The sequence below is a fragment of the Ambystoma mexicanum genome, chromosome 4p, assembly GCF_040938575.1.
Source record: "Ambystoma mexicanum isolate Mex_15411 chromosome 4p, UKY_AmexF1_1, whole genome shotgun sequence".
Taxonomy (NCBI): domain Eukaryota; kingdom Metazoa; phylum Chordata; class Amphibia; order Caudata; family Ambystomatidae; genus Ambystoma; species Ambystoma mexicanum.
This window is the reverse complement of record NC_090927.1, coordinates 1,260,010,443-1,260,585,178: the sequence shown is the minus strand read 5'-3', so window position 1 is coordinate 1,260,585,178 and position 574,736 is coordinate 1,260,010,443. Positions and strand designations below refer to the sequence as shown.

Here is a 574,736-nt window from a genome sequence, read left to right as displayed (position 1 = left end):
CTACCAATTCCACAGGGGTGCAGTCGATGGCACCAACACAATTGGGCATGCCTGCCAGTGCATGGAAGCCTACTTTGGTTTCGGCTAGCTCCTGGGCAGTCCGTGGTAGGGATATGTGGGTGCTTGCGTGTTTTAGGAGGGCATCCAGCACTTGGTTCAGCATGCGTGAGAATAGTGGTTGTGAAATGCCATGCAGCTGGCCCACTGTGTGTTGGTAGGTGCCTGTGGCCAGGAAGTGTAGCACAGACACCACCTTTAGTAGTGGGGGGATGGCAGTGCGTATTTGTATGTGGCTGGCAATGTCATTCTGTATCATGTCCACTATGGTGGTGATGGTGTCACGGTCCAACAGGTACAGGGTGTGGATCTGCTCAGGGGTTAGGTTGAATGGGCTGGGCCTGGTGCGAGGGATTGGTGGCTGCCTACGAGGCGCTGGTGGCTGCGCTGGTGGTAATTGCTGGCCCTGTCTCACCCTCCTTCTCCTCCTGCGTCTCCTCTGTGCTGCCTGTTCTTGCTGCTGCTGTAGTTGTTGTTGTTGTTGCTGTTGTTGCTGTAGTTGTAGCAGTATAGGCATGTCCTCCTGCGCCATGATTGCAAATGCTAGTGGTAGCATTTTGGTGTAGGAAGGGGTGTGGTGTGTAGGTGTGCTCCTTTTGTACTGGGCCACTCTACATTGCCTACACCTGTGGGGGGGTTGTGGTATGTGGGTGTGCTCAGTTCATACTGGCACAGCCTCCTTTGACTCCACCTGTGGGGATTGTGTGCACCTGTGGCAGCTGCCTTGTATCTTGGTTGCTGTTTGCGGGTGGTCCGCGATGCCTGTTTTACCGGCATCATGCAGCCCGTTATTACCGGGTTCGCAATGTCAGTATTTGCATGTTTGCGTGGGTTGTAATTGGCACCTATTACCGGCATGCCGGTATTTCCTGCCCGAAGAGGCGCATGTACGCGCCTGTGCCGCTATTTGTGGCACATTAAATAACAGTGCCGTTAATACCAGGTTTGTGGGTCAGAATGCTACGGAACGTTAAATGATGCCGGTACATACCGGCATCATTTTTCCCTTACCGGCATACCTCGTAATGAGGCCCTTGGAGTTTGACTGTTTGTCTTAAGTACACAAGCTGCTAGTCCTTACTTTAAATGATATGCCATTTATAACGCGCCTATACACAAGTGTTTCAAGGCGCGAGACATATATTGTTATGAAAAATTCCAAAGAACTACAATTTAAAAAAAATGGTTGTGGTTGTTTCGTAAAAAAATTAGCAATGCAGTTTTTTCAAAATGGAAAACCAGGTAACTGTATAAGCAAATGTATGTATGTTTTATTTGTAGTTGTTAATATCTTAATATATATTAAGTTTACAAAGTTTGTTGCAGTGTGATTCCAGTCACGTGCGTATAAGTATTGGTGCAGCGTTATTACAGTATACATGCCCACAATGTTTGTATATCAAAATATATGTTTTGTACGTTTGGCATGCGCATATGTATAGTATTTTGTACAGTACGTATGTGCTTGTAAAGCAAATTATGTAGTATGTTTCGCATGCTCGTCTGTGTATTATGTAGTATCTTTCATTACGCATGTGCTTGAAAAATAATTTCTCCATGTGCGTATGGTGATTAAAAGCGCTTTACTGTTTCTTTAAATGTAGGTAAAAACCATGGTATTAATTGGTGACTCGTGGGTTATTTGGCTGGAACATTATGTGAGAGAGTGCTGACTGTTTCACCATTTGTAAATATGAATGTGGAATGGCATGGCTATCGCAGTGAAAAATTGAGAAACGTGTGTATTATAACAGTGGGAAAAAAACTGATTTAATTTTAACATGGAGGAAATTATTTGGGATACCAAAGGGTAACTGAATTATGTTTTGACATTAAACCTGACTTGGTAATCCTAACAGGTTTGTTTCCAGGAATGCTTAGCAGCAAATAGTATTTGGATGTGTGGAAGAGTGAATCGTCGTACAATAAATCATGCTCGAATAAATGTGAATAGATGTACATTTTTTAGTTGCAATGGTCTACATTATATTTTCCACTGCAACATAAAAAGTCAAAATGACAGTATGTTTAGGGTGACTGGAGTACATGTAAGTAATAAGGGCAATAGTTTATTTATTGCCAATATTGTTGAAGGCCTACATTATGTATTGCAGTAATGGGCTGCTTTATCTTTGCTTCTATAGCATGGTTATTTCTTTTGTTATTAAATTATGTATTTGCTTGATTTAGTGTATGGTGTATGTTGTAATGTGTAACACAGTGGGGGTGAGTACGTATGTTGTGTGTATTTCTGTGCTTTAGTGTATGTTGTAACTTGTACGCAGCACGGGTGAGTCCATAAATTGTGTGGTCATGATAATGTTGGCTGCATATTGTTGCTTGAATTATGTATTTATTTTCTTTAGTGCATGTTATAATGTGTTCATATTGGCGACGAGTGCGTATGCTGTGTGTGGTTATGGTGGCTACGTTTGTATTTCTTTGCTTTGGTATATGTTGTATTGTGTACGCAGTGGGGGTGAGTGCGCATGTGGTGTGTGATTTGGCTGCTGTGCGTATGGTTGGCTTGGTTGCTGAGGGTATGGTTGGTGTGTACTTTGTTCATCATTGCACATGCGTCATATACAGATATTGTTGCTTGAATTATTTATTTCCTTGCTTTAGTGTCTGCTGCAGGGGTGTTGCTAGGGGGGGGGCTCAGGGGGATATAGCCCCTGATCTTTTGGTTGTAGCCCCGGATAGAATCTCAGGAGCTACAGCTAAAAGACTAGCTAGCCCCCAGTCCCGACAGTTCCGACATCAGCTTAGCCCCGGGTCTTTTCCAGACCTAGCAACTCCCCTGGTTTCTCTGCGTATGATTGGCATGTATTTTGAACTTTGTATTTTTGAAAACGTCATTGCGCATATGTCATATATTGATAAATCATAAATCATTAATATCGCAAAATTGTCAGATGGATTTTCAAATTATTTGTCAGTGCACCAATTCTAGATGAAATCTAGGCATTTGCGAAATATTGTGACAATCGAAGCAGCCAATTATTAGATATATGGACTGAGTTTTATTTTTTTTTCGTCTATTGGAAAATGCCATGTTAAAAGCTGTTCAAACATTTTTTAAACTATAAAGCCATTAATGCACACTTCTGAAGTTTTTCATGCACTGGCCTTGAAATATTACTCATATTTTCTGATTTGTTCGCAAGGATTCAGAAGTTATTAAGAAAAGTCATTTTCTGAGCCTCCATAGGAACTTTGTCTTAATCTTAACTATGCCTTGCGCTAGCGAGAAGACATCATTTCAATTCATCACTCATGCACAAATGAAGGAATGATTGCCTGAACATAATACACTATGCATTGCACCCAGAGAGCAAGGAATGCAATATTCAATCACACATTCACGCATTTTCATTGACCTGCTACTTACATAGACACAGCGAAACGAAATACAGTTTGCACTGCACAACACACATAAACATCACCGAACAAGTGATGGATCAGTTCAAAATCAGTGACATCTGCCGTGCCACACCCAGAGCGACTGCTTCCACAGATACATGATCAGAATATAGGTTTGTCGTTGATCTGCGCGGAACACTTATATGCCAAGTTCTGTGTATATGTAGTGGGTGATCATGGGGGCTTGGTGCCTCCCCATGCTGCAGATGGTGGGCCCAAGGTGTTATGGGGAGGATCACCTGATATCCCACATGTCACATGGAAAGAAATGGCATTACTGTCTCTTTCTATTAAAGAGACCCAAATCCTATACAGGCAAATTAGTTTGAATAGTATTGGTGGTACATTGTTTCCCCTATCCTCAAGAATTAGCCATAAGCGCATTCGGGGAATTGATACAGTTACAGTTGCTCTCACTTTAAGAAACACATAACATGTAAGAAGGTCACTGACAATGCATAAATACATTCATGTCATGAGTTCCTGTGACATAGGGGTGGCAACCACATCATGTAGTGCATAATACATTTTCTCCCAATATCTTTAACAGTCTGCTCATACACTGGGGACACTGATTCTTTCTTTACGACTCGCTAAGCATGCCCACGTGGTCATCAGCGACATTTTGCAATCTTCAGGTCTACTTACAAAGCAAGCTCATGGAGACACCCGAAACATGAAACATGTTGCCTTCTCCGCATTCAGTCACCCCGTGAGAATGCCAAATTCAAATTTGCTTCTTCGTCCTTACCAGCACTACTCAATATCTTGAACACTAGGGCACCGGCAGGCACACACAGATAACACCCATATGAAAAGTGAAATCCAAAATGGCAGTGCCAGTCTTTTAAAGGATCGGTCCACCCTCAAGAAACGCACATGGACATCTTACAACTAGGCCTGTCTCACGTCTACTCTCACAGTTGCAAAGCCTTTCCCTAAGCATGGGCAAAGCCGAGGTAAACCAATGAAGCAGGTGGCTGTTTGGAAACAGAGTGGGGGGCAAGGGATTGGAGGGAGCTGGAGTGTGGGAAGAGGTTGGAGACTAAGAGGAGAATGGAAAGCAAGAGGAGAAGGAAAAAGTGTTGAGTTAGAGTAAAAAAAGCTGGGAAATGCGGGATGCAAAAGGAGAACATGAGGAGGTGGCAGAAGGAAAACTCCAGGTTGGTTGATTGGATAGAAGCAGCGTGTTGGGAAAACTGAAATATAACGTGACTGAATAACAGTGAATCCTCAAATTCAGCCCCCCCAACACTCACTAAAAGGCCTTAAATTTGTTAACGTGAAATGTTAAAAGACATACATGGCAGTTGTACAGTGTAATAAAAACACCACATTCTGTAATTCTTAAAAAATTACAATTGACCTGTATCAAAATGCGATGCACCCACAGACAGTTCACCTAATTATCACTGCTATGCTATTTTAAGACAAGTCACAATTGATCACTGTATTAAAAAACAAACCAAAACATGGCAAGCAATAACCACATTAAATTAAGTGTGGCATTTTAAAAGACCCTGTTACTCTCAAAAGAGGAAGAGAAAATCCACCACAGGCGACCAGAGTATTACAATTTATACTGAGAAATCCCACTCCCCTTCAACAAAAGAGAATTCTTACAGTCACCCCCATATATTGCATTGTCCCTTTCCTGGCCCTTAGGTTTTGTGCAGGAGTGACTGAGCGGGCCGGACTCCATTTAGGGGCTAGGGGGCACCATAGAGAGGATCCCTTGGCCGCCCCAAGACAGAACTTCCACAACTCTCATATGGCGGGACATCAAGGGATTTGAGCCACTGCGCAATTGATAGCTCATCAGTTCTGGTGGGCCGACATGTCCTCCTGCATCCAAACGTAAAGCAATGCATGCCCTGTCTATGCACAAGTTAAAACCAGCCACCAGCGACCCTTCAGTCTTCTTCGTCCCCCGAGCATATAATCACCACAGACTTTATAGTGGACTTTCCCAAGTCTAATAGGATGACATGCATCCAGGTGGTGGTTGATTGCGTCAGCAAATGGTCAAATATTATACCACACATGCAGGTGCCTACTACAGCCCAGATTTCCTCTGCTTTTTTTCAAAACATTTACAAGCTCTATGGTTTGCCATAAAACATCATCTCGGATACAGGTCCTCAATCAGTTCCTTGCTTCTGGTAAAGTGTGTGCTAGCATCCCGGAATCAAGCTAGCGCTCAGTTCTGGATACCATCCCCAAAGCAATGGCCAAACCAAACAAACTTATTAAATCATAGAACAATATTTTTTGTGTTTTGCCAACGCTGTCCAGACCAACTGGTACAGGAATCTCATCACAGTTGAAATACCCTACAACTCAATAAAAATATACACTTTTGGGGGAAAAGTCCCTTCTTCTGCACATACAGGTTTCATCCCAAGCTCTTCACTGGTCTATCTCCCAGGACCCGCTCTGTTCCTTCGGCTGATAATCTAGTACGCAAATTACATGACATGCATCAACCGATGGAATGCCTACTTCAAAAACAAATAATAAAACAAAAGCAACAAGCAGAAAAACGTCATCTTGAACCCATCTTGATAGGGTATGGTTTTTCACACAGAACCTACCATTGGAAAATCTGCCAACCAAATTAGCCCCTCAATATATGGGGCCTTTTGTTATCACACAACACTTGTAATCGGTTTCTTTTCATTTGGCCCTGCCAAGGACCTGATAGATCCACCTGGTGCTCCGTGTATCCTTATTATAACCGTTGACACTCGACCCTTACAACAGGCAATCTAAAGCACCTGGACCACTGTTATTGGTGGGTTATCCCAAATATGAGGTTCAGGAAATCTTCGATTCCCAGATTCCTTTGTGACCTCCTATTCTTTTGTGGATTAGAAGAGCTATTCTGGTTGTGACCACTCTTGGAAACCAGCTTTACACTTCAATGTGCCTGCTTTGATCCATTCTTTCTTTTCCCGTTTTCCTTGGAAGCCTGGGAATTCGGCCTGTTCTGGAGAAGGCAGTGTGTCCCGCTGCCACCAGCGCAACATGTGTCCTGGAGGCATTCGGGATGCCAGGCCTTACCTGAAAGGGGTGATCAGTGGCTGGTGTATCGGAGATGGAAGCGTAATCCTGGGCCACGATGGAGACAATTGGCCTGCATGAAGGTCTGACGAAGTGGGACGCTGTGATGGATGGGCACCGCCATGTTGAAACCACTGCATAGGTTCAGAGAACTGCTCGCAGCTTTACGCACATGCACGGTTCGGAAACCTTTCAGGGTCTCCAAGGCAACCTGCATTCTGAAAGTTGGGTCCTGTCCACCCTCTTTCACACGTTTAGTCAGGAAATTATTACATCCGAGCACTCCTTTACTTGTTCCCCTTTGGTTCATGAGCCCTGTTTCTCTTAACCTGGTTTCCTTCCTCTTTGCTTTTCTCCCGTCCACTCCTCTATCTGATGCTTCTTATTCTTGCCTGCGCCCAGTTCTCTGGCCCTCTTACCTCCTCCTACATGTGCATTGGCCTCTGTCTACTTCCTCCCATCTCCAGCTTCGTGGTTCCTGAATCCATCCTCCAGCTCTGTGGCTCCCATCTTCCAATTAACATTCTTGCGGCCATTCCATCTGCCACCTAGTCCAGTCATTGACCAGCCTGATTTTTAGAAACTCCATCAGCACCTCCCTTAAGTGCTTGCACTTTCTTAGCACCACGTTAATAGGGAGGTGCAACATTTGTAGTGCAAGGGGCTCACTCTCCTTCTATCCTGGTGTTCTATTCAGGGTTGGTGAACTGTGAGTTTCTTGTAACACATAGCAGATCCCAGGAGTGGGAGCTGATACAACCATTGTGGACCTCCAAGAATCTCCCAGGCCACGACATTCAGGTACATTTCGCAGATGAGACATCCAGCTTCACAAATACTAACAAAATAGTAGTTCTTGAAGATAGATGACAGGGGATATTGGTATCACTCACTGCCAGCAGGATATATTTTATCTTGGTATGATTTGCGAATTTATATAGACATTAGCTAATTTGGTTTTAAGGATCTCATTTTCTTAGGACCTATTCAGTTAACATAATTTAAAGGTAAGGAATCATTTATTTTTTCCTCTTACTGGTTTCATGAATAACCTGTATAATATAGAAATATGAAGTCAAGTGTTCAACAAATTCATTGCAATTTGGGAATCTGGTATTAATATTGGTGTATTTGTTGCTAGGATTGAGGAATTGAGAAAATATCAGACGCTGACTCGATATTTGATACTGAGCGAACACAGAAAATGAGCAACGAACGTTGTGTCATCCGTTAAAAAGATGCAATACCGAAATTAAGGTTTGTGATTCAGGTGTTTTTTTTTATTAAGCAGTAATGACAGGAGTGTTCAAAAATTGTGTTGGCATTCAGATTTTTGTCAACATTTAGAGTGTCATAATGGGGATGGACGTTAAAACTTTGTTGCAACAGTATTATGATTTCCAGTTGATATTCTGCAATACTAGAGGAGTGTCAGATGAATAGCAATGCTGATGCATGCCTCTTAAATTGAGACCACAATATTGTAGTGTGAAGTAACTATGGTTAATCAGACAGCACCTAATGAGCTGTACATATACATTTGTCTGAATTAGGCTATGCTTCCAAGTGGTTTTGTTTTGAATGTTTTCTGTTTTGTTCATACTGTTCTATGTATAGGTATTTGGAGGCACCAAAGAATTGAGTATTAGTTATTGGATAAAGGAATTCAGCGTCAAGCAACGATTTGTGAATGTGTGCTATCATCACATTTACTTATTTCACTATGACCAATGCCCTGATGAAGAGCTAAGAGGCGGAAACACATGTAGGCAACTGGTTTCCTTTTTTGTGTTATACTGTTACAATTGAGAGTAATTTTTCGCAAATCTTTCACAGTGTATTAAGACACTTCTGGAAACATTTCCAGTCAATAGTTGTTTTGTTACACTTAATAATACTTTGATAACAATTAATTTGTGAATCTAAATGGCAGGGTGTGGTTTCGCTATTCCATCGGATATGGTCAGACAAAAGAGTTCCCTGTCCTCCAGATTGCAGTTGAAGTTGGTCTTGCTTAAACCTCAGAAATCCAGACCATCTGCCCATTCTCAGAAACTGGCCTATTTCAAAATACATGGATGGATAGGGCCATGCATGGCTTTGGAACTTCCATAAAATCCTTCCAAAAAAGACACAGTGTTCGTAGGGAACAATGAGCCTCTCGAGGTGAACTTGATATGAGAGGGCCCAGAGTGAGGAAGGAAGACGCTTGAACATTAGATGAGTTACTAGATACTATGGAACTAGATAGCTGTGCTGATATTCGTTCAGTGTTTGAATAAGGATCATTTGGTTAGGCCTCTGGATAACACTAGTGTAGTTTAGGGTTTGTATGGACTGGATCCAGGGCCGGAGGTGTGCTTGTCTGTGACTCCATTGGAGAGGCCATTGTGTGTCTGACTAGACAGATGGATTCAGAAAGGGTCTAAACACTGGGGAGACCTAGGTGCAGCCCTCGAATATCTTGTTAGGAGAGGAAGTACAGTTGGTGTCATCACAGTTGTTAAAATCCTCTGTTTTGTATTGTCTGAAAAAGCTGCATTGCGCACCTCTTTCGGTGATGCTTTGGCCCAATGTTTTGAATGAACAAAATCTCTTGTGATGCAGTTTCTCATTTAAACACTGGGTGTCTCCTTGCTTTTTTTTTTGATTGGTGCCCAAGCAGCCTTGCCTTCAAGTGCCGGCTGCAGGTGCAATGCAAGTGGGAGGAGAGAGTGACCTAGTCATCCTTTCAAGCACGCAGGTGTTCAGACGGCCAGCACTCTGATTGATGGAAGTGGCAGCAGCTCTGAGTTATGGCTGCCTTGGCCCATGCAATATATTTTGGAGCAAGATTTTGAGACTGCTGCTATGATATGATAAGGCATTTATAACGCACCTATACACAAGTGCTCACCAATCACCTGGGCAAGCGCTTTATAATTGGGTGGCCCAGAACAATTGGTTGCCGTCCTCGATGCCCCCACTGTTCTCACTTATCTTTATTTTATGTTTACATACTTTTATGGAGAACTCACATTGGGCAATAATGTCACAGGAACCCATTACTGCACGGTATGTTCATGTAGTGCGCATGCTCACTTCTGTGTTGGAGCCAGGATTTGGCAGTGCACCTCTGGTCTTCGGAAAAGAGGGCAGATACTGTATGTAGGAAGATACTGTATGGATTTTTTAGGCAGTGTACTGTAAAGCAACTGTGCTGTATTGTGGAAAGGCCCACTTCCCACTGAAACTGTAATGCTGTAAGCGTATCTCTCTGCACATCTGTACTCATTCCAAAAGGACAACTATTGTAAAACACATGTACAAGAGAGCAATATATTTGCAAGCATGTCCCATTGGGGCAGGCCATGTGTCTGAGCCAGCATCCCCACCTCCATGTGGCATTCAATTTGACCTCAACAAAGTGGCCAGTCTCCCAACGCCCAACCCCATCTTTCTGAGTTCACACTTGATCTTCCCAAAGCTTTTCACTCTTGCCAAGGTGTCGCAAGCTAATACCGGGGGCTACGGCAGGTAGCTCAGCAGCAACGCGCTCGCATTGAAAGCAAGACGACACGGAGCAACACAGGTTCGATCCCCGGGTCTTCGCTTAGAAACCTCTGGGTATTAAGTGCGTTATAAATAACCTATCATAACATATCATAGGGTGAGGGGAGGAGAAGCTGTGCACTCTTGTAATTTTATAAAGCGCACGCCATGCTCAATTGGGGAGTGTTTACATTACAAATATCATAACATATATAAGTACATCAAAAGTCAATAAAACATATCAGGACAACACTCAACACAAAGTATTCCTCTGCCATTGTTAATGCTTTTTATTGCAGGCACGTTACAGATGTAAGACAGTACAACAATAGACACTGCACAATTCATGGCAGTGTACTGTATTCTGCAACATGTGCTGCAGAGCAGGTGATGATGCTCAGTGCGGCCCGATAGCATATTGGGTATTACTGTAAAAAGAGCTTCTGGGTGTTTCTAGCATTCTCTCAAAGAATTATCCCAGTGGCTCTTATTGACAGCTGAAGCATCTTCACATGCTGTAAAACACCCTGGTCAGAAATTGGACACTGCAGCATCCCCACAAAGGTACTAAAGACCTACAGTATGATTGGGAGAAATCATACAAGATTATTAGCCTTCCAAGACTACTGGATGGGGTTTCACTTGCATTCAACATCCTTCCAGTAATCCCACACCCCCTCAGCACCACCTTTCTACCTCAGACTAGCACAGGCGGATTCCCGGAGCTAAGCCCACACCCCCTCAGCACCACCTTTCTACCTCTGACTAGCACAGGCGGATTCCCGGAGCTAAACCCACACCCCCTCAGCACCACCTTTCTACCTCAGACTAGCACAGGCGGATTCCCGGAGCTAAGCCCACACCCCCTCAGCACCACCTTTCTACCTCAGACTAGCACAGGCGGATTCCCGCCAGAGCTAAGCCCACACCCCCTCAGCACCACCGTTCTACCTCAGACTAGCACAGGCGGATTCCCAGAGCTAAGCCCACACCCCCGCAGCACCACCTTTCTACCTCAGACTAGCACATGCGGATTCCCGCTGGAGCTAAGCCCACACCCCCTCAGCACCACCTTTCTACCTCAGACTAGCACAGGCGGATTCCCGGAGCTAACCCACACCCCCTCAGCACCACCTTTCTACCTCAGACTAGCACAGGCGGATTCCCGCCGGAGCTAAGCCCACACCCCCTCAGCACCACCTTTCTACCTCAGACTAGCACATGCGGATTCCCGGAGCTAAGCCCACACCCCCTCAGCACCACCTTTCTACCTCAAATTAGCACAGGCGGATTCCCGGAGCTAAGCCCACACCCCCTCAGCACCACCTTTCTACCTCAGACTAGCACAGGCGGATTCCCGGAGCTAAGCCCACACCCCCTCAGCACCACCTTTCTACCTCAGACTAGCACAGGCGGATTCCCGCCGGAGCTAAGCCCAAACCCCCTCAGCACCACCTTTCTACCTCAGACTAGCACAGGCGGATTCCCGGAGCTAAGCCCACACCCCCTCAGCACCACCTTTCTACCTCAGCCTAGCACAGGCGGATTCCCGGAGCTAACCCACACCCCCTCAGCACCACCTTTCTACCTCAGACTAACACAGGCGGATTCCCGCCGGAACTAAGCCCACACCCCCTCAGCACCACCTTTCTACCTCAGACTAGCACATGCGGATTCCCGGAGCTAAGCCCACACCCCCTCAGCACCACCTTTCTACCTCAGACTAGCACAGGCGGATTCCCGGAGCTAAGCCCACACCCCCTCAGCACCACCTTTCTACCTCAGCCTAACACAGGCGGATTCCCGGAGCTATGCCCACACCCCCTCAGCACCACCTTTCTACCTCAGACTTGCACAAGCGGATTCCCGGAGCTAAACCCACACCCCCTGAGCACCACCTTTCTACCTCAGACTAGCACAGGCGGATTCCCGGAGCTAACCCACACCCCCACAGCACCACCATTCTACCTCAGACTAGCACAGGCGGATTCCCGCCGGAGCTAAGCCCACAGCCCCTCAGCACCACCTTTCTACCTCAGACTAGCACATGCGGATTCCCGGAGCTAAGCCCACACCCCCTCAGCACCACCTTTCTACCTCAGACTAGCACAGGCGGATTCCCGGAGCTAAGCCCACACCCCCTCAGCACCACCTTTCTACCTCAGACTAGCACAGGCGGATTCCCGGAGCTAAGCCCACACCCCCTCAGCACCACCTTTCTACCTCAGCCTAGCACAGGCGGATTCCCGGAGCTAAGCCCACACCCCCTCAGCACCACCTTTCTACCTCAGACTAGCACAGGCGGATTCCCGGAGCTAAGCCCACACCCCCTCAGCACCACCTTTCTACCTCAGACTAGCACAGGCGGATTCCCGGAGCTAAGCCCACACCCCCTCAGCACCACCTTTCTACCTCAGCCTAGCACAGGCGGATTCCCGGAGCTAAGCCCACACCCCCTTAGCACCACCTTTCTACCTCAGATTAGCACAGGCGGATTCCCGGAGCTAAGCCCACACCCCCTCAGCAATACCTTTCTACCTCAGACTAGCACAGGCAGATTCCCGGAGCTAGGGTGCCTAACAACCAAAGTCCTTCTGCTATAGTACCGCACTGTAGGCTCATGCATTGGAATGTGATGCATTAATCGAGCGGCCCATTAGCCCTCCCACCTATCATAACAGAGACAATGCGCCCAATGCCGAGCAACACAACAGCCTCTCGACCAGAGCTCAGACAACTCACATGATGTAGACAATACTTCACAAGAGTTCCTCCACTTTAGTAGCCAAACTATGTGGTAGTGTGAATATACACTTCATTCTTGCAGTGTGGCTCGGTAAGGAGTTAAATAAAGACAGTCAACACAACCCATCAATTTCCAAGCTGTGTGCAACAAATGGTATGTGATAGATTACGCCTAGCGAGATCACAGAGCATAGTGTATCAGGTGTAAGCCATGTACAATACTTTGGACAGTTGTAGATCAGCATTGCTTGGTGATTCAAGGTCAAGCACAACTCCCCTTGCTACTGATTGCAGTTCATACATGTTGGGGACACAGAAGCTTTTTGTTTTCCAATACATCACGACAGACATCCCTCTCCTCCCCACCCCCACCCAACATATGGGAAATACCATCATTCTGGTTCGGCCCATTATTGGTGGAACCCACATCAAAGGAGCTACTTTTACAAATAACAGTATAACGGGAGCCTGAAGAGGAGAGAGCAGTCAACTGATCACCATGTGATACATTTTAAGAAAAGACAATGCAGATTACAACTGTATATCCTAGACACTAACTTTTTAAAAAAATGTTTTTTATTGTTCAATTGGTCTAAAAAATAGAAACCTTAGCACACATAATATCAGCAATATTTATAACCATACAAAAACATAAAAACCTATCTTTATATACAATTTATACTAATACACATTTTTACTTAAAACAAATTCTCTTAATATAAACCCAATCCAATACATTAAAAGAATTCCCTCCGCACTTACTAAGCCACAGACACAACTACTAGAGGGCAACCTGAAACATCTGTGCCCACAACTGGTCCCCCTTTATAGTATCGATATCATGTACAAGCTTACTATAACCTCTTATATATTTATCCTTAAAAACAGGGCACACAGTGAGTACATGTTTCGAGGTTTCAACACTCAATTTACATAAATGACATTTCCCCAATTCATATGCAGTGTTCTTCCACGCCCCAGCATTCTCCATAGTGTGCAAAGCGTTCAAACATAGTCCGATTATAAAATTGCACAACTGCCTATTATTTGTTTTTAATAAAAAACGGTTCAGGAAAAGGGAATGATTGTGTTGCATATATTAGGAATGTATGTAATTTTCCCAAATTACATATCAAAAAACAATAGTCCGAAGCTGCTGCTTTCTGTTTAAGCAACTTAAGATGATACCCTAAACTACCATTCAGTTCTATAGCAAAATTAATATACTCATGAGCTTTCTCAACCTCATTATTAAAATGTTACAATACTTTAGAGATTTCTTTCCTAATCTTTCCAAACAATGAGAACAAGGTAGATTTATCTTTTTCAAACACATTGTTTTTAGATATAAGGAGCTGCGAGCCATCCTCCAAAACTTTAAAATAGACACAAGTCCCAGGGCACAATTTATGGCCTCTAAAGGTGTAGAATTGGGAAGGCCCAAACACGGTAAATAGATTTTACCTTCCAGTCCTCTTATCCACTTCTTTCTCCAGAAAGGATTAATTATATATTTAATATGCAAGTAATGCATTCATACAGAACACAAGAGCTCAGTATGAATGCCTTTTGCCCAAGAACACATGATTATGCAACACAGGAATTTTATCACCCACCCATTGATACTGTAACTGCTTTCCTATACATACTGTATGACGATACTGCCACTGCTGGACTCAACCCCTACAATATGTTTGAAAAGGTGTCACATTGTATTTTCTACTTTAAAAAAAAATTATTATTATAAGTGTTTTGGCTTAAATTAAGCCTTTTACAAGGTATTCAAACATCTCAATCATATGCATGTTATACGCCATTCATTGTCACTTCGGTAAGTTTAAATCATTAGTAATATAATGTATAAGCAATTTGACCAATCGTCAACAGGAATTTACATTTGTAGCTTCAGTTCATCTAAAAATCTTATTGTGGTTATATTTAACGAAATTAGCTCAGCGTTGATTATCATATTCCACATTTGCGTTTGATCAAAGTTTCTGTAATCGTAAACATTTTTTAAAATAGTGGTCTTTGCGTAGTTCACCCAATCCCTTGCACTGGTTCAATAAATGTGTTTCTATGTTATCTTCATCTTCACAAAAACTACATTTTACTGGTAAGTGTAGATTTATTGGGCGTCGAGCAAACAAAGATTTGGTGGGCCATAAATCAAATCTTAATCTCATTTTTTGGGCGTGATATCGAGGATCAGGAAATATTTTTAGATATTTCGGTAGTTGACCTTTTTTTTTCAATGGTAAGTTAGGCACCTTGCAAATCTTGTGAGCTCTGCATTGTGTCAATGTGATGGACCTGTCGTAGTCCCATAGTTTTCTTTTAGCACTATCAGGATTCACTATAAGCAATTCCCTTGATATATTTGCATTTTCCATTAACATTTTTCTATTTTCTTTCCAGCTTGCTATGTATTTCCATTTTTCAGCCATTAAAAATTCCAATACTATGGGAATTAGAGTCCTATTGTGTACTTTTGACATTAGGCATTTCCTGAACAATGAGAGCATATTCCACCAGACTATTCCATTGGTGATGTTAATCAAAGTTCATATCTTTTGATCGTGATGGGAAAGCTATTCGTTACAGGGAGCTGTGCTTTCCAATATTGGTCTTCTATATAATCCAAAGCCGGTTCATAACAAGGTCATTTTGATTCAGCTCCATAGATCACAGTCTGGTTTACTTTATGCTTGTCATATATGAGCAAAGGAATAATCGAAACGTTTCTGCATTTAGCCTGGATCATCTTGCATTGTGAGGAGAGTGATTTCGTTTTGGTTTGTCTTTCAAGTTTATACGGTATATCGAGTTTGTTGTTGTCAATATTGACTCCAAGGTATTTGTATTCAGACACAGTAATGAGAGGTACTTTACTTAAAGACCATGTCAATCCAGAACATTTGGTAGATCCTTTTTTACTTTATATTCTCATGATATTTGTTTTTCTAATGTTTATATCTAACCTTTTTGAGTTAGCATCATTTTGTAGTGTTAGTAGTTGTCACTGTTTACCGAAGGGTGTGTGGTCGATGAGTATTAAATCGTCAGCATAAAGAAGGTATGATATCATGTGCTTCCCTAATTTAGGAGGATAAGAGTTACATTTCTTTAGGTGTGAGCCTATGTCGCTTATATAGAAATTAAAAAGTGTAGCAACAAGTATGCACCCTTGCTTTAGGCCACAAGACGTTGCTATGGGTCGTGATAGGAAGCCTCTCTCATCCAGCTTGATTCTGATCATGGTGTTTGTATAGAATTGCTTTATCATGTTTAATATATAGCTTGGGTATGCTGCATTACTTAGTTTCTCCCATAAGTTTATTCGAGATACAGAGTCAAAAGCCTGATACAGAATCCACTATAAATAGCATTTGTGGACTTCAGTCTGCTTGCGTGCTCTTTTAAGGCAGACATATTCTACTTTTGTTTTTGGCTTTTTCTCCAAATTATGACTTTTGGGAGAGTATATGGCAGAGTTTGGTTACTTCACTGAAAACATCAGTTTGCCAGTATCCACATGTGCCACGTAATTAGCATGTGAAAGACTAATGTGGGCCCATCTTGGTCTCAAAATTCTGTGCTGCATGAGCTTGCTCACTGTTGCCAAAACTTCACTGCGCCTTCGGTTTTGACTTCAGAGAATTGCTCTAGATGTACACTGGCAGCTTCTACGGCAGGTGCACTCTAAATACCTAAAGCAAATTAGGGTTTGACAACCTGAAACTCGGTGCCCCCATCTCTCGAAGTGTACATGAGCCACAGCCCAGAAGCCATAGGCATCAGAGCCTACAAGGCTGTCCAAGATTACCTGCAAGATCATGGTTCTAGACATAGAACTTGGTAATTTGAAATTTACTGTAAGTGGATGTACTGTATGTCTCCCTCTTTTTCCCCTTTCTCTCCTCTCAGTTTCTCACACTGCAATCGGATATCTAACATGCTTGTCAATTCTTTTTGCAGAAACACCTGCTTTCTTGCTGGACACCTTTGGAGAAGGCGGTCTTGGACTCAACCCTTAAGGGGGACTTGTAGGTACAGATGGTATGCAAGCTCTCGCACAGTGGGACATTGGAAGACTTCCTATGATAGACGTCATAGGGTGTGGTGTGCGGGAAAATTTGGAATTGAAAATTGTATGTACTCCCCTAGCATACTGCTGCATTATACTATTGAGTAGGCACTGCAAACTGCCATGTTTAAACACTGTTTTTTGCCTGCATGAGGAGAGGCTTTAGGTTTTAATGCGCATGACCTTGTGATGAAGACCCTTCGCCTAGAGTGTAGTTATGCTGGCCTTCACATCTCTTGCTTTTGACGTATTTCTCTTTTGACATATATAAGCATGTTTTATGCCCCTGCTTTCTTGGGAAAAGATAGCGTTAGCAGATAGAAATCATCCTACTGTAAGTGCACTCGCCTCCCTCAGACCGTGTGTTAGCCTTTGAGGAGTATATTTAGCTCAACTAAATGTATCACTTTATACTGTCCTCCCTAATAACAGTCTTAACATGTAAGAACTCAGCTGGTATCAAAGACTTGTATATGGGGCTTTTCTCCCTGCTTGTAACATTGCTTCAGTATGATTCCCTTCCCTTGCTGACCTCCCATTCCATTGAAATGCATGTGTTCCTTTGGGTACAAGAGAATAGTGCATGGGGGAAGAGGGGTCTCACTTGCGTCAGAGTCTTGTACTGTCGTTGGTGTGTGCTGTCCTTTTGCTTGCTTTTTACTAGTAAATTGTTCACCAGTCCACCGGAATAGTCATTGGTCACTTTTCCATCACAATGGCAAGTGCCGAAAATGACCCATCACCAGAACCATCCTGGCATTAGAATGAACACAGAACTCATGACATGATTAATTGATCAGAATGAAATGCTAATTGTCCAAAACAAGCAGGCAGCAGGCTCAGAGCCTCAGCAGCAGACTACATAATGTCAGTACACACATTATGTATAACAACAGACACTCATTCCTTTGCATCAGGCAGCCATGCTGGGGCCCCCCACCAGGTGGGCGCATGGGGCACATGCACCTTTTGCCCTCTGGTGTCGGACCATTTCACGAGTTATTGTATTTTTCTGTACAATGTGTCTCACTGTTTCTTATATTTATTTTAGGATCACTCAAGCTATCCCTGAACACCATCAAGCAATGGGAAAGTGCCCTGATGCTGAATGATGAAGGGGAAGCCCTGGAGCATGACGTGTCAGAGGACTGCCATGGGGATTCTGCTAAAGGTACAAGGCAGTGCTGTTGTGAACGACAAAAGACTTTATAGGGGGCCAAAAAGAGTGATAAAAGTAGGGAACCAATACTGTATGCAATGTTTGAGGATGGTAAAAGGGGGAGTAAAGGGAACACTAAGAATTGATGGTGTTCTTTCACATGGTGCAGCTAGCACTGTGCTCCATCCCCTAACCCCCCTCTCTCGTCTCCCCGAAACGCCCACAATGCCTGGATTGGCTAATAGATACCCACTAGACGGGAATCACACATATTATCGGAGACTCCCTCGATGTGCACCAGATCCCCCAAGGCCCTTTCATTTACCGATCCATCCAGAGACGCATGTCCCAGGAGGTAAGCTCCTCTATTGTCTAACTCGAGTGCCACCTTGTGCTTGGGTAACCATCTTTTTGCATGGTGCAGCCAGCACTGCGGTCCTTTGTCTGACCGTCCTCTTCCTGCAAGACCCACAGTGCCTGGATTGGCCGACATGATATCCACATGAGCAGAATCGGCATACTGCAATGGACGCTCCCAGGGCAGCCTTGTAGCAGGCTAAGGGGCAAATGGCAGCTCCCACTGCCCATTTGCCGTGGGCGCCATCTACTGCTACAGACAGGTAGGTTGACAGGAATTGGGAGCACAGCCAGTGCTGCACTTCCTAAATCCTGGCACTACCTTATTACCACCATGCGATTCTTACCACTGTTTGAAATATCGCTCCGCGCCAGAGCTAGCCAATGTATTGCATTTAGATGAATTTTGAGGCTCGCCAATGTATTAGATTTAGATGAATTTTGAGGCTAACCAATGTATTACATCACACGCATCTGCTACCATGCACTACTCTATGAGACATTGCACAACACCTCTGCCATTTAGAATGCAGCTACACCCCACAATACAAATTCGGTCTAGCTGCCCACATAAATGTCTCCAGGCTACCTCTCTTCAACCTTCCACATGCCTGCTCGACATGGGTGACTTGCAGGGACTTGGCCACCCCTACCTGCTACCTATCTTCATATTGGCTAAAATGCACATACACATTCTATAACTTTCTTACGAATATCCCATACCTGGACTTCTATCCACAAAAGACGTTCAACCTACAGCACATTGGGACCATACCAATGGTGAAAGGCGCTATACAAATGCAAATGACATTACATTACATGTACATGGAGTGAAGTAAAGAATGCCCAATAACAGAACAAAGCATACGGTATCCAGAGAGGTTAATGACTGATACGACTGGTAACGGCTGAAGCATTTGAAATTCTGTGAATAGGGGATTTAGTTGTAACTCAGTGAATGTTAACTAAACACTGGCCAGAACCTCTACAGTACGGCTACTTTTGTCCTTTTCGTTTAAAAAATATTGTCACAACTACAATGTACTAATAGAAAAAAGGAAACGTTGCTCACTGTAGAGACTACAATACTCCTAGTCTCCTTTCCTCCAGATGGTATGGGCACCCTCCACCCCAGTGGATGGAAGGCTTTTGCACCACCACAAAAATGTGCATTACCCCATAACATTTGTAGTACACGAGGGTGCTGCCATGGACATTCTACACCAGCGCTGCCCTTTGGTGCAACACCTCAGTCCTCTTTTCCTTGGTTCTGTACTGCCTTTTCCCTCAAAAACATTTTCTTCTATTCACTAAAGAACAGGATTTCCAGGTTGTGCAAGATCTTCTCCTTGTCTCCCCCGAAGCATCTTAGGCATTTGTGGATCCGAAGACCAAGTCGGACTAGTTAATATTTTTCCAGAGCACCCCAGCAGAGGAACTCCATCCCAGGGAGTTCCTCGGCTGGGAGGGGTCCAGTGGCTGCTCCCACCACAGTCTGTTCCGAGGTCTTAAAGGCAACTCTGCCAGAACCAGCTCTTCTGGGGTCTCACAGCTCTAGTACTAGGCACATGTCTGAGAGGCGTACAAGCTCTAATATTGGGTTTAAGCCTGTGGGTGTGCCTTTACACCTAAAAACTTCCAGGTCTAGGCCTGAGGTTTCTAACCCTCTCAGAGTATGCTCTGAGATCAATAAGGACACTGAGTGTCCTTCAAGGCAATGGAGTCAGCGTATTCCTTCAATTCTAGTCAGTGTGAGCTCTGTCAAAATAGTCACGAGGTGCTCCAGTTTCTTTGCGTGTACAGCGGATGCTGAGCCGCCTCCTTCTGGCGGATCCCCTCCCTCAGAGGTGGCAACTCAATTTACCGGCAGCTTCAGGGTCAACCATCTATTACGGTCAAATTCAATGTAGGCACACATTCTCCCCCCGGGTCAAGTGGTCACTCGGTCAGGTGGTGTGGTGCACCTTAAAACCGTCTTCATCAAGTTCTCCCACGTACTTACTGGTACACATGTATCAATACAGGCAGGATCCCTGGGTTTTGCCCTCCCCTACTTGGATGCCAATTTCAGCTATGCAGCATCACTCTCCAGAGCCCTTGCAAGCAGCATGTGGCGAGGATTTATTTTGACAAATTTGTGGGGCTAATGAGATCTTCACAAAAGGCCAACATTTTAAAGGATCTATTTGAGAGGTAGTGCCTCGGCATCTGCAGCCTCAGTCGGCTGCACTGCAAGTTCCTGTGCCTCTGGCACCCCTCAGAAGCCTGTTTATCTTCCACAAGATCACTGACCACGTCACAACTCCTGCAGCTCCTAGCTCACCAGACCCGGCACTGCCTTTGGACGGGGCAGACCCAGGTTCAGCTCCTTTGGGGGCACGTTGCCTCCCATAACCATCATGCCTATTCGGAAGAACACAGAAAAAGAGGATAAGGGTGATAACCCATCACCTGCCAAATCTTTCCATGACAAAATGGATGAATTGGTGGAGTTCATAGGGGTCCCGCTTCCCCACCAGATAAACCCAGAGGCAGAGTTCCTTGCTGAAATGTAGGCACTTCGGGCATCTAACCACTCAGGAATCCCTTTGCAAACGGACTTTTTAGCCCTAGCCAAGAAAATCTGGCAGAAACCTCATTCAACTCAGCTGAACAACAAAAGGTTGGATGCAAGATTCAGGCTTCTGGAAGGGGAAATCATGCTCTTGTCCTTTCACCCACAGTCTTATTCCTTGGTGGTGGCTGCGGCTTCACTTTACAACAAGCCAGTCTTGGCGGCCTCTTTCACATCCTCCTCTTCACCATCTAGTTCTACCTAAGGAAGGCAAAGTCCTGGATTCTGCAAATGTAGAACTGCACTTAAAATAGGCTAATGCAGGTGCTCTCATCTCGGTAGAAAATAAAAGGTTTTGAAGGGAGATAGCAAATGTATTCCCAGAACTACAGCTGGACGGACAGGCAACAGCATACCACTTACTCTTCCCACTCCCTCAGTGCCAGCTGCTGAATCTAATATACAATGATGGTCCAAGGCTCCCCAAGCAGGCATATTCGCTCGGCATTCAAAGCACTGGCATCACCTGTTCCAAGATCCCTGGCTCCTTTCTGTGGCTTCTGCAGGCTTCTGGCTCCCTCTGAATCCCCAGCATCCTGCATCTTCTTCACGTCTGCAGACAGGCTCTTTAGCATTGCTCAGGGAAGTTGTGCATCTTCTACAAGCTCAAGCAGTCAAATCTGTTCCCCTATCAGACAGGGGAAACACGTTCTATGCAAGAATCTTTGCAGATCCAAAAAAAGAACCAGGCGGGCCAGCAGGTAGTGCTGATCCTTTCCTTCCCAAAATCTATACACCCCATAGGACATTTCAACATGGTGACACTGGCTCAGATTGTGGAGTGTCTCTGTTCTGGGGGATTGGATGTGTGCACTATACCTGAAGGAAGCTTATTTGCACATTCCAATATGGCAACCTCATCATCCGTTTCTCTACTTCTCTATTCTAATAAGGCACTTCCAATACAAAGTCCTGGCTTTCAACCTCAACTGTACTCCTTGAGTGTTTATAAAGATAATTAACTTGATTGCGTCCCTACTGAGGAGCAACAGCAGACACCTTTATCCTTAACTGGACAATAAATTAACCATGGCCTGCTCGACAGTGGAAGCATTGATGACGCTCTTCGATCTGGGTGTTTTCGGTGAAACCAACCAACCAACCGCATCCCAGTTATTAACCTTCATTAGAAGAGTGTACCCGAGCCCAGAAGGATGCAGATTTGTTCTTCAAGCCCTTTACCATTTTCTGAACAGGCAGATAACATCAGTGTGGTGGTTTCAGCATCTGTCAGGGCTGCTGGCAACTTGTATCCAAACAGTTCCCCAGACCAGTCTCAGGATGCGGCTCATTCAACTTTGCCTAGCTGCATCATGGGACCAGGAAAATAGGTCCCAATCAGACAAATTGACTCTGAACGATACCTCTTGTACTATAGCTTGATTACTGACTTCCTCAAATTAAAAGAGGTATACACTTTATTGTACTATGTTGAGAAAAAGAGCTGTGACCAATACCTTATTGTGCAGTCTGTGCACCACATTTGTCCAGCAACACATTTGCAGCTCCTGTCACAGATGCAAAAGGGCATTGTGTCCTTGTTGAAGGACAGCTCTACAAAGCACAAAACACTGTCTGTCACCCCAAGTGGATACAACTGAGTACTGTATCTCAGTCTCTTCAGGTGCAACAAGGTGGAGAGGTTCTGACATTTTTGCCACAAGCCGATCAGCAATAGGAAAACATTAAATAAATCAGCCAGAGGTCAATTGATGATACAAGGAGTCCCGTCCAAGGTCAACGTGGCCACAAAATATCGGGAGAAAGTACAAATCTCAATGGGACCAGTTGTAATAGCTACTAATGCCTTAGTTCAAGATGGATGGAAAGTGTGCAGGCAACATTTACCAGATTACAGTTAACAGACTATATGACAAAGATTGCCTTAACAGTACTTGAGATTTGGTAAAAGATCTGAAGAGAAATGCCATCCCAGTAAAATATTGAGTGTTAACCCATAATGATACCTGCCCACATTTCGTCGTGCAGATGAAGAGCTGAGGAAAGTAATTTCTGCTTTATTGTAAAATGCATGGATAACAATGTAGAGGTAGCTGGAGGAAATGACCTAACATATTGACAAATTATGATAGCAGTGACTATGGAATTGTTACCCAAGGGCTGGGGTCTGTTACAAATGCCCCGGTTTCTTGTGCTTACAACACAGGTGGTAGCTTTGCATCATAATATTGATGCCCCGTATCCTAGGCCAGGCTCTGTTTCTGTCACCAATCGTTAGGTAGCTATGTCTCAGATATGACCCAGAAGAGGTGAACACCATGACGCTGAAAGTGATCTGCCATGGGCCTATGACAGTGGGAGGGAAAGAGGAGGGTTGAGGGGTGTCAGGAGTTTTTAACTGGAGGGTAGACCCAGTACGAAACCAGGCCTGAATATAGGAGCAGGTTATCATATAATTCTAACTTTCCTTGCTTGTTTTCTGAAACCATCTAATTACCTTTGATTTATGACTTCCTAATCCCTACCAAAAGACTAATAATAATTTAAGACAAAAAAGTAGATTAAGAAACCTACGTAGAGTTCCTCCGGAGGCTTTTGAACAAATTACGACTCCTATGATAACTAATCTCACCCAAACTAATGATTTAAGCATTATGACCCATAATTATATGGATATTATTGCAGCAGCCATTGATAAACATGCCCCAGTGGTAATTAAGGCAATTAAAACCCGCCAAAGCCTGGAATAAATCCTGGTTTCCACTAGATATTATTAATTGTTGGAAAAACAAGAGAATGCAGGAGAGGACCTGGAGGAAAAATTCTTGTCTCTTCACTCATGTTAAATACAAAGCCGCTGCCCTGCACCATAAAAAGGCCATTTTGTTAGCCAAAAAGGAAAGTTTTAACTTTAGAATATCAGAGGAAAAATATGATAAGAAAGAACTTTCTTTAATCCTTAAAGAACTTGAGGGAAAAACAACTTCTAATGCTGCTTTGCAATTCAGCAATAATTGGTGTTAGAGAATACAAGCTGGCTTCTCCACCAAGATCAAATCACATCAGGATTCTATTAATGCTTGGCACTTAGATCTTGCTGATAACAATGTAGGGGGGTGGTTTGCCTGTTGTCTGCGCTCAAAACACAATTACAGTCACAATTGCAGGTACATTTTAATTATCGAACAGCCTAACTGTTCGATAATTAAAATGTACCCGCAATTGTGACTGTAATTGTGTTTTGTGCGCAGGCAACAGGCAAATTACCCCCCTACATAACTTACTCACTGTAGGCAACTTTGGCAGGTTGCCCACACATTGCCTCAATCTGCAGCCCAACAATTGCACTAAATACCTGTCAGGGCGCCACCTTCTCAATTGTCCCTCTCTGCCAAAACTTGTTGATAACAATGCTCTTATTTCTACTGATCATGATCTGTCTACTTCTAATTTCCTCAAGGTGTCTGCCTCTGTTCCTATCTTTTCACTCAACCCCATTACAAATGCTGTTCTTGGCGACATCATTTCAGGGCTGAAACCCACCACCTGCCCGTGTGATGTCGGCCCAGGTAATATAATTTAGGACACTATTCCCTTAGTTTTGCAGATCATTAATACCTCCTTCCTTGAAGCTGTGGTTCCTCAATGACTTAAGGAGGTCTGGATCCTCCTATTATTAAGAAGATACACTTGACCCCAAGGCCATTGGGAATTATCGCCCTATCACTACTGTGCCCTTCTTGTTAAAGGTCATTGACAGGGCTGTGCACCTTCAATTTCAAAAGCATATTTGTGACAACAATCTATTGGGTGAACATCAGTCTGGCTTTTGTGCTGTGCACGGAACGGAGACTGCAATGTTAAATCTAAGAGACAATTTGGTTGAGATTCTCGAGAGGGGCAACGTCCCTCTACTGGTGCTGCTTGACCTCTCTGCAGCTTTTAACCTGGTAGACCACTCCTTGCTTTTGGAGCAATTCTGCAGTCTCACTAACTGCTCTCAGCAAACAGTGAAATTGGTGTTATCTTTCCTTAGTCAAAGATCAGCAAAAGTTGCCACCGGGAGGTTTCAATCACAGCCTGAAACATTAATACGTGGCGTACCACAAGGCGCATGCCTCTCGCCTACTCTCTTCAACATACATATATACGTCCTTTGTTTGATATGCTTGAAATAGATGTGAAATATACAAATTACGCTGATGATGCTCAGCTTGTGTTTGAGCTCTCTGGCAATTACGACTCTGATAGTGCAAAGGTTAACGGAGTCTACGACTCCATCCAAATTTGGATTGTCAAAAACTTTCTTGCCTTAAACAATGAAAAAACTGAGCTGATTCTTGATGGCTAATCGGCTGAAAAAGAAGGACACAAGATAAAGCCGCCCGAGAATCGCCAACTGTACTATACAAATTTGCTCTCAGGTCAAGACACTGGAGTTCTCCTGGATTCTGGCCTCAACATGCAGAAACATGTTCTTTAGATGAAAGACTCATGCGCCTATGTCGGCAAACTATTGCATCAAATTAGACCATATCTCTCCACCTCTAATCTTGCATCTGTCGCCTCTGCTTTAGTGAATTCCTGCATCGATTATTGTAACAGTCTGCTGATTGGCACATCCAAAGTAACTAGACCACTTCAAGTGGCACAAAATGGTACAGTAAGAGCCATCTTTGGAAGAAACAATAGAGACCATATAACCGAAGCACGAAGATCTCTGCATTGGTTACCGGTGTGTCACCGTATTAAACAAAGTCCTCACCCTTGCTCACAAATGTGTTTCAGATAAGGCCCCTGAATACCTTCAAAAACAAGTACACAAGGCTCTAGAACCAAGAAACCTACTCTCATCGGTACCAATAAGCTCGTCATTTCTAGACATAAGTTGAAAAGCTTTGGAGGAACAAGCTTCAGCGTATGTGCTCCTATACTTTGGAATTCTATTCCTCAGCGCATCAGCAAACTACCTTGTCTTTATAATTTCAAAAAGGCAGTTAAAATACATCTTCTTAATTCTAAAGACTAATGGGTACCCCTCCTCGCCTTCTGTATTTTCTCCATCTGACCTGCTGCACGGTCTGTTATTTGTTCTTTGTGCACACCGAGGCCTACGGGCATGTTGCGCTCTATAAGAGCAAAAAAAAACTAAAACTTATTAATAGAGATTATGTTTTGTATTTTGAATTAAGTATCATGTAAGTAAGTAGCATTTCTCTTGTGCCGGGCAAAAGGGGTTTACAAAAATGATTGTTATATGCAGTCTATTTTCATATACAGTACATTTCCTAGCCTGTTTATTTCATTTTTCCCCGCATCAAAAAACATATTTGCATTTTGGTGTATGCACCATGGTTCTTTAAAACAACAAGCAAATTCAACATTGTAATAAATCACTGTGAATCTTTAAAATGGTGTTTAATTAGGTTTTATTGAAACAAAGAATTTAATTATGCCTCGACAATTCCTTTATTTGGTGATATGGGAATAATTCAAGAATGTGTGGCAGAAATGGGAAAATCTCCTTATTTGGTTGCAGCAAGTTTATCACACCAGTTAATCATGACTGTACATAACATTACAACAAACATCATATAAGATACCATATCACATGTAATGAATTTGTGTGAAGACTGAATCAGCAATTATGTCAATAACAAAGAATTACATTGCCCATAAAATCATATGCTACAGTTCTTTTCATATGCTCTGCCTCATCTTACTTCAGCTTCCTTTACTACTAGCATCATGGATGAGTGCAATTTTGTTTCGTCCTTGAACATGTATAAATATACTATTTATTCTTCCTTCATCTGTTTTCTTATATAATACTATGGTTTCATAATTGAACAGTGTTTCTCCCTTACAGGCCAAGCTGTCAGCACTTGTGTTGAACCCTTCAGTAAAGGTAAAATGTGCACCTGTTGGTCCAGGCTTCGTCAACCTATCAGAGGATCACCACAGGCATCTCTGGGCCTTCCATTACCTTCATATCCCTCTGGCCCCCCTCGGCCCACTGCACTCATGAGGCTGTGTGAGCAAGATAGACGGTACATGGTCAGCAGCTTGACCTTTGGATCACGCTCCTCCATCCTATCTACAGTAGTGGATACGTCTTTAGCTATCACTGCATGTCCATGTGCGTACTTAACAGGGGGCTGCTTACAGAGATTTATGGTTTTTGGGGTGATTTGTAAGAATCAGATGTTTGCCGAAAGGCTTCTTTGCCCTATAGAGGTTTTAAAGATCAGTTGCAGGTTTGGTTTACACGCCAGGTCTTCAGCTACCTACTGAACATTAAATGATTTTGTTAATTTCTCAGGAAAGTGGACAAGGAATTCCAGATGTTGCAGGTGACAACACATTGTTAACTTCAATTCCCACTTTCCTATATTTAGAAAAGACCCATGATTTGTTACACTGGGAAGAATGTTGTCTGGTAGAAATGTTAAGGTGCAGACTGCTACTTAGCACTGTTGGCTTAGTGCAACAGTTGGCACTATAGGTAAGACATAATAATAAATAATAATAATAATAATAATAATAATTAGGCTTTTATATAGCGATACAAACCCTCAGGTATCTGAGCGCTGCTTATTATTACCCACGGTGTGTGGTGCTCATTTATCGACCTCGGAAGGATGAAAGGCTGAGTTTGGCCCCGCCGGGATTCGAACCTGCGTTAACAGGCTCTGCACGGGTGTCAAAGCGGGCGCTCTACTCGCTGTGCCACTTGATCGGCATAAGCGTGATTCGCATCAGCAAATGGTTGTTTAGTTGAGGCGAAATAGATGACACATGAGTAAACTTGTAAAGACTCAACAAGAGCTTGGCAGCTGCATTCTGGACAAACCGTAAGCAAGTCATTAATGTAGCAGTCATTCCCAGGTAAATACTACACCAAAAGCCCATTACCAACCATTTGCTGCAAGAACTCTGTGGAAGAAGGAAAGTAGAGGCAGGCGTTTCCTGAGACTTCTAAAATGAAGGAGGAAGGGTGTCAGGACAGCCAACACCTAAGGTACCAAGGACAGTTCTGTGTACATAATGAAACCCAGATTACATAAGACTGACAGTGAGGAAGAACAAAGCCCAAAAGATTCTGGTCTAAACAAGGAATTCCATGGGTCAGCCAAAGCATTAGTAGCTAGTACATCCCTTTTGCTTTTCTTGGAATAATATTCAATGTAATTTTGAACATGAATGCATTTAGCGATACGAGACATTCCCTAATTTTAACTTTGGTAAGGTCCCAATTCCCTAAAGGTTTTACATAAATATGTGTATTGTCTGCATAGTTCAAGAAGAAAAATCTGTTGGGATTAGTTATTTTGGCCAATGGCTGAATACATAGGTTAAAAAGAAGCAGCAACAAAGACGAGCCCAGTGGGACATCGGAGGGCAAATGTCTGATTTTTCTCTATTTGAAAAAGGTTTGATCCATTTGAGCACTGCGCCACAAAAGCAAAATGGCTTCAATTGCCCCAGGAAGAGATGATGGTCGTTGGTGTTGAAGGCAGCTGAAAGACAAAAGAAATCAGGCATCCGGCAGCCATACAACTCCTCCCAAAGCTGAATGAAACACTTACTGCATATGGTCCAAAAGATCCCTCCTTCCCATAAGCATTTGGAGCAGATGTATGATCACATGGGAAAGATGTTGAGCGGTTTGCCAAGGACGGGAGTTGGGAGAGCCACCTAATGTTAACCACATTGGTTACAATGAGTGTTTTTCAAGATGTTGAACAACCACTTTTCCAAGGAACTGGTATCAAACAAGAGTTCAAGAAAGAGGTTAACAAATTGAGAACGACATTGCCGAATAATGGTAACCTGTCTTTAACATTCTTAAATGGAGTGGTGTCCTGTGGCGGACCACAAGTTCTGTAAAAGTCTTTAAAATTGGGCCTGTACTCAAGCTGCAGTCCGATCCAACCCATTTTGTCTAAAAACAAGCAGGACAGATTTTCTGTTAAGTCTCAAAACTTTAGTGGTGGCTAATGCTTGTTGTGTACCAATAACTTTTATAATGGAGAATAGCTCCTTTGATATATTACTGTAGATGCATTATCTATTTTGACTGTGCCATAGGAATCACAAGTTTATACCTGTGCATCTGTCTTCAAAGAAGATGTTTACCTTGAGTAACATAGGAGCATCTCCAACTCCTTTCTAAATTCCTAGTGGTTCTCTGCAAAGTCACAATATCTTGAATGAAGCATGTAGGTTATCTAGCCCTAGATTTACAACTGTTCAATATAATAGGAGTAATCAAATCTACTAGGGTTGTAACTGAGATGAGAGGATGCTTACAGGGTCAGTGAAACTATAGGTAGGTTTCAAAATGTAATCTAGCTTGGCATTGATAACTTCTGGAATGACAAATGTCCATGCCCTGGATAGGACAGCAAGTTAGATCTGACTGCTGCTTCCAGCAGTGGCCCAATGTCAGGAATACAAAATCTACATCAAGGTTATCAGACCAGATGAAAGACACTGGGGCAGCTACTGTAATTATAACGCCAGAGATGAGAATGTGATCCAGAGTATGGCCGGTCTGATGTGCAGGTGGAAAATCTAATGTTAAATTATCATTATTGTGCTCTGAATGCAAAATCTGTTTGTACAAAAAAAGAGAATCCACCAACACCTGAATCCAGAAGCCACATTAGTGGGGCATAATGCTGTGAAATGACCCAAATAAGGCAAGGAAATTGCCCGGTTCGGAGTGTCCACGCATCCGCAAATAAGTGGTTAATGGAATGAGCAATCCGAATGATGTTCTAGAAGGGAAACACTGAAGAAATGGTTAAAAGAAAACAAATAATAAAACAATAATGAAATAGTGACTATCATATGATTGGAAAATGCAACAATTAATATAAGCCCTTTTATGGGGCAGCTTATATATTATTTTGAAAGATGAGTGTCAAAAACCAGGATGACTAATATGATTTGGTGATAATTTCAGATTAATACATGAATTAAAAAACTTTAGCACATCTCTGTGGCAGATTCAGTGAAATGCGCCAAATCAGGCAACATGGGAAATGGGTCAATGCTCGTAAACTTTCCGAGCCGGCTTCCGGCTGGACACAGGGCAAGATCTCTGGGGCCTCACCATGGAGGAGAACCACTGGTCTCTCGGAAATCATGGATATCACCAGAAGTTGGAGTTAGTTACTTTGGCTTAAGGCCCTTCCAGGTGGCAGGTTGTGTTTGTTTCACCTCCACAACAATATGGAGAGCTGTAAGGTTCTTGAAAATTGAGCAGAGACCATGGATGGGTTTGTTATTATACCTGAACCACTTGGCATGGCCTTTCTTGGCTTTATTCCGCCTCCAGATACAGATTTATGTTTCATGCTATGTCCTTGGAGGTGGGCAAACAAATGCATATCGTGGTGGTGCTCAGGGCCACGTATCAACTATGCATGCCTTTGCCCCTATACAGGAGCAGTAGAGGCATTGCACATCACTGCAGCGCAAAATCTGTACGCCTAAGCAGTGCTCTGCTCATCAAATGACATCACAATGCCAAAACGTCCATCTATGTATTGACGGCCGACAGCAGACAAAAAGGTGTAAAGACACTAGTCTCTAAGAGATTATTAATGACACCAGAGCAAGTAGCTAGACTATCGGGTTCAAGGTATTCAAGGCCCACAAATGCCAAATTCACAGATTTCACTGCCTGCCTGGAAGGGGAAATAGTAATCGGGGAGCCCACTCCCCGTCTCACATATAAGATCCTTAGGCAATTGACTCAACAACAAGTAATGCGAACCACTCTTCAAAAGACATTCTCGGCTAGAGGTAGATAAAACAGGCTGGAAACCCATAAACAACCAGGAGTTTTTAAACTCTATGTCAGAGAGCGTTGCCAGGGAACACTCTTCCTTTGCCCTGAATGCATACCCTAACTAAAATGACTGGAGAAAAAGTGGATAAACCCTATTTTGTGGAAATTTGAATATAGAGTGAAAAAGGCCATCCTATTTATGTTTAGGTCAATAATTCACTTTCATCTTGAACACAAAGTAAAACATAAGTAGAATATTGATGTCCAAGTGTTCTATTCCCCCCTCATCATGACAAATGGTGTTAAAAATAGGATGGAATAGGGCTTGTAGCATAATTTCTAACCCATCGTCCAAAAGAAGGATAATCTGAAAGGAACAAGTTCAGATGCATCCAAGGGTGAACTCAGATCACGCCCCAGTACAGGCCCGGGTTTGGGTATGTGGTCTCCCAAAGCCACCGCAATGGCATTGGAAGATGCAAGACTCACTATTTCAGGATGGAGTAATCAAAGAGGAAATATCCAATGCACTCACTTGTTACTTTGGGGAAAACACCTCGGTGGGATGCTCGGAAGGGGCACATAAAAGGGACCAATCTGTGAAGACAGGTAGAGAGCTCAAAAAGGCAAAAGCCGCACTGGGAATGCATCTGCAAGACAAATCCACCAGAGCACTGGCATACACCAAATAGTTCTACTACATAAACAGCAGTAAGGCGTATAGGCTAATAGTATACAAATTAAAAAAGGTCCGCAACTGAAATTGATAGGATCGGCAACCCCAGAGTCCATCCAACGTGGCGGTAGGATCAGCGAATGCACATACCGAGTGTCAGCAGTGAGTTGCTCGATCTTAAAATGCAGTAGGGGGGCACCATCATCGAACCAGAAAGTGGAATATTGTGCCTGGGCGGCTATGCAGTATTTTTCAAAACTGGGGGCAGATAAGCCACCCTGGTTGTAAGGTCTGGTCAGCGTGTCCCATTTTAGCCGCACCGCTCCTGCATGCCACATGAAGTTGTTAATCACACCTTTCAGTGTCTTAAATAGCTCAATGCCTGACCACATTGGGACATTCGAAAAGTAATATAGGAACTTAGGTAAAAAGACCAGTTTCAGTCCCGCCACTTGCCCCGCAACATTGAGGGGTTCCATGTAACAATGTCGCCACAAAAATCTCACCATGCAAAAATATCACCGAAAAATGGCCGTTTTCTGTGGCAACATTATTGCATGGAACATGCGGGGGACACCCCAACAACCCCCAAACTTTTTTTTTTTTGCCCATGTCACCCAAATAATATCGCCACAACATTTTCCCAGCGATATTATTTACGGCGACCATATATATGGGGATATTATTGCCTGATACCCATTGCGGGGGAGTTTCGTCCAGCCATGCAATTTTTGCAGGAGTTGGGGCAGTACACACCATAGTTACACTCATATAGCGAGGCCCGCTGTCATGTCACAGTAACATATAGGCATTTGGTCCCCAGGGGTGACCAAGCGAATCCCATAAGGTCCCGGGGAGTCGCCTTAGCATCTATCAATGGGAATAGCTCGAATTTAGCACAGTTTCCCTTAAGGCCATACATGCTGCCGAAGGTTGAGGACATCATGAAGGATTGGTGGCATTTGCAAATCTGGGTCGCACACACACAGTAACGAGTTATCTGCATATAGCGAGATGATCTCAGGTGTGCCAGAAAGTCTGATCCCACTGTGCGCTTTCCTGTAACAGATCAGGTCAGCTAGGGGTTCCATCACAATCGCGAATATCAAAGGCGAAAGCGGGCAGCCCTGCCGAGTCCCGCTACAGATAGAAATGAGAGCCGAGAGTAGCCCATTCGTGCTGACCCTGGTCACAGTGAGTGTATATAGCAAACGTACCCAAGAGATGAAGCAAGCACCGAAGTTACACTTCTTAAGCACGGCTCACAGAAATTGGCAGTACACAGAGTCAAAGGCCTTCTGGATATCAAGTGTAGCCGCAACCACCTGCGCCCCTGGGTCCACCTGAGCTAGGATATTGAAGAGGTGTCTCAAGTTTAGTGCTGTGGATCGGCTGTTAATGAAGCCCGCTTGATCAGGGTGGACCAAATGTGTCATGGACGGGGCAAGCTGGAGGGCCAGTACTTTAGAAAATATTTTCACGTCTGAATTGATGAGTGAAAGGGGACGATAGGAACTGTACTGCGCCGCAAGCTTATCAGGTTTAAATAATACTGGGATTACTGTTTCCCGTAATGTAGGAGGAAGCACCCCCAGGGCACAAGATTCCTCCAATAGGGCAGCCAGTTGGGCAACAAGGCCGGATCCGAAGTGTTTGAAAAATGTGATGGTTAAACCATCAGGGCCAGGAGCCCTACCAGAGGGGAGTGCGTCTCAATAGCTCGGGATATTTCCTCACATGACATTGGACAGGCTAGTGTTTCCCTAGCTTTATTGGACAGCACAGAGAACGGCAGGCCGTCATCGGGGGCGGCCGTTGCATCATTATTTACGTAAAGCGATGCGTAAAAGGAGTGTAACACCCGGTTCACCTCCGATATCGAGTGGACTAGCTTTCCAGACACATCTGCCAGAAATGGAATGTGGTGGCTACTTCCCTCCTGCCGCACGACCCTGGCCAGCAGTCTACCAGGGCGTTCCCCCTTCTCCGTATTTCCTTGACAATCCGGGATTTTCCAAGAAATTCTGCTCTCTGTCAGCATGGTTCCTGAATTTATCAAGCTCATTTCTAATTAGGCCAAGCGTAGCAACTGCGGGGGCTGCCATGTATTGCATTTCGAGTCGACTATGGGTGAACTCGCTCTCTTGGATATCGAGGCGTATTGCTCTAACCAACCAAGATGCTTTAGTTAGGGCCATGCCACGGATATAAGCCTTGAAGGCGTCCCATAGGGTTGCGGGTGTGCTGACCGAGCCAGTGTTGGTCTCAAAGTACTCCTGGAGGCATTTCCCCATCTCCACTTCAAACACTGGGTCAGCCAGTGCCTTGAGTCTCCATGGACGTCTCGTCTCAATTGTCACCCGCAAAGTGAGTGACAGTGTGACCGGGGAGTGGTCAGAGAAGGTTCTAAGCAGTATACTGGCATCTTCGATGCAACGGACCAGGGTGTCGGATATCAGCCATGTGTCGATGCGAGAGTACGAATCGTGTACTGTAGAGTGAAAGGAGTACATGCGGGTTGATGGGTGCAACAGTCTCCAGGCATCTACCATTCCCAGTCTGGTCTGGCCTTCTATTATTGCACGTCCTGCTCTGGATAGTGGCTGGGCTTTACTCCCAGATCTGTCGAGGATAATATTCCTAATAGTTTTACAAAGGTAGCGGGCGCCCCTCTCTCGCAAGAACAGACATGATAACCTGTTCAGTGGTTATTAACCACTTGAGAGTTCGCAGCCACTTCTTTTACTCACTGTGCCTTTCACAGATGGGAAATATCCATTTGCATATCAGTCTTTGTCCTGCCCAGGGGCAGTCCAGCACCGAAATACAATGGCAATTCCAATCTGAACGAGAGTACCACCAGCAACCCCATACACGTGTTTCACCCTTGTTGGGGATCATCAGTGAGGTGAAGCTGATGCCTCTCTAAGCACAGTGAGAGGGAGACCACGTCTGGTTGCCCCCAGGAGACCTAGGGTTACCAATCCCAGGTTCCTTAAAAAATAGTTTTACAAAGGTAGCGGGCGCCCCTCTCTCGCAAGAACAGACATGATAACCTGTAATAATATTCCTAATAGTGTTGAAATCTCCGCCAAACAGAATGGGCACTAGGGGGTACAGTGCCAATAGGTCTGTAATCTGGGAATAAAATTATGGGTCATCAATATTTGGTCCGTATAGGTTCATTAACACTATTTCCTGGCCCATCAGTACCCCATGTGTCAGAACGTACTGCCCAAGTGGCTCTATGTGTGAAGACTTGTGTGCAATTGGTATCGCTTTATGAATAAGGTTCATGACTCCCTGACATTGAGTGGAATATACAGTGTAGTAACGTTGTGCACCCCAGTTCTTATCAAATTTGTCACAGCCCATTGCCAATGCGTGTGTTACCTGTAAGAATAAAACACAGGCCTTTTGTCGTTCAATATATAAAATTGGAGTTTATGCATTTTCACAGGATTACCCAATCCCCACACATTTAAGCACATACATAGCAATGACTTAGCCACCAACCGATCTGCGCACAAGGTGGATCATGAGCCATGTGTGGGCAAAAAGCAAGCACTTCACTAGACTAACGCAGGAGGGATACTGCCGTCCCCTAAACTTAACCCAAATGTCAAGCACATTTTGTTTAACTCCCCACAAAATTCCAACCCCATCCCCGCCCCTTTCCCAATCAGAGGAATGAACACCGAACTCCCATAAACCCAACAATCTTGGCAGACTTGTATGGGGGGCTGCTCACCCGCTGCAGTCCAGCCTTCAGCACGACAAAATCTACCGTATATAAAACAATGTTTGCATGCACATTACAAGTCGACAGGAACTAAGTGGCAGCAGTGAGACTTGTCAGGTAAATTTCTGAAAGTGAATTCAATACAATGAGTAAAATAACATTAAAAAAACAGGGACGAGCACCTGAGACTCGTGCGCGAGCATTGTTGGCAAGAATTATCCCAGGAAGTGGTCATTCAGCAATGTCATGGCCTCCTCAGGTACTGTGAAGAAGTATAACTTCCCAGAGTGTTTGATCCTTAGCTTGGCTGTGTACAACATGGCATATTTGACTTCCAAGTCACAGAGCCTCTTCTTTGCGGCCAAAAAGGATTTCCGCTCCTGTTGTACCGCAACCGAAAAATTACGATACAGATGGAACCTGCTGAAGCCTAACAATAACTCCCCTTTGGCCCTGGTAGCCCTCAACAGAGCATCCCTGTCTCGATAGTTAAGGACCCGGGCCATTATTGGATGGGGAGGAGCCCCAGGCTTAGGTTTGGGAGTCAGCAAACGGTGGACGCACTCAATTGCAAATTGCAGCGAGAGTTTTGGGCCATCCAGCAAGGTTAGAAGTGTATGTTCAATGAAGTCTTCTATGGAGCCCTCAATATAGCTTTCTGGTATAACTATAATTCGTAGGTTGTTGCACCTCGAACAGGATTCCAGGTCTTCATTCTTCTTACTGATGGACTGCACTTGCTCAGAGAGTGAGGTTACATCAGCCCTTAGTGCCGTGATGTCATCCTCCGCTGTCCCCACACTGGCTTCCACCTCAGTGACGCAGTGTCAATTTTATTCATGCATGAGTTTAAAGCACTGATTGTGCCTCTCATGTCGTCGAGCTTGGAGTGTATGGCCGTGAATCCTTCTCGCATATAGTCCATCATGCGTTGGAGCTCACTGGGCTCCCTGGCGCCAGCAGTTCTCCGCCATCGACCTCAGCTCCTTCCTGGATCTTAGGTGCAGCCTTGGTATAGATGTTTATTGAGCTCTGTTTCTTTCCCCCACCCTTGGCCATGACGATGCAGCAAGAGGGGTTACAAGGGCTATGTGGCGGGCCGTGCAACTGAAGGGTCAGCGCTGGGGCCTATCCCTACTGTGTTGATGCGTCACACCTCAGCCTCAAACGTCCAAATCCAGGTTTCAATGGGTGGCGCAAGGAAAGTCGATGAGTATATCACCAAGAACCCATATCCCAACCAGATCCATCAGAAGTGAGCCGCAATACAAGGACCCGGCCCACTATAGCACACAAAGAGGGTTGGAACAGTGACGTGTTGGGCCTCTGCCCACAACAGTTTGAATATCAAATAAGCAAAGTAAACTCAGGGAAGCCGGGGGGCAGCAAGCCTGCACAAGCCTACACACACCGCGCACCTTGATAACCCATCACTTAGTTTAATCAATGTTGTGCAGGCCCAAGGATAGCCCAGCGGGGCAGCCAGCGGCAGTGTGCGCCCACCCCAGTCCCCAACTGTGAAACTAAACATTGCACCAAGGTCCCTTAAATGTGCACGCAATCCCAAGTAATGACTGAGTCAAGGCACCACTGCACTGGCAGCACAGAGGTCGGGGGACCATTAATCATCCGCATACACTCACCAAAGGGCACAGAATGAGGGGACGCACACGGCCGGTGCGTGTCACCCATAGCGACAGGATCATGAGACTGGATACATCAGGGGCCCGACTGCTGGTTAGGCCGAGGAAGAGCCAGGAGCAGGGACGTAGCAGTAGTCAAGGCAGGTACTGCGTCCTCTGGCAGTCGATGTGCGTTCTCTGCAGATCGGTAACTTGACGTCGGGGAGTGAGGGATGTTTTGCCATCAGGGGGGGGGCAGTCTCCACAGTAACACGCACCCTCAATACTGGGTGCTGCAAGACAGGAGGGCCCGGGCCGCAGCACCCGCAAATCAGTAGGAGACCCGCAGAAGCGACAGCAGCGGCAGTCGAGCAGCAAATTCGGTCCATAGGGGACCCCAGGCAGGGAGCCAGCCATTGGCGTACAGCTGAAGGTATGGGGATCAAGCGCCAGCAACCAAGAACACCCACTGTTTGGACCAGCGCAAGTCTGCGAATAATCTTGCCAGTGAAGGGCTGGCAGAGCAGATCTTCCCGCTGCGCTGGCGATGTGTCACAAGAGACCCGGAAGCAGTTCAGATCACTCCATGGGGCACAAACTTCACCGGCCAAGTCTGTGGCATTCCGCTGACCAGTTAGCAATTTTCACCACAATGTGCACGCTAGAGGTAGAGTTTTATGTCATGCAAGGGTCCCGGGCTGCAAAGCCTCCGAATCAAGTGGCCATCTTTGTCACGCGCAACAGTGCCCCCAACCTCGCTACGCTTTTTAACTCTTTCTTGGCCACAGGGAGCATCACACCATCCATGGTGGAATCCCTCACAATACTCATCCCCAAACCAGACAAAGACCCAGAGGATTGGGCATCCTATCGGTCATAATACTAATGAATAACGATGCAAAGATCTTCTCCAAAATCCTGCCAACCAGAGTCGCTAGGGCCCTCTCCGACCTAATTCATCCAGACCAAACAGTATTCATCCGTTGTCGCACTACCCATGATAACATCAGGCGCACCCTAAACCTGGTCGAAAGTGCCTCAAGAATAAAAATAGAAATGGCTGTGATCCCACTCGGCACCCACAAAGCATTTGACCTATTAGATTGGGGTTACATACAGAAGACACTAACCCGCTTTTGGTTTGGCCCAAAGTTTATTAAATGGGTCATAGCCAACTATCAGCATCCCTCCACCTCACTGAGAATCAACAGGATATGATCCCCTAAGCACCATATCTCTCGAGACACTTGCCAGGGCTGCCCCCTATTTCCCCTAATATTCGCTTTCTCTATGCAACCATTTAAAACTAGAATCAGGGAGAATGCACAAATACAAGGGCTACAGCTGGGTGAGAATCAGTATAAGGTCTCCATGTATGCCGATGATGTACTCCTCTCCCTAACACAGATTGAGAGCTCTCTGGAAGCCGTTTGGCTGGAGGCCTCAGCATTTGGGGAGGCCTCAGGCTTCAGGGTTAATCACGGGAAGTCGGGGGCCTTGGAAATAAACATTACCCAGGAGTGCATTATCCCCATCCCCTGGGCCAAATCAAAAATCTCCTACTTGGGGGTCAACATACCAAACAGAACTGAGAGAGTATACCAGGCCATCTTCCCCCAGCTGCTCTGAAACCGATTAAGGACCTGGAGCGTTGGCACAAACAAGAGGTATCATGGCTGGGGAGAATTGTAGCACTGAAAATGAACTTGGTCCCAAGGTTGCTGTACCAGTGCTTAGCGCTACCGGTAACCATACACCCAGGAGAGCTCCAAATGTTACAAAAGGGTGTCTTGAATTATGTATGAGGCAGGCAAAGCCACGAATTGTTAAAAAAAAAAAAGGGTAATGCTCAGAGGGGCGGCTGCGGGAAGCCTTGGGGTCCCACACGTCTCTAGATATAGTTTGGCGGCACAATTATCACACACCTTGATATGGCAGGCCAATACCAACCAACCCTGGTCGAAACAAATAGAAGAACATTGGTGTGCGTCCCCTCTATCCACCTTACCACACCTCATGACATCTCGCAGTGCCCTGGGCACCGGGGCGCTAACGGCCACTAGACACACAGTCCAGTGCTGGGAAAGGGCGGCAAGCCGATGGGGCCATAGGGGATCATTGGGGCCACTCACCTGAGTATGGAATAACCGAGACTTCATTCCCGGGTTCAAATAAGCGGGTTTCAACAAATGGCGCTAGGGGGATTTGAGGCAAATTAAGGACTTCTACATCAACAGGACACCACTCTCCTTCGAAGAAAGCAAAACTAAATTTCAAATCTCAGAAACCGAAAGATTACGCTAGGCCCAACTCAGGCACTGGATGTCACAACACAACATTAGAACGCCAGGGAGCAGAGAACTTAACCCGCTGGAACACACATTAACATCAGCGGCCGAGGGGGAAAAGATTGTCTCTATACAATCTCCTAGAGAAAGGTGACCCCAACAAGGAGGAGACCTATATGCTCAAATAGGAAAGGGACCTAGGGAGAGAACTGGAAGAATGGGGGCGTATCTGGACCTGTATGCACAAAACCTCAAAATGTGTTACAAATAAGGAGGGTGCTGTGAAAGTATGTTATATGTGTTATCTCACCACAGAAATCCTGAACAAATGCAACCCGAGCAGTCCCCACTTTGTTGGAGAGGATATACAGTAACAGGATCACTATTCCATCTTTTATGGTCTTGCCCAAAGTCAATGCTATTTTGGAGGGAGTTTTTAAACCAAATTAAGCTAATCACGAGATTGACAATACCATGGGATTGTGTTAATGGGCGACACAGGCGGTGGGACGTTCCTTCCCACTCACGGGACACTTGGCAGACTTGATTACCCACCTTCTCACCACAGCTAAAATCACTAGCCCCCGGCTATGGAAGCAACCTGAAGGCCCGGCAAATACCATGTGGTGGTCAAAATGCTTGGAAACAACAGTGGCAAGATAACGGCCACTCGACTGGGTGTCATGGGGAGATTTTACAACAACTGGGCCCCCTTTCTTGACTATGCAGAAATGTTCCCGGGGATAGTGGGACAACCACTAGCATTTCAATGGTGTACGAAGCATTGAGCCCCTAAACTCTTCCCTATCAACCTGAAAATGGAACTGTGCAATATACCAAACTCAGCAAATGATTTGCCCTATGTGATTGATGTTGTCTCACATTACTAAGGCGCACTTGTACTCTGATTTGACCCGACTTTTGTTGTAAAATACCAATAAAATATATTGTTGGAAAAAAAAGAATGTCAATACAGAAATTATGAAAGGGGTGTGATTTAAGCACTCAATCTCCTTACCGGTCCACTGTAGATTAGCATGATCCTCAACCATAATTGCTGTTACTTATTTTGTATTCAGTAAGTCCACTTCAAGGTAAGCAACAAAAGACAACGTGAAGCTGACAACTTAATTCAAAAGGTAATAAAGTCCATACTTACAAAGGATAAGAAACAGCACTCACATGTGATAGCAGCTCTGCCCTCAGATCCTGGCAGTTGGACAGGAAACATAGCCAATCCTATCGCAGCAATCATGCAAATTAAGCAGCACACCACGCTCAACCGTCATTTCCACCTCATTTTGTTTTTAAAGATTTTGGGCTTCATTGGCAGCTTGATGGTAGCGATAAAACGTGATATTTATAAATACTACATGTTTTACTGCTCAACCAAATCAGGAGTTTTGTTGGGAAACTCATCAATTTGGTATCAGGTTATATTATCCCCACCAAAAATATTGCCGTATATATGGTCGTCGGGAACGGCCATAGGCGATATTTTTGGTGTGGATAATATTAGGAGCGGGGGTTGCGGGGGTGTCCCCCGCTCATTTTAAAAACATATGGGGATTGCGGGGGTGTCCCCCGCAGGTTCCATGGGGTAATATCGCCGCAAAAATATGGCGAAATTTTTGTATGGCAATATTTTTGCAGGGATATTATCACATGGAATCATCAATTACGCCGGCTTTTCTCCAGACGTAGTTATTCCCAGACAAAAGCATTACTGCATGCAGTATTACCAATGCAGTATTACAACATTTCCACAAAAGAGCTCAAGTGGTCTACAAAAAGAATAACTGAAGGATCTGAATGACCCTGAATCATACAGCCTCTTCCTGTTCCATCATGCTTACTGCATGTGGTAAAACCAATTGAGTTTGGCAGTATTCCTGGAGGAAATGCTGTCAATGTAATTCTGGGTTGACAAGTAGTGAATAAAGACAGTAGCAACTCTCAAGCAGTCTGATTGTATGTATCCTGTGGTTTAGAAGCTGAAGTCTATGAAAGTGAGCAAGGATAGGGGACAGCCAACCATCAAGCCCCTGAGGAGCTACTGGAACCCCCTTAGATATAATCAGTCAGCGACTTGAGCAACTCTTGCTGGAAAACCAACAACTAAAGCAACAGGTGACTTGCATACAGAACCAGGTACACCAGGGGTTGTTATCTCGCCCCAACCCTTTACATGTGGTGAGAGAGACGACCGCGGAATTGCCTCTAACAGAAAGATACAACAGATCCACACAGACGTTCCAGAACCGCTGTTGGTTGCATATTCTTATAAATGGTGTCGGCCTTCTCAAATGGCCAGTCAAAGGTAGCCTTCGTCTTGAGTCTTCTGATGGCGAAACCACCTTATGGGCTACACCATCTCTCTCCAAGGACAGCCCTGTGGAATTTCTCTTTGTTTGAAAGATAATTTAAGGCCATGTTTGCAGAACAACTTTCCAAATGGGCCAGCGAGGTTGTTCCTATACAGCTACATCAAGCAACCACAGATGTCAGAACACCCCTGTGGCATGAGCATGAGTCGGCAGCTCATTTCTATTGCGAGTTGAAGGAGGAGATAAAGGAGGAACTGTCCTAAAAAGAATTACCATGCACGCATTCGGGCTTAAAGATGTGCCCAATAATTGAGATGCAAAACTGCAAGAAGAAGGCAGGGGTGAACAAAGGGAGGGACTGGGATAATGAGGTCCTGGAGCACAGTTGAACCTAGGAACACTCGGGAGGCGATACGGGTTTGTGAACAGGCCCTGCTGGACCCTATGTAATTGGGGCCAATCTACAAAGCACGAGCAACCAAGGAATCTAGAACACGCTGATGCCAAGCCAATCTCTGTCTGTATTGCAATCCAGGGGGTTACTATTTTAGATGGTACTATTTTAGATATTGTGCTGTCCGCACTTCAGGAAACTACAGGGCCCAACTGTGAAAAGGGGCATGTGGATGGGCCTCTTACAACCAGTGGTACTGATATCAGCCAGCAACACACCCAGTACCCACTACGTGTATATTCTCTGATGGAATGGGCCCCTAATTCATGTTGTTTATGTTAAATTTGGGAGCGGAGTAGACTTCATTGCCAAGGAGCATGCCGATCAAGTGAGGATTCCATTAGTCTCCAAGGAAAAGCCCCAAGAGGTAGCCCTACAGTAGACCGCTCTCCTGTGGTTCCTGTACAACACATATTTACAAGACAAGGACGTTATGCATGGATTGTGTCCAGCATACAAAATCGATTTCATTTCACATACTTGCAGACACTCCGTTTAAGATCATTTTGGGATTGCCTTGGTCAACAGAATCCCAGCATCTACTGTCATCACGAGGTCATCCGGTTGTCATCCACTCAATGTTCACAGCCTTGCAATAAGAAAGAGGAGCCACATGTCCCTAGTAGAAGAAGAATACAAAGTGAGCCAAATACATGACGCCTGAATTCAAAACCACTGACTGAAACACTGTGCATTGGAAGGGGTATGGACCCAAAGAATGGACATGGGAACCTTGTCAGAAACCTGAATACTGCAAGACTACAGGCCTCTTTTGAAAAGCAACATCCTGGTAAGCCAGGCTTTATATGGTGGACGACCCGAACATGGACACTTAGAGGGATGGTGTGGTATTACGCTATTTTGGTTGTCCCCAGGAAGCAATCACTGGGGTACAACTGGTAGTAGAGCCGCAATGGAATATAGTGTCTTCATATACACATGTGCTAAAACAAATTCAATGTGCATGCTCAAGCAACTTTATCAACCCGGAAAACGAGTTCAAGAGGGAACTCTCTGTCAACTCTGTGCTCGACATCTATTTAGAAGCAGGTTCCATCTACTGTGTCTCTGTCCAGGCCAAGCACAAGAGTGCCTTCTCCTCCATTGGATTCCTGGTCTTGGCTCCGGCATAATAGCACTCCAGTGGCCCAGTCAAAGCTCTGCAACACAGTTTGGCCCTCAATAACACAGACTCTCCTCACAGCGTTTCACCTCCAACTGCTACTATTTCGCCCACTTAAAACACCAAGATGGTCTCCTTCCTACCAACTCACCTTGGGGATTCCAGATTTCTACTCTCGCTAACTGCACTACTGGAGTCCTTACCCAATTCCTTACAAGTTCTGTGGCGACAAGTATTGAAAAAATGATTTAGCAACTTTCAGGCAGTCTGTTTCTATGTCTCCTCTAGTTGGGGAGCTGTCGTCTGCGACACAAGCATAAATGCAATGTGGGGGCAGTGATAAAAAGAGACAATTTTCAAAAAACATTGCTCCATGAATTCCATTAATTCCAGCCTTTCATACACTGCCCAGGGTATAAAAGAGTTTTGATAACCCTCCTGAACACTGGATTGTCTTGGATATAAGAGATGTCCACTTTCAATGTTTTTAGAGAGGTAGGAATATCATGTTAGCCAATAAAACAGTGCAGGCTATTCTTAAGAAAAATCACACACAAAGAACAATGGGGCGAGGGGAGCTTGCAGCAATGATAACTTTATTAGGCAGTGGCCCTCATTACGACCCTGGCGGAAAGTGACTGACCGGAGCGCCACAGCGTAAATAGCGTTTCCGCCATTGCACGAAGGAGCAAAGTGCGGCCCATTCCGACCCATCGGGCACGAGCACCACGCCACGGCGGAAGTGCAAAGTCCGCGATGGCGGAAATGACCCCAAAACGGCCCACACCGCCGCCGTACGGCGCCCTAGGTGCAATACCGCCACCCCTCTTAGCGGTCACCGCAGTGTGCGCCTACCGGAAAGTACGGTGACCGGAAATATACGGAAACGGAAGTAAAAACATGGGCCCGGAACGGGAAACATCCCGGCGTACACCTATAAAACCACTAAAACCACACAACCACTAAAATCACTACCCTGAAACACACCCCAACCCGTCACCCACCCTAGCGAAACCAAGACAAATGGGAAAAGTAGCGAAGAAAGCGTGCGACCGCAAGCGGCAGGTCCACTTCTCCCGTGAGGAACTCACCGTGCTAACAGAGACCCTCCAGGAGAATGCTGCCGTCGTCTTCTCCACGCAAATGACCAGAACGGCACTTGCAAACAAGAAGACCATATGGGCTCTGGTGGCACAGCGGGTAAGTGCGGTGGGGACCGCACCCCGCACCCCACAGCAATGCCGCAAGCGATGGGACGACCTGCGGATACGCGTCCGCAGCATACTCTCTGCCAACCGCAACATTGCCACAGCCACCGGGGGAGGTCCTGAATCACCCATCAAGTTGACCCCCTGGGAAGAAATCTGTGCCTCCACCATCGGAATGGAGAGCATAGAGGGAGTCGGAGGGATGGAGAAAGGAGTGCAGACATCCGAAGATTCAGGTAGGTGTGCCAGATAAAACAATGCCAAATCCACACAGTCCATCCATGTGAAGTACCATGCGTCCACATAGTGCAACAGAAACACATGTCCAGGAGAACGTCCACACACATCGGCCTGATAGCGCACGTTAAAACCCACAATAAATACATAAATAATTAAAAACCCCTAATACACGCACTACACGTGCAGCAGGCACACCCTAACTGCAGGCTGCCAAACAACTGCACCCTCACTCCACACACAAATCAAAGCACCTCCAAGGACCCGACCCAAATCACCCTCAGGTACCACCCCAAAGCATGTGATACAATGCCATTCCAATTCCCACAGACCCATCATTAACCCTCGCCCTCCTTTACTCCACCACAGGGTCCGATCCAAACGACGAGCTACAGGACACCCCTACCAGCACACCTGCAAAGAGGGCCAAGACCAACGGCCAGAGACCCTCCACCTCAGCTGCACGCATCAAGACACGGCAGCAGCACAAATCAGGTGGCAGCACAGAGGAGGGAACATCAACAGGCACCCCAGCAGCCAGCATGCCCACAACACCACCACCACAGGTCCCCCCAATGGATGCCACAGAAGGCACTGCCTCTGGTGGCAGCAGCACCATAGGTGACACCCCATTGATGGCAGCATGCTCGGACACAGAAAACGGGGATGTCGAAGTCAGATCCATCCATGACCTGTCCCAATCCCCCTGTCTGTCCCATCCCGTACAACATGAGGATACCACGCAGGGGCACCCACAAGACGACGACTGGCCATCCCCCACAAGCCCTGTGGCAAGGCAACATGAGGACAACAGCCCCTCTGTGACACCCCCGCAAATGGCCATGGCCCAGCAGAGGCAACAGTCCCTCGACCAGTTAATCGTACAACAGCAGCAACTGGCCACACTCCTCAAGGACCATGCCGATGAATGTGGGGGCACTAAGGCAGACATAGAAACATCAACTGAGACACTTAGGGCAGAAATGGAGAGAGGTACAGAGACGCTAAGGGCACAAATGGAGAGTAGCACCGAGAGCCTGAGAGTCCAAATGGAGAGAAGCACCGAGAGCCTGAGGGGGGAACTGCATGCGACGTCCAAAGACGTATGTGCCGAACTTGCCGCAGTGCGCAGTGTGCTCACTGAGCTCTCGCAAACCCTTAGGGACATGCATGGACGTGAGCAGGCAGACACATCATCCGTTGCAAGTTCCGTCCAGGGCAGCCCCCAACGTAGATCTGGAAGGAACCTGCGCTCCACAGGCAGGGGTGCCCCTGATACCCGCAGAGGGGGCTTGCAATAGCGACAGCCCACTGACAATGAGCATCTTTGGACACTGGTGTTCGGGGGGGAGGTAGGAGGGTGGAGGGGGTGTGTTGGGCTCACTTGGGTGGCGGGTCGATAGGGTGTTCAACATGACATCACATATGCCATAAAAAGTGCACGATCAACCAATGAGATGTGTGGACATTGATCTTTGTGTACTAGGCCATCATAGGCGTACAGTCCATATTGTGCATGTCCCAGACACACGCAGTGCCACGAGTCCCGTGTCCATGTATCAGCCACCAGGCGTGAGTGCTAGAAGCATACATCAATGAGATGCTGACGAATGTCACGGGCCTCCGGTGCCTCGCAGACTCCATGAGGTGCTGCCACATCCCCACCCTCATCATGACCATAATCAGGTGCTTGCAGTTCTGCGTCAGGGGGCATGGGCACATTTCTACGTACGCACATGTTGTGGAGCATGACACATGCCATGACCATCTTTGCAGCCTTCTCATGGCGGTACAGGAGTGCCCCGCCAGACCTGCTGAGGCAGCGGAAACGAGTCTTCAGTAGGCCGAATGCCTGTTCAATGACTACACGGGTACGTGAGTGGGCATGGTTGTAGTCCTCCTCATGCTGGTCCCGTGGGTTCCGGACTGGTGTGAGGAGCCATCTCTTCAGTGGATATCCAGCATCACCTGTATGTGGACGAGAAACGTATGATGTGGAATGCCATTGCTACGTACGCACACCCCCCCCCCTTCCTGCCAGGTCATTGCCAAATCACATACCCCACATAATCATGCATGTAATGAGACTCACCGAGTAGCCAGGATCTGTTCCCTGCGTGTCGCTCCATGTAGCGTGGTATTGTAGAGTTCCTCAAGACCATAGAATCATGGGTTGATCCAGGGAATCGGGCACAACAATGTGTAATGATCCTGTTGGAGTCACACATCATTTGTACATTCAGGGAATGAAATTGTTTTCGGTTGCGGTACTGGGCCTCCATGGCATGTGGGACGACCAATTCCACATGGGTGCAGTCGATGGCACCAATGCAACCCGGTATGCCGGCAAGTGCATGGAATCCCACTTTTGTGTTGGTAATTTCCTGCTCCGAGCGTGGTAGAGAGATGTAGTCGTCTGCGTGCTGCAGGAGGGCATCGAGCACTTGAAATAGTGTCCGTGAGAACAGTGGCTGAGAAATGCCATGCAACTATCCGACTGTGTGCTGGTAGGTGCCTGTGGCCAGGAAGTGGAGTACAGACACCACCTTCAGTAGGGGTGGGATGGCGGTTGGGCTATCTATCATGCTGACAAGGTCAGCCTGTGTCATGTCCACAATGGCGGCTATGGTGTCCCGGTCCAGACGGTAGAGGGTGTGGATCTGCTCATCAGTGAGGTTGAACGGATGTGCTCGGAGGCGTGGGATTGCGGGCTGCCTGCGTGGTGGTAGTGGCTGTGCTGGCGGCCCTTGCTGGCCCTGCCTTGGCCTCCTCCTCCTCCTGCGTCTCCTTCGTGCGGCCGGTTGCAGTTGGTGTTCGTCTTCTTCTTGGAGTTGGAGTAGTTGCAGTGCTATCAGGTCCCCCAGGGCCAACATCGCGAGTCCTGCAGGTAGCATTTCGGTGTGGTTGTGGGAGGAGACTGGCTGTGCAATTTATGTGTTTTCAGGCTGTATGGCCTCCACCTGTGGTGATTAATTCCACCTGTGCAAACTGCTCTCCCCTTTGGCCGAGCACGTCCCGCGCACAACGCTGCAAATCGGGGAATGGCATCTTGCTATTGCAATCATGTATTTGTACCCGATGGCCGTGTAACATTGGTTGACATGTTCATTCTGCTGTGGTCCCATTGTTGCACATACTATCTGTGCAGTCGCGAACAGACTTGTGAAGGGTCAGTGGAACGTAGTACTCGAGTAACGGTGGGCCCTCATGCATCACTGTACCGAGTTGCAACGACGGGCGGGGCGTCCCATTTGTGGGTGAAGGCAGTTGCCATTTTCACACACAGCCGCACTCGATGGAATAATTAGTGATTTCAAACGGCCACAGATGCCTTTTCGGCGTGATGTTGCAAATGTGGAATTCGAAGGGCGGCGCTTTCGGTTTCCAGCTAGCGGCGAGGAGATGCCCACAGGTCTGACTGCAAATATAACGTTCTATTGTTCAATGTCCTTGAGACAGGGCCCATGGCGAGGAAGCAATGATTGATATGAATAGTTTGGGATGCGCAATTGCTACGTGGGCGATGAGGCCGGCCGTTCCCAAATACATGTTACTTCACAACACTGGAATTACGGGCTGGGGCACTGTGGATTTTGCAGGCTGCATAACGCACAGACTCAATGGATGTTTCTAATGTTATGTGAGTAATTATTCAGGCGTTTTGATTCCGGGATGAGGGAATGATGAATGGATGCATGGGCAGGTGATTTGATACAGAGTTTGCCATGTACAGGGCTTCTTGGGATCTATCCGCCTCCCCTACGCTATGTGATGCAGGGCTGCCATGGTGGGACCATCGTCTATCTGGCCTTGTTGAGCCCTCCCTGTCTCGACGCGCCCTCAGACACTTGTGTCCATGCACGTTAACATTCCCATCTGATGGATTCTGTTTTGACAGACGCATGCACAGGTACACTCGTTTGTGATGGTGTTTGCACCTCGATATAGATGGTTAGGAGTCGCAAGTGGTTTTGGGGTGGTGATGATCCTTTGGAGTGGGCTAGCATGCATATGGCTGTGGATTTCGTGTGATCATTGAAGTGAGTTGTTGGAATGTAGTTCTGATGGCCATTCTGTTCTTTTTCTTTTCTTTTGGTTGACAGGTATCTCCTCCCCTTTTGCCACTGCCATCTGTATGCCACTCCTGCAGATGGGTTTTACTCCCGACACCTGCTGCTTCGTGTTAATCAGTGGAGCAGCATTACGATTTTATGGGACGATCGCCAATGGCCCACATGCCCTTACGCAGTACTGGTGGCTCGGAGCAACATTTCGGCCTTTCAGCTGGACTAGTGCCTCCCCATTGGGACGGCCCTGCGGTTCTGTGCGCTTCCATGTTGCCTTTTCGTACGTGAATGTGGCTCTGTGTACCATGAGGGAACAGGGCGACACACAAGTAGTGGCTGGTCATTTCTTGCGGATGCAGCCCACAATGGTGATTAGTGTTTAGGAGTTCATGGCCTGATGGCTGTATGGGCTTGGTGACTTTGATGTGCATTAAATTTCTATTCTGATTTGGCCCGTGTAGCGTTTTTCTTTGCAAGTGATGTGGCATATGCCTATTTGGGGGGCGATGTATTGTGAGGAGATCTGCATTGGGTTCCAGCTTCGGAGTTTAGTTGCGTGGTACTGTACTGGGCGCGTTTGCCTACTAAGCCCGTGAGGTCAGGGATGGGGGCTGCCAATATGACAGTTTGAATGTTGTCATGCTCAGGGGCGGGGGATTGGGTTTTGTGTAACAGATGCCGGTCAGCCAGGTGGACTGGTGGAATGATGTGATTCTCGGAATATTGCTGGTCACAGGTGCCTGTGTTTGCGTGCGTTTCTTGGTGGGGGACTGTGGTCATGTCCATTGGGATGGCTTCTGTATTCGTGCCATCTGTGCCCTGCAGCTCCCATTGGCCCCTCTTGTGTTTCTTTTGTTCGTTGCCATGCATGGGTGACTTGTACATTTCAATGGTTGCATTGTGACTTCATTGCACCTACGGGGAGTTGTACTTTGTGGGCAGGGAGCGGTGTACAGGCACTCAGTGGGGCCGTTTACGGTTGATTCGCGATGCCGTACTTCTCACCATGGCGGAATGGTACATTACGCCATGCCTGATGGCGTTAGGTACATGTCCGCTAGGGTCGGAATTGGCGTACCGTTGCGCCATGGTGGTGTTTGCGGTTTCGCATGGCGCGCGCGCGCGTGCTTGGTGCAGTTAGCGTTGGCGTTCACTACGGTGTCGCTAATGGCTTCGTACTTTGCGGTGACGGGTCATAGTCGCACCGAGCGCTATTCGATGGCGGTATTGCATTTCCGCCATCGTTTTCCGATTTCCGCAAGGGTCGTAATGAGGGCCAGTGACTGCACGAGGAAGAGACCAATGTATGTATTTTAAAGATACATTTTTAAAGCACTTTGTTTAGGAATGAAATTCACACGTAAGTGATTGCATACATATGAATATGATTTTGATCAAAGAAGGAGGACTATGTGTGAGTCACAAGACTGGATGGTAATGCATGAAGATGGAAGGTTATACACTAACATTCTGCAGTCCTCTAAGTGATTTTCAGTGGTCTTGAAAAGAGAGAATTACCTCACTATGTCCCAACCTATCAGCTCTGGCCCTTCAATGAAATTATTTAATTTTTAAAATGCACATTTTGGGCAGATCATGGGCCACATTTCAACCTCCATGACCAAACCCATATGCCTCCCATATATGAAAAAGGTCCCAATTTATAGATCACATTTATGTAATATGGTCAGGCTCGTTAGATGCTTCGATGGAATTTAAACTCTGCCTTGATCAAAGCAATTAATGCTGATTTAAAGTGTACTTTGGCATACAGGAAAAAACATGATCGCTTAATTTAGGTTTAGGATTCAATACTTATTACTGACCTGTAGAGTAGAAAAAATACAAAGGAAATGCTGTTTCACTACTAGGGCTTTCATCCATTAACTTTACAAAATAATATTCTGCATGGCCAACTTTTATGTATTAAAGTACAATTATAAATGGCTTTGTGACATGTGACAGAGTTGAAAGAGAAACATAGTGAGTGGTGGTAATCTCCGCAGTTATTCATTTGGCTCTGAAGAGTCAGATTTACGAAGTCATCTCCTTACTCCGAAAGTGCAACAAATGGAAACGGACAGAATGGTGTGAATCTCCACTTTCTGTAAAGCAAGCCACACATTGTGGAAACTGATTAATGATAATTAGAGAGATTACTCCTATATGTCATCTTTAAATCACACAATCATGGGCTCCCCCTTCAATTCAAGGCAACTATAAATGTTGATCTTGTGCTTTATTTAATTTTACAATCGATGGCAAAGACATACAAGGGAATAATAAAACACCAAATTGATGTCCTATACAAATTGAAAACATTAGACGTGTAATGTATGTTTTTGTGCTTCAGTGCTATGGCATTTGTAGGGTTCACAATAAGAAAGGTGGCTATCCGCATTTCAGTACCTGTTCCAGAATGTGTGCTGCACAATTGCTTACAGATCTGGCACAACATTATGTTGCTTCACAACACACTGGGGACAATGTGTGGAGGTGTGTAACTGAAAATATTGTGTTTTCTAAACACAGAGGTTTGGTGGAGTATCTAACAAACTGGCAAGAACAATATTGGATCTTTGAGGGTAAAAGAGGTGGGCCCTCCCACAAATTGGTGGACATCTCATACAGGAAGACTGCCTTTTGGTGTGCATTTTTTGGTTTCGTAATTATCCTTTAGATTTAGGCATTCCTCACATCAAACTTTTGTGAGGAAGCATTGTGTTCATTTTACTGCATGCATGGGCTGACTAGAAGGAATCTTGTATGTTAGGAAAATGCTCTACACTACTAGTGCCAAAATACCAGTTTCTTTTACATTTGGATTGTTCAATTCAATGTTCTTGCCTTGATGTTTTTCAAGTTTATCGTGACTTACACACAGGTGGCACTAGAGAGCTGAGCCAACATGATGGTTTCCTGGTAAGCTCAGTCTACCAGTCCACATAAATCCTGAATTCTGATGGTTGGAGCCAGTGGCGGTCGGGAAAGTAATAGGCTGAGTAGTGTGGGCTCTCCTTCGTTCTAATTCCTAGACCCTAGTACAGGGTTAGGGGGGCCTGGCTTGATAGCCATGTTGTAAGGAAGCCTTTCTGTGAAGCTCCTGATGATCCGGACTGATCCTGGCCTGCAATATTGGCCCCAGTGTGTGCTCGAATTCCTCCATAACGCAGCATCAGAATACATTGGGCACAAGTATATGTAAATGAACGGTGACGGTGGGCTGCTTTCCGACTTATGGGCAAGAGAAAAAGACATCCGGAATGGCAAAGTGATAAAAAGATGGAGGTCGCTGGGACCCGGCTGAGGCTTTGTGGAACAAAGCATAACCCCTGCATTTGCCCATTTGCCCTCATCGCCAATCAGCCCTCTTTCGCTGCACCTTGTTTCTTTATACGCACAAGACAGTATTTCAAATGGCAAACTTGGCCGCAGTTTTATTTCCATAACAGAATTATTGTACACATTTGTGAACTCCAGTCTGTAAGTGTGGCGCTTGCTCCGTGTCCGACCTCACCTGCTTCCCCCTATACCTTTGTATAGTTTCCATAGTAGGCTCAACTCTCCCAACCCTTTGTGCCTGAGCCTATCCTGCCCATGCAGGTGCCCGTGGGTGGGGAGAGCGCTGTTTTTTTTTGGGGGGGAAGTTGAGCCTTAGTTGTTACTACCAGACGCCACCGCCGTTAGGCCCCCAAGAGGCGCTGGTCCAGAAGAGCGATGTCCCATTCCGGTTTCCTTCTGGCTCATCTGGAGTCTGTCCTTTGTGCTTGGTGGCCCAAACACCGCCTTACACCACCCTGACCGTCCTGCGACAGTGACGTCCAGGTAACACCCTCCTTCCCTTCCTTTTCGTGGGTGGGTGGGTGGAAAACGAAATCCCTCACACGTCACAGCGTGTCGGCAGGGTCCTACCGCAGAAGTTGGATGACTCTGCTGTAGGACCCTGCTCTTTATAAAGGGGCTCGCCCCGCCCCTTTTCTTTGTTTTGCCCTTCGCGGGCTTCGGGGTGTTTTGGCGCTGTTCCGCCCCCCATACCGTCCCCTTTCCCAGGGGGAGGGGAAACGTTGGTAGAGGACCCTGCAGTGGTTATCATGCTGCCTCCTTGATTTTTCTTTTGTCCTTTCCGTCGTCAGCAGCATAACCCCTGCATTTGCCCATTTGCCCTCATCGCCAATCCGCCCTCTTTCGCTGCACCTTCTTTCTTTATACGCAATGAATTGGCATGAGACGATATTTCAAATGGCAAACTTGGCCGCAGTTTTATTTCCATAACTACAGAATGATTGTACACATTTGTGAACTCCAGTCTGTAAGTGTGGCGCTTGCTCCGTGTCCGACCTCACCTGCTTCCCCCTATACCTTTGTATAGTTTCCATAGTAGTCCCAGCTCTCCCAACCCTTTGTGCCTGAGCCTATCCTGCCCATGCAGGTGTCCGTGGGTGGGGAGAGCGCCGTTTCTTTTTTGGGGGAAGCTGAGCCTTAGTTGTTACCACCAGACGCCCCGCCGTTAGGCCCCCAAGAGGCGCTGGTCCGGAAGAGCGATGACCCATTCCGGTTTCCTTCTGGCTCATCCGGAGTCTGTCCTTTATGCTTGGTGGCCCAAACACCGCCTTACACCACTGCCTCGCCACTAGGTGGGTTACCGCCCACCGTGGCTCCCCTTCCTCTTGTCTCCTCTCTACAGCTCCAACAAGTTGGTACATATGTTCCAGAAAAAGAGTTCCATTCCCATTGCAGACAGATGCACACCGTCCTTTAAAAAGCATTCGGGGGTTTTTAAGTTGATCAGGCCATGTCTGATTTGTTGGAAGCCTCTGCCCCTGCAGAACTTAGCCATGGCCCCATTCAGTTTCTTCCTTGATTTTTCGACCGCTGAGTGGCTCTCGGCCCCTCTCCATTCAGCCCTGGGAATTACCTCCGACCGCACAATCTCAGTCTCACCCGGTTGTGCCGAGATCTCCTGTAATGAGAGCATCATGTCCCTCAACAAAACTCCCCTCCCCAGGGTGGTCAAGTCATTCCCGCCCAAGTGGATTACCAGCACCTCTGGCCTCCGCTGTTTACCCAGCAGTTTATCCAGCGGCCCCCGTAGCTGCGCCCATTTCATCCCTGGCACCCCATGCCACTCAATTCGGAACTCACCGGCCATCGGCTCCTCCTGCTGTGGTGTCCACCTCGCCTTGGCCCTTGAGACAAACGAGTGCCCTACTACTCACACGGTGCGCCTCCTCCTCTTATGCACTGCTGGTAAATGAGAAGTGGAGGGAACGGCATGTTAAATCACATCTTTTCTGGCCTGATATATCTTTTGAAACACCCAGAAGACCATCTCCCCAATTTCATGATGTCCTCCGCCCCCAAACCCCCGGCTGCTGTGGAGGTGGCGGCCCCTATCCGGAATGAATGGGTCCCAAACCGACCTTCTGTCAAACGCATTTTTGCCAGGGCCAGCTCCATCACCTTTTTGAACTGGAAGCGGTTCAATTGCGGAACCGTCCCTATGCAAGAGCAATGGTGCCCCTGCCTCTGATGGTTGCTGCTGCCGGGGAAAGTTGGCTACTGCCGCCACTGGGCACACCCGGCTTTTTTGAATGGCTTGAAGCGTCAATGCCACCCCTTTCCCTTTTTGATCGGTCTTTGACCTCCGCACATAAATGACCACCTGCGTGGTGCTTACTTGAACATCCATCAACCGTAAGAACCCGCTCCCCTTGCCTTCTCTATTTTCCGGCGCCAGCTCGCTGACCCTGAGTGCCCCAAAGAATGCGACAGTAAATGCTGCCGTGAACAACCCCTTCTCAGCTTCGCTGTTACACATCGTGTCAAGACATTTAACCAACCTATGCAGTTTAATAATATCGATGGGCTGTCTCTCGTCCGGTTTTGGTACCGTTTGTTTAGCCCATCCTCTCATGACCAGTGTGATATAATGCTCCTTGGTGAGATCATTTTCCCCCTTGAGCTTGGCATAATGTGCTATGGCCGCCAGGTGATACGTTACCCATGCTCGGGTCTTCCCAGTCTTCCAGCACCAGCCCACAAAGGCCCGTACCGCATTTGCTCCTTGACCCTCTGGCAGCACTTCTTTTTTTAATTCTAAATAACGCTCCCAACATGCCCTGTACCTCTTTGCTGTAACTGGTGCCAGCGCTGTCTCTACTAAGGAGCTCAGATCACCCCAATCATTCCCCACCATTGTTCCTGGAACGGAGTCATCTCCTTCCTTGCTTCCAGGCAGCTTTCTCGGAACCTCGCCCACTGTAAACGAGACAGAGAATCAGCGGCCGTATTTTTAATACCGGGAATGTGCCGTGCCCTAACCTCGATTTTCAATGCTAATAGACATTTGGTGAGTTCCCCGAGTAGCCTCAGCACCCTCAAATTGCTTGTGGACCCCATGTTGATAATCTGTACCACTGAAACCACTGACAAGTTGTCAGACCACAAGGAAACCTTTTTGTTCTTGAGGAATTCCCCCCCATAACTTAAATGCAACTACTATGGGGAACAGTTCCAACAGCGTGATATCCTTCGTGACACCTTTCTCGTGCCACTCGAGTGGCCATGCTTTGCCACACCACCTGTCACCCAGAATTGCTCCGAAACCCAGGGACCCAGATGAATCAGTAAATAGTTTGAGCCTCTCGCTGCTTGCCCAGTCCTCCCTCCAGATTGCAACCCATTGGACCCTGACAGAAATGTATCCCACATCCAGAGATCCTCCTTTACTTCCGCTCCCAACCGGACGTGCTGAGAGGCGTGCTGTAGCCCTACCGTTTTTAGTTCCACACTTCTGGCAAACACCTTGCCCAACGGTATCACTCTCCCCGTGAAATTGAGGTTACCTGCCAGTGCCTGCAACTCCCTCAGAGTCGCCTGGCTCTTCCCTAACAATTCCTGTATCATGACCTGCAGTCTCTGCACTTTGTCCTGCGGTAGCCTGCACTCGCCCTTTACAGAATCAATTTCAATCCCCAAAAATGTCAGGGTGGTGGCTGGACCCACAGTCTTTCCCGGCGCCAGTGGCACCCCCAAGTGCCCCATCATTCCTTGAAATTCCTCCATGAGAGCCCTGCACTCATCGGTCCCTTTCGTACCAATGAAGAGAAAATCATCAAGATAATGCAACATTCCACCCTCCTTCGTTTTTTGCCACACAGTGAATTCCAGGAAGGTGCTGAATGCTTCAAAATAAGCACATGAAATGGCGCAGCCCATTGGCAGACATTTATCATAGAAATATTCCTTGCCCAACTTGAACCCCAGCAAATGATGGCTGTCTTTGTGGATCGGCAATAATCCAATAATCTAAATGCTGATTCTATGTCTGATTTCCCCATCAGGGCCCCCTTCCCTGCTGCCTTAACCATTTGTACCGCGTCATCCAATGAGGCGTACTGCACCCTGCACAATTCTTCTGGTATGCCGTCATTCATTGACTGTCCCTCAGGGAAAGAGAGGTGGTGGATCAGGCGGAACTGGCCTTCCTCCTTTTTGGGTACCAATCCTAGTGGTGACACCACCAAGTTGCCCATTGGCGGGGAAGAGAAGGGGCCTGCCACCCTCCCCAGCTTCAACTCTTTCTCCACCTTCTGCTCCACCACCTCTGGCTTCTCTAGGGCTGACCTCAAATTGGTCGCCCCCTTCCCTCCTTGGCCTCCTGCCCCCGGGATCTGAAAACCCCACCTGAACCCTTGCCACAACAGCTTTGCGTCAAACCTTGTTATGATATATATTAAGGAAAGGAGTCATGGCAAGTAGATTGACTGGCGTGGGCAAGTTCCCTTTAATCACAATTTTGACATTTATGGCTTTCTCAACATTGCTTCTGCTTGCTGGTACCTCAATCTCTTTTTGCTTTCTCTTTTGCTTTGCTGCTGCCTTTGTGTTTGGCCTCGCCTGGCGTGGTGCTGCGAGGACCGGAACTACCACCCCTATGGTGTCTATATCGGCATGCTTTCCCATAAGAACAGTACCCTTCTGCAAACCTCCAACAATCCTCTTGCTCCCCCTGGTGGGTTGCTGCCCGATACACCCAGGAGGAAGGCCCGGGAAAGGACCCCTTACCCCTCTGTGCGTGACCCCCTGTGCCCATCCATGTCCAGGATACCCCTTTTGTTTGTCCTCCGGTTCCCTGGCGGGCACCATCTTGTCAATGTACCCCCCCGACATCAACCTCATCCCAAGACATTGCTGGCCACACTTGCATTTTTAGTCTGAAACCTTGGTCATACTCCAGCCACCCATCACCCCCATACTTCAGATGCATATCGTGGATATATTGCTCGATAGTGCGTCCTGTGGATATTTTTCTAACATTACTGACATGTACATCCTATATGCTTTGAGCCAGTTGTTAATGGAGCGCTCCACCTTGGCACTTTCCCTGTCCCTTTTCTCTTTCTCCTTATCAGACAGCTCCTTTAATCCTCCTCCGAATGGTACAATCCCCAGCAAATAAAAGATGTCCACAAACTCTTTCTTCCACAGCCTCTCTTTGGTGACCCATGGGATATGCCATACCAGAGAATTGACTGTCGCCCGCACTGGTGCGGACCCCGGCATTGGTCTTCCATACTGGGTCGCCTGCCCCCAGGCTCCCCCTGCCCCAAAGTTGCTCAGACTTGTTGCCGGAGGCTGTGCCGGGTTCTCCCCCCCTATTATGCTAGCCCCGGGCCCCTGACCCCACCAACTTTGGCCCACCTGTGCACCTGTTGTTGCCAAAGGTCCCAGCTGCTGTGCCTCACTACTGCTGTTGGGAGCCCCGGTCCCCAGCCCCCACCAGGCTTGACCCTTCTGTGCCCCCGCTGAGGCAGCCACCTGGGACTGCTGACTGACCAACACAGCTTGGCCTGCGCTAGGCAATCCGACCGACAAAAAACCTCCCGGTGGAATCCCGCTCATCTGAGGCAATTGACCTAATCCCCCCACCGGGGACCAAGCCTGAAACATTCCCCCCAGAGGTCCCCCAGAGCCCTGAGTCATCCCTTGCTGAGACAACGCTCCGCTAGCATTCCCAACAGTATCTGACACATTAGCAGTTACATTTGGCATTTGCCCATTTTTCCCCCATGCTTGCATGCATTCCATGACCATACCTTTGACCATCTCAAGGGATGTGGTTCCTCCCACAGATCCGTCCACCGGTCTGGTTGCAGGAGTCCTAGGTGGGCCTCCACGGTCCTAGGTGGGCATCCTCCTGCGCCCTCTCTTTCCCTTGTGGTTTTTTGGCGGCGTTGGCCTGCTCCTTGCTAGCCCTGGCCTTTGCCGTCATTGTCCTCTTCCTTTTTTTCTCCTGGACCTCTTCATCCTCCACTTCCTCTTACACGCCGTGGATTTCCACCTCCACCAGTGTCCCCTCACTGGCGCCGTCCTGAAACATGAGGGGGGAGCCGTTCACCCCTTGACTGTGTCCTGGAAGCTCATGTCCTGTCCGGGTCACCATTGTAGACATCCAATCTGGCCCATGGGTGGCTGCAGCCACCCTGGCCATTTCCAAAAAGGCTTCTAAATCCATCTTCGAGTAGTCTCTGCCCCTGCTGCTGATTCAGTTTCCTCTGTCCGGTTTGCTCCCGCTCCACCTCCTCTCCAAAAAGTGCTGGTGCGTTCTCGGCCTTCACGCTCCTGTTTGCCGCAGGGGGTGGAGGGGGAGTGGGACTCTTCCCACATGGTCTGTTTCTCTGTTCCCCACAGTGTCTGTTTTTTCAGTTCCGCTCCCCTCTCCGGGCCGCGTTGCCGTAGCAGGCTTGGGGTAAAAGGTTTGCTCCTCCGGTTGCCGCAGCTCACAAAGCTCCGGCGCCTGTTCCCTCCTCTGCCTTTCAGAGGGCTGTCCGCAGTAGCAGGGAGGGAGGGGTAGGCATTCCCCGCTCGAGCGCAGTGCCTCTGAGCCTCAGACCGCGAGACCACTGCTTTCACGCAGGCCGCCGGTGCTCCGGTGCCTGCACCCGGTCCTAGCATTTCACCTGGGCAGCCCGGGTAGCCGAGGTAAGAGCAGCCACCTTTGCCGCTCCTCGCAGACCTTTCTTCGGGGTCTGCGTCGCGGCTGCCATCATTCCTGAGCTCCTGCCCCGCCTTTCACTGCACAGCTGATCCACACCCTGTTGCCGACGGAGATACAGCTGCTCCGCCCCCCGGCCGTGCTGCGAGATCCAAAACTGCTGGGCAATCCCTCCTCACGGCACGGCAACAAAATCCTCCAATGAGCTGAAAACAAAATCCCTCACACATCACGGCGTGTCGGCAGGGTCCTGCCGCAGAAGCTGGATGACTCTGCTGCAGGACCCTGCTCGTTATAAAGGGGCTCGCCCCGCACCTTTCCTTTGTTTTGCCCTTCGTGGGCTTCGGGGTGTTTTGGCGCCGTTCTGCCCCCCGTACCATCCCCTTTCCCAGGGGGAGGGCAAAAGTTGGTAGAGGACCCTGCAGTGGTTATCATGCTGCCTCCTCCATTATTCTTTCGTCCTTTCCGTCGTCAGCGGCACGAATAGGTGAATGTGGTAAGAAACTGATGCAAAATTGGACCCAAGGAGCGGCCCGATGACCACATGAAGACTACAGTCGGATGTAACTAATAGCGCCCCGTGAAGACACTTATGAAAAAGCTCAGCGAGGGCTGAAGTCAGAGGCCCAGGAGCCGAGGAGGGACGGAGAGTCAGTCAGCTGGCGCGCGGCCAGAGCAGCTGCTTCATGTGCAGCGTGAGAAAGGCTGAGAGCAGATACATGAAGTGAGCGGTTTGGGGGGGTGGCACGGCCAGGAGCACTGAGGGTGGTGTGTAAGCCCTCACAGGCACCTCTGGGACGGCATGTATGAGACAAAGCCTGCCCCACACCTCCTACACTTCCATATAGAAATATGAGGTTGGCCTGATTACAGAGCAGACGTCGGACTGAGACCGAATGGAGAAGCCGAAACGTGGCATTGAGGAGCTCTGATATAAACATCACAGGAGAAGGCGCACGCTCCTGGGAACACAACAAAGGGATATAATGTTGTCCGGAGGGCAGTTCACATCAAAACAAGACCGCGCAGAAGTGGAGAGGAAACGATGAAAGCGCCCGAGCAGGGGACATTGTATCAGTGCTGAGGATTTTACGCCACAGAGAATTAGACCAGATGAAACTGTATGCCACGAAAAACATGACAAGCAGAAACTTTGTACCGGATGTTCTATTAAATAGCGCTATTGGGCAGCCTTGAAAAGAGTGAGCACAGGATAAGGCACACACCATAGGGGCATAACGGAGTACGGCACCGCTGACTGCAGGGCAACCTATAGATGCATTGAGATCCCCCAGAAAGGGGGTGGAAATGCAGTAAGCACCTGGGCAGGAAGAATAATGTACCACTGAATACTCACCTAAGCCAAATAAGCAACAATAACAGGAGTGTCTGCATCCTTTGCGGTGCATGGCGAGCTGCAATTGGTGTTGGCCATCTCACCAAAAAGAGGCAGCTAGCAGCCCAGATATGGGAGAATACATGAGAGAGTGCACACCCACAGACATAATGGAAGAAAGCACCGCCGACTGCAGTGCAATCTACATCTATACAGAGACAGCCTAGGGGAGGGCGGAAGCGTTCGCAGCGCCTGGGCTTTTGGAGCACTGCTTCAGCGCAAGAATCTAAGCTAAATAAGTGACATGAACAAACAAGACTGTAGGCCTCGAGGAGCACGGCAAGTGGCAGATTTGTACTAACTACCTCAGCCACACAAAAAAAAAACTTAGAGGTCCCGGTGGGCGCAATATCCTTGTAAGAGCGAGAATATACATGCTCAGGAGGCAGACACTAACATTCCGGGGTTATATAAACCACAGCTGGTTGATAACCATAATCAGACAACTGAAAGTGCGCCAGACCACAAAAGGGTGCCCCAACATTGATACACACTCCACAGGACACACACATAAATGAAAGCACACAAGCATTGCAAACCTGAAGGTGGCAAATCAAGACAGGGATCACTGCAGAGTACACAAGCAGCGTGGCTAACTCCTGAAGGCAGAAGCCACAAGGCTGCATCCAATACGGCTATACAAAGGACCACATCTAGCTGCGGAGTCTGGTCGAAGCACCTCAGTCATCACCCGGCGTCCTGCAAGAACCTATAAGCAACCAAGTTGGTGGACAGGAGCAGAGTTGCCGGGCCAGTAAAATTCACCTTTAGCACCCAAGTCACAAAAAAATAAGTCTAAAAAGCCGCCATTAGACACTTTCACCAAATCCTCAAACTTGGCAGACATGGCTGCACCTGAGGCTCTATCTACACAACGAGAACAAAGTTGCACGTAAGGAGACCAACAGGTCCTGGATGCCATAGCGGCCCTGAAGATTGCTTTGGAATCCAAGATGGACGCCATTAGCCTGGACGTGAACCTCCTGAGGCAGGATGTTCGGGCACTCTCGGAATGCACTGGAATACTAGAAAAGGAAGAAGCGGCAAACACAGCCGTTCAGAAGGACACACCGAAGGACGTTTCAATATTGCAACAGCAATTGCAGAATTTGGAGGATAGAGTTGAAGATGCGGAAAACCAGGCCAGATGCAATAATGTTAGAATCATTGGACTTCCTGAAGGGGAAGAGGGTGCGAACCTCACCAATCAATTTTTCGGGGACCCTCACTTAAGGCTTTACAGTGGAAAGAGCTTATAAGTCCCTGATGAAGAAACTACCTCTGGGCGGCCCACCAAGGCCCATAATAGCCAGGATTCTCAATTATAAGGATAGAGAAAGGATCCTTGAACATTTCCGGAAAGGCAGCACAATTCAGCGAGCATCAGCAAACATTGCTGCATACCCAGATTACACCCTGCAGGTGCAAAAACAAAGGATGCATTTCACCTCTGTCAAGAGAAGGATGCGAGGAGCAAACCTTAGGTTTATACTACTGTACTGAGCGAGACAGAAGGTGTTCAATAAAGGCAGAGCCATCTTTTTCAACAACCCAGAGGACGCTCACACATGGATGGACACAGAGAACTTGCCATCTGAAGAGGTTCAACAGACGACAGTGACACACGCTGAAAAGCCTGCGGGATACCGCAGGGATGTAGCCGGTATGACTGTCAGATAGCAAGATCAAGACCTTGTGCACAGAACACAGGCACCAATACTTAAGCACAACAAGAGACAGCAGTACGCGTACCATCAGAAGCGTGTTGCGGGGAAGCGACCTTCCCCAAAGTGTGGATTTGTTTTTTTGATACTAGTTGTCAAGTATCTACCTGCCGCACCCAGGCCCCCAGGACAGGCAACAGGGGTAGGGGGAGATGCAGGGATGCCTAAGCACAAGGTATTGAGCTAGGCAATTGTTGGAAGTGGGGTGGGGAAAGGAGGTGGGGTAGTTAGAAGGGGGTTAGTCTATATATCCACCCACGGGTAAAATGATAGTTGCACTGGACTTTTGAGATATGCAGAATTGTTTATATGGGATGGGGGACCTTAAGATAGCCACATGGAATGTTAGAGGGCTCAATAGTTATATTAAATGTAGCAGAATAATGTCATATTTGAGATGGTAGAACATAGACATTGCACTCCTTCAAGAGACACACCTCACTAAGGATAGACAAATTGCACTCACTAGGAAATGGAATGGCACGACCATGGGCTCGCCATACTCAGTGTTTGCAAGAGGGGTACTGACATGGGTGGCGCTGTCCGTGCCCTTCAAGGTCCTGAAGACTTTCAGGGATGATGAGGGCAGCATGATTATTATCAAGGGTTTGAGGAACAAAAATAGTTTTGTATTATTAATACTTATGCACCAAACCATGATACTGCTGCCTATTTCCGCTTATTACACCCCCAGATGTGTAAACTCAGGGATGGTACAGTTATATGGGGCGGGGACTTTAATTGCATGCTGAACCCTAACTTAGACAGATCGGACGATAAATTAACACATCCGGGTCCCCCGGCCAAAGCCTTAAATATATTATTGGAAACATTAAAATTGTCCGATGTATGGAGAGCCCTACACCCGCACACCCGCAGATATACTCATACCGCTCCTAAGGACCTCTATACTAGATTGGACTATGTATTTACAGGATAATAGACATTAGGAGAATTTACTGCAGCAGAATACAAGGCTAGAGTGCTTTCGGGTCATGCTCCCTTAGTGGTTACATGGCGAACCCGCCCTCATAGGGCACGTATCCCGACCTGGAAGCGGAGAAGCAAGTCCCTTACGGTTGAGATGTTCCAAGAAAAGTTGAGGGAAGGGGTGAGGGACTGCTTTTGGAATAATACTGGATGCGTGGATTCAGCTGGCACATTGTGGGAGGCTTTTAAGGTAGTGATCAGAGGGACGGCGATACTCGAGGCTAAAGGTTTGCAAGCTGTGATTGAAAATTATTTAGGTAAAGCTGAAACTAAGCTGGAGGCCATAGAACGATCAGGGCACTTGTTCCATGATAAGGCCCAAGAAGTAGCCCGACTACAGCAGGAATTTCTGGTACATTGGGATAGATTAGGCAAGCTGAAGTACAGGAAATATGTAGAGAGACAACACACTGAAGGTGAAAAGCCTGGACGCTTATTGGGCTGGCTATACAGAAGTGAGTCTAAACGAGAATTGATACGGAGATCGCGGGGAAGAATGGAGAGGTGAGCGTAACGCAGGAAAGTGTTAATGATTGCTTTCATGATTATTACAAGGAATTATATACAGAGATGACAGGAGTGGATTTTGTCAGCAGTAGATTAAACCCTGGCACAGATTGACCTCCCCAAGCTAGATGCAGAATCAGATGATAGGCTTGAGGCCCCCATAACCATTGAAGAGCTGGAAGCCACCATAAGAGAGTTGTCGACAGGTAAAGCTCTGAGGGCGGACGGATTTCCTGGTGAATTCTACAAGGAATTTGTGGCAGACGTGGCACCCCCACTGCTGGTCATGTTGAACGAGGCGCTGGACACGGTGCACTGCCAGAGTCGCTAAGAGAGTCTATTATAGTTCCACTATTAAAGCCCAATAAGCCCCAAAACCGACTGTGGATCGTATAGACCCCTCTCGTTGCTCAATCAGGACGGGAAAATCCTTAGAGCCTTGATGGCCAACAGGCTTAAGCCAGTAATATCTAAACTTATACACCCAGACCAGGCAAGCTATGTGCCAGGCAGGAATATCACGTGTAACCTGAGGAGACTACACCATGTCATAGACAGTGCCCATGGAAGCACACATCGATACGCAGTGGCCTCGCTGGATGCGGTAAAAGCATTCAACTTGGTTAGATGACCATAGCTAACAGCAGTGCTGCGCAGCTTCATCATGGGGCCAACCTACATAAAATGGGCGCAGCTGCTGTATAACAGCCCACAAGCTCGAGTTAAGACAGCAACCCACATTTCCGATCAACGGCAGTTAGAAAAGGGTATGAGACAGGGCTGCCCATGATCTCCTATGTTGTTATACTGGCTTTGGGACTGCTGGCAGTGTACCTTAGGAAGGAATATCACGAAGCAGGCATAACCATACAGGGCAACGTTCATTTAATCTCTCTATATGCAGACAATATGCTTTTGTACTTACAGAACCCTGAAACCAATTTACAGTATATTTTAGAAGTGCTCGAGCGGTACGCAGATCTGTCAGGCATCACGATTAACACACAGAAATCATGCTTGTTCCCTTTAGCAGCATACAAGGAGACTCCTCCTAATGCACTACCTACGTTGGATGTAAAGCAGGAGGTCCACTCATTCAGATACCTGGGAGTGTATATATTTCATGACCCCAAGACGGAATATTTACAGACACACTTAAGGCTGTGGACAAAGTAGTAAAGTCCAGGGCGTTTTGGATCAGATTGACGCTCTCAATGATGGCGAGAGCAGCATTATTAAAAATGGTAGTACTCCTGAGGCTTCTTCATTTCTTTATTAATATTCCGTACAACATCCCTAAAGGCTTTTTTAATAAGCGCAACAGTATTTGTTGAAGCTTCCTATGGCACAGCACAAGATGCAGAATAGACTTAAACAAATTGCAAAGACCATACGAGCAAGGTGGCATAAAGGTGCCCAAATTTGAGGCGTATTTTGTGGCGAGTCAGTTGCAATTCATCACAACCTGGTTATCTGATGAACAGTCCCAAGACACCTTGATGCTGCAGACCTTATGTGCCCCATTTTATTTAAAGGAGGTGATATGGATGGTATCACCGTGTAGCCCAAAGTCCTCGCTGCTGTTGAAGCTGAAGGGGACGATATGGCTTAGGGCCTGCCGCTTTTTAGAAAAACGTGCACCTTATCTCCTCTCCCCTCCCCCCAGGTCCCATTGATGACACTGAAGGTGGAAGATCCACATCTTAATCTAAATGTGAGGAAGTACTGGGAACCCATGGGAGTGGCTATCCTAGGAGACTTATTACACAAAGGCATACCAATGGACTTTAGCGTACTAACCTTGGAAATGGGCCATGCATACAGGACAAAACATGGCACACGCTTCACTCCTCACTAGATTAGAGCAGAAGTGGCCGGGTACAAATGGAGTCTGGCAAGAGGATAACACTATAGAAACACTTTACGATATTTCAGAGGGTGGACATGCAGTGTCTAGGTTATATGAGTTACTAATGTCTTTGAGTGGGACTTGCTGATGCAGACCAGGCACAGCTCGGAGGCAGATTTGCAAGAGCAATTAACAGACACAGAATGGGGTAGATGACAGCCTATCATAAAAAGATGTCTTCTGCGCGCCTATCTCCGGATAGCCTGATCAAAATAAGTTAATACAAGTTTGCGGCATTCATAACCGCCATGTCTCTGTGAACCTTGTAATTCGAAGCAAAAGTTGTTTTTATAAAATCTATTCCGACCATTTAAAGTGATTCACAATTCCTATACACTGATAGAATAGTGTTATTGCTTCCGTAAATACAACTACTTTAATATGCATGTTAAATGAGTTAACGCGGATTCCTCTCTGATTGGCCTCCGTGGTGGGTGGGTTTTCCTAGATCCCAGGGCTCACCTCAAAAAATGTTCTTGTGCGTCCCACATCGGGTGTGTGTGGACCACCGGTTCAGAACCTCATTCATGTTTATCAAGCCTGTCGTCCTACCTCTGTTTCCTGAAGTTCCTGTCGGCCATGTTTTGGGCTACTTCCCTTACTAAACATAGATGATGTGAAAAAAAATGCCTTTTTCATGTCTCCATGTTGACACTTTGTGTCGAAGAACTCGAATTAAACTAAACTATGTGTTGTTTCTAGATTTTGCTATACCTGGTTTGACCTGTACATGCAATTAGTCATTACTGAATATATTTCCTTGATCTTTACAGAGGTTACGCCCGAAAGACTTGGTGTCAAATTGTCATTGAACATACATGTGTTGTGACATGCCATTGAGCTCCCTAGAACAAATGCAGAATATAATCCCATAAGTATGGACAAAATCGTTAGCGAACAACGTGCACCCCTACTCTTCTGTATATGTAAATTGGATATTGTGTTCACTCTTAACGGAAGAAATTAATCAATTGTTTCATATATTAACAGTGATTATTAACAAAAAATAACAATATCAACATCAAATGGATTTTTACAGAAAAAACAGCCATTTCATTATCAGAATTCAGGCCTCTCTCAACTGATCTAAAATGGCAAATTAATTTTGCTTCTTCCAGGCGGAGGAGCAGCTCCTGGTTCCCTCCTCTCCGGCCTAAAATTATCTTCTTAAGTCCAATAAAGTTGATTTCCTTTTTGTTGTTCAGTTGGTGTTTATTCTGCCAGTGATCTGCTAAAGGCAAGTTTTTATCCTGACTCCCGATTGCGGAAAGATGTTCTCTGATTCTAGTTCGTAGCCCATGAATTGTACATCCAATGTAGATAAGTTTACAAGTGCACACTCTTGCATAAACAACAAATATTGAGCGACAGTTAATTTGCTCCTTGATTGTAATCTTGATCCCATTGTGTTCTTCGAATGTGGTGGTGCTTGTGGTTGCATATTGACACATCGAACATGTCCCGCACTTCCTGAAACCCACATTAGGTTGGTTTAACCATGTTTTAAATGGCGTTTCTTTGACCTCTGGTAATAAAGATGGGCTCAAAATGCTCTAAGTGTTCTAGCTCGCCTGCAAATTACAGATGGGTGTTTGTTGATTAATTCTCCTATATGTGGGTCCAGTTTGAGCAAATACAATCTGTCTTATCAGGTGATTGTTGGCACAGTATGTGGTGATTGAACTTTATTGTCTTCTTTCTGTTTTTTTATTTTTTTCGGTCAACGTTTGTGGTCTGGATGTTTTCTGTGCTGCTTGTATGCATTTGTTAGGATAACTTCTGGCAGTGAAACTGGTGGTTAGTAAATCACATTCTGCATTGAAATGCGCTGTGTCTGCACAGTTCCTCCGAGCTCTTATAAATTCCCCCTTTGGGATGTTTCTGATGACTGAATCGTAATGGCAGCTGTTAGCAAATAAGATTGAGTTGACCTCGGTTTCCTTTCGATAAGTTCATGTCTTCAGACTGGTTCCGGACACAAAGAATGTTAAATTAAGAAGAACTAGTTACTCTCTTACCTGGTAACATTCTTTCGATGGGATGGTCCGATGACGTATTCCATATCTATGACAGGTAATCACCACAGCTGTGCTGCTTCGGAACATTTTTCGGCGTCTGCGTCGATATGGTATTTATAACGCGCCTATACACAAGTGTTTAAAGGCGCGACGAGGCAAGGGAGGGGGAACAAAGGGAAGACAGACAGCAATCCTACTAGGCCAGGTGACATTCAGATCGTGTAAGTGCATGGGAAGGGGAAAGGGAAAAGTGCGAGGGGGAGGGAGAAGGGGGAAGTGCAGTACAAGGGATAGTACAATACAATAAAATAAAATAGATAAAACGGCCAGCAGGTGGCAGTGTATGGTAAGTGCAGAACATAAGTGCTGGTAGGGGGGCTATAAGGGTACAGAAAAACAGTCCCCAGGTGCAGGGGTTGCCAGGGAGGCAGTGCAGATGGGCAACTGGCGAGCCTGGGGCCAAGATCAGAAGGGAGGCCAGGTATCCAGTGCAGTAACTGTCAAGAAAATCAACAGGGGAGAGGGGGAGTGAAAGCAGAAGCAAAGAGGATCGTTTTGAGGTGCTTCCGGAACCAGAGATGGTTCTCCTCGAGTTTCAGGGAGGCAGGAAGGCTGTTCCAGAGGGAGGCCCCTGCCGAAGAGAGAGATCTACCACCAACTCGTTGCCTGGAGAATCGACTGACCCTGAGGGAGTTGGAGCAGGAAGAGCGGAGAGGTCGAGAAGGAAGATATTTAGGAAGAGAGAGTTGAAGGTATTTCGGCCCAAGGCCCCAGAAGGCCTTGTGGACAATGCATAGGGTTTTGAACTTAATCCTCGCAGCCACTGGGAGCCAGTGCCAAGATTTCAGTCCTGGAGAGTTACGATCCCTGGGCTTTAGGCCTAGGACAAGTCTTGCAATCCTGTTCTGGATAAGTTGCAGAGGGCGGAGAGTAGAGGCAGGCAGATTTAGATAGAGGCTGTTACAATAGTCCAGCTTAGAGAGAACCAGGGCTCTGGAGACAGTGAGCTTCTGGGGGAAGGAGAGGAAAGGGGGAAGGAGAGGAAAGGAAGAATACCTCTGAGGAGGTGCAGCTGGTAATGTGACTTCTCTGAGACATCAGAGATGTGAGGAGAGAAGGAGAGTGTGGAATCGAAGATGACCCCAAGGTTTTTAGCCATGCAGGTGGGAGTGTGAAGAGGGCCAAGAGAGGCCGGCCAGAGAGCTGCAGAACACAAGGGGTGTTAGAAACAAGGTAGGAGAGCAGGTCTTCACAGATGTTCAGGAGAGCAGTTTCCGTGCTTCTGGCAGCTCTGAAGCCAGACTGATGGTCTTGAAGACAACCGACAGATTCAGTGTGGAGATTGAGCTGGGAGATGGCCAGTTTCTCCAGGAGCTTGCCCAGGAAGCAGGTGATGGAGATTGTGCGATAGTTAGCCAGGCAGGAGGGGTCGGCAGAGGGTTTCTTAAGAAGAGGGTGCACAAGGGAGTGCTTCAAGGGGGATGGGAAGACTCCAGTGGTGAAGGAGATGACGTTCATACGCTGTCCTCAAGGGCCTCTGTCGAGCTGACGTCACCAGATTTAGGATGCACGACACCCGTAGCCTCAGTTGTAGTTTTTTTCCCAGAACGTGTGGCACCAATCTTCTGCCAGTATGACCACAGAAAACCTTGTGGAAACGTAAGCTGCAATCGCATAAGAAATTCTGTAGCGGTGCAGGCAGGGAGGGAGCGATATGGAATACGTCGTCGGACCATCCCATCGAAAGAACGTTACCAGGTAAGAGAGTAACTTGTTCTTCGAGGGGATTGGGTCTTCCGACGTATTCCATATCTATGACAGACTCCCAAAGCAGTACCAACGTATGGAGGAGGGAAAAGAATTTAGAATAAGAATTTTAGAATGCCCAATCAAATTGTAGAGTAAATGACCGCCTTGCCAAAGGCCAGATCCTGCCCATTGATAGAATCTAGGGAGTAGTGTCATACAAAAGTATGGACCGAAGCCCAAGTGGATGCTTCACAGATGTTACAAATAAGAACACCCCTCTGCAAGGCAGTAGAGGCAGCCATACCCCTAGTCGAATGGGCCCATAAGCTTACCGGAGGGTCCTTAACCGCCAAGCGGTAACATTCAGAAATTGCAAAGATAATCCATCTAGAAAAAGTCTGCTTAGTAACAGCTTGTCCCAAACGCCTTCTAGCGTAACCAATAAAGAGCCGATCGTCCACTCTGACCCCAGATGCGTGAAATGTAGAAACTTAAAGCTCTCCTAGGATCCAACCTATGGAGCCTCTCCTCGTCCTTACCAGGATGCGGAGGAGGATAAAATGCCTGAAGAACGACCTTCTGGCTTAAATGAAATTCCGACACCACTTTCGGAAGAAAGGAAGGACGAACTCTAAGGACAACCCTGTTCTTATGAAAAACAGTGAAGGGTGGTTTAACTGAAAGTGCCTGTAACTGTTACGCTCACCTGGTTCCACGGGGACGCCACCCAGCAGTTGGGACTCTGGTATTCTTCTCTGCGGTTCCCAGGTGTGACCAGTGGGGGAATTCTGCCTGGAATACAGGTGGGCAATGTTCAAGACTGGGCAACTGGGGAAAACAACCCCACTCCACCCCATATACCCGCCGCCTCTCTGGACCTCTCCTCACCTTGTTTTTATTGCAGGTGTGTTCTCCGTCCTGCCTTCTATGCAGGGGCGCGTTGTGCTTGGTGGGCGATTGCGATCTAGTTACTTCACTGATGCCAGCCCGCTTTGAGTCTTTCAGGTAGGTCTTATTGCTGTGGTATATTGTTGTTGTTCTTGCATGCCTTTCTTGGCTTAACTAATGTCTCTTTCTCTTCCTTAGGTGCGCGGAAGTCCAATGTTTTGCTTTGACTGACTTGGGTTTCGCCGGTAAGTGATGGCAGATTTAGCTCGCCTTGATACGGTGAGTAGGCGCTATGCGCAGCGCTATGATGCCTTGCCTTTGCTAACCTAATGTCTTTTCTTTCCCATAGGTCGTGGTGCTCACCCGGTGCATGAAATTCCCGAGGCGATGCTGGTCGAGGAGCGGTTTGCGAGGTAAGCTTTTCGGGACCGTTCATTAAGTTGTAAAATGTCTAATGCCTTGTTTCTTTCCTTTTTGCAGGTCCGTCGGTCCGGGCGGAGCGCTGGTTCAGGGATGCTGAGTAGTCCAGATAAAGTAGTTCCTATGGTACCACACCCAAAAATACTATACCGCATAGCTTGGTTCGAAGGAGCCAAGTTATGTGGATGCCTCCATGTTGACTGGCACTAAAATAAAGTAGTTCCCAACACAAGTCCCATATCAAGTATGAGCCTGGCGCCGAAGGCGCCAGGACTGGCCCCAAGAAGGCCTAGGCCAAGGATGCCTGAGTTTATCGGAGAGCCGAGTCAAGAAGGGACCGCAACTAAAAATACAGTTTTAAGGGTTAACGGTCTCAAACGACAATAATTTAAAGGCTCAAATGGAGCCCCCATTAGAAACTTTAGAACAAGGTTCAAATCCCAACCGGACACCTGGAAAGGTGACGGAGGAAATACATTAGTGACCCCTTTCAGAAACTGAGAAATTAAAGGGATTTTAAAATAAGAACACTTCTCAGACGAGCGCTTAAATATGGACAGTGCCGCCAGATAACCTTTAATGGTACCCACTTGCAGGCTCGTGTGGGCTAAAGAAAGCAAAAAAGACAAAACCACAGGAATGTCACATGAAAAAGGATCCACATTCTTAACCCTGCACCAGTCGCCGAACTTTCTCCAACGGAAACGGTACAGGACTTTGTTGCCGGCTGCCTGGCTGAAAGCAACACCTCCATCACGTCTTCAGGGAGGTCCCAATCCTTATACCTCAACCTTTCAGAAGCCAAGCGTGAAGGTTGAGGGATCTGACCTCTGGATTTAGAGCCTGACCCCCTCTCCCGTGAGAGCAAACCGTCTTGGTAGGGAAGACGACGTGGAGGGCAGATGGACAAGTCGAGAAGGTCCGGGTACCACGTCCCCCGGGCCCATGCCGGAGTGTGAGGATCATCCGGGAACCGAACCTCCATAACCTCTGCAGCACTTGCGGGATCACGGGGACATGAGGAAACGTGTGCAGCAGTGGGAAGGACCACTCCACCACAAACGCGTCTCCTAAGGCTCCTTTTGGAGGAAATTCCTGCGAACAGAACCTTTCGCATTTCCGGTTGACACTGGAGGCGAAGAGATCCACTTGAGGGGTCCCCCAAAGGGCAAAGATCTCCAGGAGAATCTCCTGAGCCAACTCCCACTCGTGAGAGATCGCGCTCTGCCTGCTCAGAGCGTCCGCCGTCTCGTTTTCGCCTCAGCCAGATGAACTGCCGAGATCGAAATGTCCTGCTGGATGGCCCAGAACCAGAGCTGCATCGCCTCCCGGGACAGAGGAAGTGACCCTGCCCCCCCTTTTTTTGAGGTAGTGAATGGCCACTGTGTTGTCCATCAGAATCAGAAATGAAAAGAGGGAGAGGAGGGCACCACTTGCTAATAAAAGCTTAAGGTTATTGCATCATATGTTCTGGAAATCTAAAGTTCTGTTTCAAAAATGTTTTTGCCTGGAGCTGCCAGTCCGTCAATGGTCCTGTAGCACTAGGACCTATTCAAACATCAAATCTCCAAAAAACAAAGTGACTCCACTTTGCTAGGAAAGGCGCTTCACAGTTGGCCCCAATTAGGTTGCTTAGTATATTGTCTATTGTAATTAGTAACCAAACGTTATTCCAAAAATATTCTGATACTCGTGGGTTTCATAGCAGAAAATGTTTAATGCACATTTCTGGAATGTTTACTGGTAAACTTTATCTGTGTAAATAACACATTGAGTGTTCATCTGAAATTGCCCATAATACTTTGGTGCCAATGCATTTCGGATAAAACCTTCATCAGGGCGGTATTATAGCAAAAAATGATATCTAATAACTATACTTATAACAGAGTTCACAAATAGATTTACAATTCGTGCATATCCAATAATGTCAAAAAATGTATGTAAGTACACATACCCATTAGTAAGCCACATCCGTGTTGATAGAAAATAAAAATAAAATAAAAAGAAAGAAACAACAAAAAGCATTCCAGTTAGTTTTCTGCAATAAATTTGTAAGTTCTGTCACTCTATCCGCCATAAAGGCAAATCGTACCTTCAACAAGTCAAAAGAGCGCATGGATCGTAGCGTTGTGCGTGAGCACAAAATGAAGATCTACAAAACATAAAGGTATAGGATCACTTTTGAGTCACCCTCGCAAATTGTGCTGGGGGTTAGACTTAAGTACTGATGGATAAAGCAGTGCTTACCCGGCAACTCCTTAAACATGTCGGCCGTGTGTGCAGCTTCCAAAGCGCTCGCAGTGGAAGTGAGTCTGTTTTAAATGTATCCATGAAGACGAGGCGAGGCGTCGTGGTCTGAGTCGAGCACGCACGCCTCGCGCCTCACCCCCTGGCATTAGCCTTGGGGCGGGGATGTCTCCATGGTGATAGACACCAGGAATGTGTCTATACGTGTTGACATTTAAAGGCAAATACACATCTTTAAAAGTAGCGTATTACACAATGGAACACATATGTGCAAAGTAAAGTGTGTGGGTATATATCTGCATCGCATCTATAACTTAAGAGGCTAATGCAACTATTTAGAAGGAGCGTGTTACAAAAGAAGCGCTTATGCATAAGGTTGAGTGTGCGGATAGAAGTCTGCATCGCATCACCGAAACGGTCTATTATTCTACACTTGTGCCATTACTATCTTATTACCAGAGATCACGTTAAGTGTTGTGTAGGTTGCTAGGAAAGGTACTCATGACCGTGAAGGCTATGGGTATAGTCAATGTTTATGAAAGAAGTTAAATTTAACACAATAATGTAAGGAAGATTTACATATTGTACAATGTAAACTCGTGATGGGTATTCCACTGTGAAACAAGTTAGTGTGTAAACAACTAGGTTATAAATGGGCACAAAATCGACAAAACAAGATCAACAATAACTTCAAGCTATGTGGGAAAAAAAGAATATCTAACAACATACATGCTGTATTTTATGAACTCCACTACTAAATGAGTGGCAGTGAGGTTACATCAAAAGAATTGTAACAAAGTCTATGCACACAAATATTGTACTGGGGAGCCAAAGCATCATGGCGCAGAGGGTCCATATCTACATGTCAAATCAAAATCTGGTAACAACTGTTGGTTCAGTTTCTACGAATGATGCTACAAAAAACACATGCAGTTTATTTCTTCATTCAAACCCTTAGGAGTAAGGGAGCTTAGGCGGTCAATCCAGAAGGTCTCTCTTTGGTCCATCTTCTTTTGAAAGTTCTCATGGGTATCTCTTCTGAAGACTACTTCCAAAATTACAAAGCGGATCTGGGCTAGATTGTGTTTTCTTTCGTCCCAATGTCTTGATACCGCTGAGGTGGCATTGTGGTTCCTTATACATGATCTATGTTCATTCCACCTGGTCTTTGCTATTCTCAGTGTCTGACCCACATAGTATAGACCACATGGGCATTTGATGGCATAAATTACGTTCTGAGAGTCACATGTGGCAAAGCTTTTCAGTTTGATTGTTTCTCCTTTATGTGGATGCTTAATTGTCTCTCCTTTTATTACATAACCACAATTGCTGCAATTCATGCAAGGAAATGTGCCAATCTTTGCTGTGGATTTCTTTTTCAGCACTGGTCTTGTTTGAACTAATCTGTCCTTTAAGTTTTGACTCTGCTGGTAAGCGAATGTGGGAGCTTCTTTAAACAAGTGTTCCACTCGTTGATCGCATAGGAGTGTGTTCCAATGATTTTTAATGATGCAGTTAATGCGATTACTTTGTCGAGAATATTTGGACACAAAGACAAGTGGTGGAGTCTTTTCTTGTTTGGTATTGGTCTTGAGCAAATCTTCTCTACTCTTGGTGGCAACACGAGATTCGGCTGTGGTAATTTCTTCCTCTGAATATCCTCTGTCCAGGAACTTTTTGCCCATTTCTTTGATAGCCAATTGGTAATCTTCTGGGTCACTTACCAGTCTTTTTACCCTCAACATTTGGCTATATGGAAGGTTTTTTATGAGGCTCGGTTGATGAAAGCTCAGGCGTTGTAACAGATTATTCCGATCTGTTGGTTTCAGAAAAATACTGGTTGGATATCCCATGTTGGTAATCTTGATGTCTACATCCAGGAAATGGATATTAGTGAGTGAATATTCATGAGTAAATTGAATACGGGCATCTATGCTATTCAAATATCCAAAGAGGTTTAGCAACTCTTCCTCCGTGTCTTTCCATACTCCAAATATATCATCGATATATCTTATCCATAAGCCCAATTTTGAATTCCAATGCTGATTTTGTAGTAGTCTTTCTGATTCAAATTTGTATATGAATGAATTTGCATAGGAGGGAGCCATGGTGGCTCCCATGGCTGTCGCAGCGACTTGGAGGTAGTAATCATCTTTATATCTGAAGTAAGAGTTATTACTAATGAACTCAAGCAGTACCATTTTGAACTCTTTCTGGGCTGGTATCTCTTCTGCATTCAGTAACATCCACTCCACCGCCTCACCCCCTAAGTTGTGAGGGATCGATGTGTAGAGACTCTTGACGTCAATTGTGAAACAAATATTATTGCAATTGAATGTAGTAGAATTCAGCAGCTGCAAAAAATGTGTGGAATCCTTGATGTATGTTTTAGTTTTTTGGATTAACGGTTGCAAAAAATAATCCACATATTTACCTAAAGGTTCTAGTATACTGTTTATCCCTGCCACAATGGGTCTCCCAGGGTTTTTTTTTGGATCTTTATGCACCTTAGGAAGCGTATAAAAGTGTGGTATTCTGGGATGTGGGTTAGTCAGAAATTTCTTTGTGTGGTGATTGATCCACTCCAATTCCTCCGCCTTATCTAGCAGAGACTTCAAGCTTTCCCTTAGGTGTTGGGTCATGTGTCAATTTAGCATAAGTATTGCAATCGCTCAGTTGTCTTTCACACTCTTGTTCGTATTCTCTAGTGTTGAGCAGAACAAGACCTCCGCCTTTATCCGCAGCTCTTATTGTGATCGATGGATCTCCATACAGGTCACGTACCAACTTTAGTTCATGGAGTTTCATGTTTCGTGGCGAATGACCTCTAAATTTGAGTTTTTCAAAGTCTCTTGTTACCCGTTTTTGGAAGATTTCTATGGACGGTATACTTATTGGAGGAATAAATGTACTTTTGCTTCTGAATTCTTTAAGCTCGGCTTCGTCCTTAGCTTGTTGATCTTCCAGCTCATTGAAGAATACCTTAAGTTTCATCTTTCTGATGAGTTTGTAAAGTTCTATTTTTGATTCAAATAATGTACTGTCGTACGTGGGAACAAATCAGGACATTCTTTCCTCGCACAGTCGGCAGAAAAGCCTTCAGGGCAAGCCTCACGGCCCTCAGCTCCAACAGATTGATATGGAGTCTGGACTCCGACGGAGACCAACGACCGCTGACTGTCAACTCGTTGGCATGAGCTCCCCATCCCATGAGGGATGCGTCTGTCACAACCGTCACCTCCGGCCAGGGTAGCCAAAATGGAGCCCCCCTCATCAGAGTGCCTTTGTCGGTCCACCACGGAAGGTCCTGAGCGACCGAAGGCGGCCCCTGATCGGGGTCCCACATCCTGCCGGAGGACCGTGACCACTGCATCTTGAAAGCCCATTGCAGAGATCTCATCTGCAACCTGGACTCTGGCACCAGAAGAATGCAGGATGCCATGAGGCCGAGCAACCTTAAGAACTTGAACGCCGGGAGACTCTTGGCGTGTTGAAACTTGTGTACCATCTGTTGAATGTGATGAGCCCTCACCTGGGGAGGAAAACACTGCCCCAGGGATGTGTTGAGCACTGCTCCGATGTACTGGAGCCTCTGAGTTGGCATTAAGCAGGACTTCTTTAAGTTGAGGGAGAAGCCCAGCTTGTGAAGAGAGTGGCAGGTGAGGGACAGATGATCCAGGACTTGCTCGGGAGAGCGCGCCCTGATCAACCAATCGTCCAGGTAGGGGTAGATGTGAATCCCCCCTTTCCTGAGATACGCTGCCACTACCACCATGAGCTTGGTGAAAACCCTCGGTGGAGGTCAATCCAAATGGCAGGACCTGAAACTGAAAGTGCGAGTCGCCAACCGCAAACCTCAGGTACTTCTTGTGCTTGGGATGGATCGGCACATGAAAGTAAGCGTCCTTGAGCTCGAGAGACACCAACCAGTCCTGAAGTTGAAGGGCCTGGAGGACTTGAGAGAGAGAGTAACCATCTTGAACTTGTCCTTCCTGAGGAGCTTGTTCAAACCGCGCAAATCCATGATGGGTCTCAATCCCCCGTCTTTCTTCGAAATCAAAAAATAAGGGGAATACCATCCCTTGTTCCTCTCCGCTACAGGCACCAGTTCTATGGCGCCTTTCTCCAGCAGGGCTTGTATTTCCTGCGCATGGACCGGATCCAGACTCTGTAAAGAGAGATTCCATTGTGGATTGTCGTGAGGCCTCTGCCGGAAAGGAAGACAGTAGCCGTGGGCTATGATCTCCAGAACCCACACATCTGAAGTAATGGCACGCCATTCTACAAGATGCTGCGCCAGCCTTCCACCAACCGGCGAACCATGGAACATGGCCTCATGACTGAGCTGAAGTGGCTGCGGCATTGCCTGAGGGTAAAGAGGCAACTGCCTGAGCGGCCTTGACATCTCGAGTACCTTGTTTTCCACCTCTGGCACTCCTACGGTGGCCCCTTTGACTTGCAGCTCCTCTCAATCTACTAACGGATGAGTAATAACGAAAGGAGCCTCCCATCCGTTGCTGTCCCCTAGGACGAAAAGGCAGAGGTTGGCGAACTGCAGCGCTCAACGACTTCGCTGAAGCTTTTGAGGTCTGCAACCTCTCAAGGCTCTCGTTAGCCTTGCTGCCAAAAAGATGTTCACCATCAAAGGGCATGTTGAGGAGCCGGGCTTGCACATCAGGAGCAAACCCCGACTTCCACAACAACGCAAACCTGCGTATAACGGTGCTCGCCGCCATGGACCGGCTGACACAATCTGCCATGTCCAGACCCGACTGAACGGACTCACACATGGCATCCTTGCCATCCTGCACCATAGCAAGGAAACCATCCCGTTCCTCCCCTTCGGGAATATGATCAGCCGCTAACGAAATACAGTTCCACAGAGTGTGCGTGAAACGTGACAAGGCACACACAGAGTTGGCTGTCTGTAAAGCCATACCCCCTGAAGAAAACACTTTCTTCGCCCAGCCATCAAAACGCTTGTCGTCCCTATCAGGAGGGATGGTAGGATACAATGCCTGCTTCGCTGGGGCAGTAGCCGCCTACACCACCAAACTCTCCGGAGTGGGGTGCATGGTCAAGTAGCAGGGGTCACTACTGGCTGGGCAGTATTTTTGCGGCAAAGACTTGCTCACTGCTGGGAGACTCTCCAGGGCAGTCCAAGCCGCTGCCACCCTTCTTTGCAAAGCCATATGGAATGGCAGTACCGGGTCAGTTGGTGGACCTTGGTCGAGGATATCCATCAGGTCATCCTGCAGAAAATCCACTGGTGGCGCAGACCACCCCAAGTATTCCGTGACCCTCGACATAAGGTGCTGGTACGAGGACTCGGCATGGGTGCCAGGCTCAGGCCTACAGAACTCCACCTCCGGAGAGGTGTCCAGACCACTGGCGTTGTGCAACGACTGACGCAGGTCTTCCATCTGGCTATGACCAGAGAAAATCTTATCTGGTACCGTATCAGGAACCAACCCTTCCTCAGATCCCTCATCCACCTCAGAAATATAATCCAGAGGCTGGAATGTGGGCACAGAATAAGGGATAAAGACATTTTTAGCCTTAGCCAGAGCCTTTCTAGGGGATTCCACCGTGCCACGGGGTACCTCCGACAAAACAGCCTCGAAAGGCGTCGAGGGCGTTGATGGAATCGGCGTTGACGTTGAGCGTGGCACCGACAGCTTCGACAGTCTTCGAGGGTGGAGCCCCGAGTGTGTCCTTCGACAGCCTGGGCGCCGATGGTGTCGACGACTTCCTCGGAGGCAGAGCCTCAGGAGAGTCCCTCGACGACCTCTGCGCCAAAGGCGTCGATGTCTTCTTCTTTGAAGACTTCACAGGCTACGACGGTCTCGAGGGCGTCGAGTACCGGGACCTGGAGCGGGCATGACTAGAGCTGTCATGATGCCTACCCCCGGGCATCCAGACCAAGTCCAGCAACCCCGGAAGCAGACATCATGTTACCCAGAGAAAACCCAGCAACCCTTGTTAGGGGCTATATGGGTACAGTCCTGGCGTCTATGGTGCCAGGCTCATATGGGGGGAACAGTCCTGGAGCCATAGGCGTCAGGCTCATATGTTAAAACTTACCTGATGCAGACCATGCTGCAAGAGATCCAAGCCCATGTGAGGCTTGGAAGGGACTACTTTACCTAGGGACTATTTTGTTACTTGGCGTGTGGTTGTGGAGGAATACTTACCTGGACTACTTTGGAGGCTATTTAAACCACGCCCGAAGGGCAGCACACGCTTTTCGTTATTCTGCATCCAGCAGCGTAACGCTCACCATGCCTGCAGTCAGCATCCAGCCTCGTGTCACGCCCACCTCGAGTCCAGAGCTCCTAGAAAGAAGAGAAAGAAGAAGAAAGGTTAGAACAAGAACATTCTTGGATTTCTTACCTGATTCCGGATTCATCGCATCTTTGCACGAGAAAAACACTTTATTTTAAACACGGTGCATCTCCAGCAGCAGCACCGCGCCATACTCACCGTTCCTCGCAGCATTTCTACGATCCGGCGCTGTCTCCATCATTAAGTTGCCGCATTCCAGCACCTAAGGGGGACAAGAAAACAACAAGGTGAGCTGAGGGGAAACAAATAAGGACAATCTCTTGCCACCATATACTTACCTGATTTTACCGCCGGAGGTATTATTCATCAGCACGCCAAATCTTCTTACGCCGCACCTGTGAGAAAAGAGACAGCAGCGAGTTAAACTTTGGCATCAGTTAACGGACAGTGTGGAATTGCACAGACCCTTACCAGAACGCTTTCATCTGCCACAGAACTATCATCATTTGGGTCCAAGCTGCAAGATAAACAAAGGAATTGTACAAGAGGTATTATTCAGACATTTTTGAACTCTTTAGAACTATATACTTACGGCCCTTCACCAGGAGGTTTGGATTCAAGATTGTCTAGAACTCTTCCAATATCCTCAAGCCAGTGAAGTAACTGGCCATCAACGCGCCCCTGCGTTCCTCGCAGGATGGAGAGCTCATCATTGAAAACTATAGGGTGAGCTTGGTGAAAGGAAATATCAGAGGTGATAAATGGGGACGCAGTGAGGGGCTATTACTCAACTCCACGGGTGGCTAATTCCCTTTCTCCGCCTTTAGGACACTACTTCTATGGGTCAAGCAGACAAAGCTAGGTGGGCCAGTCCAGTCAGTCATCTCTGCACTACGCATCACGTTGGTGGAGACTGCGGCTGTCCAGTTCCGCCCGGCACCCCTGTGGGAACCAGGTGAGCGTAACAAGAACGATTCCCCTTGTCCGAGCGGGACCTCTTCCGCGAATCGTGCCGACCACCCGAGCCTGAAGGTGTTCAAGCAGTGTCTCTAATACGGTCATGGCCGGCTCCTCTCGGAGGCGCTGACGGACCAGAGCCCTGCGATACAAAAATCGCCAACATCTCCTTACGGAAGGAAGCCCATTCCTCAGGAGTCGAATTCTTGGTGGGACAAGCAACCCGCCGATGGGCGGCTTCCTCAGACGAGGACCGGGAAGGTGACCGATGATGGCGCTTCCGTGAGTGCCTCGAAGAGGAAGCGGAATGGCTGGACTTACTCCGGGACCGAGACCTCACGGACCAGCGACGACGATGCGAAGAGTCGCCCCTCGAATCGTCAGTCGAAAGCCCAGAGGACCTCGGCTTACGGGGCTTTGTCACCTTACCAACAGAAAGCTCCTTCTTACGCTCCCGCAAGGCCTTCGATGTAAGCGACTGGCAGTCTACACAATCATCCGTGTCGTGGTCCTCACCGAGGCACCAGAGGCAGGCGTTGTGCGAGTCCGTCAACGACATCTTGGACCCGCAGTCCCGACAGTTCTCAAAACCCGGCCGCATGGTGGAAGACGACGAAGACATCTTCACAAACGAACAGGTTTGAAGAACCGAAAGAACAGTAACTCAGAAGAACCGAGTCGCGCCGAGATCTCCAAAGCAAACACGTTCGCGGAAGAAACGGAACTGAGGCTACGGGCGTCCTACTTATAACATCTGGTGACGTCGGCTCAACGGAGGCCCTCGAGGACAGCGTATCGACGTCATCGACGCAGGACACAGAATAATTTTCCGAAGCAGCACAGCTGTGGTGATTACCTGTCATAGATATGGAATACGTCGGAGGACCCAATCCCCGCAAAGTTAATCTCTGTTGTGCTACTGCATCCAATAAATTCTATTACAACTTGGTTGTCATTAATTTGTTGTCTGAAATCTTCTAGTTCATGTGACATGCATCTCCACATCAGAAATACATTGTCTATGTACCGTAACCATTTAATAACTTTGTTCTTGTAAGCCGTAGTTGTGTAGATGAAGAGGTCCTCCAACATTCCCATGACTAGATTCACTAAAGCTGGTGCATACTTGACGCCCATTGCGACGCCCCGTTTTTGTTTGAAAAATTTGTTGTCAAACAGAAAGACGTTATTGTTCAAAGTGGCCATTAGCATTTCTTTTAGCATGCAGACAAAGGGAAAATGTGATGCACATTCTTCCTTGAATATATAATCTATAGTCTCTAGGGCTAGATCATGTCCTATGGACATATAGAGGGCTTTTATGTGCCATGTAGCAAGAAGATATTCTGTTTCCCAATGGATTTTTTCCACAATTTTAATGGCTGCCATGGTATCTTTGAAATAGGCCTTTAGCTGAGGTACTTTAGGCCTAAGAATATTATCAAGGCATAAAATAACCAGTATTGCATCGCAATTCACTACTCAAGAATGAGGAATTGCTTTTCATTTTATAAATCATGTCGCACTAAGTGCGATGTGATTTCAGAGAAGGTGAGCGTTGTTTATTATTCTTTTACCAACCTCCAGGACAGTACAGGCCTATACAAAGGAAAGCAGAGATCCAGGCTGCAGGTTGACCCCAAAGTTCACTTTTAATGAGCACTTTGGCTGATGTAAACTCCAGATATGGGTGACTGTGTGGGAGCCTGTCTGTCTTCCACTGTAAATATTGGGAGGGATGCAGGATGGCACTAAACACGTTAGCCCTTTCTCTCTGATCTGTCATTGCTTCCACCTCTGTTCCCCAGCATTTTTCTATTTCATAATTTGTTTGCCCACTTTTGCACCCTTAAAAGGTCTACCACTTTTTTTTGTTCACTTTGCTCTCATGTATACACCGACCCTATAAATTTCTCTCTTGCCCATCTCACCTCATCACTTCTGAGAGGCTCTTCTTTCATCTATTTCTTTCTCACACATCTTGCTTCCTAAATCAATTGTCTAATTCCCCTCTCTTTGCTGTCCACCTTTGCTGAGCTCTATATTCTACTCAGACTGCAATGGCCTTAAACATGATAGGCTTTCATGTGCGCATTCAAAAGGCTATTGTGGGCCTCATTACGACCCTGGCGGAAAGTGACTGACCGGACCGCAACAGCGTAAATAGCGTTTCCGCCATTGCACGAAGGAGCAAAGTGCGGCCAATCACGACCCATCGGGCACGAGCATTACGCCATGGCGGAATCCGAAAGGCTGCGATGGCGGAAATGACCCCAAAACGGCCCTTACCGCCGCCGTACGCTGCACCAGGTGCAATACCGCCACCCATCTTAGCGGTCACCGTAATGAGCGGTCACCGTAACGAGCGTGCACCGCAAATTACGGCCACCGTAAATATACGGAAACGGAAGTAAAAGCATGTGGCCGGAACGGGAAACAGCACGCCGCACAACTATAAAATCCGAATCCCAACACAACCATAAAAAATCCGACCCTGACACACATCCCAACCCGTTAGCAACCCCAGTTAAAAAAATAAATATGGGAAAGGTAGCCAAGAAAGCGTGTGACCGCAAGCGGCAGGTACACTTCTCCCGAGAGGAACTGACCGTGCTCACCGAGACCCTCCAGGAAAATGCCGCCGTCGTCTTCTCCAGTCAAATGACCAGGACGGCCCTTGCCAACAAGAAGGCCATATGGGCCCTGGTGGCACAGCGCGTAAGTGCGGTGGGGACAACACCCCGCACGCCACAGCAATGTCGCAAGCGGTGGGACGACCTGCGGATCCGCGTACGCAGCATACTTTCTGCGAACAGGAACATCGCCACAGCTACCGGGGGGGGTTCAGAGTCGCCCATCAAGTTGACCCCCTGGGAGGAAATCTGCGCCTCCACCATAGGAATGGAGAGCATAGAGGGAGTCGGAGGGATGGAGAAAGGAGTGCCGACATCCGGAGAATCAGGTAGGTTGGCCAAGAGAAACAATGCGAAATCCACAAACCACGAACATGTGCAGTACCATGTGACCCCATAGTGCAATACATACTTTGCCCTGACAGCGCCCTCTAAAAGTCAGAATGAACAAACAAATCAATCAAGAAGCCATAAACAACCCCTACATGTGCAGCATGCACCCCCTAACTGCAGGCAGCCAAATGAATGCATCCTCAATCCACACGAAAATGAGACCACCTCCAAGGCCCAGTCCCAAATCAGCCTCATGTACCACCCCAATGCATTTGATACGTTGCCATTCCAAATCCGACAGACCCATAACTAACGCTCGCCCCTCTTTACTCCACCACAGGGTCCGATACCAACGACGAGCTGCAGGACACCCCTACCAGCACGCCTGCAAAGAGGGCCAGGACCAACGTCCCAAGAGCCTCCACCTCAGGTGCAAGGATCAAGACACGGCAGCAGCAGGAATCAAGTGGCAGCACACTGGAGGGGACTGCAACAGGCACCCCAGCAGCCAGCAAGTCCACAACCCCAGCACCACAGGTCCCCCCAAAGAACGTATCTGATGGCACTGCCTCTGGTGGTAGCAGCACCATAGGTGACACAGCTGTCATGCCAGCATGCTCCGACACGGAAAACAGTGCTGGCGACGTAGGTACCATCCATGACCTTTCCCAATCCCCCTGCATGTTCCATCCCCTACACCATGACGAAACCACGCAGGGGCACCCTGAAGACGACGACTGGCCAACCCCCACAAGTCCTGTGCCAAGGCAACATGTGTTGAGCAGCCCCCCTGTCACACCACCGCAAATGTCCATGGCCCAGCAGAGGCAACAGTCCCTCGACCTGCTGATCGAGCAACAGCAGGAAGCGTCCACGCTACTCAAGGACCATGCAAATGAATGCGGGGGTTCCAGGGCAGCCATGGAAACATCCACCGAGACACTCAGGGCACAAATAGAGAAAAGTAGTGAGAGCCTCAGGGGAGAAATGGAGAGAAGCACTGAGAGCCTGAGAGCACAAATGGAGAAAAGCACCGAGAGCCTGAGGGGGGAACTGCATGCGACGTCCAAAGACGTTTGTGCTGAACTTGCTGCTGTGCGCCGTGTGCTCTCGGAGCTCTCACAAACCCTCAGAGACATGCATGGACGCGAGCAGGCAGAGACATCATCCGTGGCAAGTTCCGTCCAGGGCAGCCCCCAACGCAGATCTGGCAGGAACCTGCGCTCCACGGGCAGGGGTGCCCCTGATACCCGTAGAGGGGGCTTGCAATAGCGTCTACCCACGGACAGCATGCATATTTGGACACTGGTGTTGGGGGGGGAGGTAGTAGGGTGGAGGGGGTGTGTTGGGCTTCACTGGGTGGCGGGTCCATAGGGTGTATAAATCAAATCACATTAACAATACAGCACCTCATTATCATCCAATGACATGTGTGGACATTGATATTTGCGTACGAGGCCTTCATAGGCGTACAGTCCACAATGTGCCTGTACTACACACACACAGTGCCACAGGTCCCCTTTCCGTGTAATAGGCACCATGCGTGGTTGCTAGAAGCATGCATCTATGATGCTCTGTCGGATTGCACGTACATCCTGTGCCTCATGGACTCCTTGAGGTGCCTCCACATCCCCACCCTCATCATCATCATCATCTTCAGGTGCATGCAGTACAGCGTCAGGGGGCATGGGCACATTCCTACGTATGCACATGTTGTGCAGCATGACACATGCCATGACCATCTTAGAAACCTTCTCATGGCTGTACATGAGTGCCCCGCCAGACCTGCTGAGGCTGCGGAAACGAGCCTTCAGTAGGCCGAATGCCTGTTCAATGACCACACGGGTACGTGAGTGGGCATGGTTGTAGTCCTCCTCATGCTCGTTCTGTGGGTTCCGGATTGGTGTAAGGAGCCATCTCTTCAGTGGATACCCGGCATCACCTGTATGAGACGAATAAAGGGTGTCAGTGGAATGATAGTGCTAAGTAGCCCCCCCCCCCCCCTGCAAGGTCATTGACGCATCAAATGGGCCACGATGTCATGCATGGAATGAGACTCACCGAGTAGCCAGGATCTGTGCCCTGCGTGTCGCTCCATGTAGCGTGGTATTCTTGTGTTCCTCAGGACCATAGAATCATGGGTAGATCCTGGAAATCTGGCACAACAATGCGTAAATATCTTGTTGGAGTCACACACCATTTGCACATTGATTGAATGAAATTGTTTCCGGTTGCGGTACTGGACCTCCATGGCATGTGGGACAACCAATTCAACATGGGTGCAGTCGATGGCACCAATGCAACCCGGGATGCCGCCAAGTGCATGGAATCCCACTTTAGCGTTGGTAATCTCCTGGTACGTGCGTGGTAGTGTGATGTGGTCGTCGGCGTGCTTCAGGAGGGCATCGTGCACTTGGAAGAGTGTCCGTGAGAACAGTGGCTGTGAAATGCCATGCAACTGTCCCACTGTGTGCTGGTAGGTGCCTGTGGCCAGGAAGTGGAGTGCAGACACCACCTTCAGTAGGGGTGGGATGGCGGTTGGGCTATCTATCATGCTCACGAGGTCAGCATGTGTCATGTCCACAATGGCGATTATGGTGTCCCGGTCCAAACGGTAGAGGGTGTGGATCTGCTCAGCAGTGAGGTTGAACGGATCGGCTCGGAGGCGTGGGATTGCGGGCCGCCTGCGTGGTGGTAGTGGCAGTGCTTGTGGGCCTTGCTGACCCTGCCTTGCCCTCCTCCTCCTCCTTCTCCTCCGTCTCCCCTGTGCGCCCGGTTGTTGTACCTGTTGTTGTTCGTCGTCTTCTTGTAGTTGTAGCACTTGCAGTGCTATCTGGTACCCCAGGCCCAACATCGCTAGTCCTGCCAGTAGCATTTTGGAGTGGGAGTGGTTGTGGGAGGGGTTTGGGTCTGCAATATATGTGCTGTCGGCCTGTATGGCCTCCACCTGTGCTGATTGAATGAATCTGTGGCAGATGCAATCCCTTCTGGCCGAGCACGTCCCGCACGTAAGGCTGCATTTGGCCGCATGGCATCTTGGGATTTGAATCATGTATCAAATCCCGATGGCAGTGTGATGTACTTTGACTGATCTTCATGCTATGCTCCCATTGTTACACATGCTATGATTGCAGCCGCTTACATACCTGTGAAGAGTCAGTGGTATGTAGGGCTCGATCGATGGCCGACCCTCATGCAGCACAGTAACGTACTTCACCGACGGGCGTGGCGTGCCATTTGTGATTGCAGCCAGTTAGCATCATGACACACAGCCGCACTACATTGATGTAATTGTGAATGCAAGCGTTCACAGAAGCCTTTTCGACGTAATGTTGCAAGTGAGGAATTCGAAGGCCAGCATTTTGGGTTTTGAAGTAGCGGCGAGGATACGCCCACAGGTCTGGCTGGAAATGTAACGTTCTATTGTAGAATGTCCTTGGGACATGGCCCATAACGAGCAGGCAATGAATGATATGAATTGAATGGGATGCGCAATAGCGTAGTGGACGATAAGGCAGGAAGTTCCCAAATCCATCTTGCTTCACAACACTACAGATCCGGCCAGGGGCACAGTGGTTTTTGCGGACTGCATTACGCACAGACGCGATGGAAGTTTCACATATTATGTGAGTGAATATTCATGCGTTTTCATTGCGGGATGAGGGAATGATGTGTGGATGCATGGACTGATGATTCCGTTTAGGGTCTGCCATGTACATGGGTTTTTTGATTCACTCCCCTTCCCCTGCGTTATGTGATGCAAGGCTGCCATAGTGGGACATACGTCTATCTGCCCTTGTCGGATCCTCCCTGTCTCGACGCGCCTTCATACACTTGTGTCTAGGCACGTTACTAATCCCATGTCATGGGTTCTATCTTGACGGACGCATGCACAGTAACCGACGTTGACAATGGTGTATTTAGCTCGATTGGTTTCGTTATGATTCGATACTGATTTAGGGGTGTGTATATTCCTTTGGAGTGGGCTAGCATGCATATGGGTGTGGATTTGGTGTGTTGAATGAAGATTGTAATGCATCATGAGTCCCGTAATGCAATCGGTTGATTTGTGTTTCTTTTGGGTGACAGGTATCTCCTGCCCTATTGCAGATGCCATCTCTACGCCACTCCTCCAGATGGTTTTTACTCTCGACTCCTGCAGCTTCGGGTGAATCAGTGGAGCACCATTTCGATCATATGGGACGATCGCCAATGGGCCACATGCCCTTACGCTGTACTGGTGGCTAGGTGCAACATTTCGGCCTTTCAGCTCGACTAGTGCCTGCCTCATGGGACGGACCTGCGGTTCTTGCCGCTTCCATGTTGCCTTTTGGAACGTTGATGTAGGCCCTGTGTGCCATGATGGTACAGGGCGTCACACAAGTGGAAGCCGGTCAATTATTGCAGATGCAGCCCTCGGTGATGATGGTTGTTTTGGTGGTATTTTGCAAATTGCTGTGGGGCCTTTGTCATTTGGATGTGCATTTAAATTGTATTCCGATATTTGTCGTGTTGCGTTGTTCTTTGCAGGTGATGTGGCGATTTTCGCTTTGTGGCGGTATGTATTGCGTGATGATCTGCATTGTGTTCCGCCTTCTGAGTTGAGTTGTGTGGTACAGTACTGGCCGCGTTTGCCTACGTAGCACAGTATGGTCACGGATAGGGGCTGCCATTGTGACTGTTTACATGATGTGCTGTTCAGGGGCGGGGGATTGGCTTTTGGCCGACTGGTGCCTGTCAGCCAGGTCGATTGGTGGAATGATGGGTTGTTCAGAATGTGGCTGGTCACAGGTGACTGTGTTTGCGTGCGTTTGTTGGAGGGGGACTGGGGTCATGTCCATTGGAATAGCTTCTGTATTGATGCCATCTGTGCCCTGCAGCTCCCATCGGCCCCTCTTGGGATGAGCCTGGCTGCTCAGTCACTCTGCCGACTTGTGTGGTACATGCTTCTGCTGATGGTTGGTTTGTTTACTGGCATGAGTACAGGGCTGGTGCAATCCCCCTCAGGATGCTGTTTTGGATGTTGCCTTGCGCTGGTGGCAAGCGATGGGGGACTACTGTTGTTTTGTGTCATGTGTTCTTGATTTTCATTTTGATGTATTGTACCTTCACATGCCTGTGCTGCGTCAGTACGGCTATGGTGACATGCCGTACATGGATGCCCACTCACGGGGCGCTTTGAGCCCCTGCATGCTTTTCTACGTTGGCATGCATGGGTGAATTGTGGATTTCACTGGTTGCATAGTGTGAGTACATTGCGCCTGCCAGGAGTTGTGCAATGAGGCCAGGGAGTGGAGTACAGGCACTCAGTGGGCCATTTACGGTTGGTTCGCGTTGCCGTATTTCTCGCCATGGCGGAATGGTACTTTACGACGTGCTTGATGGCGTTCAGTACATGTCCGCTAGGGTCAGAATTCGCGTACCGTTGCGCCATGGCGGTGATTCCGGTTTTGCAAGGCGCGCGTGCGCGTACTTGGTGCAGTTAGCGTTGCCGTTCACTGCGGTGTCGCTAATGGCATCGTACTTTACGGTGACGGGTCATGATCGCAACGAGCGGTGTTCGATGGCGGTATTGCATTTCCGCCATCATTTTTCCATTTCCGCAAGGGTCGTAATGAGGCCCTGTGTCATGCATCTGAAAGGACGTGAAAGGCTGAGTGCACATGTGCATTTTTGGTGTGCATGAATGTGAAAGACTACAGTTATCTGTGCCTGAAAAGCTATGCTGCATACGAAAGGCTAGTTGTGCACATGTAAGGCTGAGGTCTGTGTGCATGTGAAAGTCTGCATTGCTCTTGCAAAGCTGCTGTGCCATGGTATGTGTTGCTGTGGGTATTGTACATGTTACAATTTGGACACCATCTTAGCATAGGCAAGTCTTTTTTAATTAATGCACATGCCATGTGATGGGAACTTGATATGCATGCTAGCATTAAACTCATGACAAATGTGAACTTTGCTTTCCACTGAAAGTTGCCAGGTATATAATTTAAGTGGTTGTGCAATACATGAAGCCTCCCCTAATTTGCATATGTATTGACATCGCAGGAAGCAATACCACAGAAAATGGGCTCATATGTAGCCTTGGATACTAAATGTGATGATGGCAAGTTACATTACAAAATGTTTTTATTAGTAAGCCAAGAGACAAATTACTTTGCTGTGCAGATTAAGTGGCACCATCATTATTATATATGAAGCAGTACATTGAGTGAGCTTTTTTGTGTAGCATACACATGTCAACTGAATGGCTTGTGGGCACTTCTGTGAGATCAAATGATTTGCCAAGGATCACAGACTTTAGTTAATTGTGAAGCCTGGATTTGAGACCAGTCTGCAACATAAGGCCCTTAAACCAAATATCTTCCCAGCTTTAGTTGGTAGAAATAGTACTTTGGTTTTAAATAACACTCTGTTTTGTAGAGATGTTTTGAAACCTACAAAAAAATCAACATCCAAGCTGAAAGATATATAAATCCATGTTGAGTACAAACACCATGGTTGTAGCTTTATTTACTAATTTTTGAATGGAAAAGTACAAGAACCCAAAGTAATGTTAAGCTAATAAACATCCTATGAGTTTGGTAAATGTACGTTTAAGTCTTAGACACACATAAAAGGTATTGTATTATAAGGTCACCTTCTTGTAGTCATTGTTTGACAGAATCCTGCTCGGGAATGTGAACACCTGTCGGAAATTATGGTTCATCAATGAACCACCACTAATAAGGAGCATGCCATTTAAAGGCTCTGCCGATAGATACGTGTGTGTTTATTTTATTTATTTTTACATTTGAATAGTGCACTAAGCCCAAGAGCATCAAGGCACTGTTGCATGACCACTTACTCAGAAATTTACAGACATTGGGATAAGCACAGTGTAATAGTTGTTCAGTAAAAGTTACTGTAGTTTCGAAGATCAGACCAGTTAAAGGGCCTGTGTCCAACATTCAGGCAAACATTAGTGTTTTTAGAGTTCTTCTGAAAGTCCAGTAGGAGAGTTCAGCACGTAGGGTCGGAGAGGGGCGGTTCCAGTGTTTGCCACCTGGGGACTAGAGGCTCCAGCTTTGGTCTTCTTGAATTTAGCTCTGGGAATTGTTGACTATTTGCGAGGAACTAGTGGGAAGGCCTATTGAATTTGCAAGGGTAGCGGTGTCTGGTCACATGTCCAACAAAAGGAATCCTAATTATAGCACCAGTGGTGAAACAAGCCTGTGAGGTCCCTAGGCCCTCTGCTGCCATACAGGGGAAACATGTCTTGCATTGGCCCTGATTGAAAGTAAGGATATACAAATGTGCTAATCATATATGTTGAATTGCTAATCAAAATATTTTTATTTAGCAGTCTCCACTAATCAATGTTGCAAGACTAATTTATGCCTTGATTATCAATGTATTCCACTAAAGGCTCAGTGGCCCACACAATGCCACTAAGGATTGGTCGACCCTCTGGAATTTTTGAAAACTATTTGTGCACTTTCGGAAGAAAGTATATTGTTGGTAATGTGGGTTTTGGGACAAATAGATAACCTTCTTTCCTCATCCGTGATCAAACCTTGCCTATGCCATCCATGTATCAGATTTCTTAGATCTTGAATAATTTCTGTCCTGGGATTAGAGAGTAAGGTTTCATAGCAATTGGGTGTGCCTAGATGATTCTTAGCCATTTGGATGTAGTCTGCCCTATTTATAACGATAATGTCCCCCCCCCTGTCTGCTTCTTTTATCACAAGATCATTGTTTGTGCTTAAAGCATTGAGGGCTTGTATTTCTTGTGATGTAAGATTGTTACGTACTGTTCTCTTCCTATGTTTCCATTCCTTGTCTGAAATTCTGTTAAGGTCTTGCGTGACCGCTTTATAGAAAGCGCCCAACATGTCAGGTGATAGTTGTGGCACGAATTTAGATTTTGGTTTCAGCTCCTCTTTGGTCATACTGACTGGTGTGATCTTGAGTTATTGTAGTGTCTGATGTATCGGGAAGTCTTCTGATTCTTGAATTGATCTGAGAAGATGTATGATTTCCAGGTCTTCAACAGTTATTTCGCTTTGGAGTATCTTGTTGTGTTAGTTTGTCACGGCTACTCACTTGAGTAGCAAAATACTTCTTTAGTTTGAGCTTTCTAACAAATTTGAACAGATCTATATGCACTTGAATTGGCTCAAAGTATGATGTTGGAGCGAATGAAAATCCCCTGTTCAGGAGGCTAATTTCTTCTGAGGTTAATGTCTTGTCTGACAAATTCATTACTAGGTTTTTCATTTCGTCTTCTTGGCCGCTTCTTGGGCTGCTACTCTGGTTAATCTTCGATAATCTTCTAATTCAACTGGGTTACCTGTGTCTGCCTGACCCCCTCCTTCCTCTCCTGCGAGTAAAAGTTGTTGCTTGTCTGGTTGATTGGTCAATTGAAAACAGACCTATTTTGGCACTATGTTCCCGTTTCTTTTTTGAATCGTTTTATGTGGTTAAGAAAACCATGTCCTGTTATCTTCTTGGTTGAATCTTCTGTGTTTTCTATGTCTCCTTCAGTATTTTCATCTGCATCGGAGCTGGCTGATGAAATATTCGGTGTACTCTCTCTGGATATTGGCTTTGTAAACTTATTGTATTTTTCTAACAAGGGCGCTAGAGAGCCGTCCAAGATGGCGGCCTCCCTGTGAGCTCCGTGGAGCTCCCTAAAAGATCCTGAAGAATCGTGTGTTCCGTGGCATCTACACAGTTGTCAATCCTCAGTTATCGACAGCTGTGGCGTTTCTACTTAAGCTCCTGCCTTTATTTCTTCTGACCGCCGTTGTTTCGCCCGTTGGCGACGGACTGTGAGGCCCTCCACCACCCTCCTCCCTTCGGCTGCTCGGTGAGCGCGGCCTCGCTGGGGCCGCAGCGTACTGATACGCACAGAAAAACTGATCCGCCCACGCCCACACGAGCCACTGCCCACACCTCGTCGGAAACCCCGCAACGCGGGGTGGAGCGGATGATCGTGTCTCCGCGGCGCTCGTCGAGGACAGCCAAACCACCCATCACACGCCACCGGAGCTCTCGGTAGATCGGAGGGAGCCGGCGGGAGAGCGGCCGCGACCGACGAGTGTCGGGGGAGCCGGCGGGCCTCGCTGGCGGCGTGGTCGACGCAGCAGAGAGGGCGGAGGAAGTGCAGCAGAAAGCCAGGTACGAGCGCCCTGCGCCCCCACCGCAGCCGCGAGAGCCTGCGACAGGCCTGTCTGGCATCCGGAGCCCCCGTGACCACCGTCTGGCGATTTACTGGGGCTGAAGGGGGACTGGAGGAGCGCGGCGGAGACCCGGTGATGTTACATCTATAAAGCGAGGGACCTGCAAGTAGTCATCTCACCAGGCCCAAGACATCTAAGATCTCGCGCCTAATATCGGAAGGCCAAATCAGACATTTGGTACAGCCGCACCCCCAGCACCGGACTGCAGCCTAGCCCAGAACAGAGCGCTATCTAAGGACGGCCTAAGCATAAACTAATCGACACATCTACTCTGAATTCACGGGTGTTCACTGCCTCTCCACCCCAGCCTGAGGCAACAGTGCAAAAACGAATCTGTGACCCGAGGACCGCGCCGCAGGCCAGAGGCCCCCCCAGCCTTCTAGTGACCATAACACTCAGCGTGCATACAGCTGAACCCTTCAGGCGCATCGCACGTCCCCCTCCTGGCATCCCACCATCCATATTCACCTCAAGGATGGGGAAAAATGATAGGTCACAGAGGAAATTAAACTTTGAAGGCTGCGCCTCCGCCAAAACAACCGCCTCAACCAGCAGACCACAATCACCCGATCAAGAACAGCCCCATGAAGTCGGAGAGCCACAAGAACTTGATATTAGGGAAATCCTGCTGGATCTCAAGGCTGGAATAGGAGGCCTAGGGAGCAAACTAGACTCCCTTTCTTCCAAAGTCGACAAACTCCAGCATAGACTAGACAAGCACGCCGACAGACTAGATACCGTTGAACAGAGGGTCTCCGACCTTGATGACGGTACATCGACCTTAACTACCAGAGTATCTTTATTGGAGGCGCAAGTGAAGGCGGTGAGTGCCAAAAACGAAGATCTAGAAGGACGCTCCCGGCAAAATAACCTAAGGATTGTCGGCATTAGGGAACATCAGCCTACCCAAAGAATGGAAGAATACATAGAGAAGATCTGCACGGACCTGTTCGGGACAGAGATCCTATCGAAGCTCTTCGTGGTCGAGCGGGCCCATAGAGTTCCCAATACAAGACCCGTTCCAGGAGCAAATCCTCGACCCATCATAGCAAAACTGCTCAATTACAGGGATCGTGACGCTATTCTGAGAGCCGCCAGGGACAAGGGGGTGCTTCAACATGACGGAGACAAGATTCAATTTTTCCCGGATTTCTCCCAAGCAGTTCAGGCGCAAAGGCGTTCATTCACAGCAGTGAAACGTAGATTGCAAGAGAACCAAATCCAGTATGCCATGCTTTTTCCTGCGAAACTCCGTATACAATACGGAGGCAAAACTCAGTTCTTCAACACGCCCGAAGAGATCAATGAATACCTAGACCGCAATGGCTGCAGATCTGCTCCGAACGATGCAAACCCCCAAAGAGGAAACAGACCTAGAAGAGAGCCGCCATAAAGACCCACCCTGCAGCTGTCACAGAAGGAGATATCTTGTTATCATAAAGGCAACAACATCACCACCATGGAACAAACTCTCAATGCGACTGGGAGGCAGCCTCCTCTTGGAGGGCCTCTAGCACCCCTAGCATAGCAATGCTAACTGTTTGGTTTACCGGGGACTGTTCACCACGGGCCAGTTGGGAGTTGCCCGTGCACGGGAGGGTGGGTATACCGTGGGCCTGCTGGGGGTTGCCCGCACAAGGGGGGGGATCCAAAAGTTACCAAGTTGTTCTCATCCAACCAATTGCGTTCAAGCACACAACAACCACAGATCATCAACCCGGAGCCTCCAATGAGTGACAGGCCCCTCCGCACCTTCAAGTACTATCGGATCCACATGACAGAGGTGGCATCAGCCCCCTCCCTTTTGTCGTCGCAAGATGTGTCTAATTAAAACCGCTACCTGGAACATCAGAGGTGGCAACCAATCCTCCAAACTCAGGAAAGTTCTTCAATACTTACGGAGACACAAGATCACTATCGCTATGCTGCAGGAGACCCACCTGACACCATCGGCAGAGCAGCACTGCGCCCGCTCATGGGGTTGCCATAGATACTTTTCTTCGTATTCCTCGTACGCGAGGGGCGTTGCAATACTGATCGACAAGAAGGCCAGTTTCAGTCTAATCGGTTTTAGGAAGGATGAAGAGGGCAGGTTCCTGCTGGTAAGGGGTCTACTTGCGGGGAAAGAAATAGTTCTGGTGAACACCTACGCCCCCAATGTCGACGGACCGAATAACTTCAATTGGATCATGTCAAACCTGGAAACATATACCTCAGCAACTATCATCTGGGGAGCAGATCTCAATACCCCCCTAAATCCCCATATCGACAAATCGCATGGTCCGAGCAACAGAATCTCCAAGGCCAGTCGCCAAGTTATAGAGATCTGCCAGGCCTTTGAGTTATCCGACATTTGAAGACACTCCCATCCAAACTCCCAGGACTACACCTTTCACTCAGCTGTCCATAACACCAGCTCCCGCATTGACTATCTACTGGTATCGTCCCGTAGTCCGTTCAGCTGGGGCCCCTGTCAAATTCTATCACGATCCCTATCCGACCACTCCATGGTCACACTCGAATTTACGCTATCCGAAATCCCGAAAACCTCCGTGAATTGGAGATTCAAATCAGGTGCACTTTTAGACCCTATCTTTGCAGATGAACTCCGGCAGGACATCACCACCTTCCTCGAGACGAACCAAGGCTCAGTCGACTCACCCGGCACGCTATGGGAAACATTAAAATGCTACGAGAGGGGCGTATGCATGGCTAAAGAAAATGGCATCCTCAAGCTGATCAGGCGAGAGTTAACAGAAAGTGAACGACGTCTGAAAGACCTGGAAAATAAGCAAACAACATCCCCAGACGCGCAGACCCGGGCCGACCTAAAGATGGGCAGAAACCCGGGGTGCTCCTGGCCCGCCTTTTGATACTTGATCAGACACCCCCTCAGGTGGAATGCACCCGAGACACGAACGGGAACCTAACATACACTGAAGAAGACATTGTGAACACATTTCATAAATTTTACCAAGACCTGTACAGCTCTCAAATCACTAGTAACCCGGAGGAGCTCCGGAACTACCTTAATGATACTGAATTATACTGGGTTATCCATGACCTTTGCAAACCTTTGTACGCGCCCATCACACAGGGGGAAATCACAGAGGCAATAAAATCTCTCCCAAATACTAAAGCACCTGGCCCCGACGGTCTCACCGGCGAATTCTATAAAGCTCACGCACTCACGCTAGCCCCACTACTCCTTCAAGTATACGAAGAGGCCTTAGAGCAAGGGATTCTTCCGCCCACCCTCCGCGAAGCCAATTTCACTCTCATTCACAAACCAGGCAAACCCCGAGACGACTGTGCCTCTTATAGGCCGATCTCATTGATCAACCTCGACAACAAGATTCTAGCCAAGATCCTAGCAAACCGTCTCCTTCCCCTCATGCCCGCACTGGTCCCGGGTGACCAAGCCGGCTTTATTCCCGGACGCAGTACGACATATGGCATTCGCCGACTGTTTGGAGTCATCGCTGCACTCGACCCATCACAGCAGGCCATCGCAGTATTATTAGATGCCAAGAAGGCATTCGACTCCGTCGAATGGCCATATCTCTTCGCAACACTCACACAAATGGGACTGGGGAAAACCTTTATCAGGATGGTCTCATTACTATACAATGACCCCCGCTCCTACATCACCCTCGGCTCTACCTGATCTCCCGGAGTTAAATTGGAACGGGGAACTAGGCAGGGATGCCCCCTGTCAGCTCTTATATTTGCCTTAATTGTGGAACCACTTGCCTCCAGGCTAAGAACGCACCGAATCGATAGAGGCCTCACCCTGGGCCCACACAGACTGATCGTCTCCCTCTACGCGGATGACGTGATGCTGTTCATCAAAGATCCCCAAACAAATCTCAATCCGGACATGCACGAGGTGATCCGATTTAGCAGCATCTCTGGTCTCAAAATAAATCATTCCAAATCAGTAATATTTCCGCTAACAACAGCTACCCCTCAATTCCGAGACGACCACGGATTTAAGTGGGAAAGCACTGGGGTTCGCTATCTTGGCATTCTCATGTCACTTAATCATGACGAGATATTTAAAGATAACTATGGCCAAGTACTCCAATCCCTCCGTGAGCGTGTCCAGAGATGGAAGTCGCTTCCCCTAACACTATGGGGGAGGGTTTCGCTAACTAAAATGATGATTCTCCCCAAACTTCTCTATCTGTTCACGAATATACCCCTAATACTCCCACGCTCATTCCTGCAGAAAATCAGAAGCCTCATTTTGGAACTAATCTGGGTGGGCAAACCAGCGAGAGTCGCCTACACAACACTGACGTTACCGGTGTCACACGGTGGCCTTGCACTTCCAGACATTGAAAAGTACTACTGGGCCGCTCAGGCTCAATTTCTTAGCCATTGGTATGCCTCTGAGTATGTCCGTCCACATGTGCAGGTTGAGCACGCCCTAGCCTCCCCAGACTTCTTAACAGCTGTTATCTTCAGCAATCTCCCGGTCCCATATGGCACACTGAATACAGTCCTATCCTCATACGCCATCTGGAGGAAAATCGCCCGTAATTACGGAATACAGATAAGATACTCCCCACTACTACCTGTCAAGTTTATTCCCGGCATTCCCCTAACCAACGAAAAAGTTTTTCTGATCTGGCTAAATAAAACCAACATAAACTCTATGGGGGACCTGCTCCCAGACGGCGTGTTCATTACCCCACAACTGCTCAGGGAGAGGGGCGGCACCACTTCTCTCGACATTTTCCTTTACTTCAGATTGCATCATACCCTGCAGGCCCACTTCCCAACATTCCCTAAACAACCACCAACGTGGACCCTGCTGCACAATGTGATCCAGGCCAAGGGAGAGGGAAGATTAGTGTCCATAATTTACAGATCATTGCTCGCTGACTCAACTGTGACCGCCGCTAAGGCGAAGCGCAGATGGGAAACGGCCCTTCATACCACGATACCCGAAGACGACTGGACTTACATTCTCCGGCAAACCCAAAAAGTAGCGCTAAATACCCGCTACAAGCAGACCCATTTTAACTTTGTGCACCAAACATACTATACTCCCCAAAAGAAACAACATCACCACCCCGAGGCCTCAGAGCAATGCGAAAGATGTGGCACCCCCTCCGCCGACTTCGTCCACCTCGCATGGCACTGTCCAGGTATAGCCCGATTCTGGTCCTCAGTTCTACAACACACGAGCAACATATTGGGTGAGGTGCTGGCCACTGACCCAAGAGTCGCGCTCTTGGGTATGACAAGACAACTGCAAACCCTGGTGCGGAAGCTGGCTTCTCTGCTCCTAGTGCTGGCCCGTAGAAGGATAGCCCTGGCCTGGGGACGTGGCCCCCTTCCCTTGCTCACCGCATGGAAGAAAGATATCCTTTACTGTCAAGACATGGACACTGAGTTCACACAGACCCTTCCCCTACATGCGCGACCACCTGACATTTGGGGTCCTTATATTCGATACTTACTCACTACCACCGATGTTGCACATTCCCAATCTCAAACCCAGCAATCACAACCCAGATAAAGGTCCAGGTCCCACTATTCACACGAGTACCCATAGAATGGACTTTCCGACAGAACAAATAGCCCGATGAACATGTGACCCGCAATTATCCGATGTGTATTGTGTGTGCTATGAACGTAACGTTTGGCTTTTTTTCCCCTTTTTTTGTGTTAAGTAAACCTGTTGACACAGGTGGTTTTTTGTATGCTTATTTTAAAACCTTAAAATAAAGTTTTTAAAAAAAAAACAACTTATTGTATTTTTCTTGAAATGTGTATACTCAATCGTCATCGTAGTCTCTCGCATCGCAGAAATTATTTCTCAGCTTTCGCATTTTGATCTCATCCTGGTACTCTTCAATATCTCATACATCTTGAGATAATTTTTCTCTTTTGTAACGTCTAGTGCCTTAGCCTCTGTCATTTCCTTCTTGATGTCCTCAATTTATTCTGTAATTCTTCTACTAACATCTCAAGCATTTGCTTTGAACAGTGGTTTAGATTCTTTTCCCAATCTTCTGCTAAATCTTGATCTTCATCTTTACTGAAATCTGAGAATATTAGGATTCTTAGTCCCCTTGGGATTTGCTGTTTAGATAAATCATTTTTAAGGGAAATGCTCTCCCAGAATTTGTCAATTTCCTTATGTGAAGCTCTTTCTAATTTTATAAATTTGTATCTTAAATCCTGACATTTCGGAGTGACAGATCCAAATGCATGGACATTGTTTCCTTTAGGTGTGAACAGGTTGTTGGCTTCCTCATTCCTGTTCTCAAGGTATTCCGCCATTGTAGTGTTTTGGGTCAGCGTGGTTATTGATATCTAGAACAATAGTGGTTTAGACACTGTCAGAACTCTATGGTATTCCTGGTTGGAGTTCTGCTCCGGCAGTTGAACCCGTCGTGTAGCTGACGAGTTCTTTCTGCCAATGTACCTCTCAGGGATGTATAAAAATCGCCTGAGAAGTCTATTTACCCAAAGATGGATGGACGCCACAGGATCCCGCTGACCTGCAAAGGAAAGTCAGGGTTAATACCACAATGTATTTTTAGTGAGCAAATAAACAAGGCAGGTTGTGATTCTGAGAAAACAGTAGAGCAAACAAGGTGTTGTGCCTTTGGACTAGCAGGAAGGGTCCCTGTAACTGGATTAGTAATCCTGATGTAATGTTAAGTGGCGTATCCTATGAAGAGGATAACAGAATATTGGAAGTAGGTTATTTAACCAATAAGTGTAGCAGTGGCATGAACAGTATGACAAATAAAGATAACACTCTTACCATATGCCCAAGAGTAGGATTCCGTAGAATGTAATATCCGATTCGGATTTGTAATGGAATGATAACGATACACCTACCAGCTGGAAGACAGTCCTAGTTCAACAGACGTGAAGAAAATGCTCCTCCTAACACCTGCCGGCACGAGGACGCCTAGCAGTGTTCCCAGAAGGCAGTCCAAGTTCAACTGATGTGAAGAAATGCTCCTCCTAACACCCGCCAGCTCGAGGAGGCCTAACAGAGTTCCAGGAGGCAGTCCGGATACACGAGAGGAAGGAAGTCTCGACAAGGGTAAGTGTAAGGAAGTGAGCAAGGATTCTTAGAATGAATGTGGGAAGGGTTTTTGAACAGCGAGTTCCGCGGGCAGGAATAGGAGTCAGGTGGGTTCTGAGTCATTAATCGTGCAGACAGAATGAAGTACAGAATAGGCAGACTTAGTAGGTCAAATAACGTTCAATGGTCGTAACGAAGCTTTCTTGAAACAGACAGACAGGGAGCAAGGCAAAGGAATTCCGTAAGACGTAGCCGGGTAGGTAACCAAGAAAGCAATATCACAAGATGCAGAAAGGCCGTAGAAAACGAATTCAGAAGCAGTGAATTCAAAACAGGCGGGGCATAAGTAGTAAACACTGAATCACATGACAAGGTGGAATTGGGCTAACGAAGAAATGTGGCCTGATGAACGCGGAAGGACCTCGTTTCCATGGTAACTCAACGCTGCCGAACAGATACATGGTGGGTAGTCACAGCTTTGGGAATACGTGGAACAGATGCCTGACAGTGCGAACGTGAGGGAGAGCTAGGGAATGGACCCCTTGCTTCGATGTCATGGGCGCTACTCCCGAGGGGCCAGGACTGGCCCAGCGCCCTCGGAAGCGGACCCGTCTTCCACTAATCCGGACCCAGCAGACCCCTACAGGGGCCCTTTGGACCGTGTCCTGGCACCTTTGGCGCCAGGCTCATGAAGGGTTTCAGTCCCGGCACCATAGGCGCCGGGCTCATATTGATAAACAGTGTAATAATGCTTGGGTGGACTTACCTGAGGCAGACCATGCTGCATATTTACCCAGAACAATCCAGTCTGGTTGAAGTCCCCAGCCATCAGGGCTGGGAGGAACTATTCCCTCCATTCAGGAACTCTTTTCTTACCTGGGTGGAACCGGTGGAAGAACACACACTGGAAGCACTTCTCTGCTAAGACACAGAACAATACTTACCAGATCCCGGAATCCAGTCACCGGCAAAACCTGCAAAGAATAAACATAAGGTTAGAAAAGTGCAACTCGCTCGCAGCCGCGCCCGCTTACCTGATCCATCCGTTATTGCAACGGAGCTAACCGCGGCCTTCTCTTCGGCAGCTTCTCTGCACCTGAAAGGCAAAGGACATAATTAATAAGGGGTTCGGGTGAAGGCAGTCACATTCATCTTAACTTACCAGTTTTTGCACGCACAGAAGCGGCCGCATCAACCGCAGCATCCCGGCACCTGAAAACTAGAAAAAGGACATTATTAGAGGTGCCATTAAAAGCGGCACGTGCAGTGGCAACGGATATAAAGCCCGCAGCATCCCGGCACCTGAAAACTAGAAAAAGGACATTATTAGAGGTGCCATTAAAAGTGGCCAACGAACATTATACTTACGTGCATCGGCACGTGCAGCGGCAACGGAAAACTACGCCCACAGCATCCCGAGGCCTGAAACAAAGGAAAAGGGACATTATTGAGGTGCCCATCTTTTAAAGCCTAAAGACTACAGTATACTTACAGGCATCCGCTTGTGCAGTAACGGCGTCATCGCTCTTCGGCATCCCAGCACCAGTGCCACAACTAAGGCCACAAAAGACTTGAGCCTCAACACTGAACTCATCCAGTGACGTAACTGGAATCCACGCACCCCTGCACCAGACGCAGGATGGAGAGCTCAGCATTTATACGCCTAAGGTGAGAGCTCGCCGAGACAAGTAGCAAGCTAGGCTGTGGGAGAAACTGGCGATTGGTGGGAGAAGGAATCCCATCAAACGGTGACTAACCCTTTTTCTTCCACCTGCAGAAAACTTACCCTGCAAGTCAGACATTCGATAAGAGGAAGCCCAGTCCTGAGAGTCGTCCGAGCTCTATGCTTCTCCATTGAAGAAACAATAGCAGCCCAGCCGGGATCAGCGCCTCTGTGGGAATCAGGTGAGCGTTACATTTGATACGAGTTCTTAGTCCCACCAAATGTCTGAACTGCCGCAGTTTCCCGACAGCATCCTCCCCCAATGGTGACACCCCCCCTACCTGACGAGAGGAAACGGGACATGAGTAGCGGGGCATGGATATTAGAGGCTGGTTCCCACGCCTGTTCTGCCGGACCATAACCTTTCCAGTCCACCAGAAACAACCTAGTACCCCTAGAAACCTTGGTGTCAAGGATGGCATTGACTTCATATTCCTCGGTGCCTTGGACGATAACAGGAGAAGGGCGAATAGGCAATCTAGTATTCTCCACACAAGGCTTGAGTAAGGACACATGAAATACAGGATGTACCTTCCATGACCTGGGCAACTCCAACCTGACAACCACCGGATTAACCAGCGCCTGTACCAAAAAAGGACCCAAAAAATGAGGCAATAGACACTTACGGCCTGGGAGGCAGAGGTTTTTGGTGGACAACCATACCTTGGAACCAATGGAGTACTGAGGGGCCTCCTGACGGTGTCGGTCAGCATAAGCCTTAGATTTCTCTTGGGCCTCCGTGTCGTGATCTCTATGTCCAATGAGGGTGAGCCGGCTCAGAACCACCAACAACCGCAGAATGAAGACCGAAAAACCTTTCTCCCAAGAGCGCGGCCTGCAGGGTACAAATGGTACCTGCCAGGCCAGGGGCTTGAGCGAAAAGTCAGGGAGCAGCAACAGTGCTAGAGGGAATGAAAACAATAACAGCATAAATACCAAAAAAACTCCAATCCAACACTCTGCAACACCCCCAAGTTACCCCACTCTTACCTGCCAAGTCAGAGGAGAATGTGAAGAACCTATGTATCTTGTGATAAGGAGTAGCAGAAAAGGAAAAACCAGGTCCCAGGAAAGTCTTGATCCACGTGCAAATGTCCCAACAACCTAACCCAAACGGCAAGAGGGCGCGTCTAACAAGTCCCAACAAATCCAAGTGGAGTAGAAGCCAGATAATCCAGGTGAGCTGCTGGTGGATGACCCAAGAGGAGGGAACAGCAGAGCGTCCAGGGGTCAACACGGTATCGTAATGCAGCAGGTAGGTAACAAGAGTAGAATACAGCAGAGCGTCCAGCGGTTACCAAATGATGATTGTGCAGCGGTTGAATGGCCAGGGTGGAATTCAGCAGAGCGTCCAATGGTCGTAAGAAGAATGAGGGAGTAGCAGGAAAACACACCGCAGGTAAGTGTAAGAAGGGACTATCTGTTGGAAGCAACAGCGGTCCCTATACAGGTGCCGGGGAGTATAATGGCAGTGGGATGAGAAAGCAGGCAGCACACCAAGCGAGGAAGAAACCAAAGTACTGCGTTAGCGGGTGTGTAGAAAGTTAGTGCACAAGCGCAAAGTAAAGCTGGTACTAATATTTCCGGAAGCAGTGAACAAATCCAAGGGCAAGAGAAGGCACGACGTCGGGAGGGAATCCGGAGGTACGATAGCCAAGGAAGCCAGCAATTGGGGAAAAGGGGACCAGGCGTCAGAGACCAGAAAGGGAACATGCGAAGGCAGTCCTTTAGCAAACCAAAAATCAGGTTACCAGGAAGTCAAGAATACGGATGTGACTTAATGTGACAATAGCAACACAGTTAAGGAGCACCTGAGGAACGTTTCTCACTGCTACTAGTAGTGTTCCCTACTGGAAGTCGGGAGGTACGTCACTTCCGCATCAAGTGACCGTGTTTAGACAGGGAATGCTGGATGATGTAGTTCTTTTGCGCTTTCAGCTGTAACAAGTTCCACGGCAACCTCCAATTATTTTTTATCCCACGGCTATACGGGGGAATCAAACACCGGGGCATGACACTCCGTCAAATGAAGACTAACTGCTTTTTGCACAGCAGAAAGGTCCTGAAGGCAAGCGTGTACTGCAGGGTTGGTCATATCAGGAGTTAAGTCCATAGGAATGGTCTGTGGGTTTTGGCCGTACATAGCATGGAATGGTGTGGTACCAGTAGAGGCATGGACGGAGTTATTGTAAGCAAACTCAGCATGAACAAGAACCGAAAACCATGTTTCCTGGTATTGTAGAGTAAGACAACGCAAATACTGCTCCAAGGTAGCATTAAGACGTTCAGTATGCCCATCTGTTTGTGGATGATATGCGCTAGAATAGCGAGCTTCAATACCGATGGAGCTGGTGAGGTGTTTCCAGAAATGGGAGGTGAACTGCGTCCCCCGGTCCGAAGCTATAACATCTGGAAGACCAAACAAACAAAAAACGTTGTGCAGAAAAAGATCAGCGAGAGCAGGAGCAGTAGGTAGTCCCTTGCTGGGGAGAAACGGGGCTAGTTTGGTAAGGTAGTCAACTACCACCCATATAGTATCATATCCCATGACTAGAGGGAGTTCTACGATGAAATCCATTGAGATCATGGACCACGGACGTTCGGGAACAGGGAGAGACTGTAAGAGTCCCATTGGTTTGGCCGTAGTTCCTTTACATTGGGCACATATGGAACAAGAGGATATGTAGGATGACACATCCCGGTACATAGAAGGCCACCAGCACCAATGTTGCAACAGTTCAGAGTCTTGCGTTTACCAGGGTGTGCAGACACCAATGAATCGTGGCACCATTGCAAGGCCACATGTCTCGTAACTTGATCGGGAATGTAGACACGGCCTTGAACGTATGGCAATGCTTTGATAACATCCATGTTGTAATCCTTGATTTTGCTAGGTTCTTTAGCTACCCATTCCTGGATCAAGGACTTCAACGTCGGTTTTAAGGTGCATGAACAGATCACCTGGTTATCAAGGAGGATGGCACCATCACATGTGCGGGGTGGAGAGCCATAAAGCTGTGAAAGAGCATCAGCTTTTGAGTTAAGCTGACCAGGACGGTACGTTAACACAAAGTTGTACATGGAGAAGATTTTGTGCCATCTGGCATAACGTGCCGTGGTGCATTTCAAAGATTGCAAGGTGAGTAGGTTCCTATGGTCCGTGTACACCTGTACAGGAGAGGCAGTACCGAGTAGATGGTGTCTCCATAATATGAAAGCGTCCCTAACAGCTAGGAGTTCGCATTCATTGACCGTACAGTTTTACTAGTACTGAGTAAGCTTACGTGAGTGATAAACCACTGGATGTAATAAACCGCTATCATTGGATAATTGTGATAGAACCGCACCTACCGCGACTTCCGAGGCGTCGGCCTCCACATGAAAAGGACGTCCGGGATCAGGATGTTGTAGTACTGGTGCAGTCGTAAAAGCCACTTTCAAGGCATCAAAAGCTTGTTGGGCCTTCTCACTCCAAATGAACTGACGTTTATTAGGGCAGTCAAGGGAGCGACAGTTTCTGAAAAAGATCAGATAAACCGCTGATAAAAGTTTGCAAAGCCAAGAAATGACTGCAAGGCCTTAACAGTGGTAGGGGTGGGCCACTCCAACATGGCTTTAAATTTGACATCACTCATCTTGATGCCGATATTGGTGATTCATACCCAAGGAACTCACCTCCTTAACATGGAACAAACATCGAGTTGAGCGTGGATATATAGTTATCTTTATATATCTCGTGGTAGTTTCGTGACATATATATACCTAGATATCGTACCCTTGTATTTTCCCATTTAAAGCCGTAATCATCTACAAATTCCACTGTGTTAGGGGTCAGGGGAAATATCACCGATTTGGAGTGGTTGATTTTTAGACCAAACATTTGCCCAAATCGTATGACTTCTCTCATTACCGGGTTAAGGTTCTCCCGGGGGTCGCCGACAAATAATGCAACGTCGTCAGCATAGAGGGAGACGATTAATTTGTGGGGACCCAGTTTAAGGCCTCTATGTATTTGGAATTCACGCAATCTCGAGGCCAAGGGTTCTATAATGAGGGCAAAGATCAGGGCGGAGAGTGGGCATCCCTGTCTCGTATCACGTTCTAGCGTTAAGCACGAGGACCTGGTGTTTCCCATTGTGACGTATGACCGAGGGTCGCTATACAGACTTCAGAACGTGTAAGTTCAGAAAGGAAGAGGGGGTAAGTGCTGGGGAGTTTGAGCCCGTGGGTGAGCCATGGATGAAGTTATAAGGGGGCTTATAAGGCAGTGGGGCCGGGATGTGTGAGGGCGCATTAGGGTTGCATGCAGGGTTGGGGATGGGGTATTTCTGGTGATGTTGGGGAGTCCAGAACGAGAAATTCTTATGGTAGGGTACTATTCTGAACTAATATGTGCTCCATAATGGGGACAATAGAACAGAGAATGAGTCAAAGCTACCCTAACCAAAGGCGTGACATAGGGTCACCAGGTTTGCAGTGGAGCTAGAAGGCTGGTAGCTCAATAGACAAAAAACCTGAAGATGTAGAGATAACAAAAACAGGGTTTTTAATTTACACTAACAGAGAACAAAAACAATTTTACAAACTGCGCCGTCGCGCTGAAGGTATGCATAATTGAGCACATTAGAGTATGCATATTTGTGGGTTAGTAAGCAGAGTGAAAAACAGAGTTTACTGCATGTATTGTTTTAAATGATAAAACATTTAACATTGTCGACACACAATTTTGTGTTTCTGGTTCGGTGTAAATAACTGGTGGCTGTGGCTGAAAAAATGGGACAGTGCTGTTACACCAGGTACCGAACGGTCTTCAGGACAGTTTGATCAAGTGACAGTGACACAGCTCATTCCGAGCAAGAGCCTTTGCCGTCGTCCACCACCTCGCCTCCTGGGAATCAGCTCCAGGCCTCTGACTTTTGCAGACAGCCTCCCAGTCCAATTCACTGGACTGTAAAGAACTCGGCCAAGGCGCAAACTTACGTGTACATGGTGGACGGACCTTAATACCAACCCGACTCGATCAAACTGTCCTGAAGACCGTTCGGTACCTGGTGTAACAGCTTACTAACCCAGAAATATGCATACTCTAATGTGCTCAATTATGCATACCTTCAGGGCAACGGCGCAGTTTGTAAAATAGTTTTTGTTCTCTCTAGCTCCACTGCAAACCTGGTGACCCTATGTCACGCCTTTGGTTAGATTAGCTTTGACTCATTCTCTGTTATATTGTACCTATTTCCCTCTCGATTCAAGCCCCCTTATTAAAACAAAGAGGGTTCGCCCACCCATCTCTCAGCTCCATAATGGGGAGACACAGGGGCTCAATGTAATGGGTTAGTTCCTTGCGGGATGGGGCTTACAGGGATAAGCTGGAATATTAGGGGGCGGGGGGATAGACCCTCCAAGACCAGGCACGTACTGCACTATTTACAAAGACATCGGGTGGCAGTAGCGTTGATTTAAGAGACCCACTTGACGCTGCATTCTGAATCTAACTTGTCGGTGCATTGGGGCTGTTACAGGTTTTTCTCATCATATTTCACTTATGCCCGGGGGGGGGGTGGCCATTCTCATCAATAAAAATGTTAAATTCAGTTTAATGGCTGTTCAGAAAGATGACATGGGGAGGGCATTGATCGTTACTGGAGTTTTGAAGGGGGTGAAGGTGGCTCTGGTGAACACCTATGGGCCAAATGTGGAGGATGCTGGATTTTTTGATTGGGCGTCTGTGAATCTAACAGTTTGCCAGGAGTCATCGATTATATGGGGCTGGGGGTGATCTCAATGCAGTGCTTGACCCTTCTAAAGATAGATCCAGAGGTCACAATATGAATTTGAGTAAAACTGGTAAACACATTCAAAATAGCTGCGAGTTGTACGATTTAGTAGAAGTGCGACGGGTGCAGCATTGGGACAATCGGGAATACACCTTTCACTCCTGGGTGCATGGGTCATAATCTAGATTGGATTACTTGTTAGTATCCCAGATGGGGGGTAGCTCCTGGGGCGAATGTAAGATCTTGCAGAGGACTTTATCAGACAACTCACCCGTGATACTGGATTAGGGTGCGTGTTGGGTTAAGCAGGCAGCCATCTCTGTCGTTTCAAATCTGATGCTGTGTTAGATAGAGGGTTCCGCCAGGAAATTGAAGAGGAAATTGTGGCCTTTTTTTTACCGCAATGTGGGCTCGGTGGAGTCTCAGATAATACTATGGGAAAGCTTCAAATGCTACATCAGAGTCATTTGTTTGGCAAAAGAAAATGGGATTCTCAAGTCCATTAGGAAAAAATGTGTGATTATCGAGGCTAAGCTAAACTAAAAGAGCTAGAGGACGAATATGTTATATACCTAAATCCACACACGCTGGCTTCTTTGGAGGTTTAACAGTTTAGGTTTCACAACACTGCGTGCCGAGCAGCCACATTTCTGGGACGGAACTGGTAGGCTGGGCAATGTGGTCAAAGGCAGAAGCATGGGGCTCTCCTGGCCAGGCTACTGGCAGCAAATAGGAAACCTCTGTAGGTCGAGGTGATTAGTGACTCTGGGACAACCGTGCTATGCCGATAAAGATATTGCGGCTACGTTCGGAGAGTTCTATGGGCGCCTTTATGCCGCCAACCTAGATCAGGATACCATTAGGCTACAGCAATACCATGAGGCGGTAGATCTTTACAGGGTGGAATCCTCTCTCCGGGAAGCCCTTAATGTAGATCGACGGGTTAATGTGCGTCTTTTACAAAAACATATGTGCCCATTTTAGCCCTGTGGTTACTCTTGATGTTTACAGAATCAGTGTGTCAGGGCTCTTTGCCCCCCACACTCTATGAGGCATCAATCATTCTGTTGCATATGTGGGGGAAACCCCCGGACAAATGTGCCCCGTATAGGCCGATATCATTAATTAATATAGATAATAAAATCTATGCTGAGATTTTGGCTAAACTGGGAGGAGAGGGGGGAGTCCAAAGAGCATACGGGGGAGAAACAACTATCCCCAGCAGCACTGGGGAGGCACAGATCCACCCACGCAAACAAGCACTATCCAGGCTCCACATAGCCTACTCCCTCTCCAGCCCCCCCACAACACCCACCCCGAAAGAAAGTAACCAGGGTGCAGCACTGAAATAGACAATGCACCGCAGCGTCCACGGTACACGGGTGCCCCTGTGGCAGCCACGACCACGGGGGCGACCCGGCGAGAAGGAAAAGGCTGCAAACTATGGGACACAGAGTTGCAAAACACACAAATTCTCTGCCGGCAGCCCCAGAAAAGAAAACACCCAGTTCTGCACAGTGGCTGGGAGGGGAGCGGCCCGGTAAAGCCCAGCTAAGTCAACACGAGAGAGCCACGCAGAGGAAAACTAACCCAGACCAACATCAGGGGGCCTGCACCCAATACATCCTCCAACACGCACAAAAACCGAGTCACTGACCGGGAGGGTAGAGCAAGGCTAAAGCCCACACAACCCTGACCCCCCTGGAATGTGCCTGCAACCCCAGGTAAACGCAAGGATCTACCCCAAGGGTGCACCATCCCGGCTCCAGCGCTGCGCCTCCTTGCACACACAGCAACAGGATCTGAAGGCAAAAGAAACTGGGGAACAAGCCGGCCCATAGACTGTAATTATACTGCACACGGGGGCACCGGCTCACAGACACGCTAGGCAGCACCGACAGGTATTCTTAGGGAGAACCCCAACCCAACAAAACCTGAGGGGCTGCCATAAACTAAGCATCTGACAGATAGCATCACCGACGGACCCGCAACACAACAGATAAGCTGGTGCACTGTGGCCAGACGTACCGCAAATAACCCTACAGCCGTAACAATCAACTCACAAGGCGACCCTGGCTTAGGACAGGGGAAGCAACATCTGCAGCAACAAGCGGTATAACAGCCCAGCGGGCCAGGGGCAACCAGAGCCCATCTACAATAGACAACACCAAACAAAGGAGCGAGACATAAGGGCATACCCAGAGGGCCAGGAGCCCCCCCACCAACCACCAAACAGCACTCCTCGAAAGCCAGGGACAACAGACCGACAGGGATGGACCAAGCAGGCCAGGCCCCAAAGCCAGAAGAACCACCTAGACTTGTCGCACTCACCCTTCCACGGAGGTCAAACCGGAACAAGACCGAGATGGATGTCCAGGCGCAACTCCAGACTATACTGGCAGAAATGCAAATAATAGGTCAGCGAACTCAAGAGACAAATAACACTGTGTTGGACATTAAGCGTGACCTACAGGATGTCCAAACCCGCCTGGCTGCACAGGCAGAGAGAACCACAGATAACGAGCAACGCATCAGTGCAGTGGAAGATAACCAGATGACATTGGCAGCCGATCTAGACCGGGGCATCAGGGAGGTGCAACGCCGGGGTGAAAGAAGAAAAAAAATAAAATAATAATAATTAAAAAAAAATAATACAAAAAAAATTGATGACCGGGAAAACTGCTCCCGCCGCAATAACCTTAGCGTGGTTGGTCTCCCAGAGAACGTGGAGGGGCAAAATCTTGAGGCATACATGTACGGCTTCCTGCGTGATACCCTTAGGATCGAAAACGCGTGGGAACTCACAATAGAGACGGTATCTCGGGCGCCGATCCTGAAGCCGCGGCCCACTGAGCGCACAAGGATCATAACAATGTGCCTCCTCTATTTTCAACATAAGATGACCATCCTAAAAGCCTACAGAATGGCATGCCCCATCCGAGTGGAAGCGGCGGACATATGAATATACAACGACTACTCATTGGAGGTCTCCAGACGTCGCAAGGGCTTCAACCCGATTTTCGAAGCGCTTAAGGCTACTGATCACAGACACTATTTGAAATTCCCAGCAACGTGGTGCATCCAGTTAGACAAACTATGGCACACCTTCGACGATCTGTAAACAGCATGACACTTCCTACAACAATGCAACCAAGCAGAAAGTGGCAGAAAAGCGGCAGACGTCCGAAAGGCTGGGGGCCTAATCGCAGATAACAGAAGGTCGCCCTAGCGGGCTGTAGTATGATCTCAAATAGCAAACACTCCTCCGGGCCCCACTTGGGGGTCGAACAGATCAAACTCGCTGGATCCATGCCGTAGACGCAAGGAACTTACCTCCAACAGGCATATGACCAAACGAGATAGACTCAGTAGCAGAAGCTCCTGGCCAGCCGAGGCAGTAGCGTGCGTCGACAGGAACACTTGGCTGAGAATAGCACCCGGGGTTGGGTGTGGCAGGAGGGTAAGAGGGCCACCCAGAACACCAGCCTCCCCAAACCTCCCGCTTTGGTACACGTGCCACCTGTTGGGAATGGCCGGCTGGTTAGGCTGACCCAACGTTACAGTTTTGTCAGTTATTTATGGGTTATGAGGGGGTCATGTTGGAGCTCAGTTATGGTGATAGCTCCTGCAAGTAGTCACTTGCAGTGCTCCCAAGTCAACTGCCCTCAGACACACGCATGTGCCTCCCGGCAAGATAACACAGAACCCTGCATAATGACACCCCATAAACCCACAGGATGGCCCAGGTCATCTTAGTGTCACTCAACAGCCAGGGTCTGGGTCACCCCATTAAACGAAGAAGAATGCTCAACAATATGCGCGACCTCCAAGGAGACAATCTTCCTCCAGGAAACCCGTTTAGGAGAAGCAGAATCAGAAAAACTGCACCGGGGCTGAGTGGGTACCACAATCCATTCACCACACCATGGGAAAAGGGGAGTATCCATTCTCATTAATAAGCGGGTCGCATTCCAGGTTAACCATGTATGTGCTAACACCAAGGGCAGGTTTGTACTCGCCAGGGGCCTGCTACACCAACACCCCATCTCGTTACTCGATGTGTATGCCCCCAGCTCAGACACCCCATCCTTCTTTACACGCACATTTGTGGCTTGCGCACATTACATGGGCGATAACACGCTAATAGGGGTCGACCTCAACATAGCCCTCAACCCCCTACTTGATCGCCAAGGTACAAACACAGGGGGCCCCTCAATTCTCAACAAGAGGGCTGCCCTCCAATCACTAATGTCTGACCTACACCTAATCGACATCTGGAGACATACACATGGCCACAATCCGGAGTACACTTTCTACTCAAACCCACATGACAGCTACTCTCGCCTAGACTACTGGCTAGCCCCGGCCAACACACTACCTGGTCACGGAATGCACAATCCTCCTGCTGACTCTCTCAGATCACAGCCACTCCATCTGCGGATTACTCTCCCCGACACAATACGCAGCCCAAACCCCCCCGTGGCGCTTACACCTGCGCTTACACCTGCGCATGCTACAATATCCAGACCTCTTAGAGCATCTTGCTGCAGATAAGGAAAGGTTTTGGGATCACAACCTGGTACAAGGTTACACAGCCCACGCATGCTGGGACGCCTTTAAAGCCTATATACAGGGACAATGCATACCGCACTGGGCACACAAGCGCAAACTGTGGGGGGAAGAAGAAGCCCGCTTAACCGTGGACCTCAAAAGATCCCACCAGACCATAGAGCTGCCTTAGACGCCCACCTCACAGCGACAGAGATATCAAGTGCCATAGCTGAATTATCCGCTGGGAAATCAGCGGGCCCAGATGGCCTCCCCAGAGACCTTTACAAAGATCTGGGAGAAGAGCTGGCACCCAAGCTAGAGGCGGTATATAATGAGGCAAACTACTGGGGCAGTCTCCCACAATCGATTCTCGCTGCAAACATAATTGTATTCCGTAAGGCGGGTAGGGACCCCGAAATCTGTGTCTCGTACAGGTCCATCTCTCTCATAAATGCAGATGTAAATATTCTGGCAAAGTTCCAGGCTCGCCGAATTGAGACTAGTCTCCCATTCATAAAGACCAAACTGGATTTATAGGTAACAGACACTCGCGCGACAACATCAGGCGCCTGTTACACCTGATCGCAGGGGATAGAGACCCAGAAGATATATTAATGTCAGTAGACACGGAAAAGGCATTCAACATGGTGCAGTGGGAATTTATATTCCGGGTCCTGCCCCGATACGGCTTTCCCCCCTCACCTTGTCCAACTAATCAGACTATTATATGCGGGCCCGACCGCCTCAGTGGTCACAAACGGCCTGACCTCCTCTGCCTTCGACCTACAATCGGGCACTCCTGCCTTCGACCTACAATCGGGCACGCAGCAAGGGTGCCCACTGTCCCCCCTACTCTACGCCCTCTTCATAGAACCGATAGCAATCTAACTCCGAGCTGACATAGACTGGGCTGGCATTGTACAGGGCAGGGAGGAGCACTGTGTGGCCCTATAAGCAGACAATATGCTCCTCTACATAATAAAAGGCCCTACATCTCTACCGCACATTCGAGCGCTGCTGTTAGAGATCGGCCTGATGGCAGGATATCAAATCAATTGGAGTAAGTCTGAGGTCATGCCACTGCGACAAAATATCCTGTGGGACCCTGTGGGCGTAGCCCCATTCTTATTACAAACGCATATCAAATATTTAGGGATAAATATAAGTGCCGCACTTGAAAATCTCAGAGATCTAAACTAACCACAGAAAATTAAGGGCATATGCCAAGACTTATGCAGATGGGACACCCTAGCGCTATCCTTGACGGAGCGGATTAACTCTCTAAAAATGAATTTGTTCCCCAAACTAAACTACATCACGATGATGATCCCAGTTAGCCCAACATCTAACTCAATGAAAGAACTAAACAAGGTGATCACAAAGTTTATATGGAAAGGTAAGAAGGCGGTAATCCACCTCTCAGTACTACAGGCTGGCAAGGCAAACGGGGGGGACTAGCGGCACAATCCTGTAAAAACTATTTTCAGGCAGCACAGGTATGCTGGATGAAGCGCTGGCTGGACACAACTGACGACGCCAGCTGGAGGGCAACCCCAATCGAAACCATGGCTATACCCCCTAAAGAGCTCCCACCACACATTAAAAAGCACCCTAATATTGGGCCCACTCTTTCCCAATGGCACAAACTGAGAGCCGCGCAAGAGGTCCCAACTTGGTATGCACCACCATGGTCCAGCCTGCAGGCAATTCTGTCCTACGGTCATGCGCAGACAATTCACCAGAAACAAGACCATGAATGGGCCAGCATATTTATTTATTTATTCATATTTTTAAAGCGCACGCTCAGCCCGTGGGCATCGTGGCGCTGTTACATATAAGCAATTGGCTGGTTACAGAAGGAAGGTTGTTAAAGTTTACAGGCATTTTGAGTTACGGTATATGTTTTAGAAATATACGTTTACAAGGCATTAGATTTACAGTAACATGTTTTAGTTACAAACTTAGCAGTGCAGACATCATGGCGTTTGAAAATATGTCATTCATGTCGGAGGGGAGGGTAGGAGGTGATTATGTGAAGAGCAGGGTTTTGAGGGATTTCCGAAAGGAAAGCAGTGAAGGTTCCGCTCTAAGAGAGTTAGGGAGGTTGTTCCAGAGCTTAGGTGCTATGTGTGGGAAGCCAATGCCTCCAGCTTTAGCTCTTCTTATGGTGGGGACTCGGAGTTGGTTGTCATGGGGGTTCTTATAGGACGAAGGGAGGATTTCCTGGTGATGGTTTCTGCTAGGTAGGAGGGAGCGGTATGATTGATACATTTGTGTGTGAGGGAGAGTACTTTGAAGTTAATTCTTTCTTTAACTGGGAGCCAGTGAGCATTTCTTCTGGCCTGCGACACATGGTCGAATTTGGGGATGTGCAGGGCAGCGCGGAGCGCATTGTTTTGCACTGTTTGGAGTTTATTTAGGTTTTTGGTTGAAGTGCCAGCTAGGAGGGCGTTGCAATAGTCTAGCCTGGCTCCTATGGTGGCTCTAGCAATGGAGAGGCAGTTGGGAGTGGTAAGATAGGGTTTTATTGCGAAGATGAGTTTGGTGGTCAGTGCGGAGGAGGAGGAGATGGCGTTGACCTGTCTTGTCATGGAGAGAGTAGCGTCTAAATATACTCCTAGGGTCTTCACAGCAGTGGAGACGGGTATGTTGGTGTTGTCGATGGTTATGTGTGAATAGTCTTGGCTGAGCTTGGAGAGGATTTCGCTGGGGGCCAGGATGATGATCTCTGTTTTGTCTCCGTTAAGACAGAGGCTGTTGATCGCCATCCATGCCTGGATCGTGGAGTAAATGGTAAGGAGGGCTTCTGTGTCTTGGGCATAGTCTCCAGTGAGGGGGAGGAGGACTTGTGTGTCATCGGCATAGTTGGTATAAGCTATGTCGAGAGAGTCCAGTAGGTCGAAGAGGGGTTTAGTGAAGAGGTTGTATAGGGTCGGTGCGGTGCATGACCCTTGTGGGACTCCACAATTTATGGTAGTCGGAGGAGCATTGGCCTGATCAGAGTACACCTTCATGGCTCGGCCTTCTAGAAAGGAGGTAATCCAAGAGGTTGCTTTAAGGGAGAAGTGGGCTGCATTAAATAGGTGATATGTGAGGATGTCATGGTCCACTAAGTCAAATGCCGCAGAGAGGTCGAGTAGCAGGAGGAGAGCAGGTTTGCCTGTGTGCATTATTTTGGTGATTTGATTTTTTAAATCTAGTAGGGCAGTTTCGGTCCCATGGCCTTTGCGAAAGCCCGATTGTCTTCTGCCTAGGATAGAGTGGGTCTCTATGTATTGCTGAATTTGGTTGTGGGCTGCTTTATCAAGGATTTTAAGGAGGAAGGGGATGGTGGTGATGGGGCGATAGTTGCTGGGGGAGGTGGGATCTAAGGAGGGTTTTTTTAAGAGTGGGCGAACCCAAGCCTCTTTCAGGCAATGAGGTACGGTTCCTGAGGAGAAGGAGGCATTGATGAAAGCTGTGATGATGGGGGTGAGGGCTTCTGAGCACTCTTTGATGATAGTGGGAGGGCATATGTCTCCCTTGCAAATGGAAGGTTTGATGTTTTTGAGTAGAGCAGAGGTTTCTAGTTCTGTAACTTCTCTGAAGGCAAAGAGGGGTGTTTGCGGGTGAGTGTTGTGAGGGGGGAGAGAAGGAGTCGTGGCAGAGGTATTGACTGCTTTACGTTGGGAAGCAATTTTGTCTTGAAGCGTTTTGACTTTATTTAGGAGGGCTGTCTGGATGCCTGTGCACCAAGCTTCATCCTTGATGATTTCGTCTGGGCTGGACTCGGGAGTGGCGAGTTCTTTGAAAATAGAGAATATTTCTCTGGTTTTGGAACTGGATTTGGTTATTCTTTGATTATATGATTCAGATTTAGCTTCGAAGATGGACATTTTGTAGGTCCGTGAGATTTCTTTGAACTCATTGAGAGAGGATTGGTTGGGCGTAGACTGCCAGTTGGATAAGACTTTGCGCTTCATGGTGCGCAAGACAGATAGTTCTTCTGAGAACCAAGAGTTGGAGTGCATGGATTTTTTTCCTTTTTTGTCTTCCAGCGGGGCAATAGAGTCAATGGCTTGGGTGAGGGCGTTGTTGTAGATGTTAGCAAGAGAGGTGGGATCTTGGATAAAGGGATGCTTGAGTTCAGGGATATCAAGAAGAGGAGCGAGATTGGTCGCTGTGAGCTTTTTGGAGCTTCTGACTTTGGCAGGGGGTGCAGGAGTAAGGATTTTACGAGTGGGTGTGGTGGGGATGGAGAATTGGATGAGATGGTGATCTGTCCAGGGGAGGGCTGAGATGGAGGTGATGGATGAAGAACAGTTATGATCTGCTACCCAGTCGATGGACCGGCCTTTGCAGTGAGTAGGTTTGGTGATTTTGTGGATGAACCCCATGTTGGTAAGATCGTTGGCCAGGTGTGTGGCAGATTTGTCCTTGGGGTCATCTAAGCCAAGGTTAAGGTCACCAAGTAGAATGGTTTTGGTGGAGCTTTTCAGGTTGTTGCTAATGATTTGGAGGAGATGCTTTTGGACGTCCGGAGGGGAGCCTGGAGGTCTGTATGTGACTAAGAGGTTGATGGTGCAATTAGGGGAGAGAGCCAGTTTGGCGTGGAGAAGGTCAGCGTTGTTGTCCCAGAGTTGGTTACACTGCCTAATGGCAAGTGAGTTTCTATAGATGAGGGCAACGCCCCCACCTTTAGAGGTTTTGCGGTCCTGCCTGAGGATGGTGTAGTCCTGTGGGAGGGCAAGGTGTAGGGATGGGTTGGATGCCTCGTGGAGCCAAGTTTCGGATACTGCTAACATGTCTAGTTTGTGGGTGGTGATGAGGTCATTGATCTCTATGGCATGGGCATGGATGGAGCGTGCATTAATGAGGGCGCATTTAAGGAATCGGTTGGTAGGTGGTGGGTCCTGAGCGCTGGTGTTCGGTGAGAGCGAAGTGGTGGGAGCACTTGTGAGTGAAGGAGGGAGGGGTGCATGTATGAGCGCATGGGGGTGGAGGGTATGTGCATGGGCTGGAGGGTGTGAGCGTGAAAATGTTGTGTGGGTGCGATAGCTGAGCTTTTGGTTCCTACTGAAGGTAGATGGTGGAGAGCTGTGGAGCACAAATGAGGGTTTGGTACGGGTTCTTAGTCTGTAGCGCCTAAGAAGGTGTTCAGGAGGGTTGATAATGCAGTGGTTGAGAGTGGTGTGTGGTGACGCGGGTGGGGAGGAGTGAGGCATGATGGAGGGCGGTGGAGGGAGGTCTGGGTATGCAGGGAGCAAGCTGCAGATGGCCCAAAGAGAGAGAGTAATGAGCGAGATAGAGGAGAGGAGGGGTGTGGGCGCTGTGAGGTGGGTGGCAGGGGGATGCATTAGAGCACTGAGCTGGGTGGTGTTGTGCGGTACAGGGCTGGCACTAGGGGTAGGTCGAGGCATGTGCAGAGGCAGTTGTAGGTCTGGCAGGGCATCAAGGGGCTAGTGGTAGCGCTTGTAGTGGCAGGGCCGGTAAAAAGCTGGCATGGCAACACAGTGGCAGGGCCCCTATAGGCTGGCAGAGGAACACAATGGTAACACAGTGGCAGGGCCCCTAAAGCCTGGCAAGGAACACATGAGACCTGGCAGATGGACATAAGTGATGAGGGGACGCTTCAGACATTTCAAGTCACACGTACAAAACTGGGTCTCGACCATGGGGACTGGCTCACGTACCTCACGCTGCAAACAGCGATCCACTCCCACACAACGTCAGACTCTCAACTCCTGGCCCCAGTCCCCTGTGAGAAGGAGATGGAGCAACATCTAAAATCTTTTCCACGCCTTTGCACCTTCTATAAAATGGCGATCCCCAGCAACCTAGGCAGGAACCACACACTTGCGCTGACGTGGTCCTAGGACCTGGGGATCCAGATAGGCATACCCGACATCTTGGAATATCACACGGCCATACCACAAGCCTCTTCAAACATTCAAAAATAGAGAAATCCAATATAAAATCCTGCAACAACTATCACACCCCGTCACACAATGGGGATAGCCCAGACAGACAAGTGCTGGAGGGGGTGCGGCGCTAAAGGCACCATGGGACACATACTGTGGCACTGCCCCGGGATCATCCCTTACTGGGGGAAAGTGCACAAGCAGATCAGAGACATTAATGGAGCCAACGTCGCACTCACAACTGAGATCATGCTACTGGGGGCGCATTCAGAAGACTGGCATGCAGAGTTCCTCACCCGCAGACTCATAGGTCTCATACTGTTCACGGCCAGGAAACTCCTGGTCATCCATTGGAAAGCCAAAACCCCACCTTACACATCCGCGCTAGCTGCACTCTTATGAAAAACCTGCAGCATGGAAAGGGAGGTGTTAAGGCGACAGCAGACACATATAACCCCGCTAGAGCAGACCAATTCAGCAAATTAACTAATCCATACATAAAGTGGGATGGGGGTCGCGAGGGGAGTCAACCGGCCTACGGGAAACGCTAACAATCAACAAAGGAGCATGTGGGACGGGGGACAGGGGCAAGCAGCACAACAGGCACTACACAATATCGATCTTTGAATCTAGGAGCCTTCTCACCACTGTTGAGGGTGAGCCAGAAAGAGGGGGGTAAATTGGGAATGTTGTAATCACTTAACAGAAAGAAACGACGGTACTGTATTATATACGCAAATATAATGTGCGCTAATCGCACACTACTGTAATGTACTATGTTAAAAATGGCAATTAAAAGATGGTTCAAAAAAGGAAATGCATCCACTTTAATTTCGTGCATCAAGTGTACCACACACCAGCGAAATTTCATAAACACTTTGTAGATACACAGAACATGTGCCCCAGATTTGGTGAAACACCAGCCGACTTCTTCCACCTGGCGTGGTCCTGCACAGCTGTGGGCAGATTTTGGGATGATGTATTGCACCGGGTTTGGCTCATTGTAGGTGAACAGGTTGAAATGGACCCCATGTTGGGGTTATTGGTAAGTACGAAGGTGGGGTCATCCGCGAACTGTAAACATACAGGGCTGTTGGCCCGCAGGATAATTGCCATGTCTTGGGGGAGGGGAGCCATGATTTAGAAACTGCCTTCCTCTGTACCCTACAGCTCTAGCAAGGCCACCAGAGACTTGGCCGAAATATGTTCAATACTTGTTAAATGTCTGAGCGGGTGGTATACTGCACAGTGTGTGTTTCGTCAATTATGGTCAGTATGGAGCTCTTATTGAATGATATGGAATACTGTGATTGTTCTGGACTCATGCAAAGTGTTATGATGGTTTGTTTTTGTTTTGTTTTTGTTTGTTTCAAAAACAATAAATAAATAATAAAACATTTTAAAAAAAGGTTTCTTGTGACTTTTGGTCTTTTTGTAGAGGCTCTGTGGTCCCCCGGGGTACTTTCTCCACCAAAATGAAAATGGTTCCCTATTTCCCATGACAGGAACACCATCATTCTTGAGTGGGGAAGTAGTATGTAGAACAGTGTGCTGCATCTCTTCCCTCAAATTGACTCCAGAGTATGTTTTTTTTAATTTATTTTTAAAACATTTTATTTTCCATTGCACAAGGGTACAGTAATGCAGAACATAAACAAACATTAATGATGAGCTAATTCAGGTATTCCAAAGAGATACATACAACACAGCCACAATATTACTCAGCCGTCGCCATTGTCAGCCCTTTTACATTCCAAATAGTGCAGAAAATCGCCCCAAATGGCTCGAGGCTGACTCACAGGGTCCTGTAGGCTGACAAATGTTTTTTCCATGTCATTAGCCCACAACAAGTCATGCAACCAGTTATCGTATGTGGGGGCCACCTTCCACATCCAGCTCATTAGGATAGCCCTTTTTGACACTATTTGTCCAAGATTAACACATTTGCTCTTCAATCTGTTCAGTTTATGAACATATCCCAATAAACACATTGAGGGTTCTCATAATAAATGCTGACCTACAATCTCGTCTAATACCTGACATATCGCATCCCAAGACACCGACCGTGCCCGGCATGACCAAAGCATATGTAATATACCAGCTTCCGAATCATTACATCTGGGGCAACACCCTTCTGAGGAAGGAAACCTTTTCATGAGGCCAGCAGGGGTAAAATGTGTTCAGTTTTGAATCTTGAAATGTATAAGCCTGTACCTGGAATTCAGTGATACATGCCTCGTTAGCCTACATATTAACTCCACAGTACCTTTTCAATACATCCATTAGGCCAGTGATAAGCTTTTCCTGGAGTGTCTGTGGTGCTACTGTTGGAAATAGCATGTACACTGTGATAAAACATTTTTCTTATTTTGCCCAATCACAGGTACTTACATGATCGGTGCTGCCTTGCATCCTACAGCGACCTCTAGCCACAAAGGCCAAGATTATCTGGATCAGGACTTATCATTTTTGATTGACGTGATCCAGTATTCCTCTTGAAACATGAGTTACACAGTACTATAAACTCACCACCTCCATTTACAAAATTACTTAGTTGATTATGGCTTGAAAAGGTTCCAAATGGCAACCCCATCCCAGCCATTTGCAGACCTCCTAGTTAAGGACCAAAGAACGTCTGATTGGAGCTATTTGAGTAATTTTTATTTCAAATGTTGATTCTTTGTATTAACTGAAATGTGTCTCTTTTCTGTCTCTCCATGGGGTGCAACATTCATAAAGAACAAAGCCATAGTCTTATGTGTGTTTTGTTTCACAGCACTTTATGTTGTTAGGAAAGATTTCTCTTTTTAGCACCTTTCTCTCTATTTTTAGGAGGGAACCCCAATTATTTTGCTTTTATTTTTTAATCTGACCTGAACTTTTTACAAGGCAGTGAAGCATTCAGCTTCACTACACTGGCTTTTGCTAATTTATTATGGGTAAACTATCAACATCCTTCAGGCTGCCAGTAATGAGAAACTATGTATCTCTTAGTTTTTTTACTTTGTTGCCACGTGTTGAAAACATTTTATCATTGCGCAAAGTACCTTCCAGTATCGCGCAATGGAACTTCTGTGTTGTATGGCCCTTGACACCCTAAGAAATTGTTGGCGATTGTACAATGTGCTTCAGGAAAAACTGGTGGCAGCAGTAGATTTTTCTTTTATTTGTATAACTTTTTAATGAGTCTTACTACGCTTACCACATGTTGCTCTTGACTGTGGCTAGTGCCCAACATGGCCATGCCACAGGGTATTTTGTTTGTTCCTTTGGCCATTTGGTCCCTTTGCCTTCTTTCTGCCCTTCCGGGACCGGGATTTCCTTTTCTGGGCATGCATTTGCCCGCGAAAGCTGCTTCTTTTGTGGGTCTCTGCAGGTCTCGTGTGTAGGCACCCAGGAAGTGGGCTGGGACTGTCTGGTCCCAATCCACATTACTGGTGCTAGGGTGTCTGGTTTGCATGAGATCATGAGGACCCCAGTGGTCCCTCATTGGACCACTGCTTGTGTGCATGCATGGGGAAGATCTTGTGATTGTTGGGCTGGCTCCACGTACTCACCTGACTGTGGATAAGATGAGGGGCCTTGCATTTATTCATCAGAGATCACAGATCAGACCAGCTCAGATCTGAAGAAGGAGCCAAGTATCCTGAGGAGTCTAGCAGAACAAAGGACGATCCTGAGATGCACTTGAGGAGGTATGGCACCCAAATCCAGCCGCTGTCCCGGTGGAGCCCTCCTTTGCGCCTGATCTCAGAAGACCTGTAAAGGTGCGTCAAACCCTTGGAGTGATGGGACCAATCACTCTTGACGTCTCCTTATAACCCTGAAAGTGAGCCTGTTCGGAAGTTCCCTGGGCCAACCAGTGGACTGTCCAGCTCCAACCTAGGTTGCCGTGCAGAAGCATTGCCATTTCCAGTATCGACCCAAGACTTTGTAGAATCCTAGCTTATCCAACAAAGCACCCTTTAGCCGAATTTCATCATCCCAGCACCTCTACTCCACGACATAGGAGGCTGCAGCATACTGCGAGAGTTGGGTCTCTTTGTGTCACTGTGCCACAGTGACGGTCGCTGAAGGCAGTTTTCCTGCGTTCCTTCCAGTGCCCTGAGACCTGCTGCATCTGCATTTTCTTCATTTCTCATCGAAATCAAGAGTAGCAGCTCCTGTGCTATACCGGAGCTGTATCCCCAGCGCTTGTGCATCTGGAAGCTGAACGGAGATTGGGAAATCATACCTCTTGTGGCCACCTCTCCACCTACCATGCCTGGACCAAAACCGAGCTAAGGGTGGTGAATTTGGCCCATTCCCATTGACGCAGAAAAGGGTCTGGGCAGTGGCGCCGGTGGGCGGAGTCAGGCGAGCGCAGGTTACCAAGGCCGTGCCCTGGCGTGCCTCTAAATATAAAGGGGAAGAAGATTTTTTTCTAGTGAAAAAGGTTCCATCTCCCGTCCCTCACGAGGGACGCCCATACAATATGGAGGAAAGGGGACGCGAAGTAAGAGTAAATAGTATATTTTTGTATACTACTGTCTAATGGTAATTTTTGGTGTTTCACTGTGTGCTCATTGGAGACCCTGGATCACTCACTCCAACTGAGATTTAGCCTCCAAGCTACAGTGAATTGGCCTGGCTATCTTCCCATAAGTGTCCCGTGTTCATCTAACAAGCATGGCCTCCTAAACATCTGTCCATCGGGTCAGAGCTTAGAAATCCATTCGAACGTATGTTTTCCTAGGAGGAATACACAAATCAGTTGCAACTGCTTGAGTATTAGATGTGGTTGAAATGCCAGCACTTCTGCGATTCCATTTAGTTCACAGAATGTTCAATGAAGCTGGCTGGTGGTGTTCTGATAGCCTGTTGCAAGCAGTCATGCTTCTACGAGCATATCAAACCCAGGGAATGTGGCGAGGGACTCTTCAACTCTGTGCAAGATACTCAGCATTGGTCTTTTTTCCAGTTTTATTGCTGAAAGCAAAGAACATCATTTGAAATTTAGTCCATGATCCTGGAGGGGATGATCAATCTTCCTAGGTTCAAAATATTTACTTAATAAAAACACATGTGTTTACCACATCGTCTCAAGAGTTCTGTGCTTTTCAGTGTGCTGAATTTGTAATTTCGCTGGTTCTGTATTCTTTTCCATTGGACACATTACTTAAAGGGCTTGTTTTGAACTCTTGGAATTCCTGCTTCACAGTTTGCTAATATTTATTTGTAACATGTTTGGACATTCCACTGGTCTAGAAAAATGCTTTCTCGTTTGTTTGATAACTGAATAGGGTTTGCCTCTTTGTTCTTCTTAAGATAATTTGTTGGATATTTCGGTTGTCTTATAGTGTTGTGTTAGCATGACAAAAAAAAAACTAAATATTCACTTGTAACACATTTCTCAAAGTCTGTGTAATAGAAAAGACCTTTAGTGTCTCCAAGTTGAGTATAACATGTGCATACATGTAATGACAAATATTAATTTACCAAGACCATGCGTGCTATGATACTGCACTGCACAAGAAGGAACAGAAGACAAGTTCTTTGTAACCATTAGTTGTCAATTGTACAGTTTTCAATTCTGTTGACCTGGTGCTTGTTGTGACATTTAGGCTTCTTTTTCTGGACAATACTGTGTCACCATGAACAATCACAGAATGGATGTCATTTATGAAAGATCTGACACAATCAGAACCTCCTTGAATCAATCGTATGGGGAATATCAGTGCTGGTAAGCTTTCTAAAATAGGTGTGGTCCAGTATGCATTCGTATATGTTTGCTAAGACTATCTTTCTGACAGAATCTTTTTTCACATAAAGTACATTTATATGGTTTCTCGCCAGTGTGCTTTCTTTGATGCTCATGAAGACGCCCTTTTCGGCTGAAGATTTTCTCACACTGGCTACATTTATACGGTCTTTCCCCGGTATGTGTTCTTTTGTGTTGGTTAAGATTACCCTTTCGACTGAAGCTTTTCTGACAGTAATTACATGTATATGGTTTTTCACCTGTGTGTGTTCGTTTGTGTATTGTAAGATCTCCTTTCTGAGCAAAGCTTTTCTCACATTCACTGCACGCATATGGTTTTAGTCCCTCATGTATTTTCTGATGCCTCATAAGACATCCCTTTAGGCTGAAACATTTTTCACATTCATTGCAAACATATGGTCTAGCAGTAGGGTTTCTAAAACCTGAATGTGTTCTCCTTTGCCCATTAACATAACGCTTTAGATTGTAGCTTTTCTCACAGTCAGAATAGCTCATGGCATTACGCATCTCGGACTGCAGAGATACGGGATTAGTTTTCTCATCTGTCCATTCAGATTTTAGTCTTTCACCAAAATGTATTCTCTGGTGTCTTCGAAGATCTCCCTTCACACAAAAGCTTTCTCCACATTGATTACACGCATATGGTTTCCAGTTTGTTAAAGTAGTTGGTTGATATGCAAGGAGGTTTTTATTCCACATATTGTTCTCACAGTCATTAGATTTATCAAGTGTCTCTACTTCAGGAGTTGCGAGATATAAATCAGTATTAACTACATTATTAAATGTACTTCCATGTTCAGTAGTTGTCTTTCCAACCTGTTCACGATTAGCTTCTGACCACAAATGGCTTCTGAAACGTTTCCCTTTCTCAGAGGTCTGGAATAACTTTGACTTCATTTTTCTCAGCAGAGTTTTATTTTGGTCTGTTCTTTCAGCACTTATAATGGCAGTTACTTCTGTGTTCCTTCCGTGTTCCTGTTCTATGCTGCTGGCAGCATCACCTGTTGGGGAAAAAACAAAAGCTCACTTAACTCTCCATCCCGGTAATCAATTACTGCTACTTGATTTAGAAACTTTGGGTGCTCAGTGCAGCTGGTCTAATTGAACTTGCAAGGAGACTAACTCTTTACATAGAGTGAAAACGTAATACTTTTTTGGTCAGAATTTCAATTAGTTTCAATGGTCTCTTCAGAGACAGCAAGTCTGTATACACTGGTTCCAATAGAAAAAAACATCAACACAGTGTGCAATCCACTCAAAACATTATTTTGTGGATGTAAATATTCCAGAATCTTGGCAATGAACCCACAGATCGATGGATGCAAGACCACTTGGTGCGCACACAGTTCCACCGTTTATACCCTCAGTATGAAAGTAGCATGATCAAAGAACAGCATGATAAAGCAACGCATCCAACGCGACAGCATTTTATTACTCTTATTTTGTATTTATTTTAGAACAGAATCACTCTCACAAGAAGTGCTGTACATAATTAAAAAGATGTTTCAGTCTATTTACATAGAACGGAGAGGGAAAATGGTGGGTGAGGAGTAGGACAATAAAAGGCAAATATATTTTACACATCACATTTTTTAGATTTTTCTGTTTATTTTCTTATTTTACAAAAGTTGCATATTTGGCTACGGTCAGTATCTGGGAGCAGAGTTTGGGGCAGGGATGATAAAGCTGTTAGAGAACTGAGGTAGACGTTGTGGGCCTTGAGGGTAGATATGAAAGTCGAACAGGAGGGTTACACTCAGAGTTCTATGAAAGGACTATCAATCATAAAGGTGTGAGTAGCTGAGGGGCGCTGTTGCGCTCAGTGAAGATGGCCGCCTTCTGATCTGCTCCGAGCCGTGAGGCGCCCTTCTTGCAGAAATCCTCCTGTTTGCCTCGGCGATATACATAGCCATCCGACGGAGGTGAAAGCTGATGTGACGAGGCACCCGCCGGTCGCTTCCCGTCCCCCGGACCTCTGCCGCTGCGGGGCTACGAGCCGCCGCGGGTGTGACGGGAGCGTGTGCTTCCTCCGATCCCATTCTGAGCTCCGGAGAATCGCGGCCGTGTCCCGTGGCTTGAGGCCTCCTGTGGGGGAGGGGCGTCCTTCCCGCCCGACGCGACCGCTCTTTCTACCTTACGAGCGAGTGGCTGCTCGGCGCTACAGCCTGCGCCCCTGAATCTTCGCTGGACTCGAGAGCGTTTCGCTCCGCTGCCCCATCCCAGGCGGTGTGCTGACTTGGACCGGTCCTCCGCTCCTGGCTCCGGGTGGTGAGTTACCCCCGGGCCCCTGATCTCCGTTACACCTATCCTGCTGACAGCCCCTCCGGAGCTCCACTTTCCCGGCGGCCTTGGGCGGCGTATCGGCGTCTCTGAATCACCGTGGGCCATCACCCACGTTGGAGCCCTCCCCATGTTTTCGGGCACTACACTTGGCCCTATCTGGTGGCTGCAACTCCATTCCTCTTCTATCCTGATACCCTGAGAGGTGGTGCCCTCCCTACTCCCTGGCTGATCCCGTCTCCGGCTACACCACCCCCCGGACCCATCAGCCTGTGACCCATCTGCTACATGAACTGGCCCGGGGGCGGCCTGTGACATCTGCCCCCTCCTAATTACCTATTATCGAGTCACCTTGCCACGTTGGGGGGCGTTCTGTTCCCCGATCTCCCGTACTGATGCACCACTTACTCGCCTTGCTGGCCCTTGTTCCTCCGGAGTGCTGACCACCCTGCAACTTCACACGAGGATATACCCCTGTCCCACCTCATCGCAGTGGCTTCCCCTGGCTCTCCTACTAATTATTGTCTCCTTGGCCCCGGCGCCCACAGGATCTCTGAGGTTTGCTTGTGGTTCCCTGACTACCACACGTGTTAACTGTCCGTGGAGACACTCCTGACCCGGGGCCGGCAGTCCGGCGGAGATTGGTCCCCCCCATCTGAACTCGAGTCGTCCCGTCTTGGGCTCTGGCCGGTGGCGGCCCCATACACGCGTCCGGGTGCCCTCCCTTGGCGCCCTGCTCACCCTCCTGTCTGGCCCGCTGGTTTTGAGCTCATCTCGGGTCGGCATCATGTCGACACGGACGGGAAAGAAGCAATCCTCCATCAATATGTTTACGAAGCCTCCGGGGGGATCCGGGGCGGAGACACCTGCACAAGAACCATCCGCTTCACATGAACAAGAACCATCCGAATCTCAGAAAATGTTGGAATACATCCGTGAGGGATTCACCACAATCCACAGCAAACTCGACGACATGAATGGTACCATATCCTCTATTAAGGCACATATGGAGAGGACAGATGGTCGTGTGACCGAGATTGAATCGCGGGTGAGCACCGCTGAGGATGGTCTGGGCTCCCTTCGGGCGGAGATCTCCACGCTATCCGCCCGCGTGACAGAGGTGGAGAAGAAGAATGAGGATCTTGAGTCTCGCTCGAGGCGCAACAACCTCCGCATAATTGGGGTGCCGGAGGATGGCATACAAGAACCCATGGAGGACTATGTGGAGAGCATGCTACTCCGACTCCTTGATTCCCCAAAACTCTCCTCACAATTTGCAATCGAGAGAGCCCACCGTGCACTTACAGCGAAGCCCAGGCCTGGCGCTCCTCCGCGCCCCATCATAGCCAGAGTCCTCAATTTTCGCGACCGGGATGCCCTCCTTAGGGCGGCGAGAATTAAGGGAGACCTTTTGTTGGGCGCAGCCAGAATCCACCTATATCCGGACTTCTCGATGGCGGTCCAGCGTGAGCGTAAGTCCTTCCTGGCGGTGAAGAGAAGACTGCGCGAGTTCCAGGTCAAATATGCAATGCTATATCCCGCCAAACTACGAATCGAACATTCAAACCGAGTATACTTCTTCACGCTACCGGAGGAGGCCTCTAAGTTCATAGACGAACACTTTCCCGGCTGAATTGTACCCACAACACTCACTGCCATTGCTGAATATCTTGTTACATTGGTCCACACACTGTGACATCGGCCTAACACTACATGGGCTCATTGGTGTAACGATGCCGTTGGGCCCTGGCCCAGAACTCAGCTAGACTTGTAGCATTCCGTCATTCCCGGTTGCGGCATCTACGTAGGCTCGTGGACTGACAGGATTGCCGTCCAACCCATCCTGTTCACATCGTAATGGAGTTTGTTTGTGTCTTTGTTTTCTCCCTGTGCGATTCGTATCGAACACACTAACCGGGTTTACTTTCTCACGCTGCCCGAGGAGGCAGCCAGGTTCATTGATGTACGCTTTCCCGGCTGAAATGTTCCCGTGACAGTCACTGACACTGGCTCGCAACGGATCGCCCTAATTGCTGAATTGACACCGTTTAATCCTGCCTTAATTCCTGGCTGAATCTTTGTCATTCCGCTATTACCTGATAAGTCTCCTGTGTATTGCCTCGTTCACATCTCTTGACAAAAATGTTGGTATCACTGATGTTGTTTCTCACTGTGACTGTTGCCTCCAGTTCCACTGGCCTATCACAATATGGCCGGGTTGCTGGGCAGCCTCCTGCTCGGCCCACCCCCCTCCCCGATAGGCTCTGGATGCCCGTCAAATGCTTTTCTCACCCTTGTTCACCTCTCCTTAGGATTTTCTCTCAGTTCTCGTAGTTGAGCTAATACGATTCTCGGTCCAGTGGATCGGTTGTACACACATTCCATCCCAGTTCTCTTGTTGCATCACCTGCTGTCCATTCCCCCCTCCGTCACCCACGGACCCTCCCCTGGGTGGGAACGGGGAATATTAGTGGGCATTATGTTTATCCTAAAATTGCCTTATGGTTCGGAGCGTCGCCGCCAGGCCGGTACACAGGCCCCCCAGGCGTTGATGCCATCGTGTTTGTTCTGGTTGTTTGGGTGCGGGTTGTTCATCCCTTCGATTGGGGGAGGGATGTGGGAGGGGGAGGGGGGATCGGGGTTACATGCTAAAAGCAGCTTGGTATTCGCAGAAAGGGCAGAGCCCGAAGCATCATGGCCCCTTCGGCGTTTTAAATTGATCCGCATTGAGCACCATCCTTGGGGAGCACATTTCCACCCACCCGTATTTCTCTATGACTATCCCTGGAGGGTCGAGTGAGGAAACCCTGACATTTATGAGCTGGAACGTACGGGGATTGGGTAATTATAAGAAAATGAGGTTACTACAACTTCAAGCCGAGCGACATGGGACTAAAATCCTTTTCCTTCAGGAGACACATGCATGCACAGAATACTGCGAAATATTTGCTAAAACATGGGGTTCCCAGAGGTACTTTACCACCTATTCTACCCAGAGCCGCGGGGTTATGACCCTTATTCACAGAAGTCTCAGATACAACCCCATCGCCACGATTATCGACCCCCTGGGCAGATACGTTCTACTCCATGGTATCCTACAGAATAAGGAAGTAGTCCTGTTGAATATATACGGCCCCAATATCGATGATCCCGGATTCTATTCTGATCTTATAACTCTCTTAGATGGCTTCCCTCTGATACCGATTCTCTGGGGAGGCGATTTCAACACAATATTCGACGTGGATCTGGACAGATCTGGTTCCAGACCCCGTCAACTCTCCAGAGCGGCTTACACTACACTCTCCTCTCTTTCCCGCCTATCCTTATTTGACGCATGGAGGCTTCTCTACCCTGATTCCCGCTCTTATTCCTTCTACTCTACGGTTCACGACTCCTTCTCTCGGATTGACAGATGGCTGGTGTCTGATGGGCTAATTAGGAGTGTATCTGGCATGACAATCCTCCCCAGGACCCTATCCGATCACTCCCCTGTAACCGTTACACTATGCTGGGGCCCGAATCGGGATCGATCCAGACACTGGAAAATGAAGCCGCATTCTTTACTCGATTCGGTATTTAGCTCCGAGATGGAGTCGGCGATCGAGGAGTTTTTTGAGATCAATACCAACTCCGTGTCCTTTCAGGCTACCCTCTGGGAATCCTTTAAGGTGTACATCAGAGGCATTGCCCTCTCCAAGGAAAACGGTATCCTCAAATCTATTCGCAGGGAGATCGCCGAGAGCGAGGCCACGTTATCTTCACTGGAAGCTCAGTATTCCCTAGATCCAACCCCTGTAACCCTCGCGTTAATCGGCACTGAATTGGACATCTTCCACGCCCTTGCGGACCGCGAGCTGAAGTTTCTTGATAATCCCGGGCGGGCGAGGAGGTATGGTGAGGGCGAGCGCCCTGGCCGTCTCCTAGCTAGACTCCTCCGCCATGAGTTTGGCTCCCCACCCATTCCCGGAATCCAGAGACCCGATGGGTCCATGGCCACCTCCCCTGGAGATATCAATGCGGAATTCCTTTCCTTCTACCAATCCCTATATGCACACTCTGACAGTGCCACCGATGCAGAGATCGATGCTTACCTGAATGGACTCCCACTCTCGGTCCTCTCTCCCGACACCATCGGATCCCTTGAGAATCCATTCACCCCTGAGGAGTTCTCGGATGCTATAGACTCTCTATCCTCGGGTAAGGCCCCAGGTTCAGATGGTATCCCTGTCGAGTTTTATAAACATTTCAAATCACTCCTGCTCCCCCGCCTGGTGGCTCTTTGGGAGGAATCGTTGGAGGCGGGCCAGTTCCCCCCTTCACTCCGCGAAGCCACCATAACAGTCCTACTAAAACCTAATAAATCCCCCACTCAATGCGGTTCTTACCGCCCGCTCTCACTGATCAATTGTGACGTTAAAATCTTCGCAAAATTACTCGCTCTACGACTGGTCCCGTACATGCCACCTATCATCCACCCTGACCAAGCGGGGTTCATCCCGGGCCGCTCCACCTCCTTAAATCTGAGACGTCTTTTCAACATTATAAGCAGAGTGAACCCTGGCGTACACGCGGTGGCCGCGACCCTAGACATGCAAAAAGCTTTTGATTCAGTTTCGTGGAATTACCTCTGGCGGGTACTCGATAAATGCAAATTTGGTCCCACCTTTGTATCCTGGATCAGGCTACTTTACTCTAATCCCGTCGCCAGAGTTCGCACTGAGGACCGCTGCTCCCCCCTATTCCAAATAGCTAGAGGTACCAGACAAGGCTGTCCCTTTTCGCCCTTAATCTTCGCTGTGGCAATGGAGCCGTTTGCGGACATGCTTCGCCAGAACCATGCACATAGGGGTCTACGTACTGCCGGTCGCTCAGATATAGTCTCTCTATATGCCGATGATGCTCTTCTCTATATCCGCTCCCCCGAAACTAATCTAGCCCCAGTACTTGCAGACGTCGCTCTCTTCGGACGGATCTCTGGTCTTACAGTGAACTGCTCTAAATCAACCCTTTTTCCGCTCACACCCAGCACGCTCCCCCCTCCCGATGCCATGGGATTCGCATGGGCCCAATCTAGATTCACGTACCTGGGCGTAGTAGTGTCACGTCATATTGAACGGGTCTTGGAAGATAATTTCCAGTCATACCTCACAAACCTTATGACAAAAATACAGGGATGGAACAAACTTCCGATCTCACTTGCAGGCAGGATTGGGGTACTGAAGATGGTGGTACTTCCCCAACTACTGTACAGATTTGCCAATATTCCGCTGTGGCCGGGTGTTGAATTCTTTCAGACATTGACACGCTCTCTTAATTCCTTCCTCTGGCATTCCGGTGCGGTCCGCCTTAAGCTTAAGACCCTCTCTGCCCCAATGGAAGCTGGTGGCTTTGGGGCACCAGACTTCCTCAAGTACTGGCTGGCGGCTCAACTCCAACATACTGCACACTGGTTCAACATATCGGACCCCCCACCCCACGTTAGACTGGAAAGACTGTCAGTCAACGATCGCGACATCCGATCTCTGGTGATCATGCCAATCCCGTCGGCATCAGACTCACTGGACCCAGCGACATGCACATCATTGGCATTGTCCAAATCTTGGCAAATAATGGGCATCACCCATCCTTTTCACGGTAACTTTCCAATTTGGAATTTCCTCCCTGGGGTCCCGCGAGTCCCCCCCTCGTGGTTCGCACATGGGCCGAGGCGGGTTATGAACTGCTGCGCGATATATTCGAACAAGGTAATTTTATAGAATGGCCTGACCTCCCGGCCCCCCCTTAGACGGAAACCCTCCGTCTGGCTTCAGTATTCATCCCTACGTAGAGTACTCAAGCACAAGTACACAGACTTTCCATCACTGCCACCTGATGAACCTGCAATCACCGAACTTTCCTCACCTGACCCAATGAGGGGCAAAATCTCCAGGCTATATACCTTACTTCAAACCAGGACACCCCCTACATTCCCCAAACTAAGGCGCTCCTGGGAGACAGATCTCGGCCTCGAGATAACCGATGAACGTTGGTCCCACATGTGTGCCCGGATCCACGGGGTGTCTTTCAACTCCCGGTTCAAACTGATCCAATTTAAGGTGTTCCACAGGTACCACTACACCCCGACCAGGCTACATCGCATCTCTAGCGACTCCTCCCCCAGGTGCCCTAGATGCAGCTATGAGGATGCTGATTACATCCACATGATCTGGTCATGTCCTCGACTCACCCAATTCTGGTCCTCAGTGTGCTCCACTACATCGACCATCCTTGAATCCCCCTTCCTTCCAGCTCCAATGAAATGCCTATTTCATGATTTCCCTGAACTCCACCGCGACTCCAGGAAACTGGCTGGTCTCTGTATGCTACTAGCGGTGCGTACAATCCTACTTTGCTGGTTACGGCCTATCCCCCCCACCCACGCGCAGTGGCTCAGAGCAGTTACGTGGGCCTCCGATACTGAAGAATCCTGGGCGGTTCAACAACCCGCCTGCTCCAGGCCTAGAGATATATGGCAGAAGTTCCGCTCGTTCATGTCCTCCACTGACACCGACTCAGATTCCGTATCTCCAGCTCCCTCTCCTAACCCAGCCTCAGGTGGCCCCTGAGCTATATTTCATTCACTTTCGTTTCGTCCTTCTATGGGCCCCCCAGGTGCATATGTCGATACCCTCTCCTTTATGTATTCCATTGATATGTATTGTATGTAATGTGCCGATTGCCCTGAATTGCTTCTGAAGGCTCTATTGTTATTCACCTGTATCTGTGTTACCAAGCTGAATGAATAAACAAAAGTTTAAAAAAAAAAATAAAGGTGTGAGTAGCTAAAATAACCTTAATTTAGATATGGCATAGAGAAGGGAAATGTGGGGACTGGAAACTGGTGAAGGTTGGTTGAGCGCAATGTCTATGTTGAAACAGCACAGTGCAAAGGTAAGTGAAAGCACTGGGTAGCGCCTACTTAGAATGGAAACTTTGCTCACGTTAAATGTAGAATCCTGGTTTGTTTTCAGTATGTTTGCGTCATCAGGTTTCCCTTTGAACATGCTGTTTTCATACTGATCCTTTTAAGGCAATACGTTTGTACAAGCCACTTAAGATTATACGAACATTCAAAAGGAGAACTGGGTTGAACATGTTATGTGAAAGTGTCAAAAAATGACACAAATATATCATGAATATAGTACAATAGTCTAATGGCTTTGAGTGTGACGGTGGCCCATGGGTGGTGAGGCAGGTGTGCGGAGGGGTCAAAACCAAACTGATTAGCAGCTATGTATTAGTTTTCTTTTGCAGTGCCTAAGTCAGTGTTGCATGAGCAATAACCCATAGGTGCATAGACCTCTATAATACCAATTATTACCAAAAATTACAAGAGTACAAATTAAAATTAATATAGCATGAACCCCAAATGTGTCAAAGTTGACACAAAAGCTACGCTGCATGGTTGAAGAATCATGATGATCTGCGCTGAGGCACATTTTCAAACAAGAGGACTCAGGGGTTGGGATAAAGTTCCATGCCACAGAGAGGGTGAGACTAGGGAGACCAGAGACCACTACCTGTTTCATGAAGTATACCCCCAAGAAGGTATTTGGTGGATCCCTAGACCAACTCAGTCTATCGCTAGACTTATGTGTTTCTATGACAGCCTGGGTTAAGACCCTTACCCTCAGACAGGCAGCACCAATTAGTTATGTTCAGGTCAAGATATGTTTAATCGAAAAAACTAACCCCACTAAAAAACCTACAGCAAGTGTTACTCTGATACAACAACAAAGAGGGTCTGGATTTGGCTGCACGGTAATGTTTTTGTTGGACAATTTGAACCTATCTCGTCCCCCTCCCGCCTCACGTGGGACCGCACCTGCTCATCCACCAAATCTGAACACTGGAAATGAGACAAGTTTGTCTGTGCAGGAACACTTGGAAGCCAATCTCTCGAGGGCAGCTAACCGTGAGCCTACATTGCAGGATATCACAGAGCCCAACCTAGAATAAAGAAGTGAACAAACACCCACTACATGGATGCAGGACAAGGCTCTGGCTTCCAACAAGAGCACATTTAAACAACGGCAGCCCCCCAAGATAGTGTTGGGTGATGGACCTGCAAGCACAGCTGTGTGTTTAGAAGTTGTTCAGTCAGCCATGCAATCACAGAGGTTGCTCATGACAGAACCCCAAGCTGAATGTTAGCAGGCAAGCCGAGCCATACGAAAATAGAAATGGGCAGAGAGGGTCAGGAAACTAGTGGGAGTTGGGAGGATAGTGCATGTTGGAGCAGTGAGGAGAAAAACATGAAGGAGCAGACTAGGAGAGCATGAGAGGAAAGGAGAGGATGAGGAGGAGGATGATGATGTAACAGGAAGAGTGCAGAAGAGGCGATAAGAACATCAAAGAGAGAAGGTGAGGAGGAGGCGGTGGCAGCAGAGCCAAAAGGATGTGGGGACAATATCGGAGAGTGGGGAGCTAACAGAGGAGAAAAAGAATGGTGGAGAGTGGAGGAGTCAATGGGGGCAGAAAAGTAGAAAGGAAGTGGCGAGGTGAATAAAGGAGAAAGAAGGAGTGGAGCAGGCAACAATTGGTTTGCAGAAACATAAGAATCAGGAGGGGAAAAAGCAGTAGAGAGAAGGAGAAGAAAGGATGGTGGAGAAGTCAAGAGATTAGAGTGTGGGCAATGGAGGAGAGCCAGAAGGAGGAGGGAGGAAGGGAGGGAGACAACCAGTACAGCAAAGGAATCAGTGATCAGAAAGAAGCAGAGAAGTAGTCAGTGGGTAGTTCTTGAATTGTGCTTTTGAGTAGGCTCCTGACTTTGTAGGGGTGGGTCACCAGCTCCCAGAGAAGGGGTACAGCCAACTCCTCATTGGCCCATGACAATCCTGCCACAGACCTTGAATTTGGATGACTGGCCCCTTCCTGACGACACAAAGCCTAGGGGTGCCGAAGATATCCAGAATGACAAGCGACATTGTGATAAAGTGCAGGGCACTTGAAACACCAGAGATTGTGACTCTTTGTTCACCACTAACACAGAAGCTTCCTAAACAATAAGGTAGATAAAGCTCCCCTTGTCAAACATTTTATAGATCTTGAATAGTAACAAAAAAAAAAAATCAGAATAGATCATTCTTTAAAAAAAAAGATTAATACAGCGTGAATAGGAATTCATATTCCTGACAAAAGTTGGCAGATTGGATTGAACAAAAGGTGTTGTGGATCGCGGGCTGAAACTGCCAACCTTAGGCTGCGTTCCATGAAACATGGAGGCTGCTTACTCCTCCCTGTAGTGCCGTCTTCCCCCCACCCTCCCTTATATTTTTTAAAAAAAAGGTTCCCTCCACCCCACAAACCTCTTTCCATCGGTGGCGGCCCTTCTGTCGCCACGCTGGCTGCTGCTGTCGCTCTGTGGCCGCCATAGAAATGGAAGAGGAGCTCTGATCCCTGCCGCCCAATCCATGGTGGCCATCTTGCCACAGTATTTTCATTCATTTAATATGACTCCGCGCATGTCCCGTTCAATGAATGAAAATACTTTCTTTTTGTTAATGCCCTGGTTTTCCGGATTGGAAACCCGGGGTGCTGATAGCCTTAACACCCTCTCTGACAGCTCGGATTGGGTCTTATTGGCCTGGGTAGCCTTGTTAAAAGCCTGGCGTTGCTCGGGCGTTTAACTGGGGCCGATAAGACCCGATCTGGTATTACAAAAGGATGCTTTAATATTAGGCATTCTTGAAATACCAAAATTTTGGTGGTACCTCGAAATTGGAACAGATTAATTTACCATCTAGGTTTATCCAGTGGTAGCCTTATAAAGATTTATAAATGTGTAATTAGAGTAAATATAGAGAGAAGCAATGGCTGCCACGATGGAAGTGACAAAACTATGAATAATGGTGACGAATAACGGGTTTGACCATTCCTCCTGTTTATTTATCTAAGTAGTTCTATTTCCATTTCAAATTCATAGGGCATCATAACGAGTGTGTCAACGCTAATAAGGTGCTGGTATTACTGCATACCAGCACGTTATCACACTGGCACACTCCAAGTTTGCCAGTAGGGGGGTGGATTTACCTCCAGCACTGAGCTGGAGTTATATCTGCCACTCTACCACCAAAAACTGCCAGTATTAACGGCCCGGTAATACCAGAAAAGCTATCTCCACATGAAGTCCTATGGGACTCCAAGGAATGGGGATTTACTGGCGTTTCCGCCACTTGGAATGGGACAGGATCAACACGGGCGAGGGATCAACAGAGAGCTTGAGGCCAATTTTGGAGTTCTAAAGTCACTGTACACAAAGGGTTAGGGGATACTGATGTGACAGTCTAGGATTAGACTCACTATGAGGGACAATCTGACTCACATGAACCCTTAACTTCTTTTGGCGTTGTTGTCCTAAATCCAGCCCCCTTTTCCTTAGTGCATGGCCACCTCCACAGCAGTTCAAACAGTAATTCGGCCTCTGGGGTTTTTAAGTGTCAAGAAAACTTTTTACTCATTCTGTCTCTTCCTTGGCTGGTGCAGAGGTTGTTTGGCTTTCAAGTTGGTGCTCTTAGACAGTGCTACCAAGTGTCCCACTCAGGCACCTCTACATAAGCAGGGTGTCATGGGTCAAACAGAAAATAAATGTTGGACGCCAGGCTACTTCAGCCTTTCCCCTCCTTAATCTTAACTGGGCACAAGTAAGGGAAACATCCCCCGAGTTCAGCCTTGCTGGCCATGCACAGCCCTTCCTTCTATTGTATATATTAACAAATACCTACCATGGACACCTGAAGACACAAGAGCCTGGAATTCTTGCAGGGGATATGGGAAATACACTGCATACTGTGTCCAGTTAGCTCTTCGCACGACTGATGGGCATTCCTGGTTGGTAAAGCACCTCAGTGTCCCAAATATAATTTCGCTGATATAATTTAGTTACATTATGTAGGAAAATATAAGACTTCTTGGGGGGGGGACATGGAAGAAGTGGATATCTGCCTCATCCTTGGGTGCTTCTAGCCCCACCAGCTGGAAATCTATCCAGAAATACTGCTTTCAATTCCTCCCTATATAGGTAACCATACCAGAGGGTCTGAGGTTTCCCTGGTTATATGATTTTCAAATGTTACCTCTATGACCTGAAAACTCCATTATGTGATACAATGGCAATTGCATCATGTTGTCCTTTATGCTGATGGCGTATATATTATGGGATGGAAATACTGAGTATATGCTCTAGAAACTATATCTCTGTTTTCTGGCATATGGCATAACACCCTTAACCCTAATGTGAAGATACTCCTGTCACAGGAACAAACCAACTCTTGAAAACAGTTTAAGGGTGTTTATTAAAGAAACTGAAAAGGTACTTGCTAAGGGCCGCCCTCTTCTCTTTTGTCCAGCATTGTCAATTCTCTCCCTAGCGCAGGCATTCTCTAGAGATCAGTAACCTCTACTGTCCGAGATTCTGCCTGCCTGTTTGTGATGGCCTACGGGCAAAAACATTTTCTATGTGTGTACCTCTGAACAATCTAGGTGATCCCTCACCTAGGTCCTACAATACAATTCAGAACAAGAATAGCTGCCTTCCAGACACAAGGGGTCCACTTGGTTCTTTACTTTCATGCCCTTGCACCTCTCACCACTGAAGTTATTACATTCATCTCCCTTCCTTCTACTCTCCTCCCAGTCTTCCTCCCACTCTCCTTTGTCTCTCAATCTCTCACTCTTCCTGGGCCTCCCTCTGATGTCCTCTCTCTTTCTTCCCTTCTTCTCTCTACCGTTACTCTCTCTTCTAACACTACTACTCCCTCTACTCTCCATACTACCACTACTAATGTTCCCTCTTCACACTACAACTACTCTTTTCCTCTTCCCATCACTACTCCTCTCTTCTCTCCACACCACTACTACTCTTCCCTCCCCACTCCGCTACTACTCTCCCCTACCCACACTACTAGTCTCTGCACTCCACCCTACTACTATTGCCACTCCACACTACTACTTCTCTACAGTCCACCCACACCTTCTTCCACAGTCACACATTTTCACTCTTCCAGTCACCTTCGCGTTCACTTTCTTTTACCTACTAGTCTAACTTTTACTCCTTACAGACACTCACACCGAAGTACCACTTTCTCACACTAATCAATACCTCACATTGCACACGGTTTCAGCAATCCTCTTCCATGTTCCTCTGCACCGTGCTTTCTCGGCGTGGTTCTTCTCTCTTGACCTCACCCGAACAACTCAGACCTTCCTGTTTCCTTCAGCCCTTGTATTCTTTCCTTCTCCCATCCTTTGGTTCTTGCCCTCTGCTGGTTCCGCGGACCAACCGCTGGCTTTCCTCTCTCCAGGATTTGGTTTAACACTAAGTGGGATTTAAGCCCTGCCTCTTCTGGTATGCAGGTCAGCCGGAATTCTTTGCAATGGTGCCCTCCCAAAACTACAATCAATGTCACAATTCGTATCATAGCCGTCTGGAATGCTGGATTGATATGGGGACTGCTCCGTGACCATGCTGAGAGGAAGAATACTGCAACAGTTCATGTTGCGCTGAGCATCTGGCCCACTGTCATCATGTGTAGTATGTCTGCGGTAATGCTGCAGGTAAAACAACGAGCAGAGGACATGTCGCAAAGAGTGCTGCATTTGCTGATTTGCTGTCTGGATTGCTCTGCAGTTCCGTAGCTCCACGCTACCTTTCTTGCCTCTACCGCCTGGCCTACTGGGTGATGTAGTCCTACTGGATAAGAAGAAAGAACCTGGCCAGCATGGTGCAAATCAGGTATGGAGCAAGAAAAGGTGGTACTTTTGTTCAGCTTTGCTGGCACAGGTAAAAGGGACAGATATACTGTGGTCCTCCCAACTCCCACACCCTAACTCTGGGGCATGAATGGCTGAGGTAAAGACCCTGGTAGGCCTCCCACCCCATGTTGAGAGGAGTCCCCATCCCTCTTGACAGGGTCAGGTCCATGACCCTGTCACAACAGCTCACACAGTTCCACCAAGGAGGATTCTGTGAGGAATCTTACTGTCTCTCCTGCTGGTGAAAACTCAGTCGAGCTGTCCTTTTGGTGTGACACTTCTTTTTTTTTGTGGGTAGAAGAGGAGAATGAGTGGTGACATTTCCTGCTTGCATAGGAGACTTTCCTATGCTTTTTTTTCGTCTCCCTAATGGAGGAGGGGTCCTTATATGTGTTCCTTTCAGTGGTGTCGGAGCACCTGGTGTTCGAGGATCTACCTTTTGGGTTGAGTACCCCCTGGGATCTCAGAAGAGGACCCGCTTAAGGCCTATTTGCCTGCGGTTTCCATCAAAGACTTCTAGGTCATGACTTGGCACGACCCACAATCCCTGTTGTCATGCTATGCTCACAAACCCTCTGGACAAATGGTGTGAGGATCCATAACTGACTATTAGAAATCAGAGTGGTGCATTACTTGAACCCCGAAACATTTTGAGTACTGGGTAAGAGGGCAATTATTTGGTCTGATGTTGGTATGGGCTCCCCGACACCACCTCTAGAGCAGGCCCATTGAGGGACTTTGACTTTAGAGTCGCACTATGCCCCTTGTTGGAGAAAAGTTTAATTAAACCAGCTGATGCTGAAGATTACATCTAAGATTAGAAATTGTCTGTAATTCGCCCTTGTTTTCACCAGACATCACAGATCAGATAGAGGGGAAACCTGTTCTGTAACCTACGAGCCTAAAGATACTGAACCCAACCAAACCCTGAAACACCTTGCTCTAAGAGAAGAGCAAGTAGGGAAGATATTTTTCCCGGCTACAACCCTTGCTTCAAAATGAATGACCAAAACATACACTTGCGGGTCTTGTTGAACTTCTCACAGAGCATGTCATTTGCCAGGTAGTAGCTTATGCCGGGATGATGAATCTTAGCAATAATGTGCTCATAGTCGGAACACCTCTGCCAGAGATATCATGCTCTGTGAATCCACCACTGAATAATAACCCCGCAAACATCTTCACCACTGCCTTGGCTTGAATGGAAATCAGTGCCACTGCTTATGAATCGATCATGATGCAATTTCCTGTCAGCTATGGAGCGACTGGTGCAAGCCACCAGCTACGTGGCGGGACCCTCTAGAGGAGATGTCTAGGGGATCCCACAGAGCTCATTTAGTCACCTGGCAAGATCCCCCTCACATGCATTTATCTTTCATGAGGAAGGAAGGAATGTGCCTAGTACTACTTTCATCAGAGGGACATAATTTGAGGGGCAGGAACCCTCAAGAAAATCAGTTCCAGGAAAGGCTTGCCGTCTTGACTACACAAGCAGGCAATTTCCACAGAGTTCTAGCCCGTGTTTGCGATTTGACACATGGAGCAGGACTCTGCAACAAACGTCGTGCTCTATACACCAGCGCTATGTAGATTGTAAAATGGAGCCCAACAAAAAAAATGTGCAGCAACAAGGAAAGTAACATTATCAAGCAACCCCGCTCTGTGCAAGTACACTAACAGCGAGTGAACAAACCTACTGGCAGCCAGAACGCTGGACTGCCCAGCCAACTTGTTGTCAGTGCGCTTAGTTGCGCCAACTGGGGAGCTGTCTAAATTAAAGAATCAACCAAACCTGAAGGTTTATGAAAACAGTGGGCATGCAACTAGGGAGGGTTGAACCATTAGGGACAAACCAATCGCATAACCGAAAATGAATGGGGAAACAGACACGCCAACTTGGGCTCTCATTGGAACAATCAGTGCTAAAGCTTAGATATAAAAAGAAGCAGAAGGCTCCAGTTTGGGAGGGAGTTAGGATGGAGTTACAGAGAGTTGGCGTTACTTCAGTGAGAGAAGCAGGAGGGGTAGGAGGAGAGGGCAGGAGGCGGCCAAGCCAAGGAGGCAAAACTTTGGGAGCACAGAGAAACAGAAGATTGTCCAGAACAAACAGGCCCAATTTTGGGAGCAGTGAGAAACTAAAGATGCTGAAGCCAAAATAAGCCACACTATAAGGGAATTCACACTTAGGTCTTTGACCCAGAAGTTGGCAGGAGCCAGAGGATATTGATGGGAAGAGCAAGAAAGCCTTGGCTGGGGGTGTGAACCTAGATCCTGGTGACTCTTTCAAAGCCATCGGAAGGTGGCAGAGATAAGCTTTGACCTTGAGAATCGGACCCAGCTACATGGCTTTGTCAAGAGAGGAAGGGAACCCCTCTCAGCCTGGGCTGGGAGGATTACCAGGGAGAAATCTCAAGCCAGTCCTGTGACAGGGGAGGACGGTGGCAGTTGAGAGGGTGACACTTCCTGTCCCTCACCACTTCAGCAGGCTTGTTTACGTGCAGGACACCTTTCTCATACCATTCCTCCCAAGCAAGCTACTCTCCAGAGTTTTCATGTTTTTCCTTCAGCCAACGTACCACATCTGTGCAGCCACAGAATCGGCAGAGAGAGAGACGTCCAGTGCCACACGCTGTCTGTGTTAAGACACCAATTACCAGTAACCGGGCGAGTGAGAGCAAGTCTCCAATGGCTCATGCATACCATTGTCAGATGCCTGAGGCTTAGCGCTAGTTAAAGGAGAGACAGACCAAGCTGTGCTCCCTACCAGGATCAGCAAACGCCCTTGAGCAGCAGAAAACCCTCTTGATCACCTGGGACTAAAAGTGGCACAGACTCTACTTACCTTAAAGAGACCTAGACCAAGACCTTCTAACACCATCCTAGACAGTGTACTATCCGGGCCACGATTACTATTCGGCTGAGGGCCCGGAAGGATAAGTGAGAAAAAGGGCAGTGCTTATCTCACCAGTTAACAGTTTGGAGGCCTGCAATACCTACGGGATGGGGAAGATAGGGCCAGATATGTCAGGGAAAGTGATTTAATGTAAGGAGGACGTGGAGCATAAAGGGGGTAATAGGAAACAGGAAGTGATGAGTTGTTCGAGTGAGGTCGGAAGAGGAGGAGAAGGTGGCAGACCAAGAGAACAGCAGGAGGAAGGGAAGAGAAGTGGAATGTGGTTGCAATTTCTGGAGCAGGTGAAGTATTGGTTAGTGAATGCAAGGGGTACAGTGTTGTGTGTGTGCATGAGAGGGTAACAAGTGTGGCTAGGAGAGAATGTATAGGGACTATGTGAATTGACTGAGTGAAAGGACAGTGTCTGAATAGGAGTTGGGGTGGAGTAATACTGTTGTGTGTATGAGGGAGTTGTAATGTGGAGGAGGAAGTTATAGTGTTGTGAAGAGAGTAAGAACATCAAAGGATGGAGGCCAGCTTTAGAAGGAGCAAATACATTGGAGGGACAGAGGAGGAGGACATCGAGGGGAGTAGAGAAAATAGTGGCATGTGGAGTCAAAGGAAGAGAGTAGTGAGAAGAGAACACCAGGCAGTGACAGGGAAAGGAATACACGAGAGTGAAAAAAAGGAGAGAGAATTGGGCAGAGCATCTGTAAGGCTCAATCCAATACCCCTACTAACTACTCAATAGAGCAGTGACAACTTAGGAAGTCCCTGCGGGAGTATAAGAAAGAGAAGTCACACTGCCTTTAGGTTGTCACTTCCAGTATAAGTCAGAACCTAAACAGCAAAGGGTAAATAATCAGTAAATACTAAAACTGGGGTTAGGGAATCCAGGAGGAGGAGGAGGAGGTGCTTTTCTAGACGAGCAAGCAAGGGACAGCCATAGGGCCCATTGCAATCATAATAAAAACCCTGAACCTTCTCAGAGTGTTGAAGTATACTTTGAGCCATCCATGACGTGGATCCCGAAAGACCCTTGGGAAGAACGATTATTGATGATTAGGTCATTCCAAGGTCAAGGATCCAAGCGAGAGGAGATCAAGGACAAATCCACTCCAGTCAGTAGTATGTGTCGATGTAGGACTCCCAAGTTGTTCTTGGGCAGAGGAATCCGCTTCTGAGGAAGGGATCAGCTTGAGACGGCCACAAGGAATAAAGACTATTCAAGAAAAGCTTGCAATAACACATCGAAAGGGAGCCAGTCACAGAAGGAGGACCAGGAGGCGAGTTCCTGCTAGTTTTCTGGAGAGGAAGGGCTTGAACGTCAGAATTGATGGAGTTTTAAAAGCTTCTGGTACAGAGCTTCAGTCATGCCTCAAGCAGGAAGCATTCCAGAAATGCAAGTACAGACTCCCAGCAGTAGACAAGGTTGTTAGGTAGGATTTCCACAGAGCTGGTAAATCTTCCTTTCCTGGTTCAACCCAAGAACTTTTTGCTTTTCTAGTGGGATATTTTTCATTAATACCTCAGTGTCTTTTTACGGGTGTCATTTTTAAGACTCTGCATAGTGTCTTTTTAAAGTTATCATGTTTAACAACTTATTGGCAATAAGTGGCTGTTGTTGCTGGGTTTCCCTAGGGGCTCCCCATTTAACTTTCTTGTGCTAACCTTGAGTGAACTACAGTTCTCAAGGGTAGAAAGGATCTTTCGATCCCTTTTTCATTTTATTCTGTGAAACCAGCACACCCCACCTTATGTGGGGTGCTGGGGAGATGCAGTGTATCCCCTTTCACATTAAAACTGTAACAATTCTGTTACAGTGACAAGCTTACCTTTAATGGCTGGTGACAGTGATACCTTTTACTAATTTGGTGCCCCTTTACCACGGGCTGTGATCACAGTTGCAGTAAAGGCACCTAAGGGTGCTCATTTTACCAAAATGGCCCGGTCTTCTTTTTCTGTCATTTTAGTGTTTCTTGTCGTTTCTTGTTCCTTCCCCTGACATCCAGGGTGGGAAATTCCTTTGTGTGAGTTTTGTCTTCGGCGGAAGTCCCCTGGAAACCCCGTCCAGGCTCGTCAGTCTGTAAGCACAGGAAGTGGGGGAGGAGTCCAAAACTTCCTTTGTCTTACGCCTTGCTTCAACTGGGACAAATCCCAGTGGGGGGCTGGCTGTCCTGATTGGACAACCAGACGCCACTTTCTTGTAAAATGCGGGGAGAGAATGCAGAGGTTGTGCTGTAATTCCTGATAAATACTGGAAACCTGGAAGCTGAAGTCATGTCGACCATTGGAACAGAAAACCGAAGAGGATGACGAAGGAAAAGCGGCAGAGATGATTTCCAGCGACCGGAGAGCCTGCTGTGTAACCGGAGCCTGCTGCAGCCCTTCCTTCCAATCGACCTGGGGTCCCCGAAAACAACAACCCAAACCAGAGCCTGGTGAGACCCAGAGACTCAAGAAGACCTGCATTTTGAGCCATCCCACGGGTTGCTGCGACCTTGCGTTCTTGCAATACCCCAATACCATGGGACCTCCCTGCCACTGTGCGGTGCACGGTCTTCCGAATTCCGAATCTCGCTGAAACTTCGTGGGCATCTTGGTGCATCTCCAGAGACACGAATTGAGTCCGAAAAGTCCCCTCACAAGAGTGCTGGACCTTTAAAACAACGAGAATTCAACCAGGATTTTCTGTCTTCTTCTGTGCTCCTTGAAAAGGCGCCAAATCCGCAGAACCGTATTCAGCCGCGACAGAAATCTTGCCTAGAGCCTTCTTCATTGATCCCTGCTGCAAAGTCCCTTCTGAGGTCCTGTGTTCAGTCTCCAGGACAAGGAGTCCACTGACCGGGTATTTGGCTGCAGTCCCTGAAGTTCTCCTGCTGCAATCTCTACTTCATTGCAGAGGTACTGTGTTGGCTTGGGTATCTCGTCCAGTGCACCCAGTCCCACTGCCAGAATCCTGCTGGGGTGTCTTCTGTGAAGCCCCTGACCCTCTTCTAACTCTAAAAGTAAAGTACTCACCTGTTTGCCCAGTTTCCCTAAGAAACTATGACTTTTGCTACTTAAGAACTTATTCTAACACTGCCTGTTGGTCACTAGTCCTAGTGACCCCCCTTCTGCCACTGAGAACACTCATGCTCCAAGAATAAGGGAAAAACATTGAAGGGCTTGGGACTTCTGCCTAGAAAAGAAATCAAGTGTTTTACTTACTTGTAAAGAGTTGGTTGGTAACTGTAATTCTAAGAGTGGACAGTTACAAAAGTTCTTACTGATCTTGAATGTGTGATGCACTATTCTCAAAAGTATGGTTAACATCTTTTCTTCCTTAGCCCTCTGTGTTGCCAGTCTAATAGAAAGTAGATGTGAAGTTATTTTACTCTCCTGTGATTAGGTTGTGCCTCTTTACAAAAGTAATGTGTTGGTTTCACCAGATTATTCCTGTAGGATAACTGTATGAGTGTCACCCAACTGGGTCTTGCTTCCCCTGACTTGCTGCTAGCCTGTCCTTAATAAGTCTACATTAGGTTGCTGCCTACCTAGAATAACTATTCAGTAAAGTGTGACGTTGTGTTTTACTTTCCCCTTCATTGTGAAGTTAAAGTATGTGGGTTTTACATACCTTGTGTTAGCTGTGTGCCACCCAAAATAAGTTACCAGAGTTATTGCTTACCTCAATCTCAGGTTCCCTGATTTCAAAAGCATCTGTAATTGTATATTACATCTTTAGGTTTTACTCACCTGGTATAACTGTGTGTTATGACAAAAGTAGTTATAGGTTTTTACTGCACCTAGGATAAGTGTTTCACTATTCAACAAAAGTATATTGTCGAGTTGACTGTGATTTGTTCCAAGAGTCACTGGAAAACTGGAAGGGCCTACTGCCCTTGTATTACTGAATGTAATCTGAAAGTAACCATTGGGCTTTTACTCCCAAAGAATAGGGTTGACCTATACTAAATGTCTCTAAGAAGGTTTTGACTTCCCTAGAAACACTGTTAGGTGTTCCAAATAAGGTTTATACTTGGGCCTGTGTGCTTTCAAGTATAGTGTTGTGTTTTTATACTGTGATTTCTTATAATGTTTTAGTACTTACTTACCCCTAGATTTATCTGGGCCTACCTGTATTTAAATAAATTCTTTAGTTTTACAATACATAGTGTTTCAGTGTTTCTTTGGATCATTTGTATTACAATTTCACTTGTACTGTGTCTACTGCCCTCTCTCCCTCCTAAGATAAGCCTGGCTGCTCTGCCTACGCTGCCATGTACTCAGGTTGTACAGTCTTATACTAAGAGTGGAGTCTTGTACCGCCTCAGTTGAGTAGTTTTGAAGAAGTTGGTAGCACTTCAGAAAAACTGTCCTAACAAAGGTGCATTGGTAAAATGGTCTGCGTTGATTCCCCTTGTGAAGCAGTGAGTGAAAACTGCACCCTATCACATACTAAACATTCAAACAGAGGTGCGGTCAAGTCAGTTGCTGGCCATCCCTCTAAAGGGACACATGCCCTTAAGAAGAGCTCTCACATAAAGAAATACATTCACACTATCGCAGGAACACATCTGCATGTGCTAGTCACAACTGGGTTCAGACTGACTACAGTCCGCAGTCCTGGGATACACTCTCACATCCACAAATCGGGACAAGGAGCAGTCACACGGCAAACAAAAACAAACTTCCTTTTGTAAAATGAAAAGGGGTAGGGGTTTAAAAGCACACAGCAAGGTAAAATGTATTCCACCCTATCGAACCAGATTACACTGACGAAAAAGCCACCATCAACCTGGACACATGACTAACGGAGGTGGTCTACCTTCTCTGGGTCACTACGGGTCACATTTTAGGTGACCTTAACTTAGGCATCACAGAGACCCTTAAGGCAGAACACATAAAACAGAGTCACAGCGAGAGCCAGGCTTTCAATTAAGCCTGATTGGGCAGAAACATAAAATCCAAACCCAGAAAAGCCATCAAAATGTATGGGCTTTTCACCCAACAAAGTGCACCAGAACAGTTTTACAAACCTCAACACTTCTGAGGATGCTGTGTGGGCCTGCTTTTTCCCCCATTGAATTTTCATGCAAACCAGATTGACCTACTTTGTACTTCCATTTCTGAAGGTTACCCCTACTGGCATGATTCAGCTCAGGATAACAAATCCCCCCCTGGGATGGGTCTCAGCTTCTGATCAGTTGTACATTCTGGAAAGGCCATCTACATTGGTATGTCATGACCACACCATTGCTGAATAGTGAAGTCTACTGCCTGTAAGCTGATGGCCCACTTCAGCAACTTTGGGTGTTTCCTCTTCATGTACATTAACCCTTTAAGGGGGGTTTGTGGTCTATTTGGAACCTGTAGGTGGATCCAGTTAGGTCGGGTTGAAAAAACGTCTAAGTGCTCACAGATTTGCAAACCACTTGTTTCTCAGTTGTGGCCCACCTAAGATCTCTAGCCTTAACCTTTTTACTAATCAACGTGATGGGATATTCCCTACCCATTTAATCAAGCTGGGAGAGTACTACCCCTATTCCAGTTCCAGAACCACCATTGTGTACAATGGAAGGGTGACTGTTGCCCGGAGCCTTCAGAATAGGCGACTTATACCAGGCTGCCTTCAAGCATCAAAGGCCTTCTGACATTCATCTGTATCTGTCCAATGCACCTTATTGGGGTATTTATTGGAAGTCAGCAGGCAGAGAGACAAAACTGCTTGTCCTTCAAATAGACCAACCTGGAAAGCCTTCTGATCAAACCAATGTTTCATCCTAGCCTGACTTGCTTTCAGGTTTTTCTTTGATTCCTCATCATTTTGTTCATTCTTCTCCTGAGGCCCACGATATAGTCTACCAAGTTCAAGGCTTGACCAAGGTTAAGGGACCACTATCAGGGGGCCCAAGAGAAAGTCAAAGGGGCAGAGTATAACACCCTCCTGCAGTACATCAAAGAAAAGGCTTAGTAAAAAGAGATCAAACTTACTCTTCAGGGGCTCTTCTAAAGCACCCATCGGGCTGATCAGGCTGTACAACGTTTTGTTGAAACTTTGAACCAACGCATTGTTCTGGGGGTGGTATGCAGTAGGTGGTTTGTGGGATACCCCACATACCTGCCACATACCTTGCCATGAAGTTGAATTACGTGTCAAAGACAACCATTTTGGGGAATCCTGCCCTGGTAAACATACCTAGGACCACTGCTCTGGCAGGGACAGTTCTTATTGGCACCAGGTCAGTATACCTGGTGGCATGGCCCACCAGAACCAGAATAAATGTGCTACCTGATGGTGGAGGTGTGTCTATGGGACTGACTATGTCAATTCCTACCATCACCAAGGGTACCTTAACTACTTGATATGGGTATAGCGTCCCTAGGTACTTGTCTCCCTATCTTACTCATAGTTTTGGCAAGTGTGACAAGATTTACAGTAGCAACCTATTTCAACTCTCATCTTGGACCAATAGAAGTGAAGAGTCAATCTTGCTTTGATTTTCTTCACTCCAAGATGTCCAGCCAAAGGCACCTTGTGAGCCAACTTCAGTAGGAAGAGCATATAGGCCTTGGGCACCACCAACCATTTGTGGGCACCGGACTCAGGCTCAACTGGCTCTCTGTAAAGAGACCCCATCCTCTCAGAAGAGTATTTGCCAAAGGCTAACCCTATAGACTGGGAATCAACTTGCTTTCTCAGGCCTTCTAGTGTTGGACACTCCTGCGGGCTAAAACAGATCTCTTGCCTGGAGGGAATCGCTTCTGCTAGATTGTGTAGCTCTAGGTGGTTTCCAAGGTCAAGTGGTCTTGCCACTACAGGTCCTTAGGGTCTACCCTAAAGGAATAGACTCTGCTGTAGGGGCTCACTCAGGCACTGGCTCAGCTACAGGAACCGAAGGACCCTCTTTCTCCTGATGGCTTTAGGATTCCCCTTAGCTTCTTTGACACCTTAGAGGACTGGTGTTTCTTGGGTGTGGGGACAGCCTTGTCAGCTTGGGCTTGATGGGCTTGTGATCTGGTGACTACAGCAAAGTTCTTTTAGGTCATTCCCCAACATGCCAGCTATAGGGACATTTTCCTAGAAACTCACTAGAATAGAAGGAGATAATCCACCACCTCTACAGTTACCCAAGCAGCAGGGAATTTTCAAGGAGGCCTACCAGAAAGGTTGGTGATCGGAGGCTCTATGGGTAGACAGTCCACCACAGCGGCAGAGAGGTTTTCACGGACATCCAGGGATACTAAGTTTAGTTCTGAACAGGTCCCATTGAACTCATGCTCAGGCGGGAAAGTAAGGTTTGTGGGGATGGACCCATTTTGGTGTCCCTTTACACCTATGGTCCCCTTTCCTCTAATTAGTAGATCCACAAGCTCCAAAGAATGATACTTGTGTTCCCTCTGAGTAATACCTACCATTATATTTTAGGTCACTGACAACAGTTCATGCCTGGTGCCCTCTGAAGTACAGCTTCTCACTGTTGAATAGTTGTGAATCACACAGGAGATGAGATTTCCAAAAGTGCTCCTTACAGCCTCAGCGATCCTGTTTCTCTTCCGATTCTCAACCCTTAAATCCTACCACAGAGGATACAGTCAGATCCGAAAATATCAGGTACTGACAGATTTATCAGAACTTATATTTCCGCCTCAGGGTGCCATGGGAAAAGTTAATGACTCAATGCATGCTGCATTTCATGAATAGTCCCCAAATCTATAGATCCAGTAAAGCCTAGATGGGCCTGCTCTCACCTGGGCTAGGACGTGGATCAATAATCAGGATCTTATTTTGGAGAATTATGACGCGTTCCTCTGTGCTTTATGAAAGAGGTTTGAGAGAAACAAAAGTCAAAGGGCTTTAAGCCAAGAACTTATGGACATCAAACAAGGTTCCCATGATCTTGTATCTTATATAGCCCACTTTAAAAACTTAGTAGCTGAGGTAGCATGGGGAGATGATGTACAAACCACAGTGTTCTATAGAGGATTAAAAGAGGAAATTAAAGATGTGATTATGCAAGTACATCCCCCACCTACTAATATAGAAGAGCTAAAGGAATTGGCGCTCCAAATAGAGCAAAGTCAAGGGTAACAAAAACAGAGTAAAAAGTTTAAAGTCTGCAGGATACCATCCCGAAATCCCATTGAACTTCTAGGAGAAAAAGACACTTCCGAACCCATGCAAATAGGTGGAATTAAAGGGTAAATTCCGAAGAAAGAGAACGTCACAGAAAATTAAATCTCTGCTATTATTGTGGAGCGACAGGCCATTCGGTAAAAACATGCCCAAAAGGGCTGGGAAAAAAATTGGGCTCGCAATAAATATGAGGGACATGCAAGCTCTACTAGAAGCCCCATTCGAGACCAAACCGTTCCTACGCCTGTGACTAATCATATTTACATCAGAGTTAGCCTCCAGGTGGAGGGCCTGTCTCCTATTGAGAGCAGGGCTCTGATAGATTGTGGAACCACAATAAACGTCATAGACGCCACCTACTTTCAATTGCATGGATTATCTATGTACGAAAACTTCCACTCTGTAGATGGGTCCTGTGATAAATCCTGCAGCGTCATCACTGATTCACCATCTGTGGCCTCCTCCCGCATGGCCAGGCGACAGCAGCCGCTACCGGATCCTGACCTTGGGGTGGTAATATGGGAGAGGATCATCTGGGAGGAGAAGACTGCCGGGGCAGGTGGTGACTTCACTGGAAGAGAAGCTGTATTCCTCCCCTTCTCCTCATCTCAACTGACATTCCTCTATCTATCCCTCTCACTACTTCACTCTCCTGGACTGATCACTCACTCCTCTCTTCTCACTTGAAGCTCTCTTCTCCTCTTGCATTGGTAAGCCCGGCCCTGCTGCCCATCTACAGGTTCATCCAACCCATGAAAAGAGTGTCAGTAGCTGATTTTGCATCCACCTACTCTGCTCCTTCCACTCCCGCGAATGACTCTCACTCAGACACGGCCCTCTCTAACTTTGACCTTTCTGTTTCCAACACTCTTGATATTCTTGCCCCTGTCGTGAGGGTACAACTGAAGCCTACCAAAAAGTGCAACTCGTGGTACGACTCCGAACTGGCTGCCCTTAAATGCAAGTGCAGGGCAGACAAACGGAAATGGGATTCCTCAGGCGCACCATGTGACAAACGGGCCTGCCGCCTCCTCCAAAGGCAGTATAGATTCTGCATCCGTTCAAAGAAAAGAGTCTTTATTCAAGCCTGCATCTCCGCGGCATCCAATAACACGGCCAAACTTTTCAAAGTCTGCAAGGATCTAGCCAACCCTACTGCAGCCCCCTCCACCATTGCACCCACACAGGTCCTCTGCTCGGCCCCGGCAGCACGCTTCACCTCAAAAACACTGGATATCCTATCCTCTCTCTCTTCCTCACCACCACCATCACTTGTACCACCCTTGGCCACCTGCACCTCTCTTCTCTCTCCCCTGTCACACCTGAGGAGGTCATTAGACAAGTCCAGTCTATGAAAGCCTCCTCCAAACAGGTGGACCCATGTCCCTCCAAAACCATCAAGGATAACATTGACTCTCTTGCCCCAGCCTTGGCCAACCTCTGCAACCTCTCCTTCACCACTGGAGTTTTCCCCACTGCTCTTAAGCACTCCCTTGCGCACCCTCTCCTCAAAAATCCTTCTGCTGGCCCTTCCATTGCGGCAAACTATCGCCCTATCTCTATCACTCCTTTCCCGGGCAAACTAATGGAGAAGTTGCCTATTTCCTGGCTTCCCCTCCAAACTGAATCTGTTGGCTGATTCCATGACCACCTGTCTGGCTTTACAGCATCCAGAGGCACGGAAACTGATCTTCTGAACCCCTGTGAAGATCTGCTCTCAAATCTTGATTCTAACTCTCCCTCTGTCCTCATCCTACTCGACCTCTCCTGTGCCTTTGATACGGTGAACCACAACACCCTGATCACATGTCTGCGTGATACCCTGGCCATCACTGATCAGGCCCTGGCGTGGCTAACCTCCTTTCTTTCTGACCACCCATCCTCGGTGGAACTGGGGTCTTTCCTCCCCCCTAGCATGCTCTCTACTTGCGGTGTCCCCCAGGGATCTAACCTACCCCCCTGGTTTTTCAATGGCTACACAGCCCCCCTGGCCCCTATGATAGCCACCTTCACCTCCAACTTTCAGTGTTACACGGATGACACGCAGCTCTCCTTCAGGCTACGCTACCCTCGGCCTCTTCCTCACTCATACCTGACTGTCTGTCCGCAATTCAGTCATGGTGTGCTGCAAACAACCTCTGCCTCAATGCTAGTAGGACAGAGATTGTCCTCATCGGGACCCCTGCTCCAACCTTCCCTCTTTCTCTCTGGTCGGCCTCCCTTGGCCCTGCACCTCCACCTACCAACGAGGCAAAAAACCTGGGGGTCACCTTCGATTCCACTCTCTCCTTCTCGTCCGTGATGTGAGACATCTCTAAAAAGTCCCACTACCAACTGCACTTTTTCAGAGGTATTCTACCTTTTCTCAACTTCCCCCAGATGCTCACCGTCTCCAGAGCCCTGGTCCTCCCTACGCTGTACTACTGCAAGAGCCTTTTCTCAACCTGCCCTCTTCTACCCTCCATCCTCTTCAACAGAACAGAACCGTAAGACTTATCCTTGGCCAGGGGCCGCATCTCTACGGCGCTGAAACCCCTTCACTGGCTCCCCGTGGCTGCAAGGATTAAGTTCAAGACCCTTTGCATTGTCCACAAGGCTTTCTGGGGCCTGGGCAACGCCCTCTGACTCACCTTCCCGAGCCCTCCACTCGTCTTCCTCCAACTCTCTGCAGATGAGCTACTCCTCCAAGCAGAGACTTGGGAGGAGAACTTCATCCTCTGCAGGTGCCTCCCTCTGGAACAACCTCCCAGCCTCTCTCCACCTTGAGCCGCATCTCCTTAAATTCCAGAAACTCCTCAAGACTTTCCTCTTCGCCTCCTCCTCTCTCCTCCTCCCCTGCTAACCACCTCTTTCTGCTCTCTCGCTCCCTCTCCCCTACTTCTGCTCAGTTTCGCTGAAAGGCTGCCTGATGTACCTTCAGAGCTTCACAGGTCCTAAACTTTCCTCACCAGTCTCCTGCACTTGCCACAGCACTACTGCACTTTTGGTTAACATGAGAGTGGTATCTCTCTGCACTTAAGCCATGTTCGTGCGGGACATGGCGCACTTGTCTCTATTGCCCACCCCTGCACCCCCATGCACTTCCTTTTCTGTTCAACTGCATAATCTGAATGTACCATGCCTAGTAAGATCGTTTGTCTTATCTTCCCTATATCTTCCCCTCACATGCATGGTTGTGCTTTGAAACACTTGTGTATAAGCGCCTAATAAATAAACAATCAATCAATCAATCAATCAATCAACACACATATAACATCTCTTCTTTCTGATGTTTTTCCAAGTAAGACTCAACATTTTCTTTTAAATCCCATAAACTCTATGGACTTCAAATCCCATAAAGTCACAAGTACTGAGATGAGGAAGAGACAGGAGGGGTTGATGCAGATTGAAAGAAACCCAACATTGAATGTGTAGACTAGTTGTTTGGTTGAATTGCAAAAGCACAGTACATTTAAAAATGGCATCCGCAATCGAAATGAAAGCGAACAGGAGAGGACCGTGCTGCAGAAAGACAAGAAAACAGGCACGTTCATGTGGCATTTCGAAAATGGAAGTCACATACCAGTGTGGCAAGAAGAAAGAAGAGACACAGCGTTGTTATTATGTTGTTATGCCCTTCACCCCTTCTAGAATGGAGAACCTTCCCCCCCCCGCCCCTCGTTCCACCCGGAACGCAGTGAACATTCCCCCTCATTCCCCAACTGACAGCCCTCGCCTCCGGGGGCCGTTTAATAAAGCTCACCCCTTTACCCACCTCTGCCTCTGAGATTATTTCAATTGGCGACGAGGCTTCCCACGCAGAGTGTTGCCGGCCCCCGGAGCTCCCCTGTCCGTGTCCCCGCCGTCATCCAGCAGCAGCGGCGGCCCCGGCGGCTCCTCCCCATTGCCGCTCCCGCCTGCCTCCCCAGCTCCACTGCCCTGGGGGAGAGGGGAGAGGGGGCTGCCCGACAGCCACAAGGAACGGCGGAACGGCGTTAGGAGGTACCAATTTTCTTTATATTTGGGCCATATATCACTTTGGACCGCAACAGGCGTAGCGCTCAACGCGCGTCATGTCAATCATCAGTTAACGGCTGTTTGAGGAAAGGACCTCACAACATGCCCTACGTGCGGCCATTTTGCCTAGACCTGCCCCTTTTTCCAGGGCGACGACGCCGCGGATTTCTAGCAGATGTGATCTGCGGCCCCAACAACAAAGCCGCGCACCACAGCGCCCCCACAGTCTGCAGGGGGCAGTGAAAGGGGCAGTGAAACCTATGATAGGAAGTTTCAGTTTCGCCCCAGAGACTCCGTGATCCAGATAAACGTGCACAGACTAGATGTGCATTGAACAATTGCATACATCAGACAATAGCATTCAAGCACACTGGACAATTGCATTTGAGCATACTGGACTTAAAGGCACACTGGGTAGTCGCACATATTACAGTATAACCTATGAAGTCGCCCATAGTGCCAGGGACGTTGTGACTAAAAACACTGGCTGGAAGTGGAGTAACCAGTCTTTAGAGCAGGCTTGTCCAACCTTTTTGAATGTGGGGCCGAAGCATTCACTTTCTGTCACCCGGAGGGCCGGCGAGCCAAAAGTGAACACCCTGACCCAAAGCAGTATATTCAAAAGCGATGGTGTGTGACCTTTCACACAATAGCATCAAAGGCATAGCCATGCAGTCCCAAAGATAGCTTTTGGTGTCGGGGGCAGTGATGAAAGGTTAGTTTCTTGTGATTTCTTCCAATGTGTATGTGTTGATATTTCTCGGAAACAGTGGGGGCGACTGTTAAGACGGATTTCTGAACTCTGTCCTGGTGGCGCAGAAGTTCAGAAGGCCAACCTAATTACTTGGAACAGGGTAACCTCTGGACAAGCCAGACCAATCAAGGTAGCGATCGCGGCGGTCAAGACTAGGTCTCAAGAGGGGTGAGGGTGACTGAAAGCCCGCAATGAGCACACAAAGCAAGAGCGCTTACAAACTACTCCAAACAGTTGTTATATCAAAAATATATACACATTTATTTTAAGGCCTTTAAAAATGACCGTAGCGAGAAAATCACAATATCACAATATTAAACCAACACATACCATATCAACACAATATATATACAAATACGACAGTCTTAAGCATTAGAGGCACGAAATGTGTAGTCCACCTGCAAGGGAAGGAAAACAGGCAGTGCGATAACGCTTTAGACTCAGTTCGCCTTCAGAGGCACCTAACTAGATGGAAGTCCGAGCCCTGCGAAGAGTGGAGCCTTGTGCTCAAAGTACCTGCCACGCCGGTGCCAACGGGCAAAAGGGGAAGCTCTTCGGAGGAAGTCAGGCAGTTCGGGTTAGTGCACAGCAGAAGGAGAACAGGTTCCGCAACTCAAGCGCAGCCTCCACAGCGCGCAGAAGCAGAGCGCGAGTACGGCCAAAAGGGTGCTGTTTTTACACAGCAGGGAAAAGCAATGGGATACTGCAGGAGGGCTACCAGATCCTAGCTAAACTACTCACCGGTCCCCGAAGCAAGCAGACCCAGGCTTCTCCACGTTAGTTTCAGCAGCTGGCAGGTTCAGAAGAGCCGGGAATGCCTCGTCGTCGTGTAGAGCAAAAAGACGTCCGAATCGAAGAAACCTGCACAGTTTTGTCACCACCGCAGGGCAACGGAGCGGCCGTGTGTATCCGAGCCAAATGTACACTCCTCCCTTCAGACTTGGGAACGCCAAGTGTACGAAGCGTGGTAGAGTGACAAGGACTCGAAATACAACACAACCTGGCGGCGGTTACAGAGCAGGACTCCCTTGTAAGCTGGTCAGTCAACTGGATGGCCCAGAGACGCTTCCGAAGGCTTACTTGGCAGGAGATGATGAAGTCGCCGGGAATAGCTGTTCCTGCTATTCCAAAGGTCGAAGCACCAGTACAGGCCTTCTGGTTCGATCCAAGGAGGAAAGGGTTTCACAGGATGACAGCAGTGCAAAGGAGGATTCCTTCAGCGGGTCACCAGCGATTCCTCGGTCCAGCCTCTTGGTTGCAGGATACTTGGCTCCTGTATTCCTTCGTTCGTGAGAACTCAGGAGATCGACATGGTAGTGGTGTTTCCAGCCCCCTCTTATCCACGGTTCCCTTCGCGCCAAAACGGAGGGGAGCCAATGGGAGATCCGCTCATCAACACACATACCATACGTGGACCAATCACGGACCACGGTGGTCCCAGGCATTCACACCACCCTAGACTCTCTGGCACCCAGGATGTGTATTGGGACCAGACATCCCAGCCCACACCCTGGAGGCACACAAACGACATGTAGAAGCCCGCGAAAGCAACCACGTTTCGCGGGAAAGTACATGCCCAAATAAGGAAAGCCCCGGGTCGCCCGACCTGGGGAAGGTGAAGGGAGCAAGACGGTCAGTGGACAAGACAAAGGAGCCTCGTGGTCTGGCCATTTTGGGAGCCAGGCCACCATTTTGGGTTCAGTGCGAAAAACGTGCTCAGAACGCCAAAAGGAGCTCAAAATAAACAAAACGATCGCTGCCACCATTCCAGTCCCTGAATGACTTGCACCGATCAAAATACCATCCTAAAAGAGTATCTAGGGCCTGTAGAAGGCTAGAGACCCAAGAGAGCTGTAACTTAGCTTACAGTGCCCTCTTGTGTCATGTTGCACTAAAGCCGCAACATGATAAAAGAAACTACGGGAAACAGCGTTCCCCGGTACTGACTGTCTTAAGGGCATGTCAGTTTCCCCGTAAGAAAGGAGCGAAAGCCCAGAGGAGTGCGGCAGAAGGCTGCACTTCTCTGGCAAAGTCAAGAACAAGGTGAAAAACAACAGCAAAAAGTTTAGGGGTTGCCACATGGAAGGAAAATTACCTACAATTACGAAATCTTTCCTAACAGCGACCGAGCGTAGCGAGGGAGCTATAACAATATAGGGAGGGTTTGGGGGGGTCTCTCTCCCCCCCCCCCCCAAGATTTTTTTTCCAAATATGGGGCTGAAATTGTGCATTTTACAACAGGAAAAGTAACCAAAAAGCCATACATTTACAATCAGTTCTAAAGGGGAACATGTACATTCCATGTCACTAACAGCAGACAAGAACATTGTAGAACACAACACATTTTAATGATCAATGTGTCCACAATGTAAGACAGCACTGTCACTGATGTAACACATTGACATGCTGGTTGTGCCCAAAATATGCCTCTGTAGCAACATGTCTGTGCTGGCTGTTACCAATTTAGGCCAGCATTGTCCTCTACAAAGCATGATTGATGCTGCCTGAGCATGTGCAGTGTGCCCAATACATATGCCAGCTTATCTCTGTAATACACATTCATTACTTCTGTGGTAATGAAAGAAGCATAATCCAATTCCAGGGGGCACCTGAGGCAGTAAAAGTCCTCCGCCACGGCCCGGTTTATTGGTCGGACCCAACATTGCAGAAATCAATTAATTAATCGTGTCCACGGATCCGACAAACATTGAATAAATAAATCGGGCAGGGGAGCCGACTTATGAATTTCCCGGGTGGTGCCCAAATAAAGGAAGTGACATAACCAGCATTTATATGACCGCATTTGCACGTAGTCGCCAACTTGGTGCGAGGGGGACGGGGGGGTGCAGAACAGTGGAAACATTGGCTAGCATGTATTGCATATACTAAAGGCAAGTAAGAAGGAGGTTTAAGCCTTCCAGTTGCATCCCAGTAGGCCAATACTGCCCCTACTCCACCCCTCTATAATCATCCAGGTTGTAGTAGTCCTCAAAAGGCAGAGCAACACAACTAGGATAGGAGAACGAAATGCCATCCCATCCTGTGAGTGTGTCAAACCTCAGAGCAAAGACTGTGCGTGTGCCTTGGAGCACAATCTCACTAATTTGGTGCAATTCGCGCAAGTGGGTGCATGGGAATGCCATGCGTGTGTGTGGGCTGCATACCCCGGATCACTTGCTCACTTCTTCACTGTGAAACTCTGTCCAAGGCAGTACTGTCCCAATGGTGAGAAGTGTCATATTTTCACATTAACTATGCTTAAGCACTTTGGGTTATTGAATAGTGCTGCTACATTCGGAGTAATTCCATCCCTTTAAATATATTAGCTCTTGTATAACCACAACAGTGTTGATTTATTCTGATGATGATGAAGATGATGTTAGACTTGCTCAATAGTTCTGGTTCTGTATCATTAAATGTACTTCAGATCTTAGGAGTCTCGGGAGGATAGCTCAGGAGCAACACAGGTTTGATCCCGCTGGGTACATTATACCTCTACATCGGTGCACCCCTCTTACCAAGAGGGGTGCACAGAGGGGTGCACAGATGTACAAAAACACCCAACCCAAAACGATTTTTTAGAAATTGGGGGACAGACGTGCTTTGCATCTGTGCCTCCATTTCTAAAAATCGTTTTGGGTTGGGTGTACCTCTACATCCGTGCACCCCTCTTGCCAAGAGGGGTGCACAGATGTACAAATACACCCAACCCAAAACGATTTTTTAGAAATTGGGGGACAGACTTGCTTTGCATCTGTGCCTCCATTTCTAAAAATCGTTTTGGGTTGGGTTACTTCTACATCCGTGCACCCCTCTTGCCAAGCGGGGTGCACAGATGTACAAATACACCCAACCCAAAACGATTTTTAGAAATTGAGGGACAGACTTGCTTTGCATCTGTGCCTCCATTTCTAAAAATCGTTTTGGGTTGGGTGTACCTCTACATCCGTGCACCCCTCTTGCCAAGAGGGGTGCACAGATGTACAAATACACCCAACCCAAAACGATTTTTTAGAAATTGGGGGACAGACTTGCTTTGCATCTGTGCCTCCATTTCTAAAAATCGTTTTGGGTTGGGTGTACTTCTACATCTGTGCACCCCTCTTGCCAAGCGGGGTGCACAGATGTACAAATACATCCAACCCAAAACGATTTTTAGAAATTGAGGGACAGACTTGCTTTGCATCTGTAACTCCATTTCTAAAAATCGTTTTGGGTTGGGTGTACTTCTACATCCGTGCACACAGATGTAGAAGTATACCCGAACCAAAACGATTTTTAGAAATTGAGGGACAGATGCAAAACAAGAGCATCTTGCTTTGCATCCGTCCCACAATTTTTAAACATTGTTTTTTACCCGGCTTTTACCCGGGCTGCCAGAGAGACACTGTATGGATGGAACAAAGGACCTGGGAGTCTGGGGGGCCGGAGCACCCGCATACTCTGCGCCCCTGAAACTGGGCCGTGGCCTGTAACTGCCTCTGGTGCTGGGGGCACCAGAGGCAGTTACAGACCACGGCCCGGTTTATTAATTTATTTGTTCAATGTTTGTCGGGTCTGTGGACCCGATTAATTTATTTATGCAGAAATAAATAAATTAATCGGGTCCACGGACCCGACAAACATTGAACAAATAAATAAATAAACCGGGCTGTGGCAGAGGCAGTAACAGTCCTCCGCCACGGCCTGGTTTATTTATTTATTTGTTCAATGTTTGCCGGGTCCGTGGACCCGATTAATTTATTTATTTCTGCAATGTTGGGTCCGCCCAACATTGCAGAAATAAATAAATTAATCGGGTCCACGGACCCGACAAACATTGAACAAATAAATAAATAAACCGGGCTGTGGAAGAGGCAGTAACAGTCCTCCGCCAAGGCCTGGTTTATTTATTTATTTGTTCAATGTTTGCCGGGTCCGTGGACCCGATTAATTTATTTATTTCTGCAATGTTGGGTCCGCCCAACATTGCAGAAATAAATAAATTAATCGGGTCCACGGACCCGACAAACATTGAACAAACAAATAAATAAACCGGGCCGTGGCCTGTTACTGCCTCTGGTGCCCCCCCCTTTTAGGGGGCACCAGAGGCAGTAACAGTCCTCCACCACTGCCCAGTGTATTTCTTTATTTGTTCAATGTTGTCTGTACAGCCTCGCGTGCCACATGAAATGGCTTGGAGGGCCGCATTGTAGCCCGCGGGCCGTTTGTTGGACAACCTTGCTTTAGAGATACAATAACACACGTTACACCGCTCTGCTCACAGGCCAATCATGCAGAACGTGCCGCACCCCACCAAGTTTCTCCCTTGCCCCGGAACCCCAACGTGCCCTTGGGAGCAATGGCTAGACAGTTTCCAGATATACCTCAGGGCCATTGGCGGGAGCAAATTCAATGATGATCTCAAGGAAGCAACCCTCCTGAACTGCATAGGAACCGAAGGCCTAAGGTTATTCAGGGTGCTTCCAGAGCCAGATGATGCAGGGGGTGACGGCAAACGGAAGTTTGACACTGCCTTGGCCAAACTCACCAAGCATTTCGGCAGTAAGACAAATGTGTTGTTGGAAAGGTACAAGTTCTTTTCCCGGAAACAAACGAAGGGTGAATCAGTCGATGCATACCTAGCCTCCCTCAGGGTGCTCATGTCCACGTGTGATTTCACTGGTGTTGGGGATGAATATTTGAGAGACCAGCTTGTGCTCAATGTGGCCGATCCCTGCATACAACAAAAACTGTGACAGACAAAGAATCCCTCGCTAGATCAAGCTACCGAAATAGTTAGAAGTATGGAATTCGGGGACCGATGTATGAAGGAGAGACTGGTTCTGAAAGAGGGCGTTGAGGTGAAGTCCATACAAGTCGGTTCTGAGTCAGACCATGACGGAGCCTTGGTGGCAGCTGTGAGGAGTGCACCTCAAAACACAAGGGGTAACTCCAGAAGAGGGAGAGTCTCAGTGTATGATAATCAAAATCCTACACGCTGTCAAAAATGCGGGTGGTATAAACGCCACAACGCTGGGAAGGCGTGCCCTGCTAACAATGTTGAGTGCTATAAATGTGGCCTGTTAGGTCACTTCGCCAAAGTCTGCTGGAACACCCGAGGGAGACTAGGAAGGTCTGGTAACACCAACAGACGACCCTTCAACAAATATGGGTCTGTGAAGACAGTGGACTAATACCAAGTGTCAGACAGCACACTGTCCATTAATCAAATATACCCGCAAGTGCAGATCCTCACTGTCACCTCTCTGCAAGAATCCAGCGGTCCCTGGGTCGACATGTATATCAACGACATACCTTTGAAGGTGATGGTGGACACAGGGTCCCCTTATACTATGGTGGACCTTAAAACATTTTCGAAAGTACTTTATGGCAAAGTCCACGATCTACGGAACTCCTTGGTGAAAGCCACAGGGTATGGGAAGACTCCCATTGACATCATTGGGTAGACTTGGATTAAACTCAGATTTCACGACAGACAAACATACTGCAAATTATTCGTGGCCAGGAATGGATCCTCGGTGGTGGGTTGGGAGGAACAGGCAGCCCTGCAAGTGAAAATCCACCCCGGGGAGGATGTCCCGGTGCCGAGTGTGTTCAAAAGCGGTACAGACATCAAATCTAACTTGGCTGAGCAATTTCCCAAAGTGTTCTGCAACAAAATCGGACTACTCAAAAGCTTCCAGCACAAGATCATATTAAAGAGAGGTGCCGTTCCCGTGGCCAGTCGAGTGCGTGGAGTCCCCTTTGGGACCAAATTGGCATTAAAAAACGAACTCACCCGTTTGTGCAATGAAAACATCATACAGCCTATAGAGAGTTTTGAATGGCTCGCCCCCATTGTCTTAGTAAAGAAGCCCGACAACTCCATACGGATGTGTGTTGATCTAAGGGACCTGAACAAAAACATATGGGTCGACAGACACCCACTTCCTAACATATCCGAACTTCTCTCGACCATTAAACCGGCAAGCTTCTTCAGCACCTTAGAACTTTCCTCGGCGTACCACCAAATTGCTTTGGATGACAGTTCAAAAGCCCTCACGTCATTTGTCACACCATTGGGAGCATACATGTTCAACAGAATGCCCTTCGGGCTTGCATCAGCAGCGGCAGTGTTCCAGAGACTCATGTCACATCTTTTTGGAGGCCTGGATGGAGTGCAGTGCTTCCAAGACGACATCTTCATATCAGCCAAAACTGAGGAGGAACATGACGCCAAGCTCATGGGTGTCCTACGGGTAATCCAAAGAAGTGGACTCACCCTTAAATTGGAGAAATGCAACATAAAGTGCAACCAAGTCTCCTACCTCGGCCATTCCATCGACGCTAAGGGCATCCGGCCCAAGAAAAAACTCCTGGACACCATACTGAGCTTGGCTGAACCTACCAACAAAGACCAACTCAGGAGTTTCTTAGGGATCACAGAGTACTACTCCAAATTCGTGAGTAACTATGCCAATAAAACGGAAAACATGAGGAACCTCACGAAGAAATCAAACAGATTTGAATGGTCCATAGAATGTAAAAACGAATTTGAGAACCTCAAGTCAGCCATCAACCGAGCTCCCGCTTTAAGCATGTTTGACTACAAGGCCAAGACGATAGTGTCAGTGGATGCCAGCAAGGTCGGCCTTGGTGGATTACTAGAGCAGCAGCGAAACGGTAATACCGTGACCATCGCATTTGCATCCAGAGTACTAAGAGGTGCTGAACTGAACTACTCCACCATCGAGAGAGAGGCTTTGGCTGTCAAATGGGCTCTACAACATTTCAGGAATCTAATTTGGGGCCTGCCTATCCTCCTGAAGACTGATCACAAACCTTTAGTGAACATTCTACAATCCAAAACGCCACACCTTATATCGCCGAGGATCAGGCGTTGGTTTCTAGACATCATGCAATACAACCTTCAGGTCTGTCACACTCCTGGTCCTCAAAATCAAGTAGCCGATTGCCTCTCCAGACTACCCACCATTCAAGATGGACAAGACATCGAGACCGAAAATCCCGACATCATAGCCACCATACATCCTGCCATTCCCTCTGATGAATGGACACGCATCACTGAAACCGACACGGAACAACAGGAAATCAGGAGGGCCGTGATTAACGACTGGGTAGGCGCTGGACAAGAGCTAGCGAACTTCACAACTTTCCGAGACGAGATATCCATGGACGAAAGACACATCTATAGAGGCAATAGAGAAATTCCAGCCGTGGCACTCAGAAGAAGACTACTCGACATGGCCCACGAAGGACATCGGGGAAGGAGCTTGACAAAGAACAGAATAAGGAACTACTACTGGTGGCCCAACATGTGGAAAGAAGTGGAGGAAGTAGTCAAAAACTGCTGTGCCTGCGCCTCCAGTGACAAATCGAAAACCATAAGAAAGACCCCACTCCTTCCCGTGGAACCTCCCAAACATGTGTGGTCGAAGCTGGCGATAGACATCATGGGCCTTTTTGAAAACCTGGAGGCAGTGAAAATATTAATTATTGTGATCGTAGTAGACTGCACCTCCAAGTGGACCGAATGGGGTGTGGTGGAAACCAATGCAACCACAAAGAAGATCACAGACATTTTGACTGAAATATTTAACAGGGAAGGTGACCCCAAGGACATAGTCTCTGACAACGGGTCCCAGTTTACATCATCGGAATTCCGGGAGTTCCTCAGAAGCAGATCCATCAACCACATCACCACGTCACTTTACCATCCCATGTCCAACGGGCTAGTGAAAAGAATGAATAGACTGGTAAAGAGCGTGATCCAACTAGCCACTGCCAATGCCCTATCATGGAGGGAAACCCTCAAGGAGGCATTGTATGCATACAGAACAACGCCACACTCCACCACCAACTCGGAGCCTTTCACCTTGATGCGGGGCAGAACCGCAACCAACCAATTGAGACCAGCGTGGATCTTCATGGACACTGGTGAGGCAAGAATGAACATAGAACGGAAAATGGATATGGAACAAATCCAAGAAACCATAAGGGAGAAGCAAAAGAAGTACAAAACATATTACGATTCGAGGAATGGAGCAAAACAGATGCTCCTTCAGGAAGGAGACTGGGTCTGTGTCAGAGAACCGAAGAAAACACTCAAGGGTGAATCCAAATTCAGGTCTCCACAAAAAGTTGCACATTGCCATGGAAAGTCTGTCACGTTGGATGATGGAAAGAGATGGGCCCAATGTGATCTAGTGAAAATAACCAACGACACCTGCAGACCGAGCACTTCAAAAAACAATTACAATGACACATGGTCAAGAAGAGATGCGAGGGGAACAACCAACGACACATGCAGACCCAGCACATCTACAAACTCAGATGATGGTGCATGGCCAAGAAATGAACACTATCCTGAGGAGGAGACATTTCACCACAAGCACGCAAGAAACAATGAACTCCGTGCCAACAATGAGGAAACATCTACCAGGAGACTGTCGAAAAGAAATCGTAGGATCATCTGAAACTTCAGCCGCGACTACGTCTACTATTGACCAGCAGCTGTCAACTCATGCCACATATCTGTAGCCAACTTTCCCATCCCATCTTTTCCTTGTTCTCCACCCCCTTCTGCCCCTTGCTTTCCCTTAGGTAAGGAGATGTTATGATGTTGTTATGCCCTTCACCCCTTCTAGAATGGAGAACCTCCCCCCCCACCCGGAACGCAGTGAACATTCCCCCTCATTCCCCAACTGACAGCCCTCGCCTCCGGGGGCCCTTTAATAAAGCTCAACCCTTTACCCACCTCTGCCTCTGAGATTATTTCAAGCGGGAACCTTTGGAGGACTGTCAGATCACCAGGAGCAGCAGAGGAGCTCCCAGAGATACGGCTGTGCCAGAAAGCAGTATTCTCCAGTCCAGGCCAACCTGAGAAGCCAGAGGGTGAGCGAGGAGCTGAAAGGAATGCTGGAAGAAAGTCTGCAGTGAGTAGGAGATCTTCACAGAGAGGAAGCTTCATCGCAGAGATACACCACGGGTCGGGAACGCTGAGAAGTAAAGGTGAGTCTGCTCTGAGCCATTGGGCGCAATCGGGCGTACAGACAGGCGTGTATACAAGTGGAGGAATTAAGAACATTTGAATACCGACCAGATAAAGTAGAAGGACAAAACTTAAACAAGTCTCTATGAATGAGATGTCAATATGGGGAAGGTTGGCGCAAGTGATATCCTAAGCAAACAAATACCAATAAGATGAAGACCACAACAAAACTTGAACAAGTCTCTATATCTGAGATGTCAATGTGGGGAAAGTTGGAACACGTATTACCTTAAGCAAGCAAATATAAACACAGTTAAGTAATATAATTGTGACATACTTGAAGGACAGTGAAATTGATAAGAAGTCCTGGTGAAAGGAGTACATCAGGCAGTTGACATTTAGGGAAAGGTATCTGTCAGGGAAGTACACCAGGGGATCTAGAGGACCCAGAGAAGGATTCCTGACAGGGGAGTATAGCAGGCAATCCATCAGAAGCATAGAAAGTCATGAGACATTGTGGCGAGATACCTGGGAGGAGAGTATACAAGGGGATTTAAGGAGTACACAAAGAAAGCCCTGGCAACCAAATATACCAGGCATGTTGAAATTGAATACGACCTTTAAGATTGTGAAGATACATGGCAAGATAATATACCAGGTGATCTAAAGAACCCACCAAAGGATTCCTGGCAGGGTAGTATACCAGGAAGTCCACTCAAGTTATAAAAGGAAATGTACCCATGTTGCAAAATACTGGTCAGCGAAGTATACCAGGGAATCTAGGAAGCACATGAAGAAGGTCTGAATGGGTAAAGGCACCAGGCATTTGAAGCTGTGAAGTTGAAGAAATACTTTTTGTGACAAGGTACCCTCAGGGGAGTACACCAGGAAATCTGAAGAGCTCATAAGAAGATTTCAGAGGAAGAAACACATCAGATAATCCGTACAAGAGAAGTTAAATAATACCTTATGTGAATTTTCTCATCTGAATAGGAATTCTTGTAACCCCAGTATAAAGAAACTAAAGAGAAGTTGAATGTTATAAAACCTTATTTTTGAATCCAGTACAGAAAAACCAAGAAAGAAGTGATTTCTTATGGAATGTATTGTTTGCACAAAAACTTTCTGAAGCTAATCTAATGAACCAAGGAGATTGCTATTTGTAGGAAAAACTTTTTGCCATCCTAGCTGAAATTTAATAAGCTGTTTGAAAGACACTTTTACCATCCTGACAAAACATCCAGGGGAAGAGAATCACCCTCTGGATCCCAAGGTTTCTCTTTGGAAAATACTTTTTCTGTTGGATTTACTTATTTACTTTTAATTATGAACACCTTTTGCCAACCATAAATCAGAGACATTTCCTTGCACCCTTAGTTGTTCATTTCTAGTGTGAAGGTCAGCTTAGAATGTTTTTGGAGACAAGGACAGTTTATAAGTTTAATGAGTTGACACAGACTGATCTTTAGTTTTAGTTTGCTAGGTAGGGAAACTCTCCTTAGGATAGGGATAGAGAGATGTTTATCCGACCCATTTCTGTTTAATAAACATGTCTGATGATGAGAAAATGACAATTTTTGTGTCCGCCTCTCATTTCTAACCCCTCACAATCCACAGGGTCTTCAAGACCAGTCACCCAACAAACCAGTGTTTTTATAATGACCATGAACTCAATCCACTCAATATTATTGAAGCTCCCTACTTTCAAATCTTTCTAGGGATGCCCTGGCTATCCAAACATAACCATTTTATAGAATGGAGTAAAGGAGTTGTTACAATCCAATCTCCATTGTTTGCAGAATTATGCTATCTAGAATCAGTGACAGACTCCAAATTTGAGCCCCAGATACCCCAGATGGTAACACCTCCACAGTCATTCTTGGCATCCCTTAATTTGCCTCAAGAATCTCTCGACTACAGAGATGACTGTGACCCCAATGAAGCAAAAGAATTACCTCCTCACAGAATATATAACAGAGAACCTGGCTAAAGGATTTATACTGCCCTCAACATCACCAGCAGGGGCTCCCAGAGTCTTAATCTCCAAGAAAGACTGTGAAGAACTAAGATCCTGCATTGACTATCACCAGATGACTGGCATAACAATCAAAAACAGATATCCCTTGCCTCTTATCCTAGTCCTCATTGATCAGGCGCAAGGTGCCAGATCTACACCAAACTGGATTTGAGGGGAGCATACAATCTTAGTCGAATCTAGCCAGGAGACGAGTGGAAGAAGGCTTTCAGAACCAGAGCAGAGCATTACGAGTATTTAGTAATGCCCTTCAGGCTATGTAATGCCTCTGCAGCCTTCTATTTCTTTTTAAATGACATTTTAAAAGACATTCTAGATTCATTTGATGTCATACCTGGATGACATCCTAGTATATTCCAATACTTATGCTCAGCACGTCCAGCATATTCAAGAAATACAAAGAAGATTATGCCAACACCGATTGTACGCCATGTTAAGTAAGTGTGCCTTTCATCAAGAAATTATCACTTTTCTAGGACACAATTTTACCCTGACTGGTGTGGACTTGGATCAAGAAATGGTAAAAGCAATCCAAACCTAGCCTATTCCGAGAAACATCAAAGAACTCCAAAGGTTTCTAGGTTTTGCGAATTACTATCAGAGGTTCATCAAAGACTACTCAAAAAAGACCCTGGCTCTAACTCGTCTCCTTAAAAAGGAAACCGTCTACATTTGGGACCTCCCAGCTTAAGAAGCATTTGTACAACTAAAAAGAGCTTTTACAAGTGCTCCTATGTTAAGTCTCCCTAGGGAGGATACCCCGTACATTGTGGAAACGGATGGTTACAACTATGCTGTAAGAGCTATCTTATCCCAAAAACACAAAATTACCAAGGAGCTCCATCCAGTTGCATATCATTCCAGGAAACTTAATCCATCGTAAATCAATTATACAATATTCGATAAAGAATTACCAGCCATCAGAGAAGGCTTCCTTCAAGGGAGACATTACTTAGAAGGAGCCCCCTTCCTAATCACAGATCATCGAAATATAGGTTTCCCCAAAACTGTTAAGAGTACCAACCAAAGACAATCCCGCTGGGTACACTTTTTTTTGTTGTTTAGACTTTGTCATCACCTTCAAACCTTGAATGCAAAATACCAAAGCTGATGCTCTGTCTAGATGTTTCTCAGATCCTGTATTTACTGACCAACCTAGATCGCGCTTCATTCTGCCCAAAAAAGTAATTGGTACCATCTCCCAACCTATGTCTGAATTTCTAGAAGCAAACCTGGGACTCCTACCAAGAACAAGACATTTTACAGTTCCTTCATGAAGATAGACATCATGAGGTGGACAGTCTGTTATATCATGACAAATAACTTTGGATCCCTCGCTTAGCAGAACCGAATCAAATCCTCACCTGGTGTCAAGACAGCCCTCTCGCAGGCCACTTCGGACAAAAGAAAACCATTGACCTGGTACAAAGATATGCTCGTGGGAAAGTCAAAGACTTTTGCCACATGTGACAGTAGTAATATCATCTACGGCATTAAAAGCCTGTGTGGGAAATTTTATGTGGGACAGTCAACCCGAACAGCCAAATTGAGGTGGGGTGAACACCGATCTTGTATTCGTAATGCAAACATCAATTCAGCTGTGGCACGACATTGGATGGCCAATGGACATAACGTGTCCCAAATAAAATTTGTGATTTTGGAAGCTTTAACCAAGAATAGCCCTCATGAGGATTTATGCCAACGTTTGAGTCGCAGAGAGACATATTGGATTGACAAACTTGGCAGTCTGGCTCCCAATGGGTTAAATGAGGAGATCAACTTTCACTGTTTTCTCTAATTGTTTTCTCTTATTGTTTTCTTACATTGCATTTAGCATTATTTGGTTTAGATTGACACCAGTACGTATATGACCTGAATGTTGAGGGTCACTTGAATGTATATGAATAAGAGATGTTTCCCATGTTTAAAAGATGTCCTGCATGCTGCGCATCCTGGAGTTCCCCCAGGACCCGAGGTGCCGTCTGTTTAGACGACACCACTAGCGGCATTAAGGCACATACTATTAATATAAGGTACAGCCCTAGGGTTGGTCCCTAGGCTCCATCCATCCTACTTAGGCACGTTCATAATTAGTATAGCCTCATCTGAGGTGCTCACATAACAGCCATTACTTTTATCCAAATGGGTTCATTCAATCTTAGTATTTTTTCTATGTCCATGGGTGACAGATTACTTTTTTCTTTTCTTTTCTTTTTTTCTTTTTTGATTCTTAGGCGATGACTTTTATCATTACTGCCCCAGGAGGTCCAGTAATTAGATATTTTGATCATATTGAGTTTATTGACCAGTTCTCGGACACGGGTCGCGGCTCATGTTCATAGAGCCGTGATCACGTGTCTTACACAACTGAGTTGCTTGGCTGCGCACCGATGCAAGGAGGACATTCTGCCTTCAATCACGTGTCTTATTAAACCAGGTTGCTCGGCAACGCGCCGATGCAACGAAGACAGTCTGCTTTGAGCAGACGCTGAGAGAACTTCTCCGCTTCGTTCTTTACATATGGTGAGTTACAATCCACGCCTGTTTATTTCTATTTAGCGTTTAGCTACACTTTGGATAGGTCCTTTATATATATTCACTTTACCATTCACAGCACCTGCTCGCCGTACACGGTGGAGCAGCTGGACCTCTGAAACATAGATTTCGCCATTACTCACCTACATCAGGTAATGGACCCGATTCCCTCCATTTTGTTATAGGTTAACTTTACTTGCCTTTGTACTGATTTGTTTCTTATTTTATATCTTTTGACCTGCCTTCTGATCCGGCTCATTACATTGTCGGGTATGTGTTTACCTTCATATTTTTTCAACTATTTGGATGATGACTGTTCATACTGATATTTATATACTTACGTTGTTTCTAATATGGGAATTATTCTATATTGGATATTAATCTTGGGATGGTTGGCACAATTGCATGTGAATGTTATATGTTTATTGTTTTAGACTTGCCCTGATGAAGGAATTTGTTATATTCCGAAATGCATTGGCACAAAAATAAGTCTTCAGATAGAGTGATTTATGGCAATCTCTTCCTCACGAAGAACAATTTTGGTGGCTACTAGTCACTTCTTTCTATAAAATAATTTCCAACATTGAAAAATCACTATATATTTGACTTTTGTATTTTTTCAAGAATTGGATCGAAGGAACTATACATAGTGAAATTACAACTAATATAGAACCCAGTATGGGATTCCAGAGAGCGGCTGTATGATTGGGTTGTCACCTAATCTTTGTTTCTTGCTGTATTTTTTGGGTTTGGGTGTCTCCAGGCCTTTTTCAGCCAGCTCCTGCATAGAGGATCTAACTTCCTAACAAAGACTTATCACACTAAAAACCTTTGATAACGCCAGAAGGACTCGATACCCCTGTGGTGCCCACTCAAATTTGCTCCCAAAGTCAAAGATTACATCAATGGATGCAATGTATGTATTTGAGCAAAATGTGAACACCACAAACCAGTCCGTTTGTTACATCCTCCTCTGATTCCCCCTTAGCTATGGCACCCCATCAGCATGGATTTCATTGCAGACTTCCCTGAATCTAAGGGATTCAACACTATATGGACGGTAGTGGGTTACTTTACTAAAATGGGCCATTTCGAGCCCATGATTGTGTTACCCTCAGCAGCTGAATTAGCTCAGGCCGTTTTTCTAACAATCTTCAGAAATTATGGACCACCAGACATAAATGCCACTGATCGTGGAGCACAGTTAATCTCACGCATTTTTGCAAATAACTAAATTTTCATTTAGGAGTCAACCTTCATGTGTCTATGGCCTATCATACATAAAGTGATGAACAAACAGAGAATCCACCAAAACCTTGAACAATACTCCCATTGCTACTATGGACAAAAAGGACAGGATTGGCCCATTATCTAACGCTGGCAGAATTTACGTACAATATTCTATTCATACCACTACAGGAATGTCACCCTTCTTTAGTTACTCAGCACATCATCCCGAAATCATTCCTCTAGATCACTTCATCCCCTGTTCCCACCGCGGATGATTGGGTAAAAATCATACAAAGAGAATACAAGACAATCCAAGCAAACCTCTGACAAAGCCAGCTTCAATCCCGAGAATAAGCCAATCGTCATAGAAGCAAAGGATCAGAATACATCGTTGGGCAAAAAGTTTGGTTGTCTACCTAGAATTTGAAGCTTCATGGACATTCACGAAAATGTCGACCCTGTTTCGTCAGGCTGCATGTCCTCAACAAAATCATCAATCCTAGGGGGTGCTGCTGAACAGCAAGAAGGAATGGCGCTCTGAGAGTAACTTCTTTCCCGGCAACATCCCGATAAAAAAAAAAAAAAAAAATGGTGCTGTGTGCCAGCTGCTAACCTTGAGAGTGAACGCTAGTGCAGTTGACTGAGCGAAGAAGGTTGTGCCGAATTCCATTCCGCTCTCTGAGGCGGATGCGAGTATTGTTGCCTGAAAATCTAGCGGACTAGTGGGGAGGCTCGCCCAGGGCTGGAGATTAGTCTGGCCGGGTGTGGTGTGTGGCACTGGGCCGCAGAGCCTTGCTGAAGGTGGGGCCTTGAGATTTAAACTACGCGGCTGCCTGCCCAGGTTGAATCGCGGCATCCTTGGATCAGGAGATCCCCCCCAATGTGAGTGAGCGCCGTCTGCCTGGGCCGCTGTTTGAGATCCAGAGCGAGCAACGGGTGTCCTGTGAGGGATACAACCCACAGCGATTGACGCATGAATCCACCCCGGCTTTCCCGACCACTCACAGGAGTGACCGGGTGAGTGAACTGATCCCGGAGAGGCCATGACACTGTAACATAGGATTAGTGCAGCTACTCTCCTTGGCCCATGCTACTGCAAAAAAGGGCGCCTCTTCCCGCCTCCTTAACCTGGGTTACCTCAGTCTCAGCGAGTGCCGGGGCTGTCCACAGCATTGGAGACAGGGTGCGATGTGCGGTGCACAGTGCCCGGAGGGGGCACAAGGCAACGACTGATCCGCCAACGCCTCCATTGACCCGGCAAGATCTTTGTTGGCATTTCTTTCAGCTCTGGCTGGGCAGGGGTTGAATGCCCCATTGGCGCTGTTGTTCTCATTGTTCATCTGTTACTGCTGCAATGGTGCCATCTTGTAGCCACTGCTTTAAAGATGGTAAGGAGCCTTCAGAATACTCTTCTTGCTGCCTGCCTTGGGGTACACTGGGGGCACTGATACGGGCCCCCCGAAACTACATTGTACACAGTGTGGTGCAGTCTCTGGGCTCTTCTGGACTTTGAGCTGGGGCAGGCAACTACATAATTTCCCCTGATCAGGGTTTCACATGTCCTTCTGATATCATCCAAGTTGTAATCCATTGTTGGAGTTGGGCCCCCCGCTATACGGCTGAAAGTTAAAGTCCTGGGACTACCGGAAGAAGCAAAATAACAGCCACAGAAGGGCTGGAGAGATGGTGCCTCGCGGTCACATCCTGCGAGTCAGCGAGTCCCTGCAACACCCACAACCAACTCCGTAGGGGGACGGCTCCTGGGTCCGTAGACTGCAAGCCACACTTGCGCAGGAGCTGGCAGGGGCAAACTGACACAGAACTGGGCGGCGACTTGACCTGGGTGATCCCTGGTCCCGGAGTCATTACTGAATCGGGTTCGGAGGCCCACCATGATGAAGGCACTGGGAAGAAGCGAGGCCCCATGGACTCAGAGGGAGAAGCAGCGACGCGATGTCGGTGGGTCCCATGACGACCAGCTGAAGGTGGCTATGCAGAGCGGTTTCATGGCGGTTAACGTCAAACTGGACGACATTGTGGCAACTAACAGCTCACTCAATGCGAAAATAGAGAAAGAGAGCAGCTGCATTACCGAAGCCGAGACCAGGATCGGCGAGGTGGAAGACAGGGTGGGCCAACACTGCCGCGCCACAGCTGAATTGAGATCAGATCTGGTCAAGTCTCGAGGTAAATGTGGTGACCTTGATTCACGTTCACGACGCAACAATGTCTGTATTGTGGGGGTGCCGTATGCGGCATGCAAGGGGCCCATGGAACCATTTGTAGAGGACTTCCTTAGGAACTTATTTGGGGCACCATCATTCTCAATGCAATTTTTGGTTCAGTGAGCGCATTGCGCCCTGGCCCCGGTGCCCATGCCTGGCACCCTATCACGCTCCTTCATTGCAAAGCTACTTAATTACAGGGACAGAGACCTTATCCTTAAATTATCCAGAGAAAAGGGAACACTTTGCCACAAGTCCAACAATGTGCATATAGACCCAGACTTTGCTGCTGAGATCCAGGGACTGAGAGGATCAGATGACCCGGTGAAAAGACTACTTTGTACAAGGCATGTCCCGTACACCACAATGTTTCCGGCCAAACTCCGGATACAGCACAGAGACCGTGCCCATTTTTTTGAAAATCTGGCAAGATGCCACAGCCTATGTGGAGGCATCTATTCCACTCCCACCACGAGAATGCAGGAACGATCAATGCCCAGTCCAGGGGGATGAGGGCGCACAGGGCGATGAGGAAGAATTAACTGGAAATCCTAATTGAGTAATGGCACACAGTACAAATGTTTCAACCTGGCTGGGGGCACGGTTACAGGACTGTACCATGCATGTTTTGTCTGTTCGCAATGCCCCTCCCGACCCCCAGAGAATTCCACTGTTACAAGGTGAATACATCATCAGGTTGGGGGAGATGATGCAGGAGGGGCAGATGGTAGCCATCAGGCTGGGTTTGATGACGCTAGGGTGTTGGGTCAATTTGTTTTTGTGTTGACAGTTAGCTGGGTAATTTTGGCAGGTTTGGGGGTGAAGAAGTTACAATTGAATGGTTGGCGGACACGTTGCAGGGCGTGCGTGGAAGTTGCGACATGCTTATAACATGGAGAACAGCAGATGTATGTGGTATGGTTACTGAGAAGGCATGAGTGAAGATGTGAGGCGTATGTCCAGGAACATCTGGGGCCTTAATAACACCGTTAAGGCAAGAAAGGTCCTAGCTTATCTGGATCGTCACCGCCCCATGGTGGTAATGCTGCAAGATATGCATATTTGTGGGCCATTTAATAAGGGGTTTGCACCCAAGTGGGGAGATCATAGATACTATACTGAATGCTCCACACAGGCTAGGGGATGCTTACCTTAATACATCGGCGATGGGTTCCCAGGAAACAAAACAGAGAATTGACTCATTGGGCCGCTAAATGATTGTCTGGGGCAAACTTGCGGGTACGCGAGTGACACTGGTCAACATTTACAGTCCTAACAAAGATGACCCAGAATTCTATGGTCAATTGGCGGAGATATTAATTAATGGGACAGCTGCACCGATGGTGTGTGGAGGTGGGGGGCTTTAACACTATCCTGGACTACACACTGGACCATTCTAGCACCACTCAACGCAGCCTTTCTGGGGCAGCAAGCATGGTTACCCAGATTATGGCCCAGTTGGAATTAGTAGACATTTGGAGACTCCAGAACCCAGGGGTGGTGGAATATACATACTATTCATTGGCCCACGACGCACAGTCCAGAATAGATTATTGGTTGGTGTTGTCGACTTGGCGTCACGTATTCGGGAGTGTGTGATCCATCCCAGGACACTATCTGACCATTCCCCGGTTGAAATGGTGGCGTCATGGGAGGGCCCTGTGGTCCTCAGACCACTTTGGAGGATGATTCCCTCAATGATGGTGGATGCAGTGCACAATCGTTGAGTGCCCCAATTTGCTTCGGTTTGGGAAACCTTTAAACTATGGCTGTGGGGGAAATGATGTCTATGACCTCCGGGGTCCTTAGGGAGACCCGGCATGAAGTTGAGACGTGCTTGAGAATGAATTTGAGATGACCAAAGACAGGGCACTCCTGGGGCTGATCATGGGGAACCTGATCAAGTTTCAGGATTTGGCGGATAAGGAGGTCTGCTGAGACCCTCCCTTGTACGTCAATATGACGAGGCCGACAGGCCTGACCGTTTTTTGGCCAGTATAGTACACTGCGTAGGTGGGCCGCAACCTATCACTGGGAGTAAGGCAAGGGCCGGGAACCTGCTCACTTCAGATGGTGAAATTAATGATATGTATACAGACTATTATGAGACTATATGGTAATTCAGACAATTGCTCGGAGGAAGATCTATTCCGGTGTCATGCACACATCCACATCACGGTCACATAGTCGGCTTACCCCCTGTCACACTGCTGCTCGCCGACTTCGTGTACATGATGGCCCCGCCACACCTCCCTTCGGCACCACGATTCACACTAAGCATCAGAAGACGCAGCAGAGACCATTACGTTTCCGGTTCAAGCCACAGTCTCAGTGGAGGTTGCCTTGGCGACTGCAAGGTGCTTGGAGAGCCCCTGCAGTTACGTTCAGGGAATGTGAGAGATCACGTGAGCAGTTACCTGGGTAACCAGCATAAATATGCTCACAGCGCATTACACGCTGCTTCTCAGCTGAGCTTTTGCCAGTGTGTGGCGTTGCTGTTCGCTCGTTTTGTCTGCTTCTTGGATTTCTTGGCTTTCTGGACCTTTTTGCTCTGCACTTGGATCCCGTTATCGGATTTGCCCACGAACTTGGATTTTGCATTGCCTTCCTGGTTGTGTTCTTGGACTGCTCTTGAACGACACGCATCTGGAACTCCAATCACCTTGAGGAACTAGTCTTCCCTGCTTTGCTGGTGGGTCGCCCTACTACTAACTCATGAAGAGGCCCACAGGCCGTTGGAACCACTCCATCTCCCTCGCACCACGTTGGGTGGGTTAAAGCCTCCTGCACCGTGGGAGCTTTGGTATCTTTTCCCACTTCAGCACCAGTCACAGCCTCCCATTGGGTAGGTGGCAGTTGATTATTGTACATCACATATTAACACATCTGTTCAAATACTTACCTGCTCCATTTCCTTTTCAGCCTTGGAGAGCCGGTGCCATCGTTCCAGCCACCTGTGGCCCCAAAGATCGGTTAGTGAGTGTTTTTACTCTCCCTGACTGGTACTTGGGGACAGAGGTATTCATACTCCACGTGATAATCACGACTTGAAAGACTGAGAAGCCAATACCATAGTGTGGACTATGGATACGGCATCAGGTGATCCAGTGTCTGCATTAGTTCAGGCTATCACAATGTTAAGGGCGGACATGTCCACCGCCACCACCACCATACATCAGCAGTTAGATGCCATACAGAGCGAACGCCATGCCCTCAGTCCTGAACTAGAGTTCGGGGTCGCAGCTCCCCAACCAGTTGCACCCTGCAATGTACAACACCAAAATACGGCCTACATCCCAACCCCATTTCCCTTGGCCACCCCAGAAAAATTCCATGGAGACCCAAGGAAATTCCGTACATTCCTCAACCAATGCAATCTGTGTTTTTGTGTCAGCCCCAGGCTTTACCTAATTCAACCACCAAGGCTGCATGTACCTTATCACATCTAAGTGGCCTAGCAGCGGCATGGGCTAACCCTCTCCTCGAAAGCAACAGCCCAGTCCTGTACGATTTTGACCAACTGGTGGCCCAGATGACCCGTGACTTTGACACACGCTACAAGGCGCAAACCCGGGATCTCAAGCTACTGGACCTAGCACAAGGAAAGAATAGTCTCATCAAATACATAACTCGGTTTAACCAACTCTCTGTTGAAACTGCTTGGCCTGAGAACAAAAAGGCTGTGTTATTTTTACAGGGGCCTTAGTGACCCAATGAAGGATGCCCTAGCGGTAGTACCCACATTACCCGTCTACTATCCAGAGTTAGTAGATTTAGTCATCAAGGTAGACGCCCTTAGGGTGGAATGGAAGGAAGTCTAGCAGGTCCCCTGACTCTGGCACGTATCCCTTCGGCTGAAGCATCAGGGGAACCCATGCAAATTGGAGGCATACGTGGTCCCCTGACTCCCACCAAACAGGAACAACGCTGTTTGTCCAATGCCTGTTTCTATTGTGGCCTGAACAGTCACTATGTGAAGGAGTGTCCCAAACAGCCAAAAAGACCCACAGGTTTTCAGAAAGCTCATTCCTAGAGAAAGGGGCATGGATGAGCTCAACCATGACGCCCCCAGCTCCCAAGCATACTTCCCCAATTGCACTACATGCCCACCGTATGTCTTCTGATGGAACAAGACACACTGTCTGTCTAGTGCTGGGCTCAGGACCCACCGGCAACTACATAGACATAGCCATGGCTACCCCCTTGAACTTGCCCCTGCAAAACAAGAGCAGACCCGAAGCAGTGTAAAGTGTAGACTGTACCCAGTTGGTTTCAGGTTCAATCAAACAACAAACAATGGCACTTACATTGATCATCCACGAAATCCACAGGGAAACAGTGACGTTCGATTTAATCACCACCCCTCAGTTCGGTATCATCCTTGATGTTCCATGGTTACGGGAACACAATCCCCACGTAGATTGGTCTCAGGGTTGCATCTCTTTTGAGTCCCCTTACTGTCAAGACCACTACCTGAAATTAGACCAAGAACTACCTTCCCCCTGCCAAGCACTAGTTGCCATTGCCCATATAGAAACCACTGAGGAAACGGACGCTTCGTGTTTAACCTTCACACACTTAGTAGGTGCGGTCACCCCTGACATCCCTCCTGAGTATGAACACTTTGCTAGCGTTTTTGATAAGGGCTGTGCTGAATTCCTCCCCCACCTCTGCTCACGGACATACGTCAGTGGGTTTCCCAAAACCCAGAGCAAGTATCCGACAGGAATCCCGTAATCCTTGATTGTCTCCATTTTGTCCATGATCGGCTGTTCTTGCTGACTCTGAATACACGGCGTCAGGCACTAGAATGGTCTAACAATGCCGCTATCAACGGCCATCCCGGACAAAAACGCACTGTGTCCCTTCTACAGCATTGGTGCTGGTGGCCAACCATGCGGTGGGCTGATGTTGACTACACTGAGAACTGCTCCATCTGTGCCCAGTGCAAGAACCGTAGGGCCAAACCTTTAGGGCTCTTGCAACCCATGCCACTGCCTCAGAAACCCTAGCACACTGGATCTATGGATTTCATCACAGATATACCAAGGTAACAAGGTTATGACAACATTTGGGTGATGGTGGATAGTTTTATTAAGTTGGTCCGCTTTATGCCGTGCACAGGTATCCTGTCTGCCCCTGCTCTGGCCAATCCTTTCTTTTGTAACATCTTCTGTCTTTTTGGTCTTCCCTCTGTTTTGATGTCTGATAGGGGTTCGCAGTTCACGTCTAGGTTCTGTGGGGCTCTCACAGCGCTTCTAGGTATTGATTCACATTTTTTGTCATCTTACCATCCAGAAACAGACAGTCAGATTGAACGTGTGAATCAAACACTCGAACAATACATCCGGTGTCTTTGTCTACAACACCAGAGATCATGGTATCAGGTTTTCCACCTGGCTGAATTTGCATATAACAACGCACCACATTCTTCTATGGGATTTTTGCCCTTTTACTCCCTATACGGTCAACACCCCCGTGTTTTGCCCTTGTCTGATCTGCCCATCTCTCCCACGCAGCCGATGCTCATTTTAGGGACCTCGCCGTCATTCACGATCAAACTCTTGCCCATCTACAAGAAGCCCAGAAGGCAATGTGCCATTCGGCCGACAAGAGATGGAGTCCAGCCCCGGTCTACACGGTCGGCGACATTGTTTGGCTATCCACAAAACACTTCAGCATTCCTGGTTGCCGTAAACTGTTGCTCAAGTATGTTGGTCTATACAAGGTCATCAACACTGTCTCTTATCGTCTGGCCTTACCAGTCTCCTGGCAGATCCATCCTGTTTTTCACACCTCCCTTTTGAAGCCCTGTCCTCCTTCCACTCGTTTGGTGCTACCCCCTATGCCCCTGTTGCAGGGTTCTTCCTCTGATGAGTTTGAGGTCCATGCCATCCTTGACTCCCGCGTCTGCAGGGGTCAGCTTCAGTATCTCTGATTGGAAGGAGTATGGTCCTGAGGAAAGGTCCTGGGAGCCTGTTGAGAATGTCCATGCCCCGGTACTGGTTGCCCATTTCCATCATGGCCATCTCTTGTGCTCACGTGGATGTGGGCCATTGAGGGGGGACTCTGTCATGCATACATCCAAATCACGGTCACGGAGTGGGCTTGGACCCTGTCTCACTGCCGCTCACTAACTGTGTACATGCTGGCCCGCCACACCTTCCTTTGGCACCACGATTCACACTAAGCATCGGACGACGCAGCAGAGACCATTACGTTTGCGTTTCAAGCCACAGTCTTAGTGTAGGTTGCCCTGGCGACTGCAGGACGCTCGGAGAGCGCCTGCAGTTACGTTCAGGGAACATGAGAGATCATGTGAGCAATTACCTGGGTAACCAGCATAAATACGCTCACGGTGCATTACACGCTGCTTCTCAGCTGTGCTTTTGCCGGCGTGTGGCATTCCTGTTCGCTCGTTTTGTCTGTTTCTTGGCTTTCTGGACCTTTTTGCTCTGCACTTGATCACATTATTGGATTTGCCCACGGACTTGGTTTTTGGATTGCCTCCCTGGTTGTGAACTTGGACTGCTCAACGGACTGCTTTTGAACTGCCCCATTGAATGACACGCATGTGGAACTACAATCAGTCTTCCCAGCCTTGCTGGTGGGTTGCCCTACTACCAACTCCTGAAGAGGCCCACCGGCAGTTGGAACCACTCCATCTCCCTCGCACCACAGCTTTGTTTTGTTTTCCCACTTCAGCGCCAGTCACAGTCTCCCTTTGGGTAGGTGGCAGTTGATTATTGTACATCACATATTGACACGCCTGCTCAAATACTTACCTGTTCTGTTTCATTTTCAGCCTTGGAGACACGGTGCCATCGTTCCAGCCACCTTTGGCTCCAAAGATCGGTTAGTGAGTGTTTTTACTCTCCCTCACTGGTACTTGGGGACATGGGTATTCATACTCCATGCGATAATCACGACTTGACATCTGGTGCATTGGTGATATTGCGCTCCCAGGACTGTCTGTAGAGGCACAATCAGCACTGGAGTTACTGATTGCGGTTGAGGAGGTGGTGGACGCGATCACGGTGCTATCCTCTAGCAAAGCTCTGGGTACTGATGGTCTGAGGATTGAATTGTACAAAGAATTTGGGCCACTACTGGCACTAAGAATTCGCCAAGCTTCCTCCAACACTTGTCGAGGAAGTCATTGCTGTGGTGTTAAAGCCAATACATGACACAGCCTCATACAGACAGTTGTCACTGATAAACGTGGATGCAAAAACATTTGCAAAAATACTGGCTTCTCGGCTATTGCCACATATGGCGTCTCTGTTGCACCCCGATCAGTCGGGATTTATCCCTGGCCAGTCTACCCCATTGAACTTGCGTAGGCTTTTTAGAGTCAAATCGCAGATTCGTGTGCCGGGGCAGTGACTACCTCCCTGGATGCGGAGAAAGCCTTTGACTCAGTGTCATGGAACTTCCTGTTTGGGGTCCTGCGGCATATGAACTTTGGTAATTACTTCATCAGTTGTGTACGGCTCTTATACGCAAATCCGGTAGCCAGGGTACAAAGCAATGGCAGACTGTCAACACCCTTCCGTTGAGAGCGTGGGACACAACAGGGATGTCCCTTTTTCCCGTTGTCGTTTGCTTTATCAATTGAGTCCCTGGCACGGTTGACGCGAGCTTAACACTGACACAGAGGTGTCCGGATAGCTGGCCTGCCGCAAATTGTTTCCATGTATGCCGATGACACATTTTTATATATCCATGACCCGGAGCAAAATATGCGGCCAATAATGGATGAGGTCTGCATGTTTTCACATTATTCAGGATACAAAATAAACACAGCTAAGTCGGAACTATTTCCGTTAACGGATAACACAACAGAACCAATTGCTCTATTGGAGTTCCACTGGGTCCCTGACCAGATAAAATACACCACTCACTCTATAGGGATAATCACGAGGCATACCTCAATATTTTGACTGCTAAGCTACAACTGGGGGCCAGTGTGCCAATGTAATTATATGGGAGACTGCCTTTGCTTAAAATGCGGGTGGTCCCTAAGGTGTTGTACTATTTTAGCACTATACCAATCTGGCTCGGAAGGTTATTTTTTAGCAAGTTATGCTCCCTGGCAGTGGACTTTGTTTGGGGCAAAGGGGTGCCCTGAATGTCTTGGGAGGGTCTAACAGAACCATATAAAAGGGGGGGGGGCAGCTTGGCGGGCCCATACTTTGAGCTATATTACATTGAGGGCCAAGCCCAATATGCCAGGCTCTGGTATTCCTCTTCCCTGGGGCCAGTTCATCGTGCCCTGGAGTCATGTAGTGCGACTGCGACAGATCTTCGTTCAATTATCCTTGGGGACTGCCACATTGATTCTTTTACCTTTGACCCGGCCCGCACGACAGTGAATGCGTGGTCAAGGCTATCTAAAAGATTAGGTACGAATACCCCTTATTGTGGTGCGATTCCCTTGTGGAATTGCCCTGGTCTCCCCCCGACTTATGACCAGGATATTCAGAGATTGTGGGACGCAGAGGGGAATAAGGTCTTGCAGGACTTGTTCGCAGATGGGTTTGTGACATTGGAGGAGTTTGTGGCAAAATTGGGGACCATCCCCATTAAAATATTACAGTATTGCGGGGTGAGGACAGCAGTGCGTCGCCGGTGGCCGTCTTTCCCACAGGAACCAGACACTGAAAAATGTCTGGAAGCAGTGGTGACCGGGTGCTGTGGGGGAATATCTTAGACTTACCTATCCCTGGCCCCCCTCGCACAATAAGCTGTTGGACTCAGACAGGTAAAAAGACATAACAACCAATAGCTATGGTAAAAATTATAAAAGGCTTGTTATAGGCTGTTTATTTACTAGACATAGGTAAATATATATGAATAAAAAAATACACCAAATAAACACATAGTTAGTTATACAAGAACATAGAAAGAAAACAACATTACAGTTAAAGCGGCCGCAGAAGACACCTTCATCTTGGCCACTAGTCCCAGAGCATGTAGGCAGAGAGATCACGCGTAATAACGGGGTCTGGAGCGGAGCGTCCTCCCAACCAGTGAGACTACATCACTCGGAGATCCAAGCTCTGACTGACTCTTTGGTGTACACGTCTCTTCTCTGTTATGGGGGCATATCCCTGCCTCTTTCTGCCCTCGGCCAAAGAGCAGATCACAAGTGGAAGGGGCAAAGAGTGGAAAAAATCAGCAAGAAGTGGAAAAACCCAGCTTCCCTCTCCTCGCATTCATTCCCAGGACCCCTTATCACTGCACCTGCAGAGCACTCAGACTCCCTTTTCAGTTAGTCCTTCAGCGGACAATACCATAACTATTTTCCACAGTAAGTCCATTCGACAACACTATTTATGTGACCTTGTTTTGCCTTCACTGCCGAGATGCATGTCTACTATACTGAGCTTGCTGAACTCACAAAAAACATAGGCTTTATTACAGTGATGGAAGGTGAATGTCCAAGATGGCTGCACACCGGCACAATCACCCGAACTGCATTATCACCAAGGGAAAGTACATAATTTGCTGAATTCTCGTATTGTATTGTTTATGCTTGTTTTTAAAAAAAACTTTATTTAATACTGACATTTTCGCATGTGAGGGCAAGCATGTTACACACATTAAATCATGGCATATATTTTGTGCAGAGTGGTATGAGAAATTTATGATAGTAATTTTTACATACAGGAGGGAAGGCAGGGAGGAGGAATGGGGGAGGCGGATGAGGAAGGGGCATCAGGGAAGGGTATCATTCGGGAGACATTACAGTGTTTGTAGTTCTAGTCTCTTCCCCTTCAGCGAGTAGGTATGATCTGAGCGGGGCCCATATGTCCTTGGGTCTCGAGGCAGTTTGGATCCCTCAGACGTATGTCTCTTCACATTCTTGTGTGTTGATTAGGTGTCTTAACCAGTTTTGGTGTGCGGGGGGGGTCTTTTGACTTCCTTTTCCTGAGAATATTCCGTTTAGCCACGGCACCCCCCACTGCAAATAGCCTACGGGTCTTGACGGAAGCCTTTCCGAAGTCTCCTAGGAGATATTTCAGGGGTGTAACTGGGATATTAGTGTTCAGTATAGCGTCCATTGTGTTGGCTATTTCTCCCCAATATTGCTTAATCGGGGGGCATACCCCATACATATGTATGGCTGATGTGTTGAGTGTTCCACACTTGGGGCATGGTTGTGGCTTGACGGGATTGAATCGAGCGATCTGTTTAGGTGTAATATGAAGTTGGTTCAGGATTTTGAATTGGATGAGTCTGAATTTAGCACATAGGGAAACGGTTTTGGTGATTTACAGTAGTTTGTCCCGTGTTGTTCATCTATTTGGATACTCAAGTCTCTTTCCCATTTTTTTTCATATTGTTTTTTTTATGAGATAGTTTGTTTATAAACTTTTTCATTTGTTTTACAGTAAGTAAAGCAGATTTTAAAAAAGTGTTTTTTTTTCAGTGAGACCAGAGTTCAAGAATGTCTTTAAGAAATAGGGCAATTGTGTAGATGTATTTGTTATTCTGCCCGTTCAGTAGAGCTGTCCATCTTTCTTCAGAGTCCATCTGCCGTGATGAGAGATCGAAGAAGGCACCGAAGCGTTCTCTATGATTTGAGAGTTAAGGGGCATTCCATGACGAGATGGTATAAAGTTTCCAGCGTCTCTTTGTCAGAATCGACAGTGCCGTTTGAGGGTATCAATTTCATGTTAGTGAGGTTCACACTTGTTGGAATTGTGTTCAATCGTATTTTTAAGAAGATTGTTCTGATGTTGATGCCAGGGAAGATCCTCAGATAATTGGGTAGTTCATTAATTGCCCTGATCTCTGTGTTGCAGTCAAGATTCTGTCTGTAGTTTTTTTTTTAGCTGGATCGTCTTCAGCCAATCGTTACGCATTAGTCTGATTTTGGCATGCTGCGGGTGTAGAGTTAGAAGTTCTACGGAGATATCTTCTTTGATCATTTCTTGTAGAAGTTTGTGTTTCCAGTCTTGCAAAACAGCATTGTTGAATGTGTCTGTATGAGCCCTCAGGATTTGTATAGCCGGAGTTCTGTGATCAGATAGAATTTTTCGAAATAGGTCCAGTCGTTTCCACAGTACAATAGACTCCAGCGATTGTGTAGCCACCTCGTGTCTTATTCTCGGCATCGGTTAGGATGGAGGCAGATGCAGAATTTTACGACAGAATATCCCCTCATATTTTGTCCAGTTTACGGTTGATGCATGGATCATTGCCTTTGTTCCGTAGGTGACGATATGTATGAATTTATGTCTATAGTAGTTTATGATAGGTTTGAAAGAGAATTTTCCATATTTTCGATGGATTACACAGCCTTGCCTGGCCAAGGTTTGCGACTTCTTTTCGATTTTTTAGAGCCATTCGGTTTCCGCCTTAGACTGGTTTATTGGGATTCCAAGATATTTGAAAGTTGCAACAGTTTCTAATGGCATACCATCTAGGCTGAGTGGTAGATCTCTTTCCTTTTTGAATGGAATCTTGGCAAGTGACATTACCTTCGTTTTGTTGGTGTTGATGGACAGTTCATTTGTTTTCATATATCCACTTAGAGAGGTGAGAGTCTGATCTGTAGTCCTGTTAGGGTCTTGTCTAAGAGGATAATATTGTCTGCGTAAAGCATCACTTGAAGCGGAATGGAATACATTTTAGGAGGGTTTGTTGCAATGTTCAAGAGGTGTTCGTCAATGTCAGCCGTGAATAGGTTGTATAAGGTAGCGGCGAGTGGGCAGCCTTGTTTTAGACCATTTGACGTCTCAATGGTTGATGTTGTTGTACCTGCTTTTGTTAATCTGACTGTAATCGATGTTTCAGAATAGAGGAGTTTGATCGGTTCTAGGATGTTTGTTGGACATTTCCATGTCTGTAGTTTTGTCCATAATTTATGCCTTTATATGGCATCGAAGGCCATGTGTAGGTCGATAAAAGCCGCATATACTGTTGTATGGTTTCGGATGGCTTCATGTTTGATTAGGTTAGTCAGGAGGAGGTTGATGTTTGTTCCGACGTTTGGCGTAAATCCTGTTTGTCTGACGGAGAATCTGCCTGCATTCCTTGCCCAATTTGTTAGTTGTTTAAGTAGAATTGATGCAAATAGTTTTCCAAGGGGGTCTAGCAGGGCGATGGGACGAAAGTTGGCAGGATCGTTGCGTGGCCCTTGTTTGTATATGGGCACTATGATGGCTGTGGGCCATAGATTCGGGATCTGATTTAAGGTATTTATCAGATGGAGGAGATTACACATGATTGTTGCCCAAGTTGTAGGATCCTGTTTGATAGTTGCATTGGAGGTTCCATCAGGGCCAGGGGCTCTTGAGCCATTTAGTTTCTTGATCATCAGGATTATATCATCGTAATTTGCCTCTACTTGCCATTCTTTTTTTGTTTCTTGTGAGATTCTAACAGGTGGGTCAGTGGGTTGCGCTTTGTATAGGTCAGAGAAGTGGACAAACCATCTTTCTTGAGTTACGTTGGCAGCAAATTTGTTTTGGGTTTCAGCATTGTTATTTAATAAATTCCATAGTTCTCTCGTATTGTGAGTTTTGTAAGTTTTCATGATATCTTCCGCGTCAAGTTGTTGGAGTATTTTTTGTTGGGATTTTCTCCAGTTTGAGTAGTTTTGTTTTCTTTTCTTTGCTTTCCTGTCATTGGCTTTGTTTTTTGTTTTTCCTAGTTGGCGGAGTGCTCTTTGTAGTTGTTTTTTTTGTTGCTGTTTCTTTGTTGTATGCATGTCGATGTTGTTTGAATATTAGTATAGCCGGTCAAGTGGCACAGCGAGTAGAGCGCTCGCTTTGACACCAGTGCAGAGCTTGCTGACGCAGGTTCGAATCCCGGCAGGGCCAAACTCAGCCTTTCATCCTTCCAAGGTCGATAAGTGAGCACCACACACTGTGGGTAATAAGCAGCGCTCATATACTGGAGGGTTCGTAGTGCTATATAAATATGAAATTATTATTATTATTATTTATTATTATTATTATGCGAGACTCTTTTTGAAATGGAATAAGCACCCATTGATAATTTAGCTTGTCCGAGTCTTTCAAAATTGAAGTTTGAAAGGTATTTGGCATGGTAGACATTGCTTTTTGTGGTATTCGTAGTCTGCTTGCTGTACTTGTCAATTCAAGATGGGTTTGCGATTGTGTTCGTGGTGTTTTGCTCAGGCCGCATCCGTGTATTGCTAGTCGGTTATGGTTGCTTTTATCAGGCATCAGAATTTGTACTTTTGATATAGATTTATGTAGTTGTGTTGTTAGGAAGATGTAATCGATTATGGCAGTCGAGTTTCCTCTAGACCAAGTTGAAATACGTTTTTTGGTCTCATCGACATGCTGTTCGATTATCTTTAGGTTGCAGATGTTTGTTTCCTTCAGCCATTTTCTGGCATGCAAAGACAGTTTGTTTTTGTTTAGGAGTATCCCCTCCGAAGTATAGAGGTGGATGTTTAGGTCTCCGCATAGGACAAGTTCAATTTTCTGATGTTTGGCGGTCAGTTTGTCAATTGATAGGAAGACTCTGTCAATGAATGTTTCGCTTATTATGGCTGCCAGGTTCCAGTATAGGTTGAAGATCGCAATAATGATTTCCGTTGTAGAGGCTGGAATCTTGTATTGTTCGGCGTGCAGGGTTGTTTTGATTTTTATTATGGTAATTTGAATCCACAGATTGATGCTTTCAGTGTTTATTACACTCCACTCTGGATTGATTTTGATTAGAGTGAGAAGTCCGGAGGCAGGTCTACCTTGGGTCTTGACAATTGCTGGGTTTAGGTATGTAAGAAATCCATCACAGCATGGCGTTGTGCTAAGCCAGGTTTCTTGTAGGCATATAATATGATACATATCGAGTTCTAGCGTGGAGGGGGAGAAAAGATGGGAGTGGCCTCTTGTATTCCATGAGCAGAGCGACCAAGTGTTGTCTGTCTCAGTTGGTGGTTATGAATTGGTGATTGAAGAGCTCTTTGAGTCCGATGAATACGAGTCGTAGTCTCTTCCGATTGGATGGTATTGGTGAAAGGTGTCATCTATGGATATTTCATATTGTTCTTAGATGGCGTATTAGCTTGAACAGTTCTGTATAGGGTGGATACGCCACCCACAAAGCCTTCTTCTGTAAGGATCTCCATTAGAAATGTGTGCGTCGGGGTGCATTGGGGAAAGATGGCAATTTTTTCTTGCAGGCAGCCATCAGGTGTTGGTGGTGCAGGGTTGTGGTTAGACTCTTCCCAACTCTATTTTGAATTTCCACCAGCGTAAGGAGACTCCCCTCTGGGAAGAGGTCTCCAATCCTGGCCTGTTTGTCGGGGTCCCACAGTGTCTGTATAGTGTGGTCCATTGTGGGTTCCAGACCTGGATAGTGCCATAGGGAGAGGTGTGGCCAGTAGGGTATGTCGCATTTCACTCTCTTTGGGATCTGTGCCTATGCTCTAGCTGTAGTTTCCATTGCGTCAGCCATCAATTTTTCTATGGGGGCCTTGGCAAATATCATGCTCTTGAGGTTCAGTGGTGAGGCTGCAAACTCTTCTGCATGTATATGAGCACATCGCTCTGTGGTGTTGGCCCAATACTTCGCGAAATTTGTGCTTTTGCTGAGTAGTAGTATAGTTGGAAGTCTAGGGCTGCTAGGCCATATGTGTCGAAGTTCTCGCATAGTTTTGACCAGCTCAGTCTAGGTGACCTTCCTCCCCACACGAAACGAGTACAGAGTTTATGCAGTGTGTCGAAGAATTTCATACCTGGCCAGATCAGGATGCCATTAAATCGGTACAGCAGTTTTGGTACCATTACCCTTTTCAGAAGAGAAATTTGCCCGTACATTGATAGCGGCAGATTGGTCCAGGCATTAAGTTTGCATTCCAGTTGTGCTAGATAAGGGGTGTAGTTGTTGATATATAGTGTTTTTTTGTCTGGTGCCATTTTTATCCCTAGATATCTTGCTGTGGTGGGAGACCAGCGTAGGCCCTCCATGGCTGCAGACTGGGTTGTGGTCTCAGTTAGGGGAATTACCTCAGACTTGGTTGGGTTAATTTTATATCCTGAGTATCTGGTGAACTGGGTGATGTCTCGTAGCACCGCTGGTAGGTGAGTCTCCGGGTTCCTGATGTATAGCATCATGTCATCTGCATAGAGCAAGATAAATTGAGGTATTCCCAGTATGCAGATCCTCTTCCAGGTATGGTTGTGGCGTAGACGTGCTGCCATTCCCTCTATTGTTAGTTCAAATATTAGAGGGGAGAGTGGGCAGGCTTGTCTCGTGCCTCTGCCCAGGTTGAAGGCGGCCGAGAGGGTGTTGTTGATGCGTACTCTGACCGTGGGGTTATGGTATAGTAGTTTTAGAGTGCTAAGGAATCCTGGTCCGAACCCCATCTTCCCTATGATTCCGTACATGAATTCCCAGGAGATGGAGTCAAACGCTTTTTCCGCGTCTAATGAAACTGCCACCGCCTGTACCCGATGATCCAGTTGAGATGTGATGGCGAAGAAGCGTCTGAGATTCAAAGTGCATCAATTTAGTCATATAGGGGTTCAGCTTAGTGGCTATGACCTTAGCGAATATTTTGGTGTCCACGTTGATGAGGGACAGCAGTCTGTATGAGGTTGGGGAGTGAGCTGGCTTATGTGGTTTCAGCAGCACTGTGATAATGGCTTCTCTCATTGTCGGTGGGAGTGTTCCGGTTTCCATGGCTTCATTCCATACCTCCAGTAGCCACAGGGCCAGTTTGTCCGCATATATTTTATATACATCTGTTTGTAGACCATCTGACCCTGGTGCCCTACCGGACTTGAGGTCTTTGATTGCTTGTTTTATTTCTTCGAGGGGGAGGGGCAAGTCCTGCATTTCTATGCGTAGTGGTTCATGTACTGAGGGGTCTCGTAGGAGGTCCGTGGCATCCTCCACAAGCGGTGTTCGGGGTTGGGTGCGCCAATCTGGATTTCGAGGATCAGTGGGGAGTGGCCTGAGAGTGTCCTTGGTAGTATCGTGCATTCCTTCAATTGAGCCGTACACCGCATGGAACAGAGCCAGTAGTCTATCCTGGAGCTCGACCCATGGACATATGAGTGGAATGTGTAATCTCTGGTGATGGGATGCATTTCCCTCTAGGCGTCTGCCAATGGGACCGTGTTCATAGCCTGTTTTATGGTAAGCGCTGCTTTGGTATTTGCTTGCAGACATGTGGATGTCCTGTCGAGGGCGGGGTCAAGTCTTCTCCCCATATTATTATTGCTTCTTCTGCGGGGGTTATGAGATTTATAATCTGTTGATAGTATTCCGGGGTATCTATGTTGGGGCTGTACGTGTTTACGAGTATTAGTTCCCGACCTTGAAGTGTGCCGCCCAAAAGTATGACGAATCTACCATCTGCGCCTGTCTTGGAGTTGTGGCCTCAGAGTCCTAGTCTGTGGTGTATTAGGGTCAGGACCCCTCTTGATTAAGTGGAGTAATTTGTAGTGAATACCTGCGGCCCCCATGAGCGGCCCAAAGAGTTTTTCATTTGTTCCATGGCATGCGTCTCTTGTAAAAGTAGGATGTCTATTTTGTGTCTGTTGGCGTACGCTATTACTTTCCTGGTTTTGATTGGGTTAAGGAATCCCCTTACATTCCAGGATAGTAATCTGGTGCTTTTAGTTATTTGTTGAGATGCCATTATTCCCCTTCTGCGGCATGTGCACTGATGATGTTGCACTTCGGAACTCTTTTCCCCCCCTTGCAACGATGTCAGGTTTTTTGTATTTTTATTCCAATTAATTGTAGCCAGACCAACTTTACGGTGGTGCGGTTTAACATAACTACTGCACTTTATTGTTGAACACAGGCAACAGGCCTGTTTGTTCCCCCATCCCCCACCCTCACCATCCCCCCAAACGGGCGGTGTCTCCAAACAACCATTCGCTTCTTGCGGAAAAACTAAAAGAAGTGAGGGGGCTGTGTGTCCCATCCTCGTGTCTGGGACTGTCATTTAGTGTTCATGTGGATAGGCACGGTGCCACCTTATCTGCCCACCATGGTCGTGGGGTCAGTGACTTTGTCCTGTCCGGTAGTTGGAGGAGCGTTAGTCAGGTCCCTGTGGGTATATCCGGTATATGCCTTTCTATGTATGTCATAGCTTTGTCTGGTGTGTCGAAGAATTGAGTCTTGCCCCATGTTGGATACAAAGCCTTGCCGGGAACATCATGGCATATATTGTTTTGCGGTCTCTCAGTGCTCTTTTCACTTGGCCAAAGGATCTTCATACTGTCTGCACTTCCGCCGAAAAGTCTGGATATATGTGAATTTGGTTGGATTCAAAGGAGAGGGGTCCTTGCTTGCGTGCCAGTCATGGCACCAGGTCTCGATCACGGTGTTAGGGAGAATTCTCATTTTATGGCTAATTTCCCTCACCTAGTGAGTCCCCCAGCAGCTTTGCTGGATTTCTGGAGTTATTTTTTTCACTTGGCAAGAGTGTGCCTCTTTCTCCCACTCTTACCTGTGTTTTTGGCATGTGTATTTCATCTGCTTTTGTGATTGTGGACTCTGGAGTACACCACTTCAGTAGCCCCCTTCTTTTGTGTGTTACACAGCACCTTCAGTGCAGTGACACAGGGTTGTCTTTTAGACTTCCCACCGACTCCATTTCTGAGGCTGACTACTGTCCCCCAGAAAAGGGTAAAGTTGCCATTAACTTTACTTAGTCATTTAACCACAGATCCAGTACACCCCATCTTACATGGAGTACTGGAAAGGGTTAATCCTTAGCCCTTTGTATCTGTACCTTCTAGAGCATTGTTTCCTTCTTTTAACATTTAGACTTGGATGGTGGCAATGGTATCTACCCTAACTTTTCTACCGCGATTATACTATATAAACGTGGTATTGTTGTAGGCTATTATATTAGCCTCGAACTTCAACTTGCTTGATCAAATACTTTTTCTTTTGGCTCCGGTTGGGTTTATTTGCCATTTCTTTTTGTTAAAGTCCTTCTTGTGTTTTACTTTGCGCGGCAAACCAGGTTTGCCTCCTTTGTTCACTGTCTTTTGGCGGGCTTCTGCCAAAAAGCCCTTTTCCAGGCGCCTGGGTGTCTAGGTGGGCTGAATGTGAGGGAGGGGTGTAGTCACCCCCTGCACAGGGTATCCTAGGAAACCCAAGTCGCACTTTGCCATGATTGGCTGAGGTGGTTGTCCGGGCTGGGCAACCCCCCTGCTCCGTGATTGACAGCCAGGCTGTGTGAATGGGGGATTTTCGCATAAAAGGCAGGTCTCTTGGGCTAGAAGTCAGAGTCGCCACTGGAACTACAAGGAACCGAAGAGAAGCGGAGAAGAAGACGGCTGCTGCAACTACTCCATCCCGTGAAGCCCTGCTGCAGTCCGGAGCCATCTACCCTTCGGCGACCAGAGAAGATCCACTCTGGAGTCTTCTTCCCTTGAGCCTGGTGGGGATAACCAGCTCATCTTCCACAGCCAGAGGATCCTCTTCTTGGTTGAAATAGCTGCACACAGCTGTAGTGGTCCGGATAGCCATCTGAAGAGCCTCTCCTGTTTTTAAGGAGCACACCTTTTATTCACCGTCGCTGCTGCCGGCCTCATCCCTGTGTGGTGCACACCCCTACAGATGTCCTCCTTTGCACCGAAGCTCGAGGAACCGTGGGTCTGCAGGAAACTACCAGGAACAACTGCCATGGCACCAGCTTCTTCACTGAATAAGGTACTGTGTTCTGCTTGAAGAATTAGGGTGAACACCCTTTTCTTCGTCTCCAAGGCTTGCCCTTGTTTTCCCTCCTTCTTATAACTTTTGCTTCCTCTGTTGACAATATCTAAGTACTCCTGGCAACGTTGAATCTTGAACTGTCTGACTGTGATCCTCGACAACAGGCACTCGGTTCCACTCGACACTGGCTCCCTCCTATTGACTCTTGAATTTCTCTCTATGAGTGTTCTCTGATTCTGTCTGCCTTGACAAAAGTATTGCCTATGATTTTTACACCCAACTCTCTCTGGTTAACTGAGGTGCTAAGTGTTTTTGCCCCGGTAACATTTCTTGCTGCGGATACGTGTTTCTTTAGTAAGAACGAACTGTCATTACTGTCAAAAAGTGATCGCATACATATTCCCAGTAACGTCTTTTGTTTCACAACACCGGTCTGTTAAAACATAGGGTACTTACCTTGAGTTAGAGTGTACCAAAGTGAATTAGTTGGTTGTAGTGTATTTTACGTGTGGTTTTGAATTAATAGAAGTGTTGTGTTTATAACAAATGGTTTAAAAATAAATGTACTTATATTTTTTACCTGAAACCTTGAGTCAGTGTTTGCTTGAGTCACAGTAATTGTGGTCTCTTTGTGTAATCTCTACTACTGCTCATATACTCTTGAGATAAGCCTGGCTGCTCCGCTACTGCTACCTCTTTAACATAGTACAGGCTGCTACCAAGGGTAAAACTTGTATTGCCACCTGTAGTCTTAATTGTGTGTAGTAGTCCCTAAGGGCACTGCACAGGATTCTTCCTAACACATGGTAATTGAGGAGCCTTGCTATCATTGTCCGTGGTGGTGTCCCTGGTGTAGGGGGGGGGGGCGGTAAGTGCTCTCTGCGCCCTCTCGATCAGGAACTGTTTGGAGAACTGTGCCTCTGGGAATAAGGAGTGGAGCGTGTCTTCCAGGAATTGTTCCATGGGGATATTGGGTTTGCGCTCCGCCACCCTGACCACCCTAATATTATTGCGCCTCGTGCAGGATTCCAAATCTTCGCACTTGTTTTGTAGTGTCTTAACGTCTTTTTGGATTTTTTCCATGGATTGGCCCTGAATGGTAGCTGTATCTTCCAGTGTGGAAATCCTGTTTTCAGCCTCAGTGACTCTGGAGTTAACTTTCCTTCTATCAGCACGGATGGAGGCTATATTTTCCCCTATGAAATCCAGTTTGGTATTGCTGGTCGCAAACCCTCTTTCCATGGCGGCCATTTATGGGGTCATTTCTTGTGTAGGAGGGTCTGGGGTGGGTGTTTTGGTGTTTTCTGCAGGGTCATTGTCTTGTTCCTGGCTTGAGGAGTTAGCAAAGGCATCCATGGGGCCCCTTTTTTTGTCCTTATTTTTGGCCCCTCCTGCCATTTTTACAGGGGGTGGACTCGCTGCGTGATTGACAGCCAGGATGTGTGAATGGGGGATTTTCGCATAAAAGGCTGGTCTTTTGGGCTAGAAGTCAGAGTCGCCACTGGAACTACAAGGAACCGAAGAGACTGTGTTACTGGTGGGTGTCTGAGCAGTGAGGCTTGTGTCTGGTCGCAGTGGAGTATTTGTCACTGCTTATTAACACCACCGGTATATGGCTAGGTTGCATGGGGTAAGGGTTAAGTATTGTGTCTCGCCGGCAAACAGATTTCCCCCTGCATAGTATCTTGCCCAGCTCTGGGTTATTTTTGTTGACTAATCCTGTGTGATATCAACAGTTTGTGGGCAAATGCTCATTCAGTAGGTAGGGGAGATGTCCAGCCCAAAGCACCGCCGAAGAGAGGTGGTTCCTGACTTATGGGGCTATGTGGGGCTTAGAGGAGGTTGCAGAGAGCCCCGTATATATGCAGAAGTGCACGTACCTCATGTGCTGGGGTTCGTTGCTCCTTGTGTTACTCCCGGCGCCAGGGAGCGGGCCAGCCCATGGGATGAATCAGGGCAATGGGTAACAGTGGGCCCGCTTCCACCCGGCACCAGGTCGACGGCCCGGAGTGATGGTCTCCCGCCCAAAGCAGAGGGGTGGCAGTGTCCCGCGTAAGCGAGGCGGCCTCTCTTCAGGAGCAGGCAGGCAGGGGGTGATGAGTGGCATCGGGGGCACGTAGTTGGTATCTCAGGGGGGCTCCCCGGCGCAGTGTCAGGAAGTAGAGGGCCACAGGTGCAGATGATGCGCTGCCCTGTTGACCAACCCCCCGTCCGGCCGCGAGACAAGAAGACGGGCAGCAGGTCCCAGCGAGCCAGGTCTGGAGGGGGATCGGGAGACTCCGGGCGGCAGAGAGCCGGGGGCAGGGCCCATGGATCCGCACGGTCACCCCCACCCAGACCCCTAGTGTTCGTAGGGGCTGTCAGCTGAAGTCAGCCAGGGCAAGGAAGGAGACTTGCCGTCACGGGCACGGCTCCACAGGGGCTCCGGTCGGGCGGCGAGCAAGGTAAGGATTCCTGGGGCCTCAGTGGGATCGGCCTCTGGGTTTGGAAATGGCGCTAAGACGCCGGGCCGTTGGGTGGAGATGCGCCCGCCTCCAGATGGTGTTGCGGATTTTCCCCAAACTTGCACCGATGTCTGTCGGAGGGGTTTGGACACCCTCCACAGTTTTTTCCTTCCTATGACAACGTGGTCTATCTGCAGGATTTTCTAATGCAGGAGCTTGCTGGTCCCGGAGCTCTGGGGCTAGGCAGCTATCTTGATCGGCGCGTCACAGCGCCCCCTTTATTGTTTATGCTTGTTGCCCGCCTGACAGCGCTATAAACCGTGTCGCTTACTGGTTAAATAAAGTGTTTTTTTAAAAATCATCAATCCTGTGGCCGTGGAACTCAGACTCCCCTTGCATTTCAAGATTCACCCAGATCAACAAAAGGGTCCCTCATGTTCTAGTCTCAACTGCCTTGCTCCACTGAGAGTAGAGGCAGAAGAACATGAGGTTTAAAAAATTACTGATTCTCGATGGCAAAAGAATAGACTGAACTATCTTCTAGAATGGAAGTGTTATGGGCCAGAAGATTGCACCTGGGAACCTTCTCCCCATTTACATGCACCTGATCTCCTCAAAGCATACCATGCTAGACACCCCCTCAAACCTGGTCGCAAGGTGAGGTCTAGCGTGGGACCTACTGTTGGAACTCTACCTCACACATCCGGACGCTGCACTCCGCTGGCATTCTGGCCACAGGCTCCATTGTTACCGCAAAGAAGTATGCATGGATTGCCTGGCCGCCACGCTCCATTAAGGGTGCGCCCACAACTTTCGGGTGCCTGAGTGGCCTGTACCATGCCGGAGCCTGGCACCTGTACTGTGATGAATAGGAGATTCACCCAGAGAACCTGGCCTGGGACACTTCTCATGTGGCCAGGGAAAGGCAGACACTTTCTGATCATGACCCTGGGGGAGGTGTTTTTTTTCAACGGCGGATCACATGAGGGGGGAAGCAGTTCAGGAAGAATGGGAAAATCCCTTTTATAACTTTGCTCAAGAGCCCAACCTCCTAATGGCCTATTGTAAAATAGAAACTGTTGAAAAGCCCAATTTTGATGTTAAGTAATTCAAGTACTGGGACGAAGAAGATGACTGCAGAGGCACATAACTGCATGTTGCAGCCCATTAAGGAGAATGACCCACACCTGAGGGAGACTGGGAAACAGAAAAAAGCCCCCTCAGGTGCATGCCATTACGAAGGAGAGGAGTAGTAGCAGAAGGTAGAGCAATTTTGTAACCTTCACTCAGCAACAGAAGCAGACATTGATGAAGAACTGAGAAGCCAGGACCATTGGAGTGCGTGAAGTTACTGCTGGTCCTGAGAGGGTCTCATATGCTCAAGTTTGCAGTTGCAAAGGTCACACAGTGGAAAGTACACCTTTTTTGCAGCTTTCCCGACTGTCAAACGAGCACTGGTGGCAGGCGAGTACCGGATAGCTGTGGGAGCGAGGAGGTCTCTGAAATTGACAGACGCAGGATGCGGGATGTGGGAAGCAGCAAAGAGGTTGCTGAGCCGCGCTGGGAAATTGAAGCAGAAGTCCTTGAGGCACCAAGGCAAACGGATGCACACAACAGACCCAGTGAGTTAACTGTTGCATTGTGACCCCGGAGCGCTCCGTAACCGTCCGCTGGCCAAGTCCAGTGACATGAATCCACAAAATGCATTAAACAAAGTAACTATAAAAAGAGGCTTTTTTAATACCGAACCAATGTAAAGCAGATTAATTATTCTACACAGCTGATTTAAAAAAGGAGCAGATAGCAGAGCAAAATCTTCATAATCAAACCAAAAGGGTGTGATTATAACATAGTAGGTTATACATAAAAGCCAAAAAAGGGCAATACTCCAAGAGGAGAATAAAAGCTACAATTGCCAAAGTCAAGAGAGAATAATATATGGGCAATTTGTGAACAACCTGTATTGCCCAAGCCAAAAGAAAGCAACTGAGAATTTCGGTATTTGTAGTCATTAAAGTAATTGGCTTAAGCCTACATTGCCTATGCCAAGGGAGTGTGAAAGTGTACAGGAATCGCCATTGACAGAGTGTGGGAACAAGAGTGGCAGGAGGGCTGCCCTTCTGATAGAAGATATTCAGAAGGAGTGGAGCATAACCTGTATTGTGTTTGGCAATCACATATGTGTAATAAACAGCACCAGTGTGGTTCTTATTTCCCTTGAAGACATTCTTATACTTCATGTTTTGAAGCAAGAGACATTGCTACATTATTGGAATTGAAGTTTACCATTACCACAGAAATACTTGGCAGTAGAGTACACTGGGTCAGAAGACTTTGTAATAATGTATTCTTGTTAGGGAGAATTCTCTTCTAAGGCTAATTTCCCTTACCTATAGAGTCCCCCAGCGGCTTTGCTGGATTTGAAGGGTTTCTTTTTTTCTCCTGCTAAGAGTGAGACACTTTTTCCCACTCTTAGACGTATTGCTGATGTGTGTTTTAGGCTATCTTGTGTGCTTATGGTCTATGGGGTTTTTCTCACCCTCATAGGTATCATCTTTTTACATGTGTGTTACACAACACCCTCAGTGCAGTAACACAGTGGTGTCATAGTGACTCCCAAACATAGACTCCATACCCTGGGACTGACTACTGTCTCCCAAGGAATGTAAAGTCCCCATTGACTTTACTAGTCAATAGTTATGAACAGAACCAGTACAACCCATCTTACTATGGAAGTACTGGAAAGGGTTAATAGTTTTTCCCTGGTGTTCATTTTCGAGAGGGTAGCGTCCAGTCCCTCTCTCCCAAGTTTCTGGCTGGTGGCAGTGGTTACCACCGTAAATATTCCACCGCAAATATTTTCCTATGGGATTTTCCCATTGTTCGAGGCTACCACTTTTACTGACAGCCTCTAACATACCGCCGGTTTATTTTAATATTAACTTTATTCCGGTAGGTTATTATTGGCAGATCTTTGATGATATTTCTTTCTCGTGTCTTCCTCTGAAATCCTAACCCAGGTCGGGAATCCTTTGTTCTTCCTTTTGGCGGGCTTCTGCACAGAAGCCCTCCTCTCAGCGCCACTGAGTCTGGGGTAGACAGGATGTGTGGGAGGGGGAATAGGCACCCAGGACAGGGTTACCTAAGCAACCCAAGTCGCACTCTGACCTGACAGGCTGGAGGGTTATCCCACCAGGATAGCCACCCCACTGTGTGAGTGACAGCTAGGCTGTATGAATGGGGGTTTTTCTGCATAAAATCAGGGCTCTGAGGACTGGAGGACAAGACGTCGCCACTGGAACTAAGAAACCCCAAGAGGAGAGAAGCTGAAGACATCTGCAACGACTGAACCACCGGTGAAGCCCTACTGCAGATCCTCACCACTTTTCTCCAACGACTCAAGAAGATCTTCACTTGCAAGATCCTTCTTCTCTTGAGCTGGTGGGGCCAATCAGTTTGCCAATCGCCTTCCAGGTCCTGCCTTGGTCGAATCGCCAGTGCCCAGCACTCGGAGACCGGATACCCAGGCACCCGTCCATCACAAGTGCGATTTAAAGGAGCGTATATTTTATTTATTTTTGGCAGCACCGTAGCTGGCTTCATCCCTGGGCAGTGCAGTAACTCGAACCTTCCTCCACGATGAGAGCCTCTATTCCTCTGCTGGATCTCCCGAACTGCAGAAACTACCGCCACCGCAGGAGCCTCTTCTACTTTTCAAGGGTCATTGTTCCGCCAGGCCTCCGGTTTCGTTGGGTACTGCTAAAGGGGTTTTAAATCCTTTACTTACCTTCTGGGTTGGCTACCCCTTTCGTCTAACATTATCTTTTACCTTCTGCAACCGCCTTTTCAATTCGTTAAACAGAGACTTGACTGCTGCTACTAGAACAGTTTGATTCTGGGCACATTGCCTTGTGCCATTGACTCTGGCACAGGCCTATTGACTCTGGCTAAACCTGTTACAACTGCCTTCTCTAGATTGCTTTTCATCAAGAAACCACCTTTCCTTCCCTCTTAAGTATTGTTGAAGTGCCATTTTGCTCGGTTTTCACCTAAGTATTGCTTATGCTAAAGTACTGCCTTGCCTAAATTGTTCACAATCCACTTGGGAAGTGGTGCTGGTGTGTTTTAGAGACTAAGAGCCTCATTACACGGATGGCGGTAAGGGTTTACCAGTACCGGTATTTTATCAGTACCGGTAAATCCTTACGGCCTTACTACGAGGTCCCTTTGCGGGTTGGGGAATTTAACGCCTGCTTTTTGCAGGTAAAAACCAACCCGCAAGGGGACCAGGGAGCTAATTACGGTACCGCAATTTGCGGTACCGTAATTAGCGCCTTCCCCATTCCCATAGAGCCCTATGGGGCAAAAATGGGAATGGGGAAGGGCAATGGTGGAAGGGGGAATTACCGCCCCACCAACCTTGGAATAGGGCGGTAATTCCCCTTTCCACCAAGGCGGTGCCGGTATTTTACCGGCATGAACCATGGCGCTAATAGCGCCATGGTTCACCGCCATCCGTGTAATGAGGCCCTAAACCTGTATAACTTGTCCTTTCCCTCACTTTTGGGAAATTGTTAAAATGCCATTTCAGCTTGGTTTACACTGTGCCGTTTTGCTCAGTTTTCACTCTTGCTCAAACTTGTCTACAATTTAAATAGGGAGTTGTGTATACTTTTCTTGACTGTTTTAACTTGCTTTACTGATAGTGATTTATGTGTGAATTTAAGAGTGTGTAAAATAAATATATATATTATTTTTTGATACAAAGCTTTGGTCAGAGTTTCCTTACCTTGTTCCATGGTATTGCAGTCCTATTATGTAAACCCTGAATACTGATCATCTCCCTCTTGAGATAAGTGTGACTGCTTAGCCACAGCTACCAACTAAATCTTTGTGGTACAGACTGATACCAAAGGGGATTTATTGCATATACCTGTAGTCTTAATCTTCTGTAGTGCTCCCTAAGGGAACTGCATAGGATTCTGCCTAACAATTCTGTTCTGCTAGAAGAGTACACCAGAACAGAGAACTTTGTAGTAGCAGGCCTGGCAGGCGAGTAGACCAGGTGGAAGTCCATTGAAGTACTGTGGTATGGTTAAGATTCCTAAGAGAGGCAGATAAAGAACCACTTAAGTATTTTTGTGGAATAATACAGAAGCAGCCTGACAAATGATTAGCTCTGCAGCAAATGTTTTATGAACTGCTGCAGAATTATTTCAGAGTGTCAAACAAGTCATTTTTATAAACTGATGCAAAAATATCCAGACAAAGAATTTTTTTTGTTGAAACTTATGAAGTACAAACTTTGCTTTGCTGATTAAGAGAAGTGTTTCAAGATCTTGGTAACAAGCGAAAAAAGGAACTCTTTGTTGAACATCTGCGAACTGCAGGTTGAATTCAAATTGGAACTTTGGATTACCAACATGGAACTTTTTGTTGCGAGACAGGATTTCCTTATCCTTTTGGAACTGCTAAACAAAATCCTACTTGAATCTGGGGAAGGGGAATTCACCCAGGTTTTGAGGAGAAGCTATTACTGTGATGTGAAGCTAACTGTTATATTTGTTGCTTATGAACTGTCATATATTACCTTATTGAGTTGGTGTATATACAAGGGTGAGGGACAGAAACCTTGTTTTAGAGCGTTTCCTTTAGTTTATTTTAGGAAGGGAAATCCACGTCAGGGTAGGGATAATGAGGCGTTTATCTAACTTTTTGAGGTAATAAAATTGCATCTTTTGAAAAACCTTCACAAAGTTGTCCGCCTCACATTTCTGACCCCTCACAGTACCCAAGATGCAGCAACTGGGGACGGCGCCAGGCCCGGAAGCATTCGTACACCAATAGTACTCCCCTTACATGGAAGCATACGAAAGACTGGTAAAGAAAGGACGGACATACCTGAGATGCAGCATCCGATCAACTGGATTATGTTTATGCCGTTGAAGACATGGGCCTCATTATTGGTTTGCTGGTCCGGTAACAACGGTACCAGTAAACTTGCCGGTATCGTTGTAACCGGACTGGCAAACTACAAATTCTGTCTGACCTGGCGGGCGTACCGGCACCCACAAGCAGAGCATGTCGGATGCACCAGCACCATTCTGAATGGTGCCGGTGCATCCAACCTCCCCATTCCTATCGAGCGCTATGAGGCTCAAATGGGAATGGGGAGCATTTCATTCCGGCGCCCACGAATGGGCAATTACCGGCTCTGGCAGAGCCGTAATGAACCGGTAATTGCTCATTTGCGGGTGCCAGAAAAATGTGCAAGTTGGGCGGCAGCTTGCCGGTTTTACTGGCAAGGCTACCGCCAAACTTGTAATGAGGTCCCCTGACCTACAACAGCCCAAGTAAGTTTATGCCTTAGACAGGGAAAGTTAGATCTTTACATCCAAGTTCTTATAGAGAGTTACCCTGTATCATGTCCTGTTTTTAAAACCGACTCTTCAGTCATGCTTTTCTAGGATAGATCCACACCACATTCATGCAAGTACCTCACGTGAGGATTGAGAAAGGGGGAAGAAGGATACTTGTGTTCCCTCTGAGTAATACCTACCTTTATATTTTAAGTCACTAGCAACACTTCATGCCTTGTGCCCTCTGAAGTACAGCTTCTCACTGTTGAGTAATTGTGGATAGCGCAGGAGACAAGATTTCTGAAAGTGATCCTTACAGCCTCAGAGATCCTAGATCTTGTCTGGTTCTCAACCTTTAAACCCTACCATAGAGGATACAATCAGATCTGCAATTATCAGGTACTGACAGTGTTTTAGGTGTATTTCAAGGTGTGTGTCAAGAGAAGGGAGTGAGAGATGGGTCATAGTGAGAGTAGGAGGCAATGGGGAAGGTACGAGTGGGACAGAGTGAGAGATGGCATGAGAGGCAGAGAGGAGTGTCATAGGAGAGAATTAGGTCTAGTTGGGAGGTTGGCAAATAGGAAGGTGGAAGTGGTAGTTGGAAGGAGAGGAGAGTGAGGAATTAGTTTGAGAAGATCTGCAAAAGGAGGAGAGAGAGAGAAGTAAGTAGCAAAGAAGAGAGGAAAAGATTGTGAGAAAAGTGAGAGAGCCAAGAAAGAGATGGAGGATCTAGGAAGATCGAAGGGTGGAGGACAGAGGGAGAAGGCGGAGGGAGGGGGAAGAAGAACTGGAGTGGAGGAGAGAGAGGGAAAGAGAAGGATCAGGGATAGGGATAGGAGAGAGCAAGTGACACAATCCTAATATCATTTAAAGAAAGAAGGTGACTGTTCTGCACCTATGTGCACGTTTAGAAAATGGTCTTGTGCACGTCAGGCTTAACCTAATCTGTGCACGTTTGGAACTGCCTCTCGAGACCCTGCTCGTAATAACATTGGTTCTGACACTGTCCCTTTGTGTTTTCCCATAGGACTGTGTTTGGGGCTTCTCCTCCAGGGTGCATACGGCTTCCTCCCTTGTTACTGATATATACCAGCTGACCAGCGTACTCACAAGTACTCTTTACTGTTCACGCTGCGCGGCGTGGGGCGCGGGCGGCTGAGGTCATCTATTGTTTTGGCGGATTCCAATATGATTATATTGTTGTAGAGTAAGCTTTGGCCTAGAGGCTTAGGTGAAAGATTTTGGACTTCCTGCTCCAAGAAAACAAGCCACTGATCTGGTGAGTGTTGCCTTGAAAATTGATGGTGTGCATGGGGGGCCGGGGGGGCATAGTTTGCTGTGCTCCTCAGAATTTTTTGAATATTTGCTATAATTGGGCGGAAATGCCATATTTGTTTTTGTGGGTATTAATGATAAGTGTCTGAAGGCAGTTAAAGCCTACGTTTTTATTGGGATTTGTACCACATAAATGCCACATTGAGAAAACCCAGTACTATTTGTTTTGATGGGAGTATGGCGGGCACACTCCGAAATAGTAAATTGGTGAGACCCATACAAGCAGCCAAAAAATCCTATCCTTTGGCCAAACCAGTTTTTGTGTACAAAATGGATAATTTGTTGGCGGAATGCCCATTGTCAGATCCCACTTCAACTAAAGGCCCTAGTGATGATAATTCACCAGACGAAGAATTGCACCCACATCGCTTGATTAACGGCACAGGTATCTCCCTTCCAGCTGGGGAGGACGTTAATTTGGGAAAAAAGTCTCCTTACACCGGCCTAGCACCTATCAAGACACAGAAGAGTATGTCAGGTACACAAGAGAAGTCCCGTAGATACTCTCTGGGGCAAATAGAGGAAGGAGGAAAACCCAAAAAAGGAGCCGACAATTCTCTCTTGGCACCGGTTGTTAGGGCCGAGTTGGATAGAAGGGTCCGGCTGTCAAATGAGCCATCCACACCTATTAGACCTAGAGCCTGGGGTTTCGACAAAGTGCACTTACATGAACCTACTGAGGAGGCTCCATTCTCCCCCAAGCATCCTCCTAGGAGGGATAAAAGAAATTGTGATATCAGTTACGGGAATAAGGAGACAAAACCATTATTGGGGGTGACGGGGGACAGGGTGCGTTTGCGCCCATCCAGATAAAATCCTCCAGTCCAGTCTCACATGTGTCCTCTATGTTAAATCAATCTTTTGGAACGATCGATCCCCACACAGGACCATTCTTTGAGGGCATCAATCAAGAGGACACGGCTGTCTCATTTGCTACCTTTCCTATGCTAACCAGGATCCTGAATCTTCTAGATAAGGGTCACGATCGTACCCATCTGGATATTTAGGAACTTAGATCGATATTATTGGTTAACACAGAAAAGATTTGCAAAATGGAGGGTTTCCTTACGGCAATAGGAAGATGCGTACCTATGGGAGGGCATGGTAATTCTAACATGATCACCCACGACCAGATGGTACAGACTGATTGTGAGCCTGTGGTCTGTCCTAAATCCTACGCAGAAGTCCTTGCACAGGGAAATAAGGATTTGCAGGCTGCTTGGCTGCCTGTACTAGTCGAGCTCAAAGGAATGGTCTCTACTAATGGCACTCAGATCACGAGCCTAGGTGAAAAAATTGAATTGGTTTGTACAAATGTTGCAAGAATGGATGAGAAATTAGTATCTAGTATAAGCAACCGAGAGGCCTCAACTAATTTTCCCGATACGGATAGGCCATCTGTATTAATAAGGGCCCTAGAGGAGGGCGTAGAGCCAGGTGGTGATGAAAGGGGTGCTTTGGATGGGGACTCTACCCTAGATAGTTCAACTAACCATAACCCACCGCTTTCTAGAAGAGAGAAGAACATGAAGGCTAGGGCCATTAGGCGTAGGTTGGCTAGGACAAATGGCACAGTAAAAAACTGCGAAAAAAAAACTAAGAATTTACCAGCATTAAAAATTCACAATTCCAATGCAAATCTGAAAGATATATGTGGTCTGGCGGTTGAAGGTTGTATTGACCTTTCTCAACTGGACGATGAAAGCAAAAAAGCATTGGAATGGAAAGAATTGGAGGTACCAAATAATGTTAGTCAAGGAGAGTTGGATCATCATACTTCAAGTCCTACTAGCCACTCAGTAATTGTAGATGGTGATTATGGGGAAGCATCTGACACCTTGATTGATGCTATGACTCATAAGGGAAAGGTACAGGTATGTAAGTAACTAATAAAAAAAGATGAAACAAATAAAAAAGAAAATCTCTTGACAAGAAAACAACTGGGGGGAACCAGTCCAAGAGTCTAAAAATGTCATAAAGAGATTAACTGTAACAAAAATGCCAGGATTGCAAATGATAAGATGGACATTGAGCTTGTTTTCAACTCCAAATCCAAAAAAGCCTCTCTGAGCAGCAAAGGGATTAAGAGCTCTTCGCCTGCTCATACTTCTACTCCACCACAACAAGTAATCAATAATCCCCTACCCGCTGAGCAAGAGAAGAAGAAAGGAGATAATGTAACCATTGAAATGCCAAGGGGGGAGGGGCACATGCCTAATACGGGGTGGTGAAGAACCAGAGAGGGGAAGCACATATAATGGAAGCAACACTGGGAAGGAGTGTGAAGGGGGAATTCATGACATCCTCGACAGCCTCTATGGTTCCGAGTGAGGATATCAAAATCCTAGTAAAACAGGCATTACAGAATCTGATTGAAGACACAAGGAGGGTAGGCACGACAGTAGCAGATATCCAAAATTGGACTGAGGTAAGGAGTCTGAGCAGTGGCAACAAGATTAATCTAGAAGGAGTGCTTGGGGATGGTATCGGAACCCGACACATACAGGACAGAGAAACAAAAGGTCTACACCCATCCCAGCCAACAGCTGAGAATGGACTGGGCAGAGATAAAAATACTTTGTCACGGAACCCGGAAGACTTTTTTGTTGGACAGGGTGGGGAGCTGAATGTCTCATCCTCGCATACGGCTCATGGAACCCAATCAGGACAGGAAGCCACCAATTTGGTCCCCAAAGCATGGATGAAGATGGTACAAGCTGCACACCATAGTGAGGAGGGTAACTCTAAGGCGCTTCTGACGGAGGAACGGGTTCCCAGCAATGAGCTGTATAAAAAGGTGGTGAATACTACCGGGTTTGTACCTAGGACAGAGAGGGAAGCCAAATCCCCTAAACAAATGACAATTAATAGATGGACTAACAGAATGGATTGGAGACCGCCAGCCTTCACTGATTGCCCTAGCATTATGCTTTATTCTATGTTTTCAGAGGGGGGTTCTTCCTCTCTGAATCGCCATCGAATCCTAACCTTGTTCAGTGAAATACCAAGGCTCTCTATGATCTCCTCAGGTGAAATCAAACTCGTTGATTTCATACATCCACTGAGACTGGACTGTGTACGACTGGTATTCTTTTCCCAGGCTATCATGGATCTAGTGAAATCAGAAATAGACGCCTTCCACCCCTTTGGACTTGATTTAGAACCATGCAATAATCAATTGATGAGCAGAGGAGTGGAGGTCGAGTCCTTTGAACATGCGAACGTTGATTCTAACATGCATTATGAGGGAGGGGAGGGCTCCATCACACAGACACACCCTCTGAGGCGGATCTAAAATGGCTTACTCAAACACTAACTGAGACTTTAGCAAAGATACAGGTACTGAATGTGAAATCATAATACGAGCCAACATTCTCAGTGGTATCCTGAAATTCACGAGGCAATAAATCTTTGAGAGCAGAGTCTGAAAGTTTACGCCTCCTTATGGAAGCTAGCATCTGCTGTATTCAGGAAACCTGGGCTCTTTCTCCGTTGGTGCTGGATGGGTATAGTCTACACCAGACAACAGCGGAGAAAAAGTCCAGGGGAAGGTCTTCTGATGGCGATACAAAACGCCATGATTTTTAAGTGCCTGAAAGTTTTCTCTCCTCATAAAGGATGTATCGCCATGCTATTACATTTTGCACCGCCCGTGATTCTTGGTTACCTATTGGTAGTTAACATATATTGGAGTCCTGAGTTAGATCTAAAGGAATTCATTAGTATGGTGGATGCAATTATACAAGAGTGTCAAATTCTGAATATTATGGTTTTGGGTGATTTCAACTCAGATGTGGGCACATGTTCTTATAATCCTGGTTCATCAAGGAAACAAATACACGGCCAACAGTGGAATGTATTTTTGAGAAATTGGGGCCTAATCTGTGTAAACGATTACCTGGGTAAGGATTTGAGTGCGTTCAACAAGGTCTAATGGAAATGAATATTCTACCATAGATTTCATATTTGTAAGTACGTCTTTAAGATACTCTTTGCTTGATTTTAAAATTATACCATCCTTGATTAGTGATCACAGTATCCTCAAACTCACCATGAGGGTACACCCTTCCCCGGAATCCTCTTCTGTTCTTCCCTTGATGTTGGTGCTAAACTCAGCTAGGAATAGAATAAACTGGCACTTGGATAATGTTGAAAAGGTGAACAAGATCTTTTTTGAGGACTATAACAAATACGGCTGTGATAAAAAGAACTTGATGTATGCACATGGGGAGTTTAACAACTATGTCAGGGAGGTTATCCTTGGGACAAAAGGTTTTGGGAGATCTTTGAAAAAAGGCACCACTCACACCCATGTTTTCGATCCGGTCATCCATCAGCTTAAAAAAGAAAGGCATCGTGAGATTCGTAAACTCCATAAACTCCCATTTACTCAATCTCTGGGAGAAATGATTAAAAAAGGTAAAACAATGGAGTTATAGGATACGTGCACTAAAAGCAAACATGGTGCAAAGAGATGCAGAAAACATACTGGAGGCACTCTCAAAAACCAATACTCGGCATTTTTGGTCCCTAGTTAATAGACACAGGGAGGCGCACACCAAAGAACAAGGTGTGTGTATATCCTCGGATATTTGGGAAGGCCACTTTGGCTCAATATATAAACCTTCGGTTTGTAACTGGGTGGTTCCGGAAGAGATCTCTTCATGTCCATGGAATTCCCCTTTCTCTCTACAGGATGTGCAAAGAATGATCTCTAAGTGCTCGTCTTCCCGTGCACCAGGTCCTAATATGTTAGCTAATGTGGTCTTCAAAGGTAATACGATTCTCTGGGCCAAAATTCTCTTTCTACTGTTTAAGAACATTGTCATCACCAAGGTATTTCCAACTACTTGGCACATGTCTTATGTGGTCCCAATTTATAAAAAGGGCGATAGATCTATACCAGCCAGTTATAGACCTATCGCCTTGCTGGACGCTGATTCTAAGATATTTGCTTCATTGGTTCTTGAACATATACATGTGTGGATGGAGGAAAAGGATGTATTGTCAGCACAACATTTCGGTTTTAGAAAAGGGGTTGGAACTGATGCAGGTAGACTTCTCCTAACTATCATGCAGCAACAAACCAGACCGAGAGGTAGCCAACCTATCTACTTGGCTTCTATTGACCTCTGTTCAGCCTTTCATCTAGTGGATAGAGATACATTGTGGAGGAAACTGTTTGCCTTAGATATGCTGTCACAGCTCCTAGCGACCTTATATTATCTTCACTCAGAATCTAAGATAAGAGTCCGATTGAACACTGAGGGATCCCTGTCTGAGGAAATAAATACAGGAAACTGCCTCAGACAAGGGTGTATTTTTGCCCCTACTGTTTTTAATCTGTACTTGTCTGATGTTGGTCTGCACTTGCATGAGGCATCGTTTGCGGCACCAAAAGTTGAAGGTACTAGGATTGCGTGGACTGCATATGCAGATGACGTGTTATTGTTTGATTTAACACCCATGGGCCTGCAACGAGTTCTGTCTACATTTAAGAAGTACACGGCGGACAATGCTTTAGATATAAATCAGACAAAAACTTTTATCATGCAACTCAGTTATAGGAAAAGGCCAGCAAAATGTGCATGGTTTTTGGATCACGTCAAACTCACCATATGTCATGCCTTCAGGTACCTAGGTTATCCCATTTTTGAGACTGTCACCAGGGTTAATTTACGTAACTATTTGGATAAAAAAGTGACACCACTGATTTCTCAATTACTCAAAATCGATTGCAAATATGGGAAATTTTCAATGTTACCATGTATAAAAATGTACCGTAGTAAAACGATTGCCCAGTTTAGCTACAGAATGGAATTGGTTCCGTCATGGTTTAAGAGCAACTTTGTTAAATATGAAGAACGTATGCTAAGGTCACTGGTTTGGTATCTTCCGAAATGTGTTCTATTAGCAGCAATACATTTTGAACTTGGGCTATACTCCCTCTCAAGCGTAATTCTCTGGCGTAGAGTCTCTTTGTTTAGGAAGCTGCTTGTAAATAAAGAATCCAATCTATATGGAATCCTTGGACGGTGTCTAGTTGCGGGAAAGGAATCTTCTGCAGTAGTGTGTGATCTGGAAAAAGAGGTTCATAAAGTACTGAAATTAGTTGGGGTCTCTAAAGAACTGCTTATCAACAACCCTACCAAGGTGAAGATACTTCTCCAGCACGCAGACTGGAATCACACTGTTGATATAATGCAAAGCAAAAAATTATATGCGCATTTGGCTGGCAGTCATAAAAAAACTAACAACCGAACCTTACCTCATAAAATTTCCAAGCAAAGGGCATCGACAGGAATTTATGTGCTTTCGTTTTAATGTCATTAATACAGGTGAGATCATGACTGTAAGGCAAACCTTGCCACCGCAAACAGTTAAATGTCTATTTTGTGAGTTAGACATTGGAGCAGTAACTTTACAACACCTGTTGACACAATGTGTGGGTCTAAGATCGGCACACATTGATTACTTTATTAAATATGTGCCTAACCCAGAGAATGTTGATCTGGTTGCCCTATGGAAAGACATGTTGTATGGATCTAGGGTCAAACTTCAACTGGCCATACTGCGCTTTCTAAAAGCTAAATGTGAACTATAGGGAGGTAGTTCAGCTACAACAATTTGTAGGCTTATGCATCTTGTATGTCTTTTTTCATTCTGTTCTAGTATGGTTCATTTAGATGTATAAACCATTTATACTTTTTGGTTGCATTAGGATGTATTATAAGGAATGTATTCGAATCCATGTAACCAAAATTTTATGTATGTATTTTTAAGATCTGTTCTTATTTGTTTTATATTGTTTTTGTAAAGGTTACTACGTAACCAAAACAAATTTTTAAAAAAATAATATCATTTAAACTCAATTTTGGATGAACCATTAGAATAGTAACCATGAGGAAGTCCTGGCGGGAGCAAGTTAGGTAAGGCTACGGCCTCTAGGCTCTCACTGAAAGAACAAGTTAGACGTAGAGAGAAGGGATTACCTATCTATATATAGCGTTTCATAATATCCGGTTGGGGTTTAGGGTGGCTGGGGCCCGTGGTAAGGATAAACTTAAGACCAGGGACCCCCTTGGTCTGGTCTCTCTACCGTCATTCAATGATCAAGCATTTGAAATTGAAACTAAAACCCCTGAACCTTACATCTGGGTCCTTGAGTTAATGTAGTCACCTGTGACACGTGGTGTCATTGTGGGATTGTTGAGGCTCCAATACAGGCACTGCCCACTGCATAACGAAATGTTGAAAATTGTCTGGATTAGCAAGACAGCTGTGAAGGCATCATGAAGTAGACACAGACAACAGATTGAAATGTGTACTCAAACTTTGTATTTAACTTAAAATGCAGGATGGATTAAGGCCTAACTTGCCCTATGCTAAGCTGTGATTTCCCTACCTAAAGAAAACTACAGATAGTCAGTGTCCGAATGTTCAAATCAAATAACAGTCTGTGTCCAAATCCTATTCTTGCCCTCACAACTAACTGCGTACAATGTGTAGGGATGTCAACATCAAAAGAATAGTGTTCGAAATAAAATTCTGAGCTTCTTCCAGCTCTTGGCTTATAATCAGCTTCCCCTTCCCTAGGTTCAAAACAGTTAACAAAATATCAGGGTTAGTTTCCCCAAGAGTTCAATTCTTCCAGCTTTTCAAAACATACCTTTCTTTGGGACACTTCCCAGCTGTCTTGTCATCAGTATTTTTCACTGGTTCACAAAGCTAAGTCTGTTTCTTGACTTCAAAATCACATAAACGGCTGTTGCAAAACCCAAACTTCTTGATGTATACTTCCATGGGCCTTTTCCAAAAAGGGGGCACAGAGTCTAGGCACAGTTGTCGGACCACACTGTCCACCCATTACAGGTCATGCAACTAATACCCCTTCTTATCTGCTTTTCATCACCAATGGCCCACTGCGTTCCTTTGTCAGTGAAGCCCGTCTCTTTCATCAGTATCACACTTTTCCAACACTTAACCGTGGCTTGGTTGGCCACCATGCCCTTTGTTACACCTTCTGTATTCGCCTGGCCCTTGACGATACAGGTTCACCCTTAACCTGCAGTTCCTTGCTCTTTTAGCTTTGCCCAATACTTGGTTTCTTCTTTCCAACACTTTACTGTGGTTTGGTTGGCCACTATGCCCTTTGTTACACCTTCTGTATTCGTCTGGCCCTTGACAATACAGGTTCACCCTTAACCTGCAGTTCCTTGAACTGTTTTAGCTTTGCCCAATACTTGGTGTCTTCTCTCATACCTTTGCCAAAACGTGTGTCTCAAGCCATTGACTCTGTGGTATCTGTTACTTGCACCACCTTGCTTTCATTCTATTCACAGTTACTCATAACATGCCTCTGCTCTGTGCAGTATTCAAAAGTGCTTAAAATGTCTTTCAATTCGTTCGGTATTCAAAAGTATCTGTTTAAGCCTTCAAAAGTTCCAATAACAATGTTCAATTTGTTCGATTTTCTAAAGCATTTGTTTCAGCATTCAAAAGTACTTTTAACCATTTACAGTTCATTCAATATTCAAGAGTGCGTGTTTCAGGCTCCTGCAGCGCCCGATGGAGTGTTTCCCTGTTTTCACTCACAGGCTGCACACAGCAGCTCCCTTCAGCTTCCCTCTGCTCCTCACACAGCATTCCGGCTTCCCATGACTCCGCTCACAATTTGCAGAGGCAATAGAGAGCACTGCTCGCTCTCCTGGCTCTTGCGGCAACTGGAGTGCTTCGGCAGCCCCACAGCTCCTGCTGCGTGCACCCAGCAAGGAGAGCTTGCAGGACTTCCAGACCCTCTTGCTGCCAGCCTCAGCCACATCGTCCCTCTCTCCTGCTCGCCATGGCTCCTGGCTCTTCTGTCTCCCGCTCCTCTTCTCCAGCCAGCTTCTCTCCAGCCCACTTCTGTGTGTTTCTCTCAGGCTTGACAGCTGGTAGATATTCACCCTCTAAGTCTCCCACCTCCTCCGCCTCCTCACCTGTGGATACTTCATCGGATGAGCTCTCTGAAGATATAGGTCTTCGTTCTCGCCAGGAGTTGTTAGGCTTTTCTTTGCAGGTTTTAGGATAAGCTCCTCTGGAAGCCACGCTGCCTATTGGCAATAAGCCGGCAGTAGGGGCTCCCAGTGAGTCCACCCCACTTCAGGGAAAAGCTTTGCTGAAAAACCCTGATGTAGACCTTCTAATGGTTGAATTCCAGATTCCCAGGTAAGGAACAAGTTACTTACCTGTAACTGTTGTTCTCCAGCATGGGTCTGGCATGGATTCACATGCTCATGAATATTCCCCGTCGTCAGACCGGGAATCCTCGGTATAGAAAAAAATCAGTATCAATTTTGTTTCTGATCTGTCTTTCTTAGTAGTAACCAATCACTGGTCTCTGGGTCATACTGCCCCCAGCCAATGACTGCCCTCTCCCTAAGCCCCGCCTCCGGCAGCCATCCTCAGATTTGGTAGCACGTAAAGTGGCAGTATGACCAAGTGAAGAGCCGCAGAGGGGTAGGCGGGAGGGTTCGCATGTGAATCCATGCCAGACCCATGCTGGAGAACAACAGTTACAGGTAAGTAACTTGTTCCTTCTCCAGCATGGGGTCCGGCATGGATTCACATGCTCATGAATAAAAGAATACATAGCAGTACACACATGCACAACCATGGGAGGTGGCAAAAGGCTCGACATTAAGCAATACAACAACTCAACATTAAGCATTTCTGACCTCCTCACCAGGCTCACCTTAGGCGAACAGGTTGCGCAGCATTGCTTGGCCAACCCTGGACTCCTCCCTGGCGTCCCGATCGACGCAGTAGAATCTTGTGAAGGTGTGCGTTGACCTCCACGTCGCAGCCCTGCAGATGTCCAGCAGGGGCACACCAGACACGAACGCCGTGGTAGCAGCGTCCGCTCTGGTCGAATGGGCTCTCGGACGGCCGGGCAGCAGTCGGTTTGCCAACCGGTGGCAGTACATGATGCAGCCGGAGAGCCATCTGGAAATGGAAGTCTTCGAAAGAGCCTTCCCTCGATTCACAGTCCCAAAGTTCACAAACAGCTGTGACGTGTTCCGAAAACTCTTTGTGCGGTCCACGTAGAACTTCAGCGCTCTAGCTACATCCAGCAAGTGCAAAGTCCTCTCGGCCGGCGACGAAGGCGACGGGAAGAAAACTGCCAACACCAAGGGCTCGTTGAGGTGGAAACCAACGGCACCTTGGGCATAAAGGAGGGGTGCATCCTCAGCACCACCCTTGTGTCATGAAAAGTCAAGTATGGAGGCTTGCAAGATAGGGCCTGGACCTCTCCCACTCGTCGTGCGGAGGTGATGGCCACGAGGAAAGCTGTCTTCCATGACAGGAACTTCAAAGGCGTCAAATGCATAGGCTCGAATGGGGCCCCCATGAGCCTGGTCAGCACCACATTAAGTTCACACGCCGGGGCAGGAGCCTTCACCGGCGGGAATGATCGGAATAGTCCCTTCATGAATTCTTTCACCAGGCGATGAGACCACAAGGACGCCCGTCCCGTAGTCCTGGTATATTGGGAGATTGCAGCCAGATGTATTTTGATGGAGGCGTGAGCCAGTCCAGCTTTGGCCAGCGACAGTAGGTACGGCAGTACTTGAGGGGCCGTAATCCGCAGAGGGTTAATCTTCTGTGCACAGCACCAGACAGAGAACCTTTTCCATTTATGTCCGTAGCACTTGAGAGTTGAAGACGCCCTGGCATTTGCAAGAACCTCTCTGCAGTCGGCCGGGATGTCGTACCCTCCAAACTCTAGTGCTGCAGGAGCCAGGCCTGCAAGTTCAGCGACTCCGGGTTGTGGTGAAGAATGGCGCCTCCTTCTCTGGAAGAAGGTCTGCGTCCGTCGGCAGCTTGACTGGTGTGGACGTTGACAAGTCCAGAAGGTCCGGGAACCAGATCTGTCTCAGCCATGCCGGTGCGACGAGGATCATCCTGCACCGGGACCTCTTGAGCTGGTTGATGAGCCGGAGCAGCAACGGTAGCGGAGGGAACGCATAAAGAAATAGGCCATCCCAGGGGAACGAGAAAGCATCGCCCATGCTCCTCGGCTGGGGGAACCTGCTGGCGAACCTCCGGCACTTGGAATTCGTCACCGTCGCAAAGAGATCAATTCAGGGTTCGCCCCATCGTAGGAAGAGTCGATCCACTTGATCCTGGCGTAGTTCCCACTCGTGGCACGAGCGCAGCTCCCTCCTGAGTGAGTCGGCGATCGTGTTTTTTATTCCTGCCAGATGAAGAGGCACCAGAAAAATCTGTTGGGCGACGGCCCAATGCCACAGATCCTGGGCTTCCTTGGATAGGGCCGGGGACCTGGTTCCGCCCTGCTTCCGGATGTAGAACATTGTGGTGGTGTTGTCGGTGAAGATCCTCACCACCTTGCCCGTGAGGGACGGAGGAAAGGACCTGTGGGCCCAGAACACTGCGCGGAGCTCCAAGATGTTGATGTGGAGTGACTTCTCCGGGAGCCAAAGGCCTCTCGCGTGAAGATCTCCGGAGTGCACTCCCCAATCTTCCAGGGAGGCGTCCGTCGTCACCGTCACCTGGTGAGCTGGGGTCTGAAAGTCCGTGCCCGCCGACAGATGGGAGCGGGTACCCCACCACCGGATCGCCTGACGGAACGTCTCGTTGAGAGGGATCCTGTCCTCGAAGCTGCCCGTCGACTGGACCCAGCGGGTGTCGAGGAACTCTTGTAAGGGGCGCATCCAAAGCCTGCAAAGGCGCACCAGATAAATGCAGGAGGACATCATCCCGAGGAGGGACTTGATAGATCTTACCCTGGCCATGTCCGTGGCCAGCAGACACTGCACCTTGCCCAGAATGGTCCTGGTCCTTTCCTCCGACGGCGAAGCCAGCCGCGCCACTGTGTCGAGCTTGGATCCCAGAAACAGGGCGACTTGCGACAGAACTAGGTGGGATTTTGGAAAGTGATGGAGAATCCCAGGTCCGTGAGCAGCTGGACGGTCTTCGCAGTGTGCTCCACGGCGAGGTCCCTTGTCCTTGCCCGGATGAGCCAGTCGTCCAGGTAGGGGTAGACGTGGATCCCCTGTAGGCGCAGCCGCGCCGCCACCGGTGCGAGGCACTTGGTGAACACCCTGGGTGCCGACTTCAATCCGAACGGGAGGGCCTTGAACTGGTAGTGCCGCCCTTGGACAACGAACCTGAGGAACTTTCGGTGTCTTTCAGAATGGGGATGTGGAAGTACGCATCCTCCAAGTCCAACGACGACAGGAAATCGCCCTCCTCCAGCTGTCCCAGCACGTGCTGGAGGGTGACCATGCGGAACTTCTGTGCCTTGATGTACTTGTTCAGTCGTTGCAGGTCCAGAATTACAAACTCTGGGGCCCGTAGCCTCTTTGGGACGAGCTCGATGGCACCCTTCTTGAGCATCGCCCTTACTTCCAACAGTAGTTGAGGGACATGATTTTCCTTCCTGGCCACGGGTGGAACACGAGGGCACTTCTTCTGAAACTTGAGGGCGTGCCCTTGGGCCAGGGCGTCCAGCACCCAACGGTCGGTGGAGATGGACTCCCACACGCTGACGAACCTCGCCAGCCAGCCTCCCACCGGGGTGCTTTGGCGGGGGCCCGACCCCACGGTCGGTTCAATCTTGTTTGGAGGCCGCCTTGCCTCCTTGACCTACCTGTCGACGACAACGGGCACCACCTGACTTGCCGCATCCCCTGTAGGCTTCCTGGGACAAAGATCTTGCCGCCTGGTGGTACCTAGAGGAGCCACTGCCGGATCCCTTGGAGGCACCTTGTCTGCCTCTGGAGCTCCGAAAGGACGGCCGTCGTTGTTGGAGCACTCCCAGTGCCCGGGCGGTCTCCGTCTGTCTTGATGGCCTGAAGGGACTCATCAACCGCCCTCCCAAATAGGTTGTTCCCGTCTAAGGGCATGTCCAAAACCTTGGTTTGTACGTCCTGGCGGAAATCCGTGGCCTTGAGCTATCCTCGTCGTCTCAAGCAAATGCCGTTGCCCAACTGATGGAAACCGGTGTCGGCGATGTCCGTTGCCACCGTGATGGCGTGGTCTGAAGCAATCTCACCTTCCTGTAGGATTTCAAGGGCCTCAGCCCTTTTGGCGTCCGGAAGGAAGTCCAACAGAGGGGCGATTTTGAACCACAACTCCCTGTCGTAGCGGGCTACGATAGCCAGGGCGTTGGCCGCCTCGATAGTCATCGCTGCGGATGAGATGATCCGTCGTCCCATCGGTCCAGCTTCCTGTCCTCGCCGTCCAGCGGGGAAGTTGATGTTGAGGCCGATGCCCCCCCAGCTTTCTTCTTTGCCGCCGCCGAGACGACCGAATCCGGGGTAGGTTGCACCCGAAGGCACAAGGGGGCAGCGTCGGGGACCCGGTACTTCTTCTCGTACCGGTCCCTCTTTGCTGGCGCCGTGGCAGGGTTCTTGAGGAGGGCGAGCCCCTCATCCCAGATGTCATCAAGAAGCCGTACGGCGAGGACCGTCTTCCTTTTAGCCTTGCGCCGTTGGTAAAGGAACCCTTCCTTCTTCTTCTCTTCTGGGCAGAGCTGGAAGAGCTCGGATGCCCTGGAAATCATGGCATGAAAGGATCCAATCTCGTCGGGCGGGGACGTCCGAGCAGGGGGCGACGGGGGACACGTCCCATCGTCGCCTCCGTCGTCATCTGTACCTGACGTAGCCGTGTCCGTGCCTGTATCATCCCCGGGGGTAGTAGACCGGGGGGAAGGCAGAGCAGGCCGCAGAGGTGGCGTAGGATGCGTCGTCGTCCTCCTCTTATGCGGTGGACTCTCCGAAGGGCCTGGCTCCGGTTCCCTCGTCGGGTCTGGCTCAGGTACCTCCGTCGGGGGGAGGGGCAACCTTGTCCTTATTTCCGAGCATAAGGACTGAATCGCTGACAAAATGGCCGCCGAAGTGTCCTGCGGCGCCGGAAACGACGGGCGCGAGGGCTCTTGAGGAGCCTCGTCGGCGACACCGTCACTCCCGTCGTCGCCCTCGTCGGTATCCCTCCCGATGGGCTGGGCCTCTTCCACGACTTCGATGAGCTCTTCTTCAGAGGTCGTGTCCGTATCCACAATGGCCACCAGCCCCTCCCCCACCTTTTCCAACGAGGACTTCATGGGGGTCTTCTCAATGGGCCTGAAAGACTACTGCCTCCGCGGTGGCAGGGAGACTATGGGTCCTGAGATCGCCTCCACCGGTGTAGCCTCCACAGGCTGAGCCAGGGCCGCGGCGACATTATCAATCGAGGTCTTAGCAGGGTGAATTAAGGACATCGTCACCTTCTGTACGCCTGGGGCCTTCACCTTGGGGGGAGAGTCCGAGCCTCGCTCCGCTCTGCCGGAATCTTCGAGATCGACCGGGGCCTCTCCAGAAGCTTTGCCGGGTTCTCGGACTTCCTCTTACCCGAGCCAGAGCGTTGGCTCGTGGTTGATGGCGCCGGGGAGGATGCGCCCTGCCTGGCAGCCAAGGAGCCCGACCGTTCGGCGCTCCCGGTGCCTGTAGACTCACGGTGCTTAGCCTTTTGTTGGGCCCCCGTCGCCGGGGCGCCCTCACAGGCCTTAGAAGACCGCTCGGGCTCTTCCCTTCCAGCCAGGCGAGACGGAGGTGGCGATCCTTCATTGTCCGCTCCGACATGTTACCAAAAAACGCGCAGTCCTTCTCCGTGTGCGTCTTGTCCTCATGGAGACAGTAGAGGCATATGAATGCTCGTCCTCCCTGAAAACATTCTGAAGCTGGCATCCAGGGCAGGTCCTGAACAGCTTCCCGGGCGTCGAGCTTCCTTTCTCCTCGGCCATGTCCGGGGTAGGCCTTGGAGCTTCTGGAATCCTTCAAAAGCGTAACGTGACGAAATCTTCACCCTTGAGGGGCGTAGAAAACTCCGAAACGGATCCCCGTTGATCGGATGTAGAAACGGTGGAGTTTGAGGCTCTATTTAACCGAAAATTGAGATAAATCTCCTGAAAAAGCGCGAAAACGCAGCAAAAGCTCGAGAGCTACAGCACGAGGACTCCCAACACTTGAACGTGCGGTAAAAATCTGAGGATGGCTGCCGGAGGCGGGGCTTAGGGAGAGGGCAGTCATTGGCTGGGGGCAGTATGACCCAGAGACCAGTGATTGGTTACTACTAAGAAAGACAGATCAGAAACGAAACTGATACTGATTTTTTTCTATACCGAGGATTCCCGGCCTGACGACGGGGAATATTCATGAGCATGTGAATCCATGCCAGACCCCATGCTGGAGAAATATGTTCTTCTTTCTCTGTTGGTTGCCTTTATGCGCGTAGAAACTACAATTCCCAGAATGCACTGGAACCGGTAGCTTGACGGACCAGAAACAGAGGATCCAACAAGACGGAACTAGAGTCGCCGTGACTGATGGAAGGAAATCCGAAGGTAAGTGGAGGGGCAAAGGAAGGGAAAAGGGGAAACAAAAGGCGGAAGGCACCGAACTTCCTTAATTACTGCAGCCGCTGAGCCGGGAGAAGCGTTACGAGTAACGTGGAAGGAGAGGTTCGGAAGCAAAATGCCCAGGAGGGACGGAAGAGGGAAAGCAGAGTAAGAACGGAGGAAAAGCTAAAGTAAGCAGAATGCGGAACACTCGAGCAGCGTGTTAACCCGTAGGAATGAGCAGGGTTGCAATGCGCCGAATGCAAGTTCCAACGCATATTTAAACACGTCATCGCAAAGTCAGAACACAGCATTAGAATGCTACACTGACTTCACAGCAAACGTAGTTGGCTCATTTCTTCCTCCATTGTTCCCACAGCTTCCAGGGAGGATGAATCACGACAGCATGACCCCTTTTCGATGGCACTCCTCCTGGTTTCCCGGGGTGCAACCTATGAAAAAGACGTAGGAGCCGAGGGGCCTTAAGATTCCCTGCTGGTTCCCAGGTCCTTTCGGACCATGGGCACCCCTTCCAGAGGATAAGGTATTGTAACGTTCTTTGCTTGTATCTGGAATCAAGAATGCGGGATACTTCATATTCTTATGGGAGGATCGTTCTTGTGACCTCCTTCTTGTATCTCCTATGATAGGGATCAGGAATATATTTCTTGAGTAGTGATGAATGAAACACTGGATGGATTCTTCGTAAGGACTGTGGCAATGATAACTTAAATGCTACTGGATTGATTCATTCTGTTATGGTAAACGGACCAATGTACCTTGGAGCAAACTTTCCTGGATGAACCCACCTGGGCAGGAATTTGGTAGAAAGCCAAACCTTGGTTCCGTCCTGCCATTCTGGGTTGGGTCTTCTTCCAGGATCGGCCCAACGTTTGTATCTTTGTCGACTGTTCCCCAGAGTCTCTTGAGCCTTTTTATGGGTGTCCTTTAGGATGCTCAATACCTGATCAAGTGTGGGTACCTTAGTAGGTTGTATTTCGGAGAAGGGTAAGTGTCTGGGGTGATACCCATAGGTACAGTTGAACGGGCTCATGCCTATGGCTGAGTGAAAGGTGTTGTTGTACGAGAATTCTGCGACTGGCAGGAGTTGGTACCAGTTGTCTTGAGCTTGATTACAGAAGCATCTCAGGTATTGTTCAAGGATAGCGTTGAGACGCTCTATTTGACCATTGCTTTCTGGGTGGAATCCAGAAGACATAGCCCGCTGAATATGTAGTTGTTTACAAAGAGAAGTCCAGAATTTGGAAGTGAATTGAGTTCCCTATCGGACACAATAGTTAAGGGTACTCCATGTAGTCGGACCACTTCTCGAAGGAACACTTCTGCAGTAACCGAGGCAGGGGCTGTTCCTTTTAAAGTGGCGAAGTGAGCCAGCTTACTGAATGAATCCACTACCACCATAATGGCCGTATGACCCATAGAACTAGGTAGTTCCACAATGAAGTCCATTGAAATATATTGCCAGGGCCCGGTTGGAGGTTCCTTTTGTTGTAAAAGGCCCAATGGTTTGGCTGTGCTGTAATTGTTCTGGGCACACGTGGGACAGGAAGAAACGTAATCCTTTGTATCACTCATCACAGTAGGCCACCAAAAGTGTCTTCTGATTAACTCCAAGGAGGCTGCTTGACCCTTTTGTCCTGCCGTGGGTGTGTCATGACACCATGATAAGGCCCTGGACTGGAGTTCTTGTGTTGGTAGGTACAGCTGGTTCTCTTTAAACCAGTATTTCCCTTTCTTGTTTAATGATCCTTTCTGTGGAATAGAAGCGTCCTTTTGAGCGTCATACACCTGTTGAAGTAACAAGTTAATGGTGCCAATAAATCTCTTCCCGGATAACAGAAGTTCTTGTCCGGTGTATTTCCCTGATTCCTCTCCATAACTTCTGGATAGAGCATCTGCTAGTTGATTGTCCCTCCCACGTACATAGGTGAGTTCGAAGTCGAACTGAGAAAAGAAATAGGCCCACCTTGCGTGACGTGAATTTCGGCATTCCATGTGTTGTAATATACTCAGATTTCTGTGATTGGTACGTACACAAAAGGAATGTTGGGCCCCTTGTAACAAATGCCTCCATTCCTCACAGGCTCTTTTGATAGCAAGAAGCTCCTTTTCAAGTACCAAATAGTTTCTTTCACTGGGATTTAGAGTCTTTGAATAGTAGGCAATGGGGTGTTCCAAGTGGTCTTCCTTTTTCTGTAAAAGAGCAGCACCTATAGCTCCATGGGAGGTGTCAGTCTCTAGAATGAAAGGCAATGTCTGGTCTGGTTGTCTAAGTACAGGTGCCTTGGTAAAGGCTTCCACGGAAACTTCACTCCTTTTTTCAATAACGCAGTGATGGGTAAAACCATTCCTGAGAACCCGCTGATACATTTTCTGTAAAAGTTTGCTAAACCTAAAAAACGTACATCCTTGACTGACCCAGGAACGGGCCATTTGGTTATAGCTTCGGTCTTGTGTAGGTCCATCTCAATCAGATTTGCGCTTAGGATAAAGCCTAAATATGGAACAGTAGTGCCTTCAAATATGCATTTTTCTGGTTTGGCTAGAAGAACTAGTTACTCTTACCTTGTAACGTTCTTTCGATGGGATGTTCCTCCGACGTATTCCTTATCTTAGATAGAAATCCTTCAGCTTTGCTGGCCTCGGAAAATTTTTTCGCCAGAGGGCGCTGCGCGTCGATGATCGCCGAGTCGATGACCCTCGACGGCCTCCGTGCCGACGTCGACGTCATCCTGCCTATAAAGGCCGCGCGCAGCGTCCGTTGCTCAGTTCCGTTTTGTAGTCCCCAGTAATGTTTTTGGATTAGACTAATCACCTTGAAGGAGCATAGGCTGCAAACCCACAGGAAGTCATACTGCGGGGATGGATGGGAGGGTCGATAAGGAATACGTCGGAGGAACATCCCATCGAAAGAACGTTACAAGGTAAGAGTAACTAGTTCTTCGAAGGGATTGTGTCCTCCGACGTATTCCTTATCTTAGATAGACTCCCATAGCAGTGGTATTGTGACTGGAGGCGGGAGTAATAAAAGTTATGTTACCCTTCCAGAATGGACAGAGTGTAACACAGCCTTGCCGAATCTAGTTTCTTGACTAGAGGAGGAATCCAGGCTATAGAATTTGGTAAATGTATGTGCGGACGACCATGTGGCAGCCGCACATATATCTCGAATTGGCACCCCTCTTTGAAGGGCTGAGGATGTTGCGATACCCCTGGTAGAATGAGCCCTTAGATTTTGAGGAGGCTCCTTTCCTGCCAATTTGTAGCACTCCAGAATGGCTAAAATAATCCATCTGGAGATGGTTTGTTTTGTTATTGGAAGGCCCAACTTATGTCCTGCATAACCTACAAAGAGTTGGTCTGCTTGTCTGATCTTAGCCAATCTGCTGATATAGAAGCTCAAGGCTCGCTTAGGGTCCAGCCTGTGCAGTCTCTCTTCCTCCTTCCCCGGATGAGGAGGAGGGTAGAAAGAAGGTAATATAATCTTCTGAGTGATGTGAAACTCCGAGACTACCTTCGGGAGGAAGTTAGGCTTCACCTGAAGAACAACTTTGTCCTTGTAAAAGATTGTATGTGGAGGTTTACACGATAAGGCTTGCAACTCGCTAACCCTTCTAGCAGATGTCAATGCTATTAGCAAAACAGTTTTGAGGGTGAGAAGCTTCAATGAACAAGAGTGTAGTGGTTCAAAAGGGGCACCCTTTAGGAAGTTTAAAATTAGGTTTAAATCCCATAAGGGAACTTGAAAAGGTTTTGGGGGATAAACATTAGTTAATCCTTTTAGGTATTGTATTACCAATGGAATTTTGAAGTATGAAGGCTCCTCTGCAGTGCGCTTAAAGATTGATAGCGCTGCGAGATAGCCCTTAATTGTGCCAATCTGTAGGCCTGAATTAGCCAGGTAAAGTAAGAATGATAACACCATAGGTGTACCACAAGAAAAGGGTTCAATATTCTTTTCTCTGCACCAGCTGCAAAATTTGTTCCAACGGCAGCGGTATAGAGTTTTAGTTGCCGGCCTTCTGGCCGAAAGCAACACCTCCATAACATCATCCGGAAGGTCCCAATCCTTGTACCTCAACCTTTCAGACACCAAGCGTGAAGGTTGAGGGTCTTGATGGCTGGATGGAGAACCTGACCTTCCTTCTGCGAGAGAAGATCCTCTCTGTATGGCAGTCGAATTGGAGGGCAGATGGACATGTCTAGAAGGTCCGGGTACCACGTTCTCCTGGCCCAATCCGGGGCAATTAGGATCATGGTCTTCCGAAACCTTCTCAACCTCCTGATCATTTGAGGAATGACAGGGACCGGAGGGAACGCGTACAGAAGTGGGAACTCCCAGTCCACTACGAACGCATCTCCTAGAGCTCCTCTCGGGGGAAATTCCCTTGAGCAAAATCTGTCGCACTTCCTGTTGATACTGGTGGCGAACAGATCCACTTGAGGGGTTCCCCAAAGGGCGAAGATCTCTTGAAGGACTTCCTGAGCTATCTCCCACTCGTGAGAGACTGTGCTCTGCCTGCTCAGAGCGTCCGCTGTCAAGTTCTTCTCTCCGGCTAGGTGAATTGCCGATAGAGAGATTCCTTCCTGAATTGCCCAAAACCAGAGCTGCATCGCCTCTCTGCACAGTGGTAGTGAGCCTACGCCTCCTCTTTTGTTGAGGTAGTGCATGGCCACTGTATTGTCCGTCATTATTAAGACGTTTCTTCCCCGTACAGACGGCAGAAAAGCCTTCAGCGCTAGTCTGATGGCTCTCAGCTCCAACAGGTTGATATGTAGTCTGGACTCCGATGGAGACCAACGACCGCTGATGGTCAAGTCGTTGACGTGAGCTCCCCACCCCGTGAGTGAGGCATCCGTGACTACTGTTATCTCCGGCCATGGTTGCCAAAACATTTCTCCTTTCAGGATGTTCTCCCGACAGGCCCACCACTGAAGGTCTCGGGCTACTTTGACCGGGATCCGAAGGAGATCTGTCATCCTTCCTGAGAACTGTGACCACTGAGTTCTCAGTGCCCACTGGAGGGATCTCATTCTCAGGCGAGCCTCCGGCACGAGGAATATGCAGGATGCCATGAGGCCTAGCAACCTCAGAAAGTCGTAGGCTGGGAGATATTGGGCATTCTGAAATCTGATGACCATCTGCAGAATATCTCGAGCCCTCACCTCTGGTGGCAAGGCTTTTCCCAGGGAAGTGTCCAGGACTGCTCCAATGAATTGGAGTCTCTGTGATGGTATCATCTGTGACTTCTTTAAATTGAGGGAGAAGCCCAGCTTGTGAAGGAAGTGGCAAACATAATCTAGTTGTCTCTGAGCCTGTTCCGAAGATACAGCTCTGATCAACCAATCGTCTAGGTAAGGGTAGACATGAATCCCTTCCCTCCTTAGACTTGCAGCCACAACCGACATTAGCTTGGTAAAGACCCTCGGGGCGGAGGTTAGCCCAAATGGCAGAACTCGAAATTGATAATGAGAGCTGCCAATTGCGAACCTCAGGTATCTCCTGTGCCTGGGATGGATCGGCACATGGAAATAAGCGTCCTGGAGGTCTAGAGATACCAACCAGTCCTGAAGCTGGAGGGCCTGAAGGATCTGAGAGAGAGTCACCATCTTGAACTTGTCCTTTCGGAGGAATTTGTTCAATTCCCGTAAGTCTAAGATGGGTCTCAGTCCTCCGTCCTTCTTCGGTATTATGAAGTAGGGGGAGTACCAACCCTTGTTCCTTTCCGCTACAGGTACCAGTTCTATGGCACCTTTCTCTAGCAGGTCTAAAACCTCCTGCAAGAGGAGCGGATCTGGAAGCTTCAAAGGGTTGTTCCCCGGTGGATGACTCTGAGGGATATGTAGGAAGGGCAGGCAGTAACCTTGGGCCACTGTCTCCAGAGCCCAAGCATCTGACGTAATAGCCTGCCATTCCGTCAGATGGTGAGTTAACCTGCCCCCTACTGGTGTTCTGTGAGGGGAGACCTCAGAGTGGTTTTGAAGCGGCTGATGCAGTTGCCGAAGGTAAAGTGGCTCCTGCTCCTGCGGGTGCGGCTTTCTTTCCCCTACCCCGTCCACCACGGGTAAATCTTCCTTGGCCTCTTTGAGCCGGTCGTCCCCTGCCCCTTCCATATGAGGAATAGTAACGAAAGGACCGTCCTCTCCACGATGATCCCGAAGGACGAAAGGTATTCTGACGGATAGCAGCTCCCAATGACTTGGCTGCTGCCTTGGACGTTTGCAGTTTCTCCAAACTGTCATCCGCCTTCTTTCCAAAGAGGGTAGAACCGTCAAAGGGCATATTCAAAAGCCTGGTCTGCACGTCAGAGGCAAAACCAGACTTCCTCAACCACGCATGCCTGCGGATTGTGGTACTTGCCGCCATGGCCCTGCTGATACTGTCAGCAGAATCTAGGCCAGTTTGTAGGGTCTCGCACATCGCATCTTTACCATCCCTGATGATGTTTAAAAATGCGTCCCTTTCCTCTCCTTCTTGGAGGCAGTCAGCCGCTGATGAAGCGCACTCCCAAAGGGTGTGGCTGAACCTAGCGAGCGTACAGGTCGCGTTAATAGACTTTAACGCCATGCTACAGGCAGAAAAAACCTTCTTAGCCATGGCATCATACTTTTTGTCATCCCTATCCTGCGGAGCAGTGGGGTATGCAGATGTGCTGCCTGATGAGGTTGCAGCCTGTACAACCAAGCTCTCAGGAGTAGGGTGTTTTGACAAATATTCAGGGTCAGAACTAGCCACCCTGTATTTTGTTGACAGTTTTTTATTTACTGCCGGGATAATTTCTGGCGTTTCCCAGTTTGTCAAAATCCTTCTCTGTAGAGCAGAGTGAAATGGAACCACAGGATCCTCCTGTGGGCCCTTGTCCAGTATGTCAGTGAGGTCATCCTGCTGAAAGGCAGGAGAAGGTGCAGACCAACCCATAAATTCTATGATTCTAGACATCAGAGCTCTATATGGAGTCTCCGCATGTTCTCCTGGGTCTGGTTTGATAAATTCTGCTTCAGGAGAAGTGTCCAAGCCACTAGCTTCCTGAAGTGCATCCTGAAGATTTTTTAATCTTCCTTCCTCAGAGGCGAAAGTCTCTGGCTCTGGTGATGTGGTCCTCTGTAAATCAATATCTTGGTCTGAATCCTCCCTTTCCTCAAAAATCGAGGTTAAAGGGGGATACATTGGTTTTTGGAATGGTATAAACCCCATTTCCAATGCAGAAGGAGCCATCATCACAGGCCTTGAAAACGTCGATGTCGTCGACACCGACGTGAAAGTACTCGAAGGCGCCGTGAAAAGCGTCGAGAAATGTGTACTAGGCCTCGAAGAACTCGAAAGGATCGGAGTCTTGCTCGAGAACGACGTCGACGTTCTCGGCGTCGAGTCGGAGGTCTTTTGTCTAACCGTTGGCTGTGGAGTAGCCGTGGTTCTTTCCTTCACCGGCGTCGATATCGGCGTCGACGTCGGCGTCGACTCGATCGACTGATGCGCCGATGAATCCTTCGACAACGGCGTCGATGGCGCCGACCTCTGTTTCGAAGGAGTTTTCGACGATGGCGTCGATGATGCTTTATCTCCCGATGGCTCGAGGCGCTTTCGGGTTGACTTTTCCGCCGGGTACTGCGACTCGCGGCGTTTAGATTTTTTGGGTTTTTTACCCGGGGTATCACCCTCAGCTGTCTTCGAGGGGGACGAGGCCGCTTTCTCGAAGACGCTTAGCATCTTTTTCCTGAATTCCTCCCACTCAGCTTGCGAGCTGCGTTTTGTGGGGCAATGAACTCTCTCAGGAGAACTCGACGAAGATGACGAAGGGGATCTCCTACGTCTCTTCTTCGAGTGTCTCGATGTCGACGAGTGGTGGGAGCCACTTCGTGATCTAGATCGAGAGTGTTTTTTATGGTGAGGAGACGAACGTCTCGACTCTACCGAAGAAGCTTTCGAGGAAGTTAAAGTTGACCTACCTCTCTCGAGCTTCCCCCTACGCTCCTTCAAGGCTTTCGCCGTCATGGAAAGGCATTCCTCACACTCCGAACTCTGGTGCGTGATTCCCAGACACCACAAACAGACCCTGTGAGGGTCCGTCAACGACATTTTCTTCCCGCAGTCTCGGCACTTTTTGAAACCGGACCGAGGGGTCGTCGGGTCGGAGGAGGATGCCATCGATATCGAGGTAAATAGTAGTTATTATATACGTTATCTTGACGAGAACTGAGCAACGGTGTTCCGAGGCACAACGAAGCGCGGAAAAACGGAACTGAGCAACGGACGCTGCGCGCGGCCTTTATAGGCAGGATGACGTCGACGTCGGCACGGAGGCCGTCGAGGGTCATCGACTCGGCGATCATCGACGCGCAGCGCCCTCTGGCGAAAAAATTTTCCGAGGCCAGCAAAGCTGAAGGATTTCTATCTAAGATAAGGAATACGTCGGAGGACACAATCCCTTCGAAGGTTATTTTGGCAGAGTCTTTGTAGCACCTCTCTGACATGTTGACGATGTGTTTCTAGGGTGTTTGAGTATACCAGGATATCGTCTAAATACACAATAACAGATGTGAATAGTAGATCTGCAAAGACTTTGTCCATGAATCGTTGGAACTGAACAGGAGCGTTGACCAAACCGAAGGGCATAACACGATTCTCATAATGCCCTAGAGGTGTCCTAAACGCTGTCTTCCACTCGTCCCCTTCTTTTATTCTGAGCAGGTGATACGCACCCCTCAGATCCAGTTTGGTGAACCATTCGGCCCCCTGTACGGCTTCCATGATATCCTTAATGAGGGGCATTGGATATCTATCTCTAATGGTAGAGCTGTTGAGGCCTCTGTAATCTATAGAGGGCCTAAGTTCTGTGGTCCCCTTCTTGGGAATGAAGAACAGCGATACTCCCGCCGAGGAAGTGGATGCTTGAATCAATCCGTTTTGGATGTTTGTGTTTAGGTAATCTCTTAAGGCTTCTTTTTCTGGGAGGGATAAGGAGAACATACGCCCAAATGGAACCACTGCCCCTGGCAGCAAATATATTTTACAGTCTTCTGGTCTGTGAGGAGGCAAAGGCCGGGGTTGCATGTCCAAAAAGACATCAGTGTATTCTCTGTATTGCGGGGGAACGAGGTTCACACTAAGTATAGGTACCGGTTTTTCTTGGGTTCATTGTTTTTCCGTTTGTGAGAAACAAGGGCCAGAACAATATTCGGATCGGAATTCCACTGTATTATCCTTCCAGTCTATAAATGGATTGTGCTTTCTAAGCCAAGGTATACCCAGTATGACTGGAAAATGTGCAGCCTTTATCAGATCAAAATCCAGTTCTTGGTGAAAATGCATCTGTACCGATAATTCCTGGGTTTCTTCAATGATGGGTCCTGAGGTCAAGGGAGTTGCGTCTACACACTCAACTGGAATAGGCTGGGTTTTTACTTTCCTCTGTATTGATTGGGTTCTTGCCCATTGGTCGTCCATAAAGTTGCCGGCAGCCCCACAGTCTAGCACAGCAAGACATTCCACTCCGGGGTAGTTCACCCACTTAAGAACTACCTTAAACACCATCAAATGATGGAAGACGTCCAAGGTGACCGAACGGGTAGGTAGACAGGGATTAGCAGTTTGAACCCCTTCCTTGTCCCTGCTCAGGGTCGGGGTCTGTCGTTTCCCGCTTTCCGGGGAGGAACTTCAGGGCAGTCTCGGATCAAATATCTCTCCGAGCCACAATACAAACAGAGACTCAGGTCCTTCCTTCGTTTTCTTTCCGCTGCTGTCAAAGGTCCTCTAGTTGATCCGATCTGCATAGGTTCTTCAGAACTGGACGTTACGGGTGCCTTTTCAGAAGGGATCGGAAGGCTAGGAGGCAACGGAGGGTAAGACTTGGGTCTTTTCTTCTCTGCTCGCCTTTCTGAAAGACGATACTCAATCTGCAGGGCCAGTGTGACCAAGTCCTGAAATATGGAGGGTCTGGCAATTCTGGCCAGTTTGTCTTTTATCTCCTCGTGTAATCCTCTCCGGAATAATGTTTGTTTAGCAGAATCCGGCCATCCGGTTTCTTGCGCCAGTCTTTGGAATGTTGATACATATGTTTGTATGTCCGTAGTCCCGTGTCTGGTGTCCAACAAATTCTCATAAGAAGAATATTGCACTTCGGGCCTCTCAAACCGAGTACGGAACAGCTGTATAAATTGACCGTAATCATTTAGCACAGGTTCTGAGCCTGTCACCAGCGGAGTGGCCCATGCTAGGGCATTACCCACCATGTTGGATATAAGAAAGCCAACCTTAGCCTTATCAAGTTCAAATGCTTTGGGACGGAACGTAAAGTATACCAAACATGCATCCAAGTACTCTTTGATTTTCTTTGGGTTACCATCATATTTGCCACATGATAGTGGTAACGAAGGGAGGTCTCCTCTGACTTCCTCTCTCTGAAGTAACTGTTGTCTCAGGGTGGTATTATCTGCTCTGAGAGCAGCGTTGTCTGTCTTGAGGTTCTGTACCTCAACATTGACCCCTTGTATAGCGTTTACCAACTCCTGATACTGTTCCAGGCTAGCCACCTTTTGGCGTTGCAAACTCTCAGGCTTGACAGCTGGTAGAGATTCACCCTCTAAGTATCCCACCTCCTCCGCCTCCTCACCTGTAGATACTTCGTCGGGTGAGCTCTCTGAAGATATATGTCTTCGTTCTCGCCAGGAGTTGTTAGGCTTTTCTTTGCAGGTTTTAAGATAAGCTCCTCTGGAAGCCACATTGCTTATTGGCAATAAACCGGCAGTAGGGGATGCCAGTGAGTCCACCCCACTTCAGGGAAAAGCTTTGCTGAAAAACCCTGATGTATACCTTCTAATGGTTGAATTCCGGGTTCCCAGGTAAATATGTTCTTCTTTCTCTGTTGGTTGCCTTTATGCACGTAGAAACTACAATTCCCAGAATGCACTGGAACCGGTAGCTTGACGGACCAGAAGCAGAGGATCCAACAAGACGGAACTAGAGTCACCGTGACTTATGGAAGGAAATCCAAAGGTAAGTGGAGGGGCAAAGGAAGGAAAAAGAGGAAACAAAGGAGGAAGGCACCGAACTTCTGTAATTAATGCAGCCGCTGAGCCGGGAGAAGCGTTACGAGTAACGCGGAAGGAGAGGCTCGGAAGCAAAATGCCCAGGAGGGACGGAAGAGGGAAAGCAGAGTAAGAACGGAGGAAAAGCTAAAGTAAGCAGAATGTGGAACACTCCAGCAGCGTGTTAACCCGTAGGAATGAGCAGGGTTGCAACGCGCCGAGTGCAAGTTCCGACGCATATTTAAACACGTCATTGCGAAGTCAGAACACAACACTAGAATGCTACACTGACTTCACAGGAAACGTAGTTGGCTCATTTCTTCTTCCATTGTTCCCACAGCTTCCAGGGAGGTCGAATCATGACAGTTTCTGTGCTGTGCGGCGAGGCTTTTTTTATACTTATTGGAACTGTAAATTGACCACATGTGTGGGTCATTCAGTTCAGTTGCCTGACCATAATGAAACCCGTTAGCTGGACATGCCTGGCTGTTCCATCAGTACCACTCCACAGCCCTCTTCTTCGTCTCAGTACCAGACCGGTGTTTGGGGATATCTGAATTAAAGGAAGTGTGCATTGTTGATTCTTACTTGTCTTGGTACTTGAATAATATGTGTCTGTATCAACACTATAAGACTGACATGTGTTTCTCTCACCCAAATGAGGATGTGTCCTCCTAGTTGGTCTCTTCCCAATCCCAGTGTTGAACTGGTGTTTTTGAGGGACATTTTGGAGGGAGGAAAAGGGAAAGAGCTGATAGGAGCCTATAATGGCTTGAGGGATAGAAGGTTCATTCTGAAATGGGAATGTGGCATACCATGTCTCACCCAAGGACATCCTCTTCTCACTCCCCAAATTCCCTCCACCCAGGTGATCCTCCCTCGCATATGCACCCGCAGGGTCGGGATCCAAAAGAGATGGCCTTTCCCTGCACACCTGAGAGGAGGATCCAGGGGGAAAAGAAGTGAGGATGCCATCAGGTTCCTCACACAGTCCAACTACCTACCAGGGCTAATGCGAAAGCCACCGGATGTGATCTACACGGGGATGATGAAGTAGGGGTTCCACCATAAGGGAAAGCCCTAGTTAAGATCAGACTCTGTGTTGAAGTATGCAATGGCCTCTATGCAACCCTACAGATAAAGGGTGTATCAGCCAGTTTTACTCCCTAAAAATAGGCAACTACTCCCCACAAAATAATAGGGAATAAAAATACTACCAACAAAAATAGGAAACAGACATGTAGAACCTTGAGCCCCTGCTTTTAGCTGCAAAGCTTCAAAGATATATTTGGACCTGTGATGCATGTAGTACCACAGGTAGAAGCTACTGTTGGAACTGCCTGATCGGAAGTACTAAACATGTATCTTTTACTGTGTATGAATAACTAGGTGAAAATAATTAATTACTACAAAAACATGTCCGTTTTCAAGTTAAAACATAGGTTTACTTGCTTATAAAATACTCTAATTGGGAATTTGTACTACCTAATAAAGAATTTTACTTCCAACTTTGAAAAAACAGGGAGTAAAATACTCCCACTTCCAAATCTTATCTGGAGACTGCCCCTATGAAAGAATTGCCCTCAAATCCGGTCTTGCCCATAAGCATTTGCTAGACGTGGGGGCAGGCGTTGTAGACAGACGACCGAGAGGGGGCACTAGCAGTACAGTTTAACCTGAAAAATAACACCTATGCAATCAAGCCGGGTCAGTCCATCACCCAGCTGGTCTGCAAGAAAATCCTAGTCCCAGAAATGGAGGAAGTGAATGATCTGGAGGAAACGGAGAGAGCAGAGGCCTGTTACAGAAAGATGACTGAGACCCAAGAAGAGAGACAAACCAAGAGAGAAATTCTGGATCCGACATTGCTTGAATTCGCAGAGGCCCAGCGAGAATACCAATTGGTGGAGCACAGCAAAAGGGACTCCTCCACCGGAACAAATAGAATCCTAAGGTTGATGGGATAAATTGTAATCGGCTACAGGTCCACAAGACCCTTCCAGAAAGCAGTAATAGTGTTGTTCCTCTGTGAGAAACCTGAGTGTATTCTCCCAAGAAGACCTTGAGAATCCCTTATTCAGTTGGCCAGGGAAGGGCTGGCGCTCTCAGATCCCAACCCAGGGGATGGGCGAGCGAAGGAGGATCACCTGGGTGGGGGAGACCGGGGTTGTCAGGGAAATACCCCAGGTGAGATGCAGTATTATACCGGGAAAGAAGGAGAGGACGACTAGATCCCCGAGACCTTTGTAGGCTGTACAACGTCTGTCTCACTTCCTCCCATTGAATATCTCTTCCCCAGATCCAATGACCCGTCCGTATATAACACATTCTCTAGGATTCCAAATCCTGTTGTACTCAAAATCTCTCTCCCAGAATCCCTGTTTTCCTGTGTCCTACCAGAATACTCTGTCATTTTCCCCCAGGTCCCTCTTTTTATTTCCCAAACTCCCAATCTGTTTTGACAAAACATTACCCCTCCCATGATATCCCTCATTGAAGTCACACACACTACAAAGCTCACCTTTCTGAGTTAACCAACCATCCCCTTTCTTATAACACATTTTCCCCATCCTACCACGTAGGATACTCAGAAACTCTTCCCCACCCTTTCCCGACGTGAACACTTTCTTACACCACACAAGACAAAGGACTAACACTAGAGTCGTGTACCAGACATGTCCCAATATAAGGGTCAGGCAAGGGCAGGCATTTGACCAGAAACATACACCTGATGGCCCTTTCCCTTCCCAACAAGGATAAAAGGTGGAGCACGAGAGGACACTACGAGCAAGGCAAACCGCACGACAAGAAAGTATCCCATGGCAGCAGTTCAAGAGGAGGAGAAAAGCAGTGATAACCGAAGGGGCGACAAGAGAAGCAACCTTGCCCTTTTCGACCCAGACCCATAAAGCCTCTGTCAGGAATCTGAGGAAAGCTTCAGGTCGACGCTTCTTGCTTTGCAAGAGGCGATAAACTACATTTCCCATGAGGCGCGGGGAGAGGTGTAGTTCTCCTATCGCGCGCTACAACAGCTGCTCATTAGCAGCAACGGTTAAAACTCGCCGCCGCCCGTGCCTCGGTGCAGGTAATTAATGATTTTCCGCACGGGCGACGGCAGATTAGGAGCAGGCAGGCAGAAATTCTCAGAGGCCGAAGGACTCTTGGAGTTTCCCCGGGCCGCGACGATGACGAACAGCTGAATAACCACGGGCCGCAGCGGTGAAGTGGGCTCCCATAAACTTCGGGCATCGCTCTTCAGGGTCCGCATGTCATTGTGAGGCATCCGGACCATCAGTTAAGTGTTTTCATATTCTGGAGTTGCTATATGCTTACTTGTTTATTAATTGACTACTTCAAAGCTGTAGTGGGTGTGTGAGGTAACACGCCCTAAAATACATGCCATGCATTAGACACGCCATGTGGAGAAACATGCTATAAAACTGTGAATGGATAAAACTGGGCACTGGAAAGGATATAGAGACTATGTAAAGAACATGCATGGGTCCACGCCGTACAAGGGCATGTCCGTGTGTGTCTTTTTTCCTAAATCATTATTTGTGGCTTCATTGTGCCCGACGGGCCATGTGTCTCGTGTCTTCAACAAAAGGGAAACCCTTTTGTTTGTGCCATTTAGCTTGTAAGCAAATCTATGTGTGCTCAAGAAATGATGATTCAAGTCCTACGTTATGTTCAATCCATATGTGATGTTAAAAGTCTATGTTCTAGGTTATCCGCTTGTATTCTATGAGGTGCAAAGTGGAGCTCTTAGGATTTGTATGTAACAAGTTCATTACAAATTTAGGAGGTCAGGTTAGGCGTTCAGGAAATAGAGGTTCAGGAATATCGCTGTATTGTATGTATTTGCTTGTGTATGTTCCCCTCCTTTCCTTTGTCACTCCATCCCCTTTTCCCTAACTCCATCTTCCCCCCCATTGGCTGCCACGTGGCTTCCTGTGAGATCAGTCTTCAGGCGCCCGTGCCAACCACGGTGGGAGGGGTCAATCTATTTGGCTTCTGTGGTTCGGAAGAGGGGATTGAGACCCCTACTCCCTTATAAGCTTGACAGCCTCTGTGAAAGGAATAAGACCGGGAACAATAGCCAGCGTGTGTTGCAGCAGATGTCAACGGCACACAGAGCCTTCCTACGCTGATAATCAGGGCCGGGAGAGATGCTTGCTACCATGGTACTATACTTGACCCCAGAGACAAGGAAAAGCGAAGGAGGTTCATCACAGCCGGTGGAAGGACCAATAATAAACCGAACTGTGTTGAATGAAAGTTGCGAATGATAAATTAACAGGAAAACTAGCTGCAAAGGGGTCCGTCACAATGTGGGTACTCAGTTGATAGTCTTTGGTTGATTCCCTTATGTAAGAGAAACTACCGATATCAGAAGGCCATAGGAGAGCCGCAAGGAAAAGGTCTAAGTGGTCATACAGGGGTCTAACAAAATCCCCTGTACAGTCGAAAGTCTTTGAACGGCACGTAATTGGAAAGCTAAGGGAGACGAATCCCTCATAGTGAGAAAGGAGAAGGAACTGTGTGTTTGGCAAGAGTGATCCCGACGGAGGGATGCCGACAGAACGTGGCGAAGCATGATGCCCCAATGAACATTGTGTTGACAAGAGTGAGCCCGATGGAGGGATGTCCACAGTGGATTGTCTAAAAAGGCATTAATACTTGTGAATAAAAGCCATAGTGAACCCGACAGAGCGAGGTTGTTATTCGAGCTTAAAAGCCACAGTGAACCTGACAAAGGTAGGCTAACATTCAAGAACGGCAAAATCTTTTGAATAACCTTCAAGAAGGGTCTGAGCCAGGAAGAGGGGGATCCAAAGGTAAAAAGCTATCACCCAACGATTTGTGGATGCAGCAGGTGAAATCTTGAGAATAAAAGCCATAGTGAACCCGACAGAGGGAGGCTGCTATTCGAGAGGGGGTCTGAGCCCAGAAGAGGGTGATCCAGAGGTGAAAAGTCATCACCCAACGTATAGAAGCAAAGAAACTGTGTTATTATTTTGAACCCATCAGATCGTCAGAGGCAAGAGACTTTTTGTAGAAAACAGACTTAACCACCGAAGATCCTGATACTTGAGAATGGAACTGTAATCTTGTGCTGGGAAATCTCGAGAGTGTGCTACGCTCAGGAGTCCCGCCTTATCCCATGCAATGTGTGGAAGGGAGACCCCTGGCTATAACATTCTGTATTTTCACTTGTAAACACTTCTTTCGAATGGATCGTGTCCTCCAACATATTCCTCCTGTTTGACATGTTAATGTCCAGCTTCAGCTGCTTCGGAAATCTTTTTTCAGTAGAGGCGCCCTGTGTTGAGTCGATGTCCCTCCAAGGCCTCTGTCTAGGGTGACGTCATCAGAGAACATATATAGCATGCGGGGCACCCGTTGGCCTCAGTTCCGTTTTTTCACAACATCCTCATCGACTTGTTTGAGAAATTCTTCGAAAAATCTTTCGATAGGTCTTCACCCTCGACACCATCAACATCGAAGACCAGTTTTAAAAAATGATGGGACTGCGGGTCAAAGATGTCCCTTACCAATTCGCAGTGTGTCTGCTTGTGGTGCATAGGGGACGACCACAACACGGCCGTTGTTCAAAGTGTCAGTCCATGACAGGAAAGGCCTTGAGGGAGCAAAAGGGGAAACTACAGGTATGAAGAATCCCCAAATCCCCTAAGCCCCGACCTGCTAAGCCTTCAACCGATGAGTCGAGAGGAGACTCTCCTCGGAGGAAGAAGGCGAATCGCTGTAGGTATAGGAGTGACTCCCACCACTCTTCGTCATCGGCAAAAAAGTCAAAAAGGAGGCACCAGAGGTCGCCTTCATCGACATCTTCATCCGACGACTCACCCGGAAGGGTTGCATGTCCCTAAAAAAGAAAAATCTACCCTAGCCAAATGGGAAGCTATCCGAAAGGAAATGTTAAAAATCTTTGAGAAAATCTTTGAAAAACAAGCACATGCTCCTACCGAGCCTCCAAAGCAAGCCGGTAAGGATAGGTCCTGCTCGAAATCCTGTGCTGCGTCAAGCCCGGGAAAACGGCCTGACAGACATCGGGAGCTCTCGAGGCCTTCCTCCGATGAAAAGCACAACGAGAAGTCGAGATTAAGGTACTCAACACCATCGACAAGATCAAAATTGTCGACGCCAGCGGTGTCCTCTACGCCTGCCAGGCCTTCGACGACGACGGTGTCTTCGACACCCGTCAGGCTCTTGACGTCGACATTGATAACTTCAAAGACAGCTACACCACATACGCTGGCTGCTCCATCAGCCAATCGTCCTTCCTCAATCAGCGCCAACAAAGCCTTCGATGTCAACGAAACCTACACTAACTTTATCTGAGAAAGTTTATACTCGCTTACACAGAAAGGAGTTTTTCAAATCACTCTCTTCAATCTATGAAGATGAGGAACACTGATGAGGAAGATGCTCCCTTTGGGTTGCAATATGAGACACCCAATGCTCCAGAGTGTCTGATATCAGAGAAGTTCAGGATTAAAGATCTATATGACAATTTACAGTCTGCAGGTGGAGTTGATCCTTCACCTGAACTGGAGTTCGGTAGGCCTGAACCTGGCGAACATGCCGCCGCACCATACACACAACTCATGTCCAGAGTTCTAGAGTACTTAGGATGGAGCAGACCACCACTCCCTTATGAACAGGACGATCTAACCAAAATTTTGGATAAAGGCCCTCAGACAGACCCTGTTTTGCCCTTCCATATGGCATTACAAAAGAGGGTGGCTTCAAATTGGGAAACTCCGGAGACTAATCCGGCAGTTAATAAGAATCTGACAAAAAAATACCGCCCCTCCAGAAGTGACCATGACTACCTGTCAAAACACCCCACTCTGGAGAGTCTGGTGGTGCAGGCAGCTACAGCAACTTCAAAAGAGGTGGCATACCCTACCATCCCTCCTGAAAGGGACGACAAGCGTGTAGATGAATGGGCAAGAAAGGTATTTTCAGCAGGGAGCATGGCACTGAAATCGGCCAACTACACCTGTGCCCTGGCAACATTTTCGTATACTCTGTGGGATTGCATATCTATGGCGGCAGAGCATATTCCCGAGGGGGAAGAAAGGGATGGCTTCTTGGCTATTGAGACATTACTTCGGATGCTTGGGCTCTGGAAACAGTAGTCCATGGTTACTGCCTTCCTTTCATAAGAAGACCTCAGAACAATCCACCGGGGAGCTGCTCTTTGATGATTCTGGATCCGTTCCTTGTTCAGGAAGTTTTCACCCTGCTGGAGAAAGGTGCCATAGAACAGGTACCTGTAGCGGAGAGGGACAAGGGATGGTACTCCCCATATTTTTTTATCCCCAAAAAGGACGGAGGACGGAGGACTGAGACCCATCTTGGACTTCAGATACTTTAAAAAGTTCCTCAGGAAGGACAAGTTCAAGATGGTCACACTTTCTCAGATCCTTCAGGCCCTCCAACTTCAGGATTGGTTGGGGTCATTGGACCTACAGGATGCTTATTTTCACGTGCCAATCCATCTCAAGCACAGAAAATACCTGAGGTTTGCAATTGGCAGTTATTACTATCAGTTTCGAGTTCTGCCTTTCTGACCTCCGCCTGAGGGTTTTCACCAAGCTGATGGTAGTGGTGGCAGCGAATCTCCGGAGAGGGGGGATTCACGCCTATCCCTACCTGGCTGATCAGGGCTCGTTTTCCCGAACAAGCCCTGGATCATCTGAAAGTCACCTGCCATGCTCTCCACATATTGGGCTTCTCCCTCAATTACAAGAAGTCCCATTTGACACCTTCTCAACAGCTCCAGTACATCGGGGCTGTTTTGGACACATCCTTGGGAAAGAGCTTGCCACCCAAGTGAGGGCTCAAGACATTCTTCAGATGGTTAGCAAATTTCAGAATGCCCAAAATCTTCTAGCCTTCGATTTCTTGAGGTTGCTCGGCCTCATGGCATCCTGCATTTTTCTGGTGCCAGAAGCCGGCCTGAGAATGAGATTTCTTCACTGGGCTCTAAGAACACAATAGTCCCAATTCTCATGAAAAATGTCGGACCGACTTCAGATTCCAGACCGGGTCTCATAGGATCTTCTATGGTGGGCCTGCAGGGAACATATTCTGAAGGGAGAACCCTTTTGGCAACCATGGCCTGAGATTACAGTAGTGACAAGACGCCTCACCCATGGGGTGGGGATCCCATGCAAACGATCCGACAGTCAGCGGGCAATGGTCTCTATCAGAGCCCAAACTACACATCTATCTTTTGGAGCTGAGGGCAATCAGACTAGTGCTGAAGGCCTTCCTGCCCTCTGTCCGGGGAAAGAATGTCCTGATAATGACAGCCATGTATTACCTCAACAAGAAAGGAGGTGTAGGGTCAGTACCACTGTGCAGAGAGGCAATGCAGCTCTGGTACTGGGGAATTCAAGAAGGAATATCTCTATCGGCAGTTCGCGACCGAGGCCAACCGGAAGTGCGAAAGATATTGCTCAAGGGAATTTCCCCCAAGAGGAGCTCTGGGAGATGTGTTCGTAGTGGACTGGGAGTTTCCACTTCTGTACGCGTTTCCTCCTGTCCCCATCATTCCTCATGTGATTAAGAGGTTGAGAAAGTTCATGAAGCGCATGATCCCAATTGCCCCGGATTGGGCCTGGAGGACGTGTACTGTGGTGTCCATCTGTTCTCCTATACGTCTTCCACAGAGAGAGGATCATCTCTCATGAAAGGAGGGTCAGGTTCCCCACTCAGAGGTCAACATTCTCAACCTTCACGCTTGGTTTCTGAAAGGTTGAGAAATAAGGATTGCGACCTCCCAGATGACGTTATTGATGTGTTGCTTTCGGCTAGAAGACCAGCAACAAAATCCTTGTACTGTTGCCGTTGGAACAAGTTTTGCAACTGGTGCAAGGAAAAGAATGTGGATCCTTTTCTGTGTAAAACGATGGATGTATTGTCCTTCCTTCTATCTTTAGCCAATTCAGGACTCCAGATTGGTACTATTAAAGGCAATCTGCCAGCGCTGTCCGTTTTTTAAAAGTTAATCGGAGGAATGCTCTTATTTCAAAATCCCACTGGTAACTTAATTCCTGAAAGGACTCACTACTGTGCATCCTCCATCTTCTTTCCAGGTTCCGGTTTGGGACCCAAATCTGGTCTTAAAGTTCCTAATGTGTGCACCCTTTGAATCACTCCACACGTGCCCTCTAAGGTCGTTAACCTTTAAAACCATTTTATTGGTTGCTCTCACTTCAGCCCGCAGAGTGAGAGCGTTGCAGGCACTGTCAGTAAAGCCACCCTTTACAGTCTTCCACAAGGACAAAGTTGTCTTGAAGGTCAAACCTTCATTTTTAACGAAAATCGTTTCGGTTTTTCATTTGAAACCAGAAAATTTTCCTTCCCCTCCTTCTATCTCCCCCCACCCCCTCACCCTGGTAAGGAGGAAGAAAGACTTCATAGGTTAGATCCTAGAAAAGCTCTAAGCTTTTACATTTCGAGAACATCCAAATTACGGTTTGATGATCATCTATTCATAGGGTATACAGGACACAAACTGGGTCAGGATTTTACCAAGCAAACCTTATCTAGGTGGATAATGTTGGCTATTTCTGAGTGCTACAGTCTGGCAGGAAAAGACCCTCCTGAAGATTTGCGGGCTCATTCCACGAGGGGCATGGCCACATCTACAGCCCTTCAACGGGGAGTTCCTATAAAAAATATCTATTATGCTGCAACGTGATCATCAATACACACGTTTACATAGCATTATGCTCTGGATGCTTCCCATTCTCATGATCTTGCTTTTGCCAAGGCAGTACTTTGTTCTGCCCTGGAAAATGTTTAATATATATACATTCTACACCCTCCTCCAAATTCTAATACTGTTTTGGGAGTCTGTCAAAGGTGAGGAATATGTTGGAGGACACAAGCCATTCGAAGAACAAGTTACTTACCCCTGGTAACATTATTTCGACTGGATGTTCCTCCAAAGTATTCCTCATCACCCTCCAATTAAACCCCTCTGTAGACTTTCCCATGCTATTACAGCTTCCGCTCCACCAAGTTTGAGTACTGTCATGGCCGTATTTATGGGCATCTCTGCTGCATGAGGAGGAGGAAAAACAGAACTGAGGCCAACGGGCGCCGCGCATGCTATCTATGTTCTCCGATGATGTCACCCTTGATGGAGGCCTTCGAGGGACATCGACTTGACACCATCTACGCAGGGCGCACTCTGCCAAAATGTTTTCGGGGGCAGCTGAAGCTGGATATTAACATGTCCAGCTGAACAATACGTTGGAGGAACATCCATTCGAAAGAACGTTACCCGGGGTAAGTAACTTGCTCTTCTTTCTTGTTAACTCTATCCCACACTCTTTTTGTATCTAGTTGTAAGGATTGGCAATAGTTTTTTCTTTTGTATAAGCCCTTTTATTTGACAAGACTCCACTAGTACTGGCTTATTATTATTTGATGGTTGCAGCTTGCTCCCATCTTAGATTTAGGTTTAGATTAGGCGTTTTTCCAACCTACCTATACAGTTTAATAAACACCATTGAACTGTGATCACTTGTGTCTGTCTTTACCATTGCCACCATGAGTTCCTTGCACCTCACATTACCGTAGAACATATAGGGTTTAAGAAGATGCAAAAAATGTGTTCAGCCTGGAGCATACAAACACAAAGAACTTCTGCGCTGTTTGCCCTATAATGCCAAAAAATAAAAATAAAAATCACTGGACGAGGTTCCGAAGGCACCGCTGCAGCCATTGCAGCCATTATTGAGGTGTTATTTCCATCGGATCGGTATGGATATTGTGGACTCCCTAGAGGTCTCATGGGCAAGTAACCTATATATCCTAGTCATCATGGATTCTGCTACCCAGAATCCAGTAGTCTCTCCATTAAGGGGCAATAGCATCAAGAAAATCTTAAAACATCGAATCCCTTTTTTCACCCTGGTAGGATACTGTCATCTGATCTTGACATATCCAGGGAACAATTGTATGTCAAATTATTGGGCAAATCCCTACGCATGTCAATATATCACCCACAAACCGATGGAGTACTGGAAAATGATTCTCCGAAAACTAGTCGATAATGATGGGAAAAACTGTGATGATTTGATTTTCCGTGTCCTCATCGCCATCTAGAAGACCCCGCAAACTTGCACAGGGATCTCACCCTTTGAGTTGGTTTAGGACCAAAATCCTCGTGTTGTACTGGGCATGCTATGCAAAGAATGAGAGGGCGCCGCAGAGCTGCATACATTGGTCCAGAATATGCAGGAGCATATGGAAAAAGTTAGACATTACATTTCCAAGCAGCCAAAGCGAGAATAGACAAAGCCTAAATCAGAAGGCGAAGCTGAGAAGGTTCAACATGGGGGACAAGGTGAAGGTTGACGGGATAGCATGGTCCATATGTCATCACTGAGCTAGTGTCCAGCCGCACCTATAAAGTCCAACAAGCAGACCGCAGAAAGCCATCATAACGTTATTTTATCAACAAACTAAAATCCTGGAACGAGAACAGTAATCTCCTCTTGCTGGCTTTCTATCAGAAGTTCCCTTCCCAATGCATGTCAACAGGGGTGACGATTCCCCTGTGTCTAGCAACTCAAACACACAAAGACCTCGGCAAAGCTTTTGGAATTCTTCTGTGATGTCTTCTGTGAGAAATGAGGGAGAGCCCACTGATGTTTCATAAGGTCAAAACCCTTTCAGAGGAGGTAAATCATCTTAAACCCTATCAACTTTCAGAAGCATGGTAGAAAATCGCCAGAGAAAAGCTTCTGAAAATGTTGTTCCATGTGGGAAGAGGGGAGGGTCATAGAAAGATCCCACAGTGAATGGTCATTGGCAATCTTATTGGTGCTTAAACACAACCAAGGTTAGTGGTTCTGCATAGATTTCTGCAACCTCAACAAGGTGTCAGAATTCAAAGCTTACCCAATGCCTTGTATTCACGAACTAGTCGAGTCTCTGGGCCGAGCAAGATTTATTTACACCTTAGACCTTACGAAATGGAATGTTCAGCAATGAAGTGGGCAGGACACAGCCTCAGATATTATTTGACTGGAAGACAATTTTACCTACTCAGAGATCATGCACCAAGAGCTGTGCCTCTTACCTTCTACTGTCAATGATAAACGTGGACGTCAATATCTTGTGTAGGATTATGTAGGGTCTGGTGCACCCAGATTAGACAGGGTTTATACCGACAAGATCCACCCATCAAAATCTGAGGAGATGGTTTCTGATCCTGGATAAGTATAGGAGTATGGCGGAGAAGGGGGCGGTTATGAGCTTAGACTCATATAAAGCTTTTGACTCAGTCACTTGGGACTTCCAATGGATGGTGATTTGTAGGATGGGGCTGGTTCATAGAACGGGTACAGCTCCTGTATGGGGGCTCTGCCTCGAGAGTGTAAGTGCAGATTAATGAGGTAGTGTTGCAAACTTGGCCGGTGCAGCAGGGTACGCACCAGAGATGCCCACTGTCCCCCCTGCTTTTTGCACTGTTCATTGAACCGCTGGCATGGGTGGTTCGTAAAGGCATGAAGCAGTGGGACTGCAGATGGGTGGGGGCAGGCATTGTATATCACTACATGCAGATGATGTGTAAAAGATCCAGTCAACTAAAATTGATGATAGTGAATGGGTTGATTACTCATAATTAAACCCTCAATGGTAGAAAAAAGAATTTTTTAATTCGTGTTGCAAGCGGGCCAAAAGATCCAAACACCAAGGTTCACCAACAACGCTCCTGACAGCGATCACCTTGTAAAATAAGGAAAGTATAACCGAGTGTAACATGCAACACATCGGTTATAGCATGCACTCACTGTCAGGGTACCAGAAGTGCCAGGCAGAAGTACAGACTGCCCAGCGTGCGAGGGAATAGTGTTTTGCCCTACAGAAGGCTTCTTCATCCTTTCCATAGGAAGAAGCCTTCCAGGACCACATTTCCCAGCACACTCGGCGGCAAGAACTACACTTCTCAAGCCACACGGGGTGTGGCGAGCCGGCGCGCATGCGCGAAGCTCCGAGCACGGGGCTTGTGCTCAGAACTGCATCGTGAGCGGTCGCATCTTCCGGAGCTCCAGCCTGAGGGGAATACGCGAGGGGCCACGCCCCACGGACCTTTCAACCCGGCCCCTCGAGGCTCTCAGATAAGTGACGCATGCATGCCCAGCTGTGGGAGAGAGAGTTAATGGGGAATCACGCGCAGGGGGTTAACGCCCACACTCTTAAGCCCCCCTGCGCACGGCTAAGTTAAGTTCTGTGCACAGTTGCACTGGATGACATTTAATCCAGAAGGCAACGTTATTTTGAGTTTCACATTAACCCATACGAGTGTGAACTAACAGCGCTTGCGGTTAATCGTAGGCCACGTGCGGCTCCCGCATGTCACGCCCAGACCCCAAAACAATGCCGGAGCGTCTTTAACCATGTGCGGTTCTTTTTAAACGCACGGATTGACGACCAGGAAACACAGCCGGCTCAAAACAGTACTAGTTGAGGCGTGAGGACGCTTCAGCCTTATGAGCCCTATTCTGGTGTGAGAGTCAGGGGGGAACCAAGACACGGCAGGGGCCCCGCGTGGCTTACACACTATTCTTCGTGTTCTGAAGAATGGGACAACGTGCATGCATGAGTGAAATGGTGCTGTGTCGCTGTAATTCAGAGCTATAGGTAGCATTGCCTAATTCTTGCTCTTTTTACAGCGATCGATCGCTTCTGATACCGACCGGACCTGGAGTGCGCAGGCAGGTGGCCAGCCCTCAAACCCTGAGCTAAGTGCCCTATTGTTTTGTTTGTTTGGAGTCACTCCCCAAATGGGTGTGGCAATGCATGGATGTATGTAATGTCATAACTTGGTTTTGAATGATTTTTTCCCTATGTTTCCCGTGTCCTATCCAATACTATACCCTGCAACCTCAATCCGGTATTCCTACTTCCCCGTACCCATCCAACCAGCGTTCCCTAACCCTCTTTCCCCGCTGGGGTTGCGGATGTCTGCGTAAGCCTTCGCTTGCAGGCGCCAAAACCTTAGAGGGGGTGGTTGGTTCGTGCCACTCCTGCGCCTGGACTCCTGGAGCCCTGATACTCATGATGTAATTGTGGGACTCCAGCTTACCGTAGTGTTAAGAGAATTTTTCAAACACAAGGTCACTGATTGTATGTCTCGAAAGATGGTAATGCAATATCATCAAATCAATTATATTCTACGGCCAATGCCCTATGAAGAAAAAGAAAATTGATTCTCATAGATAGACCCATTGATAATCGGTACAAATGCCAAAAGGGATAAAAAAGGAAATTGGGCAATCATACCTGAGAGTCAGTGAAAATGAATGGAATTCACTATCGTCAATTTTAGTTTTGCACTAAGGGGGTCTGAATCCTCTTTGGAATTATTACAGACCAAAGTGTTATATCATTTTTCATAATGCAACTTTGTTTTCATATGATTTCGTCCTTCAATATTGGATCAACATTGAACTTATTTTTGTCCCTGCCTTCATCCTGAAATGTGTTATGGTTTTGACTTTTACTTTGTACTAGTCCATTTAATTGCACCTTTAATGCTTGTATTATTTATCAATGGAATTGTTTTATTTTACATGGCTACATGTGTTTTTACATAATAATTATTGTAGTGTGACATCATACCCAAAGTGCACACTGTTTTCTGTTTTTAAACAATATTGTTTATTTTTTTGTTTTACTACTCAGCCTTGAAAATGACCAGCGTGTCGAAACACGTGTCAGCTGACCAGCGTGTCGAAACACGTGTCAGCTGCTCGCAATTTGAATTAAATTACAATCACTTTGCACAATTCTGTGTTTGATATGTATTTCACTCTATTACAGGGGTAGAGCGCATCACCATCCCGCACTTTCAATTATTATATTTACTTGTGCCAACCTAGGTGGATAGGCTGGTGGGATTAGTGTGATTGCTGCTAGCACACATTTAATTACTAGACCTAACTCTTAGAAACAATTTGAAGGTGATCAATAGCACATAGATTCCTAGTTTTCGAATCCACCATTCATCCTATTTATGATTGTAGTATGCTTGAGGATAGTGCTTATGGAATATGTATTTGTTTACACTTGGTACGGTTACTTAGTTGTATACAGTAGTGAAGCTCGAATCTCTGGTTTGTTTTCTGTGGAAAAAATAGTATAGTATAATTTGTTAAGCAGGATTTACATATACATTTACTTTTTTTGACCCTCATGAACAGTACACTTTATGTAGTATGTTTGGTACAACATTAGTGCATGCTACACCGCTGTACTGACAAACAATTATTGGGGAAAAAGTCATAGAGGCTAAAAACAAACAACTACATTTATGTCAGTGTAAGTGTGATAGTATGTTTGTTTGAAGTGTGTTGTTGTTGATGGAATGTTTAAAGTAGTTAGATACCTGTTGGCGTATTCTAACTACATTAGACTTTAGAATACGTTTTCTAGTAATACAAATTGTGATGGCGTATTTCAAGTGTTTTGCAATGAAGGCTATTTTTTAAGTATGCATATACCTGTTGGCATATTCTAACTATCTTGAAACTGCTTTATTTTATTTTATTTTTTTAGAAAAAGGTTACACACAGTGCTGCTATAAATGTACATATACATGTTTTTACTTTCATGAAAGTGCTCCTAAAAACAAATATTTCTAAACGCACAGCATTGTAAGTATTTGATACTTGGTGTGAGGAGGGTTAACTCCAAGTGGGAGCAGAAGGATGCAGAAACTTTGGCAAAGGCAAAGTCAATTGCTTGTAGTGCCAGTTTACGGTCAATGGCCGAATATAAGGCCTTGACATCTAGAGTCATGAGAATATACTCATTATGCCATGTGATGTCTTGTAACACTAGTAGAGTATGCATAGTATCTCGTAAGAATGTTTGTATTTTCGGGACCTCTGGCGCCAGTACATTGTTGATGTATTTGTTCAAGGTTTCCATTATCCATCCAGTCCTGCTCAGGATAGGACTTCCTTCCGGGATCATATTTAACTCTTTGTGTACTTTGGGTAGGAAATAGATTGTCGGCATCCTCTGGTGTCTTGGTTGAAGGAATTTATTTTCCTCATCTTTGCCTTTGCCAAAGCGTCTGCATCCTTCTGCTTCCACCTGGAGTTAACCAAAGAATTTCTCGAATTCTCTTTGACTAATACAATCTTCTTGTTTAACGAACAATATTTCAAACAAACCAAAGGCATAGCTATGGGGGCCACATACGCACCATCCATGGCTAACCTGTTCATGCACCATTTTGAGCAGGTGCATGCATTCGCCAACGCAGACTTCAACAAATTTGGACCTAAATGGTTCCACTACATAGACAACATCTTGATGATCTGGCCTGGAACTGCTGAACAACTAGGATCGTTCCAAGAATACCTCAATGACAACAACTTTGAGCTAGAGCTAACTGGAACATCAAGCAGCACATCAATTGATTTTCTCGACATCACAATCAGGCCAATAGGGGTGTAGTTGACCACCGCAACATTCAGGAAAGCAACTGAAGTAAACTTGGTCCGCCATCCAACAAGCGGTCACAAAAACCTGTAATAAAAAACATTCCCAAAGGGGAATTCCTATGAGCCAAACGGAACTGCAGCACACAGGCACACTACGGAAACAAGCGTTCAACGCTAACAAGACTATTCTCTGAGAGAGGCTATCCACAACATGCTGTCAATGCAGCAAGAGACATGGCCAACTAAAGGGAACAGACAACACTACTTGCACCCAAAGAACCCACCAGAGGGATGACCAATGATAATGACAAAATACGGTACATCACCCAATACTGCAGAGACAGTCAACAATACAGAAAATCCTCAAAAGACATTGGCACAGTCTGACCTATAACAAGGCAAAAATTCTGAAGATGATCTTAAGCCCCTCATTTGTGGCTCCAGCACCCAGATCAACTGACAACTGGCTCACAAGCACTAAACCTGTAGGCTTCTATATATGTGGAACGTGTTCCATGCGTAAACATGCCAAAAACACCAAGGCACTGACCTTCAGCGACTCTGACACACATGACATTAAACAATATATCAATTGTAAATCTAAATTTATTGTGTATGCCATAATATGTTTTTGTGATTGTAAGTATATCGGGAGCACCAAAAGGGAGCTCAGAACCAGAATTCGGAAACATCTGAACTCTCTCCATTCACAGCACTCAAAAAACCCACTGGCATTACACTACCAAGAAAAACACCAGTGGGATAACAAAGATGGCATCTCCTTCGTGGGACTGGAAACAATACCAGCAGATGCCAGAGGAGGAGACAGGGAACTCCACCTACGCCAGAAAGAAGCAAGACTGATATGCAGATACAAAGGCGTTACTGTTGGACTCAATAGTGATCATGATTTCCATGTGTTCTTATGATTAACCTAGTACCCAACGGCGTCAGTTCACCCAGCATCCATCCTACCCTACGGGTCACTTCTTGATCCCCCTCGCCCCCTAACTATGGGTTTCCAACATCAGGGCTGGCCCAACTTTCCTCCACAATACATGAGCTCCCTCACAAGGGTGCTTCTATAATGAACCCCAGCTGATCTACCATCAACTGGATCCGGCCCATGGACAACCGCCCAACTACACCTCTACACATGTGCTGTTACTGTATGGCCATCTCTCCCCCTGGTAATGGGAGCCATCAACTTTATGGTTGCCCCACGCCCACATTCACAGTACATGGGCTCCCCATTTATTATGGGTGGTCACCAATGAACAGAAGAAAGATGTGGGGTGGGAGGCACAACAAAAAAAGGAAATCAAATTTTTGCAGAATGAATGAGGAGCGGCAGGCTCCTTATTATGTATTTTGATTGAAGGTTGGGTCAGCTTCATGTAAACCAATAACACAGAGCCGAGTCGGGCAGCGCATCTGGTTGCCGGGCGGTTCGACTCCAGTGCTCAGCAAGGACTCTGAGGTAAGTGTTTCTGATGGGACACGCTTGGTGTGTCCGCAGATCCCTATGCATTTAGTGTACCCCGTGAGTGGGTTCTGATGTTCTCTTTAATAAGGCATAGAATTAATGCCCTAGATGTTATTAGAATGCACGTAACGTGCGCTTTCATACTTCTTATACTTTTTTACCTGATCGAACGGTGCCATGGTTTATGAGCAGCGTAAAGACCTCTTAAGTTACATGCAGAGATTGCAAGTGCTTTCCAATGTTCACTACAGTCTCCTTGATTTCTTTTATTTCTAGTTACCAGCTTTGGAAGTAATCACCCTGCATTACACCAATACTCGGGGGTAGGAGCTTGTCTTCTGACCAGGAGAGTAGGGATACTAGCATATCTAATATTCTATTGCCAATGTACTACTGAAAGGCATGATTCTTTGGATTGATTTTTAGTAATGTGAATTATGTGTTTACAATGCAGGTAGAAGCCAGTGTCTTCTATTGCTCCAAATGTAAGGTATGTGTTCAAACACTGGATCCCAAGTTTTTAATTTACTAGCGAACCACGCAGTTAGTGAATTAGCTTGTTTTCATCTTTTTAGGAGACACAATAAGACATTTTCCAGAACATATTATGAAACTCAACACGTCCTGCCCTGAAGATGGATTCAGTGGAATCCGAAACACTTTGGCAGTCATGTTCTAATAGGAGTGTTTAGGATGATTTATTGAGCAGAAGGAATTATTTTGCTCATATGTGTAATACATACATGCATCTGTTTGGTTATATACTTTTTTGTTGATGTCTTGAATGAGGGGATTTAATCCTTTGGTTTACTTGAGCAATCCATCAGCTTGGATACAACACTGTTTTCAAATGTATTGATGTATGCTTATTTTGAATTATTTGCTCTTCACACTGTCGTTGTACAGTGTGTTTATTAATACTGTTATAAAAATATTTTGCTTACCTGTTCGACTTGTATTTACAGTTTTGTGGTTCTCGACTGTGTTAAATCAGGAGGACAGGATCTCTTATGCATGGATGTGCGCTATTAGATTAATTTAAGGGAAGTTACGATTGAGATTCACTGAATTGAAAATATTTATTGCACTGATCAGTTGAGATAGTTGTCCCCTTTTAGGAGGCCCATGATCTTTCCAGGTCACAAACTACTTTGGGATTATATCTTCGAGTGCAGCACAGGGTTACTGGCTGGCGACATCCAATTTTTGTTCTTGGTCACCAATGAACCCCAGCTGATCTACCACCAACTGGAACCAGCCACCCCCAACTGCCCTTGAACACCTTCATCCATGGGCTGCAACAGATGAATTGGCTTATCCAACCACCCCCAGCAGATATACCACTGGTTGCATCAAGCCCAATTGCCTGGAATTCCACCTTCCATCCCTTCACCATCCAACCACACTCACAGCAAGCAGCTGCTCGTGCAATGGCTCACTGCCTTTATGTTTCATCTAGGACCGGCTTCCCCACGAATTTAGTCCTTGCCACTTCACCAATACTCCCACTGCCATGGTATGTATTATCTACTAATATTGCACCACCTTACACCTAGGTTAGCACGCCAAATGCCAATATGCTGTTATTCACAGCCAATCCAGACTTGAATTCACACGCTCGTCATGGCCCACAGCTAACCCATCAGCTGTGAGCTTCCATCCTCCAATCAGGAAGCAAGTGCTATATCCCCTCTGGGAGCACTCACTTCCTGGTTGGAACCACTCGGATCAGAACGACCAAGCAACGACTCAGGTAAGACCTTGTTTGATCGCTAACCCCCGCCAGGCCCAACCCTTCTCCCCTTAAACAGGCATGCATGGTCCCCCCACCCCACCTCTGAGCACTCAGACTGGCCCAGCAATATGCCTCATGGCTATGCCCAACCCGCAACCCACACGGGTTTATTGTATTCATTACCCGCCGTCCTCTCATGTTCGCCACTCAGCATTACACGGACACCAGCTGACTGGACGGCATGACCACATGGGCTCGCGCAGTCCGCACACCCCCCCCTTTAACCCACACCACATTCTCTACCAAATGGGTGCTATTAACTGCACACCGTCCCTAGGAATTGTCGTTATCGCACCAATTTTTGGCACAATTACCAGACCCCCCCCACTCCTCACGCAGGACCATGTGGACCTCGGGACGCCTCTCCCCTTGTCATGACCACCATCAACTACCCACACCGAATTCTCCATAACTGCACACAGTCCCTCGGGACATGCTGACATTGTGAACTTCTTCGCAGAGCATCACATGAATTTACCAGCTGGGACTCGCCTCTCCCCTCACCCCACAGGTTTCTACTCACTGAACACAGTCCCCCGGAAAATGTTGGTACCGCGCCAGCTAACAGACCCCCCCACTCCTCACGCAGAACCAAGCGTACCCCAGTACGCCACTCTCCTTCTCATGGTTCCCACATGACACCTGTAATTGCCCATAGTCCCTCGGATCAGCCAACACGGCTACTTTACCTCTCACCCCACACGCGGGCCACAGCCTATCCTAGTACGCCATCCCTTTCTCAAGATCCTCCCACTCATCTCTGCATCCCCCGGGCTTCCCCCATCCCTGGAGCTTGCACATATAATACAGCATATCAGTCTGCAATTATATCATCCTCTAACAGACATAACTATTCTCAATATAAGTATGCACATCAATCTGAACCTCAACCTATCTCTATTGCAGATAAGCTATCCAGTTTGCAGTAAGCACCCTACTACGGAGGCCTGCCTACGTTCTCCACTGTGAGCCAACACACCCATCTTTCTGGTAAGCACTGGCAACCTTGCCACCACTGCGCTCCTGGACCTTTGACACCATGCATCTAAACCTTGCACCAGCACTCTATATGTTTTCCATCCTTCCTTCCTTGGTACCGTGTTACTCATGCCTCATCTATTATATGTCTAACAAATGACCTTTATTTTGTAATAATATGGATACTTATGATGCTAATTTTGCCCTTGCAATTTGTAACCGCAACCACCACAATTCACCCCCCACCACTGGTACATGTTACGATTTGTATTCTACTTTGATCAACATGGCGACAACCTTCTCTCCTCAATGTATTCCTGTGGTCAAGTATGGCCCTATCAACCTGATTATGTTGTTATCATGAATGCTGTAATCCAAAAAATATCACTGCGCCGCCTACCTCCCTGCACATATATCACTCCAACACCTCACCTATCACAGCCTTCATAAAGACTACGGTCGAAACGCGCGTTGGCTTTTTGTTGCACCTCACACGGCCCATGTTGCCAGACTTTGTCATGTTTTTTTTAGTACATTAAATAACATGTACTGAAACAACCAGGACTGATGTGTCACAATTTTTCCACAACCTATCAAAACCAAATACCAAGATACTCACAGAAACTGGACAACCCCCAAATGCCAGCGCCCACACCCAACAAGGTTTGTCACCCCACATAGTAACTTAGAGATGAAGTCTGCACTTCCCCGTCAAGGAGCACAGACTGGACTATTACTCATTCTGCGTCCGGAAATAGGAGTATGATGTGATGCTTGTGGGAAGCCAGGACAAATAACTAGATTTTCTCCTGAACATCGAAAAGAAGTATCTATTGAAATTGGATACCTTAACTCCAGATGTCAGGAGGAGCCCCCAATCGAACCAGAGCTGCGCACATTGAAAGAAACACCCAGCGAAGAGTACCTTACAGATCTTTCCAATAATTGCAAAACATTTCTTTAATTATGTGCCAAACATGTTTTTTTTGTTTCAATATCAGTTTTTAATTGCTGATTGTTTTTCGTAAAGTACTTTCTTTAGCTTTGCATCATTGTTGTTTTCAATAAAATGAGATGTTTCTTCAATATCTAATAAATGCCTCTAATGTCAAATTAACTCTGAAATTAAAGGTCTCATCAAATTAAATGCCCCTACATGTGTTCTCCACCATGCTTATGGAGGATCTTCAGGAGGTCTTAAAATGCTAGAAAAAATATTAAAAATGAAATTGTAATCTTAAATTGTTTACAATGTTATTCATGTAAGATTATTGCTACAAGCTACATCATATTTTAGCTTACAAAAACGTCATTCTTTTTGTTAAAAAATGCAAAATGAATTGCTAATTTTTGCTTATGAGTTTTGAAACTAGTTATTTCTGTATTAAAAAACAAGGATTTGCATTGTGCATTGTAAGTGTCAAATAGCCTTGGCTTAAACCAAATATGGTAATTTCTGTCATTTTGATAAGTTAATACTATGCGCAAGGATCCTACCTGTTAGATTTTTACAAAAGAAACACGATTGTTTTCTTCAAGTTGTTTGACTTGACTATTCAAGTTAGAGTCAGTTGGGACTCTCGTGTTCCTAAGTTAAAGGACATACATTATTTTAAGTGGAAGATAAGTCCAAGGTCTAGCTTAGGTAAATTTGGACAGATAATTCTTCTCACCTTGAATTAACAATTCTGTAGTGTATCCGGAAACCTGGATATGTTAGTCCAGTGTTTGTTGCAGTCACATGGTTTCTCCAAAATTAAAAATGGCCGCCTTTGTTTATATACTTCACTGTGACATCATCACGTTAGTGTTATACGTGATGATGTCATTAAGTTTTTTTGCTGTGTATGTCTTTTAATTATCGCGGTTCCAAATTATTGTTGTTGTTATTGTATTCCAGCCAATTTAAAAAATAAAAAGAAACATGAATAAACCACACAGTGATGTAGAGCAAAGTTCCAATTTGGGATTGCTAGTGACTAGGGCAAAAATGTAGAAAGTTTCTTGGAGGATAGGGGGAACTAAATATTATGTTTTGCAAATCTGTAGATCAAATAAAGCCAAAAATAAATGTGAAAATTAATAAAGTGTACTGAAAACTTTGAATCACACTGTGACATTCCTTCAGTGAAATATTACTCATTAGCACAGTCATGTACAATTAGTTGCTTTTAATGTTGACACTTTTCAGAAACTTCCTAGTCTCAACGAGAAACTTCATGATCTTCTATATACTTTATTTGTTGTGCAGGTAATTTCGGACTTAAGTAGCTCGATGGTCCCTCATGTTTGTTCAGCTCTCATCAGCCATATTATAAGAAGGACCAAAGTTAGTTTTCACGGTTTAGGCTTGAAGCACAGCTGTACATATAAAGAATCCATTTGGCTTCTTCATGTCGAAGTTTGAGTATTCCATTTCCTCCTCTGTTCGATTTTTTGACTGTTGCAATTCCCATACATTTCAGATACTGGGTGATGATTAATGAGTGTTCTTCTTGGCAATGTACAGACATAGGATATTTTTGGTCTCCATTCTGGATTGCCCTGAAATGTTCCAATATTCAGATTTTTTATTTCCTTATGGTAATGCCAATGTACCATTTCTTGCAATGGCATTGATCCCATAGACCACGTATGTGGTGTCCCAATTTATGAAACTATTGATGGTTCGAGGGTTGACAGTAGGAAGTGTTATGGTATGCATGTGTGGACACACCCTGCATTTGCCACATTTGTAGTTGCCATGGAGTGGCACCAATTGTCAATGTGTTTGTAATGTTCTATGTTGCTCTTTATCTGGTTAAAAAAAACATGGATTTAAACTGGTTTTAAGTGTTCTCCCTTTTCTGTAGTTAATTGGGGGGTTGACCTCCACAATTCTTTCGCTATTGTTGCGTCCAGTTTCAAAGTGAGCCAATGCTTTTGCAGAATCTTTCTTAATTTGTAATGGTCCGAACTGTATGTCGTTATGACTCTCAGTTTGGATGACGTTTGTTTACTCTCTTTAGGTTTGTCTACCAAGAGTTCTCCCTGACATTACAGATCTGTTTATAGAGGAGGAGGAAACCCCAGTTGCCCCCCCACCCCCAAGCATGGATGGAATATACTACTGTGAAAGAAGCTAAAGAATTTCACCTACCCCTGACCATTCAGTGGAGACCAACAAAAGCCCTACTAGATTCTGAAAGCAAAAGAGCTGCCATCTCGGTCTAGTGGCTCTAGAGGAACTTAGTATGGGTTTCTTGATGCAGAGCATCTGTGTTCATGGGGACATGAACCTATATCGACAGGTACAAGGGAGGACCCAGATACTATACCAGGCCTTGTCAGTTCTCATGATAGTAATGCATATTCTAGATGGGAAAGTACTCCTCAGGGCTGACTTCCCCATGCTTGGCCAGTGCTTGGCAGTCCTACAGAGTTAGAAGAAAGATAGAGTAAAAAAGAACCAAACACTCAGCTAGCTAGAGGACCCAGATTAGGAGGAGAGGTATGTGTGGGAACCAGGGGCTGGGGGATATGTACCCCTCTCAGTCTGTGGCAGGAGGCCTACCAGGGTTTTCAACAGAGCCAGTCTTGCGCTTGAGACGGGGTGAGGGATTTGGGAGGTCCACAATCTTTGCCCTACCCCGTGCCATGTTGCATGTAGCAGGTACCACTGTTTGTCACCAAATGCTTGCTGTACCTCTATCTGGCCAGAATTAAGTTTCTTTCCATACAGGACTACCTTTCTAAGAAGCAGTGACAGCTGGTGAATTTTTTCATTGGAGGGGCGTAAATGTCTGCCTCGAATATGCAGGAGCGGCCAAGCGCAGCAAGGTAGCCTGAACCAAGCCTTGGGTGTGCGGGGGTTCTCACTCAAAAATATTTGAAAAATAATGAGTTAAAATCGTGAATTTTCCAGCACACCTTTTATGGCAAATTGGGTAAAATACCACAAGGTTTGAAATCAGTTTAGTATAGCGCACATGAAAAGATCCAATCCATGCAGGGCACCAACAGTTCACAGGATCTTTTTACAAAACATTTTATGATACCTTTACTCACAATGTGCGCAAGCATAAACAACATTTCTATGCTGTTTGTGCCCATACATATCTATGAAGACTGCCCCAATAGATTCCATTATTCCCATAGAATTACGTAGATGGCGTTTGTCAGTAAAAATGCCATGCCACAGTAAGAAAGTACATCCAAACTGGCTGCACCAATGAAAGCTAGCCTAACAACGTAATGAAACTCATGTTTGCTTTACCCTTGATGCCCAATAAAAAATATCATGCTTCAAATGAATGTACAGTTAGACCGGCTGAACCCAAGTATGCCATTCTATCTACATAATAGCAGTCATGTTTACTTTACCCCTGTTGCCCAATAGAAATACCATGCCACAGTAAGAAAGCATATCTAGACTGGCTGCATCATACACAGTTTGTTCTCCCGTTACGAGAAGCAGTGAACCAGGATGGCTGAGCTAAGTACATAGAGGTGCTTTTGTAGTTAACCCTTCTCCCCAATGTGAAGAGACTTTACCGATACACTAAGGTTCCACTTCAGGGGATCCGACGATTTGTGCAGCAAAAAAAGGTGGAATCATTAATTCTAGAACATTGTTTGCCATTCCTTGTGTTTCCCTTAAAGCACACCGATGGACATACCTTTGGACTTGGACACACCATACCTGATGGTGGTTCTTTACCTTACCTTAATAGGAAATACGAAAATAAAGGAATTGCTCACCATTAAGGCAGAACAACCACGAAATCCAACAGCAAGGCACAAGTCTGCAGTACAACAGTATTCGGTACGCTTAGAATGCTACATACCCTCTCCAGCATTCACTAATATCCTTTCCCTGAAGAACGTTCAAAATACAGAGAACTGAAACTAGTTGGGTTGTTTCGATTCCCAAAAAGAAATAGATTTAGGATTCAAAACTGTTTTAATGTTTAGTACTGTCACTAAACACATGGTATGTTGACAGGGTTTTCACATTACTATTTTTTGACACAACAAATGTTACTATAAGTTGTATGGGGATGTTTGCATAGACAAACATTTCTTCAAATATAAGAGGTGTCTTTAAAGAATAAAGGGAGTTACAAAATTGTTTGATAATTATTACGTCTATTTATGTACTCTAGAGGTGCTAGACCAATTAAGAGGGGATGATTGTGTGTTTTAAGTGCATCAAAGTATGTTAATCTAGCTACATAATAGCACTCACAATCATGTTTGTGTTATCCTTGATATCCAATAAAATAAAACATGCCGCCACAAGAAATCATAACTATACGGGCTGCACCCAAGTATGCCAGTATAGCTATGTCATAGCACTCATGTTCACTTTACCCTTTACGCCCAGTATTAATGCCCATGCCACCAATAGCAATCCCTCGGAAAATAAGAGGCCTCCTGCACTTCATACATGCTGCACAGGGCAGGCATACACATGCTCTCTGTCACACAACATACACTCTCATTCAACCATCATGAGGCACCGCTACAAACTGGTGTCCCTCAACCAAGGTGTCTGCTTTTTCTACTAACAATGAAGTTGCTGCCACTACACCTTGACAAAGTGGCAACCTGCAGTCCCTTTCAGGTTGGCCATTTTGGGGAATGCACACGTGACGCCGAACGGCGCCATGACAACCATAAACACTAAGGACTGGCGAGCCGCAGCGTTGAGAACTCCTCGCGCGCAGCCTGTCAGAGCCACCAGACACGAGCAGCAGGTAAGCCCCTGCAGATGTAGCCAGCGCTGTCCCCGACTAGCGGGAGACAGCCCTCGCTTGACTTAGATGAGCACGCGGACGGGACCGCAAGATCGGATCCCGTCCGCGAGGTGTTTTTGTAAACGGGAGCTGGTACGCCATTGCGCGGCCACTCCCGCAGTGATGTAACTGCAACTTCTGGTTATTTAGAATGTTATAACATTAGTGTTTGCTGTAGCTATTGTGACCATGCACAAGTACAACTGTATTAAATATTGTATTTGGCCCCTAGGTCTCAGGCCGCCTCACCCCTCTGTGCAAAAACTACTATCTACATGGATAGGGTAAGATCCCCCTTCCTTTCTTATACTACATGTGCAGTGTGTTATACTATATCCACACTTCAGGTTGTAAATTGGGAATTTCCCCTGTTTTCTATTCCCCCTTCCCCTCCTGTCATCCTTACAGGTAAATGAACCGTATTAATGCAGACAACGCTGCAATAGTAACGAAGAGGGCACTCGCCCACATGCCCACAATCTAAACCCTGATGAATGTGGTTTAACTACCCCTTACCACAGAAACCGGTCGGCTATGAAATGACCTGACCTAGAGGACAATAAGATCACCCAGAGTCAGTGCATTTGGACTATGGATCCCCAAACCAATTAACCCTGAGGGTCCCACCTTTACGAAAGAATCGAGAGAGAAAGATTCACTGAAGAATATCCTTTTTCTTTTTCTTTTTAAATAATTTTTATTCAGAGACTTACAACAGTACTAAACTGGTTGGCAGTTGGCAAAGCACATCGATCAAAACAACATAGACACATATTAACAGTATAGGTTACACGTTTTCACATTGCATAACAGTACTAGAGTGGCGACGTCGGATTATCTTCTCCATCAGATATCATATTACATAAATATAGCCTGAACAGTGCCCATATATCTTTGGGACCGCATCTCGATGGCAATGTTATAATAAATTGTTCCTCCAGTTCGTTAATCATTGACAAGTCTTTCAAAAAGTCCAGCCGCCTTGGAGGATGTACTGATTTCCAACATTTCAGTATATTACGTTTTGCAACCACACATGCCAAGTTAAATAACCGTCTAGTGGTGGTAGCGGCTTTACCGATATCCCCAAAGAGATATTTCAGTGGGGAGGGTGTGGCAGGTATCGCCGTCATGTCTTCCAGGATCCCTGCCACCTCCCCCCAGAATGCAGTGACCGATGGACAGGCCCAGTATATATGATAAGCGTCTGCATCAGGGGCATCGCATTTAGGGCATTTTCCTGTGTGCCCTTGTACAAATTTAGCTAACTTAGCTGGGGTATAGTGTAGCTGGTTAAGAACCTTAAACTGAATGAAGCGAAGCCCTGAGTTCATGGATACATGTTTGGTCAACTGGCAGTATCTCAACCACGTGTCTTCACCCAGTTCCACCCTCATGTCCATTCCCATTTCCCTTTAATATCATTGCTTGACTTGGAGTGTGTTTGAACAAGGCTATAGAGCGCAGACAGACCTTTACTATGTCCACCCGGTTCCGTCATGGCTGCAATACATTCATGTGTGGCCAGTTCCTCTGGGAACGAGGGCCATTTGGCGGCAAAGGCAGCCCTCATTCTATGAAACTGAAATCGCTTAAGGTGATTTCCACCCACCGGCCCAATAAAATCGTCAAGAGCACAGTATTTCCCTTCCGGAAACATATCTCGCATTCAAAATTGCTTTTGTGGGTCCCAAGCACCCTGGAGGGCCTTATCAAACGTGGGGCTTATGCCTGGGAAGTTCCATAGTGGCACTTCTGGGTCATACGGGGTTGTAAGGGCGAGCCTATTGTATATCATAGACCATGCGCGTACAGTGGCATTGACAGGGTCATATTTGCATGGCTCTTTTCGTTTAAGATCAAACATGACCACTCGTAGTTCTATAGGGGAAGCTGCAAATCTTTCCAGGGGAAAGTGTGGAGCAGTGTCTTCCGGGTTAAACCAGTGTCTCGCAAAGTGTGCCTGAGATGTTAAGTAATAAAGTTCAAAGTCTGGGGCTGCAATCCCACCCTTTTCAAAGGGTTCTATCATTTTGGACCATTTCAACCTAGGCATCTTCCCTCCCCATACAAAAGTGGTGGTTAGAGTGTTGAGTTTATTAAAGAAGGCTCTGCCCGGCCAGATCGGTACATTGTAAAAGAAATATAGGAGTTTGGGTAACACAGTCATCTTAAGTAAGGATATTCACCCATATAGGGATAAGGGGAGCCTATTCCAGGATTGTAGTTTAGCTGTAAGGGATTGTAAAAGTTCACCGTGATTTTCTGTGTACAGTGTGCTCCAATCTTTTGAAACCATGATCCCCAAATAGCGGATATGTATAGGTGACCATTTAAATCTGTGTGTATCCGATATTTCTCTAGTACTGGGCGTGAGCAGGAACAGTTCCGACTTGGATACATTGATCTTGTATCCTGAGTTTTCGGAAAAACGTCTCAACCTCCAAAATGATTGGCCCTAGGTTTACTTCCGGGTTCCTAATGTATAATAGGCTATCGTCCGCATATAGGGAGATGATTTGCAGTTTCCCAGTCATGCGAAGGCCTCTACATGCATGGTTTTGTCGTACATATTCAGCCATGGGTTCTATGGTCAGCGCAAAAAGGATTGGGGAAAAGGGGCATCCCTGTCTTGTGCCTCTACCCAGACGAAACAGGGACGACATGGTTTGATTAGTTTGTATTTTCGCTCCCGGGGAGGTGTACAATAGCTTAACACATTTGACAAAGTAGCTTCCCAACCCAAATCTCTCAAGGACCTGAAACAGATAGACCCAGGAGACAGAATCAAACGCCTTCTCGGCGTCAAGGGAGGCCGCCACCGCGTCTGCCGCCGGATCTATATGTGCCATAACTCCGAAGAGTCTGCGCAGATTGAGAGCAGTAGACCTCGTTGGTACAAAGCCCGCCTGGTCGGGATCCACCAGTATGGGCAAATAGGGCAGCAGTCTGGTGGCCAGGATTTTGGCAAAAGTCTTCGCATCTGTGTTAATAAGTGAAAGGGGTCTATATGACCCCATGTCATGAGGGGGTCTACAAGGTTTAAGCAGAACAGTTATGACTGCCTCTCGCACGGTGTCTGGTAGTATACCACATTCCATTGCTTCTTCCCAAACTGTCAGTAGAAGGGGGGGCGAGTATGTTGTGATATTCTTTGTAAATTTCGGCGCCGAGTCCGTCAGGACCAGGGGCCTTACCAGAGGTTAACGCTTTTATTGCCTCCGTAATTTCATCTAGTGTTATGGGGGTATCCAATAACATGCGCGTATCAGAGGTCAAGGTCGGGAGATCGATAACATGCAGGTACCTTGCTATTTCTTCTTTAGTTTTGGTGTCTCTATTAGAGTATAATGTCTTGTAGAATGCAGCAAACATGTCATTGATTTCTTGTTCACCATTTACTATGTCCCCACTAGGCGCCTGGATGGCTGCTATAGGGGGGTGACCCTGTTCGGTTTTGAGCATCTGGGCCAGAAGTTTCCCTGCTTTATTACTTTCCCCGTATCTACGAGCTCGGATCGGGGCAGCCATATACTGTACCTCCCTTGCAGCAAGTTTATTAAAGTCTGCCAGTGTTGTGTGGATATCTAGAAGGGCCTCCTTACTATGTGTACAGGTGTATTCAAACTCCAGGAGCTCGAGTTTGGCTTCTGTGGTGTCCAACTCTTGTCTAACTGTTTTAAGTAAGCCTGTGGTTTTAGCCATAATTGCACCCCGAACCCACACCTTAAATGTTTCCCATAACGTGGCACACCGTTTCACCGACCCCTCGTTTAGTTGAAAGAATTCCTCTATTTCAGTACGCAATGATTTGCAGACATTCGGGTCTCTAAGTAGGGCAGGGGGCATCCTCCAGCGCCTGGCCCTGGGAACAGCCTCATCAACACTCAGAGTAAGTGACACAGGGGAGTGATCTGAGAGGGTGCAGGGATACATCTCACAATGCTGGACCATATTCACAAGTGTGGAGCTTATTAACCAGTAATCAATTTGAGACTCTGAATCATGCACTGATGAGTAGAATGTGAAGCGCTGCTCTAGGGGGTGTAATTCTCGCCAGATATCTACCATAGTCATTTGTTGCATTATTTGTCATATGGCTAATGCAGCTCGGGTTAAGGGTCTGTATGACGTTGTAGACCTGTCAAGAGATGTGTCCAGGATTGTATTGAAATCTCCCCCCAAGACCACCGCACTATCTTCAGCTTCAATCAACATATTATATATAGCATTATAGAATTCGGGGTCATCCATGTTGGGGCCGTACGTGTTAACCAAAACCATATTTCGCCCTGCCAACTCTCCCCATACCAACACATATCTTCCCTGTTGATCGATCTTAACGCCATGAGTGCGGAAGCCCAGGTTTGGATGTATTAGGGTGAGGACTCCTCTAGATTGGGAGGAGTATTCAGTATAATATCCCAGTGGGCCCCACCTAGACAGGAAATTGGAGCAAACCTGCCCTAGTGCGTGCGTCTCCTGCTACAGTATAATCTGGGGGCTATGTCTGGTAACATATGCTGCGATTTTCCTAGATTTAATTGGATTGTTCAAGCCTCGTATGTTCCATGAAAGGAGTTTAACACTTACAACTTTGTCACTCAGTACCATAGCATAATGTCAATATCAATGAGTGAAGTAGTTCGCCAGTGCCACAAACCGTAACTGTCGCACCTGTTGCAACCTGACTCTGTATTTTAAAACATTTGCCAACTATGGCAACAATTTGTGCCCTTCCCCAACCCCCACCATCAACCTCAACCCGATGATGTGTCCCTTCCCCCATAACCTGTGGAACATTCCTGAGGGTCTCTAGTCGCAGTCGCCAGGCTTCCATCAGTAGAGGCTCACGATCCCAACTTTTCCAAAACAATAACAACTGAGGCTGTTATACCCAAGAGGGTCAGCCACATGACTTGAACAGGACGTTTCCATATTCTTAATTCAGTCTGCTGAGTCCGGGATGTCATCCCCCCCGTCGCGGGGGCCTATTTTGATCTCGTGGATAATCTTCCGGAGGCATGGGGATGGATGACTCAATATAAGAGCTGACATCCGCCGGGTTCTCAAAGAAATGCGATCTGCCTCCATGTTGGATCCGCAATTTCGTGGGGAAGATGAGGGCGTACGGGACACGGTGCAATCTCAAGAGCTTTTTGGCCTGTTCGTAGGATCTCCGCTGCATCTGGACGCTTGTCAAAAAATCAGGATATATGTGGACTTTGTTGCCTTCGTACTGCAGAGAGCCCTTTTCCCTGGACAGCCTGAGCACCGTGTCCCTGTCTCTATACTTGAGGAGACGGACAATGATCGTGCGCGGTGGTGCCCCAGGCTTGGGCGGTGGCGCAAGTGTACAATGAGCCCTCTCAACCAGAAAGTGGTCAGAAGGATTCCGTTCCCAGAAGGGTTTTCAACAGGGCCTCTACCTGTCTCTCCATCGGGCCCTTGCAAAAGGATTCTAGAAAGCCGACAACACGGATATTCTTTCTACTGGATCTAGATTCAAGGTCCTCGCATTTTGCTTGAGTGTTGCGCAGTTCACCTTTAAGCTGTGCTATGTCCCAGCCATGCTGTGTTATCGCATCTTCGTTAGTACTGATTCTGCTTTCGGCCTCTGTAATGCGAGAGCTTTCCTTGTCCACTCTAGCCTTGAGGGAGCTGATGGTTGAAACAATATCGTCCAACTTGAAATTCACAGCTAGGAAGCCGTTCTGCACCATGGTCATGAGACGGTCTTCTCTGGCGTCATGCCCAGTCTCAGCAAGAATGTAATTTTCCATGGTTGTGGCTGCCGGCGTCTCCTGAGGTTGGGAGCTGGCAAAGGAGTCCATCGGGCCAGTTTTTCTCCCCCCTGTGCTTTTCTTCTCGTTTCGGCCCATGAGCCGTCTTTACAGAACAAGGACAGATGACGTGGGTCAGGCCAGACTCACACGATGGTATAGTATCGTTTGTGCAGTTGGTTCTGTTACATTACACGATGAGTGCCGGTATATCGACTCTCAAAACCCAAAGGAGTCGTTGTTGCCTGGGTTCCGGGCTGATCTAGCATGCGGTAATAATCCCATGTATGCTGCCTGATAATGTAGATTGAATGTAATTTACAGGCAGGGGTTATGCCCGTTATAGGAGCTGCCAACCAAAGTATCACAGTGGGTCTGGGGCTGAGCTGCAGCGCGGCGGTAGCGCCTCTGATCGCACCTGTCTTTATATATGGAGGACTGCCTCCACCACGACCCTCCAACGGATCACTGGTAGTGTGTCGGGTCGCCTTTAGCGTTCATCCGTGGCAACTGATGTCCAGCCACTTGTGGCGCAGTCTGGCCAGCTTTGTTAGGGAGCCAAATTGCCACGGATCACATACTTCTCCCAATGGTACTGGTCTGCTAAAGGATCAGTAGAAACGTAGAGGCCAGCAACAAAACAAGGAGCAGCACCCTCAAGTTAACTGCACAGAGGTTTTGCCGGTATAATATAGCACAAAGTCCCCTCTACGGATGTATTGTGCTCTCCCACGTTAATCAGCGTCTCCGATTGACGGGCGCTGCAAGAAGGATATTAACGCTGTATATATGCTCCGATGCAGCTCGGTCCGTGCACTTTCAAGCCCCTCACCTGCTTTCGTAGCGCCAGTCGGAACCCGATTGGCGGCAGACCCACAGAGCTAGTTGGGGCCCTGCGTGGGAGACCGTGCGTCGACCCAGCTGCTGTTTGGGAGGTGGGCAGTAGCAGCAGTCAATCTTCGTCTTGCAGGGACCTCGGCACCAACACACACGGTCTGCCCGTAGGCCCGCGTATCAAGGAAGCTCCGCCGGGATCAGCGCCCCTCCCCCACATGGCTCTCTGGCGTTTGCAGAGCCTCGATCTGGCGTGTGACTCTTCCGGATCTCAGTGGCAGCTTGCAGTCAGCCGGGCAGGCCGCCCCGCGCAACGAAGCTCCGAACTCAGCCGCGCCTCCGCGGTTTCACACAGGATTTGCACACAAAGTGCAGTAGGAATACCGGCAACAGCAGATGTAGTCGCTTCCTATCTTCGCGGCCCCAAACAGGATTAATTTATGATAAGGATGTCCTCGTGATTGGAGCACTCCAATCAGGCGGCCATTTCAGTTGTGCGCAACAGCGCCCCCCCATTTTTCTTCTTTTTTAACACTTCTGCACCTGCCTGACAGATAAAACCCATTAAAGATTCCAGTTCTTTTCATCTAGAAAGCAGCAGACACATGGCCCACTCTTTATGTGGCCCAACATGTGTTTTTTAGCCTGACACAGTGCACTCACATTCACTTGAAAGCCAAGCTAGAGACACATGTTCACTCGAATCATCTTTTTTAACAAAGAAACTGTGCGTTTCCTAAGTGTGACTATTGAATTGGGCAACCCACAGTAGGCAATCCCAAAACGGTCTTGTTGTTATATACATCAATAAGCGGAGCCTTTCTCTGTGTGTTTCCCAGGGAGTCCCGTGGGAGACCAATACATATGTTTAGGTGGGAATTGTTGTCTATGATCGGTGAAATAGATGATATGGTGCAGCCTTGAAGATAGGATGTGCAAATCAGGTTGGGTGACCCAGGTACCGGTCAGTAATAGGTTAAGGAACGCTGTAAGGGTAGACTGGGTGCCAGTTTTCAATGTGCGCCTTTTTGGGTGCTTTTATATATTGTTCCGGGCTTTTGGGCCTTTTTGCGGCACGGGCCGGCCGCTACGCAAGCCATATTTACGGGTAGCTGATAATTTCATGGTGAAGCCAAGTTATTATTGGCCCAGCAGAGAGACCGGTCCAGGACAATGATAGGAGCCACAGTCAGCGTGCTCCAAAAGGCTAGCTCCACAGACCGATACAATGATCAAGAAGTCCTTCGCTCATTTGGCTCTGCGTCTCGGTAACTTGCAATAAGGAGGGCGGGGATGGGCATTCATTCAAATTGGCTATGTGCACTGCTCATGTACTCATCCTTGATTCATTGGGAGAGTCATTCTGCAAGCGATGGTGATAATGAAATAAACTGCCTACCCTACTCCATGCGGCTCCACCGCAGACCACAGCTGACCACTCCTACACCACTCTCGCTTTGCCCGTGTGTGGTTCTTTTAAGGATGAGGAAACAGTTCAGGCTGCAGGAGACCACCTCCATAGCAGAAACAAAAAAGACAATGCTACTCCAGTAATATCCCGTAAGGACCACGGCTGACCACTCCTACACCACTCTCGACACCTCAAGTACTTCCTGTGTTTCCGATGAATCAGACCTGGAAGTAGGCATCCTGAGGGTCATTGATTCCACTCTCTTTATTCCTTATTAGGTTTTCGTTCTCAAATACCTAGAGCCTGTGTCCTTAACATCTAGATTGTGTGATATCACATATTCCCCTCTTTGTCCACTCGATTCGTTACCATGGACTTGTCGATACATTTACTCTATGACTTTGTCACTTGGTGATTAGTAGATTAGGAATGCACATAGCTATATTGGCTTGACTCGCCAGTTCAATACCTCTTTTTAGTACAGAGATACGGCCACCTGAGATACCCCCCCATAGAATTGTCATTTATATTGATGCGAGATGGGGGCACCCCGCGAATCCTTTTGGTTTCGCGGTGGTGCCCCCACTCGCATCCCAGAGTAATCAATTTCTGTTTGAGTGCTTTCCTCTACATATTTAATATAGAGACCCCGCTACATGGGTTACATTGATTCCAAGGTGCTCTTACCTATTACTCTATGGAGCTCCTCTCTCTGCGATGAGTGGCCCACACCAATATGGCGGATTTCCCGGCTGGCCCAACGCGCATGCGTGGGGTTACCGGGACAACAACTAATGCCTACCGTAGTGGAGCCGCTACGCTTACAGCGGTCGGCTCACTCGGTGTTTATCTGCAACCTAGGTAGGTCTTTAGACTCCGTTTGGACGGCGCACCTGCGTCTGCACTTTTTTGCACCCGCCTTTTTACACTTGGCGTGATGCATTGAACTTCATGTATCTCGTAGCGAGATACCAGGCTTGCGCTCCTATATACATTTAATATCTGTTTCTATCCCCTCGGTGGATAGCTTAGACATAGCTCGTTGAGAAAACTTTGTTATGACCATCTAGATGTCTCATGACTGTTTGGTCTGATCATTACTCTGTTACTATTCCTTATAGGGTGTCCCGGCCGCATTCTGTCACTTCCCGGCCTCCGGCGCATTACAGCTGTTGACTGGGTCTGAATTGGAACTTTATCAGCCTCAGATTGAGGTTAGTACCCATTACCTCTCTACTTATTTCGGTTCAAAATTATATCAGTTAACCTCACTGATTAGCTTAAATGGTAATGTTTACTCTTTTGAATTCCCCGCAGGAAAGGCTTTTAGAACGCATTTAACAATCACTACCCTACTACATACAGGAACAGTGAAGTCCCCACCCTGAAGATGGATCATTCGATCCGAAACGCGTTGGTTACCTATGTCACCTATTAAAAGGGGCTTCCCTGAATGGAGTTACTTCACAATACAAAACCCCAAGAGTGAACTTATTGCTGTTTGTCAAATTTATATCGCTGGTTTACAATTGGTTAATGAAATGTATACATGTCCCTTTGAACATTTACAGGATGTAAATAATAATGCTAGGCTTTGAGCTACTTGCTTTCTGCTTTTGTTGCATTTATGTACCTTTACGAACCAGGATATACTCTGTTTGTTAATTGGAATGAGAATTCCTGGATGCTTCACCATTGTCTGAATAATTCTTTTGTACATTGTTCATTTGTTTGTAAAAAACAGACCTTGAGAGGTCTATTAAAAAGTATCAAAAAGTATTGGTCAGTACCAGATCTGTATAATTGGTTACATAAGTGATCTTACATGCCCGATTTACCCTTTATTGATGTTATTTATTTTCTATTTTGTAATTTGTTAAAGTCAAGACTCAATTAACACTCTTTCCACATGAGAGTATCAATTGATCAACTAAGAGTCAACATTTAACTCCCGAACGAAGATTCGGTAGGAGTGCATTTGGGCTTACTGCCTAGCAATAGGTAGTTTAGGTTGTTTTGGTCATTGATACCAACCAGTCCTGCAGATCGAGACTTGCAGGATCTGAGGCAGTGTAACCATCTTGAATGTATCCTTGAGCAGGAACAAATTAAGCAGCCTCAGATCCAGTATCGGACACAAACCCCAGTCCTCCTTGGGTACGAGGAAATAGTTGAAATACCAACCCTTGCCTCGTTCCGGGCACGGTACCAGTGCTGCCACACTTTGAGCAAAGCTGACGGACCTCATCCAAAAAGATGGGATCCAGAGGCAAGGTGATGGTGCAAGGGTCAGAAGTCTGAAAGGTGAGGCTGCCCAACGCAAACACCTTCTTTCCCCAGGCGTCCAGTCTCTTGCTCTCCCAGGTCAGGTGGAAGAGAAGGAAAGGTGGAAGACTTCAGATTAGCAGTCTTGGCATGTACCACGAAGCTCACTGGGGAGGCATGTGTGGATAGAAAGGCTGGGTTAAAGGGGGCAGGACAATGCCTCCTGTGAGAAACCTCAGGGTATTCTCACTCCTACTCCCCCGGATCCTCTTCTCATCACGTTTGGATACCGAACCTGGGGGTGGAGAAGTGATGGAGTGGGGTACCCAAGGGCGAGACATGGTATCACCCTTTCCCTATTGAAAACCAACCTAACCCTCCCCCGGCCTTTATGGGCTCTTGTCAAACATCTCCTCTCATTTTGCCACATATTTCCTATGGCAGTACTGAGACGAGGAAGAGGTGACTAGGAGTAGAGAACACCAGTGACTCCTTTCACTACTCTACTACTGGGACGAGGAAGATGCTTGCAGAACACTGTGAAGGTCATGCATGTCCCTCTAACTATCATCAGGCAAGTTCAATTAAGAGCTCACACCTGCAACGGGTCAAATGGTTGCAGGTGTATAAAAAGAGACCAAGAGAGTAACAGGGAGGCCTTTGTGGGAGGGACCAGCAGGGAACTCTGCTTGTGAGGAGGAAGCCGTGGTGGGTCCTGCAGAGACGCCAGGATGCCAGCAGATGACCCTGTAGACCTGTGGAAGCCAGGAGGAGTTGGGCTATTGGAATTCCTCAGGTGTGGGAGTCTCCATGGTCTGGGAAGTGCAGCTGGAGCTGGGAGCGAGGGAAAAGAAAGAGCGGAGCTGCCGGTGATCCAAGCAAGGCATCAAAGATGCAAGTGGGGCACGCAATCGAGTGCAAGCCGGTAGGGACAGCAGAAGGAGTCCAGCGCTGCTACCCGACAGGCAGCTGGGGACCGGTGAGTGAAAGAGAGCATCATTCGAGACTGGGGAGTTTCGAGTGGGCTGAATGTAAGCAGAATGAATGCCAAGTGACCCGAAAAGCATGCACAGAGTGGGAACGAACCCAAAGTCACAGGTGGCATGGAAATTAAGCAGTAAAGTAAATGATGATGGAAAAAGCATGAATATTGAATACCGAACTGAATGAAAACTTTGAGAGCAAAGCTACGAACTGATGAAAATTAAATGGGAAAGCGCCCATTTGAAAGCAACATATGAAATACAAACGCAAGTATGAAAAAGCATTACAGAAAGGTGGGGAATGAACTAAGACCCCCACAAAGTGAACTATGTGGATAAATACAGTGCAGCAAGACCCAAGACTGGAATAGGATATGTGACACGTTGTGACAAAGCCAAGAGGCTAATCAGGAGAGTGGGAAACTGCACATAAAGCCAAGAGGCCGATAAGAAGAATCTAAGTGAATGTGAATCTGTACACAGGGCAGATACAGAAGAATCTGCGTGGGCTGAAGAGCATAAGGTTCATGGTTACGCGACTTGCGATGGGTGAACCATGTGGTCTGACAACTGCGTCTAGACCAGGGAACCCTCCATTGTGAACATTAAAGACATTGTGAAACAAACCAAGAAGGAGCACTGTGAGTGAACTGTTAATGCAATCCAGAATGGGTAGCAAGTTAACCTGAAATTGTGTTAAACATTGAGAGACTGAGACCAGTAAAAGTTGCTACGTTGAAGTTTTGGGGAATGAAACCCTGAGACTTGATGAACTGAAATGCTGTCTTGAGGGCAGAGCCTCAAGACCCTTTTCTTTTGAACTGTGTTGCCTTAAGGTTGGGGATGGGAACCACAAGGACTGTGTGGAACTGTATTGCCTTGAACTTGGGGAAAAAAACCTCAAGGATTTGTGGAACTTTCTTGAACTTGGGGAAGGGGAGCTGAAGAGGAAGCTAGGAGCTGGAAGAAGCTCAGAACTTTGTGTTGATCACCATTTCTTTTATTATTGACATTCCTACACATTGTGTAGCTTTAGTTGTGAGGGCAAGGATAGGTTTTGAACACAGACAGACTTTTAACGTGAACTTTCTGACTCAGACTTTCCCTAGTTTCGCTCAGGTAGGGAAAAATCCCACCTTACCATAGGGCAAGTTAGGCCTTAAACCATCCTGACATTTGATTAAATAAATCATCTTATTTTTAACTTTAAGCCTGTTGTCAGTGTTTCACACTCCTTGACAGCTCCCTCTCAACTACAGATGCAGAAGCGGTCTCCTCCCACACCTCCAGTAAGCAAGCTTCTTCAGCCACGCTGAAGGGTAGTAGTGTTTCCTTCTTGGAACCCTCATCCAGAATGTCAGTTAACTCCAACTCAATTTTCAGCCTGGATGGGGCGGAGAGACCTAAATTATCGGTCACCTTTACCATCATCCTCTGAAAAGATGCCTGAGGCTTACCGGGGGAATGGACTGGAAAAATGGCCAGCTTGGTGGAGGTGTCTAGACTAGTGGCTTCTTTGAGGGCCGAAGCCAGCCCTTGGATGTCATCACCCTCTATATAGAACTCCTCTACAAAGTCCTTCTTCTCCCTAGAGATCAAGAGTTGAAACCCAAAAGTTAACTGGTCCTCCTCCTCATCGTATATGTCGCACATCTTAGACATGAAGAGTTTAAAGGGAAAAGGAGCATATTCCAGAGGCTCTTCTGTGTCCACGGCGCCGAGGATGAAATCGGCAGTGGTGCTGAGATCTCGACGTCCGAAGGCAGAGTTGAGTGGACGGGAAACTCGTCCCTCTTTTTGGCTAGGCCCGAGCCCGTAGGCATGTGGAAGTGGACCCCAGCAGGTACCCTGCCAGTCACCTAAGACGTTGTGGGTGCCGTTGGCGCTGAAGCTGTCGGTGCATTGGCAAAGATGTCAAGCTTCTTTAGACAAAATCGCTCCCATCCTCCGCAGTGGACGATTGGGTCAGAAAAGGTACATAATCCGCCAGCAGTGCCTTTAGAGCTCTGGCTCTTCTTTCTGGAAGAGGAGGAAGAATGCTGGTGTGAGGATCCACTAGGGGAGTGGGATCACTTGCAGTGTTGCTTCTTTTCCTTGCGCGGAGGGGACCTCTACTCGGACCGACGCTTCGTGCCACATTACCCTTCACTTTATGAGTGAAGGTAAAGAGTTTTGCTGCCTGTTCCCGAAGTGCCTTCGGGGGCATGGACTGACACGACCCGCAATGCTGGTTATCGTGCTCCTCGCCCAAGCAATACAGACAAATACAGTGCAGATCTGAAACAGACATTTGCAGGTCGCAATCCATGCACAGTTTGAGGCCTTCTCTGGGTTGGTAATGACTAAGACAGGTTTGAAGATTCAGACAAACGTGTTCTTAAAAAAAAAAGTGTGCGGAAAAAAGGAACTGTGGTTACAGGGTACATTGCTTCAACATATACTAGCCCAGACGTCATGTCCGGGGAAGGGCGCTTTCGAGGCATGGGACCGAGCAGCAAAGCGCCTTCTGGCGGTGGAAAGGATTCTGAGGAACATCTGGATAGGATATCATAGATGATGATTCGAGGAAGGAATCCTTTTGAAGCCCCTCTTTTGAACTTGGAGACTCTGGCAACACAGACAAAAAAACCAGTTCCCTATATATCGGAACATCTAAATGAATACCATCAGGGGAACACTAGATATTGCAACCATTTCAGAGAGTGGATCAAATCATACAAAATGTATTGGCCTACTTGAAAGTATGATGTTCAGAAACAGGACCTAATTTTACAGTTATAGGGCATGTCACGTGATGAGGTATTGGTCGACCAAAATACCAGCTGCATTTACTTCTTCATCTGAGCAGGTAACCAAACAAGTAACGTTCTTTTCACTAGCAGCACTGTTTAAATCAAGATGAATCAGTGGTGCAGCAATAGCCCTCTGGCTATCCTATTATTTTATTGAACAGAGTGGCTGGAAGAGGTGGTGGACATGACTGAGAAAGAAGACAAAAGCTGCGTCGGCTGATCAGTGTCACATGCAAATACATTTGTGCATTCGGCTTTCCAATGTCAAATTCTTTACAATAATTATATTGATCATTGCACACATTCAACATTTGTCTATCTTCAACTCCTTCTTGTGCCACATTAACAGAGCCTCATCTTCCTCTGCCCCTCCCTCTTCCCAGGTAGTTAGATCCTGCTTCGTCCCCAGTCCCTTTCTTGCGAAGGCTGGAGCTCATAGATTTCAAATGACATCAGTCAAGCCTTAAGAGTCTTGTTTCTCTCTCTCCGTATTCACTGAAATGCTGCACAGATAGCATAATTTTAGTTACATTCTTGCTCCCCTGACACTTGTGATGTCTGCACTTAATGAAGACCTTTGTCAGTACGGTGGAGTGACGAGAAAGGGCCGGTCCCTGCAAGAAACTAGCCTGCCACCCGAGTAATCACAAGGTAGTTGGAAGGCCTCCATAGGACCCAGGTTAAAGACATGGGGAAACCCTCAAATGGAAGAAAACCCCCGATTGCAGATTCTGTAGCATATTGAATGGGATCGGACTAGATGACAAGTAGCACGGGATCTTCTTCCACAGATGGTCAGCGGGTAAGCAGAAGCAGAAACAGAAAGAGCACAATGGATGTGAGAGAATCCAGAACTAGAATTGAACGACAATAGACCCAAGATATAGCAGGGACACAGGGGCAGGGAACAAGGGGAGGGGTGACAGAGGCCAAGCCAGAAAAAAAGAAAAACACAAACAATTAGGACTTACTGTAGAGTTACAAGGGACTGCAACAAATGGGAACACGTCTCATTGAGGGCAAGCCTGAACCCTTACAACGCAGAGTGCATCTTGCCGTATCTGTAATTATTTGCCGCAATTTTGGAAGGTCCCATGGGGGCCACCATGATGAACGAAGACTTGACCATATTATGCTACTTCCCTGAAAAAACATAACAGGACCATAGGGTGCTCCAATATTGCAGCAGCAGACTGCCCCAGTTAATGAGTTCTCCCTTAATTCCTTGTGAAATTGTACGCTGCAGTCCATTACGAATGTGGAAAACATAGCTTCCTGTGTAGTCATTGCCACACTGCGGCCATCTTGGGTCAACCCCATCTTTAGCTGAAGGCCACAAGATTGTGTCATCTCTTATGGTTTTTGGTTTCACTTTCTGTCTGGAACTTCACTATCAGAGACCATCTATGGATTTATGACAACACTTCCTGTGGTCATCTTGTATTGGTGACATCAAGTCCTCCGGCCATCTTGAATCAAACCCATCTCTAAATGAAGGCCACAAAAGGCTCCTCTGGGAACACCAATAAGGAAGAAATCACCTCATCCCAGCAACACCAGAGACAATATCAGAGAGAGCCATCACTGATGGACTAGATGCTCATTTGACAAGAGCATGCGTCAACCCCTCTGAACTCCCTAGCGGCATCCAGCCAGGGGCATCCCAGTTAAGGACGGAACAGTGAAGGGTGAAGACCCGCTGTTGACCAGCCTCTTTGCCTCTTGGCCTATGAGCCTTTGTCTTTTTCCCTGTAGCACCTGCGAGTACCCCAAGCTTTCTAATTATTGTACTGTCTCTCCACAGTGTGTTACTCACCTATGATGCATTCACTCCTGCTACTCCTACTCTTCTCTACCTATACTTTCTGCAATCATGCTACAACTTCCTCCTTTCCTATCCCTATTATAAAACTCACAACTCAAAACTCCTACTAGTCCCTCTCTTTTCCACCTCCTTCTAACAAACAAAGCAGACGAGCTAACCATACCTCCTCTAACACCTATCCACCTCACCTGTCTTCCCCTAAGACTCAACTTCTCTACTCTTCCTTACCTCATCAACTGAATATTGCACTCTGAAATGCTTAGTCTGCAATCAACAAAACGTCCTTTATCACCGATTACTTTCACTCCAGCTTTCTTTCGCTAGACCTTCTTGCTATCACCAAAACCTGGATTTCTCCATCTGCCACTGCCACTCTGGCAGCCCTACACAACACCAAACTGTCCTTCATGCATTCTCCCTCAACTGACTGGCAGAGGGGGCGGCGTCGGACACCAACCCTCTTCCTGCCTCAATGCCTCACAAATCTCCAATGCCACGTCCTCTCCTACCTCTTTTTAATTAACCATCTCTACTATTACTCTGCCTCACTTGGTTCACATCATCTCCATCTATCGTCCTCCTTGTGCCACTGGACCATTCTTTGATGATCTAGGGCAACTCCTTGATTCTCTTTCCACTAAACATCACCTCAGTCTCTTAGGTGACTTTAACCTTCCCTCTCCAACCACTTCTCAGAAATCTGAACTTCAGTCTTTTCTTAGTGACCCCGCTCTCCACTCTATCCATAACCTACCTACCCATACAGGGGATAACTCTTTGGATCTCTTACTCATCTCCACCTCTCTCTCAGCCACTAATACTACTGTCACACCATCCATACCTGATCACGCAATGGTTTCCACCACCATCTCCTTTCCACCCTCTGACCTTTCTTCAACACTTGCTTCACATATAACTAAAAGGAAATATAAGCTTCTACCATTCCCCTGTTTCCCTTTGACCTACAGTTATCACTCTCCTCCTTCACATCCGATGCCTCTTCCACCAACATTGCCGTCTCCAGCTTTCAATTCCTACTATACAACTCATTCTCCTCTCACTTCCCACTGCCTACTTTCACCCCTAAGTCTTAGCATCCTCAATCATCGGTCGCACCATGCATGCGCTCTCCCCGCACAGACATGCGTCAGCTGCTGTGCAAATGATGGCGTACCCACTCGCATGAGGACTTGCAACTCTACCTCTATGCCCTGAACTCTCTCAAGTTCACTCTTGATAGAGCAAGAAGCCATCCTCGTCGGCTATAGGGCACCCTAAATTCACCCATTACTCCTCCTAAGTCTAGGACGATCAACTCCACTCTCAGAGCTAATGACCTGGCTGAATACTTCACTGCAAACATTCCCAAAATTAGAGACTCTCTCCTGACCTTCCTCACAGTCCCTCCTCCTACATTTTACACTCTGCCTACTCTACCATCATCCTCTGCTTCTATGTCCCACTTTAGTCACACTAATACTGACAATGTCCCATCTCTACTGATGAAGGATAACCCTTTTGGTGCTCCATCAGACTCTCCTGCTCCTCAGCTAGTCAAGCCTATTGCCCCTTTAGTGGCCTCTCACCTCGCTGAACTCATGAACCTGTCCTTCGACTCCACTTGCATTCCCTCGGTTTTCAAAACAGCCACGGTCATCCCTTTCCTTAAAAGGCAAGGAGCTAACCCAAACCTACCAGCTAACCTTTGCCCTCTGTATCTCGTTCCACAGCACTACTCTAAAATGCTTGAAAGGGTTGTTTTCAACCGTTTTACCAATGTCTTAGACATCCACAACCTTCAAGACCCCCAACAAGCAGGTTTCTGCTCTGGTCACTCCACAGAAACTGCTCTCATGAATGTCTCTACTTCATCGCCTCTGCTAATAACTCAAACCTATCCTCTTATCCTAATTCTTCTTGACCTGTCTGCTGCCTTTGACACCGTCTATCACTCTGATCTCCTTAATACTCTTTCTTTTTGGGATTCCTGATCGGGTCCTTGCCTGGATTGAATCCTAACTTGCACCTCAGCAATTCTCTGTCTCCTGGAGCAACACCTCTCAGCTCACTCCTCTAACTGTTGGTGTTTCACAAGGCGCTGTCTTGGGTCCGCTCCTATTTACACTCTACACCTCTGCTCTGGGGCACTAATCTCCTCCTCTGGGTTCTCGTAACAACTCTTTGTGGACGACACCCAAGTCATCTTCTCTTTTCCTGAACTCTCCTCTGATTTTTCTATCAACATTTCAAACTGTGTCTCTGCTATTAAATATTGGATAGCTTTGCACTCTGATGTTAAACTATACCAAAACAGAGGTGCTCATCTTCACTCCCAAAAGCGCTCTCTCATCTCATTCTCTGCCTATCCAGTTCTTACCTGACACTCTCCCCTACTCTTCTTCAGCTAGAAACCTGTGTCATCTATGACCCTTCTCACATCTTCTCTACTGTCATCTTCAAAACTGAAACAGCAGCTCGACTCATCCTCCCAAATATTAGGAAAATCAACACTGCCAAGCATCTCTTAACCACTCTTGTCTTCTCCAAATTGGACTACTGTGCCAGCATCCTCTTAGGACCCCCCGATCCCACCAACTATGCTTTCTGTCCTCTCAACAAGATCATTAACTTTGCTACCAGGACTCTTTGAATTCTCTCACTTCACACCTACTTCGTCGTACCGTCACCAGGCTGGATGGCTGATGATGCAAACAGGGCCATATTTAAATGTCTTCTTCTGGTTCACAAATCTATCCAAGGTAAAGCACCACTGTAACTATTGTAAGGGTGTAGAGTAGCAACCGACACAGGAGTGACATTGTTATTGGTAAAGACTTTTATTTAAAATAAAATAAAGGGGAAAAGCCCTGCCTGTCCCTATGACTAAAAGGGGTTTTCCCTGCCTCAACAAAACTAAGGATTGTCAGGTCAAAACAAAAGAGTCCACCGTCCTATGTTAAAATCCTATTTCCTTCCTTTATATGCTGAACTCCAATATGGAAATCTTTAACTGTGAACTTAGCCTGGGCAAACAGCCTCCTTTCCAGGGAGTTCCTTTTCAGTACAACAGTCTCAATTGAAGAAAACAAAGTTCCAATGGGGTTGCAACAAAACGAGGTGTTCAAAAGAAGGTTCCTTTCTCTTAGATTCAACGAACACTGCATAAACCACAAGGGTGCCACTTTATCACAATGTTCAGTCTTAGTGGTAACAGCTCCTTTTCCCTAGTTGCAGCTATGGTACAAGCCAAGAGGATGCCTCCCTCCTCCTAGCACTTTATCCACCTAGTTCATCGAGTTCACCTTGTACTTGTTTCACTGCTTTATCGGGTACTATGACGAGGAAGATGACTTAGTTTGCAGTCTTCAAATGGGTGCGAGTCGCAGACTCGCCTTCTTACATTCTTCACAACATCCAAGGGGTGCGGTTCTTCCTTGGTTCTGATTCGGCCTCACACACAGTCTTCACTTGAATTTGCTTTTCTGTAGTACTTCTCTGGGGGTCACAAACCCTTTCATATTGGCTTCTCTGCTTTGTTTTGTTCGGGTCCCAGACCCCTTTATATTGACTTTGCTGCAGTACTTTGTTTGGATCCCTGACCTGATTATATTGCCTTTTTTTCTAATATTTCGTTCGGGTCCCTGACCCGTTTGTATTAGCTTTGATGCAATACTGTTCTTGTGTGCCAGACCCCCTTAATTTAGGAACAGTGCATTCGGGTCACTGACTCCTTTACTTTCTCTCAGGTCCCAGACCCTGGATTGCCGGCTGCCCTTGCCCGCCTTCCTTCTCTCTCAATTCTCTCGGTCCCTCGGATTTTGTTGGTAACCCACGTACCTCAAGTTTTGATTCATCCGGGTTCCGTCTTCGTAGGGTCTTGCACAACTGTTCCTAGACCATTCAGCTTCCCCGCCAGCTTCAGTCTGTTTCAGTGGGGCTCCTGATCTGCTCAGCTTTTCGGTTTGCATGATTTCCTTTTCCCTCGCCCTTCCATTACCAAGATGGTCTGGCTTCTTGGTGCTGCAAAGCACCGCAGAGATGGCAGCGACTTGGCCCCGATACTGAAGCTAACACCCTGTTCTGATTTTTTTAATGTTTTTATTGTTATGCCATTTATATTTACATTACACTTAAGTGATTATGGACATGAGAGTGCGTCCTACTGATCTATAAAAATAAAATCATAAAATAAAATGTTGAGTTTGGGAGATTAGTATGAATGCAAGAGAAACTGCTCAAAGAAAATATTAATATTTAAAATGTGCTAAAACAGCAGCATTTATTTGCTTTGATGTTCCTGAAGGGATTGTTTCAAATCGGTAGTGATATTTTTCTTCTCCTCATAGCTTGTTGCTGGTCTTTTGACATCAGTGCTAGGTTCTCCCTCCAGGGACCCTGTTTGTAATAAACCCCCATTTATTGTGCATAGTGTATTCACCTACCTTGAAGAGATATAAAGTTTAAAAACTGTCAAATATCAAATACATTATTTTTTACAACAAGGCCAGTGTTACTAGTCTGTAGCCCTTTGTGTATTTGTGTTTGGCAAGTAGTGGGTCACAAACAATGAAAAGCCAAGAGCTCCCTTATTTGGGTCATCATTCCAAAGTATGTCTACCCACCTCTCTGCTCCCCAATACCAGTGCAATAGTTTGGTATTCAATTGGACCAAAAGGTATTACTGGAAGCCAAAAACAAACCATGCTTATTTAACCATGTAGAATAGTAATATAAATAAAAAGGATAGATGACTATCAGTCATGCCTCCTGACAAAGCGATGACAGACTGTTTAATATTGTTTAGTCGACTGTTATAGAAGGGTATGGTCCGCCTCCTATATGTTGCACATGCATTGCTACACATCTTTCATGCTAATGCAAAATCACTTGTGTCGGTTTAACAAAGCTGGTCAGTGATATTACGCAGAGTTACATACTAATCTGATACCACCCACACTAAAATGTATTGGATATTACCCCTGCTTAGATCAGTTTAACCTTTTCTTATGATATGACTTTCATAGGGAAGCAATGCATGGTTTCTTAGATGGTTATACCTAGAGTAGATGCGATTTTACATCTCTCTGATAGGACCTACATCAAGTAGCTCTATGTTTCACTACATATGCTTGCCCAGGATTAAATAGAATCTTCACTCACAGATGCAATACAAATTCACCATCTCTCCAAATTCACTATCTCTCCATGTTTTTTGATATAACCTTTATTGAAACAGAGACCATAATATCCAGATTTGGAAATTTCATCCACATTTCGTACTCCATTGATAATGAAGGCTAGTCAGAGCTCAAGGACAAAACATGGGTACAGAACCTAACTGAAAAAAGCTGCAGTGAAGCTTATTCTGAGCCAATAATCGACAACAGCGTGGGAATTAGTCAAATACATAAAGCAAGCACGATTAGTGAGACTACTCCTGGAAGAAAAGGACTGGCTGATGGTCCTTCAGAAATCACTCCTTAGCTCAATGCCCTCACTTCCAACTCACGTGTAGTTTCTCCCTCTGGCGCCACTGTTCTCTTTACATGTGTTTTTTCTCCATTGTTAAGATGTAACGAAAAGACTGATGTGACAAATGGACCAACTGTTATTGGGAAAAATAAAAGAAAAATGTATAATGGTGTAATAATTCAGAAACTGGAAAACTATTTTGAATATAACTTGTTTTTTATTTTCTCTGTCATGTTGTTTTTCAATGGCATAAACGCAATAATATCTTGATTAGTATCTTTAAGATTCAAGCACTGTGTGGTCCGATACTTTGGCATAGGATAAATACCCATTCTCCTTCTAGTACCGACCAACCTACCTGGACCTCTTTGGAAGTGATATATATATTTTTTGTATTTATTTCTTTATTTGCTTTAGTTGCGATTACAACTTTACAAATAACCAATTAACACATTTTTATATTTCATTATAGGAGATAAATTCCATTTAAACATATAGTTTGTGTTTCAAAATTAAACATTATGACACATCATTATGTAAAACACAACAATTAATCAATTAAAGTTACAGACTTATAAAAGATATTAACTGTTATTCATAATTATTTAAAACCTTATATAAAACAGCCTGAGAATTTGTTTTCTCGTAATGACTTACATGGTTGTGCGATCTATATATTTACATTCTGTATCACACATTCGCTTGATGTTTTGACAGCCTTCATGCAAGCGCTCTGCTTCCTTTTGTTTTTCTCTTTGTAGATCCTACCAAAATCTTTATTCCAGCATATTGTTTCTATTCTAGGTGTAGTTTTAACAAGTATTTAATTGAAACAATAGTCAAAGAGATGTGCTGAGCATGTATTATTGTAGACCACATCAGGCTGGGTGTTGGAATTCAAGATTTACTAAAGAACTTGTAAAAAAAAACTCATGTCTTAGACTCGATAGTGCCTTAAAATGCACCATTAAATGGTCCAAGGTCTAGACCTGACTGACTTACAGAATCTACATGTGTTCATTGTGACCTGATCTTTGCATCTAGTTGCAATTACTGCTCTTGTTGGCCATAAATTAAAACGTAGTCTAATTATTTTAGAGCAATACCATGCATCCGGAAACTTCTGCAAGTATTTGGGAACATCATTAATTGTTCAAGTGTTGGCCCAATCACGATTTGGATGCATTGCCAAGAGATTCTCATCTATGTCAATTTCAGCCATTTTTCCCTACATCGATCTTTCCACACATTTATCATATCTTTTCCATTATTCACAAAAGCCTGCTATATAAGGGAGACACCAGTGGAATCAAAGGAGTCCTTTATTAAGCAGTTCCCATAGAGTAGCAAGGGGTTGCAATCAACTACTGCTTTGAGGGATATGAGACCTAATTCATAGTGGATTATTGGAACCGGAAAGCTTTTAGGTAACATTAATATCACCTTCCAAAAAGACCCTCAAGGTAGTCCCAGCTTGGTTGGCTATCAACTGGTTTGCATAGAGCACCAAATGTTAATGCAGGCACTGCTTTTTGTTTTTTGTTTATAAAACATGAGGACTGGTAGGCATGTGAATTTGCCGTAGTTACGATGGATCATTCTCGCTAGAGAACAAAGCATGAGTGTTTTTGTGTTTCATTTCATCTTTATATGGGATATCCACTCTGGTATCATTTATATTTATTCCTAGATACTTATACTCATTGACAATTTTGAGTGAGTTTTTTTTATATTTAGTCATTACTTTCAGGTGCCTCCTCAGATGTCTGGTCAACCAAGTTAGTTGTAAGAATCCCTTTAAGGACTTAAAGGCACAAAACACTATAACCATCACCAAATAGACACAATCTAACGGCATAAGTAGAAATTGCTGCGGACAATCAATGATGATATCACAAACCAGCATTTGGACAATGTCAGACTTAAGACTCCGTCCCAGGCCTGGAGGCATCTCTGCAGCCCAAGAAAGTCAAGACACCCAATAGATCACCCAATGGTCTGTGCCGACTTGGGTGCTAAGATCTCTTTGGACTATTTTGTTGAAGTGAAGGATTCCATTTTAACTGTTGACTTAAGCCTGGGAAAAGAAAAGATAGCTTGAACAATCCAGTTTGTTGGGCATTTCTGGCCCCTTTCTCTTGGTCCCCGATTCCTGGATCAAGTGCCTGTAGGTGTCTCCTTTCCTCTTACTCTAGGATCCTTTCCGAAAGGTCATGGGGTGAACTTCACAGAGCAAGGTTTGGTACTCCTACTTCTGAAACCATATGTGATGATGTGAGACCAACAGAACACTTTTGACCCAAAGAATGTAGTCCAAATCCATTATTGGAGCAAATTTATCAGGTGTGGGTTGCCTAAATCGCTGCACTTCTGAGAGTAAAATGTATCGAAACACAACAGAATGGTCTAACTGGATTGCTGATGCACTGTGTGTAGGACGGACTAAAGAAGTTTGGTGTGTCATTCATTCTCCTGGGTTATTCTGACCTTCCCACCTTCCCAGGGTAAATATTAAGCATTGCGAATAATTCCCCAATCTGTCCTGCAGTCCCAGTTTCTTATGATGTACAGAATGGGATGCCTGAAGGACACTTGCAGTTCTTAGGTGTATTAAACATAACAAAATAGTGGCAGCTACACTGAAGGAGTCAGGATGGAGAACTAAGAACCTATTCTAAACTTACCCAGGATAAATTATACTCGGTCCACAGGATTGCGCACCCTGTTTGCTTAATTGTCCACTCAGAGTCTCAGAAATACAGTACCTAGCACAAGCACACTTGGTGGTTCACCCAGAGTCTTAGGGATATTGTGCCCAGCACCTTTCTTGACATCTCTTGGTTTTCTCCTTGGCCCAGATATTGTCACCCTCTGGCTGCGGGCTACCTTCCTAGGCTCTTTGATGTTCATACAGCATATGCCTACATGCAAGCTCTTCATACACTTCCACGTCTTGGGGAATTTCATTACCAATAAGAATGTTGTCGCTCCCCCCGATCCCTTCGATTGCCAACAAGTATGTCTTCCCCTTGCCAGGGTAGTTGTCAGGCTGAAGTTATTATCAACCACCAGTCCAGGGTCACCAACTTGGTTTGAGCACTTAAAAAACTCTGGTTTTCTCCTTGTGAAGTTTGGCTTCTGCCAGGGTTTGAGATATTGCCCCCAGCAGGTTTGCAGCAAATCATCTGCCCTGCTCTGTTATTTGTCAAGGACTGACAGACAACAAGCTGATACTTTTCCTCCTTCACTGTGTGCTGGTTCCCCAAAACCTCTGAGTGGCATACTGCAGCAGACACTGCATGGTCCTCCTTTCTGGTTCTCTGTCTGCATCTTCCCATCTCTTTACTTCCTTGTATGGTTTGGGTTATTGGTACTGCACCACCCCCCCACCATCTGCCTTATGTGTTTTACCTCCCTTCTTTATGATTCCTATATGTGATCCAAACCCTCACCTTTTGTCTTCACTGGCCAGCTGATTAGCTTCCTTGGCTCATCCTGGGGGCTTAAATACTCTGTCCCCTAGGCTCAAGTGGATTCAGCACTGTGTTGCTCAGTGTTTCACTGTTGGCCTCAAGAATGGTCTTTACTTATACTGGTGAGCACCTTCAAACTATATGAGGTTGGAAAAGAGGTCTTGTAGATCGTGGGGCGTCCTGATATGTCAAAGGTTTGGTTGGTGCCTCTCCACTGCAATAGTGGTGCTATACCTTCTGTCTGGAAACTTGTCAACTGCACCTGCACCGCTCCTGACACAAAGAAGATCAGGACAACCAGCATTTGAATGAAGGCTCTATTAACCGTTAAGGAAATGGTTTTGATAGTGTGTGTTTGTTTCACATGTGGTTCTCTGTCGTAGAGTAACCCGCTGTCCTGTTTCCCATCACTGGCTGCCTGGTGCTCTATCTGGCATAGGACACAGGCATGGGGGAGGGTTCCCCCTAGCACCTGTGAGTATCACCTGCCCCTAGCATTCCCATAGCCTTCCCATGTGATTCCTGCAGTGTTCACCAAGGCTCTGCCTTGTCCCCCATGCTGTTTAATCGCTATGTACAGCCGCTAGAGTTGCTCCCTTGCGCTCCCATGGCTTCAGATGCTACGCCTATGCAGATGACACCTACATTTTTGTTAGGTTGGACCAAGATCAGACTGAGGTGTCAGCACGGTTGGGCGAGTGTCTGGTGGCAGTGAGAAGCTGGATGGATGGCAACTGGCTAAAGCTGAATGGGGACAATTCGGAGATACTGGTGGTGGGGGTGGAGGGGTTCTTATAAGGTCAGTCCCTGGGGTTTTTCTTGCTGCCCATCCGTTCTTGGGGACCTTCCTACTCCGGTGTCCTCGGTTAAGAACCTGGGGGTCTATCTATCCTACTCTCCGTCAATGGCCACCCAGGTGAGTCCGGTCTGTAAGATGGGCTTCTACTCCCCGAGGGTACTCCTGAGGATACTCCCTTTTCTGCCGGGGAATCTTTGCCCTCAGGTAGTAGTGCTCCGATTACTTGCTGCATTGACTACTGCAATGCTCTCTATCTAGCCCAGCCAACGGGTCTGATCCAGAGGCTGCAGCGGCTGCAAAATATGTCTGCCATGGCGGCCACAGGCTCCCCCTATGGAGCTCATATCCGCCCAGTCCTCCGTTCCCTTTATTGGCTGCCAGTGGCCAAAAGGATTAATTTCAAAGCTCTCTGCCTGGTTCATCAGGCTTTCTATCTTCAAGCGGCAGAATTTTGAAAGCAAAATTTCGACCCTACATTCCTGGCCGTCTGCTGCGATCTAGGACGGCCAATCTTGTGGTCATTCCTACATTTCGGCGAACACGGTTGGGGGCAGGGCTTTCTCTGTGGTAGCAGGAACTCTTTGGAATTATCTGCCTACGGCTATGCAGAGCATGGAGAACCATCTGTAATTTTGCCGCCTCTTAAAAACTCTCCTCTTTTAGAACAATGCGTTGGTCCAACCTTAGTATCCTAGCACCATGATACCTTGGGGTGAATGTGCGCTCTACAAGAACTCTTAACATAACATTTCTCAATGTGACTTCATCACAGGTAGTGAAAATGTCATCAACTGATGCTAACTGCCAGGTTGGAGGGACCTAAATGCCAAATGGATTCAGTCGCTTTGCTATTATCTAGAGTGAGGTACTGGCCTGGAGCTGGGGTACGTCCTGTAGTCTCAGGCCTATTGTAAGGGGAGTGCTGGTGGGTCTGATTCAAAAGAGTTAGTTGTAAGCTTCTGAAAGAACATATCATGGTCATTTTTCTTCTTGCAGCTTTTTGATAAAACATGGTTTTAGGAAATTCAGGAAGGCCTGGCGGTCAGCATGCAGCCTCTCCTGGGTATGGATTTCCATATTTTGGCGGCTAGGACTGCACCGAAGGTCCCCCATGGCATTTACGTTTTAAGCATATGACTGTTACTAAAATCGCCTTCATGAACTTAAGCGCCCTGCTGGCACATAGTCCTTCACAGTGGCTTCAGGGCTTCTGCCATGGAAGCCTCAGTGTGAGATGCAGAATGTTTCAATTGGATTCTCTGTGTGACTGTAAGCCAGTGAATGCTATAGAGTCCCTCAGTGCTCACATTCTATCAGTTTCGTATGATGTCCATTATGTGTGTGGCTGGATCTGCCCAGGACACATTCTTCCTTTTTTGAGATTAATATGGTTTTAGCTCAGTTTACTCCTTGAAAAAATAAGAAGGCAATATACGCTCATTCTGGTACGACTGGATGTAGTCAGCCTCTACGCCTGTATTCAACATCACCTTAGTGCCATAAAAAATTAAAATTAGAATTAACCTTTGGTTGTTTACTGGAAACAATAACACCATTGCACAGCTCCCATTCTGTGGCTTGGAACAAGCCTCTGCAAGAAAATGAGGAAAGGCCCCTGCCTTGGAATGGAGTCAAAATAATTAAACAATTCTAGGGCTGACAAGTAAGCCCTAACAAGGATCACGAACATGCAGTCTTTGTCAGAAAATGAGTTAGAAATGTGTCTATGAACCAATTGACAGTCATTACTAGTATTGTTATCCCTGGAGCTAGATATTCAGGTTCGAGGGGTTTTGAAAAGTTTCTATCAAATAATTGCTTTGGAAACTTCTTGTTTGTAATGTTTACACATGCAATATAGGCAACATATTGAGATGATACATTCACAGTTCACTATTTCATAAATTTCTTTATTACTTTTTCCATTAAACACTTAATTGTCAATATTTTCCTATTTGTTTTATTTTAAGGTTAAGTGAGGAATTCCTCTGTATATGTACTCTGTTTACAAAGACATCCCATAGCCACACATATTTTTTGGTCCCCTTACGAGATGTACTACACCTTGGCTCTTACAGTGACCGAGTACATTTTTTCATTTCTTTTGAATTAGGTGGTACATCCGAGCACAGGTGGCGATTATACCCTAGTATTTTATTTATTTTCATTAAGTCAGGAACGGTACTGGGAGTGTGGTAATGGCAATCAGGTGAACTGTGTGTTACATTCTTATTGGTCAATGTATTCTATAAAAAGTTCACGCTTTCAATGCTGGCTTATTATTATGAAACCAAGCCGGAACCCAGGCGATAATTATTTATTTTTCATGTATATAGTACCAATCACAAAATAAATCACTTTTTGGTGCCCCAAGAGGGGATAGGAGAGAGGGGGAGAAAAGAAAAAGGAGGCGATGCACGGAAGATGACCATTCAAAGGTCTTGGTACATTCTGATCAGAGTAAAAGGGAAGGGGATGAGTGCTAAACAAAAAGAAAACAGCAGGTGCAGGTTGAGGAAGCGCTAAGGTGAAAGGGTAAACAGACTTGTTGGGCTAGATCACAATGAGCACAGCATGGCATGTGCAGATGACAAGCTGTGACACAACAAAGTGTAGGCATGAAATTGAGGATCAGATTAAAATCTATCAGCCAGATCTGTGAAGCAAAAGGCTTGGAATACCCTACAAGTAAAGAGCCAATCTGGTGGGTAAGCTTTTGCCACAATTAGTGTTTAGTTTGTTCCTGAAAGTTCAATGTCTGTCGTCATGCTGTCGATCGGGAGGGAGGGAGTTCCACAGAATAGCACCACCAGCACTGATTGTGCAATTCCATAAGCAGGACCACCTGAAAGTGGTAGGAGACAGTTAGTTAAGGTTTTGTAACATGGTAAGATACAGTACTTGTATATAATTGTGGATTGTGCCATTTTTCGTAAAAATTTGGTGTCTGGAACTTAGTGAAATATGTATCAATGTTTAGTACTCTAAAGCAGTGTTAAGACCCTTTCTCTTTTTTGATCAAATACATATTTCAGGTGGGGCTGTTACAGGTTACATCACTGAATTTAGGACGGTTACAGTTGCTGGGCGAAAAGTGAGGTCCAACGGAGAAGTATTTTATCATTCTCTATTTTCACAATTGTTGAGAGAATTGTTATTGGTTATATCTTTATTAATTATCATGGGTGCTTATTAGATATTTCTGTAGGTTTTGGGAACTGGTTGTAGTAAATGCTTGCATTTATCTTGGTAAATGGTGACATACGTTAAATGTAATACCGTGCTCACTTGCTTTCTTTCTTATGGCATTATGAGTTTATTTGCATGACTGAGTAGTGTCAACCACTATCTATTCATTTATTTTATTTTCATTTATATTTGTATATTTGTTTAGATACATACTGGATTCCCATTGGAGGAACCTCAATTAGTGTCAAGTAGCATCACAGGCCTCTCTGATTAGTGCCATTATCCTCTGCAAACCAATGGGGCACCGACAGCCACCCAAATGGATCGCACACAGGCATTCATTCTTGGGAAATGTTCAATCACCAGCGCAGACTGAATCAAAAGCTTTGACAAACCAGATTTAAAGCGTTTGTAGCTTTAAAAATCCATTGAAAACCCAAACCCCATAGATAGGGTATCATGACAGCAGAACGCTTCACGACCATCACTTTCCTAAAGTCATGCCTGCAAAGCAAATAGTGAAGACCTCTCCTCTTGGATCTGAAGGGTAACCCTTACTTAACCTTTCCCCATAAGCGCAGCAGGCCTATGGGAAATGTTCCATGATTTCTAGGTGAGAAACTTTTGAAACTCTTAAAAAGTAACTTAAACTGGTACGTATTTATACTGTGACCTTTTCCATGGTCACCATTGGGTTTGTGGAGCTTCTAGAATAGAAACTGAATTTTTAGGAGCATCAGTGGTTTATTATAGATTTGTATAAACTAAATCACTGAGAGTGGTCCGATTGTTGCAGTAGGTTTTAGAAACAGCCGGAACATGCTAAATATGCAGTAGTGAGAACAGGGCATCTTTTAGAGATTTGTTTTTCCGGATGTTGTACATTGATGAGCATTTTTTACTCACCCGAGGGTGTGTCAATGATTTCTCTTCTCTCTGTGTCCTGAAGGTCCGTACAGTAGGTCTCGCCCTCTTCTTTAATGACGAATGAAATGATAGATGTGACGTCTCTGTGCTCTATTAGTCAAGTATAAAATTACAATGTTATTTCAAAAGTTCAGTACAATGTCACTTTAAAAAAACAAAACATCTGTATTAGGTCGTAGAAAACAGGAATGCAAAGTATTTAAAACACTGTGTAATCTAGTCTGCAAGAGACACTGAACTACCTTTTATTTTGGACAGCTGGACCTCAAGGGCTTTAAAGGGATGGTTCACTTAAATTATGTTTCTAGAGTTAAGACCAGCTAGGCATTACACCAACCCAGGAACCTTAGTAAATAAAGGTTTTGAAACAAACACTTTTGAGTCAGTGTCCCTCTTGATACCAGGCCTGTCTCACATGATCCTATGGGGCAATCAAAAACAATGAGTCATTTGATCACCCAGCATATACTCATGAAACTGACCAGAGATGAGTCCCAAATGGTTTAGCAAAGCCTGAAGAATTCTTAGCACATATAGCTAAGAGATTTATGAGAAAGTACAGATTTCAACAAGAGATCTGATCTTATTCTAAATAGTGTGAGTGAATTTGCCAATGTGAAGCATTTAGTGAACAAATGAATTTCCAGTACATTTGTAATAAAGCACAGGAGACATGAAATTAGAACCTTGATCTGATGGCAAATGTCAATGCAAAATCTCTTGGCCATTGAAGGCTCCCATGGTAGCTAAAGTTTGACAACTTAAACTAGGCAGTGTTCATGAGCAGGCCACTGGTCTCAATATATAAATTAGGATAGTTTCTCTGCATTACCCCTGTGCATTTTAATTCATTATCTGATCAATTGGATTCTCTGCTATACACACAGTTTTCCAAAACAATATGTAATCCAACTCCTAACAGATTGATTTCAAAATCTGCAAATATTCAACATATATTAAGATGTTTTGCTATTTTAAGAGCAGGGATTTGACGTAGTAAAAAAACATATTAACATACCATGTTATGGGAGAAATTTGGAACTTGAGTCCATGAGTGGCCTGCACATATATGCATAATAACAGGCAAGTTTGGGAACCTTTTGAAACTCTTCATGGTAGGATAGTCAGCAAGAATTGACGTCACATGCTGTTTCATAATACTGCCATGCTGAAATAAGGAATGCTATCTATTGGCTATATAGGAGATGCCGACCTAATCTGAATATCCTGCTTTTTACAGTTCAAAGAACCACAGATGTGAAACAGAACAAGGAGATAAACATTTATCCATATTTCAGCCATGTAAGAGTTTGCAAAAGCTCATTTTCTAGAGACTATTTTCAGTAATAGAATCTCACAGGCAGCCATTTAACCATTACCAACCTTAGCAAAACAAAAAGGTGATGACTGGAAGGTTTAGAATTAATCCCACCCTCTGGCACATCACTGTCCGACCCTCCAAACCATTTTTCTTTAGCCTGCCAAGCCATTATAAAAAGGGGAAGGACCATATGCAAATCAGGCTTGGTCCCACCCCAAAAGGGACAGTCCTGCTAGAACTGCTTTGTCACATGTCTTCTGCACAAGGCCACAAGCATCACCAGGCATGTTTCGGCCTAAATGGCCACCATCAGTGAGGAGTAGCTTGGACCTCTATGCCCAGCAGGCTCAGGATCCACGTCTGGGCATACCTTTCTGACAGTTGGGGTACATGGTGAATATACAAATCTGTATGCCGCAAGCTCTCTCAGTTTGTGCATGCCCTGCAGCCTGGGTTGGCGAGATTGAGGAAGCTGCAATATTAGATGGTCAGTTACAGCCAGGCTCAGGTTTTTAAAACTTGTCAGTATTGTGGAAAGGAGATGCAATCTTTTAAGTACATGGGAGCCTGTTAGTCATTGTCCTGGTAAGTCCAGCCATCTGTTGGTGATCGAGTACTAAACCTGGGGTGAAAGCAGTGGCGGCTGGTGAAAGGTTCAAGTGGTGGGATGGTAAGCATGGTGCGAGTAAGCGCATGCAAGCAAGCGTAGCAAGCAAGCTGAAACCACATTAGGTGGGCTTGGGGTGGCTTCTCCCCGCCCCAAAAACAATTTTGAAAAAAGGGGTTAAAAGTATGCAATTTAAAATACCATTTTCAAATGAAATGACTACAAATGTATTCATTTTACAGGCAGTTCCTACGAAGAAAAAGGAAGTATTCCAATACTCCAGGTTCTAGCATAAGTCACACAATTGTCATTACCAAACAAAATGACTTACTTTGTAAAATGCCACACACAATCAAAAACAAGCCTTTATATCACACAAAGAACCACAACCAAATTGTTTTTCTTACCCGGTGGAGCTCAGGAAACTTAAAACGAAAATCATGGCAATTATGAATATCCTGCCGAAATTCTATATTAATAAACTCGGGTTCTCTGAGTTCATTCATTTAGAATTGCGGTGGACTGGCATGCCCAGTAAGGTATCACAGGTTGTGCCTCTGTGAGTAACCCTATCTGATGGCAGAGATTTGTAAAAGAAAAGTCTAAGATTGAAAACGTGGATAAACCCGCAATGAGGCGATCTAGTCCCCCAGCCTTAGACGGTGGACCCAAGTAAAACTAACTTGTGACCTCAGTGCACATATTTAGAAATCAGAAGACAAAACACTCTTGTGTTGTGCCACATTATTTTTGCACTTTATTATGGAGGAATTCTGCTTATAGGCATTCCAGGAGGATCTGTGAGGAACTGAAGTGGAGGGGGGGCTTACTTCTGTTCTCCCTGGATCCTCCTCTCAGGTGGCCATCGCTTTTGGATCCTGACCCTGGGGGTGGATATGCGAAGGAGGATCACCTGGGTGGAGGGAACTTGGGGAGAGGACGTCCTTAGGGGAGACATGGTATCCCCCTTTCCCGTTTCAAAATGAACAGTCTATCCCTTAAGCCTTTGTAGGCTGTCAGCCCTTTCCCTTTTCTTTCCCGCAAAATGTCCCCCAGAAACAGAACCTCGACACTGGGACGAGGAAGAGATCAACTAGGGGGACACAATCTCATTTTGGTGAGATAAATGCATATCTGTCCTATATTGTTATTGCAGACACACATCAGTCAAGTAGCAAGAAGAGGAGGAGACAACAGAGTTATGCACACTTTCTTTAATTCCAACCTCCCCAAACACTACTCTGGTCCTGAGATGAAGAAGAGGGCTATGGAGGATTTCAGGTGGAACAGCCAAACATGTTCAGTTGATAGATGTCTCCATGGTCAGGCCACTGAACTTAATGACCCACACCTGCGGTCATTTAACACTCTCAATGGATATATAAATGCTGGACAAACAGCACAAGGGGAGACACGGCCTGTAGAGAAAGAAGCGGGCTGGACAGTAGCCGTGGAGAGAAAGAATGAACGAGAGAGAGACAGTGAGAGAGAGAGAGTGTGTGAGAGAGAGTGTGAGAGTGAGAGAGAGAGAGACCAGGACTGGCCATGGGAGGGTCTGAAAATCCTGCTGGCCTCCTTGTCAGGTGCACGCAGCAGGAGCTGCGAGGCACCAAGGCGTTCCAGGCGCCACAAGACTCCAGGAGAGCGAGCAGGGCTCTCTTTGGCTGTCACGAGGGAAGAGCGGAGCCATTGGGAGCCGGAAAGCAGAGCAGGGAGTGGAAAGAAATTGAAGGAAGCTGCTGTATGCTACCGGCGAGTGGAAACAGGGAGACACACAGCCCGGGGAACTCCGGGGACTTAAAACAAGCACTCTTGAATGCTGAACGAACTGAAAGTTTTTATAAGCACTTTTGAATGCCGAAACAAGTCATTTTGTATACCAATTGAACTGAAAGATATTGTAAGCACTTTTGAATGGCACACGGAGCAAAAGCAAGTTATGAGTACTTGTGAATGGAATGAAAGCAAGGTGGTGCAAGTAGCAGATACCACAGGATGAATTGTTTGAGATACAAGTGTTGGCATATCCAGGAGAATACCAAGAAGGGTATGAGATGAGAAATCAAGTACTAGCCAAAGCTAAAGAGTTAAAGGAACGGCAGGTTAGCAGGAACACCTGTATTGACAAGAGTCAGAAGAGTACAGAAAGTGTAACAAAGTGCATGGTGGCCATCCAAGCCACGGTAAAGTGTTAAAGAGTATAACACTGATGAAAGAAACAAGTTTCACTGTCAAAGGAAAGCAGTGGACAATTGTTGATGGAAACCAGACAAGAAGGGGGATTGGTTGCATGACCTGTAATGGGTGGACCGTGTGTTACGATAACAGCGCCTAGACCGAGTGCTTTTAATGAAACCGCCAATGAAAGTAAAAGAAACGTGCGTTTTGCAAAAGCCTCTTATGTGATGTTGAAATCAAGAAACATGACTGCCTATGTGAACCAGTGAACAGTACTGGAGCTGGAAGATTTGAACTTGTGTTGTTTTGAAAAGCTGGAGGATTTGAACTCTTGAAGAAGGGAACCCAGAGACTTTGTTAAATGTTTTGAACTTGGGGAAGGGGGAAGCTAATTATAAGCCAAGAGCTGGAAGAAGCTCAGAACTTTATTTTGAACACTATTCATTTTGATGCCGACACCCCTACACATTGTATACAGTTAGTTATGAGGGCAAGTATAGGGTTTGGACACAGACAGACTTTTGATTCGGACTTCCTGACACAGACTATCCTTAGTTTTCTTTAGATAGGGAAATCCCACCTTAGCATATGACAAGTTAGGCCTTACTCCATCCTGCCTTTTAAGTTAATAAAAAGCTTAAGAACCAATATTGAAACTGTTGTCTGTGTCCCATTCATAATGCCTTCACAGATCCTAACAATAACAACATTTGCTCATTATAATTGAGCCACAGAAATTTAGAAATGTCTACACATATAGGGCCTGATTTATAAAGTGTTGTTCAATGGGATTTTGCCATTGAAAAATGCGTTAGTATCAGGCCCATCGTGTTGTGCCTATTAGTACAAGTTTTAATCATTCTGAAGGCTGCATCATTGTACACGTTAGAAGATATATGATGGCCATACGGCCAGTGTCCACGTGAGGCACCCAGGATTTAAATAATGTAACTCACCTTATAAGATTTAATTTTCAATTGCCAGAACACAATAAGGATATAGTAAATTTAACAGTGCACATTTAATAGGTATGCACCCCATTTTAAATAGAAATAGATGCTGCTAAAGTTAGTTTTGTGTCACAATAATTCATTTTATTGTTGCATAAAGACCATTAGAAAGCGAGAGAGAGAGTGTGTGTGTGTGTGTGTGTGTGTGTGTGTGTGTGCGTGCGTGCGTGCGTGCGTGCGCGTGCGTGTGTGTGTTTTTTGAGTTCTGCTCTTTCATGTATTAAGCCATAGCTATTGCCTTTTGAGTGGCCTAAAGGGGCAGGGTGTCTTGTGAATAGCAAATGGCGTGCAGATCGTCTGGGGTTTCAGGGCCCAGCCAGAATGCAGATCCCTTTCATGGGGTAGTATAGGAGTTAGTGTAATGAATATGAAGATTACTCTAGGGAAGTGGCGTTGCCAAGAATCAAATTTAGGGGGAGTGCAGAGAGGGGGGCACAGACAAAAGTAGGGGGGCCGCCTAGAAAAGGTTAATGTGTGACATCAGAAGCACTCCTGCAAAGAAGTTTTTGTGCACACCAACTATCACACCCCACTGCGCCTCCCCTCCCATCAGAATGTAGGTACAAAACTATTTAGTCACTAATGACCCATCATTAGCGGTTTTGTGCGCTACATTCTGATTGGAGGGGCTGGTCTTGGCTGCAGGGGGTTGCTGTTGGTACTCTTGTTCAGAGGAGAATTGCCTAGCATTTCAGTGCTGGACTGCCCCAGGGCCGGACAAAGACTGATACGTTTGGATATTTCTCCTCTGTGAAAGATAGTGAGCTAAACAATCTGGGTAAGGCCCTCATAGCCGGGCATAATGTCCGGCAGAGGGACTCCCAGGAACCCCCCTTGTTTTATGCATGGGGAACTTAACAGCTCTTCACTGCTGTGGGCAGCATTGATTACAGCCCTGTGTCAGTGCACCGTGCGTGCAGACGCAGCACGGCAGACAGTGCATGTTACAAGTCTGCGGCGGTCATCGCTGTTCCCGTGAGCCCCTTCCCACCCACAGACGCAGTCGAAGACTGTTGTGGGCAGTTCGGGCTCCCCGGTTGATCCGACGCGGCCTGGAACACCCTGTTTATGTATAGTGCACGCGGCGGAGTGCAACGTTTCTCCGCCGCGTACTGAACCCTTAAAGGGGCAGCAACACACTCCTTTTTCATGAGGACAACAACAAACATCTTAATACTACTTTACTTAACACACATAACGCTCTGCAAACCAAAACCCACAAAGACCCCTTTAATGGCAACCACCCGGACCCCCGCACCAACTGTAGAATCCCGGATTGTTGTTCCTAGATCAGGATTCCAGTACATAGTCACTGAGGTGAACAGGTTTCCCTCACCCTGTCCTCAGGGGGTACCTCCTGCCAGCCTCCCAGATAGGGTCTCCCTCAGCGGTACTCTCTCTGACTGGAGAGCTGGGGGCAGGCGCCACGCCCCCACCCTCATCTAGATCCTCCATCATGTCCCGGCTTTGGGTCGTCTCCGCCCAAGGCTCCCCCAGTCTCTTAAAGAAGCTGGCATTGCGAGTGACAGATGCAGTTCCATCATAGGCCGTCACCATCGACCCCTTCACAGCAACCACGTTCATCGGCCCCGGCTCATGTGTTAATGATAACTTCCTGTGAGGGTGCCGGTTCCTTACCAGCACCTCGTCACTGGGAGCAAACTGCTGAGGCCTGAGTCCCCTCCGAAGGTTCTCCTGTTCTGCCGTTTGCCTCCTATCCCTTTCCACTTGCTGGTCATCAATCACAGCTGGCTCCTTCTCCCCCATCTCTGGCAACAGTCCTCTCGGGCACCTTTGGAATAGAGCTTCCGCAGGTGCAACCCCCATAGATGTGTGCGGGGTTGCCCGATATTCACGCAAAAACTGATATAAAGCCCTCTTCAAGCACTGGCCTTGTCCCTGTGCAATGCAGAACACCTTGTTGAGGGTCCTCATCATTCGCTCTGCCTCACTGTTTGCCATGTGCCACAACGGAGTGACCTTCCTGTGGTGGATTCCATAGTCCTCCATCAGCTTGGCAAAGCTCTCACCTTGGAAGGGTGCTCCGTTGTCCGAGCAAAGTACCCTGAGGAGTCCATGAGTGGCAAAGATCTTTTCGACCGCCACCACCACGTTCTCAAATGGTAGCGACTCTATGAACTCCACCTCCGGGTATCTGGACCACTCGTCCACCACGACCAAGAAATGCGTTACCCAGTTTGTGGAGCCAAAGCAACCAGGCCTTTGTTTTGGCGGCGCCCTGGTGTCCCTGGTGAGCCAGCTCGATAACCTGCTGTATTTTCACCTGCGGGACCACTCGCCGGTCGCCCCCGAGTAGAAGGCCAGCCTCCGAGAACGTCAGCTCATCTCTCACCTTCCACAGTTGTTCCAGGGTGACTTTGGCCTCCTGCATCCGCAGGGCAAGAGTGTCCAGCACAGCCTTCCATGGTCCTTCCTGAATCGCCAACTTCAGGATGAGGAAGCATTCATTTTGGGCCGCCGCCAGCTCTAGATCATTCAGCGGCATCGAGTTGGGAGTCGCCGCCTCCACCACTAGTTGAACGTGCCCATCCGCCTCCTCCGCACAGCTGTCTGTCTGCTCTTCTGGGGCCCCTCTTGGATGGCCAGAAAGATAATTGGCCCCATTGTTGTTCCCAGGCTGGTATACAAGTGAGACCCCATACTCCAGTAACGCTAGCATCCACCGCTCAATCCTCGCAGGGGGCCTTGAGGACGAGCCTGCCAGGATGGGCAGCAGGGGCTTTTGGTCAGTGACCAATGTCACTGGCCGCCCCAGGACATATAGCCCGAAGTGCCGACAGCCCCACAGGACCGCCAGGGCCTCCCACTCAAGCTGGGAGTACCGCTGCTCAGTTTTCGAGAGGGCCTTGCTGGCGCACACCACCAGACGGACACCCAGATTGGCATCCACTTGGGTTAGCACCGCCCCCAGGCCAAACTGGCTGGCGTCCACCACATTTTATGACTGCAGGGGGGGTCGAAAAAGGCCATGGTATCTTCAGCTGTTCGGACACTCCTGATGTCTTCAAATGCCGCTCACTCCAGTGGCCTCCACTGCCACATGACCTCCTTGTTCGTGAGGGCTTGCAGGGGCTCCGACCACGAGGCCAAGTTCTTAATGAAACGGCCACAGTAGGTGACCATGCCGAGAAAACTCTGCACCTCCGACACATTCTCTGGTGGTCGTGCCTCCATTATGTCTTTAACCTTTTGGAGGTCAGGTGACACGCCTCCCTCCTCGAACACAAACCCAAAGAATTCAATGAGGGTTTGAGGAACTTGCACTTGTCGCAGTGTAAGGTTAACCCAAGCGACTGGAGCCGCTCGAACATCTTGGCCAATTTATGCAAGTGCTCCAATTCCGACTTGGCAAAGATTAAAATGTCATCACTTATGTTGAGGACGCCATCCAGGTCAGCAAGGGCTCCACGGATAATGTTCTGAAACACCTCCGCTGCGGAGGACACCCCAAAGCTCAGTCTTTTATAGCAGTACAACCCACGATGGGTGGTGAACATGGTGATGTACGCGTGTCAGTGTGCAGCTTCACCTGGTGGTATCCGGCTCTTAGGTCCAATTTCGAGAAGAAACATGCACCCTGCAGCTCTGTGAAGATATCATCGATGATGGGCGTCAAGTGCCGCTCTCTCTTGATGGCTTTGTTGGGGAGCCGCATGTCAACGCATATCCTCACTGAGTCCGGCTGCTTCGGCTTCCTGGCAATGACGATCGGGTACACCCACGGGGTTGGGCCCTCAACGTACTCAATGATGTCGAGACCAACCAGATAGTCAAGCTCACGGTCGACTAAGTCCCGGAGGTGGAATGGCACACGTCAATGTTTTAGAGCAATGGGTTGAATCGACTCATCAATGTGTAGTCTTACAGGGTCGCCTGCCATCTGCCCAATCCCCTCAAACAGACGGGAGTACTTGTCCAACAACATTTGGATGTCTTCCACATACACCGAGTATGCAAAGCTGACGATCCCCAGCGCTTCCGCAGCCGTGCAGCTCAGCAAGGTGTTGCTACTCACTGTTGTAACGTAGAAGCGTGCTCTTATCAGAGAGTCCCCATGCCCCACTTCAGCCACAAAGGCCCCATCGAGTGGAATTGGTTGCGACCCCCTGAACATGAAGATGCAAGCCTTGGGGGCTGACAGCTGCGGGGGGCACTCCATGGCGTTATAATGTTCTCTCGCCATGACGTTGACGGAGGCTCCGGTGTCTACTACTACAGGGACAGATGACTCATTCACCGTGACCAGACATCTAGGCTGGCACCTGTTCTGAGAGCGCATGACTCCCACACTGGACACAAAGAAAATGTTCTCCTCCTCTTCGAGCTGGGCACCTCTTCTCCCTGGCCCACCTGAGCAACATTGGGCGGGTGTGACTGATGAAAATAACCAGACCGGACCTCTTGGAACCACCAGTGGCAGTGGGGCCCTGCACATACGCCATAGTGGTCAGCCAGACCACAGCGGCCACACGCTTCCCGCACAGCCGGGCACTCCTCAGGGTGGGGCAAGTCATACCCACATTTCAAACATGAGTTCCCAGACCTGCCACCATGGTCACAGAGGTTGCTCCCAGGTCTCCTGGCAACCCTGCCACCTGTGCCATGGCCTACGGCACACACCTCTTCTGCTTTGCCAGGACGCACCCCAGCTTCCACCTGTGATGCTCTCACTTCAGAGAACTCCTGGCACGACCCAGCTCAAGGATGCGGGGCAAGGTGACGCCGGGCTCCCGCAGAACCTGTCTGCGTAGCTTGCCAGATGCACACCCCTGGACCAGCTGGTCCTGGATCATTGTGTCAGAGTTGTCCCAGGCGCAAGGCACTGACAGCCGGCGCAAGCGACCATAGAAGTTGTCCAGTGTCTCATCGTCCTTTTGGCGAGTAGACCTCATCACGACTCATAGTCCACATTCGCCAGTGGCAAGAAATAGTTTGGTAGAGCAGCCTTCGCTGTATGAGTTGCCAGCGGTCTTCAGAGATGGAAAAACTTAATGTACTGCAGGACCGACAGAGTACAATAGGGTTGCCAGCTTACTGTCGTCATTTGTTTCCATGGTAGCTCGAAAGTACATATCCAGCCGATCGATCCACATTTTCCATCGGGGCCCCAGGCTGGACGGGGCACCCGAGATGTCAAACTCAAGTATTGGCTGCAGCACCCCTGGTGGTCTCATAGGGGCAAGTGGTTGGGGCACTGGGGGCGGAGGCACGGCTGCAGGCTCTGCTTGGTTGTTGGGATCACTCATGGCCCTGAGCTTACAGGCACCCCACCCAGTTCATAGATGGGACCGCAACTCACCCAGACAGTACTCTCACAGATGATCCAGCAGGCTCCTTTATGCTTCACCCCCACCAATGTCCAGAAAAACAAACACTGGGGCCATAAACAGCATGCCAGTCTAAAGTTCAGGCAGGGTAGAATGGAAAAACACAGGAAACGTTTGAGGCAGCACAGTGACTCTAAAAATGTAGCTAGGTGGGCCCAGGGGACCAACAGAGAAAAAGCAGGCCTTCCCCAGCACCTCACCTCAACTCGACAAAATGTGCACACCAAAACACCAAAAAAATAACTCCAGATGTGCAGTGCGAACAATGACAGCTGCCCGCTGCTAATGTGTCCAAGAATTGAGGCTGGATGGCGCACATGCCCCCTTTTACAGGGCCGCGACCATCCCAGGCCCAATTACCAAAATGGCCGCCAAGCCGCGTGGTCCGCACCCTCTCCGTGGCATGAAAACAATGCAATATTGACCAAAACGAGGAAAAATATTCACTGCCTTGTCACCGCCGTGCCCGGGTGTTAATCAGACCTCGTCACCACTGTTACAAGTCTGCGGCGGTCATCGGTGTTCGCGTGAGCCCCCTCCCGCCCACAGACGCAGTCGGAGACTGTTGTGTGCAGTTCGGGCTCCCTGGTCGCTCTGACGTGGCCGGGAACGCCCGTTTATTTATAGTGCACGCGGCGGAGTGCAACGTAACTCTGCCGTGTGCTGAACCCTTAAAGGGGCAGCACCACAGTGCAGAGAGAGTAGCCCAGCGGAGGTAGGAAGGGTTAAGGGTGGGGCAGGATTTCAAAGGAGGGGCCCAGACCCCGCCTTGCTACACCACTACTCTAAGGGGGTGGGCGCATCTAGCGTCAAGAATCGCTTGACAGAGAATATTTGTTGCACGCAGGCAGGAGCAGCTCGATTAAGTGTGATGTGTTTTTCATGGACAGCGGAGGGTGGCATGTGCTTGAGAGAACATTACAGAAATCAGAAAGTGATGGAAAATGCTGTAATTGGGTCAGTACACGAGGGCACAGTTTTATTTATAAATGCTCCTTTCATTACACATATTCAAACTCTGAGGCGCAACTAGCTAAATTGATTTGCCCAAAATCAGACTATTTAAAACTAGTTATATACTGAAGCCAGGCCCGGCCGGATCTCTGCTGGCTGTTCCTGCCCTCCTGGCTTCAGCCGGTGCCTCAACTCACCTTTCTGTGAGGTAGTCTTGCTTGTTCCTTGTCCCCAATGCCTCAGCACTTCAAGCAAGTCACCAACACTCTATGCCATTCTTCCAATGACTTCACGCCATCACAAATGCGGCTAGCATTTTAGGCTGTCCAACGTGTTTTCCTGCCTATTAAAACGTCAGCATATTTCATCCAATGAATTCTCCCCTCCCCCACCTCCGGCTTCTGTATGGGAATACCATGGGGACATCACTGTTAAAAGCAGGGTTTCTGCATGCTGGGCTCAATTTGTTTTCCAAATATGCATCTTATACTTTCATATAAGAAAAAAGAAATAATTTCCAAACTCAAAAATGCTGCTTAAACCTGCATTCACTAATTTTCTTTGAAACGGGTTTCTTTTTTTGTCAGATTACTACACATATACCCTGTAATATGTGTACACCTTCCTTTGTGTTTTATCATGAGTTATAATTATGAAGAGGTTATATGCTTGTCAAATTGCTTAATCACAAATACATGATTCTGTTGTGGTGACAGCAGCTATTAGGAAATTAAACTGTGGGTTCATGGGCGCCAACTTTTGATTTCCACTACAGGGGCATAAATACCCCCACCTTTGCCCTTAATATAAGCAAGCGCCTGCCCAACCCATCCCCTGGCCAAACACATTTCATAGCACTTGTTTTTTTATAGTGAATTGCAAAAGGTCATGAGATTAACAACCAGTTTTTAATATACAACTCAGCAACTGTCTCTCAACCTGCTGAGGTACCCTGGTAACATTCTACTGTAGAGCGTGTCCATGGATCTCTTAATGTAATAATAATCACTACACTACAGACCCACCCCTGATGATCACAAGAAGAACCATGCACAGAAAGAATGCAGATGCATCCCACCCCATGTAACATATTGTTCCACACCAGCAATACACTGATTGAAACTCCCACAAACAGGTTGCAGTTTCTGCCATTGGGTTCCATAGACCTATGATTACGAAATGGCGCTCTACCTCATCAAATCTAGGCCGGAACAAAACTAATTCAAATGCTGAGCAGTGGCAGGCCCAGTGGCGGCGGGCCCACTGGAAATTTAAAACGAAATTCATCCAATTATGAAAACTTTGCCGCAATTCTACATTAAAGGAATGGTTCGGTCAACATTTTTTATTGCCCCTACGGGTCGGCCATGTGTTTTTAAGCCTAAGTCGCTCGATTTTAGAAAAATTTCCTATGGACCTTACCTGAGTTTTCGTCCATTAAACGCACGCAAAAACAGGCATCAGGGAGCTGCCATTTTGTGATAATCTTATTTCCCCCATCGCCCTGGCTGACCTGCTTTTGCGGCACTAAATCATATCCCCCGCCCCTGAGCCTGTCATCAGCAGACGCGTACCGCCCATTTCACAATGCCAAAGCACGTCTCGTGTCAACATTCGCTGCGCTTCAGCTAATGACGTGTCGCCATGGAAATGGCAAGGACGCCTCTTTCCTCAATAAGTATAAACAGACCGTTTCACAACACACAGCAGCAGATTTTCGATTCCATTCCGCTCTCTGTGTTACTTTGAGTATTATGTGACTCATTTCTGTGCTCTGGTCAGCTACCTTCGTTGCTTGTAGCCTGTGTGAACAGATACCAGTACCACTTCTATAAATTATTTTAGTTTGTTTAACACACAGTGGCTACAATAATGCCCTACATGCACAAGTCTGATTATACCGAGGAGGAACTACTGGAAAGGGAAACACGCGAAAACGATGGGTCTTCGGACAGCAGTTGGAAGGACGATTCAACAGCTGAAGAGCCTGGACCTAGTCGCATGGACGGTGTTTCCACCTGGTGCACATGCAATAGGTGCGAGCTAATGCCAACCGAGGACGAGAACTGCTGCTGCTGTGAAAACTCGGGATGCGTGGCCTACATTTCGGAAGGCGAGACACGACCGCAATGCATCACCGAGCTGCCAGACTTCAGGGCAGCCTGCCTCACAGGGTCCGTGTTGAGGATAATGATGGTGCTTATGCACGAACTTCGCGCAACTGTTCGTCCTCGTAATCCGAGTAAGTATACTCTGCTTGTCATGCCACTCCTATTTCATGGTCTTCTACTATATCCAAAATTACATATACATATCATTGTAACGCATGAAAGTCGTTCAATAGTGTGCAGTGTCTATATAGCATTTGTCTGAGCTGAATGCCATTAGTTACAAGAATTGTCATTGACAACAAACGTTTATTAACCTTATCTTGGTCATTTAAAAACAGTTTGTTTCATTCCTTTTCACAAGTGGTACAGGTTGGTGGCCTATCGTTCCTTTACATGGTGGCTTCACGGGAGGCTTGGACACCGCGTTCGAAGTGTAATATCCGCCTGTGCCGTTCGTGCCATAAGAGAAACGTTCCCGAGTGACAGCGGTCAGTACAGGGGATTTTCTCTCACTGTGCTGCAACCTGACCGGTACAATGTGTAAAGTCATGTATTTTTGTGTCATCAAAATAAGATACAAAATAAAACACCACGTATATTTTAACAACGGCTGTTTCGATTTTTTAAATGAATCAAGTGTGTCTCCATTCAAGGATGGACGTCGGACATCTGTGCTCCGAATGGGTGATGGTCAGGTCGCTGTGAAGCAGGGTGGTCACTATCTAAGCTAACATAATATATTCTCAATAATGCATGCAGGTATTGAGGACACGTTTGTGGAGATGAACGAGCTATGTGCTTAGTTCAGGCTGGTTGACATGCAGGACAGTGATTGAAGAGGAAGAGTGATGTGTTACATTTATTAGCTGTTGCAAATACCTCTGGAGTTTTCCAGTCAGAGTGGGAACGAGGGTGGGGGCCATGTGCTGTGCGCAGTGAGGCCTGGTCACCAAGATGGATTGGAAAGGGGGTACAAAAATGGATGCCCCGCGTCCTGCTCAGTGGTCCCATCTACGCGAATGTCAACCAAAGTTAACATCACATAAGGGCAAGGGGCGAACCCACTACTGGAGGCACTTGGTCCGAGTTTCTACTGAGAAGTAAAGGATGAGAGGGGCCCGATGGCCCCTCGCTCCCACACACTTGCCTGTATGCCCACCGGCCCATCCATCCCACCCCCTCTATCAAAGGCGGTCGGTTCGCACCCGGGGATGAGCGCTGGCATGGGGGGCTGTCACAGGCGTAAACGACCAAGGTATCAAACAGCACGTACACTTCAAAAGGTATCCCACGCCCAGGGGCCATCGCTCCCATGGCCTCCTCAGACCCCGTGTCTCCAGGCAGGCCTCCCCTGAGGCAGGCCGCCCCCCTGCAATCCACATAATACCACGACATACACACGTCATTCATTCACAAACACACACCTGTTTCTAATACTTTATAAACCCCTTAATATGTCTCATGAGAACATCTTTGTGCTTTGCAAGTCAACTCCTGAACGTGCTACCTGGCAACCAGTGAGATCTACGCTAATCTGCTCGTCGTCGTGCTATCAGTAAACTTCTGCGACCGCTTAGAGCAAACCCATCAGTGTGCTACCTGTGGCCACCCACCTATTATCCTGCAACATACTCCTCGGCCTGCTGAATCCAACCGTTTGTTGGTCAAGGTAAGGCCATGTATCCTAGTCATATTTCGGTCATTTTGACATTTCTATCTATTTGCGATTACAGTACCCAATAGAGCTATGGTCATTGGTCTCATTGCTATTGACTTGAGTTTCAATTGTTAGGCTATCAATAGATCTATTTATTTTCATCTGTGTCAATTGTCATCGAATTGCATCCTTCGGGGGTCCAGTGTATAATGTAAGCATGTTTCCTTTTCGTGCAAGACAGAACATCCAAGGGACGAGTCACATGTTCAGAGTTTAGTCACATAATTAAAAACAATTCTTTAACTTATGCAAATACTAAGCCACACATGATGAACTGGTATAGTTCCGGTGACCAAAACAAACCTTGCATTGAGCATGACATGGTTCATTTACTTTTTTATGACATTTTTATTCATCAAGGTTTTATAATAATCTTGATATTTACTTTTCAGAATTTTCAACAATGCCTGCCTGTTCGATTAGCGGTTGCCCTTCGAAGACCCATGCTAAATCTGAAGGCACTACAATGCATGTATTCCCGAAAACTGTTGATCAAATAAGAGAATGGGTCAGACATTGCAGATATCCACTGGATGAGCTGGAAAGTAGAGTCCAACAAGTATTAGAGGACAAGAGGGGTGATCGATACCGCATCTGCAGCCGGCACTTTTCCTCGAACATGTACGCCACATCTTGGGTAACAAAGAAGAATAAACGGCGAACGACACGAAAATTGCTCGCAAACGCTATTCCAACTCTATTCGTCCACATTCCACCACTGGTGAGTCAAGTGTCCGGATTTAGCTTTAGGCCTTGTGGTAGTGTGTAGGTAGCCAAATGGATTAATTGATATTTTAGGTGTTGTGTCCCTTGTAATACTCCCTTGTAATACTTTTGATATTGATATGAGTGTATAGCTTTTTGAATAATGACATTTATCAATAAATTATTTTTCGATTTTATAACCCTCAAAGGAAATCTACTTATGGGCACAGGGAACTGTACTATATTGCGCATTTTCAATAGCATTATTCTCAAGTATTCTGTCGGCTTACTTAGCAATTTTTTAATATTTGCATTTCATCATCAAACAATAATTTACCTTTACAACTGCTTGACTATCCACTGAATCTGAAGCAAGAACATTCTACATCCGTGACGTGCCCGCAGTTATCAACCACTTCTAGCCCGTATCGGGTAATCTTACTTGGCTATTCCGCTACAGACTTGTTTTATGCATGTCAAGTAATAGTTTTATGTATCGTGTGATTATTTTACAAATTGTTTGGTTAGTGCTTTCCAATTGATATACACCTTAGTTGTTGTCCCCTGGTGTTTGTTTTCAGTTGTAATTAGTGTTATCCATACTAATGCAAGTACTGTCTTTCAGGGAGATGCTGAAGCGTCCACCACATTGACAACAGCCCTAGATGTTCTTCAGCAGCACGAGGTATGGATACTGACAGCTCCATCGACCGTGATCATCAGGACTGGAACACTTGTCGTTTGATTGTTCTACACCATGTTTCATTCATGGTTATCCATTGATATGTACCTGTGCGGTCAACCCCAAGTGTGTGTTGTGTTTTCAATATTGTAATCCTTACTAATGCAAATACAATTTTTCAGGCAGTTGTTGAAGCGTCAACCCACGCACTTGATGCAGCGCCTGACATTCAAGTAATTCCAGGGGAAGTGGAAGCGGGAACATGCGGATACGAATCGGCGCAACAGCTTTCAGAAGTGCGCACCACATTTACAACATCCATAGATATTCTTCAGCAGTACGAGGTATGGATACTGACAGCTCCATCGAGCGTGATCATATAACGTTATTCCATTTGCTATACTTTCTTCCCTATTAACGCAAGTACTGTGTTTCAGGGAGACGATGGAGCTTCCACTACATCACAAGATCCCATTTAGATGATGCAGATGTAAAGAAATCTGAGAAATAAGTCGATTAAATCTGATCATATTTAAATATTCCTTGATTCTTTTAGACAATGCAACATTTGTGGTTATCTCTTTATATGTACCTGTGCCGTCAACCCCAAGTGTGTGTTATGTTTACAATATTGAAAACCATACTAACGCAAGTACTGTGTTTCAGGGAGTTGCTGATGCCTCCTCTTCAATACAATCATTCGTGGCAGTTCATGCAGAGCCAAAGGTATGGATACTGACAGCTCCATCGAACTAGATCATCAGAGCTCGAATACTTGTCGTTTAATTGTTCCACACAATGTTTAAATCGTGTTTGGCTATTGAGATGTACCTGTGTGTTCGTCTTCACGTGTGTTTTATGCTAACAATATTTTAATACACAGTAATGAAAATACTATGTTTCAGGGAGTCGATGGAGCCTCATTCCGTGCTGTCTATGCGGATACAGAAAATATAGTCGTTGCAGCGCAAGAGGAAGGGGAGACATGCGGATACAAATCGGAGCAACAGCGTGCAGATGTTGAAGGTCGAGTCAAAAAAGTTGCAAAGAAAAGAAACAAAAATAAGGTTAGTTATAAACAGTTCATAACTTTAGAAATGTTTTTGTGCTGGGGACTATTTTATGTTTTTTTTCCAGTCAATTGTACTATACTTTATCTTGTGTTTAAACTGAACATCCCTTTTCCAATCTGTCCTCTAGTTACCCGTGGGTGTCCGAACTATACATACACAGACAGTGAAGCGAATGAGAGATGTTGCTTGCCAGACCATTTACACTATGGAGGAACTATTAATTCAGATGCCGCGTGTTGAGATTAGAGACGCTCATGTCCAATGGCCAGAACATGAAATTAATGTGTCCATAGAATACAGTAAAGTTGTAAAGGACCATTGCTACAGTGCGACCGCACCACCACAACAACATGATACTGGATGCATTGAAGATAGCTCTGAAGTAGCCGCAGATCAATTCACACAATCTACACCCGCCAAAAAATTGCCACCAAAAAAGCTGTCGACATTGTTGTGTTCTCCCATCAATGTTGAAGTAGCAGATGTTGAAATGACAGAGAATGAACCAGCAGCAGCATTCCCCGACGCATCAGAACTTGATAGCAGCGATATTTCTTTCAAATGTGGTGATATGTCCTCAACGTCACAGGCCGAAACAACTTTGACGCAGGATGACAGTCTAATGAAAGAGGGCAAATACATAGTGTTCGACAGTTGTTTGATGGATATTATAAGTATACTGAAATGTGGGCATTCCGTCAGAAGGAAAGTATGTGGGAAGCCATTGATTCATGTGACTCGTCAAAAACAAGGCAGTAACGTCACAATACATGCCGCCTGTAGATTAAATCATACGTTCTCATGGTCTGCACAACCGATGCTGGGGAAACTGCCAGCAGGTAATCTACTGTGTGCAGCTGCATCACTTTTTAGCGACTCCAGTTTTAGAAAGTTAGATTCTTTCTTTTTCAGTTTGTGGGACTCCATTTCATTTAAAAAACGCAGTACTACAAATACCAACATGATTATCTGTTACCGGCCATTAGTGATGCTTGGAAAATTGAACAATTGTCTCTAGCAAGTACATTCGAAGGCAAACGATTCAGGCTAGCCGGCGATGGACAGTGCGGCAGCCCTGGATTTTCTGCCAAGTACTGCACTTACCACTTTGAGGACATGGATAGTAAGAAAATTGTGAGTTCGGTGGCCGTGCAGGTAACACAATGTACATCCTCAGTGGCCATGGAGAAACTAGGATTTATAAAATCAGTGGAATATCTACAATCGAGGGGAATGCACATCGACCTCATAGCCACGGACAGACACGTTTCAATTGCCAAGACAATGAGAGAGCAGTTCCCGCTTATTAAACATCAATTTGATGTATGGCATCTTGCTAAATTAATCAATAAGAAAATCCCGGCTGCAGGGGAAAAAAAAGGTTTGGAAAGTATTTCAGAGTGGTCCCAGTCTATCAGCAACCGTCTTTGGTGGAGCTCCAAAACTTGTGAAGGGTCAGTAGAAATACTACTTGAAAAATGGCGGTCACTGATGCACCACTGTACCAACGTGCACAGCTGGTCAGAAAACCTACATTTCCACCAATGTGAACATGGCCCTTTGTCCCCAGTGGAGACACGGAAGAAGAAGTGGTTGAATCCATCTTCACCGACACACAAAGCCATTGAGAAGATTGTTTTCGATAAAACTCTATCAAGAGATTTGAGGGGACTGACAAAATTCTTTCACACAGGAGGTTTGGAGGTGTTCCACAATATGTGCCTAAAGTACAGGCCAAAGTGCTTGCATTTCAGCATACATGGCATGAGACATAGGACTCCCGGTTTAAATAATTGTAATACGATTGTCTTTTTGTAAATAAATGTTATTGTACAGTGTACATACAAAGTACGCTAACCCTAACCCCTACCTTCACCATCCTGGGTGGCGAACAACGTGGGTGTCATCTTTGAATTCTCTCTCTATTCACCTCATATTGCTGACCTTGTCTATATGTGTATGTATATATTTTTGTTGATGTAACACATTTTCGCAATCTCATGTAAATGCTGTGCACTGTTAACCGAGGGGAGGCTTGCGTATTGCAAATAATAAAAAAAAATAAACAATAAATCTCACTTTCAACTCAACTCCTCGGGTACTTTATACTTTCCCTGACCTTCCCCAAAAAATTAAAAGTCTCAATAGTTATGGTTCTTTGGGGCTTCAAAGCTCGCAGACAACGAGGACAAAATTGGGGGCCTTAGAACGCGCCAAGCGAGCCGTTGCAGATGGGAGAGAAGCCAGTTCGCATTTGCCATTGAGGGGCAGTACATAGATGGATTCGAAACTTCAAGTTCTCACAGATGGCTTTACTACGGGATGTTGCAAAGAAAGAATGTATGCTCATTTCTAGTGAAGGTCAGCGGCTTTGATTTTCAGCTCGGGCCCTGAAGAGGCCCACAACTCGCACTGGCAGTATAAGGTTCTATTGTTTTTTGACCTTGAGAGACAGGGACCATGCCGAAAGAACTTCATTTGAAGGGGTGGGGAGGAGGTGCAATAACGTAAGAGACGATAAGGCAGAAAATTCTGAAACTAGACCGAGTTTCATGTAAGTTCAGTATACGAAAAATCGTTGTCAAGAGCACAGTGGGATTTACAGACTGCATTACGCAGAGAGACAATGGAAATTGCAAATATAATGTAAGTAACTCTTTAGATGCTTTTATACCGGAATGAAGAATTAATGAATGGTTGCATGAATAAATGAATGAATGAAGAGCTAGAAAAACGTTTGTGGGATCGTCCTTGTAGCGGGCACATGGGCATGCAGGTCCACATTCCACACGCATGTAGACAAACAGTCGTTTCTCATTGTGTGCTAACCTCAATTTATTTCGTTACTTTTCGCATTGATTTTAGAGCCGAACATACTCCATTACACTATCCTTGAAAGCAAATACTTTCAGCTCGGCCGTAATAAATAAAATGAATAATATTAATAAAGCTTGCTGGCGAGACTAATTATAAATTTTATGTTTTCAAGACAGGTATATCCTTCCCTACTGCTACTGCCACCAGTTTCAGACCCTGGCAGATGGTTTTTTCAACCACCAGCTGCAGCTTCTTGTAAACAACTGCACCACTTTGATGATTTTATGGGACGATCGCCAAAGGGCCCATATGCCCTTACGCGGTACTAGCGGCCAGAAGCAACATATCAACCTTTACGCTGGCCTAGTGCCTACTTGATGGAACAGCCTTGCGGTTCAACGTGCGACCAAAGTGCTTCTTTTAACGAAAACCAACACCCTGTGTACCATAAAGGAACAGCGCGTGACTCACGATAAACTTTTACGGATTTGCGGATAGAGATAAAAGAAAATAAATGGCATTCCGAGATCATATGGCAATTGCTGAATATTCTATAAACATTTAATGTCAAATAAATGTACTTTACCAAATGTACCGTGTTGCTGTTTGATTTTAAAGTACAGTTTCATATTCCGAATTGTGGCGCGCTGTGTTGTGAGTTGATCTGTGTTGGTTCCCGGGTTCTGTTTGAAGTCGCGTAGAAGACGAATGGGCGCGTTTGCCTACGCAGCACAGAAATGTCACGGAGAGAGGCGGGGAATATGAATGTTTTGATAATGTCAGGCTCAGGGGCGGGGGATATGATTTAGTGCCGCAAAAGCAGGTCAGCCAGGGCGATGGGGGAAATGATAGGATTATCACAAAATGGCAGTACCCTGATGCCTGTTTTCGCGTGCGTTTAATGGACGAAAACTCAGGCAAGGTCCATAGGAAATTTTTCTAAAATTGAGCGACTTAGGCTTAAAAACACATGGCCGACCCGTGGGGGCAATAAAAAATGTTGACCGAACCATTCCTTTAAGTCGGAGAACCCGAGTTCATTAATCTAGAATTGCGGCGGAATATTCAGAATTGCCATGATTTTCGTTTTAGTTCCCTGGTAGACCAGGAAACTAAAACGAAATGTGCGTAAGTAGTTGAGTGTGGCCAGGAGGGCCGACTTACCTGACTGGAGTGGCAGCACTTGCAGGCCAGCAGCCCCGGTCACAGTAGATTCTAGGCCTGCTGGCAGCTCCTAACATGAGAGACGACCCGTTTGTCTTGGAAGCAAGATAACGCGCGACACAGTTTCGAATCCTGATCCCGCTAAGAAACCACTCGCTGGTATTAAGCGTGTTATAAAAGTACAATTATAATTATAGATTCGGTTACTGGACATCACTTATCAGGTAATTCAGCAGGGAATGACCAAAACCCTTATTACACAGCTCGTTGTCATCGACAAATCATTTAAATGGAAAGCTAGTTATAGTGGACCACTGGAGTAACTCTTGTGAGAAGTCCACTTATAAGGGCGGATATGGATGCATTTTCATCTGAAAGCCCCCACAAAATACTTTCATTTGTGTCACGAGTCCTTAACTCTTGAAAGAACATTTGGAAAATCTAGAGAAGACGGTTTAGGCTTACATTATTGAACTTTTAGTCTTCCATTCCATATGGGTCAAATAAAACTACAATTACACTATTTTTGTTTAACATTTCTATACTGATCTATATATTTGTTGTGACCATTTAATGTGTGATTGCAGCACTTTTCAAGCTATGTGTTTAATAGAGTATTCTTGAAAGTTAAAAGATAATGAAGATTACCCCTGCTATCTGCGCAGGGAGTATTAATTCTATTAAAGACTAGGAGGCAAGCATTATGCTTCAACTTCTTTAATTCACTACTCTTAAGCAGTTTCAACAAACTTCCAAAACCATAACAAAACACTGAAAACAGTCTGAACAGACTTTTCTTTTTATAGAACTACAATCCCCATAGTCTCTGTAGTCCATCACACTCCATGCCCAGTAATAACCACTTCCTGTCCCTGGGCTCCTCCTCTCTTTTACTCGCTCTGAAAGTCTCATTGCGAACATCACGCTAAGCCTTCCAACTGGCAACGACTCGAAAACTCCGACCAAATATCAAACTTCTTCGATTCCAGACGACTCCTGTCGCTAACCTCCTATATCAGTTGTTCTTCTGCTCCTCTCCTAGACATAAAAGAAAGCAGAAACATCAGGGTGGCGTCCATGTATTGACCTTATCATAACATTATTTGTGCCATCTCATAATCACTTATACAATACATAGAATTGAGTGGGAATTTAATGCTCGCCTCCTAGTCTTTAATAGAATTAATACTCCCTGCGCAGATAGCAGGGGTAATCTTCATTCTATGACAAGACTAGAGGCGAGCATTATGCTTGTTCAAAGCTTCCCAACACTGTAACTGCTAAATTCTCAGTTGGTTTAAAATAAAATTCTTTAAAAGTTCGATCATTTGACCAGTCTGCCGTTAACATAATATCTCTAAGAGACACTTCTGCCGTAAAGGCTTTAGATGCCATTGCTCCTCGCACTGAATGTGCCCCATACTTCTCCACGTCTATTCCTGCTGGAAGCATGATTTCTTTAACCCATCTGGCTATCGTGGCTGTGGACACCCCTTTGAAGGGCTATCTACGCGCTATTAGCAATTGCTTAGTACCCGCTGCCCTGAATTCCGCTGTCCTACTCTCGTATTCCTTCACGCAGCTTGCTACACACCATTTAGTTCTACTTGGAAAATACAGGTAGTGCACTGACGCTGTTCCCGTCTTAGTCCTTCCCACAATAGTGAACGTCACCCCCTCTGGACCAAATGACCTGTCTATATCCAGTGCTCTCACGTCTGACACTTGTTTGCAAGACACTAAACACAATAGCATCGCCAATTTTCCTGATAATTGTTTCAGCGATAAACATTTGTTGCTGGGCCAACTCTCCAACAGCTTAAGCACTGCTAAGACATCCCAGACGGTCTTATAACGAGGTTCCGGCGGCACTCTAATCCTTGCTCCTCGAATAAGCCGCACTACTGCTGCGTGCTCGCCCGCTGGCACTCCCTCGATAGGGAGGTGCCCCACGGATATAGCAGACCTGTACACTCCTATGGTACGAAATGCTTTTCCGTCTTGCAGTAAACGAGCCAAAAAGTTCAATATCTCCACTACAGGCGCAGAAATGGGATGAACACTTCTCCCTCTGCACCAGCTCGTCCATTTGGCCCAAGCCGCGTCGTAGGTCCTCCTAGTGGATGGAGCCCAGGACTCTGCGATGAGCTGTGCAGCTTGAGACGAAATGCCTGGCAACGCTCAGCGTCTCCTGATATCCTGCACGTGACGAGCGGGAGAGCCCCCCTCACTCTCAGAGGGTGGTATGACCCAGCTGGGTCCGTGAGCAGGTGCTTCCCTTCTGGGAGCATCCTCGGGTAATCCACTACTAGCTCCATAAGGGCTGGGAACCACACTTGCGACTTCCAACACGGCGCTACTAGTAGCAATTCCGCCGTCTCCCTCCGAAACTTTTCTTGAACTCTGCTCAGCATCATAAACGGGGGAAACGCGTAGTGTGGGCCTCCGGCCCAATCCTGCAGGAACACATCCGTCCCTAGTGCTCCCGGATCTAGCCTCCAGCTGAAGTATTCCGCTGTTTGTGCGTTCAATCACGACGCGAAGAGGTCTATGTGTACTGGCCCCCATCTCTCGGTCATCCTCCGAAATGCTGCTGGATTCAGCCTCCAATCGCTGGAATCCTTGAGTTCCAGTCTGCTATAACGTTCAGCTTCCCGGCAAGATATTCCACTGTGACCGACGTCTCTGACTGTAGGCAGAAGTGCCAGAAGTCCTTCACTAGTACAGCTAGCATCCTGGATTTGGTGCCACCCAGGTGGTTTATATACCGTACTGCTGATATGTTGTCCATTTTCAGCAGTACACACGATTTCCTCCTCTCCTTCGTGAAGGCCTTGATCGCAAAGGAACCTGCTAGCAACTCTAGGCAATTTACATGCAAACGGAGCTCCTCCTCAATCCATTTCCCTCCTGTCTGGAGGTCTCTGCACCTTGCGCCCCAGCCTAGCCGGCTGGCGTCGGACTCTATGACTAGATCTGGTCTGTCTCTAAAAATGGCATGACCATTCCAGGCGTCCATATTCTGCAACCACCATTCCAGTTCCGTCCTGGACTCCTGATCTAGCGGAACCGATTGATGATATCTCAGGCCTTGCTGCAGATGCTTTATCTTTAGCCTTTGCAGTGCTCGATAATGCAGCCGTCCTGTAAAAATGGCCTGAATCGAAGCTGCTAACAGCCCTACGATCCTCGCTAAAGTTCGGAGAGACACTGTGACTCTGCAGACATCCTCTGATTTCCCTTTTGATGTTGCAGATTTTGCGAGCCGGCAGCTCGAGCATTGCTTTTCTGGTATCTAGGATGAAACCCAGAAAGTCTAGCCTCTGTGCCGGTACGAGGTCTGATTTCTCTTTGTTCACTAAAACCCCTAGGGATGTGAGCAGGTCCAGGACCCACTTCGTCTGATACTTGAGGGCTTGGAGCTCCTCGGCTAGGAGGAGGAGATCGTCTAGATAAATGATCATCCTTATTCCTTTCTCCCTTATAGCCGCTGCTACTGGCTTAATTACCTTGGTGAAGGCCCATGGCGTTGACGCAAGCCCGAAGGGCATAGTCTTGAATCGGCAGAGCTGTTCTTTCCAGCGAAAAGCTAGGAAAGTTCTGAACTCTTCTGCCATAGGGATAGTCAGGTATGCATCCTTCAGGTCTAGCCTTGTCAGCCTATCCTTTTCCCTGAGCGAGTCTCGGAGCTGATGGATGCCTTCCATCTTGAAATGGCGGTATACTATCCACCCGTTCAACTCCTTCAGGTTTATAACTGGTCGTACTTTCTCTTTCCTGTGCACTTGGAACATGTTGCTTATGAACGCGGGATCTCCCGGGCACCTTTCTATGGCGTTCTTCGCCGCTAGCAGATGAAGCTCCTGATTCAGAAGGCTATGCTCTGCTCGCTCTAAACGCTGCTGATGGGGCCTGCGCACTTGCACGGGTGGCTGAACGAACTCGAGTCGCATGCCCTCTACCGTTTGCAACACCCAGGCGTCACTGGAAAGCTTGCGCCAGTTTCTCAAAAATCTGCTCGTTCTCCCTCCCACTGGAGGGTAATACGCTGCTCTCACCTTGAGTGAAGCCTTGTCCACGTCCGGCTCCTCTTCCTCTACAACCTCTTGGTAAGCGTCCTCTGGACGGGAAGAAGGAGTCCTGCTGCCTATTCTCCCACTATTGGGCCCTGGGATTCTGAGGTCTTCTTCCCCCTTGGCTGCGACCAGCCGAGCGACCTCTGTGGCAACTGGTCCCTCCAAAAACTCGATTGGGGAAGATCTTTCGAATAGAAGCTTGCGCCTTCTCCAGGGACGCGTAGGTGCCTACGAAACGCCCCATTTCTTTGCCGAAGGTCTCCCCGAAGAGGAGTTCTTGTGCCGCTTCTCCGGCTTCATAAGATGCTAAATCACTTAGCTTTGAATCTATCTTCAGTAGGAGGCCTCTCCGGCGCTCTGATGCGATGGCGCAATTCGCGTTGCCTAGGAGGCACACTGCTCTTTGTGCGCAACTTGCTAGGGCATCGGGGTCCACCTCTTACCCGGTATCTTTGGCTCTCTCGGCCAGGTCCATTATTTTCTCCAGAGGTCCGACCAGGTCTAACACCTTCTCCTGGCAACTCCTCCAAGACCTATCGATACCCTTCCGAGGGTCTTTGCTAGTTTTCGACACGAAGGTCAACATTTTAGGATCCAGTTCAGGTGTCTCGGCTACCTTCCCTGGGAGATCTGGTCTCAGACATTCCGCACGGAGCCTCTGGCGGACTTCTTTGTCCAGTGCTTTCCGCAATCTCTTTGTCATATATTGTGCCACTCTTGGTGAGGGCTGCCAGTCCGAGGATCTCGGATTCCGGATGCTGTCCGGATCGAACATGTCCTCTTCCACCTCCTCGAGGTGCTTCTCTTTGCAGCTTTTCTTTCCTCCGCTAGGCTTGATCTCTATTTCCTCCTCTTCCTCTTGGGAGAGAGATTTGCCTTCCTCCAGCTCAACTTCAGAGCCTGCGCCTTCTTCTCCATATTCCTCGTCCCTGGAGAGGGGGTTGTGAGGTCTGGAACAGTCCGACGCTGCAAAAATGCCTGCCGCAGCTTTGCAAAGGTGTCGACCTCCGGGGCCTTCCCCTCTGCCCCATCCGAAGGGCCCTGGGGGTCAAGAGGGGCTTTCCTCTTTCGGGCCTTAGTACTCCCCATAGACCCTGCTTCTGAGGGTTCGTCGGGCGTGCTTCCTCTCCGTCCGGTACGGTCTAAGGGCTGGTGTAATATCGCCTCTAGGGACTCCAGCCTGTCTTGCAGGGGTCTTACCCCTTGAGCCACTGCATCTATAAGCGAGCTTCCTAGCTCCTGCTTGAAGCTGGCAGCCAGTTCTGACGACTGCTCCTCTTCACTCCATTCGAATTCGGACATCTTGCGTGGGTTCTGTGTGCCTGATGTACCCCAAATGGGTGTTGCTGCACGCCCTCCCACTATAGACGTTCTGGGAACTGTGTGAGCGTCCCCTCTTTATTCTTATTCTTATTTATTTATTAATTCCCTTTTTTTTTTTAAAAATGTATCCGAAATATTTTCTTCTTTTCTTTTTTTTTTTTTGTGGCTGCACCGGAAGGGAGATAGTCAATGTTTATAACAAAGCCTGGGATGAGTGTATTCAGTCAGACCTCTTATGAGAGGCACGCTCCCAGTGACTTTACTCCGTCACTATTAGCCTTGAGAGGCTCTCCTGCAGCTGTAGCTGCCTCCGTGTTAATCCTTCTCTGGTCGCGTGCTTATCTGCCGCTCCTGCGACCAAAACACTGATCTTGCCGAGGCAGGGCCTCGTCTTCCTTATTTCGGCTTATTACTGCCGTATCACCGCCGGGCTCGGCTCCCCGTGTGTGCTTCGCTCCGCATCGCATAAGAAAATGCGACCGCGGAAGCGAAAGCACTCGTCGGCCCCGCCTCCGCAAAGGTGGGGGCCGAGAGGATTTGATCCCTTCGCTCTGCCGCTAGGGCTCCGCTTCCCCGAGGGAGGGGGGCCGCTATACGGCACGCGACTCCTTGTAAGGGGCGAGAGAGCCGGGGTGTATTACGCACGATCCTGATGATCACTGCCGCTTTCCCTTGATCGCGATCGATCCCCTAATGTGCCGGCCATACGGCACGGGGAGTGCGATCTGCGGAAAGGCTGCCCGAACGTACAGGCTCGCTAAAAACCCGATGTAAAACGCTCAGATACACTATGCGACGCAGCGCCAAAACACACTTAAACATGCAATAAAACTCTACTGTTTTACAATCTCCTAAAAACAATCTCTCTGATTACTCTATCCTGTCATATCTAACCCTACATGCTCTGGAACTACAACTTTTCGACCTAAAGTAGGGAGAGAACCAAAATAGTACTTAACTGCTTGAAGACCAGTAAAAGAAGAGGAGAAGCCCAGGACAGGAAGTGGTTATTACTGGGAATGGAGTGTGATGGACTACAGGGACTATGGGGATTGTAGTTCTATAAAAATAAAAGTCTGTTCAGACTGTTTTCAGTGTTTTGTTATGGTTTTGGAAGTTTGTTTAAACTGCTGAAGAGTAGTGAATTAAAGAAGTTGAAGTATAATGCTCGCCTCCAGTCTTGTCATAGAATTTCTACCAACTAGAGCTGTGAAGATATGTGGTCAATCGCCGTCTGTGTTAAAATCCCAACTTCACTTAACTGAAGTATTTGTGATCCTGGGCAAATCATTTTATCTCACAATGCCTCACATATCAAAAGAGAATATCCCCAGCAGTGGTTCAGTTAACAGCATACATTATATGTTATAATGTCTCGGGAGGATAGCTCAGGGCAACGTGCTCGCCTTGGAAGCACCTGGCTATTAAGCGCATTATAAATTTATAAATAACCTATCATATCAGATCATGCCCCAACTCAAGGGTCAGGCAGAGTCAGGCAATTGGCGACAACTGCACACACCTGACTGCCCTTTCCCTTCCCCCGGGATAAAAGGCGGAGCACAAGAGCACACTCTGAGCAAGGCCGAATGCACGAAGAAGCAGCTATCCCAGGACAGCAGTTCAAACGGAGGAGAAAGGCGGCGAGACCTGAAAGGACGTCAAGGAGGGAGAAGGAGTTGCGACCTTGCACTTTTTCAACCCAGACCTGCGAAGCCTCCGACCAAAGAAACACAAGACCGGGAATCGCAGCTGGCAAATTGTGCGACGGATGTCAGCGGTACATGGCACCCTCCCGCACTGATAGCCAGGGCGGGGAGACGCGGTTGCCATCGTGCTACTGTCCTTGACTCCAGCAGCAAAAGAGACGCAAACGAGTTCAGTACAGCCAGTGAGTCGGAAGAACTTGATAGTGGGCCAGACTGTGTTATACTCAAGGTTACAGCTGCAACATTAAGAAGATTAAGAGACAGAGGTCTTTGCACTCATTTGACGGCCTATGGCTGGTACCCCTCAGCTGAACATGGAGGGTATTGAATGGTAAAATAGTGAAACTACAAGTACCAAGAGGCCATAGAGAAGGCTGGCGTGAAGTGTCAAGGTGGTCATACAAGGATCAAGTCAAACCCCTTGTACAATCGAAAAGCCCTTTGCACATTGTGGAAAGTGTGAACCCGACTAAGGGAATTGTGAGACAGCTGTTTGCACCTGGCGGAGGGGAATGCTGTGCGAACCGGTTGCTGTAAATTAACACGTCCTTGCCATAGGCTAACAAAGTGACCCAGCTAGACGTGACCACCCTTTGGAAGTCTTTGTGTTAAAGGTGGCAATTGCTGTGAAGGTCTGAGCCCAGATGGGCGGGACCTAACAAAAGGTGGTTGTTTAAAAAGACATTGAGACTTTTGAATATTACAAATAAGGAACTTGATTGAAAGACGATAGTGAACCCGACTGAGGGACGTCAAGAGAAAAGTGTAAAGAAGCTAACGGAACAACATTGTGACGACAAGTATGAACCCGACTGAGGGATGTCCAGAGTGAATGGTTGGTCTGAGCCCGATTGAGGGAGGCCAAACACTAAGAGGAGGATCAGAGCCCAGCTGAAGAGATCCAAGGGTGAAGAGTAATCACCCTACATGAAGGTTAATCGAAGGAACTTTTGTTTTGTTGTTTTGGCTGAAGAATAATCACTCAACGTGAAGGTTATCAGAAAGCACTGTGCTTGTTTTGTTGGTTTTGGAATATCAGGCCCCTCTTAAGCAAGAGACTTTGCATGAGAAGAGACTTGGGCACAGAAGGCCCTGATATAGAGGAAATTAACTGTGAGCTCGTACCAGAGAAGTGTGCTGTGCTCAAGAGTCCCGCCTTTTCCCGTGCTAAAAACGTGGGCAAGGGAGAACCTGGCCATAACATCCCGACTTATTTTGTGAACACTTCTTTCTTTTCTTGTGAACATTATCCCACACTATTTTGTAGTATAGCGGTAAGGATTGGCAATAGGTTTTCTTAGTATAGATACTTTTTATTTGACTAGACTCCACTAGGACTGTATTATTATGTTTTGATGTTCTTAGCTTGCTCCAATCTTAGATTTAGGTTTAGATCAGGTGTTTATCTCACCCATTTTACAGTTTAATAAACACCCTTGAACTGTGATCACTTGTGTCGGTCTTACTCTGATGCCATGCCTTTCTTACAGGAAGTATCCCCATAATACATCGGAAAATACTATTCCGTTCTATATTATAATAGTTGTGACTATTTGTATATTGCACATCACAAAGTTATTTGTTTATTGGCATAATCATGGCGACTTCCAATTAGGCGCTAAAGTATCAAAAGTCTGATTTCACTCTCTGAGGAATAATAGTCTGTTTTCAATTATGGTGAGGTCAATACATATGTGCCTGTCACAGAGACCACAAGGGGGACACAAAATACTGGACACAGGAGATTTGATTTCAGTCTTATTTTCAGGCTTCACAAAAAAATCAAATAAGCCAAACCCAAATCGCTCACCCTTTGTCCCGTGGTGCTTGCTGCTTCATGTCCAAATGTATTCATGCAGGCTTCACATGTCCCGTACCCATGGCTATCTAACAAAATGGTGTCCATACATTTCAAGTGGCCCTTGGTTGTGGCATCTTTCCGTCACCACCACCAACTCTAATTTCTTGCGGAGTTGGAGCCCAGATCTGCCTTGGCTCCTCTTCTACACCCTGGGCAGTACACAAGGTCCTTGTGAGCTCCCTGCATGCATCTCATGCCTCCTACCGGCTCTTCCACCTGGCTTGGGCTGACCCAGCCTCCCCGTTCTTTCCTTTTCTTAATCTCCACGTCTTCCCCTCAACCCATTAATACTTACTCCAATTATCTGCCGACCTCTCCTGATGTTACTTCCTCTGCCCCAACTGTCGCCACCAACTCCTTCTAATGTTGCCTCCTCTCCAAGCTTTTACCACCACCTCCTTTTGATGTTGCTGCCTCTTCCTCCAAACGCTCAACACTCCCTCCCGGCCCTTCCCCCTCTCTTTGCCTCCAGCAACTTCAAATCATCAATTGTCCTTGTAACAGTCTCCCAAGTCCTCTGCCTGCTAACCATGACCTGCTCCAATTTCCCACACAACTGAACTGGGCAGCCGGCTTACATAAGTAGACTGCCTCCCTCCCTGGATGGGACTTGGGATAAGGAGTCACAACAGTGGGCCCCAAGTGTTGAAGAGGTGGGATTGACTGTGGGTGGAAGCTCCCAGACGGTCAAAGGGAGGCTAGGGGCTGGCATGTGTCTATTTTAACCCCATGGCATCTTGAAACTCAGATGCGTCCCTGCAGAAACCAGTCAGCCTGCTAGTGTCAAGGACAAGCCTGTGCAGTTTCCTGGGTCAGTATGCAGGGCAGGGGGTGGGAGGATTAGGGTGGTCTTTCATTCAGAGTATAGTATACTGTGTTTACGTGTGCTTGCAAACTTCCTCTGCAGGTCCGCAAGCACAGACTGTGAGGCAACCCCATGGTACTCGCGAAAGGCCAGACTGTGGACTCTGATGTTCAAGGTCCACGGGTCACCTACCAACTTCTGATGACCTTGATGAGAGCTTTCCAGGGTTCTTTATTGGGGAAGGGGGCCGGGTACTGCTTGGCCTAGGTTGGGGTAGAGTAATTATAAGTTACTCACCGTAGTGACTAGGCCTTAGTCCCCTTTCCTCCATTCTGCATGGGTTTCCCTTCCTAGGGACGGGAGACTGAACCTTTTTCCACCATGCGCTACCCTGACTCCTCAGTCCCCATTGAAGCATCAACAATAAATAACATTGCCTATTGACACCAGCAACATTAGGGGTGAGGATGGTGGGACGTATAGAGGAAAGGGGACTAAGTACGTTAGTCACTACGGTGAGTAATTTATAATTACTCTTACGTCCCGTCCCCTTTCCTCCACACTGCATGGGCGATTACAACTGTATGTAGCCCCACGGTGAAGAAGAGACCCTCCATAAGAAAACAGATTTCTTAGAACCGCCTGTCCGAAAGCCGTGTCTGACTTAAGAGCTGCCCTCCAAACAGAAATGCTTGCTGAAGGCTGAAGGGGTGGCCCATGTGGCCGCCCTGCTGATGACCTGCCACAGAACCTGTCGTTGCATGGCCTTGACCCGGACTGCGTGGGCATGCATGTTTGCTGGAAGTGGCTTGTGCTGCCCCTCGTAGGCCTCCTTGATGGCTGAAACCATCCAGCATGCAATAGATGCCTTTGATGCTTGATACACAGGCCTTGCCCCCCCTAAAGGTGACAAACAGTGCATCCGACTTTCAGACACCCTGAGTGCTGTCTGTACCAGAGCCCGAATCTCGCTGACTCTGCGAGCAGAGGTGAGCCCCATCAGCAGAGCTGTCTTAATGGTGACCAGCTTGATGTCCGCGGACGCCATAGGCTCGAAATGGCTTGTCGCCAAGGCGCCCAACAGTACATTGAGATCCCACACGGGGTGTGGTCTTTTGATGGGCGGGTAGAGTTTGGCGAGGACTGTCAAATGTCTCTAGACTATCGGGTTGAAGGAGGAGAAGACCTCCTCCTCCGAATTTCTGTAGGCTCCTATGGCCGCCAAATACGTGCAGCATGTGTCCACCTGCGCGCCTGATTGAGCGAGGTGCGCAGAGAAGGAGAGCACGTCGTCCAATGTGCACATAAGGCGGTCAATCTCCTTAGAGTCCACCCAGTGAGAGAACCTAGTCCATTCACTCCTGTACTGGCTCCTGGTAGCCTTGTACCTGGCACCCTGAATGATTAGCCTGTGATAGGCTAAGGTGCTTCAACGTGATCTGCTCAGGAACCACGCTGCTAGGGTTAATTTCTGAGGCGCGGGGTGGATGACCATGCTCCTCTGTTGCGCCAGCAGATGAGCTGGACCCAAGGAAGGTGAATGGGTGGCCTGTCCGATAGGCTGAGAAGCTCTGAGAACCACAGTCTCAACAGCCACCACAGAGCTATCAGAATGATGTTGAGGTGGCAAGACTCCTTTATCAGGGGGGTGGGCGGGAAGGCATATGCTGTCATGCCGTTCCATTGTATCTGTAATGCGTCGCCCAGGGAGCCGGAGCCCTGTTCCTGCCAGGACGCGAACTGAGGGCACTTCATGTTTTCCCAGGAGGTGAAAAGATCCACCGAGGATGCCCGTATCTGCTGAAGATCTCCAGCAGCATATGGACGTTCAGTTGCCACTCGTAATTGTCTGCCCCCAGTATGCTGCGCCTGTCCGCTTCCAGGTTGTACTCCCCTGGAAGGTGGAGGCCCTCAGGAAGATGTTGTTCTCCAGGGCCCATTCGCACATGCTGATCGCTAGGCTACATAGTGGAGGAGACCTGATCCCACCCTGCTTGTTGATATAGTACCTGCTGGTGGAGTTGTCGGTCTGGATGAGGGCGACCTTGCCCCAAACGAGCGGTAGGAAAGCTTTGAGCGCTAACCAGAGGGCCTTCAGCTCCAGCCAGTTGATATGGGACTCATGACTCCAGACCCCATGGACGCTGTGGATGCCCGGAGTGGCCCTCCAGCCTTCGAGCGATGATTCAGTCGTAATAGTGACCTGCGGGGTCGGCTGCCAGAAAGGGCATGCCTATCCGTAGGTTGCAGTCCCTGGACCACCATGTGTGGTCCGAGTTGAGAGAAGGAGGAACGTTGACCAGCTCCGCTTGGGAGCACCGCTCCCGATTCCTGAAGTGCAGCTGTAATCTCCTCATCCTGAGTCTTGTGTGGGGTACGGCCAAGTAGGACTGCTGCCATGAGACCTAACAGATGCTGGTACCACCAGGCTAAAGTCATTTGTCGGACGAGGAAGTGAGTAGTTGCCCTCTTGATGGATGTGATCTTTGAGATTGAATGAAAATCCCAGGTCGTGGAGTGGACTCATAAGGGCGGAGGAAGTGTGGTGCACCGCCTCCGGAGACTGGGTCCTGATGAGCCAGTCGTCCAGGTATGGGTATAGATGGTGGCCCTGTGGAGGGCTGCCACTGCATTCATGAGTCTGGTAAACACCCTGGGAGCCGAGTTGGGGCCGAAGGGTAGCACCTTGTACTGGAAATGGCAGCCCCTGATCCTGAACCGCAGGAAGGAACGATGCGTCTGCCAAATAGGGACGTGTAGATACGCATCCTTCAGATCCAGGGAGCACATCCAGTCTCCCCTGCACAATGTCTCTGCAATGAGTGCTGGCATAACCATCTTGAATTTTTGAAGAAGGAGGGAGAGGTTGAGGGTGGAAAAGTCCAACAGAGCTCTCAGACCAGCCTGGTTCTTCTTCTGTATGGCGAAAATCCTGAAAGCCCAATCCTCATTGGGAGGCTGGGACTTCTTCCACTGCCTGGCTTTCGACGAGTGACTGAATCTCTGCCAACAGAGTTGCGGTCCCAATCTGTGGTGTGGAGGGGAGGAGGGAGGAGAGGAAGGGATTGGTAGGCGGTACCCTGTGGATACTATAGAGAGGATCCAGGGGTCAGCGAAATTCTGACGCCAGAACTGCGCATTAAGGGCAAGCCTGCCCGCCACCGGAGACACGTCGAACCGAAGGTCGCGTCATGCCTTCTTTCCCTCTGAGGCTGTTGTGGAGGAGGGGGACTGGAAAAAGCCCTTGCTCCCACCCCTTTTGTCGTTTGTGCCGGTGTTGACTCGGCGAATGGTCAGGCTGCCTGGACCTCCGCTCTTGGAAGCCGTAGAACCTGAGAGGTTCCTCCCGTTTGGGTGTTTCCTTGAGAAGGTGTCAGCCTTGCGGGGTGCGTTGGAAAAGAGGGGCCCTACCTTGGGCCTTGATCAATGCTTACTAAATCCTTCAGGTCCTCTATAGGCAACCTCTCAAAGAGCTCCCTCCACCTAGCCAGTCTATTCCTCAGGGCACGCAAAGTGAGTGAATCGCTGGTCGGTGCCAAGGCATCGGAGACGGAGCGTGGGGATCTGATGTCGGGAAGAGACCCTCGAGGGCTGGACAACTGCTGAAGCCTGCTGAAGTCGACATGCGCCAAGGAGGAGTGTGACACCAGAGGACCGAGTACCTGATTGATAAAAAGACAAAAAGACAGAAGAAAGTATCCGGCGTGGTATTACATGGCCGAAGCCAAACCCAGGAGCGCTGGTGAAATCGTCCTGTTTCCGTCGACGCGGAAAAGGGGACTGAGGTGTGGCACCGGTGAGCGAAGTCAGGGTAGCGCAAGCTCCCCGGGCCGCACCCCAGCGTGCCTCTAAATTTAAAGGGGAAGAAGGTTTTTTCTGATGAAAAAGATTCCGTCTCCCGTCCCTAGGAAGGGACTCCCATGCAGTATGGACGAAAGGGGACGGGACGTAAGAGTACGGCACTGCTACTGTAACTGACCTGTTTAGGTGTTCTCTCTTGGTTGAAGTTATCAGCTCTGGTATACTCCCCATTCACCCCTGGGCCGGTCATCCACCTGCTCAGTGCGAGGTAGAAAAGATAATTTGAAGTACATTATAAAGGTGCACAGATAGGGATTTGTCTTAGTAGCACTGGGACCAAATGAGTTAAAAAAATGAATTGATGCATGTTAAAGTGAAAAGAAACATATTCACAGTTCTGTGTCTTTACATAGCCTACCTTTGCATTTCTATGCTTTTACATCTACTTTATTTGCAACTATGCATTTCAATTATTATTTTTTTTTCAAGCCCTGGGGGCAGGTCCACTGTAAGCCCCTACTTTATATGTTTCCATACCCCCAATGCAAATGCACAGAGATGTTAATGCAGGAGATAAATATATGTCACTGTATTCACTATACATTTATATGTTGCTCTGTTAGCACAAATAGAATTTTAGGCTGCTTATACGCTATGAATTTAAAGAGATCACAGAATGATCATGCCTTCCGGTATTTCGATTGTTTGCAAGGACAGGCTTAAAAGAAAATTATTTTAAATCCCTTGCCCAGCAGCAAGGTATAAGTGGGCCTTGCAAATCCGTACAGCGCTGATGTTATGAGAGCATAGAGGGAGGACACCGGGGACAGGGTTTGTGTTGTGTATGTAGGCAGGATGTCAGAAAAGGTGTTTGCATTGTGGGGAAGCAGATCACCAGTTACCAGGTCGTGGGTTCCACAAATGACCTAGCCATTTGCCAGATTGGCTCGTATTTGGCACCAAGAAACAATCCAAACACCCTGAATTCTTGCTTAGCTCTTCCCATGAATTCTCTCGCTCCTCCACCTCTACTAGCCAGGGACTGAGTGAGTCCAGAGGAAGAGATGAGAGAAGTGAGAATGTGGATGGCGTCCATCTTAGAGAAGTTACGTTAAGACAACATAGAGCCCTGTTGTGGCTGATGGACGTTGGCTGTACATTTGGAGATTGCACAGTGAAGGAAGCAGCAAAGAGGTGATAACTAAAGTCAAAGAAAGAAGTTAGTTTTCCCAGGGAGGAGGTGTAAAAGGGGAAGAGGAGCGGTTGATGGACTGATCCTTTTGCAACGTCTAATGGGAGTGTTTGTTAGAGTTCCATGAGATGGAGAAGGAGCAGCTGGAAACTAAGGACACACAGCAAGCTTAGTTAGGAAAGTACTAACAGGAGTGAGGAATGACACAGCCATTTTCCAGATTGGCTTATATTTGACACCAAGAAACAATCCAGACACCCTGAAATCCTGCTTGGCTCCTCCCAATAAATTCTCTTGCTGCTTCACCTCTACGAGCCGGGCATGGAGTGAGTCCAGAGGAAAAGAGATGAGAGAAGGGAGAATGGGGATGGCGTACATCTTAGAGAAGTTAAGTTAAGACAACATAGAGCCCTTTCGTGGCTGATGGACGTCGGCTGTACATTTGGAGATTGCACAGTGAAGAAAGCAGCAAAGAGGTGAGTCAAAGAAAGAAATTTGTTTTCCCAGGGAGGAGGTGTAAAGGGGGAAGAGGAGCGGTTCATGGACTGATCCTTCAGCAGCGTCCAATGGGAGGGTTTGTTAGAGTTCCATGAGATGGAGAAGGAGCATCTGGAAAGGAAGGAGGACACCCAGAAAGCTTCATTCGGAAATTAGTTACAGGAGTGAAGGATGACCAAGAGTGTAAAAAGCTGCTGAAATGGTCAAGTAAGCGGATAAGAAGTTGGAGACGTGTGCGAACAGCCTCAGTGAAATGCTTGGACCAGAATCGTGAATCGGGGTTGCAGAGTGAGTGTACCTCGAGATATTTCATTATGAGATTGAAGATGCGTCTCGAGGATTTCGGAGTTATAGAAGGTGTGGTGGTAGGAGAGGCCTGCAGAATGAAGGATTGCTCTGGTGGCAGATTTTTGAAGCGGAATATAATGCAGGTATACCTGTGCTTGGTTTGTAGCAGGCTGAGAAGATACCAGTAGAGAGAGGTTGAATGGAGTTCCTTGATAGTTTGTGGTAAAAGGGATCAACTTGTGGTGGGAAAAAAGGACCACTCACTATTCCAGTGTATTGGTGAACAATTTTATTAGTAAAAGCCAATAACAAGAACAAAACAACAGCAGCACTAGACTTTGGCTCAAGTGATCCCTCCTCGCTCTGTGCACCATTCTCTTATACACATGCTTTTCAATGGAAGGGTTGGTCCAGACAAGGCAAGGAATCATACTGCAACACTTTTGCTGGCACGGAACACAGCCTCATTATACAAATCCTTGATGCCAGCGGAGGTCTTACATGTTATATAGTGTTACCAGGGAGGGCAGTATAACATGCTATATTTGGTGAAGGTGAAGATTTCACACACGTTCTTAGGTAGGGGAGAACGCTTACAACATGATGACTTCCGTCTATTAACGCCGCTTTTCCTAGGAAAGCACAAGCCTAAAGCACACTTACACATGCCAAAAGTGAAACACGTCAGAAGCGATAGATGAGAAGGCGAGCATCTCTACACACTAAGTGAAGTGCCTTCATTACAAAGACATGTGCAGTAAAGTCTACAGACTGGTCTCGCAAAAGCAAGAAACCATTGTTTAAACATGGCAGTTTGCAGTACCTGCTTAAAATTATAATGCAGTAATATACAAGAGTGCAGCATAACATTTTTCATTCCCCAACATTCCCCCACAGTCCTCTCCTATGAGACCTTCACTCCCGTCTCATTACAAACATCTCTAGGGGAACAGATGTCACTTCCTGTAATAGCGTACAAAATTATATCTTTAGTAGCATGACAGTAAAGCACTTGAGCAGTTGAGAAACTTCAAAACAGGTATTACATAGTCAGTAATAAAGGCACTTATAAACCATTGACAGACAAGACAGGCTTAGAACTATGACTAGTGCTATAAGTAAAATCTGACCAAAAGACGCATCCACGGGTCCCAACAGACATACAATCCAAGACCCAAAGGTCCAGGAAGCCTCTGGACTGGTGTGAAGGAGGCTTACAGTGTGACAAATGTGGTTGACAATATCAATTATATTGCTTGCATAATTTGGAATAAAAGTACAGCACTTGCTCTTCATGACTGCACAGATGCCACTTTGGGAGGCCAGAATAATATCTAGAGCCATACGATTTTGAAGCACCATGGTTTGGATGGCTACTTGTTCTCGGAATAATAGAGTCAAAGAGGACAATATCCTCTAATAACCGTGACAACTGAGTCAGATGGTCTCTCTATGTATTTTAAACCCAAGGGTGGGTATCAGATATACCAAGCCCACGACAAAGTTTTCAAGGCGGTGCTTCCCCTAAGATGGGACTAATCTGTAAACGTATGAGTATGACGCACTACAGGCAGAATATACCCCAAGTAACAACTCCCTACCCAATTGATGGATAGCCAGGGATAAGCTTTGGCCCACACAGATTAAATGCATTCTGGAATACGTAGCGTAGAGACTGAGAGAATGAAAAATGACGTTTATGGGCAAATGTAACATTATTAACCACTACACTGGAACTGGTGGATAGGTAATAATTACATTTGCTAGTTCCCATGAACTAAGGATGTGGGTTAGGGTAACATATGAGACCAACTGCTGGGGAGGAAAGGTGGAGTGCTGCCGGCTTAGTACGTACTTGATCTCTGGTGGGAAAACTCAGAGACCAGTAAAGCCCATGTGGGATAGAGCATCCCTACAATGTCCTGGGCCTTGAAACTGGGTAACCATTTAATATCCAAACAGACATCACCCACCGAAAGGGGATAGGTCCAATAGGAAACCTGGAGGATAATTTATGTGGCAAAAGAGCACAAACCCAGCAATCAGTAAGATTACAAATGCAGGCATACTGCCAAGAAAGGTGTAAGTATGTATTTTCACTGCGATCCCAGGGATGTGCAGAGGGACTGTCATTCTCATGACAAGTGGTGCAGAACGTATCTGTCACAGCGAAGCAATAATATGTCAATATTCTAACAATACCTACAACAACAGAAATGGAGCCCGACATAATGCACACCAGGTTCAATCCTTAAATGTTCAGGTTCAGAAATCGGGGCGTACCACCAGTGCAACAGTTGGTGACATGCAGACAAAGTTCGATTTAGTTAATCAAAGCAGGTAGGATGCAGGACACGTGCAAAAGAAATCTGGTAGACCAAACTTCCAGTTCAAATTGTATAGGCTCTATGACAATGCAGCAAAGTGCGCATCTATGTTCAAAAGTTCCACCAAGACTCAGATACTAGGCAAAGAAATCTGTGCTCCAAAATGTATGATCGAGAGTTCCACCTAAAAGTTCAAACTACAAATATCACAGGTACCAGAGCTACGCGTACATGAGGGTCATTATAACAGTATGACCAACAGATGATACCAGCAGGGTGTTAGGGCCCAAGGGCTAAATCCAGCAGTGGTGGCTTGACACATCGTGATGCAATTGAATCTTTCTGACAATATACCCCTCAAGAGTACAAAAGGACAGATTGAGGTGAGTATTGCCCGGAAATATTGGTACACCCTGGTACCCAGACAGCTGGCTGCAAGAGAAATTAACGAAGTATTAACATATGAACCAAGACAACGAAATATCTAAGCAAGGTGATGAGCAGATACTCACAAGCAAGAAAAGTAGACTGGGACTGATAAGTTCCAAGCTAGATTGGTGAGTATCCTGAAACAAGAGAGGTGACCATTTCCATGAGTACAGGATAGTAAGACAAAAGAAGAACCAGACAGTAGTGTGCTTACCAATAAGTGGTCTGGATGAATTCTGAAGATGAAATTGTTGTAATGGAGTGGAAGTCCTGGGAACACAATGTCTTGTTTCCTATTCCCGCCGGCACGAGGACGCCTAAAGAGTCTTTGATCCTTGCACAGTTGCGCTAATGTCCTTTGATACTTGCGCCGATGCGCTAATGGCCTTTAAGTTCCTTAGAGTCTTTGAGCTGTAAGAGAGGGAAGACGTGACGATGGTTGGAGTTGAAGCAGTCCAATAGACGTTCTGTTTTGGCAACCAGCAGGTAAGACGTGAGGAATGAGACGAATGCAGTCCGTGGACGTTCCGGTTTGGCAGCAAGGAGGTAAGACCTGCAGAGATGAGACGAATGCAGTCCGTGGCCGTTCCGCGTTTGGCAATAAGCAGGTAAGACATGCGGGGATGAGACAAATGCAGTCCGTGGTAGGCAAATGACAAGAACGAGGCAAGGGAGGTCACAGAGCAGACCAGGGGTTCGAAGAGCTTGAAAACAAGATAACAAGATGCGTAGCTTTGAAATTACAAATTCAGAAGCACTGCCGTGTGCGGGGACGGGGTTAAATACAGATCAGCTGACTGCACGCACAACTCGCCACCGTAGGCTTTTACGCCTACATGAGTGCAAAGGCCACCAGCGTCTCCAAGGCAACACATAGCGTTCTCTGAAGGGACGCGTAAACAAGGATGAACCAGGGTTCCACAGTGAACGTAAACTGTTATATCTACTGGGGATTCGGGAATGTTTCTTCCTGTGTGAGACCGATCTATGACCAGACAAAGAGGAATCAAATGGAACCCTGACACAGGGGCCATACATTGCAGGTGTAGGTGAATCAACAGTAGTGGATTGTACTCTTTGCCAATGCACAGCCACCTCAGGAGGATTGATCGTTGATGAGGGGACAAATCCAGGGGCGAATGACTTGGCCAGTTGCCACTTTGTTCAGAGCTACTGACCCTAAGGTACTCTTCCACTGGGGAGCCTTAGCAATAGTGGAAGATCTGTAGCCACGGAGGTGCTGTCAGCTGAGGCGACGACCTTAAGGCAATGCACTGCATGGATCCAGGCCAGGAAACCCTCACACTTGACGGCAGAATTTGTCATCGAAGAACATGAAATGGACCACATCACCTCGGCTATAGCGCAGATTTCTGCTAGTGGATCTTTACCAAGAACCAGTGATCTTGGAGTAGAGGATGACATGGTTCAGTAGCCAGTTCATGCAGAGCTTCACGGACCGGGGCATGAAGCAATCAAACAATTTTAATCAATATGCACCAATATTTAATCAGGGTATAGTCTTCTAATGACAGACTTCGAATGTGGGGAACTGCTGGAGGTGCAGTTCCCATGGTTATGGGGCGACCTGTGAGGATTTCATGGGCAGACAGTTTGTGCTTAAGCTGCAGGTTGTTGCACATGACAAAGAGACCTACAGGAAATGTTTGAAGCCACTTCAATCCAGTTCCCTTACACACTTTACACATCCTCATGTGAGGGGCTAGAAATGAGAGGCGGACACAAAGTTGTAGTATTCTCATTGTCAGATATTTTTATTTAGAGAAAATGGGTTGGAAAAATGCCTCTCTAGCCCTTTCATAAGATAGGAGGTTTCCTACCTAAGAACTAAACTAAGAATCAGTCTGTGTGAAGTAGCTAGTAACATAGAAACCTTCCTTGTGTCCAGAATCTTCTAAACTGACCCTCACTCAAATAACTAAGGATGCAAGGAAATGTCTCTTACATGGGTTTAGTGAAAAAAGTATTCATAAACAAAACATAAATAAAATCCCCAAAGTATTTTCCAAGGAGAATTCCTTGAAACCAGAGGATAGTTCCCTTCCCTAGATTTTTTGGCAGGATGGCGAAAGTCTCTCTTTTAAACAAATGGTTCCTTTATATCACAAAAGTATCTCTTTATCCAACAATTCCTTGAGGGTTGTACAGTGGATTCAGAAAGTTCTTGTTCACAAAATATCCCAAAACTATCAATATTCTTGTAACAAAAGTGTTTCTCTTCAACAACAATGTTTTTATGTTAGATTCACAAAGTTCTCATTCTGTAAACTTAAAGATTTAGTTGGTTTATTTTCCAGGTTCGTTGGTAGACTTCCTTGCCAGGTATTTTGTATCACTTTTAACATCTTTTCATAACTTTGCTGGATTTCCTAGTCCCCTGCCAGCAATCTTTTCTCTGGTGGTATTACAGAAACCCTGGTATACTCCCCCACCAGTTATTGTGAAGGCATCATGAAGTAAGACACAGACAACAAATTCAATTTTCTAAATAAAAGGTTTTATTTCCCTTAAAAGGTCAGGATGGAGTTAGGCCTAACTTGCCCCATGTTAAGGAGGGATATCCCTACCTAAAGAAAACTAAGGATAGTCTGTTCCAGAAAGTTCAACTCAAAAGTCTGCCTGTGTCCAAAACCTATACTTGCCCTTGCAGCTCAATATATACAATGTGTAGGATGTTAGCAGAAGTTCAAGGCCAAGTTCAAAACAAAGTTCCGAGCTTCTTCCAGCTCCTGGCTTATACTCGGCTTTCCCTTGCTCAAGTTCAGCACAGTTCCAAAAGGCATCAGGGTTCCCTGCCCCAAGAATTCAACACAGTTCAAAAGATCTTGCGATTCCCTTCCACAAGAAGTTAGATCCTCCAGCTTCAAAATGATGATCAGTTCAAATCTCCAGGATTTCAAACAATTCCAATTCAACTTAGTTATCTATGCTTTTCAATAGTTTATATGGGTTGCTCTAGGTCTGCCTTTCTCATGCACTTCAGCAACCTTTGCACAATACAAGTGGGGGTACCTCGGTCTAGGTGCAGTTGTCGAACCATACGGTCCACTCATCACAGATCACGCAACCGATAACCATAGGCAATTTGTCATGCTTCTGTATTCTTCAGGTTTTCGCCAACACAGGTTTTCTCTCTGAACCTGTGTCCTTGGCCAACACACATTTCAGATTCTCCATGGCAAACTCTTGGCTTTGCCACAACATGTATCTCATACAATTATATCCATGGTGTTCACCCTTTTCGACCGCCTTGCTTTCACTTTATTCATAAGTGTTCACCACTTGCTTTCGTCTTGTACTATATTCAGATACGCTCATCATATGGGAGTGGTTTCTTACCTGTAACTCCATTTTTCTGCGTTGTTATCTTCCATGGATTCACATGCTGTGAATATTTCCCGTGGTCAGGCTGGGAAACCTTGATACCTTTAATATAGCTGTTTTCCTATGGAAATCTGCGACACTTTAAGTGTCCTATCGACATCCTTTTTTGGGCGCTTTAGGTTGCACCAATAGGACGTCCTATATAAATAGCCATGCCCCTGCGGTTTCCCTTCAGATTTTAACTTCACCAAAATGGAGGAACTCAAACTTATGTTTTGCCTGAAGGGGGAGGCCAGAGGGCGCATGTGAATCCATGAAAGGATTATGAAGGACGAAAACATTAGCAAAAACCAAACCCTGGAAGTTGCCGGGCCTACCTTATTGGAACAGGCGTTGGAGGACCGCACACCCCATCTGCACATCTTCTGCATGTTGTTAGCCCAGACAGTAGTGTCTGGTGAAGGTGTGTGGCATGGCCCAAGTGGCTGCTTAGCAAATGCCCCTGAGCAGTATGCCTGCCCGCAGAGCCGCTGACAATGCCGTAGACCTCATAGAATGGGACCTGGGAGTCGACTGTAATGACTTGCCAGCCTTGTCATGGCAAAAGGAAATCGTAGATGATATCCAACGGGAAAGTCCCTGCTTTGAAATAGGCTTTGCCTTGTTGGCGAAGCCACAGCTGCCTCGACGTCCTGAAGGACTGAATCCAGTTCAGGTAAAACTTCAACGCCATCTTGACATCCAAGGAATGTAGCGCCCTCTCCGTCGGAGTAGACGCCTTTGGAAAAAGGTGGGCAAGGCCAATGTAGTGTTTTTATAAACGCTGATGGAATCTTCAGAATAAAGTGAGGATTAGAAGATAGGAGAACATTGTGCCTCATGAAACGTAGATACGGCCGGTCGTTAACCAGAGCCTGCAGTTCGAAGACCCGCCTGGCCGATGTGATGACCACCAGAAAAGCCAACTTCCATGTGAGAAACTTCACCGCCGACGTGGTCATCAGTTCAAACGGCGGTTTCATGAGTGCTGAGAGAACCAAGTTCAGGCTCCAGACCGGAGAAAACTTCTTTTTTGGGGGAAATTTCCTAAAGAGGCCTTTGAGCAAATGTTTAACCAGCCTGTCACTGAACAGCGGTGTAGAGCTGTGTCGCCTCGTGAACCTGGCGATGTAGCCAAGTGGACTTTTATCGACGACAACATCAAAACCCTTTTTGCTAACAGCAGAAGATAGCGCAGGAGCTGCGATGTTGAAACCTGCAACTGCTGCACGCCGGGCTGCTGTGCACACCAGGCACAGAATCTTTTCTACTTTCGGCAGTAAGACAAGTTGGTGGATGGTGCCCATGCAGCTGCCAATATGCGGTGACAGTCCAGCGGAATCTTTAGATGTCCAAATTCGGAGTGGTCAGGAGCCACGCCGCCAGGTTGAGAGCGCCGTGGTCGTGATGCAACACTTTTCCATCGTCCTGTGACAGAAGATCCGGCTCCGATCCCAGATGTAGAGGGTCGTCCACTGTTAAGTGAAGAAGGTTCGAGAACCACGTCTGCCTGGGTCACCAGGATCACCCTGAACGAGATCTTGCGCACCATCCGGATCACCGGAAACGGAGGGAACGTGTACGCGAACAGGCCCGTCCACAGAAAGGAGAATGCGTCCACCCTCAAGTCTGGATAAGCCACCCTACTAGCGAAGAGACTTCAATGTCTGTTTTCTGGGCTGGCGAACAAGTCCAGCGGGGGAGCCCCCCACTTCTCGAATATCCTTGCCACCTAGTCTCCCTTCAGTTGCCATTTGTGTATTTGCACTGAATCTCTGCTGAGAGCATTTGCTTGCTCGTTCTGAACCCCTGGGAAATAGTAAGCCACCAGGTTAATCTTGTGCGTGATGGCCCAGTGCCAGATCGCTTGAGCTTCCTTGGACAGGGGCTGCGAATGCGTGCCCCCCTGTTTGCGAAGATAAAACATAGATGTGGTGTTGTCCGTCAGAACTCGGACCACCAAGCCCTGAATGCGAGGCAAAAACGACTTCAGCACCCAGCGTACGTCCCTTAGCTCCAGAATGTGGATGTGCAATGTCGACTCCTTGACGGCCCATAAGCCTTGAACCTGAAACTGGTCAAGGTGATTCCCCCCCAACCCACCTGGGACGCGTCCGTTACAATGGTATACTGAAATTCCGGCTCCACCAGTGGCATTCCCCTCACAATGTTGCCGGAGCACGTCCACTATTGCAGGGCGTCCGCCAGCGCACAAGAGATGAGAAACTTATCGGATCAAGAACAGAGAACCTGTGACCATCGGCAAGCAAAAAAATCCTGTACCGGCCGCATGAAGAGACAACAATTCAGGACGAGAGGGATGCAGGACGCCACGCTACCAAGGAGAAACATAAACCTTTGGACATGGCACAAAGGAACCTGCCATGGAGGAAAACCTGTCGATCCTTTCCACAGACGGCCTCACCAAATTGTGCGTGTCTGGAATTGAGCCACCAGAAAAAACAAATCCGTGGAGGGCATCAGACAGGATTTTGCAAGTTTGACTGCAAAACCCAGCCACTGCAACAGGGTCATAACCGCCTGTAGGGATTCCGAGGCCTGCTGACTCGTCGCCCCCTTGACCAACCAGTCGTCCAGGTACGGAGAGACATGATGCCCTGCCCTGCAGAGGTAAGCCGCCACCAGAGCCAGACATTTGGTGAACGTCCTGGGAGCCGACTTGAGGCCAAAGGGGAGAACGCGAAACTGGTAATGGTCATCGCCGACCACAAAGCGAAGACATTTGCGATGCTTGGGCTGCATTGGGATGTGGAAGTACGCATCCTCCAGATCCAAGGACACCAGAAACTCCCCAGGCTGCACTGCCTGAATAACATCCTGCAACGTGACCATCCTGAAATTTTGGCATTTCAAATTTTTGTTGAGCGGCTGCAGGATCAGAATGGGGCGCCACTTTCCATTTGGTTTCTTGATGACGAATCACAGGGAGTAGATACCCTGGCCCCTTTCTGACTTCGGAACCTTTTCTATAGCCCCTTTCTCTAACATCAGGTGCACCTCTTAATGCAAGGCCTGTAGATGCGGCTGCAATCCTGTCACCGGTGAAATAGGGATTGGAGGACGCCAAAACTCCAACGAGTGGCCGTATTGGGCTGCATCCAGCACCCAACGGTTCAGCCCATTCAAATGTCTGCTATTCTCCCTCCAAGCCGGCTGCCCTTGTGGCAGTCATTGTTGGGGCTTGGACTAGCGGCCTCTACCATAGGCTGAGGTGGAACCTCTTTCCCGCTGAACTTGATAGTCCTTTGCCCGCTGAGTTGACTGGCAAGATCACCGAAACCCTTGTGAGAAATAGCTGGAGCGACTGTAGCCCTTGTCGCGTTATCCCACAAACATGGTGTTCCCCGAAATGAGCGAAAGGGAAGAAACTAACGCCGGCCTTGCAGTATCGCTAGAGACCTCGCTGTGTTCGAATCCTCCTTCATATTCTTCAGAGCTTTGTCGATTTTCTCACCAAAATGCTGCTCCCCCTCGCATGGCATGTCCACCACCTTATGCTGAACTTCAGGGCGAAGATCTGTACACCGCAACCACCCCTGCTGCCGGAGAACGACTCCATTTTTTATCTGCTTAAATCCGGCCTCCGCCAGGTCCACCGCAATATTAACACTGTGATTGAAGGCTTCTTCACCCTCCCAAACCAGCAGCATCGCTTCCTTCCATTGCTGCTCCGGCAGATGGTCCAGCAGCGGCGCCAACCTGTGCCACATCTCCCTGTCGAAGCAAGCCATAATGGCCAACAAGTTGGTCGCCTTGACAGTCGTCGCCCCCACCATCAGCACCTTCTTGCCAAAAGCATTCAGATTACAGCCCTCACTGTCGAAGAGGTCGCACACTTATGCTGGCTACGCGCCTTCCGACTCGGCACCGCGGACAGCACCGACTCAGGCGTGGGTTGCGATGTGAGACACTTCGGCATGGACTCTGGCGCAATAAACCTTTTCTCCAGGCGGCCCTTGACCGCAGGTTCTGTGAAAGGATGGCGCATCGTGTGCAGGCCTTCCTGCCACACGTGGTCCAAGATGGGGATAGAGAAGACCGCCCTCCGTCTGTTCCCCATATGATCGAATAGAAAACAGTCTTGTCTCTCCTCCTCCGGCGTAAGACTAAACTCCTGGCACGCCTTGGCCATCATGGCGTGAAAAGCGCCCATATCGCCCGGGGGCGAGGGCTGCGCAGGACTACTCGGGGGATACACCTCTGAGTCTTTATCCCACGTATCCGCCCTCCTAGGGGATGAAGGCACCGTTGAGAGCGTGTCTGGAGGGACGCTCTAGAGTCAGACTCCACCAGCTCCCCCTCTTCCGGATCTCGACTCGGTGGGTTGCATCTAGGTGATGTAATAGGCAGCCGAACCTGTGGCAATTTCCTTGGCTGGCCCTTGTGAGGGACATCCATCTCAGCCGGCTGGCACAGAAGGGCTGGAACCTCCCGCCCCAAAGGCTCCACCGGGGCTTGGGGAGTGCCAGTGGGAAGCCGTGCATCCAACTGACCGAGGAGGGACTGCAGCGTAGACAGTGCCTGCATGGAAAGTAGGGAGCGCGGGTTGACAAACGGGTACTGCGGCGGAACTGCCCCCAGGCCGCCCAACATGGATGGAACCTCCGGCTGCAGGCCCAACACCGAAGGGTCCAGGAACTGCTGACACTCCTCCTTCCGAATCCAGGACAAATCATAGTTTTCTGGATCCTGCTGGAGAAACTCCATCAGCAGAAAAGGACCAAAGCTGGCACCAGACTGCCACAGCACCTCCCCCGACGGCAACAGACTACTCTCGGTCCCCAGTTGAACCCCTGAACTCGATGAAACCACAGTCGTCGAGGCTGTCGTCAATATCGTGGTTCCCAACAAGGGCTTGGCGTTGTGAAGGTGGTTGCAGGCATCAGTGGCTTCAACACCGCCATCTGCGGAATCGAGACTCCTGACTTTGCCGGTGAAGATGACCGCTTGGAAACGGAGCGGGAATGGTGTTTTCGAAGATTCCTTCTCCGACAGCGAATGTCGCTGGTCCTTCGACGACTTCTTCGTCGACAAGGACGACGAATGTGACCGCGACTTCTCCTTGTCCGCGGACCAGGGCCTGCGTGATGGATCCACAAACTTCTCCGGCCAGCCACTCGAATTCTTTGACTTTTCAGGCCGTGACGCTAGTGTGCCTGAAACGGGGCCACCTGACCCCGAGCCTGCTGCACTGCTCTGACCGCCCAAAGCCCTTTCTGCTCCGGGGCGTGGTTGGTTGGGCTCTGGCTCCGCCGACTAAGCCCTCTGGCGCGGAGACAACCTCTTCACCGAAGACTTGCCACCGCAGGCCGAACCAACCTCCGATCCCGGATAGGCCCCTTCGTTCAACCAGCAAACGAGCCGCTGGTTCCGGTCCTTGAGCGTCTTCTGGGAGAACCCCTGGCAAATCTCACAGTTCTCTGCGGAGTGGTTGGGGTACAGGCAATACAGACAGACCGCATGTCCGTCCCCTTCGTAGACGTTCTAGAGACCACAGGTCTCGCATGGACTGAACAACGACTTCTTCTGGCCCACAGCTGACATGATGGGCCCGGAACACAACGAAGCAATGAAGCCGTGGAACTCCGAAGAGCAAACAAAAAACAACTGTACACAAGGTGATCCCAACAGTTTGGAGACGGTTGAAATCGGAAGGGATACCCCGGGGGCAGGGCTATTTATACGGGACGTCCTATTGGTGCAACCTAAAGCGCCCAAAAACGACGTCGATAGGACGTGGCCTCACTGTGCTGAAGGGATGTGGGGGCCTGAACAAATTTCGAGGCCACCGGAGTGGACAAAGTGCCCCGGCGGCCTCGTGAGCCTGGGGGCCGCTCCAGCACAGTGGAGCGGCCCCCGATTTCTGGCAATGATGTCGGGCCACCGGCTTTGCACCGATGGCACGACCGACATTAATAACATTTCAGTGAGATTCTGGGGTGCAAGGCACCCCAGCGGCCTCACCGTGCTGAAGGGGTGGGGGGGCCTGGACAAATTGAGGCCAACGGGGGGGACAAAGTGCCCCAGCGGCCTCATGAGTCTGAGGGGCCACTCCCGGAGAGTGGAGTGGCCCCCAAAATGTTCAATAGTGCACACTTACCTGGGGATGATGGTGGTACTGGCATCTGCTGGACCGCACACCGTTGGCATAGGAAGCGAGGGAAGGAAGAACTGTTCACTTCCCTCACTTCCTATTTCAATGCATGATGAGGCTGTTTCCTCTGTCGTCAGGCTGGAGAAGCCAATAAGCAAACAGCTTATTTGACTTCTGCAGCCTGGACACTGTAATACTTTCTATGATTGGCTGTCATCTCCCAAACAGGGAGAAGGAAGCTAATCATAGAAAGGGGACTTCGGCTTCGAGTCACTACGCAGAAACTATTCTGCCGAAGCTGGATAGCTGTATTTCAGCAGAACTTCGTCAGAATAGTGACTCGAAGCCGAAGTTCGGTACACCCTTACAGGTAAGTAACTTGTTCCTGCTCCAGCATGGGGTCTGGCATGGATTCACATGCTCATGAATAACTAATACATAGCAGTACAACATTACACAACCACAGGAGGTGGCAAGGCTCAACAGAAGCAATTACTCTTACTTCTGGACCAGACTTACCTTAAGCAAACAGGTTGCGTAGCACTGCTTGGCCGACCCTGGACTCCACCCTGGAATCCCCGTCGATGCAGTAGAACTTCGTGAAGTTGTGTGTGGACCTCCATGTAGCAGCCCTGCAGATGTTCAGCAGGGGCACACCAGACAGGAACACCGTTGTCTCAGCTATCGCTCTGGTGGAGTGGGCTCTCGGACGGCCGAGCAGTGGTCGGTTTGCCATCCGATGACAATGCATGATGCAGCTGGAGATCCACATTAAGATGGAAGCCTTGGACAAGGCCTTCCCATGGTTCACATGACCAAGGTCCATGAACAGTTGTAAAGTCTTCTGAAAACTCTTTGTGCGTTTCACGTAGAATTTTTAAGGCGCGAGCAACATCAAGAGAGTGCAAGGCCCTATCAGCCGATGACAAAGGTTTTGGGAGAAAAAAAAAACAGGTAACACCAAAGGCTTGTTGAGGTGGAATTCTGACGGAACCATCAGCATGAAATAGGGGTGCGTCCATAGCACCACCCTTGATTTGTGGAAAGTCAGGTATGGTTGCTTGCAGGATAGGGCCTGGATCTAACCCACGCTCCTGGCAGAGGGGATGACCACAAGGAAAGCCGCTTTCCACGAGAGGAACTTGAGAGAGACCTGATGTACAGGCTCGAAGGGGGGCTCCTGAGCCTTGTCAGAACCACAATGAGTTCCCAAGCCAGGGCAGGAGCCTTCACCGGTGGGAAAGAACATATAAAATCCTTTGAGGAACTCCTCGACGAGTCAGTGAAACCCCAGTGATGATCTTCCTGGAGACCTGGTGCAGCGGGAGATAGCCGGCAGATGCACCTTGATGGAAGCCTGTGCTAGGCCGACTTTGGCCAAGGAGAGCAAGTCTGGAAGAACTTGCAGGGCCTTGACCCTCAGCGGGGTAATATTCTGCGACCGGCACCACGTAGCAAAATGCTCCCACTTGTGACCGTAACACTTCAAAGTCGACGCCACCCTGGCCTCAGCGAGGAGCTCTCTGCAGTTTGCAGGCAACTCGTATCCACCAGACTCTAGGGCTGCAGGAGCCAAGCCCTGAAGCTCAGCAATCCTGGGTTGTGATGCAGGATTGTGCCTCCTTCCCTGGTGAGAAGATCCAGAACTAGAAGCAGCTTGACCGAGGGCGACGATGACAGACTGAGAAGGTACGGATACCAAATCTGGCTCTGCCACGCCTGGGCAATGAGTAAAATCTTGCACGAACACCGACTGAGTGCGTTGATGACTCGTAGCAGGAGAGGAACCGGGTGGAACGCATACAGGAACAGACCTTCCCACGGAAAGGAGAATGTGTCCCACAGGCTCCTCGGCAGGTGGAACCTGCTAGCAAACTTCTTGCACTTGGAATTCGTCGCCATCGCAAACACATCTATCTGGGACCTGCCCCACTCAACGAACAGGCGGTGCACCTGATCATGATGAAGCTCGAACTCGTGGGAGGAGCGAAGTTCCCTGCTGAGGGAGTCTGCAATGGTGTTCTTGACTCCCGCCAGGTGAAGAGGGACGAGGAACATCCACATGTCCGACGGCCCAATGCCACAAGTCCTGTGCCTCCTTGGAGAGCGCCGGGGATCGAGTGCCCCCTTTTTCCCCGATGTAAAACATGGTGGTGGTGTTGTCCATGAAGATCCTTACCACCTTGCCTTTCAGGGAAGAGAGGAACGACTTAAGGGCCCAGAACATGGCCCGTAGCTCCAGGATGTTGATATGAAGATCCTCCTACTCTGGAAACCACAGGCCTCCGGCATGCAGACGTCTAGTGTACGCTCCCCATCCCTATAGGGAGGCATCCGTGGTGACCGTCTTGGGAGGATAGCTCAGCGGAAACGTGCTTGCCTTGGAAGCAAGACGACACAGAGCCACACAGGTTCGATCCCAGGGTCCGCGCTTAGAACCTCTGGGTATTAAGCGCATTATAAATAACCTATCATATCATATATCATATGGCAGGGTCTGGAATCCCGTGCCATGGGCAATGTTGGAGCGGACGCCCCACCATACTATCGCCAGTCGGAACTCGTCATTGAGCGACAGTTGTGTCCGGACACCTGTACCCAGCAGGTGTCCAGAAATTCCTGGAGGGGCTGCATCTGCAACCTGCAGAGCCGGACGAGGTTGATGCAGGATAACATCATGCCCAGCAATGACTTGATGGCTCGCACTGTGGCCGTCCTTGTTGACGACAGCCGCTGCACCTTCCCCTTCCCCAGAATGGCTGCTATCCTCTCCTCCGACGGAGACGCAGGCAAGACACCATATTGACCCTGGCGCCTAGGAACAGCGCGTTCTGCGATGGCGTCAAGCAGGACTTTGGATAGTTGGAAGGAGAATCCCAGATTCGTTAGTAGCCAGATGGTTGTCTCTGTGTGTCCTTGGGCTAGCTTCTGCGAGCAGGCGCGAATCAGCCAGTCGTCCAGGTACGGGTATACGTGTATGCCCTGTAAGCATAGATGGGCTGCCACAGGTGCCAGGCACTTCGTGAACACTCTGGGGTCTGACTTCAAGACGAAAGGTAGGGCCTTAAACTGATAGCGCTGCCCCTGGACTATGAAGCGTACAAACTTTCAGGGGGACATGGAAGTAGGCATCAAGAAGTCTCCCTTTTTCAGTTGGCCGAGGACGTATTGCATTGTGACCATCCTGAATTTTTGGGTACATGAGGTATTTGTTCAGATGCCATAGGTCCAGAATGGGTCTCCGGCCACCTGTCTTCTTTCTGACCAAGGAGTACCTGGAATAGACTCCAGAGCTCCGGAGTCGCCGGGGACTAGCTCTATCGACACTTTTTGCAGCATGGCCTATATCTCCTCTAAGAGCTGAGGGATGTGCTGCTCCTGACGGGCTACTGGAGGGATCCGCGAACATCTATGCTGAAACTCCAGCGTCTGTCCTTGGGCGAGAGCGTCCAGCACCCAACTGAGGTGCACACGTGGGGGCCCGACGTCCTGGTAAGTTCATGATTGCTTCGGCGATGGCGTCCTAACCTGCTGGCGATGGCGACGATGTCCTACACTACCGTAGGCCTGGAAACGGCCTCTGTTGGCTTCCTGAGTCATGGATGAGCTGGAAGGCTGACGGTACGATGAGGAGAAACCTTTGGAAGACCTGTTCGACTTTCCGCTGGAGTATTGAAATGGAAGAGAGGTGCTGCTGGAGGGTGCCCAGGGAACGGGTTGTCACCGTATCCGCCTTGATGACCTGTAGGGACTCGATGACTTTCCCAAATAGATTATCTCCATCGAAGGGCATGTCCAGTACCTTTGCATGGACCACCTGGTGGAAATTCATGGCCTTCATCCCGCCTTGGCAACAAAGGCACACACCGTTTCCATTTGCCGGATCCCGGTGTCGGCAACGTCCAATGCCACTGATTGCGTGATCCGATGCTACGTCCCCTTTCTGGAAGACAGCGATTGCCTGCACCTTCTTCTCGTCGGGGAGGAACTCCAAAATCGGGCCCAGCTTGTACCACAGCTGTCTGTCGTACCTGGCTAGGGTCGCCAGTGCGTTGGCTGCCTTGATGGTGGACGCTGCAGTGTACATCACCTTCCTTCCCATGGCACCCATCTTCTTCCCCTCACTGTCCGGTGGGACTGTAGACGACAAGGATGGGTTAGCCGACCGTTTCCTCATGGTCACCGATGCCACCGAATCCGTCGATGGCTGTGACCTCAGGCACTTGGGTGCGGATTCCGGCACCCAGTACTTCATCTCTAGCCTATCCCATTTGGCCGAAGCCGTGCAACGGTTCTTCATGAAGGCCAGGCACTCCTCCCACACTTTGTCCAGAATATCCACCGCCATACTAGGCCTTTTATCATTCAAATTGTGCAAGTGTGGGGAAGAGGGAAGGGGAGAAGTGCTAGGAGGAAGAGGAAGTGCAGTTAACTCACAAGTGCAGCCAGTGGGTGGCTCATAAGTACGGAGAGAAGGGACTGCAGGGCTGCAGATAGAGACCCTTAAGTGCTGGCGAGCACGGAGGCAGTGCAAGGGCAACTGGACATGCAGGAGCCTGGGCCTGAGTTCAAAGGGTGACCAGTGCGCGGAGCAGTCAGGTGCATCAGCAGAGGAGAGGAAGTGAAAAAGTGGAAGTGAAAAGGAAGGTCTTGAGTTGCTTCCGGGACCAGAGGTGGTTCTGCTCAAGTTTGAGAGAGAAAGGGAGGCTGTTTGGAGAAGCGTCTCACCCTCAGAGAGTTGGAGTTGGATGAGCAGAGAGCTCGAGAAGGGAAAGATGGAGGTAGAGTGGTCCCAGGCCCCAGAAAGCCTTGTGGATGATGCAGAGGGTCTTGAAGTTGATCCTTGCAGTCACGGGAGACAGTGAAGAGATTTCAGAGATGGAGAGATGTGATCCTTGGGCTTGAGGCCAAAGACAAGTCTTGCAGTCCTGTTCTGGATAAATTGTAAAGGCCGAAGAGTAGAAGCAGGAAGATTTTGAAAGAGGCTGTTGCAATAGTCCAGCCTAGAGAGGACCAGAGCTCTGGAGACAGTGAGCTTCTGGCGGAAAGTGAGAAAAGGAAGAATACCTCTGAGGAGGTGCAGCTGATAGTTTGACTTCTTAGAGAAGTCAGAGATGGAGAGGGTGGAGTCGAAGATGACACCAAGGTTCTTCGCCTCACAGGAAGGAGCCGGAAGAGGGCCCAGAGTTGGCGGCCAGAGGGGGAGACGAAAGGAGGGAGCGGGTGTCACAATGAGGAGGATGTCAGTCTTACTGGCATTAAGGCAGAGATAATTGGCGGGACACCATTCCTGAATTGCAGCAAGACAGTCTGGTATGGGAGAAGAAGTAGAGGTGGCTGAGGGTAGCCTGACAGAGCGCTTAGTGTCATCCGCATAACATTGAAAATTGGAGAAGAAAGTAGCAATGCCGTGGACAAGAGGGGCCAGGTTGTGGTTGAAGAGCCAGGGAGAGAGGTTAGACCCCCGGGGAACACCAGAAGTAGAGAGAGAGATAGAAGAGAGGAAAGACCCCAGTTGGACCTGAGAGGGTCGGTCGGTGAGAATGTAGGTCAACCAGGCAAGGGCCTGATCAGTAATACCAAGGTTGTTGAGGCGGCGATTGAGCAGGATGGCATGGTTGACAGTGGCAAAAGCAGAGGATAGATCGAGGAGAATGAGGACAGAAGGTAGATTAGAGCCAAGATTGGAGAGCAAGTATTCACAAGTGTTCAGGAGAACAGATTTGTGCTTCTGGCAGCTCTGAATCCAGACTGGTGGGCATGGAGGCAACCAACACATTCAGTATGTAGATCAAGCTGGGAGAGATGGCCAGCTTTTCCAAGAGATTGACCAGGAAAGGAGTGATGGAGATCGGGTTATAGTTAGCCAGAGAGGAAGGATCGGCTGAGGGCTTCTTTAGAAGGGGGAGCACAAGAGAGTGCTTAAGGGATAGGGGAAAGTTCCAGTGGCAAACGAGTGATTGCAGAAATCAGCCAAAGCTGGAGCAAGGGTGTCTGCAGTGGGGCCGCCCTAGGCTTTAGAGACCCACCTCCCGCTACGACATTATCCTCATCGTCGTCCGTTGTTGTCGTGGCCGTGTTCATCCCTGTGTCTGGGGCTGCTGGGGGGAGGGGGCCTTACGCAGATGTTGAGGCTGAAATGGGGGAGTCGGATGACGCTTCCTTCTCTTCGCTGGCGGCTGATCAGGAGCCGGGGGGACCATTGGAACCAGGCCCTGTGGCATCCTCTTCTAGATCTCCGACACCAAGGTGCAGAGTGTCAACAGAATGTCCAGAGACACATCCCTCGGCTGAGCTGGTGTGATTGGAACACTAGGCCCTGCGCTGTCGTCGTCGTCCTCCTCCTCCTCCTCGTCCTCACAAAACCGTGTGTAAGGACTTCAGATCCTCATTGTCTGTGGACGAGACCTCCATGGCTTGGGCCACAGCCTGGGAGGGCTGATCCGGGGCCTCCTTGCCCTCCCCCCCTTTCCACCCAGAGGGGCTGTAACGGGTGCTGAGACAGTGTTCCCTTTTCCAGCCCTCAGTGCAGGGATACCTTCTGCGCTGCGGGGGCTACCTTCACATGGTCAGCCCTGTTTGCCGTCGTGAGAGTAGCAGCCACCATCTCTATCGTCAATGAAGTCTTATCCTGTGCTGATTGGGCCTTCTTGGGTAGTTCGGCCTTCTTATCCTCTGTCCGCGACTTCTTGGGCTTCTCCAGTAGTTTAGCCAGGTTGGATGAGTTCCATTTCGAGGAGGAGCTCAATTGCCGGCTGGCAATGGAGGCGGAGGATGATGTCGATTGCACTATGTCCCACCTTGGGACCCGCTTCCGCAGTGAACCCGGTGGACTCAGACTTATAGTTCTTGCCCTTGTCTTGGGCCCCCACGGATGAGGCGCCCTCAAAGGACTTAAAAGACCGCTCCTTGGACCGGCCAGTACTGGGTGAGGCATGACCCTGCTCGGAGTATGGGGTGGGGGTCCAATCTACTGTGCCTGTCCATCGTCTTCTTGGAGAACCCCAGGCATATCTCACACTACACCTCCTTATGGTCCGGGTGCAGTCAGTAGAGGCATTGTAGGTGCTTGTCTTCCACAAACATGGTGCACAGCCTGCACTTGGTGCGGGGCTTGAAGAGGAACCTTCCCTCCTTCTCCTCCGTCATGGTCGACGGGTGCAAAGTAGGCCCGATGACCTTTTGGAAACTTTGACGATCTTTGCCCTTGAGGGGCACTGAAATTCACCAACAAACGGATACCCGCTGTCAGCAGATGGAGAAAAGAGCACACAGGCTCTTTTGGAACACAAATGGAACCTTTTTCCGTCGAAAACGTAAAAAAAAACGTAGATGTAGCTCACAGAGCAAACTCGAGGACTCCCACCACTGAAGCGTGCAGTAAAAATCTGAAGATGGCTGCCAGAGGAGGTGCCTAGGGAGAGGACAGCCATTGGATGGGGGCAGTACGACCCAGGGGACAGTGATTGGTTTAAAGGAGAAAGACAGTTTTTAAGTGAAAGTGAAACCGTTTTTTCTTCTACCGAGGATTCCCAGCCTGACGACGGGGAATATTCATGAGCATGTGAATCCATGCCAAACCCCATGCTGGAGAAATATATATATGGGGTGTGGGGTAAGGGATTAAAACGGGGGTGGAGGGGTAAGTGGGTTGTAGTGGGTTAAAAGCATGGGGAATGGGGTTTTGGGGGGGAAATTAAAAAAAGATTTTTATTATTAATATTTCATTGTAAATTCATTCTCTGTATTTTCATTTGTTAAAATCACATAGAACCGGTTAGGCTGATTAGCTGGACATGCCTGGCTATTACAATGGAACTCCCCCAAAGCTCTCTTTCTTGTCACAGTACCAAAGTTGTGTGAATGAATGGAAGTGGGCATAACTCCCAGTTTTCTCCTAAGTTGACCTCGAGAATCCCTTATTCAGGTGGCCAGGGAAGGGCTGGCGATCTCAGATCTCAACCCTGGGGGTGGACGAGCGAGGGAGGATCACCTCGGTAGCGGAAACCGGGGTTATGCTCTGGGGAATGCCCCAGGTGAGACTCGGTATTACATCAAGGGAAAAGACGAGGACGACGAAGCACCTGAGGCTATTTTAGGCTGTTTCCGATCAACCGCCCTTCCACCTAACGAATCTCCCTTACCAGATGCCAACAACCCATCTGCCTATGGTAAACCCATTAGGAACCCAAACCCCAATGCCATGGGAAACTACATCTCCCAGGAACCCTGTTTTCCTGTTACATACCCGAATACTCACAGTCATTCTTCTCCAAGTCCCTCTGATTATTATTTCCTGAACTCCCAGTCTACTCTACCGTTCCCACCATCCCCCCTATTAATTTCACAAACTCTAACACCCCCCCCTTTCGACATGAACACTTGCTTACACCGTGAAAGACAACAGACTAACACCAGAGCTGTTTATCTGGCATGTTTACATGACATGTCCCGGCACAAGAGTCAGGTAATTGACAATAACTACACACACCTGACAGCCCTTTCTCTTCCCCATAGGGGTAAAAGTCAGAGCACAAGAGCACATTTTGAGCAAAGCCGAACGCACGAGGATACAGCCATTCCGGACCGGCAGTTCAAATGGAGGAGAAAGGCGGCGAGACCTGGAGGGACGACGAGGAGGGAAACTGCCCCTGCCCTTTTCAACTCAGACCTGCAAAGCATCCGAAAGGGAAATCATAAGACCCGGAAGTCCAGCTGGCGTGTGGTGTGATAGGTGTCAACAGCATGCAGGGCCCTTCCGCGCCGATCGCTAAACCGGGGAGAAGTGCCATCCTTGACTCTAGAGACAAGAAACTCCAACAGTTCAGCACAGCCGGTGAGCCGGAGAAGACAGATAGTAAAACCAAACTGTGCTGGGCCCAAGGTTGCAGGCAGAACAAAGAGCTTGTGCAACAGAACTTTAAAGAAACCCTTGTAAAAGGTTCAGAAACAGAGTGGTCAGGCATCAGAGGGGTGCTCATTTGAAGGACTCTGACTGAAGCCTTTTTGGGTCGTGATATTTTGTTGAAAGTATGAGAACCAAGAGGCCTTAGGAGAGGCCAGTGTGAAGTGTCAAACTGGTCCTACGTTGCAAGAAGGATCAGAGCCCTACTGAGGGGGTTCCAAGGTGCAAAGAGCAATCGCCCAATGGGAAAGATTACCCAAGGAACCTTTGTTCATTGTTTATGGTACGGCACAATGTGTATAGACCCGCAGGTATATACCAACTCTCATAGAATTCTGTAATTATTCTTGTAAAAGCGATCCTCTTACATAGAAACCCCATATAAATTTGTTATGACAAAATATTCTTTATTTTATATCATACAGAGACAATTAATAAAAAGACAATGTATGAAAAATTGCTTCCATTCGTTAAAAAGTATATGAACTTCATCTCTAATAACACTTGATTGCATTTTTGAACAACACATTTCACAACCAACTACAGCAGGTACAGCAGGCCTTCTAAGGCAAGAGACTTTGCAGAAAAGAGACTTGGCCCCAGAGGATCCTGGCATCATTCAAATGAACTATAACCTTGTGCTGGCGAGGCCCAGTAGTGTGCTGTGCTCAAAGGTGCTGGCTTGTCCCGTGCTAAAAACGTGGGGAAGGGAGACCCCAGCCATACCAACCTGACTTATCATTTGGTGAACACTTCTTTCTTTTCTTGTGTACATTATCCAACACTATTTTGGTAACTTAGTTGTAAGGATTGACAATAGTTTTGTTTTAGTATAGGCCCTTTATATTTGACAAGATGCCACTAGGATTGCCTTATTATTAATAGATGGTTGTAGCTTGCTCCCATCTTAGATTTAGGTTTGGATTAGGCGTTTTTCTAACCCATTACACAGTTTCATAAACACCCTTGAACTGTAATCACTTGTGTCTGTCTTTAATGTTGCCACCATGAGTTCCTTACATTTCCTTCTCGTCCCAGTCTTAAGGTGAAATCACTGTGGGACATTTTGAGCACAAAAAAGGGGCAAGGACTAAAAATAGCCTACAAAGGCAGGGGGAATATAGGGTACCTTTTAACAAAGGAAAGGGGGATACCATGGCTCACCCAAAAACATCCTCTACCCAAGTTCCCTTCACCCAGGTGATGCTCCCTTGCATATCCACCCCCAGGGTTCGGATCCAAGAACGATGGCCTTTCCCTGGCCACCTGAGAGGAGGATTCAGGGGGAGTAGAAGCGAGGATGCCCTCAGGTTCCTCACAGTATATTACCACAATGTTACAGTCTTATCCCAACATCAATGGATTGCTTGGTGTACTCCCCTGCCAGGAATCCTTTTCTCTGGGGTTATTACAGATCCCCTGGTGTACTGCCTGCCAGGTAACTTTCCACAAATGTCAGCTGCCTGGTGCCTTCTGTTTACCAGGACTTCTCTATGGATTTTATTGTTACTTTCAATGTATCACATTAGCCCCTACTATGCTTTGTCCAATGTATTTGCCTAGGGTATCACTTGTTTCAGCTGTCCCCCACATTGACATTTCACGCATATGCAATTATCCAGATCTCTTTGTTGCACATTTTCTTGTCGGTATTCATATCTTCTTCCTTTTAAACTTTGATTTAACATTAGGTTTTTCCTGCGTTTAAATCGTCTTTGAGAATTGTCCAAAATATCAATCTCACATACTTCATTCCCTTGCTTGCTCATTTGACGGTACGTCCTTGGGTCCCCAATGGCCCTGGGCTGAATCACCAGTGATCTGTAGCATCCCCAACTTGTGTCGTGCCTCTGCAGTGGTGCTTCTTCCCAGCATTGACTTGCCAGGTAGTGCAGGTGTCTCTTCAGTGTTCCTTGCAGCACCGCATATACATGCTGGCTCCCTTCTGTGGTCTGAACCGGAGGACGCTGCTTCCTTACTCGACCGTACCTCCAGCAGCTCTGCTGTGCTTCTTGGTGCTCCAACGGTCTGTCAAGTATGCCTGCTGCGCTCCTTCCTCTTTCCTGCCACGCCAGTGTCTGCAACTTGTGTTTAAGAGCCGCCGCATGAATGCTCATCTTCCCTTCCGCGGTTCTCTTCTGTACTGCTTTTCTGAATGCTGCAGTTGCCATTTTCAAAGTTCCCGGGCAAGTTAAATTGAATGGAACAACTAGCCTGTGCATTGGTCTTTGAACTTGGCTTAATCTGTATTAACTCTTCCCTCTTCTTCTTCGTCTCAGTACTTGAGGCTTTATGGGATCTGAAGTCCATAGATGAAATTGAATTTCCCAAATTATGTTGTTTAATAACTTTACATACAGAAATGTCAGAAACAGAAGATGTTTTCTGTGTGTTGTAAATATTTGAGTTATAAATGGAGTTTTGCCCAGAGTGACTGTAAGCCATCATTAGTTTGGGTATCTTGGAGTTCTCTTCAGAGAAGGGAAGAAATACTGCATCTTTGCCGATTGAATCACCCTTTCTCCCCAGTGGTCCCACCTTACCCCCCATTTGAAACACCCTCATAACTACCCCCAGGGTCAGGATCAAGTAGCGGCTGCCTTCCCCAGGGCACATGAGAGGAGGACACCGCCAGGGAAGCTGTGATGATTCAACTGGATTAATCACACTCAACTTAAGGTCTCCATTTCAGCATTCAACATGCGCGCTACACCACAGAGGATAAGGACAATGGAACTGTTGAATTATTCCTAAAGCTTTGCAAACATTCCCAATAACCTGCCCAGTGAAATGGGTACCTTGGTCACTGTCTATACTGAGGGTTAAGCCAAACCGAGGTATAAACTCTAACAACAACCTCTTAGCCACTGTGACAGCATCTGCCTTTCTACGGGGATATGCCTCCACCAACCCAGAAAATACATCAACAAGGACCAAATAATAAATGTAGGTCATGCAGGCAGGGATCTATCGGCACATGTAAAAATGTACTCTCCGGTACCAGACATGCAGACACCCTCTTGGGCACTGTTCTCCCAACATTGAATGTTAAACAAAGAACACAGTTTTCACAATAATTCTGAGTCATAGAGACCAGACCAGGAGCCATCCAGTCTCGACGCAACACAGTAATTATAGTGTGTTTACCTGAACAAGCCAAGCCGTGAAATTCAAGGACCAGGTAGGGGCGAAATACCTTGGGTGCCACCAGGCACTCGTTTGGGGAATGCCACAGAGTCTACTGGCAGTCTTTTCAACTTCTGGGGTTTGATCCAGGAGGATTGTCAGACTGGAAAGGGAAGGGATAGGTGACTGTAGTACTGCAACACAAACAAGAAATTAATTTGGAGCCAGGAGCCCTATTAAGGCTGCTGAGCAAGCTGAACCATCTGCTAAAGCACTTCCTACAGCTGTGAATGACTGAGGGATCATGCCCCTTACATTTCACTATGGCTACAGTTGCAGGAAGTATGCATTCAATAAAGCTCATACATATTTTTCATTTAATACTGAGGTGCCTGTGGAAGGAAGATATCTGGTTTGCTTTCAGAGGATTCCAAAGTCGTAGATTACCCCGTGGGCATACATGGAGTCGGTATTGATCGTAGCCGATCTATCTTCGGCCAGAGTACAGGCACGGGTGAGAGCCACGAGTTCGGCGACTTGTGCTGATTTTGCCATAGGCAAATCAATATGCTTCTAAAACAGCATGGCGTGGACATACAGAATACCCAGATACCAATTCCCCTGTTTCCAGGACATGGATCCAAAATCCGTAAACAAAGGGAATCAGGTCAGGATTCAACAAAGGTACATCAGATAAATCAACATGGGGTGATAAGTGTCTCTACGACAACCTGACAGTGATGCAGCTCCCCATCCGCAGTGGTTGGTAACAAAGAGGCTGGATTCAGAACTGTACATCGATTCAAAGTTACATTGTCAGCCGAAATAAGCAATTTTTTAAATATTGAGTGAGACGGGAATTCGACACATTCTGTGTCTTCTCTTTAAGCAATAATGACAATACAGCATGGGGAACCGTGACTGTGACAGGATACCTCTGCACTAGGGAGTCTGTTTTTTCTAATAACACAGCAGCAGCTGCTGCAACGGCTCGCAGACGAGCTGGGAGTCCTGCAGCTACTGCTTTTAAACTGCGGTGGCCAACTGCTTTTCCTTTTTCTTGGTCAGATAAATAGTTCTATAGACAGGGTACTTTCCCTGCTGTATCCTTGGCAAATCACAACAGATTTCAGAATTCAGATTTCAGAGACAAACATTTACCCCAACCCGTTTCAGACAACACAATACAAGACGTACACTGACACAATTTCATGTGTTCATCAACCCACGATTTTCGATCAGCTCTTTCTTCTGCACCTGCTCTGCCCACCCTGGTCCAGTCTCTGGGCGCTCTGGCCAGCTCCTCCCTCGGACAAAATTGTCTCTCCTGGGCCCATAGGGATCACTTGGAAGTGCGCCCGGTGGACCTCTGACATGGCCACATAGAAGCAGGATCGGATATATAAGGCACCAAAACTTGTGGTGGAAAAAAAAGACTGCTCACTATTCCGGTGGATTGGTGAATCATTTATTAGTAAAAAGAACAACAAAAAAAACAGCAGCACAAAGCTTTGGCGCAAGTGAGGCCCCCTCCCTCTGAGTACTGTTCTCTTATACTGAAAGAAACACATGCTTTTTAAAGGAAGGGGTGGTCCAGACAAGGCAAGGAATCATGCTACACCAATGTCGCAGGCAGGGAACAAAACCTAATTATACAAATCCTTGATGCCAGCTGAGTTCTTTCATGTTAGATAGAGTTATCAGGGAGGGCAGCATAACGTGCTACATTTGATGAAGGTGAATATACTCCTTAAAGATTCACACACACTAGGAGCCTGGCGAGATTGCTTATAAAATGATGACTTCGGTCTACTAACGCTGCTTTTCCTAGGAAAGTGGGAGCCTGCCAAGCTTACATATGCCAAAAGGGAAACCTGTCAGAAGTGAGAAATGAGGAGGCGAGAATCTCTACACAAGCGCCTTCATTACAAAGATATGCGTTGTAAGGTCTACAGTATCGCCTTGCACAAGCAAGAAACGATTGTTTAAACAGGGTAGTTTGCAGTACATGCTCAATATTATAATGCAGTAATAAGCAAGAGGAGTACATAACATTTTCAGTTCCCAAACCTTCCCCCACAAACTGGTGCGTAAAATGATTTAGAAGAGAAAAGGATGGATAAAGGTTCTGTAGGGAAGGTGGGAGAGGAGTGGGAAAGAAAGGCGATAATGTAGGTGGTAGGAGGGGGCAGAAAGAGGGTGGACAGGCTGATTTAGGAACAAAAGGAAGCAAGGTAATCCACATAGATAAATAGAGGAGGCTATAGATTGTTCTTGGGGTGTGAAAGCCTGGTCAGTAAGCTCATGGATAGTTTGAGCAGGTGAGAGCAGAGATATGAAATCAGGATGGTTGAACATGAGGTTTTACTGGCGTCGAGATGGGTGGTTAGTGTAAGAAGAGATTCTTTGTAGACTGAAAGGAGAGTGGTATCAATCCTTCTGCTGTGAAGACAACAACCCGTAGTTGCACTCAGCAGTTAGAAGTCTGGGATGAACCATGATTTAGGCAGCAGGCATGTCGTGAAGAAATAGGCAGGCTATTGATCATTAAAGAGGGGGCGAGTACAGAACTAAATTCAACTACGCAACATTATTGGAGTAAGCAAGGGGAGGAGAGATTTTCGATGGAGACTTCAATGTGGTCAAGGCTAGGAGAAACTGGAAATGGAGTCAGACTTGACCTTACGTTTGGTGATAGAAGAGGGAGTGGAGAGGGAGCGATAAGAGTGGGAACAGAGATGGTGACGTGAATAAGTGATTGGCTAGAGGGGAGAGGTTGACAGTGAGAGCAGATTAATCTTAAGTGGGTGATAGGAATACGAGATCCAGGGAATGAGCTTTTGTATGGGTGTGAAGTTTGACAAGTGAGTTAGAAGAGAGTGGTGGCAGCCGACCAAAATAACAGAATGGGGGTTAAGCGTACCATGTTGAGGCTAGTATGAGGGGTGGTAGTGGGGAAGATGAACAGAGATGTGCTTGAAGGATGAGTTAGTGAAGTCAGAAAGGTGGAGGGGCTGATGGTGTGTCTTTGCTGTTCAGACTTTTTGGAGAGACTAGGGGAGTGAGAGTACGAAGCAAAGTCAGTGTAAAGGGCAGAGTGGTTGCATCATGGGGGAGATGCGCATTATTGAGAGTTTGAAGTGACAGGAGAAACGTGATTAGTGATAAAGACATTTTTTGCACTGGACTGGCTATTCCAAAGTTCCTGGTTGAATTCAGTATGGAGCGCAGAGATTAAGGAGGTAGTTGTGCAAATGCAGGGCTCTTGATGACCAAATGTAATTTAAAATCCAGGAAGGTTTTGTGCTGGACAATCAGCACTATGTGACCTCTTGACCCTCCTCCCCTCCCTACCCAAAGGGTGAGAGTGCCCTGCATAAGGATGACAAAATACAAATACAGAGGTTTCTCCCAAGAACTCAGCAGGTCTTGAAACAGAGTCAGAAATGCCCCCATTTGGGGATCTAGAAGTATGAAAAAGAACTCAACATTCCTTCTTGGACCAAGAAACAGACAGAACATTGATTAAGCAGATAAGAAAGAAGCTTTTATACATTTTTGTACTGATTTTTAATTTATTTTATTTGTAATTTATAATGCACCTATGAATTGTTTCTGAATTGTTTTTGGATTTGATTCCATCTTTCTTGTTGTTTTGTAAAGGTTTTAATAAATCAAATACAAATTAAAAAAAATGCTCCTATACAGCAAATGGTGTTTCAAGTTTTAGATAACAATGTAAAAGATTAATTGAATAGAGCCTCCCTCATCCCAATCCAGACAATGTGGAAGCAGTTAAGGATTTTAACTTATTTGTACAAACACTGAGTATCACCTGGCTGAGAAATGTAAAAATCCAACACAATTTGCAATTCACTTGGCAAGAGCTTTGTTCACTCATTGATTAAGTTCATCAGTGTAGCAACTCAGGCATTTTATGCAGTTTACCTGTGCTATGGTCGGTGGCTCTTTCATCTCCTGGTGCCTCGTGGTGATCACTCACACTTACAGCTGACTCTTCACTCCTCAGACTCGAGTCAGAACTGATTAACGGAAAGCCTGCTGAATAAAAATTAGAATACATTATACATTCCAGACAGCAAGTTGATGAGACTCTTGTAGAGTACAGAAGATTAGTCAATTTAAACACAAATCTAAGTCCAGGGTCTGTGTTGCTGGTCAATTGTATGTCCTGAAAAATAGGTTTGTGTGTTGGTTTAAGTCATGCATTATAATTGCCCTGCAATGAGAGTAGGCTAGATTACCTTCATTTTGATTTTCTTTGTTTTAAAATTATTTTTGTGTGGCCCTTCTTTTTTTAAATGGGGAATTTCACCCCTTAAACTCAACTTCCCTCCCATTCTCCCGCTTTTACACCTGTTCCCTCTTTTTCCAATTTCTTTTAGCACACACACAATTCAACACATCATTATTAAATACAAGATTTCATACACAAATAAAATCATATAAAAAAAGTACAATTACCCCATTAAAAACCTAGCAAAAAGATTCAATGTCATGAAGATTAGATCAGATAACCAATGGACGCTTACTACGAAACCAGGCACCATAAATACATTTGGCGACAAAATAAACATCATTCACCACTGTGGTGGATCGGCATAAAATAACTGCGTCTGTGACTTTATTAACACAAGCTTTGCTAAAGAGTGAAACCAAATACATTTTCCCAGGTCAATGTAACACTTACAAAAGAGCAAGAAGTGGGTAACAGAATCAGAATGCAGGCCACAAATCGGCCATATATCAGAAAAAACCCTTGGGTATTAAGCACGTTATAAATACCCAATTACAATTGCCATCCCTCCAACTATGGGTAAAAGTCGCAACCTGGAGTATTCCAGCCCTGAATTACACTTAATGAAAACGTAAGAATTCAATCGTTTTTCCAAATTTCAGAAGAAACCCATTGATATTCCTCTTTCAATGGGCAGAAACGCTTATTTTCTTTAAAAAATTGACCTACTTCAAAGTACTACAATAGTCTGCAGAATTAACAATTACACGCAGAATACATTTACATTGCACAAGATTGAAGAGTTGCAGGTAACTGCGCATACAACTGCAAAAGAGTGCACAGAATATCAAAATTTAATCATTTCTTTAGAATTTATTTTATTGTGCATTTTGTTAGAAGAATAAAACATTAAGCACATAAAATCCAGACAAAGCAGAATCGATACAAGCAATATACAGTTAACATTACAGTAAAACATTCCATACATACCCATGATTAATACACACCACAATCAACAATCAACTTTAAGACTTCAAACAATATTTCATATTCGTGTAGCATTCATTTACAATCAAATATAAAGGGGTACACTTTAAAATACTAACACGTACAATTTCCGTAGGTCCTCCCTCCACACATAAAAAGCTGCAACAGTGGTTATGATTGATTCAGTGCAAAAAATACAACTCCAAAATAGATCAGTTTCTATTTATTCCAAACTAGAAGTCAAAGCGGCATATTCTTTTACAAACAGATCAACCAGCATAGGGCAGCATGTAAACAAATGACGAGGAATCTCAAGCTCTTTAGCGCATAGTCGGCAAAGTCTTTCCTCATATGGAAATCCTGTCCATTAATCCAAAAGCTCTCTAGTTAATAATATATTCAACTGCATGTAGATGAAAAATCTCTATCTGATTTGAACAGGGATTAACCAGATAAGTGCAACAATCATTTGGGGACAAACTCTGGCCACCACACTCAGCAAGACCTTGTTTATTGTGTAGCCTACTGAGATTCAAGTTTGCATCCCAAACACAGGTTTCGGCTTTCAATTTACTCGTAGTGTCAGGGGAGTCAATCAAATCATTGATATTTAAATTTATCTCATACAAAAATGTAATGGTAGTTTTCCAGAGGTCTTGAAGGTATGAGTTAGAGGTAGCCCGATTGTTATGGTCTGCAATAAGACCCTGCAAGCAATTGGTGTGTAAGTTTGCAGAAAGAAGGGATATAACAAATATGCAACGCAAAAGTGACCGGTGCGGCCTAAGTGATGCAAGACCAACCTCTGGTCTTAAAGGTTCAATGGGGACCGACAAGGGTACCCCCAAAATAGAACATAAGATCTTTCCCTCCAGGATTTCCAACCATTTCTGTTTTGGCTTCGAGATAGCAATAGTGCCATATAGTATACACGGACCAATACTGGTCCTGTCAATAGAAATCAGGCCCTCAATGTTACAACCATCCCTGCTGCTTACAAACCTTTAAAGAATCAACCACTTTTTAAACTTAGGCGTTATAGAATCACCATAGTACGCACATTTAGGGTGATCTTTAATAGGATATAAGTAGCTCTTAACCACTTCAAGAGGTACTTCGTCAAATTTCCAAACAAAACATTTTCTTTCATTGTGCTTAAGCCAATTGTTACTATTTTGGTTTTGCCAGTATTAATGATTAGATTGTTGGACTTGGCATAGGAGGAAAGAGCATTTATAAAATGCTGAAGGCCTATCGCGGTGCGGTCCAGCAGCTCAGTGTCATCAGCGTAACGGAGCCATGGAATTATTTTTGTGCACGTGCACTACCAATTGCCAAGACCATATCTGAGATATTTAAATTGAAGAGCAGGGGTGCAATAACGCATCCCTGGTTTAGGCCACTGTTGGTAGGTATTGATTGCAAAACTAAACCTTCCTGGTTGATGCGTAGAACAACAAATCGATCTGTATAACTTTCTTTAATGAGGAATAATAATCTAGGATCAATTCCCCAACCATGCAATTTCCCCCATAACCAATCTCGCAGTACTGTATCAAATGCTTTTGTAAAGTCCACAAAAAAAGAGATGTCATTTCTTTCTTTTTTATGTTCCACATCCACTATGGGACTTTGAAAAGCACAGATTTTTTACGTGGTCATGTGATCCTTGCGAAATCCAGTTTGAAACGTATGGAGCAATCTCTTCTCTTCGGCCCAGATATTCATCTTTTTCAGTAATAACGCTGCAAACATTTTATGACTGCTGTCTAGCATGGTCAGCAGTCTGTAGTTAAGGGGATCTTCCTTATCCCCTTTCTTGAATACTGTAACCAATACAGACTGCCTCCAGCTAGTCGTAATTACTCCAGAAGAAACAATGCTATGAAAAAGGCGGGTCAAAGTGTCTGCCCAAAGTGTCTGATTATCTTTAATTATTGCATTAGCAACTCCGTTGGGGCCGGGGGCCCTGGAATTCTTTAAGCCCTTAATAACAGACAGAATATCATCAACACCTAAGTTGAACAACTTTTTATTGTCTTTAGTTCGCAGCAAATTAAAGAGCAACATCCAATTAGCATTATGCGCAGACATTTTGTGTACTTTAATCAATATTTAAAGCAGGTTGAGAAATTCTTTATTAATCTGTCTTTCTCCATAAATGTAAGAGACATTTTTCTTAATCTGTGCACAAGCCAAAAGGCACTCTCTTTTTTTAATGTATTTGAATGTCAAAAGGGGCTTTACTATGGTTCTGTGCGCCCAACCATCCATAATGTGAATAAAACTATTGATTCAAAGAACCCAACAACAATTTAAAGTCCCAATTATTATGGGGCGACCATGCTGACAGACTCAATACATTTTCAGAAATAAAAGTGTTGAAAATATTGAGGTTACGTTCCGTCCAGACTAAGTAGTTACCCTGGCCATTTACTGTTATCCTGGGTTCAGTGTGTTTTAGATCACAGGGAGAATCTAACATCATAGACCATTTCAAAATCACATGGTCATTAAGACTGGTGTATTTCAACACCAGTTCATCACACTTCAATCTGGTACCATAATCAGTAAAAACATAGGCTAAACAAGAGAATGAACATCCGTTAGACCAAGTATGCCCAACTGGGTTATCAGCCCAAATTCCTTTGTTCAGACAGTGCAGATCATATGAATCAATCAAGGCTCTCCACTTAATACTTCTGAGTGATTGTTTATTTTGAGAATTCCTTGTGGGCAATTAAAATAATTTTCGCCAATGTAAGTCAGATAAGTGGCTAATGCTGGCGAATTAAAATCACCTGCCAGAATTACCTTTAAATTAGGGTGAGATTCCGATAATGCAGCCAGGAGACCATCTACAGTGCTCTGCACATTGTATAGGGCGGTACCTTCTGGTGGATCATATATAAATGCCTAATTATTTTTATTATTATTATTATATGTTGATTATCAAAATCTGAGCTTGGAGGCATTTAGTATTGCTAATAATCGCAGGAAGGACATCAGGGGAATAGGGGTCAATGTTATAGGAAGTTACTTTATGTTGGTCCCGAACGCCAATGGCGAGGCCCCCCATCGGCCTACCCCTCAGTCCACTAATAGCAGGGCGACACACAACATGAAAGCCACCAATATGAAAATCCTTTTTCAACCAGGTTTCTTGTAATATAAAGACTTCACAATTGGTGATGTGTGAGTAATCCTCAGGGTGGATAAGGAATGATCAATAACCCCTAGTGTTCCAGCATATCCAGTCAATACAGTCAAGACATAAGTAGGTCAATTGTTCTTATTAATGCTCAACGTTTCAGACAACAAATGCACCACTTGCTTTTGGCCCCTCGCCAGCGTCTCTTATTTCCGCCTATCAAGGCTCGCAAACTCAATCTTTCAGAAACTAAATTGTTTGAAGAGACCATAGGATCACCCGATGATGCTCCAGCATTAAGTTTAATTCCAACGGTAGAGGCCACAGCATGCTTTCTACAAACAGTAAACTGAAAGCCTAATCTATGCGCATGTGCTCAGACGTGCAACTACTGCTGGAGAGGTAAACACTACGAGTGCCCAATTAGTAGAACTGTCAACTGTGGGAAGCTCTATATGTATCACATCTTCTGAGCAAAGATTGATTAAACAAGGAATTTTACACCCAAGATCGAGTAAGAAAGTGCGATTTAAAAATGGGCTGTCCAGGCAGGGATCGAGCTCTCAATTTTGACCCATTTTCCGAATGGAAGCAGTCCACTTTGCTCACAGTGATACGGGGCATTAAGTGATGGTGTGGCAGTGTCATTAGGTGATGAGTTGCTGGAAAAAATAAGTACGGTTAGCTGGCTTAACATGGTTCATAATACAATGTTTGGAAAAATTCCATGCCAAATTGGATGTGCACCCATTCACATTATTACCTTGTTATTAAATAGGGTGGGGAGTTCTTCTGGGCCAGTTCCCAACAAAGCCAGCTTATTAGGGACCAGAGCTTGAGTAGCGGCCGAAGAGGGGAAAACCAAACCATTGCATCTCATCTGTAGACTATTAGAGATAGGTACATATGCATTTAATGAGGAGCAGTGAATAATAGGCTTTGTCTGTTGATCAACTTGGCCAAAGAAAATTGGGTTTGATGTGCAAGACATAGGAAATTGTGACGCAATAGTAATTGTGGGCTGAGTATCCTGTTGATGTAATAAAGCTGAGCAATAACATTGATGCAATTATCATTGTTGTGGACTTGACTCTTATAGCTACTAGTGGTAGAGGTTGGAGTACAGTGGAAAGTAGTGTGAATCAACCTAATATCCACGATAGGGTGCACCTCGGGTTGGAGCCACTTGTCAAGCAGCCCCTGTAGGTATACCTGCCTTATGGTTCCATCTCCTTGCTCTTGAGTGATCTTTGTTCGAGTGTCAATAGGACGATACAATCCTGAGATTCACTAGGATAAACAGTATTAGCTTCTGAATTACATATCACCCGTTTCAGCTTATTAGTGCCTATGCGTTTAACTTTCTTCTGTCTACCTGATATAAGAGGACAGTTTAATAACACTGGCAAATTACCTACCCTATTATCAAGCACTGCATCAGTGGGTGCCGGTGGCATGTCTGAAAGTATTATTACGCTAGCTACCGCTGGTCGTGTACATCGTTAGTAGGGGCAGAAATCATGGGAGCATGATGGGATAAGCTCAGCATCATTAATCTTTGACCTAACAGTAGCAACATCAAGATGTTGATCAGTACTACATGTTAATATTACATCTACAACTTTCGCCAGCATTAATTTCAGTTCTTCCGTGATTGCTGAGCACAAAGTCAAGACAGACTATTTTAGCCAGGACTGTTCAATGTCAAGGAAGATGTCGAAATGTCCGACTTCAGCGAAGAAAATCGCCTGAGATAAGAGAGCACTTTCACCTTCACTGATCAGAGTCTGAGGAATCAGAAGAAGATAATAGACTTTTAAGGTCGGACTCGCAGATCATTCATTGGGTGCCTATTGTGTTGTCGATACCCAAAGCTGTAATTTGCTGCTGCGGACATTCCAGAGAATGCCATACATATTTTTTAAAGGGAATCAACATGGTCAGTGGTAAGGGAACCGGAAAGTGATTTGTCTATTTGAATATTTTGTGAAGCAGCCTTAGAAGGCAATATGCTTGGTACATTTTCAGCAACCAATTCGGGTGGGATAGTAGGAAAAAAGGCAGGAATATTTGATTGTCTCCCTGATTCATGGTCCTGCTGGTTTTTTCATCAGTAGTGAATGGGCCGTAGACTCTAACAATTGTCGGGCTATGTATTCTTTTGCCAGCTTGACGGGCAGAGATGCACAGAGCGTATTTCTGCTGTCTGGACGATTTCATTATGAATCAGATAAGTATATGAAAAGCAGTGCGCTCGATGAGAAATATGTGGGGTGTGGTAATTAATAGCAAGACTGGATAGTTAAAGCTTTTCAGTCATCAGCAGCAGATGAAGCACCTTTCAAAACATCGATCACTTGCCAGCGGCCCTGGAAAATGGAATAAAGAACGGGGATAAAGGGCAATGAGCCTACCACCTGCGACACACACTCCCGATAGATCTTAAAGCGTTAAGATGTCAAGCAGAATATGCCACGCAGAGCCAAGTAGCATGGTACATGTTAGACTCACCGCCGAGTTGGATGTTCGATAATACCCCCAGCCACCTCGCACCAGACCACACTGCACACTGCATTGGTTGTATACAGAAAGATCTCCTTCAATGATGGAAAAAGAAGTAGGACTGTAGAGTCAGTCTGGTGCTGGAGATCCAAAGACTACTGCCGCCACTGCCGCTTCAAAACACACTGCACCACAGACCACAGGAGTGACATATTTATAAGCTCCTGAGAATGTTCACCACTAATGTGGGATTAGAACAGAACCAGGTTGAACAGCATTTGAGACTCTAGATATTCACCCTGAGTCCTTTGTCCAATTTAGGATATTAGATCCACTAATAGCAGCAGACTTAGAAAATATATAATATAGTCACAACAGCACTTTAGAATTTGTATTAGTATATGGATTTTTGTATCATGTATGTTTTTAACCACTTGTATATATGTGATGAATGTATGTGTTTTTTTTAACTAGTATTGAATATATCGATGAGTTTTTTTTATTGATATTAGGGTGTCTACATTTGAGCACATCCTCCTCTCCATTTCACTTGCTGGAACATAGTATTTTCCTTCCAAGCTGCCAATTAACTACATGAAGCCTGACTTTTTTTTTTCATTTTCATTTATTACTTCTAGTACGGTGCAAGGTCAGGTATTCTGCACCACCAGATATGTATGGTGTGGTGCAGAGTTTCTCCATTGTATAGAGTAAAACCTTTGAACAACGTAATTTCAGAAATCCAATAACATATATGGACTTCATCTCCCATAATCCCTCTGGTAGTGAGATGAGGAGGAAGGTAAAGGAGTTTGTGCAGATCGACAAGAGCTCAAATAACAATACGCAGACCAGTTGTTTTCCATACCATGAAGTGCGCAGGACCTTTAAAATCAGAAGCCGCACTGTGGGAGGAGAGAGTGCAGGAGAGGATGTCAGGTCCGAGCTGGAGGCTCACCGACGCGAAGCACACAGGATCCGAGAAGGCTGCCAGTGTTGGGGGAGAGATGATGCTGACGAGCATGTATGGTCCCAGAGGCATTGGGAGCAAAGCAGAAGCAACCATGTGAGGGGTCGGGGTGAGGCGCTCGAGTATATAACAATTCTGTACCTGGCCTGAAGAGGCAAGCCGACCTGTAACCGCAAAGCCACGTGTACAGCTAGAGGGACGTTTGAGAACGGATTAATTAATCATCCCACCGAGACGCAAACCGCATCGAAGGCGCAAAGAAGACCCAGTGAGTCCACCTAAAGTTGCGGGGGACCCCGGAGTGCTCCGAAAAACAGCATCATCATGTGGGTGCAGAAAATATATATGAATTATTAGAAGGCAAAGAATGAAAGTACAAAAAGACAAGAATGTTTAATACAGAAAAAACCCAATGTCAAAGCAATGCCTAAAAGGAAGAATATTTCAATACCGACAAGATTAAGGCGCTGCCTTTGTTCAGGAGAACCAAAAGGCAGGCCTACAATGGCCATTGCATATATGGTGGTGCTTTGTAAGCCGAGCCATGCACCTTCTGTAGTGGTTTGAACTGGTGCAGCACATATCACATACTGTGGGGGTCATCTGGGTTGCGTGGCAGTTTAAGCAGCTAATTGGATTGCCCAGCTGCATAGCTCTTTGTTTAAAGTTCCCTAGTTTGATTGGTGGGCTGGCATATGTCAGGCCTTGTATGTCTATGGGTATACTTAGGGGACCATGTTACTACACTGAATTCTGCTCAGATTTTGGGAGAAACTGTTTTATTTAAATGCTGTACAATATCCTGCCACTTTCCCGCCTTTGCTGCATTTATAACACATGGTTTGGCCATACTGGCTAAACCATGTGTCATACGCGGATTTCTAGCTGGGCCTTTTGGCAACTGCTCTTCCATCCTGGACCTCTGCCCTTCTCCTGCTAGCTCCTCTCATGTTGTGGGCCAGGTCTTCTGTGATGGGACTGTTTCCAGGACGTATTATCACCAGCTTCCCGCTTTAGCCTGAGAGAGAGTTGACTCCAACACCCCACCTCATTTGCCCTTCAGAGGTGTCCTAGATCACCCCCACCATAGACTTTACCATGGGCGGGGCAGTTTTCTGTGGCTGGGTTGCCCCATTTTATCCTTTAAGCTGTTCTTCCATCTTTTTAGAGTATTCCTTGCTGCTGGTTTTGGTTGTCGCTTGAAGGGCTTACTGCTAGGAAGGGTGTTTGTACTTCTTTTCTTTCTTAGGGTTCATTATTGGCCTGGGGTTCAAGTCCCCGGGGAGTCACAACCTGTAAAACACACCTGGAAATGAAGCCATGTACTTACCAGGTTGTACGGTCTTCCTGGAAGAAACACAGTATGCATGTACCTTGGGGCTCTGGGATGATGGGTTATTTACAATACTTACTAGGCGTAAAGAGTGCCTGTAGTCTGTGGTCAAGACTTTTTGGCAGATGGTTCACAACCGCATTTCTTCATTGGCCTCCACTGAGGCTTTTCCTGCTGTGCTGCATCTTCTTCTGGGACTGTGGGTTCTCAAACCTGCTTCATTGGGGTCTCCTTTGGTCCTCCTTGGGGTTGTTTGCTGCCAAATCCACACTAGTGGGGTAGACCTGGGACTTACCTGCCTATTTCCCCCCCATTCACACGGATTGCCTTTGACTTTGTCCAGTTTATTTCTATGGGAACATTCCCTCACTTGAAACGCTCCGTAAAGTCACTTTCATGGTATTTACCTGCCAAAGGCTGTTTCTCGCTGCATTCAGTTTGGGTCTAGGGGGTTGTAGGCCAAAGACTGGAATTACTGCACATGTGATTTTGTATGTATTTTATGTACTCCAATTCTGCTAAAATGAATGCCTGATTACACAGCAACTAATTCTGGTGACATTGTATCTATTTCCCACATGGTGCTCTCAGTCTAAATGGCTCATGTCTTCTGCTGGCTTCTGGCTGTATTTAAAAAAATGTCCTTTGCTCACCCCTTCTAGGCCAGGTGCCTTGTTTACTGTGCTGTGTGCATTTGTATTTTCCAAATAATATTTCGCAGAGGTCTAGAAGTATTGTCACATTGCAAGTGTAGGCATTGAGATCCTGTAACAACTATTTTAACCTTATATTTTATAACCTGGCTCCCTCCTTTTCTCACCCCATTTCTCTATATGTAATGTATCTATCAGAAGGTAAATTAAACAAATCAAATTAGGCGTTTAGATCATGCTTCATTCCAGAACCCAGCCTCCAAGTGTGGAACCGGGCATCAAACCCATGCTGCTCAGTGTTGTCTTGCTTCCAAAACAAGCATGTTGCCTCAAGCTATCCTCCCAGCACTACAATATAAGATTGTAGTGGGATGTGTCTTTTAACACTTATTCTTTTTATAATATCCTAGGTATATTTTTACAGAGTGTTTTGTTTACTAATATTCTTAAATAAATATACCTGTATCATTTCAATATATGTAATGATATAAAGGTGTATAATTTTCAGTACACTAGTGTGGTATATTTTCTGTGAATAATCATGTGGACTAATTGTACCTTTATGTCAACCTACTTCCCCTACGTTTAGTTAAGCCTTATTGGTCTGCCTCAATATTTACCTTAGAAGAGGTTTGGCTTTCCTTTTGGGTTGAGTTTACTTGCCCCACCATACGTTTAGTAGTTGTACAGCCCTCACCAGAGGTCTGTGCAAAAACCATCTTGACAACAGGGAAGAATGGATGTGGGAGAGCGAAGGAGAAGTTGGAGGGTAAAGGAAGGGAATGAGATTGGGTCCCAAAGAGATCAGATAGCACAACTACGGAATCAGATGACCATAAGGATACAACACATATAAAGTTCATTACATCAAGAGCACAGTGCTCCATAAGGGTCTATGATATCATGATTTTGATGTGAAACCTTTTCCTGTCAGAAAGTGTTGTCCTTTCTTTGGTATTATACCATTACTTCGCAGAACATTACTGCAAAGTAGAAAACATTGAATCATTTACAACGAATTTCTGCAAAAATATATATTAGTGTTGGGTTTGGGTATTCATTAAAGTGGGAGGATGTGGGGGAGGGGAAGCCGCAGTGGGTATCCCTAAGCATTTATTTTTTCATACATTTGTTGTAAAAAATTAAATGTTTGAGGCAAAAGAGCTTTGGCTATTCCAGCATCAACCAGTAGGCAGGAGCTAACTCAGGGGATGCAGGAGCTATTCTCTAGCACGATGCAGCTTTAATGCCCATATGAGATCCAACCTCTAGCTTTCTGTCAATTATGTATGCTTTCTGCATTATGCTTTACATGCGTTCTAGATGCATCTTCTGGCTCATTTATATTAATTCCAAAATACACAAAGTTAATATCAGAAAAGTATGTTTATATGGCTCTAGTTGTCCCGCAGAGGTGAATGTAAGTCCCGGTAGTTGCTGGTGTCAAGAAAACAGGCTCTCCTTGGTTATAACTAGCAGCAATAGGCTCCCAGCAATTTCAAACCGTGACTTCTACTTCACCAACACCATACCAAACAGTGGAGTGCCAACCTCACTAATTAAAGTCCTCCTCAACCTTCTAACACCAGCAGGCTAGGATGAGCTCTTCTGAGAAGGTGCAGTCTTTATCACTTTTTAACACAAAACAGACAGTAGTTATTTTATTAAAAACTAAGTATTCCTGGATCTGTGTCCCTATAGATAACTCTCTGGCCCTGTGTTAGATAATCTCATATCCCCGAATGTATGGCACACCCATCCCTAGGAATGCGATGCTGTGCCGCCTACAAGGGGGTATAGAGATGCTTGCCCTCAACTCTCTCACTACTTTCCTAAAAGCAACTAATTAAGTGCACATTCGTTGGTGGTCAGTTCGTTCCTTTATTTCTACCGCCACCAGCAATGTGTCTTATAACTAAAAAAAAAAAAAAAAAAAAAAAAAAAAAAAATATATTGTGGTCATGTTGACCACCTTTAAGTTTAAAGATAGTTTTCAAATCTGTCACTAAAATGTCCTATTGTTGTTGGATCGAGTTAAAAATGATGTCTGATTCCTCGAGCTCTATCTTCAAATGTATGTAGAGTCTCGGAGTCGTGGTCATCAGCCTATCAACTCTATAATATGTCAACCGGTTTCAGCGGAGTGGATTACTCGCCGCCTTCTTCAGGACGGAGAATCTTGCATTCTCGATTATAATATGATTTCTTCACAGGATAGTTGAAGAGTGTTCTCAGGGTTACCCACGGGCAGTACCATATGTGTTCTGATCCCTGTAGGGTGATAAAAATGGACAACAAACGGGGGAATGGTTCAGTATGCGAGGTACAAGGGACTCAGAGCTTTCTACAGATAGACTGAAACATGGAATGTTACCTGCTGAGATTTCGTGTGGAGGAGGGTAAAATGTGGATCTGTTGTGTAACTGTGTGACATCACGCGTGCCTCCATATACATTCCTGGAAAAATACTGTTTCAACCGAATTTTTCTCATGAGTTGAGTTAACTCAATTCTAGTTTGGAATGGGTCATGATAGGTAGTAGGTACATATGAGAGCCCTTTCTCAAGTACTTGTGTCTGATCCTGTGTCAGTACTGTCTTAGAAAGGTTCACGACCAGGGAGGCAGTCTGCAATGCCTCCGAATCCTGTCTTATTCTGGGGGTTGATTCTGCTCGTACCAACCTCTGCCACGATTTCTGGTGACCCTGGGAGACTGTTCTTGCCACCATCCTCCTCTGGGTCTGCCACGTCCTCTTGGGACCTGAAAACCCCGAGGTTTTCCACCTCTGGTGGGTTCCTGTTCATCAAACCGCAGTGTTCTATTTGGTCTGCCGGAGTCTTCATCCGAGCTGCCGCTCGAGAAATTCCAATTTCCTGGTCTCGGTCTGTTTTTGGATTGGAATTGCCTCCCTCTGTCACTAGAGGCACTGTCCATTTGAAATTAGACTTTATGCCATAGGGAATGCAAAAACAGAGAACGTGATACATGAGAAACCCCTTGTTTTGCAGGAAAAACAAGCAGGAAGCAGTGAAAAACACAAGGGATACTCATATTCACCAATACTAGTGAGAAACCAGAGACACTACAGGTAACATTCCATGTTTCAGTCTATCTGTAGAAAGCTCTGAGTCCCTTGTACCTCGCATACTGAACCATTCCCCCGTTTGTTGTCCATTTTTATCACCCTACAGGGATCAGAACACATATGGTACTGCCCGTGGGTAACCCTGAGAACACTCTTCAACTATCCTGTGAAGAAATCATATTATAATCGAGAATGCAAGATTCTCCGTCCTGAAGAAGGCGGCGAGTAATCCACTCCGCTGAAACCGGTTGACATATTATAGAGTTGATAGGCTGATGACCACGACTCCGAGACTCTACATACATTTGAAGATAGAGCTCGAGGAATCAGACATCATTTTTAACTCGATCCAACAACAATAGGACATTTTAGTGACAGATTTGAAAACTATCTTTAAACTTAAAGGTGGTCAACATGACCACAATATATTTTTTTTTTTTTTTTTTTTTTTTTTTTAGTTATAAGACACATTGCTGGTGGCGGTAGAAATAAAGGAACGAACTGACCACCAACGAATGTGCACTTAATTAGTTGCTTTTAGGAAAGTAGTGAGAGAGTTGAGGGCAAGCATCTCTATACCCCCTTGTAGGCGGCACAGCATCGCATTCCTAGGGATGGGTGTGCCATACATTCGGGGATATGAGATTATCTAACACAGGGCCAGAGAGTTATCTATAGGGACACAGATCCAGGAATACTTAGTTTTTAATAAAATAACTACTGTCTGTTTTGTGTTAAAAAGATTGTGGCGTAGACAAGTAGTGGAAGCCCCACTTTTTTTGACTTCTACTGTGAATAGCAGTCTTTATCACACCATCCACACCGACCAAAACATTTAGGCGCTTTGTTTAAATCCTTGTCTTTATTTTCATCCACCCTTTTAAAAATTATTTTAAATGTTTTTATTTTTATACTGCGCCACATGCCCATGGGCCTCAGAGCACATTGAATTTGCTCTGATATTTACCTCTCTCTATCTTTGCCACATTAGGCATAAATCAAGTTGAGAGAAAAAGGGCTAGATTTACAAACCTGCTCTTGAGTTTGCCAATCAAAGTAGAGGTCCCTAAAAGAGAGGGCAATGACTTAAACTGCATAGCCCATTCATCTATTTAAGACATTAAGCCAATAACTTCTGACCAGAAAGCATTCACAGCAGGACATAGCGGGATAATTGTAGGATATGTGTGTCATCTCTTACATCTCCCCTTCTTGTTTACCTGTGTGAATACAATCATTTCTTTCTCTTTCTTCTAATTTCTGACCTTTCTTCAGCTGCAAGTGTTCTGCTCTTTTTACCTGAAACACTGGATCAGAGTTGGAAATGGTTTTATCTGTTAAAAAAGAAAGACATGTTTGCTTTAAATAAAATATTATGTAACGTGTACGTATATTACATTTCACTTCAAAAACGTAATTTATTAGGGTTCAATATACAGCAAACATTGTGCTTGATTTGATTCAGAGTTATTTGTATCGCGCTCTGGACAAACTAAATTGTATCAAGGCGCAGGTGGAAACGATGTATCAGCAAGAACAATCATAAGCAAACTCAGCATCAAAGGGTATCCTAAAAGTTAAATCTGAATAGAAGGCCATCTATGCATCACTTGAGTAAATGTTTTTTTTTTAAACTTTATTTATTTGACTTGACAACACACAAGAAACAGAGGTAGCCACATAGCAACCCCACCATGAACCAAGTACCATACATATTCTGCAGTACACCATGAGTCTTCTGTGCCAGGCAGAGGGGTCAGGTTCTGGATAAAGTATTGGCATCTGAATCAAAGGAGACACAGTTCACAGAGCGACCACGTTACGGGGAACAACCGTGGGAGGAGGAAACAGAGTTTGAAGGCGAAGTCATGGCGGACATGTAATCAAGGAACATTCGCCAGATATCTCTAGGCATTGAATGTGGATGCTGCATTGCGCTCCAGGCTTCTTCAGTGTCATGCGCCCAAGTAATTGTCCTGAGTCACTGTATATAGGTAGGCGCCCTAGGGCGGAGCCAACACATCAATATGCAGCGCACTGTCAACACCATACAAAGACCCACCAGTTTCTTAGAGTCGCGCCCCAACTGAGGAAAGTCATGGAAAAGGCAGTGGGGTGGGGACATTAGTGTGCTCTAGTATGTCCGATAATGTGGAACAGATGTCGGACCAAAATTGGGTCAGGTGAGGGCAATACCAGAGCATATGGCTGTAAAATGCTTGATCGGTACAACACCTGGGGCAATTGGGAGGAAATTCACAGAACATACAATGTAGTCTCTTTGGTGTATGATGATATCTATGCAGCACCTTGAATTGTATTAACTTAAATTTAGAGTTATAGGACACATCGTGGGTACGAGCACACATTCGGGACCATCGCTCGTCAGTGATCTCGACCTCAAGATCCTCCTCCCAACTGCGTTTCAGCTTGGTGAAGGAGGAGGCTGCTCTAGTCTGCAATAGGGAGTAAAGCCTTGACACCTTCCCCTTGAAGGAGTCAAAGGAACAGAGTTCCGCAACTATGGGTTCGTTAGGTGGTAGCGTGGGGAAAACAGGGTATCTGGCTTTGAGATTCTTCCGGAGAGAGGAGTATTGTAGCCACGCTGAGGGCCTACGCTTGAGGGAGAGAGGGAGATCAGACCACTCAAGGAAGTTGCCCTGTTCATAGGTATCACGGAGTGTCAGAAAGCCAGCATCAGCCCAGCGAGATACAATAGATTGTGGAATATGTGGGACATCAGGGAAGAAGTTCCATAGCGGCAGGTCCCCATGGAATGGGTGAGGTGCGTTGACCATTACCCAGAGTTTGGCTAGTGCTAGGGATGTGCTAGCCACGGGGTCTGTAGAGTCTGGGTCAGGTGGGACAGGTTTAAGGATAAGGGAGCCAATCACTCGGTCACAGACTGTTAGTTTCTCCAACCGAACATGCAGGGGGGTCGGGGGGGGATCAATGATGTTAAACCAGTGGGAGGCAAACTGAGATTGGGCTACCACCCAGTATCTAGTGAAATATGGGGCGCTAAACCCGTCCAATTCCTTAGGGGCGGTCAGCGTAGACAGTTTTAGGTGGACTGCACCTGAATGCCAAAGGAAGGTGTTACTTACGGGCCATAGTGATTTGAAGAATTCGTCCCCTGGCCATATAGGCAGATTGGTGAATCGATAAAGGAGTTGAGGTAATACTAACATTTTAAGTATTCCAATCCTACCTGCTAATGAAATGGGGAGTCTAGTCCAGCTGGAAGTTTTAGTAGCCAGGTTCGTTAGGTAATTCTGGTAATTGTCCTTGTGCAGTTTCGCCGTGTGTCGGGAGACTACCACCCCCAGGTAAGTGATGCTAGATTGAGACCAGGTGAATCCCCATAAATCAGAAGGTGGTTGTGTGGAGTCTGTAAGTGGAAATAATACAAATTTGGAACAGTTGACTTTCAGCCCAGATATGTCTCCAAATTGGGCAACATCAACCAGAATAGGGGCGAGGTTGGTTTCTGGGGAGCGGATGTACAGGAGAGCGTCATCAGCGTACAGGTAAACTATATCGGATTGGCCCGCTGTGCGTAATCCTCTATGAGTGTGTGATTGGCGAATCATGTCGGCAAAGGGTTCCATGGCTATGGCGAAAATTAGCGGCGAGAACGGGCATCCCCGTCATGTCCCTCTGGATATCTGGAAGGGGGTGGAGCACCTGTCCTCTGTACGAACTCTGGCCGAAGGGGCGGTGTAGAGTAGCTTAACCCAGGTTTGGAAGTTAGGGCCAAACTTACATTTCTCGAGAACACACCATATGTATTTCCACGAGACCGAGTCAAATGCCTTCTGCATATCCAAAGTGGCTGCTACCGCCTGTGTGGTCGGGTGGATCCTGCTGATCACATTAAAGAGCCTTCTTAGATTCAGGGATGTGGACCTTCCTGGGACAAATCCCGCCTGGTCAGAGTGGATGAAGTGGGGCATGTATGAGACTAAGCGATTGGCCAGTAGTTTAGCGTATATTTTAACGTCACTGTTAATCAATGAGAGGGGTCAGTATGAGCTGCACTGGGTAGGGGGCTTGCCAGGTTTGAGAAGAACTGTTCCCGGAGAGATGGGGGAAGTATGCCCCTTTCACACGATTCCTCCCATAGGGCCAGTAAGTGTGGGACCAGGTGAGACTTGTATTGCTTATAAAAGTCCATGGGGAGTCCATCCGGGCCAGGGGCCTTCCCCGATGCCAACGACTCAATGGCCTCAGTGAGTTCCTCAGGAGAAAAAAGGCCTCTCCAAGGAGATGCTGGCGTCAACGGACAGGACTGAAAGAGAAGATTTTCTAAATAGGAGTCTATTTCTGGTATGTGGGGACCATCAACTTCCGAATACAGGGATGTGTAAAATGATACAAATTCAGAGTTGATGTCTTGTGGGGAGGTGGCCAGTGAGCCGTCGGGCCTCACTATAGCCGGAATATTGGGGGCTCCAAATTCACGGCGCAGCAGCCTAGCCAGCATACGGCCCGGTCGCTCTCCCTCACCATATTTCCTTACTGACTGAGGCCGTCCAGGAATTTAACCTCTCGTTCTGCAAGGCTGCAGAACCTGTCCAGTTCCGACCCCAATGCTGCTAGAGTGGTTGGGGAGTGATCTTGAGCGTATTGGGTCTCGAGGTTAGCCAGGGTTGATTCATTAAAGGCGATATCCGCACGGATCCCCTTCAGAATGCCACATCCCTTGGAAATGGCAATGCCCCTCGTATACGCTTTAAAGGATTCCCAGAGGATGGCTTGCGTTGTCACAGAGTTTGTGTTGATCTCAAAGAATTCTTCAATGGAGGATTCCAGTTCAGTGGCGAAGATCTGATCAAGAAGCGCATGGGGCCTCATCCTCCATTGCCTTGTTTTATCGGCGTCCAGACCCAGTTCAACGAGATGAGTACCGGTGAATGGTCTGATAATGTTCTGGGGAGGATAGCCAGGTGGGACAGGCATCTGACCAGCATGTCATTTATGAGCCATCTGTCTATTCTAGAATGTGAATCGTGAACCGAGGAATAAAAGGAATACGTGCGAGAATCGGGGTTCATTAGTCGCCAGGCATCAACGAGGGAGCGTTGTAAGAATGGTATAGGCTGCTCTGGAGAGTTGGCGAGGTCTAGAGCCTGACCTGTCTAGGGTGACATCCAGTATCGTATTGAAATCGCCTCCCCATATAATCGGAACCAGGGGGTAGCTTTCCAGGACAGAGGCTAGGTGTAGGTTGAAGTCGGGATCATCGACATTCGGGCCATATATGTTCAAGATGGCTACCTCCTGGTGTTGCAGTTTGCTGATGATTAATGCATATCTACCAAGGGGATCTATCCGCGAGTGGTTACACGTAAACTTCAGACTCCTGTGTATTAAAGTAAGGGTACCACGGCTTTGAGTATATCTCTGGGGTCCCCACTGCTTAGCAAATCTTTCACATTGTTCAGAGCGGGCATGGGTCTCTTATAAGCATAGAATTTTAACACTGTGGCGTTCAGCATGTAACTATATGCCACATCTTTTTGTGATTACCCAACCCTTGAACGTTCCAGCTCAAAAAGGTCAGGTCCTTATTTGCCATTTGTGTAGGGGTATTGATTGAGTTTCTGTACATGGGTTAACAGTGAAGAAGAGTCAGTCGGTCTGGGTGCATGTGGACCCCTATCTATGTGTTTATGATGTACTACTGTGTCGCACGCGGAACCTCCGGTGGTTGTCAAGACTTTTTTAAACGTAACGTCCCACCCCTCCACCCACATCCCTCCCCCAATCAGAGGGACGACACCCAAACAGAACCATAACAGCAGCAAACTTCTAGGCATCTGCACCTGGGGGCCTGTTAGCTAGCTTGGCGCTGGCGCACCGGACTGGGGAGAGTGTGAGGAGTTTTTACAATACAGCATTATTAACCAGAGTGTTCAGTATAGGCACGAGGGTGAGGAGGGGCTATGGTTTAAGAGAGATAAGGCAACTGGAGACAAAGGGAAGGAACCACAGTCCTCGCAGCACTACCGCGGGAACGTGATGTTAACCCAGTGTGACTGTGGGTATACCCAGGATCCCGGGATCCAACAGCCGGAGGCCTGAAAGTAGATATAGGATAATTCAAACTGGGGACTTATCAGGACATCAATCGTCCCTAAACACAATGAGTCTGTGTGGCAAGGGCCACATTGTAGTGGCTTGATGGAGCAACAAAAACAAAACTAGCAACTAATGCACTTCCTTGGAAGCGTGGCCGTCACAGGTAGCCGTGCCGACGATGATCCCATTAATGGCATAGGCTCGATCAATAACAACAGTTAACGTGGAGATCATAGCAACGATGAAGGGATCAACCAGGAAAGTGTTTGTCAATAAATTTCGATGCCTCTTCTGGAATAGTGAAGAAGAATGTTTGGTTGGAATGTTCGATCCTCAACTTTGCGGGAAAGAGCATGGAGTATTTAACTCCTAAGTCTCGGAGTTTCTTGATTAGGTTTTGCGTTCTTGTTGCACAGCGACAGAGAAATCCGGGTAGAGATGGATCCTTGCCGACCCAAGAAGCAACTCCCCCTTGGACCTGGCCGCCCCCAGAAGGGCATCCCGGTCCTGGAAATTTAAGATTCTGGCTATAACGGGACGAGGAGGTGCCCCCGGTCTGGGTTTTGCGTTCAGGGAGCGATGTGCCCTTTCAACTGCGAATTGTGCGGAGAGCTTCGGTGTATCTAGGAGTGTTAAAAGAATGCGTTCCACGTATTCCTCCATGGGTTCCTTGATAATGTCCTCGGGTACACGGACAATGCGCAGGTTATTCCGTCTAGAGCAGGATTCGAGGTCATCTTTTTCTTCTCCACTGCCGAAACACGACTGGTGAGTGTGGAAACTGCGGCGCAAAGGTAACCCAGGTCATCCTCTGTAGTCCCAACCCTTGTTTCGATTTCGGCAACCCGGCTGTCTGTTCTTTCGATATGCGCTTTTATGGAAGTGATGGTGCCATTCATATCGTCCAATTTAGCATGCAGTGTGGTGAATCCCTCGCGCATGTACTCCAGCATCTTCTGCGAGTCATCCGGGGTTGAAGATGTCGAAGTGGTAGGTGCTCCCTCTGGGGACTCGGCTGCCGGTCTGGACGGTGTCTTGGCAAACATGTTTAGCTAACTTTGCTTTTTTCCAGCACCAGCTCCCTTGGTCATGGTGATGGTGAGACCAGGGTCCCAGGAACCCCAGAGAGTGTGAGTGATCAGAGGTATCGGGTCTCCAAGTTGATTGCCCAGGCAGGGGCAGCCAGGAGGATGGTGGTAAGGTTCTGCTGGGCACAGCATCTGCGTAACGACCCCTGGTCAAACAAAGCCCACTCGAGTGCCCCCCTGCGCCTGTAGGGGTGTTTCGCTGTATTGGCGCTTCAGATCCGATGCTCCGCGGGATCAGTGCAGGCAGGGATGTCACGATGGGGATCAATCTATGCTCAGAGCAATGTCAGTGGGGATCCCCCAGGATTGGTCCAGTGAGTTACCAAGTGCAGTCAATGCGATCACTGTGGTCAGTTATATGCAGGGTAGGCTCAGATACTCAAGGTTGGACCCCGCCCCCAGCCAGGACCCCGTGGATCGTCCAGATAGTTCGGTGCAGCTATGGATTGCAAGGCTGACCCAGTGAAGTCAATCTGAGCCCCGTGCGGCCGCGGATACCCCCCGGATCTCGTACCCATGGTTACTACAATTGGCGTTGGTAGCAGGAGGGGCCCCACATGTGAGACCAGTCACGTTAATTATCAGTGGCGACATCCAGGGAGGCCAAAAGTTTACCGACCCAGCGATGGAGGTGCACAGTAGGGGCGTTCACAGGTGGGCTGCCCTGCACTGGCCTAGAGAGCCCACAGCAAGCTCCAAGTGTCAGGGGGAATGGGCAGCAGGTACAAGGGGCATTGGCGAAGCGCCGCCCGGATAAGGCTGCAGTAGGTATCCCCACAATTCACGGGGGGGGCAGTGTTGCAGCAGTTCAATGCATCAGGGCCCAGCGCCAGCCCGCGCCGATTAGAATGGGCCGACGGCACCCCAATCGCTGCAGGTATGATGAATGGCGGGCCGCGAGGTGCGTCAGCGGCCACCGGGGCAGGCAGCACAGCACCACAGGAGCGGTTCACCCCTACCCCCCCACACCCTCTACCTCGTCGTGGAAGGCATCCAGTGTTCTTTAAAGAGGGGCGGCAGAGGGGGGGCAGTCAAGCGGTATGCAGGCACGGGGGCCCGTGGCAATGGCTCCGTCCATGTAACGCTCACCTGGTATCCACGGGGACGTCACTCAGCCTGTTCTGACCTCTTACGACCTCTAACCCTTCCCTGGAGGTTATTCAACTGGAGACTGGACCTGAAACACAGGATTGGTAGAGTTTAACTTCCTATTGTCTCTGTGTGCTTGAACCCCTTCTCCAACCCTTCCCTTTGATCCACAGTTCACCTTGTTTTCTTGGATAGTGTGCTCTCCGTCCTTTCAGCACAGGGGCGCGTTGATTGATGCAGGCTCGTTGCTGCCTAGTTACTTCACTGGCAAGAGTCCGACGGGTAAGTATATTGAGTCTTTTGAACAGTTCTCCAACTTCGTTCCTTTCTTTCCTATGATGATGACCGGCGTCCGGGGATGGCAGCATGCTGCTGAGATGAGTAGCGCTGAAGGTGAGTGAGAGCGCGATGCGCGATGCGACCCTTTCGTATTTGCATTGAACTGAGTTCTTTTTCAGTGTCTTTTAGGTGCCGCGACGTTTTCAGCGTGGATGCCGGTTATGAAGAACACATGCGGTGGGTGAGCGCGGTATGCGGCACCTCTAGATGTTTCCACGCTAACCTGGAGTGTCTTTTCCCTCTTTCAGATGGATAAGAAGTTCCGGAGACAGAGTTCCCCCAGAGCGGCTGGGATTCAGGTAAGCGTTTGAAGCTCGTACAGTATTTAAAAATAAGCGAAGATTTGCAGAATGCTTACTAATGCCTTTTTTCTGTTCTTTTCCCTTTTCCTTAGGAAGCGGCGTGCCGGGATGGGAATGACACCGCCGAAGATGCCTGCAGAACAGAAGAAGCGATGAATGATGGGCAGAAGCGTTGCATAGTAAGGCTGTTCCTAACGGTGTTCTTGCAGGAGCTGAGCGCAGAAGAAAGATGCAGGCCTACTGGAGACCGATCCGAACACGGTGAGTGTCACCGCTGCAGGTGCAGAAAACGCAAAGCATATTTCTCTGCCTGGTTGTGGCTTAAATAGTCTCTGGGTATCCCAGGTGTCTCTGGGCTGAACCACACCCAAAAGACTAGACCGCACATGCAGTTCTGGGAACCGAAATATGTGGGGGCATCCATCTTGTCCCCATCAATGCACTACAAGTCCAATCCCCAATGTTATCCTATGGGAGTGAGTGAGTCTAGTGCCACAAGCGCCAAGCCTGACTCCAAGTGGGTCTTTGGAGGGATGGAGAGGCCCTTGAGGGCCATGTAGGTAATCGTGGCCTGGCTCCAGCCTGACATCTTGGAGGGCTGGGGACAGGAGAGGCAGGAATCATGACAGTCCATCGTTGCACGAGGTCCAGACAGCGGGGGATCCGGAGCCTCCGGATGTCTTCCGCGTCAGCGGGGGGAGACAGCAGCAGCTCCGGGTGAGGTTTTTGGAACTCTCAGGCAACCCGCAGCAGTATGGCGGGGGGAGCGCAGGGTGATCCCACCGGACCACAGCAGTCCGGCGCGCTCCGAGGGCTCGGACTCCCCTCCCCCACGGCGGCCTGCAACGCCGCGCCCTCAGGTGGCAGAGAGAGCCGCGGTCTCCGGGGCCGCGGGGTGAGCCAGGTACCCGCAGTCCAAGTTCACACGGGAGCCACAGCCCAGCCATCAGGGAACGTCCAGGTCCAAAAGTCTGCAGGAGTGCAGCGGAGATGTTCCCACAAAGCCCCGTCAGTACAGAGTGGTTTGGCTATATCTGGAGGGATTTATTCAGGGTTTATGCGCTCTCCCAGTCCAGGTCAGCACTTAGGCGGCCATCTTGCTTCGGCGCAACAGCGCCCCCTCGAGTAGATGGGTTTTTAAGGCCTTACGGAAGGACAAAGGGGATTTCAGGACACGAATTTCCATCAGCAGCCTGTTCCATATTTTAGGACCATAAACTCCCAACCTGCCATCGCCTCTGAAAATACAAACGGAAGGTGGAACTACTAACAGTGATTTGTCCCCCCGAGCGCAACTGACGTGTAGGTAGATACCTGCCGATTTAATTCGACATCTATGAGTGAGCAAGGTTGTTTAAACACTTAAAGATTAAACAGCGGACTTTAAGTCAACTCTGTCGTTTACTGTGAGCCAGTGAAGGGATCGACGTAATCCTGAAATGGGCGAGGACTTCCTCACTCTACAAATCAGTGTTACTGCAGCATTTTGCACTCTGTGCAGCCTCTGGCATTGCTTAGATGGAATACCTGCTAGAAGAACATTGCTGTAGTCAAGTTCGAAGATCACCAGAGCTGCTACTAAAACTGCATGGTCAGCCGCAGGAACAAATGGAAGTGCCTGTCGCAAAAGGGGCATACTATAGAACACAGACTGGGCCTTGGCACCCACCTGAGTTTCGCTGCTCAGGTTCTCCTGCTAGATAAATCCCAGGTTCTTGACTTTAGTGGCAAATGACAATTGCGTACCCAAAAAACATGGTGAATGAGCGCGCCTTGAATGATCAAGCAAATGTTTGGGGCCAAGCAGTGCTACTTCAGGTTTCTTTGCATTGAGCTGGAGCCATTTGGAGGATATCCAACCACTAACCTCAGCTAAGCATTGCTTGACCCTCATAAAAGACTCATCCACATTCCCTACTTTGATGAATAATTGTGTCTCATCAGCATAGGAATGAAAATTAACCTTATGTTTCTTCAAGATGTCCATAAGAGGATGCAGGTACAAATTAAAAAGAAGGGGGGGGGGGGAGAGTGAAGATCCCTGGGGCACTCACAGTTTTGAGGAAGGGGGTCTGAAGTGAAACATCCCATTTTCATCTGCTGCTGCTGGTTAGTCAGAAATGAGTGAAACCATTTGATGGTCGATTCCGATACATTTCCGAGCTCTCTGAGGCGATTGAGTAAAATACGGTCATCCACCATATCATATGAAGCAGAGAAATCCAACATGACCAGTAGGGAAAGTTCTCCCTGATCTGCCACCTCAATGAGATCATCCCAAACGGCCAGCAAAGTAGTCTGTGTGCCACACTTTGGCCGGAAACCTGACAGAAGAGGGTCCAATAGGAACTCTTTCTCAATATAGCACTGCAATTGGGATGCAACTATCTTCTCCAGAACTTTACCCAGCCATGGAAGGCTGGCAATTGGTCGGTAATTCTGGAGGTTTTCGGGGTCCAAATTCGTTTTTTCAGGAGAGGTGAACAATAGTCCTTTTCACCTCCAAAAGGTACTAAGACTGGTGACAGAGATTTGTTTATAAAATGGGTCAAATATGGTGCAATCTCTGAAGCCTGTCGTTTCACCACAATTGCTGGTAGCAGAAAAAGCACGTAGCTTGTGGGCTTCAAGTTCCCCAAAAGTACCCAAACAGCATCCTCAGAAACCGACGAGAACTCAAAAGGCAGCACGCTCACAGATTTTACAGATTTTAATGGCAGGGTGGACTCCATAGCATCAATATTAAAGTCAGGATTCTGATGAGTATTCGCTTCAATATTTTTCTGAACTGACTCCATTTTATCCTGAAGAAATGTATTAAAAACATTGGCCTGTAGTTGAAGGTTCAGCAGAGGAGAATAAGCATTTTGGCTGAATAAAGCTGGAGATGCTAGAAAAAAGTTATCTTGGTTGATTTTTGAAAAAACCTCTACTATTTGCGAGAAAATCATATTTAGCTTTAAAAATAGCATTTTCGTATTGTTCCTGTGCCTGTTTGGCCATGATAGCATGATTTGAAGTTCTCTACTTCTGTTCTGTGGCTCTGAGTTGCTTACCAAGACATATGAGACTGTGAGAAAACCAGGGTATGGACTTTCTTCTGGGTCTAAATGGTGCCACTCTTGAAAATATATCACTCATAGGCTCGATTCCTTTACCCAATAAATCAGTACAGCGCTGTTAGGCAGAAGTCTCTGCTAAGGTTAATTTCCCTTACCTATAGAGTCCCCCAGCAGCTTTGCTGGATTTGAAGGGTTCATTTATTTCTCCTGCTAAGAGTGAGACTCTTTTTCCCACTCTTAGACATGTTGCTGGTGTGTGTTTTGGGCTATTTTTGTGCTCATGGTCTATGGGGTTTATTCTCACCCTCATAGGTATCATCTTTTTACATGTGTGTTCCACAGCACCCTCCGTGCAGTAACACAGGGGTGTCACAGTGACCCCCAAACATAGACTCCATACCCTGGGACTGACTACTGTCTCCCAGGGCATGTAAAGTCCCCATTGACTTTACTAGTCAATAGTTATGAACAAAACCAGTACAACCCATCTTACTATGGAAGTACTGGAAAGGGTTAGTAGTTTTTCCCATCTGTTCATTTTCGAGAGGGTACCGTCCAGTCCCTCTCTCCAAAGTTTCTGGCTGGTGGCAGTGGTTACTACCCTAAATATTCGACCGCAAATATTTTCCTATGGGATTTTCCCATTGTTCAAGGCTACCACTTTTACTGACAGCCTCTAACATACCACCGGTTTATTTTAATACTAACTTTACTCCGGTAGGTTTTTATTGCCAGATCTTTGATAATATTTCTTTCTCGTGTCTTTCTCTGAAATTCTAACCCAGGTCAGGGATCCTTTGTTCGTCCTTTTGGCGGGCTTCTGCACAGAAGCCCTCCTTTCGGCGTCACTGAGTCTGGGGTAGACAGGATGTGTGGGAGGAGGAATAAGCGCCCTGGACAGGGTTACCTAGGCAACCCAAGTCGCAGTCTGCCTTGATAGGCTGGGGGGTTATCCCGCCAGGATAGCCACCCCACTGTGTGAGTGACAACTAGGCTGTATGAATGGGGTGTTTTCTGCATAAAAGCAGGGCTCTGAGGACTGGGGGACAAGAAGTCACCACTGGAACTAAGAAACTCGAAGAGGAGAGAAGCGGAAGACATCTGCAACGACTGAACCACCGGTGAAGCCCTGCTGCAGATCCTCACCACTTTTCTCCAACGACTCGAGAAGATCTTCACCTGCAAGAGTCTTCTTCCCTTGAGCTGGTGGGGCCAACCAGTTCTCCAATCGCCTTCCAGGACAGCACTAGGAGACCGGATAGCTAGGCACCCATCCACCACAACCGCGATTTAAAGGAGCGTAACTTTTATTTAGTTTTGGCATCACCGCGGCTGGTTTGATCCCTGGGCAGTGCAGTAACTTGAACCTTCCTCCACGACGAGAGCCACTCTTCCTCTGTTGGATCTCCTGAACGGCAGGAACTGCCAGGAACTACCGCCACCGCAGGAGCCTCTTCCACTTTTACGGTACATTGTTCCGCCAGGCCTCTTGTTTCGTTGGGTACTGCTAAAGGTGTTTTAAATCCTTTACTTACCTTCTGGGTTCGCCGCCCCTATCGTCTAACATTATCTTTTACCTTCTGAAACCGCCTTTTCAAATCTTTAAACAAAGACTTGACTGCAGCTACTAGAACCGTTTGATCCTGGGCACTTTGCCTTGTACCGTGGACTCTGGCACAGGCCTATTGACTCTGGCTAAATATGTTACAACTGCCTTCTCTAGATTGATTTTCACTAAGAAATGTGTTGGTGCACCTGAACTCTTATAACCACCTTTCTTTCCCCTTTCTATATTGCTGAAGTGCCATTTTACTCGGTTTTCACCCAAGTATTGCTTATGTTTAAGTACTGCCTTGCCCAACTTGTTCACAATCCAATTGGGAAGTGTTGCTGGTGTGTTTAGGAGACTAATCCTGTACGACTTGTCCTTTCCCTCCCTCTGAAGAAATTGTTAGAGTGCCATTTCTGCTTGGTTTACACTGTGCCGTTATGCTCGGTTTTCACTCTTGCTCAAACTTGTCTACAATTTAGATAGGGAGTTGTGTATACTTTTCTTGACTGATTTAACTTGCTTTAATAATAGTGATTTGTGTGTGAACATCAGAGTGTGTAAAATAAATATATATATTCTTTTTGATACAAAGCTTTGGTCAGTGTTTCCTTGTTCCATAGTATTGTAGTCCTATTGTGTAAACCCTGAATACTGCTCATCTCCCTCTTGAGATAAGTCTGACTGCTCAGCCACAGCTACCAACTAAATCTGTGTGGTACAGACTGATACCAAAGGGGATTTATTACATATATCTGTAGTCCTAATCTTCTGTAGTGCTCCCTAAGAGAACTGCATAGGATTCTGCCTAACAAGCGCAGAGAGGGGTCTATAGCACCTAATGTGCTCATAAACCGCGTTCTGTCTATTGTATCCAAATCACTGATCTTACAAAATTGCGGGGGAGAAATATTATTAGGATCTATTGACTCCCTCGCTCGATAACTAATCTTGAACATCCTGGCACATTGATCCGACCAGGAGACAGGCATAGTGTTAACCAAATTTATATTGGATCCTCTTAGCAATAATATGTCAACGCAGTGCCCCTGAGTGTGAGACAAGGACACTGACAAAGATTTCAAATCGAGGTTGCCTAGGATATCCCATCATTCCTTAGAGTCCATATAGAGAGGGATCATCCAACTAAATGTTGAAATCCCTGCGACATAGTAATTCTCTATACTAACTTCCTGTCTCCGTCAGGAATAAATCCAATTGTTCAAGAAAAGCTTTAGCTGGGCCTGGAGGGCAAGACCCAAATAGGATTTTAATGGACTGAGAGGGGGAACTCCACACTGTAAGGTGTCCAATCTGTATACAGAGGCAGCCCAGTCTAAAGCTTCCAAATGAGAGATTTTCAGGAAGGTCTTTGATATTATGGCCACCCCTCCGCCTCTCCTAACAGTACAATTTACAAATTGAGAGGGTGGGAGGTATAAAAACCTGACAGTGATAGATTGGGAATCTGGGTTAATTCTTTAGCTAGAACTGGCTAATCAGAATACTCAGTCGAGGGAGTCCATAGGAAAATGTTGCTCTGTCCAGCCGTCTTCCCCCTTCTAAACCTCCAGCAGAATAATCAATGGGGCACTGCGGATGTACTCCTCAAAGGTGGGCACAAGGTCATGGCCTGAGGTGAAGTGGAGGTCTTCAGATAGAGAGCTCTCTGATGTGGTTCAGATAGAGCATCTGAAACACACATCTATCATGTGAGAGCACAATAAGTGCTGTTCAGGACATGCCCCTAGATGCCCTTTTCATGGAGGCTGAACCTTAAAATGCACAGGACAGTTGCTACACAGGAACAAGACTAGAGTGGTGAGAACTTCTACCAGTTGTACAGACTTCCAGCATTCTGAGAAATAGAAAGGCAGTTTGAAAATGTGTCTGGGAGTAACAATCTTTTCTGCTCGCAACTCACTGTATTCTATTCTTCTCCCCAATTGAGCTGACATGAGCCCTAAATGGCCTGACAGGCCGATAAGTATTCTGATGAACATAGAGAAGTCAATGCTCATAACCTCTGGCTTAAAGCCAGAACATGTCAACCTTACATCTTAAGACATAGTGGAAATCTATATGAAGACGTCAGTGGATATACTTAACTGGCTGCAGGGTAAACGAAAACCTGAAGTAGAAGCCCCATGTTGATTCAATCATTAGTAAAACAGACCCACCTGAAAATGCCATCTTGATTTATTTAAGCAGCATCCTAACCAAATCACTTAATGCTTTGGCAGAATCTTTAACGTAACACCTGGAAGCTAAGTGTCCAGGGATGCAGAAAGATGGGGCCTCGATCAGGCAGCAAATATGATTGTGCCCATGAAATCTGGCTTGTGAAAAATATTTAGGGAAGAAGCTGTGATGATTCACCAAGGGGTTCCCACCTGCAGCCTGAGTTCAGATCTAGCCTACATGTCAAGCTATGACAGTTCAGATGGCACCAATATGCAATGCAAAGGAAAGAAACTTCAGACAAAAAACAAGTTATTGACAGGCCCGGGCAACGACACATGGAACAAAAGCACTAGAACAAATTAAAAAAGCCCCTCAAATTAGGCATCATGTTTACACCTCACTTGGGCTGTAATGCAAGCCCAGATCTAAGTGTACCTGAAAAAAGCTATTTTGAGGTCCAGGGAAAAGGAGACCACCTCAATAGAGAGAAAATGAATGACAAAGTACGGGCTGGTATATTTGAGAAAGTGAGAGAACTCTAAACCTATCACTGCAGTCTGAAAAATCCACAATAACGAAGGCAGCTTGCTCCATCAACGTCGAATAGCCTTGTTCCTAGTGACCTGTTCATATTATTATTAATATGAACAGGTCACTGCAAAGCGCACAGAAAACAGGGACATGACATACAAAACAGTAGCAGAAGGGATGCCGAAGGCATTATCTAAATTGCTGTCAGCAGAAGATTTAACCATAGGTGTTTAATCTGGGGCAAGGTTGAACAAATAGGTTTTGAGATTTTTCTTAAATTCCAGGCAGGATTTAGCATGCCTGAGTTCAAACGGAAGTGTATTCCAGTTCGAGGGAGCCTGTATGTCAGAGGTGATACCGCCAAAAGTTTTACATTATACTGGTTGAGTACGTTTTAGTGGGTCATTAGACTTCAATTTGCGACCGACTGGGAGGGCGGTAAGGCGGTCCATGAGATATCGAGGAGCCTCGTTGTGAACACATTTATAAGTCAGTACAAAAGCTTGTACGCAACACATTGTTTGACAGGGAGCCAGTGCAGATTGCATATGGAATCTGTAACGTGTTCCCTGCGAGAAAGCCCATAGACGCTCCAACAGCTCCATTCTGTGCAACTTGCAGGGACTGAAAATACGCCTTAAATGTCCCCAGCAACAAGTTATTGCAATAATCAAGGTGAGAATTGATTAGAGCAGTGGCTAGGAGAGATCTATTTTTTAAGGAGACATACGGGCGGAAATAATTCAGAAGTTTAGAAACATTTCCACAAGAAGCCCGGACAGTAGCAACATGAGGTTTCATGGACAGTTCTGCATCGAGAATTACACCCAGTGTTTTTACCTTACTGGATACCTGGATTTGATTGCCAGTTATAGTAAAGGACTTGTATTTCTGAGGCAATTTTTGTAGTTTCTGGCATGATGCTAAGATCAGGAGTTCTGTTTTTTACGGATTAAGTGCAAGGGAATTGGTTATCATCCAGACGTGACTGGCATTATATATTTGATTAACGGTCTCAGAATCCATGTTGTAACAGCCAGATAACTTGAAGGGTAATTTGAGTATCATCTGCATAATTCACCAGCCGAACGGCAAGGCCATCCAGTAGGATAAGCAGTGACATAATGTAAACATTAAATAATAGCGGGGAGATGTATGACCCCTGTGGGACACCGCATGTTGTGATTTTGGGCACCAAACTGGCATTCTGCACTGCAACTCTAGCACTCCTGGGACCAAGGAAAGACAGGATCCACTGAGCAGCCGTATCAGAGCACTGTGCCTGATCATTTAACCTGGTGATCAACAAAGAGTGATCAACCAGGTCAAAAGCTGTGGAAAGATCTAACAGCAGGGGAAGAGAGGGTTTTCCTTTGTCAAGAATATTGACAATGTTGAATTTCAGATCAGTCAGTATTATTTCTGTCCCGTGCATGTGTCTAAAACCGGATTGCCGCTGGTTGAGGATACTATTTTTTTCAATAAAATCCTGAAGTTGTATGTAAGCAAAATGATCAAGAATTTTTAAAAGAAAAGGCACGTTGGTAACAGATTGTTAATGTTTAAGTACATTGGGATCCAGACTATTTTTCTTAAGGAGGGGGGTAATCCAGGACTCCTTTACAATCATAGGGACCATAGATTCAGCAAATGGCAATTAACTAGTGAGGTAACCCATGGAAAAAATGGACGAGGGACAGCTATCTCCTAAACAAGATGTGGCTTTCATCCTAGTCGCTATTTTGCATATCTCTGCTTCTGTACAGGGCCGAAAATGAAAGGTCCCTTGAAAGTGAGTGGGTGTAGGGGAGACCTTGGGCTGAAGGGGGCAGGAAGAGCCAGTGCTCATTTCCTTAGACATTAATTGTTGAGCTAATATTGATTGCTGATGAACCAACATTTTGGAATTAAATTCATTGTGAAAAGCTTGACACAAGCCACATCCTGGGGTATGGTTATCGTCTTTGGTATATTCCCTTCAAACTCTTTGAGAATGGTAAACAGCTCAGGTGAGTTTGATTGGGCTGAAGCAATTCGGTCATTGTAACTTTGGGATTTAGCTTCAACGACTGCAGCCTTCAGAGTTTTAACTGAGTTTTTGTAGGATTCCTGTAGGAGGGAGGAGGGGGTTTTTCCTCCATGCTCGCCCTGCTTTACGTTTAACTCGACGTAAGATAGTAATGACATCTCCAAATCACTCTTAGTAACTTTGCTCTTCATGTATTTCTTTTTTTTGGGGGCCAACATATCAATGATCTCATTGATGGTATTGATAAGATGGGAGGCGAGACTGTTGGCACAGGAAAACGTACCAACTGGAGATAATGTTGCCATCAGATGCGTGGCTAAGACTGTGGGAGTAACCCTTTTTAGATTTCTCATAATAACTGAGTGTTTGGGATGGGACTCCGAGGGCAAAGGGTAATTGGGCATTGAAAGTATGCTGTGCACTAGAAAGTGATCAGACCATGGACATGGTGTAATGTTTACATTGCTGGGGGGACGATTGGTGGGTAAGACCCAGTCAATTGTGTGTCCATCTCTATGGGTTGGAGCAAGTAGCCTCTGGGCGAAACCCATGGTTTGTTAGGGCTGAGAGCAACGATGTAACTATCATGTGAGTCGTTAGCCCACAACTTAAGTTAAAAAGTCTCCAAGAACAATGATAGGGGTGGTTTCCCCAGTTAGGTTTGTGAGTAGGTTAATGAACTGCTCCTCAAATTGAGGAGTGACAGAGGGTGGTTGGTGGATTACTACAATGGTAAGAGACCTATTAGCATCTAATTTGACTTTAGCAACCAAAGTCTCATAGCCTTCAGGGGATGGATGATTATTCACATGAATATCAAGAGTTTTCTTAGCGATAATAGCTACCCCTCCACCTCTGCACCCAGAGCGATCTGCTATGAAAATACAGTAATCTGGAGGAATTGCAAGAGTTGCATCTGTGGGAATGGCATCAGTTAACCATGTTTCAATGATGGACATGAAATCACATGGTGTCATGGTAAGATGGTCAAAGATTTCAACTCCATGTTTTAGCAGGGAAGGAGTGTTAAGGAGAGAAAACTGCATATTAGAATCATGTTTCTGAAAAATGGTTTTCTCCAGACATATCGGAATAGTCATATCTACTGGTGCTTGCCTATTAGGAAACACGGAAAGAACCACAGTTCTTACCAGCGGATCTGTAGGAGCACGGGAAAAACCTCGAACAACCTGTACACAAACCGGCACTAACCGGCTTGCCCCTAACGCGCTGGGGCTAACGCACCTGGGGACTATGCAAATGCGCGCTAAGAACTACAAAGCCAAAGGGACTTGTAGTTCAGCGAACGCTGAGATAGGCTCTAAGCAGTGCAACACGCCAAGAATGCAATTAAGCACACGCAGGCTAGCAGACGCAACAGAAGTTAGTTATAGCGGTTAACAATGATTACAAGATATTAAAATGATTTTAATATTCTTTTCTAGTAAAAAAGATAATCGATTAGGACTTAATAAAATATATAAAGGCTCCCGTGAGGAAACTGGCGTGCAGCACAACGTGAGGGATGAAATAGAAGCGAAAATGCTGAAAACGAAGATCGCCACCCACTGAAATTGCTTGTGCGGCAAGATGGAAAGGGGAGCCGCTTTTCCCCATAACTAACCACAGTAAAATGAGGACAGGCACAGTAGCGTGTCAGCTATCCTAAGAAGAGGATACCTTACTAACAGACAAGAAGCAATAGTTTATCTTGTAAGTAACTTGCATATGGCAACCATCAATGCCCCAGCTGGCTACCAGATACATGCCTGGATTGTAAAAGAATAATTTCACAAAAACAAAACTGAACTTGCCAAAGTATGGTCTGTAAATTAGGGTCAAATGCCACTTAACAAATATGTGGTCGGTGAACAACAGTCAAATTAGTTATGTATACACAAATCAGGTTGGTTCAAGGGAAGGATACCCAGCTCAAATTTGCCATACCAGTTGCATATTTATGCAATATCAATTGTTTTACTAAGTGTGGCCAAGTCTTTAGACAACAGAGAACCTAGATGTCAATGAGTGTCAGGAATGAAGCACTCAAAACCTCTTACCTGTATTTTGGTACCCAATAAAATAAGATATCAGCATCACCCAGTAACAAACTTAATTCCTCCTTTTTTTAAAGTGGACTTTAAAGACAATGGGGCTCATTCTGAGCTAGGAGGTAAGTACCGGTAAATTCCGGCATGGTGGAAAGTACGACACCGCCCTGGTGTCAGACCGCTATTTGCGACCCATTCCGACCTCACAGACACGCGCTTTCTGCCATGCCGGAAAAGTTCCGAGCGGCATGCCACTAAACGACCCGCAAAACCCCCTACCGGCATGCAGCGACACTTAAATAACAAAACCGCCTTGGAAGCAGAAGCGTCTGTAAATAACGGTGACCGTAATTTACGGCTCCCCTAAATTACGGTCACCGCAAAAAAACGGAACCGGAAATGTCGTCATCGCACAGGAACGGGAAGGAGCGTGGCGGCCATCTTTAAAAACACAATCCATTGCCATCCTTGGGAGCAAACTGAAGTGGGGAAAAGGATCACAACACAAGGAAGAATGCCAAAAGCCCCAAAAAAGACTGCAGACCGGCTCTGCAAGCAGAAATTCAGCCCTGAAGAACTGCAGGCCATTGTGGACTACCTGGCAGAGCATGCCGATGTTGTCTTCAGCCCTGACATGCACAGAGAATCCATCATCCGGAAAAAAAACATCTGGGCTCAAATCGGCCAGAAGGTGAGCGCCTTAGGCACCACCCCCCGCACCTCCAGGGACTGTCGCAAGCGTTGGGATGACCTGCGGGTGCGGGCCCTCCTCTCTGCAAACCGGAATCAGGCTATGTAGACCGGAGGGGGCCCAAGTTCCCCTGTCAGACTTGAGGCTTGGGAGGAGACATGTGCCGCACTGATTGGTACCGAATCCATTGAGGGCGTCGGCGACATGGAGTGTTGGGCAACGTTGTCTGCTGAAGGAGGTGAGTGTCCAAAATCTACACTGCCAATGGCCATTGCATAATTAAAAGTCCCCCAAGGGCCATCAAAGGCACCTTCTCATGTTGCCTTCCCCCAATCCAACTCTACCCCCCCCATCCAACTAATGCAGAGCCAACTTGCACGCAATCAAGGGCCAAGTGCAAGTACATAACGCACATCAACCATAGTGCATTAACTTGCACATCACATCATGCCCACTGTGCAGCCGGTTTGGCAGTGTGCCAGCCAGACTGTACATTACCAGGCCATGATGAGTCACTCCGAAACCTGCGTACATGTCATTCTCATGCACATGTACCACTGCTGTTGCTACACCCAAAAGGCCACAAAGACCAATTGACAGAAATGTGAATGCAGCCATGCATGCAATTAGGACATCATACAATCACTCATGTTGGCCCTCTCTTCTACCCCCACAGGCACTGATCATGACAGCGGTGAGCCACAGTCCAGCCGGCCAACCACATCCATGGGCAGTGGCAGGCGCATTCCTGCACCGAAGAGAACACCTACCCCGGCTCCGGAAAGGCCAGTGGAGGCCGCACCACCCCAATCCCTCCCAGCATCGGCGCCTGCCACAGTGCCCACCCCAACCTCGGCACAGTCCAGCATTTCGGGGGAGGTAGCAGCTACAGGCCCCGTGGAGAATGTGGACAGCTCCCCACCCATCTGTGTGGCGTCCGAGGATGAGTTCTATCCGACAGTCCACACCCCGGAGCCCTGCACTGTCCCGCTGGCCTCATGCAGTGACTCTGGAGATCCACAAACACCTGCCCGTAGTCCTCCTACCGACACGCAGGTGCACGAAGATCATGGGCCAAGTCCACCAGTACAGTCCTCGCCAGTGCACGCAGGGCCAAGTCGATTGAGCGATGGATTACCATCATTCAGCACACGTCGTGCTAATCAATGAGTTCATTGAAGACACCCGCCAGGCCAGGGTGGAATGGCACAGTGAACTCAGGGAAATGCGCCAGTCACTCACTGACTGCACCAACAGGTTGTGTGAGACAGTCACTGACAGCACAAACCGTCTGTGTCACGTCCTAGGACGCATAGCCAATGCCCTTGAGGCAGCCCAATCAAATCCACAGCCTTAGCAGGAGGAAACGCCCTTATCCAGTGGGGCCACTCCAGCAAGCCCACCAAGACGCACTCTGCGTTCCATGCGGCGCAGGGACATGCCTCCCCCGGACCACGGGAGCAAGAATCAATAGTCAATGCTGCCACATGGGGCCTTCACGTACTACATGGGACTACTGTTGTTGAGTTGGGGGGGAGGGGGATGGGGGAGGGTTTGTTGTGGAGTTGGGGGGAGGGAGGTGGGGGGTGTGGGTTTGTTGTGGAGTTGGGGGGTGGGTGGTGGCTGGGGGGAATGTTCACACTCATCCTTTATTTTCAATACACTATTGGTGTTGCAAAGTTTAACCGTTGTGGACATTCCTCATTGAGCAAGTGTATTATGACGTCTGACAGTGCATGGTCTACAAGTATACACACAGCCAGTGGCCTGTGTGCCCATGTTATGCCACCCTCTGCTGACTTGTATTCTGGTTATTATGTCCAATCATTGATTGGCACACGACATGTCCCTCAAGTGCACCGCATGCATGATGCCATCTTGCCACTTCCTCCTCCTCCTTCACTTCATCTTCATGTGCTGCTAGCAGTCCCATGTCAGGGGACAGAGACGCAATCCAAGGGATGTACTATTTGTTCAGCTTTACACATGACATGGGGATCTTGGACACCACATAGCAGTAGAAGGGTCCCCCACCAGTCCAGCTTCGCCAACTCATATGTGCCTTACGCAAGCCAGGTGAATGATTCATCTCCACACATGCACGGGTATGGCCAGTGTTTAAGTGCTCCCTGGGCCTGTTTTGTGGGTTACTGACAGGGGTCATGTACCATGGTGTCAAGGGAAAGCCACCAACACCTGCATGTCTAGCCAATTGAGGTAAGTGTTTGAACTGTCACGGTGGAGAACTGAACTTGGCTGACATGTCAGCATGTAACTGATGGCCATACGCACATGTCCATGGATGCATTTTGCCCTTTCATGGCCACATTATGTGTCCAGTTCAATGAAATGCTGTACGGGGTGCGTCTACAAGATGGTCCATGAACAATGGCACGGACATCTCGTGGTACATGCTTCGTTGATGCATGCAGCAGTCCAGATGTCATATCCATGTAGTGCTGTGTACTGTGTGAATCCGTAGTTGGGTGTGTTGGATGTAGTCAGTGGCGCGTAATCTTCATACTGCTCTGATCCATACTATGGTGAATTCCAACACTCCTATTGTTGTGCCAAACCGGTGACATGGTGTGGTATCCCTGCTGCCCTCAGTTCAATCCACTCCCAGGAATGAGTTTCTGGTGTGGTGCCATGCTGGGGGCAACCACATTGTGCATATGCAGTGTGTCTTCCTATATGCCCTGAGGTTGTGGTGGCCGCCAATGAGTGGTGCATGTGTTGTGGGATTTGGCCTTGTCAGATGTTGGAAATGTTGTGTTTTGTGTGTGCCTTACTCCATCGATGTGGGAATCTGTACTGATGTGCCGTTGCACTGGTTCTGTGGCAGGGTGGTTGGTGGGGTGAACATCGTGCACTGGCTTCATCATTTCGACCCAGTTTGTCCATGCAGGCACCCACCTCATGGCACAAATGCACTGGCATGACACAGTCAGACAACTCACCAGGCAGCCAGGCACATCATCCTGCATGTCGCTCCATGCAGCACGGTAACGTGGTGATCAGCTGGCCATTGAGTCATGAGTTGTTCCTCGATGTCGGGCCCACCCATGTGTGATGTTCTTGGTAGCGTTGCATTCCATCTGCACGTAGGGGGAGTGGTATTGCTTACAGTTGCTATCTGCCACCTGCATGCCATGCTGGTCCACCTACGACACGTGGGTGCTGTCAGGGGCACCCATGTCATTTGGCATGCCTGCCAATGCATGGGGCCCAACTTTAGTGTTGTATATCTCCTGGGTAGTCCATGTTAGGGATTTGTAGGCCCTTGTGTGTTTGGGGAGGTGAACCAGCACTTGTTTATGTGTCCGTGTAATGGACGGTTGTGACATGCCATGCATGGGCCTCACTGTGTGCTGGTAGTTGCCTGTGGCATGGGTGTGGGGCACAGGCAACACCTTCAGTTGTGCCAGGATGGCAGTGTGTATTTGTATGCTGCTCGCTTATCTCATTCTTTCTCGGCCCAATTATGGTGGTGATGGTGTCACAGTCAAGCTGGCAGGGGGTGTGTATCTGCTCAGGGGTTTCCTTGAGGGACCGGACATGCTGCGTGGGAATGGGGGCTGCTGGGGTGGTGACGGAGGCTGCACTGGTGCTGCATGCTGGGCCTGTCTCCCCCTCCTTCTCGCCCTGTGTCTCCTCAATGGGCGGGGCCTGGTGTTGTAGGTGTAGTTATTGTGGTTGTGCCCTTGCTGGCACTATTAGTATCATCTTGGTGTGGGAGGGTGTGGGGTGTGTGGTGTGTGGGTATGTTCTATTTCTGCTGTAGCAGACTCCATTGCCTGAACCTGTGCTGATTGTGTGCACCTGTGGCTCTGGGAACCACTGCTCAGGGTGTCATGAATCGCAGGGTGCGCCCCTTTTGGGCCTCATGGTCCCCGTCACAGCGGTCTTATACCCATTAATACCTCCAATATGGCCGTCCAACGCATTCCCTTCTCGCTCCATGCGTTGGACGTAACCTTTCTCTATTTCTAGACCACGCCGTCCGCGGCTCTGCACGTCTCAATGCTATTGCGAAGTAGCGACCAGACGTGTGCTCCGTAGCTCGCGGTTCTTCCCCTTTCCACTCTGCTTCCCTTCCTCGAACCCCCGCCTTTCTTCTTCCTCCTGGATTCTAGTTCTAGCGAACTTGCCTTGCCTCCTGGATTCCTGGATTCGGCCTCCTGGAAAACTGAACGCATTCTGGATTCGGCAGAGACGCGGGCCGCCTTCTTCAAAACCCGATCCATCCGAAAGAAGGCAGCATCCAAAGACACCGGAAAAGAACGGATTCAGGTGAGAAGGAGGGAACTCCTTGACAGTTTGAGACGCCACCCAATCGAAAGCGATATCGACATGGAGGCTGCCGTGCAGGACTTGATGCGTGGTATGCAGGAACTATCAACCGAGGTACAGAATCTGAAAGCTTAGAACGCCGCTCTCAAACAATTGGTCCTATCCCGGGATTCTGCTACAAAAGAGTGTTATACTGGGCGGAGTCGTGGATAAATACGACGGCTCAGCAAAGACCCTTCGTGCATTCCTGGATTCGTGATTGGTTCACTTTACCTTCAAGCCTTACTATTTTGCGACCCCCAGGGCCAAGGTGGGTTTTATAATCTCTCACCTTTCCGGGAATGCCTTGACTTCGGCCACTCCCCTCATTAACTCTAGTGATGCCCTCCTGGACGATTATGATGGGTTTATACGGGCCCTAAAAGACATATTTGACCGCCCTGATCAGGTCTACAGCGCACAAGAACGCTTGTTAGACTTTCAGCAAGGGGCCCAGGATATGCTCACGTATGTGACCCGATTTAAACAACTGGCAAAGGAAGCTGACTGGTCCACTGAGGCGCGTTTTACCCTGTTCAGGAGAGGATTGAACAAAGAAATTAAGGATGAGCTGGCCAGAGTGGCCCGACCAAGCTCATTCCAGGCATTAATGGATCTTGCCATGCAGATTGACTTCCGTATCCAGGAAAGGAAGTCAGAAAAGAAGAAATCCAGGGGAACTCCTTCCAAGGTATCATTTGAGGGTACCCCCAGATCGGAAATCAACCCTAGCCCAGTTTCAGAATCCGAGCCCATGCAGATTGGGGCCTTTCGTGGACCCACATCTCCACAAGAGAATGAGGAGAATTCATACGGGCTTGTGCATGTACTGCGCCTCAGATAAGCATTTGGTTAGGAAGTGTCCTTTAGCACCCCCTCGGCGTTTGCGAAACGCCAGCTCTTGATCCTAGATGGAGCAGAGCTTCGGGAGAGAGATGTTTGCTCCACATCCATTCCATCCTTGAACTCCCCTGGACAAAACAATCTGGTGGTACTACAGGGCCTTCTTATCACCATCCAAGAATACGAACGATTCCATTTTGGCCCTGGTAGACTGCGGAGCTATGGGAATATTCATCGATCATGAGTGGGTTGATAAACATCAGATTCCCTACGAAACACGAAGCACCATGCAGCCTGTGGAGGCTATCGACGGAAGACCCCTCACATCAGGACCCATACGCCTTCAGACCAAGGAGATCCAGCTTTCAATAAATCACCATTGAGAGCTGATCAGGTTTGACATTATTAAGTCAGCTCATTACCCCTTGGTATTGGGCATGTCCTGGCTACAGAAACACAACCCATATATCAACTGGTCTGCCGGTTCCCTATTCCTTGGCTCAGAGTTTTGCATGACTCATCGTCTATCCCTAGAACCTCCATTAACACACCCAAAGGAACCAACAAAGGAACAACAGACACCACTAATGGTATCCAATGTCATGCAAGTTCCTGAAGTCTACCAAGCTTATGCTGATGTGTTTTCGACTGCCATTGTCCAGGCCTTACCCCCACACAGACCTGAAGACTGTGCAATAGATACAGAACCCTCTGCAGCGATTCCCTTCGGCAGGATGTTCATTCTTTCCGAACCCGAGAAGAAGGCCCTTAGAGAATACCTGGATACCAACCTTCAAAATGGCACCATAAGACCTTTGAAATCTCCTGCTGGTGCTTCTCTATTCTTTGTTCCCAAGAAGGATACCAAGGAACTCAGACCCTGCCTTGATTATCGCGGGCTAAATCAATGTACCCTGAAGGATCGGTACCCGTTACCCCTGATTTCGGATATCCTGGAAGCTGTGAGAGGCGCAGTGATATTCACCAAGTTGGATCTCAGGGGCGCCTATCATTTGATCCGTGTCAGGGAAGGATACGAATGGAAGACCGCCTTCAGAACACCCTTTGGCCATTTTAAGTACCTAGTCATGCCCTTCGGATTGGCTAACGCCCCGGCAATATTCGAACGCTTTATGGATAAGGTGTTCTCTGACATGCTGTTTCTCTTTGTTATTGTATATCTGGACGACATACTGATCTTTTCCAAGGATCCTAAACAACATGAAGAGCACGTGAAGGCAGTTTTGCAGAGACTCCGAGATCATAAACTCCTGGCCAAACCTGAAAAATGTTTGTTTCATGTGACCTCCGTTCACTACCTAGGGTTTATTCTTACCCCAGAAGGAATCGTTATGGACCCTTCAAAGGTAAAAGCAATATTGACCTGGCCTGCTCCTACTTCCGTGAAACAAATTCAATCTTTCCTGGGACTTGCCAATTTCTACCGGAAATTCATATCTAATTTCTCCGAGATAGTTCAACCGATTGTTGCTCTCCTGAAGAAAGACACTCCTTTCCTCTGGTCAACACCACAAGATATGGCGTTCCAGCGTTTAAAGACAGTTTACGCAAGCTCCTATCTTGGCTCAACCCGATACTAGCCGTCCTTTCCTGGTAGAAACGGATGCTTCAAATTATGCCATTGGCGCAGTCCTGAAACAAGAATTAGGAGATAAACTGGAACACCCAATTACTTAGATCTCACAAACTCTGACTCCTAGTGAAACACATTATTCAGTCCTGGAAAAAGAATTGTTAGCCATCCGCCAAGCCTTCGCTGAATGGCGACATCTACTTTTGGGAGCTAAACATCCAGTTCAGGTCCGTACTGACCATCGGAACCTCCAGATTATACAGTCTTTGGAGTGTAGGAACAGTCATCAGGTGCGTTGGGCATATTTCTTTGCCCAGTACCAGTTCCATATCACTCACGTTCCTGGATCACAAAACCTGATCGCCGACGCCTTATCTCGAAGACCTGACTACGAGCCCACTGAAGACAAGGCATATCCTCAGATGTTTTCCCCCACGATCTTTGTGGCCCAGGCAGTCAACCTCCTCAAAGAGATCCAAGCCCAAACCCAATCCTCTGATCTGTGGAAGGACAAATCCAAAAGAAATCCTTGGAATGTAAAGGTCCGGGAAGGTTATTTGTTCAAAGACAATCTGTTGGTCATCCCTACAAAAAGACTACAACAGAGAATAATGAATCTCTGTCACGATACCCTACACTCCGGACATCGTGGTGTCACCAATACCCTCCGTCTGATACAAAGGCAATTCTGGTGGCCTAGGATGAGACCCGACGTATGGCAGTACATTCAATCCTGTGTTAACACAATAACAAAAAACCAGCGGGCCTTCTACTACAACCTACATTGCCAACTAGGCCTTGTGAGATTATCGCTACAGACTTCATTGTGGAACTGCCACCCTCCCGTGGGTATACCACCATCATGGTTACCATAGACTTGTTCACTCATATGGCTCATTTTACGCTCCTGCGTAAATTACCATCCTCTTCTGAACTAGCAGGAATCTTCCTGGAACACATATTCCGTTTGCATGGACTCCCTTCCAAGATCATTTCGGATCGCGGACCTCAATACATCTCACAATTCTGGAAACATCTCTGTCAATGCTTAGGGATCCAACGTGCCCTTTCGTCAGGTTACCACCCTTAAACCAACGGAATCACAGAACGTGTCAATCAAACCCTGGAACAGTTTCTTCGATGCTTCGCCACCAAGGTCCAGGATGACTGGTCGCTCCTGATACCCGTGGCTGAATTTGCTTACAATAATTCTGACCATTCGGCACTTAAGATCAGCCCCTTTTATTGCAGTCAAGGATTTCATCCGTTGGTCCTACCTTCTGTTCTTCCCCAATCTACACCAGTACCTACAGTTGACTCCTGGATCAAAACCCTTGTCAACATACATAAAGAAGCCAAGGAATTTTTGGAGAAGGCCAGGAAACAGACCGAGAAATATGCAGATTCCAGAAGAAGACCTGGCCCTTCTTATGCAGTCGGTGATCAGATTTGGTTGTCGTCCAAATTACTACCCTGACATCTACGGCCTAGTAAGCTGGCCCCTCGGTACTATGGTCCATTTTCCATTAAAGAAATGATAAATCCTGTTTCTTATCGGATCGAGTTGCCTGAATCCTGGAAGAAGATACACCCAATCTTTCACACATCTTTATTGAAACCCTACTATCCATCCTCCCAAAAACCCTCCAGACCTCCTCCTATACTGGTCGATGAGCAATTGGAATATGAGGTATCTCGGATTTGTGATTCCAGGTATAGAAGGGGCCAGCTTCAATACCTGGTTGAATGGAAAGGATATCCTCCTAGCGAAAGAACCTGGGAACCTCTCTCAAACATCAAGGCCCCACGGCTGCTCAGAAGGTTCCACCTCCTCCACCCGGGCAAACCAGGAGGGAAGGGTCTTCGGAGGAGGCATGCTGTCATGAATCGCAGGGTGCGCCCCTTTTGGGCCTCATGATCCCTGTCACAACGGACTTATACCCATTAATACCTCCAATATGGCCATCCAACGCAGTTCCTTCTCGCTCCATGCGTTGGACGTAACCTTTCTCTATTTCTAAACCACGCCTTCCGCGGCTCCGCGTGTCTCAATGCTATTGCGAAGTAGCGACCAGACGTGTGCTCCGTAGCTCGCGGTTCTTCTCCTGTCCACTCCGCTTCCCTTCCTCGAACCCCCCCCCCTTTCTTCTTCCTCCTGGATTCTAGTTCTAGCGAATTTACCTTGCCTCCTGGATTCCTGGATTCGGCCTCCTGGAAAACTGAACGCATTCTGGATTCGGCAGAGACACGGGCCGCCTTCTTCAAAACCCGATCCTTCCGAAAGAAGGCAGCATCCAAAGACACCGGAAAAGAACGGATTCAGGTGAGAAGGGGGGGGGGAACTCCTTGACACAGGGTTCTTTACTCCTTCTCTGAGATGCCTGTATGTACTCCATGCCGGTAAGGTACTTTACGGGCTTAGGGAGGCCGTCATTTACGTGTGCTCCTTGCTTGTGATCAGCTCCGGTTTACGCCATGCCGCTAATTTCGGCATGGTGGGACGCGCGCGCGACCCAAGACCGATAATTACGACATCGTAGTTTACGGTGCCGTAATTAGCAGTCTGAGAGGCCAGAATAGCCTGTAGCGGTAAACGATGCCGGTAAATCATTACCGGCATGGTTTTTCCCTTACCTCCTAGCCTAGAATGACCACCAATGGGCCTCATTCCGAGATTGGAGGTAGCCATGGCGCCATGGCTGCCTCCAATAACGGTACCGAGTCCGCCCTCATTCAATGGGGACTTACCGGTCTAGTCTGACCTTTGCGGACCGGTAAGTCCCCATTGAAAATACCATTCCCCATTCCCATTTGAGCCCCCATAGGGCTCAATGGGAATGGGGAAGGTGCAAGTAACTGTACCGCAATTTGCGGTACCGTTATTTGCGGTACTGTTATTTGCTCCCTGGACCCTTTGCGGGACCCGCAAAGAGACCTCGGAATAGGGCGCAAAGGGATTACTGGCACCAGTGTCCTTACCGATGCCGGTAATCCCTTTGCGCCAGCCTCGGAATGAGGCCCAATATTGTCTTGATGGTGGATGAACATGTCCGCATGCCGACCAGAGCTGCCATTCCCACTACCATATCCACGTTTTATATGTGGAAGCCATCACAGCAGGTAAACGTATCCAATTCATCAAGCAAGTGGTTCTGTATGGCAGTGTGGAAACAGCAAAGGCAGTTCTGCTGTGCGTTTGGTATTTCAGAGTGCATTTATAGTGTCACCAGAGGGTCTCCTTTTTAGAGACTCCAGAAAAGACATACCATTAATGCTTCGCCCACAGAGGATATGAAGGTGTGATCAAGACGAAAGTGAGTCTTGCCTTTATTTATTTCTTGAGCATTTGTTAGGCACCTATACAACAGACTGGTGTTTCCAGGTGCCACAAAGAAAAGTGGGCAGGTAATAAGGGGAGTAAATAACAGTGGTAAAACAGTGAATATACAATTGTGGTCCTACTAGGCCTTGTGGCATTCAGACGTGCAAGTTCAGTGAAGAGAAGTGTAGGAGATAGGGAAAAGGGGGGACGGGAGAGGCATGGACAAGTGCTAGTAGGAGCCTGGGAGGGAAGTGCCAAGGCAGGAGGCCATTGGCTAAGTGCTAGGGCAGAGGAATCCCAAAGGTGGGATTCACAAGGGTGGGATTCACTGCCGTCAGGCCGGGCGCCCGCAAAGGCAGTGCTGAGGGAGTTTGGGGGGCGAGGATGCTGGTGTCGGCTGGGTAGAGAGCCTAGTAACCTGTGAGATTCATGAAGGACCAGGCCCCCAGTCTCAGCGGCAGTTGGGTGATTAGCAGGGAAGGGGAAGAGGGAAAGAGGTAGAGAAAAGCAGAGTTTTGAGAAGTTTCCTGCACTTAAGGCGGTGCGGCTCAAGTTTAAGAGGGGCAGGTAGGTTGTTCCAAAGGGAGGCACCAGCCAAAGAGAGAGACCTGCCCTCCATTCTCTGCTTGGAGAAGCGTTTGACAAGCAGAGTTGGAGCTAGAGGAGTGGAGGGCTCTAGCAAAGCATTTAGGGAGGGAAAGTTGGAGATAATGTAGTCCCAGGCCCCAGAAAGCGTTGTGGATGATGCAGAGGGTCTTGAATTTGATCCTTGCGGCCACCAGGAGCCAGTGGAGAGATTTTAGGGCTGGGGAGATACAGTCCCTGGGCTTTAGGCCAAGGAAAACTCTTGCAGCCTTATTCTGGATTAGGTGAATGGGGCGTAGGGAGGAAAGGGAGAAATTGGGGAAGAGACTGTTGCAGTAGTCCAGCCTATAGAGGACCAGAGCTCTGGAGACATTGAGCTTCTGGGAAAAGGTGAGAAAAGGGAGAATGCTTCTAAGGGGGTGAAGCAGGAAGGGGGCCTTCTTGGCAAGGTCCAAGATGTGAGGGGTGAAAGAGAGAGCAGAGTCGAAGAGGACTCCAAGGTTTATGGCCTAAAAGGATGGTGAGGGTAGAGGGCCCAAGGAGGGCGGCCAGCGGGTAGAAGGGAAACAGGGCAGAGGTGTCCCAATGAGAAGGATCTCCTTCTTACTGGCATTAAGACAGAAATCGTTAGCTGCAAACCATGCCTGGATGGCGGTCAGACAATCAGGGATGAGAGAGGAGGAAGAGGAGGTAGTAGATGGACGATTGACGGAAAGCTGTGTGTAATCAGCCTAACAATGGAAATGAGAGAGGCAGGAAGAGATTAGGTGAGCAAGAGGGGCGAGATGGATATTGGAGTATCATGGAGATAGGATAGAGCCCTGGGGGACGCTGCAGGTACATAGTGAGGTGGTGAAAGAAAAAGGGCCCTGTTGCAACTGGGAAGGGCTGTCAGTGAGGAAAGAGGTCAGGTATTCCAGTGCCTGGTCCATGATGCTGACGGTAGAACAGTTGTTTTAGGAGGATAGAATGGTTGACCGTGTCAAAGGCAGAGGAGAGATCGAGGAGAATGAGAACAGCAGGAGAGTGAAGAGTCAAGATTTGCAAGCATGTCTTCACAGGTGTTCAGGAGAGTAGTTTCCGTACCTCTGGATGCCCGGAATCCAGATTGATGGTCATGAAGACAATCAACAAGTTCAGTATGAAGGATCAATTCTGGTGAACCAACTTCTTCAAGACTTTACCCAGGAAATGGTTGGTGGAAATAGGACAATAGTTAGCCGGGCAGGAGAGTTCAGCAGACAACGTTTTTAGGAGAAGGCGCACAAGGGAGTGCTTGAGGGATAGAGGGAAAGAGCCAGTGGCGAAGGAGTGGTTACAGAAGTCGGCAAGGGCCGAGCGAGAGAGATGTTGTTCTTAATGGTTCTAGAAGAGCAGGGGAGCACCTGTTTGGATGCGACCTTCATAGAGCGGTCTTCATAGAGCGGACAACTTTAGAGACCTCATCAGGTGCTATGGGCAGGATGGAGGAGAGTGCATGGGTGGAGGGAGGGGAGTCAAGGGAGGCAGATGAGCAGGAGAGGGAGGATGTCCTGAGTTTTAGATGTGAAATGGGATTCCAAAGCGGTGCAGAGAGCCTGGAAAGGAAGGAGAGAGGTGGAGACTACAGTTGGATTGGCAAGTTCCTTGCCGATTTTGAAAAGTTCAGCCATGTTGTTGGTGGCTCCAGAGATGCTGGCTTGGATGTGGGCCCTCTTCTTGGAGCGGATAGCGAGACGATATTGCCTTTGGAGCAGGAAACAGGCAAGTTTGTCAGAGGATGAACCTGATGTCTGCCACTTCCTTTCAGCTACTCTGCATTCAAGTTTCAGAGAAGCAAAATCAGAGTCATACCATCCGTTGCACTTGCAGGCAGGCTTCAGGCAGATCCTCATGACAGGGGCAAGGATTCCAAGGGTGTTAGAGATAGAGAGGTGAAGGTTATCGAGGACAAAGTCAGAGGGAGAGTCAGAAGCGGGAGTGAGGGTGGTAGGGGGGATGAAAGTGGAGGCAAACGCAGTGACTGACACTTGCACAAAGGTCTGGTTCCCTGACCTCAGGGTCAAACAGGAGGACACAACTGGAAGAAATGTGTGGTGTCAGGCTACAGGCACACAACCCAGCCCACCACCCATGAACAGGCCTCTGAAAATCTTGCAGTCATTGCAACGAGCTAGCATGGATTCCGGGACCATACAAATGGAGAGACACTTCCTTTTGGTGCTAGATGAACTGTCCAAGAACCAGTTAGTGGAATATGTGTGTTATACCATGGCAGCTTCAGTGGTTCGAATATTAAAAAATAAGTTTGCAATACATGGGTTTATGGAATCGTTCAGGACTGCTAATGCCCTACACATCCAACCAAAGACAATACGTTTGTGATCACCAAAGCATTAGCCCAGGCAAGCGTTTATGTGCAGCATCTGAAGAGAACATTTTTTTTTTAATTCTGCATCGTGCAAAGACAGAATGTGCAAATGGAAAGTGCACTACACATTCTTTAGAGAATATCAGAAGCTACCATACAATAACAGCAGCTCTGGCTGAAGCACTGATGGCAAGACACGTATGTGGCAGCATACCAAGTAACCTGTCCAGACAGGTAGCGTCCATTGAAACTTCTAAGGTGTGTCTCAAACAAGTAACTACCAATGTAAAGGAAAACAAGAGGCAATGCACCATTTTCACAAATTGGCAACAACTGGACAAGGTACTCCTGAAGAAAGGCCATCCTACTAAAAACTCGGTTTCCTCTTCAAGCGATATACCTGGCAAAAGGATCCAAGATTACAGCAGAACATGGGATTTAGCAGACAACCACAAACCACAGTTTCTTTCAAGAACGTGTTGGCTTCTGAAGACGAGAATAATTTTCCAGTCGAACCTGTACAGTTATGAAAGTGATACATAAGCAAGAGAACAAACTGTCAGCAAACAGAAAAATAAAACGAAAGGAAATTAACCATAAATCCTGAGTGTGCCAGCAAAGGAAAGGGAGGAAGAAAGGTCGCCATCGAGCGAGAGAAGATGTGAAGCACCAGACAGACCCAGATACCCTACACTAGCCGAAAGAAGCAGACATCATAAATTCAGCGATTTTGTAATGTACCACTAGCTAATACACGGTTGACTGAAGGACTGTTGCATTATGTGACAGATCTCAATGATATTCAGGGATGTAAGATTTAATGCATCTAGTTTGATAAGAGGGGATGTTCTGTCATCGCCTTTGCATGATGATGCGAGACACAGCACTCTATGTGAATACAAACGGCTGACCGGCGCATGCGAATGTCAACACCTACGAGCCATCTAACATTCACACCATGTCTTTCGTTTGGGTAACTGTCCACATCCAACCGTGCTGGGATATCAGTTATCTGCAGGTACACGGCTGTCAGAGGGTGTGCTCTTTCACTCCATTAGCCCTATGATTTTACTAAACATGTGTCACGGATGACCATTTCCTGGATATAGGAAGAATCTGTTTCATCGAGGACCGTAGAGAACAAGTTCGGAAGCCTATATTTGGATGCAAGATCATACAATAAGATGGTGTACAGACAATGTGGACAGTAAATGGAGCGTGTACTACACATGCACAAACAAAATGGCTCCCATTTAAGGCTGTGAAAATCTTACTATCTTTACCTATGTCAGACATAGTAAATTGGCACTTCCTTCCCAGAGTTCTCAGTCCTTCTGTTGACCACAACATGAAGGCACAGAGTCAGGGATAGGAAAGAAATCAAATAGTGGGGCAGGGTTTCTTCTACTATGACGCGATCTAAGTTTCTTCTCACACCCTTCAGTAAAGCAGCAAGACCACTTCACCAGGGCCATCAAAGACAAGTTGATGAATACCGTCATTGGCACTATCAAGTGCAGTTCATGAACATTATGACAAGAATGAAATTATGTATTATGGCGGGGCAGATGCTAAGGACATGAACCCCATGGATAAATGCAATAGGCATATGGACAGTGAGGACTTTCGTTTATCTACCACATGACTTGGCTGTGGCAGGGGCTATAGAAGCATGTTCTTAAACTGTGCAAATTATGAATAACAGATTACACATGATTTAACAAAACCATTGACTGTAACTGCGCTATGGCCATCTATTTTTTACTTATGACATCTGTAAAATGATTTGGAACTCAATATATGTAACCTGTATTCATTGTAAGGTGGCAGAGTATTGCAGTGTTTGGCGACAGCTGCGATAGCCTTTCTACCTTTCTTCCTGGAGTCTCCCTGGTGTCTGTTGTCCTGCTCTACTGTGTGAGAGGCAGAGCCTATATAAACTCCTTACCCGGCCGAGCCTTTGGCGGAGTATTGCAGAGTGTTTGGTGACAGCTGCAATAGCCTTTCTACCTTGAGTCTGTTGTCCTGCTCTACTGTGCGAGAGGCAGAGCCTAGATAAACTCCTTACCCGGCGGAGACTTGCAGATTATTGCAGAGTATTTGGTGTTTAGTGCTTTGTGCCTTCTGCCTGCAGCAAGAGGACCCCCCACTCCTGCTCCACTCTGCTCTGCTCCACACCTGGCTCCTCCTCACTTGGCCCAAACTTCCTTGTGTTTTCTCCTTCGAGAAGGTAAGACTGCTTGCTACTTTGCACTCTGTTTGGGCCTCACTGCCGAAGCGCTACCCTTTTTTACATAACTACATAGAGACCGTCTATAAGCTGCTGGGAGGCCTCTCCTTTTGAACCTAGCCGCAACAAAACAGCAATTGTTACATCGCTGTAGTGAATACTGCTAAAAGTGCCTCTTAAGACCAACACGCTTACCTGCCCACGCCCTCCACCTGATCCCGGGATCCTTTCAAACCCATGGGTGTGCACCCTTCACAGTTGAAGTGAAGATACCGGAGGCTCAGTTTAATCCACCTGGTCCTCAAGGCTCATGCATCCATTCTCTCAAAGCCCCAAATACAATTATACTTTACATTACCCAAACTGCAGCTTACCAGCAGGTAGGGCTAATAATGGAATCGCTCCCTTCTGGAAACTGCACGATAAACACACAAAGCAATGCGCGACTCCTGCAACAAAACTGGTTGCAGAACCATGATCAACCATGAAGCAATTCAATTCAACCACTGTACTACGAACAAAGAACTTGCGATGAACATAAGCTATACTGCTCCAACAGATGCAGAGATTCTAAATAACGACAACAGTAATCTTATAAAAACATAAACTCCGAGATACCCGATATCCAAAGAAGTAAACTGATGAAAGCACTTAACCTTTGGACAACGATAGAGCAAATGAGTCTGAACATGCCTTGTGCCCTTCCAACATCACTTTGGAGCGTATAAGAAGACCACTGACACCCGAAACAAACAGTATCCCAGAGTCTCAAAACAAAATCAGGTCCACCACCAGCCTGCCTTTTGTTCTACCCTTGGATGGAATGACTGAATCCCACTTGCCTGATCCTAGAAGCGAGTCAGCGCTCTGAAAGATGCCCCGTCCCACGACCTCACTGACAAAGACCGCCGAGAAAAGCGCTGTGACACATGTCTCAAAAACAAAGAGGAGAAACCTGATTCTAAACGAATTGAGCTCAGCAACCACTGGATAAATTCACCAACGGCCAGCCGTCCACTAAAAGGTTTTGATACTCCTCGACCCAGTACGGCACGTAAAGAACCAAGTAACAACTGTGCCAGTCCCAAAGTCTGTGACCCACGGACGCCAGAAATCGCTAATTTTGGGAAAAAGTAAAAAACTCAAGGATAACACCTTCTCTGCTGACTTAATAACCACAACTCAACGTGTAAATGAGGACAGGCCAAAGAGCCCACCATTAATGAGAACAACTTGTCTCAAACGAACCTGGACAAGTGTGTGAAATGTTGACACCTCCTCATCCGATGTTACGCTCACCTGGCTCCCACAGGGGCGTCGAACTGAACTGGACAGGTGCGGCCTTCACCAATGTGACACGTAGTGCCGAGATGACGGACTGGACTGGCCCACCTGCTTGGCCCGTAGGAATATTCTTCTGTAAATGGAGAAAGGGAATTAACCACCCGTGGAGCTGAGCGTTAACCCCCCCACACTTTCCTCCCCATTGATCACCTTTGATGTCCCCTCTTATAGTCTCACCTGATGGTTTGGAAAGATGAGCTCTCCATCCTGCATTGAGCGCAGGGGCGCGTTGATAACCAGTTGCTTCACTGGCTTGAAGGAATTGGTGAGTTCCAGAACAATATTGACTCTGAGATTTCCGGCAAGACGCCGTAAGTATGTAGTTAGTAAGAGTTCAAATGTCTGACTTTCACTCTTGTCCGATTCCTTGCAGGTTGCAGCTTGACCCTAGCAAAGAGTTCCTCGTGGCAACCGGTAATATTCAGGTAAGGATTTGTATTATCCAACACAGTTCGATAAAATAATGTCAGTATGTAACCTGTTGTTTTCTCCCTTATTCAGGCGCTGAGAGAAAGTATGAAGTCTCGGGAAATAATTCCTCCGGCGGTAAAATCAGGTAAGTCTATAGTGGTGAGGAGGTTTCCCCTTGTTTGTCCCTTTGTTTCACCTTGCTGTCCTTTTGTTTTCCCTTAGGGGCCATGGTTCGGCGAGGATGCAGTGGAAGCTGTGCCGACCCGTGAAGAGGAATAGTACCCCCGGTGGTAAAATCAAGTAAGTCTATGGGGGGGTAACTAATATTGCCTCTGTTTATTCCCTTGGCTCACCTTGCTGTTTTTGTCTTCCCCTTAGGTGCCGGAGAGCGGCAGGAACATGCAGAAGGATGCAGTGGAATGTCAAGATGCTGCGAAGGCCGATGAGTTCAGCGCGGCACTGCAGCAGGCGAGGCGACGTGCATAAAATAACTTCTTTCTTCCAGCTCGAAGGCGCGGTGGATCCGGAATTCAGGTAAGGATCAACGGTATTGCTCTTGATCTAACCTTTTCTCGTTCTTTCTCCCTTTTTTTTTTAGGAGCTCCAGACTCGAGGCGGGCGTGGCAGAAGACTGGATGCAGACTTGCAGGCACGGTGAGCGTTACGCTGCTGGATGCAGAATAACGCGAAGCGTGTGCTGCTCTTCGGGCGTGGTTTAAATAGCCTCCAAAGTAGTCCCAGGTAAGTATCCCTCCCCAGCCCCACCCGAGTAAAAAATAGTGCTAGGTAAAGTAGTCCCTTCCAAGCCTCTTTTGGCTTGGAGCTCTTGCAGCATGGTCGGCATCAGGTAAATTTGCAGCATGGTCGGCATCAGGTAATTTTTAATCTATGAGCCTGGCGCCAAGACTGACTCTCCATATGAGCCTGGCGCCATAGACGCCAGGACTGCACCCAAATAGCCCCTAGCAGGGGTTGTTGGGCTTGCTTGGAATAACTTGATGCCTGCTTCCGGGGTTGCTGGACTTGGTCTGGGTCCCCGGGGGTAGGCATCATGACATCCGACTCAACTGTCCAATTCCAGTGCTGAATCGGATGAAGAACTGGAAGCCACCTCTGAATAAAGAGCTTTGTTTTGGAGAACCCCCAAGAAATTACGTAAGAAGAGCAACCACTTAAAACACCCAACTGACTTAGCAAATCAACTAAGAGAAATATCTTTGTATAACCAACTTGATCAACTACAGGCAAACATAATCTCGGCAGTCACCATCACGATGGCCCATACCTAAAATTCTATGAAATCCTATCGGACAACTACAAAGACCAATCAACTCTGATGAACTCAAAATTGATTTACATAGAGTCCTTCATTGCAGTGACCAGAGAAAGGAGATTAAAAGATTAACTAGCCAGCACAGTATTGAAATCCTTGGTTGAGTTAGTGAAAGAAGCAAGACCTGACAAACGGGTCCAACTCAAAGAAGCCCTTGCCCCCCAACCCCCAGCCAACTACAAGAGCCTAGAGAAATCCCTACATGAGTCAAAAATCATGAGAAGTCCTGAGAAAGAAAATGGAGCAAAAGCACCTTTCAGGACAACAAATCTCTATTCCATCAGAATACATTTCAGGGGTGGCTTCAGGTACATGCAGAAGTTGCAGGCCCTTCGGGGTTAATGGCAAATCCAGCAACCAGAACTTCCATCCAAATTGACAATCCGAGTACTCTGGGTGAGCAAGTAGTAGCAATAGAAAATACAACAGAGGTTAGGGAAACGACAGAGACTGATCCAGTGCCTGCGACCAAAGAATCCCTTCCTTTTGTACGGCCCCACAACGTACTCTATATTCACCAAATAAACACAAGAATCCTAGATAAAATCTAAGGATTCCTCTAAACCAATTTCAGTAAAGAAGCCCAAGAACACGCCCAGGCCGCACAACTCTATTAAAACCACAAGCTCACGCAGCTTCATAAAAAACTTGAAGCTGCATTCAGTTGAAACTTGACAACAGGAAAAAACAAACATAAGGAAGATAACAACTATCACCCTACGTCAGGTCCAATACGAAGACCCAACTCAACCCACGCTAGTAAACTCAAAATCCTTACCCATCACTGAACCATTAGATGAGCTATTACTTGAGATGCCCATATATGAAGAAGAATCTGAAGCAAGAGAAGATGATGGAGACCTCAACAACGAGCAAATGATCTCCAGCCACGAATGTGATAGTGACAGCTCTACCACAAGCTTCCCATATCTAATGTTGGAAGAGAGACGGAAGAAAACTATTGCGCAGCTACCTAATACTAGAAACCCGGACTCCTTACACAAATGGTGAAAAATTCTTCAGTTACTGGAAAAAAAAAAAAAAAAAAAAAAAAAAATCAGGCTGTTGGACCTCGGGCACTCAAAACTATAGAGAAACCAATCGCCTAGGAGATACTGTAAGAGTCGGAACGCTCAAGACACCAAAAGCCTTCTAAGTGATGCTGGAAAGGGTGTTGAAAGCGGACGACTGCCTTATTCTAAATCGCAATAACATCAAGCAGCTTTTCCATCACGTTCCAAAGCTATGCCGAATTGAGCCCAACGACATCAAAATCGTGGCCTTCCTCTCCCAACCAATGAAAACAACTACTTGTGGAATTGGCTGCCTAGCGCTTTGTCCACAAACAAACATAAAGCAAGAAGGATGTCGAACTGTGGACTCTAGAAATCGGATTAGGGAATACCAAGGTTTCTCTCATCTCCTGCAAAGTCTGCCCCCCACATTAGCTAACTTAGACCTATTATGACTTCAAGAATCATTGCTGACAGAAGTACCATACCTGGATGGGTTCACCACCTACCATAATAAAGCAATTAGAAGAACTGCAGGCAGACCAATTGCAGGTTTAACAACATTTGTGAGAAATAACCTAAACCAAGAAGTAGAAGGAGTAATTCAACAAAACCCATATATCCAGATCAGATTATAAAACTGCACGAAAGATTGTCCAGTCATAAGAGCAAGCACTTAGTATTATTTAATCTATACTGGACTCCAAAGTGCTCAGAATCAGTGGACTTCGTGGAAACTGTGAAGAACCATATTGATGATATCCATGCTACGCTGCAGGAGCCTTTCCTAATCTTCTGCAGTGACTTAAATATTGACTGAAACAGCAAACAGATAGAAAAAAACGGCATATCTTCGGAAAAGAATACTAACTACCACCGATATTAGAAATGGATGGAAGAATCAGCTGTTAGACAGATCCACATGCTGAATGGTAACTTGGAAGGCGACCAGCCTGGAACAAAGACTTGGAAAAATGGGGAAATGAGTTCAACATTAGACTACTTTTTTGCTTCGAGCAGTATGCTAACCGCACTGTTGAGAGTATTGCCTACGCCAGTCAGTGATCACGACCCCATTATTCTAACTTGCCATTTGTATAACAAAATGGTGGTTAAAACATGGCCCCATGCCATCAAACTAGAAGCGGGAAGAAAATCGGCTTTGATTCAAACCACAATATGCCAAGAAACAAACTGATAAATTACTGAACTGGTAAGGGCTTAATGAATCCGGCGTGAAATATGAGCAAGTACTGATCAGTTTCAAAGAAAACATCCGAAGAAACTTAAGACCGCTGTTCAAAGCAAACACTGCTCTGTAAGTATGGTATTTAAGCAAAAATGTCAAATGTGCAAAGAAGTGAGAGCCATAATGAGCGCACTGCTGCTAGTAAGAGTGCAGTTGATTAAAAAGAGAAAGCAGAAATACTGCAACTGGATCGCAGCACATAAAGCCGAAATGTTACAGAAAGATGCTGAAAGAATGTTTGAAGCCATGGGATCTAAAAATACAAAACGTATATGGCAGTTGCTAAACGGAGACACTTCCCCCACATGCCCTTTTCTCCTGAACCCAGTTCCATGAAATATATGGTCATTTCACTTCACAGGCCTATACAAAAATAACATTGAACACAGAAGTGACCGTATGCAGATGGCGAGAAGTCCATGGAACATCATCATCAATCAAGATGAAATACTCACCAATTTAAGGAAGGCAAGTAAATCGAGAGTCCCGGGCCATATCAGCCTCTCAAGTGAAATCCTAAAAGCAGCCCCAGACTTATGGGCGAAATTCTGCTATATGTTGTTCAAAAGGATCGCCCTCAATGGTCAAGTCAAAACCTTGTGGAAAAACAGCACAGTTGTTCCAGTCTTCAAAAAGGGCGACCAGGCTAAACCAGGAAACTACTGTCCGATCGCCCTCCTCGATGTGTTGGGCAAGATTCCCGCCTCAGTCTTATTAAAGCGACTGAACTAATGGATGACTGAGACCGGAAACTTAGATTGTAGGCAAACTGGTTTTGTTTAGGGCATTGGGTGCAACCTTAATCTGCTACTAATGAGCCCGAGGAAAATGGAAACTCTTAGAGGAGACTGTAACATATTCCTTGCATGTATCGACCTAGAAAGTGCATTTGATAGCATCATCAGAGAACACCTATGGATGAAAATGGCTGCAGCAAAATGTCCAGTCGATCTGCTAAGTGCGATAAAGGATCTATACACACGAACATCCTTGCAGGTTAGACTGAGCCAAGAAGGCCTACTGACAGACTCTATTCCCACCCATAATGGCTTAAAGCAAGGCTGCCCCCTTGCTGCATTCTTGTTCCATTTTTTCATCTCGGATGTGAGACATGTCCTCGACCCTGCTCCATCGTGTTCACCAAAAATAAACGGCCAAATGTTGGGTACAGAACAAGTGCCTTACCTGTAACTGTTGTTCTCCAGCATGGGTCTGGTATGGATTCACATGCTCATGAATATTGCCCGTCGTCAGGCTGGGAATCCTCAGTAAAGAAAAAATCAGTATCAGTTTAGTTTCTGATCTGTCTTTCTTAGTAGTAACCAATCACTGGTCTCTGGGTCACACTGCCCCCAGCCAATGACTGCCCTCTCCCTAAACCCCTCCCCTGGCAGCCATCCTCAGATTTGGTAGCACGTACAGTGGCAGTATGACCAAGTGAAGAGCCACAGAGGGTTAGGAGGGAGGGTTCGCATGTGAATCCATGCCAGACCCATGCTGGAGAACAACAGTTACAGGTAAGTAACTTGTTCCTTCTCCAGCATGGGGTCTGGCATGGATTCACATGCTCATGAATGTAAGAATACGTAGCAGTACACACATGCACAACCACTGGAGGTGGCAAGGCTCAACATTAACATTACATAAACTCAACATTAAGCAACTCTTACCTCCTCACCAGGCCCACCTTCAGGCGAACAGGTTGCGCAGCACTGCTTGGCCGACTCTGGACTCCTCCTTGGAATCCCGGTCGACGCAGTAGAATCTTGTGAAGGGGTGCGTCGACCTCCACGTAACAGCCCTGCAGTTGTCCAGCAGGGGCACACCAGACAAGAACGCCGTAGTAGCAATGATCGCTCTGGTTGAATGGGCTCTCGGACGGCCGGGCAACGGTCGGTTTGCCAACTGATGACAGTGCATGATGCAGCCGGAGAGCCATCTGGAAATGGAAGCCTTCAAGAGAGCCTTCCCTTGATCCACAAGTGCAAAGTTCACAAAAAGCTGTGATATCCTCTGAAAACTCTTTGTGCGGTCAACGTAGAACTTCAGCGCTCTAGCTACATCCAGCGAGTGCGAAGTCCTCTCGGGCCGGCGACGAAGGCGACGGGAAGAAAACTGGCAGCACCAAGGGCTTGTTGAGGTGGAAGTCTGATGGCACCTCGGGCATGAAGGAGGGGTGCGTCCTCAGCACCACCCTCGTCTCGTGGAAAGTCAAGTATTGGAGGCTTACAAGATAGGGCCTGGATCTCTCCCACTCGTCGTGCGGAGGTGATGACCACAAGGAACGCTGTTTTCCACAACAGAAATTTCAACGGTGCCGAATGCAGAGGCTCGAATGGCGGCTCCATTAGCCTGGTCAGCACCACGTTGAGCTCCTACGCCGGGGCCGGAGCCTTCACCGGCAGGAACGATCGGAACTGTCCCTTCATAAATTCCTTCACCAGGCGATGAGACCACAGGGATGACCGTCCCGTAGTTCTGGTGTAACGGGAAATCACTGCAAGATGGATCTTGATGGAAGCGTGAGCCAGCCCCGCCTTGGCCAGCGACAGCAGGTACGGCAGCACTTGGGGGGCAGTAATTCACAGAGGGTTAATCTTCTGTGCACGGCACCAGACAGAGAACCTCTTCCAATTGTGTCCATAGCATTTTAAAGTCGAGGATGCCCTGGCCTTTGGAAGCACCTCCTTGCAGTCCGCCAGGATATCGTACCCTCCAAACTCTAGCGCTGCAGGAGCCAGGTCGTGATGGAGCATGGTGCCTCCTTCTCTGGAAAGAAGATCTGCGTCCGTCGACAGTCTGACTGGGGGGAACGCTGACAAGTCTAGAAGGTCCGGGAACCAGATCTGTCTCGGCCACGCCGGTGCGACGAGGATCATCCTGCACCGGGACCTCTTGAGTTGGTTGATAAATCGGAGCAGCAACAGCAATGGAGGGAACGCATAAAGGAACAGGCCGTCCCAGGGGAACGAGAAAGCATTGCCCATGCTCCTCGGCTGGGGAAAGCTGCTGGCGAACCTCTGGCACTTGGAGTTCATCGCCGTCGCAAACAGGTCGATCTGGGGTTTGCCCCATCGTTGGAAAAGTCGATCCACTTGATCCTGACGCAGTTCCCACTCGTGGCACGAGCGCAGCTCCCTGCTGAGTGAGTCGGCGACGACGGTCTTTATTCCGGCTAGATGGAAGGGAACCAGAAACATCCCCTGGGCGACGGCCCAGTGCCACAGATCCTGGGCCTCCTTGGACAGGGCTGGGGGTCGGGTGCCTCCCTGCTTCCGGATGTAGAACATCGTGGTGGTGTTGTCGGTGAAGATCCTCACCACCTTGCCCTTGAGAGACGGGAGAAATGACCTGAGGGCACACAACACTGCTCGGAGTTCCAGGATGTTGATGTGGAGTGACCTCTCCTCCGGGAGCCAAAGGCCTCTCGCGTGTAGATCTCCGGTGTGCGCTCCCCCTCCCTCCAGGGAGGCGTCCGTCATCACCGTCTCCTGATGTACCAGGGTCTGAAAGCCCTTGCCCGCCGCGAGATGCGCACGGGTGCCCCACCATCAAATCGCTTGGTGGAAAACCTCGTTGAGCGGGATCCTGTCTTCGAAGCTGCCCGTCGCTTGTATCCAATGGGCGTCGAGGAACTCTTGTAGAGGGCGCATCCTTAGCCTGCACAGGCGCACCAGGTAGATGCATGAGGACATCATTCTGAGCAGAGACTTGATGGATCTCACCCTGGCCATGTCTGTGGCCAGAAGGCGCTGCACCTTGCTCAAGATGGCCCTCATCCTCTCCTCCGACGGCGAGGCCAACCGTGTCACTGTATCGAGCTGGGCTCCCAGAAACAGTGCGACCTGCGAGGAGACCAGGTGGGACTTCGAGTAGTTGATGGAGAATCCCAGGTCTGTGAGAAGTTGGACGGTCTCCGCTGTGTGTTCGACGGCAAGCTCTCTCGTCCTTGCACAGATGAGCCAGTCGTCCAGGTAGGGGTAGACGTGGATCCCCCGCAGGCGCAGCAGCGTCGCTACTGGCGCGAGGCACTTGGTAAACACCCTGGTTGCCGACTTGTGCCAGAATGGTAGGGCCTTGAATTGGTAGTGCCGTCGTTGGACTACGAATCTGAGAAACTTTTGGTGTCCTTTGAGAATGGGGATGTGGAAGTAGGCATCTGCCAAGTCCAGCGACGATAGGAAGTCGCCCTCCTCCAGCTGTCTCAGCACGTGCTGGAGGGTGACCATCCTGAACTTCTGTGCCTTGATGTACTTGTTTAACTGTACTTGTTTAACTGTAGCAGGTCCAGAATGGGGCGCCAACCGACTGTCTTCTTTCTGACAAGGAAGTACCTCGAGTACACTCTGGAGCCCCGGACCCTCTTTGGGATGAGCTCGATGGCACCCTTCTTGAGCATCGCCCTTACTTCTAACAGCAGTTGAGGGACATGATTTTCCTTCTTGGCCACAGGAGGAATGCGGGGGCACTTCTTTTGAAATTCGAGAGTGTGCCTATGGGCCAGGGCATCCAGCACCCAACGGTCGGTGGAGATGGACTCCCACACGTTGACGAACTTCGTCAGCTGGCCTCCCACCGGGTTGCTTCGGTGGGGGCCCGACGCTACGGCCGGTTCAATCCTGCTTGGAGGTGACCTTGCCTCCTTGGCGATGACGAGATCCTCCTGACTTGCCGCGTCTTCTGTAGGCCGCCTGCAACGAGGAGCGGGCTGCCTGGCGGTACGTGAAGGAGCCATTACCGGATCCCTTGGAGGCACCCTGTCTGCCTCTGGCGTTCCAAAAGGGCGGCCGTCGATGCTGCAACACTCGCAAGGCCCAAGCCGTCTCTGTGTCGGTCTTGATGGCCTGAAGCGACTCATCCACTGTTTTCCCAAACAGTTTGTTCCCGTCGAAGGGCATGTCCAAAACTCTGGTTTGCACATCCTGGCAGAAATCAGTTGCCTTGAGCCATCCCTGCCGTCGAAGGCAAACACTGTTGCCCAACTGGCGGAATCCGGTGTCAGCGATATCCATGGCCACCTTTATGGCATGGTCGGAAGCCACCTCACCTTCCTGCAGGATCTCCAGGGCCTCCGACCTCTTGTCGTCCGGTAGGAAGTCCAGCATGGGAGCAATCTTGTACCACAGCTCCCCGTCGTGGCGGGCCACAATCGCTAGGGCATTGGCCGTCTTAATTGTCGTTGCCGCGGATGAGATGACTCGTTGTCCCATGACGTCCAGCTTCTTCCCCTTGCCGTCAGGTGGGGAGGTCGAAGTTGAGGATGACACCCCCGCCGCCTTTTTCTTGGCCGCCGCTGAGACGACCGAATCGGGGGTTGGCTATGCCCTAAGGCACAATGGGGCGGATTCGGGGACCCGGTACTTCTTCTCGTACCGATCCCTCTTGGCAGGCGTCGTGGCCGGGTTCTTCAGGAGAGCAAGTCCCTCGTGTCAGATATCATCAATCAATGGTACCGCAAGGACCGTCTTCCTCTAGGCCTCGCACCGCTGATAGAGGAAGCCTTCCTTCTTCTGTTCTTCGGGGCAGAGCTGGAAAAGCTTGGATGCCCTGGCAATCATGGCGTGGAAGGAGCCAATTTCGTTGGGCGGTGGGGCCCGAGGGAGTGGTGACGGAAGGCCCATCCCCTCGTCACCACCGTCGTCATCCATCCCCGTCGTGGCCGTATCCGTTCCCGTGTCATCCCTTGGATCAGGGGAAGGGGATGAAGGCTGGGAGGGCTGGAAAGGCGGGGGGGGGTGAACTCTCCTCCACTTGTTTGTAGGTCTTCCCGACGGACCCGGTTCTGCTGGGTCGTCCGTTGGGGTGAGGGGCAATCTCGTCCTGATCTCCGTGCATAAGGTTTGGATTGCCATCAAAATGGCCGCCAAGCTGTCCGCTGCGACGGGCGCGATGGTTGCTCTTCCTCCACTGGATTCTCCTCGGCGCTACTGTCGCTCTCTTCGTCCGCCTCCTCGGGGTTCCCCCCTTGGGACCGGACCTCCTCGAACCTCTTGTTGAGGCCCTCCACGACTTCAACCAGCTCCTCCTCAGAGACTGTATCCGTGTCCGGGGTCTTCACGGGGGGTCTTATCGATGGGCTGAAAATAAGATTCCCTCTGTGGTGGCAGGGAAACTCTGGGCCCCGAGGTCTCCTCCACTGGGTTAGCCTCCCCAGGCTTCGCCAGGGCCGCTGCAACACCCTTGATAGATGCCTTCTCTGGATGAATCAAGGCCTTCACCACCTTGGGCGCGCTCGAGGCCTTCACCTTGGGGGAGGGGTCACCGCCTCGCTCCCCCTCGGCTGATCCCTTCGAGATCGACCGGGGCCTCTCCAGAAGCTTCGCCGGGTTCTCGGATTTCCTCTTCCCCGAGCCAGAGCGGTGGCTCGTGGTTGATGGCGTCGGTGAACGTGCGCCCTGCCTGGCACTCCCGGTGCCCGCTGACTCGCGGTGCTTTGCCTTCTGTTGGGCCCCCGTCGCCGGGGCGCCATCACAGGACTTAGAAGACTGCTCGGACTTCTTATTCTCACCTGCTGGGCCCTTCTCTAGCCAGCTGGTGAGGCGGGACCGACGATCCCTCATGGTCCGTTCTGACAGGTTCTTGCAAAACGCACAGTCCTTTTCCACGTGCGTCTTGTCTTCGTGAAGGCAGTAGAGACATCTTGAATGCTCATCCTCCTTGAAAACATTCTGTAATCCGCATCCAGGGCAGCTCCTGAACAGCTTGGATCTGGGCATCGAGCTTCCCTTGTCCTGGGCAATGTCCACGAGATAGGCCTCAGATCTTCTGGAATCCTCCAAGAAGCGTAACTCGACGTAAACTTCACCATTGAGGGGTGTAGAAAATTCCGATGATCGGAAGTAGAAACGGTGGAGCTTGAGGCTCGATTGACAGAAAAAATTAGATTAAACTCTTTGAAAAAGCGCAAACGCAGTAAAGCTCGAGAGCTATAGCACAAGGACTCCCAATGCTTGAACGTGCGGTAGAAATCTGAGGATGGCTGCCAGGTGCAGGGCTTAGGGAGAGGGCAGTCATTGGCTGGGGGCAGTATGACCCAGAGACCAGTGATTGGTTATTACTAAGAAAGACAGATCAGAAACGAAACTGATACTGATTTTTTCTTTACCGAGGATTCCCAGCCTGACGACGGGGAATATTCATGAGCATGTGAATCCATGCCAGACCCCATGCTGGAGAAGCTCCTTTACAGCAACGACGTGGTGTTACTAACAGACCCCCAATGGGATTACGGAAGAATCTTGATATCCTTCAAAGCTATTTAGACCAAAATCATCTACCAATCAATCCTAACAAATCTGAAATATTAGTCCTAAAAAAGAGAAACGCATGGAAAATGAAGGCCTTGAGATCGTTCATAAACAGGCACCGACTCCAACCGACACTAATAATCAAATACTTGGGGTCGATGATCAGCACAAGTGTGAATGAAAACCTATGGAAAGACCACCTGGAGCGCAAACTAAAGCAACTGACATCCCAGGCCATGATAATTGGGCGTAAGTATGGAAAATTCTCCCTCGCCCCAATAATACAATTTTACAACCAGAAGGTAACTCCAAAAATTACATATTCAGCTGAAGTATGTCTTGGGCTACCATGGAAGACTTGGGACTGGCTTGAAGGGACATTTTGGTGAACTGTTCTCCACCTACCAAACCCAGTCCCCATAGTCATCATCCGACATGAGATTGACGTTCTCTCTCTATGCGAGAGTAAAGTGGAAAGCTATATTACTCTTCAGTAAAACCCAAACATCAGATAGCCCCATCCAATTTGACATTCTATCACATAGATCGAATCCTTCGGTAGACTGGACATTGGATCTGTGGAATAGATCCTGCCTCGCAATGCTGTCTGATTCGGGTGTCACTGTTGAGACTTTGGGGCCAATTCATGGAACAAACGTGCGCCGAAAAAAGTGGCGCAAGCAGGCACAAGCGTGAAAAAGGAAGCGTGCGATTCATGGAAGTCCATGCGCGTGTTTTCCTCAGGATGTGAGCCAAACCCATGCTTGGCGCACACGGGTGCACACGTCATTGCAACATCCTGAACGCCGTGCGCGACGCGCACGGGGAAAGCGCACAATGTCTGCGTGCACACCAAAAAGGGGGCGGGACACAGGGCGTAACACGCAGAATGGGGAGCAACGCATGAAAAAGAAGGCGTAACTGGGGAAGTACTGCAGGGAAATACACGGAACGCCCACACACACGCGAATACGGGAAACCCGCGCACGGCAAAAGACGTGCATAGGCATCTACGTGTCCGCCACACGAAGGCAGGCGGAAGCGTCACCGCGCATGTTAGGCAGAAACCTGTGCAGTTCCCTTGGGGAACACTGCAAAAGATTTAAGACTACAGGTAGAGCAGTAAACCCCTTTGGTAGCAGTCTGTACCACCCAGATTTACCTGGTAGCTGTGGCTGAGCAGTCAGACTTCTCTCAAGAAGAGTTAGGCAGTATGCAAAGTATACACAATATGTACCAAAACACAATAGCACAAGCAAACACTGACCAGAGCTTGGTTTCAAAAGTATATAGTTATTTATTTAAAATACACATAAGTTAAAAACACTCTAGCAAAAATATAGTAAAAGCACTTCAACACAGTTATACTGAAAGTAAATTCAATCCTTTCTCCTATCTAGACAACTCTAGGTTAACACCACTTAATTAAAACAGAGGTGAGTGCTTAACGTTAGATGACACTCTAGTAGTTTCCAAGAAAGGGAGAGAAACAGCAGAAATGGGTTAGACACACCACTCTAAGGTCCAGAACACTTGCAATAGGCTTAAAGAAGAATAAAGTCACAGGTGAGCAAAAGTCACTAGGCAGGGCCCACTCTTAGAGTAGCCGGAGCGAAAATGTGCCCAAGATCACACTGTTAGTTAGAGATTCAAAGTCTTGCAAAGAGTCAAAAAGAGTTTAGAGTGGCTCAGAAAGTTTAGCCAAAGTGTCCCAGGCACTCCCAGGTTCGAAAGCCGGGGACTAAATCTACCCCGTACAGTCGGTAGCAAGGGAAGCCAGGCGGAACACAGTACCTTAAGCGGAAAGGATCCTCCAGCGGTGGCAGTTGTTCCAGGCAGTGGCAGCAGGGCTCGACGTCGGTCAGGGGAGAAGAAGTTCTCGCTGAAGAGCAGAAGAAGAGGGTCGTTGCACTGCCCGGGAAGAAACCAGCCGCGGAGTCCTCCGGTTAAAGGGTTGGTACCGACTTTCGCGGTATGGGGGTAAAGTGTGGTATTCCGGTTGCCGGGGTGCTTGGCACAGGCAAGGCGGCCACGAGATACCTCAACGAACGGAAAGAAGGCGAAAACTGGTTGTCCCCACCAGTCAAGGGAAGGAGCCACTCCGTTAAGAGTTCTCCTCGGTCGTCGGGAAAAAGTGGTGAGACGGTTCAGCAGGGCTCCACCGGGTGGTGTCGTCGAAGCAGGTCGGCTCAGCTCTTCCCTCGTCGGATTCTTGGTCCTGTGGCGACTTCTGAAGTCCCAGTCCCCAAAGCCCTGCTTTTATGCAGCAAACCCCCATTCACCCAGCCTAGCTGTCACTCAAACATGCTAAGTGGTGAGCCGGGCGGCTCACCACTTGGGCCAATCAGGACGGAGTGCGACTTGAGTTACCAAGGTAACTCAGTCCAGGGTGCCTAAATCCCCCCCCACCCCTCCTAAGTACCCCAGACAGAGTGGCACCACTTTGGAGGGCTTCTGTGGAGAAGCCCGCCAAAAGTGGAACAAAGGGCTCCACTTTGGGTCAGAGTTACAGAGGCGAACACCAACGCCATTTTAGAATCAAGTTTTGGCAAAAAGTCCCAACCGGAGTTATAAAAATAAATATATAAACCGGCGGTATGTTTAAGGCTACCGTAAATAAATAATTAAATGTGTTAGCCTAAAACAATGGGAAATCCCATAGGGAAATATTCGCGGTCGAATATAAAAAGTAGTTTCCACTGCCACCAGCCAAAACTCGATCAGGGGGGACGGAGACGTGCCCCCTCGACTAACAGACCCTGGGGCAATCGAATTGCCCCAGCCAGTACGTCCACAATATGATGGTTTGTACTGGTTCTGTTCAGGATTCAAGACTAGCAAAGTCTTTGGTGACTTTACATGCCCTGGGAGACAGTAGTCAGTCCCAGGGTATGGAGTCTATGTTGGGGAGTCCCTAGGACACCCCTGGGTCACGGCACAGAGGGTGCTGTGTGACCCACATCACAAAAATACATGAGGCCCTATGGAGTAAAAGACCCCATAGCCCATTCAACACAAGGTTTAACCAAGAAAACACACTTCAACATGTCCAAGAGTGAGGGTAAAAGAGTCTCACTCTTGGCAGGAGAAAAAATTAAACCCCAGAAATCCAGCAAAGCTGCTGGGGGACTCACTAGGTAGGGAAATTCAGCCTAAACAGAGAATTCTCCCTAACACTCGCCCCCCCCAGACTAAGGGACAGGAGGATTTAATCCACTCCTGGATGAACCTCATACCTCTAGTCGATGATATACATCCTAGAGAGTCCATCAGCATTTTGATGGTGACACCCTGACCTGTGCTCAATGGTGAAATCAAACCCTTGCAGGCAGATTGACCACCTCAATAGTTTTGGATTTTCCCCTTTCATTTGCATTAACCATCTCAAGGGTTGGTGGTCAGTCTGAATAACAAAAGTAGAACCATACAAGTATGGCCTAAACTTCTTCAGTGCCCACACAATAGCAAAGCATTCTCTTTCGATAGTTGCCCACCTTGTCTCAGGATCCTTCAGTTTCCTACTGATGAAGCAAATGGGGTGCTCCCTACCCTTCTCATCCAGTTGGCTTAGAACTGCACCTATACCTACATTGGAAGCATCAGTTTGTACAATGAAAGGTTGGTGGTAGTCAGGAGCTCTCAATACTGGAGCTTGGCAAAGAGCTCTCTTCAGTTTTTCAAAGGCCTGATTGCACTCCTCATTCCATTTTACCTTTTTTGGGAATTTGGGAGAGGAGATTACATTCAGTGGAGAAGCTATGGTCCCATAGTTCTCAATGAAATTCCTGTAATACCCAGTGAGGCCTAGAAAAGCTCTCACTTGGGTTTGAGTAGTTGGTGTTGTCCAATTTTGCACAGCTTCAATCTTGCTGGGCAAAGGCCTTATTTCTCCACCTCCTACCTCATGTCCAAGGTAGACCACTTTACTTTGACCAATCTGGCACTTACTGGCTTTGATTGTCAAATGGGCCTGTTTCAGAGCCTGCAACACATGTCCTAGGTGGTTCACATGTTCTTCCCAGGAGTGGCTGAAGACTGCAATGTCATCCAAGTATGCCATGCAGAAATCTTCCATCCCAGCCAGAACTTGGTTCACCATCCTTTGGAATGTGGCAGGTGCATTTTTCAGTCCAAAAGGCATGACCTTAAACTGGTACAAGCCAACTGGGGTTGAAAATGCAGTTTTCTCCTTGGCATGGTCTGTCAGGGCTATTTGCCAATAGCCTGACGTCAGGTCAAATGTGCTGAGGTACTTGGCTGCACCAAGTTTATCCACCAACTCATCTGTCCTGGGCAAAGGGTGGGCATCAGTCTTGGTGACTGCATTTAGAGCTCTATAGTCCACACAGAATCTCAAGTCTTTGGATCCTGCCTTTGGTACTAGCACAACTGGGCTAGACCATGGACTAGTAGAGGGTTCTATTACCCCGAGATCAAGCATCTTCTTGACCTCTCCTTTGATGTGGGCTCTGATATGTTCTGACATTCTGTATCCTCTGCTTTTGACTGGCAGACAGTCACCAGTGAGTATCTCATGCTGGCCCCAAGGGGTCAAGCCTGGTGACAGTGAGAACAGGGAGGCAAACTGATTTAACATAGATTTGCACTCCTCTTGTTGCTCAGGTGTCAGGTCTGAAGAGAGATTGACTCCTTCAACTTTTTCATCTAAAGGTACACCTCTGAGGAGATCAGGGAGAGATTCACTCTCTTCCTCCTCTGCAGCTGAAGCTAGAAGCAAGGCTCCTACATCAGGTCTGGAGATGTATGCTTTTAGTCGGTTGGTGTGGAAGACTCTAGGAGCTTCCCTGGGTCTGCCCAGATCCACCAGATAGTTGACCTCTCCAAGTTTCCCCACAACCTTGAAGGGTCCCATCCATTTGTCTTGCAAGGCCCTCTGCCTTGTTGGGAGCATAACTAGAACTAGCTGGTCTTGAGTAAACTCAACCATGTTAGCCTTCTGGTCGTGCCAATGTTTGACCAGGGCTTGACCAGCTTTCAAGTTGTCACTTGCTTCTGCCATCATGTGTGACATTCTCCTCCGGAGACCTATCACATAGTCAGTCACTCTGACTGGCTTGAGGGGAGGAGCACCTTCCAACCCCTCCTTAATCAGGGCCAATGGACCTCTGACTGGATGGCCATAGAGAAGCTCAAAGGGAGAATAACCTACTCCCTCCTGAGGGACTTCTCTATAAGCAAAGAGAAGGCATGGCAGTAGAAGGTCCCACTTTTTCTTAAGGGGTTCTTCCAAAGCACCTATCATGCTCTTCATGGTTCTGTTAAACCTTTCAACCAACCCGTTTGTCTGAGGGTGGTAGGCGGTTGAGAACTTGTAGGTAACTCCACAGGTTTTCCACATGGCCTTCATGTAGTGGGACATAAAGTTTGACCCCCTGTCAGAGATTACCTCCTTAGGAAACCCAACCCTGGTAAAAATACCAAGGAGGGCCTTAGCCACAGCCGGAGCTGTAACAGTCCTCATAGGAATGGCCTCAGGGTATCTAGTAGCATGGTCTACTACAACAAGGATAAACCTGTTGCCTGAGGAGGTTGGAGGATCAAGGGGACCAACAATGTCAATCCCTACCCTCTCAAATGGGACTCCCACAACTGGGAGAGGCACTAAAGGTGCCACATTCTTGGAACCAACCTTACCAGAAGTCTGGCAGGTATGGCAGCTCTTACAATATCTATCTACTTCAGCCCCCATCTTTGGCCAATAAAAGTAGAGTGAGAGCCTTTCCTTGGTCTTCTTGAAACTCAAGTGGCCAGCCAAAGGTATCTCATGGGCTAGTTGTAAGAACTGTTGTCTGTTCTCTTGTGGGACTACAAGGCGTTTGTAGTCTCCAGGTTCAGACTCAGTGGGTTCACTGTAGAAGAGGCCATCTTCCCAGTGCAACCTATACTTCCCAGGCTCTTGCCCATCAGCTTGAGAAGCTGCCTGGTGGCGGAGACCCTCCAGAGTTGGACATTCTCTTTGCCCCTTACGAAAAGCTGCCCTGCTAGGCCCACCTTCTGCCAGTAAAGACTGCAGCTCAGGATGGTCCTCAGGGTCCAAATCTCCAATAAGGTTGGGGCCTCCTTCTAGCTCTTCCTCAGAGTCTAGCTCAACCACACAGGGTCGTACCTCTCTCTCAGCCTCAGCTGGAGGGGGAGTTACAGGTGTAACTTTGGACAACCTAGGGGAAGTCCTTGTTGGAAGCACTGGAGTGCTTGCTGCTGGCTTTTTCCTAGGAGTCTTGGGTTGCCCCTTTGCTCCTGATCTGGTAGTTACTGCAGTAAGTTGCTCCAGTGGTAGAGGAGTGATTTCTGTCATCATCTCCTGAGATAACCCTCTCAGGGTTTTCTCCCTTGCAGGTTTTGTGAGTTCCTGAAACCTTTTGCTAGGAGGTCTGGGGGTATGAGATACAACTCCAAGAGCTTTGAGGTCATTACCCAACAGAACCCTACCTGGCACTTCACATTGTACACTGACAGGTATTTTTACAGCCATATCATTACATTGGATGAGAACTGGTAACTGGGGACACATCTGCACAGGCCCACCAGCTAACTTGGTGAGGCATTTGGGTGCCTTAGCAACATCCTCTGCCTTGAAAAATGATTCATCCACCACAGTTATGCTGGCTCCAGTGTCCCTAATGGCAGGAGTCTCCTGACCATTCACCTGGACACTGTCCTTATAATACTCTTTAGTATTATCTGGGATAGAGTTATAGACATCTAAATTCTGTTGCTCCCACAACCCCAGAGAGACTAAAGAAACACTAGCTGAGACTCCAGTGGGTTCATCAGCTAGTAATAGAAAGTTTCCACTTGCCATAGGTACTTCCTCTTCTGGAGCGAAGGCTAAGGAGGCAAGCTGGACCCCTGAAGGTTTACCCTTACATCTGGGATCTCCTTTCACATGGTCAGTAGCCTTACAAACAAAGCATGAGCCAAAGGCTCGCTGGAATGGAGGCTTGTTCTGACCTCCTTCTGGTCTGGGACCAGAAGGTACACTAGCCTAATTTGGTTTCCCTTGTGGCTTACCCTTATAGTTTTGTTTGGGGCCCTCTTTGGAATTTGTAGTATTAGAATTCTCTTTGGAGTCCTTCTTAGACTGTTTTTCCCCATCCTTCCTCTGAGTTACCCCAGAATCCTTGTGAGTGGCCCTGTTGGCAACCCACAAGTCAGCAGCCTTAGCTAGCTTCCGGGAATCTAATTCCCTGGAATCAGCCAAGTGTTGTCTGAGCTCAGGAGAGCAGGCATCATAAATAGTCTCCAACATAAACAAATTCTTCATACCTTCATAAGTGTTCACCTTGTAACCCTTAATCCATCCCTCTAAGTTTTTCAAACATTCATTCACCCAGGTAGCCCAAGGGGTACCATCATGCTTTTTGAGGCTCCTAAACCTCTTAAGATACTGGGAAGGGGTCTTCCCAAACCTAGCTATCAAAGCTAGTTTCACACATTCATAGTCCTTCCTATCCTCCTCCCCCATCTCCATTACCACATCAGTTGCAACAGGGGGAAGCCTAGAGAACAACCAGGTGAGTAAGTCATTTCCTGTGATGTTCTGGAGCCCATGATTATATTCAAACAGAGACAACCAATCCAACACATCCAACTTAGGCTCATACATACCAACCAATTCTTTAGGCATCCGGGGTCTTTTAGGACTGGAACTTCTAGAGGAGCCAGAGAGAGAAACATTCTCAACAGATAATTTCTTCATTTCTAAGTCATACTTGAGCTCCATTTCCCTTAGCCTTAGTTCTTTGTCAGTTTGAGCATTAAGTTTCTTATACTCCAATTCTAGCTTCATTTTCTCCAGTTCAAAGTACTGAGGACTAAATGTGGGACCTGGTAAAGGTCCAGTAGGCACAGCAGGTAGAGCAGGCAGAGGCCTAGGGGGGACAGTTACAACAGCCTCACCCTCCTCTTCTGACTCTTCCTCAGAAACATCAACATTTTGCTCCATGTTAACTTCAACACTGTCATCTACAGTTGCTGGAGTGGTAGGTTCCTCTGAACCATCACCCAGACTTTGGTTAGCTAACAATCTTTCAATCAGCTCCATTTTCTTGCCCTTAGTCAGGAGATCCTTATGTTTACAGAGCACTCTTAAACAATCAGCAGTTTTGGCTGCAAGGGACTCTTGACTATAGCTTTCTATAACTGACATGTTAGAGGTTTTACTTTTTCAGTGCTAAGCTTTGTGGTTAGTTGCACTAAGGTATCTAAAGCACAATAAAATGTATACTCAATACAAATCCCACCGCTGTACACCAGTGTTAGGCAGAAACCTGTGCAGTTCCCTTGGGGAACACTGCAAAAGATTTAAGACTACAGGTAGAGCAGTAAACCCCTTTGGTAGCAGTCTGTACCACCCAGATTTACCTGGTAGCTGTGGCTGAGCAGTCAGACTTCTCTCAAGAAGAGTTAGGCAGTATGCAAAGTATACACAATATGTACCAAAACACAATAGCACAAGCAAACACTGACCAGAGCTTGGTTTCAAAAGTATATAGTTATTTATTTAAAATACACATAAGTTAAAAACACTCTAGCAAAAATATAGTAAAAGCACTTCAACACAGTTATACTGAAAGTAAATTCAATCCTTTCTCCTATCTAGACAACTCTAGGTTAACACCACTTAATTAAAACAGAGGTGAGTGCTTAACGTTAGATGACACTCTAGTAGTTTCCAAGAAAGGGAGAGAAACAGCAGAAATGGGTTAGACACACCACTCTAAGGTCCAGAACACTTGCAATAGGCTTAAAGAAGAATAAAGTCACAGGTGAGCAAAAGTCACTAGGCAGGGCCCACTCTTAGAGTAGCCGGAGCGAAAATGTGCCCAAGATCACACTGTTAGTTAGAGATTCAAAGTCTTGCAAAGAGTCAAAAAGAGTTTAGAGTGGCTCAGAAAGTTTAGCCAAAGTGTCCCAGGCACTCCCAGGTTCGAAAGCCGGGGACTAAATCTACCCCGTACAGTCGGTAGCAAGGGAAGCCAGGCGGAACACAGTACCTTAAGCGGAAAGGATCCTCCAGCGGTGGCAGTTGTTCCAGGCAGTGGCAGCAGGGCTCGACGTCGGTCAGGGGAGAAGAAGTTCTCGCTGAAGAGCAGAAGAAGAGGGTCGTTGCACTGCCCGGGAAGAAACCAGCCGCGGAGTCCTCCGGTTAAAGGGTTGGTACCGACTTTCGCGGTATGGGGGTAAAGTGTGGTATTCCGGTTGCCGGGGTGCTTGGCACAGGCAAGGCGGCCACGAGATACCTCAACGAACGGAAAGAAGGCGAAAACTGGTTGTCCCCACCAGTCAAGGGAAGGAGCCACTCCGTTAAGAGTTCTCCTCGGTCGTCGGGAAAAAGTGGTGAGACGGTTCAGCAGGGCTCCACCGGGTGGTGTCGTCGAAGCAGGTCGGCTCAGCTCTTCCCTCGTCGGATTCTTGGTCCTGTGGCGACTTCTGAAGTCCCAGTCCCCAAAGCCCTGCTTTTATGCAGCAAACCCCCATTCACCCAGCCTAGCTGTCACTCAAACATGCTAAGTGGTGAGCCGGGCGGCTCACCACTTGGGCCAATCAGGACGGAGTGCGACTTGAGTTACCAAGGTAACTCAGTCCAGGGTGCCTAAATCCCCCCCCCACCCCTCCTAAGTACCCCAGACAGAGTGGCACCACTTTGGAGGGCTTCTGTGGAGAAGCCCGCCAAAAGTGGAACAAAGGGCTCCACTTTGGGTCAGAGTTACAGAGGCGAACACCAACGCCATTTTAGAATCAAGTTTTGGCAAAAAGTCCCAACCGGAGTTATAAAAATAAATATATAAACCGGCGGTATGTTTAAGGCTACCGTAAATAAATAATTAAATGTGTTAGCCTAAAACAATGGGAAATCCCATAGGGAAATATTCGCGGTCGAATATAAAAAGTAGTTTCCACTGCCACCAGCCAAAACTCGATCAGGGGGGACGGAGACGTGCCCCCTCGACTAACAGACCCTGGGGCAATCGAATTGCCCCAGCCAGTACGTCCACAATATGATGGTTTGTACTGGTTCTGTTCAGGATTCAAGACTAGCAAAGTCTTTGGTGACTTTACATGCCCTGGGAGACAGTAGTCAGTCCCAGGGTATGGAGTCTATGTTGGGGAGTCCCTAGGACACCCCTGGGTCACGGCACAGAGGGTGCTGTGTGACCCACATCACAAAAATACATGAGGCCCTATGGAGTAAAAGACCCCATAGCCCATTCAACACAAGGTTTAACCAAGAAAACACACTTCAACATGTCCAAGAGTGAGGGTAAAAGAGTCTCACTCTTGGCAGGAGAAAAAATTAAACCCCAGAAATCCAGCAAAGCTGCTGGGGGACTCACTAGGTAGGGAAATTCAGCCTAAACAGAGAATTCTCCCTAACAGCGCACAGTATAAAAGTGCGCGCAAACAACAAACACGTATATACAGCTACGATGAATGCCCCATTTGTCGCAGCACTGATCGTGGGACACCGCAGGAGGAGGAGAATAGCCAGGGCCTGCATTTCTTTTCCCGGACCAGCCTTTTTGGGATGCCTGATGACCATTTCTATCGGAGATATAGGTTTCCACCTCGGATCATCCTAGACCTCGTCAGGGAGTGGGAAGATGACCTTACATCCCCCACGCTGTGCTCCCAAGCATTGAGCCCCTTGGAGAAGGTGCTCAATGTCCTGCATTTTTTGGCCACTGGGTCATTTCAGCAGACTACTGCCATAGTGGGTGGGGTCTCACAGGCCACGCAGTCACGCTGCCTACTCCAGGTGTTGGCAATCATCACTGCACGCCCCTCAGTCCGCAGGCACATATACATGCCCAGAACACCCGCAGAAAGGCAGGCCGTGGTCCAAGACTTTTACAGGGTGGCACACTTCCCAAAAGTGCTCGTTGCCATAGATTGCACCCATGTGGCCCTACGTCCACCTAGGGCCACTGAGCACATCTATCGAAACCGCAAGCACTGGCATTTCATCAACGTGCAGGTTGCATGTGATGCTAAAGGAATCATCACCTCTGTCTATCCAAACTACCCTGGCTCCACCCATGACAGTTTCATATACAGAATGTCTGCCCTGAGCCGGGCCCTGGAAGCTGGGCAGCATGGTGACACATGGCTCCTAGGTGAGTACAAATGCCTGTGCAGATGCATGCAAGTCACACAGACAAATACACAAACCCTAATAATCTCAACTATTATCACCTCCCCAGGGGACAGTGCCTACCCTCTGAGCAACCACATGATGACGCCAATCCGGAACCCCACCACACCGCCCCAGGTAAGATATAATGATGCCCATATTGCAATCAAGGGCATAGTGGAGCGCACATTTGGAGTGCTCATGTCACGCTTCCGCTCCCTTGACTGCTCTGGTGGGCAGCTACTATATGCACCCCCAGTAGTGTGCAGGATCATTGTGGCAGCATGTGTCCTGCACAATGTTGCAACACGGCGGGAGGTACCGGTGGACATGGTGGTGCCCCCACATCCCCAACCACAGGCGCTGCCCATGGGAGGGGACAGGGCACGTGGAGAGGCAGCCCGGACCGAGCTTCTGGCCACATTCTTCACCTAAACTCCCACCCCTGCGGAGTGCACACAGTCCTGGCACATACCAGGTGACAATCGATGATGATAAAGAGACAGTCAACTGTCACAACCTTACCATCCTGAGAATGTTGCCACGGAAGTGCTACATTGTGTGCATCCCTAGCTACTTAAACATAACCAATCCTGTGTGACCAAAAGGAACACATGCAAGGTGTGTATCACACACCCCTGCAAAACACTCCATCACAATCCCTGGTATGTCACCCAAACACTCCCAAACCACATCACCCTTGTCTGCTACACCATAACATGGCATACAATAGCAAAAGGCCAACACATGACCAATAATATACAAAGTGACATGTCATAAATGAAAACTGGCATGAGACAATGATGTCTGACATGGAATCAGATGAAAAGACTAACCAACAACCTCCCACACATACAAAGTCAGACACAAATGCTTTCCAACAGTCGTAGCATGAACACAACAGTGAATGCCCGTTCACATGCACATTGGGCATGGCAAAATCCCGACTCCCGAACCCGTGTGCTGTGTGTGTCTCCTGCAACACACTGCTCAGCACACAGCACTTTGAGCAGCCATAGTGTTGCAGATACACCTTGAGCATCACATGAAAAAGACGAATGAAATCTACAACCAAATGACGCATGTACAGGGTACTCAAATGGTAATAGATCATGTGCTGCATAGACACCGCGGGCCTGAGAATGCAACCTGTGTGCACCTGTGGCCATGGAAGAGTGGATGTACATGTGGTGGATCATTGTGCAACTGTGTGTCATTAGGGACATGCACTCAATATATGCATGTGAAATCAAGTGACCCTCAGTGTCCCGTACACATCACATGTGAACATTGGCCATGTGAACACCCCAGCATGTCAAACCACACCAATCCCGACACCTGAAAAGTAAAGACAACACAGGAACAGGCATTGAGCAGCACAACACATCATGTACCCACAATTACAATGTCAGAGTGCCCAAAACACTGTAGGCCAAGCCAACTGTCCAAAAACAAAAGGCCCTCCCTTACACGGTTTATGGTCATAATCTCGAAAAAATAAATCTTAAAAAAAAAAAAATCTCAAAAAAAGGCCGAAAAAAAAGTCGCATTTTCTTTTAATGATGTTTTTTATTCGAAATGGGGGGTTCCCCCCAAACCCCCTTTTTTTAGTTTTTTTTTTTACCTTTTTTTTTTTAGTCCAGGACCCCTAAATAAATACATAATTAAAAAAAGAGAAATTCAACTTTTTTTTCCGTCTTTTTTTTTTTCGACCTTATTGTTATTCAAGATTTTTTTTTGTTCGATATTTTGACTGACCACCCCCTTACACATCACCGTGACCTTCAGAACATCTGTCTCTGGGGTATGTAGCCTTCTTCCTTCAAGTCTACCTGGCTACAGGATCACCCTACCCCTTGTTCTCCATGTTCCAGCTTGCGTGTAAATAGGGTCCAGCCCCCTCAGAGGCCACCTTGACTGGTAAAAATACCAAATCGCAGAGAACTCCAAGTAGGCAAACCCACAAACCAGGGAAAAAGGCTGTAAGCACCAAAAAACCCTGGAAGAGTCTTCAGTAGATGACTTTAAGTAGCAGGAAATGTCAAAGCACAATGAAAGAACAACCAAGGTAGCACAGTTGAACAATGGTCCAACAGGATGGGTACCATTTACGGTACATTACAAACAATGATGCAACAACTGATGGGTAGTGTCATAGCTCCGGTGGCCAGGCGCAGGAGTAGCACGAACCAAAAACCCCCTCCGTGGTCTGGGCGCCTGCAAGGTCAAACTAACACAGGGCTCTGATACCCCGGCGGGGAAGGAGGGTCAGGGATATGTTGCATGGACAGGCGTTGGTATTCAGGATAACCGGAAAGAGGGGCAGGAGAGTGGATGTGGATTTGCAAGGGAAAGTAGGCAAAATACAACTATTCACAAAAACATATACTCAAATTAGAGAAAACATGTTCATCATGTACATGTACCAAATTAGTCAAATGAACGCCAAAGAGACACTTATCTCTGGGGCGAGTTCTGGCCTCCTGCCTGCGCACTCTCAGGTCCGGTAACGGGAGCACTTCAATTCTGCAAAGAGAGCATGAGTTACTAATCTGAATGTGTGTTTACAACACACACACACAACCCCATCCATGCCCCAAAGTAAGTGACTTCTCCACAAACAAACACCCCTGTCTGCTGCCATGTACCCATACGTTAGCTTGGCCCACCGATGGTACATACACTGTCAATGCAGTAAGGCCGGCGCATGTGGCCGCGATGGAAATGGAAGACCAATGGGTCAAGAATCAGACATGATACAATGGTCCCTGGGTCAGCTGCTAGACGCGTATAGCAAGGTGCAACTTCAGTACAAGTTGTGTTCTGGCCGCCAGGTACTGCACGTGGCAATTTGCACATGCAAATGACATGCACTCACCACAAGTCTGAGCCTCGCTGGTTGTCCCCGTGCGCTGTATCAGTTTCTCGCTAGGAACGCTACTACCCCAATTACTCTGCTTCAATGGAGCAGGGGGTACTCGAGGATATGTCTGATGGCCCCTGCGTGTGCCCCTGACAACTTGTAAAGGCACTTGGCATTTCACCCTCAACGCATGTCAGCTATACTGTGTGCTTCTCCAACAATGTCTGGCAAAACTCCCCAGCACTGGTGCTACTTATCATCCATGTGCAAGTGGCCTGGTGGAAGGTAGTCTGCGGTGTGGGCCCTTGTGTTGCTCACCTTACCAGGAGTCCTGGAAACACGTCTGCTTCTGTTGGACGTCTGCGCACAGGCCCTATGCATCCGCACCACCGAATGTGGCCAGTTTCCTGGATTAGTCGTCCCTGTGTCTGCTGGCAAAGGTAGTCTGGAGGCTCATCTTCCTGCAGAAAGGGCACTAAACAAAGCAATAAGGCTGGAAAGTTCCCTGTGTGTGTCTACATGCTGGTTGTCACTGGGCCAGGTTACAGAGCTACATCCAAACTCCTCCCACCATCAGTGTCACTTTGACAGGCCAAGGGTGCAGGCTACTGTCTACAACATGAAGTGCATCAAGCACATAAACAGGCAAGAAAATAACATACATCACTATCCACATCAATTAATGGAGAAATCAATCACATACTCACCCAAATTCATTACAGACATGGGGTGAATGAAACGCAACCAATCCCCACTAGGGGTGTTAACACAAGTAGTACAGCAGCAGACAGGCCACAGTTATGAGGCAAGTCCAAAGCCCTTGTGTAATATTTTGTTACACCAAACCATCCTAGCGTGCCCATGGATAAGGGAAGCAGGAGTGGCCTATGTGAGTCAGGACCCCAAGCTGCAAACACAAACACAAGACAAGCTTCAAAGGGGCAGCTGGAACAGACAGTGGATGCTTTCAAAAGCACCACACCGTCACATGAAAGCACAATAGACAAACAATATTAAACTATATGAACTAATTAAACTAAAAATGAACAACCTACATAACCATAACTATCAAATAGTCAATATTAACTAACTAAACTAAAAACAAAAATGGCCACATACGACCCGGGGGGGTGGGAGGCACCCAGGAGGGGGGGAGGTACAGGGTGCACCTCAACACCCACATGCGATGATGTTGAGACAAAAAAAAACCTCCATGGGCTCAACGCCTGCACACCTCGACCTGTGTGGGAGATATGTCGTTGTCCGAAGACGCCTCATCCTGAAAAGGAGGTCATGGGCCAGGAGCCTGACCACGCCTAGGCGCAGCTTGCCCCTCGTCGGCAGCAAGTCTGCCGGACGGGCGAGCCTGGTTCTGTGCGGCAATGACACGCAGGTCTGCATGCAGAACCTCCCGTGATACACGTGCTTCCTCTTGCAAGGTAATACGTGTAACACAGAGTTCTTCCTGCGTGGTCTGGCTAGATAACTGTTGCATCTCCCGGCAAGCACGTAGCTCAGCCGAGATGGCATGCTCAAGCTGCTCAAACCTCTCCTCTGACCGCACCCTCTGGGACACCAAGAGGACACCCAGAGTGGATCTGAGGGAAGCATACTCACCCTCCATGGCCTTCATGTGTGCCTCTGCGTGAGCAGCAATTGCTTGACGCAGAGAAAACATTTCAGCCTGGCGTGCCCGGTCTGAGGCTGCCATGCCCAGCCTGAGCGAGCGGGCTGTAGACTGCGCCGCCTGAAACTGGAGAAGCACCTGCCTAGCGGGGGGGAGCACGGATTGGGCCACACGTTCCATGCTCACAGCGATGTTATCAAGTGCTGCCCCTGACGTTCTGAATTGGCAGTCATGTCTTGCTCCCACTCAGTATACCTCGTTGGCGCGCGGCCACCGCGTTGTTGGGCTTGACACCTGCGGGACCCAAGGACCGGCCGTCCTCGTTGGGTTGGCAGCGCCTGCGGCTGCACGACTACATGCCCCAGTCTACGTGATGCCCCAGGCACATCAGCGACTGGAGTGGAGGGTGACCCTGCGTCGCGATACACCACAGGCGGAGGTCCCACCACTGTCTGGCCCCTCAGTGCAGGTGTCGCAGACAGAGGAGTGTCCACATCAGAATCACTCACCCCTGACGTATGGACCCGATGCACATCCAACTCGACATGGCTGTCAGAGTGGTCATCTGGGCTGCACTCATTGCCAGCCAAAGACAAGATGGTCTGAAGCACACGTGGGTTCTCGTGGTCTACCACCCCACGACCCCCACTTGTGCCGGGTTGTGGTTGTGATAACAACCCTGTTCCTGGCATGACAACACCATCCTCTGGCTCCATTGCGTCATCATGTGAGAAGTGGAGAGAAAAAAAAAACATTAGTACACATGTTAGAAGCACATGACACACACACGCATTGACATCACACAGACAGCCAACATATGAAGCAGACATGTCACACACAAAAGAGAACCTGCCATGCATGCCTGGTCAATTTGACATTGCATCAGTGAGTAAGCATGTAGAACGGTGTTACATGGCTCAGAAGCGGGTTGATGCAGTGCAGAACATGTGTACGTTACTCACCATCTACATGAACAAGTACTTCATGATGTGCATCAAAAATCGTGAATCCAGTGGAAGGGCTAGTTCAGGCATCACGTGCATTGTGCATGCAATGGGTTGCATGGCTACAAGCAAACCCCCCCTCTGCCCCTCTCCTCAGTGAAAATGCAGGGATGCCTTGCATGGTAGCAAAAGGCTGACCAGAGACCTGTGTATTGGCAGACAGTGTTGACTAGCATCAATGGCATCATCTGAGTCAACTGGCAACACAGCAGATGATGATGATGATGATGGGACAGTAAGCAGGTGTAACGCTCACCTGATTCCCACGGAGGCGCTGGTCTTGGCAGGAAGGTGTCTGTGACCCGAAAAGTGATGTGCAGGACTCGATTTGCTTCTGGGGCCGAACCTCTTTGCACTGTGTGTCGAACTCGAAGAGTGAGATTTCTGCAGGTGAAAGAATATGGGGGTTAATGATCAGGGTTGTTGAATGTCCCTCTCTCTCTCTCTTCCTAGCTTCTCCGTAGAGCCCCCAGGTCAACGTGCTCACCTTAGATAGGTGAATGCTGGACTCTCCATCTGTGTCTGGTGCAGGGTGCTGTTGCCAGTTCCTTCACTGGTGAAACATAGGCCTCTTGACATCAGAGGATCGATGCCGTCGTTAACTGCACGAGCGGTGAGTTTCCGGACACCTTTTTAGTCCTTATAGTCTTTAGGTGCGTGGGCACGTTAATATAGGACAGGACTCTGTATAATGCTTTTCCCTATTTGTCTTGCAGGGCTCTTGAGATAGGGGATGGTGTGAAGAGAGCCGAAGTTGGAGCCAGAGACTTGGAATGAAGCGCTTGGAAATGCGTAAGTAAATGCAAGCGCTCTAACTGTCTCTTTTCCCTTGCAGCTGTGAGTTCGTGCTGAAGAGATGCTGGAAAACGCTGGAGTATTTGCAGGTGTTCTATTGTGGCGAGCGCGATGGACGTGAGTAAATACCTGTCTAATGTCTCTTCGTTTGTCCTTCAGATGCTGGGTTGCAGCGTTGAAGAAATCCGGAATTCGCGGAGTGCCGGTAAGTAATAACAATGCTTTTGTCTTCACAGGCGGAGGTGCAGCGTGAAGAAATGTTCGCTGCCGATGGATCAGGTGAGGAAAGCGCTGCGTGTAAAGGTTGCTGTGCTAACCTGTTGTTTCTTGTCTTTGCAGGTGCTGCTGAATACTGGATACAGGAGTGGTAAGTATTGTTCTTGCAGGTTCAGGATCGGAAGGAAGAAAGGCTGGAACAGACTCGGTGAGCGTTCTGCTGCAGATGCAGAATAACGCTAAGCACGTTTGTTCAATCGGGTGTGGTTTAAATAGCCTTGGAGTGATGAGGCGTCTTCCTCCACGGCCCCGCCTATGTAAGAAAAGAGTTCCAGTTCCAGAAGAATTCCCGTGTTGTATCCAGGGAGTGGAGCTTGCCCCACCCAGGTAAGAAAGTAGTTCCTGTTCACAGAGGAATCCTATGTGGCTGGTAAGTAAGCAGCATGGTCTGCTGCAGGTAAGTCCACCCAAGCATCTTCATACATATTATGAGCCCGGCGCTTCCAGTGCCGGGACCGATGGCTTTGATGAGCCTGGTGCCACCGGCGCCAGGACAAGGTCCAAAAGGTCCCAGGGGGGACCGGCTGGTGCCTAAGATAACGGTTAGGGGCCTGCTTCCAAGGACGTTGGGCTGTTCCTGACTCCTTGGAAGCAGTGATCATGACAGCACCCCCCCTCAAGGCCCCTCCCAAGCGTGTCTTCTCCGGGGGTTTTGGCTTGTCGGGGTGATTCAAATGGAATTTCTTGACCAGACGAGGTGCGTGGACATGCTCTGAGGGTTCCCAAGACCTTTCCTGGGGGCCGTATCCTTTCCAATCAACCAGGTAATATAATTTAGATTTGGAGATTTTGGAGTCTAGGATGTTCTTTACTTCGAACTCGAAGTTCTCCATCCACTAGAACAGGTTCTGGGAGTTCGGTCAATCGGGTTCCTGGTTGCACTGGTTTTAGTAAGGAGACATGGAATACTGGATGTATTTTCATATGCGAAGGCAATTCCAATTTAACAGCCACCGGATTAATTATGGCAGAGATAGGATAGGGTCCAAGGTATCTCGGGATGAAAGTGCGGGGTCCTTTTAGAGGTAGGTGCTTAGTGGATAACCAGACCTGATCTCCCACTGCGTAGTGAGGGGCCTCTTTACGGTGCTGATCTGCTCCTTTCTTAAATTGAGCTTTAGCTCTTTGCAGATGGGCAGTGGCTTCCTTAAAAGCACAAGTGATCTCCGAGTGCAAGTGATCCACAGCAGGTGTTTCGAATTCTTGGGGAGGATCCAGGTTAGAGGTTCTAGGATGGTGTCCGTATAATAGGAAGAAGGGAGTCTTCCCGGTTCCAGAATGAGTCGAATTGTTATAGGCGTATTCAGCGATCCAAAGAATGTCCTTCCAAGGGTTTTCAGTTTGTTGGAGCATGCAACGTAGATATTGCTCTAGAGTTTGATTTGTCCTCTCGGTTTGTCCGTCAGTTTGGGGATGGTGACTGGTAGAAAGTCTCACATCAATTTGGGCTAAACGACAGCAACTTCGCCAAAAGTGGGAGATGAATTGACTTCCCCTATCGGAGACCAAAACCGAGGGGAAACCGTGTAACCGAACGATGTTTTCTAAGAATTCTCGGGCCAATACTGAAGCTGAAGGTAGGCCCTTCAGGGAAATGAAGTGAGCCATCTTGGAGAATAGATCCACGACTACTAAAATGGTATTATACCCTGAGCATGGAGGTAAGTCCGTGATGAAATCCATGGACAGGGAGGGATGTCTAGTGGGTGTAAGAGACCGGCTGGTTTCTCCTTCTGACTCTTATTCTGGGCACACACACCGCAGGAGATTACAAAGTCTCTAATATCCTTCTTCCATGATGGCCACCAGAAATGTCTTTTGACCTTTTCCATGGTTTTGGTTATGCCAGGGTGACCCTCCATTAGTGAATCGTGATAACAGGAGATTACCTGTTTTTGTATTTTCTCACTGGGCAAGTACAATCGTCCTCGGAAATATGGTAGGTCTCGATCCACTGAGAATTTTTTTCCCTTTAATTGCCAGTCCTGTAAGTCGGCCGGAGTTAAAAGTGATTTGACTGTAGTCTTAATGTCTTCAAAGGATTGAGCGCTGACCAAGCCCAAAATCCTTTGTTCTGGGATTATGGGTATTGGTTCTGGATTGGTCAAATGTTCATCTATTCCCATCCGGGAGAGGGCATCTGCTTTTCCATTTTTACTGCCTGGTCGATAAGTAATTATAAAGTCAAACTCAGCCAAAAACAGAGCCCAGCGAAGGTGCCTGGAAGACTGAGCTTTGGCTGTCTTCAGATACTGTAAATTGCGGTGATCAGTCATTACGGTGACTGTGTGTCTGGCTCCCAAAAGATAATGCCGCCAGGCTTTAAAGGCCGATCTGATAGCTAAAAGTTCCTTGTCTGTAAATGAATAGTTGATCTCGGGAGCCGAGAATTTGCGGGACCAAAAGGCTACAGGATGTAATTGGTGTGTGACCGGATCCCTTTGTGATAAAACTGCCCCCATAGCAAGACTAGAAGCATCTGTTTCTACGATGTAGGGGAGTTCTGGGCGAGGATGTTTTAGAACAGGTGCAGAAATGAATTTAGTCTTTAAGTCCTGAAAAGCTTGTTCTGCCTCGGTAGACCACTCAAAACGTTTGTTTTTCTTTAACAGAGCAGTGATGGGCTGGACTATTCGAGAGAATTCAGGGATGAATCTGCGGTAAAAGTTAGCGAAGCCTAACATGCTTTGAACTCCTTTTACAGAGGTTGGTGAAGGCCACTTGATGATTGCATCGACTTTCTTTGAATCCATATGGACTCCGTTAGGTGACAATATGAATCCCAGGAACTCAACTTCAGTTACGTTGAAAACGCATTTTTCGAGCTTAGCAAAAAGGTTATGTTGACGTAATCTCTCGAGGACCTCTCTAACGTGTTTCCGATGTTCTTCTTCAGATGATGAATAGACGAGGATGTCATCAATGTAGACAACAACACACACATCAATGAGTTCTCTAAGGACATCATTCATAAAATACTGGAAGGTGGCAGGAGCGTTGCAAAGTCCAAAGGGCATAACTTGATATTCAAACAGCCCATACTTGGTGCGGAAGGCCGTCTTCCATTCATCGCCCTCTTTTATTCGTACCAAATGGTAGGCTCCTCTGAGATCCAACTTTGTATATATACATGCGTCTTTGACTTGGTCCAGGAGTTCAGGGATCAAAGGTAACGGGTATCTGTTTTTAACAGCGATTTGATTCAGGGCGCGGTAATCTATACAAGTCCTAAGGTCTCCTTCCTTTTTCGGAACTAAAAACAAAGCCGAGGAAGCTGGAGATTTTGAAGGACGGATAAACCCGTTAGCTAGGTATTAGTCCAGATATTGTCTGAGGTGAAGAATCTCTGGCTCGGTGAGGGCATAAATCCTACTGCAAGGAGGAGTTGTTCCGGGTATCAGATCTATTTGACAGTCGTAAGACCTATGAGGAGGCAGGGTGTTAGCTTGGTCCTTCCGAAAGACATCTTGGAATTCCTGGTATTCGGGAGGTAATTTGGGAACCTCGGAAGAGATTGCCGCCAGTGAAACATCAGGCCGAGGATAACAAGTGGTAAAACATTCTGGAAACTGAACCGTCTTTGCTCGCCAATCGATCTGAGGATTGTGCTTCTCTAACCAAGGGATTCCCAGAATGATCTGGAACTGAGGGGCCTTGATCACATCGAACACTATTTTCTCCCGGTGTCTATCTTGGCTCACTAACGTCACTTCTTGGGTGGCGTGCGTTACTGGTCCGGAGGCTATCTCCGTGCCATCCACTGTAGTAATGACGTCTTTTACTGCCTTAGGGACAAGAGGTAGATTCATCCTTGATACCATTTCACGGTCCACATAATTACCGATTGCTCCGCTGTCGATGTAAGCTTCAATTGCATGCAAACGATCCGGACGTTCAGGACTAATGAGGACCATAGGCACCACGAAATGCGAGGTCACTGGACAGATTTTAACGCTTGGCAAGAGGACCTCTACACTTGTCGGGCTAGGTCGTTTCCCTGCTCAGAATTTGTGGTACAGGTATCTGCGGCTCCTACAGCCTTCTTAGCTGGTTTCACTGGACAGTCTCGAAGAAAGTGCCCCGAGTTTCCGCAATAGAGGCATAATTGCAGCTGTCTTCTTCTTTACCGCTCCTTTTGGGTTAAAGGTCCTTTCATGCCCCCTATTTGCATGGGTTCCACAGTGTCAGCTCCCCTAGTAGAGGTCTGTGGTTTAGAAAACATTCGGGTATCAAATTTGGAACTACCAGCCTTCCTGTTCTGTAATCTGTGGTCCAATTGGACAACTAAGTCAATATAGTCTGAGCATTCTTGTGGAGGATTAACAACTTGAGCTAACACATCCTTGAGCTCTCCACGCAGGCCTCTGTAGAAGAGCGTTATTCTCTTATCCTCAGGCCATTGAGTTTCCACTATAAGTCTGTTGAATGAGGCTATATAAGTCAAGAGGTCTTGATTACCCTGTCGTAACGAAAGAAGTTCATTGTCCAAGGCCTGCCCTTGTGCATGTCTTGCGAACAGTTTCTCCATGCTGGACTGGAAGGCCTGGAAATCATGCAGAACCGGATCATCCTGAGTGACTAAAGGGATCGACCAATCTGCGGCGCTGCCACTGAGATAAGAAAGCACGAAAGCCACCTTGGTCTGATCTGTTGGGAAGGCAGCTGGTCGACATAAGAAGTGTAGGCGGCACCGGTTAATGAACACTGCAAATTTCTTTGGGTCACTAGAAAAGCGTTCGGACGGAGCCAAGGGCACATTGCCGGGTAGATTGATTTGCACTGGATTTAAGGATGATGCAGAAGGATAACTTCCTCCTGGAGCGGGCAAATGTGTCTGTCCTGCCTGCGTTTGTAGCAATTGCCTAGCGAGGTCCTCTGTTCGCTCCTTGGAAATTATCAGCTCTCTTCTTAGAGAGTTTGTTTCCTGACGAGCTGCATGTACTTCTGCTCTTAGTTCCCCAAGCAACTGGGCTAATTGATCAGTGTCTGAGGTTTCCATTGCGCCTGGGTAGGAGTTTTGCGGTGATCTTCGCGTTCTGTAACGCTCACCTGATTCCCACGGAGGCGCTGGTCTTGGCAGGAAGGTGTCTGTGACCCGAAAAGTGATGTGCAGGACTCGATTTGCTTCTGGGGCCGAACCTCTTCGCACTGTGTGTCGAACTCGAAGAGTGAGATTTCTGCAGGTGAAAGAATATGGGGGTTAATGATCAGGGTTGTTGAATGTCCCTCTCTCTCTCTCTCTCTCTTCCTAGCTTCTCCGTAGAGCCCCCAGGTCAACGTGCTCACCTTAGATAGGTGAATGCTGGACTCTCCATCTGCGTCTGGTGCAGGGTGCCGTTGCCAGTTCCTTCACTGGTGAAACATAGGCCTCTTGACATCAGAGGATCGCTGCCGTCGTTAACTGCACGAGCAGTGAGTTTCCGGACACCTTTTTAGTCCTTATAGTCTTTAGGTGCGTGGGCACGTTAATATAGAACAGGACTCTGTATAATGCTTTTCCCTATTTGTCTTGCAGGGCTCTTGAGATAGGAGATGGTGTGAAGAGAGCCGAAGTTGGAGCCAGAGCCTTGGAATGAAGCGCTTGGAAATGCGTAAGTAAATGCAAGCGCTCTAACTGTCTCTTTTCCCTTGCAGCTGTGAGTTCGTGCTGAAGAGATGCTGGAAAACGCCGGAGTATTTGCAGGCGTTCTATTGTGGCGAGCGCGATGGACGTGAGTAAATACCTGTCTAATGTCTCTTCGTTTGTCTTTCAGATGCTGGGTTGCAGCGTTGAAGAAATCCGGAATTCGCGGAGTGCCAGTAAGTAATAACAATGCTTTTGTCTTCACAGGCGGAGGTGCAGCGTGAAGAAATGTTCGCTGCCGATGGATCAGGTGAGGAAAGCGCTGCTTGTAAAGGTTGCCGTGCTAACCTGTTGTTTCTTGTCTTTGCAGGTGCTGCTGAATACTGGATACAGGAGTGGTAAGTATTGTTCTTGCAGGTTCAGGATCGGAAGGAAGAAAGGCTGGAACAGACTCGGTGAGCGTTCTGCTGCAGATGCAGAATAACGCGAAGCACGTTTGTTCAATCGGGTGTGGTTTAAATAGCCTTGGAGTGATGAGGCGTCTTCCTCCACGGCCCCGCCTAGGTAAGAAAAGAGTTCCAGTTCCAGAAGAATTCCTGTGTTGTATCCAGGGAGTGGAGCTTGCCCCACCCAGGTAAGAAAGTAGTTCCTGTTCACAGAGGAATCCCATGTGGCTGGTAAGTAAGCAGCATGGTCTGCTGCAGGTAAGTCCACCCAAGCATCTTCATACATATTATGAGCCCGGCGCTTCCAGTGCCGGGACCGATGGCTTTGATGAGCCTGGTGCCACCGGCGCCAGGACAAGGTCCAAAAGGTCCCAGTGGGGACCGGCTGGTGCCTAAGATAACGGTTAGGGGCCTGCTTCCAAGGACGTTGGGCTGTTCCTGACTCCTTGGAAGCAGTGATCATGACAGCAGGACACATGACAAACCCTCAGTAGTACACCCAAGTGTGCAAAAGCCACTACACCAGTTGGACAGAGTCAGTGGGCCTGAAACTGGGGGAGGACTGTGCCCCACACAGATTGACACCTAAACATGTGTGTGATGCAGGACTGGGCCAGAGTGGGCATGGGATGGCTGAAGAAATCCCATGAAATGTTGCTCATTCAAGACACGTACTACAATGATCATCCAGGCAAGGACACATAGGGGCATGCATGGAATGCACATGGAGCATGAATGGGCACTCATGTCCCTGTGGAGCATCTGCCATCTGCACAGTCCAAGTGAGGCACCCTGCATGAAGGGCAGAGGATGTACCCCACTGCATGTGTCTGGCAGGTTGCCTGGTGGAAGTTAGAATGTACACAGCAGGCTTGAACAGGCCATTGCAGTACGCCAAAATGATGCACAACAGTGCAATGGTGTAATTAGGGTGCAGGGGGGGTGGAGGGGCAAGGGGGCATGCCTACGTGGAGTACCCGCATGCAGGCAGAGGACACATGCACGTCAGTCATGCAATGACATAGTCCCAGTGCTGAAGTCCTGAGAGGAAAACCACCCCTGGCTACATGCAGAAGGGCCAGAGATCAGGAACATGGACCGGAGGGGCATCTGGGTGACTAGCATGTTAGTATGGTGCAAGTGTGGTGATGAGGACAGTCCGCGTCTCCTCCACATGTCCACCATCCTGCAGAGCAAGCACGCATCAGTGAAGCATTACATGACTAGCACATGAGAACCATGTAAACATAGCATGTAGTGGCAGTCAAGCACAACACATCACACAGGCAAGCCACACATGGCCTGGACATACACGCAATAACACTCACTGGACTGGGAATCAAAGTCCTGCATCTCTCCCACTCCTTCGACCAATTCTGTTGGTATGAACTCTGCAACGAGAGCCTCGTGCGGAGTGAGGTCATCCTCCTCAGGTGGTGGCCCACCGCCAGTCACCAGAGTCATGCTGTAATTAGAGGCACGCATGGCCTTAGCGCTGCGTTTGAGGTCATCCCGACGCTTCTTGCACTCGGCAGCTGTGCACTCACATCATCAGCAACATGCTTCCAGTGGGTATTCCGATGTGCAGCCGTAGTCTGACAATTCGGCCGTACTATCATGTCACGTCTGTGGGCCTGCACGTAGTCCACAAGGGAGTCCAGTTCCTGCTTGCAGAAAGGCTTCTTCCTTGACGTGAAGGAGGCCGTGGCTGTGTCTGGGGTCCCAGCCTGTGCTGCAGATGCAACCTTCCTCCTCTTGGATAGTGGCACGGACCCTGGCTGGCGAATGCTGCTCTGATCAGTCTGGCCAGTGGGACCGGTGGATTGAACCAAAGGAGTGGCAGGTTGAAGGACGACCGAAGGTGCGTCAGTGGCTGCTGGGTGCCCTGGAATGGACCCTGCGCAGCAACATCCGCTGTGCCAGGGTCATTGACCACGACTGTCCTGGTTGGTAGAGTCACAACCGGGGTTTTGTTGGCTGCATCTGCCCCTGCACTTGCCAACACCCGGCTGGTCGGGGCAGCAGATAACATTACTGCCCCAGTGACACGTGTCTCGGTCAGGGCAGCCCTGCGTGCACCTACGGTGTTCCTCCTGACCTGCTGGAAATCTTCCAGGGACTCTTCAAGTGCCAACGCAGCCTGCGCTGGCAGACCCTGAGCCTGGGTGGTGGTGTCCACAACTGCACCTGCAGCTACCACTACCCTTGGGGCCGTGGCAGTCGATGCAACGGACTGCCGGCTCACATGGGCGCCAGTGCCAGATGCAGAAGCTGCATCTCCCGGAACCACAGGGGGTGGTGGCATGACTGCACCAACACATGGCACAACATTGTGCTGAAGTGGCGCACCCCTGCATCTTCCCCCACTGCGGCCACCCTGGACACCCTGGAGTCCCCTAATCCCTGGTCACCCCGGCCACGTGCCTGACCATGCCCACCACGAGGAGTACGCCCAGCTGAGGCGCCCCTCACCTTTGGTGGCCTACCAACCATGGCACAGATGGAGAAGTGCCAGCACAGATGGAGAAGTGCCAATGGGAGGTGTACACCACAATTGTCCTGGGCAATTGGGGTGAAGGGGGTGGGATACAAGATGTTATAAGCAACCCTGCACCTACAAGGCTGTATGTGACCCCGGTGATAAAGTGACAGGTCACGCAATGCTCAGGCACCCCAAAACTGCAGTAAAACCGTGCACGCACCCCAGTAGCCCAAGTGTGTGGAATTAACCTCCCGCAGTACGCAGTGGCACCCTGGGACACGAAAAACACGTATGCGTGGGACACGCAGGCTACTATGACCTCGAAAACGGGTACGCGATACACAGGGGCACGCGCAGTGGGAAAAACAGCGTATGCAACTCACCGTCAGACTAGCGTGGCAATGAAAAACACGCGTAGTCAATACCCCCGCCAAAAGAAGAGATACGTCCTTGATCCGCTGTGAAGTAGTGATGGTGTGTGAAACAACACAAAGTAGCAACAGACACGCCGGTCTCCACGAAAGGCACGTACAGCGAACTGCCGGGACCCGCTCACCTTTACCCCGTGCTGAGGGAAACGCCCGCACGCGTCGCGTCACGTCACTTACGCGCTTAGGCCCTTTCCTCGGAATAAATGCATTAATACGCGGACATGCTTTTTTTTCATGTGCTGAATCACTATGCACCTGTCATGAGGGAAACGCCCGCGCGCAATGTCACAGATGCATTTACGCGCTAAGGGCCTTTCCTCTAATTACACGCTGACGTGCACTTTTTTCACATGCCAAATCACTCCGTATCAAGCTGGCCACGCAACAACACACGGAAGACCACGCGCCTGCCCTGAAGGCCATTTTCCTGCCCGCAAGAGACCCGAGCACGCTCCCACCTGCCATCTGCTGCTGCCTGCCTGCAAAACACCTGCCCTGCTCTTTGGTGCCTGCACGTCAGTTGCTGTGACCACCCCTGCTGGAACAGAAGACTCCCGACTGGGATACTACTGCTCCACAGCCCAGCCCCAGGACCCAGTTGCCCACCCACACCTGCCTCGGGGTTGCCATGTCGGACACAATACCATCTGGAACCAGTGGCAACCCCCCAGCAGGGAGGCAGAGGGGTAACAGCTTCAGTGCTAATGAAGTTGGTATCCTGGTGGATCAAGTCCTGAGGCAGTATGATGCCCTCTTTGGAAGTTCACGCGCCGACTATGAAGGACGGAAGAGGATAAGGATGGACATCGTGGCTGCCACCAACGTGGAGGAGGTGGCAGCCTGCAACATCAAACACGTCCGGAAGCGCTGGGAGGACTTCAGATCCAGGACCCTCAACAAGGCCCGGCGCCTCTTGAAGGCAACGGATGCTGAGGGGTGCCGGGTCCGCCTAACCAACAACCAAATGAGGGTCCTGGAATGTATACGCCCAGCGCTCCACGTCCAGGTCCTTGAGAGGCAGACCCGTCTGGAGTCGAGCGGTAAGTGTACATGCGTACTGAATGGACGCTGTGCATGTTGAGGTGTGGCAGGAGTGTGCATGTTGCACATATGTCTTTGTAGGTCCATGTATGGATGTGTATGTACAGGGACGTGAGCCTGCCACATGTGAGTCCTCATGTGTGAGACACATCGATGGTGTATGTGTTGGTAAGCATGCTGCCCAAATGCAGGTGTGGGTGCACACGTTTGAATTTCTGTGTATGTACTGTGGTATGGTTGTGGTGTCACACATGGATGCTGGTTCCACCTGCATGTATCTGCACCATGTACATGTGCATGTGTGTGTATATGACAAGCGTGCAAGTGTGATACACCATGGATGCATGTGACACTGACATGTAGGAGGCTGATTGCAAGATGTGACATGGATGGCAATGTAATCACTGCGACAGGTGGTGGAGATGTACAGATGCATGCATGTCTTTTGGCGCGGGTGCATGTGTTCTGCACTCCCTGTGTTGCATGTGACATCAGGCTCACCTTCGGCTACTCATGCTATTGTTTGTGTATGGATGGTGCTGGCTGGTGCAACATTCCCGTTTTGCTCTTGTGTGTGAGTTGAAATGACATGTGTGTTGGGGTGTGTGATGCCATGTCTGAAGTTTGCGACTGCCATTCATCTGCAACTGTCATGTGTCTATCAGACCATTGTACATTGCCCTGATGCCTGTGTTCTGTCTCTCCCTGTCTGCAGCGTCAACTGATGAAGAGGGCGGAGACGGTGCTGTGGAGCACAGCGGCAGGGATCCCACCGCCAGCCTGGAGACGCAAGGCCCAGCTCCCCTCCCAGGTTGACATCTCTTCGGGGAGTGAGGAGTCTGGTGTCACGTCCGCGGCCGCAGCTGCCGGGGGTCGGTCCAAGAGGCGGAGGTCGGAGGTGGACTCCTTGGCAGCAGAAGGGTCAGCTGAGACCCCACAGGGGCCTACGGAGCAAGATGGCATGGAGTCATCCAGGTTGGTGGGGGGGGGGGGGTTTGGTTGAGGAGGAGGCTGTGGAAGTCATATGCATGGGGCCTTGAGGGGGGGATTCCACTGGTGCCAGTGGTGCAGTCCAGGGACAGGGACAGGAGGCAGCACAGGCTGCCGCGGAGGTGCCTGTATGTAATCCTGTCCCCGATCCTGTGACTGCATCATCCGGCGCCAGCAGGGATGCCTTCGTCCAGACCCATTTTCAGGGAGGGGATAGCCGCAAATCAACTGGCCTTCCTCTCCCTGCGGATGTGGCAATCCGGGACCGTGTTCAGCCTGTCCTGGCTGGTGTGACGTTATGTGTTCATGACATTCGGGGTGACGTGCAGGGTTCTCGTGAGGACAATGCACATCATTTCGAATGCCTCGAAGACCGCATCGACCGGCTAGGAGGGATCACCGGTGCTGGGTTCCTCCGTGTGCAGGAGCTTCTGCCGACCCCCTCCTTAACTGAACCCCCTAAGCGCCAGTAGTCCTCCGTGCCATCTTCCTGCCCAAGTGTCACCCGGGCACCCTGTGGAGCTGGCCCTGACCCAGCGGCCAGGCTGGTGGAGGACACATCCCTGCCACAGTCGGGAGTCAGAGGTCTAGCAGGGGTGGCCACCACTACAACTGGACCCCAGCAGGAGGAGGACGTGCAAGCATCACAAAGTAGGGGACATGCACGGCAGCAGCAGGCTCAAGGTGGGAGCGATGATGGCTCGGGACATCAACATCAGAGGAGCAGGCATCAGCCATAGGGCAGGAGGACCCTGGATTGGGAGTGTCTTCTGTGTGGCAGCGGTTGGGCCATGCCATAGATGCGGAGCGGCGGCGGGCGGAAGAGGCACGGCTCACTATGGTCAGGGCGGAGAACTCCATGCGCAGGGCGCTGAGGCGGGTTGAGTGCCTCGAGGGAATTTGCAGGGATTAGGAGGTGAACATGGCGTTATCCCTGCGAGACCTCGGGGCCAGTGAACAGGCCCGCCTCCAGGACATTGAACAGGAGTTCGATGATGCCCTGGCCCGGGACATCAACAAGTGAGCCGTTGTACTTGCCCGCCGCCATTGTATATAGTTCATTAGTGTTAAGTTTCCTTTCTTTTTTCTTTCATTTGGGGCGCAAATGACTATGCCCCACATCTTTGTATATAGTTATTCATTAGGTAGGCTTTTTGGTAGGTTTCATTTATATCGTTGGGCTCATGGACCCTGGATTTGTTATTTGTAGATAGTTGAACTGTGGATCATCATTATTTATTTTTTTTTCACCATGGAGCAATGGATTTTCCTTATTTCTTTCACTTTGGATTTGCTTTGTTGGACGGAGACTTTGGACACAATTTCATTTGAATTCTTTTGGATTGTGATTTTATATTTTTTCTCATTTTGGAACATGAAGCATTTAATTTCTTATTTCCATTATTGTGTGTTTTCATTTGATTCACGACATTTTGTGTTGAATACATTTTTGTTTCATACTTCAATGTGTGGTATTCTCTCATTGGTTTTATGCATGTCACGATGTGGGTTTTCACATTCACTGGCACCCATTGTGTGTGTGTGACGGACATGTGTTGATGTACATACATGCCATTTGGGTTGTTTCATGTTATGGGCATTTCAATGTGGGGTGTATGTAATACTTGGTTGGTTCTTTGGGCAGGGGTGAGGTGCGGTGGGATTTGGGTGGCCATGAGGGCCATGATTGTGGATCGTGATGACATGTTGGGGGGGGGGGGCATGAGACGGGGCCTGCTGGCAGGTGCCTGTCACTGCTGGGTGGGTGAGTGGGGACATGGATCGGGGCCTGCTGGCAGGTGCCTGTCACTGCTGGGTGAGTGGTGACATGAGTCGGGGCCTGCTGGCAGGTGCCTGTCACTGCTGGGTGGGTGAGTGGGTGAGTGGGGACATGAGTCGGGGCCTGCTGGCAGGTGCCTGTCACTGCTGGGTGGGTGAGTGGGGACATGAGTCGGGGCCTGCTGGCAGGTGCCTGTCACTGCTGGGTGGGTGAGTGGGGACATGAGTCGGGGCCTGCTGGCAGGTGCCTGTCACTGCTGGGTGGGTGAGTGGGGACATGAGTCGGGGCTGCTGGCAGGTGCCTGTCACACCTGGGTGGGTGAGTGGGGAGATGAGTCAGGGCCTGCTAGCAGGTGCCAGTCACTGCTGAGTGGGTGAGTGGGCACATGAGTCAGGGCCTGCTGACGGGTGCCTGTCACTGCTGGGTGGGTGAGTGGGGACATGAGTCGGGGCCTGCTGGCAGGTGCCTGACACTGCTGGGTGGGTGAGTGGGGATATGAGTCGGGGCCTGCTAGCAGGTGCCTGTCACTGCTGGGTGGGTGAGTGGGGACATGAGTCAGGGCCTGCTGACAGGTGCCTGTCACTGCTGGGTGGGTGAGTGGGTGAGTGGGGACATGAGTCGGGGCCTGCTTGCAGGTGCCTGTCACTGCTGGGTGGGTGAGTGGGGACATGAGTCGGGGCCTGCTGGCAGGTGCCTGTCACTGCTGGGTGGGTGGAGGTGCAAGGGGACATGTGTCAGTGCTCACTTGTGCATGGTGACATGTGGGCTGGCTGGGGGGCATGGCCAGGGTGGTTGGGCTGCCTGCGGGGCATGCCCAGGGGTGAAGGGATGCCTGCGGGGCATGGCCAGGGGTGCAGAGTAGTCCCCTGTGTTGTGGGCTGCCTGCAGGGCCTGGGGAGGGGGGAGAGGGCACACCTGGGAGGACACACACTGGCAATTCGCATTGGGGCACCCCAGGAATACACGTTCCCCTCCCGCGGAAGCGAAAACGCGTGTTGAACTTCCCTCACCCGCCCGAAATACACGTACCCCGCTCGCACAAGGCCTATCGCGTGTAACACGTCCCGCACACCCCCGAAATACACTTACCCCGCTCGCACAAGGCCCATCGCGTGTAACACGTCCCGCGCACCCCCAGAATACACGTACCCCGCTCGCACAAGACCAGTCGCGTGTAAAACTTCCCGCGCACCCCTGAAATACACATACCCCGCTCGCACAAGGCCTATCGCGTGTAACACGTCCCGCGCAACCCCGAAATACACGTACCCCGCTCGCACAAGACCTGTCGGGTGTAACACATCCCGCGCACCCCCGAAATACACGTACCCCGCTCGCACAAGGCCTGTTGCGTGTGAAACTACACGTGCACCCCCAGAATACGCACAGGCAGTCCATCCACCCTCCCCATACCCTGCAGGCAGCCCATCCACCCTCCTCATACCCCACAGGCAGCCCTTCACCCCTAGGCATGCCCCGCAGGCAGCCCAACCACCCTCCCCATACCTTGCAGACAGCCCATCCACCCTCCCCATACCCCACAGGAAGCCCTTCACCCCTGGGCATGCCCCGCAGGCAGCTCATCCACCCTCCCCATACCCTGCAGGCAGCCCATCCACCCTCCCCATACCCCGCAGGCAGCCCATCCACCCTGGGCATGCTCCGCAGGAAGCCCTTCACCCTTGGGCATGCCCCGCAGGCAGCCCATCCACCCTGGACCTGCTCCACAGGAAGCCCTTCACCCCTGGGCATGCCCCGCAGGCATCCCTTCCACACTGGGCATGCCCCGCAGGCAGCCCACTCCACAGGGGGGACTTTGCCCACGTTTTACACGCCATTTCGCTGGTGCGAGCGCGGTACATGTATTCTGGGCCGTGCGCGGGGAGTTTTACATGATATTGGCCTAGCGCAAGCAGGGTACGTGTCTTCTGGGGTGTACGCGGGGAGTTTTACATGCTATTGGCCTTGCGCGAGCGGGGTACGTGTATTCTGGGACGGGGAGTTTTACATGCGTTTTCGTGGTTGGGGGCCTGTGTGCTGGTCCACTGGCCTTTGCGCCATGTACTGGATTTGTGCGCTGTTCATGGCGCACGGGGCGGGGTTGGGTCGTAACTGGCGCTGCTGCAGGGTCGCTGCGCCACTCTGCGCCACGGCTGGTTATGGAAGTTGAAATCCATGAATATGCTGTGTGCTGAAATGGGTTTTGGCACACGCAGCTGGCGCAGACTGCTGCACGCGCACACTGTGCGCCAGCCGCGTGCACCACTTGTGCGCCAAATTCTATGAATTACCCCCTTTATGTCATAACCTGTCATATGTGAAACACATTCTGTGGGCCGATGACTGGAGAATCACAGAGATGGAAAGATCAGGCTCCAAGACTCACTCCCTCTCAAAAACTATAACCGGCTCTCTCAATGGGATTCCACCTTACCCGACTACATTTCCGAACCTCAAATATCAGGATTGGTTCTTACGATTCCAAATGAACATCCTACACAACAGAATGACTTTATGTACATACGGAATCAAGACCAACAACACAAAGTGTAGACTGTAATGGAGAAATAGAGTCCTTGCAACATCTGACTCTGTTCTCTTAGGAATTTCGACTCCTGAGAAGTGTATCCCCATCCCCACCCTCTCTGGCTCCCTGTGATGTTCCCTTGTGGCCCCCACCCTTCTCGCACACATGTGTTGCCGGTTTGCTCGATTCTTCTATCCTCCTTCCCCCCCTCCAGCCTACTTCCTCAGGAGTCTGTCCTGATACATTCTGGTTTCACCATCACCGTCTTGTGGCCAATGCTGAATTTGACTTTTATGGACTTCATTGATTTACGTGCGTCATCCTTTCTTAACTCTCATGGTGGCCCCGAATCATGCTGTTACCATCTTCATCTTGTAACCTGGCTTGCAACATTATGTGTCACTACTGACTTCTGCAATTGTATTTGCTCTCCCCTCTTTTTGACTGCTAAGAAATGGTGGGAAGCCCTATACACGGGTGGACAAGTGGTCGCATAGACATGGAAGATAGAAATTTTTGGTGATGCGAATGGCAAAATATTTGTAACTAACTGTATGCCAAATAATAAAAAAATAAAAATAAAAGAAAGTTAAAGGTGATGTGCGAATGGAAGGTCTTGCTTTTGTTTCCAAGAACTTTACACCAATTTTAATTAAAAAAAAAAAAGAATACCGTCATTGGCACTAACAAGTGTGAGTCATGAACTGCTGAATTTGAACACTTTCTTTCTACTACTATCCATTCTACATCAACAAGCAGAAGAACAGCAATTTCAAAGCACCATTCTGCACTCGCCACTTGTTCAAATGAATCAGAAAGTGTCTATGGCAGATAGGTGATAATCTAGACGTCACTTCTCACACAACATTGTGATAAAAATAAAGGCACTTGAGTAAAATAACATTATTCGCAAAACAAAAGAGCCAACTTCTCCCTAAAACTTTTATTGCTTTTGTTATTGGATGTTATGATCAATATTTGGTATATAGTAGGCAGACATCCCGCAATGCCAATCCACCGTCTCCCAGAGGATGGGGGCTATCCAAGTCAGAAGCCTGGGCAAAGGGCCAAGAAGCCTGTAGAGAAGACCAGACTGAGTTTGGCTACGATAGCCTTTTTCTTGAAACTATATTGCTGTATCATATTAGATTATGGAAGGACTTTTCTTAGTGACTTTTGGAGTATTATTTTGGCCAAGCGTTAGGATTAGGATTTTGAATATTGCTAGATTACAATGTTTAGGTTTCAATATGTGATTCACAATTTGACAATTGTACACTTACGCATGTTTTATCTTTCACTGTTTATGTTCATATAATGATCGAGGTGTACCTACTTCTTTTGTTAACACTGCAGCAAAAGGGGTTATGATGTCAGCAGCTTCTAGGGTGGAATATTATGTTATGGTGGGTGGTTCTGGAATGGGACACTGTCAGTTGAAGGTTGGCTGTCTGGGATTGAGCCTGCTCTCGCGTTAGCTCCGTCTTAAATAAACAGTTAAAGCCTTCTTTGAGTCAGCATCAATTCTTAACATTGGCGACGAGGACACAACGTTCCGTGCGATCCTCTGCCCGGCCGCGTCCGGATTCGCTCCAGAGGTGAGCCTGCCTCTCTGCCGGCACACGATTCAGCGACAGCAGGCACCGGAAAACCGGAGGAAAATGTCAGGAGGTGTGAAGTGGGGAGGGGGACCTCTGTGCCAGGCGGTTTCATTACGTAAGGTATGCCGGCGCGCATCGTCTAGGAGGATTGTTAATCACCTTGCCTCGGCTGACTGTTGGGCTCGTGCTGGGCTGCTGTGTGTGCCCCCAAGCACGCGCTGCTGTGCGCGACCTGCATCCACTCGTGAAACTGGCATTGTTATTCCACACGCGCGCCAAAAGGGGGCGTGGCCTAGCCGCGGTTCCACCGCATAAAGGACTTCCAGCTTACGCACGCCAGAGAAGGGGTGTGGTATTAGCCCAGTAGCATTTTATTTGCTGGAACATAAGGTCTTTGTGACGCCAGTTGCCGGGAGATGGCAGTCACAATAGAAACATCAACCTCTGCAGTGTTTCATCACATCAGCTGACTGTGTGCAGCCGTCACAAAGGGAATTCAGCTCATGAGTAGTGTTGATTGGGCCAAGGGCTCACTGAGGATTTCAAGATGGATGGTGGAATTGTTAGGCTACAATTTCAAAGTCCGTTACATACCAGGTAGGGAAAATGTGGTTGCGGATTGTTTATCAGACTACCTGTTGGAAGTTTGGTTGAAAGTGGTGAAAACACAGAAACAGCCAGGGAACAAGACTTCAGTATTGCTGAGATAAAGTGTAATGCCATAGATAAGGGAGAATGGTTGCAAGCGGATAAAGAGGACAAAGAGTTGAATCAAGTGAAAGTTTGGACAAGGGATGGTTGGCCCCACAAAAATAATGTGGATAGATGTTATAACAGATTCTTTGAAGTGAGGGAGGAGCTAAATTTGTCTGAGGATGGGTGCAAACTCAGAAGAGGGAACAAAGTAGTACCGCCCAGTAGCATTAGATCACAATTAGTGAATGTGGCTCACCAAGGGCATTTAGGAATGGGAGGAACCAAGAGGTATTTGAGGCAATCATTCTGGTGGCTAGATGTAGATAGTGAAGTTGAGAAGAAAAATCAGATATTGCAAGGAATGCGAGAGGAGTGATAAAAGCAAGGTGGTGAGGGAGGTATCACTTGCTCCCGTGAGTGTACCTGGAGAACCATGGGAGAAATTAGCAATTGACTTGATTGGACCCATACAAGAACTTGGTGAGGGTTACAAATATTTGGTCGTAATGGTGGACTACTATTCTAAATGGTTAGAATGGAGAGCACTCCGAGAAGCTACCACTGCTGAGATTATATATTTTCTGGAAGATGTGTTCTACAGAGAGGGTTTTCCCACAGTATTAGCAACAGACAATGGAGTGCCATTCTGTTCAGAGAGGATGTTGAATTTTCTAATAAAGTTCAGTATCAAACATGTACGCACAGCGCTATACCATCCAAGAGCCAATGGGCTAGTTGAAAGAGCAAACAGGTTTGTTAAGGGTGGCATACAATTGGCATTGGCATCAGGTTTAGAGTGGTCGAAAGTACTAAAGGAATTGGTGTGGAACTACTGCACTACGCCTCATTCAACTACTAAAGTATCCCCATTTGTGTCATTGAAAGGCAGACAACCTGGAACCAAATTGTGTCCAGGTTGGCTGGAGATGGCAGGGAGTGTAGAAATAGATTGTCAAGAAATAATGAGGCTAATCAAAGAAGCACAAAATACATACAAGCAAAGATTTGACGAAGTCAATAAGGCTAGGGAAACAAAGTTGGAAAAGGGTGATCTTGTGCTGATAAAGAATCCACGGTTGGGTTTCAAGTGTGTCGAGAGCACATTCTTAGGTCCAAAAAAGGTTGCAGCTGTCAGAGGGAATGTGGTGATTCTAGAAGGTGGAGAGTGTTGGTCTAGCTCAAGATTGGTTAAGAGTTTATCCAACATGGATGAAGACAGCATGATAAGAAACAAAAATGAAGTGGATGGGGAGATAATAGGTGGCACCAAGGTGGGTGTGGAACATAATCAAGAACTGAAGAGAGCAAGAGATGAGAATGGTGAAAGTACAAGTGTTATGGGAAATACAGGAATGTGTAAAGGGAGAGCCAGGAAAAGGCCAACATGGCTCAGAGACTATTGTGTAGAATTAACTTCATTTTCTAGAAAGGCCAACGGAGGAGATATGTTAGGATTAGGATTTTCAATATTGCTAGATTAGAATATTTAGGCTTGTGCTTGACAGTTTTACACTTATGCATGTTTTATCTTTCACTGTTTATGTTCATATAATGATCGAGGTGTACCTACTTCTTTTGTAAACACTGCAGCAAAGTGGGTTATGATGTCAGCAGCTTCTAGGGTGGAATGTTATGTTATGGAGGGTGGTTCTGGAATGGGACACTGTCTGAGGTTGAGCCTGCTGTCGCGTTAGCTCTGTCTTAAATAAACAGTTAAAGCCTTATTTGCATCGGCGTCAATTCTAAACACCAAGCCTTGGATCTTTCCATTTTAGATTAGGGTAGCTGGAAGTATAAGGACTTGTCAAGAAAGGTTTTGCAGTTTCTGCTGGCCAATGTTTTTCAATTTGAGTTACTAGAATAGGGCGTCTCAATGCCAAACAAGGACTTACTAACACTAGAGATATTTAGAGAGATTGGGAAGCCCTTCATCACAATTACTTTGTTTAATTCTGACCATCACTTTGTTTAAATTAATACTTTATGTTGTTTTTACATCCTGTCACAGGGCGGGTTTCCAGGCGCTGCCATGGGAGAGGAGGGGGACCAGACACCTGTCCACTTTCTTGGTGCCAGGCTGCAGACTTCCTCCCAACCCATCCTTACCTGCAGAAGCGGCGGGGCCGAGCCAGCGCCACAATGGGGTGCTGAACGAGAGGATGTGGGGCCGTGTGGCCTGGAGCAGCAACTGGAGACAGAAATCAACCAGCAGAACGTCGGAGAGACCCCTAGCCTCCTGGTGCCCCAAGAGAAAGAAGGGGGTGTGCCAGAACAGAAAGGGATGCCACATGAGAGCCCCAAACCAGCGTGGCATCAGAGACGAGCCATTGCGCAAGTAAACAACTAACCCATCAGGGATTTTTATATTAAAAATCGGTCTACAAGAAAGTCATGATAAAGGGAGACAACAGTCCTATAGGGAGGTTTCCCTTGGGGCTTTCCATGCAATGCATGTGGTGAGCTGTGTAACTGAAAAGGAGCTGGGGCTGAAAGATCTTATGAAGCTTCCTGAGCCCTCCCCTCTCACACCCCCTTAGAAAAGGTAAGTGATTGGCTAGGGATAGCAGGCCAATCCTGGGAGAGTGAGGGTAATTCAAAGGGGGCATAGGAAGAGGAAGTTGTGGGTTTGTAGGGTGACGTCAGGAGGTGGAAGGAGGATGACAAAGAGACCAAAGGAGGACTGGGTGAAGCAGTGTGGAGATGGTTGGAGAGAGGGGTTCTGTGGAGTGATTGTTGATAAGGGAGAAGCGAAAGAAGAGTGGTACTAGTAGCAGAGAAGAGGTGGTATCAAGTGGCAGTGCATTGATAGTAGAGGAGATGTGGTAGTGTTAGAGAGGGGTAGTGGCAGTAATAGAAGAGTACCTGTAGTAGAGGTGAGTGGCAGTGGTGGCAGTGGAACGGGAGAAGTAGTGAGAAGGGGTAGTAGAGCAGAGGTGGTGGTAGTAGCAGAGAGGTAGCAGAGGGGAAGAAGCAAAGTTATAGAAGATCAAGATAGAAGAGTGGTAGTAGCGAGTGGAGTAGTAGTGTGGTAGTAGGAGGTAGTTTTAGAATTGAGTGGAAGAGTTGAAAAAGGAAGAAAGTAAGAGGAGGAAGAAGATTAACATCTATGGGTGGAGGCAGGAAGGCAGAGTGCAACATCGGAGGGACAGAAGCGGGTAGGAAGGAGAACGCGGGAGGAGAACGCAGTAGAAGGACATGGTGAGGCTGTGCATGCATGGCGAGTGGTTCCAACAGGGTGAGCGTAAGGCACCATTGCCCAATTCCCTCTATAACACCAATACGGATAGGAGAGGGAGAGCTAGAAGGTCTGAAGGGAGTAAGTCGGCCAACTGCTTTGGGAAACCAGTGCTGCCTGAGTCTCAGTATCAACCAGTAGGGGTATGAAACAGTAGGGGTTACTGAGCCATAGCACTAACCAAAGTTATGGATGCATGGGTTAGAGTGGTGGTCATACAGGGGACACAAGAGTGGAATGGCCCAAGCACCAATTACCAAAACCCCTGTGGCATCAAAGAATATAATATTATCTTAACCTGTTAGGAAAGATTTGCCTTAGGTGCAATTTTCCCTCCATTCATGGCCCCCTTCCGGCCCCCCCAGCTTTTTGCTTTTGTTTGGCTAACCTAACCTGACTTTTTCCAGTGGAGCACAGCCTGCAGCTGCGCTCCTCTGGGCTTAAATTCATCTGTTATGGGGAAACTGACACGTCCTTCAGACTTTTAGTACTGGGAAACTATGTTCCCTTAGTCTTTGACTAGGTTGCCATTTCTTGGTAACTTTTATCTTCGTGCCAAGTACCTTAAAGTACCATGCATAGGGGTCCTTTTGTTTTATGACCCTAGACACCCTCAAAGGATTTTTTGGTGATTGTACAAGTGTGCCTAGGACAAACTCGTGGTAGCAGTTTACTTTTATAGTATTTTTACTTATTTTTAATGAACCATATTGCATTTACCGCGTTAGGCTCAAGACTGTGGCCAGTGCTGAAAATGGCTGTGCTGCAAAGTCTTTTGTTCTGTCCTTTGGCCATTTTGTCCCTTTGCCTTTTCCCAGGTCTAGCAGACCTGGGAATTCCTTATTTGGACATGCAGCCTCCTGGGAAAACCGCAACTTTCGCGGGCTCCTGCATGTCACGTGTGCTAGTACCCAGGAAGAAGATTGGGACTATCTGGTCCCAATCCACACTACGGATGCCAGTTTGTCTGGTTTGCCTGAATGACTGGGACCACCGTGGATCGTAATTGGTCAACATCTGGCATGCATGCAAGAGAGCAGATCTTCCATTGGTTATCCCAGATATGAGCGCAAAACAAATCTTGGATACGAGAAGGGGCTCTACATCCATTTCAGGTCGATCAACTGAAGTTCTCTACAAAACTACAGAAGTAGCCAAGTATCCTGAAACGCTAAAGCAGACCTGTGGAACCGCCGGAGACATGCTGGAAGGTTTTGCTACGCTCACCTGGCTCCCACAGGGGCGTCGATCTGAACTGGACAGCTGCGGTCTCCACCAATGTGACGCGAAGTGCCGAGAAGACGGACTGGACTGGCCCACCTAGCTTCGTTTGCTTGGCCCGTAGGAATATTCTTCTGCAAATGTAGAAAGGGAATTAACCACCTGTGGAGTTGAGCGTTAACCCGCCCCCACTCCCGCTGTTCTCCCCACTGATCACCTTTGATGTCCCCTCTTATAGTCTCACCTGATGGTTTGGAAAGAGGAGCTCTCCATCCTGCATTGAGCGCAGGAGTGCGTTGATAACCAGTTCCTTCACTGGCTTGAAGGAATTGGTGAGGTCCAGAACAATATTGATTCTGAGATTCCCGGCAATACGCCGTATGTAGTTCGTAAGAGTTCAAATGTCTGACTTTCACTCTTGTCCGATTCCTTGCAGGTTGCAGCTTGACCCTAGCGAAGAGTTCCTCGTGGCAACTGGTAATATTCAGGTAAGGATTTGTATTATCCAACACAGTTCGATAAAATAATTTTAATATGTAACCTGCTGCTTTCTCTCTTATTCAGGTGCTGAGAGAAAGTATGAAGTCTCGGGGAATAATGCCTCCGGCGGTAAAATCAGGTAAGTCTATGGGGGGTAACTAATATTGCCTCTGTGTATTCCCTTGGCTCACCTTGCTGTTCTTGTCTTCCCCTTAGGTGCCGGAGTGCGGCGGAACATGCAGAAGGATGCGATGGAAATTGAAGATGCTGCGAAGGCCGGTGAGTTCAGCGCGGCGCTGCAGCAGGTGAGGCGACGTGCATAAAATAACTTCTTTCTTCCAGCTCGAAGGCGCGTTGAATCGGGAATTCAGGTAAGGATCAAAGGTATTGCTCTTGTTCTAACCTTTTCTCCTTCTTTCTCCCTTTTTCTAGGAGCTCCAGACTCGAGGTGGGCGTGACAGAACACTGGATGCAGACTTGCCGGCACGGTGAGCGTTACGCTGCTGGATGCAGAATAACGCGAAGCGTGTGCTGCTCTTCGGGCGTGGTTTAAATAGCCTCCAAAGTAGTCCCAGGTAAGTATTCCTCCCTAGCCCCACCGGAGTAAAAAAATAGTCCCTAGATAAAGTAGTCCCTTCCAAGCCTCCTTTGGCTTGGAGCTCTTGCAGCATGGTCTACATCAGGTGAGTTTGCAGCATGGTCTGCATCAGGTAAGTTTTAATCTATGAGCCTGGCGCCATAGGTGCCAGGACTGCACCCAAATAGCCCCTAGCAGGGGTTGTTGGGCTTGCTTAGAATAACTTGATGCCTGCTTCCGGGGTTGCTGGACTTGGTCTGGGTCCTGTAGGATTGTTTAGCGTGTTTTGGGAGCACAGAGCACAACACCACTGCACAGGATCAATGTATAGCATGTTTTTTGAAGTGCAGGGCCACTGCATGGGTTTGATGCATTGATATAATGTGGTACAGCAAGACATGTGTTATTGAGCATTTTTTTTTATGCAGCGCCACTGCATGGGTTTAATGCAAATGCTTCAAGCTATGTGTTGCCAGTGCAACATATGGAGATGTAAATGAAGACAGGCTACACAGGTTAAAAACAAACCATTTTCTCATTTAAAAGCGCATTTTATTTTTCTTATTCAAAATGCACACAATTTTTTTCTTTTTGCCTGAAATTACTCTGTTGCAGGAGACACATTTGAGGAGTAATGAACTAACCTCATTAACAAAAAACTAACACGCTAACTCATTAATAATATAATGTGTTCTACACTGCAAAATGAGGCAGGCTGAAACTCATTTCAGACTACATTCAGATATTTTTTCTTTGCTTCTATCTGCGCTCTGTCCACAGTATTTGCAGGAAGCAAAGACTCGAATAAGCAGGAAATCAGTTTGGTTACAGTTGCAACTGTATAAGCCAAGCCATTGTGTGCAGAGGGTGGATAGGGCATCATAGAATTTTATTGGTTAGGATCCTTTGGTAGGATGTAACCAGAGTTTTCTTGTATAATCCCGAGGAAGAAGCTAGGGAGAGACATCTTGACACAGCTCGGAGAAGGACTGGGTTGATAGCTGGGGATGCCTGATTCCTAAAGCAGATTCAACTTGGTTGCAGAGACTGGGATTTCCAGTCAACAAGTCCCAGTATGAGTGACAGCAAATGCTTGTCCTTGCTGGGTGAACCCCTCCAGAAGGCGACCAGCCAAAGAAGTTACATGCTGAACAAGCCTGGTAATTATCTCGCTGAAGTGTGGGGGCTGAGTGTGTGTGCCAAAATATTCAGTCAGCGTAGGAAAGGAGATTCCTGTGCTTTACCCACGTGTTTAATGTTGCAAATTGAATTCTTGTTCTCCGCCACTCTCTTCTCAGTGTATCACAAATAATGCTGTTACTGTGCTATTTCATTTATTTCTGTAAAAAGAGTGAGATTGTGTTTAAATTCAACTTTTATAATACACAAAAATATCTGAAAGCAGACGGGTGGTGTGTTTTATTTTCTCTTTCCTTTGTGCATTTACCAATACAGTGCTGATGATGTGGGGAGATGTTTAGACAATGCAGTTGTCATTTTTAAGGTAGCTAAAAATAAGATTTGGCTGCAGCTGTGTGCACAATGTCATTCAGTATGAGCAATTATAACTAACTGTGTGTGTTATAGTCTGCCGGAACTCTATGAGAGGCAGAAAGAGAGGCCCTGGACATAGCTCACCAAACGTAAATAAGTTGGTGATAGATACTGCATGTTAGCTCGCTGCCGTAGATAAGACAGCGAGAAATTGCCCATGGTGGTACACTAAAAATTAAAATGTGGTGTTCCTGAAATGCAAGCCTGAGGTCTCTCTAGTGATTACACGAAAAATCTAAACAAAAATAAGGGGTTCTGGATATTGGGGCCACAAATAAAACAAAGGAATTATGCTCACCAAAAATACCACCAACCACGCATACCAACCACGCATACCAACCACGCATGTCTGTGTACTGAAATCGTGCATATCCACTGTATTATTATTATACATAACCCAATCTGAATACAAGGAGTGATTTTTGCTAAATTATTTTTCGGCGGTAAGAAAATACCGCCAGGCCCCAAATCTACACAAAATACCCAACAGTCCCCAGGGGTAGGCATCATGACATCAGACTCAACTCTGTCCAATTCCAGTGCTGAATCGGATGAAGAACTGGAAGCCACTTCTGAATAAAGAGCCTGCTGTTGTCCCGTCGAACCCCTGTTCTGCATCGATCACTGAAGGCCTGCAAGGGTGCTTCGACCCTTTGGAATAGTGGGATCAACTACTCTCGGCACCTCCTGATTACCCTCCGAAAGAGCCTCATTGGAAGTGTTCCTGGGCCATCCAACGAAATGACCAGTTCGAACCCGGTGTATCGCATAGGAGCGCCGCTGTACCGAGTTGACACTTGGGACTTGGGGAATCGCCAGCTTGTGGTCCTGGGCCCTCTCCCACCAAATTTGTAGTCCTAACTCCTATGGGTCGCGATTTAAGAGTGTGTCACACCGCACGCATTTACGGTCCCCGTGTCGTACTGCTGTGGTGACGGTCGTTGTAGGAGCCTTGCCTGCCTGCCCCCACTCTGCCCCGAGACGTGCTGCATTGGAACTGTACTCTTCATCGAGAGCTGAGAAAAGGCCACTGTCCCACCACAGACGATCGTCCCGTCCCGTTGCGCAGCCACTCAGACAGAGCGATGTGCAACTGCAGTGGTTGAACCTACAAGTGACCAGGCATAGACTGGCAAAGTTTGGGCCGGACTGTATCGATGGTCGTTGAGTAATTGCATCACTTACAGGTGGCCCCCTGGCACAGCCATTGTTCTTTACGGTCGTGATTTCCTAAAAAGATACTCCCAAATGCTGGGCTAGCCTGCGCTCCCTAGTTATTCCCGAAAGTAGAAAGTAGCCCTGCCTCCAAAGGTGGTCCCTCCCGAATAGTAGGACACTGTTTTTCATCACCTCACCCCTTCCTGGACTGCAAAAGCTCCCAGAAGATGTAAAGTGTGGCTGGAGCAAGAGGAAAAGTGGATCGCTGCGCTGATCTGGTGGTCTTGGTGTATTTTCTTCCTGCTGCCTGATTGACGGTTCCCCTATGTTGTTGTTCAAGACGTCCTATGTTTGAGTCAAAATTAGGAAAGGGGTTTGAGGAAACCCTGTAGGTTCTGGCACTGGAATGGTTGAGGTGAGATTCTTTAGGTTGGTGCATGAGGCACAATCAAATGATATGTCATACTACCGAAAACTGTAGTGCAGTGGTTGTTTATTTCATACGCATGGACAGGCTCGTTTCTCCATAAGCAAAGCCAACACGTGTTTCGACCTAACAGGTCTTTATCAAGGCGTGGTCTGTATATGATTGAGGGCGCTGGTGGGCAGCTGATGGGGCCAGCGAGGCTTCCGGTTGTGGGATGTGTGGTCCGGTGATCTTTTGACCTCGCTGGCCCATCAGCTGCCCACCACCCCCTTATTCAGGGTGCATCAATCATATACAGACCACGCATGTTAGGTCGAAACACATGTTGGCTTTGCTTATTGAGAAACCAGTGTATCCATGCGTATGAAATAAACAACCACTGCAGTACAGTTATCAGTGGCATGATTTATCATTTGTTTGCGCCCCATGCGCCAGCCTCATGAATCTCACCTTAACCATTCCAGCACCAGGACCGACAGGATTCCTTCAAACCCCTTTCCTAATTTTAGCTCCAAGAAGAGGACCCGTTTTCCCTCATTATGCACGGCCGTGCGTTCTCACTTTGAGCACAAGGCTCCCCACTTCGTAGGGCTGGACTGCTTAAGTTAAGGATCGATTCTGAAGAGCTGCCTAATACTATATTTTTGTTAACCTACCCTTCAGTTACAGGTCGTGGCTGTGTTTTCCCCTTTACCGCGTTAGGCACAACTTAACTGTATATATGTGAAATAGTGAAAGGTGTGTGTGGTAACTGTTTTATATTACTGTGTTTTATTTGTGTTAAATTATTAGGGCCTAAAATTATATGTATTTTTTATTTACACTTGTCTAAGCCTATTCTGTGGAGTTTTACAGTGTGTGCTCATTGTGGGCTTCAGATCACTCTCACCCCTCCTGAGACATAGGGGGTCATTACGAGTTTGGAGGTAGCCATGGTGCTATTAGCGCCATGGCTGCCTCCAAACTCATGTCCGGGTCCAGGTTCCTTGAATGGGGACTTACCGGGTCATTCCAACCTTGGAGGACCCGGTAAGTGCCCATTCAAAATACCCCTCCCCATTCCCATTCAAGCCCCTATAGGGCTCAATGGGAATGGGGAGGGAGCTAATAAATGGGCCTGTTATTAGCTCCCTGGTCCTTTAGCGGCTCCCGCTAAGGACGTCAGGTTTTACTAGCCGGCCTTAGTGGGAACCGCTAAGGGACCTCATAATGCGGCGGTAAGGAGTTAACGGCACCGGCATTCTTACCGGAGCCGTTAACGCCTTACCACCAGCCTCGTAATGAGGCCCATAGTCCTGACCGCCTGCCAAGCTACTGTGATTGGTCTGGCTTGTCCAGAAGAAGGTTCCCCTGTTCCACTAAACTAGGGTAGCCTCCTAAACTTCTTCCCACCAGGTCAGAGTTTAGAAATCCATTTCAGCAGAACCTACCTATGTCATTTGACAAATACACACCCTTGAAGTGTACTTTCTGTGTCAGAGTGGTCTTGCCGTTGACGCCCTGTCATAAGCCCTATGACAGGTAAGTGTAAACTACACCTTGGACAGAATAACACCTATTAAAAAAAACAGTTGAACTATTCTTGGTGTCTTGTGTCCCTCTGCTCGAGCAACCACACTATACAATATAAATATTTGTCTGTGCCGGTGTGTTTGCATTTGTGTACAGTATGGGCTGGCTGTAGTAAGCAACACTAACAACTACTTCTACAGACTCTGTATCCGTGCCAAGAAAAGGGCCCACATTCAGGCATGGGTATCTGGTGCATCCAACACCACGGCTGAACTTTTCAAAATCTGCAGGGAACTGGCCAATCGTTCCGCAGTATCATCCTCCACTACTCCCTCTCAGGCCCACTGCAACGCAATCGCCGCTCACTTCACCAACAAAACTCAGGACATCCTGAACAGCATTGTTACACACTCTCCCAACCCATCCCTCACTCCCTTGCCTCCCTTGGCCACTCCCCATCCTCCTCCTCCTTCGCCCTCGTCACACCTGCATCGAGGACAACATTGGCTCTCTTGCCCCCTACACTTGCGAATCTCTGTAACCACTCCTTTGCTACTGTTCATTCCCCTCCTGCCTCAAGCAATCCCTTGTGCGCCCCCGCCTTAAAAAACTGTCAGCCGACCCTACCTGTCCAGTCAATTACTGTCCTATCTCCATCACCCCCTTCCTGGGGAACTTGCTGGAGAAGTTGGCCCTGTCCCAACTCAACTCTCACACTGAACTTTTTGGTGGTCTCCACGACCATCAATCTTGTTTCCAAACATCCACAGGAATGGAAACTGCTCTTTTGAGCACATGTGAATAACTGTTCGAATCCCTGAATTCCAATTCCCCAGCTGTCCTCATCCTTCTTGATCTCTTCTCTGCATTTGACACGGTCAACACTCCAGCCCCATACAAATGCTCCACGACACCCTTTAGTATCTCGGAGTGGGCACTGGACTGGCTGACGACCTTCCTTACTGACCGCTCCTCTATAGTCATCTTGGGCATCTTCTCCTCTCCTACTTCCTTCTCCACTTGAAACTTCCTGCTGACCCTCTTGCACCTTCCAACATCCCTGACTGCCTTTCTGCCATCCAGGCCTGGTGCACTTCCAATGATCTGTGCCTCAATGCCAGCAAAGCAGAGATCCTTCCCATTGGGACCCCTGCTCCCGACTTCTTCCCGTTAATTCTGGCCTTCCTCCATGGGCTCCCCACTGCTCCCTCCTCTGAAGCCAGAAACCCTAGTCATCTTCGACCCTCCTCTCTCCTTCCTCCCACACACTCAGGACATTGCCAATAAGTCCCATTTTCAGCTGTTCCTTCCCAAAGGAATTCTACCTTTTCTCACCTTCCCCCAGAAGCTCAATATTACCCGAGCCCTGGTTCTTTCTAGGCTTGACTATTGCAATAGCTTGATCCTGAATCTTCCTTCTTCCACTCTGCAACCTCTCCAGCACTCTGCAACCTCTCCAGCTAATCCAGAAAAGGGCTGCAAGACTTATCATTGGCCTCAAGCCCAGGGACTGCATCTCTCCTGCCTTAAAAAGTCTTCACTGGCTCTTGGTTGCCTCGCAGATTAAATTCAAATCCCTCTGTATTATCCACAAGGCTGTTTGGGGCAGGAGACCCTTATGCAACCACGGGCCCTGAACTCCCACACTGAATCGCCCCCAGCTTCTGACTATCCTCAGCACTTGCCTCAGCTCACCCTCCACCCTGGAGGCTCCCACTTACCTTACATTGCACTTCACTTGTTGCTCACCCACGAGCACCACAATACCTATCCCATTCCCCCTCCCTTCTGCACTTGCACATTCTGAACACTCACAAGGTTCGTCCTCCCCCGCCACCTCCCACTGTATTTCATTTTTTAATGTTTTTCAATTGATTCACATCCCCTTGTCCCCTCCCTGTGTCTCTGTGGGCACTTTGAAACAGTATTTACTTCCTGTATAAGCGCCTACCAAGCTAACAATAAATACATTCATAAATAAATAAATAAATACACACCACAACACTCCTGTAGGATTTACTCACGTGGGGAATGATAAATGAAAGGTCTTCTTGCAGAGTCGTCGTTATCTGTAGAGCACAGTTCTTCGGTTTCTTCTGCTCTTAATGAAAAGACAGAGGCAGCAATGAGAGGACCTGGTATTAAAAGCAAAGACAATCATATTTAATTAACAGGCTACTGCATGTGGAAGAACTACACTAGTAGCGGTAGCTGGATTGAACTAAGAAATGGAAAATGGAGCATGAATGCAAAGAGCCAAACCAAGATAAAGCGAGGGGCAGATTATTCCTGAGGAGAGTTGAAGGCCACGCTCAATGTAATGGTACAGACACAGACATAGAAATAGAGGGAATGGATGAAGAAAATGAGGGACCAAACCAAATCATCATAGTTGTAGCAGAGGAAGAAGACAGTAAAGGGCTACTCAAAATTCCCACTGTAAAAATTAGTTAAAACCGGCGTTTTCCGTGTTTGGTTCTATGTCATTCTATCGACAGGGGGTTTTTTTTCGTGGAGTTTTTTGCCGCTGATTTTTGCCAGAGAAACTCTCGAATTTCTTTTTCGTTTACATTTGGCTCCCCCGCCACCTCCCACTGTATTTCATTTTTTAATGTTTTTCAATTGATTCACATCCCCTTGTCCCCTCCCTGTGTCTCTGTGGGCACTTTGAAACAGTATTTACTTCCTGTATAAGCGCCTACCAAGCTAACAATAAATACATTCATAAATAAATAAATGGGGGGGTGAGGGAGTTCCCCTAAATTCCCCTTCCCAGTGTTTTAACTACTTATTTCCCGCACCCCTTATCCCGGATATCCCTTTACCCGCCCCCCCATACTTTTCGTTGAGTTTATTCTGCCAAATCGGCGGAAAAAAACTCCACGAAAAAAAAAACTGCCAATGAATGAACGTTGTACCGAATTGTTCAGAAAGGAACAGGAAGAGCCATACTCCACATTCCCTAGTCCATCCATCTTCTTAAACTAGTCTAGGTGTATTTGTAGGGGGTTCACTTGAAATTTGGTCCATATGATGGCACAGAGGAAAGATTGATCGTGCAATTCAAGCTGCACAGGGAGTGAAATGTACTGTATCATTTCATGCACATATTAAAAATAATGTTGGTTATTACAACGTGTGAGCAAGAGACGAAGTGTGCAGTGGACGTCAATACTGTGGACATCCCAGTTACACATTTTCTCAGCTGTGGCACACACATCTCTAAGCGAGTTATAGTCATTTTGTGGTCGCAAGTGTAGTAGCATCCATGTGCAAAAAGTGATTTGTGTCCGAAAAAGCACTTCATGCTCTTGATATAACGGCACAACTTGTTTGGCATGTGCATAACCTCCTGTGCATGGATTCGGCTGTCTGTGTGTAAAAGACACATGCCGAAAAAGAACATTTGTATGAAAAAGTGGATGGTAAAGAGTTGGAACTGCAAAGAAACCAATTATGAAACCGAGGACAGGCAGTACAACTGAGGGTTACACCTGCAATGAGCGTAGTCTGCAAGGAAACTTGCTGATTTGCTACCATCTACCCTGGTTGTAAGTTTCCCCGGTGTCATATTCGCACGGGTCAGGAATTGCATCAGGGCAATACGATTTTGCTTTTAACACGTATATAAACACTTCACTTCAGCTGTGCACTTGCCATGGCCACTTTCCTATTCTGAACTATCAACAGTGCGTATCCACCTATTCCACTTCATTCACTTCTATCAAACTGATTAAAATAAAACCCAGGTCAATGAAGTGCAGTTTCATTTCCAATGCCAATTTAATGCAGGCATTCCCCACATTTTGCAATAAATAAGGGAGCTGTGCAGTTAAAAATCGACAAAGGAAACACAATCTACACATTTCTGTGAGATTACTTGTGGTAAAATGGAGCGCAAACCCATTTCATGGAGATGGCGAGCATTGAAATGTCCAAGAACTGCAACCGTGCCAGTGCGTAAATGCTAATTGTGTTTGTGATTCACATATATTTCCATAAGGATTTAAAAATCATACAGACTATACGAAAGCCAAACATTTTGCATTTTCAAAATCTGCATTCAATTCTATGTTTGCCCCAAGTGAACCAACCAATATGCATGCCTAAACTTGAAGCCGCCTGAACTTATAACATTATCAACCCTTACAAACACCAATCTATATGAAGTAATAGTATATCAATTACTGTTTATGGCATGACCAGTTAACTTCGAGACACCCACTGTCAAGCAATAGCTGAAAACATATGCATCCATGCAGTTTCTATGATTCATAGTGGTAAAGAATTCAATTTTCTTGATCTCAATATCCACACAAAGCTGGCATATTGTTCACCTACCTTCACACCAAACCCATGTAGAGAAACATTCACAATAGTACAGACAAAAGTTGCCAGTGCTGAAATGGTGCTCTCTATGATGGAAAATCTCACTTTCAAAACTGTGTAATGAGGTTGTCCAAAAAGGCTTCTGAAGAAGGCTACAAAAAGAGCCCCTATGTCGCTCGCTGTCAACATGTTCAAGACCTCTGAATCAAGAGTGGAAGATGGCGCTAAAGTGGTCGGCATCACCACATATTGGCATGCAAACAATAAATTGTTAAAACAACACTCACACTTGGCCTTGAATAATGGAATTTCTTTTCCTAAACAAATTTTTGGAATCAACAAATAATGGAACAATTGCCAACCATGCCATGACTCCTGCTCACCCTTCTAAACGGATGCACCTTTCTTAGCCCAAATAGTGTGTCTACCTGTTGTGGTAACTGAGTATCGTGCCCATTTAGTAAACTGTCAACAAATTCACATAGAGCAATCGAAGTTGCACTATTGAACATCACATCACTACATAACACAGTGTATGCCAACAAATACCTCCGTAAACTACTATTAATTGACATGATCAGTTGACCAACGAATAACCGGGTTGATGGAATGAATGCCACAGCAAGATGGTCAAACCTATCATACAACATCATGTTGCCCACAAACATTCCTGATATAGTGTATTGTAGATGATGGGCAGCTGGCCCTCACTATACCCGTGGGTAATGTTGAAAATGCATTAACATTAAAAGAGCAGTTTGTGATTTCATCCTTTCGACACATGGACACATGGTCTGAATGACCAAAAGGATTAGAATAATGCAAGATTTAATAAAGGTTATTCCTAAAGGTCTGCTCTCTAAAACTACAGACAAAACTACAATATCTGATGGCCAATATAAAGTCTGGTAAGCATTGGTACCAAACCTTTTTTTGTTAATATTTGACACCAAAATATTCATAAATCAATTTCCTCCACGCCAGGTGCATGACCAATGAATCTAGGGACATTTTGCCTTTGGAAACCAGGTCCCCAGGCTCGGGTATGTTCCCTTTACAGAACCTCTATGAAATTCTCTTGTCGACGACATCCAATAACATTAGCCAATATCTCTTTCCTCTGCAGGTTCTGCAAGGGAAAAAGGATACACTGGGAAAGATGTTACTTTGTAGAGGATCACTTCGCTTTGTCCTTACGGAACATGCCTGATATCATATGATAACCCCTCACATAAACAGATGGTGACGTTTACCCAATGAGAGCAAGGCTTGCTGAATTTCTTTCATCACATTCGTGTACAGTTCCCTCTGCCATTCGTGCAACAGCCTCCACTCCTCGTCAGAGAAATAGGCAGCAACATCATGGAACGTCACTGGAGCCTGGAACAGGAAGTCGTATGTTACACTCTCATACATGTAGCTTAATTCAGTCAAATGTAATAATGAAATAATACTTCGATTACTTGCCGGTAATCTTCATTACACATAGTCCTGCTCTTCTGCCTCACAGATTGAGATTCCATAATAATGAAGGCCACCAGCCTTCCCATCAGATTATTCACAAAGCTCCTTGGTTTGTTTCTATATTCACGCAGGTGCCCTTCTCCTCTCGCACACAAGGGGATGAAGAGAGGAGTCAACCACATCCCCCTGATTACTAACCAGAAGATATGGGTGGATCCCAGTCCCAGGGAAGGAGACACAGGTGTCTGTTCTGTAACATGAAAGTAGTAGGGACTGGGTGTAATGAAGGTTACAGGTAAGTAATCTAAGCATTACCCCCCACGGCCACGCTTTCTTATCATAGCCCATACATAACAAAGACTCTCATTCGACCCCATGTGCCCAGTTGAACCGCACACCAAGTGACTTCTTACCAGTCACCAAACAATAGGAGCATCGGGGCAGGGTTGCCATGAGAACTGCAGAAGCAAAACTCTGCTCCACCAGACCAGGCAAGAACAAGTGAGAGTGCCTAGTGCAAGTACTTGGGGGAAGCCGAAGTGGCTACCTTGTCGATACAGCCAAAGCACTCCTTAGCCCAGGCCCATGATGTGGTAATACCCCTAGTGGACCTCCCCAGGACAGAACCTTATGGAGGGAATCTGAATGAGAGAAGGCTAGAGGGATTGTGTCCTTGATCCACCTATTCAGGGAGGGAGAGAAGGTTTTGTGACCCAGGTTTTCCACTCCAAAGGATACTAGAGAAGCTGCTGGTGGAACGAAAGGCAGCCATCCTTTCCAAGTATGCGAGGAGCACAGAACGAACATCCAACGTGGCCAAGAGAGCTCCCTGTGAAAAACTATACCTAGTTGGACATAGTGGTCTTTGAAGAGGTACAGTTATAAAAGCCAAAATTCATATGATATCATTTTAATCAACTGGGTTCCTGTGACTGCGGCAACTGTTTTAACTTGTGTGTATTTCTTTGTTAATTTGTTTTTTTCTTTTATCAGCTTGGTATCACATCATTAAAGACATTAGTCACTGCATTCACCATGTACACTCTCAAATAATAAAAGTAATACAGTAGGCAGGGTGCCAACAGTAAGGGGACTCATTCGTCTCACCATATGCAAGAACATAGAACTAGGCTTAGGTTGTACAAGTTCTGAGGCTAGGACTGTATCCAGAATACAATAACTAGCTCAGGCCATCACTGACTCGTGGATTATATGGCACCATCTGCAGGAGGTTTCCTTAACAAGTAATTTCCATAATACGCCAACATGTTCTTGGGTTAAGACGCCGGAGGCATTATGGATATGTACAGTTCTTCATTGTCATTAGCCCATACGATATCTGATAACCAACCTTCAATTGAAGTAGGCGTCCTGTGGGTCCAATGTTTAAATATACAATGCTTTGCTAGCAAGCAACAAAAGATGAACACACCTATGCTTGATTAGAGACATTTCACAGGACCAGCACCTCCATAAGCATACTACACACTCCACCCCAGAAGGCGCGCAACGCAGGACAGGCCCAGACCATGTGCATATAGTCGGCATCCACCTCAGGGCACCTAGGGTACTTCCCATCATTATCCCCGTTTCATCTTCACACAAGTGTAGTGGAACCTTTGCACGACTTTGAACTGCAGGATAGGAAATCTGGAATTAAAAAGCTACACTCCCCGTTAGGTTGTACATTTTCAGCCAGTCGCCAACTGTAAGGGGTGAACCAAGATCCACCTCCCATCTGTTACGTAGTTTACCCAAACCTAATGGTGTAGCCGCATGTATTAGGGCATATGAGGTAATGACAATTTGCTGTTAGCCCTGGGAATTAACAATATTATGTTAGGATTGGATCTTCCTCACGTTCACTGGGAAATGTAGACCATTTTGCCTTAAAGGCTGCTCTCATTCTAGAATAATGTAGATTGAATAGGGGCATCAAAGTGTGAATAGATGTGGCATTATTGATTGAACAGAATATTCCGTTCACATACATATACCCTACTACATCAGACCCTTCACCGCACCAGCCCAGCCGGACAGACACATCCATTATGGGCGGCATTTCGGGCGTGTTCCACAATGGTACATGAACAAAAAGGTCTGGGAGCCCCTCTACCGAGAACAAACACGGCCAAATAACCTGTTCTATGAGAAGGTGACCACTCAGGAGGGTTTGCAACCACATTGTAGCTTACTGTACTGTTCACAGGAGCCAAATAACCATTTGCATATCAGTCTGGTCCCACCCACTCTTTGCAAGGCCAGACAGGGACATTCTGAACCAAGTACAACAGATTAGGTAAAACAATCATTTTTATCAGGGTGACCCGCCCCACCACTGACAATTTCACAGGCTACAATTATTATCATCAAACAGTGATTGATGTGACCTACTTATAAAGATCCCCAGGTGCCTTATCCAATCTGCAGACCATCAAAGTGCATTAATTTCTGGGGAAGGTGTAGCAATATTGGTGAGCAGGAACATTTCAGATTTAGACCGATTTATTTGTAATCCAGAGTATGTGCCATACCGGATGACCTCACTGAGCACATGGACCAAGTTGAGATGTGGGTCCCTGAAATTAACAGTACATCGTCTGCATATAAAGAGATGATCATGGGAGCCCAAGCAACACAAACACCTCTATCAGAGTGTTTTATCCTAATCAAATGTGCCACAGGTTCTGTAATTAAAACAAAAAGCAATGGAGAGAGGGGGCAGTCCTGCCTCGTACCTCTGGTCAAATGTATGTCATCAGACAGCTGCTTGTTCATGCACACTCTAGCAAATGGTAGGGCATATAGCAATGGAATGCACTGAATAAACAAGGGACCAAAGCCACATTTTCTTTTTGCGCATCCAGTGACACTGCCACTGCACGAGATGTGGGCCTGATTTGTGCTATAACATTGATGAGCCTATGGCCATGCAAGGCTGTGGACAGTTAGGGGATAAAGCCGGCCTGCACCTGATGTACCAGTGCATCATATGAGGCACTAGGCAATTAGCAAGTACTTTCGCAAAGATCTTGACATTAGTATTCATTACAGAGAGTGGACGATACGAGGCACACTCCAATGGTGCTTTATCTAGCTTCATCAACAATATAATAGTGACCTCATGTACAGTGGAGCGAAGTATCTTAGCGGTCATAGCTTCGGCCCAGATGGACTGCAAATGCCACGCAAGAGTGTCACAGAACGTCTTACAAATTCTGCATGGAGGCCATCCGGCCCGAAGATTTCCCAACAGGCAAATCCACTATGGCCATTGTGTACAAATGGTATTAGTGCACACTATCGAGTAATAAAGAACATTTCTATCGATAAAAGAAAAACGTTTATAGAAACTTGGGTGCAGAGGAGGTAAACTAACCTTGACACGAGGTTGGGAAAAAAGCAAAACAGATGGTGTCCGTAATGACGGGCACTCCCGTCGCCTGCACACCTTTTTGCTGAAAAATCAGCCGAAAGTAATTCAAATACATGTAAAGTACATTTAGATATAAGTTACTTGTTGAAATTCTTGGAAATGCTGTAGAAAAGCATGATAATGAGAAAGTTGGATTTTCAAATCTTCCTTTATATTCAAATTTACACTGCATAACGCGTTTCAGGAATCACTCCATTCGTTAGGTGCAAATCAAGTCTCTACAATACAATAAGATGTGATGTTAATACTGTACGTGCTTTAGACCATTAAATTGTACATACAAATATATAGTCCATGATATAATTAATAGTGTGAGACTTGATACGTGATCATAAGATACTCAATGTTCAAAGCACATTCCACTTATAATGTGCATTTCACTAAACAAAGTTCAATTTGGATTAATTTTTTATGTCAAAATCTCAATAATATGTCTGTCAAAATCCATTAAATCTGGAAAGGTTGGCATGCAAAAGAGTATAAAGTGCATTAAACAAAATAAACGAGGTGCGGGCATATCTGCTCAGTATAGAACCATAGTGTCCATAGCCCATTTCACTTGATGTTATGCATCAAAGTAAAATCACCATATTTGTCGTGCCAGAGGAGGCATGGGGTCCAAATAGTTAATAGAGGTGTACCTCACAGGTATATTAGCGTCCGCTTTAAGAGCCACTGGAAAAATCGTATTCTGAGATCAGGAATGGCATGTCATCAGTACTATTAGAAACGCGATATTGCCAGGCTTTATTGTCTACATAGAACACAACAAGGAAATGCACTTGAGGAGAACCATCTCCGGTTCCGGAAGCATCTCAAGGCCTTCCACTTTGCATCTGCCTCTCCCTTGCTGATCTGCCCTCTCTTGACACTGTGCATCTGGCCACCCTCTGTCCCCTTGGCCCAGTTACCTGTTCACCCTGCTACCCTTCTGCACTGCCTCCCGGCCACCCCTTGCACTGGGGACTGTATCTGTAGCCATACAGTCCCCGATACCCCATATTCTTTTTTTTATGCACTTAGACTTACCCAGTTTGCTGCTGTAAACACAGCACTTGCCACTAACTGACTGCACTACCTCTGTTTATTGCTCCATTATATATTTTATTTGTATTTTTTATTATTTATCTGTTTATCCTCTGCTCTGCACTTTCCACTCTCTCCCTTCCATGCACTTTTCCCCTTTCCCTTTCCCATGCACTTGCACGATCTCAATGTCACTGGGCCTAGTAAGATCCTTGTTTTGTTCTCTCCTGTTCCCCTCCCTTGCCTTGTCGCGCTCTGAAACACTTGTGTACGAGCGCGATACAAATAAAATATCATATCATATCAAAGAAAAGAATCTACAAATTAATAGAAAAGTATCTTGAAACTAATGGAGAAAAATCATCCAAAAACGGGAAATCAATAGGACTCCAAGACAAGTCTATAAACAGAAAGTCGTTTGTCGCGCACTCTCGAAGTAGTCTCGATGAGGCTGAAAAGATGTATACATATTTGTCACTGTAAGGATTGAAAAATAGCTATAGCTATAGATGCACACTTGTGTGTAGTCTAAGACTAACCTGTACAAGTTTGCCGTAGGACGTCAGAAAAGCCATAGTGTCATGATCTCTGCTTCCAAAAGATCAGGACTTGCCCGACTCCCTTGGAAGCAGACCCATAACCCCGGTTCCGAGTGCCAGCCAGTCCCAATTGGGACCTTTTGGACCCCGTCCTGGCGCCAGTGGCACCAGGCTCATAAAGATGCCCAGTCCCAGCGCTGGAAGCGCCGGGCTCATAATGCTTGGGTGGACTTACTTGCAGCAGACCATGCTGCTTACTTACCTGCCAGTTGAACCCCTGATCCTCTTCTGTTTGGGACTACTTTTCCTGTTGGGTGGGGCAGGAGCCACTCCCTAGGTTCAGAACACTGGAACTCTTCTGGAAAGCAGGAACTCTTTTCTTACCTAGGCGTGGCTGTGGAAGGAGACATCTAAGCACTACAGGAGGCTATTTAAACCACACCCGATGGATGAATCTTGCTTTGCGTTATTCTGCATTCTCTGCAGCAGAACGCTCATCGTGTCTTCTGCTTCTGATCCTGGGCCTAAGGGAACAAAGGCTTACCATCCTGGAATCCAGTCTTCAGCAGCACCTGTAAAGACAAAGAAAGAACAGGTTAGCACTACGGTCTTCAGTGGCAGCGCATCTCTTACCTGGTCCATCGGCTGTCACCAACGCCTCGCGCTGCATTCCGGCATCTGAAAGACAAAGGCTTACCTACTCTTCGCATGCTCCGGAGGTCTTCGCACTGCATTCCGGCATCTGAAAGACAAAAGCTTACCAGCTCTTCGCACGCTCCGGAGGCCTTCGGCGCTGCATCCCGCATCTGAAAGACAAAAGAAGGTGCGTTTAAAGACATTGGGCAACTTTATTACTCACGTGCCATTACTCCTTCCCACGCCGAATCCAGTGGGTATTCCAGCACCCTTCAGCTTCTCTAAAGCTCCGAACTTGTACCTGCAAGATAAAAGGGACAGTTAGTGCGCATCGTGAAGCAGGCTACAATCGCTTACTTACGTGCTTCCAGGCGCTTCTATTCCTCACGCGGGTTCGATCCTCAACTCTCATCAGCCCGCCATCCGCCATCGCCGGAACCCTGCAAAACAAGAGATATCATTACAAAAGACTTTTAAGACATTTGAAGTGCCCAGAACTTACCGTTCGTGCAGTTAACGACGGACAGCAGTCCTCTGAGGTCAAGAGGCCTGCACCCTTATCCAGTGAAGAAACTGGTTACGGCACCCTTCCCCGAGGCAGATGGAGAGCTCGGCGTTCACTTACCTAAGGTGAGGGCGTTAACCTTTGGGGTTCTACAGGAGAAGAGAAAGGGAAGAGGAGAGAGGCACCCAATAACAGTTCATTAATCCCATATTTTCTATCTGCAGACATCTTACCCTTCGAGTCAGACATACAGTGCACAGAGGTCCAGCCCAAAGAGCCAACCGTGTGTTACACATCACCTTTGAAGATACGGCATTCACCCAGTCAAGACCGGCGCCTCTGCGGGAATCAGGTGAGCGTTACACATAGCCAGAGATGCGAACGGAGCTAAAGTTGTGAATCTAACATTCAAGCACAGAATTTAAAGTCACCGATAGCAAGGCATTTTAAGCAGAATAGGCACAATCTGGCCCAGATTAGATTTATGGTCCTGAAAATATTTAAAACATCATCTAGATGTGGCAACAAAATACAGAAACTCAAGCAAAGAGAAATGCAATGGATCCACATGTTCAATTTGCACCCAAACTATAAGGCCCTTCGTTATATGGCCCTCTACAATTGGTTGGTATGCTCGTGCCAGTCTGGAACATTCGGCTCACTAGCAGCACTTAAGCTCATACCGCAGGTGCCACGAGGTGGACTTGACTGTACCTCCCCACCCAATTAGCCCAACATCTCTCATCACCCATGCCTTCTACCATGAAGACTGTCTTCGAACTTGACCTTGCAAAGTATCCTTGCCTCTGGGAATATAAGGGAGTGCAAGCATGCACTATTTTTATTCTGAAGTTCTTCCCCCGTTTCTATTTTCATCCTTGGCTCACGTGACAGAAGATCACAATCTGGTCTATTTTGCTGCATTTAATTGTCATAAATAAATAAAACTATGGTGTACTTTCTTTCACCTTAACAAGGTACGATTCAGCATCTCCTGTTCACTGCCTTCAAGACTAGATAACCAGTCTTGGCTGCTTCACCCTTGACACCAGGCCAGTCAGCCCTTCCAGACTCATCAATGATCTCGGTTAATTCTTTGCTGCGACACAGCTCTCAGCTGTTCTCTCAATGGGTGTAAGCTTACTAAAGTTGTTACACCGATGTCCAATTTCTATTCAATGGCGGCTTTGCCTGCAGTCTATTCACTACTGATAGCCAGTGTCTAAGATTACTTGATCTACTTGCATTTCAGCATCTGTACAGTTATTGAATGACTTGCATTTTCTGCAGTGCTCTTCACACATGCAATCGTCTCTTTGCATATCTCGGGAGGATAGGTCAGGGGCAAAGTGCTCGCCTTGGAAGCAAGACGACACAGAGCAACACAGGTTCGATCCCCGGGTGCGTGCTTAGAAACCTCTGGGTATTAAGCGTGTTATAAATAATCATATGAAAGTTTGCTCTATTCTTTATTTTGTCATCAGTTTCTATAAGGGTCATACATCTTCTTCGCCCACTCGCTTCTTGTGACGTCACCAGCTCCTTTTCTTGCTCTTTTTCATATTCCTTCGGGGATTTCCTCCATGAGATTGTCATCTCTTCGGGAGTACATCTGATAAGGTTTTCTTAGTAGATACCTTTTCTTGAAGATTCAGCGCGGAATGGTCTCAACTGCTGGTGTCAAACATGGCACAATCTCAGGCCTCCAACATACAGGTGAGAGGGGGGCGGGACTTCCTGCAGAGGCATTCGGCTGCTCCTGTACACTCCCCTCAGCCCCTATGGTCGATCCATCAACCACAACTTCACCAGTCTCCACATTTTGGTATCTCCTCTTGAAGAAGTGCTTCTTGGGAGTGCAGATCTTCATCACTCCCTTCAGGGACCCAGCTGATTTGACATGTTCATCCACACTCCAGGTCATGTAACTGCACTGGCCATTCGGATTGCAATAGACCCATCATCCTACGTTCTTCTTGCGATTCCTTGGGTGTAAGAACTTTGTTCCCTTAGGTGCTGTGATGCTGGCCTATATGTATTTTCTGATATCTTCGTCTGACAATTCCGTGGGTCCAAACCCTGATTCGACACTGATCATGATCTTTATTCCTAATGCTTTCTTTGCATTCTTCTTACACTGTGTAATTATTATCCTGATCACACAGAATCCAAACATCACCATCACTAACACTGCTCCAAGGAACTTGAAGATGTTCGCCATCCACTGCAGAATCCAAGGGAATATGGACGCAAACCAACTGTAATCAGCAAAATCCACGGTCTCATCTTCCAGTATTTTCCAGTATTTTGTGTAGGTTTGTCAACAGCATTATAGCCTCCATCAAGGTTCCATTCTCATCATCGTGAGAAGGTATAAATGTGCAACATGATTGGCCGATTTTGGCGCAAACTCCTCCTTCCATCGCAGTGATCATGTCAAGGACATATCTGTTCTGTAGGGTCACCAGTCGTATGGCCCTCAATTCTTCCATGATAGCATTGAATCCGTTTATGGTGGTGTTGATTGTCTGCAGAAGCTTCCATCTGGTAATCTGTAACCATTTGGCATTAGCCATCGTCTGAATCCCGAGCATGAAGATAGTTGTGAAGATTGAGGCAGTCTTACTGAACAACCTGTGTTCATACAGAATAGCCTTATATGCATCTGTTGATTTAGCTGACAAGTAGTTCTCACTTCCAGTTCGATTGAGAAATTCCTACTGCATACGGCGCAGAGTGGCCCAACTTCCCTAGAATTGTCCTCGGGTCATGCATGCTGCAAGATGAACAAGGCAGCTGGCATTGTGTTCTGGGACTTCCCTTGAAATAAAGGTTTGCACTGTACACATGGCATAAGGTATGAGAGCGCAGACATAACAACTCTCCTTAGACGTTCTCTCTCCCACACTTTTCATGTGCCGATACCACATGTTATGACCCAGGTGTGCTGCATCGTATAAATAGGTATTAATCCCTTCACTTCCTCTGTATTTCTCTTATGTCTCATCACAAAGTCAGACCTCGTATAGTAATCAAGAAGCAAATCAAAAAGAGTTCTCTTTGTAGGGAGAACCGTAGGAGCCTCTACCTCAGTAGAGGTAAGCAAATCAAAAGCAGTAGTATGGGGTACCATAGTGGCCTCTACCTCAGCGGGAGCACTAGTATAATAGAGACTGTAAACGAAGAGGGATAGAAAGACAGAGTGTAATCATGCAGGAATATATCTTGCACCAAAATACTGACATCCACCTTTTGTGACATCCTGGTACTTGTAAGAACTGACGTTTAGGCTTAACTTTGATAAGTCAATGTAATTCTAAAGTTCATTTTTCAAGATTCCCCAAGACTCTCAGCAAGGGTTTACACTACTACTAAAATATCTATGAGTGTCCATACGAGTCTTTGTCCAAATGCAAAATCTGCATTAACAACTGGTCGCCTTATAGTCCTTCTTTGTCATCGATCGAGTCTGCACACACTGAAATTCTTCTTCTTGTCTTGCTTCTGGATCAGCAACAGTGGGGGTGGGGGGGAAGGTCTCGCCTTTATATACTTTAACATCACTTACGTGAAGCCAAGCTCGCCTGCCTTGGACTTTCACTGCTGAAGGGGTTATATTTTCAATGAAAAAGGGGCCATGAAAACGTGGCGCGTGCCACTATCTGGTGAAATTCTTAATTAGGACAGAATCACCAATAAACAATTTGGGTGCCGATAAAAGTTATCCGGTTGCTGAATTGTCTTAATCTGGGTTCTAAGGCTGACCCCCCTGACGCTGGAGTTGATCTGAAATGAGAGAGATGCTAGAGGTTATACTGGTCAAATATCCCTTCTACTCCTAGACGGAGGTGTAAGAGGCGTTCTCATCGGCCTCCCCGTCACTAGCTTGTGGGGGGTAAGGTGGTGCTCTGATCCAGGCTGATTCCAAAGGCCATATAAAGCAAAGGGTAGGCAATATTGCCATCCCTTCTACAATGACAATTTAATTTTGGCAATCCTTTCTTTCAGGAGGCAGTTGAGTCTCTCACATATCATGTTTGCTTGCGGGTGATAAGCAGAAGAAAACCTGTGCTTAATATTCAGTAAAAGGTCTACCCGTTCAAACACCTCATATACAAAATGTGTTGCATTATCAGATCTCAGCACTTCACACACACCCCATCTGGGAAAGACTTCACGTTCTAAAAACGTCACTGCACAAGTGGCATCAGGGTGTGTACATGGACCTTCCTCAATCCACCTAGAGAAGGGACACACCACCACTACCATATACCTCTATCCATTACACATCTGCAGCATATCAACATAGTCAATATGTAAATGCTGAAAGAGACCATTCGGTCGAGGTATTACTCCTCGAATTGTTCTCTGTGTATGCCCAGCAGTAAACCTTTGACACATGATGCAGTTCATTATAAATAGTGCAACGTGTTCCAATGAATTCAAAATAAACCAGTCTTCTGCAATTGTTGCAGCAAGACTCTCCTATGCACGGGGTAATGCAGCTGCTCAAGTGCGACCTTTAATAATGCTACTGGCATCACCGGCTTTCCAGTGCTATCCTGTTGCCATAATGCTTCAGTGGGGGATAAAGAACACCCCCTTTGTTTCCATAATTCCTGCTCTTCCTGTGGTGCACTTCCTTGAATCTCCATTAATTGGGTCATCATCAATTTATTAAACCCTTCTTGCCGCACATAGTTGTGAGAACTTTCTCTTTAATGCTCGGAGTATCGAAACTCAAAATATCTGGAGAATATGCAACCCTCTTGGCTTCTACTTCTGCGGATTCATTTCCGCAAGAAATAAAATCTGTTTGCTTAGTGTGAGCTGCGCAATTAACTACCACTATGGCTACTGGGAGTTGTAGTGCCTTAATGAGCGTGTCCAATAAGGATGTGTGCTGCACTGGAGTGCCGTCCGCACTGAGGTAGCCAATTCTTTTCCAACATGCCAGCCCTGCGTTTACGGCTGACGTCACATAGGCGGAGTGACTGTACACCATCACTTCCTGCCTGTCATGTTTCTCGAGCGCGACAATAAGCGCCAACAATTCTGCTGCTTGCGCTAAAAAGTGAGGCGGTAGCCTGGCACTTGCTACAACTTCAAATCCCCCATTTAACTTGTGCCTCACTACAGCTGTGTCAGAATGCCTTTCCCTACTAGTCTAATCAATTTTCGAAGAACAATCAACAAAGAGAATTTTCCCTCCTGACAATGCATTTTCGTTTACTCGATGTATATCATCATAAAATTCAACATCATTTGCACAGTCATGCGCACGATCGCTGTCAGCTATTGGCTCGGCTACAAACGTGGCAGGATTCACTATTTTGCATCCAACAATTTTAATTGCTGGGTTCAAAATTATTACTTCATAGGCGGAAGCTCTCTGGAATGTCAATGTACCTTTGGGCATCTCTAAAATGGCAAATAGAGCATGCTCCACAAAGAGAGTCATAGAGCAGCCCATAACAATACTTGTAGACTTCTCAACTGCGAACGCGGCGGCTGCCAAAGACTGTTTGCAAGGAAAGAGTCCTTTCATAACTGGGTCTAAAATCCGACTGGAATATGCTAAAGGCTTGTACCCCAATGTAGTCCTTTGTGTGAGTACTGCTGTCATGACTGTCCCATTTATGTGTGAAAATAAATAAAACTCCTCAGCATAATTGGGAATTCCTAAATCGGGGGCTGTACAAATTGCATTTTTCCCAGTTCCTCAAACCCTTCCTCCATCTCTTCAGTCCACTCTATTTTCACTTTATCCACTTGTGCTTTCTTTAAAGCTTGCAAAAGAGGTCTCGTATATGAACTGTAACCAAACACCCAGGCTCTAACATAGTTGCATACCCCCAAAAACTGCTGCATTTGTCTCACTTTAAATGGCTTTGCGGTTTTCATAATCGCCTCAGCTCTTTCAGGTGTCACCTTTTTTCCTTCATGTGAAATCAGCTGCCCAATGTATAACACCTCTTCTTGACAGTACTGTAACTTCTCTTTGTCTAACTTGTATTTTTTGTCTGCTAGAATAGTCATCAACTGAATCGAATCTTTTCTACACTCATCTTCCGTTGTGCTACAAATTAAAATGTCATCTACCTATTGTATCACTGCACTCTTAAGATCAATATTACCTAAATCCATCTGTAAGATTCTATTTAAGATGGATGGAGACTCACAGTTCCCCTGGGGAAAACGAGTATGTTTCAGTCGAGTTGGGCAAAACATAAAGGAAGTCAAGTCTTGTGTATCTTTGTGCAACGGGATCGAGAAAAACGCATTCTTCAAATCGATCACAGTGAAATATCAAGCTTCCATTGGGATACTGCATAGTATCGTCGCTGGATTTAAAACATCTTTTTTTATTGCATTCGGTTTAAATTAAACCTTTACAAATTAATATTAAACAAGAAGACACTTTCACAAAAAATTCACATAGCCATCATAATCAGAGAAAAACAAATCCTACAGAGTAAAACAAAACAGATAAAACATAATACAAACAATGCAAATAAATACAGAGTAGAAAGAATAGCCACCTAAATAAAAAAAAGACATCCAAACGGATTCTAAACAGCAAACCCGCTGAACAAAGTTGATAAAAAGGACATCATATCATTATAAGATTACACAATCCAAATTTAAAAAAACATACACATTCCGCCTTGACTGAACAGTGCAGAGAATATCCCTAACGGATAACAGAAGGAGGGATAATTTAAGCTCTTAGATTCTAAGTCCCCAAACCTTTGTCACCAAATAAGCGAAAAGAACAATCATTACAAGGTTTCTCCTCAGGTTTTATACAGGTTAAGACTTTTGATGAAACCGGATACAGCCAGGCCCTCATGAACGTTCTGGATACTGAGGCAACGCTTCCATGCCATTTCCTCACTGCAATGTAATTGATTTAAGTGCAGGGCCGACAAGAATTTAGACCTTAATATCTTTGGTGATTCACTATTCACACCCCAATACTAAATGACGTAACGACTCAACAGGCAGAACCTACAACCAATTGCATCATTTGTTATTTTGCTCCTAAGCTGGATTTCCTCAGTAGGTAGGAGATTACACCGTGACTTAAGTAGCAACCCATGATAATAGCGATTAAGGAATTGGAGCAGAATATAAGAAAGAGATCCTTGGTGCTTATGTTCATGCACAAGATGGCCCACGGATGCATTTGAGTGGAAGGCATCAGTCGTCTGAATCCAATCAAAGTAAAGCAGGGCCCTTTTACCCCTCAAGGGGTTGTTAACTAAGGTCTCCAGATTCGAGCCAATATCAAGAAGGATGGATTCACATCTTTCCCTTAGGTCGATAAGATCCACAGAGAAATTCACATTTTCACCCAACAAATGGTAAAGGGAATCAGGTAGTGGGGCCATAATCTTCTCAGATAGTTTTAGAAGGCGCCATTGCACCCTGGTCCATATTGATCTAACCCCAAGTTCATACCTTAATGCGGAAAGTGGGACTGCATTAGGAACACTGTGGATCCGCCTCCATACGCTACCCTCAATTTTATCAACACTTTATCTGATGTTAGTTCAAAGCCATAGATTCATTTAGGCACCATCTTCCCTTTGAAGAACATTATCGCTGGATTCAGGCAGAACCTGCCAAACTTGCGATCGATTTTTACCATCTGGGATTCTAACAGCTTGGCCTTATGCATCAAGGCATCAATGCCCAATTTTGATCCCTTATGTAAGCCAAAACTGAATTCCAGATACCCAGACGCTCTCAGATAGCTTCACAGGTGTTCCTTCAATATGCTCTACAAATCGGTTAGTCTTCACCCTCGCTCTCGTAAATGCAAGAATTTTGGTTTTACTGGGATTAATAATAAGCCCATTTTCTTTTGCATATCCCGCAAATTTATTTAGGAGCCTCTGCAGACTGACCCTAGTTAGGTCGAAGATCAAAAAATTCTCTGCATATGCATGCCATATGATTTTTGCCTGCCCCTTTTTAGGCACTATCGACGATTCATTAGCTAAGGTGAGCGCCACATCCGACATATATTGGTTGAATAGCCAGGGGGCAAAGACACATCCCTGTCTGACCCCACGATAAGATCTGATTCTCTGAGAAACATTCCCTTTTTGGCTTAATCGGACTTGGATCCCGCAGTTCTCATATACTCCCCTTGATAAGCATCAAAAGCACCCCCCCGGCATACCCCATGCTGCCAATTTAACCCATAGTTTACTGCGACCTACGCAGTCAAATGCGGGCGATAAATCAATCGAGGCCATGAATGTACAGCCCTTCGATCTCCTACATGCATCTTCCTTGATGCATTTGAGAACAAGTCATTGACATTTGTCGAATGGCCCTTCCGAAAATCGGTATGAAATCGGTCAAGGGGATGAGCCACCTTAGCCCAATCTTCTAAGTGTGAGAGCAAGAATACAGAGAAGACCTTACAATCGGCATCTATGAGTGAGATTGGCCGATAATTAGTTGGGTCAGACCTGCTTCCACACTTGAAGATAGGTATCACATGGCTGTGCTTCAAGACTGGCGTTACACCTGTACAGATAATATCTTTAAACTCCAGGTACAATAAATTCACCCAGATGTTCAAATCAGCCTTAAAGGTATTATTGGTTAAACCATTTGGTCCCGGTGCTCGTGACTTTTTGCATTTAGTTAGTCGGGCGTAGATGGTACTAATGTCTAAGGGAGGGTCCCAGTTAGTGTTATTCGGGTTAACCCTTTCCTCAGGTGGATCATTCGTTGGGGCCCCAAACCTTTCCTAAAAAAACTCAACCCATTCCAACTCAGAGATACTGTTTAGTTGGGAGACTTCATATTTAGGATCTTGACCATTGATTAGAGACCCAAATGCACTGACCTCAGCATTAATCAATACCCCTAACATGGACTCAGCGTCCTGTTGCAATAGGATATTTTTACTGATTTGCAGTAGTTTTTATAGGTCTGCTTGGTTTTCCTAAGAAGCTCAAGTCGAACTCCCCCATCCATATTCAATCCCTAAATCGGTCTCAGTTCCCTCCTCATGGTACATTTCAGAGGCTAAATACCGTTGTTACAATGGGTATGTCTATTCAACCCATTCCCTCTTGTTCCAGTCGTAGGACAGGTACCAGAGATAAAGACACCAATGAGCCTCTGCAGCTCGATTGCATTGAAAGTATTAATTTTCCAATCAAGGGTAGATCAAATCATAGTGTCCCTCACATTCTGATTCAGGGTACGGATGTTGATATCAGTTAATCTGACTGCATTACCTGCCGCATTAGCAACTACAAGTGGCTGGGACCTACATTCCCTAGTATTTAGTACCAAATCGAAGGTTACTGTTAAAATACAGTGGTCACTCCAATCATTGTTTGACACTGTAAAACGACACATCGATTCAGAAGAAAATTATCTAGGTAGATGTAATCCAGAAGAGAGGCACTATTCCCCCCCTGTGCCAAGTGTACCGGATTAGGAACTAAAGGACATTTTACCTCTACAATCTGGTTAATCGGTCTCATATCTTGTATAAATCTCCACGACTCTCCTTTTGATTTTTTTGATCGGATACACCGCGGTATTGCACGATGATTCCAAAGGCACCAGAATACCATACCTTGTTTCATCAGTGCTGAAATGGTCCTAAACATACCCTCATTAGCCTCTGGAGACATGGGGTACTGTCTTGCTCAAGGTAAAATTGCTCCTGGCTTCAGTTTTATTTTAACTTCCCTTATCCCCTTTAACAACCCTACATCATAAGGGCCTGTAATCCATAGGACGCTGGGCACCTTCTACAAGTCTTCATCCAGAAATGCTGGATGCTGCCGCATTATTGCCATTCGCTGTGGGACTTCCCTCTGCTCTATTCTTATCCAGTATGTGATGCTCATAAAGAACACCACTTCATCATCTGTTCAGTTTTCCCTTAACATTTCACTGTAGGTTATGTCCGTCAATCTATACCCTTCTTCGAGAGCTATTACTGTCCTCCATGGTCTACCCTCATCGTCCATTCTTTATTGCATCACCATTTTCCTGTGTACTATGGCTGCTTCCAATTCTATAGGGGTAGTCTGCCCCCCTCTTCGTCCATAGGTATCTGTGGTCTAAACAGAAATTCATCAGGTATTCTCACAATGTTTCCCACTAAGCCAGGTATCCATGTCAATAGCATGCTCACCCCATATAGGAAAACCTCTGGCTCTACTGAACGCCTCGCAGAGCCACTTGCCCTGTGAACACCAGTATAAATTCTCCCACGTTTAAATAGTTTATTCTTGGAGTGGAACACACTATCCCTTGATCGGTAAATTAAATAGTCATGTTTAGTTTTGTGATCAAATCTCTTCCCAAAATGTTAACTGGTGTCTGTCGTGAATACAACAGAGGAACAGACATGTTGCACTCTCCTATAGAGACTGGTAATTCATCAGTAAAAGGAACTCGACTCGTAGCTCCAGAGAACCCTTGAGCATTCATGGTAATTCCCGACATTGGATATTTTCCCTCTCGTATACATGAACTAGCAGCCCCAGTATCTACTAAAAAATAAAAAGATTTGCCTCCTAACGTCACATCGACCCTTGGTTCCTCTTGGGGGTCTGGTGTCACTGATAGTGCTGAACACAACAAGTCACCCTGTCAGCTATCTTATTGTGGGTACAGACTCATCCCCATTCCTGTGAAAGGATTTCCTCCTACCACAGTGACACCTCCTATTCTGGGTGTCAGCACTTGTCCTGTGTTTGCATACTGCTGCGTCTGCTTGGGGGCCTGCTGTGACTGCCCTTGCAGTAGATTCATCTGCACTTGTGCTGGTTGCTGTATCTGCTGCACTTGCGGCGCTTGGGTCTGGTACAATGTCTGATCTTGTGCAAACCTTTCCCTAGTTTGTGTGCTATATGGTGAAGGATAAGCTGTCCCCCTTCTTGAGAAGTGACCATTTCGTACATTCTTTTGGCTCCCACATACGCGTGCAATGTGTCCCGTCATCTCACAAGTCCAACATACAGGGGAAGCCCGCCTAACTAGTCCCCCTTGGTTAAATCCTCCCTGGATATTCAGATTCTCATTCTGTGCATTCTGAAACCCACCTTGATTATTTTGGAATCCACCACTTCCTCTGTAGCCCATACCTCTGCCTTGTGGCATGAACCCATAACCACTTTGGTCCATCGGGCGCTGATTATTTGCCTGCGATGTACCCACTGCTTCCTGCATTCCCAGTCCTCCTCTGCTTGTCAATACCACCCTTCCCATGGAAAACATTTGACAATTGTTTCTGAACTAACTTAGCTTCCTCGATTTTCCTATTCTCATCTTTCTTATTTTTCTCTTGCAACAACCGACAGTGATGCACTATTGTCAGTTGCATCTCAGCCCATGGTTTTGCGTCCATTCGCACTTGTTTCTTCATTTGCCTTTGCACTGGCTCAGGCAAACCTTGACACAAAATGTGGTAAAATAATGCCACTGTTTTTCCCACGGCTCGCACGTTTCAAGTTGCCATCGCTCTTGAATATCATGAATGTAAGCAATAGAGTCTTCATATTACATGTCATAATTGTACCCATATCTGATTCCTCCACACATCTGCTCTGCAGTTATAAAACGGTGCTCCATCATGCGCTGTGTTTTGTGCTGTCACACTTGAAAACTCTGCTCTCCTCCATATATCAGCCCTTTCTACAAGAATAGCTACCAAGAGACCCTTAATGTCCCCTATAGCCAATGTGTTTCCTCCTGTCATTTTCTCTAACTCGTATATCCATTTCCCAGCGCCCGAATTCAAACTCGGGAGCTTGCACCTTAAATTGTTCTTATCCATCTGCAGCCATGGAATATACTGTGGTCTTGCTCCCCCTTTTTCCAATAAGGGAAACTGCATAAACTCCAACCTGCAGTCGGCTCCCATCATCAGCCTATGCATGGCAGGGATGAAGGGGTGGAATTTAAGGTGTCCCTATTTACAGATGACACATTGTGCTATATTAAAGACCCAGGGTCCTCTTTCAGACAACTGATGGGGGCTTTGAAATCATATATGGTGCCCTAGCAGGCTAGAAAGTAAAGTAAAGCACTCTAAGCCATTCATACTCAAGATAGGTGTAGCGCTAATCTCTCAGGCATGCGCAGTTGCAGTGGTGTCTTAGGGTAATAGTACCAGTATATAAACTCTGACTTTGGATGGGTCAGATGCATCTGAATGCGCTCCTTATGTGCGTGTATTCCTCGTCTTGCCTTATCTTTACTGTGCTTCTCCTTTGGCCTCTGGCTGAGCCTGACTTTCACTTCTTCCTCTGACTTGCTATCGACTCTGCCTTCTCTCTCCTCTGCTGGCTACCTTATTCCTAGTCCTCCTGGTTTTGCCTGCTTTTGTTGCCAAATACTCTCTGCTCCTCCTTGCCTGTGCCTCCTTCCTGTACCAGTCTTCAGCAATGATTTAGACCCAGTGCTGACATCATCAGTTACCAGCAACTCAGCGACCCTGTGGCTTCCACGGCCAGCATCTCAGTGCGGTCTCTGCACCACCTAAATCCGGGGAAGCTGTCCCGTAGTGTGGGGTGTTCTCCTTGCTCTCCCCTCGAGTTCTAATGAGCGGTGTGCTGAAAGATGGCCTCTCACTTCACTCATTCTTCCGGCAACACTCGGGACAATTGAACAAAGGCCAAGGCTGGGGAGACTTCTTCACAACCTCATCAGTGACGAGACCAGGTACTGGACAGGTTCAGATGCCATCTACTTCTGGACACCATGAAAGCAATACAGGAGCTCAGGGAGGAATTACAAGCCGTGCGACTTGAGGTTGCAGCCCAGAAACAAGAAAATGAAGCATTACGAGGGGCTATAAACCGCAGTAGTATTGGCTGAGAGCGCAGTGACACAATTGTCGTCATATGATGGGGATCCCAGGAGTTTTCGGCTGCAACATTTCCAGTTGGACAAATCCAAGATTGGGTTTATTCAAGCAACCTAACCGGCAGTGATTTGGCCTGGGCAGCTCCATATATTATATATATATATATATATATGTATATATATATATATATATATATATATATATATACACATACACACACCAACAGCCCCATACTAGAAGACTTCAGTGAATTTGAGTAGGCTTTTCTGGCTGTCTTCCAATCACCCAATTGGGCCGCAAGAGCCCAGAACCAGTTTTTGAATTTAAATCAGGGGCATATGGAATAAATCACCTATTTGAGCCACTTCCGACAACTTGCTGCGGATTCCCAAAGGCCGAAGGTCATGCAATGCACACTTTTCCACAGGGGTCTACGAGAAGAGTACAAGGATGAGTTGGTCCATGCTCCAGAACCTGTGTTGTTACAGGGATTGATGGACCATGTCCTTCAGATTGATCATCACCTTGCTGAACATCTGGGTGAACAAAGAAAAAGGGTTGAAGTAACAGCACAACCAAAACCTCCCCTTCCCCAGTCCATTCAAGTCAGGAAGGGACACCCCGGAGGAACCTATGCAACTAAGGGCTTTGCAGGCAAAACAAAGAAGAGGGCGTCTCAACCGATTGTGTTTGTACTGCAGTGGCGGTGGGCATTATCTGGTTTCTTGTCCCTTGAGACCCTCCAAGTGTGCGGGAAACTAAAGGGCTTGTTGCAGGAATTAGAGGGCGCAACAACCCCACATACCATTGGCAAAAGCCCTCCAACCTTCATGGTATCGCTCATGCCACCAGTTTGTCTTTTGTCCTTGGCAGTTCATCTTCACTGGAGCCGGGATCTGCCACCCATTACTGCTCTTGCCCTACTGGATTGTGGGGCCCCAGGAAACTACATTGATGCCACGTTTGCACACCGGACTGGAATACAACCATCTCTATGCCAAAGCCAAGGAATTATCTTTTCATCAAGACTGCATGGAATTTTTGGGATACGTGATTAGTTCTTCTGGACCCTATGAAGGTGAAAGCTGTTTTGGATTGGCCAGTCCCTCAAGATATAAAGGCTACACAATGGTTCCTTGGGTTTGCTAACTTTTACTGACGGTTTGTGGCTGGTTGTTCCACTTTGACGGCTGACATCAAAGGTCTTCTTAGTTCCAAGAAATCATTCCAGTGGAATGACACCGACAACGCCATCTTTTTGCCCCTCAAAACCACCTTTACAAGGGCTCCTGTCTTACAACATCTGGATGAAATGCATCAATTTATCGTCAAGGCCGATGCCTCAGAACGGGTCATTGGGGTAGTACTTCTTCAACTCAATCCCAAGACCTCCATTGAGCATCCCATCGTTTACCATTCCAGGAAACTAAGAGCATGTGAAAGTTCCCCTCCTTTCCAACTCCTCCTCACCTGAATCACCGGCGGAATCTTCTTGGAGTTCCGTCTTCTTTTTTCTTTGTGTATTTCTGGTTTCTTTACTCCTTCTCTGATGCAAATACGGGCGTGACTCCCCGGAGGCCACCGTGACTGGATAGGAACCAAATTCCAGAAGCCTCCTAGGAGCCAACCCGCTGTTCCAGGGAAAAAGCCGTAAGCTGAAAAAACCCTGTGTGGATGGTCTTCTTCAGGTTGGGTAGAAGAGTAGAAGCGAGGCCAGTCCTTCCTCTGTGTAGTATGATCGAGAGAACAGAGAATTCGTGTCCAAAAAGGCAGTTTATAGTAGCCGGTGATGCCGAAGGAACTGAGGCACACCAGGAGCACAGGATAATGGCCGGATGGTAGAAGAACGCCAAGACAGCGAACCAACGAACTGGTGATTAGTAGCCTAGAAAGGGTAGACTGTCACTAGAGATAAGAATCTCCAGGCGGAAGAAAAACAGAGTAAATTGAAAAGAAACGGTAGGCAAGGTGAAAGTAAATAAGGTACGTAGCAGGAAGGATAGATACAGAGACTGAGGAGTTAAAGAACTAACCTCAAAGTGCGATTATCAGGGATCCAACCGTATAAAGAAAAGCTTCCCAAAAAATAGTACGTAGACCTCGGTGTAAGATAGTGGAAGAAGAGAAGAATAAACAACAGGAAGCAATAATAGGTAGCGAGAGATTCAGAAACACAGCGCTGGTAAGATACGAACGTACTTAGATACAACGCATCGGAGCACTGGTGTGTTGTGCGTAAATACGTGCTGGCGGCCATCTTTGATGATGCATAGACCGCAACACAAAGCTTCCAGCATCCATGTTAGGTGTACTTCCATCGGTTCCAAACCTTCCAAGTTCGATGCATTACAGTATGCCCCCTTCGATGTCGGACACCACCTGGCTTACTCGGGTACAACCTGTGAAACTTCTGAACAAGTCTTGGAGCACTTATATGGGTTTTGGGCTCCCAGGTTCTCTTTGATCTGGGATATCCCTTCCAGTGTACCAGATACTGCAAAACACCCTGTTGATAACGTGAATCAACAAATCTGTCCACTTCGTACTCCTTGGTTTCTTTGAGATCTGCTACACTCGTCTTCTTAACACTCCTCTGATAAGGATCTTCCACATAAGCCTTTAGTAAGGAAGTATGGAATACCAGGTGTATTCTCTTGAATCGAGGTGGTAGCTTCAACTTGTAAGCGACAGGATTGATCTTAGCTTCGATCTTGTATGGACCGATATATCTTGGAGAAAATTTGCCCATACGTGTCCAGCGAGGTAAGTACCTGGTGGACAACCATACCATTGAACCAGGACCCCATTGAGGATTTGGTCTTCTCTTAGCATCGGCAAATCTCTTGTAGTTCCTTCTGCTCTCCTCTACAGTCTGCAAAGCCAATTGATGGGTTTGTTGGATCTTGAACACTACCTCGTCTACTGCCGGAGCCTTGGTACTTCCGGCTGTATTGGTGGGTAAAAAATGCGGATAACCATAGGTACACTGAAAAGGACTCATTCCGATAGCTGTACGTACTGTGTTGTTATATGTGAACTCTGCCATGGATAACAATGATGCCCAATTGTCTTGTTCCTTGTTACAGAAACACTTCAGATACTCCTCCAATGTGGCATTTAGTCTCTCCGTTTGTCCATTGGACTGAGGGTGGTATCCTGAAGATAATGCTCTATGGATCCCTAGTTCCTTACACAAAATGGACCAAAATTTAGAGGTGAATTGTACTCCTCTGTCCGAGACGATCACTCGAGGAAACCTGTGCAGTCTTATGATGTCTCGTAGGAACACAGAAGCTGTCTCAGAAGCGGAAGGCACTCCTGTTAGAGAGGAGAAATTAGCCTGTTTGGAAAAGGAATCAACAGTAACCATTATAGCTGTCTTCCTTTGGGACGGAGGTAGATCTACGATAAAGTCCATAGATAGATTCTCTCAGGGACGAGAAGGTAAATCAGCTTGCTGTAGAATTCCTAAAGGCCTCTGTTTAGAGACCTTTGCACTAGCACATACCGAACAGGAGTGAACGTACGAGTTAACATCAGCTCTCATCGAAGGCCACCAAAAACTTTTGGCCAATAGTCCGTAGGTGGCCTTTTGTCCCCTATGACCAGCTAATGGGAGATCATGGCAAAAATGTAGCGCTTTGGCTTGAAGTTGCGAAGAAGGAAGAAAGAGAGTTGAACTGTAAAACCATAATCCACCTCTTTTTTGAAGACCTTTAGACATTGGCTTCTGTCTGGTCCATGTCTTGTATCTCTTCCTAACCTTCTGAAGAAAGCAGTTGATCACTGCTATAAATATTGTGGTAGGCAACATCCTTTCCTTCTCAGTAGGTGTAACATCCATTCCTTGTTCTTCCGACCAGCTTCTAGAAAGGGCGTCAGCTACTCCGTTTTGTGAGCCTGGTATATACGTTATCTGGAAATCAAAGTTGGAGAAATAGTATGCCCATCTGGCATGACGGGAATTGCGGCATTCCATCTGCTGGAGAACCCGCAGATTCCTGTGGTCAGTGCGAATTAGAAATGGATGCGTGGCCCCTTGTAATAAATGTCTCCACTCCTCACAAGCTCTTCTCATAGCTAATAGTTCTCGCTCAAGTACAGAATAGTTTTGTTCACTGACTGTAAGAGTACGCAAATAGTAGGCGATGGGATGTTCTACTCCTTCATTATCCTCTTGTAACAACACAGCTCCGAGGGCTCCGCCTGAAGCATCTGCTTCCACGATAAAGGGTTTTGACTGATCCGGTTGAATAAGCACCGGAGCTGCGGTAAACAGTCTCTTGAGGTCCAAAAAGGCTGATTGTGCGGTAGGATTCCATTCGAATGCACTTGCTTTCTTGAGAAGCATTGTCAGAGGAAATACCATCTCCAAGAAGTGAGGAATGAAACGACGGTAGAAATTAGCCAGACCAAGAAATCTTTGAATATCCTTAGGAGAAGGTGGTTCTGGCCACCCGGAAATGGCCTTTACCTTATCCGTATCCATCCATATTCCATCAGAGTATAAGATGAAGCCGAGGTAAGGTACTTCGGTTGCCTCAAAGGTACACTTTTGGACCTTAGCATACAGACTATTGTTCTTGAGCCTCTGCAGTACTTCCTTAACCAGTCTTTGATGTTCCGTTGGAGTGGAAGAGTAGATCAAAATATCATCTAAGTACACTACTACGGAAGTTCCTAGCATATCAGCGAAAATGTGGTCCATGAACCGCTGGAACACCATGGGGCGTTGACTAATCCAAACCGCATCACACAATACTCGAACAACCCCAACGGTGTTCGGAAGGCGGTCTTCCATTCATCGCCTGCATGGATCCTGAGTAAGTGGTATGCTCCGCGTAGATCGAGCTTAGTGAAGATCTTGGAGTCCTTAACAGCTTCAAGAATGTCCCTTATCAAGGGCATGGGATAACGATCCCGGACAGTAATTCTGTTTAGTTCTCGATAGTCTATACATGGGCATAATTCTTTTGTTCCCTTCTTTGCTACAAAGAAAAGTGATGCACATCCGGAGGATCTTGACTTCCGAATCAGACAGTTCTGAAGATTAGAGTCCAGATATTCTTTCAAGGCAGTCCTTTCCTGCTGGGACAACGGATACATCCTACCGAAAGGTAGTGAGACTTCCTCCTTTAAGTCTATCCTGCAATCTTCAGGTCGGTGAGGTGGGAGGAGTTTGGGAACAACATCTTCAAAAACCTCTTTGTATTCTTGATACTGGATGGGAATGGCAGAAATAGAAACTGTAGACTGGTTGATAGGGTAATCGGGGACTTCAACCAGTTGCTCCTTGATGCAATTCCTTCCACAGAAATCTGAGTTAAAACTCAGTCGATTAGCACTCCAATCAATAGAAGGGTTGTGAAGTCTCAACCAAGAAATGTCAAGTATTACTGGAAAATGAGCAGCCCTGATAGTGTCAAAGATTATCTCTTCGGTATGATCCTTCATGGTTACCTGTAAGGGTAATGTTTCCATAGTAACAGGTCCTGACAACAATGGACGTCCATCAACACCTTCCACAGGAATGGGCTTCCTCTTCTGCCTGAGCGGAATTCCCTTGTCTTGTGCCCATGAGGAGTCAATAAAGTTGCCTGCAGCACCGCAGTCCAACATGGCTAATACCGGAATCGAGGTTCCATTAGTAGGGTTCAATGATACTTGAAATATCATCAGTCGGTTGGCTTCTCCTGTGTTAGTGGTGTTGCAAGGGTTTGTGCCACCTTCCCCGCAGTCTCCCTTGCGTAGACTCAGGGTTGCGCGTTTCCCGAACGCCGAGATGGAATCTCTGTACAATCTTTCAACTGATGATCTGAAGACCCACAATACATGCACAAATTGTGTTCTCTCCTTCGTCTTCTCTCATTAGAAGACAGGGGTCCTCTGGTTGCACCAATTTGCATTGGTTCCTCTGCAGAAACACGATCCTTAAGTTGTGCACCAGTTTGGTGGGTGGTTCCATTGGAGTCCTCAACCCTTCCGTTTCTCCTGGCGTCTCTCATTCAACCTGAATTCTATCCGGAGTACCAAGGACACCAGATCGGAGAACGTCTCGGGTCTTTCGACCCATGCCAACTCATCCTTTATATCTTCGTGCAACCCTCTTCAAAATATGGTCTGCTGCGCAGTGTCTGGCCATCCTGCTAAGCTTGTCAAACCTTGGAAGTGAGAAATATAAGTCTGTACGTCTTGGTTCCCTTGCTTTACGTCCATAAGGGCCTCATAGGTAGAGTACTGAACCTCAGGTCTTTCGAACCTAGTCTTGAAATGGCCAACAAATAAGTCGTAATCATTTACCGAAGGATCATCAGAGGTAACTAGAGGTGTTGCCCACTTTAATGCACTACCCGTTAGGTTAGCTATCAGGAATCCAACCCGTGATCTACCCGACTCAAAATTCCTCCTTTTGAAAGAGAAATACACGGTACAAGCGTCGAGAAATTCATTCATTCCCTTAGGGTAACCATCATATTTGTTAATGGACAGGGGCATCGGCGGTAGTTCACCTCTTCCTTCATCTCGGGTAGCTATTCACTGACGAAGAGATTGATTCTCAGCCTGCAAATTCTGCATTTCGACTCGTAGCGCTTGAATGGCGTTACACATTTCTTGATCCTGTTCAGGAGTAGCCATTCTCTTTGTCTTTTGGCGTTGTATACTGTCAAAACTGGTTGTTCCACTTTGACGGCTGACATCACAGGTCTTCTTAGTTCCAAGAAATCATTCCAGTGGAATGACACGGACAACGCCATCTTTTTGCCCCTCAAAACCACCTTTACAAGGGCTCCTGTCTTACAACATCCGGATGAAATGCATCAATTTATCGTCGAGGCCGATGCCTTAGAACGGGCCATTGGGGTAGTACTTCTTCAACTCAATCCCAAGACCTCCATTGAGCATCCCATCGCTTACCATTCCAGGAAACTAAGAGCATGTGAAAGTTCCCCTCCTTTCCAACTCCTCCTCACCTGAATTACCGGCGGAATCTTCTTGGAGTTCCGTCTTCTTTTTCCTTTGTGTATTTCTGGTTTCTTTACTCCTTCTTTGATACAAATACGGGTGTGACTCCCCGGAGGCCACCGTGACCGGATAGGAACCAAATCCCAGAAGCCTCCCAGGGGCCAACCCGCGTTCCAGGGAAAAAGCCGTAAGATGAAAAAACCCTTTGTGAATGGTCTTCTTCAGGTTGGGTAGAAGAGTAGAAGCGAGTCCAGTCCTTTCTTCGGTGTAGTATGATCGAGAGAACTGAGAATTCATGTACAAAAGGCAGTTTACAGTAGCCGGTGGTGCCGAATGAACTGAGGCACACCAGGAGCACAGGATAATAGCCGGATGGTAGAAGAACGCCAAGACGGCGAACCAACGAACTGGCGATTAGTAGCCTAGAAAGGGTAGACTGTCACTAGAGATAAGAAACTCCAGGCAGAAGAAAATCAGAGTAAGTTGAAAAGAAACAGTAGGCAAGGTGAAAGTAAACAAGGTACGTAGCAGGAAGGATAGATACAGAGACTGAGGAGTTAAAGAACTAACCTCAAAGTGCAATTACCAGGGATCCAACCGTATAAAGAAAAGCTTCCCAAAAAATAGTACGTAGACCTCGGTGTAAGATAGTGGAAGAAGAGAGAAGAATAAACAACAGGAAGCAATAATAGGTAGCTAGAGATTCAGAAACACAGCGCTGGTAAGATACGAAAGTACTTAGATACAACGCATCGGAGCACTGGTGTGTTGTGCATATATACGTGCTGGCGGCCATCTTGGATGATGCATAGGCCGCAACACAAAGCTTCCAGCATCCATGTTAGGTGTACTTCCATCGGTTCCAAACTTTCCAAGGTCGATGCATTACAGAGATCTTAGCCATCATGTAAGCATTCCAAGAATGGAGACATCATCTTCTGGCAGGAATCCATAAAGCAGAGGTGAGGATGGATCATCGGAATCTGCGGTACCTAAAATCCATTTGTTGCACCAACAGTCATCAGGCATGTTGGGTCTTTTTCTTCTCGCAACTTGATTTCTTTATCTCTTACATACCTGGATTCCAGAACAAGAGAGCCGATGCACTGTTCTGTCTACACGATCATATGTCTACCTATGTAGCGTCTAACGAGCCAGCACTGCCCGTCAGGTATTTCCTGAATGCTGTTGTGCCATATTTGCAGCAAGTAAAGGAAGCAATGGAACGTTAACCTTCACTTGCAATTCTCCTTAAGGATCCTTTAATGATTTGGACGAATGGTCTTCTGTTTCGCAATGATCACCTGTAGATCCCAAGGGGCACCCTTCGTTCTGCGCTATTGTACTGTCTTCATGGTCTCGGGTCATTGAGGAGTCGAGACAACTTTGGAGTTGGTGTCACATCAATTCTGGTTGCCCAAACATGTCCAAGAGTATGTCTCAGTGTCCTGTCTGCGCCCAAACCAAGACTAGTAAGAGAATTCCTGTTGGTTGATTACATCTGCTAGAAGAAAAACCTTAACTATGGCATACCATTGCAACAGATTTCATTGTAGACTTGCCGGATTCTCATGGGCAAACCTGTATCATGGTTGTGGACTGTTTTTCGAAGATGGCTCATTTCATTCCATTCCATTCGCCTCAGTGCCAACAGCAGCTCTCATGGCCCAGGGCTTTTTCCATGATGTCTACAGGCTACACGGCCTTCCAGAGAAGGTCATTTTGGATAGAGGGCCTCAGTTCACCTCCAACTCTGGAAGACGCTGTGCTACCTTTTGGGTATACATTTTGCTCTAAGTTCTGGATATAATCCACAGAGTAATAGCCAGACTGAACGCAACAATCAAACCCTGGAGCAATATCTACTAATGCTGTGCAATCTGCTTGGTTTGAACATCTGGTTACGGCTGAAATGTCTTATAATAATGAATGCTATTCTTCTATCAGAACTAGTCCTTTTTTCTGTACTTACGGACTACACCTGAAATTCTTGCCTTTCACCTTGCCCAGACCCAGTCCTGTGCCCTCAGTTGAAGATTGGCTACAGCATCTCACTCAAGTCCTTCAGACAGTGTCACAGATTCTGGCAATGACCAGTGCTCTGCAGAAAGCAGCCGCAGACTGCAAACAGTTCCCTGCCCCGGCCTATACCGTTGGTGACATGGTATGGATGTCCAGGAGGGATCTGCCTGTTCGGAATCTGCCTACTAAATTGGCTCCTCAGTTTCTGCCGCCTTCCCGTATTGTTGCCCGTATTTCTTTCATGGCTTATGATCTACAACTGCCAGCTGGGTGGCGTGTGCATCTGGTGTTCCACGGTTCCTTGATGAAACCTTTTGTGAAGGACACTTATGGTTGTGCTCTTCCCCGGCCTCCACCGTTGGATTTTGATGGACACCCTGAATATGAGGTCCAGGAAGTTTGTGACTCTAAGTTCATCAGAGGGTGTCTTAATTTCCTGATTGACTCGAAGGAGTATGCAGCATGTGACCGTTCTTGGGAATTGGCCGGTATCTGGCATTCTCCCAGCGTCCTTGTACAGGGCGCAGCCATGTCTGTTCCAGTGAGCATGCGCGAGGACTCTGCACTAGTCTCTAGTCAACTGCGCATGCACAGTTGTGGCAGCATCTTGTGGTACCATGGCAATGCCGCCCGCGGCACAGAGTAAATAAACCCTGTCTTCGCACAAGTCGGATGTGTCTGAATGTGCTCCATATGTGCAAGTGTTCCTTGCCTTGCCTTGCCTTGCCTGAGTTTTCTAGTCCAGTCTGTTTGCCTGTGGCCACTCTATCATGCGCTTCTACTTTAGCCTATGGCTGAGTCTGACTTTCACTTCTTCCTCTGACTTGGTACTGTCATGATTCCTGCCCCTCATGTCCCCAGCCCTCCAAGATGTCGGGCCATGATAACCTACATGGCCCTCAAGGGCCTCTCTATCCCTCCAAAGACCCACTTGGAGTCAGACTTGGCGCTTGTGGCACCAGACTCACTCACTCCCATAGGATAACATTGGGGATTGGACTTGTAGTTCATTGATGGGGACAAGATGGATGCCCCCACATATTTCGGTTCCCAGAACTGCATGTGCAGTCTAGTCTTTTGGGTGTGGTTCAGCCCAGAGACACCTGGGATACCCAGAGACTATTTAAGCCACGCCCAGGCTGAGAAACATGCTTTGCATGTTCTGCACCTGCAGCGTGACACTCACTGTGTTCGGATCGGTCTCCAGTAGGCCTGCATTGATGGGGACAGGCCCATGTGAGTCCAATAACCATATCTCAGTAAGACACATAATGTGTATATGATTGTATACAATATAGTAATGGATGTCCTCAGCATGTTTTGGTACTGAACTTGTATTAGGAAGGGAACGTTTTACCAGTTTAGGGTCCAATACCATGCCTACCTCATTCGTTCTGGACATGCATCAGGAACTCTTAAGTTCCCCGTCCTGTGGGCTATTGCTATTGTGATTAGGAGGGATACATCCACCCTTGAAGCTGTTGCCGACAGATTGAGTTAGACAACATGGATCCTCTCTTGGAAACGTATGGATGTTAGAAGATAATAATGAGGCAGCACAGACTCCACTAATTTGGGGTCACAATTAACATCTGGCATACTCTTAACTTCCTGTTCTTCAAGATAACGCATTATAGCCTCTCGGCGTAAGCGTTGGGTGGCTTGCAGTGTAGTCAGCGTCTGATCCAGCTCCATGACACCAACTCTGGCAGAGGATGCAAACCTGTGCGCAAGGGGAGCAGCATGTCAAGCGTGTCTGTGCGCGGACTCGCACAGACTTGCTTAACTCTGATGTGCCAGCGCTGAGGCGCCTGACCCAAACATATATCGGCATTAAAACTACAAGCCAGAAGGGATTTGTAGTTCTAAACGTGTGTCAAGCAACGGTCGCAATGAGGCTCATGAAGGCTTTCCTAACCTCTAAAATGTGGCAAATAAGTACGCTCAAGGCTGCTCACAACAATTTAAGAATTTAAAAGTCAAATCTCGATATTTAAAAAAAAAATAATAATTCACATAACTAAAATTGCTCAAAAAACCTCAAACAAACAATCACACTAATAGGGGTGTGTGCAATGAAAGTGCTTAGTGAAACGAGAGATAAAGCTCTAGGGGCAGGTGTGCAGTCCTGGACCCTCGCTGGTGATTCTTTGGGCGGCCTCATTCTGTGGAAGAACAATAAGGGGAATAGGAAGCTATCGACTTGGCCATCTCCCCTTACTTCTCTGTGGGGCTCCCACTCACGCTGGACCGCTTAGGGTTCAAAAGGTCTGAAGGATTGTCGTATCTCAGACGGGAGAGAGTGGGACACCGATTTCTTGAAGGCAAGCTCAAAGAATTTGTAGATGTACGCGAGATGCTGGGAGGGGTCGATTTCAGGATTTTTGAGTATCTCAGGCTGAAACAGTAGCTCTTGGACTCGAAATTTAAAGATGATATGAAGCATGACCTTACTCATTTTGAGAAAATCCTGGAGGGGGTCCAGTCGACATTAAGGAGAGGAGGAGATTTAAGATCTACTGGGAGCGTGTGTTCGGGGACAAGGTACCAGAGAAACTCTTGGGTGGGCGGGGGGAATATATAAAGGTGACATTTCATGGGAATCTTTCTAGCAATGCTATCAAACATAATTTTAAGATACTTCATGGGTGGCATAGGGATCTGGTAAGAGTTTCAGAAATGTTCCCTGTGTATCGCCATTGTGTACCAGGGGATGTGGGGAATTAGGGTCTTCTGTTCACATGTGGTGGGATTGCCCTCCGATTTATTCATTTTGGGTAGAGCTGCTGAGCTGGATAAAGGACATAACGGGGTTCTGCATGCCGTTGGAACCCGTCACACTACTTTTAGGGATTCCACCCAAAGGTTATGTGACGGATAGATTTCCCCGGATGTGGGGGGCCCTTCTATGTGCCGGGAGGATAGTGATGGCCCAGAAATGGAAGCAACTCGCTATACCTGATAAGGTGAATTGGTCGAGGAAAGTATGGAAAGTATACTTTTATTACGAAAGTGTTGATCACCCACAAGTGCCTTGCAAAATCTGCTCTCCCATACCGCTCTCAGATCACTAAAGCCAACTCATTAAGACTGACCAGATCTACATACACACACCATCTCACCATACCGAGGTTTAGACTGTCTAGAGCCAGCGGATAAAATTTCCCAGTCTCTGCAGCGAAACTTGAAACTCATCACCAGCGGCATTGAGAGCTGAGCAATCGTACTGGTCATTCCGCAAACATTTGAAAACCTGGCTCTTCACCTAGCGAACTATGTGAATTCCCCCACCCCCTAATACTGCCTGAAAATATGCTTATTTGAATGCTTACAATGTAACCCATACTGCAACCAGAGCCTTGGGTTTAGTGCGCTTTATAAATGCATAAATAAATAAATAAACAAATATTCGATGGAGAAACTGACATATATGGCTCACAATGACTTGTCCACATTTATAAATGATTGGGCGTTAATTATATTAATTTAAAATGTGGTTCGAATAGTAAGAGAATTCACCACTTGACTCTCATATGGGGGTACAGACAGGTTCACAGGGGGAAGGGAGAGATACATGGAATGGAGGGAGTGACCCACTAACAATGGCAAGAACATTTCCCTATACCTAGATGTGCTCCCAAATTCACGATATAGGTTTATGCCTTCAGACGGCTAGGTGGATCTATCAAGAACTGACCCCAGAATAGGAAACCTTCCTGTTTTGTGTACTGATGTCCTATGGATAAATGTTTGGGGGGAGCTAATGATTGATTTAAGTGGGAATCACCCACAGGGGGAGTGCAGGGGAAGGGGTGTTATTGGCTGCCCAAGGCAATTGTTGGTAGGCCCAGGAGAGAAGTGGGTAGACTCATGCGGTCCAAACATTGGGGCTTGTCATTTAATGGTATTGTCACCATTCTTGTGTTTGTGTATTGTTTGCATGATCGTTTATAAAACTACCATAGAAACGGAGTGTTCAAATAAAAAGAAGAAAAAAAGTAAATTGCCGAGAGGGGACCTCTTGCGTTTGCACTTTCGTGCAAACAGGTCACAACTAGGCAATTTACAATGTGCACTGCACTGTGGCATTTATAATGATTTCCTAATGTAAACCGTCCGCTTTTAAAAGCAGGCGGTTTCCATGGGAAATCATTGGTTTCACGTCTGCATGCAAATATCATACTGGCGTGAAACCAAGTTGTATTTGAAGACAGAGGGAGAACGTGAGGCCGACACATAACTCCTGCTATGCCAATGTCCTCTGCCTTCAAAAACAATGAAAATCTCCTGAGGTGCGATAAAATAGGCATGCCTGTGCTACACCAGTCTTTAGCCCCACCATTTACACTCCAGGGACTTCAAAAAGTAGACCCTTTATGTAATAGAACCATTTCTAACACCTTTGAGCTGCGCCACCTCAACATCATCTGCCTTTTTCCCAGCTTCTCTGAGCTTCAAGTAATTGCCTGGTGTCTGGTGTGTATCCTAGCCATGCAGGAGATTGAGCATTATCTCAAACGGTGTAGTCTTTATGCACGATAGCATGTAAATAGTGAAATGCAGTGAAATGTATTTGTGTGGTGAGCATATATCAAGCATGAATACAATTTGCCATCTACTTTGCAAGTCTGAGCTTCGAGCCAGGCTAATCACTTGTTTTGGGACACCCGGTTACACTATAGCCAATATATTAAATCTAGGCACAATTTTGAGCGTAGCCGAAGTATTCAGTCTGGGTGCATTGTTTAGCGTAGCCAATGCATTGAATCTAGGTGCATTATTGAGTGCAGTTAATGTATTGAATCTAGTTGAAAATTGAGAACAGCCAATGTATTGAATCTAGGTGCATTATTTGGCGTAGCCAATGCATTGAAACTAGCTGCATTTCAAGCATAACCACTAGCTGCCCTTAGAATCTTGCCACTGTGCGAAACGCCAGCAGCACTCTGAAGTTTGCCACTTTACTAACCACCCCTGGTCCTTATTCCTCTTCCGCATATATCAAAAGTACCACACACGCCCAAAGGGCCAACCACACTACACACAAAACACACACCTGCCACAACAGATGACCACAAACAACCAAGACACTGGCCATACCCCTCCGATCACAACAGACCAGTGCACACAAAGCACACTAAGAAAGCTGACACGAACAGACGTCCGTTTCTCCTGCTTCTGCAAACATCAACAGAAGAACGCAACTGTATCCTATCCCTCTTCCCCTGACTAACCTAACCCAGCCCTCATTCTTTCAGAGCCATGTGAGCTCCTGGAGACCATGCAAATAGTAGTGGCGACCGGTACAAGTCAACATAACATAATAATAGCTAACGTAGCTTCTGGGCTGAAATCCAGTGCTTTGGGATGTGTTCCAATATTTATTTTTGTTTTGGTAAATAGTACCCGATGTTCTAATAAACTAAAACAAAGTCCTGAAAGACTACAATTGACTACTAGGCTTCTGTGCTAGGCTGAATGGGAGAATCTTCGTTTCTGGGAGGGAACAGGCAGTGCTGTTTGTGAATTTTGAAGGAATGCCATCTGACAGGAGAGCAGAGCTGGCAGACCAGAAGCAAGCTGGAAATACTCTCTTCATTATGGCCTATAAAGAGGGGAGGGATTGATTTTTACTCCTTTTTCTGCTTGGATTTTGAAGCATTTGAAATTGCATTTTTGGACTCCAGGGACTCCGAAACCAATTATTATTGCTTTTTGAGAGAACTACTATTTTTGATTGAATTGCAACTGCATAAGGAATTAATTCTACCCATGGCAATCAGTAGACTGCCCATGTAACTGTTTTATTCAGATTTGGCTTATGTTTACATCATGGTTAATTCCAATTCGCATGAAATCATTTTAGAGCATTTTTACCTTTTTTTTGTGCTTTTTGCTAAGAGACCATGATGGTATTGATAGGTGGTATTTACAATTAAATTTGATATTCTTTGGATTTTTAGATGTTTCAGGTATCCAGCCTTCAGTTCTCTTTTTCCTACTATCAGAAGACTGTAGTGAGCATGAGAGTCAGTTATACCCGTTTTTAATGTCACACTAGCACCTCTCCACTAGATCAATGGATGGAGAGGAATCTGCTTTCACTGGATGCTTGCCACATCAGAGGGTGGAGATTGGGTTAGAAGAATTCCCTCGTGGGTGTGTACCCAGTCTCTGGGGACCTGATTTTAACTGCTGAATGTTTCTATCTGATTACAGCATCTTTTGGCCTCCCCTCCCTGGACTTTTTCACTTCGATAAAGAACAACAAGGTTCCTCTGTTCTGCTCAAGGACCGAGGAACCTGGAGCCGGCGGATGGATGCATTATCATTTCTGTGGTGACAGGCTCCTTTTATAACTTCTCTCCTGCAAAGAGTCTTTGTGCCAATCGGGCACTCCAAAGCTTTAGTTCTGTTGGTCGGTGGTCCTGGATCACCCTCTGCTCCAATTAGCCTAGTCTTCTTCCCAGGATTGCATCCCCAGTCCAGTTTCCTGGAGCTACTGACTAAACAGCAGTTGGCGTTGGGCAGCCTGGTCTCCAATGGCAGGGTTGACATCTTTGTCCAGAGCTCTAGGAGGCCCTCCAACCTGTGGACATATTCTCTTCACTGGCAGTCTTTTGTTGCATGATGCGGCAGGCACAGCCTCCATCCTCTGTGGCGTGGTTCTCCTGCTATTGGTTGGTTCCTCCAGGAAGGGTTTTGATTTGGGGCCGTCTCACTCTTCCCTTCTGAGCTTCCTGCAAACCATGGTTAGCAGCTGATTCTAAGGATAAAACCATTTGCTAGGCTGTCAGGATTCTCCATCTGTCCTATGGTTATGTCTCTTTTGCCCCTGAGGGATCCTCTGTTGGTGCTAGCAATTTTTCAGGGCTCCCACTTCGAACCCCTGTGTAGGGTAGAGTGGAGGTTCCACACTTTCAAGGGCTTCTTTTTGGTGGTCATAATTTTTGTCAGGAGGATTAGGGAAATCGGTTCCCTTCTTTGCTCTCCTTCCTATTTGATTGCCTGTTCAATGGCCAGTATGCTTCGTTGTGATCTTTCCTTCCATTCCATGTTAGTGTCAGCCTTGCAACTGTGTGAGGAAATTGTTACCCCAACTTGCCATGGGACTTTTCTTCAGGCAAAAGGGAGTGGGATTAAATGACTACTAATGTACAGGAGAACAGGGATGAGTAGTGGTTTCTAAACTCCTACTCGACTCTACACTGCTTCTTAATTAGCACTGATATCAATCATAAAGTTTTACATGACATTCTAAAACGTTCATACCTGCAGTTATAATGAACAACCTAAACTAGCATGCAAAGAAAAAACAAGAATGTCCTTCTTGTGGCTGACATCTTAGAATTTGAGAGCTCTGGATGTTTGCCATTTTTACGTCTTGCAGAAACTCGGCTTGCAATCTGCAGATTTTCCCACTGCCCCTCCGTCAATAACCTTTCATCTGGAGACCCTCAGCACAGTCCTCCCATATGAGGGGTTCTGACTGGGACCACAGATAGTGCTAAGTCTTTCCTTTATTTCTTTGGATCAGGTGCCTCCACCGGAGGCTGCATTGTAGGGCATGACTGCTTAAGGGGCCAGAGAGAGGGGTGGTGGTAGCGGTGACCAGCCGCTCTTCCTCCGTTATTTCTTGCAAGATGGCAGCACCTCATGAAAGCCATGATTTTCTTTTCTCCCAGATTTACCCCTCCCTACAGCAACTGTGCTTCCATATGGCGACTGGGAGCAGGGAGCATGCACTGTGAGGGGCAGGGTTCAACCATCTTGTTCAGGTGGACCGTGCTATCTGCATTGGGGAAGGGGCCCACGAGGTTGGCTATGTCAGTGAAGTCACCTAAGAGGGGCAGAGCAGCAATGTTTATTTATGGACATGGCACCAAGCATGCTTGTTTGTGCTCAGCAGAATGGATTGCAGAAAGTCCATTTAGAAGTCTGCCAGGGAAGGAGTACTAGGGAGAGGTGCTGCTCTACTTCCACCTTTTTCTTCTCCAAGAGGCACATGCACCATAGCAAGGCAGCTGGGGCTGCTGCAAGGTCAGTCTCCCTGTCTCTACCGAGATCCCACAAAGAAGCAAATAGCCTAATGCAGGTTTCTATTCTATTTCTGCTACCCTGGGAGAGGACAGAAAGACAAGGGCAGTCCTAGGTCTCGATGGGTAGGAAGATGAGTGGGACCATCCAAGGACAGGTATATTCCCTAGGAGAAGAGACCAGTGATCCCCAAACATGTATGGAGGAACCTGCAGCAATGCCCCCTCACCCACTCAGCTCTGTTGGCGGAAGAATAAGACTGCCTAAGCTGGTATGATTCCCCGAAAGCAGAACAAATACCTGTGCTTTTGACGATACAGAAAGCCCCAGGCAGGTAATGAAAAGACCCCGAGTGTGTGGTCTTCTCCAAGTTCTTGAAGAGATGCCAAGTACATGTAGAGTGGAACACCTCTCAGAGATTATCAAAGTGGATTCCCTATAGCAGGGGTCCCCAAACCTTTGCACAAATTGAGCATATCAAATGAACTAGTGAGCAACATCCATTGTTCAACAAACAGAACAAATTGGCGCTCAATTGGGGGGAAAATGACTGAAAAAATGACTGAAACAAAACCTATAATTTAATATTGCTAATAGAACAGTCATTTGCAGTACTTAACAATTATCTAGACCATGTGCTATTCTAGACCAGGATATTTCCAATGGCTTTTAGCTTCATTTGACATTAAGTGTGTTTTGAAGTGCGTTGTAATTGGGTGGAAGGGACCTTTTACATTTACACTTTTATTTAAACGGGTCCCTGCTGCCTACTTTTCCTCAATTGCAGGTGGGCTACATAGGAATTCTTAGTAATTACGCCAGCATGAAAATGCATATTGGTACAAATCGTAAGTTACGATCCGCCCCTCCTCTCCGCCATAGGAAAATAGGGCATGATGTGAATGAAAGGCGTAAAAGCCTCATACAAGGCTTTTACCCCTTTCGGTTACGTTACAACCAGCTCAACAAAAGCTCCTAAGTAGTTGTTTACAGGAAGTGTTCAAGAAAGTAAGTGGCAAGTAGGACATTTTTAGTCAGATAAGGCCAGTGAAGTTGTTAAACAATATGGTAGAACTAAAAGATTACCAGGGGTTTCGGGTTCCCGCTCAAAATATTTCCAAGAAATGTAGTGCAAATGTTTACACAGTAAAGTTGGTTACAAATGGAGCACTGATCTTCAAGTGCAATTGGGAGTTGTGCCCAAGGAGAATGTGGGAGCTTTAGTGGTAAATGGTGCATTCTTTAGCATAGAAGACTAGTAATACTGGTCGGAACATAATAAGATTTACAGATCACTTCATTAAGGCTTTGCAGGTTACCTCCTAATAACTATTTTGACATGTCCTATCAAATAGTGCATTTTAAAGCACCTAGTGCCTGTTGCATTGCTGGAAAAGTGTTTCGGAATAAACATTTTTCTGAAGGATTTGGGGCCTCTTCCCTTTCCAAAAGGGATTTTCTACGACATCTTATGGCAAACATTGGTCATAGGTTTGAGCCTTTGAGAGCACTTCATAGGTGTGGTTGTTAACTATGTATTTGAACTAATTGATTGGCTTGTTACTTAAAACGTAGGAAGTTAATTGTATTTGAATATTATCTACCCATCATCCATGTGTCGGGCAGACAGAGTATCAAATGCTGACCGTGTAGTGTAGGTGCCACTAAAAGTAATATTTCTGATCAATATAATGCATGGTGGCATCAAACAATCTTCACACGTACAAAAAGCAGCATATGCAAATTATTTAATAAAGGAAAGTTTGGTATGCATGCCACTTACTTGTCCATTATGGAATTACAGCTGTGCAAAGGAACAGAAGGTGACCATTTTCTTTAGGAGACATAGGTACATGGTTCAATAATTTTGCTCATTATTGTATTTGCCACCTTGGCAAAGTATCTGAAGATGACAAATTTTAACCATGACACTGCAATGAGTAATGACATTTTCTGAAAAATAATTTGCATGGTGGCAACAAACTCAAATCTTGCGTCTACAAATATAAGCCAACTGGAACCACAGCAGGCACATTTGCCAACATTGGCTTGCCCAGTCCAGAACCCACAGTCCTAGCTATACTGCTATTTAGGTCTCATCTTTTCAGCACCTCCTTCTTGGCCTCCAAGTCATGAACTAGAGCAACTGGCGAGCAACATTTTTGGGAAAGATTTCACAATACTTTCTGATAAGATGGTGGGAGGAGAGGACCATGCAGACACCCTGTTCCATCTGGAGCAGCAATTGCAGTTGGTGTTTTATACCGCAATGGATGTCATTACTGTAGCTTCTCACACAGCATTTTTCGGCCTGGCGGCATCACATACACATTAGGTATTGGAAAACTGATATGTTATAAAAGAACATTGTTCTTCATCCCTCCTTTCATCGACAGCATCTGTTTGTCCAAACTCTAGACACAATGAACAAGAAGTTCTTTGAGGATCAGCAGTATGCAGCTTCATTTCATGTGAAGTTGACTGCCACAGGAAAAGTGTATCAAACAAAGCCTTTGATAGCAAAGACTACCAGACAGCTGCTAGAAAAGATTTTCTCTTCTGCACTTTTTCACTCTACTGATTTCGATGGGACACCCTTCTCTTTACTGACTTTTAAACCTGTCCTTACTTTTTGGAGGGAAGTAAAGCCTTCTGCTTCCCTTCTCCTGTGCTTATTGTTATGGGGAAACTGACTAGTTCCCCAGACTGTCAGTTCTGAGAAACGTTGTTTCTCTTTGCAATTCTTGTATTTTGGCAATTGCACGCAGTACCTTACAAGGCCGTGCAATGGGGTACTTGGTACTTTTTTAATCTTTTGGGGCTTTGGTCACTTTCTATATGTGCCTAAGACAAGCTGATGGCAGCAGTTACATTATTACCTTTTTTATTTTCTTCTATTTGTGCACATTTGCATTTACTGTGAATGGCTACTAAAATTGGCTAGCACCCAAAAATGCCTGTGCCACAAGGTTTATTTGGTTGTTCTTTGACCATATTGTAGATTGGCCTTGTTCCTGCACTCACAGGTCAGGAAATCCCATATAAGGTCATGCATTTGCCCTTGAAAGCTGCTGCTTTCGCGGGCTAGTAAATGTGTGAGCACAAGGGAGTGGCCTGGGACTATCTAGTTTCAGTCCACCTCATTAATGCCAGAGAGTCTGCTGCTATGCGGATGTGAAACCACTAGATGTCCCTGATTGGACAACTACTGGCTGTTTGAATTGTGTCAGATCCTTTCCATTGGTGGGCTTGCACTGGCTGCTAGCTCCATATCTTGATGAGGGGAGGATGCCTGCAGAACTTCTTCAGATCTACGTTGGAACCAAGAACCCTATGACAAAGAGCAGCCTGCTGACAACCAGAGGACACTTCTGCAGTGGACCAGCATCCTCTTCACTCACTGGCCCGGTGAAGCTCGGCTCCTTTACAGGATCTCAGAAGGCCCTTGTTGGGGCTGCAGCCCTTGGACTAGTGGGAGCAACTAACATCAATGCATTCTCGAGGTTGAATCCCACAAGAACCTTCGGAAGTGTCCCTGGACGGCCCGGTGGACTGACCAGCTACCTTGCCAGAGACGTTGCCGTTCCATGTTCAAGCCTGTCCCATCATGTCCCATAAGTCACCTTCTCCCTTAATATTATCTTCCTTGCATCAAGGGAACCTGTCCTGGTGCTGCTTCTGTGACGCTGACTGGAAGATCGCTTGCAAAGGGTGACTGTCACTGGAACTCGCCTTCCTGCATCCCGTGAAGTGTCCTGAAGGGCTCTGCACCATGAAAGTCTGCATTTCTACATCCTCTGGTGTGTATCTTGAAGTTGGACCTGACCGGAATAAGCACTCAAACCTGCAACCCCTGGGCAACCCTCACTCGAACAAAGGGCAAACGACCATGTCTCCAGTGACCCCCAGATGATGCATAATGGGCCCTAGGAAAATCGTAGTCAGTGGGGTAAGTAAACACAACTGTTCCTGTCCTCCATAGGATAACATTGGGTTTAAAGCCCTTTGTTTCCTAACTCCCTCTTTACTTACCTTTGGTCGTCAAACCTGGGTTAAGTATCCTAACCCTGGGCTAGCCTTGGGACTGGAAGAGAGAGGAGAACTTACCTGTGTTTGGACAAATATTTATTCCACTTTTAAATAGCTTTGAACTCTTTGTAACCACCACACACCTATTGCGTCCTGTCGGAGCATACCTTACCTGGAGAACCTTGTCTTGGAACCTGTGGCTTTTAGGCACTAGGCCCCATTCATCTTAGGGTTGAACTTCTTAAGTACAGGGAATTGCATTTGTGATTGGTTCTATCATTTTATATGCATCTGAATTACTTACCTGGTTAAATTATTGACTGATGCATTCTAAGTGAACCTACTGTTGAATGTATATATTTGTGATATATGGTTTTGTGTGATAGTACCTGCTATGTTATTTCTTAGTGTCTTCTCAAAGACCGAATACATAACTGTATTTGTATACATACTGTCTAAGCTGAATTATTGTGTGTTATTCTGTGGGAACTCATTGGATCCCTAGACCATGCTCACTCCTAAAATTAAGCCTTGGCTGCTCTCCCATGATTTGGTTTCGGCTAAACTAGAGACTCCGTGTTCATCATAACTAGAGTAGCCTCCTAAAATCATCCCCTACAGGGTTGATTTTAGAAATACATCTTAACAATGCCCATTAGAGGGCTCAAGGCCACTACATAAGGCCAAGTCGTCTCAGCAATCGCCCAGGTATCCAAAGCCGCATCAGCCAGTGGAACATCATTCCACGCTCCTGACTCCAGTGAGTCTGCAGAGTGTTGTTATAGGGCTACTGGATATAGTTTCAAAATACTCCACCAGACTCTGGGAAAGTGACAACAGCTTGTAACCACAAGTTCGCTTTCATGGAAGAGGTCTGCCCCCTCTTGGAAAGAAGGCTATTAGTCAGGTTCCCATTTAAGATATAGGGAATGGCTTTTACTCTGTGGTTTTCTAGTTCAGTTGCCTTTGGGAAGGTTTGTCTGGTCATAGACCTGAAAAGACTGTGCAAGTGGGTTGATAATTTCAAGTTCAAGATTGACAGCCTGCAGACACTGATTCCACTGTTAAGGCCTGGGCACTATATGGTGCAAGTATATCTCCAAGCCTCCTACCATCACATTCCAAGCCATCATAGATGCTGGAGATTTCTCTGGTTCATCACTGCAGGAGTGCAATGTCAATATCGGGCGTTACTGTTTTGCAGTAAAAACATCTCCTGTGGTGTTTTCCGAGGTGAAGGTACACCTGATGGGTCTCCTACACAGAGCAGCGATGATGCCATCCCCATACCTGAAAGATTGGTTCTTCCAGGCACAATTGTCATATACCATCAAGTTACTGACCAGATTGGGTTTCATGACCATGATACCAGCAACATCATTGTGCTTCACTGGGACCTACTTCCACATCTGAGAAAGGTGTTCCTCGCGCTTGCTAGCAAACAAGACTGACAGCCCTCCTGAGAAGGCAGGAGGCATCAACCATGTTGTGGTTTGTGATTCATGGCCACATGGCGGCTATGGTATTCCCAGTCACCTGGGCATGGTTTCACATCCATCCTTTGGTATCTCACATTTTGAACAGGTGGGATCCAGAAGTGGAGGCCTGCACTTGCGTCATCCCGGGCTCCAAGCAAATTCGGAGGGATCTGGAATGGTGGCTGAATCTGGAAAATCTCCTAGAAGGGGTTTGGGGTGCTGGAGGGCACCATTGGAGTATCATATGTCCCATGGCCTGAGGGATGAGGGTCTACAACACTATTAATCAAAGTGGAAGGAGCTCAGTGCACTCTGGGAGGCACTCCAGAGCTTTGCTCTCCTGATATAGGGGCTGAGGGTCTGATCAGAACAGACAAATTGCCTGAGACAATATCACCACAAATGTGTGCATTATTCACCAGGTAAGGCACAAGATTTCTATTGCTAGCATCCATGACAGTTCAGATCTTGGGTTTGGCTGAACAATAACATTTCATCCTTCCATTCCATGTTAGTGTCAGCCTTGCAACTGTGTGAGGAAATTGTTACCCCAACTTGCCATGGGACTTTTCTTCAGGCAATAGGGAGTGGGATTAAATGACTACTGATGTACAGGAGAACAGGGATGAGTAGTGGTTTCTAAACTCCTACTCGACTCTACACTACTTCTTAATTAGCACTGATATCAATCATAAAAGTGAAAGGGGCATAACATGAATGTTACACCTCCTTTGCCTCTTTAAAGCCTGGCCTTGGCCATCCTATCTTACTCTCCAGAAGGGTGTGAGCAAGCAAGCAAGCATCCAAAGCAACAATGGTTCTGTAGGTACCAGAATAAAAGAAATGTCCAATTAAAGCTGTATGAACTATAAGACTTAACAAAAAAAGACCAAATGAACTATTAAAGCGCTGCCAAACCTGTAAGGAAGTGTACAGATAATGTAGTTGGGTGAACATGCTCTCTGGGTATGATGAACAGGGGTTTGTAAGCAAATAGTCTTTGTGGCAAGTTCAAATGAAAGTAAATGTCTGTTAATATATAAAGGGGTCTTAAATGTCACTAGGGTCCATAAAAGAAGACTGGGAGGGGATGGGCAGAACAACTGTAGCTACTTCATTGTCTTCTTTCAGGAGCTCAACTGGGTTGAGCTGTGCTTCAGGGTGCATTCCGATAGGTTGAGTCATGGTTAAGTAGGTCAAGCTGGTTCGATGAGATTCAGCCAACACGGCGCAATACAACAAGCGGGAAAGTCATTGGTTTGAAGGCCCAACAGATCTCGATATGTGAAGGCAGCAATTCAACTTAATCGGCAAGCGGGCTTAACAACAGCGAGATGTCGTTCAGCAGTGGCAATTACTTGAAGCTCAGAGAAGCTGGGAAAAAGGCAGATGATGTTGAGGTGGCGTAGCTCAAAGGTGTTAGAAATGGTTCTATTACATAAAGGGTCTACTTTTTGAAGTCCCTAGAGTGTAAATGGTGGGGCTAAAGACAGGTGTAGCACAGGCATGCCTATTTTATCGCACCTCAGGAGATTTTCATTGTTTTTGAAGGCAGAGGACATTGGCATAGCAGGAGTTATGTATCGGCCTCACATTCTCCCTCTGTCTTCAAATAAAACTTGGTTTCACGCCAGTATGATATTTGCATGCAGACGTGAAACCAATGATTTCCCATGGAAACCGCCTGCTTTTAAAAGCGGACGGTTTACATTAGGAAATCATTATAAATGCCACAGTGCAGTGCACATTGTAAATTGCCTAGTTGTGACCTGTTTGCACGCAAGTGCAAACGCAAGAGGTCCCCTCTCGGCAATTTACTTTTTTTCTTCTTTTTATTTTAACACTCCGTTTCTATGGTAGTTTTATAAACGATCATGCAAACAATACACAAACACAAGAATGGTGACAATACCATTAAATGACAAGCCCCAATGTTTGGACCGCATGAGTCTACCCACTTCTCTCCTGGGCCTACCAACAATTGCCTTGGGCAGCCAATAACACCCCTTCCCCTGCACTCCACCTGTGGGTGATTCCCACTTAAATCAATCATTAGCTCCCCCCAAACATTTATCCATAGGACATCAGTACACAAAACAGGAAGGTTTCCTATTCTGGGGTCAGTTCTTGATAGATCCACCTAGCCGTCTGAAGGCATAAACCTATATCGTGAATTTGGGAGCACATCTAGGTATAGGGAAATGTTCTTGCCATTGTTAGTGGGTCACTCTCTCCATTCCATGTATCTCTCCCTTCCCCCTGTGAACCTGTCTGTACCCCCATATGAGAGTCAAGTGGTGAATTCTCTTACTATTCGAACCACATTTTAAATTAATATAATTAACGCCCAATCATTTATAAATGTGGACAAGTCATTGTGAGCCATATATGTCAGTTTCTCCATCGAATATTTGTTTGTTTATTTATTTATTTATTTATGCATTTATAAAGCGCACTAAACCCAAGGCTCTGGTTGCAGTATGGGTTACATTGTAAGCATTCAAATAAGCATATTTTCAGGCAGTATTAGGTGCCGGGGGAATTCACATAGTTTGCTAGGTGAAGAGCCAGGTTTTCAAATGTTTGCGGAATGACCAGTATGATTGCTCAGCTCTCAATGCCGCTGGTGATGAGTTCCAAGTTTCGCTGCAGAGACTGGGAAATTTTATCCGCCGGCTCTAGACAGTCTAAACCTCGGTATGGTGAGATGGTGTGCATATGTAGATCTGGTCGGTCTTAATGAGTTGGCTTTAGTGATCTGAGAGCGGTATGGGAGAGCAGATTTTGCAAGGCACTTGTGGGTGATCAACACTGTCGTAATAAAAGTATACTTTCCATACTTTCCTCAACCAATTCACCTTATCAGGTATAGCGAGTTGCTTCCATTTCTGGGCCATCACTATCCTCCCGGCACATAGAAGGGCCCCCCACATTCTGGGAAATCTATCCGTCACATACCCTTTGGGAGGAATCCCTAAAAGTAGTGTGATGGGTTCCAACGGCATGCAGAACCCCGTAATGTCCTTTAACCAGCTCAGCAGCTCTACCCAAAATGAATAAATCGGAGGGCAATCCCACCACATGTGAACAGAAGACCCTAATTCCCCACATCCCCTGGTACACAATGGCGATACACAGGGAACATTTCTGAAACTCTTACCAGATCCCTATGACACCCATGAAGTATCTTAAAATTATGTTTGATAGCATTGCTAGAAAGATTCCCATGAAATGTCACCTTTATATATTGCCCCCGCCCACCCAAGAGTTTCTCTGGTACCTTGTCCCCGAACACACGCTCCCAGTATATCTTAAATCTCCTCCTCTCCTTAATGTCGACTGGACCCCCTCCAGGATTTTCTCAAACGGAGTAAGGTCATGCTTCATATCATCTTTAAATTTCGAGTCCAAGAGCTACTGTTTCAGCCTGAGATACTCAAAAATCCTGAAATCGACCCCTCCCAGCATCTTGCGTACATCTACAAATTCTTTGAACTTGCCTTCAAGAAATCGGTGTCCCACTCTCTCCCATCTGAGATACGACAATCCTTCAGACCTTTTGAACCCTAAGCGGTCCAGCGTGAGTGGGAGCCCCACAGAGAAGTAAGGGGAGATGGCCAAGTCGATAGCTTCCTATTCCCCTTATTGTTCTTCCACAGAATGAGGCCGCCCAAAAAATCACCAGCGAGGGTCCAGGACTGCACACCTGCCCCTAGAGCTTTATCTCTCGTTTCACTAAGCACTTTCATTGCACACACCCATATTAGTGTGATTGTTTGTTTGAGGTTTTTTGAGCAATTTTAGTTATGTGAATTATTATTTTTTTTAAATATCGAGATTTGACTTTTAAATTCTTAAATTGTTGTGAGCAGCCTTGAGCGTACTTATTTGCCACATTTTAGAGGTTAGGAAAGCCTTCATGAGCCTCATTGCGACCGTTGCTTGACACACGTTTAGAACTACAAATCCCTTCTGGCTTGTAGTTTTAATGCCGATATATGTTTGGGTCAGGCGCCTCAGTGCTGGCACATCAGAGTTAAGCAAGTCTGTGCGAGTCCGCGCACAGACACGCTTGACATGCTGCTCCCCTGGCGCACAGGTTTGCATCCTCTGCCAGAGTTGGTGTCATGGAGCTGGATCAGACGCTGACTACACTGCAAGCCACCCAACGCTTACGCCGAGAGGCTATAATGCGTTATCTTGAAGAACAGGAAGTTAAGAGTATGCCAGATGTTAATTGTGACCCCAAATTAGTGGAGTCTGTGCTTCCTCATTATTATCTTCTAACATCCATACGTTTCCAAGAGAGGATCCATGTTGTCTAACTCAATCTGTCGGCAACAGCTTCAAGGGTGGATGTATCCCCCCTAATCACAATAGCAATAGCCCACAGGACGGGGAACTTAAGAGTTCCTGATGCATGTCCAGAACGAATGAGGTAGGCATGGTATTGGACCCTAAACTGGTAAAACGTTCCCTTCCTAATACAAGTTCAGTCCCAAAACATGCTGAGGACATCCATTACTATATTGTATACAATCATATACACATTATTTGTCTTACTGAGACATGGTTATTGGACTCACATGGGCCTGTCCCCATCAATGCAGGCCTACTGGAGACCGATCCGAACACAGTGAGTGTCACGCTGCAGGTGCAGAAAACGCAAAGCATGTTTCTCAGCCTGGGTGTGGCTTAAATAGTCACTGGGTATCCCAGGTGCCTCTGGGCTGAACCACACCCAAAAGACTAGACTGCACATGCAGTTCTGGGAACCGAAATATGTGGGGGCATCCATCTTGTCCCCATCAATGCACTACAAGTCCAATCCCCAATGTTATCCTATGGGAGTGAGTGAGTCTGGTGCCACAAGCGCCAAGTCTGACTCCAAGTGGGTCTTTGGAGGGATGGAGAGGCACTGGAGGGCCATGTAGGTGATCGTGGCCTGGCTCCAGCCCGACATCTTGGGAGGGCTGGGGACATGAGGGGCAGGAATCATGACATACTCTCTGAGGCGGGATGGTTATACCAGTGGCAACAACAAGGACACAGTCTTTGTCATCACCTTAAGAAGGTACACGGAGCGCTGAAGACAGAGCTGGGTCACAGGCCTGAGTAGACCTGCTCCAGCCAATCAGGGAACATAAATCCAGGGGTGGGTGGCAAAGGGCAAGGGCCAATGGTAATCCTGCAACAATGTAATAGATCGTTTTTGGGGAAGGCTCAGGCAAAGCCACCGGACATGTAAGGGCCAGTCAGCTAACCTCTATAAGTGCCGTTTATAGGCACTACCACCACAGCCATCCAATAGTTTTAGCTCTTAGGTGTTTGGGACAGAATCCCAACTTGTGACGACACATGTCCACAAAAACTCCCAACACAGGCTCAGGAGCCATGATTGCTGGAGAAATATTTCCTGTATGATCCCTGTCTGTTATGGAAAATTAAGGACAGTTCTAACTTGCCCTTGGCTGAGTCCTCTGTCTTTTACCGGGGGAGGGTTTGTTGGGTACTGGGTACTTTGCTGAGCGGTGGTGGTGTAACACAAACCCCGGTCCTCTGGTATACCTATACAAATTGGTAGCAGAGGGATGGTTCATTAAGCCCGTTCAGCATAGAGCCTCCTCTTCTGTTGCAGCACCTGCAGGACTGTGAGGTGCCCCATGGAGCACGAGTCACACAGTGGTGTACCACGTGGAGATGCCGTCAGGAGCCCTCTTGAAAAATATCCTGCCCACAGTCCGTGAAAAACCCAGCAGACCAGAAGGGCGGTGTGGCAGTTTTGGGGAGAGACAGTGTCCGAGCAGCGTCAGTGGATCACAGAGTGTAAGTATTGACTAGGCACACAGCAATTGAGGGGGGTGGTAAAGAAATGTTGTGTGTGGGTTATTGTGGAGTATTAGATATAGTTGAGAAAGGAACAGAGGTAGATGTCATTTGTTCGTGGTTAGGGAACATTCGATCTTGAGGTAAAAGGTTCAGGCGGTTAGCCTAGACTATCGACTTAAGGGTACGGATGACAGAAGTTATGTAAATATTGGATTTCCTGTGGATTGGGTATTTTAGCTTGGGTCATGGATGATTGTAGCCCCGTGTATAACACTTAGCAATGGAGGCTAGCTCAAACAGTGGAAGGTGTTCTTCTGGTGAAGTCTCGCAGAGGTGTTTTATCTACACAGCGATGCTGTAGGTACAGATTGAGCATGAGAAATATTGGTATCCCCTGTTAGGAGGCAGGACGATGGCCGTGGGTATATGTTGGGTGTGTTTTTGGAAATGTCTGTGCAATGGGACTATATCGTTGTGAGTTCTGTTAGTGATTTCTATCATTCACTTACTTATTAAAGAAGTGATGTCACCAGTAAGGTCTGTGTATAGGACTAGGAGGACACAAGGAGGTGCAGAATTTGGTTTTGAAAATCAAATAGAGTTGGCTGTTCTGTGGCAGTGCGTGGAAGAGAAATGCGCGAGATTGATGCGTGTGCCTGAGGAGGCAGAGAGTTGGTTGGAAGCCAGAGAAGCTTGGTAATGTGAGAAGAACTGGGATCTGTAAAACTGAAGATAAACTGTATTTTTTGTGTGTGATTAACAACAGAAGTGTCGAAAACCTCGACTTGAGGTCAGTCAAGTACGTATTAAAAAGCAATGTATTGTGGTAAAGGTGCAGGGGACACGCCCCTACAAGGCCCTGCTGTGATATAAGGACATGATTTGTAAATATAGCACAGAATGGCCATTAAGCACAGAGGGCAAATAGTCTAAGCCATGGCCAAAAGCAGGAGCTTCTCCAAATATGGGCAGCAACCGCTACACACACAACACATAAAAGAGGTTTATAAGAGGAAAAGCGTTGAGCAATCGTATGGCAGAGATAATGGAAGAGGTGGAGAGACAAGAAAAACAGGAAAAAGGAGGAACGCGAGAGTGCGAAGAGAAAAGCAAAAGGCAGAAGAGAAAGAGGGGGAGCCACGAGAGATGAGGAGAAAGAGAGCTCAAGGAGATAGCGAGCAAAAGGGAGGAAGAAGAGAAGGAAAAGCAAGGAGGAGTAGCAGCGTGCAGTGAGGGATATAAGACCGCGATTGGGAATAGCAAATTTTAACAACAACAAGGGAAGAGATGAGCAAGTAGGACAAGATTGCGGTAGGAAAAATTATAGGTCAGCTACGCTGCCAGACAAACCCAATACTGTGTCCTCCTTGAGAGGGGACGGCGAGAACCTAATTGACATAGAAGGGGAACCACAGGGAGGCACAGTACTGAGGAGACTAAGCTTCCAGGACAATATCGACAGCGACTTGGGAGATACAGAGTCTTACGATGACTTGGTAAGGAGTGAGAATGAGGGAGTTGGGGGACCTGTCCGTCGATCGACAGGGAAGCACACCGATCGAAGCTGGACATGTGGAGCAGACAGAGACACGGGAGGATTGTGGGGTGACAAGGACGAGAGACCACGCCGGTCTAGGGTTACATCGTGCAGCATGAACAATTTAAATCTGTATGCACACAGGCTTTGAATTGCCAAGGACATTCACTGCCACCAAAGACCCCGGGAGATTGGATGGGGAGATTGGCTTGACAGGGAGGCTCAAGGAGGATAGCTCAGGGGCAACGTGGAGCAACACAGGTTCAATCCCCGGGTCCGCACTTAGAAAACTCTGGGTATTAAGAGTGTTATAAATAACCTATCATATCATATCATGGGGAGATTGTCTTGACACAGTTCCCCTTACTGGAAAAGGGAAGGCTGCGACCTCAATGCATACCATGGAAACATATCAACAAGAAGGAAAATTTGAGGTGTAGTCTACCCTCGTTGACCGCGGGTGCAGGGAAATAAATATACGAAATGGAGAGGGTGACAGCAGGGCAGAGGTTAGCAGCATGGAACATAAAAGGTTTATTAGTGGCAACCCTCAGAAAGGCTTCGATGATGTGTGAAAAAAAATGGATACCCAGAACATGGCGCATGATGGTTCCCTGTTTGATAACGGCAGAGAAGCCATATGGCAAGCTCTACGTGCGCATTATCCAGACATGTCAGATATTAGTGCGATTATGGCACACAGAATGGGGGGAGACAAAGACCCCCTACAATATATTCAGGCTATTCGAGAGTTATGGAGACTTGAAACGCCAGAACTGTAGGACAAAACAGTAGCATTATTTTATGATGTAATATGTCAAGGGTTGCCAGAGCAGGTGCAAAGGCAACTAAAGAAGCTGGTTGGAATGGAGGCAAAACCGTGGTCAGAAAATCAACTTACAATAGTAAATTATTGCAGGTTAATGCAAGAAAGCGCGAGGAAAAAACGTGAGGAAAGAAAGCAGGAGGAGGCAAAGTTAGTGCAGAAGAAACTGACTAAATATGCCATGGAAGTGGCAGCGTTAACAAGCACGGGAGGACAGAGCACACCACAGAGACAATACGCACCGCCGCCCACGGAAGGAGGGTTCATGGGGTGGGTGGATGCGCAGTATGGCTTCTGAGGAAGAGGGGGGCCACCAAGGGGATGCGGTTATGGGCATCAAAGGCAAAAAAAGGGGGATTTTTGGGAGAATATCGCAGATACGGACAACAAATGCAGCAGGGTCCAAAAGGGTTCCCTGGAGGGTATCAGAGGCAAATAAGAGAACCACCCCAGTGCTGGGTGTGTGGACAGATGGGGCATATTTCGAGGGTATGTAGAAGCAGAGGGGGGGATATTTTGAGGGTATGTAGAAGCAGAGGGGGGATGCCACAGAATGGGGGAATGAAATACCAGCCAACATATCCAGGGGAACAGAATGAGTATTATGCCTAAGACCAGACACAACAACAAGGACAGGCACCAAACGCATACCTGCAGATGAACCAGCCCATGACACAGACACCACAAATGCAGGTGCCAGTGGAGCATTACCCCCAAACATCCCAAGCAACACAAAAACAGAATAACACACAGCCACCATTCACAGCACAGCAAAACGACAGGACACTGGCACACACCGACTCCACAGCAATTACTCCCATTAGGAAAATAGGTTGGGTTTACCATGGTGAAGGGCAACCCTTTGCAGGAAATGAAATGTCATTATACCCTCAATAGGACAGCCCACAGGTAGACCTGATGTGTTCCATCCTATCGATTACACCCAACCCGGTGGAGGAACCACGCACAGGGGCGACTAAATCCTGCATCCGGGGGGGGGGGGGGGGGAGTATAGAATGTCAGGCGACATCATTCATGCTCAGGGATTTATTATGCTGACGGAATTAGTTGCATTTACAGAAGATATTGCACTTTCTATTGGACAGCACAACCTAGCTCTACCCTTACTGTATTCCCGACAGACACCTGTAAACATAATGGGGAGGGACATCATAAGCAAACTCAACATGACCATCTCATTCACTGACAAGGGGATAGTGTGTTCTACACCTGGGATACACCTTCAAAACGTAAGGGAAATTATTCAGGCCTATTGTGGACGCAAGGTACAGAGGGGGTTGCTAGCAGATGATGAACTGTTTCGATATGGGACAGAAATAGTAATAGCATGGCTCCTAGAGATTCAGGGAAAATGTGTCATCTTCCAAATGAGTACATGTTCAGGCCAGAACTACCATTAGACGGGAAGGAAGGGACAATGGTACCACTTGAACCTACCCATGTCTTGCCTGCAATAACTGCAACAATACAATAAAATGGAATATCAATACACATTCCAAACTGGAGAAAAAATACAACTGAAGGATTATGCAACATGTGAATCTCCGAACATCATCTACACAATCAAATGTCCATGCTGTTTGACGTATGTTGGACAAATTAGCCCTAAAGCTTGAACACCCTGGAATGAGCATAAGTCAAACATAAGAACAAACAACCGTCATTCACCAATTGCAAGACATTTTCATGACTACAAGCACCAACTTGCACAAGTACGCTTCCAAATTCTGCAAGTGATCAAGACCAAAGATCTACGCATGAACGTGACAAAAAAGTTAGAACAACGAGAGGTGTTTTGGATTGATAGGCTTGACACTGTTGCCCCATCAGGTCTTAATGAAGAACTGGATTTATTTTGCTTTCTGTGAACATTGGATACTAAATATGAATATCGAATGTAACAAGTTTCCTGTACATTAATGGTGAATGCAAAAAGAATTCCCTCATGCACAATCACAGTATTGGATTTATAACGGGCATGTGAGGCTGAAACACGATTGGTATTACCTTTTTTTCTGTATACCTTTCAAAGTACTATCATGCAACAGGTAACGTAATTCTAAGAAGTTGGTTAAATAGGTTCATCTCCTTCTGGTACTTATTGACTTGATGCGATAGAATAAGCGTAACATCCCAAAACACACAAGTGTCTTCTTACACACCATCACTTGCGAGAGGATTAAATGTTTAGAACATGACTATACACCATATACATATTTTCCACAGTGACAACTATAATATAGAGATACTACACTATTATATTTTTCGTCTCTCAGACGGATCAAGCACCCCCTTTTGTTACCTCTAAGGGACATATTACGGTCACATGAGTAGCAACACTAAACATGCAAGAATTGTCTCAACGCATTAGCTGCAACACGGTAGCCACAAATTCCACTAACACTACAATTATACACCATGGTCACATGAGTTACAACACTAAACATGCAAGAATTGTCTCAACGCATTAGCGCCAATACGGTGGCCACAAATTCCACTAATACTAAAATTATACACCAAGAATAGCCAGCGTATGAGATAACAGCCCAATATTTTAACAACCCAGCTTTCAGAAATACCTTCCTTTGTGTAGGCTCTGTATACACTCATTAGCAACTCATTTGTTTTTAGTTACAGCACACCATGACATATATATTGAAATTGAAAACCCGCGCTAAACAGGCTTTAAATTGAATGATTAGACAGGCAGTACCGTGATTCCAAGTGTAGTCAGACTTTCCAACTACAGTACCCGGCAGACGGGACTCACACGTACCCACGTCACCACGCTCACACGCGATGACATAGCAATTGATAACTCGTTCGAGGGTCCCGGCGTCCTGTGGTCAAGGATAGCACTTGTTGCCGTAGACAACGACGCTGCCGGACCCTCGAACCCGTATAAAGGCATAACCCACATACCAAGTAAGTGTTTTTCGAGTTAATTGTATGAGTATTCATATCAAAGTGCTAACTCGAGTTTCCTTGTCTACGGAGGACTCGAGATTCGAATCAAAGGAACATGTTAGCCTCTACTACCACATTGATTAGGGAGTGTATTCTGTGAGCGCTCAGCAAATGTAAGCGCTCATGGCTACATTGAATAGACAACAAAGAGATATTTGACGCAAATGGGTAGAAGTGATTTTACATCTCATCATGGCTTTAAGCATAGCAATCTCATTCTTTTCAGGGAACAATCTAAGATATAGGCAAATACGTACCTGAAATCCAAACCGATACAACTTTTCACTTTAATGCAACAAGCTCCTTGGAACAACGATATAGAGGTGCAAGAAACATTTGAGCTATACGCATGAAGACTTTTGCTTGAGAGGCTAAAGAAACAGCCAACTGTGTCTAATGGAAAATTAAAAATACAATTTATAGCAGAGCATACAACAAGTTGACAGGTATGTTTTGTTTGATAATATGAAGAAAAAGTGTGTTTAATTTGAACGAAGTGACATGACATGTAAAACAGGGGTGATGTTAACCCCATTTCTGTTCATGTTTTTTTAGAGCCCGCCCCTAGGAAGGACGTCAAGTCTGAAATGCATCGGCATGGGCCTCTGCTAATCAATTTTTGAATAAAGACAATTTTATACAAAATTGAAACTTTAATTAAAATGGAGTGAATTATTTTGTCAATCCACTCAGATTGACCTCTTAAGAAGTATCTCAATACTGCATCACTCTAAGGATTAATTTAAAAGTAGTTTTACTACAGATCAGGCGTCTTCAAACTCAGTGGAAGTTCCACTGAGCAATTCCTGCCTACCCCTTGAATTAGAGGCACTAATAATGGGAGACGACTAGAAAATAGTGCATGGGATAGATGATAAAGGGCGAGCATGACGATCAGTGATCGTCGTGGGAGAAGGGTACAGATTGACTACCGTTACAGATGAAGAATTAGTCAGAGACAATTGATCAGATCACGAAGTACGGTTTGAAATTAGTATTACATATTGGGTGAAGATCCAGAGAGGTACCACAGAGAATGGCAATGATGCTACAAGCAAGCACCATTGACATTTCTCGAGGAAGACTTGGCAAAGGTCCCCAGCACTTATGGTCCACGAGTCCCTATGACGTGGGGTTTCTGAAAGGGATAGGAGCAGTGAAAATAAAACTGAAGCCAGAGCCATTTTACCACGAGTTAGGCACTATCCCCTGCCGAGGGAGGCAGGCGAGGGCATTTATGAGACAATTGCAGAACTAGTGAAGCAAGGCATCCTATTACCATCAGAATCACTGTGCAACACGGCAGTGTACCCTGTCAAAAAGGCAAAAGGTGGGTCATGGCATTTTATACAGGACTTGCACCCTTTAAACCATATTGTTGAAGCAGAGTTTCCTTTAGTTCCGAATCCAGTGACAATTTTGTGTAGCATTCCCAGGTAAGCTATCTACAATGAAGGTCACAGGTTTGAAGAATGCTTTCTTCTCTATACCACTACACCCAGACTCACAAGACTCAACTTTGTTTCTATATAGAAATAAGAAGTGGAAACATACTAGACTCCCTCAAGGGTACTGCAAATCACCCTCCATATTCAACAGGGTCCTCCAAACAGACTTAGGAAATGTAAAGTTGGAGAGAGTTGTTATACAGTATGTAGACATAATGATGTGCAGCAAAACAGAGACATAGAGTAGAGATTGCTCTGTGCATATGTTGACTGCATTAGTTGAAAAGGAGTACAGGGTAGACATGGCTAAATTACAATATTGCCAGAAAGAAGTGTTGTATAATGGACAACTGATATCACAAGATGGACGAAAAGTGACACCCGAAAGAGCAGAGATGATACGCAAGACAGCAAAGCCCACAACCATAAGACAAATGCAGCAGTTTCTAGGATTATGTAATTATAGCAGGGCATGGGCATTTGACTACAGCACTTACACTGGGCCCTTACTGAGTGCACTGAAGGAGTCACAAAGAGGGGAGGGTACATTACAATGGACAAAAATAATGACTGAGGCATTTGACGAGCTGAAAGAAGCAATATGCACAGCTCCAGTGTTAGGGATCCCAGACTATTAAAGTGAATTCTTCTTATTCTCACAGTCCAATGTAGTGGTTATGGCTGCTGTACTGGCACAAAAGACAAACTTGGGGCACAAACCTCTAGCATATTACAGTGGGAACTTAGACCCAGGGATAAGAGGACACTACGCATGCGAACAGACACTGGCGGCTGAAGCATTCGCAGTAGACAAATCAGCAAATATTACCATGGGATCCAGCACTACTCTTTTTGTGGAGCATGCTCTCTTTGCAGTACTGGAAAGACCCAAAAGTACATTGACAACACAGAGCTTCAGCGTATGAGGTGTTACTGTCAAACCCAGCTCTCAAGATAGTGAGATCACAACTTGTCAACCCGGCAACTTTCATCAACAAGACCCTAGAAGGCCCCTATGTGCACGACTGCACGACCAACAAAGAAGAATACAGTGAAACTCCAAAGGTAAAGGAGAACGCACTTGAGTGAGGAGATGTGCTTTATATTGACGGGTGGTCAACAATTGACCAAACGACTGGGGAAAGACATACTGGGACAGCTGTAGTGAGATTAAAAGAGGAGGGGACAAGCAAGGTGGTGACAAGCGCACGTCTACCGTCACATTTTTCAGAACAAGCAGCAGTATTATTAGCTTTAATATTGGCCCTGGGGCACAGCAAAGGAAAGGAAGTAATGGTGTATTCAGATTCAGCCTATGTGACATCCCCAGTGCATTCTGAGCTGTCACCTAGGTTGAGGAGGGACTACAGAGTTGCTGATGGGTCACAGGTGCAGCACGCACTACTATTGGGCAGACTGATAGAGGCACAACAGTACCCACTGCGCATGGCATTGGCAAAGTGCCAAGTCCACGTGAAGGGGGAGGACCTCATCTCGAGAGTCAACAAAGCAGCAGACATGGAAGCAAAAACATGCTGCTTATTTTGGGGACATTTTAGAAATGGATGCTTCGTACCCAGCGCGCAACTATGTGTGAACAATGATATTAAAGGAAGGATATAACACATTACCAGTGACACAGATTATGGAAATGCAGGAGGCTGCACCAAAGGAGGACAATGAATTGTGGATAAGGTTGGGGATGTACAGTGTCTCAGAAAGACACCTTATGACAACAAGGTAATGCCATTCTCATTATTGCACACTGCACTGACACAATTACACCATCCTACCCATATGGGGAAGCTGGTGCTTGCTGCTCATATTGGAGAAGATTGGTTCTGTCCCAATTTGGCAGAACATGGGACAGAATTTGCGACTAATTGTCTGGTTTGTAAACAATTTACAGCAGGTCATACACTAAGGGTAGGGAGAGGAGCCATACCTTGCACTATGGCTCCATTCCAACACCTTCACATTGACTATGTTGACATGCCCCATGTATACCAGGGTTAACACTACATGATAGTGGTTGTGTGCCCATTTTCCCGATGGATCGAGGCCGGTCCCTGTTGCCATCCTGATGCCATTAGAGCGTCAATTCCTGATTCGAGAAATCTTCCCACGATGGGGCGTGAGTGAGGTCCTGCGGTGCGACAATGGTCCTCACTTCGCCAATGAGATGTTCCACTACATCACAACCTTCTTGGGAATACAACACAAATTCTCTTGTGCTCATCACCCACACCCAAACAGGGTCTGTAAGCTTCTCAACGGGCTACTCAAGGAAGGCATCGCCAAAATTAAAAAGACCCTTAACAAGAGCTGGTTACATTGTCTTCCATTAGCATTATTCACGTTGCGCAATAACACCAGGGTCTGACCACCATTTAACCCCACATGAGATGGTGACAGGACGGCACATGAGACTTCGAAAGATGCAGAAATAATTTCTGATGTGTTGGTTCAGGAAATGTACGATTACACAGCTTCCTTGATGGCTAGTGCCTCTTATTTCTCGTCAAATACAGCGACAATGGGAGAGGCCTGATGCAAGAGAAGAGAACAACAACCCGGAAGCAAACATGGAACTTTTGAAGCTACCACATTTGTATCCTGGAGATCAGGTGTCATTTAGAGACTTTACCAGATGGTGGTATGAACTGTGCTTTACAGGACCATGTACAGTAGAGCAGGTCACTGATCGTGCAGTTAAATTACTGGAAAAGAAGGCCTGGAATTACCTGGAGGACACAAGCCCTGCAAAGCAGTGGCCTCTCCTAGCACCAACAACTAAAGGGCCAACGATCCACAAGCAGAAGAACAAAACAATTGCCTCGACGCATCACAATCCAGCAAAGGCCAACCTATGATTACTCGCTCCAGAGCAAGAGAGATAGGGAAAGGACTTCCTACACATCCAGAGGGAGGGAACACTGTCTCTTTATTATTTTTCTGTCCTCACACTGACAGCATTCTTCGTAAAAGTGTGACTGTTTTATTGCATTGTCCCATGCTTCCCATTGATCCTCATGCCAAAACCCTCCAAGGCCAATTTGTCAGAAGATCGAATAGCGCAAGAAGATGCCATCCTAAGGTTTTTTTTCTGTGGTATTATAGCTTATTTGGCCCAAACATACCCACAGTTAGATATAGGAAACCCTTCTGTGCTTGCAGTACTTTGTGATCCTAGACTACGCACAGTTTGGGAAAAACTATTCCTTCGTGCAATTACCCAACACCAAGTTCTTGGTGCTTGAATTGATAAAATACGAATACAATAATGCTTTTTTAGTGCATTGCAGGTAGGCAACAAACATCTTGAAGACTACCTAAGAGTACAAAGAAGAGTAAGTTATGGGAGAGATTGTTAAAAGAATGTTTATTGTGTCCTGTGTCTTATTGCCTCGCCCTTATCTTTTGGCAAATGTCATGTGTTGCAAGTGATACCGCTGTAACCTCTACTAACGCAACCCCAACTCCAGCAGGTGGAACGACCATGTCAGGTGGAAAGGTAAGCACAGTAAGGAGAGGTAGACACAGTGCTGATGCAAACATGGGAGGGGTGGATCTCTAGATCACTGATGCTGCTCGAGTACATAATAACATGTGGTACAAGCACATGACTAAAGTAGGTAAACAAACCACTGGGGAGAGCTGCTATGTCTGCTCACTAATCATCTATGCAATGTGCAATGAGTGCATCCAGAAAGTTTGTAGTAACTGAAATACCAGCAGCAAGAGCACAATACCTTATGTACCTGTCATGTTTACTATCCGAGGAAGATTCCAAGGGAGAATGGCAACATTGAGATGGATGTCCAAAGCAACTTTGCCCTATAAAGATAGCTATATAAAAACACTTGACATGATGGACAGTTACTGGAAAAAGGACCAAGCTATACAATTTTTTTTTTTTTTGTTTTTAAGTGTATATGGTTTATTTATTTATACAATACATAACTGACAGCCCACAGAAAGGGGAGACCAAAACAATAACACTAAAAGAATTACCATGTCCTAAGAAGGGACCCAAGGAAATGTGAGGAGAAACAGGATGTTGGGAAAGACCACAGATACTTGTGTACGGCCAAGTGTACACAGCTGAAGGTTGGAAGGAGCAAGTAGTAGGTAGCAAAGCACACACGCTTTCCACAAGTTCCAGTCAACTCAGTACAGGAAGAAAATGCTAAATGCCTGAAAGAATGGGACGCAAGTGTGAAATTACTGAACTGGGTGGAGAATGAAGCTGGACCAATGCTCATAATACCACTTAAGAAAGCAGAATTATGTTTCCAGAATAATGGAGCAGTAAAGGTTGAAGAAAACAAATACTGCAAGCAAACACTGAAGCATCCAGGCATGAAGGTTGTGATGGCAGTAATAATGGATCATTATTGGTCTTGCGGATCTAAGGCATATGAAACGCTCCCACCCAACTGGGGAGGAGCATGTTCACTATTGCACATCAAACACCAGCACTAGTAGCGCCACAGAAAGACATCAAAACAGAAGACTTTCTTAAGATGGACAATGGAAGAGGAAAGAAGAGATCAGTAGAAGTGAGTAGAGTGAAAAGAGAACTACTTCTCATCAGCATCACTGGACGACGTACCATCCCAACGCCGATTGTTCAGTAAGATGAAAATGTTCTTTGTGTCAGTAGTTCCAGGTGTACAGACATACACAAATGCAAACTGGCTCCAGATTACAAGATGGGAGCTGATGCTGACAATAAACTCAAATGTAAATGGCTTCAACGTGATAAAAGAGCTCTGAGCAGCAAGATTTATGGCCCTTCGAAACAGATATATTCTAGACCTTCTCACATCAATGGAAGGAGGAGTTTGCGCCAAGATTGGGTCTTCTTGCTGTACATTTGTGCCTGCAAACGACAAAGCAAATGGCACACTCACAGAAGCAGTAACCAGATTGTCAAAAATGCATGCCAAGATGGAGGAGGAAGCAAAAGGTACAGGAAGAGATCAAAGTTGGCTGTCGTATATATTTTCATGGATGTCAACATGGATGGAAGACAGTTTAAAAGTATTAGTAGGAGCATTAATACTGGTACTAGAAGCACTATGTGTGATCAAGATCTGCATCATGCAATGCCGCAAAATGACAAAAGACAATAGGAATGAAACTTTTAGTAAATACAAATGGTGAAGGAGATAAGATAGTGGAAGAAAGAAATAAAATAAGGACACAGATAAAGGAGTACCCATTGTTCCCGACTGAGATAACATTCGATGATCCCATGGACAACAGAAAGTACTGGCCGAAATGGGTATGGTGCAGCCCGAAAGGAGAATTCATTTACATGACGGAGTATGGATGACCATGCCAATTACTATGAGGAGTAACGAAGATATGGCTTGTGAAAGCAATGGGGGCTAGGTTTGGTGGAGTGGTCGACAAGGGGGGTTACTGAAGAGAGGGTCCCTGTAATGCCCCTCTGGACCCCTATAAGTATGACAGCCCGAAGAGGTAGAAATGCAAGATGCCAGTCACTGTTTGGCCAGCCCCCAGGAGGGCAAGTGACTTCTACACATGCAAACAGATATTCTCTCAGACAATCATTCAAACCTTATCCAGCTGATGTCTTGATGGATACAGGTGCCTGAACACTGGAACTGGTTGACTAATGATAAATATCCAGCTGTGCTGACGTCATTAGAGACATCACAACAAAGTAAAGTTGGCCACAAAGCAAAGTCGCATCCCTGCACAAAGTTACATGGACCCACACAAAGAACATGCTTATACAGTCCTGTAGATAGAGGACAGATACATATACACACCGTTAGAAGCCTTTCTTATTTTCTTTCATTAGCCAAACGCAGAAACGCCAGAAAACTAGAGATGCAGAGCAAGCTTGCAGCTGCTTATTTGCAACTAACCATATGGAACTACAGGGTCATATATGGAACCTGCAAGAACCCCTAACCAATAAGGAAAATAATACAGTTTAGACATATAGAAATCAAAGCATAACTATAGTAGAATTACATGAAGCCACACGCCTCATAATGAGGGACGAAGGAAAACAGATTTTACAGCACCAGGGCTGGTGCTCACAGGCAAGGTCGAAGATGAGCAGAACATTCCTAACTCCAGGGACAGGGAGACACCTGCGAAATAGCAAAATAGATCCTCACTAATTGCAGACAGAAGAGCTAAATTTTGCAGTCCTCCTCCCACGTGATCCGGCCGAGCCGAACAGTAGCCATTTATCCGCGGTGGGATGAGGAGCAGTTCCCAGCGAAGCAGACAAGAACTGATACATGTGTTTTACAACATTGCAACCTACAGGCACTCTCTAAGGACAGATGGTGGACACAGGGCATCATTACAACTTTTCCGGTCCGGACCGCGGTGATTCCGCGGCGGGGGTAACAAAGCTTCCGCCAGGTTGCAGAAAGACCGGCTGATTACGTGCTGTCGGTCGCGCGCACCACACGGACACGGAAACGTTGTAACCGCCGTCACAGAAACACCCACGGAAATGGACATAGCGGCGCCATAAGTAGCGTAAAACCCGTGTCCGCCACCGTCGCCACGGACCCGGAATTACCATGATCGCCGAAACCGGAAACAGAGAGGCAGCCATCATATAAAGCACAATCCATTGCCATCCAGAGTCAGCACAAGCTGAATCCACACTGTGAGAAGCCAAAAGGGACCACCAGCATGTCTGCCAGGATTCCAGCCCACAGGCAGCGCAAACAGTGCTTTAGTGAGGCGCAGCTAACTGTTCTGGTCGAGCACATAGTGGAGCATGCTGAGATGCTGTTCAGTGCCGATCAACGACGTGCCACACAGCAGCGGAGGAAGGAAGTGTGGGCCTAAGCAGCACGCAAGTGCACCGCTGTGGGCATGACTGTGAGGAGTGTAAAGGACTGCCACAAGTGGTGGGACGACCTCAGGCTGAGGGTGCGGAACCTGATCTCCACAAACCGCCAGCGCAGCAGTGGGACAGGTGGAGGACCCCCTTCCCCACTGAGGCTGCAAGCATGGGAGGAGCGTTGCAACAGTGTCCTCCACCTTGAGGGCATCCATGGGATCGGGGAGGCTGAGGCCACCTGCAGATGCTGGTAACTGCGCAAACATGAATGCCATATGAGTATATGTTGAGGGCAGGAGTGGCCCAAAGGACCCATTAACAATCCCCCCCGCCCCGAGGCAGGGCATGACTGGGCCAAAGGACCCATTAACAACCCCCCCAGGCAGTGCATGACTGGGCCAAAGGACCCATCATGATCCATATGGTGACCAATATCACTACAATGCTTTTCCGGCAACAAGCAGATGCATGTAAATGCCACTATTAAATGATCAACCTGTATGATGCATGTGATGCACCCATCAGGCACCACCACATAACTAACTGCATGCCCTCTGTGTCCCCACAGCCGTATCAAGTGACAGTGATACTGCACAACAGCCGAGGCGGTGTTTCCATGTCCGCACTACTTGTGATGCTCACAGTGTTTCGTATTGCCGGTAACGCAGGGGTTTCCATGCAAGGCCGAGTTTACGGGAGCTTTAACTCTGCGGTGGCAGTTGAAGGTGGTACTATTTCCGGGTCCACAGGTCATGATTAGGCAGACGCGGAAACGGTGCCGGTATGGTTTTACCGGCGGCGTTCAGTCGGGACAGCCCGACCTGTAATGAGGCCCACAGTCTTTTTCATCACCTTAAGAAGGTACATGGGGCGCTGAGAACAGAGTTGGGTCCCAGGCCTGAGGAGACCCGCTCCAGCCAATCAGGGAACATAAATCCAGGGGAGGAGGGCAAAGGGCAGGGGCCAATGGTAAACCTGCGACCCTGCAACAAGGTAATAGATAGTTTTTGGGTAAGGCTCAGGCAAAGCCACCTGACATGCAACGGCCAGTCAGCTAACCTCTATATGTGCCCTCTGTAGGCACTACCACCCCAGCCACCCAATAGTGTAAGCTCTTAGGTTTTTGGGGAAGAGCCCATATTTGTGACAACACATTTCCACAAAATCTCCTGACACATCCTCAGGAGCTGTGATTGCAGGAGAATTACTTCCTGTATGATCCCTCTCTGTTATGGAAAATAAAGGACAGTTCTAACTTGCCCTTGCCCTTGACGGAGTCCTCCGTCTTTTACCGTGGGAGGGTTTGTTGGGCCCTTCGTACTTTGCTGAACGGTGGTGGTGTAACACGAACCTAGGTCCTCCACTATACCTATACAGATCTCTACAGCACTTCAGAGAACATCCCAGAGCCCTATCCTCCCACTAATTTGTCAAGGGGTCCCTGTCAATTAACTACATCCCTTCAAAAACGTTTTTTTTACACAATGCATTAATAATCTTGTAAAAATATACTTTTATTCATATTTCATGTATAACAGTCACATAATATTGCACACTTAATAATCCACAGTCACACCATTACATAAATATAAAGTGTATGTTAAAATTAACTCATATCCTGTACATATCTCATATCTATGCACTTACTCTATCAGAATTTTCCCTGGACCTAGTATGATAACAACTATGTTGGTCTCCTCCCACTTTCCCTTACTGGTCCCCACCCCTCCAACACTATCTGAAATGTCGTCAGGCCTAGTACGATAGTCGCTTGTTTTGTTCCTCTCCCTCCTGTCTCCTCCCCTTTTCCCTCACCTCTTGTAAATCTCCGGCTCTACCAGAAATGTCGTGAGGCCTAGTATGGTCGACGCCTGTCTGTTCGCATTTCCCTTCTCCCCCCTCCCTTCCTTCCTTCCTTATCTCTGTCTTAGCTCGAAATACTATCTGAAATGTCGCCAGGCCGAGTACGATAGTTAATTTCACATTCTTGTTGTTCATGGCCTGTAAAAATGTCATTTTATTTTCCCTTTTCCCTTCCTTGCCTTGAAGAGCTTTGAAACACATTATGTATAGGCGCTATATAAATCAACTATCATATCATATATAAGATGTATCCTACAAAAGAAATGCAGTCCTCCAACCAAAAAAAAACACAACACCTACCAACAATGATATTTGCTATGGTAAACCAAAATAGGTAAACAAAATCAGATAACAAACCTATTACTACACACAACAATTTTCAATCATCACAGAGAAATGAAAATGTAGGCTACATGTTAATGTACACCTAACACACTATAAATCTAACATGGGTTGAATTATTTGCAAGCTGCCAGATTGTGCACTCAATTCACATCAATCCCAAGATGTTATAGCAATGGTTACACAACTTTCTCTTATGTACCAACTCGAGTTTCGGATATGTGGGTGTACTTATTTTCTCTATCCAGCCTTCGTCAGGGCATGCCATGTTTCATTGGAGGAGGCATCATATCATAACCACAAAGTTGTCTGCAATGCTTCAAGCTTTTGGTGCCTGGGGCAATTGCAACTTAGAAACTTTTTGTATCCTCATAGGCAGGCCTCCAGATAAGGTGCGTACTAGGCCTTTTTACACATGAAACTCTTGTAAATACGACAGCTTTATTATTTTCCTGTGTACATTTACACACAAATTTAGAGCAGAGGGCAGTGCAAAGGGTCAGGTTACTTGACAGAAACCTGAAGGCTTCTTTTGAGCCATGATAAAAACCTCTGAAACAAATGTATTTATTTGAAGCCTTTCATATTTTCCTAGCATTTTAGCATTGTAAAATGTATAATATGGAAAATTAAGCTGCAATTGAGAATTAATATTTTGTAACAAATTATGTTTTTTTTTCCAGTGAAAGCAAATCAGTATTGCACAATTGTATTTTTCAGGAGTTCTTGTGCTGTGTGCATAATCATGCGGAGGCAGATCATTTTTACACTTATAATTAAATGCAGATTCTAATTGTAAAAACTGTGCGTAAAATGATGACTATGCATGGTCCAGTTTACATCCATTCAACCTTGCAGTCAATGGGTACATTACTATTAATGGTCAGTGGCAGCAGAGTCTTTGTTCAAGGGTAAGTGATTGTCATTACACAATCACAGGTGTCCTAGCCGCTCATAACTACAAGACTACTATTAAATCATCCAAACCCTGACTCACCAAGAAGTGCAAGCACTGTTCAAAAACAAGCAAATGAAAGTTACATTTGTTATTGAAATAAAAACTCAGCAAAACCTGTGGCTGTGATAATCCGGATAGGTATTTAACTTTATGTAGCGCTTCATGCATGGTTCGTCCAACATCTAGGCACTGTGATTATTACACCTCAGTCGATACTCAGTTAACCGAACTCTGAAGGAAGGATGTTAGCCAGTAAGATAGCTCAGCCAGAAGAGCACTTGTTGCTACAATCTGTGCGTGATCTGTAGGTTGCAGGTTCGAAGCCCGGCAAGGCCAACTTAGTCTTTCATCCTTTCAAGGTCAATAAAGGAGTACTGACTTCGGTTTGGTGATAATAATGATAAATAGGTTCTATTTACAGCGCTTTGCCAAAAGCGCTATATAATTAACCATTTGACCATGACATTAGATAAAGAATTTTGCATGGAGTCCTTTCCTCTCTGCACTGTAACATTGACATACCATTAGGTAGTAATAGCACAAGGAAATGAGGACTTTCATCAAACATCAAGACAAGTCTGCTATCGAACCTCAAAACACACAATACAATTCATGCTTGCTTTACTATGTAATTGGCTACGTTTTTGTGTTTTCAACATTTAAATATATACAGGAGAAATAGAATGGCCAGACCTTAGAGAAATAATGAAAGGTGTATTCTGTCACACTGCAGAAAGCTGCCGCATAGTAAGTATTTCCATACAGTTTTAAGCCCACATCGGCTGGATGTCACATACATTTTACTCTCTTGCAAAGGAGAAAAGTCATTTTTACTCTCCTAAAATCACATTTACTCTCAAAGTTTAAAAATGGGGAGTAAAATACTCACACCTCAAAATCTTATCTGGAGCACTGATCATAGGTTAGACCAGGTAACTGCTCTCGCCGACCCACCAAGACAATGAGCAGAATTCATGCAAGTCAAAGTCTCCATGTACAGACCAAATAGAACCTTGAGGTCTAGCAATGACATACTTCTTGAACCCACACATTATTCAAACAAGAAACAGAGAGGTTTAGCTTTTGTCAACATCTCAACAAAACTCTAGAATTTGCTCTGCATCGGAATCTGCACAATAAACACCTGACCTTAAGGAAATCAATAAAAACATGGCTCTTTAACATGCTGACCTAACTCGCCAAGCCATGGGTAATGGCAGAAGAGAGGCCAAATATTGTTGACCACTGCACAATGGGTTTGGTTACTTAGCAAGCTACCTGCACGACTGTGATTAAGCCCTACCACATAAAAAGATCATCCTCTTTCCCCCAATAACTGAAACTAAACCTCTGCACACACCCACAAACACACCACACACAAACCAACTATGGCACACAGACAGCATTGTTAACACTCCCCTCCCCACTTACACCAAACATCAGACGTTCTCTTCCATTAACTTACACAATAATCAGGCCCTCTTCCTGCTCCCACCTGTAGGGCTAAAAACCTCGGGGTCATCTTCGACTCCACACTCTCCTTCTCTCCTCACATCTGTAACGTCTCTAAGAAGTCACACTACCAGCTGCACCTCCACCTCCACAGAGGTATTATTCCTTTCCTCTCCTTTCCCCAGAAGCTCACTGTCTCCAGAGCTCTGGTTCTCTCTAGGCTGGACCACTGCAACAAAATCTGCCTGCCTCTACTCTCCGTCCTCTCCAACTCATCCAAAACAGGACTGCAAGACTTGTCCTTGGTCTCAAGCCCAGGGATCGTATCTCTCCAGGCCTGAAATCTCTGCACTTGCTCCCAATGGTGGCGAGGATTAAGTTCAAAACCCTCTGCATTGTCCATAAGGCCTTGGGCCGGGGGCCTCGATACCTTCAACTCTCTCTTCATAAATATCTTCCTTCTCAAGCTCTTCGCTCATCCGCCTCCAACTCCCTCAGGGTAAATCGCTTCTCCAAGCAATGAGTTGGTGGTAGATCTCTTTCTTCTGCTGGTGCCTCCCTATGGAACAGCCTCCATGCCTCTGTGAAACTTGAGGAGAACCATCTCTGGTTCCTGAAGCACCTCAAGACCTTCCTCTTTGCTTCTGCTTTCTCTCCTCTGCTCCCCTGCTGATCTCCTGGTTGAAACTGAAACTTCACTGGTTTACCTGGCTACCCTCCGATCTCGGGCCCAGGACCCCTCCCTGCCAGTTGCACACCTGCACTGCCCCCCTGGCAACCCTTGCACTTTGGGACTGTTTCTGTATCCCTACAGCCCCCTACCAGCACTTGACCCCTGATGTCTGCCCTTAACCTTGCACTTGCCACCAGCTGGCAGCACTTCTTATTTATTGTCTTTATTTAATTAATGTATTCATCTTTATTTATTTTTACAGCTATCCTATGTACCGCACTGCCCCCTCCCCATTTCCCCCTGCAGTTCAGTTTATAAACTAAATAAATACATATACTTCTCCACTTCTCTCCTCCACTTGCGTGATCTCAATGTCACCTGGAATAGTAAGATCGCTGTCTCTGTTTTCCCTCTGATCCCCTTCCCTTGTCACGCCTTGAAACACTTGTTTATAGGCGCGTTATAAATGCCATATCATATCAATACCAGCTCAGCCAATGTACCCTTGCTCCATGGGCACAGAAGGCCTGCCATATAGACTCACCGCCTGCATGCTCACCAACCCATTTCACTTAGAAACAAACCCATACACAGTCACCATTTTTTCGAACCGAAATGGCCAAAACTACAGCAAAAGCACTCTTGCACTCTGCCTCTCCGCCCACTAACAAATCCACCCCTTCTCTTATTTTCGGAAACGCTGGAGCACCTACTGACTATGGAAATGGCTGAGGAGCGCAGTATTGATCCCAGAAACATATCATCTCTTTCAATCGAACAGAGTTGAAATCCTCAGCATACCAACACCACCTCTCAACAAAGGAACACGTACTCAATCTAATTTCAGCAGGTAACAGCATAATAACTTCAAACTGGAAAAACTCAAAACTAATCGACATAAACTCCTGGTGAGCCTAGATAACTTTCCTGCTCAGGTGATACATACTAACAATTGTAAAAAATAGGAAATCAAACACAAGGCCCTATTTTGGAACTATTTCACCTAAGACGAACCCCTAAAGTTCTCCTTGTGTACAAATAACTACACCTGCCCCACAACAACAAACGTAGGTTTAGCCCGACACTCTCCTCATATAAATAAAAATGAACACTGACAGAACTTTCAAATTTACCGTGGTCATACGTGAGAAGTCTCTACAGTTTTGTTTTTATACTTTTGGATTTAAAATGCAGTAAAACTACTAGTTCCAGAATTCCAAGCAAAAACAGGTTTTGGTTAACTTCGCATGCATGACCACGGGAAACGTGAGAGCTCTGGCATCAGACATATCATGTCACAATAAAAATATATTTATATCTAACAACGAAATACAATGCACACAAAACTGCATTTAAATTTATCTATTATATTTACTGATGTGGATATGTTGAGTGGATATGTTGTGTTATTCCGGATCCTGTTAAGCGATACAAATATTTTAGCAAAAATAAAAAGCTGCATGAAACAGGGCAATTTATTTTTGCACCTGTTCCGATGGTCTTTATCTTTTTTTTTTTATAAACCTAAACGCTCTTTAAATAATCTTTTTAAAGGTGGCATTAAACACTTTCCATTTAGATCTCCTCCTCTCACCAATAAGCGTGCGCTTACTGAACGCTAAGTGACGCTTCCTAAAATGAAGAGGAGATCTTTGTAAAACCACGAGCAGAGATTTTAAACTGAAGTTTTTAGGCGTGATTTAAGCGTGTCTGCAGTTTTGTCTTTACATGTTATATGTGTAGTTTTGCTTTCCACATTATAAACACAGGACCTCGTGTCCCAGAATGCAAAGGAACAGAGGGACTGAAATATTAACTGACGGCGGACATGGTGCAGTTACAACTCTGCAAGTCGGACTTCTGTATTTAGGATCAATGTCATTCAAAAGGGACATAACCCTGACCATGGCAGTACTTACCTTAGCAGGGTCTTGATGGGACATGGCTTTCCTAATTATACTACAGATAAATGATTACTATGTCTGCCGTAAATGGGTGATGAGTAGTGTCTTTCAGACCGCCAAGCAGCTTCCACCGCAATACAGTTCAACTGGCAACACTTGATTCTTCCTCACATGCCCAAATCACGGATCACTAACAAATGTCACCAGGAAACGTTCAGAGACAGCTGCACCAAAACGATGAACTTCCACACAGAGGGAATCTGAAATAACTGACTGGCAGGTGTCCTACCTAATTTCCGTAAACATGGAAGCCATGTTGCTCTAGTGATGATTTTATTAAAACCAACGGCACCTAATTGTCATCTCAAACTAAAAGGACCACGTAAACTATTAATCTAGACTCTTCCTTCTGTAAAAATAAAAATCACTCCTCTAGTAATCCCATCGATTAGCAGTACTATGTTTACATTTAAACTTAATTAATAGAAAAAAGTGTATTTTAATTTCACGATCAAGGTTGTTTAGGTAATGACAATGCCGCCATTGTCCAATTCTAGCTTGTATCATAATTGAAAAAGCTCGGCCAAAAGTTTCCTCGCAAGTGCTATGCTCCGAGTGAAAATACTAGTCTCCCCGCGATTGCGCATTGAACACGCGAGCATGCGCTCTGGGGGAAGGTGTAAGGACATTTGAGCGAGACAGTGGAAAGATGGATGAGCAATGTTTTTGCAAACTAGATTTTTTTTTTTAGGTAGAAACAAGGTCTTCAATTCATATATAATTATATTATATAATACTATATAATATGATATGAACGTTCATGCGAGGGATAATTTTGGAGGGAGTAAAGGCAATACATTACCTTTCAGAGATATTTCTCACTTACGCGCACACATCTTCCCTTCCTCGTCCCATTATTTATTTCCTTTAGGGCAGTGTGTTTTCCCTGATCTGTCTTCTGGAAAATGCATTATTTTTATGCCTTTCCTTTTCAGTTTGGGTTATCGACATGCATGCCAACATTCTGAGGGACCTCGGAGGGATATTTCATGAGAGAATCCGGGAGGAATTAATTTGCCCATAGGAATGCACTGGGGGTAGAATTACTTGCGGTGGGACATTTGTCCATCTTTGTACCATCACACTTGCTCATTCTTCTTGCCCCTTTCCTCTGCCACCCAGTAAGGTGCAGAATGAGATATGTCTTCTTTTTGGCATAAAAAGCCCACAGATTTATTTTCACAACATAATAAATTCAAAACACTGCACACAATTTTGTGAAAATAGTTCTGGAGGTGCGGTGACTGCTTCGTGTCCAAAACCTGCTTCTCCCTTTTCCGAACAAAGTGCACAGTAGGCCCAACTCCCCCAATCCTTGCAGGTGTTCCTGGGCTGGGGGAGTGTCATTTTTTTCAGGGGAAGCTGAGCCTGCATTGCTACCACCAGACACCCCCGCCGCTTAGGCCCCCAAGAGGCGCTGGTCCCGAGAAGAGCGAAGACCCTCCCGGCTTTCCCATGGCTCATTCGGAGTCTGTATCTTGTCACTGGTCGCCAAAACACTGCCTCGACGTCCCGCGACGTCAATGGCCAGGCCTTGCCGTACCGCTGTTCCTTATGCAGGGTGGGTGGGAAACAAAAACCAGTCCTCCGGTGCGGCTGTTAAAATGGATTTCTGAACTCTGTCCTGGAGGGGCAGAGGTTCAGAAGGCCAGCCTAGTTTCTTGGAACAGGGTAACCTCTGGACAAGCCAGACCAATCAGTGTAGCGATGGTGGCGGTCAAGACTAGGTCTCAAGAGGGGTGAGGGTGACTGAAAGCCCGCAATGAGCACACAAAGCAAGGACAGATGTTATATTAAAAATATAGACACATGTATTACTAGGCCTTTGTAACATCGACCATAGTAAAGAATCACGGTAAAACTCCCATAAACCAACACATCACAAGCAATACAATATTTATACAAGACCAAGGGGTCTAAGGAATTAGAAGCACGAAATCTGCAGACCACCTAGATGGGGAGGAAAACAGGCAGTGCAGGTAATCGTTAGACCCAGTTCGACATCAGAGGCCACCTAACTAGAAGGAAGTCCGAGCCCTACGAAGAGTGGAGCCTTGTGCTCAAAAGTACCTGCACACGTGGGTGCCAACGGGCAAAAGAGGAGTCTCTTCAGGGAAATCAGGCAATTCAGAGAGGTGAACAAAACGATGATGAACAGATCCCCGCTACTCAAGCGCGGCCTCCACTTGTGGGCAGAAGCAGGGCGCAAGCGCGGACAAGGGATGCTGTTTACGACAGCGATGGAAAGCCACAGCTCCTGCGGAAGGGCGACCGGTTAGGGTATTGACTACTCACCGGTCCCCGATACAGGCAGACCCAGGCTTCTCCGGTTCCGTTTCGGTACTGGCAAGTTCAGATGCGATCAGCAGGATGTCTCGACGTTGTGTAGATTCCGCGACAGCAGGAGTCAGGGTCGAGGGTGTCCCCAATGCAGCGAACACGCACAGATTGTTACCACAGCAGGGCAACTCGGCAACGGCATGTATTCCGGTCCTGAAGCACACGTCTCACTTCAGACCTGGGAACGCCAAGTGTACGAATCGTGTGAGAGTGCCGAGGACACGGGATTAGCAGTAAGCCAGACGGCGGTGACAGAGCAAGGTTCCTGTGTAGGCTGGTCAGTCCACTGGATGGCCCAGGGACGCTTCCGAAGGCTTACGTACAGGATTTGGTGAAGATGCCAAGAATAGTTGTTCCCACTATTCTAAAGGATCGAAGCGCCTTTGCAGACCTTCTCGTTCGATCAGAGGCCGAGTGGTCTCGCAGGACGACAGCAGTGCACTGTGCCACACCTTCAGCGGGTCACCAGCGATTCCTCGACTCAGCTTCTTAGTTGCAGGATACTTGGATCCTTATCCTTTGTTCGTGAGAACTCAGGAGATCGTCATGGTAGTGGGGTTTTCACCCTCCTCTTATCCAGAGTTCCCTTCGTGCCAAAACGAGAGAGGGCCCAATGGGAGATCCGCTCACAAACACTCACACCATACGTGGACCTATCACGGACCACGGTGGTCCCAGGCATTCAGGACACTCTAGACTCTCTGGCACCCAGGATGTGTATTGGGAACAGACATCCCAGCCCACATCCTGGAGGCACACACAAGGCATGCAGAAGCCCGCAAAAGCGTTGTGTTTCGCGGGAAAGTGCATGACCAAATAAGGACTGCCCCGGGTCGGCTCGACCTGGGGGAAGGTGAAGGGGCAAGACGGTCAGCGGACAGGACAAAGAACCTCGTGGCATGGCCATTTTGGAGGCCAGGCCACCCATTTGGGCCAAACGCGGGAAGCACGGTTAACATGGCAAAAAGGGGTTCAAAACACAAAGAAACGATAGCTGCCACCAGTCCCGTCCGTGACACACTTGCACATTTCATGATAAATCCAGCAAGAGTTTCTAGGGCCTTGGGAATAACTAGAGACCCAAGAGCGCGGTAATGTAAGTTACGGTGCACTCTTGTTTCATGTTGCTCAAAATCTGCAACATGAGGAAAGGACTAAGGGAAACAAAGTCTCCCAGTACTGACTGTCTTACAGGCATGTCAGTTTCCCCAGAAGAATTGAGCGAAAGCCCAGAGGAGTGCGGCAGAAGGCTGCGCTTCTCTGGCAAAGTCTAGATCAGGGTGTAAAACAACAGCAACAAGTTTGGGGGTTGCCACATGGAAGGAAAATTACCTACAATTATGAAATCTTTCCTAACACTCGCCCCTCCCAGACTAAGGACAGGGGGAACTAATCTACCCCTGGATGAGTTTCTTGTTCAGGTCGGTTAAACATTCTGGACAACCCATCAGCATTGCTATGTTGGACACCTGGCCTATGCTCAATAGTGAAGTCAAAGACTTGCAGACTTATGGACCACCTAAGCAACTTTGGATTCTCTCCCTTCATGTTCATTAGCCACTTTAAGGGCTTATGGTCAGTTTGCACAGTGAAGTGGGTCCCATAGAGGTAGGGCCTCAGCTTCTCTAGGGCCCACACAACAGAGAAACATTCTTTCTCTACTGTGGACCATCTGAACGCTCTGTCCTTAAGCTGGCGGCTAATGAAACCAATAGGGTGTTCCTTACCCTTCTCATCTACTTGTAATAGTACAGCTCCTATCCCAGTGTCTGAGGCGTCTGTCTGCACAATAAAAGGTCTTTGGTAATCAGGGGCCCTGAGTACAGGGACCTGGCACAAGGAATCTTTTAAGCCATTGAAGGCCTTCTCACACTCGTCGGTCCAAGTTACCTTCTTGGGTTTCTTCGGAGTGGTGAGAGCAGTCAGAGGGGCAGCTATGGTACCATAGTCTGCCATGAAGTTGCGATAATACCCCGTGAGTCCTAAGAAGGCTCTCACTTGGGTCTGTGTAGTGGGGGTAGGCCAGACTTGTACTGCTTGTACTTTACTGGGTAGAGGCTGTATCCTCCCTCCACATACTTCATGTCCAAGGTAAACCACGGAGCCTTGTCCAATCTGGCATTTACTAGCCTTTATGGTCAAGTGTGCTTTCTGAAGAGCCTGTAGCACAATCCCGAGGTGTTTCACATGGTCTTCCCAGGTGGCGCTGAAAACTGCTATATCATCCAGATATGCAAGACAGAATTCATCCAACCCGTTTAACACATGATTCACAAGCCTCTGAAAAGTGGCAGGTGCATTCTTCAACCCAAACGGCATTACCCTGAACTGGTAAAGACCGTCTGGAGTTGAGAACGCTGTCTTCTCCTTGGCATGTTCTGCTAGGGCTATTTGCCAATAGCCTGCAGTGAGGTCAAACGTGCTGAGATACTTGGAGGCACCCAAGGTATCCACCAGCTCATCTGTTCGAGGCAAGGGGTGTGCATCTGTCTTGGTGACAGCATTCAGAGCCCTGTAATCCATGCAGAACCTCAATTCAGAAGTACCTGCCTTTGGAACCAAAACCACAGGGCTGGACCAAGTACTACTAGAGGGTTCAATCACCCCAAGATCTAACATTTTGTTGACCTCTGTCTTAATGTAAGACACTCTGTCTGTCTGTCTGACATTCTGTATCCTCTACTTTTGGTAGGTACGCTGTCTCCTGTGTCTATGTTATGTTTGCACCAAGGTGTCAAACCAGGGGACTGCGAAAACAGGGGGGAAAATTGCCTAATCAAACTTTTCACCTCAGCCTGCTGATCAGAAGTCAGGTGAGGGGCCACTCGGACACCCTCAAAGGAGCTATCTGAAGGACCGCTTTGGAACAGGTCAGGGAGAGGTTCAGACTCCTCTTCCTCAACGTCTGAAGCCAGCAGCAGTGCTGCGATTTCGACTCGTGGGATGAAAGCCTTCAGCCTATTTACATGAAACACTTTTGGGGCCTGTCCAGGCCTTCCAAGGTCCACTAAATAGTTAACCTCACCCAGGGGCTCCACCACTGTGTAAGGGCCTGACCATGTATCCTGTAAAGCTCTAGGCCGTATGGGATTCATGATCAGGACTTGTTGACCAGGTGTAAAGTTGATGAGGGAAGCCTTTTGGTCATACAAATGTTTCACCAGCGCTTGTCCTCCCTTCAACTTATCACTAGCCAGACCCATCAGGAGTACCATCCTTTTTCTGAGCCCTAACACATAGTCTACTACGTTGTTAGTAATGGGAGTGGGCATCTCCCATCCCTCCTTGACTATGGCTAAGGGTCCCCGCACAGGGTGACCAAACAGAAGTTCGAAGGGGCTGAAGCCAACGCCCTCTTGTGGTACCTCTCGGTAGGCAAACAGTAAGCATGGTAAAAGAAGATCCCATTTTCTTCTTTGAGGTTCTTCCAGAGCCCCAATCATACTCTTTAACGTTCTGTTGAACCGTTCCACCAGACCATTGGTCTGGGGTGGTATGCGGAAGAGAACTTGTATGTGACCCCACATTCTTTCCGCATAGCCTGCATATACTTTGACATAAAGTTGCTGCCTCTGTCAGACACAACTTCTTTAGGGAAGTCAACCCTAGTAAAGATGCCAAGTAACGCTTTTGCAACTGACTTGGCAGTTACAGTTTTTAATGGGATGGCCTCAGGATATCTGGTAGTATGGTCGACCAGCACCAGGATAAACCTATTGCCTGAGGATGTTTGCGGGTCAAGGGGACCAACGGTGTCGATCCCTACCCTTTCAAATGGTATTCCCACAACTGGGAGTGGTACCAATGGAGCTTGGATTGTTGAGCCACTCTTACCAGACAACTGGCAGGAGGCACAACTCCTGCAGTGACTTTCTACTTGCACCCCCATCTTGGGCCAGTAGAAGTGCATGGATAACCTTTGCTTGGTCCTCTTAATACCAAGGTGACCAGCAAGGGGCACTTCATGCGCCAACTGCAGGAGGAAGGGTCTTACAGCAAGGGGGACCACCAACCTCCTATGGTCTCCTTCTGTAGACTCTGTGGGCTCACTATATAGGAGTCCACCTTCCCAATAAATCCGATGCTTCCCAGGAGGTTCACCCTCAAGCTGGGAGAATGCCTGTCTCCTTAGGATTTCCAGAGATGGGCACTCACGTTGGCCTTTACTGAATTCCTCCCTGTCAGGACCACCTTCTACTAACAAGTCGTTTAGTTCAGGATGGTCATTGGGGTCAAATACTTCAGGTATCGCTGCCTCCTCGTCAGGTCCGGGCGATTGACCAACTTCCTCCACCGCAGTGGTAGGTGAGTTTGGGGGAATATTTTCTTTCTCTCGTTTTGGTTTTCTGACTCCTTTAGCCTTGGGTTTCCCCTTTGGCGGGGGCAGCTCACTGATCTTGCTCAGTGCTGCCCTTGTTTGAGACTATGTGCAGGGTCTGTCAGCAGTGTCTCCCACGAGCCCTAACGCTCGGAGATCGTTGCCCAACAAGACCTTTCCTGGGACGCTTCTCTGAATGCTCACTGGAATCCTGACTGCTGCACCATTGATAGTAAGATTTACAGGTATTACTGGGAACATGAGAGGTGGGCCGTCCGCCAACTTAGTGGGCATCAGAGTAGCTCTGGCAACTTCCCCTGAGTCTACTAAGGTAGAATCCACTAAAGTTCGACTGCACCCACTATCCCTAAGAGCTGGAGTATCTACTCCATTGATCAGCACACTGTCTTTAAAGTAGTGCTTGGTGTTATCTGGAATCCTAGCATAAGCCTCTGCGACTTTAGGCTCCCAGGAACCCAGGGAAACTAAAACTACCTCAGCTTCTATCCCACTGGGGAAGGAGTCTGAGGAGAAGGATGCTCCGGTAATCTCTTCTTCCTCGTAGGAGGAGAAGGCCAGATTAGCAGAGCGGACCCCCAAGGTTTTGACCTTACATCTGGGATCCCCCTTCACGTGGTCAGTTGCTCCACAAGCAAAACAAGATCCATTGGGTCTGTTTACATAGGGAGGCTTATTATAACCAGAGTTCTGTTTTGGAGGCTGACCTCCACTACCCTGTGAGTTCTCTTGTGTCTTACCCTTATTTTTCTTTTTGTGGCCCTTTTGAAAAGAAGATTTATCAGTTTCTCCACCCTCCTTATCTTTGGACCTTTTCCCTTCCGCCTGCTTATCAGGATGAATCTTGTCCTTATGGGACACTTGATGTGACACCCACAAATCTGCTGCAATGGCACGTTTATTTGGATCTATCTCCTTAGAATCTGCCAAATGCTGCTTAAGCTCAGGGGAAGAAGACGCACAAATATGTTCCAGCATGACAAGAGTTATCATACCTTCAAAGGTAGAAACCTTATAACCTTCGACCCAGCCAGTCAAGTTTTTTAAGGATTCGGTTACATAAGATACCCAAGTACCACCTTCTTTTTTCTTATACTCTCAGAATCGTTTTAAATATTGGGCAGGAGTCTTTCCAAACTTTAAAATGAGAGTTTGCTTCAACATTGCAAAATCTGCTCGCTCAGCCTTCGACATTTCCGTAATGGCACTGCAGCCAGAATGGGGCAGTCTGAGGCCCAGACCCATGTCCACGACCCTTGGATCCATTGGCAACTTGAAGCTTGGCCAGTTCCAACTGGTGATCCCTGTCTTTCTGTTTTTCTGCCTGTTCGATTTTTAGTTTGGCCATATTGAAATCAAGCTCCTTCTGCCTAAACAGCAGTTCTTGCTTCTTGAATTCAAGTATGGCCTCCCCATCAGCACTGGCAGAGTAAACATTGGACATTTCATCCTCCCTGTCCTCATGGTCGCGATGGACCAGTGCAGCGGCAGAACTGTCTGTTCTACCAGTCAGAGCAGCCCCACCTCCTTCTGCACTGTCCTCTGAAGCTATAGCGCTAAGCTGAGCTTCTTGCCACGCCACGATTCTTTGGATCATTTCCATTTTTGTGCCTTGCGAGGAGACCCCTCTTTCAGCACATATCTTTTTCAATGTTTCCGATTTAGAAGCATTTAAAGTTAACAAGGTACTTGTTTCCATACTGTTAGATAGGACTATGGCCTTTAAAAAGTTATAATACGACAATTCACTACTTGTTCTGTTAGGAATAACTTGAAATGCCTTAGCTCGTGCGCAACACTGGATACCTTCAGTCGTGTCCCACCGCTATACACCAATTTGTTAAGATGGTCAAGACTAGGTCTCAAGAGGGATGAGGGTGACTGAAAGCCCGCAATGAGCACACAAAGCAAGGACGCTTACAAATTACTCCAGACAGGTGTTATATTAAAAATATAGACACATTTATTACAAGGCCTTTGTAACATCGACCATAGTAAAGAATCACGGTAAAACTCCAGTAAACCAACACATCACAATCAAAACAATATATATACAAGACCGAGGGGTCTAAAGAATTAGAAGCACGAAATATGCAGACCACCTAGATGGGGAGGAAAACAGGCAGTGCAAGTAATCGTTAGACCCAGTTCGACATCAGAGGTCACCTAACTAGAAGGAAGTCCGAGCCCTACGAAGAGTGGAGCATTATGCTCAAAAGTACCTGCACACACGGGTGCCAACAGGCAAAGGAGAGTCTCTTCAAAGAAATCAGGCAGTTCAGAAAGGTGGACGAAAAAAAGGTGAACAAATCCCCGTGACTGAGGCAAGGCCTCCACTTGGGGGCAGAAGCAGGGCGTGAGTGCGGGAAAGGGTTGCTGTTTACAACAGTGATGGAAAGCCACAGGTTCCTGCAGGAGGGCGACCGGTTAGGGTATTGACTACTCACCGGTCCCCGATGCAGGCATACCCAGGCTTCTCCGGTTCAGTTTCGGTACTGGCAGGTTCGGATGCGATGAGAGGGATGTCTCGACGCCATGTAGATTCCGCAACAGCAGGAGTCAGGGTCGAGGGTGTCCCCGATGCAGCGAACACGCACAGGGTTGTTACCACAGCAGGGCAACTTGGCAACCGCGTGTATTCTGGTCCCAAAGCACACGTCTCACTTCAGACCTGGGAACGCCAAGTGTACGAATCGTGTGAGAGTGCCGAGGACACGGGATTAGCAGTAAGCCAGACGGCAGTGAAAGAGCAAGGTTCCTGTGTAGGCTGGTCAGTCCACTGGATGGCCCAGGGACGCTTCCGAAGGCTTACATACATGATTTGGTGAAGATGCCGAGAATAGTTGTTCCCACTATTCTAAAAGGTCGAAGCGCCTTTGCAGACCTTCTCGTTCGATCAGAGGCCGAGTGCAGGGTGCCAAACCTTCAGCGGGTCACCAGCGATTCCTCGACTCAGCTTCTTAGTTGTAGGATACTTGGCTCCTTACCCCTTGTTCGTGAAAACTCAGGAGATCGACATGGTAGTGGTGTTTTCAGCCTCCTCTTATCCAAAGTTCCCTTCGCGCCAAAACAGAGAGGACCCAACGGGAGATCTGCCCACAAACACTCACACCATACGTGGAGCTATCACAGACCACAGTGGTCCCAGGCATTCAGGACACTCTAGACTCTCTGGCACCCAGGATGTGTATTGGGAACAGACATCCCAGCCCACATCCTGGAGGCACACACCAGGGATGCAGAATCCCGCGAAAGCGTTGTGTTTCGCGGGAAAGTGCATGACCAAATAAGGACTGCCCTGGGTCGGCTCGACCTGGGGGAAGGTGAAGGGACAAGACGGTCAGCGGACAGGACAAAGAACCTCGTGGCATGGCCATTTTGGAGCCAGGCCACTCATTTGTGCCAAACGCGGTAAGCGTGGATAACATGGCGAAAAAGGGTTCAAAACACAAAGAGAAACGATAGCTGCCACCAGTCCCATCCGTGACACACTTGCTCATTTCATAATAAGTCCAGCGAGAGTTTCTAAGGCCTTTGGAATGACTAGAGACCCAAGAGCGCGGTAATGTAAGTTACGGTGCACTCTTGTTTCATGTTGCTCAAAAGCTGCAACATGAGGAAAGGACTAAGGGAAACGAAGTCTCCCAGTACTGACTGTCTTACGGGCATGTCAGTTTCCCCAGAAGAATTGAGCGAAAGCCCAGAGGAGTGTGGCGGAAGGCTGCGCTTCTCTGGCAAAGTCTAGATCAGGGTGTAAAACAACAGCAAAAAGTTTGGGGGTGGCCACATGGAAGGAAAATTACCTACAATTATGAAATCTTTCCTAACAATAGAGAAGAATGTTGTGCAGCCAATCCCCTTGGACTGCCTACTCAGTATGGAGAAAAGAATGGCGCCGGATAAATCCACCCCATTTATCAGACATATTCTGAAAGTTTGGAAGAAGGGCTGAGTAGACAATAGGTTAAATACCTAGTAAGTTCTGACTCCTCGCTTTGGTGGAACTCAGTGCTATGCTTTAATAATCATACCCTCTTGTGGTCTTCTTGGTAGTCTGCTGGCATCTGGCGTCTGGGGCAAGTGCAAGACAGTGTTTCGATGCTCTCATTCGAATTCCTTAAATTTAAATATAAGCTTGGTGTTTCAGAAGTCGGTCGCTATCGTGTCTTCTGTGAGGTAATTGCAAATGTTTGCGCCTTTAAATGCCTCACTCCAGTGTCCCTCCATTAATGTACTTATCCAAGAGCTCTCCTCTTTCGGCCTCTACTATATATAAGTTACTAATGCAAGCAAGTACCAGTACTCCTTCAAAACAGGGTAGGGCTCTGTGGTCTCTGGAATTGGGTTATGAATAATTGCAGGGGGATTGGTGTCGAATCTGTGCAGGGCCATCCAGATATAAAGTGGATCTGAATCTGAGGTTCTCCCAACAAAGAATTGTGCATGGTGTATACTGGATGCCTTCGAGAATGAAGAGGTGCAAACTTGTGCACGTAGACACATTCTGGAATTGTAAGATAGAAGTTGTTAATTACTTGCACATGTTTTGGTCTTCTGTAAAAATTGCAAATTTTTGGGAGGAGTTCTTACACATATGGAGCTTGTTTTAAATCTATCGCTTACTCGCTCGCCTTGGTTTTATGTATTACGTTTGTTCCAGTGGGAATTCAGATATCTGTTGACCAACTTTTCTGGTCTTATAGAGCATTTCTGATAGCAAAAAACAGATTTTTAACTGTTGGAAGAGCGATGCAAGGCCAACAATTCACGCTTGGTTACATGATCTAGCCATTCTTTCGATTTGAGAGAAATTAAGCTATCAGAGATTGAAAAGAGTAGACAAATGTTATGCAAAATGGAATGTCTTCAACTAATCGTACGTATGAATTCTATCAAATCTCTTTTTTTCTTTTCTTTTTCTTTTCTTCTCTTGCTTTCTCTTTATCTCTTCCCCCCTCTCTCTTTCTCTGTCTCTTCTTCTATCATTTCCCTTCTTCCTTCTTTTGCTTCTCTTTTTCCCCTGGTCTCTGTCCACTCTTTCCTTTTCTCAACTCAACCGAGCCTTGTGCTCCTTGTAAATACTGTACAAATATGTTTTCAAATTACTTACATGATACTTGTTTTATTCAATGATTGTTATTTTGTACCACTTTGGTCTTTTATTATCAAATTCTAATAAAGAATATTTTTTAAAAAATTCTATTTCAAGGTCTTGTTGGGCTCTTAATAATAATTGTTCTGCTGTTTCCATTTGATAACTCAGACCCATTTACATTCCTACTATTGAGAACATATACCACAGAAATCAAGAGAGAAATAGATCCACAGATTCTCATACATATTTTTAAATGCATTCTTTTGTTTTACAGTCTGAATAACAATTCTTGATCTCTGTGCACCCCCTGGCCCTTTCACCGGCATGAACTGCGTCTCATTTATATTTTTAGGACTGCTCTTCCCCAGGCGTGAGTGGAGGGAATCCGGTATCCCTTTGTATGTCATGGACGTGGATCCAAGTTTTGTTTTCCTCCACTTTGACGGCAGTTGATGTAGCAAAGATCACTCGATGAGGCCCAATCAAATACATTAAATTATTGCACTTCTGTATCATAGCAACAAAGTCAATGTGCAGTTTTCTGAAAGGACCTGAAGGCTGGGGAATTAACCCTCTCACTGCTTTCATGGTGTTACCGGGATTGAATTCTTTATAAACCATACAATTCCCTACAAACTTTCTTATCTGTTCGTGAATGTTTGGTATAAACCACTCCTCCTGGAGTTCTGTTGCTATTTGTTGTTGGGACATATGTGATTGGTAATGTAGTTGCTCTAGAGCCACAAGAAGCAGTTCTATGGACATTACTACCTTCCCTGTCAACTCCTGTCTCCACAAGTTTGTAGGCGAGAGCATACATCCTTTCTTTGCCCAAAGCTCCTTCTCCTCTTGAGGTGTCTTTCCTTGCATTTCTACTATTTGAAGCAAAGGGACTGCAGTATATGAGACTGGCAATCGTACCTGTTGGGACACCATTTCCATTTTTGGAGGTTCTGAAAATGGCAAATATGCTGCTTCCTTTGCCGTTCTGTCTGCAGCATAGTTACCAAATGCTATTAAGTCAGTTCTATTAGTATGCGCTGCACACTTCACTATCCCTACCTCTAAGGGCAATGTTAGTGCTTCGATTAGTTGCGATAGCAGCACGGCATGCTGGACTGGGATCCCATCAGATCTTTTAAACCCTCTTTTCTTCCATCTAGATAACCCAGAATGTACATGGAGGTGACAAAAGCAGAGTCAGACTAGATAGTGACTGCCTTCTGCTTACACATCTCTAGCGCTTCGATGAGTGCCAATAGTTCTGCCGTTTTCATGGAATAATGCAGAGGCAGTCATTTCTCCACTCCAACTCGGTGTTCCCCATGCTCAGGAGCTACAACAGCCACCCCTGTGTGCCTCTCACCAGTGCCCAGATCAATTGTTGATGACCCATTGAATTGGGGGCCCTGGTCCCCATCCTCCATCAAGCACAAGACATCCATGAACACTTCATTGATCCAGACAGAAGCAGACAGAAAATCAGATGCCTGGGAGTTTTTCAGCAGTCTTTATTGGCTGTTATAACAAGACACACTCTCTCAAAGAAACCTTTTCCTCTAACCTGCTTTATAGTCTATTTGGATGATGCAACATCTTTATGAAATGACCACCTTGGTCAGAGTATGCTTCCGATAGGCCTCCTTAGTTAGAGAAAAAACATTCCTTCACCATCATTGGTTGGCTTATCTGGTGTACACCAAGCCCACATTAGCATATCTGGCATCCACAAGTTTCTCTGACACATGAAACTAATAAGCCTCTTTTAGACTTGGCTGGCCACAACTATGACAGAGCTCAACTCCTGTCAAGAACACCTTTACACTGAAACACTTGTGTACAGGCACGTTATATGACATCCCTCAGGAACAGATGGTCCCTTTGCCACTGATGGTCTCGCAGTCGGGTGTCGTCCATCTTTACTCCCAAGATGGCGGCACATGTTGCCTGCGACGGCACAGTCTCTCGATACTCTGAGGACAGAGTAACTCCGCCCCCTCTGCAGCATATCAACCTACTTCTAAAACGCACGGACGTGTTGCTACTCTCTTACAACAACGCTACGTAAGTTCGGAAATCTAGGCTTTGCTCCCTCTTCTGTACACAAACCTACCAAAACTTCTATATTGTGTCCTCCCTTCCAGATTCTTCCAACCTTCAGCCCGAGACACCATTACCCATATCATTCACCTACGAAGACTGTTTCCCTCTGTCTGCAAGTCCAGGCTCGTTCCCGACTATCGATACTTGGCTTCCCTCTTCGGTGCAATACTGTAAACCTGGTGGGTAGCGTAGGGTTACAGACATGATTCCGATTTCCCCTTCTCTGACTATAAAACTCACCTGAGATCCTGATTCATATTCACAGCCCGGAAGCCGGCACCACTCCTGGCGAACTCCGGTTTCATCTAATAGCTGAAGTCCTTACCTCGCAGCAGAGAAGCCAGTGTCATTCAATCTTCCAGGTACTTTGTCAGTTTCTCTCAATCCCATTTCTATCACTTCCTTCCCTTGTCCTACTATTCTGAGCCTTGATTGTTATTTTAGCGACATTTCCCAAGACTCCGCCTCCCAGAGGATAGACGCAGTGTCTGTCTTTGGTTCTCTTTGAGGTTATAATTATTTTGTGTCTTCATTTCCCTTTAATTTTCCTTTACCATTCATCTGTTTAACTCTTTCCCTTTTCTATCTTTACACCTTCTTAGATGCAATTCCTGGAACATCCACAAGGGATACGCTTCGCTGGCTGACACTCCTGAAGTAGACGTCTTTCTGGATCCAACAGGGTTTTATTCCCCAGAGGGTTTCCTTGGGACTACTCTCCCCTTCTGACTATCACAGTCGTGGAGGGGGAGAGAGGATTCAGGGGGATTCCTATAGTCATCCCTACACATCTTGCCAATCTATAGACCCGGACGTGTTCAGGGGAATCCGTCTATTGGTGAGTACTTGGTAAATGGTATCATTGTGCTTTGGTTATAATTGACAATTGATGACATGTTATAAATACCATATCATATCATATAATATCGTCATTGCATTAATATCTACCCCTTATCTGATTGTCGAGGTCCTGCCAAGTTAGTTAGTGCCTTATACTGTCGGAGAAATAGATATACTCTATTATATGGTGTCAAATAATACAGCTGGTCTCTCAGAATGGTCTGCGTGACACACCATGTGCCCTTTTAAGAACATAGATTAATGTATCTAAAACTTCCCTTACTTATCTGGTTTCATCATAATCTTGTAGCTTTTCCTGCCAAATTCCATTTTTATCCTAAGAAACCTAATTACCTCACTGCGAGATGCCGCCAATGACTATCATCAATGTATCAGCCTCTGCTGCTTGTCTGAAAACTCTTCGGTCATAGTCCTCCACACCTGGCTTATGACTGGAAATCATTTTACACTTGAGTATCCATTTTGAAATATAGTTTTGTCTGAAACTGTATTTTGCTACAGGGAGCTATTATTTATTTAATAAAGCATCTATCACTTTGTTTCCTTTATTCATCTATATCCTTATGCACTTATGGAGTGAGTGTAACATTTAAAGCACCCTTTATTTCCTGGGCCATCCCGAATCAAATGTGTGCAGTGCCATGTTTACTTTTTACCTTCAATAAAGGCAATCTAATCCTGATTTCTGCAATGATGGATGGGAGAGTGAACTTATTTGATCTACCTATCATGTTATCTATATTCAGTTGAGGGGGGAGGGGTTGGCACACCCTATACACCATCAACAAAGGATACCTCGCCTTCTTCCAAGGCATCCTCCTTAACATTCGCCCTCTCTTCTTCTTCTCCATCATAAGTTGCACAGTCGTGGACAACGTCGCCAGGTTTCACTGGTTCGGCTAAGAATGTTGCCGGATTAATTAAATGACACCTTACCGGATGTATGGAAGTATTTGACAAAATAACTTTGTACCCCAACACTATTTGGGTTGTCAAAGTGGACTTTTCCAAGACAGCAAAAACTGCATGCTCCACATACAACGCCACCTGGCAGCCCATAGTAATGGTACAAGACTTTTGTATCGCAAAAGCTGCTGGCGTGAGAGCTTGTTCACAAGGGAACTGACCTTGCATAACTGAATCCAAATGCCTGCTGTAGTAAGCAAAAGGGTCGTAAACCTAATGATGTTTTTTGAGCTGGGACTGCTGTCATTACCTTTACATCTGTATGTGAAAATAGAAAAAATGGTTTCTGTTAATTTGGGGTCGCCAAAACTGGAGCATTACTAATCACCGTCTTGAGTTCCAAAAACATGTTCTCATTTCCTCTGACCATCTTATCAGACCCTTCACCTTCTGTGCTTCCTTGAGCGCTTGAATAGGGGCCTCATGTTACTAGAGTAGTAAAAAATACAGGACCTACAATAGTTACAGAGCCCCAGAAACTGCTGCATCTGTTTTACTGTAACTGACTGAGGCGTATTCTGAACTGCAGTGGCTTTCTTAGGCATCACCTTTCTCCCTGCAGACGATATTACCTGACCCAAATATACCACCTCTGTCCGGTAATACTGTAATTTATCTTTGTCCACTTTGTACCCCTTGTTGTGGTGTTGTCCAGGGGTCCAATCTTTATCCCTGGCTTTTCAACCACTACCTGGCACCTCTTGCCCACCGCATCGCTACTTTCTGCTCAAACTTTCAGAGTTATGCGGATGATACCCAGCTCTCTTTCAGGCTCACCTCAGCCGCCTCTACCCCTTCTCTCTTACCAGACTGGCCACAATTCACTGATTAGCCTCTCGCTAGCTGCACTTATTGATCTACCTGCACTTCTCCCCTCCCCCATGGCACTTCTCCGCTTACACTTCCCTGCACTTGCGTGATCTGAATGACACAAGGCCTAGTAAGATCTTTGTTTTTTCCTCTGTATGTTTCCCCCTCCTTGCCTTGTCGTGCCTAGAAACACTTGTATACAGGCATGTTATAAATGCCATATCATATCATATCATTCTCCGTGAGCAGGGTGAGGAGCTTGATTGTGTCTCCATGGCACTGCTCCTCTGAAGCACTACAGACCAATAAGTCATCTACGTACTGAATTATGGTACTGGGCACTTGTAAGTTTCCCAAATCCATTTGAATGACCCTGTTAAAAACACTTGGGGATTCAGAGTACCCCTGGGGTAACCTTGTGTGCTCAAATCTCTGGCCACGATATGTAAATGCTGTGAGGTCCTGGGAATCGGGGTGTAAGGGGACCAAGAAAAAGGAATTTCTTTAAATCAATTACTTTAAAATGGGTCGACCCAGCCGGGATGTTACAGAGAATGGTGGCAGGATTTGGTACCACCGGAAACTCTGCTTCAACAATGTTGTCCAGAGGTCACAAATCCTGCACCATCCTCCAACTGGACCTTTTTGCTTTCTTCACAAGGTAGATGGCCATATTACACGTGGATGCAGATGGTTGTATAATGTCCTGGTTTAACAATGCCGTAATAGTCTCAAAAATCCCTTCGTCTGCCTCCCTAGACATGGGGTATTGCCTACCTCGTGGCAATATTGCTCCTGATTTTAATTGAATCTGTCCTGTTCCTACACTTTTCAACAACTCCCAATCATGAGGATTGCTGGTCCACAAGTAGTATGGCACTTTCTCCAAATCGTCATTCCAATATGGCGATGTTTTCCTAATGGCGAGCATCATCTGTGGTACTTCCCTTTGCTCTATAATTACCTGGCAAGGTACCCAAATCTCAAAGACCATCTCTGCTGTGTCTTCCTCATCCTCAAACAATTGCTCATCGGACATGTCTCTTAACAATGAGGTCGGATAGATACACAACACTGTGTGCCATTTCGCCTCCTTCCTCATTGGTGCCTGAAAGAACCACCCTGTCCTTCTTGAAAACCCCTGCTTCGAACAGATGGCAACAATAGTCCATATCGCTATCTCATGTGACTCAGCAGGCTGAAACAAAAATTCAATAGGTATACGCCATGTTCGATCTTTTATTCCGGGACCCAACTCAACACTATCATCACCCCATGCAGAAACAATGCTGAATGCTCTGACACCCCACTGGTCGTGCTAGCACTGTAATATGCAGGGGAAAGTGCTGCTTCTCTCACTGGGTACAATTCTGGAGTCAAGCATACTATTCCGTCTTTTGAAAAAGTACTCAACATATTAAGCTTGCTCAGGAGGGACCCTTCATAAAAGATTTGCCAGGGTATTCTTGCAGTATAAAAAGGGAGCAGATTTAATGTGCTTACCTACCTTGATACGCAGATCCTCTGTATAAGGAACTGACAGGACAGTACCAGAAAATCCCTGTGTTTTCATCGCTATGCCTGAAAGAGGAACATCACCTTCTTTGATGCATGATTTCGTAGCCCCTGTATCGATCATAAATGAAAACTTCTGCTCACCTACCTTTACTCTTATCCGAGATTCCTTTTCTGGATCAGTAGTAACTGATAGAACTGGACACATCAGAGATCCCTGTGGGCTGTCCTATTTCTGGTACATATGAGCACTACAAGGTGATAAAGGATTTCCTCCGAACACACTTGCTCGCTCCGGTGTAGTGTGTGACTGTCCAATGGGGTGTAGGGTTTTTATCCCAAGCCTCTACCAATGCCTTGGCTGATACGGTCGGTGGGGGTGCATATATCTGTGCCATTCCAGCGCCTGGGTTTTGATCAACCAGGACTTGCTGCAATGACACAGAGCTTGGGGTGTATGGCAAAGTTGGGGGATTCATTTGTGGGGGACCTGCATTGAAATATTGCTTCTGGCTTCAACTGTCCCGTACCACGTGTCCCATTCTCCGACACGCCCAACACTGCTCTGTAACGCTCACCTGATTCCCGCAGAGGCGCCGGTCTTGACTGGGTGAATGCCGTATCTTCAAAGGTGATGTGTAACACACGGTTGGCTCTTTGGGCTGGACCTCTGTGCACTGTATGTCTGACTCGAAGAGTAAGATGTCTGCAGATAGAAAATATGGGATTAATGAACTGGGGTTATTGGGTGCCTCTCTCCTCTTCCCTTTCTCTTCTCCTGTAGAACCCCAAAGGTTAACGCCCTCACCTTAGGTAAGTGAACGCCGAGCTCTCCATCTGCCTCGGGGCAGGGTGCCGTAACCAGTTTCTTCACTGGATAAGGGTGCAGGCCTCTTGACCTCAGAGGACTGCTGTCCGTCGTTAACTGCACGAACGGTAAGTTCTGGGCACTTCAAATGTCTTAAAAGTCTTTTGTAATGATATCTCTTGTTTTGCAGGGTTCCGGCGATGGCGGATGGCGGGCTGATGAGAGTTGAGGATCGAACCCGCGTGAGGAATAGAAGCGCCTGGAAGCACGTAAGTAAGCGCTTGTAGCCTGCTTCACGATGCGCACTAACTGTCCCTTTTATCTTGCAGGTACAAGTTCGGAGCTTTAGAGAAGCTGAAGAGTGCTGGAATACCCACTGGATTCGGCGTGGGAAGGAGTAATGGCACGTGAGTAATAAAGTTGCCCAATGTCTTTAAACGGACCTTCTTTTGTCTTTCAGATGCGGGATGCAGCGCCGAAGGCCTCCGGAGCGTGCGAAGAGCTGGTAAGCTTTTGTCTTTCAGATGCCGGAATGCAGTGCGAAGACCTCCGGAGCATGCCAAAAGTAGGTAAGCCTTTGTCTTTCAGATGCCGGAATGCAGCGCGAGGCGTTGGTGACAGCCGATGGACCAGGTAAGAGATGCGCTGCCACTGAAGACCGTAGTGCTAACCTGTTCTTTCTTTGTCTTTACAGGTGCTGCTGAAGACTGGATTCCAGGATGGTAAGCCTTTGTTCCCTTAGGCCCAGGATCAGAAGCAGAAGACACGTTGAGCGTTCTGCTGCAGAGAATGCAGAATAACGCAAAGCAAGATTCATCCATCGGGTGTGGTTTAAATAGCCTCCTGTAGTGCTTAGATGTCTCCTTCCACAGCCACGCCTAGGTAAGAAAAGAGTTCCTGCTTTCCAGAAGAGTTCCAGTGTTCTGAACCTAGGGAGTGGCTCCTGCCCCACCCAACAGGAAAAGTAGTCCCAAACAGAAGAGGATCAGGGGTTCAACTGGCAGGTAAGTAAGCAGCATGGTCTGCTGCAGGTAAGTCCACCCAAGCATTATGAGCCCGGCGCTTCCAGCGCTGGGACTGGGCATCTTTATGAGCCTGGTGCCACTGGCGCCAGGACAGGGTCCAAAAGGTCCCAATTGGGACTGGCTGGCACTCGGAACCGGGGTTATGGGTCTGCTTCCAAGGGAGTCGGGCAAGTCCTGATCTTTTGGAAGCAGAGATCATGACAGCACCCCCCCTCAAGGCCCCTCCCAAACCGGGCTTCTCCGGGGGTTTTGGCTTGTTAGGAAATGTTCGATGAAATCTTTTGATTAGACGAGGCGCGTGGACATATTCTGCAGGTTCCCAGGATCTTTCTTGGGGACCGTAGCCTTTCCAGTCAATCAGGTAAAATAGTTTAGATTTGGAGATCTTGGAATCCAGAATGCTTTTGACTTCAAACTCGAGTTCTCCATCAACTAGAATAGGTTTTGGAGATGTAGTTAGTCGGGGTTGAGTCCAACTTGACCGCTACTGGATTTACTATGGTAGTGATGGAATAGGGACCAAGGTATCTTGGGTTGAATGTGCGTGGTCCTTTTAGAGGTAGATATTTGGTGGATAACCAGACTTGATCTCCTACTTGATATTGGGGGGCTTCCTTCCGATGTTGGTCTGCTCCTTTCTTGTATTGTTCTTTAGCCCTTTGAAGGTGAGAAACGGCTTCCTTAAAGGCTTGGGTGATTGTAGAATGCAGGTGGTCTACTGCTGGTGTTCCAAGATCTTGGAGTGGATCCAACTCCGAGGTTCGAGGGTGAATACCGTATAAAAGAAAAAACGGGGTCTTCCCAGTTCCCGAGTGGACAGAGTTATTGTAGGCATATTCGGCTATCCAAAGGATATCTTTCCAAGTTTTTTCAGTTTGTTGTAGCATGCAGCGCAAATACTGTTCCAGAGTTTGATTGGTCCTCTCGGTTTGTCCGTCGGTTTGAGGGTGGTGGCTGGTCGAAAGTCTCACATCAATTTGAGCCGACCGACAGCAAGTTCGCCAAAAATGAGAAATAAATTGACTACCTCGATCCGAAATTAGAACTGAAGGAAAACCGTGCAGTCGGACGATGTTTTCGAGAAATTCTCGGGCCAGAGTTGCTGCTGTTGGTAAGCCTTTGAGTGGAATGAAATGCGCCATCTTGGAGAATAGGTCCACGATTACTAGGATCGTATTGTATCCGGAGCATGGAGGTAGATCGGTGATGAAGTCCATAGAAAGCGTATGCCAAGGGCGAGGCGGGATGTCAATAGGGCGTAAGAGGCCGGCTGGTTTTTCCTTTTGACTCTTGTTTTTGGCGCATACTCCACAGGACATTATAAAGTCTCTGATATCTTTTTTCCAAGACGGCCACCAGAAGTAGCGCTTGATCTTTTCCGAGGTCTTGGTCATACCGGGATGTCCTTCCATTAAAGAATCGTGATAACAAGAGATTACCTTTTTCTGTAAATCTGTGCTGGGCAGGTATAACCGTTCTTGGAAATATAATAGGTTGTCCTTCACCGTAAAGTCCTTTCCCTGCAGATGCCAATTCTGTATGTCTGCTGGAGTTACCAGTAGCCTGGCCTTATCCTTAACTTCCTCTATGGATTGTGTGGCGATTACACCTAGAATTCTTTGTTCGGGAATGATAGGTACAGGTTTAGGATTGATCAAATGTTCTTCCACTCCCATCCGAGAAAGGGAATCAGCTTTACCGTTTTTTGTACCAGGTCGATAGGTAATTATGAAGTCAAACTCGGCAAAGAATAGTGCCCAACGGAGTTGCCTAGAGGATTGAGCTTTTGCGGTCTTCAAATATTGCAGGTTTCGGTGATCTGTAATCACAGTAACGGTGTGTCGGGCCCCCAGAAGATAATGCCGCCAAGCCTTAAAGGCGGACTTGATAGCTAGAAGTTACTTATCAGTAATAGTGTAATTGATTTCAGGAGGCGAGAATTTGCGGGACCAAAATGCCACGGGATGCAACTGATTGGTTACTGGGTCCTTTTGTGATAGAACTGCCCCCATGGCAAGGCTCGAAGCATCAGTTTCAACGATGTAGGGGAGTTCTGGGCGAGGATGTTTTAAGATCGGTGCAGAGATAAATCTAGTCTTCAAATTCTGGAAAGCTTGTTCCGCCTCGGTAGACCATTCAAAACGTTTCTTTTTCTTTAACAAGGCGGTGATGGGCTGGTCTATTCGAGAGAATTCGGGGATAAACCTGCGGTAAAAGTTAGCGAAGCCTAACATGCTTTGAACACCTTTTACGGAGGATGGCGATGGCCATTTGAGAATTGCATCGACCTTCTTTGAATCCATACGCACTCCGCTAGGTGATAATATGAATCCCAAGAATTCAACTTCAGTCACGTTGAAAACACATTTTTCCAACTTAGCGAAAAGTTTGTGTTGACGCAATCTCTCGAGGACCATTTTCACGTGTTTCCGATGTTCAGTTTCCGATGAAGAATAAACGAGGATGTTGTCAATGTAAACAACAACACACACATCTATGAGCTCTCTGAGGACATCGTTCATAAAATATTGAAAGGCGGCCGGGGCATTGCAAAGTCCAAAGGGCATGACCTGATATTCAAATAGCCCATACTTGGTGCGGAAGGCCGTCTTCCATTCATCGCCCTCTTTTACTCGTACCAAGTGGTAGGCTCCTCTAAGATCCAGCTTTGTATATATGCATGCTTTTCTGACTTGGTCCAGGAGTTCAGGGATCAAAGGTAACGGATATCTATTCTTAACGGTGATCTGGTTCAGGGCGCGATAATCTATACAAGTTCTAAGATCCCCTTCTTTTTTTGGAACGAAGAACAAAGCTGAGGAAGCAGGGGACTTGGAAGGACGAATAAACCCATTCGCTAGGTATTGATCCAGGTATTGTCAGAGGTGAAGATTCTCAGGCTCGGTGAGGGCATAAATTCGACTACAAGGAGGAGTAGATCCAGGTATCAGGTCTATCTGGCAGTCATAAGACCTATGAGGAGGTAGAGAGTTAGCCTGATCCTTCCGGAAAACATCTTGGAATTCTAGGTATTCAGGAGGTAACTGGGGAGCCTCCGAGGAAATTGCTGCCAGTGCAACACCAGGTCGAGGGTGACAAGTAGAGACAAATTCTGGAAACCGAACCGTTCTTGCTCGCCAATCGATCTGAGGATTGTGCTTCTCTAACCAAGGAATTCCTAGAATAATCTGGAACTGAGGGGCCTTGATCACATCGAACACGATCTTCTCATGGTGTCCATCTTGACTTACTAGCGTCACTTCTTGGGTGGTATGCGTTACTGGTCCGGAGGCTATCTCCGTACCATCCACCGTAGTAATGACGTCCTTTACAGCCTTTGGACAAAGAGTCAGATTCATCCTCAAAACCATTTCATGATCCACATAATTGCCGATGGCACCGCTGTCGACGTAAGCTTCAATCGCATGTAATCGATCCGGATGTTCAGGGCTAATGAGGACCATAGGTATCACGAAATGCGAGGTCACGGAACTGGTTTTAACGCTCGGCAAGAGGACCTCTATTCTTGTCGGGCGAGGTCGTTTCCCTGCTCAGAGTTTGTGACCCTGGTAACTGCAGCTCCTACTGCCTTCTTGGCTGGTTTCACCGGACAGTCTCGAAGAAAGTGCCCCGAGTTTCCGCAATAGAGGCATAATTGCAACTGTTTTCTCCTTTCCCGCTCCTTTTGTGTTAGTGGTCCTTTCAGGCCCCATATTTGCATGGGTTCCCCGGAGTCTACTCCTTTGGTAGGAGTTGGTGGTTTGGAAAATACTCGAGCATCAAACTTGGAACGATCGGCCTTCCTGTTCTGCAGTCTGTGGTCAAGTTGAACGACTAAGTCAATATAGTCCAAACAGTCTTGCGGGGGATTCACCACTTGGGCTAACACATCTTTGAGCTCTCCACGTAGACCTCTATAAAACAGCGTAATCCTTTTGTCCTCAGGCCATCGAGTTTCCACTATCAGTCTGTTGAAAGACGCAATATAAGCCAAAAGGTCTTGATTACCCTGTCGCAATGAAAGGAGCTCATTGTCCAAGGGCTGCCCCTGTGAATGTCTTGCAAACAGTTTTTCCATACTGAGCTGAAAAGCTTGAAAATCATGGAGAACCGGATCATCTTGATTAACTAGAGGGATCGACCAGTCTGCCGCATTGCCACTAAGGTACGAAAGCACGAAAGCTACCTTAGCTTGATCAGTTGGAAAGGCTGCTGGCCGGCATAAGAAGTGCAACCGGCACTGATTAATAAATACTGCAAACCTCTTTGGGTCACCAGAAAATCGTTCGGGCGGAGCCAGAGGTACATTCCCAGGTAGGTTGATCTGCACTGGGTTCGTAGAGGATGTTGAAGGAAGATTTGCCCCTGATGCGGGTAACAGAGTTTGTCCGGCTTGTGACTGTAGCAATTGTCTAGCGAGATCGTCTGTTCGCTCCTTGGAAATAATCAGTTCCCTTCTTAGAGCATTCGTTTCCTGACGGGCTGCATGCACTTCTGCTCTTAGTTCCCCAAGTAACTGGGCTAGCTGGTTGGTATCCGAGGTTTCCATAGCGCCTGGGTGGGAGTTTTGCGGTTGGCTTTGCGTTCTGTAACGCTCACCTGATTCCCGCGGAGGCGCCGGTCTTGACTGGGTGAATGCCGTATCTTCAAAGGTGATGTGTAACACACGGTTGGCTCTTTGGGCTGGACCTCTGTGCACTGTATGTCTGACTCGAAGAGTAAGATGTCTGCAGATAGAAAATATGGGATTAATGAACTGGGGTTATTGGGTGCCTCTCTCCTCTTCCCTTTCTCTTCTCCTGTAGAACCCCAAAGGTTAACGCCCTCACCTTAGGTAAGTGAACGCCGAGCTCTCCATCTGCCTCGGGGCAGGGTGCCGTAACCAGTTTCTTCACTGGATAAGGGTGCAGGCCTCTTGACCTCAGAGGACTGCTGTCCGTCGTTAACTGCACGAACGGTAAGTTCTGGGCACTTCAAATGTCTTAAAAGTCTTTTGTAATGATATCTCTTGTTTTGCAGGGTTCCGGCGATGGCGGATGGCGGGCTGATGAGAGTTGAGGATCGAACCCGCGTGAGGAATAGAAGCGCCTGGAAGCCCGTAAGTAAGCGCTTGTAGCCTGCTTCACGATGCGCACTAACTGTCCCTTTTATCTTGCAGGTACAAGTTCGGAGCTTTAGAGAAGCTGAAGGGTGCTGGAATACCCACTGGATTCGGCATGGGAAGGAGTAATGGCACGTGAGTAATAAAGTTGCCCAATGTCTTTAAACGCACCTTCTTTTGTCTTTCAGATGCGGGATGCAGCGCCGAAGGCCTCCGGAGCGTGCGAAGAGCTGGTAAGCTTTTGTCTTTCAGATGCCGGAATGCAGTGCGAAGACCTCCGGAGCATGCGAAGAGTAGGTAAGCCTTTGTCTTTCAGATGCCGGAATGCAGCGCGAGGCGTTGGTGACAGCCGATGGACCAGGTAAGAGATGCGCTGCCACTGAAGACCGTAGTGCTAACCTGTTCTTTCTTTGTCTTTACAGGTGCTGCTGAAGACTGGATTCCAGGATGGTAAGCCTTTGTTCCCTTAGGCCCAGGATCAGAAGCAGAAGACACGATGAGCGTTCTGTTGCAGAGAATGCAGAATAACGCAAAGCAAGATTCATCCATCGGGTGTGGTTTAAATAGCCTCCTGTAGTGCTTAGGTGTCTCCTTCCACAGCCACGCCTAGGTAAGAAAAGAGTTCCTGCTTTCCAGAAGAGTTCCAGTGTTCTGAACCTAGGGAGTGGCTCCTGCCCACCCAACAGGAAAAGTAGTCCCAAACAGAAGAGGATCAGGGGTTCAACTGGCAGGTAAGTAAGCAGCATGGTCTGCTGCAGGTAAGTCCACCCAAGCATTATGAGCCCGGCGCTTCTAGCGCTGGGACTGGGCATCTTTATGAGCCTGGTGCCACTGGCGCCAGGACAGGGTCCAAAAGGTCCCAATTGGGACTGGCTGGCACTCGGAACCGGGGTTATGGGTCTGCTTCCAAGGGAGTCGGGCAAGTCCTGATCTTTTGGAAGCAGAGATCATGACAGCACTCCATACCCTCCGTAACCTCTTCCCATCGGCCCACTAAACCGCAGTCCCATCCCTCCAAACCTGGCAAATGCCCCACCACCCTGTGAAAATACACCCCAACCCAGTGGAAACCCTCTCATTTTGTCTCGCTCCAGGTATGTACCCATCCATCCTTGTCCCATTCCGGTTTCCATTTGTCCCGGCCGTCCTGATTGACTCTGCTGTCCCTCTGTGGAGCCCATTATCATTGCTCCTTCTAAACAGATCTTTGCAATCTTTTTCTGAACCAGCTTGACCTCGGCCTTTTGTGCTTGCTCCATGCTTTCCTTCTCCTTCTCCTGCCTCCTTTTATAAAAATGCACAATGTGAGCTTGAATCTCCTGTCCTTTTTTAACAAGTGGTAGAAGATAGCCACATTCTTTTCCTCTGCCTCTCCCGTCTCTGCCCTTCACATTTCTTGAATTCATTGAATATGGGCGGTAGGATCCTCATTTAGGTTCATTGTTTTCACCAAGATAGAGTTTATATCTGGCATATCGGGGTACATCAGTCTCAATGCCCCCAAACGTGTGCCCTATAATTATTAAAGGCCACTCCATCATGGGTGTTCATGTTCAATTGAACCGCCAAATATCCTGCTTTTATCGAGAGCTCATCTGCCCGTTCACCTATCAAGGCCGTGAAAAGGTTTTTCATGTACCCAATCACTAACATGATACCGTCGGTTTGCTTTTCCAAAGCATAAATCCACTTCCCCGCCCCTGCAGTGAGCAAAGGAAGCATCTTCATTAGATTATTCCGGTCCATGTGTGACCACGGGACATAGTACACCTTCTCCTGACCCTTTTGGAGTAGTAGGAATTGAGTTACCTTCACGTTTACTGTGGCTTTTGCCATCTGTCCTCAGCCTCTCCCTACAGCCATGTGAGCCATATGGCACATCTGAAGGCCCCATGGTGTACTTTCCCTGATTACTGTTGGAGCAGGAGGCACATATTCTACCTTGTGTCCTCCCTGCTCATCATCTGGTTCCCATTCATCCTCTGCCTCCTCTGTCCCTTGCACCACATCCCCTAATCTTTCTAAGGGGGTGGAAGCATATTCGACACTGCCGTAGCATGCTGCTTCTCTTTCTCCTTGTTCTGATTCAGTATCTGTGACGGCATGTCCTTTCTCCAAGTCCACATTTACTACCTTTATTACTGATTTATCTAACCTAGCAAGGTTCTGACCATGCCTCCAACTCCCTTCCTCAACCCCCTTCACTTGCCTATTACCTCTTCCTGTTCTTTACTCCTGCTCTGTTGTAACCACATTACTTCATTCTCCACTAACTTTACTGCTTCTTCCCGTTTTCATTCGTATAAGGGGTCCTCTTCCCCCCACACCCTTCAGACATCCATAGATGTGCATGCTTCTTATCTTTTAAGCAGAGACAGGAAAAATCAGACGCCTGGGAGTTTTAAAACGTGTCTTTAATCAACACAACCAAAACCACACTCAAATGTGGCTCAATTTCTTCCTCCAACCTAGGTCTTTATAGATTTTTTTTGTAAACCTTTATTTATTGTTATTTGACAACGCAGCAAGGACAGACAGAACCTCAATACACAGGGCAGCATGAGCACATGCAGTTACAAGTTTCATGGGTTTGTCGCATTTCAATATATCCGTTGGATATGGCTTTGATTTACTGGTCTCCGGTTGGCTTCTGCCACAGTTAAAATCCATGCTCCACCCCTCATCAGTGGACAGTGTCTGCAAGTATGCCTTGAAAGGAGGCCATGTATTTTGTGGCTTTCAACAGGGTGCCTGTAGAGAGATCCAACACTCCTCTGTGTCTGATGCCCAAGTAACATCTCAAAGCCATTGTCCTACAGTGGACATATTAAGCCGAAGCCACAGCATTGTACTGCAAAAAGCATACACAGACTGGCCATCTTACGGCCACACCCATGCAGCGACAAGAACTCGTGAAATAAGCAGTTAATGGGAGAGGGCTCAATAGTTCGATCAATCATCGTTGATATGGCTGTGCAGACCTTAACCCAGTACTCAGATATTCGGGGGCATGCCCAAGCCATTTGGAGATATGATATGATATGATAGACTATTTATAATGCGCTTAATAGCCAGAGGTTTCTAAGCCGGACCCGGGGATCGAACCTCTGTTGCTCCGTGTCGTCTTGGTTCCAAGGCGAGCATGTTGCCGCTGAGCTATCCTCCCGAGACGATACCCCACATTGTCAGTGTGGCAACTGGGACAACGGGGTGAATGGTACTGAGACATGGTATGCAGTTTGGCAGTAGTGTAATGAAACCTGTGTAGTACCTTGAATTGAATCAGGGGAAACCTTGCATTTAGGGACACATCACGAGTACGACCGCACATACCATCCCACCTCTCTTCGGTTATATCTACTCCCAAGTCCCTGCCCCAAGCCTCTCAGAGTCTAGTAAGGGGTTTATGACTACGTTCTTGAAGCTGCCTACACAATTGAGACCTACACCAATGGGAACAGTCCTACCCATCACAAGCGCAAGTAAAGGTTCATCTGGGGGCTGCGAGGGAAACTCAGGTGCCACATCATTCGAACTGCACATCGTAGCCCAGCGTATTGTAGCCACCTGGGGGGGGCCCACTCAGACACCTGCGCAGGTCAGACCAGTTCACAAATGACCCCTGTTTGTACATATCACCCAGGGAGGAGAAACCATCAGCAGACCACTTAGCCACTGCAGCCTTACTTATATCGGGGAACCCAGGAATGAGGTTCCATAACGGCAAGTCTTTGTGGAATGGTCAGAGGCTACCCACCCGCTTCCGGATTTTGTCCCAGGCCAGAGCAGTAGTGGCTGCAGGGCAGGGTAAACCCGGGTCCCTCCACAAGGGGGGCAGTGTCAGGGAGCCAAGTTCCCTGGGTCCGGCAGCAAGCCATTCAATTTTCACTTGTGGGAGTGGCGAGCCCTCGGCAGACCAGCACGCTGCATAATGGGCTTCAGCCGTGAGCCAGTATACCTCAAAGTCAGGAGCCAGCAGGCCTCCCTGACTATGCAATCTCACCACAGTAAATGACTTTAGTCTCACCACTCCGGGATGCCACAGGAAACTATTTATCACAGTTCTGAGTTTAGTAAACAATGCAGTACCAGGCCACAGAGGAACATTTTAGAAGCAATACATAATTTGGGACAATCCCAAGAAGGGACACCTTACCTGTGAGAGTAATGGGCAGCTTGGCCCATGAGAGCAGCTCCAGACTGAGTTCCAAAGTTTTGTTCATATAGTGAGTCTTGGTGCCTCGTGATTGTAACCCCTAGGTATTTTATTTCTGTTGGTGCCCACGCAAATCCCAAGAGGTCCGCCGGGGCTGTATTGGCCTCGGTCAGGGGGAAAAGCTCAGACTTAGCCAAGTTAACCCAGAGGCCGGACAAAGAACTGAAATTAGAAACATCACACATAACAGGCTCAAGATAGCGCTCTGGATCCCTTATATATAAAACCACATCATCTGCATACAGAGAAACGATCTTGGACGAGCCAGTCAGCCATATACCCATATGCCCATGTTTCAGTCGCAGGAGATGAGCAAAGGGTTCAATGACTATTGCAAAGATAAGTGCGGACAGAGGACACCCCTGTCTGATTGCCCTGCAAATATTGAACGGATGCGAGAGACGGCCATTGGTGCGCACACTAGCGACAGGCTTGGCATATAGCAGTTGTATCCAAAACACAAACCGGGGACCAAAATTGCACTTCTCGAGCACAGCCCAAAGGAAGTGCCAAGGGACTGAGTCAAAGGCATTTGGCACATCTAACATAGCAGCGAGAGGGCAGACCCCGGGGTCGTTTTGGGCTAGGACATTAAACAATCGCCACAGATTAAGGGCCGTAGAGCACCCGGGACGAAACCAGATTGATTAGTATGAATCAAGTGCGACATATATGTGGCTAGACGGAGGGTAAGCACCTTAGCAAATATCTTAGTATCACAATTTATCAGTGATAGGGGGTGATATGAACCACAATGTGTGGCAGGTTTACCTGGCTTAAGAAGGAACATTATCACTGTCTCTCTAAGTGTAGGGGATAGTTCTTTCCTAACACAGGATTCATTCCACATAGCTGCAAGTCGGGGGGGGGCAAGAAGGAATTTATAACTTTTATAAAAGTTAATAGTGAGCCCGTCCAGTTCTGGGGCCTTATTGGAGGTCACAGCATCAATGGCACAGGCAATTTCTTTGACTCCAATGGGGCAGTCAAGGGCATCCCTAGTTTCATCTGATAGTATCGACAGTGGTAGCTCATCTAAGAATGTTTTGATGGCAGTACACAGGGCCTCATCGCAGCTAGTAGACAGTGTTGCATAAAAGGAAAAGAACGCTTTGTTCACTTCGCTTTCAATGTGGACCAGTATTCCATCAGAATCCTCAATTAAAGGAATATGATATCCCCCCCACCTCCTGACGGACAAATCTAGCCAATAGGCTACCCGGTCGCTTACCCTTGCTGTATTGCCTTGCAGCTATTGGGCTATCCAAAAATGTGCGTTCCCTCTCCGTCACCTCCCTGAAACTATCAAGCGCCTCTTTAATGGCACTTAGAGTTGTAGAGGCCGGGTCCGAAGCGTATGTTGCTTCAAGTTGCTCTAGAGAGTTCTCACACTTCAGGATATTCCTACGTATTGCCTGTAGAATCCTCACCTCTTTGGCCATTGCCATGCCCCGGTTAATGCTTTAAAAGCATCCCATAGAATGGCTAGGGAGCCCACAGTACCAGTGTTAATAATAAAATAGTCTTTCAAAACATTCTCCCAGCTGGGCTCTGAACACCGGATCCAGTAGCGCATGGGGCTTAAGCCTCCAGGACCGTCCGGGAGACTGCTGTTCCTCCCAGGCTAGGGTCAGGGTGATTGGGGAGTGATCCGAGTACGTCCTCTGGAGTATATCTGCGTCTGTCATGTGATTGATCAATTTCTCAGATATTAACTACAGGTCAATCCTAGAATGTGAATCATGCACAGTTGAATAAAAAGTATACTCCCGGGACTGAGGGTGCAATCTTTTCCAGGCATCTACTACCCCAAGACCGGCCTGCTTATCCAGTACGGTAGGGTAGCTCTGGGCAATAGTCAGGCCTTGCTCCCAGATCTGTCCAAGCTGAGGTCCAAGATGGTGTTAAAATCTACCCCCCCCCACAAGACCGGGACAAGGGGATATCTGCCGAGCATGTCTGTTATCTCGGTATAGAACTCATACATGTTAATTAGCACCACCTCCATCCCGGCCAGTATACTGTGCATCAGCACGTATCACCCTAAGGGGTGATGTGTGTCTTTGGGAATGTACTGGAGAGATCTATGAACTAGAGTCATAGATATTGTGTGTAAAGCGCTGTGCGCCCCAACTCTTTGCAAACCTCTCACAACCTGCCACATGTGAGTGTGTCTCCTGCAGAAAGAGGATGCAGGCTTTGTGCTGTTCCACCTATCATTGCAGTCTATGCATCTTAGCGTAGTTACCCAGACCTCTGACGTTCCAACTCATGCATCTTAACATCTCAGCCATTATCTAATCCCTGCGAATGACAAAACCGAGACCCGTATCGGTCCCGCGCATAGTTCCCCAAGTGAAGTATCACAAGATATTGCCACCGTCTGATATCCCTGTCACCTTTGTCAAACATTTTCTGTAACCCGATTCCCACCAACCCACCCACCTCCCCCAAACCCCTCCCAATCAGGGGGATGAAAACCAATAACTATAACAAAAACCATTGTAAATTAGCATGGGGGCTGTTTGGGTCATGTAGCCTGCTTACATCATGGCAATAATCAGTGCGAAAAGTACAAGGCACCTAAGTAGAGAATCATATAGACACAACTAGAGAGGATAACGACTGCACCAGTCGCAGGAAGGAGCGCCTTACTAAATTGTGTCTAGTAAGAAAATAGTGAACAATTTAACAGCAGCGCATCCCTGTTCGGGTTATTTAAGAATCTCGCGATGATCGGGTGAGGGGTGGCAGCAGGTTTGGGTTTCACCAAAGGTGAGCGGTGTGCCTGCTCTATCGCAAAGTGGGGCGATAGCTTGGGTCCATCAAGTAAGGAGAGGAGAGTATGCTCCACAAAGTTTTCCATGGATCTGGAAATATTGTCTTCAGGAACACCAAAGATACGTATATTATTACGCCTGGATCTGGGCTCTAAATCCTCGCTCTTCCTCCCAATCTTGTGTACCTGCTTGGTGAGCATGGTAAGGTCGGACCTGAGTGCACTAACATCATCCTCCGTTGCGCCGACTCTGCTCTCGACCTCGGTTACGCAGGTATCAGTGTTCTCCATTCGGGACTTAATAGCGCTAATCATGCCACTCATGTCATCCAGCTTGGTATTGAGAGTAGTGAACCCCTCCCTCATATAGTCCATCATCTTCTTCATCTCAGTGGGTTCACTATTGCCAGGAGAGGATGGGCCTGCCCCAGATTTGAAAGGGTCTCCAGATTCTCTGGGAGTAGTCTTGGCAAACATATTCATAGAACCTTGTTTCTTGCCACCTCCTTTAGTCATGGTGATAGCCCGGCCAAGGAGAGGAGGAGGGTGTTGAGAAGGGTGTAACGAGATAGTGTGCCCCAGAAGAGGGAAGGGGGAAAGTTGCGAACAAAGGATGTGACGACCAGGGTGCTACCCTTCACAGCCCCAACCCAGGAGGAAGTGTGCACCAACAGCCTAGTGTCTTCAGGAGCAGTACGTGTTAGGCGATCCTCTGCACACCAGGCCACGACACATCAGAACACTGCTCACATTCCCCCAACCTCTCCTCCCAAGCTTCGAGGCTCAAGTGATTCGGTGAACCCACAGAACCGAAAACTCCGTACCAGTGTACGGGCTCGATTGCAACCCTTTCTGCATTGGCAACTGTCTTGGAGAACATATAGCAGAAAGGGCGGCCTTACGTCTTCACGCCGGTCACGTGATACACTATGGCGTTCCCCATGTGATCTTGGTGGACGTCACATGATCCAGAGAAGTCACATGACCCAGGGGCGATCAGTATAAAGGTCTGAGAGACAGAACGCTCATTGCTTCTCAGCTGGCTTCGGACACTGTTTGGCGTTACAACTTGCTCCTTGTTACCTTGATCACGGAACTCTATCTCGGACTCCCTCGGACACCCCTTGGTACTTTTGCTTGGAACTGTTTACCTGTTGACGGATATTTGGACTGCACCTCGACTTGTCTTTGGATCATCCCTTGGTACCTTGCTGATCTTCTACGCCTTTTCCCTACTGGGGATTCAAGTCAAGCCCTGACTCCCACAAGTGGCTACTCTTCATCCACGCTAAACCTGCGGTTCTACCATTCCAGGGACCGCCGCATCTAATGAGCCTCGAACCTCCCTACTAGGTTACCTGGGTCTCCCTTACACCAGATAGGTAAGACACTTTAGTTACTTTCGTTTACCTCATTGTATTGTGCTTGCCTGATACTTAACCTCATTCCCTCTTGACAGCAGCATCGGTGTTCCAAGAGGCTCCGTGGATCTGAGAAGACATCTCTCACCTGTGGCCTCAAGGGTCGTACAGCGGGTTTCTATTAGTTCCCCTGTGCGTCACTTGGGGACGGAGGTCTCATCGGTCTACACGACACTCAAGTCAGAACAGACTGAGAAGCCGTAAAGTCGTGTTAGACGATGCAGGGATCCACGGATGAACCCATAGCTGCTTTGGTTCAGGCAATTACAGTATTAAGGGCAGATATGGCCGCTGCAAACACAGTGATCCATCAAAGGTTGGATTCCATACAAAGTGTTCAACATTCCCTTCCTGCAGACCCTGAGTTTGGAGATACCAGCTCCTCCACTACACCCCCTCCCTTTACTGCTCCTATAGTCCCAACTCCGATGATACTCCCAACTCCTTCCCCTTAGCTGCTCCTGAACGCTATCAAGGGGATCCCAAGAAGTTCAGAACCTTTATTAATCAGTGCAAGTTACATTTCTTATGCAGACCTTTGGCTTTTCCTACAACCACTGCTAAAGCTGCCTTCGCCCTTTCCCATTTGGCCGGAACAGCAGCCGCTTGGGCTAATCCCCTGTTAGAGAACAATAGCCCAGTTCTTTATGACTTTGATTTGTTGGTCCTAGAAATGGCCCGAGTATTCGATACCCGACACAAGGCACAGTCTAGGGATTTGGAGTTGTTGGAATTGACTCAGGGTAAAAGGACTCTGATAGATTACATCACCCGGTTCAATCAGCTAGTTGCGGAAACATCATGGCCAGAAAACAAGAGGGCGGTGGTCTTCTATAGGGGGTTGAGTAACACCATGAAAGATGCATTAGCAGTGATCCCTTCTATGCCTACTCAGTATCAGGAATTGGTTGATCTGGTCTTGCAGGTAGATGCACGACGATCGGAGCGTAGAGCTGAATTGGGGGCCTCTTCCTCTCCCACTCTTGTTAGCACTCCTGCTTCCAGTACTGAAGAACCTATGCAAGTGGGAGGGTTACGTAGTCCTATTACAACATCTGAGAGAGAACGTAGAAGGGTGGATAATGCATGTTTTTATTGTGGCACCACTGGACATTTCGTGAAAGAGTGTCCTCGACGGCCCAGGAAGAGTCAGGTTTTTCGGACGGCTCGACCTTAGAACCGGAGAACAGGTCGAGTGTTCCGTCATCTTCTCCGGGTACCTCCCTTGCCTTTACTCGTGTTCAACCCATTTCTGTAAAGGCTACCCTATGTCCCTCTACAGGCCTTCTTCATGCAGTCAATATCATTATTGATTCAGGTGCCACTGGTAATTACATAGATATTGATTTGGCCCATTCCCTCAACCTACCTTTAGTGGTAAAAACACGACCGGAACATGTCCAAGCCGTAGACGGCTCTGCACTGGTTTCTGGTCCTGTTAGACATCAAACTGCACCCCTCTTGTTAAACATACAAGAAGTACACACAGAAACCCTGAGTTTTGATTTGATCACCACACCCCAATTTGGTATCATACTAGGGATTCCATGGTTACGTGAACATAATCCATTGATCAATTGGCAGTCAGGCACTGTAATCTTTGAGTCTGAAATCTGTCAGAATTATTGTCTTCCGGTCCATCAAGCCCCTGACACACCTTCTCGGGCCTTGGGGGCCTTAGCCCAACTCACACTGACTGTCGACGATCCAGAGCTTGTGCATACACATACTGTTGGGGGGTTGGTATCTGGGATTCCGCCAGAATACAGAGAATTCGAATCAGTGTTCGATCGGGGCTCGTCTGAGGTACTTCCTCCACACAGACCATATGACTGCCCAATCGAATTGCTTCCCGATTCCAATATTCCTTCGGGCAGGATCTATTCTTTGTCCCCTTCGGAGGAACTGGCGTTGAAAGACTATGTACAGAATGCCCTACGATTAGGACACATCCGCCCCTCCACTTCACCCGCGGCAAGTCCTATCTTCTTTGTACCCAAGAAGGAGGGGGATTTACGTCCTTGTGTAGATTATCGGCGTCTTAACGCTATCACTAAAAAGGATAGGTATCCCATCCCGTTAATCACTCCACTTCTAGATCATTTAACACATGCTTCCATTTTCACTAAGCTTGACCTACGCGGCGCCTACAACTTAGTACGCGTCCGCGAGGGAGACGAGTGGAAGACCGCTTTCTGTACTCGGTATGGTTTGTACGAATATCTAGTCATGCCCTTTGGCCTATGTAACGCCCCGGCCACATTCCAACGATTCATGAATGACATATTCAGGGATATTCTGGATGTTTATATGGTTGTGTACTTGGACGACATCTTAATCTTTTCTCGTGATCTTGATGAACATGTAAAGCATGTCCGAGAAGTATTAACCCGTTTGAGAGAACATTCCTTATTTGCCAAACCTGAGAAATGTCAGTTCCATAAAACTACTGTTGAGTTTTTGGGTTTTCACATCACCCCTGGGGCGTTATCCATGAACGAATCTAAGGTCAAAGCAGTATTAGATTGGCCAGTACCTCAAACACTCAAATCCTTGCAGGCTTTTTTAGGATTCGCCAACTTTTACAGACGTTTCATTTCTTCCTTTTCCACAATTGTAGCCCCGCTTACGGCCCTGACTAGTCCTCAGGTACCATATCAATGGCAGAGAGAACAGCAGGAGGCTTTTGAGGCTTTGAAAACCGCCTTTACTACCGCACCGGTACTCCAACATCCAAATCCTGATCTTCCGTTCATAGTAGAGGCGGATGCCTCTTCCTTTGCCCTCGGTGCGGTACTATCACAAACATGTCCAAATACAGGCAAATTACATCCAGTTGCCTATCATTCCCGTAAGTTTTCCAGTACTGAGTCTCATTATACCGTTACGGAGAAAGAACTCTTGGCTGTCATGGATGCTTTCCGTGTCTGGCGTCATCATCTTCTGGGGGCTAAACATCCCATCACGGTATACTCAGATCATCGGAACCTACAGGATCTGGCTTCTTTGAAATGCATCAATAGCAGACAGGTCCGATGGCATCTTTTCTTTTCCGCTTTTGATTTCCATATCATGCACCGTCCTGGCACTTCACATGGGAAGGCGGATGCCTTGTCACGTTCCCCGGGGGGGGTCCAGTTGCCTACATTCCCCGACACTGTTCTCGGTAAGAGCCATGTGATTTGTCTCTGTACACCCTCATTGTCACTATTAGATTCGGTTCGGTCCTGGACTAGCAATCATTCTGACCAGTTACGAGAATGGGATCCAGTATATTCTGATGGTTTACCTTTCGTACATGAACGCCTGTTCCTTCCTACACCTGATACACGTAATCTAGCCCTTGAGTGGTCTCATGACGCTCCCTTTAATGCCCATCCCGGACAAGAGCGCACTTTAGATCTTCTCAAGCGTTGGTGTTGGTGGCCTTCTATGAAGCGCGATGTGGAGTGTTATGTCAGATCTTGTGCGGTATGTGCTCAGGCTAAACATCAAAGGGGTCGACCGGTTGGGTTGTTGCTTCCGCTTCCGGTACCTCCCAGGCCCTGGCATACATTGACAATGGATTTCGTTACCGATCTTCCCAAGTCGAAAGGCTTCGATACCGTCTGGGTAGTGGTGGACACGTTCACAAAAATGGCCCGTTTTGTTCCTTGTAAAGGTATCCCTTCGGCCCCTGTCTTGGCGGACTTGTTTTTTGAACATGTGTTTATGCTATTCGGCCTCCCTTCGGTCATTGTTTCCGATCGAGGTTCACAGTTCACCTCTCGGTTTTGGAGATCCTTGACGAAACTATTGGGCATTGATACGAGGTATTCTTCGGCCTATCATCCGGAGACCGATGGTCAGACCGAAAGGACGAATCAATCGATGGAACAGTACCTTCGTTGCCTCATATTGCAACATCAGTCCTCTTGGTTGGCCGTTTTGCGGCTCGCGGAGTTCGCGTATAACAATGCGGCTCATTCAGCTACTGGTTAGTCTCCTTTTTACGCCCTCTATGGTCAACATCCCAAGGTTTTGCCGGTCCCTGATGCCTCTGGTTCTTCGAATCCTGCGGCCACGACATGTCTTAGGGATCTTTCTGCTATTCATGCGAGTACAGTGGTTCATCTCACTGAAGCAAAGGCCTCTATGAAGGCCCGTGTGGATGGCAAACGTCGTGCTGCTCCCCCTCTGGTGGTGGGTTCTAGGGTCTGGTTATCTTCCCGACATCTTCGCCTAGTGGGTTGCCGGAAGTTGCTGCCTCGCTTTGTCGGGCCGTATGTGATCTCACAGGTTGTTAATCCGGTGGCTTTCCGTCTAGTGCTCCCCAGCTCTTGGCGTATCCATCCTGTGTTTCATGTCTCCCTCCTCAAACCCTGTCCTGACTCAGTCCGTCTTCGTACCCCTGTTGCGCCGGTGTCCTTGACCTCTCCTGATGTTTTTGAGGTGTCGGCCATTTTGGGTTCTAGATGGTTTAGGGGTAGGCTCCAGTATCTGGTGGATTGGACGGGTTACGGCCCGGAGGAGCGTTCGTGGGTTTCCGCATCTGATTTGAACGCCCCGCGGTTGGTAGCCCGCTTCCATAGGGATCATCCGTCCTGCCCACGGGGTCGTGGGCCGTTGGGGGGGGGCTATGTTAGGCGATCCTCTGCACACCAGGCCACGACACATCAGAACACTGCTCACATTCCCCCAACCTCTCCTCCCAAGCTTCGAGGCTCAAGTGATTCGGTGAACCCACAGAACCGAAAACTCCGTACCAGTGTACGGGCTCGATTGCAACCCTTTCTGCATTGGCAACTGCCTTGAAGAACGTATAGCAGAAAGGGCGGCCTTACGTCTTCACGCCGGTCACGTGATACACTATGGCGTTCCCCATGTGATCTTGGTGGACGTCACATGATCCAGAGAAGTCACATGACCCAGGGGCGATCAGTATAAAGGTCTGAGAGACAGAACGCTCATTGCTTCTCAGCTGGCTTCGGACACTGTTTGGCGTTACAACTTGCTCCTTGTTACCTTGATCACGGAACTCTATCTCGGACTCCCTCGGACACCCCTTGGTACTTTTGCTTGGAACTGTTTACCTGTTGACGGATATTTGGACTGCACCTCGACTTGTCTTTGGATCATCCCTTGGTACCTTGCTGATCTTCTACGCCTTTTCCCTACTGGGGATTCAAGTCAAGCCCTGACTCCCACAGGTGGCTACTCTTCATCCACGCTAAACCTGCGGTTCTACCATTCCAGGGACCGCCGCATCTAACGAGCCTCGAACCTCCCTACTAGGTTACCTGGGTCTCCCTTACACCAGATAGGTAAGACACTTTAGTTACTTTCGTTTACCTCATTGTATTGTGCTTGCCTGATACTTAACCTCATTCCCTCTTGACAGCAGCATCGGTGTTCCAAGAGGCTCCGTGGATCTGAGAAGACATCTCTCACCTGTGGCCTCAAGGGTCGTACAGCGGGTTTCTATTAGTTCCCCTGTGCGTCACTTGGGGACGGAGGTCTCATCGGTCTACACGACACTCAAGTCAGAACAGTACGGCTGCAGCGGCAGGCAGTTCTGTGGAAACTAGCAAGGCAGAGCTGTGGGGCCCAAGCTGCAACACAGCCAGAGATTGAGGCAAGGCCAACACCCCCCTGAAGATCTGCGCAGTATAGTAGATCAGGGTGTAGTGGGACGGGTAGGATCTATGGAGGCAACCCAGTATATATTGGAGCAAAGACCAGGGGCTCAATGTCCTAAAGTCACTGACCTGGAGTCCGATGATTGGAACCTTGCCGCAAGCCCACATCTCGTGGTCCTGGGCGCCCCCAGGTACCGTGTTTCAGGTATTGCAGCAGTGCAACCCAGTGGTTATTCTATATAGCAAGCAGAAAGCCAGATTCAGCTGGTGTCCGACCGCAGACTAGCACCTCCGGAAAACACCCGCTCACCGAAAAGATAAAGGAGCAGGCATCGGCTTTTCAAGAAGGATTATCCCGTCAGTGCATCCACAGTCAATGTCAGTGGAAGAGGAAAAATGCTCGGGGCAACCTCATCCGCAACCCCAACAACCAGGAATTTCTTGGCAAGGATTTTATTATATACAGCTAAGAGCAGTACATCCGCAGTCTACAACTACAAATTTGCCATACATTGAAAGCACCATAGTGATTCCAAATGCTGGTATTTTGTTCTCAGCGATGCACTCCAAAGGCCCCGAACCAACGTATGCTGTTAGATTCGTGAAGGCAGTGATTATCAGTCGGCGCCACTCGTGCACTATGACTACGGAACACTGTTTATGGGCTCGGTAGTTCCTGATGTATTCTTCAGTTACACTCTGCAGTATTGGCAAGATGACCTGCCACTTGTTTTACAGCCCGTTCTCCTCCTCGAAGCCGAGAGGCCCCAACAAGTTCAACCAGTACACAGCACAACCCGCCGCTGGGTCCCAGGCAGCGCCGCTACTGGGGAGGCCAATAATCAGGGGTGAATTATACTCTTCTTCCAACGGCTGAAGCACGATCAGCCACCCCACATGCAGCCAGAATACAACACAGTATGTGGGTGCAACCAGGGCGCAGTGCGAGGGGCAAGGACAGGGGTCCGGAAGAAAAGGCTGCAGTCCTACACTGCCTGGTAGCACAACCTGGGAAATCCAAGAGTCAATGTAGCAAACTGGTTGGATCACGGCCGTGGGGGGCCCCCACGCATCAACCCTCCATCAGTACACAGCAGCTCCAGCCCAGCACCCCGTCCCGGGCACCCACCAGTACACATCGGCAGATATCCCTCACCGTCCCCCAGCACAGAAATATTAGTATATAGTCACTGGGCAGGCTGTGCGGCAAGACTGCAGCCACAACAGGATTCCAGGTCCAGGAGGAGCACCGCAGGGTAACGGCGGCACAGGGAGTGGAGCCAAGAGGATGCTCACCGAGACCATGTACCACAGTTACTCACAGTTCACTCTGGGATTCCAGGCATTAATCGTCATAGGCATGGGTAAAGACGTTGCAGTCAAGAGCAGAGGAGAGAAGTCATACGGAATCCGCGGCACCCCCTGTGGTCGCATGGGCAGCAGAACAGCTCCGCTGCATGGGGTGTTGCCCACACCCCCTAGACAAAGCCACCCCCACACAGCAGCTTAGTTCCACCGGATAGACTCAGGCCGCAAGGTTGGCGTCAGTATTTCTCTGAACTGGAGCCACGGAAAGGATCGAGGCTGGGTGCATGGGAGCTGTGTCTTCCTGGCTGCCCCAACAGCCGTTCCCATGTAAAATCGTGCCGGTAAAGGATAATGAATTTCTGTGATGTGTCAGCAGGCTACAGAGCCACTCGTTCAAGTGGCCATCTTGTTAGCACTCAACAGCGCCCCCTCTATAGATTTTCTAAGATTACGCAACACTTTCATGCTAATTAGCACCTTGTAAAATGGTATGCTTTTGATAGACCACATTAGTCAAAGGGCAAACATTCCTTCATTACCATTGGATAATTTATCACACATGCACAACAATTTCACATCAGCATATCTGGCCTCCACAATTTTCTCTGATGCACAACAAAATTAATATGCCTATTTTAGACTTGGCTGGACACAACTATGAAAGTGCTTACCTCCTGCCAAGAACATTCTCCAGGAGTCAATGTCTGCACCTTTATCTTTTTACTGAGGTTATACCATTTTGTTTTGGTACTTAACACTGTTGGATAATATATATATATCCTCTTATTTTATGATGCCAAAATAAAACAGCTGGTCAAATTAGTTTGCATGACACACTTCATCCCCTTTTCCATAAGAACATAGATAAATGATTCTAAGCTTCTATTAATTGCCTGAGGTAATCTCGTTTTGTCTGATTTCTATGGCAATTCCATTTTTAACCTAACAAACTTCATTATCTCACTACGAGATGCTGCCAAAACCTGTTTCCAAGTGCGTCTGTCCCTCTTGTTTATCTGAAAACCCTTGACATGGTTTACAATTTCCCCCACCTGGCTTAGGACTGGAAGCCATTTTACAATTCAGTATTCATTTTAAAAGAATACATATTTATCTGACACTATGCTTTCATTCTAATCAGGGAGCTATATTCTGCATTTAGTTAAGCATTTTCATTTTGTAAATACTTTACTTATAATATATCCTTGTGTACTTATGGAATGTGTGTATTATTAAAGCACCCTCCATTTCTCGTGCCCCCAAACCAAGTGTGTGTAGTGTCTAATGCACTTTTTATTTTTAATAAAGGTAATCCAATGCTGATTTCTACAATGATGGACAGGAGAGTGAACTATTTGATCTTCCTATCATTTTATATATATTCAGTTGAAAGGGGAGGTGTTGGCACCCCCTGTACATGTTGTTCCTGCCTCTCTACTACCAACCACAATTTGTCTTCTATTCTAGTGACGGGGGCACCGCCCGCCTACCTTGTAAACACTTCATCGCTCCTTCCCCGTACAGTTCTCTCTTACTCTTGTTCCTTCAGCTCCAATTCCGGTGCTGATCTAAATGTTGAATAGACTTTTCTCATTCCACCTTCCATTTGAGATCCATCAATAACTTTTACTAAAGGAGGAGTTGTCCTCCTGTTCCCCTTATGATCCATCTTTCAAAGATTGGAGCTGACAGACGTGTCACCCCTGTCCGTCTTGTAACTGCCAGAGTTGTTACCGGAGAGTATGGAGGTTCAAACTCAGGGTTAGCATATCCTTCTGCGGGTGACAAATGATAACACCCATATTGGGGCGGTCCGGAGGAAACTCCTAAACCGTCCTTTCTTGCCCCCTCCTCAACAGTCATAATTGTATGGGTCTTCATGTTCTTCTCATACATCCTCCATAACTCCAAGATATTCAATCTATTCTCCAATTTCATACTGTTATGCTTAGTTACCAGGAAAGTATGCAAATTCTCCAACATACCCTTATCATAAGACCCTTTGTTAGGACAGGAATTAGGCATTTTGCCTTTCGTTTTCCTCAATCATTATCAATGGTATTTTAAAATCTTCACCTTACATCCGGGGAGCACCCCACATAAATGATTCAATGGAATCTCCATATTCAAGACCAAGTAACTCAAACACATTTTCAAAAATCGCCATATACACCCCAAGAACCAAACCCACAGCACAAACAATCACTACCCACAAAAAACCCTTTTCCTTTCCCTTTTCTTAAAAAAAAAACTATAAAAACTATTTCCCACACTCACTCTCCTTACTTGCCTTCACCACAACCGTCTCCATAATCAGACACTCCTCAAGCATACATTAAAGACAGCATATTTAACAAAACACACGCCAGCCAAAAATCCTCTTTACTTCTCTGAGATTTCTCCTTTACTCGAACATAAAAAGAAGCCCAATGTTTCCACTACAACACCGCTATCTCTCTCTTCTTTACTAGTACAACACTCTTGATTACAGTGCTGTCTTTTCCTGGCTATAGGAAGATACCCTTCGCTAATTTGACTATCGAAGAAAAAGCAAGTTCGGGAGAGCAGATGCTGTCCGGGATGCTCCTCCACCTTAGTGGCCAGCCAGTTCACTGTAGGGCTACTTACACATCTGCACTGGAGTAAGCCTGGCAATACCTCAAGCATACCAAAGTGTCCATATTCAAATGGAATTCAAAAACATATGCTCACATGCATCAAGAAAAGGCTCTCTGTATCCCAAGTAGGGTCTAATTAAAATCTCTGCAAACACAACCTCTCCAGGATAAATCTTCTGATTTACTCCACAGCATATCCTTTTCTATCAGCCAAGGTCCCTGGTCCATATAGACATTTTCCATCTATGGCTGAGCTCCTTTTCTTCACTGCTTCTACTAATACCCCTTCTCTTTCCCCTCCCCCTGTTCCCTTTCCACCTGCTTCGCTTCCCATCTTTACTTCTGCCTGCTATCTGGGTGTCATTTTCAACACGTCTCTCTCTTTTACTTCCCACATCACTTTCATCTCTCGTTCTTGCCGTTTTCAACCTTTCAACATCCACAGGGCACGTTGGTTTCCACCTTTTCATTCCTCTAAGCTGCTCATGTCTTCCTTAGTCTTTTGACAGCTGTTCCACTCTTTTTGTCTCCTTCTTGATCTCCCTGCCTATTAGCTGTCCCCTCATCGATCTAGCAATCGATCTTCAGTTCACGTCCTGTGTACCCTTGCCCCTCGTGACTCCATCTCTTCAACCTAACATTCACTTGAGTGGCTATCCTTTGAAACTTGTCTTCTCTTTAACTTTCTTCGTATTGTTTTTAAATGCCTTCATGGCTTAGCACTGCCTTATTTGTCTTTTCTTGTACCGTTCTATTCTCCGCCTCACACTCTCCACTCCCAAACTCTTTTTCTCCTGGTTGTTCCACTGCTCATTTTCATTCTTTTTCCTTACTTGCTCCTAAGCACTGGAATGGCATCCTTCTTTACCTGTGCTCTCTATCCTCCTTCTCTCACTTTAATTCTTGTCTCAAAGATGATCTCTCTCCCTGATTTATTCATATGATACGTGCATATTAATTTGACTGTATTGATTTCTTTGTAAAGCGCTTATTATATAATATATATATAAAATTAAAATACAAAAATAAATGTTTTACCATTTAAAGGCTCCTCATAAATATATACAGGCTCCATCCATACCAGCTGTCAAATTAGGGCTCACATCTGTCCACACAAGAACAGATGAATTCACAAAACAACCTAGCTAACCTCTCTGAAGCGGCTAGGAAAAGATAATTGGCATGATGGATAAGCAAGTGGGCCATAACCGCCACGACAAAGGGCAGTAGATGATGTCAAACCAATGGTTCAGGACATGGTAGGCATGGGCTAAAGACGGAAGAGGAGGAATAGTGATATAATGAACATAGGGGAACTCTCCAGGTCCCTTCCCACCTCCCTTAATTCCGAGACTCTCATTTGGCTCACCTTGTTGGGCGGTCCAGATTGCAGCTCCCCTGGGAGCCAGTTTAGAAGGCAAAAGTTTGAGTGGAGGAACCAGAATGCATCAGGACGCATGTGAACCGAACCCACAAGGTGGATGCAGGAGGATCTCCGGATGAAGCACTTTGAAGCAGAGCTGGCACCTGTGATCTCAGGAGAGATCTACAGAGTGGTGCCAACATGTGAATCAAAAGAGACAAAACAACCACGGAGCCAAGCGCTGGAGTACTTGAAAGTATTGCAAGGGAAAGCACTCATGTTTTGCAGAGTTTGTATAGGCAGAAGACATAGACAGCTACTGCATGCCACCATACATACTCAGCTTGGCTCATCCTGCTGCATACCACTAGCAGATTCAGTGGGCTGGATTAACACTTGTGCTGCCTTCCCAAAGCACCAGAACCGTTGGCTCCAGAGACCCGTAGGAGCGCCTGAGGACCCTGACACAATCCTTCGGAATAATGATGGTGCACCCAGGAGGTTCCCGGCAGTGCCAGAGCCTTGTTGAGAATAGGCAGCATCCCATCATGTGGGCACATTGACGAAAATCATATTGGTAGGTCTCGAAATTCATGTCCTGAAAATGTGCTGCACAATTGCAAATCTTGACATGTTGTGCAAAAAAAATGAAACAACTGTCAAA

The 574,736-nt window shown here is 47.0% G+C and overlaps 1 protein-coding gene across 3 annotated transcripts; it reads right to left on the bottom strand.

Annotated features, from left to right (window-relative positions):
• Positions 1-118,442: 118,442 nt before the first annotated feature.
• On the bottom strand, positions 118,443-529,970 carry LOC138453790 (zinc finger protein 773-like). 3 transcript variants are annotated; one of them, XM_069606944.1, is made up of 8 exons: positions 529,745-529,970; positions 461,322-461,448; positions 457,764-457,874; positions 362,667-362,780; positions 348,455-348,568; positions 282,960-283,070; positions 274,630-274,725; positions 118,443-123,593 (listed from the first exon to the last, which is right to left on the bottom strand). In XM_069606944.1, the coding sequence occupies exons 1-8, from the start codon at positions 529,766-529,768 to the stop codon at positions 122,563-122,565; spliced, it is 1,728 nt and encodes a 575-aa protein (XP_069463045.1). In that variant the 5' UTR covers positions 529,769-529,970; the 3' UTR covers positions 118,443-122,562. The 3 variants fall into 3 exon arrangements, with proteins under 3 accessions (XP_069463045.1, XP_069463046.1, XP_069463047.1); XM_069606945.1 differs by having other exon boundaries at positions 348,455-348,565; XM_069606946.1 differs by lacking the exon at positions 274,630-274,725.
• Between the last annotated feature and the right edge of the window lie 44,766 nt (positions 529,971-574,736).

What these genes read in the sequence shown, in the direction of transcription:
- LOC138453790 (XM_069606944.1), bottom strand. Translation starts at nt 529,768, where the DNA reads ATGTCCCATCAAGACCCTGCTAAG. An exon ending in TTTCATTTATCATTCCCCAC is followed by an intron (nt 362,781 to 457,763) that starts GTGAGTAAATCC and finishes CTTTTTTAACAG; the next exon opens with ATAAAACCATTTCCAACTCT. An exon ending in AGCCACCGACCATAGCACAG is followed by an intron (nt 283,071 to 348,454) that starts GTAAACTGCATA and finishes CTTGACTAATAG; the next exon opens with AGCACAGAGACGTCACATCT.